At 52.2% G+C, this 565158-nt stretch overlaps 14 protein-coding genes, 8 long non-coding RNA genes and 3 pseudogenes across 23 annotated transcripts; 13 read left to right on the plus strand and 12 right to left on the minus strand.

Moving 5' to 3' along the window:
- The first annotated feature begins 33401 nt into the window (after nt 1–33401).
- LOC135305575 (olfactory receptor 14J1-like) lies at nt 33402–43254 on the plus strand. Its single transcript, XM_064429310.1, has 2 exons — nt 33402–34307; nt 43219–43254. The coding sequence occupies exons 1-2, from the start codon at nt 33402–33404 to the stop codon at nt 43252–43254; spliced, it is 942 nt and encodes a 313-aa protein (XP_064285380.1).
- A 19203-nt stretch (nt 43255–62457) lies between these two features.
- On the minus strand, nt 62458–63270 carry LOC135305576 (olfactory receptor 14J1-like). The gene has a single exon (XM_064429311.1). The coding sequence runs from the start codon at nt 63268–63270 to the stop codon at nt 62458–62460; it is 813 nt and encodes a 270-aa protein (XP_064285381.1).
- Nucleotides 63271–81460: 18190 nt separating this feature from the next.
- LOC135305577 (zinc finger protein 239-like) lies at nt 81461–107232 on the minus strand. Its single transcript, XM_064429312.1, has 2 exons — nt 106249–107232; nt 81461–81939 (listed from the first exon to the last, which is right to left on the minus strand). Exons 1-2 carry the CDS (start codon nt 106898–106900, stop codon nt 81461–81463), a joined length of 1131 nt encoding a protein of 376 aa, XP_064285382.1. The 5' UTR covers nt 106901–107232.
- On the plus strand, nt 93335–94283 carry LOC135305725 (uncharacterized). Its single transcript, XR_010366709.1, has 3 exons — nt 93335–93486; nt 93599–93782; nt 94100–94283. It is a non-coding gene; the product is annotated as an uncharacterized LOC135305725 (long non-coding RNA).
- Nucleotides 107233–107914: 682 nt separating the features above from the next.
- Nucleotides 107915–110397, minus strand: LOC135305620 (zinc finger protein 239-like; annotated as a pseudogene).
- A 6313-nt stretch (nt 110398–116710) lies between these two features.
- LOC135305578 (zinc finger protein 850-like) lies at nt 116711–378577 on the plus strand (annotated as a pseudogene).
- LOC135305762 (uncharacterized) lies at nt 123968–125002 on the minus strand. Its single transcript, XR_010366746.1, has 3 exons — nt 124856–125002; nt 124567–124744; nt 123968–124250 (listed from the first exon to the last, which is right to left on the minus strand). It is a non-coding gene; the product is annotated as an uncharacterized LOC135305762 (long non-coding RNA).
- On the minus strand, nt 126628–128249 carry LOC135305716 (uncharacterized). Of its 2 annotated transcripts, none has more exons than XR_010366700.1 (3): nt 128114–128249; nt 127824–128001; nt 126628–127252 (listed from the first exon to the last, which is right to left on the minus strand). It is a non-coding gene; the product is annotated as an uncharacterized LOC135305716 (long non-coding RNA). The 2 variants fall into 2 exon arrangements; XR_010366699.1 differs by having other exon boundaries at nt 126628–127506.
- Nucleotides 147544–148476, plus strand: LOC135306006 (olfactory receptor 14A16-like). The gene has a single exon (XM_064429576.1). It carries the CDS (start codon nt 147544–147546, stop codon nt 148474–148476), a length of 933 nt encoding a protein of 310 aa, XP_064285646.1.
- On the plus strand, nt 161552–162937 carry LOC135305645 (olfactory receptor 14J1-like). The gene has a single exon (XM_064429384.1). The coding sequence runs from the start codon at nt 162007–162009 to the stop codon at nt 162934–162936; it is 930 nt and encodes a 309-aa protein (XP_064285454.1). The 5' UTR covers nt 161552–162006; the 3' UTR covers nt 162937.
- On the minus strand, nt 205020–282073 carry LOC135306007 (zinc finger protein 883-like; annotated as a pseudogene).
- Nucleotides 241183–241748, plus strand: LOC135305696 (olfactory receptor 14J1-like; the record flags this gene model as incomplete). Its single annotated transcript, XM_064429448.1, has 1 exon — nt 241183–241748. A coding segment is annotated over one exon (537 nt), but the record flags the coding sequence as incomplete, so codon positions are not given.
- LOC135305741 (uncharacterized) lies at nt 246136–248349 on the plus strand. Its single transcript, XR_010366725.1, has 3 exons — nt 246136–246616; nt 247302–247530; nt 248312–248349. It is a non-coding gene; the product is annotated as an uncharacterized LOC135305741 (long non-coding RNA).
- LOC135305738 (uncharacterized) lies at nt 327410–328407 on the plus strand. Its single transcript, XR_010366722.1, has 2 exons — nt 327410–327707; nt 328165–328407. It is a non-coding gene; the product is annotated as an uncharacterized LOC135305738 (long non-coding RNA).
- Nucleotides 366488–367188, plus strand: LOC135305692 (olfactory receptor 14J1-like; the record flags this gene model as incomplete). Its single annotated transcript, XM_064429443.1, has 1 exon — nt 366488–367188. A coding segment is annotated over one exon (555 nt), but the record flags the coding sequence as incomplete, so codon positions are not given.
- Nucleotides 378578–391419: 12842 nt separating the features above from the next.
- LOC135305579 (olfactory receptor 14J1-like) lies at nt 391420–392947 on the minus strand. The gene has a single exon (XM_064429313.1). It carries the CDS (start codon nt 392945–392947, stop codon nt 392021–392023), a length of 927 nt encoding a protein of 308 aa, XP_064285383.1. The 3' UTR covers nt 391420–392020.
- Nucleotides 392948–402618: 9671 nt separating this feature from the next.
- On the plus strand, nt 402619–452056 carry LOC135305580 (zinc finger protein 7-like; the record flags this gene model as incomplete). The annotated part of the gene is made up of 2 exons (XM_064429314.1): nt 402619–402808; nt 451326–452056. Coding segments are annotated over 2 exons (921 nt in total), but the record flags the coding sequence as incomplete, so codon positions are not given.
- Nucleotides 422629–436654, minus strand: LOC135306008 (zinc finger protein 239-like). Its single transcript, XM_064429577.1, has 3 exons — nt 436603–436654; nt 435805–436416; nt 422629–423411 (listed from the first exon to the last, which is right to left on the minus strand). The coding sequence occupies exons 1-3, from the start codon at nt 436652–436654 to the stop codon at nt 422933–422935; spliced, it is 1143 nt and encodes a 380-aa protein (XP_064285647.1). The 3' UTR covers nt 422629–422932.
- A 13361-nt stretch (nt 452057–465417) lies between the features above and the next one.
- LOC135305778 (uncharacterized) lies at nt 465418–466527 on the plus strand. Its single transcript, XR_010366763.1, has 3 exons — nt 465418–465591; nt 465840–465989; nt 466208–466527. It is a non-coding gene; the product is annotated as an uncharacterized LOC135305778 (long non-coding RNA).
- A 2338-nt stretch (nt 466528–468865) lies between these two features.
- Nucleotides 468866–471229, minus strand: LOC135305581 (uncharacterized). The gene is made up of 6 exons (XM_064429317.1): nt 471037–471229; nt 470749–470904; nt 470488–470589; nt 470019–470121; nt 469326–469386; nt 468866–468893 (listed from the first exon to the last, which is right to left on the minus strand). Exons 1-6 carry the CDS (start codon nt 471202–471204, stop codon nt 468866–468868), a joined length of 618 nt encoding a protein of 205 aa, XP_064285387.1. The 5' UTR covers nt 471205–471229.
- Nucleotides 471230–482075: 10846 nt separating this feature from the next.
- On the minus strand, nt 482076–482990 carry LOC135305582 (olfactory receptor 14J1-like). The gene has a single exon (XM_064429318.1). It carries the CDS (start codon nt 482988–482990, stop codon nt 482076–482078), a length of 915 nt encoding a protein of 304 aa, XP_064285388.1.
- Nucleotides 482991–495667: 12677 nt separating this feature from the next.
- On the minus strand, nt 495668–498618 carry LOC135305747 (uncharacterized). The gene is made up of 5 exons (XR_010366731.1): nt 498498–498618; nt 497705–497884; nt 496960–497449; nt 496196–496330; nt 495668–495910 (listed from the first exon to the last, which is right to left on the minus strand). It is a non-coding gene; the product is annotated as an uncharacterized LOC135305747 (long non-coding RNA).
- A 12932-nt stretch (nt 498619–511550) lies between these two features.
- LOC135305583 (zinc finger protein 551-like) lies at nt 511551–516343 on the plus strand. Its single transcript, XM_064429319.1, has 2 exons — nt 511551–511622; nt 515720–516343. The coding sequence occupies exons 1-2, from the start codon at nt 511551–511553 to the stop codon at nt 516341–516343; spliced, it is 696 nt and encodes a 231-aa protein (XP_064285389.1).
- Nucleotides 516344–526067: 9724 nt separating this feature from the next.
- LOC135305584 (serine/arginine repetitive matrix protein 1-like) lies at nt 526068–535279 on the plus strand. The gene is made up of 6 exons (XM_064429320.1): nt 526068–526275; nt 527278–527492; nt 528337–528497; nt 529152–529198; nt 529401–529612; nt 535274–535279. Exons 1-6 carry the CDS (start codon nt 526236–526238, stop codon nt 535277–535279), a joined length of 681 nt encoding a protein of 226 aa, XP_064285390.1. The 5' UTR covers nt 526068–526235.
- Nucleotides 535280–562580: 27301 nt separating this feature from the next.
- Nucleotides 562581–563522, minus strand: LOC135305757 (uncharacterized). Its single transcript, XR_010366741.1, has 3 exons — nt 563392–563522; nt 563102–563279; nt 562581–562784 (listed from the first exon to the last, which is right to left on the minus strand). It is a non-coding gene; the product is annotated as an uncharacterized LOC135305757 (long non-coding RNA).
- Between the last annotated feature and the right edge of the window lie 1636 nt (nt 563523–565158).

Raw genomic sequence — 565158 nt, forward strand, 5'->3', positions numbered from 1 at the left:
TTCTGGCCAGCAAAGAGGTAACAAGGCTGGCCCAGCCCCGTCTCAGCCGGGCCGGGCCGGGCAGCTCCTGCCGTGGGGCCGGGCCCCTTCCCAGGGAGCCCCCCAGGCCCCATCGGCTGCTGGGCAGGGCAGGGGAGGCCGCGGGGCCAAGGCCGGGCCGCCCATGGCTGCGTTTGCCAACACCTGGGTGCTACCGAGCCCTGCCTCGCCACCAGCCCGGGCCCAGCCAGGATCCGCCGGGCCCCAGGAGCAGCCCCGGGCCGGGCCGGCTCGGCCAAGATTCTGCCACCCTTGGGGTTCACCCGCAAGCCCCGGGCAGGGGGAGGAGAAGCCATGGGCCCCGGCCGTGCTGCTGCTGTGTTCTGGCCTGGCTGCTGAGATCCTGGCCCTGCCCCAGCGCGGCCCATCCTGACACAGCCCCAGCGCAGCCGCTTCAGAAACCTCCATGGTAAAACAGCTCCGGCCGCAAGGACCCAGCCCGGCCGGGGTCATGGAACCACCTGCAGGCCCCAGGAGAGATATTAACTCTGTCAGTGCTTCCATCCTCCCTCGAGGGAGAGAAATGGACAAAGTGCAGGCACATAGAGGAGCAACATGAAGACACCGAGTTCAGTGAAGGAAGAGTACAGTCCCAGATGGGAGGAATTAGGAGATATTTTGATCTTGGGGCTCGAATCGTCTTGTAAATGTATAGAGATGGATGTAATTGATACATCAAACTTTCTTTTCCCCCATAATGCATTGAAAAGAATGGGGAGATGACTTGTTCAGCAAAGGCCTCCATGCTAAAGGAAGCAAATGTTGAAGTACTTGTGATTCCAAGAGAAGTTTAAATGGAGAAAGAGAGAAGAGTGATGAGACCCTGTGCCCTCAGGGAGAGAAGAAGACCTCTGTTCCCAGAGACGAAGATGATTTCAGAAATAGATGAAGAGAAACTTTGCTCTTAAACTAATGTTTAAACTAATACCCGATAAATTAACATGGCCCATAAACAGAGCTGTGGGCAAAGCTGTAAAAAATGGCCGGGACTTCAAAATTGCAGACTTTCTGGGCAGCTGCTATTGGTGGGAGTTGAGAGCTATGAGAGAACTGTTTTCTTAAGTATAAGTCTCCATAGTATGAAAGATAGACTCCTCTCCCTAAGTGAACTGAAGAAAAACTATTCTAGAGGTGGTAAACTGACTGGAAACTTTATGTTTTGTCTCCTTACATTGTCAGTGGGAAAGAAAAGTTTATAGGGAGGGTAATTGTTCTGAAAGTTTTGTTCTGATTCTTATTACTCTTTCTTGTATTAACTGTTAATAATCTTTTCTTTGCACTCTTTTGAAGCTTTGAGCCTGCTGTGCATTTCTCCTAATCCTATCTCACAGCAGTAAATGAGTAAGACTATTCTAGTGAGTTCACTGGAAATTGCCCAACACTGAACTCACCACACTAATTAATCCATTCTACAAGAAATCTCAAAATGGCAAACCAAAACCACTACAGAAATCTTCCTGATGAACTGCCCAGAGCAGAGGGAAATCAAGACAGAGCCATGGTCTGTCAGTACTTGCTTGATCCTAAAGAGCCCTGTGGTGCATTTGGAGCTGAGCCCAGGAACCTCAGGGCCTGAGAGGAGATTGCACAAACCTTTCCATAAGTCAAAGTCAGAAGAAAAACGCAAAGGGTCTCAAAGCATGAATGGGTCCCACTGAAGTCCATCCCCAACACAGGCTCCTCATGGACTCTGTGGAGAAGGGAATGGAAGCCAGTATGGCACAAAAAACCTCTCAGAGACTCAGTGTAGAAAGGAAAATCCAAAGTACCTTAACAAACCTTGAGTATCTCAAAGCAACACTGAGTGTCACTGCAAAGCCCTCAGGGGACGCATTAAAGCAGATAATTGGGGACATGATTACACAAACCTCAGAAAGAGTCTGTATCAAAAGGGAAACATTGAGTACCTTAAAATAACTGAGGTACCTTGAAGCATTAATGAGCCCCACTGAGTGTTGTTACTGACAAAGCCCCTCCAGGGATTAATTAAAGCAGATAATTGGAGTCTATGATTGCACAAACCTCTCAGAGACGGCAAGGCAAAAGCAAAACCCAAAGTCCTTTGAAAAACCTGCAGTCCCTGGGAGCATTTGGGAGCCCCCAGGGCCATTGCTGAGCAAGGCTCCCCAGGGACTCCTTCCAGCAGATCCTTGAGGCCACTGGGATGTGGGGATGGGGGGAATGCTGAGGGCAGGACAAGGGGCTGACAGTGCCCAGCCTGGCTGGGGCTGTGCCAGGAGGCCCCAGGGCCTCAGGACAAGGTGTCTCCTCCCAGCCCTTGCTGGCACAGACCCTGCTGCTGTGCCCCAGGCCACCAAGACTTGGCTTCTCTTTGTCCCCACCTGTCATCACTGCCTCCAGTTCTCTGCCCTGGCTGGGGCCTGGGGACACTTTCTCAGTGGTGTCCCTCAGTGGGACCCATTAAAAGTCCAAGAAAGTTTGGAGTTGGATTCTGACTTGGAGTTCTGGAGAGGTTTCTTCAGCTGCCTCTCAGGGACTGATGTTCACGGCCTGAGCACAAAGCCCCAGAGGGTCATTAAAGTCCTGCTGCTGTGTCTGTGCTGCTGAGCTGGGCTGGGCTCCTGGCACAGAGGCAGCTCCTGGCAAGGGCAGCACTGCAGAGAGACAGCTCTTGCCAGGAGCAGCTCCTGTGCACAGCCCAGCAGGGCTGGGGCACTGCCAGGGCAGCTCAGGGACACCAGCAGGGCACAGCCAGAGCTGACAGGGGCTCAGCACTGGCAGGGGCTGAGGGATGTCCCAGAGGGGGCTGTGTCACAGCAGCACCTCTGTGGCTGTGTCCTAGAGGCACAGAGAAGCTTGTGATGTCAGCAAGGGGCTGTGTGACAGCACAGAGTGGGATGTGTGAGGTCACAGGTTGGGCTATGACATCACAGAGTTTGTTGTGTGAGGTCATTGAGCAGCTACAGCATCCTAGAGGGGATTCTGTGTGACATCACAGAGCAGGCTGTGACATCATGGCATGGCTGTATGACATCATAGAGCAGCTGTGAGGTCAAATTGTGTGCTGTGACACTAGGATGTCACAGAGAAGTTTTTGTGACACCACTGAGGGGATTGTGACATCACTGGGTGACTGACTAACATCATAGAGCCAGCTGTGACATCACAGAGCAGACTGTGACATCACAGGGTGACTTTGTGACATCACTGAATCTACTGTGACATCAGAGTGCAGCTTTATGATATCACAGACTGATATCCCAGCACTTGCCCTGTGATACCATGAAGGGGCTTTTTGGCATCACAGAGCAGTTGTGTGTGTCATCACTGAGTTGCCTGTGACATCATAGAGTAGGCTCAGTGACAACATATGCTGGACATCATAGAATGGATTCTGCCATCACAGGGTATCTGTGACATCACAGAGGGCATGTGACATAATAGAATGCCTGTGCGACATCCCAGGGTAGGTTGTGTAATATCATAACATTAACTGTGACATCATAATGAGGGCTGTGACATCACAAAGGGGCTGTGTGTCATCACAGGGGCTTTGTGACATCACAGGAACTGTGTGACATCACAGGGCTGTGTGAGGTCACTGGGGAGGTCACTCTGCCCCAGCCCCCCTCACAGTTCCCCCAGAGCAGTCCAACCCTGCTCGTGCACAGCGGGGTCCCCTGTCCCCCCAGGTCCCCCCGCCCCCGGCGCCACAGCCTCCCCCAGAGGATGTTCCACGAGATCGACCCCAGAGCCTGACATGGGGATGGGGGGCCAGGGCCCTGGGGGGTGGGACAGGGGGACAGGGACCCCCCAGCAGCATCCCCGTGTCCCCCAGGGCCAGAGCCTGGGCCAGGGCTCCTTCACCCTGTTCCGAATGAGGTCTTGAGAGTGCTGAAAAAATCCCCAGCAAGAGATCAGCAAAAAACACATTTAATTTTAAGTGACAGCACCACAAAGTTCCTTACTGCTCCTGACTGGACATTTCAGGCACAACAAAGAAACAAACCAACGACAAAGCCAAAAAAAAATCCAGGCAATCAAACCAGAAATTAACAAAGAACTGTCCCTGTGCTCGTTTGACAAAAGGACAGTGAGGGCAAGGATAAAAGGAACATGGCCTAAAAGCTTAACAGAGCTCTAAGTTAACAGGACTTCACTTAACCTTAACTGATACCTTCAACTTCACAATGTAGCAAATGAACAGCACTTAATAGTATTAACCTAACTTACAACCTATGACTTTTTAATTTAAAAGAGGAATAACACTTAACACTATTTAACTTAGCTAATGACTTATATTAAACTAACAACTTAGCCCAACAGCAACTTCTAGAAGCATTTAATTTAGCTTAGACCTCATGATTTAACCTCACTTACAGGCCTGACTGACTCAGCTATCCAAGGCACTCCAACCCCTCCGAGAGCAGCATTTCTGCCACATTTCCCCAGCACAGGCACTCCTGTGTGCACACAGACACAAAGAGTCAGTGCAAGGCACCTGTGAGAAATTCCCTTGAGGGCAGGAAATGCTCCCTGTGGATGCTTTGGCATCTCCCCAGCGGGTGAAGGGTTGAGCTTGGAAGAGTTGGGGGATCGGCTCAGGCTCCCTCGTTGTTCAGGATCCCCGAGTGCAGCAAACGGGAGAGTTCCCGGCTGGGAGAGGCCCCACTCAGAGGGAGTCGCTGGCCCAGGAGAGCTCCAAGGGGCTCCTTTTGCAGCGCTGTTTGCAGGGCCCCAAGAGAGGGGCTGCAGCCACAGCAATGGTTCATCCTGGCTGCACTTGGCATCAACAGCTTTCTCTGGCAGTGTGAGAACAGGGATGTTGTGCCACTGAGGGAACAAAAGCAGTTCCTAGAGCTGCTCCTCCAGAAATCAGGAGCTGGTTGGGCAGCAGCAGAGCCTGGAGCAGACAGTGTTTGTGCTGAGCTGCAGAGGAACTGAGCCCAGGGGCTGTTGGCCAAGGCTGAGGCCCAAGGAGCATTTCTGAGCTGGCAGGGCGGCCTGAGAAGGGGAGGGGGGAATGCAGCAGCACAGGGCCCATGGAAGCAAGGGACCATGGTGACACTGTGGGGCATCATGGAAAATTGTGGAGATAATTGTGATGTTGCAAGGCCTCATGGAACCATGGAGAGACCATTAAGACTCTTCACAGCCTCATGGAACCAAGGGGCCATTGTGACATTTAGGGGACTCATGGGATCATGGAGACCATTGTGACACTAAGAGGTCCTGTGGAATAAGCAAAGCATTGTGACATTTTGAGGCCTCATGGAACCAGTGAGACCATTGTGACCCTGGGGGTTCCCACAGAACCAAGAGGACCATTGTGATACTGTGGTGCCTGGTGAAACCAAGAGGCCTTTGTGACACTGCAGGGCTCCAGGGTGACACAGAGGGGCCTCGTGTCATCAGTGGTCCATTGTGACACTGTAGAGCCAGAGGAGATCATTGTGATGCTGCAAAACCCCAGGGTCCAAAGGTCCATTGTGACACATCAGGGCTCATGGAACAGAGAAGCCACGTGTCATTGTGGGGCCTGAGGAACCACAGAGACCATTGTGACACTGCACGGCCTCATGGAATTGCTGGGACCATTGTGACACGGCGGGGCCTTCTGGAACCAAGGGGCCATTGTGACATTATGGGACCCCATTGAACCAAGGTGTTACTGTGACACTGCAGGGCCCCATAAAAGCAAGGGGACACAGGACAGGTCTGGCTGGTTTGGCCTCTCATGGGCTGCCTCACTGCTCCAGCTGACCTTGGCATGTTGAGGATCTCTTCTCATCTGCTGCTGAAACACTGGTGCTCTGTGCTTTCCTTCCCAGTGGAAAATATCTCTCCTTCTTCTCCAGGTACCCATGGCCAGAATTGGGGTTTCATCTCCAGATTTCCTTATATCCAGGAATTGTTTATACAGGAATATTGCCAGGACAACTCTGGCTGGCAGTGGTTTCACAAGGGTCAGCTCTCATTTGTTCCCAAAAAGCCTGGGGAAGGCTCCATGCTTTCCTTCCTGTTGGAACAAAATATCCTGCTTCTCCAGGCACCCATGGCCAAGACTGGTTTTCCAACTCCAAAATTCCATACATGCAAAGATAGCTCCCAGACAAAATCTGCCATTTCTGATAAGTCTGGCTGGCCTTGGCCTAGTGAGACACTCACCTGCCTTCCAAACACTTGGGCACTGTGCTTTCCTTTTTATGGAAAATAACTGTCCTTGACATCCAGGTGCCCACAGCCAGAATTGGGATTTCACCTCCAACATTGCCTATTGTGACAGACTGGAGGAGATTGTTGGCTGTAAACATTTCATGTGTGAGAGAGGAAGAGGCAGGTCCACCTTGCCCTGCCCTGGAAGCCCAGAACTGCCCTACCCTGGAACCCCAATCCCCCCAGAGCCTCTATCCCAGCCCAGAAGTGGCTGCCAGTCCCTGGCACAGCACAGGCAATGCTCCACAGCCACCTCTGGAGCCCCAGCCCAGCTCCTGAGTGACCAAATGAGCCCAAGTCCCACCTGGGGGAAGGGCCCAGGAAAATCAAGGGGTACTGAAGGCTGACCAAAAGGCAAGCACACATCTTGACCCTGCCTCCTCTTGGAATTTCCATCTGAACTGCTGAGTCCAGGAGTTGGTAGCTCTGTCTGTGCTTCTATAAATCTTATTTTTCTTTCTCTCTTTCTGTGTATACTTCTTCTATTTTTCTCCTCTTGTAAATTCTGACTAGCTTTAAATTGAACAGGCTTAGAGTTTGTGAAGTTGAACAGGGCAAGGTATTGCTTTCAGAAGTGATTTTTGGTGATTGAATGATGCATTAAACATTTTGACAAAATTTCTCTGATTTTCTAAAGTTGCCAGTAAAGGCTGTTTTGCTGTTTTCAGCTCCTGAGAATCTCTTGTTGGTATTTTTCCCGTGCATCCAACTCAGAGTACACAAACAACTGTAATTCCTTTTGAATGTCTCCTTGAGAGAGTTTTTAGTGGATGAGAGTAAGGGTTTGTCTGTCCTGCTTGGCACAGCCCAGGCAGGGCTTTCCCAGCCACATTCCACACTCCATTGCCCAGCTGGAGCCGCTGGTGCCTCTGAGTTCTGCTGGCCCAGCCCCAGGGACGCTCTCCTTGTCTGCCCATTCCCCCACTGTCTCTGGGCAGGGGTGGCCTCAGTGGGGGCTGCTGACATCCTCAGCACCTTGGAGGCTGCTGATGGATTTCAGTGCTCCAGAGGCTTGGTCAGCCTTCAGCCTTTCAGTGCAGGAATTCAGTGTCCCAGGGCTCATTAACACTGAGAACCCCTTAACAAGCCAAGCCTCTGGGAACAATTTGATTTAAGTTTTCAAATCATTTGTGGTTAATTAGACAGATTTCAGAAGCCTATTCAAACTGAATATATTATATTTAAAAAGACAATGAGAAAACATTTTTAGGACCTGTTTAGGTTTCTTTTCCATGTTAATTCATTGATATGTGCAATCTCCAATTGGCACTGAATCCAAGTACCTCCTCATGCAGTTTGAATAGATTTGAAAATCAAGACCCTTCATGGCTGACAATCAATCAGACTCTGTCCCTACCCCCACCCCACCATTTCCTCCATCCAAGCCCTGGCACTCAGAGCAGCCTTGTGCAAATCTCAGCTCCCTCCAGCCCAGGCTGCACCTGCAGATATCAGCTCCCTGGCTCCAGCTCCCATCTGCTTTCCTTGGAGAAGGAGCTGCCTGAGACACAGAGGGATGTTCATTGATTGTCAGCCAACAAAGCCAAGGGAAGGCACAGCTCCATCAAATGCAAAAGTCATTCTTCCCCCTGGCTCTACCTTGCCCCTTATCCCCACAGCCTGTCCTGCTTCCTTCATCCCTCCTTTGCCAGGCACTGTGGCACTAAGGGAGCTCTGCTCTGGCTATGGAGGGAGGTCCAAGTGCAGCCCCTGGAGTGGGAACCACAACTCATCAGATTTGTGTCCTTTGGAGGTCAGGAACTGGTGAGACTAGAGGCACAGGAAGGTTTCTGTTCATGGAAAACAAAAAATGTGAACATGATAAATTTAATAAATATCAAAAGCCTTCATTCAGTTTCTTGTGACATCCCAGCAACCTCTGACATGTCCACCATCCACAATGGATTGCCCTACAGGAAGGATTTTAGACAAAAACATAAAAAGAGGTGATGGAAAAGATAAAACTACAACTAAGATGCTGGATAAGGAGGTATTTAAACTTCTGAAAGATTGGGCAATTCCCTAATGCTCAAATCATGAAGCCAATCAAGGATGACACATTGGAATGAGCAGAGAGCATCTGGAGGAAGACTTCTGGGAGCAATGCGAAGGACAAGGATCCAGCTGCTCTAAATGAAGAGATGTCCTTAGACATGGCCATTTCAAAAGGAGAGCTGGAAACACGTAAAGGAGGGGGTCATGAAATATTAGAGTGAATGATGTTCATGGCAAAGAGAGAGGGGAAGATCCGTATTCTTGTTTAAACTGAGATCCCTGGTGCGAGGACACGAGGCTTGACTCCATTTTCATCAGAGGGCTGATTTATTATGTTATATATTATATTAAAATACTACATTACAACTATACTAAAAGAACAGAGAGAGGAAGATCAGAAGGCTACAAAGACAAGAATAGAATAGGAATGAATGACAAAAACCTGTGCCTGCTCACAGCCTTGGCACAGGTGGCTGTGATTGGTCACTGATTGAAAACAATCCACGTGGACCAATGGAAGATGCACCTGTGGCATTCCACAGCAGCAGATAGTTATTGTTTACATTTCTTTCCTGAGGCCCTCAGCCCCTCAGGACAGGAAAAATCCTAGCAGAGGCATTTTCACTAAAATTATCATGGCAACCTCTCACGCTTTTAAATTATTAAATTAAATAGAAAAAGAAATGTTTGCAATCTCTTCTACTAGGACTTTGCAGAAGAGAGAACAACACCTCTTGAGGTTCATCTGTTGCCAATCAAAATCTCAATCATCTGCTGATGTGGAATGGTCAGGGAAATTCTTCACCTGTAAAACATCAAATTCTATCATATCACTAAAACAATCTTAAAAAATAAGAAAATGCAAAAACTCATACAAAGAAAGTTCATTGTTTCAAGTCCAAACAGCTGAATTTCAGGACAGAGTGCATGGACTGAAGATGCTCTTCTTTGACATCTCTGGAAATCCCCTTTGGTCCTGAAACAGGCTTGCAGAATTCTGAAACAAAGAACTGCTAAAGAAAACAAGAATTATCAAACAATTCATTGACAGTCATGAAACAATTCAGAGAAAAAATTCTGGAATGCCCTGGCCACAGCCCTTTACTGAACCACTTGGGCTGAGGCTAATTTTTGGCTTTTCAATGCTTTTGAGCTGCTAGCTCTTTCCACTTTTCTTTATAAATTTTTTTTTTTTTTCTAAAAGAAGAAGAACAGCAGCAGCAGAGGGTCTCTAGAACCTTTAGGTGGCCCTGGTCCTGGTGGGCGGACCAGAGAACCCAGACCCAGCTCACAGAATGGTGGCCCAGGTCCCTGTGGGGAAAGCAAAGTCCCCAAACCCAGCACTGGACGGGGCGGAGGCCCCGGCCCAGGGAAATGAGCCAAACGGCCCAGAACCAGCCCGTGAGGCAGGCTCTGTGTGCTCAGAACCTGGCAGGACCATGCTGCCAGTGTCTTCAGAGCAGAAATGACCCAATGCTTCCTCCCCCCAGCAGCACCGGTGCACACCGGCAGCTCGGGAAGAGAAGCTTTCTCAGGAATTGTCATCCCAGATCTGAGGGTTTCTTGTCCCCAGAGCAAGCGAGCAATGCTTGCTTTGCTCTGTTTCTCTTGCTCCTGCAATGCAAACGCCACTGCTCCTGCTTTCTGCCCCTCGGCACCACCCCCATCCCCACTGGGCTGGGAACCAGAGGCAGATACCACAGGAGCCAACTCCCCCACGCCACTGGGGCGCTTGGGGGAAGGCAGGCACCCCAACCCCTAGGGAGAAGCCCCCGACCACATGCGAAATGGCCCAGAAACCACACTGATTTTGAACACAGCCAGCCGAACTGCTCCTGCGGTGAGCTGGCGGGCCGTGCCCTCTCCACGGAGGGACAGACTGTTCACAGGCTCTGATGCGAAGGTCGCAGCTCTGGAAGGCAGCGGGACAACTGGGGTGGGTGGTGCGGGCAGCACAGGCGCTGGTGTCGGCTCTTGAGACGGTCCCGTGCGCTCAGCACCATTCTTGGCATGCTCTTTCACTGCAATTGGGTTGGCAGGGAGCAGCAGGCTCGGCACGGGTGGCGGGGCCGGCTCCCCATCCCCCCCAAGAGAAAGAGCGGGGGGGGAAGGCAGCTCTGCCTGCTCATGCTCCAAGGGAGCGGAGAAAAACTTTTGCTCAGCTGTGGGCAATGCGGGGGGGCTGCGAACCCGTGGTTTGTCTTCTTTGAGAGGCTTCTCTCGTGCCGAACCTGGTGGGAATGGAGCGCGACCGCGCCGGGCCACGATGACCCCCGCAGCCTCCCTTTTTTTCAAAATATAGAAGAGGCATAGGTGCGCTCCATACATTCTTGGGAGTGTAACACCCTGGTCCTTTGTCCACTCAAAAGCAGCGTCCATGAACTCCCAAAGATCTATATCGAGGGAGTATACCACATTTGTAAAAAATCTATGAAATTCTGCCCATCTGAAAAACCGATCATACAGTTCCTTGCAAAAAATCAAATCGTGTCCCCATTTGCGCCAGAGTTCAATAACTTTCTCCTCTGATGCAGTAAACGGAACCTGAGCTTCCGAAGGTACATTTTTCCAACTTTCCTCCCACCTTCTACGAGTGGCAGGATCTTCAGGAAGGGAAAAAATAACAGTACCTCTAGACAGTGTCCTTGTGGATCCAGCTGTGCAGCTCTGCTGCTCTGCCGTCTCTGGACACAATCTCCAGGAAAGTCCAACAGGTTCTCCTGTTTGCCTTGGCTGTGAACTCTGCCCATCTTCAGGGTCTCGTTTCTTCAGCTCCAGGCTGGACTCCGTGGTCACTCCTGGGGTGACCATCAGTTTCACACGTCCAGGGGTCACCAATTGTTGTTTAGACAAAGACCCCTTGTGTGAGGACACGAGGCTTGACTCCATTTTTATCAGAAGGCTGATTTATTATGTTATATATTATATTAAAATACTACATTACAACTATACTAAAAGAACAGAGAGAAGAAGATCAGAAGGCTACAAAGACAAGAATAGAATAGCAATCAATAACAAAAATCCTGTGACTGCTCACAGCTTGGCACAGGTGGCTGTGATTGGTCACTAATTGAAAACAATCCACATGGACCAATGGAAGATTCACCTGTGGCACTCCACAGCAGCAGATAGTTATTGGTTACATTTCTTTCCTGAGGCTCTCAGCTTCTCAGGACAGGAAAAATCCTAGGAAAGGATTTTTCATAGAATATCATGGCTACACTTGGGCTCTGTGCTTTCCTTCCTATGGAAATGAACCATCCTTCTTGTCTACATAGAAATGGCTGAAATTTGGGTTCCACCACACAAATTCCCTATATCCGAGGATTGTTTTCAGACAAAAGCAATTAAGAAAGAGAGGTCTGTGTGGCCTAGGCCTCTTATGCCTGCCTTTCATCTGCCCCTGAAACACTGGTGTTCTGTGCTTTCCTTCCTACGGAAAAGAGCCATCCTTCTCCTCTTGGTGTCCATGTCTGAAATTGGGATTCAACCTCTAAAATTCTGTATATCCCAGAGCTGCTCCCAGGCAAAATCTGCCAGTACCTCCAAGTTTGGCTGGCCTTGGCCTCTGGTGACTGGCCCTGCAACACTGGGGCTTGGTTCTTTACTTCCCATGGAGTTCACTAGGACATGGTGGGGACCTCATGAAACCAAGGGGATCATTGTGGCACCACTGGAGCCCATGGAACCAAGGGGCCATGGTGACACTGTGAGGGGACTCATGGGATCATGGAGACCATTGTGACACTAAGAGGCCCGGTGGAATAAGCAAAGCATTTTGACACTGTGAAGCCTCATGGAACCAGTGAGACCATTGTGACCCTGGGGGTCCCCACAGAACCAAGAGGATCATTGTGACACTGTGGGGCCTGGTGAAACCAAGAGACCTTTGTGACACTGCAGGGCTGCATGGAACCAAAGCTCCAGGGTGACACAGAGGGGACTCATGTCATCAGAGGTCCATTGTCACACTGTGGAGCTAATGGAGACTATTGTGACACTTCAAACCCCCAGGATCCAGAGGTCCATTATGACATTGCAGGGCTCATGGAACCAAGGGAACATGGAACAGGTTTGGCTGGTTTGGCCTCACAGGGGCTGCCAGACAGCTGATCTTGGCAGGTTAAGGGTCTCTTCTCAAGTGCTTTTCAAATACTGGGGCTCTGTGCTTTCCTTCCTATGGAAAAGATCTCTCCTTCTTCTCCAGGCACCCATGCCCAGAATGGGATTTCACCTCCAAATTTCCTTATATCCAGGGATTGTTCCCATTGGAATATTGCCAGGACAAATCTTGCTGGCAGTGATTTCTCATCTGTCCCCAAAACACTGGGGAAGGATCTGTGCTCTTCTTCCGATGGGAAAGAACTCTCCTGCTTCTCCAGGCCCCAATGGCTGAGAGGCTTCCACCTCCAAAATTCCTAAAATTCAAAGACTGCTCCCAGACAAAATCTGCCATTCCTGATAAGGCTGGATGGCCATGGACTAGTGAGGCTCTCACCTGCCTTCTAAACACTGGGGCTCTGTGCTTTCCTTCCTATGGAAAAGAACTGTCCTTCTTGTCCAGGTGCCCATGGCCAGAGTTAGGATTTCACCTCCAACATTCCCTACTGTGACAGACTGAAGGAGATTATTGGCTCAAAACATTTCATTTGAAGCAGAGGAAGGGGCAGGTCCAGCCTTGCCCTGCCCTGGAACCCCAATCCCCCCAGAGCCTCTACCCCAGCCCAGCAGTGTCTGCCAGTCCCTGGAACAGCACAGGCAATGCTCCACAGCCACCTCTGGAGCCCCCAGCCCAGCTCCTGAATGTCTCCTTGGGAGGTCTGGGCATGTAGAAGAATGAGTCCCTTGAGGGCTGACCCTGTTTGGACAAGCTGCTCCTCACCCCCAGCCTCACCATGTCTCGATGCGTGGCTCCTCCCTCTGGGCAGAGCACTTCACAGTGGGATGATGTAATTTTTATCAGTCCTGCAGTTACACTCAATGGCCCATTAACAAAAGATATCTCCTTGGAGGGAGGATTGATTTGTTGAAGAGATAAAGAAAACTGCCCAATTAGCAGAAGATAACTGCCCTACCTCTGACAGATGGCAAATACAATACATGCATTGTCTTTCAATCCAGAACAACAGGATTTCAAATTAAGAGAATGTAACTTAACATGGCTCAAATCTAACAATAATGAAGTTCAACTTTGCTTAATCTTATCAACCCTGAATTTACATTAAATTAAAATCACAGAATCAACAATTAATATCATTAGAAGTTATACATACAACAAAATTTAGCTTATTCTGATGCTATTAATGGAAATAAGGCACTGAAAAAGTTGAACAATCTGGGATTGAAATAACAGCATGATAGATTTACTGGAGGGATTAAAAGGATGTAATAAGTGTGCCATGTTTTTATGTAATTTAGTTTTGAGAGAAGCCCATGGTAGGCACAAATTTTATGCCAGCATGAATTTACTAAGACCTTTTAAAGTGCAGTTTTACTGAAAGAAACAACAATGTGGAATTCCCCAAATTGCCCAGCAAACCAGCTGTTATAAATGAGCGCAATGGGCCAGTCGGGTCAATTATAGAGCCAATTTATTAATACAGAAAAGAGAAAGCAAATTACAGCGCTGGGCGGCAGGGGAGTCCTCGCTCCACCAACTGCCGTGCCGAAAGTTGTTCCGTTCCCCCTTTTGTACCCTCCCGCTTTCTTAGCCCCGTCGCATTTCCGGTGCTTCTCCGCGCATGTCCGCCCGGTTGTTAGAGGGTCTCCTTCTGCCTCCTGGTGGTCGTCGATGAAGGCCTCTGGTACTTTTCCTCGGTACCCCCCCTTCTGGGAACCTGGGACTTGGAACAACTTGTAGTTGATTAGCTCAGCAATGTTTAGTCTCATATGTTATCGCATGCTAGTTGGCGGTTACTTGTTTACACTATGTTTCCTCCTGTTTTTAGTGAACAAGAAGGTCACATTCCCATCACAACCTTATGCTCTCTCCTGTTTTTAGTGAACAAAAAGGCCACATTCCCATCACAACCTTATGCTCTCTCCTGTTTTTAGTGAACAAAAAGGCCACATTCCCATCACAACCCCCCCTTTTTTTCTATGTCACTCTTTTTGTTCACTGAATCTGGCAAGCTCCTTTCTGCTGAGCTCTAAGTAGTCCTCTGTGTTCCCATCGCTTAGAGGTTCATACCTTGCCTTAATGAGCATGAGGTGGGCGGCTTCCAATCTCCCCTTTACTACATTAATTAATTTATTAAATATGCAAGGCCCGAAAGTGATTGTTAGGATAAATAATATGAGAGGTCCCGCTATAGTGGACAGGAGTGTGGTGAGCCAAGGGGAGTGGTTGAACCATGATTCGTACCAGTTTTGTTGTGCTTCCCTTTCCCTTTTTCGCTTTTCCAATTGTTTTCTGAGCTCGGCCATGGTATCTATCACTATTCCAGTGTGGTCTGCATATGTGCAACATTCTTCTCGTAATGCTACGCACAACCCCCCTTGTTGTAGGAACAGTATATCCAATCCCCGTCTATTCTGAAGTACTACTTCTGATAAAGATCTCACTGATTTGACTAGCCCATCTATTGCTTTTTCAATTCTACTTAGGTCTTCATCTACTGAGGCCCTCAAGTCCTTCATACCCCTTTGCTGATTTATTAGGGCAGTTGCTCCTGTTCCCACTCCTGCTCCTCCTAGGCCCAATAGGACGGCTACTGTAAGAGCTGTGGCCGTAAAGGGTTCTCGTTTCGCTAAATGATGTTCAGGAGTGACCTGATGTTCGTATACATATTCCTTTGGATGGTATATAATTCGGGGAACTATCACAACTTGTATGCAATATTCGAATGTCTCATTGAAATGAGGTATAGATATACATGGAGTCACTCCCAGCGTATTACATACCCATTTGGCATTTACTGCAGGGAGAAGCCACTTAGCCGGTTTCTCAGACTTGACGGCTGTCATATCTATTTCACACAGATGTTGTTTGTTTGGTGGAATCTTTCCTACGCACCTCCCTTTCCCTGTTACCTGAACTATTGATATTCCTGGGGTTCTGTCCTGGCCTCTCTTCCAAAGGCACTCCCGTGGATTGGTTCCGTTAACCCTCCTAGGTTTTGCTGTAGTTCCTAAAGCTTCATAAAAAGGCGGGTTAACAGTATAGCACAACCAGCATTCATTGGTTAAATTTGGATTCGTACTATTGAGAGCTTTGAATGTAGCTTGCATCACTTTCCACAGCATACTATACTCTTGAGCAGGTGGAGCTGTTATTGGCCAATCTCCCGATTGAGTCGACCCCCTTGTGAGATTTTCTACTAATGAGTAATTGCCTCTTTCTCTCTTTCTCCCTTCTTCAATAATTACGGGGTTTGGCCCCACAGGTTCTGGGTCATGAGGGACTGGTTCTTTTCTTATCAGGAAGTGCCCCCCCCGATCCTTTCCTGGTTCCCATAATCTTGATCCCCAGGTTTTCCCTGTGACCCAAACTGGATCGCTAATTTTGTCATTGGTCACGTTTATCTGAATGGACTGGCAGTTCCCCCCCGTTGTCACTCCACCGGCAAAATCAAATCGGGGAGGGGTACAGCCCCATGGGTACCATCCGACTCTTATATATGAGTCCCTCCCTCCTCCTGGGGTAAAGCCATGAGCTATAGTTTCACATCCCCAATATCCACAATAAAAGTGTCCAGGATAGTTGCAGTATGGTTTCCCTGGATTCGACGCTGGGCACATATAAAACCCTATCCTATTTAAACAGGGTTGAGCCTGGATAATGTCACATAGCTGACACCTAAAGGAGGGGACTCCTGAAGTTGTAGTTGTTGCTATGACTCGTTGATCTTCCCATCTGATAAGTGACCATTTGAAGGGTTCATGGCTTACACTGCCCCCTAGTGTTTCCCTGATTAATAACCATATCATCAATATTCGCATTAAAGTTGAGTAAGATCCACTGCCAGTATGGGTATAAATAACCAGCCTGTCCAATTTTACCCTTCCTCCAACCTGAGTCCCCTGGCCCTTTTGATCCCTGCCTGTAAGCTCTATTGGTGCTCCCATTTTGTGAAGTTCCATCCTTCCATTAAGTATCCCTCCGCCTCGCTCGTCAACTAGTTTGCGGCTAGTTACGAGGGTTGTTGTCTTCTCGGCGGCAAGGATCTTCTGAGGGATGGAGTTTACAACTCTTTTGCCTCTTAAGAGGGTTAGCAGGAAATTGCACCTGTAGCTGTTGTTTCGCTTGCGAGTTTATCCTCGCAAGGACCAAGAGACTGGTTAGGATACTCTAGAGTCTTTTCCCAAGTTATCCCTCCCAATAAGGTTGGCAAGTATTTTCTGGGAGCCCTCCCTCTCTAGCAGTGGATTCACCACAACCTTTTACAAAGTTTATGACAGGGACGGATTGACCCGGCTTTTCTTGATATGTAGGCGTTCAAATTTAGCAATCCAATTATTTAAAGCTGTATCTGGGTCTATGTCTTTTCCTAGGGGTCCGACTATTAAGGTCCTTAAGTGTGGTACCGTATATCGGCACCTTGCAGTTAGAATATGGGAATTGGCGATCTGTCGGCACCTTTCCAACCAACATTTAATTTGCCACCTTGCCCATGCTAACAAGAGCTGTTCTGGGGTCTCATACACACTCCGAAATTGAGTATAAGGTATTCCGTTCTCTCTTTCTAATGCTAGAGCCCAATCTCCCCTTCTAATATCCTTGCCTGCACACCTCCTGCACCACAAGTGATATATCGACCTTTGTTCTATCCAATAAACCTTATTACAACCTCCGCATTTAAAGGCTACCCATGCCTCACAAAGTTCTTTTCCACAGCTACAGCAGGGACTGTGTCTAAGAGGTCGGAACGAGGGTTCCTCTCGGGGTCTATAAGTTTCAATCCACCAAACCCAATTGTCTGGAGGGTTCGTTATGGCTTCTCGAGCTGCTGAGTTGAAGCGTGCTAAACTTAGTAGATACGGCTGCAAAGTCAATGACAGTTTTTGCTGGACCCTCCTTTGGTCCGCTGGTCCCAGTCTTTCCCATTGCTCAGTCATTGGGATGACGGCCCATTTCTGGTGTTTTGGTGAATGTCAGTCTTAGGCCGTCTGGGGGTCCTTTTATTCTCCACTGAGAGTTCTGTGGATGCTCAGGGAAGTTGGAAGGGTTCACTGGTCCTTTTACTCGACTGGTGTGAGTCCACCCTTTTTCGGCAGTTCTCACAGCAGTGTCTGTGGTGAGCAGGGTGAGATATGGGCCTTCCCACCTTGGGGTTAAAGGATTTTCCTTCCAACTCTTGATTAACACCCAGTCTCCTGGCTGAACCTGGTGTAATACAAGATTCAAAGGAGGTCGTTGAACCCACATTCCCTTTTCCCATAGTTTCTTCCTGTATTTTTCCAAGGTGACCAAATAGCTGTTCAAACTCTTATTACTGATATTGGGGTCTATCTGTACTTTTTCCAAGTTGTAGGGCATTCCATATAACATCTCAAAGGGGGATAGCCCTGTGTCCGCCCGGGGTTGTGTCCTAATGTTTAGTAATGCCAGGGGTATACACTTTACCCAGGACAATTTAGTTTCTAATACTAATTTGGTTAGCTGTTTTTTTATTTCCCCGTTCATTCTTTCCACCCTTCCCGAACTCTGGGGATGATAGGGGGTATGTTGCTCCCACCTTATTCCTAGGGAGTCGGCTAGATCTTGGGTTACCTTTGAGGTGAAATGTGGCCCTTTATCTGAGTCTATGGTTTCAGGTACCCCATATCTTGGCACTATTTCCTCTAATAGGATTCTTACTACAGTATGGGCGGTTTCCCTGGTAGTTGGGAATGCTTCTACATAATGGGTAAGGTGGTCCACCATTACCAAAAGGTATCGTGTCCGCCCTACCTTTGGAAGTTCAGTGAAGTCAATTTGTATGTGTGAAAATGGTCTCTTTGCCAACGGCCGACCCCCTGGGGGCAACTTCCTCAGGTTGCTTTGATTAACCCGTAAACATGTTGGGCAACTCTTGGTAATGTATTTGGCAATATCATGTAGTCCTATAGTCATATATTGGGTTGCGAAGTGGTCTGCTAATCCTTGTGCTCCCCAATGTATACCTTGGTGTAGTTTATACAGGACTCTTTGGGCTACGGCTTTTGGCAGTATTTTCCGCTTATCCCGAGTTACCCATTCCCCATTGAGTTTAGACAGTCCCATTTTCTTCAATTTGTCCTCCTCTTCAGGAGTGAAGACCAGTGCAGGATCTTCCTGACTATCCTGCTCCCTTGGTTTTTCTCTTAAGAGCATTTCTCTAGCCGCTGCTCGTTTAGCCTCTTGATCTGCTGCATTATTACCCCTAGTCTTGAGGTCTGTTCCTACTTGGTGGCCTTTCAAGTGTACTACTGCTATTCTTTTTGGTCCCCTCAGGGCTTGCAGTACTTCAGTTATCAATTGTTGGTGGACTAATCCCTTCCCTTGTGAGTTTACTAATCCCCTTTCTTCCCATAATTTTCCAAAGGTATGCACCACCCCAAACCCATATCTAGAATCGGTATATATCGTTCCCTCTTTCCCTTTTAAGAGCTTCAAAGCTCTTAGGATAGCATATAGTTCACAGGCTTGTGCTGACCAGGATTTATCTAAGGCCCCTGATTCTACTACTTGTAAGTCTGTGCCCCCAATAATAGCGTATCCTGATTGGCGTTTCCCATCTACCACCCGGGAGGACCCATCTATGAACAACTTTTCTCCCTCGTCTAACTCTTCTTCTTCCAGGTCAGGCCTAATCTTAGTTTGTTCTTCAATAGTTATTAAGCAATCATGTATTAAAGGTGCTTCTTCTACATTCCCGAACAAAAAGGTAGCCGGATTTTGAATAGCAGTTGTTTCTAAGGTAAAATTTGGTGCTTCTAATAAAATCCCCTCATATTTCATGAGTCTAGCATCTGATATCCATTTATCTGCTTTTTGCTGCATTACGCTCCTGATATTATGGGGGGAGAAAACCTTAAGACTACTGTTAAAGGTAATTTTCCTAGCTTCTTCAACTAATAAAGCGCATCCGGCTAACATTTGCAAACACGTAGGCCATCCCCTGCTTACGGGGTCTAAAAGTTTCGATAAGTACGCTACAGGTTTCCTCTTGTCTGCCCATTCTTGGGTTAGTACTCCAAAGGCAATTCCCCCTTCTATATTAACGAATAAATAAAAGGGTCTTTTTAAGTCAGGGAGACTTAGAACTGGAGCATGCACCAGGCTCTCCTTTAATTCCTTCAGGTTTTCTGTGTCCTCCTGAGTCCATTTCATCCACCCATCCTGAGTCAGCTTTTGGTATAAAAACCTGGCCTTGCTACTATAATTCTCTATCCATTGTCTACAGTATCCTGTTAAGCCTAAGATTTGTCTGATTTGTCTCTTGTTCCTGGGGGTTGGCAATGATAGAATAGCCTGCACCCTTTCCGGATCTATTCTTTTCTCACCTCGTCTTAAATAGTGTCCTAAGTACTTTACCTCTTCCTCTACAAACTGCAGCTTAGCCTTTGAAACTTTTAGTCCTTTAAGCCCCAGGAAATTCAAAAGTTTTATACTTTCTCTTCTTACTCCTTCCTCATCTTTCCCTGCTAACAATAGATCATCTACATATTGTATCAAGGTTATCCCAGGTTCGGTTTGATAATCTTCCAAAATTTGTTCCAAAGCTTGTCCAAATAAATTAGGAGATTCTGTAAAGCCCTGGGGTAACACCGTCCATCTAAGTTGTTGTTTTCTCCCTGTCTCTGGGTCCTCCCATTCGAAGGCGAAGTAATCCCTGCTTGCTTCATCTAAGGGGCAAGCCCAAAAGGCATCTTTCAGGTCGATTACACTGTACCAGTGGTTATCCGGGCTTAGTTTGCTCAATAATGTATAGGGGTTAGCCACCACTGGAAACCTAGCTATTGTCCTCTTGTTTATTTCTCTCAGGTCATGTACTAAACGATAAGACCCGTTTTATTTCTTCACTGGTAAAATTGGGGTATTATAAGGGGACATACAGGGATCTAATAATCCTTGTTTGATTAGTCGGTCGATTTCCGGTTTCAACCCTTCTCCCTTCCAAGGACATCGGGTATTGTTTTATTCTTACTGGAATCTCCGGATTTCTAATGGTTACCTTGAAGGGGGTAATTTCTAATCTGCCGGCACTATCCGGATTATACCATACTTCAGGGTTGATTTTTCTCTCATCCTCTAATCTTAGGGGACACAACTTAATCTGGATCTCCTGTTCTACCACCTTGATTTGAATACCTAATTTTACAATCATATCTCTACCTAATAGGTTATAATCTGATTCTGGTACTAATAGAAAATCCCCAATACCCATCTTGGAATCCGATTCTACTACTACCTCTTTTATAACTTTAACTTCGAACGGTTCCCCTTTTGCTCCCACTACTGTAACAGTTTCCCTAGATAACTTACACCCTTTAGGTAATGACTGGAGTGTGGACCTTTCAGCCCCAGTGTCAACCAGGAAGGTAACGTCCTGGCCCTGGGGACCCACCTTCAATTTTACCAAGGGCTCCCTTTGATGTTTCTGGGTCCCCAAGAGATAGAGCCCCTGACCCCCCTAGTCCTCCTTAAACTCCTTCTCGTCCCGAATCCGCATCCGACATTCCCTCTTAAAGTGTCCTCTCCGTCCGCAGTAAAAGCACACCTTCAATTCCTGTTTATCCCGTGGGCCTTTCTGCCCTCCTGGGGTAAGCCCACTCCGCCTCGGTTCCCTTCTGTCCTGTTCAGGTCTCCTATCCATTCCCTGACTTTCGCGCACTGCCGCCACCATTAATCGGGCTTGTCTCCTATCTCGCTCTTCCTCTCTCCTCACATACACTCTTTGAGCTTCTCTCAGCAACTCGTCTAACCCTCTATCTTGCCAATCCTCTAACTTCTGTATTTTCCTTCTGATGTCCTCCCAGGATTTGGAAACAAAGTGTACCTTTAGCACTGCCTGTCCCATCTGTCCATCTGGATCCATTCCTGAATACAACTGAAAGTTCTTCCTTAATCTTTCTAGCCATTCAGTGGGGGGTCTCATCCTTTTTCTGTCTTTCATTAAAGGCCTTATTGATATTCTGTCCTCTTGGAACAGACTCCCTGATTCCTTGCACAATTATTGTTCTGAGATCTTGCATGTGCACTCTATGGGCCGGGTTCTGATGATCCCAATTAGGATTTTGTAATGGCCATTTTATATCTGCTGCCGGCCCCTGCGCGTGCTGCGCATCCCAGATGCGCATTCCCTCCCTTCTAATCATATTTTTTTCCTCTGCCGTGAATAGGATATTCAGTATAGATTGTAATTCCTCCCAGGTGTACATATTGGGTCCTAAGAATTGATCTACCCGCTCGGCCACTCCAAGCGGGTCTTCCAAAAGGTGTCCCATTTCTTTCTTAAATTCCCTAACATCTCCTGAGCTTAGGGGCACCGATACAAACCCTATGCCGGCCTGGGGTCCCCCCATAGGCATTTCTCTTAAGGGGTATAAACCTTTCTTGGTTCGACTTCGAGTCATTGGCCCTGTATATTCGGGCCCATCCGAATCCGAATCTGTCCCTGCTGGTGCATTCGGAGGAGCCTCCGCTGCCTGTGCTTGGGGTGGGAGTACATAAGGTGGGGGTGGCACTAAAGTGTCTTCTGGTTTATTCCCCTTTTTCTTACTCTTAGTCCCTTTCGATGTTTCAGAGAGTTTGAAGAGAAACACTTCGGGTCTCTCTGCCCAAACTTTAGCATAATTACTCTCCTCCTGAGCACAGGGGGGTTCTCTACTATTTACCCAAATGTTTAAGGTTTGCCTTACCCAGTCTTCTGAAGAGCCAAATACAGGCCAAAACACACTCTTGGAGATTTCTTTCCCTCCCCATACTTCCACGCAATAGTGAATCATTTTAGCCTTATCCTTGTCCCGTGTGCCTGGAAAGTGTCGCCAGTTTTCTATCATGAACCCTAAAGGGCTTTCCCTAGGTATCGGAGGGAGTTTCACCTCGGCAGGGGGCTTACTCTTCCCCTGTCCCATTCTTCCGGAGTGCCTTCTTTCACACAACCAACTTTCGCTTCCCCTGGTTCGTGGCCCAAGCCCTCGCTGATCTGTGGGAACCGCACTACTGGGGGTCCACACTCGCTTGGAGAGTCCGGCTGCCAGCCCTCCTCTCACACACCACACACTCGCCGCACTCCGGGATCCCAACCCCACCCAGACGGATCCCGTAATACTTACGCGTCCCGCGTCTTCGTCCGGACTTTGTGCACAAATCTTTTAAGGGGTCTCCTTGGGCCCGCAACCTCCCTTTGCTTCCTCCTTTCCTCTTTTCGGGGTTCGTCGGTCGGGGCCGGGAGTGGGTCCCTCAGGTCCTGGGGCCTCCAAATCGGAGGGGCGCCCTCCCCAGTATTGAGAGACCTCTCCGACGGCCACCGATCCGAGTCACGGCACCAAGTTGTTATAAATGAGCGCAATGGGCCAGTCGGGTCAACTATAGAGCCAATTTATTAATACAGAAAAGAGAAAGCAAATTACAGCGCTGGGCGGCAGGGGAGTCCTCGCTCCACCAACTGCCGTGCCGAAAGTTGTTCCGTTCCCCCTTTTGTACCCTCCTGCTTTCTTAGCCCCGTCGCATTTCCGGTGCTTCTCCGCGCATGTCCGCCCGGTTGTTAGAGGGTCTCCTTCTGCCTCCTGGTGGTCGTCGATGAAGGCCTCTGGTACTTTTCCTCGGTACCCCCCCTTCTGGGAACCTGGGACTTGGAACAACTTGTAGTTGATTAGCTCAGCAATGTTTAGTCTCATATGTTATCGCATGCTAGTTGGCGGTTACTTGTTTACACTATGTTTCCTCCTGTTTTTAGTGAACAAGAAGGTCACATTCCCATCACAACCTTATGCTCTCTCCTGTTTTTAGTGAACAAAAAGGCCACATTCCCATCACACCAGCAGCTTCTTGAAATTGTATTTAGTGTCATTCCAGATGGTCAATTTACCAGCGTTTCTGTTAAAGAACCTCCAGCAATCGCCGTGGTGGGGGGGCCTGGTGGAGCCGCGCCGGGGGCTCGGGGGAACCGCGCCGGGAGCAGCCAAGCCACAGACCCCAAACCGCCCGCGGTTCCTCCTCCTGCCCCAGAGCCTGTGAATGTGCCTCCATGCCAGAGGGAAGGGGAAGGAGATCCACCCAGTGTATACCCAGCAGGACGCCATTGGCAGAGGGGTTGTGCTGCAGCCAGGGGCCGTGCTGGGCTGGGAGATGGAGCAGGAGAGAGGGGGAAAGGGGCAGTAACTTCCTCCTCACCTGCCTGGGTGTCTCAGGGCATCTTTCTCTTCCCTGCAGCCTTCTCCTCCATTGGGCCAAGCTTTGGTAATGGGAAATCCTGCTTTGGGGAAAAACAAGGGATGAGCACAGTGAGTCTGAAGGTCCTCTGCTCAAGTCCATCTCTAGAAGTCGCCTGGTGTCCATAAAAACCTTCAAAAAGCGGAAGTGAATAAAAAAAAAAGGCACCAGGAGTGTCCCATTTCCAGTCTCATCCCTCTGGGGCTCTGGTGGTGCCTCCTGTCATGGCTGCTGAGGATCCCCGGCCTCCCCAGGGATGAGAAGGTCAGAGCGTCCCCCCAGCCCTAAGCACCCTCAGCAGTGAGAGGGACACGGAGCCCCTGGTCCCTAACCCTGCACAAGCATTCCCTGAGGCCAGCAGGATGGCGAGACACCAGAGCAACCACCAGGGCAAGGGGACAGAAACCCCTGAGCATCCCCTGGGCTGAGAGGGACAGAGACTGCCCCAAGCACCCCCTTGGCATGGGGGTGAGCACCCCACTTCCTGGGGTGAGAATAATGGAGACCCACTGGGGAATGGCCTGGGGTGACAGGGACAGGGAAAACCCTCCCATGCCCCTCCCAAGCATGGCCCAGGGCGAGAGGCGCAGAGACCCCTTCAGCATCCCCTGGGCACTGGACAAAATAAACTTGGCAGAAATTAAATTTAACGCTGCATAAATCACTTGGATGAAGATTTGATTTTCTCACAAGTCACATGTGAGGAAAACACAAATAAATCCCAAAGATTAATAAACCAAAATTAGAAGGAATTCTGTGGCAATTCCAAGTTTTATCAGTTCCTGTACAGCCCCAGCTCAGCTGCTGGCAGTTTCCCAAAAAAGAAAAGTGGAAATGTGGCCCAATACAGATTATTAAAAGGAAGGGAAAGCACTGTGGAGCTGTCAAGAGTGTGACAGGGACGAGGAGAATAATGATTCTCACATTTGGCAAAGTCCCCAAGCCTCTGAATTTGGGAGTTATTTGGGAATTTAGCTCCTTGAGCTGGGCACTTCTAGCAGCCTCGTGTTCCTCACCTTGGGGTGAATGAACCTTGTCAGCCTCACTGGTGTCATTTGCTCACATTCCTCCAGTGATTTGAACAAACGTTTCAAAGAAGGACAACAAAATAATTTCTTTACATTGGCCACCCACAACAGCCATTTTCCTCATCAGTTCTCCCACGAGTCACTCAGAGGAATTTGCATCCAAGTTTCCAAGAGTTCCTCTGGAAAGAAACAGCCCTCCTCCCACAGAGGAGGGAACCATGCTGTTGTCAAGGTCAGAGAACAGTGCCTAAACTCACTGTGCCAAAATATTGTACACAATCTGGTTAAGAATATTGTTAGAGATGCCTATGCCCCAATTAAGGTGCTAATGAGACCAAACACAAAGTGGATTTTATTGAACAGTCAATGTGAGGTAGAGAGAGATGGAATAAAAGAGAAAAAAGAGGGAGGACAAGAGAGTGACAGGGACAGAGACCTCCCCTGGGGCAAGGCAAGTGTGACATTGTCCCCTGTGTGTGTGACCGTCTCAGGGTGAGGGTTTTACACCTGAGCCAGTTTGGGTAAGGGGGGTGGTGTTCACACCCCCAGCAGGGATTACCCCACTGTTTCAGGTTGCAGTGCAAGATGTAACCAAATGCATGTTTTCCATCACCACCTTTAGAAACTGCTGTAAACAGGCAGGGCAGTGTTCTTTATCTCTTCCATGACTCAGCCCTGATAACGCCCTCCAGGGGCTATCTTCTGTGAATGGGCCATTGAGTGTCCCTGCAGGACTGGTAAAATGACATCATCCCATTGTGGGATGCTCCACCCAGGATGAGGAACCAAACATTCCTACCTGGATATAATCTGACGATCACAACACCAGGAGCACCTTGGCTACTGGATTCCCAGAGGACAAGAGCTCCATAGGCACCATTGGACCTTCAGAGGAAGACCAGACCCTTCTACAGGATCACTGCTTTGACAGAATCACTTTCATCACTGCAACAGGATTGCAGCCACCATTTAATGGGACTGTTACCACCACCCTGACCAACAGGGTGTCAGGTTATATCCGGACTTTGTCAGTTTAAGGCAGTGTTTCTGTATCATTGCCTTGATCTTAATTTTCTTATTAAATTGTAATTCTGACTTTGATCCTCCAACTGCTTTGCCCTCAAATTGCAAAACTCAATGCACTAATCTCTTCTTTTCCTCCCAAAACAGAATTTCACATCCCAAAACCACCGCCAGATGGACAAGGCTGCGAGGAAGTGGAAGATGCCCCGAGACACTCAGGCAGGTGAGGAGGAAGTCAGGGCCCCTTTTCCTTATTTCTCCTGCTCCATCTCCCTGCCCAGCACAGCCCAAGTCTGCAGGACAGCCCCACTGCCAATGCCATCCTGCCAGGGATGCACTGGGGGGATTTCCTTCCCCTTCCCTCTGGCACGGAGGGAAATCCCATCCTCTCCTTGCCCTGTCTTCCTCAGAAAAGCTGAGAATAGATACCAGGGAGGACAAATCCCCATGGCAAAACCTCGTGGAAGAGGCAGATTTGAGCGGCTCCATGGCACAGGAATCTAACAAGGAGGAAAATTCCCTGAGATCCCGCAGGAGGAGGGGCTTCAAACCCAGCCCAGTGTGCTCTGAGGAGGAAAGATCCACCCTGTTCCAGGAAGGTGGACAGAGCTTCAGCCAGGGCTTGGAGCTGGTGGTCCATGAGCAGCTTCCTGATGGGGATAAGCCCCACAGGTGCTTGGAGAGTGGGAAGAGCTTCAGGTGGAGCAGCCACCTGATCAGCCACCAGATGATCCACACTGGGGAATGGGCCTACGAGTGTGGGGAGTGTGGGAAGGGCTTCAGCTACCCTTGTGACCCACCAATGCATCCACACCGGGGAGAGGCTCTATGAATGTCCTGAGTGTCAGAAGAGGTTTCAGACCCCCTACAGTCTCCTCAGGCACCAAAGGATTCACACCGATGAGAGGCCCTTCCTCTGCCCCGACTGCGGGAAGGGCTTCAAGCAGAATTCCCACCTCGTCACCCACCAGCGCATCCACACTGATGAGATGCCCTTCCTCTGCCCTGACTGCGGGAAGGGCTTCAAGCAAAACTCCACCCTCATCATCCACTGGCGCATCCACAGTGGGGAGAGGCCCTACGAGTGTCCCCAGTGTGGGAAGAGCTTCACCCACAGTTCTAACTTAACCAGACACCAACAGAGGCACCAGTAAGGGAAGCCCTGCAAATGCCCCAACTGCAGGAAGAGCTTCATGCACTGCTGCAGCTTCATCCCCCATTGGATGACCCATGCTGGTCAGAGTCCTGGTGATCCATGTTCCCAGTGATCCATACTGGGAAGACACCTGTCCCTTCTCCTGCCCCTGCCAATGGCATGATGTGGGATTGATGAACATGAGGGTTTGGCCATGGCTGTGTGGTTACATTCACTCCCACCTCAGGTCATTGCCATGGGCAAGAAAGGGAATCTCTCTATTTTCCTATGAGGAGAAGAGTGTCCTTTCTTGGCAGGAGGAAATTGTGTCTGGGAAGAGACAGTCAGCTGAGTTGTAGTTTTCCATTTCTCTTATCCCTTTTGTTATCAATATTGTTTCTGTTCTTGTTTGTTCCTGATCTTGTTGCTGTTCCCAATAAATTGTTCCTATCCCAGCCCAGGATCTTTGCCTTTTGTGCTTTCCATGGGAGGCAGGAGGCTACCAATTGGCAGCACGGTTTTAGCGGGACCAGGAAACTGGGGAATCCCATTCCTGAACTCCACCCTGTGGAAGCCAAGCATCCCAGCTGGTCCCAGCCCTGGTTGCCATGCTAAGGATCAGATTTGTCACAGGCCCTCAGAGGGATTCCATGGCGAATTTTCAAGAGTCTCCAGGCTGTCCAAGAGCTGGAATGTCACAGGCAGAGACAGGGGCTCCATGGACACCTCCCAGGGGTTTCTGGGGATGGTAAAGAGCCCTGTGGTCAGAGGCAGTCACAGCCATTCCATGGTGACATCCCAGGGCACCTTGGGCTGCAAAGGCACCGATCTGTCACAGGCACTCACGGGGGCTCCATGGTGACATCCCAGGAGTCCCCAGGCTGCCAAAGAGCCGGGATGTCCCAGACACTCACAGGGGTTCCTGTCATGGGCACAGTGGGAGCTTCAGGCAAAAGCTTTATTTCTTTTTTGGAGAAACTCCTGCTGAGTCATGAGGCGGGGAAATGACACCCAAAACCCACCATGGATCCTCAAACCCGTGCAGGACCCCTAGACTTCCAAAATTTATTTTAGTACAGGAGAGTGGGAGTGGCTGGATCCAATCCCAGCCCCAGACTTTGTCAAAGGTGTAAAAGATTGGACAGGTAAAATTGAACCTTAATTCAATTTGTCCCACAGGATTAACAATGGAATACCAGATATATTTGTATAAATACAGCTCTGATTGATTCTGATCATGATTAGATAACATGCCTTATTTACACCACAGAGTAAATTTTAAAAAACCCAAACAGTTATTTACTCCATAATACGGGAAAAGAAACTCCAGCCCATCTGGTCAAATAACAATTATTAGAATATAGAGCTCCAGGAAGCAATTTTGAAGTCAACAGGGCCTGGCTGGAGCTGTTGGAGCTCCAGCTCCAACAGCTGGAGGCAGAGCTCCAACATTGCAGGCAGAGCTTCCTGCTCCAGCAGGAACTGCCTTTCCTGTGCCAGGAGCAGGGCAGGTCCTGCTGCAGGAAAAGCCCCAGGCCAGCCCCAGCACAGGGAAGGGCTCGGGCACAAGGGCAGAGTGCCGTGCTGGGAGCTGTGCCAGGCAGAGCCTGAGGCACCAAAGGCACCTTGGCAGCAGCAGCTGCTTGCAGGCCATGGCCAGAAGCCTCCCTTGGCAGCCCGGCCTGGTGGCCAGCACTGCAGAGCTGCTGCCTCAGGGCTCATTTCTGCCTGGGCTCTGAAAAGCCACTTCTGCTCCAGGAGCCTGCCTGGGAAGCCATTGGCCCCAGCACCTTGGGGACAAGATATGAATGACAAAACTCTTCATGCCAGCAGAGACAAGGCAGGGGCAGAGGAAAGGGGAGAGCCAGGCCCAGGGCACAGGGCTGCCACGGTGATGGCTGTGAGGTCACTGCTCCTGCAGCAGCCTGGCTGCCCTCAGCAGACATTCTGGCCAGAAGCGTTGTGAGGGCACCCAGCACATCAGAGAACCCACACAACAGGAATTCTGTGCTTGGGGATGAGATTGTTTCACTGGGTCAGGTTGTACAAAGCTCCTGCTCTTGGACAATTCCTGGGATTCCTGTGATGGGGAATCCGTTCTCTGGAAAAACAGTTGCAGTTTTGTGCCACTGTCATAATTGTAAAATATTTCTCCTTCTAACAAATGTAAATCCACCCTCATTCAGTTGAGAGTTATTGACTCTTGTTCTATTACTGCAAGATGTAGAACAAAATAATGTTGACCAGTATTTTTCCATTTTCACAGACTTTGGAAAGTAACCAAAAATCTCCCAAGATGGGGTTTGGATGCCTCATCACATAACCAGCAGGTAGAAGGTGGTGGCTCTCGGCTCAGTGGTGTGGAGACTGAGGACAGAACAGGAGCAGCCTGAGAGGGATTAAAGGGTGGTTTCAGAGAGGCTGGAGTTTTTCTTCTTTGTATAAAACACCCAGAGAAAGAAATAATGGCACCAAGGGTGAGGAGTTCCCCTGCCCCAGGAAGCAGGCATTCTACCCAGACAGACAGCATCAAGTGAGGGGCGTGATTTAAAGAGGATTCCGCCCCTCCACCCTGTCGGGCATGCCCCTGCAAGCCCCAGGAAAAGACACTCCAGCCCATCTGGTCAAATAAGGAGTGGCCACAGAACATTTTTCGTTTTCTGTAACCTCGTTGGTTCAAATTCTACTGCAAAGTCCCCACCATAGATTTTTCCGTTGGTTGTCCTCCTCGATCCACTCCTTTGGAGTCCTCTGCTCCTTCTGCTATTGGACCCCGACCCTAAACTCCACCCCTACCCTGTCATATAAAACCCATGACAAACCACCACCCCCTCTCCCGCTTTGTTTCTTGTTTTGGTCCCTGGCACAATAAAGGGTCCTGGGCTTTGCTAAACCAAGACCCATCCTGTTGCCTTCCTCACCCTGTTGGTCATTGATGCCTGCCTGAGGTCTGAGACTGCGGGGTCTGGGGGAGTCGTTTTGCTGCTTACTGCAGTGGAACACAACACAAGGGCAGCTGGGGCGGCCCAGACATGAAGAGAAAGGAATTTCCTCCCCCAGGGCAGGGCTGTGGTGCAGAAGGAGCCTGGAGCAGCCCAAGGCTTTGTGTGGGCAGGCAGAGGCAGGCAGGAGGCAGAGCTGTCAGCAAAGGAAGGGGCCAGCCACCTGGGGCAGCCGGGGGATGACGACAGCCTGCAGGGACAGAGGTGCAGGGCAGGGACACCGTTAGACAGCCTGGGCTGCACAGGGCACAGGGATGGGCAGCAGCTGCAAGGCCCTGACAGAGCCAACTTGGGCAGCACTTTGGCCATGGCTGCTGGCCCTGGGCCTGAGCCAGGAGCAGGAGACAAGTGACCCTGGCAGCCCCGGGGCCTCATTGCCTCCTTGTCCCTGCTCAGCAGCCTGGCAGGGGCCATGCCATGGTCCTGCCCTTGGCATTGCACATCCCCACATGCCAGTGCCCATCCCGGGAAGAGCCCTGAGCAAGGAGGGAGGGACATGATCTGCCTTGCCAGGGGCTGGGGCTCAGGCCTTGGCCCTTTGCATTCCTGAAACACATCCAGGTTTGCTCAGCACCACAGACAGCTTTCCCTTCCTTGTCTGAAGCTGTCATCACTGCCTCCAGTGTTCAGCTCTACCTGGAACCTGGGGACACTTTCACATGAGTTATGTCCCTCAGTGGACCCCATTTAAACTACAAGAAATGTCTATGTTTCAGCTTAACTTGGAGTTCTTGAGAAGCTTTTTGAGCACACTCCAAGGGACTGAGTTTGATGCAAAGAGCACCAAAGCCCCAGAGGGTCATTAAAGTCCTGCTGCTCTGTCTGTGCTGCTGAGCTGGGCCAGGCTCCTGGCCCAGAGGCAGCTCCTGGCAAGGGCAGCACTGCAGAGAGACAGCTCTGGCCAGGAGCAGCTCCTGTGCACAGCCCAGCAGGGCTGGGGCACTGCCAGGGCAGCTCAGGGACACCTGCAGGGCACAGCCAGAGCTGACAGGGGCTCAGCACTGGCAGGGGCTGGGGGATGTCCCAGAGGAGGCTGTGTCACAGCGGCACCTCTGTGGCTGTGTCCTAGAGGCACAGAGCCGCTGTGATGTCAGAAAGGACTGTGTGACAGCACAGAGTGGGCTGGGTGAGGTCACAGGTTGGGCTATGACATCACAGAGTTTGTTGTGTGAGGTCACTGAGCAGCTACAGCATCATAGAGGAGACTGTGTGACAACACAGAGCAGGCTGTGACATCATGGCATGGCTGTATGACATTATAGAGGAGATTGAGGTCAAAGTGTGTGCTGTGACATTACAGAGTGGCAGCATGACATAACAGAGAGGGTTTTGTGACATCACTGAGGGGGTTGTGACATCACAGAGCTGTCTGTGACATCATGGAGTAGGGTATGAGGCCATAGAGCAGATCCGGATGTAACAGCTGGTGGCTCTGTGACATCAGCGAGTGGGTTGTGACATCACTAGGTGGCTGTGTAACATCATAGAGTATACTGTGACATCACAGAACAGACTGTGACAACACAAAGCAACTTTCTGACATCACAGAGTCTTCTGGGACATCACAATGCAGCTGCATGACATTCCAGGGTGACATCCCAGAATTGGCTCTGTGACAAATCAAGGGTGCTGTATGACATCCCAGAGTGGGCTGTGACATCACAGGTGGCTGTGTTACATCATAGGGTGCTCTGTGACATCACAGGATGCTATATGAGATCACAGGTGGCTGTGTGACATCCAAGGGGCTGTGTGACATCACAGGGTGGCTGCTTGTCCTTGCTCAGCAGCCTGGCAGGGGCCGCCCCATGGTGCTGCCCTTGGCATTGCACATCCCCACATGCCAGAGCCCATCCCGGGAAGAGCCCTGAGCAAGGAGGGAGGGACAGGATGTGCCTGGCCAGGGGCTGGGGCTCAGGCCTTGGCCCTTTGCATTCCTGAAACACATCCAGGTTTATTCAGCACCAGAGACACCTTTGCCTTGTTTGTCCCCAGCTGTCACCACTGCCTCCAGTGTTCTGCTCTGGCTGCAACCTGGGGACACTTTCTCAGTCATGTCCCTCAGTGGGACCCATTAAAACTTCAAGAAACTTTGGAGTTTCAATTTAACTTTGAGTTCTGGAGAAGTCTTTGGAAGGCTCTCTCAGGGACTGAGTCTGATGTAAACAACACCCAAGTCCCAAGAGGGTCGTTAAAGTCCTTGTGCTGTGTCTGTGCTGCTGAGCTTTAAAGGAACAGCTCTTCCCAGGACCAGCTCCTCTCCCAGCCCAGCAGGGCTGAGGGCTCTGCCTGCAGGCACTGAGGGGACAGGAGCCAGGCAGAGACAGGCTGAGGAAGTCATTGAGATGAAACTTCACTTGGGGAAAGATCTTCACAGCCCTCCACATGGTGAGTCAGTGGATGCAGGGCAATGTCCCCTGTGCTCCTGGAGGGATCTCCTGAAGCCAGCACACCCCACAGCCTGGGGGATGTGCCAGGAGGACTCTCCCAATTTATCTGTGGCAGGGGAGCAGGAGGAGGAGGAGGATGTGCTGTAGAGCAGGGCTGCCCTGGGCACCCTCAGAGGGACAGGGCAGGATGGCTCCTGCTGCCAGGGGGTGAAGCTGGGGCTGCAGCCAGGACTGCCAGGGCTGTCCTGCAGAGCAGGTCCTGCAGCCCTCAGGGCTCTTGGCCAGCCCAGGGGATGTGCCACCTGCCAGGGGCAGCTCTCAACCTGCCTGGCAGCTCCCCATGGACACTGCAGGGGAGAAGTTGGAGGTGGCAGGAGCAACCCCCATCAGGGCAGATTCCTCCTGCTGTGGAGATGGTGCTGCATGGCCAGGGCTGCTCTCAGCTTTCTCCTAAAGGGAAGGGGCTGTCAGCTTTGGCTCTGTCACTGAGACTCCTGCACTGTCAGCCTGGGCATGAGCAGATGTGCCTCAGATCTCCCTCAGAAATTGCCTCCTCAGCCTCCTCTCCCTACAGACAGCAGCAGCAGCACCTTGGCTTGCAGCATCTCTGTTTGTCTGCGCTGTCCTTAGGGCCCTGCTGCCAGGGAGATGCTCCTGGGCAGTGCCCTGTGCTGGGAGGGGTCTGCAGGGCAGAGCTGAGTTCCCAGGGCTGGGCTGGGCTCTGGCAGCACTGGCAGGGACAAGGCTCGGGTAGAGAGAAACAGCTCCAAATAGGCACAACTGCAGGCAGCAGACAGCCAGACCAACCTTTGGCATCCCTCCCTGTCCAGCTGCACAGGGAAAGAGAGAAGGGTTTGGAGAGATTGATTTTGAAACTGGAGTGTTCAAAACGGCCACATTATTTTTAAGTACACTTTTAAATTTGTCCATCCTGTACTAGAGGCAGGTGAAATGAACAAAGGACACCTGTGTGGGACCAGCAGGTTTGACTGCTCTGGGGCACAGGGAGCCCTGTGTTCCCTCTGGGCTCCCCAGTGTTCAGGCTGAGAGCAGTGCTAAGAACAAGACATCAGCCCCTTCTAGAAAACATGTAGTTACTTAGCAGCCAAACCTAAATTAACAAAAAAAAAAAAAAAGTAAATGAAATTTCCCCAAAGAAAGAGAAGCAATTTTGAGTGATTGTGTAAGAAATTAGCAGAGGATTGACTCAAGGTACTTTGTCCAGATTATCAATGTTGTCTTTGAATAGCTCACAATACCCAGAGTGAAGAAATGTCCAACAGCAGCTCCATCAGCCACTTCCTCCTGCTGGCATTGGCAGACACGCGGCAGCTGCAGCTCCTGCACTTCTGCCTCTTGCTGGGCATCTCCCTGGCTGCCCTCCTGGCCAACGGCCTCATCATCAGCGCCGTAGCCTGCGGCCAGCACCTGCACACGCCCATGTTCTTCTTCCTGCTCAACCTGGCCCTCAGCCACCTGGGCTCCATCTGCACCACTGTCCCCAAAGCCATGCACAATTCCCTCTGGGACACCAGGGACATCTCCTATGAAGGATGTGCTGCACAGCTCTTTCTGTTTCTCTTCTTCATTTCAGCAGAGTATTTTCTCCTGACCATCATGTGCTACGACCGCTATGTGTCCATCTGCAAACCCCTGCACTACGGGACCCTCCTGGGCAGCAGAGCTTGTGCCCACATGGCAGCAGCTGCCTGGGCCAGTGCCTTTCTAAATGCTCTGCTGCTCACAGCCAACACATTTTCCCTGACCCTGTGCCATGGCAATGCCCTGGGCCAGTTCTTCTGTGAAATCCCACACATCCTCAAGCTCTCCTGCTCACACTTCTACTTCAGGGAAGTTGGGGTTTCTGTTTTCACTACCTTGTTAGCATTTGGCTGTTTTGTGTTCATTGTTTTCTCCTATGTGCAGATCTTCAGGGCTGTGCTGAGGATCCCATCTGAGCAGGGACAGCACAAAGCCTTTTCCACCTGCATCCCTCACCTGGCTGTGGTCTCCCTATTTGTCAGCACCTCATTTTTTGCCTACATGAAGCCCCCCTCCATTTCCTCCCCATCCCTGGATTTGACAGTGTCAGTTCTGTACTCGGTGGTGCCTCCAGCTCTGAACCCCCTCATCTACAGCCTGAGGAACCAGGAGCTAAAGGCTTCAGTGTGGAGACTGATGACTGGATGGTTACAGAGACATTAAAATGCTTGGCAGTTTCTGTAAGTCACTTGTAATAAAATCATCTTTAATGGGTCTTATTCAGTTTGGTGGTTTGTTTGTTCTTTTATTTCCATTGTTTTTGTTTTTAATATTGTACACAAAAAAATGCCAATATTTGGTGCCATTTTTGATATTGTTTCTCTCCAGCTTTGCTGTCACCGACACACTCTGTCAATGAGGGGTTGTGCTCTTGATGGCTTCAAGTGTACTAATGGATCTCCCAGCAGAGTTTACACCACAGATCCCCTTTTATTGCCTTCTCTGGAGCTGCAGCAGCAATGTCTGTGTGCAGAGCTGGGGCAGAGCAGTGCTGGCCCAGCAGCTGTGCCCAGCAGCAGCAGCAGCACTTGGTGTTGCCAGTGCTGCTGCCATGGCCCTGCCCCGCTGCCCTGGTGGCCCTGGTGTTGCTGCAGGGCCTGAGTGCTCTCGGGGCCGGGCACAGTCCTGGGGGTGGCAGTGCGGGGGCTGCAGCAGGGACAGGCCATGGGCACTGCTGGGGCAGCGCTGACGCCTCAGGCCAGGCCCTGGGGGCTGCAGGCTCCTTGCCCAGGCTCTCTCAAGAAGACGGCCAGGCCAATGCTCAGCACAGAAAAGCCCCAGGCTGAGCAGCCCCAGGCTGGCCTTGGGCAGGCTGGGGGCAAACAGCATGGCTGGGGCTCTGCAAGGGCCCTGGGGGAGACGGGAAGGAGCAGCAGAGCAGGGGCTGATCCATCCCCAGTGCGCTGCACAGCCCAGGGCAGCGTCCCAGAGCGTCCTCATGGAGCTGCCAACAACATCCCCCCTCTGCAGCCCTGGCCTCTCCCCCAGCTCACACAGGTGCCGCATCCTTGCAGGCACAGCCACGGCAGCACTGGCTCAGGAGCCCCTGTTTGCATTGCACAGAGCAGGCAGGAGCACCCCCATGCTGCTGCTGTAGGGACATGAACCTGAGGGAGCACAAATGCCATCAGCCCCTGGGGCTAGCAAGGGCTGGGGGACACCAGGGAAACCACTCTGGTTTATTGCGACAAACATTTGAGATCACCAAGTCCAACCTGCACCCTAACACTACCTTGTCTACCCAGAGCATCGTCCAGTTAACTTAACCACCGCTCCCTCATGTGCTTTCAACCAAACTTCTCTTCCAGACCCTTCATCAGCCTTGTTGCCCTTCTCTGGACACGCTCCAGCCCCTCCATGTCCTTCCTAAATTGGGGACCCAGAACTCGAGGTGTGGCCTCACCAGTGCTGAGCACTGGAGAAGAATCACTGCCCTGTTCCTGCTGGCCACACCATTCCTGATCCAGGCCAGGAGCCACTGGCCTTCTTGGCCACCTGGGCACACTGCTGCCTCATGTCCAGCCTGCTGTCCATCAGTGCCCCCAGGTCCCTTTCTGCCTGGATGCTCTCCAGCCACTCTGTCCCCAGCCTGTAGCACTGCAGGGGTTGTTGTAGCCAAAGTGCAGGACCCGGCACTTGGACTTGTTAAACCTCACCTTGTTGGATTTGTTTTTAATAACTGCCCCGTCTGTCTCTGCAGGGGAGCAGTCTACACAAACGCCATGTTAGCAATTTCCTCAGACCAGATGTGATGGGGAATAAAAGCTGTTAGCACCAGGAGCTGGTGGGTGGCTGACTGAAGCTGTTTGCTTCCTGCCAGCCAGGAAAGAGTTTGGGAGGCTCCTGCAATGGGTTAGCTCCAGAAGTTTTTGGAGACCCTGGCTCTTCTACCACACCTTTCCCAGCCCCGTGGTGCTGGCTGGGGCCACCCAGAGGTGTCAGCAGCCTTGGTGAGCGAGGTGCAAGAGGCTGCCTGGCTCCCAGCAGGAGCTGTGCTGTCAGATGTGTTAATTAAGGGAGCTCTGGTAGATACTGGTGACAGTGGAGCCAGGACATGGTGCCAGTCCTGCTGCAATTCATACATATCTGTGAGAATTTTGAGTGCAGAGGGAATGCTGCTTTAAATACCCTCATTTCCTCTCCCACTCCCTTCTGGTCTGGCTTCAAGCAGCCTTGCTCCAGAGAGAAATTAAAATCTGCTTCCATTCCAGGATACTTTTATTCTCCAGCATTTTCTCCTGCTTTTCTCCAGAGGTGGAAGTGAGTGTGAACCTCCCTTTGGAAGAGGTAGGTTTCTGGAAGGGGACTTTCCCCTTCTCCAGTGCTGCTGATCACCTTGGTGGCATGTGAGGGGCTCAGGGCAGTGGCCTGGGGCCTCCCTTGTGTCAGTGCTGCCACAAGGAGTGGGCAAAAACTGTCCCATGGCTCTGAATCTACCAGAAATGCTGCTGCCTCATCCTCCTTAACTCTGGAAGCAGGAGAAACTAATCTGCTGCATCAATCTATGAGTGAATTGATCCTCTGGACTTGGAGCTTTTCTGCTTCTCTATCTCAGAGTTCTTCCATCAGCCCACATGAGTGTCAGCTTTTGTGTAATTTGCCTGTGGGACCTGTGAGGAAAAAGCCCTGGATGTGACAGGATGTGCTGCAGTACTCTGGGGCACAGCTAATTGTTTCCTTTTGGAGTTGTCTTGACCACGGATTTGTTAACAGGGTTCTGTTTCCTGCTGGTTGCCTTGATCAGATGTGCCCAGAGCGTGTGCAAGGAGGTTCCCCAGCACAGCTGAAGACTAAGACATAAGGAGGAATCCTAGTTTGAAAGGATGAGAGCAAAACCAAAATAAAAGGATGTTTTAGCCCAAAGTTAGCGTGAGTCAGCAGGTAGGAATCAGCTCTTCCCTGGATCCCTGTCCTTCCTGTGCCTGCAGTGCTGTGATCCATCAGCAGTCCTGGAATGCAGGAATATACATTATTTAGCTGCTATTAAGCTGGTTGTAACACATCTGCTAAGAGCCCTCAGTATTTGCCACATCCAAGTGAGATGAGTATTCACTTTGACATTTTTAATGCCATCTGAAGTTTCACTTGTGAAAAGTCACCTTTCTGTCGTTGGCTGAGCTGCTTGGAAAAGCTGAGTCTCTACAAACAGCAGCATGGCAGCAGGGTTATAATGCATCCTTGGAAAAACAGCCTGGAGCCCTCCATAGATCTCACTGGGGAGCAGGCTCTGTGCAATATATTCCAATATCTCTAAGCAACAGCTTAATGCGTTGCCTTGTCTGCTTAAATAGCAGAGCTCCTCTGGCCTAAAAGCCTCAGCACCAGAGGGTTATGGAGTGCAAATTGCTGCTGAATGAATTTGCTGCTTTCTTCACTCTGGTTTCCCCTCCCTTTTGTGTTATGACAGTGAAATGACTCATCTTCACCTCTTCTCACTTTAGAGAAATGATCTAATATTTTGTACAATGTTCATTGTAAAAAACCCCAAACCAACAAAACAGATGAAATCTGTTTTCTGGAACAACGTTTTCCTTTGCAATTACACAGAGTTGGCACCTTTCTCCACACTCTTTTGACCAACAGACATTGTGGAGTACCAAGTTTACAATACCATCAACTATTGTAAGGAAAAGAGGGAAAAGCAAAAGGCCTGGTTTGAGCTTAGTGAAACTTGTTTCTGGCTTTGGACTGCAATAATTTATTACAGCTCTGTTTTACAATTAATACCAGCCTGACCTACTTCAACAGGACATCATAATTCTTGTGGCCATGTATGTGCTCATGAAAATTCAGTGATAAGAGCATGAGCTGTGTTAGTTATGTCAGTGTGATGGAGAAAACTGTAAGGTGGATAACTAAGGTGAATTGAGTAGGAAATGGTGTGCTATAAAACTCATAATAAAAATAATTTAAAATACAAAAGATAAAAGGAAAAGGGAAGGGATTACTGCAAGATGAGGTTTATGGCTGGTGCTCTCAGCACCCCATGCTCATGGCCATAGCGGGGATGCTTGAGCAAGTGAAGGAGGGACTGGATTCAGTGTGGACCCCAGAAACAGCCCCAAGAGCAGTGACAGTCAGGAAATCCTGGCTCTTCTCTCTTTAAAATCTAATTTGAGCCCCAAAGCAAAGCCCCAAATTTAATTCCCTGGGGATTGAAGGTGTGAGGTCTTTGACTGGGGCTTTCACAGCACGCTGGGTAAATAAAGCTCGCATCAGAAATCATATTGGTGGAAACTATAGATAACCATACCAAAAAGAAGTTTTGCATGCTTGTGAAGGCGATGCAGAAAAAGCCAAGACATAAAGGTACACCTCTGTGTTTTCCACAGGGAATAATTTCTGAAGTGCAGAACTCACCAGGCCATGCAGGGCCTCCTGCCAAGGGGAATGATTTCAGACAAGAGCTGACTGCATGGGAGAAAGTGTTTTGTGTTGGAGGGCTGCATTATCACTGAAGTTTTTCACTTCTAATACTTGGTAATATCAGTGCCATTTTGTCAGTGAGGAGCACACTTAGTGCCTGAGACATCTCCATCTCCACCTGCTTCACAACTCCACTTGAAGGCAGATGAAAATTATTTCCTTGTAAATGACCTGTTTTCACCAAACTCTGCAAACTCTTAATGAGGCTCTTTGCCATGAATTTGATTTTCTATTTATTTTCTCTTTTTTTTTTTTTTTTAATAAGAAGAATTGCTTTCTCCTTGCAAATGTTAAGTATTTTTTTCCCCACCTGGGATATCAGGAGGTGCACATGCTGTACAGAAACACTCCCCAACTGCATCAATAACCTTTTTGTACTGCTGAGTGAGTCCTAGAAAACTGCAGAACAGTTTTGTGTCTCTGCAGGTTACTTGGCAATCAATTCTCCATCTCTGATATATGCTAATTTACAGTAAAGATGTGATGAACTCCTTCCTCTGCAATCAGAAGTTGGCAGTGCCCATTCTTCTGCAGATTTATGGGTTCAGCAGAATACTATCATAGGAACAGAGGTGTTCTGCAGCATTCCTGCTTGATTTGCTCCTCATTTTTTGGGGCAGGCAGCAGCCTTCTACAGCCCTAAAAAGGACAGGGAATTTTCTGGACTGGAAAGAAAAGCATCCGTGAGAGAGGCAGAATGTGATGCTGTTACCCATGGCTGGTGTTGCCACCTCTGTAGTCAAATTTCCCTCCCTTGCTGCCTTGGGGCATCTGAGTAATGGGTGGTTTGTAGTGATGTTCTCCTTATTGAAATCAGTCAAGAGTTTGTGGACTGATTTCCAGCATGAAAACAAACCCTGTTTTGCTGGTTGTATGAGGGAAAAAATTATTTCAGGCAGAGAGAGGACAGAAAGAGGTGAGAGACCACTGAATTGTTTCCATCTGGCTGCAGGGAGGGAGAACAGTTGTGGTGTGGAGATGCGTTGTTAATGCAAAAGCAACAAAAAGCAACCCAAATAGTGAGTGAGCATCACTTGAGCTGCACCTCTGCCAGTTAGGGATGGATCCCTCCTGCTCCTTCCCATGCCTGAGGCGCCTGCGTGGGACTGGTTGTCCCTGTCATTTACCTTTCAATTGCACAACAAACAACAAGTTTCTTGGAAAACAGTTGGCTTTTCAGACTCTCCCGGGCATTCAAGTGAGTCCAGAAGATGTAGGGATGAGCTGATAAGTGGCTTTGGATGGTCTTGGCTGTTGGGTGTTGCTATGTTTCCTGAGGCTCCAAAGCAATGCCTGGCACGCTGCTTTTGTGAAAGGCAGAACAGCTCAAGAGAAAAATGTGCTTGAAATTACCTGTTCTGGGGAAATGCAATCACTGTGAATTTTCTGCTAGGAACTGCTTGTGAACAAAGATGGAGCCTGAATGAGGGATCTGCCCTTGTGGGGGTGCCTTACACTGACACAAAGCTCTCTGTGCCTCTCCAGAGGGTTGTCACCCTACAGAAAGTTGTCACTTGAGCAATCTCCTGGCAGGGCAGGGAGGGGCATTTGACTTCACAGCTGCGTGCCTGGGAAAAACAACGAGGCAAATTCTTCTTTTTCTTGGCCAGGAAAGCCAGGGTGTGTGCCTGCTGTGTTCCACGAGGAGGAAATCAATTGCTGAGGGATTTCTGCTGGGAGATTTGTGCTTTATGAAATTCATGCCAGGGGCAGAGGACTGGGGAGCTGCCAACGATAGCACTGTCTTCCTCCCCTCTGCTGCTTTAATTGTTTGTAATGATTTAATAATTAGCACTGTTCTTCCCTGCAGCAAACATAGGCATGTGGCATTTTATTACCTTTATTAGGGCCCCTGTTTGGAATTTCTTTGCTGTATTTCCTTCTTTGCAGAATTGGTCCAAAACTTGGAGGAGTTGGTGTGAGAACTGGACTTTGTGCTGTCAACATTCTGAGTGTTGAGCCAGTGCTAAATCCGTGCAACTATATGGGAATGAAATAAATGACATGATTTAAACAAGGAAATGCTCCTGGCTTTGGCATTTCATCTGCACAAATGCACACTAGGAGAGGAAGAGCAAATCAGGTACAAGCTCCCCGTACTTACAGAAGAATGAATGGAAGTAATTTCCTGTTTAGGCTGGAAATTAGGAGAACATTTGTACCCATCATAAGGATGTTGAACTGGAGCAGCTGCCTAGTGACAACAGACAAGTGGAGAAGTGAAACCCCAAATTAAAGGCTTTGAGTGTCAAGGTTTTTGGATGTTGGGGTCTTCAGAAGCAGATCTTGTGAGTCCCATGGGCAATGCAGAGGGCTTCCCAGGGGAGCATCTCTGTCCCGTGCCAGGGACCTGCTGCCCTGGTCCCACAGAGTGATTTGGGGGGTACCTGATGGCCCAGCAGAGCTTGGGGAAATGCCTCAATGTTTGCTGGATTTGAATGGCATTTGGGTCAAACTGAGTTTCTCCTCTGAGGGATGGAGTCTTGAGCTCTCACAGGTTTTGCTTGAACACTTCTTTAATCTGTCCCCCACCCCAAAACCCCCAGCAGATCCCTGCTCCTCCCTCTCTGTGTCTCCCACAGCTGTGATCCTCAGAGCTTTTCCCTTACACAAAAAAACCTGGAAATTGCCTGGGTTTTATTCCCTCTTGGTGACAAAATTGTCTCCTATTGTGCAGCTCAGGGGGAAAGGAACCTCTTCCTCCCTTCAGTTTTCTGCAACAAAGTGTTTTGTTCCTCTTTGTGAAGAACTAGGAAGAAACACTTCTTTTTAAGCTGAGGGAGCCCAATTCAATTCCCTCATCATTTTGAACAAAATGGCCAAGTTATTTATGTTGAAAGTCACTCCAAAATTTTGAAGAGACCTTTTTAGAAAATATTTCTCTTGGTGACTGATTACGAGTGGGTATGGGAAGAAACTCTTTGCCTTCAACCACTCAAAGCAGTAATTTCTTCCCAAAGAGTAGATGTAATTTCATTTGCTGGGTGAAAAAAAATAAGTAGTAGTGGACCAAAGGAGCTTCAAGCTGATCTCCATTTGCTGTCAATGACTGAATTAAATGCACAGGGTTCCTATCAGCTGTGCCAGACAAAACATTGCTTTTGGGTTATTGGAGGTTTTGTTGGAAGTCTTTGTAGCATGAACAGTTTGTGCACTTATCTCTGCTGGCTTCAGCCATTCCTGCTGTCCATCATATCTTGCTATTATAAGGCAGCTCTTTTCATTATGTTGTCTTTTAATTCATATATCTGAGCCTTTTTCTACTTCTAGTCCCAGTTTTCAGGAGGACAAACATTTTCTTATCTGTGAGTGTATTCAGTGGTGGCCACACAAGTGAAGGCAAGGAACTGGCAGGTGATAATTTATGGAACTCTATAATGGGCAAAACTCAGCATTCAATTTCCATCTCCCTAGAAATCTCTATTTCTTTTCTTGTCTCTTGTGCTCTTTGTAGCTGGTCTGAGTTTAGTGCTTGGAAATGCAATTCTATGGATCCCAATTCTTTTGAGAGAGAATAATCTTGTACACAAAGCCAAATAAATTGAACTTTTCAATATTAGAGCAGTTTGACATCCAGGCTTGGGCACCTGGCAGTGGTCAGTGCCTGGCCAGCCTCAGAACACAGAGTTTATATGATTTACGTGCAATTTAATTCATTGGAGACAAAGTAAAATTGCCTCTTATTTGCTCAGCACTAAAAATCCATCTGAAGCTGATTGCCAAGACATGCTGCTGAGTGATGGGATTAACCCCTGCAATGGCACCATGAAATGAGAGACTGGGAGAGGAATATTAAACAATGACATTTCCAACCATGGGCAGACCCTGGAGTTCTGCTCTTGGCTTGGTGCTGTCAAAGGGGCTGCTTTTGATGGTTTTAGAGACATAACCTGGGCAGTGAAATGCACCTCAGGCACCAACTGCATCTCTGGTGTCTGCAAGTGCCTTTATCTCCCTTCATGCTCCTCAGAACCAAAATCCTGCAAGGACCAAGTGAATCTGAGACTTTGGAAAGGCCCAATAGTGACAGATTTTGGTGAGATTTGAGTCAGGAGATGGAAGCAGCAGCAGCAGGTGCTGTAATCTTTATCCTTGCGCTCTCCTGCATGCTGGTGCAGTGTGAAGGAGGCAGGGATTCCATAAAGCACCTTCTGTAGCTCCTGAGGGAAAACCAGTGGCAAGTTCTTTAATTTCTTAGAGTTTCAGGCATGTGTTGTGTGGCTGTGCTGCCCCCCAGGGCCAGGCTCTGCCTCTCTCTGCTCCAGCTGGTGCTTCCAAACTGCCCTCTGTGATTTTTATTTGCAAACCACCTCTCTGACCAGCTTCCACTTTGCTTTAAAAATTCAGCACCACGTTTGCGGCTGAACAGGTCCCAGAGCTGGGGAGGAGGATTTGAGATGCAATTTGCATGACAGAATTGTTACAGCGGGGAAAATGTCACATCCCTCCTGTGCCTGGCACTGCTAATCTTGTTCTGAACATTGAAAACCTCTTCAGCTGCTCTCATTATACCTCAGTTTGATTACTGCTTTGATTTCACACCTCTTTCATGCAGGCTTTTCCTCTCTCCTTAGCTGGAATTGTCAGGCCTGAGGAGAGAAATTTTGTTGAGCCTTGGGACAGTTCCCATATATCCCAGCTCCTAAAGCTGCTTTGAATTATCTTGGGAACCTGAGCATGAGATAAACTGTCAGGACTTTAGTGAGAGGAAAAGTAAGGCACAGAGGCCAAAGTGTAAATGCAGAGTCTGGGTTACCAGAGTTGTGGGGATCTGAGCCCTGCAAACTCATGTTGTTCTCTATGAATGGCTGATTCCTTCTGTATCTCCTCCTGAAATTTCTGAGGACCAGGGCTGGTGCTGGAACTGCAGCCACACAAACTCCCCACGGAGCTTTGTGGGACCCAGTGGGAATCATTGATTTGCTGCTTTTGATGAAAAGTTGTGACATGAACCTCAGTGTCAGGGAGGTGACAGGTTAATGCTGCTGCTGTCAGACAGTGCCCACACACTGTGTCTGGAGACAGCTCTGGAGAAGATGAAGAAAAACCAGGATTAAATCCCATGTGCTACTGAGCTCTATCAGAAACTGCTTAGAGTGAAGTCTGTGAAGTGACTGGGGAGAGCTGGGTGAAAGGGACAGCTCTGAGAAATGTGTGGTACATCAGGGATGTCCTAATACTGATCTTTGCACAGAGATGAAAACTTGTCAGTTTGCATGGCCTGAATGTCTGGTTCTGGAAATTCTGCATTGCACAAGATGGGCTGAGCTCATCTGGCTCTGAAATATCATCTCTGCACCTTAGCCAGGAACAGCATCAGAGTTCTGAACAGATTCATCAAAATCAGTCATAACCCAGAGGCAAACCTTGGCAATACACATCGGTGGCAGGTGAGGAGACCAAAAGCTTCCATTCTTGTTCTTGCAGAATGAATTCAGCAATAAAATAATCCTCTCTCTTGGCATTAAAATACTTTAGTTTCAGCTCTGCCCCAGACTGTCAGTGTCAAGTATTTCTCAGGGTGCTTGGGGTAGGTTCTCCCCCTGGAGCTCTCTGCAGGTTGATGCTAATTCCAGATGTTCCCTCAGGTTCAGATGTTTTGCTGCCTGAGCAGAGTGTGCAGAACAGGGATTACAAGCACTGGCATTTGCTGTGCTAGAAAGTGCAAGGGACATATTTGTGCCAATGAAGGTCACACCTTGAACTAGGAGGATCAATTCTTGTTGTGCTCAGAGGAGTCTGGGGAGAGAGGGGGTTTCCAAAGGAAATCTTGGTCCATGTAGGGCTGAGGCTCCCTCCAGGCTGGCTCCAGCCCCTCAGGGTGCCCAGGAGCAGGGCTTGCCCACAGCCCAGTGCACCCTCCTTAGCCCTGGGGCTGCCCAGGGAAGAGCCATGGCTGAGGCTCTGCAGGAGCACACAGGCTCAGCCCTGCTCCAACATGGGATCCATGGGCCAGGGCACGCTGGGCTTTGCCCCTACAGCTCCCAAGTGTGTCCAGAGAAACTGCAAGGAGAGGCTCACCTCTGACAGTGGGACCCCTCTGTGCACAGGGACCCCCACTCCTGGGGTGGCTGTGCCAGGGACCTCCAGCCCTGGGAACCTGGAGCAAGTGGAAACAACCACTTTGCAAAATGCTGTCTGTGCCTGAAGCAAATGCAAGGAGAACTGGGGTGTGAAAAATAAAATTTGTTTATTACAGAAGAACAGCAGGAAATATACTGAACATATTTACATTGTAAGAACATTTGTAACAACAACAATCGATAGAACATATATACATAAAAACCTATCTAACAAAAATATGTGAAACGTATTTACAGAAGACAAAAAGCCCTAAAATCTACATTCTAAAGAACAACAACAAACTGTAGAACATATATACAAAGGTTGGTGTCTCTGTCTGTGCTGTCCATCGCCCCTGGAAGAAAAGCAAATGCCACGGTCACTCCAGTCAGGCACAGAGGGCTCTTGCATGTGCCCCCAGGATGGCAGACACTGGCCCAGCAGCAGGACTCTGCTACCAGAACTGAGCCTGGCTGGGTCTGGGACGGAGCTTGTGTGGAGCAAAGCAGGCACATGACAGGCTGTGGATGGCCACCAGAATCCAATTCCCTGGGTAAAATGTCCCTGAGCAGGGAGCACCCAGCCCAGCCCCAGCCTGGCAGCAGGAGACCCACTCTGCCAGTCCAGCTGCTGGCATTGCTCTTCATGCCAAGATCATGGCCTCTTCCTCACCTTCTTAATGAATATCCATGTCCACAATGGACTCTTCCATATCCACATCCATCTCTTCTTCCTCATCCACATACACGTCCATCTCTTCTTCCTCATCCACATCCACATCCATCTCTTCCTCTCCAGCGTCTTCTCCGTCTATTTCCATCTCCTCCTCCGTATCAATCTTTGTATCTACCTCCATCTCCTCCTCTCTGTCTGGGACAGCCTGCAGAGGTAGCAAAACCTCAGAGTGGGCTCCCTGTCCCACTCCATCCCCACAGAGCTCCAGCCCACCCGGGCAGGTGTGGGGTGTCCACCTCCATGGAATGGCACCAGACCTTCCTCAGAACAAAGAGGAGCATCCTGCAGGGCTGGATGACAAAATCCAGGCACTAAGGACCTTTCAGGACTGAATGGGTTTTCAGGGGGCAGGTGAAAAGCAGAGTGGGCAGGAGCAGGGTGAAGAGCATGTGAACACAATGAACAACGGTTGTGTTGTGCCCTTTGCTGGGCGCTGGACGTTCCAGCTGGAGCGTGGGCTGTGACATCACAGTTCCCAGGCTCCATCTGAAGTGGACAGTGAAGACCATGGAATGATGGAGTCCCTGAAAGGTTGGGCTTGGAAGGGAGCCTGAAGAACAACATCTTGTTCCAAGCTGAGCAGTCTTCCCCCAGAGCAGGCTGCTCAGAGCCCTGTTGCCAAGGATGGGGCATGCACAGCCTCTGTGCACAGCCTGGCCAGTGCCCCACCACCCCCAGTGGAAAAGAGCAGCTTCCTTAGATGCAGCTTCAATCAACCTGCTGCAGTTGAAAGCCATCCCCCCTTGTCCTGTCAGCACAGGCACTGCTGAACACTCTGTCCCCTTCTTTCCTGCGGGACCCTTCCAGTCCTGCAGAGCCACAGTGAGGCCTCCCAGTGTCTCCTCTCTCCAGGCTGAGCATCCCCAGCCCCACTTGCCCAGCAGTCAGTCACATCAGGGCGAGTCAAGGCTGAAGGGTAGAAAATAGCATCAGGAACTGAGAGATGCAAGCTTTAGACCCAGGTTTGCCTCTAAATGTACAAAACTAATAACAGTGGAGGGGAAGATGGTGGGACACTGGTTCTGTTCTAACTGGTGATTTATTTTTCTTCTTTTCTGTCATGCTGACCCAGGTTTTTCTGTTGGAAAGGAAGCTTGGCACAATGTCCATTGTCTTCTCCATTTGTGAAACACCAAGCGGAGTCTGGGCAGGCTGATACGCAGAGCAAAACCTGAAAATATACTAGTGATCCTGAGCCTGGTGGATGCAGCTAAACCCAGCCAAAAGGAATTTCTGGAAAGCTGATCCTGGTTTACATTATCTTGAGTTTGGCTTTGCCAACTTCACCAGACATTTATGAAAAAGCAAACAAAAAACTCAAACCAAATCAGACAAAAACCCAATCAATCAATCAAACAAACAAACAAACAAACAAACAAACAAACCCATGAAGCAAACCAATCAAACAAATAGATAAAAGACGCCAAATAAAACCAAAGGAAATGAAGAGTTAGTACTAGTTGTGAGGATAGCACAGCAGGCAAATGGCTGCTTCCCACAGGATCACCATCAAAAGCCACATAGAACAGCTGCTCCAAAATATACCCAAGAGGAGAAAAAGAAAAAGTGATGCATGGCAACTTTGGGGGCAGCTCCACATTCAGGTGAAGGATGAGCACGCAGTGGTACAGATCCAGCATTGCCCACCGTCCAGGCTGCTGTTTGCTCCTGATGAAAGACCCTTGCAGGACTGTGGCCCCTCTCAGTGCGGTGTCAGTCACTCCCAGAGCTCTCAGCTGAGCCACTGGCATTTGCAGAGTGACATCCAGGCACAAACCTGCTGCCTGCTGAGCACCTGTGGAAGATCCTGAGCATCTTCATGCCTAGCAGCACAAAACAGCTCAGGATTTCTCTGAACTGCTTTTCAGGAGAGGTTTCCAGATCCCTGTGAGATCTGTTCATCCCTCAACATGTATGACTTGATGTACAATGATGCATTTGTGTTCCTTTCCTTCCTCCTGTGTGCCAGTGAGAAACCATCCATGGGAATGGAGGACATTGTGTGCAGGGCAATGTATTCCTGGCTTGCCATTTTGCTTCACTGTCACTCAGCTGAACATGGTCCTTATCTAAGAAGGACTTAGAACTTGCAACAAGTGATAAATTAACCTGCTCCACTCTCCTTAGCATGGGTGTGATGAGTGTTAAGGAAAGCAGCGAGCGCTTGCCAGGATGGGAGCCTGTTCTTTGCCAGGGAGGAGGGAGAAAATCTTGCTTGGAGTAAATTAAGCAACTCTTCTTCCCCAGGAAGAGAAGCAATTAAATATGTGAGTGCTGCATGGGATGATTTGCACAAGGATTGTCTACAATGCAGGAATGTTCCCAATAAACCATGCTTCTCCTGACCTTCATTTTTCTGGATTTCCACCACATGATAGAAGAGACAATCAATGAAAAAAAAGCAAAACAACTTGTGGGGAGACGTTTTTTCCTTTCTTCAGGCTTCCTCTTTCTTTTGTTCCCTCCAGAGCTCTCACTACATTTCTGCTGTGGTTTGGAGCACGTGCTTCCCTGGGCTTCTTTTGGCTCTGGGTGTCATGGACACTCTTAATTGTGGATTTTTTCCCCTTCATCTACTTCTGACCTCCAGCCCTGGGAACCTGCAGCAAGTGGAAACTACACCTTGGCAATATGCTGCCTGTGCCTGAAGCAAATGCAAGGAGAACTGGGGTGTGAAAAATAAAATTTGTTTATTAGAGAAGAACAGAAGCAAAAATACAGAATAGATTTACATTGCAAGAATATTTGTAACAACAACAATCGATAGAACATATATACAGAAAAACCTATCTAACAAAAAATATATGAAACGTATTTACAGAAGACAAACACCATAAAACCTATATCCTAAAGACAACATCAAAGTGTAAAACGTATGTAGAAAAAGGTGGCATCTCCCTCCATGATGTCCATCGCCCCTGGAAGAAAAGCAAATGCCACGGTCACTCCAGTCAGGCACAGAGGGCTCTTGCATGTGCCCCCAGGATGGCAGACACTGGCCCAGCAGCAGGACTCTGCTACCAGAACTGAGCCTGGCTGGGTCTGGGACGGAGCTTGTGTGGAGCAAGCAGGCACAGGACAGGCTGCGGATGGCCACCAGAATCCAGTGCCCTGGGTACAATGTCCCTGAGCAGGGAGCACCCAGCCCAGCCCCAGCCTGGCAGCAGGAGACCCACTCTGCCTGTCCTGCTGCTGGCATTGCTCTTCATGCCAAGATCATGGCCTCTTCCTCACCTTTTTAATCAATGTCCATGTCCTCAATGGACTCTTCCATATCCACATCCATCTCTTCTTCCACCGTCACCTCCACCTCCACCTCCATCTCCTCCTCCCCAGTGTCTTCTCCCTCCGTCTCCATGTCCTCCTCTCTATCAATCTCTATATCCACCTTCATCTCCTCTTCTCCATCTGGGACAGCCTGCAGAGGCAGCAAAACCTCAGAGTGGGCTCCCTGTCCCACTCCATGCCCACAGAGCTCCAGCCCACCCGGGCAGGTGGGGAGTGTCCACCTCCATGGAATGGCACCATACCTTCCTCAGGACAAATGGGAGCATCCTGCAGGGCTGGATGACAAAATCCAGGCACTAAGAATCTTTCAGGACTGAGGAAAGGTGACAAGCAGAGTGGGCAGGAGCAGGGTGAAGAGCGTGCAAACACAGCGGCCAAGGCTTGTGTTGTGCCCTTTGCTGGGCGCTGGACGTTCCAGCTGGAGCGTGGGCTGTGACATCACAGTTCCCAGGCTCCATCTGAAGTGGACAGTGGAGACCATGGAATGATGGAGTCCCTGAACGGTTGGGCTTGCAAGGGAGCCTGAAGAACAACATCTTGTTCCCAGCTGAGCAGTCTTCCCCCAGAGCGTGCTGCTCAGGGCCCTGTTGCCAAGGATGGGGCATGCACAGCCTCTGTGCACAGCCTGGCCAGTGCCCCACCACCCCCAGTGGAAAAGAGCAGCTTCCTTAGATGCAGCTTCAATCAACCTGCTGCAGTTGAAAGCCATCCCCCCTTGTCCTGTCAGCACAGGCCCTGCTGAACACTCTGTCCCCTTCTTTCCTGCGGGACCCTTCCAGTCCTGCAGAGCCACAGTGAGGCCTCCCAGTGTCTCCTCTCTCCAGGCTGAGCATCCCCAGCCCCACTTGCCCAGCAGTCAGTCACATCAGGGCGAGTCAAGGCTGAAGGGTAGAAAATAGCATCAGGAACTGAGAGATGCAAGCTTTAGACCCAGGTTTGCCTCTAAATGTACAAAATTAATAACAGTGGAGAGGAAGATGGTGGGACACTGGTTCTGTTCTAACTGGTGATTTCTTTTTCTTCTTTTCTGTCATGCTGACCCAGGTTTTTCTGTTTGAAAGGAAGCTTGTCAAAATGTCCATTGTCTTCTCCATTTGTGAAACACCAAGCGGAGTCTGGGCAGGCTGATACGCAGAGCAAAACCTGAAAATATACTGGTGATCCTGAGCCTAGGGGATGCAGCTAAACCCAGACAAAAGGAATTTCTGAAAAGCTGATCCTGGTTTACATTATCTTGAGTTTGGCTTCGCCAACTTCACCAGTCATTTATGAAAAAGCAAACAAAAAACTCAAGCCAAATCAGACATAAACCCAAACAAACAAACAAACAAACCCATGAAGCAAACCAATCAAACAAATAGATAAAAGAACCCCAAATAAAACCAAAGGAAATGAAGAGTTAGTACTAGTTGTGAGGATAGCACAGCAGGCAAATGGCTGCTTCCCACAGGATCATCATCAAAAGCCACATAGAACAGCTGCTCCAAAATATACCCAAGAGGAGAAAAAGAAAAAGTGATGCATGGCAACTTTGGGGGCAGCTCCACATTCAGGTGAAGGATGAGCACGCAGTGGTACAGATCCAGCATTGCCCACCCTCCAGGCTGCTCTTTGCTCCTGATGAAAGCCCCTTGCAGGACTGTGGCCCCTCTCAGTGCAGTGTCAGTCACTGCCAGAGCTCTCAGCTGAGCCACTGGCATTTGCAGAGTGACATCCAGGCACAAACCTGCTGCCTGCTGAGCACCTGTGGAAGATCCTGAGCATCTTCATGCCTAGCAGCACAAAACAGCTCAGGATTTCTCTGAACTGCTTTTCAGGAGAGGTTTCCAGATCCCTGTGAGATCTGTTCATCCCTCAACATGTATGACTTGATATACAATGATGCATTTGGGTTCCTTCCTTCCTCCTGTGTGCCAGTGAGAAACCATCCATGGGAATGGAGGATGTTGTGTGCAGGGCAATGTATTCCTGGCTTGCCATTTTGCTTCACTGTCACTCAGCTGAACATGGTCCTTATCTAAGAAGGACTTTGAAGAAATGGGTAGGAATTTTGGCTCTGAGAGGAGCAGAAAGTATATTTTCTAGACCACATTGCCAGCAGATGCCCTTTCCCTGGCAGAAAAGTGATTGCCACTCATCTTCCTGGGAAAAATGTCAAGACCCATTCAGAGATCCCAGGTTCAGCTGGCCTTTGGCTTTGTCTACCTCATTTCACACATCCACTTTCAAGGGCCATTAGAAGAGGCACATGTTTGCCTTGCTACCCAGAAGTGCTCTAGTTATTCCCAGGAAAAAAAAAACGAAAAAAACAAAAAAACAAAAATAGGCTGTCCTGTGGTGTGGTAGAAATCCCATCACAATTGTGACTCTGTGAGCAAAGACAACCGGTGCTTTTTGGGGCTGTAACAGCTGAGAGTGTGGCAGAGCAGGTTTGATATTCTTTTTAGAGCCCTGAAAACATTGTTCCCAAAACAATCTTTCTCTCCTGTCTTCTGTCATCAACTGTGGAACAGAGGAAATGGAAGGGATCAGAGGTTTGTTTAAATTTGCACTTATTTTTAAGTCTTCAAATAGTGTCAGGTCGATGCGTGATACTTTAGAAATTGGATGAGTAGCACCTATTTCATCCCAGCGAGAGGTGGGATTGAAGACTTCCAACAACAGAAACACTGGATGTGCAAGAGCTCAGTTTTACACCTCTCACACAAGTAACTTGCTGTACTATTTTCAGCAGCCTCAGCCAGATCGATTAAAATACTGCTCCAAACAACAACAGAATGAAAATATTCCACCAAATGGGGAAAAGGAAGAAAAGTGGGCCGCAGCCCTTTCTTCAGAGATTGTGTTGATTTTGCCAAGTCAGATGCAAACAAGGTTTGCCATGTTTCTTTCCTAGAAAAATGCAGCTATTGAATAGAAATGTATCTCTGAGGCTGCTAAGTTGGGTATGATTTTAGACCTGGGAGGAGCAAAACAGGTTCCAGAGAAGCTGTGGTTGTGTTACCCTTGGAAGTGTTCAAGGCCACGTTGGATGGGGCTTGGAGCAACCTGATCTAGCGGAAGGTGTGCTGAGTCTGGTGAGTCCCTGAAAAGAAACTTTTGGTTTTCCTGAAATGCTGCCTTTGCAAGGGGAGGTCACAACTACCCCACATAGTTTGAAATGCCCTGAGCAGAACCCAGCTGTGCTTTCTCACAGGTGATGAGGGATTTTCACTTGTATTTTATGGGGGATTTTGACAGGGCAGAGCAAGAGCAGCTGAATGTGTTTGACAGGCAAAGAGGGCCAGTGTGGCAGCAGCTGAATTCAATGGAGCTTTTCCTTCTGTGATCCTGTACAACCTGAGGCACTCTGGGGCTCTTGAACCTGGCAGCTGGGCAAGTCAGTCATTGGAACAAGTGATAAATTAACCTGCTCCACTCTCTTGAGCATGGGTGTGATAAGCCTTAAGTAAACCCCTGAGCACTGCCAGGATGGGAGCTTGTTCTTTGCCAGGGAGGAGGGAGAAAATATTGCTTGGAGTAAATAAAGCAACTCTGCTTCCCCAGGAAGATGAAAAGAATATATTAGACATGTGAATGCTGCATGGAATCATTTGCACAAGGCTATATCTTGTCTGCTATGCAGGAATGTTCCCAATAAACCAGGCTTTTCCTGACCATTATTTTTCTGGGTTTCCACCACATGATACAAGAGACTCTCAAGAGACTCCCGTCCCCCGGGGACCACAGCCTGCCCCAGAGGATGTTCCACGATATCGACCCCAGAGCCTGACACAGGGACAGGGGGCCGAGGCCCTGGGGGGTGGGACAGGGGGACAGGGACCCCCCAGCAGCATCCCCGTGTCCCCCAGGGCCAGAGCCTGGGCCAGGGCTCCTTCACGCTGCTATGAACGAGAGCTTGAGAGCGCTGAAAAATCCCCAGCAAGGGATCAGCAAAAACCAGATTTAATATTAAGCAACTGCACCGCAAAGTTCCTTGGCAAGAGTCACTCTGCTCCTGACTGGACACTGCAGGTACAGCAAGGAAAAAAAGCAACAACAAAATCAAACCAAACCAGAAATGAAACAAGAACTGTGGCTTTCAATTCTGTGGAAAAGAATTGTCCTTCTCAGCCAGGTGATCATTGCCAAAATTGATGTTTCACCTCCAACATTCCCTACTGTGACAGACTGGAGGAGATTGTTGGCTGGAAACATCTTGTGTGTGGGGGAGGAAGGGGCAGGTCCAGCCTTGCCCTGCCCTGGAACCCCAGCACTGCCCTGCCCTGCAACCCCAATCCCCCCAGAGCCTCTATCCCAGCCCAGCAGTGTCTGCCAGTCCCTGGCACAGCACAGGCAATGCTCCACAGCCACTTCTGGAGCCCCAGCCCAGCTCCTGAGTGACCAAATGAGCCCAACTACCACCTGGGGGAAGGGCCCAGCAAGATCAAGGGGTATTGAAGGCTGACCACAAGGTGAGCACACATCCTGACCCTACCTCCTCTTGGCATTTCCATCTGAACGCTGCTGGAATTCAGGAGTTGATAGCTCTGTGTTTGTGCCTCTCTGTATCTTTTTCGTCTTTCTCACTCTGTGTCTTCTTTGAATTCCCTCCTCTTTCAAATTTTGAGCAACGTTAAATTGAACAGTCTTAGAGTTTGTATAATTGAATGGGAAAAGTTAATGCTTTGAGAAGTGTTTTTTTTGTTGATTGAATGTCATATTAAACCTTTTGCCATAGTTTCTCTCATTTTATAAAGTTCCCAGTAAAGGCTATTTTATTAATTTGAGCTCCCGAGAATCTCTTGTACTGGTATTTCTCCAGTGCCTCCAACTCAGAGGACACAAACAATTGTAATTCCTATTAAAAGTCTCCTTGAGAGAGTTTTTTAGTGGATGGGAGTCAGGGCTTGTCTGTCCTGCTTGGCACAGCCCAGGCAGGGCTTTCCCAGCCACATTCCACACTCCATTGCCCAGCTGGAGCTGCTGGTGCCTCTGAGTTCTGCTGGCTCAGCCCCAGGGACGCTCTCCTTGTCTGCCCATTCCCCCACGGTCTCTGGGCAGGGGTGGCCTCAGTGGGGGCTGCTGACATCCTCAGCAACTTGGAGGCTGCTGCTGGATTTCACTGCTCCAGAGGCTTGTTCAGCCTTCAGCTCTTCAGTGCAGGAATTCAGTGTTCCAGGGCTCATTAACATTCAGAACACCTTAACAAGCCAAGCCTTTGGGAATAATTTGATTTTAGCTTTCAAATCTTGTGTGGTTAATTCAACACATTTCATAAGTGTATTCAAAGTGAATGTATAATTGAATGAATATTTACAAAGAGAGTGAGAAAACATTTTTTAGGTCCTATTTTTTTTTCCCTGATCATAAATTGATGTGTGCAATCTCCAATTGGCACTGAATCCAAGTACCTCCTCATGCAGTTGGAATAGATATGAATAGATGTAGCCAACACCTTTCATAGCTGACAATCAATCAGACTCTGTCCCTACCCCCACCCCACCATTTCCCCCATCCAAGCCCTGGCACTCAGAGCAGCCTTGTGCAAATCTCAGCTCCCTCCAGCCCAGGCTGCACCTGCAGATATCAGCTCCTTGGCTCCAACTCCCACCTGCTTTCCTTGGAGAAGGAGCTGCCTGAGACACAGAGGGATGTTCATTTATTGTCAGCCAACAAAGCCAAGAGAAGGCACACCTCCATCAAATGCAAAATTCATTATTCTCCCTGGCTCTGCCCTGGCCCTGATCCCCACAGCCTGTCCTGTTTCCTTCATCCCTGCATTGCCAGGCACTTTCTGGGACAAGGGAGCTCTGCTCTGGCTATGGAGGGAGGTCCAAGTGCAGCCCCTGGAGTGGGAACCACAACTCATCAGGTTTGTGTCCTTTGAGAGACCAGGAACTAGTGAGACTCAGAGGCACTGAAGGGTTTCTCTTCATGGCCAATATAAAAAATGTGAACATGATAAAATTTAAGAAATATCAAACCCCTTCCCTCAGCTCATTGAGACATCCCAGCAACATCTGACATGTCCACCATCCACAATGGATTGCCATACAGGAAGGATTTTAGACAGAGACTTAAGAAGAGGTGATAGAAAAGATAAAACTACAACTAAGATGCTGACTAGAGAGGTATTTAAACTTCAGAGAAATTGGGCAAGTCCCTGAAGCTCAAAGCATGAAGCCTGGGATGCACGTTGGAATGACCTGAGAACAGCTGCAGGAAATAACCTGGGAGCAAGGGGAAGGACATAGATCCAGCTGCCCTAATGAAGAGATGTCCTTAGACACGGCCATTTTAACAGGAGAGCTGCAAACACCTGAAGGACGGGGTCATGAAATATTAGACTGAATATTGGTGGCTCATGTAGAGGGGAAGATCAGAATTTCTTCTCCTGCCATCAGTTGAAGAATCCAGAAGATCCAGGAAATATCTGCTCCTGGTGGGAATACTTTGCCATTTCTTCAAAGCACTCAAGTGACCCAGATAATAAAGATTCACTTGTTTATTATGAAAGTAACAAGTGTTAAAACCTGTGCCCCTTTCCAGGCAGACATCAGCTGTGTGCCCATGAACAGGCAGTGCCACTTGTGCCCTGAGGTGCCCAGCTGGGATTGGATCTCTCTGAGAGCACCTGAGGGAGAGCAGAGCACCTTGCAAGCTGCAGGTCCCTGCCAGCCCCGCAGGGCTCCTGTCCCATCAACATCTGCTCTGCCCCAGTGTGAAACAGAGCCCAGCATGGTGCTGGGATCATCAGAGAGCTGAGGTGTGTGCTGGAATTCCATGCCCTCCCCATCCTGCAGCAGCCCTGCATTTCCCTGCTCCAGCCTTGGTCTCCAGTACAGCCATGGAGGCTCTTTGGGCTCCTGAGTGTTCCTGCAGCCCCCAAGGGCAGCTGAGCTCTGCCTGTGGCACAGTCAGCCCTGGCCAGCGCAGGCCATGCTCAGCAATTGCTTGTGTGTGCCTGGCCTTGCTGTCAGCCCCGGCAGCGGCTGCGTGGCCCCTTGGTGGCCCTGTGCTGGCCCAGCCATGGTGGCCCAGCCCCTGTGCAGGCCCAGCCCAGGCCAGGAGCATTGCGGCTGGGAACGGCCCCTGTGCCGTGCTGCCCACAGCAGCCTTGGGGCTCTGTGCCCCATGGCCTCCCTGCTGGGCAGCCTCTGCCAGCTCCTGCACAGCCCCTGGCACCTGTGGGCCTGCACAGACAGCCCTGGCCCGGGCTCTGCCGGCCTCTGGGCCAGCAGAGAGGCCGGCCAGGGCTGGACATGGCTGGGAACAGTCCCTGAGCCCCGCAGGAGGATGGAGCTGGGCCACAGCCAAACTCAGCCCAGGGCAAAGCTGGGCTCAGCAGCCAGGGCTGCCAAGGGCTGGGCACAGAGGCTGGCACTGACAAATGTCCTGGGTCCCCTCCCTGCTCTGTCCATGCCCCCAAGGGCACAGAGCAGCTTCCTCTCTGGGGCACTTGCCTCTTTTCAATGCCTTGCACAGGCGCTGGCCCTGCCCCACAAGGCCTGGCCTGAGTCCTGCCCCTGCACGCTCCGCCAGGCTGAGATAGACACGGATGGTTTCTGGGGCAGGCTCTCTGAGCCCAGCCCAGCTCCCTGCAAGCTCTGCCAGCTGCCCTGAGCTCTGGGCAGCACCAAGGGCCTCTCCCCAGCCCAGCCCAGCCGGCTCTGGCCCCACAGCTCTGCTAAGCCCAGGCTGCTCTGGCCACTGGCCCCACGGCCTCAGCCCCTGCCAAGGGCACAGCAGCAGCTGCAGCTCACACAGGACTCAGCCCCAGCCATGGGGGAAGGTGCTGGGCCAAGGCCAAAGGAGGCTCCCTGGCTGCCCTGCTCCCCTCTGGCTCAGGTGCTGAGAGCTCTGCAGCCCCTGCTGTCATCCCATGTGCCCAGGGCAGCACAAGAGCCCCGGCCTTGGGGCCCTCAAGAGCTGCTCCTGCTCCAGGCCCAGGGCCCATCCCAAAGCTGGGGCAGCCACAAAGCTGTGCCCATTTCTGTTCATTGCTGCTCTGAATGGGATGGATCCTCAGCCACTTGGGGGTTCCTGATGAATTTTACTGCACCTGAGGCCTCTTCTTTCTTCAGTTCTTCAGTGCAGGAATTCAGTGGCAAAACTCATAAATATTTGTTCAAAACACCCAACCAAGAAAAGACTCTGAGAATCATCTAAGTTTCAATTCTTCTGTGGTTGATTATGCAGATTTCAGGGCTATATTCAAAGCGAATATACTAAATTGAAAACAATGAAGGGGGAAATGTTTTGTCCTGTTTTCTTTTCCTGTTTATAGATTGATATCAGCACTCCCCAGGTTATACTGACCCCCAGCACATCCTAATGCAATCTGAACAGATATGAAAATCGAGACCCTTCATGGCTGACAATAAATCAGACTTTGTCCCTACCCCCTCCCCACCATTTCCCTCATCCAACCCCTGGCACTCAGCGCAGCTGAGGAATGGAGTCCCATCCAGGGGTGTTCCCAGGGCTCAGAATTGGGGCCAGGTCAGTTCAATCTCTTTATTGCTGATCTGGACAAGGCCATCGAGGGCACCCTCAGTCAGTTCCAGGTGAGCCCAAGCTGGGTGTGAGTGTGGCTGTGCTGGAGGGCGAGAAGCTCTACAGAGGGATCTGGACAGGCTGGAGCCATGGGCCCAGGACAATTGGATGAGGTTCACCAAGGCCAAGGGCCAGGTCCTGCCCTGAGCTCACACCACCCCAAATCCCTGGCCATGCTGTGCCCCTGATCCCCACAGCCTGTCCTGTTTCCTTCATCCCTGCATTGCCAGGGACTTCCTGGGACAAGGGAACTCTGCTCTGGCTATGGAGGGAGGTTCAAGTAGCACCACTGGAGTGGGAACCAGAACTCATCAGGTTTGTGTCATTTGGGGGTCAGGAACTGGTGAGACTCAGAGGCACAGAAAGTTTCTCTTCATGGACAACAGACCATAGTTGAACAGGACACGATTTAATGACAATCACACTCTTCCCTGAGCTATGTGCAACGTCCCAGCAGAGTCTGATGAGTCCACCATCCACAAGTGATTTCCATATTAAAAATAATTTTAGAGAAACGTGGTTCTGTGATAGATATAAACACAATTAATTCTTGTATCAGGATGCTTGTCCTGGAGTGGGGACAAAACAGCTCCAACAATTCCTGATTTGCAAAGCTGTCAGTGGTGGACGGAGAAGGAAGGTCAGGCTGCTTTTGCGGTTGAGGAAATGCTGAAACCAGCCTGATTCATTTCATCTCCTCCTGTCCTGGCTGATCTCCCCTCTTTCCCCTTCCACCCACTGGCTTTTGTCTCCCACCAGGCCCCCCGGTGAAGAGCCTGGCTCTGTGTTCTCCATTAGCTCCTGGCTGGCACTGCCAGGCTGGGATGAAGAGCCCCTCAGCCTTCCCTGCTCCAGGCTGGACAAGCCCAGCTCCCTCAGCCTCTGCTCACAGCCCAAGGGCTCCAGCCCCACCTTGGAGGCCCTTCCCTAACCCTGCTCTAGCTGCCAGACATCTTTCCTGCCCTGGCGAACCCAACCCAGGCCACAGTGACCTGGATAATCCATGTCCTTGATGTCCTGGTCACACAGCCCTGGCCCCTTGTCCCCATGTCAGGCTCTGGGGTGGATCCGGTGGAACATCCTTCGGTGGAGGCTGTGGCTCCAGGTGGGCTGGGGGGATACCGGGGGACAGGGACCTTGCTGGGCATGAACAGCATTGGAGTTGTTGGGAGAAACTGTGAGGGGGAGCTGGGGCAGAGTGAGCAACCCAGTGACCTCACACAGCCCTCCTGGGATGTCACACAGCCCCTCTGGGATGTCACAGCCTGCTCTGTGAGGTCACAGCTCATTCTCTAATGTCACACAGCTGGTCTCTGATGTCACAGCCAACTCTGTGATGTCATAGTCTGCTCTGTGATGTCAGACCTCTGTCCTGTGATGTCACAGCTAGTTCTGTGATGTCACAGAGGCAGTCTATGATGTCATAGCTGCTCGATGACCTCACATACCCTACTCTGTGATGTCATAGCCCACTCTGTGACCTCATGTTCCCAGATGATCAATTGTCTCCACCAGGTGAGCTCACACCTGGAGCTTGTTCTCCAAAACCCCAGGCCTATGGAAACCACACAATGCCCATTGTGTGAGAAGGGGAACTGGAAGTTCACCAGCCTCAGTGTCCTGCCAGCTCAGCCAGGCCCACTGGAACATTGGGGTCCAAGAGCACCTGGAACCACCAGAGAGACCCCCAGGACAGAAGAATGCATGGCTAAAGGGGAGGGAAAATATTTTAATGATTCTGGGAAATGATTATCATACGAGTGCTTAGTCCAGGACAATCAATGAATATGTGTGCAAAATACAGAAAAGAAACAGAAACTTTCCTGTACTCAGCATGCACAGCTTTGGGAGGAGCTATCCCCTGTGCATCCGTCTGAATAAAGAATGCTGCTTCTTAATGCTACATTGGGGTTATGGAGTTTTCTGTTTTACCAAATTTCTGGTAACACTCCATAGGCCAAGGAAAGCTCTGTCTCCTGCTTTTCACAAACAGAGAAGGGCTGGTGGCAGATGTGGGGGTCAGAGGTTGCCTGGGGCACAGTGACCATGAAATAATCAAGTTTTCAATATTCTGGGTAAGCAGGAGGGGCAGCAACAAAACTTCTGCACTAAAATTAGGAAGGGCAGACTTTGGCCTGTTTAGGATGCTGATTTGGGGAGTACCGAATCAGGTACTGATCTTTTAAAGGGAAACAGCCCTTAAAAACTATAGGATCCAGGAAGGAGAGAGTCATTTCAAGAAAATAATCTTAAGAAGAAAGGAGCAGGCTGGACAGTGTATGGCAAAAGATGAGCTGGTGAGAAAAATTACTGTCCTGGCTGCCCATGGAGCTTTTGTGGGGACTCATGGGAAAAAATTACTTAAAACTCAGGAAGTTTCCAAAGATGATGTTAGGTTACACAGAAAGAAAAGTGGAGCGGTGATAACTCAGTTAGAACTTCACATGGTGGCTTCTGTTAAAAAAAAAATAAAATTTAAAATTAATGGCAAAAGGAGGGATAAGGAGAACCTCTACGTTTTATTGGACGCAGTGGAGAATAAAATAACTAAAGATAAGGAAAAGGCTGAGCTACTTAACACCTTGTTTGTCTCAATGTTCAATATTAGGACAGGTTCCCCTCAGGACAAGTAGGGCACACTGGTAGATGGGCACAGGGAGCAGAACAGCCCCCTGCAATCCAGGAGGAAGCAGCTGGGGACCTGCTGAGCCACTCAGGTGCTCACAGGTGTCTCTGGAAGGAGATGGGATCCATCCTACGGGCTTAAGGGAGCTGGTGGATGAGCTCCCCAAGCTGCTCTCCATCATTTATTTACCATCAGTCCTGGCTCAGCAGGGAGGTCCCAGAGGAGTGGAGGTGCCAATGTGAGCGCATCCCCAAGAGGGGCTGGAAGGAGGATGTGGGGAACTCCAGGCCTGTCAGCCTGACCTGGGTGCCTGGCAAGGTTATAGAACAGATCAGCTTGAGAGCCATCACAGGGCACCCACAGGATGGCTGAGGCATCAGAGCCAGCCAGCATGGATTCCAGTATCTGCACTGATGATGTGGATGAGGGGATTGAGTCCAGCACCAGCAAATTTTCAGATGACACCAAGCTGGGTGCAAGTGCAGATCTGCTGGAGGGTAGGAGGGCTCTGCACAGGGCCCTGGACAGGATGGATCCAGGGCCCAAATCCAGCAAGGTGAGGTTGAACAAGTCCAAGTGCTGGGTCCTGCACTTTGGCCACAACAACCCCTGCAGTGCTACAGGCTGGGGACAGAGTGGCTGGAGAGCAGCCAGGCAGAAAGGGACCTGCAGGGACTGATGGACAGCAGGCTGGACATGAGGCAGCAGTGTGCCCAGGTGGCCAAGAAGGCCAATGGCTCCTGGCCTGGATCAGGAATGGTGTGGCCAGCAGGAACAGGGCAGTGATTCTTCCCCTGTGCTCAGCACTGGTTGGGCAGCGCCTCAAGTGCTGTGTCCAGTTGTGGACCCCCAATTTAGGAAAGACATGGAATGGAGGGGCTGGAGTGTGTCCAGAGAAGGGCAACAAGGCTGGTGAGGGATCTGGAGCACAAGGCCTGTAAGGAATGGGTGAGAGAGCTGGGGTTGTTTATCTTGGAAAAGAGGAGGCTCAGGAGGGACAAGCTGGTGTCAGGGCACAGGTTGGACTTGATGATCTCCAAGGTCTTTTCCAGTCTTGATGATTCTGGGATTCTCTGAAACCACCCTTGGAGCAGTTCCACAATTAGCCCTGGGCCTCCTCTTCAGAAGCTCCAGCAGCCCAGGTGCCTCAGCTTCTCCTGCCAGCCCCAAAGCCCATCCTGTCAGTCCTGCAGAGCCTCTGCAGCTCCTCCTCATTGCCCAGAACAGGGAACCCCACAGGCAGACACAGCAGCCCAGATGTGCCCCCCTGGCCTGGGGTGCCTCTGGCAAGGGAGCAGCAGCAGGCACTGCAGGAGCCTGCAGACAATTCCTGCAGCACTTCGAGGATGATCCTGCTGCCCAAGGGATGTTCCCATGGTGCCAGGTCAGGAACTGGAATGGGGAGTGGGGCCAGAGAGGAAAGGGCAAACAGGGATGGGCTGTTTGCAGGGGAGGGAACAGGGGCGGCAAAAGGAAGAAATTTGTGGCGGGAAGAGTAAAGAAAGCAGAGGTGAAGCAAAGGAAATGCTGAGGGCAGTTTGGGGGTGGCTGCCAGGCAGCCCTGGCTCTGAGCAACAGTGTCTGCAGTGGGACAAGACACTCCCAGCTCATAGGATCAAACTTTCTGGCTGACTGCAGAGGCCACGACAAAGCTGAGTGGTTTCCCTGGTGTCCCCCAGCCCTTGCTGGCCCCAGGGGCTGATGGCATTTGTGCTCCCTCAGGTTCATGTCCCCACAGCAACAGCATGGGGGTGCTCCTGCCTGCTCTGTGCAATGCAAACAGGGGCTCCTGAGCCAGTGCTGCCGTGGCTGTGCCTGCAAAGATGCGGCACCTGTGTGAGCTGGGGGAGAGGCCAGGGCTGCAGAGGGGGGATGTTGTTGGCAGCTCCATGAGGATGCTCTGGGACGCTGCCCTGGGCTGTGCAGCGCACTGGGGATGGATCAGCCCCTGCTCTGCTGCTCCTTCCCATCTCCCCCAGGGCCCTTGCAGAGCCCCAGCCATGCTGTTTGCCCCCAGCCTGCCCACGGCCAGCCTGGGGCTGCTCAGCCTGGGGCTTTTCTGTGCTGAGCATTGGCCTGGCCGTGTTCTTGAGAGAGCCTGGGCAAGGAGCCTGCAGCCCCCAGGGCCTGGCCTGAGGCGTCAGCGCTGCCCCAGCAGTGCCCATGGCCTGTCCCTGCTGCAGCCCCGGCACTGCCACCCCCAGGACTGTGCCCGGCCCCGAGAGCACTCAGGCCCTGCAGCAACACCAGGGCCACCAGGGCAGCGGGGCAGGGCCACGGCAGCAGCACTGCCAACACCAAGTGCTGCTGCTGCTGCTGGGCACACCTGCTGGGCCAGCACTGATCTGCCCCCAGCTCTGCAGACAGACATTGCTGCTGCAGCTCCAGAGAAGGCAACAAAAGGGCATCTCTGCAGAAAACTCTGCTGGGTGATCAATTAGTTTGTTTAAAGTCATTGAGAGAACAATTCCTTGTTGACACAATCTGGGGCTGCTCTAAATGAGGAGAGAAACAAAATGAGAAATGGCATGAAAAAGTACATTTCTTTGTGGTCAGTATTAATAAAAGTAATACAAAAGAACAAACCCACAACAAAACTAACAGGAATTATCAAAGATTATTTTTATTAGGAGTGGTTTGCAGAAATTCTCCAGCAGTTTCATGTTCCTGAAAGCATCCATTCATCAGTCTCCACACTGCAGCCTTCAGCTCCTGGTTCCTCAGGCTGTAGATGAGGGGGTTCAGGGCTGGAGGCACCACTGAGTACAGAACTGACAGGGCCAGATCCAGGGATGGGGAGGTGATGGAGGGGGGCTTCAGGTAGGCAAATATGCCAGTGCTGAGGAACACAGAGACCACAGCCAGGTGTGGGAGGCAGGTGGAAAAGGCTTTGTGCCGTCCCTGCTCAGAGGGGATCCTCAGCACAGCCCTGAAGATCTGCACATAGGAGAAAACAATGAACACAAAACAACACAGTGATAAACAGGCACTACCCGCGAGAAGCAACAGACTCCTGAGGTGCGGTTTGGAGCAAGAGAGCTTGAGGATGTGTGGGATTTCACAGAAGAACTGGCCCAGGACATTGCCATGACATAGGGGCAGGGAAAATGTATTGGCTGTGAGCAGCAGAGCATTGAGAAAGGCACTGGCCCACGCAGCTGCTGCCATGTGGGCACAAGCTCTGCTGCCCAGGAGGGTCCCGTAGTGCAGGGGTTTGCAGATGGACACGTAGCGGTCGTAGCACATGATGGTCAGCATATAAAATTCTGATCCAATGAAAAACAGAAAGAAAAAGACCTGTGTGGCACATCCTGTGTAGGAGATGGTCGTGGTGTGCCAGAGGGAATTGTGCATGGCTTTGGGGACAGTGGTGCAGATGGAGCCCAGGTCGCTGAGGGCCAGGTTGAGCATGAAGAAGAACATGGGTGTGTGCAGGTGCTGGCCGCAGGCTACGGCGCTGATGATGAGGCCGTTGCCCAGGAGGGCAGCCAGGGAGATGCCCAGCAAGAGGCAGAAGTGCAGGAGCTGCAGCTGCCGCGTGTCTGCCAATGCCAGCAGGAGGAAGTGGCTGATGGAGCTGCTGTTGGACATTTGTGCTGTCTTGGCATGGGGATCTGTAAAAAAAGTAATCATGAAATAGTTAGGTTTTGGAGAGGGCTTTAAATATCCCAGTACAGCTTGGGGGACACTTTCCCCTCACTGCCTGAACAGGGCTCTGCTGCCTGGAGCTGTCCCTGCCAGCAGCTGCTTCCCTGTGCCCAGGGCTCGGTCCTGCCAGTGCTGCCAGAGCCCAGCCCAGCCCTGGGGGCTCAGCTCTGCCCTGCAGACCCCTCCCAGCTCTGGCACTGCCCAGGGGCAGCTCTGGCTCTGCAGGCACTGATGGCAATGTCAGAGGAACCCTGAGGATGGTGGAAAAGCAACACTGATGTTGGCTGTGAGGTGCCCTGTGCTGATTCCTGTCACTGAATGTTTTAGTAAAATCTGGGAAAAAAAAAAATATTTTTTCCCAAACTTAACTGAGAGATTAATATCTATGGGAAATTTCCTATCCAGACAACCCCGACCACTAGATTAAAAAAGCAGGATTTTTTGTTCTATGCAACCCCTTCCTTGCTGTGCTCCCTTTATCATCTAACTGGAAATGCTCTGGAGTTAAATCTTATGCTGGGAGCAGTCCTGAACCATGCCATATCATCACCATACATGGAGAACTATTCCAAGCCTTACCAGCTGTCTCCTTCCACCCAGATCTTGTCCCCCAGTGCTGGGAGCAGCTCCCCGGGCTGGCTGGGAGCTGTCCCTGGCAGGCAGCAGAGTCCCTGCCCCAGCACAGCGCCCTGGGCTGCAGGAGCCTGCTCTGCAGGACAGCCCTGGGCACCCCTGGCTGCTCTGCACAAGAGAGAATCTGAGAATGTACTCACAGGGTCTGTAGGCATTGGGATGTTCCAGCTTTAGGAGATCACTCCAGGAGCTGCAGCTGCATTGTCCTGCAGCCAGAGGTTCCTGTGCCAAGGGCTGGCAGTGATTCTGCCCCAGGCACTTCCCAGCACCTTCCCAGCCCTGACTGATTGAAGCTCTCTGTGCCTCTGGGCTGTGCCCGGGCTGGCTGCAGGCAGTGCCCCAGCCCTGCTGGGCTGCCACAAGAGCTGCTCATCAAGAGAAATGTGCTTTTGAAGCTCTTCTTGCTTCCCAGGAGCTGCCTCTGTGCCAGGAGCCCAGCCCAGCTCAGCAGCACAGACACAGCAGCAGGACTTTAATGACCCTCTGGGGCTTTGTGATCAGGCCCTGAACATCAGTCCCTCAGAGGCAGCTGAAGAAACCTCTCCAGAACTCCAAGTCAGAATCCAACTCCAAAGTTTCTTGGACTTTTAATGGGTCCCACTGAGGGACACCACTGAGAAAGTGTCCCCAGGCCCCAGGCAGAGCAGAGAACTGGAGGCAGTGATGACAGGAGGGGAAAAAGAGAAGCCAAGTCTTGGTGGCCTGGGGCACAGCAGCAGGGTCTGTGCCACCAAGGGCTGGGAGAAGACACCTTGTCCTGAGGCCCTGGGGCCTCCTGGCACAGCCCCAGCCAGGCTGGGCACTGTCAGCCCCTTGTCCTGCCCTCAGCATCCCCCCCTAGCCCACATCCCAGTGGCCTCAGGGATCTGCTGGAAGGAGTCCCTGGGGAGCCTTGCTCAGCAATGGCCCTGGGGGCTCCTGAATGCTCCCAGCAACTGCAGGGTTTTCAAAGGACTTCGGGTTTGGCTTTTGCCTTGGAGTCTCTGAGAGGTTTGTGCAATCATGGCCTCCAATTATCTGCTGTAATTAGTCCCTGGAGAGGCTTTGTCAGTAACAACATTCAGTGCGGCTCATTAATGCTTCAGGATACTTCAGTTATTTTAAGGTACTTGGTGTTTCCCTTTTGATACAGACTCTGTGAGAAGTTTTTGCAGTCATGGCCCTAATTATCTGCTTTAATGAGTCCCTTGAGAGCTCTGTACTGACATTCATTGCGGCTCATTAGTGGTTTGAAATGCTCAAGCTTTTTAAGGTATTTTGGATTTTCTGTTCCACACTGAGTCTCTGAGAAGCTTTTTGTGCCATCCTGGCCTCCAGTTCTCTCCTCCATGGAGTCCATGAAGAGCCTGTGTTGGGGATGGACCTCAGTGGGACCCATTCATGCTTTTAGACACTTAGTGTGTTTCCTCTGACTTTGACTCCTGGAAAGGTTTGTGCACTCTCCTCTCAGACCCTGAGGTTCCAGGGCTCATCTCCTAATTCATCATGGGGCTCATTACAATCAGGCAAGTTCTGACAAACCATGGCTCTGACTTGATTTCCCTTTGTTCCCATGCAGTTCATCGGGAATGTTTCTGTAGTGTTTTTTCTCTCCAATTTGAGATTTCTTGGCCAATGCATCAATTAGCACGGTGGGTTCAGTGTTGGCTAATTACCAGTGCACTCATAGAATATTCTTACTCATTTTGTGCTGTGAGACAGGATTAGGAGAAAGGCAAAGTAGGCTCAAAACTTTAAAAGGGTATAAAGGAAAGTTTATTAATACTAACTAAAAGGAAGTGTAATAAGAGTCAGAACAAAACTTTCAGAACACTTTTCTTTCCCTACAACCTTTTCTTTCTTACTGACAATGTAAAGAGACAAAACCTAATATTTTCAGTTTACCTCTTCTAGAGTAGTCTTCCTTCAGTTCCTGTAGGGAGGGGAGTCTCTCTTTCTTGCTATGAAGACTTCTCCATAAGAAAAGAGTTCTCTTGTGGCTCTCAATTTCCATTAATAGCAGCCACCTGGAAAATCTGCAATCATGAAGTCCCTCCCATTTTTTGATAGCTTTTCCCACAGTTGTGTTTATGGGCCATGTCCATTTATGGGGTATTAGTTTAAAGATGAGCTGTTAAAGAGCAAATGTTCTCTTCATCTATTTCTGAAATCATCTTCATCTCTGAGAACAGTGGTTTTCTTCTTCTCCCTATGAGGGCACAGGGTCTCATCACTCTGCTCTGTGTGTTCAAACTTCACATGGGATCACAGGGACGTCAACATTTGCTTACTTTACCATGGAGGTGTTTCCCAAACAAGTCATCTTCCCATCCTTTTCAATGTGTTATAGGGAAAAAGAGAGTCTGATGTATCAATTACATCCTTCTCCATAGCTTTTCAAGAGGATTTCAGTCCCAAGATTATGGCATTTCCTCATCCCTCCCATCTGGGACTCAACTTCCCCTTCACTGACCTCGGTGTCTTTATGTTGCTCCTCTGTGTGCCTGCACTTTGTCCTTTTCTCTCCCTCGAGGGAGGATGGAAGCACTGAAAGAGTTAATATCTCTCCCGGGGCCTGCAGATGGTTCCATGACCCCGGCCAGGCTCGGTCCTTGCGGCCGGAGCTGTTTTACCATGGAGGTTTCTGCAGCGGCTGCGCTGGGGCTGTGTCAGGATGGGCCGCGCAGGGGCAGGGCCAGGATCTCAGCAGCCAGGCCAGAACACAGCAGCAGCACGGCCGGGGCCCATGGCTTCTCCTCCCCCTGCCCGGGGCTTGCGGGTGAACCCCAAGGGTGGCAGAATCTTGGCTGAGCCGGCCCGGCCCGGGGCTGCTCCTGGGGCCTGGCGGATCCTGGCTGGGCCTGGGCTGGCGGCGGGGCAGGGCTCGGTAGCGCCCAGGTGTTGGCAACCACAGCCATGGCCCGGCCCGGCCTCGGCCCTGCGGCCTCCCCTGCCCTGCCCGGCAGCCGATGGGGCCTGGGGGGCTCCCTGGGAAGGGGCCCGGCCCCACGGCAGGAGCCGCCCGGCCCGACCCGGCTGAGACGGGGCTGGGCCAGCCTTGTTACCTCTTTGCTGGCCAGAAGGGAAAGAGACCCTCCCAGGCTTTCTCGTCTTTAACATGTGTCTTCACAGAGGCATGTAGAGTTTCCTTTGTGGTGTAACAGATTGTCAGTTCTCAAAGCTAATTACTGATTGGGTTTTTTGTCAGACATGGAGGAAACTGCTAGCAGCTTCTCTTAGAACATCACTTCCGTGAGGTAAAACCACCACAACAGCACAGAGCACAGAGCTCCTTTGTCCATATGTAGTAGTCATGTGCCCAAGGCCTCAAAATCCCTCCTTGGGAGATCTCCGGGCCCTCTCCAAGGTGTTTTCAGTTGAAAACATTCAGCTCATAATCTAAAGAAATCACCAGAGGACAGGGCCAGCCTGACCTGTCTGTCCTGGCTACTTTTGTCTGGGAGCAATCCTTGGATTTGCAGAATTTGGGACGCCAAATTCTAATTTTGGCCATGGCCCCTTGACATGAAAGCCACTTTCTTTGCACAGTAAGGAAGGAAAAGAGCCCCATTGTTTCAGGGGCAGATGAGAGGTTACCACCAGAGGCCACCAGAGGTTTTGTTCTGAGAGATATACTTGCATAGAGAAAACTTTTTAGGAAGAATACCAATTTTGGAAATGGGAATCTGAAAAGACAGACAGTTCTTTCCTATAGCAAGGAAAGCACGGAGCCCCAGTGCCCCAGGAGCTGATGAGAGGCAGCCCTTGACATCCCAACATCAGCCAGACCTGTCAGGTGGCTCCTGGGAGGCCAAGCCAGCCAGAGCTGCTCCGTGTTCCCTCAGTTCCATGGGGCCCCACTGTGTCCCAATGGTCCCTTGCTTCCATGAGGCCCTGAGGTGTCATAATGCCCCCTTGGTGACTCGAGGCCCTGAAGGGTCAGAATGGTCTCCATGGTTCCATCAGGCCCCACAGAGTCATAATGGTCTCTGGGTTCCATGAAGCCCTGGTGTGTCACCATGGCCCCTTGGTTCCATGGGCTCCAGTGGTGCCACAATGATCCCCTTGGTTTCATGAGGTCCCCACCATGTCCTAGTGAACTCCATGGGAAGTAAAGAACCAAGCCCCAGTGTTGCAGGGCCAGTCACCAGAGGCCAAGGCCAGCCAAACTTGGAGGTACTGGCAGATTTTGCCTGGGAGCAGCTCTGGGATATACAGAATTTTAGAGGTTGAATCCCAATTTCAGACATGGACACCAAGAGGAGAAGGATGGCTCTTTTCCGTAGGAAGGAAAGCACAGAACACCAGTGTTTCAGGGGCAGATGAAAGGCAGGCATAAGAGGCCTAGGCCACACAGACCTCTCTTTCTTAATTGCTTTTGTCTGAAAACAATCCTCGGATATAGGGAATTTGTGTGGTGGAACCCAAATTTCAGCCATTTCTATGTAGACAAGAAGGATGGTTCATTTCCATAGGAAGGAAAGCACAGAGCCCAAGTGTAGCCATGATATTCTATGAAAAATCCTTTCCTAGGATTTTTCCTGTCCTGAGAAGCTGAGAGCCTCAGGAAAGAAATGTAACCAATAACTATCTGCTGCTGTGGAGTGCCACAGGTGAATCTTCCATTGGTCCATGTGGATTGTTTTCAATTAGTGACCAATCACAGCCACCTGTGCCAAGCTGTGAGCAGTCACAGGATTTTTGTTATTGATTGCTATTCTATTCTTGTCTTTGTAGCCTTCTGATCTTCTTCTCTCTGTTCTTTTAGTATAGTTGTAATGTAGTATTTTAATATAATATATAACATAATAAATCAGCCTTCTGATAAAAATGGAGTCAAGCCTCGTGTCCTCACACAAGGGGTCTTTGTCTAAACAACAATTGGTGACCCCTGGACGTGTGAAACTGATGGTCACCCCAGGAGTGACCACGGAGTCCAGCCTGGAGCTGAAGAAACGAGACCCTGAAGATGGGCAGAGTTCACAGCCAAGGCAAACAGGAGAACCTGTTGGACTTTCCTGGAGATTGTGTCCAGAGACGGCAGAGCAGCAGAGCTGCACAGCTGGATCCACAAGGACACTGTCTAGAGGTACTGTTATTTTTTCCCTTCCTGAAGATCCTGCCACTCGTAGAAGGTGGGAGGAAAGTTGGAAAAATGTACCTTCGGAAGCTCAGGTTCCGTTTACTGCATCAGAGGAGAAAGTTATTGAACTCTGGCGCAAATGGGGACACGATTTGATTTTTTGCAAGGAACTGTATGATCGGTTTTTCAGATGGGCAGAATTTCATAGATTTTTTACAAATGTGGTATACTCCCTCGATATAGATCTTTGGGAGTTCATGGACGCTGCTTTTGAGTGGACAAAGGACCAGGGTGTTACACTCCCAAGAATGTATGGAGCGCACCTATGCCTCTTCTATATTTTGAAAAAAAGGGAGGCTGCGGGGGTCATCGTGGCCCGGCGCGGTCGCGCTCCATTCCCACCAGGTTCGGCACAAGAGAAGCCTCTCAAAGAAGACAAACCGCGGGTTCGCAGCCCCCCCGCATTGCCCACAGCTGAGCAAAAGTTTTTCTCCGCTCCCTTGGAGCATGAGCAGGCAGAGCTGCCTTCCCCCCCCGCTCTTTCTCTTGGGGGAGATGGGGAGCCGGCCCCGCCACCCGTGCCGAGCCTGCTGCTCCCTGCCAACCCAATTGCAGTGAAAGAGCATGCCAAGAATGGTGCTGAGCGCACGGGACCGTCTCAAGAGCCGACACCAGCGCCTGTGCTGCCCGCACCACCCACCCCAGTTGTCCCGCTGCCTTCCAGAGCTGCGACCTTCGCATCAGAGCCTGTGAACAGTCTGTCCCTCCGTGGAGAGGGCACGGCCCGCCAGCTCACCGCAGGAGCAGTTCGGCTGGCTGTGTTCAAAATCAGTGTGGTTTCTGGGCCATTTCGCGTGTGGTCGGGGGCTTCTCCCTAGGGGTTGGGGTGCCTGCCTTCCCCCAAGCGCCCCAGTGGCGTGGGGGAGTTGGCTCCTGTGGTATCTGCCTCTGGTTCCCAGCCCAGTGGGGATGGGGGTGGTGCCGAGGGGCAGAAAGCAGGAGCAGTGGCGTTTGCATTGCAGGAGCAAGAGAAACAGAGCAAAGCAAGCATTGCTCGCTTGCTCTGGGGACAAGAAACCCTCAGATCTGGGATGACAATTCCTGAGAAAGCTTCTCTTCCCGAGCTGCCGGTGTGCACCGGTGCTGCTGGGGGGAGGAAGCATTGGGTCATTTCTGCTCTGAAGACACTGGCAGCATGGTCCTGCCAGGTTCTGAGCACACAGAGCCTGCCTCACGGGCTGGTTCTGGGCCGTTTGGCTCATTTCCCTGGGCCGGGGCCTCCGCCCCGTCCAGTGCTGGGTTTGGGGACTTTGCTTTCCCCACAGGGACCTGGGCCACCATTCTGTGAGCTGGGTCTGGGTTCTCTGGTCCGCCCACCAGGACCAGGGCCACCTAAAGGTTCTAGAGACCCTCTGCTGCTGCTGTTCTTCTTCTTTTGGAAAAAAAAAAAAAATTTATAAAGAAAAGTGGAAAGAGCTAGCAGCTCAAAAGCATTGAAAAGCCAAAAATTAGCCTCAGCCCAAGTGGTTCAGTAAAGGGCTGTGGCCAGGGCATTCCAGAATTTTTTCTCTGAATTGTTTCATGACTGTCAATGAATTGTTTGATAATTCTTGTTTTCTTTAGCAGTTCTTTGTTTCAGAATTCTGCAAGCCTGTTTCAGGACCAAAGGGGATTTCCAGAGATGTCAAAGAAGAGCATCTTCAGTCCATGCACTCTGTCCTGAAATTCAGCTGTTTGGACTTGAAACAATGAACTTTCTTTGTATGAGTTTTTGCATTTTCTTATTTTTTAAGATTGTTTTAGTGATATGATAGAATTTGATGTTTTACAGGTGAAGAATTTCCCTGACCATTCCACATCAGCAGATGATTGAGATTTTGATTGGCAACAGATGAACCTCAAGAGGTGTTTGTTCTCTCTTCTGCAAAGTCCTAGTAGAAGAGATTGCAAACATTTCTTTTTCTATTTAATTTAATAATTTAAAAGCGTGAGAGGTTGCCATGATAATTTTAGTGAAAATGCCTCTGCTAGGATTTTTCCTGTCCTGAGGGGCTGAGGGCCTCAGGAAAGAAATGTAAACAATAACTATCTGCTGCTGTGGAATGCCACAGGTGCATCTTCCATTGGTCCACGTGGATTGTTTTCAATCAGTGACCAATCACAGCCACCTGTGCCAAGGCTGTGAGCAGGCACAGGTTTTTGTCATTCATTCCTATTCTATTCTTGTCTTTGTAGCCTTCTGATCTTCCTCTCTCTGTTCTTTTAGTATAGTTGTAATGTAGTATTTTAATATAATATATAACATAATAAATCAGCCCTCTGATGAAAATGGAGTCAAGCCTCGTGTCCTCGCACCAGGGATCTCAGTTTAAACAAGAATACGGATCTTCCCCTCTCTCTTTGCCATGAACATCATTCACTCTAATATTTCATGACCCCCTCCTTTACGTGTTTCCAGCTCTCCTTTTGAAATGGCCATGTCTAAGGACATCTCTTCATTTAGAGCAGCTGGATCCTTGTCCTTCGCATTGCTCCCAGAAGTCTTCCTCCAGATGCTCTCTGCTCATTCCAATGTGTCATCCTTGATTGGCTTCATGATTTGAGCATTAGGGAATTGCCCAATCTTTCAGAAGTTTAAATACCTCCTTATCCAGCATCTTAGTTGTAGTTTTATCTTTTCCATCACCTCTTTTTATGTTTTTGTCTAAAATCCTTCCTGTAGGGCAATCCATTGTGGATGGTGGACATGTCAGAGGTTGCTGGGATGTCACAAGAAACTGAATGAAGGCTTTTGATATTTATTAAATTTATCATGTTCACATTTTTTGTTTTCCATGAACAGAAACCTTCCTGTGCCTCTAGTCTCACCAGTTCCTGACCTCCAAAGGACACAAATCTGATGAGTTGTGGTTCCCACTCCAGGGGCTGCACTTGGACCTCCCTCCATAGCCAGAGCAGAGCTCCCTTAGTGCCACAGTGCCTGGCAAAGGAGGGATGAAGGAAGCAGGACAGGCTGTGGGGATAAGGGGCAAGGTAGAGCCAGGGGGAAGAATGACTTTTGCATTTGATGGAGCTGTGCCTTCCCTTGGCTTTGTTGGCTGACAATCAATGAACATCCCTCTGTGTCTCAGGCAGCTCCTTCTCCAAGGAAAGCAGATGGGAGCTGGAGCCAGGGAGCTGAAAGCTGCAGGTGCAGCCTGGGCTGGAGGGAGCTGAGATTTGCACAAGGCTGCTCTGAGTGCCAGGGCTTGGATGGAGGAAATGGTGGGGTGGGGGTAGGGACAGAGTCTGATTGATTGTCAGCCATGAAGGGTCTTGATTTTCAAATCTATTCAAACTGCATGAGGAGGTACTTGGATTCAGTGCCAATTGGAGATTGCACATATCAATGAATTAACATGGAAAAGAAACCTAAACAGGTCCTAAAAATGTTTTCTCATTGTCTTTTTAAATATAATATATTCAGTTTGAATAGGCTTCTGAAATCTGTCTAATTAACCACAAATGATTTGAAAACTTAAATCAAATTGTTCCCAGAGGCTTGGCTTGTTAAGGGGTTCTCAGTGTTAATGAGCCCTGGGACACTGAATTCCTGCACTGAAAGGCTGAAGGCTGACCAAGCCTCTGGAGCACTGAAATCCATCAGCAGCCTCCAAGGTGCTGAGGATGTCAGCAGCCCCCACTGAGGCCACCCCTGCCCAGAGACAGTGGGGGAATGGGCAGACAAGGAGAGCGTCCCTGGGGCTGGGCCAGCAGAACTCAGAGGCACCAGCGGCTCCAGCTGGGCAATGGAGTGTGGAATGTGGCTGGGAAAGCCCTGCCTGGGCTGTGCCAAGCAGGACAGACAAACCCTTACTCTCATCCACTAAAAACTCTCTCAAGGAGACATTCAAAAGGAATTACAGTTGTTTGTGTACTCTGAGTTGGATGCACGGGAAAAATACCAACAAGAGATTCTCAGGAGCTGAAAACAGCAAAACAGCCTTTACTGGCAACTTTAGAAAATCAGAGAAATTTTGTCAAAATGTTTAATGCATCATTCAATCACCAAAAATCACTTCTGAAAGCAATACCTTGCCCTGTTCAACTTCACAAACTCTAAGCCTGTTCAATTTAAAGCTAGTCAGAATTTACAAGAGGAGAAAAATAGAAGAAGTATACACAGAAAGAGAGAAAGAAAAATAAGATTTATAGAAGCACAGACAGAGCTACCAACTCCTGGACTCAGCAGTTCAGATGGAAATTCCAAGAGGAGGCAGGGTCAAGATGTGTGCTTGCCTTTTGGTCAGCCTTCAGTACCCCTTGATTTTCCTGGGCCCTTCCCCCAGGTGGGACTTGGGCTCATTTGGTCACTCAGGAGCTGGGCTGGGGCTCCAGAGGTGGCTGTGGAGCATTGCCTGTGCTGTGCCAGGGACTGGCAGCCACTTCTGGGCTGGGATAGAGGCTCTGGGGGGATTGGGGTTCCAGGGTAGGGCAGTTCTGGGCTTCCAGGGCAGGGCAAGGTGGACCTGCCTCTTCCTCTCTCACACATGAAATGTTTACAGCCAACAATCTCCTCCAGTCTGTCACAATAGGCAATGTTGGAGGTGAAATCCCAATTCTGGCTGTGGGCACCTGGATGTCAAGGACAGTTATTTTCCATAAAAAGGAAAGCACAGTGCCCAAGTGTTTGGAAGGCAGGTGAGTGTCTCACTAGGCCAAGGCCAGCCAGACTTATCAGAAATGGCAGATTTTGTCTGGGAGCTATCTTTGCATGTATGGAATTTTGGAGTTGGAAAACCAGTCTTGGCCATGGGTGCCTGGAGAAGCAGGATATTTTGTTCCAACAGGAAGGAAAGCATGGAGCCTTCCCCAGGCTTTTTGGGAACAAATGAGAGCTGACCCTTGTGAAACCACTGCCAGCCAGAGTTGTCCTGGCAATATTCCTGTATAAACAATTCCTGGATATAAGGAAATCTGGAGATGAAACCCCAATTCTGGCCATGGGTACCTGGAGAAGAAGGAGAGATATTTTCCACTGGGAAGGAAAGCACAGAGCACCAGTGTTTCAGCAGCAGATGAGAAGAGATCCTCAACATGCCAAGGTCAGCTGGAGCAGTGAGGCAGCCCATGAGAGGCCAAACCAGCCAGACCTGTCCTGTGTCCCCTTGCTTTTATGGGGCCCTGCAGTGTCACAGTAACACCTTGGTTCAATGGGGTCCCATAATGTCACAATGGCCCCTTGGTTCCAGAAGGCCCCGCCGTGTCACAATGGTCCCAGCAATTCCATGAGGCCGTGCAGTGTCACAATGGTCTCTGTGGTTCCTCAGGCCCCACAATGACACGTGGCTTCTCTGTTCCATGAGCCCTGATGTGTCACAATGGACCTTTGGACCCTGGGGTTTTGCAGCATCACAATGATCTCCTCTGGCTCTACAGTGTCACAATGGACCACTGATGACACGAGGCCCCTCTGTGTCACCCTGGAGCCCTGCAGTGTCACAAAGGCCTCTTGGTTTCACCAGGCACCACAGTATCACAATGGTCCTCTTGGTTCTGTGGGAACCCCCAGGGTCACAATGGTCTCACTGGTTCCATGAGGCCTCAAAATGTCACAATGCTTTGCTTATTCCACAGGACCTCTTAGTGTCACAATGGTCTCCATGATCCCATGAGTCCCCTAAATGTCACAATGGCCCCTTGGTTCCATGAGGCTGTGAAGAGTCTTAATGGTCTCTCCATGGTTCCATGAGGCCTTGCAACATCACAATTATCTCCACAATTTTCCATGATGCCCCACAGTGTCACCATGGTCCCTTGCTTCCATGGGCCCTGTGCTGCTGCATTCCCCCCTCCCCTTCTCAGGCCGCCCTGCCAGCTCAGAAATGCTCCTTGGGCCTCAGCCTTGGCCAACAGCCCCTGGGCTCAGTTCCTCTGCAGCTCAGCACAAACACTGTCTGCTCCAGGCTCTGCTGCTGCCCAACCAGCTCCTGATTTCTGGAGGAGCAGCTCTAGGAACTGCTTTTGTTCCCTCAGTGGCACAACATCCCTGTTCTCACACTGCCAGAGAAAGCTGTTGATGCCAAGTGCAGCCAGGATGAACCATTGCTGTGGCTGCAGCCCCTCTCTTGGGGCCCTGCAAACAGCGCTGCAAAAGGAGCCCCTTGGAGCTCTCCTGGGCCAGCGACTCCCTCTGAGTGGGGCCTCTCCCAGCCGGGAACTCTCCCGTTTGCTGCACTCGGGGATCCTGAACAACGAGGGAGCCTGAGCCGATCCCCCAACTCTTCCAAGCTCAACCCTTCACCCGCTGGGGAGATGCCAAAGCATCCACAGGGAGCATTTCCTGCCCTCAAGGGAATTTCTCACAGGTGCCTTGCACTGACTCTTTGTGTCTGTGTGCACACAGGAGTGCTTGTGCTGGGGAAATGTGGCAGAAATGCTGCTCTCGGAGGGGTTGGAGTGCTTTGGCTATCTCAGTCAGTCAGGGCTCTAAGTAAGGTTACAGCATGATGTCTAAGCTAAGTTGTTATAAGAGTTGCTGCTAGGAGTTGTTCTTCTGCTAAGTTGTTATGTTTAATATAAGTCCTAAGCTCAGTTAAATATTGTTAAATGTTATTCCACTGTTAAATTGCAAGTCATAAGTTGTAAGTAAGGTTATATAATGTTAAGTGCTGTTCTTTTGCTAAATAGTGAAGTTTAAGGCAGAAATTAAGGTTAAGGTATAAGTTAAGTCCTTTTAAGTTTGAGTTCTGTTAAGCTTTTCAGGTGTATTCCTTTTGTCCTTGCCCTCGCTGTCCTTGTGTGTCATACACACACACACACACACACACACACACACACACACACACACACACAGGTGTAGGGACAATTCCCGGTTCAATTCTGGTTTGACTGCCTAGATTTTGTTTGGTTTTGTTGTTGCTTTGTTTCCTTGGTGTGCCTGGAAGTCCAGTCAGGAGCAGAGTGACTCTTGCCAAGGAACTTTGTGATGCTGTCCCTTAATATTAAATCTGGTTTTTGCTGATCCCTTGCCGGGGATTTTTTCAGCGCTCTCAAGCCATCATTCATAACAGGGTGAAGGAGCCCTGGCCCAGGCTCTGGCCCTGGGGGACACGGGGATGCTTCTGGGGGGTCCCTGTCCCCCTGTCCCACCCCCCAGGGCCCTGGCCCCTGTCCCCATGTCAGGCTCTGGGGTCGATCTCGTGGAACATCCTCTGAGGGAGGCTGTGGCGCCGGGGGCGGGGGGACCCGGGGGGACAGGGGACCCCGCTGTGCACGAGCAGCGTTGGACTGCTCTGGGGGAACTGTGAGGGGGACTGGGACAGAGTGACCTCCCCAGTGACCTCACACAGCCCCTCTGTGATGTCACACAGCCAAGTGTGATGTCACAGCCCATATTATGATGTCACAGATAATGTTGTGATAACACACAACTGACCATGGGATGTCACACAGCCATTCTATGATGTCACAGGGTGGTCTCTGAGGTCACTGTCCTTCTATGATGTCACACACACGGATACCCTGTGATGGCAGAATCCATTCTATGATGTCCAGCCTATGATGTCACAGAGCCTACTCTGTGATGTCACAGCCTGCTCTGTGCTGTCACAAAGCCCCTTCATGATATCACAGGGCTAGTGCTGGGTTATCACTCTGTGATACCATAGAGCTGCACTGTGATGTCACAGAAGATTCTATGATGCCACAAACTCACCCTGTGTCATCACAGTCTGTTCTGTGATGTCGCAGCTAGCTCTGTGAGGGTACACAGCCACCCAGTGATGTCACAACCCACTCTCTTATGTCACAGAGTCACCCTGCATGATGGCAGAGTCTGCTCCATGGCCTCACATCCTACTCTGTGACATCACAGCCAGCTCTGTGATGTCACAACCCTTTCAGTGATGTCACAAAACCTAATCTGTGATGTGATACTGCCACTCTGTAGTGTCACAGCACACACTTTCACCTCACAGTCCTCTCTATGATGCCATACAGCCATGCCATGATGTCACAGCCTGCTCTGTGATGTCACACAGAATCCCCTCTATGATGGTGTATCTGCTCAATGACCTCACACAACAAACTCTGTGATGTCATAGCCCACCCTGTGACCTCACACAGCCCACTCTGTGCTGTCACACAGCCCCTTGCTGACATCACAGCTGCTCTATGCCACTAGGACACAGCCACAGAGGTGCTGCTGTGACACAGCCCCCTCTGGGACATCCCTCAGCCCCTGCCAGTGCTGAGCCCCTGTCAGCTCTGGCTGTGCCCTGCTGGTGTCCCTGAGCTGCCCTGGCAGTGCCCCAACCCTGCTGGGCTGTGCACAGGAGCTGCTCCTGGCCAGAGCTGTCTCTCTGCAGCGCTGCCCTTGCCAGGAGCTGCCTCTGGGCCAGGAGCCCGGCCCAGCTCAGCAGCACAGACACAGCACAAGGACTTTAATGACCCTCTGGGGCTTTGGTGCTCTTTGTGTCTGCACAAGTTGGCTCTGTCAGGGCCTTGCAGCTGCTGCCCATCCCTGTGCCCTGTGCAGCCCAGGCTGTCCTACGGTGTCCCTGCCCTGTGCCTCTGTCCCTGCAGGCTGTCGTCATCCCCCAGCTGCCCCACCTGGCTGGCCCCTTCCTTTGCTGACAGCTCTGCCTCCTGCCTGCCTCTGCCTGCCCACACAAAGCCTTGGGCTGCTCCAGGCTCCTTCTACACCACAGCCCTGCCCTGGGGGAGGAAATTCCTTTCTCTTCATGTCCAGTCTGGGCCTCCCCAGCTGCCCTTGTGTTGTGTTCCACTGCAGTAAGCAGCAAAACCACTCCCCCAGACCCCAGAGTCTCAGACCTCAGGCAGGCATTGATGACCAACTGGGAAAGGAAAGCAACAGGATGGGTCTTGGTTTAGGAAAACCCAGCATCCTTTATTGTGCCAGGGACCAAGACAAGAAACGAAGGGGGAGAGGGGGAGGTGGTTTGTCATGGGTTTTATATGACAGGGTAGGGGTGGAGTTTAGGGTCGGGGTCCAATAGCAGAAGGAGCAGGGAACTGCAAAGGAGTGGATCGAGGAGGACAACCAATGGAAAAATGTGTGGCGGGGACTTTGCAGTAGAATTTGAACCAACGAGGTTACAGAAAAGGAAAAATGTTCTGTGGCCACTCCTTATGTGACCAGATGGGGTGGAGTGTCTTTTCCTGGGCTTGCAGGGGCGTGCCCCACAGGGTGGAGGGACAGAATCCTCTTTAAGTCACGCCCCTCACCCGATGCTGTCTGTCTGGGTAGAACGCCTGCTTCCTGGGGCAGGGGAACTCCACACCCTCGGTGCCATTATTTCTTTCTCTGGGTGTTTTATACAATGAAGAAAAACTCCAGCCTCTCTGAAACCGCCCTTCAATCCCTCTCAGGCTGCTCCTGTTCTGTCCTCATTCTCCACACCACTGAGCCCAGAGCCACCACCTTCTACCTGCTGGTTATGTGATGAAGCATCCAAACCCCATCTTGGGAGATTTTTGGTTACTTTCCAAGGTCTGTGAAAATGGAAAAATAGTAGTCAACATTATTTTGTCCCACATCTTGCAGGAACAGAACAAGAGTCAATAACTCTCAACTGAATGAGAGTGGATTTACATTTGTTAGAAGGAGGAAATATTTTACAATGATGAGAGTGGCACAAAACTGCAACTGTTTTTCCAGAGAACTGCATTCCCCATCACAGGAATCACAGGAATTGTCCAAGAGCAGGAGCTTTGTGCAGCCTGACCCAATGAAACCCCCTCTCATCCCCAAGCACAGAATTCCTGTTGTGTGGGTGCTCTGCTGTGCTGGGTGCCCTCACAACGCTTCTGGCCAGAATGTCTGCTGAGGGCAGCCAGGCTGCTGCAGGGGCAGTGACCTCACAGCCATCACCATGACAGCCCTGTGCCCTGGGCCTGGCTCTCCCCTTTCCTCTGCCCCTGCCTTGTCTCTGCTGGCATGAAGAGTTTTGTCACTCATATCTTGTCCCCAGGGTGCTGGGGCCAATGGCTTCCCAGGCAGGCTCCTGGAGCAGAAGTGGCTTTTCAGAGCCCAGGCAGAAATGAGCCCTGAGGCAGCAGCTCTGCAGTGCTGGCCACCAGGCCGGGCTGCCAAGGGAGGCTTCTGGCCATGGCCTGCAAGCAGCTGCTGCTGCCAAGGTGCCTTTGGTGCCTCAGGCTCTGCCTGGCACAGCTCCCAGCACGGCACTCTGCCCTTGTGCCCGAGCCCTTCCCTGTGCTGGGGCTGGCCTGGGGCTTTTCCTGCAGTGGGACCTGCCCTGCTCCTGGCACAGGAAAGGCAGTTCCTGCTGGAGCAGGAGGCTCTGCCTGCAATGGGCTCCAACAACTCCTGCAAGGCCCTGTTGACATCAAAATTGCTTCCTAGAGCAGAATATTCTAATAGTCATTATAGCTCCTATACTGTGGAGTAAATAACTTTTTTTTTTTTTAATTTACGCTTTGGTGTAAATTTAGCCATTCTGTCTAACGATGATCAGAATCTATCAGAGCTGTATTTATATAAAAACATATCTGGTATTCCATAATTAATCCTGTGGGACAAATTGCGTTAAGGATCAATTTCACCTGTCCAGTCTTTTTAAACTTTTGGCACAGTCTGGGGCTGGGATTGGATCCAGGTGCTCCTAGTCTCCTGTATTAAAAGGAATTTTAGAAGACTAGGGGCCCTACAGGGGTTTGAGGATCCATGGTGGCTGTTGGGTGGCATTTCTCCATGTCATAACTCAGCAGGGGTTTCTCCAATAAAGACATAAAGCTTTTGCCTGAAGCTCCCACTCTGCCCATGACAGGAAACCCTGTGAGTGTCTGGGACATCCCGGCTCTTTGGCAGCCTGGGGACTCCTGGGATGTCACCGTGGAGCCCCCGTGAGTGCCTGTGACAGATCGGTGCCTTTGCAGCCCAAGGTCCCCTGGGATGTCACCATGGAATGGCTGTGACTGCCTCTGACCACAGGGCTCTTTACCAACCCCAGAAACCCCTGGGAGGTGTCCATGGAGTCCCTGTCTCTGCCTGTGACATTCCAGCTCTTGAAGAGCCTAGAGACTCTTGGAATGTCCCCATGGAACCCCTCTGAGGGCCTGTGATACATTTGAACCCTAGCAGGCAACCATCCCCAGGACCCTCTTTCTGTGCTCAGTTTCCATGGCAACCATCCCCAGCCCCCTGTTACTATGATCAGTTTCCATGGCAACCATCCCCAGCCCCCTGTTGCTATGCTCAGTCCCTTAGCAGCTCCATGCAGACCCCATGCCAGGGGTGGTTGCCATGGACACCAGCTCAGGCCTGCAGCCAGAGCCCGTTGCCATGGCAACCATTGGCAGTCCCATCCCCAGGGTCATGGCATCCCAGATCCACAGAACTGGCTGAGCTGGGAGGGACCCATCAGGATCCTGGAGTCCAACTGCTGGCCCTGCACAGGACACCCCAACAATGCCAGCCTGGGCCTGGCAGCGCTGGCCAAACGCTGCTGGAGCTCAGAGAGCCTTGGAGCTGGGAGCCTTCCCTGGGGAGCCTGGGCAGTGCCCCAGCAGCCTCTGGGCAAAAACCTTTTCCTGAGATCCAACCTGAGCCTGCCCCGACTCCGCTGCAGCCGTTCCCTCCAGTCCTGTCCCTGGGCACCAGAGGGAAGAGGTTCCCACAGCCCCAGCCAGGGACCTGCTCCCAAGGCTGTTGCCATGGCCACCAGGGCTGGGACCAGCTGGGATGCTCGGTTTCCAAGGGCTGGGGTTTAGGAATGGGATTCCTCAGATTCCTGCTCCCACTAAAACCACGCTGCTGCTCGCTGCCCTCCTGCCTCCCATAGAATGCACAAAAGGCAAAGATCCTGGGCTGGGATAAGAACAATTTATTGGGACCAGCAACGAGATAAAGGACAAACAGGAACAGAAACAATACTGCTAACAAAAGGGAAGAGAAAAACTATTTACAGGGAAAACCAAAACACAACTCACTGGGTCATCCTGGCCACATATTTCTGCCTGCCTGGAAAGGACACCCTTCTCCTCAGGGAGAGAGAGACCCTTTCCTGCCTCTGGCAATGACCTGAGGAGGGAGTGGATATAATGACATGGCCCTAGCCAGAACCTCATGTTCATTGATCCCACATCATGTCATTGGCAGGGGCAGGAGAAGGGACAGGTGTCTTCCCAGCATGGATCACAGTGAACATGGATCACAGGTTTCTTCCCAATGTGGATCCTCCAGTTGGGTATGAAGATGGAGCCAGGCACGAAGCTCTCCCTGCAGTTGGGGCATTTGCAGGGCTTCCCCTACTGGTGCCTCTGTTGGTGTCTGGTTAAGTTAGAACTGTGGGTGAAGCTCTTCCCACACTGGGGACACTCATAGGACCTCTTCCCAGTGTGGATGCGCCGGTGGGTGACGAGGTGGGAGTTGTACTTGAAGCCCTTCCCACAGTCATGGCAGCGGAAGGGCCTCTCATCCGTGTGAATCCGCTCATGCAGGAGGAGATTGGAGCTGGTGTGAAACCTCTTCTGACACTGGGGACACTCATAGGGCCTCTCCCCAGTGTGGATGCGTTGGTGGGTCACAAGGGTGGATCTGTAGCTGAAGCCCTTCCCACATTCCCCACACTCGTAAGCCCATTCCCCAGTGTGGATCATCTGGTGGCTGATCAGGGTGCTGCTCTGCCTGAAGCTCTTCCCACACTCCAAGCACTTGTAGGGCTTCTCCCCATCATGAAGCTGCTCATGGACCACCAGCTCTGATCCCTGGCTGAAGCTCTTTCCACCTTCCTGGCACAGGGTGGGTCTTTCCTCCTCAGAGCACCCTGGGCTGGGTTTGCAGGCCCTCATCCTGTGGGATCTCTTGGGCTTTACCTCCCTGTTCGATTCCTGTGCCATGGAGTCCTTCAAAACAGCTTCTTCCACGAGGTTCTGCTGTGGAGATTTTTCCTCTCCGGTCTCCGTCCTCAGCTTCTTGTCTGGGGGACGAAGGACAAGGAGTGGATGGGCTTTGCCTCCATGCCAGAGAGAAAGGGAACGAGATACCTCCAGTGCATCCGCAGCAGGATGGCCAAGGCAGAGGGGTTGTCCTGCAGCTATGGGCCATGCTGAGCTGGGAGATGGAGCAGGAGAGAGAGAGAAAGAGGCACTGACTTCCTCCTCACCTACCTGGTGGTCCTGGGACATCTTCCTCTTCCTCGCAGCCTTCTCCTCCATCTGGCAGTGGTTTTGAGATGGGAAATTCTGGTTTGGGAGGAAAACAAGAGATGAGTGCATTGAGTTTTGCACAGGTTTGAGGGCAAACCAGGAGGAGAGTCTAAGCCAGAATTACAATTGAATAAGAAAATTAAGATCAAGGCAATGATACAAAAACACTGCCTTAAACTGACAGAGTCAGGATATAACCTGGCACCCTGTTGGTCAGGGTGCTGGTAGCAGTCCCATTAAATGGTGGCTGCAGTCCTGTTGCAGTGATGAAAGTGATTCTGTCAAAGCAGTGATCCTGTAGAAGGGTCTGGTCTTCCTCTGAAGGTCCAGTGGTTGTGATGGAGATCTTGTCCTCTGGCAACCCAGTAGCCAAGGTGCTCCTGGTGTTGCAAGGCTCAGCTTATATCCAGGTAGGAATGCTTGGTTCCTCCCCCTGGGCGGAGCATCCCACAATGGGATGATGTCATTTTACCAGTCCTGCAGGGACACTCAATGGCCCATTCACAGAAGAGAGCCCCTGGAGGGCGTAATCAGGGCTGAGTCATGGAAGAGATAAAGAACATTGCCCTGCCTGTTTATAACAGTTTCTAAAGGTGAAGATGGAAAACATGCATTTGGTTACATCTTGGACTGCAACCTGAAACAGTGGGGTAATCCCTGCTGGGGGGGTGAACACCACCCCCCTTACCCAAACTGGCTCAGGTGTAAAACCCTCACCCTGAGAAGGTCACACACACAGGGGACAATGTCACACTTGCCTCGCCCCAGGGGAAGTCTCTGTCCCTGTCACTTTCTTGCCCTCTCCTTTTTTTCTCTTTTATTCCATCTCTGCCTACCTCACATTCACTGTTCAATAAAATCCACTCTGGATTTGGTCTCGTTAGCACCTTAATTGGGGCAGAGGCATCTCTAACAATTTTCTTAACCAGATTGTGTACAATATTTTGGCACAGTGAGTTTAGGCACTGTTCTCTGACCTTGACAACAGCATGGTTCCCTGCTCTGTGGGAGGAGGGCTCTTTCTTTCCAGAGAACCTCTTGGAAACTTGGATGCAAATTCCTCTGAGCAACTTGTGGGAGAACTGATGAGGAAAATGGCTGTTGTGGGTGGCCAGTGTAAAGAAAATATATTGTTGTCCATCTTTGAAACATTTGTTCAAATCACTGGAGGAATGTGAGCAAATGACACCAGTGAGGCTGACAAGGTTCATTCACCCCAAGGTGAGGAACACGAGGCTGCTAGAAGTGCCCAGCTCAAGGAGCTAAATTCTCAAATAACTCCCAAATTCAGAGGTTTGGGGACATTGCCAAATGTGAGAATCATTATTCTCTTCATCCCTGTCACACTCATGACAGCTCCACAGTGCTTTCCCTTCCTTTTAATAATCTGTATTGGGCCAAATTTCCACTTTTCTTTTTTGGGAACCTGCCAGCAGCTGAGCTGGAGCTGTACAGGAACCGATGAAACTTGGAATTGCCACAGAATTGCTTCTATTGTTGGTTTATTAATGCTTGTGATTTATTTGTGTTTTCCTCACATGTGACTTGTGAGAAAATGAAATCTTCATCAAAGTGATTTATGCAGCGTTAAATTTAATTTCTGCCAAGTTTATTTTGTCCAGTGCTCAGGGGATGCTCAAGGGGTCTCTGCGCCTCTCGCCCTGGGCCATGCTTGGGAGGGGCATGGGAGGGTTGTCCCTGTCCTTGTCACCCCAGTCCATTCCCCAATGGGTCTCCATTATTCTCACCCCAGGAAGTGGGGTGCTCACCCCCATGCCAAGGGGGTGCTTGGGGCAGTCTCTGTCCCTCTCAGCCCAGGGGATGCTCAGGGGTCTCTGTCCCCTTGCCCTGGGGGTTGCTCGAGGGTCTCTCCATCCCTCTGGCCTCAGGGAATGCTTGTGCAGGGCTGGGGACCAGGGGTTCTGTGTCACTCTCACCGCTGAGGGTGCTGGGGGCTGGGGGGACTCTCCGACCTTCTCATCCCTGGGCAGGACAGGGATCCTCAGCAGCCATGACAGGAGGCACCACCAGAGCCCCAGAGGGATGAGACTGGAAATGGGACACTCCTGGTGCCTGTTTTTTTTTTATTCACTTCTGGTTTTTGAAGGTTTTTCTGGACAGTAGGTGACTTCTAGATATGAATTTGGGCAGAGGACATTCAGACTCACTGTGCTCATCCCTTGTTTTTCCTCAAAGCAGGATTTCACGTTACCAAACCTTGGCCCATGGAGGAGAAGGCTGCAAGGAAGAGAAAGATGCCCTGAGACATTTAGGCAGGTGAGGAGGAAGTCAGTGCCCCCTTCCCCCTCTCTCCTGCTCCATCTCCCAGCCCAGCATGGCCCCTGGCTGCAGGACAACCCCAGTGCCAATGCCGTCCTGCTGGGGATGCACTGGGGGATCTCCTGCCCCTTCCCTGTGGCACGGAGGCACATTCACAGGCTCTGGGGCAGGAGGAGGAACCGCAGGCAGTTTGGGGTGCGTGGCTCGGCTGCTCCCGGCGCGGTTCCCCCGAGCCCCCGGCGTGGCTCCGCCAGGCCCCCCCACCACAGCAGTGGCCGGAGGTTCTTTAACAGAAATGCTGGTAAATTGACCATCTGGAATGACACTAAATACAATTTCAAGAAGATGCTGGTTTGCCGGGCAATTTGCTGAATTCCACATTGTTGTTTCTTTCAGTAAAACTGCACTTTAAATGGTCTAATAAATTTATGCTTGCATAAAATTTGTGGCTGCCATGGGCTTCTCTCAAAACTAAATTACATAAAAAGATGACACACTTATTACATCCTTTGAATCCCCCCAGTAAATCTATCACACTGTTATTTCAATTGCGGATTGTTCAACTTTTCAGTGCCTTTTTTCCATTAATAGCCTCAGAATAAGTTAAATTTTGTTATATGTATACCTTTAAGGTTATTAATTTTTGATTCTGTGATGTTTAATTTAATTCAAATTCTGGGTTGATAACACTAAGCAAAGTTAAGCTTTATTATTGTCAGATTTGAGTAATGTTAAGTTAAATTCCAAAATTTGAAATCCTGTTGTTCTGGATTGAGAGATAATGTGTGTATTGTATTTGCCATCTGTCAGAGGTAGAGCAGTTATCTTCTGCTAAATGGGCAGTTTTCTTTATCTCTTCAACAAATCAGTCTCCCTTTAGGGATATTTGTTTTGTTAATGGGCCATTGAGTGTCACTGCACGACTGATAAAAATTACATTATCACACAGTGAGAGGCACTGCCCAGGGGGAGGAGCCACATATTCCAGACATGGAATTGACTACAATAAACATCATTGTCTGTGCCATTTCTCATTTGTTTTTCTCCATCTCCCCTGTAGCACTGACATAGACTGTGTCAATGACGAGCCGCGTTCTTAGTGGCTTTAAAGGAACTAAAGGATCTCTCAGCAATGTTTCATGCAGAGATGCCCTTTTGTCGCCTTCTCTGGAGCTGCAGCAGCAATGTCTGTGTGCAGAGCTGGGGCAGATCAGTGCTGGCACAGCAGCTGTGCCCAGCAGCAGCAGCAGCACTTGGTGTTGGCAGTGCTGCTGCCGTGGCCCTGCCCCGCTGCCCTGGTGGCCCTGGTGTTGCTGCAGGGCCTGAGTGCTCTCGGGGCCGGGCACAGTCCTGGGGGTGGCAGTGCCGGGGCTGCAGCAGGGACAGGCCATGGGCACTGCTGGGGCAGTGCTGATGCCTCAGGCCAGGCCCTGGGGGCTGCAGGCTCCTTGCCCAGGCTCTCTCAAGAACACGGCCAGGCCAATGCTCAGCACAGAAAAGCCCCAGGCTGAGCAGCCCCAGGCTGGCCGTGGGCAGGCTGGGGGCAAACAGCATGGCTGGGGCTCTGCAAGGGCCCTGGGGAGATGGGAAGGAGCAGCAGAGCAGGGGCTGATCCATCCCCAGTGCACTGCACAGCCTAGGGCAGTGTCCCAGAGCGTCCTCATGGAGCTGCCAACAACATCCCCCCTCTGCAGCCCTGGCCTCTCCCCCAGCTCACACAGGTGCCGCATCCTTGCAGGCACAGACACGGCAGCACTGGCTCAGGAGCCCCTGTTTGCATTGCACAGAGCAGGCAGGAGCACCCGCATACTGCTGCTGTGGGGACATGAACCTGAGGGAGCACAAATGCCATCAGCGCCTGGGTCCAGCAAGGGCTGGGGAACACCAGGGAAACCACTCAGCTTTGTCCTGGCCTCTGCAGTCAGCCAGAAAGTTTGTTCCCATCAGCTGGGAGTTTCCTGTGCCACTGCAGACACTGTTGCTCAGAGCCAGGGCTGCCTGGCACCAACCTCCAAACTGCCCTGATCATTTTATCAGCTTCATCTTTGCTTTCTTTACTCTTTTCCTGATAGAAATTTCTTCCTCTTGCCCAGCCCTGTTCTGTCTCCTGCAAACAGCCCATCCCTGTTTGCCCTTTCCTCTCTGGCCCCACTCCCCATTCCAGTTCCTGACTTGGCACCATGGGAACGTCCCTTGGGCAGCAGGATCATCCTCCAAGTGCTGCAGGAATTGTCTGCAGGCTCCTGCAGTGCCTGGTGCTGCTCCCTTGCCAGAGGCACCCCAGGCCAGGGGGGCACATCTGGGCTGCTGTGTCTGCCTGTGGGGTTCCCTGTTCTGGGCAATGAGGAGGAGCTGCAGAGGCTCTGCAGGACTGACAGGATGGGCTTTGGGGCTGGCAGGAGAAGCTGAGGGACCTGGGCTGCTGGAGCTTCTGAAGAGGAGGCCCAGGGCTCATCCTGCAACTGCCCCAAGGGTGGTTTCAGAGAATCCCAGAATCAGCAAGGTTGGAAAAGACCTTGGAGATAATCAAGTCCAAACTGTGCCCTGACACTGACTTGACTTCCCTGAGCCTCCTCTTCTCCAGGATAAACATCCCCAGCTCCTTCAGCCGTTCGTAACAGCTCTTGTGCTTCAGACCCCTTACCAGCCTTGTTGCCCTTCTCTGGACATGCTCCAGCCCCTCCATGTCCTTCATAAATTGGGGGCCCAGAACCAGATATAACACTGGAGGTGCTGCCCAGCCTGTGCTGAGAACAGGATAAGAATCACTGCCCTGCTCCGCTGGCCATACCATTCCTGATCCAGGCCAGGAGCCATTTGCCTTCTTGGCCACCTGGGCACACTGCTGCCTCATGTCCAGCCTGCTGTCCATCAGTCCCTGCAGGTCCTTTTCTGCCTGGCTGCTGTCCAGCCACTCTGTCCCCAGCCTGTAGTGCTGCAGGGGTTGTTGTGGCCAAAGATCAGGAGCTGGCACTTGGTCTTGTTCAACCTCACTTTGTTGGATTTGGGCCCTGGATCCAGCCTGTCCAGGGCCTTGTGCAGAGCCCTCCTCTCCTCCATCACATCCACACTCACACCCAGCTTGGTGTCATCTGCAAATTTGCTGATGGTGCACTCAGTCCCCTCATGCAGATCATCAATGCAGATATTGAAATCCATGCTGGCTGGCTCTGATGCCTCAGCCATCCTGTGGGTGCCCTGTGATGGCACTCAAGGTGATCTGTTCCATAACCTTGCTGGGCACCCAGGTCAGGCTGACAGGCCTGGAGTTCCCCAGATCCTCCTTCTAGCCCTTCTTGGGGATGGGCTCACATTGGCACCTCCACTCCTCTGGGACCTCCCTGCTGAGCCAGGACTGATGGTAAATGATGGAGAGCAGCTTGGGGAGATCATCCACCAGCTCCATCATCCCTCTAGGATGGATCCCATCTCCTCCCAGAGACACCTGTGAGCACCTGAGTGGCTCAGCAGGTCCCCAGCTGCTTCCTCCTGGATTCCAGGGGGCTGTTCTGCTCCCTGTGCCCATCTACCAGCTCAGGAGAACACTTGTCCTGAGGATGGCCTGTCTTATTGTTGAAAACTGAGGCAAAGAAGGGGTGAAGTACCTCAGCCCATTCTTCATCTTTGGTAATCATATCCCTCACAGTAAGAAATGCAGGTTGTCCTTACCCCTCCTTTTGACATTAACGTACCTATAAAAACATAATAATTATGCTTCACAGAAGTATCCAAGTTAAGTCCTAACTGAGCTTTTACCTCTCTAATTTTCTTTCTGCATGACCTAACAACATCCTTAAACATTTCTTGATTTACCTGCCTCTATGTCCAAAGGTGCTGCACCCTCTTTTTAATCCCTAGAAATATCCTTTTTAATCCCTTTTTAATCCCCCTTTTCCTTGAAAAGCTCCATGCCCAGCCAGGCCAGTCATTTCCCCCTCTGGGTCATCTTTCTGCACAAAGGGGGCAGCCTACTCTTGCCCCTTCAAGATTTCTTTTTTCAAGTGTTTCCATCCATCCTGGAACTAGTTGTTTTTAAGGGCTGTTTTTTAAAAAAATCAATACCTGATTTGGTACTCCCCAAATCTGCATCCTCAACAGGCCAAAGTCTGCCCTCAAAAGTCCAGTGTAGAAGATTAATTGATGTCCCTCCTTTTACCAAATATTTAAAAAGTCAATAATTTCATTGTGACTGTGCCCTAAACAGCCTCTGACCAGCACTTCTCCCACCAGCCCTTCTCTGTTTGTGACCAGGAGGAGACAGAGCTTTCCTTGGGAGTGGGAATTGCAGGAAACCTCCCCAAAGTGCAGCTTGGAAGGTTCAGGCTGGAGCTGAGGAGAAAGCAAAGTCCCTGCCAGGGTGGAATTGTGGTGCTCGAGGTGTGGCAGCGTGAGGCTGGGCCATGGCCGGCTCTGTGTGCCAGGAGCCGGCAGCGCTGGGTGCAGGGAGCCCAGGGAGGGCACAGAAACGCTGGCTGAGAAATGCTGGGGCACAGCGAGAGGGGCGAGTGCAGCCGGCCAGGGCACAGGAGCAGCACGCACAGGGGGCACAGCCTGCAGGACAGATGGCCGAGGGCTGGGCAGGGCTGGCAGGGCCACAGGCACCCAGGCCTTTGTGCCCTGGGCTCGGGCAGCGCCTCTGGAGGCCCCACAGCAGGAACTTTCCTGGCAGGGGCTGCACTTTGGCTCTCCCTCAGCCTCCCTGGCCAGGCTGGCAGGGGCTGCAGGTTGATGGCATTTGTCCTTGCTGCCCCTCACATCCCCCTGCCCCACAGAGAGCCCTGAGCCACCCGTGAGGGACAGGCCCTGCTGGCCCAGGCTGGGCTCAGGGCTTGGCCTTTCTGCTTCCCCCAGCCAGCCCAGGCCTTGCTCAGCATTGCAGTTCCCTGCCTGAACCTTGGGCTCCCTGCACTCCTGGCCTCAAGGATCTGCTCTCACCAGTCCCTGGGGAGCCTTTGGCATTCCCTGCCCTCACTGGGGCCCAGCCATGCTCCAAGGCACTTGGAGTTTTGCTTCTGACTCCTTGAGCAGCTTCTTCATCCTTCTCTCAGTGCCTGAGGCTCCTGGACCCAGCCCCAAATCCACCCTGGGGCTGATTAAAATACAGAAAGCCCTGGGGGGCTCTTTCTCTTCCTTCAATTTTCCTCCAAGCCTCCAGGGCTTGTGAAGCAGCTTGGAGTCAGTCTGGAATTCTGTTAAGGAGGGAGATTTCAAAGTGCACCAACAGCATGATGTTTGGATTTAATCACGTGTGTGGGTTTTTATTTTTCAGTTCAGAAAAGAGGTGAAAGAACGATTCCCCAGGTGATCTTGATGCTGAATGTCTCCCTAGGAGATCTGGGCATGGAGAGGAACAAGCCCCTTGCACGCTGACCCATTTTGGACAACCTGCTCCTCACCCCCCGCCTCACCATGTCTGACATGGCCCACCTGGGACTGACATCCCAAAACATAAAAATTACTCATTTTTAAAATAAATAAGATTGATTAATTTATAAAATTATAATTATAGTTTTTAAATTTATATTAGTATTACTGTATATTTCTATTACCTTTGATATTTATGTGAAAAATTGAATACATTTTTAGCAATCAAAAATTATTTGTCATTGGTTTTAAATGAAACAATTCCTTTCCTTAAATCACTGACCACTACTGGCCATTTATTTGTCCTTCTTAATGCTAATTAGTGCTATTTTTAGATCTTTTGACATATTTTTTTATTATTTTCACACACAGGGTAAAAGGGGCCACTTTGGGGTCCCTGGAGACATTTCTGGGACACATTTGGGGCTGTTTAGGGTCTGGGCAGTGTGATAAACAAGTCCACTGAATTTAAGGATCAAATAATTATCTTTATTATTTTTGCAAGCAAGAATAAGCAAGGACAGCGCTGGGCGGCCCGGAGTCTCCGCTCCACTTTGGCTCACAAAATTCCTATCCCCTGAGTCCACCTTTTATTGCCTTCTTCTCCGGGTTTAGGGATGACGTGATCTGTCTTCTGCGCTTGCTCATTCAGTTGCTAGGGGGTCTTTTTCTGCCTTCTGGTGGTCGTGGGATGAAGGCTTAGTCCCCCTTAGTCTTCCTCTTTGTGAACGCTGAGTGAACTTATGCCTTATAAGGCATATCTATACAGAACACTATACACTTTTCTGCAAGCTAAGCAATTCTTACTAGTACTATACACTTTCTGCAAGCTAAGCAATTCTAGCAAGTTTAAGGATTGTTGTTACAGCTGCTTCTCATTACTTTCCTTTCACAAGGCATAACTTTACAATGGAATTCCCAAAGCACTATAGTAAACCAGCAACCATATGTATCTGCACAAGAAGTTTTTTTGGCTATTTAACTATTGTTTTATATTGTATAGTTATTTAGCTATTGATTTAATTAATGAACAAATGTATTACTACTTGCCGGGGTCGGCTGTTACTTGTCTCTGCCCCAGCACGGGAAAAAGTGGTTCTGGGTAGGCCACGCTCTCGAAGAAGGAGTCTGGACTCTTGCTTTTAGGTCTTCAGTTGAGTTTATTATTTCTTATCTACAAAGATTTTCTGTCTGTCCAGCCGAGGTCTGATCAGCAAGACAGCCAAAGGCACTCTCTCCCGCCCACGAGGCGGTTGTCTCTTTTATAATGAAAATTACATATTAGATATTTACCTTTACTTCCCAATACTTTCTGCCCTTGTTGGCAAGTGTACTCTTTCTATGAACCAATCCACACATGCCAACATCATCCTGAACATGGATGCCAAGGAGAAGAAAGAAGAAGGACAGGGCACGCCCAAATTCCTCCATCTTGGGACTCCTGATCCATGCACAGAATTCTAGACCCCCCTGTACAACACATAAAACCCCCCTGTACAGTGCATTCTAACTTGAGTTCTAACAAGTGAATAACATCCCCTCACCATTCAGACCTGAAATTCTCTCATCTCCTCACCTTCAGGTGTCATTTCTTTAAAAGGATCAAAGTCAAGCCACCAGGTACTTTTGGCAACATTCCAGGGCCTCCGAGACCCCCAAGGGTTGTCTCGGTAGCTCTGGACATCCGGAGTGATGTACTGAGTTCCCACAACTACTTATTACAAATCCCCCATTTCTTGTTTTACCAATTTTGTTCATTAAATCTTTCTAGGTCTTTCCTAGCAAGCATTAAATGAGCTGCCGCATCAGTTAAGCTATGTGCACTAATTATAGGTGCTAACTTCCTTAGTTTTTTCATCATATTCCAATTCATAATGAATAGAACTGCTGACAAAATAAAACAAAGCAGTCAATATCAACGGAACAAAAATGGGATGGCATATACTGTTTAGGACCCCTGTGGCATTAGGAGACAAACCGAAAAGGGTATCCAACTGGATGTCACTCTGGAAATGCCAGTGGCTCAGCTGAGAGCTCTGGGAGTGACTGACACTGCACTGAGAGGGGCCACAGTCCTGCAAGGGTCTTTCACCAGGAGCAAACAGCAGCCTGGAGGGTGGGCAATGCTGGATCTGTACCACTGTGTGCTCATCCTTCACCTGAATGTGGAGCTGCCCCCAAAGTTGCCATGCATCACTTTTTCTTTTTCTCCTCTTGGATATATTTTGGAGCAGCTGTTCTATGTGGCTTTTGATGGTGATCCTGTGGGAAGCAGCCATTTGCCTGCTGTGCTATCCTCACAACTAATACTAACTCTTCATTTCCCTTGGTTTTATTTGGCGTTTTTTATCTATTTGTTTGATTGGTTTGCTGCATGGGTTTCTTTCTTTGTTTGTTTGGGTTTTTGTCTGATTTGGTTAGAGGTTTTTTTTGGTTTTTCATAAATGACTGGGGAAGTTGGCAAAGCCAAACTCAAGATAATGTAAACCAGGATCAGCTTTCCAGAAATTGCTTTTGGCTGGGTTTAGCTGCATCCCCCAGGCTCAGGATCACTAGTGTATTTTCAGGTTTTGCTCTGCATATCAGCCTGCCCAGACTCCACTTAGAGTTTCACAAATGGAGAAGACAATGGACATTGTGCCAAGCTTCCTTTCCAACAGAAAAACCTGGGTCAGCATGACAGAAAAGAAGAAAAATAAATCACCAGTTAGAACAGAACCAGTGTCCCACCATCTTCCCCTCCACTGTTATTAGTTTTGTACATTTAGAGGCAAACCTGGGTCTAAAGCTAGCATCTCTCAGTTCCTGATGGTATTTGCTACTCTGCAGCCTTGACTCGCCCTGATGTGACTGACTGCTGGGCAAGTGGGGCTGGGGATGCTCAGCCTGGAGAGAGGAGACACTGGGAGGCCTCACTGTGGCTCTGCAGGACTGGAAGGGTCCCGCAGGAAAGAAGGGGACAGAGTGTTCAGCAGGGCCTGTGCTGACAGGACAAGGGGGGATGGCTTTCAACTGCAGCAGGTTGATTGAAGCTGCATCTAAGGAAGCTGCTCTTTTCCACTGGGGCTGGTGGGGCACTGGCCCAGGCTGTGCACAGAGGCTGTGCATGCCCCATCCTTGGCAACAGGGCTCTGAGCAGCACGCTCTGGGGGAAGAATGCTCAGCTGGGAACAAGATGTTCTTCAGGCTCCCTTGCAAGCCCAACCGTTCAGGGACTCCATCATTCCACGGTCTCCACTGTCCACTTCAGATGGATCCTGGGAACTGTGATGTCACAGCCCACGCTCCAGCTGGAACGTCCAGCGCCCAGCAAAGGGCACAACATAACACTTGGCCGCTGTGTTGACACGCTCTGCACCTTGCTCCTGCCCTTGCCTTTCACTCTTCTTATCCCCCTGATAGCCTGATCACTCCTGACAGCTGCTGAGTGCCTGGATTTCATCATCCAGCCCTGCAGCATGCTCCCCTTTGTTCTGAGGAAGGTATGGTGCCATTCCATGGAGGTGGACACCCCCCACCGGCCCGGGTGGGCTGGAGCTCTGTGGGGATGGAGTGGGACAGGGACCCCACTCTGAGGTTTTGCTGCCTCTGCAGGCTCTCCCAGACAGAGAGGAGGAGATGGAGGTGGATACAAAGATTGATATGGAGGAGCAGATGGAAATAGACGGAGAAGACCCTGGAGAGGAAGAGATGGATGTGGATGTGGATGTGGATGAGGAAGAAGAGATGGATTTGGATATGGAAGAGTCCATTATGGACATGGATATTGATTAAAATGGTGAGGAAGAGGCCATGATCTTGGCATGAAGAGCAATGCCAGCAGCAGGACAGGCAGAGTGGGTCTCCTGCTGCCGGGCTGGGGCTGGGCTGGGTGCTCCCTGCTCAGGGACATTGTAGCCAGGGCACTGGATTCTGGTGGCCATCCACAGCCTTTCCTGTGCCTGCTTTGCTCCACACAAGCTCCATGCCAGACCCAGCCAGGCTCAGTACTGGTAGCAGAGTCCTGCTGCTGGGCCAGCATGTGCCAGCCTGGGGGCACATGCAAGAGCCTTCTGTGCCTGACTGGACTGACCGTGCCATTTGCTTTTCTTCCAGGTGCGATGGACAGCACAGACAGAGACACCAACCTTTGTATATATGTTCTACAGTTTGTTGTTGTTCTTTAGAATGTAGATTGTAGGGCTATTTTTGACTTCTGTAAATACATAGTTTTGTTAGGTAGGTTTTGTTAGGTAGGTTTTTATGTATATATGTTCTATCTATTGTTGTTGTTACCAATATTGTTACAATGTAAATGTATTCTGCATTTTTGCTGCTGTTCTTCTGTAATAAAAAAATTTTACTTTTCACACCCCAGTTCTCCTTGCATTTGCTTCAGGCACAGGCAGCATTTTGCAAAGTTGTGCTTTCCACTTGCTCCATGCTCCCAGGGCTGGACGTCCCTGGCACAGCCTCCCCAGGAGTGGGGGTCCCTGTGCACAGAGGGGTTCCCCTGACAGAGGTGAGCCTCTCCTTGCAGTTTCTCTGGACACACTTGGGAGCTGTAGGGGCAAAGCCCAGTGTGCCCTGGCCCATGGATCCCATGTTGGAGCAGGGCTGAGCCTGTGTGCTCCTGCAGAGCCTCAGCCATGGCTCTTCCCTGGGCAGCCCCAGGGCTAAGGAGGGTGCACTGGGCTGTGGGCAAGCCCTGCTCCTGGGCACCCTGAGGGGCTGGAGCCAGCCTGGAGGGAGCCTCAGCCCTACATGGACCAAGATTTCCTTTGGAAACCCTCTCTGTCCCCAGACTCTGCTGAGCACAACAAGAATTGATCCTCCTAGTTCAAGGTGTGACCTTCATTGGCACAAATTTGTCCCTTGCACTTTCTAGCACAGCAAATGTCAGTGCTTGTAATCCCTGTTCTGCACACTCTGCTTAGGCAGCAAAACATCTGAACCTGAGGGAACATCTGGAATTAGCATCCACCTGCAGAGAGCTCCAGGGGGAGAACCTACCCCCAAGCACCCAGTGAAATACTTGACACTGATAGTCTGGGGCAGAGCTGAAACTAAAGTATTTTAATGCCAAGAGAGAGGATTATTTTATTGCTGAATTCATTCTCCAAGAACAAGAATGGAAGCATTTGGTCTCCTCACCTGCCACCGATGTGTATTGCCAAGGTTTGCCTCTGGGTTATGACTGATTTTGATGAATCTGTTCAGAACTCTGATGCTGTTCCTGGCTAAGGTGCAGAGATGATATTTCAGAGCCAGATGAGCTCAGCACATCTTGTGTAATGCAGAATGTCCAGAGCCAGACATTCAGGCCATGCAAACTGATACTTTTTCATCTCTGTGCAAAGATCATTAGTAGGACATCCCTGATGTACCACACACTTCTCAGATGCTCCTCTGACCAGCTATATACCCCATGGCATTGTTCCTGGCACAACGTTAAAGCCAGGCAGGTCACACATATTCTCTTCCTCTGACTCCTGCTGGGATGACAACACCAAAAAACAGAAAAGAGATATAATGATCAGGGATTTTCATTGTGTGAGCTCTGCATTCCCCAAGCTCTTGCAAAGGGGGAATGTTCATCGGGCAAAGAACACGAGAAGGAGCCTCAAATTGTCCAAAATCTCAGTAAAAATATTATTTCCTATGGAACCCTTCACCAAAGCTGGTCACACTTCAGGCCCTTTCTGCACCCATTTCCTAATGTGCATCTCCCTGTGGGGTGTTCCCACTGCTCCAGGGACCCAGCACAAACCTTATAGCCCCACACCAACACACCCCCAGGAGCTGCAGCCTTCCCTCCAAACCTGGGCACCTGCAGCAGCCACCTCTGTGCTGAGCTGAGCCGGTTTCTCCCAAAACCAGGTGCTCCATTTATCCTTGAAAAGATTGACAATAGCATTCTTGTCTTCTCCAAAAGGGCCATCGTTTCACAACTGTCATCTCCACACTGAGACTTTATCCCCTTCAAGTGTTCAAGTACACAGGCAGCACCAAGGAAGGCGCTGAAGTGAGTCAAGTTGAACCCCAAAGAGCTCTCAGCTCCCCGAGAAAGCTCAGACAAGCACTAGAGAAAGAATTCATGCTTCCATAACTGGCACCTAACAGCCACAGGGCAAGTGAGAAGTTGGTATTAGAGAATGAAGAAAAAGCACTGAGTAATAAAAGGTGAGAAAAATCCATCACTCCAACAGGTGAATGAAGGTAAACCACATGAAGAAACAGAAGAAGATGGAGGGGAAAAAACCCACCATTAATAGTGTCCGTGACACCCAGAGCCAAAAGAAGCCCAGGGGATCAGCAAGGATGTAAGCACATGCTCCAAACAACAGCAGAAATGAAGTGAGAGCTCTGGAGGGAACAAAAGAAAGAGACAGCCTGAAGAAAGGAAATAATGCCTCCCCACAAGGTGTTTTGGTTTTTTCAAGTGAGAGTCTCTTGTATCGTGTGGTGGAAACCCAGAAAAATAAAGGTCGGGAGAATCATGGTTGAATTGGAACATTCCTGCATAGCAGCCGAGATATAGCCTTGTGCAAATTATTCCATGCAGCATTCACATGTTTAATTCCTTCTTTTCATCTTCCTGGGGAAGCAGAGTTGCTTTATTTACTCCAAGCAAGATTTTCTCCCTCCTCCCTGGCAAAGAACAAGCTCCCATCCTGGCAAGTGCTCCTGGGTTTACTTAAGGCTCATCACACCCATGCTCAAGAGAGTGGAGCAGGTTAATTTATCACTTGTTCCAATGACTGACTTGCCCAGCTGCCAGGTTCAAGAGCCCCAGAGTGCCTCAGGTTGTACAGGATCACAGAAGGAAAAGCTCCATTGAATTCAGCTGCTGCCACACTGGCCCTCTTTGCCTGTCAAACACATTCAGCTGCTCTTGCTCTGCCCTGTCAAAATCCCCCATAAAATACAAGTGAAAATCCCTCATCACCTGTGAGAAAGCACAGCTGGGTTCTGCTCAGGGCATTTCAAACTATGTGGGGTAGTTGTGACCTCCCCTTGCAAAGGCAGCATGTCAGGAAAACCAAAAGTTTCTTTTCATGGACTCACCAGACTCAGCACACCTTCCCCTCGATCAGGTTGCTCCAAGCCCCATCCAACCTGGCCTTGAACACTTCCAAGGGTGACACAGCCACAGCTTCTCTGGAACCTGTTTTGCTCCTCCCAGATCTAAAATCATACCCAACTTAGCAGCCTCATAGATTGATTTCTATTCAACAGCTGCATTTTTCTAGCAAAGAAATATGGCAAACCTTGTTTGCATCTAACTTTGCAAAATCAACACAAGCTCTGAAGAAAGGGCTGCTGCCCACTTTTCTTCTTTTTCCCCATTTGTTGGAACATTTTCATTCTGTTGTTGTTTGGAGCAGTATTTTAATCGATCTGGCTGAGGCTGCTTCAAATAGTACAGCAAGTTATTTGTGTGAGGGGTGGAAAACTGAGCTCTTGCACATCCAGTGTTTCTGTTGTTGGAAGTCTTCAATCCCACCTCTCTGATGGGATGAAATAGGTGCTACTCATCCAATTTCTAAAGTATCATGCATCGAGCTGACACTATTTGAAGACTTAAAAATAAAGTAAATTTAAACAAACCTCTACTCCTTTCCATTTTCTCTGTTCCACAGTTGATGACAGAAGACAGGAGAGAAAGATTGTTTTAGGAACAATGCTTTCAGGACTCTAAAAAGAATATCAAACCTGCTCTGCCACACTCTCGGCTGTTACAGCCCCAAAATCACTGGCTGTCATTGCTCACAGAGTCACAATTGTGATGAGATTTCTACCACAGCACAGGACAGCAAATTTTTGGTTGTTTTCCTGGGAAGAACTTCTGGGTAGCAAGGCAGACGTGGCTCTTCTAATGGCCCTTGAAAGTGGATGTGTGAAATGAGGTAGAAAAAGCCAAAGGCCAGCTGAACCTGGGATCTCTGAATGTATCTTCACATTCTTCCCAGGAAGATGAGTGGCAATCACTTTTCTGCCAGGGAAAGGGAATCTGCTGGAATGTGGTGTAGAAAATGTGCTTTCTGCTCCTCTCGGAGCCAAAATTCCTACCCATTTCTTTGAAGTCCTTGTTAGGTAAGGACCATGTTCAGCTGAGTGACAGTGAAACAAAATGGCAAGCCAGGAATACATTGCCCTGCACACAACATCCTCCATTCCCATGGATGGTTTCTCACTGGCACACAGGAGGAAGGAAAAAACCCAAATGCATTGTTGTACACCAAGTCAGATGTTTTGAGGGATGAACAGAACTCACGGGGATATGGAAACCCCCCCTGAAAAGCAGTTCAGAGAAAGCCTGAGCTGTTATGTGCTGCTAGGCATGAAGATGCTCAGGATCTTCCACAGATGCTCAGCAGGCAGTAGGATTGCGGCTGGATGTCACTCTGCAAATCCCAGTGGCTCAGCTGAGAGCTCTGGGAGTGACTGACGCTGCACTGAGAGGGGCCACAGTCCTGCAAGGGTCTTTCACCAGGAGCAAACAGCAGCCTGGAGGGTGGGCAACGCTGGATCTGTACCACTGCATGCTCATCCTTCACCTGAATGTGGAGCTGCCCCCAAAGTTGCCATGCATCACTTTTTCTTTTTCTCCTCTTGGGTATATTTTGGAGCAGCTGTTCTATGTGGCTTTTGATGGTGATCCTGTGGGAAGCAGCCATTTGCCTGCTGTGCTATCCTCACAACTAATACTAACTCTTCGTTTCCTTTGGTTTTATTTGGCGTTTTTTATCTATTTCTTGGATCAGTTTGCATGGGTTGGTTTGTGTTTGTTTGGGTTTTTGTCTGATTTGGTTTGAGTTTTTTCTTTGGTTTTTCATAAATGACTGGTGAAGTTGGCAAAGCCAAACTCAAGACAATGTAAACCAGGATCAGCTTTCCAGAAATTGCTTTTGGCTGGGTTTAGCTGCATCCCCCAGGCTCAGGATCACTAGTGTATTTTCAGGTTTTGCTCTGCATATCAGCCTGCCCAGACTCCACTTAGAGTTTCACAAATGGAGAAGACAATGGACATTGTGCCAAGCTTCCTTTCCAACAGAAAAACCAGGGTCAGCATGACAGAAAAGAAGAAAAAGAAATCACCAGTTAGAACAGAACCAGTGTCCCACCATCTTCCTTTCCACTGTTATTAATTTTGTACATTTAGAGGCAAACCTGGGTCTAAAGCTTGCATCTCTCAGTTCCTGATGCTATTTGCTACCCTGCAGCCTTGACTGGCCCTGATGTGACTGACTGCTGGGCAAGTGGGGCTGGGGATGCTCAGCCTGGAGAGAGGAGACACTGGGAGGCCTCCCTGTGGCTCTGCAGGACTGGAAGGGTCCCGCAGGAAAGAAGGGGACAGAGTGTTCAGCAGGGCCTGTACTGACAGGACAAGGGGGGATGGCTTTCAACTGCAGCAGGTTGATTGAAGCTGCATCTAAGGAAGCTGCTCTTTTCCACTGGGGCTGGTGGGGCACTGGCCCAGGCTGTGCACAGAGGCTGTACATGCCCCATCCTTGGCAACAGGGCTCTGAGCAGCATGCTCTGGGGGAAGACTGCTCAGCTGGGAACAAGATGTTGTTCTTCAGGCTCCCTTGCAAGCCCAATCGTGCAGGGACTCCATCATTCCATGGTCTCCACTGTCCACTTCAGATGGAGCCTGGGAACTGTGATGTCACAGCCCACGCTCCAGCTGGAACGTCCAGCGCCCAGCAAAGGGCACAACACAACCCTTGGCCGTTGTGTTTGCACGCTCTTCACCCTGCTCCTGCCCACTCTGCTTGTCACCTTTCCTCAGTCCTGAAAGATCCTTAGTGCCTGGATTTCATCATCCAGCCCTGCAGGATGCTCCCCTTTATTCTGAGGAAGGTATGGTGCCATTCCATGGAGGTGGACACCCCACACCTGCCCGGGTGGGCTGGAGCTCTGTGGGGGTGGAGTGGGACAGGGACCCCACTCTGAGGTTTTGCTGCCTCTGCAGGCTGTCCCAGATGGAGAAGAGGAGATGGAGGTGGATATAGAGATTAATAGAGAGGAGGACATGGAGACGGAGGGAGCAGATACTGGAGAAGAGGAGATGGAGGTGGAGGTGGTTGTGGAAGAGGAGATGGAATTGGATATGGAAGAGTCCATTGAGGACATGGATATTGATTAAAATGGCGAGGAAGAGGCCCTGATCTTGGCATGAAGACCAATGCCAGCAGCAGGACAGGCAGAGTGGGTCTCCTGCTGCCAGGCTGGGGCTGGGCTGGGTGCTCCCTGCTCAGGGACATTGTACCCAGGGCACTGGATTCTGGTGGCCATCCACAGCCTGTCCTGTGCCTGCTTTGCTCCACACAAGCTCCATGCCAGACCCAGCCAGGCTCAGTTCTGGTAGCAGAGTCCTGCTGCTGGGCCAGCATGTGCCAGCCTGGGGGCACATGCAGGAGCCCTCTGTGCCTGACTGGAGTGACCGTGGCATTTGCTTTTCTTCCAGGTGCGATGGACATCATGGAGAGAGATGCCACCTTTCTGTACATACGTTTTACACTTTGATGTTGACTTTAGGATATAGGTTTTAGGGCTTTTTGTCTTCTGTAAATATGTTTCACATATTTTTGTTAGGTAGGTTTTTCTGTATATAAGTTCTATTGATTGTTGTTGTTACAAATGTTCTTACAATGTAAATATCTTCTGTATTTTTTCTGCTGTTCTACTGTAATAAACAAATTTTATTTTTCACATCCCCAGTTCTCCTTGCATTTGCTTCAGACACAGGCAGCATTTTGCAAAGTTGTAGTTTCCACTTGCTCCAGGTTCCCAGGGCTGGAGGTCCCTGGCACAGCCACCCCAGGAGTGGGGGTCCCTGTGCACAGACGGGTCCCACTGACAGAGGTGAGCCTCTCCTTGCAGTTTCTCTGGACACACTTGGGAGCTGTAGGGGCAAAGCCCAGCGTGCCCTGGCCCATGGATCCCATGCTGGAGCAGGGCTGAGCCTGTGTGCTCCTGCAGAGCCTCAGCCATGGCTCTTCCCTGGGCAGCCCCAGGGCTAAGGAGGGTGCACTGGGCTGTGGGCAAGCCCTGCTCCTGGGCACCCTGAGGGGCTGGAGCCAGCCTGGAGGGAGCCTCAGCCCTACATGGACCAAGATTTCCTTTGGAAACCCTCTCTGTCCCCAGACTCCTCTGAGCACAACAAGAATTGATCCTCCTAGTTCAAGGTGTGACCTTCATTGGCACAAATGTGTCCCTTGCACTTTCTAGCACAGCAAATGTCAGTTCTTGTAATCCCTGTTCTGCACACTCTGCTCAGGCAGCAAAACATCTGAACCTGAGGGAACATCTGGAATTAGCACCAACCTGCAGAGAGCTCCAGGGGGAGAACCTACCCCCAAGCACCCTGAGAAATACTTGACACTGACAGTCTGGGGCAGAGCTGAAACTAAAGTATTTTAATGCCAAGAGAGAGGATTATTTTATTGCTGAATTCATTCTGCAAGAACAAGAATGGAAGCTTTTGGTCTCCTCACCTGCCACAGATGTGTATTGCCAAGTTTTTGCTTCTGGCTTATGACTGATTTTGATGAATCTGTTCAGAACTCTGATGCTGTTCCTGGCTAAGGTGCAGAGATGATATTTCAGAGCCAGATGAGCTCAGCACATCTTGTGCAATGCAGAATTTCCAGAACCAGACATTCAGGCCATGCAAACTGACAAGTTTTCATCTCCGTGCAAAGATCAGTATTAGGACATCCCTGATGTACCACACATTTCTCAGAGCTGTCCCTTTCATCCAGCTCTCCCCAGTCACTTCACAGACTTCACTCTAAGCCGTTTCTGATAGAGCTCAGTAGCACATGGGTTTTAATCCTGGTTTTTCTTCATCTTCTCCAGAGCTGTCTCCAGACACGGTGTGTGGGCACCATCTGGCAGCAGCAGCATTAACCTGTCACCTCCCTGACACTGAGGTTCATGTCACAACTTTTCATCAAAAGCAGCAAATCAATGATTCCCACTGGGTCCCACAAAGCTCCGTGGGGAGTTTGTGTGGCTGCAGTTCCAGCACCAGCCCTGGTCCTCAGAATTTCAGGAGGAGATACAGAAGGAATCAGCCATTCATAGAGAACAACATGAGTTTGCAGGGCCCAGATCCCCACAACAGAGTCCCCAGACTCTGCATTTACACTTTGGCTTCTGTGCCTTACTTTTCCTCTCACTAAAGTCCTGACAGTTTATCTCATGCTCAGGTTCCCAAGATAATTCAAAGCAGCTTTAGGATCAGGGATATATGGGAACTGTCCCAAGGCTCAACAAAATTTCTCTCCTCAGGCCTGACAATTCCAGCTAAGGAGAGAGGAAAAGCCTGCATGAAAGAGATGTCAAATCAAAGCAGTAATCAAATTGAGGTATAATGAGAGTAGCTGAAGAGGTTTTCAATGTTCAGAACAAGATTAGCAGTGCCAGGCACAGGAGGGATGTGACATTTTCCCCGCTGTAACAACTCTGTCATGCAAATTACATCTCAAATCCTCCTCCCCAGCTCTGGGACCTGTTCAGCCACAAACGTGGTGCTGAATTTTTAAAGCAAAGTGGAAGCTGGTCAGAGAGGTGGTTTGCAAATAAAAATCACAGAGGGCAGTTTGGAAGCACCAGCTGGAGCAGAGAGGGACAGAGCCTGGCCCTGGGGGGCAGCACAGCCACACAACACATGCCTGAAACTTTAAGAAATTAAAGAACTTGCCACTGGTTTTCCCTCAGGAGCTACAGAAGGTGCTTTATGGAATCCCTGCCTCCTTCACACATGCATCAGCATGCAGGAGAGCGCAAGGATGAAGATTACAGCACCTGCTGCTTCCATCTCCTGACTCAAATCTCCCCAAAATCTGTCACTATTAGGCCTTTTCAAAGTCTCAGATTCACTTGGTCCTTGCAGGATTTTGGTTCTGAGGAGCATGAAGGGAGATAAAGGCACTTGCAGACACCAGAGATGCAGTTGGTGCCTGAGGTGCATTTCACTGCCCAGGTTAGTGCCTCTAAAACCATCAAAAGCCACCCCTTTGACAGCACCAAGGCAAGAGCAGAACACCAGGGCCTGCACTCTTGCTTCGGCAAGAGCCCCTTGTGTGAGGACACGAGGCTTGACTCCATTTTCATCAGAAGGCTGATTTATTATGTTATATATTATACTAAAATACTACATTACAACTACACTAAAAGAACAGAGAGAAGAAGATCAGAAGGCTACAAAGACAAGAATAGAATAGGAATGAATAACAAAAATCCTGTGACTGCTCTCAGCCTTGGCACAGGTGGCTGTGATTGTTCACTGATTGAAAACAATCCACGTGGACCAATGGAAGATGCACCTGTGGCATTCCACAGCAGCAGATAGTTATTGTTTACATTTCTTTCCTGAGGCTCTCAGCTCCTCATGACAGGAAAAATCCCAGCAGAGGCTTTTTCCCTAAAATATCATGGCTACATCTCACCCTTTAAAATTTATTAAATTAAATAGAAAAAGAAATGTTTGCAATATCTTCTACTGGGCCCTTGCAGAAGAGAGAACAAACACCTCTTGAGGTTCATCTGTTGCCAATCAAAATCTCAATCAACTGCTGATGTGGAATGGTCAGGGAAATTCTTCACCTGTAGAACATTCAGGGAAATTCTTCACTTATCAAACATCACATTCTATCATATCACTAAAACAATCTTAAAAAATAAGAAAATGCAAAAACTCATGCAAACAAAGTTCATTGTTTCAAGTCCAAACAGCTGAATTTCAGGACAGAGTCCATGGACTGAAGATGTTCTTCTTTGACATCTCTGGAAGTCCCCTTTGGCCCTGAAACAGGCTTGCAGAATTCTGAAACAAAGAACTGCTAAAGAGAATCAATCAACAAGAATCATCAAAAATCCATTGACAGTCATCAAACATATCAGAGAGAAAATTCTGGAATGCCGTGGCCACAGCCCTTCATTGAACCACTTGGGCTGAGGCTAATTTTTGGCTTTTCAATGCTTTTGAGCTGCTAGCTCTTTCCACTTTTCTTCTTTTTTTTTTTTTTTTTTCAAAAGAAGAAGAACAGCAGCAGCAGAGGGTCTCTAGGACCTTTCGGTGGCCCTGGTCCTGGTGGGCAGACCAGAGAACCCAGACCTGGCTCACAGAATGGTGGCCCAGGTCCCTGTGGGGAAAGCAAAGTCCCCAAACTGAGCACTGGGCGGGGCAGTGGCCCCGGCCCAGGGAAATGAGCCAAATGGCCCAGAACCAGCCTGTGAGGCGGGCTCTGTGTGCTCAGAACCTGGCAGGACCATGCTGCCAGCGTCTTGAGAGCAGAAATGACCCAATGCTTCCTCCCCCCAGCAGCACCGGTGCACACTGGCAGCTGGAGAAGCTTTCTCAGGAATTGTCATCCCAGATGTGAGGGTTTCTTGTCCCCAGAGCAAGCGAGCAATGCTTGCTTTGCTCTGTGTCTCTTGCTCCTGCAAGGCAAATGCCACTGCTCCTGCTTTCTGCCCCTCGGCACCACCCCCATCCCCACTGGGCTGGGAACCAGAGGCAGATACCACAGGAGCCAACTCCCCCACGCCGCTGGGGCGCTTGGGGGAAGGTAGGCACCCCAACCCCTAGGGAGAAGCCCCCGACCACACGCGAAATGGCCCAGAAACCACACTGATTTTGAACAGCCAGCCAAACTGCTCCTGCGGTGAGCTGGTGGGCCGTGCCCTCTCCACGGAGGGACAGACTGTTCACAGGGTCTGATGCGAAGGTCGGAGCTCTGGAAGGCAGCGGGACAACTGGGGTGGGTGGTGCGGGCAGCACGGGTGCTGGTGTCGGCTCTTGAGTCGGTCCCGTGGGCTCAGCACCATTCTTGGCATGCTCTTTCACTGCAATTGGGTTGGCAGGGAGCAGCAGGCTCGACACGGGCGGCGGGGCCGGCTCCCCATCTCCCCCAAGAGAAAGAGCGGGGGGGAAAGGCAGCTCTGCCTGCTCATGCTCCAAGGGAGCGGAGAAAAACTTTTGCTCAGCTGTGGGCAATGCGGGGGGGCTGCGAACCCGCGGTTTGTCTTCTTTGAGAGGCTCCTCTCGTGCCGAACCTGGTGGAAACGGAGCGCGACCGCGCCACCGAGCCACGATGTCCCCCGCAGCCTCCCTTTTTTCCAAAATACAGAATAAGAGTCACAGGTGCACTCCATACATTGTTGGGAGTGTAACACCCTGGTCCTTTGTCCACTCAAAAGCAGCGTCCATGAACTCCCAAAGATCTAAATCAAGGGAGTATATGACATTTGTAAAAAATCTATGAAATTTTGCCCATCTTAAAAACTCATAACACAGTCTCTCCCACACACTATTAACTCCGTTCTCGTGTCCCCATCTGTGCCAGAGTTTAATAACTTTCTTCTCTGACGCAGTAAACGGAACCTGAGCTTCCGAAGGTACATTTTCCCAACTTTCCTCCCACCTTCTGCGAATGGCAGGATCTTCAGGAAGGGAAAAAATAACAGTACCTTTAGACAGTGTCCTTGTGGATCCAGCTGTGCAGCTCTGCTGCTCTGCGGTCTCTGGACACAATGTCCAGGAAAGTCCAACAGGTTCTCCTGTTTGCCTTGGCTGTGAACTCTGCCCATCTTCAGGGTCTCGTTTCTTCAGCTCCAGGCTGGACTCTGTGGTCACTCCTGGGGGTGCCATCAATTTCACATGTCCAGGGGTCACCAACTGTTGTTTAGGCTGCCCTTTGTGTGAGGACACGAGGCTTGACTCCATTTTCATCAGAAGGCTGATTTAGTATGTTATATATTATACTAAAATACTACATTAAAACTATACTAAAAAGAACAGAGAGAAGAAGATCAGAAGGCTACAAAGACAAGAATAGAATAGGAATCAATAACAAAATCCTGTGACTGCTCACAGCCTTGCCACAGGTGGCTGTGATTGGTCACTGATTGAAAACAATCCACATGGACCAATGGAAGATGCACCTGTGGCATTCCACAGCAGCAGATAGTTATTGTTTACATTTCTTTCCTGAGGCTCTCAGCTCCTCAGGACAGGAAAAATCCCAGCAGAAGCTTTTTCCCTAAAATATCATGGCTACATGTTCCCACCATGGATCACAGGAAATGTGGGTCACCAGGGCTGTGCCCAGCGTGGGTCCTGCAGTGGGGGATGGAGCTGGAGCAGCACACGAAGCTCTTCCCGTACTCGGGGCACTCGCAGGGCTTCCCTCACCGGTGCCTCCGTTGGTGTTGGGTCAAGTTAGAGCTGCTGGAGGAGCTCTTCCCACACTGGGGACACTCACAGGGCCTCTCCCCAGTGTGGATGCGCCGGTGGGTGACGAGGTTGGAGTTGTGCCTGAATCCCTTCCCGCAGTCGGGGCAGCAGAAGGGCCTCTCCTCTGTGTGAATCCGATAGTGCCAGAAAAGATGGGAGCGGATCCAAAACCCCTTCCCACACTTGGAACACTCGTAGGGCCTCTCCCCAGAGTGGATATTTTGGTGGTAGATCAGGTTGGTGCGAAGTCTGAAGCTCTTCCCGCATTCCCCACACTCGTAGGGCCGTTCCCCACTGTGGATCACCTGGTGCCTGATCAGGCTGGAGCTCCTCCTGAAGCTCTTCCCACACTCCAAGCACTTGTGGGGCTTCTCCCCATCATGGAGCTGCTCATGGACCACCAGCTCTGAGCTCTGGCTCCATCTCCAGCCGCCTTCCCGGCCCAGGCTGGCTCTTTCCTCCTCAGATCCCCGTGATCTGCATTTGCAGCCCCTCCTCGTGTGGCATCTCCGGGGCTTTTCCTCCCCGTTGGGTTCCTGTGCCGTGGAGCCGCTCAAAACGGCCTCTGCCACGAGGTTCTGCTGTGCTGAGCTGGGAGATGGAGCAGGAGAGAGGGGGAAAGGGGCACTGACTTCCTCCTCACCTGCCTCATTGTCCCAGGGCATCTTGCTCTTCCTCACAGCCTCCCAGGGGTTGGCAATGAGAAATCATGGTTTGAGGAAAATAAGGGATGAGCACGTTGAATTTGAAGGTCCATCTGCCCGAGCCCACCTCGAGAAGTCACCGGCTATCTGGGCTCCAGAAAAACCTCTCAAACACCAAGGTTCAGCCCTAAAAATCCTACCAAGAGCTTCCTGTCCCTTGTCCCTCCCCTCTGCTCTTCGGAGTTCCCCCTGTCCCAGCTGCTGGGGTTACACTTGCATTGGGGGTCCCCCTTCTCCTCGGTGCCCGCCCTCCCCAGCCTGCTGGCAGTCCCAGCAATCCCAAAAGCTGCCCCCTCTTCACTCTGCCCATTCAGGGGTGCCGGGGCTTTTTGGGCTCCCTTTTGGGCTCCCTTCTCCCCTCATTCTCTGCTCTGGGCTGCTTTGGAGCCCTGCCAGCTGCAAACATCCCCCCCAAAAAACCCCAAAGCCAGGCACCCCCGGGATATTCGGGCCGTGCTCCCTCTCCCCGGGCACCTGCGGGATGGGGGGCGATGCTCCCGGGGCTGCGGCGGCTTCAGGGACCGCCATGGCCATGAGATTCTCCCTCTCCTCTTCTGCTGCTGCTCGGCCTCTTCCTCCCTCCCTCCTCCTCCTCCTCCTCCTTTCCCGTTCCTGAAGGTTCTCATGAAGGCTGAACCATGAGGGGAAAAGGGGTAAGGAAAGGGCGGAACTGTGAGGGGAAAGGGGGCAAGGAAAGGACGGAACTGTGAGGGGAAAGGGGGCAAGGAAAGGGCGGGAACCGTGAGGGGAAAGGGGGCAAGGAAAGGACGGAACCGTGAGGGAAAAGGGGGCAAGGAAAGGGCGGAACTGTGAGGGGAAAGGGGGCAAGGAAAGGGCGGGAACCGTGAGGGGAAAGGGGGCAAGGAAAGGGCGGAACCGTGAGGGGAAAGGGGCGGGCTCAGGCCAAGGGCAGCAACTGTGAGGGGACACTCTGGGAGGCGGCACTCTGCAAACGGAACTGCAAGGGACTGAGCATGGATGGGAAGAAAGCAGTAAGTCTGAAAGTTTTATTTGCTATCAAATACATCTCACACACCCAGCCCCACGCAATCCCTGTACCTCCGCACTAAACTGGGATCCCACTTCTCCCAGTGTCATTCTAACCCCATGTCAGCCTGGTGGCTTTGGAGTCGAGTGACTTTGTTGTGGGATTGAGTTTTTTGAGGTGGGAAGAAGCAAATCCCTGGTGCTATTGAGCTTTCATTCAACAATTGAGTTGTTTTCAGTGGGGCTGAGTTATTCTGAAGTAACAGACCCATCCCACTTGGCTTTTGGACTGCAAAGATTGAGAAGAGAAAAAAAACATTAAGGCCAAACCAAAAGGAGGAGCAGCCAGATGTGTTCCCACCATGGATCACAGGAAATGTGGGTCACCAGGGCTGTGCCCAGCGTGGGTCCTGCAGTGGGGGATGGAGCTGGAGCAGCGCACGAAGCTCTTCCCGCACTCGGGGCACTCGCAGGGCTTCCCTCACCGGTGCCTCCGTTGGTGTCTGGTCAAGTGAGAGCGCTGTGAGAAGCTCTTCCCACACTGGGGACACTCGTAGGGCCTCGCCCCAGTGTGGATGCGCCGGTGGGTGACGAGGTTGGAGTTGCGCTTGAATCCCTGCCCACAGTCGGGGCAGCAGAAGGGCCTCTCCTCTGTGTGAATCCGATAGTGCTGGAGGAGATCAGAGCTAATCCTAAACCCCTTCCCACACTCGGAACACTCGTAGGGCCTCTCGCCAGTGTGGATCTTTTGGTGGACAAGGAGGTTGGCGCGATGTCCGAATCTCTTCCCACACTCCCCACACTTGTAGGGCCGTTCCCCAGTGTGGGTCCTCTGGTGCTGGATCAGGGTGGAGCTCTCCCTGAAGCTTCTCCCACATTCTTCACACTTATGGGGCCTCTCCCCAGTGTGGATGCACCGGTGTCGGACAAGATGGGAGCTCTGCCTGAAGCCCTGCCCACAGTCGGGGCAGCGGAAGGGCCTCTCCTCTGTGTGCGTGCGCTAGTGCATAAGGAGATTTGAGCTGCTCTGAAACCTCTTCCTGCACTGATCACACTCGTAGGGCCGTTCCCCAGTGTGGGTTCTCTGGTGCTGGATCAGGTTTGAGCTTATCTGGAAGCCCCTCCCACACTCCAAGCACTTGTGGGGCTTCTCCCCATCAGGAACCACCTCATGGACCACCAGCTCCGAGCACTGGCTCCATCTCCGGCCGCCTTCCCGGCCCAGGCTGGCTCTTTCCCCCTCAGATCCCCGCCATCTGCGTTTGCAGCCCCTCCTCGTGTGGCATCTCTGGGGCTTTTCCTCCCCGTTGGGTTCCTGCGCCGTGGAGCCGCTCAAAACAGCCTCTGCCACGAGGTTCTGCCGCAGGGATTTGTCCTCCCCGCTCTCTATCCTCAGCTCCTGCTCTGGGGGAGGAAGGACAAGGACAGGATGGCATTTGCCTGCGGGCCACAGGCAAGGGCAAGGAGATGCCCCCAGGCTGTCCTGCAGCCGGGGCTTTGCTGGGCTGTGAGATGGAGCAGGAGAGAGGGTAATGGGGCACTGAGTTCCTCCTCACCTGCCTCAGTGTCCAGGGACATCTTCCTCACAGCCTCACAAGAAGTGACAAAGGGAAATCCTAGTTTAGGGAAAACAAGGGATGAGCACGTAGAGTTTGAAGGTCCCTCTGCCTAAGTCCATCTCTACAAGTCACCAGCAACCAAGGCTGCAGAAAAACCTCCCAAACACCAAGATTCAGTGCTGAAAAACCCACCCCAGGAGTTCCCCACCCCTGCTCCCTCCCCTCTGGTGTTCAGGGTTTCCCCCTGTCCCAGCTGCTGGGGTCAAGCTTGCATTGCGGGTCCCCCTTCTCCTCGGTGCCCACCCTCCCCAGGCTGCTGGCAGTCCCAGCAATCCCAAAAGCTGCCCCCTCTTCACTCTGCCCGTTCAGGGGTGCCGGGGCTTTTTGGGCTCCCTTTTGGGCTCCCTTCTCCCCTCATGCTCTGCTCCGGGCTGCAGGGGCTCCAAGGAGTCCCCCCTGCCCCTCTCCAGCCTCTGCAGGCTCCCGCCAATGGCGGCGCTCCCCCCTCTCTGGGCTCCCCACTTTGGGCTCCTGGGGGACACAGGGCTCTGCTCCTCCAGGCTGCCTCTGCCGCCAGCCGCCACCCCCCGATGTCCTCCCAAGGGGCCTTTTCCGCTCAGCCTTGCACTTCTTCATTCTCCAAACATCCTCCCAAAAATCCCAGCCCAGGGAGCCCCCGGGATATCTGGGCCGAGCTCCCCCTCCCCGCTCACCTGTGCCATGGGGGCGATGATCCCACAGGTGGGGGCTGCGAATGCACGGAGGGCTCCACCGCGTGCTTCCTGCTGCTCAGCCTTGATCTGCGTCTGTCCCTCCGCTTCTTCTTCCTGCCCCTTCTCCTATTCCATCCCCCGCCTCCTCCTAATCCTTCTCCTCCCTCACCACACCTCCTTCTCCTTCTGTGGCTGCTCTCTCTCCGCCTTCCCCCTCCCCTTCCATCTCCCCACCCTCCGCCCCCTCCCTAATCCCGCCTCCTCTCCTCCTTCATCCCTCCCCTCCCTCCCTCCTCCTCCTCCCGCAGCAGCAGCGACCCCCTCGCTGCCCCGTTCCCGGAGCCCTCGCAGCCCGCGGCAGGAGCGGGGCTGGAGCCGGCACAGCTCGGCACGGGCAGCGCGGGGCTCTCGGCTGCTCCCGGCCGCTGCGGAGAAGGGGGGAAGCCGGCCCGGGCAAAAGGAGAGGCAAACTGTGACAACTGGGGGCCCCACATCCAAACTGGGCCCTGCTGGGGAGCCTGCCTGGGCACTGCCAGCCCTTGGGGCTCCTCTCGGCACAGCCGGGAGGGGGGAACGCACAGAGGGCTGCGGGATCCCAGCGCTGGCAGCACTGCCAGGGACTGGGCTCTGCTGGGATCGTACTGGGATCATACTGGGATCATACTGGGATCATACTGGGAGTGACTGGGACTGTACTGGGTTTGTTCTGGGATCATACTGGCATCACACTTGGACTGTACTGGCTTTGTACTGATACCATTCTGGGATCATACTGGGAGTGAGCAGGAGCCTGCAGAGGCAATTGAGACCATGTTAGGGGAAATTGGGATCTACTGGGAGTGACTGGGATTATGCTGAGGGTGACTGGGAGCAGCTGGGAGCAACTGGGATCATGACAGGAGCAACTGGGAGTGGCTGGCTGCATGCTGGGAGTGACTGGAAACAACTGGGCTTCTACTGGGATCAACTGGGATCATGCTGGAGGTGACTGGGATCATCCTGGCAGTTAGTGCCACTGCACTGAGGCTGACTGGGAGTGCTTGGCAGCAAATGGGATCATACTGGGGAATAATGGGAGGGACTGGGAACATGCTGGAGGGAACTGGGATGCACTGGGAAATACTGGGAGTGACTGGAACCAAAGGGAGGGTGAAAGAGAGCCACTGGAACCATGTGGAGCACAACTGGTTCATACTGGCAGGGACTGGGAGCACACTGGGCTCATCTCTGGATCATACTGGGAGGGACTGGACTGATACTGGGAGAATCTGAGAGTGACTGGGAACACTCCCTGCACATCATCCCCCATACTGGGCCTGACTGGGAGCAACTGGGATTATACTGGGACCACACTGGGAGGGCTGGCATGTGACTGGGATCCAACTGGAGCTTACTGGGATCATATTGGGGTTGAAAGGGAGTGACTGGGATCACACTTTGGGCTTCTGGGAGCACCTGAGAGAAACTGGGATCATGCTGCAAGCAAACTGGAGGAACTGGGCAGGACTGGATGCATGCTGGAGGCAGCTGGGATATTCTGGGCATGACTGGGGGATCACACTGGGAGAGCTGACACCTTCCTGGGGCCACTGGCAGCGCCTGGGAATGACTGCAGACATGCTGGGACAAGGTGGGAAATGTTGGGGGGTTTTGTGGATTTTGGGGGGTTTGGATTTTGGGGGTTTTATTGGTGCTTTGGGGGGGGGGGTGTTGTTCTGGGGGTGTTTGGGGGTTTATCGAATTTTTTTTTTCTATTTTGGAAGGTTTTACTGGGATTTTCCTCAGTTTTTTTGGGATTCTCAGAAATTCTGGGGGTTTTATTGGGATTTCTAGGAGATTTTGAGGCATTTTATTGGAATTGTGGGGGCTTTTAGTGGGATTCATTGGGGATTTGGTTTTTTTCAGAATTTTCTTGGGATTTTTGGGGTTTTGTGGGTTTTTTTGGGTGTTGCCATGATTTCTTTGGGTGTTGGGGGGGATATAATGGGATTTTTATTATTTAGGGGACATTTTGGGGGGGATTTGCGAGGTTTCATCTGGATTTTGGGGGTTCTTGAGATTTCAAAAGATTTTGTGGGCTTTTATTGGGATTCTAGGGTGTTCTAATGGGATTTTGTGAGATTTATTTCAGATTTCATGAGTTTTATTGGGACTTTTGGGGCTTTTAAGGAGATCGTGATGCCTCTCAGCCCTTCCGCAAACCCTGGGACAACCCCAAAGGCCCCAGATGCCCAAATGCCACACAAATTCCACTAAAAATCCCAACTTCCTCAGCAAATTACAATAAGATCCTCCAAAACCCCAGAGAACCCCACAAAATCCCAGTGAATCCCACCCAAACTCAAAAACCCTCCCCAAAATCTCACTAAACCCCCTCAAAAATCAACCCCCCAAAACCCAAAACTCCCCAAATCCACAAAACCCCCAAAATCCCATAACCCCCCAAAACCCAATAATTCTCTCCAAAACCCCAATAATACCCCTCCATCAAATCCCTCCAAAGTTCTAAAAAAAGGCCTCCCAAAATCCCCAAAAACCCTCCCAAAAATGCCCCCCAAAATCCCCCCAGACTCTCTGGGGCCGTCCTGGATCAGGGGCACCGGCCGGTGGAACAGGAGCCACCTCAGGGGCCCTCGGAGCTCTGTGGGGAGGGGGCACCATGGGAGACCCCCAGAAACGGGAGGGGGGCGCTGGGAACCCCCTGGATCCCCAAATCTCCCCCGGGAACCCCAAATCCCCCTGAAAAGCCCCCCAAGGTTGGCCCAGGACCACCCTGGAACCCCAAAGTCCCCCCAGCACCCCCAGGACCCCCCTCGAGACCCCTCTCAGGACCCTCCCCACCCCCAGATCCCCCCACAGTGCCCCAGGACCCCTCCCCAGACCCTCCCTGACACCTCACGATCCCCCAGCCAAGAGCCCTCCCCAGACCCCGCCCCACACCCCGGAACCCTCCCCAAAGCCCCCCCAGCCCCCCGGACCCTCCCACGCCCCCCCGATCCCCTCTCAGCCCCTCCCGGCCCTGTCCCGGCCGCCTCAGCAGCTCCCGGAGCGCTCCGGCCGCTCCCAGCGCCGCCCCCGCTCTCTGCAGCGCCCGGCACCGGCACCGCCGCTGCGCCTCGCCTCTGATTGGCTGCAGCGGCGCGGGGAGGCGGGCGCTGCTGAGGGGAGCCGCGCCCTCATTGGCTGGTTCGGGGCGGGGCGCGCCGCTATTGGCTGGAGAGTCCGTGCACGCGGCGGAGGCGGGAGATTCAGAGGCGAGCGCGGCTGAGGAGGGCGCTGAGGGGAAACTGGGGGGGTTTGGGGCGGTCTGAGGAGAAATTGGGGATTTGGGGGAGATTGACGGGAAATAGGGGGGTGTGCGGCGGGTTTGGGGATAATGAGGGGGTCTGAGGGGGCTTTGGTGGGTCTGAGGGGGCTTTAGGGATCTTTGGGGGCAGCTTGAGAGGGTCTGGAGTGTTCTCAGGTGGGTTTAGGGGGATCTGAGGGGAATTGGGAGGGTCTGAGGGGATTTTGGGGGGTTGTGAGAGGAGCTGGGGGGATCTGGGAGGTTCTGAGGTGCATCTGGGGGGCTTTAGCAGAGTGTGAGGGGATTTCCCAGGGTTTGGGGGGGGGGGGGGGGGATTGAGGGGTGTGAGGGGGATTTGGGGCACTCTGATGGATTTGAGGGGGGTCTCAGGTGGGTGTGGGGTCAATTTTGTGGGGAACTGGGGGGGTCTGAGGCTCCAGGGAAGGTTTTGGGGGTCCAGAGTGATCCTGGGCCAACCTTGGGGGGGTTTGGGTCTCCCAGAGGGGTCCCGAGGGAGATTTGGGGGTCCCGGGGGGTCCCAGGCCCCCCCTGAACCGGGGTCTGGGGGTTTTGGGGCGAGGGGGCACAACAGGGGTTCCACCCCCCCCCCTCCCGTTTCTGGGGGTCTCCCATGGTGCCCCCTCCCCACAGAGCTCCGAGGGCCCCTGAGGTGGCTCCTGTTCCACCGGCCGGTGCCCCTGATCCAGGACGGCCCCACAGAGTCTGGGGGGATTTTGGGGGGGGTTTGAGAGGGTTTTTGGGGATTTTGGGGGGGTTTATGGAGAATTATTGGGGTTTTGGGGGGTTTTGTGGATTTAGGGGGTTTTGGATTTTGGGGGATTTTATTGGGGGTTTTGAGGATTTTTGGTGGGGGGAAATGTATTGAAATTTCTCTGATTTTTTTTTAAATTTGGGTGGGTTTCATTGGGGTTTTGTGGGATTCCCTGGGGTTTTGGAGGGTTTTATTGGGATTTTTGGGGAATTCTGGGGGGGCTTTAGGGTTGTTCTCAGGTGTAGAGAAGGGGTGAGAGGCACCAAAATCTCCTTAAACACCCCAGAAGTCCCAATAAAACTCATGAAATCCGAATTAAATCTCACAAAATCCCATTAGAACACCCTAGAGTTCCAATAAAAGCCCACAAAATCTTTTGAAATCCCAACAAACCCCCCAGAATCCCGATTAAACCCCACAAGTGCCCCCAAAAATATCCCCTAAACCATAAAAAGCCCCACAAAATCCCCCCCAAAACCCAAAGAAATCATGGCAACCCAAAAAGACCTCCCAAAAAACCCCCAAAAATCCCAAACCCTCAAAGAATCCCACTAAATGCCCCCACAATTCCAATAAAATTGCACCACGTGTCCAAAATCCTGCAGAAATTCCAATAAAACCCACCAAAAATTCCAAAGAATCCCACCAAATCCCAGTAACACCTCTCAAAACTTAAAAAAAACCCAGAAAAATATTTCACTAAACCCCCAAATACCTGCAGAAAAACACCCCCCCAGAGTGCCAATAAAACCCTCCGAAAATCCACAAAACCCCCCAAAATCACCCTCCAAACCCCCCAAAATTCCCCAACTCCCCCCAAACCAAATAATTCTCTCCACAAACCCCAGTAATTCCCAGCTGTTCCCAGTGTGGTTCCATCACTCCACTATGGTTACAGACACTCCCAGTATGGTCCCAGTTGGACCCAGTTGCCCCTGCTCTAGTCCCAGTCACTCCCCAGATGATCCCAGTCCCTCCCAGCACAGTCCCACTCACTCCCAGTTGCCCCCAGTGTGGTCCCAGGTCTCCCCATCATGGTCCCAGTCGTTCTCAGTGTGGTTTCAGTCCCCCCAGTACGGTCACAGACACTCCCAGTATATCCCAGTTGCCCCCAGCATGTCTGCAGTAATTTCCAGGCGCTGCCAGTGGCCCCAGGAAGGTGTCAGCTCTCCCAGTGTGATCCCCCAGTCATGCCCAGAATATCCCAGCTGCCTCCAGCATGCATCCAGTCCTGCCCAGTTCCTCCAGTTTGCTTGCAGCATGATCCCAGTTTCTCTCAGGTGCTCCCAGTAGCCTAAAGTGTGATCCCAGTCACTCCCTTTCAACCCCAATGTGATCCCAGTAAGCTCCAGTTGGATCCCAGTCACATGCCAGCACTCCCAGTGTGGTCCCAGTACAATCCCAGTTGCTCCCAGTCAGGCCCAGTATGGGGGATGATGTGCAGGGAGTGTTCCCAGTCGCTCTCAGATTCTCCTAGTATCAGTCCAGTCCCTCCCAGTATGATCCAGAGATGAGCCCAGTGTGCTCCCAGTCCCTGCCAGTATGAACCAGTTGTGCTCCACATGGTTCCAGTGGCTCTCTTTCACCCTCCCTTTGGTTCCAGTCACTCCCAGTATCTCCCAGTGTATCCCAGGTCCCTCCAGCATGTTCCCAGTCCCTCCCATTACTCCCCAGTATGATCCCATTTGCTGCCAAGCACTCCCAGTCAGCCTCAGTGCAGTGGCCCTCACTGCCAGGATGATCCCAGTCACCTCCAGCGTGATCCCAGTTGATCCCAGTATAAGCCCAGTTGTTTCCAGTCACTCCCAGCATGCAGCCAGCCACTCCCAGTTGCTCCTGTCATGATCCCAGTTGCTCCCAGCTGCTCCCAGTCACCCTCAGCATAATCCCAGTCACTCCCAGTAGATCCCATTTGCCCCTAACATGGTCTCAATTGCCTCTGCAGGCTCCTGCTCCCTCCCAGTATGATCCCAGAATGGTATCAGTACAAAGCCAGTACAGTCCAAGTGTGATTCCAGTATGATCCCAGTATAAACCCAGTAGAGTCCCAGTCACTCCCAGTATGATCCCAGTACAAACCCAGTACAGTCCCAGTCACTCCCAGTATGATTCCAGCAGAGCCCAGTCCCTGGCAGTGCTGCCAGCGCTGGGATCCCGCAGCCCTCTGTGCGTTCCCCCCTCCCGGCTGTGCCGAGAGGAGCCCCAAGGGCTGGCAGTGCCCAGGCAGGCTCCCCAGCAGGGCCCAGTTTGGATGTGGGGCCCCCAGTTGTCACAGTTTGCCTCTCCTTTTGCCCGGGCCGGCTTCCCCCCTGATCCGCAGAGGCCGGGAGCAGCCAAGAGCCCCGCGCTGCCCGTGCCGAGCTGTGCCGGCTCCAGCCCCGCTCCTGCCGCGGGCTGCGAGGGCTCCGGGAACGGGGCAGCGAGGGCGTCGCTGCTGCTGGGGGAGGAGGAGGAGGGAGGGAAGGGGAGGGATGAAGGAGGAGGAGGAGGCGGGATTAGAGAGGAGGAGGGTGGGAGGGGATGTGGAAGAGGAAGGGAAGGCGGAGAGAGAGCAGCCACAGAAGGAGAAGGAGGTGTGGTGAGGGAGGAGAAGGATTAGGAGGAGGTGGGGGGATGGAATAGGAGAAGGGGCAGGAAGAGGAAGAGGAGGGACAGAGACGGATCAAGGCTGAGCAGCAGGAATCTCGCGGTGGAGCCCTCCGTGCATTCGCAGCCCCCACCTGTGGGATTATCGCCCCCATGGCGAAGGTGAGCGGGGAGGGGGAGCTCGGCCCAGATATCCCGGGGGCTCCCTGGGCTGGGATTTTTTTGGGGGGATGTTTGGAGAATGAAGAAGTGCAAGGCTGAGCGGAAAAGGCCCCTCGGGGGAACATCGGGGGCTGGCGGTGGCGGCTGGCGGCAGAGGCAGCCTGGAGGAGCAGAGCCCTGTGTCCCCCAGGAGCCCAAAGTGGGGAGCCCAGAAAGGGGGGAGCGCCGCCATTGGCGGGAGCCTGCAGAGGCTGGAGAGGGGCAGGGGGGACTCCTTGGAGCCCCTGCAGCCCAGAGCAGAGAATGAGGGGAGAAGGGAGCCCAGAAGGGAGCCCAAAAAGCTCCGGCACCCCTGAATGGGCAGAGTGAAGAGGTGGCAGCTTTTGGGATTGCTGGGACTGCCAGCAGGCTGGGGAGGGCGGGCACCGAGGAGAAGGGGGACCCCCAATGCAAGCTTGACCCCAGCAGCTGGGACAGGGGGAACTCCCAAAGACCAGAGGGGAGGGAGCAGCGGTGGGGAACTCCTGGGGTGGGTTTTTCAGCACTGAATCTTGGTGTTTGGGATGTTTTTCTGGAGCCTAGGTCGCTGGTGACTTGTAGAGATGGACTTGGGCAGAGGGACCTTCAAACTCAACGTGCTCATCTCTTTTTTTCCTCAAAGCAGGATTTCCCATTGCCACTTCTTGTGAGGCTGTGAGGAAGATGTCCCTGGACACTGAGGCATGTGAGGAGGAACTCAGTGCCCCTTTCCTCTCTCTCCTGCTCCATCTCCCAGCCCAGCACAGCCCCGGCTGCAGGGCAGCCTGGGGGCATCTCCTTGCCCTTGCCTGTGGCCCAGAGGCAAATGCCATCCTGTCCTTGTCCTTCCTCCCCCAGAGCAGGAGCTGAGGATGGAGAGCAGGGAGGACAAATCCCTGCGGCAGAACCTCATGGCAGAGGCCATTTTGAGCAGCTCCACGGCGCAGGAACCCAACGGGGAGGAAAAGCCCCTGAGATGCCGCACGAGGAGTGGCTGCAAACGCAGATGGCGGGGATCTGAGGGGGAAAGAGCCAGCCTGGGCCGGGAAGGCAGCCGGAGATGGAGCCAGAGCTCGGAGCTGGTGGTCCATGAGCAGCTCCATGATGGGGAGAAGCCCCACAAGTGCTTGGAGTGTGGGAGGGGCTTCCAGATAAGCTCCAACCTGACCCTGCACCAGAGAACCCACACTGGGGAATGGCCCTACGAGTGTGATCAGTGCAGGAAGAGGTTTCGGAGCAGCTCCAGTCTCCTCCTGCACCAGCGCACGCACACAGAGGAGAGGCCCTTCCGCTGCCCCGACTGCGGGCAGGGCTTCAGGCAGAGCTCCCATCTTGTCCGGCACCGGCGCATCCACACTGGGGATAGGCCCCATAAGTGTGAAGAATGTGGGAGGAGCTTCAGGGAGAGCTCCACCCTGACCCAGCACCAGAGGACCCACACTGGGGAACGGCCCTACGAGTGTGGGGAGTGTGGGAAGAGATTCGGACATCGCGCCAACCTCCTTGTCCACCAAAAGATCCACAGTGGGGAGAGGCCCTATGAGTGTTCCGAATGTGGGAAGGGGTTTAGGATTAGCTCTGATCTCCTCCAGCACTATCGGATTCACACAGAGGAGAGGCCCTTCTGCTGCCCCGACTGCGGGCAGCGATTCAAGTGCAACTCCAACCTCATCACCCACCGGCGCATCCACACTGGGGAGAGGCCCTACGAGTGTCCCCTGTGTGGGAAGAGCTTCTCACAGCGCTCTCACTTCACCAGACACCAACGGAGGCACCAGTGAGGGAAGCCCTGCGAGTGCCCCGAGTGCGGGAAGAGCTTTGTGCGCTGCTCCAGCTCCATCCCCCACTGCAGGACCCACGCTGGGCACAGCCCTGGTGACCCACATTCCCTGTGATCCATGGTGGGAACACATCTGGCTGCTCCTCCTTTTGGTTTGGCCTTAATGTTTTTTTTCTCTTCTCAATCTTTGCAGTCCAAAAGCCAAGTGGGATGGGTCTGTTACTTCAGAATAACTCAGCCCCACTGAAAACAACTCAATTGTTGAATGAAAGCTCAATAGCACCAGGGATTTGCTTCTTCCCACCTCAAAAAACTCAATCCCACAACAAAGTCACTCGACTCCAAAGCCACCAGGCTGACATGGGGTTAGAATGACACTGGGAGAAGTGGGATCCCAGTTTAGTGCAGAGGTACGGGAATTGCGTGGGGCTGGGTGTGTGAGATGTATTTGATAGCAAATAAAACTTTCAGACTTACTGCTTTCTTCCCGTCCATGCTCAGTCCCTTGCAGTTCTGTTTGCAGAGTGCCGCCTCCCAGAGTGTCCCCTCACAGTTGCCGCCCTTGGCCTGAGCCTGCCCCTTTCCCCTCACGGTTCCGCCCTTTCCTTGCCCCCTTTCCCCTCACGGTTCCGCACTTTCCTTGCCCCCTTTCCCCTCACGGTTCCGTCCTTTCCTTGCCCCCTTTCCCCTCACGGTTCCGCCCTTTCCTTGCCCCCTTTCCCCTCACGGTTCCGTCCTTTCGTTGCCCCCTTTCCCCTCACGGTTCCGCCCTTTCCTTGCCCCCTTTCCCCTCACAGTTCCGTCCTTTCCTTGCCCCCTTTCCCCTCACGGTTCCGCCCTTTCCTTGCCCCCTTTCCCCTCACGGTTCCCGCCCTTTCCTTGCCCCCTTTCTCCTCACAGTTCCGTCCTTTCCTTGCCTCCTTTCCCCTCACGGTTCAGCCTTCAGGAGGACCTTCAGGAACGGGAAAGGAGGAGGAGGAGGAGGAGGGAGGGAGGAAGAGGCCGAGCAGCAGCAGAAGAGGAGAGGGAGAATCTCGTGGCCCTGGTGGTCCCTGAAGCCGCCGCAGCCCCGGGAGCATCGCCCCCCATCCCGCAGCTGCCCGGGGAGGGGGAGCACGGCCCGAATATCCCGGGGGTGCCTGGCTTTGGGGCTTTTTGGGGGGGATGTTTGCAGCTGGCAGGGCTCCAAAGCAGCCCAGAGCAGAGAATGAGGGGAGAAGGGAGCCCAAAAGGGAGCCCAAAAAGCCCCGGCACCCCTGAATGGGCAGAGTGAAGAGGGGGCAGCTTTTGGGATTGCTGGGACTGCCAGCAGGCTGGGGAGGGCGGGCACCGAGGAGAAGGGGGACCCCCAATGCAAGCGTGACCCCAGCAGCTGGGACTGGGGAGCCCCTGAACAGCAGAGGGGAGGGACAAGGGACAGGGAGCTCTTGGTAGGATTTTTAGGGCTGAACCTTGGTGTTTGGGAGGTTTTTCTGGAGCCCAGATGGCCGGTGACTTCTCGAGGTGGGCTCGGGCAGACGGACCTTCAAATTCAACGTGCTCATCCCTTATTTTCCTCAAACTATGATTTCTCATTGCCAACCCCTGGGAGGCTGTGAGAAAGAGGAAAATGCCCTTGAGACAGTGAGGCAGGTGAGGAGGAAGTCAGTGCCCCTTTCCCCCTCTCTCCTGCTCCATCTCCCAGCTCAGCACAGCAGAATCTCATGGCAGAGGCCATTTTGAGCGGCTCCACTGCGCAGGAACCCAACGGGCAGGAAAAGCCCCGGAGATGCCGCACGAGGAGGGGCTGCAAACACAGATCACGGGGATCTGAGGGGGAAAGAGCCAGCCTGGGCTGGGAAGGCGGCCGGAGATGGAGCCAGAGCTCGGAGCTGGTGGTCCATGAGCAGCTCCATGATGGGGAGAAGCCCCACAAGTGCTTGGAGTGTGGGAAGAGCTTCAGGTGCAGCTCCAGCCTGATCAGGCACCAGGTGATCCACAGTGGGGAACGGCCCTACGAGTGTGGGGAATGCAGGAAGAGCTTCAGACTTCGCACCAACCTGATCTACCACCAAAAGATCCCCTCTGGGGATAGGCCCTACGAGTGTTCCGAGTGTGGGAAGGGGTTTTGGATCCGCTCCCATCTTTTCTGGCACTATCGGATTCACACAGAGGAGAGGCCCTTCTGCTGCCCCGACTGCGGGAAGGGATTCAGGCAGAACTCCACCCTCGTCACCCACCGGCGCATCCACACTGGGGAGAGGCCCTACGAGTGTCCCCAGTGTGGGAAGAGCTTCTCCAGCAGCTCAACTTGACCAGACACCAACGGAGGCACCGGTGAGGGAAGCCCTGTGAGTGCCCCGAGTGCGGGAAGAGCTTCGTGTGCTCCTCCAGCTCCATCCCCCACTGCAGGACCCACGCTGGGCACAGCCCTGGTGGCCCACACTCCCTGTGATCCATGGTGGGAAATTGTAGCCATATTTTAGGGAAAAAGCCTCTGCTAGGATTTTTCCTGTCCTGAGGAGCTGAGAGCCTCAGGAAAGAAATGTAAACAATAACTATCTGCTGCTGTGGAAGGCCACAGGTGCATCTTCCATTGGTCCACGTGGATTGTTTTCAATCAGTGACCAATCACAGCCACCTGTGCCAAGGCTGTGAGCAGTCACAGGATTTTTGTTATTCATTCCTATTCTATTCTTGTCTTTGTAGCCTTCTGATCTTCTTCTCTCTGTTCTTTTAGTATAGTTGTAATGTAGTATTTTAGTATAATATATAACATAATAAATCAGCCTTCTGATGAAAATGGAGTCAAGCCTCGTGTCCTCACACAAGGGGTTCTTGCCGAAGCAAGAGTGCAGGCCCTGGAGTTCTGTTCTTGGCTTGGTGCTGTCAAAGGGGCTGCTTTTGATGGTTTTAGAGGCACTAACCTGGGCAGTGAAATGCACCTCAGGCACCAACTGCATCTCTGGTGTCTGCAAGTGCCTTTATCTCCCTTCATGCTCCTCAGAACCAAAATCCTGCAAGGACCAAGTGAATCTGAGACTTTGGAAAGGCCCAATCGTGACAGATTTTGGTGAGATTTGAGTCAGGAGATGGAAGCGGCAGCAGCAGGTGCTGTAATCTTTATCCTTGTGCTCTCCTGCATGCTGATGCATGTGTGAAGGAGGCAGGGATTCCATAAAGCACCTTCTGTAGCTCCTGAGGGAAAACCAGTGGCAAGTTCTTTAATTTCTTAGAGTTTCAGGCATGTGTTGTGTGGCTGTGCTGCCCCCCAGGGCCAGGCTCTGTCCCTCTCTGCTCCAGCTGGTGCTTCCAAACTGTCCTCTGTGATTTTTATTTGCAAACCACCTCTCTGAGCAGCTTCCACTTTGCTTTAAAAATTCAGCACCACGTTTGTGGCTGAACAGGTCCCAGAGCTGGGGAGGAGGATTTGAGATGCAATTTGCATGACAGAGTTGTTACAGCGGGGAAAATGTCACATTCCTCCTGTGCCTGGAGCTGCTAATCTTGTTCTGAACATTGAAAACCTGTTCAGCTGCTCTCATTATACCTCAATTTGATTACTGCTTTGATTTCACACCTCTTTCATGCAGGCTTTTCCTCTCTCCTTAGCTGGAATTGTCAGGCCTGAGGAGAGAAATTTTGTCGAGCCTTGGGACAGTTCCCATATATCCCTGCTCCTAAAGCTGCTTTGAATTATCTTGGGAACCTGAGCATAAGATAAACTGTCAGGACTTTAGTGAGAGGAAAAGTAAGGCACAGAGGCCAAAGTGTAAATGCAGAGTCTGGGGACTCTGTTGTGGGGATCTGAGCCCTGCAAACTCATGTTGTTCTCTATGAATGGCTGATTCCTTCTGTATCTCCTCCTGAAATTTCTGAGCGCCGGGGCTGGTGCTGGAACTGCAGCCACACAAACTCCCCACGGAGCTTTGTGGGACCCAGTGGGAATCATTGATTTGCTGCTTTTGATGAAAAGTTGTGACATGAACCTCAGTGTCAGGGAGGTGACAGGTTAATGCTGCTGCTGTCAGACAGTGCCCACACACCGTGTCTGGAGACAGCTCTGGAGAAGATGAAGAAAAACCAGGATTAAATCCCATGTGCTACTGAGCTCTATCAGAAACTGCTTAGAGTGAAGTCTGTGAAGTGACTGGGGAGAGCTGGATGAAAGGGACAGCTCTGAGAAATGTGTGGTACATCACTGATGTCCTAATACTGATCTTTGCACGGAGATGAAAAAGTATCAGTTTGCATGGCCTGAATGTCTGGCTCTGGAAATTCTGCATTGCACAAGATGTGCTGAGCTCATCTGGCTCTGAAATATCATCTCTGCACCTTAGCCAGGAACAGCATCAGAGTTCTGAACAGATTCATCAAAATCAGTCATAAGCCAGAAGCAAAACCTTGGCAATACACATCTGTGGCAGGTGAGGAGACCAAAAGCTTCCATTCTTGTTCTTGGAGAATGAATTCAGCAATAAAAAATCCTCTCTCTTGGCATTAAAATACTTTAGTTTCAGCTCTGCCCCAGACTATCAGTGTCAAGTATTTCTCGTGGTGCTTGGGGGTAGGTTCTCCCCCTGGAGCTCTCTGCAGGTTGATGCTAATTCCAGATGTTCCCTCAGGTTCAGATGTTTGGCTGCCTGAGCAGAGTGTGCAGAACAGGGATTACAAGCACTGACATTTGCTGTGCTAGAAAGTGCAAGGGACACATTTGTGCCAATGAAGGTCACACCTTGAACTAGGAGGATCAATTCTTGTTGTGCTCAGCAGAGTCTGGGGAGAGAGGGGGTTTCCAAAGGAAATCTTGGTCCCTGTAGGGCTGAGGCTCCCTCCAGGCTGGCTCCAGCCCCTCAGGGTGCCCAGGAGCAGGGCTTGCCCACAGCCCAGTGCTCCCTCCTTAGCCCTGGGGCTGCCCAGGGAAGAGCCATGGCTGAGGCTCTGCAGGAGCACACAGGCTCAGCCCTGCTCCAGCATGGGATCCATGGGCCAGGGCACGCTGGGCTTTGCCCCTACAGCTCCCAAGTGTGTCCAGAGAAACTGCAAGGAGAGGCTCACCTCTGTCAGTGGTTCCCCTCTGTGCACAGGGACCCCCACTCCTGGGGTGGCTGTGCCAGGGATCCCCAGTCCTGGCGACCTGGAGCAAGTGGAAACAACCACTTTGCGAAATGCTGCCTGTGCCTGAAGCAAATGCAAGGAGAACATATTTTTATGTGAAAAATAAAATTTGTTTATTACAGAAAAACAGCAGCAAAAATGCAGAATACATTTACATTGTAAGAATATTTGTAACAACAACAATAGATAGAACATATATACATAAAAACCTACCTAGCAAAACCTACCTAACAAAACTATGTATTTACAGAAGTCAAAAATAGCCCTACAATCTACATTCTAAAGAACAACAACAAACTGTAGAACATATATACAAAAGGGTGGTGTCTCTGTCTGTGCTGTCCATGGCACCTGGAAGAAAAGCAAATGGCACGGTCACTCCAGTCAGGCACAGAGGGCTCTTGCATGTGCCCCCAGGCTGGCACATGCTGGCCCAGCAGCAGGACTCTGCTACCAGAACTGAGCCTGGCTGGGTCTGGCATGGAGCTTGTGTGGAGCAAAGCAGGCACAGGACGGCTGTGGATGGCCACCAGAATCCAGTGCCCTGGGTACAATGTCCCTGAGCAGGGAGCACCCAGCCCAGCCCCAGCCTGGCAGCAGGAGACCCACTCTGCCTGTCCTGCTGCTGGCATTGGTCTTCATGCCAAGATCATGGCCTCTTCCTCACCTTCTTAATCAATATCCATGTCCACAATGGACTCTTCCCTATCCACATCCATCTCCTCTTCCACCTTCACCTCCACCTCCATCTCCTCCTCTCCAGTGTCTGCTCCCTCCGTCTCCATGTCCTCCTCTCTATCAATCTCTGTATCCACCTCCATCTCCTCTTCTCTGTCTGGGACAGCCTGCAGAGGTAGCAGAACCTCAGAGTGGGGTCCCTGTCCCACTCCATCCCCACAGAGCTCCAGCCCACCTGGGCAGGTGGGGGTGTCCACCTCCATGGAATAGCACCATACCTTCCCCAGAACAAAGGGGAGCATCCTGCAGGGCTGGATGATGAAATCCAGGCACTCAGGAGCTGTCAGGAATGATGGGGGTATCGGGGGGATAAGAAGAGTGAAAGGCGAAGGCAGGAGCAAGGTGCAGAGCGTGCCAACACAGCGGCCAAGGGTTGTGTTGTGCCCTTTCCTGGGCGCTGGACCTTCCAGCTGGAGCGTGGGCTGTGACATCACAGTTCCCAGGCTCCATCTGAAATGGAGAGTGGAGACCACGGAATGATGGAGTCTCTGAAGGGTTGGGCTTGGAAGGGAGCCTGAAGAACAGCATCTTGTTCCCAGCTGAGCAGTCTTCCCCCAGAGCAGGCTGCTCAGAGCCCTGTTGCCAAGGATGGGGCATGCACAGCCTCTGTGCACAGCCTGGGCCAGTGCCCCACCACCCCCAGTGGAAAAGAGCAGCTTCCTTAGATGCAGCTTCAATCAACCTGCTGCAGTTGAAAGCCAATCCCCCCTTGTCCTGTCAGCACAGGCCCTGCTGAACACTCTGTCCCCTTCTTTCCTGCGGGACCCTTCCAGTCCTGCAGAGCCACAGGGAGGCCTCCCAGTGTCTCCTCTCTCCAGGCTGAGCATCCCCAGCCCCACTTGCCCAGCAGTCAGTCACATCAGGGCCAGTCAAGGCTGAAGGGTAGCAAATAGCATCAGGAACTGAGAGATGCAAGCTTTAGACCCAGGTTTGCCTCTAAATGTACAAAATTAATAACAGTGGAGGGGAAGATGGTGGGACACTGGTTCTGTTCTAACTGGTGATTTTTTTTTTCTCCTTTTCTGTCATGCTGCCCCAGGTTTTTCTGTTTGGAAGGAAGCTTGGCACAATGTCCATTGTCTTCTCCATTCGTGAAAGACCAAGCGGAGTCTGGGCAGGCTGATATGCAGAGCAAAACCTGAAAATATACTAGTGATCCTGAGCCGGGGGGTTGCAGCTAAACCCAGCCAAAAGCAATTTCTGGAAAGCTGATCCTGGTTTACATTATCTTGAGTTTAACTTTACCAACTTCACCAGTCATTTCTAAAAAAGCAAACAAAATCCTCAAACCAAATCAGACAAAAACCCAAACAAACAAATAAACAAACCCATGCAGCAAACCAATCAAACAAATAGATAAAAAACGCCAAATAAAACTAAAGGAAATGAAGAGTTAGTATTAGTTGCAAGGATAGCACAGCAGGCAAATGGCTGCTTGCCACAGGATCACCATCAAAAGCCACATAGAACAGCTGCTCCAAAATATACCCAAGAGGGGAAAAAGTGATCCATGGCAACTTTGGGGGCAGCTCCACATTCAGGTGAAGGATGAGCACGCAGTGGTACAGATCCAGCATTGCCCACCCTCCAGGCTGCTGTTTGCTCCTGATGAAAGCCCCTTGCAGGACTGTGGCCCCTCTCAGTGCAGTGTCAGTCACTGCCAGAGCTCTCAGCTGAGCCACTGGCATTTCCAGAGTGACATCCAGCCGCAATCCTGCTGCCTGCTGAGCATCTGTGGAAGATCCTGAGCATCTTCATGCCTAGGACCACAAAACAGCTCAGGATTTCTCTGAACTGCTTTTCAGGGGGGGTTTCCATATCCCCGTAAGATCTGTTCATCCCTCAACATGTATGACTTGATGTACAATGATGCATTTGGGTTCCTTCCTTCCTCCTGTGTGCCAGTGAGAAACCATCCATGGGAATGGAGGATGTTGTGTGCAGGGCAATGTATTCCTGGCTTGCCATTTTGCTTCACTGTCACTCAGCTGAACATGGTCCTTATCTAAGAAGGACTTAGAACTTGCAACAAGTGATAAATTAACCTGCTCCACTCTCCTTAGCATGGGTGTGATGAGTGTTAAGGAAAGCAGCGAGCGCTTGCCAGGATGGGAGCTTGTTCTTTGCCAGGGAGGAGGGAGAAAATCTTGCTTGGAGTAAATAAAGAAACTCTGCTTCCCCAGGAAGAGAAGCAATTAAATATGTGAGTGCTGCATGGAATGATTTGCACAAGGATTGTCTGCTATGCAGGAATGTTCCCAATAAACCATACTTCTCCTGACCTTCATTTTTCTGGGTTTCCACCACATGATAGAAGAGACTCTCAATGAAAAAAAGCAAAACAACTTGTGGGGAGATGTTTTTTCCTTTCTTCAGGCTTCCTCTTTCTTTTGTTCCTTCCAGAGCTCTCACTTCATTTCTGCTGTTGTTTGGAGCTCGTGCTTCCCTCTTTTCTGATGCCCTGTGCTTCTTTTGGCTCTGGGTGTCCTGGACACTCTTAATTGTGGATTTTTATGCCTTCATCTACCTCTGACCTCCAGCCCTGGGAACCTGGAGCAAGTGGAAACTTCAACTTTGCAAAATGCTGCCTGTGCCTGAAGCAAATGCAAGGAGAACTGGGATGTGAAAAATAAAATTTGTTTATTACAGAAGAATAGCAGGAAAAATACTGAACATATTTACAATGTAAGAATATTTGTAACAACAAAAATCGATAGAACTTATATACATAAAAACCTATCTAACAAAAAATATATGAAACGTATTTACAGAAGACAAAAGGGCATAAAACCTCTATCTTAAAGACAACATCAAAGTGTAAAACGTATGTACAAAAAGGTGGCATCTCACTCCATGATGTCCATCGCACCTGGAAGAAAAGCAAATGGCACGGTCACTCCAGTCAGGCACAGAGGGCTCTTGCATGTGCCCCCAGGCTGGCACATGCTGGCCCAGCAGCAGGACTCTGCTACCAGAACTGAGCCTGGCTGGGTCTGGGACGGAGCTTGTGTGGAGCAAAGCAGGCACAGGAAAGGCTGTGGATGGCCACCAGAATCCAGTGCCCTGGGTACAATGTCCCTGAGCAGGGAGCACCCAGCCCAGCCCCAGCCTGGCAGCAGGAGACCCACTCTGCCTGTCCTGCTGCTGGCATTGGTCTTCATGCCAAGATCATGGCCTCTTCCTCACCTTTTTAATCAATGTCCATGTCCTCAATGGACTCTTCCATATCCAATTCCATCTCCTCTTCCACAACCACCTCCACCTCCATCTCCTCCTCCCCAGTGTCTGCTCCCTCCGTCTCCATGTCCTCCTCTCTATCAATCTCTATATCCAACTCCATCACGTCTTCTCCATCTGGGACAGCCTGCAGAGGCAGCAAAACCTCAGAGTGGGCTCCCTGTCCCACTCCATCCCCACAGAGCTCCAGCCCACCCAGGCAGGTGGGCAGTGTCCACCTCCATGGAATGGCACCATACCTTCCTCAGAACAAATGGGAGCATCCTGCAGGGCTGGATGATGAAATCCAGGCACTCAGGAGCTGTCAGGTCTGAGGAAAGGTGACAAGCAGAGTGGGCAGGAGCAGGGTGAAGAGCATGCCAACACAACGGCCAAGGGTTGTGTTGTGCCCTTTCCTGGGCGCTGGACGTTCCAGCTGGAGCATGGGCTGTGACATCACAGTTCCCGGGCTCCATCTGAAGTGGACAGTGGAGACCACGGAATGATGGAGTCTCTGAAGGGTTGGGCTTGGAAGGGAGCCTGAAGAACAGCATCTTGTTCCCAGCTGAGCAGTCTTCCCCCAGAGCATGCTGCTCAGAGCCCTGTTGCCAAAGATGGGGCATGCACAGCCTCTGTGCACAGCCTGGGCCAGTGCCCCACCACCCCCAGTGGAAAAGAGCAGCTTCCTTAGATGCAGCTTCAATCAACCTGCTGCAGTTGAAAGCCAATCCCCCCTTGTCCTGTCAGCACAGGCCCTGCTGAACACTCTGTCCCCTTCTTTCCTGCAGGACCCTTCCAGTCCTGCACAGCCACAGGGAGGCCTCCCAGTGTCTCCTCTCTCCAGGCTGAGCATCCCCAGCCCCACTTGCCCAGCAGTCAGTCACATCAGGGCCAGTCAAGGCTGCAGGGTAGCAAATAGCATCAGGAACTGAGAGATGCAAGCTTTAGACCCAGGTTTGCCTCTAAATGTACAAAATTAAGAACAGTGGAGAGGAAGATGGTGGGACACTGGTTCTGCTCTAACGGGTGATTTATTTTTCTTCTTTTCTGTCATGCTGACCCTGGTTTTTCTGTTTGAAAGGAAGCTTGGCACAATGTCCATTGTCTTCTCCATTCGTGAAAGACCAAGCGGGGTCTGGGCAGGCTGATGATGCAGAGCACAACCTGAAAATATACTAGTGATCCTAAGCCTGGGGGATGCAGCTAAACCCTGCCCAAAGTAATTTCTGCAAAGTCGAGCCTGCTTTATATTTACTTGAGTTTGGACAACTTCACCAGTCTTTTATGAAAAAGCAAACAAAAAACTCAAACCAAAACAGACAAAAACCCAAACAAACAAACAAACCCACGCAAACCAATCCAACAAATAGATCAAAAACCCCAAATAAAACTACAGGGAATGAGGAGCCACTATTAGTTGTGAGGATAGCACAGCAGGCAAATGGCTGCTTCCCACAGGACCGCCATCAAAAGCCACATAGAACAGCTGCTCCAAAATATACCCAACAGGAGAAATAGAAAAAGTGATCCATGGCAACTTTGGGGGCAGCTCCACATTCAGGTGAAGGATGAGCACGCAGTGGTACAGATCCAGCATTGCCCACCCTCCAGGCTGCTGTTTGCTCCTGATGAAAGACCCTTGCAGGACTGTGGCCCCTCTCAGTGCAGTGTCAGTCACTGCCAGAGCTCTCAGCTGAGCCACTGGCATTTCCAGAGTGACATCCAGTGGGATACCCTTTTCGGTTTGTCTCCTAATGCCACTGGGGTCCTAAACAGTGTATGCCATCCCATGTTTGTTCCGTTGATATTGACTGCTTGGTTTTATTTTGTCAGCAGTTCTATTCATTATGAATTGGAATATGATGAAGATACTAAGGAAGTTAGCACCTATAATTAGTGCACATAGCTTAACTGATGCGGCAGCTCATTTAATGCTTGCTAGGAAAGAACTAGAAAGATGTAATGAACACAACCGGTAAAAAAAGAAATGGGGGATGTAATAAGTAGTAATACATTTGTTCATTAATTAAATCAATAGTTAAATAACTATACAATATAAAAGAATAGTTAAATAGCCAAAAAACTTCTTGTGCAGATACATATGGTTGCTGGTTTACTATAGTGCTTTGGGAATTCCATTGTAAAATTATGCCTTGTGAAAGGAAAGTAATGAGAAGCAGCTGTAACAACAATCCTTAAACTCACTAGAATTGCTTAGCTTGCAGAAAGTGTATAGTACTAGTAAGAATTGCTTAGCTTGCAGAAAAGTGTATAGTGTTCTGTATAGATATGCCTTGTAAGGCATAAGTTCACTCAGCGTTCACAAAGAGGAAGACTAAGGGGGACTAAGCCTTCATCCCACGACCACCAGAAGGCAGAAAAAGACCCCCTAGCAACTGAATGAGCAAGCGCAGAAGACAGATCACGTCATCCCTAAACCCGGAGAAGAAGGCAATAGAAGGTGGACTCAGGGGATAGGAATTTTATGAGCCAAAGTGGAGTGGAGACTCCGGGCCGCCCAGCGCTGTCCTTGCTTATTCTTGCTTGCAAAAATAATAAAGATAATTATTTGATCCTTAAATTCAGTGGACTTGTTTATCACACTGCCCAGACTTTAAACTGCCCCAAATGTGCCCCAGAAATGTCTCCAGGGACCCCAAAGTGGCCGTTTTACCCTGTCCGTGAAAATAATAAAAAAAATGTCAAAAGATCTAAAAATAGCACTAATTAGCATTAAGAAGGAGAAATAAATGGCCAGTAGTGGTCAATGATTTAATGAAAGGAATTGTTTTATTTAAAACCAATGACAAATAATTTTTTGATTGCTAAAAATGTATTCAATTTTTCACATAAATATCAAAGGTAATAGAAATATACAGTAATACTAATATAAATTTAAAAACTATAATTATAATTTTATAAATTAATCAATCTTATTTATTTTAAAAATGCATACTTTTTTATGTTTTGGGATGTCAGTCCCAGGTGGGCCATGTCAGACATGGTGAGGCTGGGGAGCAGGTTGTCCAAAATGGGTCAGCGTGCAAGGGGCTTGTTCCTCTCCATGCCCAGATCTCCTAGGGAGACATTCAGCATCAAGATCACCTGGGGAATCGTTCTTTCACCTCTTTTCTGAACTGAAAAATAAAAACCCACACACGTGATTAAAACCAAACATCATGCTGTCGGTACACTTTGAAATCTCCCTCCTTAACAGAACTCCAGACTGACTCCAAGCAGCTTCACAAGCCCTGGAGGCTTGGAGGAAAATTGAAGGAAGAGAAAGAGCCCCCCAGGGCTTTGTGTATTTTAATCAGCCCCACGGTGGATTTGGGGCTGGGTCCAGGAGCCTCAGGCACTGAGAGAAGGATGAAGAAGCTGCTCAAGGAGTCAGCAGCAAAACTCCAAGTGCCTTGGAGCATGGCTGGGCCCCAGTGAGGGCAGGGAGTGCCAAAGGCTCCCCAGGGACTGGTGAGAGCAGATCCTTGAGGCCAGGAGTGCAGGGAGCCCAAGGCTCTGGGCAGGGAACTGCAATGCTGAGCAAGGCCTGGGCTGGCTGGGGGAAGCAGAAAGGCCAAGCCCTGAGCCCAGCCTGGGCCAGCAGGGCCTGTCCCTCATGGGTGGCTCGGGGCTCTCTGTGGGGCAGGGGGATGTGAGGGGCAGCAAGGACAAATGCCATCAACCTGCAGCCCCTGCCAGCCTGGCCAGGGAGGCCGGGGGAGAGCCAAAGTGCAGCCCCTGCCAGGAAAGTTCCTGCTGTGGGGCCTCCAGAGGCGCTGCCCGAGCCCAGGGCACAAAGGCCTGGGTGCCTGTGGCCCTGCCAGCCCTGCCCAGCCCTCGGCCATCTGTCCTGCAGGCTGTGCCCCCTGTGCGTGCTGCTCCTGTGCCCTGGCCGGCTGCACTCGCCCCTCTCGCTGTGCCCCAGCATTTCTCAGCCAGCGTTTCTGTGCCCTCCCTGGGCTCCCTGCACCCAGCGCTGCCGGCTCCTGGCACACAGAGCCGGCCATGGCCCAGCCTCACGCTGCCACACCTCGAGCACCACAATTCCACCCTGGCAGGGACTTTGCTTTCTCCTCAGCTCCAGCCTGAACCTTCCAAGCTGCACTTTGGGGAGGTTTCCTGCAATTCCCACTCCCAAGGAAAGCTCTGTCTCCTGCTGTTCATGAACAGAGAAGGGCTGGTTGGAGAAGTGCTGGTCAGAGGCTGTTTGGGGCACAGTGACCGTGAAAATATTGAATTTTAAAATATTCCATGAAAGAAGGAGGGCATCAATAAATCTTCTACACTGCACTTTTAAGGGCAGACTTTGGCCTATTGAGGATGCAGATTTGGGGAGTACCAAATCATGTACTGATTCTTTTAAGGGAAACAGCCCTTAAAAACAAAGGGTTCAAGGAAGGATGGACACGCTTCAGCAAAGAAACCTTGATGGCGCAAGAGTAGGCTGTTCCTTTGTGCAGAAAGATGACCCAGAGGGGGAAATGACTGGCCTGGCTGGGCATGGAGCTTTTGCAGGAATTTAGGGGTTAAAAAGAGGGTGCAGCATCTTTGGACATAGGGGCAGGTAAATCAAGAAATATTTAAGGATGTTGTTAGGTTGTGCAGATAGAAAATTAGAGAGGTGAAAGCTCAGTTATGACTTAATTTGGGTACTTCTGTGAAGGATAATAAAAATGTTTCTATAAGTACATTAATGGAAAAAAGAGGGCTAAGGACAACCTGCATTTCTTATTGTGGGGGATATGGGTACAAAAGATGAGGAAAAGGGTGAGGTACTTCAGCCCTTCTTTGCCGCAGTTTTCAACAATAAGACAGGCCATCCTCAGGACAAGTGTTCTCCTGAGCAGGTAGATGGGCACAGGGAGCAGAACAGCCCCCTGGAATCCAGGAGGAAGCAGCTGGGGACCTGCTGAGCCACTCAGGTGCTCACAGGTGTCTCTGGGAGCAGATGGGATCCATCCTAGAGGGATGATGGAGCTGGTGGATGATCTCCCCAGGCTGCTCTCCATCATTTACCATCAGTCCTGGCTCATCAGGGAGGCCCCAGAGGAGTGCAGGTGCCAATGTGAGCCCATCCCCAAGAAGGGCTGGAAGGAGGATCTGGGGAACTCGAGGCCTGTCAGCCTGACCTGGGTGCCTGGCAAGGTTATGGAACAAATCACCTTGAGTGCCATCACAGGGCACCCACAGGATGGCTGAGGTATAAATATTTCAGAGCCAGCCAGCGTGGATTTCAATATCTGCACTGATGATCTGCATGAGGGGATTGAGTCCACCATCAGCAAATTTGCAGATGACACCAAGCTGGGTGTGAGTGTGGAGGTCCTGGAGCATAGGAGGGCTCTGCACAGGGCCCTGGACAGGCTGAATCCAGGGGCCAAATCCAACAAGGTGATTGAACAAGTCCAAGTGCCGGGTCCTGCACTTTGGCAACAACAACCCCTGCAGCACTACAGGCTGGGGACAGAGTGGCTGGACAGCAGCCAGGCAGAAAGGGACCTGCAGGGCTTGATGGACAGCAGGCTGGACATGAGGCAGCAGTGTGCCCAGGTGGGCAAGAAGGCCAATGGCTCCTGGCCTGGATCAGGAATGGTATGGCCAACAGGAGCAGGGAAGTGATTCTTATCCTGTTCTCAGCACAGGCTGGGCAGCACCTCCAGTGTAATATCTGGTTCTGGGCCCCCAATTTAGGAAGGACATGGAGGGGTTGGAGCATGTCGAGAGAAGGAAAACAAGGTTGGTCCGGAGTCGGGAACACAAATCCTGTGAGGAGTGGCTGATGGAGCTCAGCTTGTTTATCGTGGAGAAAAGGAGGCTCAGAGGAGACAAGGTGGTGTCAGGACACAGGTTGGAGTTGATTATGTCCATGGTCTTTTCCAGCCTTGCTGATGCTGTGATTCTCTAAATCCAGCCTTGGAGCAGTTGCAGGATGAGCCCTGGGCCTCCTCTTCAGAAGCTCCAGCAGCCCAGGTCCCTGAGCTTCTCCTGCCAGCCCCAAAGCCCATCCTGTCAGTCCTGCAGAGCCTCTGCAGCTCCTCCTCATTGCCCAGAACAGGGAGCCCCACAGGCAGACACAGCAGCCCTGATGTGCCCCCCTGGCCTGGGGTGCCTCTGGCAAGGGAGCAGCACCAGGCACTGCAGGAGCCTGCAGACAATTCCTGCAGCACTTGGAGGATGATCCTGCTGCCCAAGGGATGTTCCCATGGTGCCAAGTCAGGAACTGGAATGAGGAGTGGGGCCAGAGAGGAAAGGGCAAAAAGGGATGGGCTGTTTGCAGGGGAGGGGACAGGGGTGGGAAAGAGGAAGAAATTTGGATCAGGGACGACTAAAGAAAGCAAAGGTGAAGCAAAGGAAATGCTGAGGGCAGTTTGGGGATGACTGCCAGGCAGCCCTGGCTCTGAGCAACAGCGTCTGCAGTGGGACAGGAAACTCCCAGCTGATGGGAACAAACTTTCTGGCTGACTGCAGAGGCCACGACAAAGCTGAGTGGTTTCCCTGGTGTCCCCCAGCCCTTGCTGGCTCCAGGGGCTGATGGCATTTGTGCTCCCTCAGGTTCATGTCCCCACAGCAGCAGCATGGGGCTGCTCCCGCCTGCTCTGTGCAATGCAAACAGGGGCTCCTGAGCCAGTGCTGCCGTGGCTGTGCCTGCAAGGATGCGGCACCTCTGTGAGCTGGGGTAGAGGCCAGGGCTGCAGAGGGGGGATGTTTTTGGCAGCTCCATCAGGACGCTCTGGGACGCTGCCCTGGGCTGTGCAGCGCCCTGGGGATGGATCAGCCCCTGCTCTGCTGCTCCTTCCCGTCTCCCCCAGGGCCCTTGCACAGCCCCAGCCATGCTGTTTGCCCCCAGCCTGCCCACGGCCAGCCTGGGGCTGCTCACCCTGGGGCTTTTCTGTGCTGAGCATTGGCCTGGCTGCGTTCTTGAGAGAGCCTGGGCAAGGAGCCTGGAGGCCCCAGGGCCTGGCCTGAGGCGTCAGCGCTGCCCCAGCAGTGCCCATGGCCTGTCCCTGCTGCAGCCCCGGCACTGCCACCCCCAGGACTGTGCCCGGCCCCGAGAGCACTCAGGCCCTGCAGCAACACCAGGGCCACCAGGGCAGCGGGGCAGGGCCACGGCAGCAGCACTGCCAACACCAAGTGCTGCTGCTGCTGCTGGGCACAGCTGCTGGGCCAGCATTGATCTGCCCCAGCTCTGCACACAGACATTGCTGCTGAAGCTCCAGAGAAGGCAACAAAAGGACATCTCTGCAGAAAACTCTGCTGGGAGATCCTTTATTTTCTTTAAAGGCACTACGAACTCAGCTCGTTATTGACACGGCCTAAGTCAATGCCACGGGGGAGATGGAGAGAAACAAAATGAGAAATGGCACAGACAATGACGTTTCTTGTGGTCAATTCCATGTCTGGAATGGGTGGCTCCTCCCTCTGGACAGAGCACCTCACAGTGGGATGATGTAATTTTTATCAGTCATGCAGTTACACTCAATGGCCCATTAACAAAAGATATCTCTCCAAAGGGAGGACTGATTTGTTGAAGAGATAAAGAAAAATGCCCATTTAGCAGAAGATAACTGCCCTACCTGTGACAGATGGCAAATACAATACACACATTATCTCTCAATCCAGAACAACAGGAGTTCAAATTAATGGAATTTAACTTGACATTGCTCAAATCTAACAATAACAATGCTTAACCTTGCTTAGCCTTGTCAACCCTGAATTTGCATTAAATTAAACATCACAGAATCAAAAATTAATATCCTCAAAGTTATACATACAACAAAATTTAACTTATTCTGATGCTATTAATGGAAAAAAGTCACAGAAAAGTTGAACAATCCGCAATTGAAATAACAGTGTGATGGATTTACTGGCGGGATTCAAGAGATGTAATAAGTATGTAATGATTTCATGTAATTTAGTTTTGAGAGAAGCATAAATTTACTAAGACCTTTTAAAGTGCAGTTTTACTGAAAGAAACAACAATGTGGAATTCAGCAAACTGCCCAGCAAACCAGCAGCTTCTTGAAATTGTATTTAGTGTCATTCCAGATGGTCAATTTACCAGCATTTCTGTTAAAGAACCTCCAGCCAGTGCCGTGGTGGGGGGGCCTGGCGGAGCCACGCCGGGGGCTCGGGGGAACCGCGCCGGGAGCAGCCGAGCCACGCACCCCAAAGCGCCCGCGGTTCCCCCTGCTGCCCCAGAGCCTGTGAATGTGCCTCCGTGCCAGAGGAAAGGGGCAGGAGATCCCCCAGTGCATCCCCAGCAGGACAGCATTGGCAGTGGGGTTGTCCTGCAGCCAGGGGCCATGCTGGGCTGGGAGATGGAGCAGGAGAGAGGGGGAGGGGGGCACTGACTTCCTCCTCACCTGCCTGCGTGTCTCTGGGCATCCTCCTCTTCCTTGCAGATTTCTCTCCCATTGGGCCAAGGTTTGGTAATGGGAAAACCTACTTGGGGGAAAACAATGGATGAGCACAGTGAGGCTGAAGGTCCTTTGCCCAAGTCCATCTCTAGAAGTCACCTGGTGTCCATAAAAACCTTCAAAAAGCAAAAGTGAATCTAAAAAAAGTCACCAGGAGTGTCCCACTTACAGTCACATCCCTCTGGGGCTCTGGTGGACCCCCCTCTCATGGCTGCCAAAGATCCCATAGCTCTTGGGGATCCCCCCTCTCCAGGGTCTTGCTTAGGGATGCTGGGTGGTTTTGGGGTCCCAGGTCCCCATCTCCAGCCTCCACCCAATCCAGTTACTTGGGGCTCTCTCCTCTCCCCACTGCCCTCTGCTGGTTTAGGGCAAATTTGGGAGAAAAAGGAGATTCCACAGGAAAGCAAATTCAAGCGGCCTGTCCACCAACCAGTTCGGGAAAATATTTCCTTGGAGAAAAGTAGAAAAAACCTGTTTATTTAACAGGCAAGGAATTCACAAGTAGAGCAAATGAGCAATATTAAACAACAAAACCTCTTGCCACTCCAAAAGAGATGACAAACTCAGCAAGTCCCTCCCTGGGCTGTAGCTCAGCTCACTCATTCTCTTATCAGTTTCATATCAGTCTTTTATCAGTTCCTCCAGCACTGGAAAAGCCACAGCCCAGGCTGGGCCCAATGGGCCACAGGTGTCAGCTGCAGGTGCCCTTCTGGGTGTTCAGTCCAGAGCAGGTTTAAACAGCTCCAAAGAAAAAGAAAAATCACAGTCCAGGGAACTTCTCTGCCTCACAGAGCTAAAAAAAACCTAAAAGCAAAGGAGAGCCCTGTCCCACCATCTCTCCCTCCAGGAGCCGGAATGTGGAGGAGTGAGTGCATTTTTTAAAACAAACTGCTCACTTCTTCCTCCCTCCCTTCGCTCTCAGAACCAGCCTTAAAAATGCAGAACTCATTTCTGGGCTAAACAGACAAATGGGGGTAGGAGCATGATCCCAGGTCAAGCCCTTCTGGGGGTTTGGGCGTGTCTCTGTCCCTCTGACCCCGATGATATTTGGGAAGGGGTCACACTAGGGCTGAGAGGGACAGAGACCCCCCCGGCCTGCCCAGGGATGAGAAGGTCGGAGAGCACCCCCAGCCCCGAGCACCCTCAGCAGTGAGAGGGACACAGAGCCCCTGGTCCCCAGCCCTGCACAAGCATTCCCTGAGGCCAGAGGGATGGAGACCCCTGAGCATGCCCTGAACTGAGAGGGACAGAGACTGGGCCGAGCACCCCCTGGCACAGGGATGAGATAGAGGGAGACCCCCCAGGCATTCCCTTGGGTGAGAATGATGGAAACTCCCTGGGCAATGGCCTGGGGGACAAGGACACAATTCCTCCCAAGCCCCTCCAAAGCATCCCCCAGGGCAAGAGGCACAGAGACTCCTCAAGCATCCCCTGGACACTGGACAAAATAGACTTGGCAGAAATCAAACTTAACACTACATTAAATGCCTTGAGGAATATTTGCTCTTCCCACAAGTCACTTGTGATGGAAATGCCAACAAAACCCAAACATTAATAAACCAACAATAGAAGCAATTCTGTGACAATTCCAAGTTTCATCGGTTACAGCTCAGCTGCTGGCAGGTGCCGATAAAAGAAAAGTGTAAATTTGGATCAATACAGATTATTAAAAGGAAGAGAAAGCTCCGTGTAGCTGACACAATAGTGACAGGGATGAAGAGAAAAATTATTCTCACATGTGGCAAGGCCCCAAAGCCTGTGAATTCAGGGATTATTTGGGAATTTAGCTCATGGAGCTGGGCTCCTTGTAGGACTTTCAGCAGCCTTGTGTTCCTCACCTTGGGGTAAATGAACCTTGTCAGTCTCGCTGCTATCATTTGCTCTCTTTCCTCCAGTGATTTTAATGAACTTTTCAAGGAAGGACAATAAAATATTTTCTTTACCCTGACCACCCACAACAACCATTTTCCTCATCAGTTCTCCCATGAGTTGCTCAGAGGAAGCTGCGTCCAATTTTCCAAGAGATCCTCCAGAAAGAGCCACAACCTCCTCAGAGGAGGGAACCATGCTGTTGTCAAAGGCACTTGGGGTCAGAGAACAGTGCCCTGAACTTACCGTCCCAAAATAATGTCACAATGTGGTTAAGAAAATTGTTAGAGAGATGCCTCTGCCCCAATTAAGGTGCTAACCAGACCAAATGCAAAGTGGATTTTATTGAACAGTAAATGTTAGGTAGAGAGAGATGGAAAGAAAGAGAAAGGGGGAGAAAACAAAGGAGTGACAGGGACAGAGCCCTCCCCTGGCAGGGCAAGTATGACATTGTCCCCTGTGAATGTGGCCTTCCCTGGGTGGGGGTTTTACACCTGAGCCAGTTTGGGTAAGGGGGGTGGTGTTCACCTCCCCAGCAGGGATTACCCCACTGTTTCAGGTTGCAGTGCAAGATGTAACCAAATGCATGTTTTCCATCACCATCTTCACAAACTGTTATAAACAGGCAGGGCAGTGTTCTTTATCTCTTCCATGACTCAGCCCTGATAACGCCCTCCAGGGGCTCTCTTCTGTGAATGGGCCATTGAGTGTCCCTGCAGAACTGGTAAAATGACATCATCCCATTGTGGGATGCTCCGCCCAGGGGGAGGAGCCAAGCATTCCTACCTGGATATAAGCTGAGGCTTCTGACACCAGGAGCACCTTGGCTACTGGATTCCCAGAGGACAAGAGCTCCATAGGCACCACTGGACCTTCAGAGGAAGACCAGACCCTTCTACAGGATCACAGCTTCGACAGAATCACTATCATCACTGCAACAGGACTGCAGCCACCATTTAATGGGACTGCTACCAGCACCCTGAGCAACAGGGTGGCAGGTTATATCCTGACTGTGTCAGTTTAAGGCAGTGTTTCTGTATCATTGCCTTGATCTTAATTTTCTTGTTAAATTGTAATTCTGGCTTAAAATCTCCCCCTGGTTTGACCTCAAACCAGTACAAAACTTAATGCATTATTCTCTTGTTTTCCTCTTAAAACAGAATTTCACATCCCAAACCCACTGCCAGATGGAGAAGGCTGCGAGGAAGTGGAAGATGCCTCGAGACACTCAGGCAGGTGAGGAGGAAGTCAGTGCCCCTTTCCTTATCTCTCCTGCTTCATATCCCTGCCCAGCACAGCCCAAGGCTGCAGGACAGCCGCTCTGCCAACACTGTCCTGCCAGGGATGCACTGGGAGGATTTCCTTCCCCTTCCCTCTGGCACAGAAGCAAATCCAATGCTCTCCTTGCCCTGCCTTCCTCAGACAACAAGCTGAGAATAGAGACCAGGGAGGACAAATCCCCATGGCAGAACCTCATGGAAGAGGCAGATTTGAGCGGCTCCATGGCACAGGAATTTAACAAGGAGGAAAATTCCCTGAGATCCCTTGGGAGGAGGGGCTTCAATCCCAGCCCAGGGTGCTCTGAGGAGGAAAGACCCACCCTGTGCCAGGAAGGTGGACAGAGCTTCAGCCAGGGATCGGAGATGGTGGTCCATGAGCAGCTTCATGATGGGGAGAAGCCCTACAAGTGCTTGGAGTGTGGGAAGAGCTTCAGGCAGAGCAGCACCCTGATCAGGCACCAGATGATCCACACTGGGGAATGGGCCTACGAGTGTGGGGAGTGTGGGAAGGGCTTCAGCTGCAGCTCAGAGCTTGTCAGGCATCAACGCATCCACACTGGGGAGAGGCCCTACGAGTGTCCTGACTGTGGGAAGAGGTTTCACACCAGCTCCAACCTCCTCCAGCACCAGCGGATTCACACAGATGAGAGGCCCTTCCGCTGCTCTGACTGCGGGAAGGGCTTCAACCGCAACTCCCAACTCGTCACCCACCGGCGCATCCACAATGGGGAGAGGCCCTACGAGTGTCCCCAGTGTGGGAAGAGCTTCACCCAGAGCTCTCATTTGAGCAGACACCAACACAGTCACCAGTAAGGGAAGACATGCAAATGCTGCAACTGCAGGAAGAGCTTTGTGCACTGCTCCAACTTCATCCCCCATGGGAGAACCACGTTTGGAAGGGCCCTGGTGATACATGTTCACTGTGATCCATGCTGGGAAGACACCTGTTCGTTTTCCTGCCCCTGCCAATGACATGATGTGAGCCTGAAGAACATGAGGGTCTGGCCAGGGCTGTGTCATTACATTCACTCCCACCTCAGGTCATTGCCAGGGGCAGGAAAGGGACTCTCTCTCTCTCTATCTCCCCCTGAGGAGAAGGGTGTCCTTTCCATGCAGGAGGAAATTATGGCCGGGAAGATAGAGTCAGCTCTGTTGTAGTTTTCCCTTTTTTATAACCCTTCTATTGTCAATATTGTTTCTGTTCCTGTTTGTTCTTTATCTCGTTGCTGTTCCAAATAAACTGTTCTTATCCCAGCCGGGGATCTTGTCCTTTTGTGCTTTCCATGGGAGGTGGGAGGGCAGCGAGCAGAAGCAGAAAATTGGGGAATCCCATTCCTAAACCCCAGCCTGTGGAAACCGAGCATCCCAGCTGGTCCCAGCCCTGGTGGCCATGGCAACAGCCTTGGGAGCGGGTCCCTGGCTGGGGCTGTGGGAACCTCTTCCCTCTGGTGCCCAGGGACAGCACTGGAGGGAACGGCTGCAGCTGAGTTGGGGCAGGCTCAGGTTGGATCTCAGGAAAAGGTTTTTCCCCAGAGGCTGCTGGGGCACTGCCCAGGCTCCCCAGGGAAGGCTCCCAGCTCCAGGGCTCTCTGAGCTCCAGCAGCGTTTGGACAGCGCTGCCAGGCCCAGGCTGGCATTGTTGGGGTGTCCTGTGCAGGGCCAGCAGTTGGACTCCAGGATCCTGATGGGTCCCTCCCAGCTCAGCCAGTTCTGTGCATCTGGGATCCCATGACTCTGGGGATGGGGCTGCCAATGGTGTCCATGGCAACCACCCCTGGCATGGGGTCTGCATGGAGCTGCCAAGGGACTGAGCATGGCAACAGGGGTCTGGGGATGGTTGCCATGGAAACTGACCGTAGCAACAGGGGGCTGAGGATGGTTGCCATGGAAACTGACCGTAGCAACAGGGGGCTGAGGATGGTTGCCATGGAAACTGACCATAGCAACAGGGGCTGGGGATGGTTGCCTGCTAAGGATCAGATTTGTCACAGGCTCTCAGAGGGGTTCCATGAGGACTTTCCAAGAGTCTCCAGGCTGTTCAAGAGCTGGAATGTCACAGGCAGAGACAGGGGCTCCATGGACACCTCCCAGGGGTTTCTGGGGATGGTAAAGAGCCCTGTGCTCAGAGGCTGTCACAGCCATTCCATGGTGACATCCCAGGGCACCTTGGGCTGCAAAGTCACCGACTTGTCACAGGCACTCACAGGGGCTCCACGGTGACATCACAGGAGTCCCCAGGCTGCCACAGAGCCGGGATGTCCCAGACACTGACAGGGGTTCCTGTCATGGGCACAGCAGGAGCTTCAGGCAAAGTTTATTGGAGAAGCTCCTGTTAGGTCACGAGGTGCAGAAAGGATCCCAAATAGCCCCCAGAGATCCCCAAATGTCACTGTGGAGTCAGAGATGACACAGACTCAGGTCAGAAGGCTGAGAGCTAAAAGCCCCCGGTTTATTCAATCCTTTTCTTTTATACCTTGGTTTGCTACCAGTGGACCTCATTGGTCATTTAATCAACACATTTTACATGATTGGCTAATGAAGAAAACACCTTCCATTAAACAACTTTTTGGAAAAAAAACAACTTATTCCAAACACCACCTGTGGATAGTTTCCAATTCTTTCTCTCCAGCTCCCTAAAAGTTCCCAGACCAATTCATGGGAAAGCTTATCTTACTTTCTCTGTCTCTGACCACACTGTCATATCCACATCCAAATACTCCCAAGAACCTCCAGGCTTTCTAAACTTCTTCCATGAGAGGAACTGTGGAACAGCTGGTTCCAATTGCACCCCAGAATTTTCAAGCATTCCTGTGTAAAGAATTATAAAGGTGGAATTAACCTTTATACAATTTGGTCCACAGGATTAAAGATGGGATACCATCTATAAATATTTATATAAAATCTATTATGGTAATGATTAGACAAAATTTTCTTAATGAGAAATATTTACACCAAGATATAAGAGCTGTAACATATTATATAAAGCTCTAGGAAGTGATTTCAAAGCAACTGTGCTAAAGCAAAACCAGTTTTTAAGCAGAGATTTGTGTCACTCCCCCAGACCAATGACTGTGGGCAAATCCCTTTGGCTCAGCCTGGAGCACTGACCTTGAGGGGCGTGCCCACTGCAGGGAGGAATCTCCACAACTCCCAAAAAGGGAAATGTCAGGAGACGCTGCTGTTAAAATTTGGGACAGGGCTTTTCTAGTCAGATGTGCCCAGGCTGGGCCAGCTCAGCAGCTCTGCAGAAGCTCTCAGTGCTGTCCCTTGGTTCTTGCTTTCTCTGTGAAATATTCCATCCCCGCCACAGTTTCCTCTCCCTCTCAGGATGTCAGATTTGGGATGGAGAAATCTGGTTTCACCCGAAAAGCAGCGTGACCCCGTCATTCATTTCCCACTGGGGCTTTGCAAACAGGGCCTTGCTGGAGTTGTTGGAGCCCATTGCAGGCAGAGCCTCCTGCTCCAGCAGGAACTGCCTTTCCTGTGCCATCAGCAGGGCAGGTCCCGCTGCAGGAAAAGCCCCAGGCCAGCCCCAGCACAGGGAAGGCCTCGGGCACAAGGGCAGAGTGCCATGCTGGGAGCTGTGCCAGGCAGAGCCTGAGGCGCCAAAGGCACCTTGGCAGCAGCAGCTGCTTGCAGGGCATGGCCAGAAGCCTCCCTTGGCAGCCCGGCCTGGTGGCCAGCACTGCAGAGCTGCTGCCTCAGGGCTCATTTCTGCCTGGGCTCTGAAAAGCCACTTCTGTTCCAGGAGCCTGCCTGGGAAGCCATTGGCCCCAGCACCTTGGGGACAAGACATGAGTGACAAAACTCTTCATGGCAGCAGAGACAAGGCAGGGGCAGAGGAAAGGGGAGAGCCAGGCCCAGGGGACAGGGCTGCCATGGTGATGGCTGTGAGGTCCCTGCCCCTGCAGCAGCCTGGCTGCCCTCAGCAGACATTCTGGCCACAAGCGTTGTGAGGGCACCCAGCACATCAGAGAACCCACACAACAGGAATTCTGTGCTTGGGGATGAGAGGGTTTCACTGGGTCAGGCTGCACAAAGTTCCTGCTCTTGGACAATTACTGTGATGGGGAATCCAACTGTGGAAGAACACAGTTGTAGTTTCATGCACTCTCCTCATTGTAAAATATTTCCTCCTTCTAACAAATGTAAACCCACCCACATTCAGTTCACAGATATTGAGCCTTGTTCTGTCACTGCAAGATTTGGGAGAAAATAATTTTGACCACTGTTTTCATTTTCACAGACCTTGGAGAGGACCCAAAAACCTCTCAAGATGAGGTTTGGAGGCCTCATCCCATAACCAGCAGTGAGAGGCGGCAGACTCTGGGCTCAGTGGTGTGGAGACTGAGGACAGAATACGAGCAGCCAGGGAGGGATTAAAGGGTGGTTTCACACATCTCGGAGTTTTTCTTTTTTGTATAAAACAGCCAGAGAAAGAGATAATGGCACCAAGGGCAGCTTGGGAAGCCCAGACTGGACACCAGGAGAAAGGAATTTTCCTCCTGGGCAGGGCTGAGGTGCAATACATCCCCCAGAAGGAGCCTGGAGCAGACCAAGGCTGTGTGTGGGCAGGCAGAGGCAGGCAGGAGGCAGAGCTGTCAGCAAAGGAAGAGGCCAGCCAGGTGGGGCAGCCAGGGGATGATGATAGCCTGCAGGGACAGAGGCGCAGGGCAGGGACACCGTAGGACAGCCTGGGCTGCACAGGGCACAGGGATGGGCAGCAGCTGCAAGGCCCTGACAGAGCCAACTTGGGCAGCACTTTGGCCATGGCTGCTGAGGCCACGAGGGGACAAGTGACCCTTGCAGGCCTGGAGCCTCATTGCCTCCTTGTCCCTGCTCAGCAGCCTGGCACGGGCCGTCCCATGGTGCTGCCCTTGGCATTGCACATCCCCACATGCCAGTGCCCATCCCGGGAAGAGCCCTGAGCAAGGAGGGAGGGACAGGATCTGCCTTGCCAGGGGCTGGGGCTCAGGCCTTGGCCCTTTGCATTCCTGAAACACATCCAGGTTTACTCAGCACCAGAGGCACCTTTCCCTTCCTTGTCTGAAGCTGTCATCACTGCCTCCAGTGTTCTGCTCTACCTGGAACCTGGGGACACTTTCACATGAGTTATGTCCCTCAGTGGACCCCATGTAAACTACACGAAATGTCTATGTTTCAGCTTAACTTGGAGTTCTTGAGAAGCTTTTTGAGCACACTCCAAGGGACTGAGTCTGATGCAAAGAGCACCAAAGCCCCAGAGGGTCATTAAAGTCCTGGTGCTGTGTCTGTGCTGCTGAGCTGGGCCGGGCTCCTGGCCCAGAGGCAGCTCCTGGCAAGGGCAGCGCTGCAGAGAGACAGCTCTGGCCAGGAGCAGCTCCTGTGCACAGCCCAGCAGGGCTGGGGCACTGCCAGGGCAGCTCAGGGACACCAGCAGGGCACAGCCAGAGCTGACAGGGGCTCAGCACTAGCAGGGGCTGGGGGATGTCCCAGAGGGGGCTGTGTCACAGTGGCACCTCTGTGGCTGTGTCCTAGAGGCACAGAGCAGCTGTGATGTCAGCAAGGGGCTGTGTGACAGCACAGAGTGGGCTGTGTGAGGTCACAGGTTGGGCTATGACATCACAAAGTTTGTTGTGTGAGGTCACTGAGCAGCTACAGCATCATAGAGGAGACTGTGTGACAACACAGATCAGGCTGTGACGTCATGGCATGGCTGTATGACACCATAGAGGAGACTGAGGTCAAAGTGTGTGCTGTGACATTACAGAGTGGTAGCATGACATCACAGAGAGGGTTTTGTGACATCACTGAGGGGGTTGTGACATCACAGAGCTGTCTGTGACATCATAGAGTAGGGTATGAGGCCATAGAGCAGATCCGGACGTAACAGCTGGTGGCTCTGTGACATCAGCGAGTGGGTTGTGACATCACTAGGTGGCTGTGCAACATCATAGAGAAGACTGTGACATCACAGAACAGACTGTGACATCACAAAGCAACTTTCTGACATCACAGAGTCTTCTGGGACATCACAATGCAGCTGCATGACATTCCAGGGTGACATCCCAGAATTGGCTCTGTGACAAAACAAGGGTGCTCTATGACATCCCAGAGTGGGCTGTGACATCACAGGTGGCTGTGTTACATCATAGGGTGCTCTGTGACATCACAGGATGCTGTATGAGATCACAGGTGGCTGTGTGACATCCAAGGGGCTGTGTGACATCACAGGGTGGCTGCTTGTCCCTGCTCAGCAGCCTGGCAGGGGCCGCCCCATGGTGCTGCCCTTGGCATTGCACATCCCCACATGCCAGTGCCCATCCTGGGAAGAGCCCTGAGCAAGGAGGGAGGGACAGGATCTGCCTTGCCAGGGGCTGGGGCTCAGGCCTTGGCCCTTTGCATTCCTGAAACACATCCAGGTTTGCTCAGCACCAGAGACACCTTTGCGTTGCTTGTCCCCACCTGTGATCACTGCCTCCAGTGTTCTGCTCTACCTGGAACCTGGGGACACTTTCTCAGTCGTGTCCCTCAGTGGGACCCATTAAAACTTCAAGAAACTTTGGAGTTTCAATTTAACTTTGAGTTCTGGAGAAGTCTTTGGAAGTCTCTCTCAGGGACTGAGTCTGATGTAAACAACACCCAAGTCCCAAGAGGGTCATTAAAGTCTTTGTTCTGTGTCTGTGCTGCTGAGCTTTAAAGGAACAGCTCTTCCCAGGACCAGCTCCTCTCCCAGCCCAGCAGGGCTGAGCGCTCTGCCTGCAGGCACTGAGGAGACAGGAGCCAGGCAGAGACAGGCTGAGGAAGTCATTGAGCTGAAACTTCACTTGGGGAAAGATCTTCACAGCCCTCCACATGGTGAGTCAGTGGATGGAGGGCAATGTCCCCTGTGCTCCTGGAGGGATCTCCTGAAGCCAGCACACCCCACAGCCTGGGGGATGTGCCAGGAGGACTCTCCCAATTTCTCTGTGGCAGGGGAGCAGGAGGAGGAGGAGGATGTGCTGTAGAGCAGGGCTGCCCTGGGCACCCTCAGAGGGACAGGGCAGGATGGCTCCTGCTGCCAGGGACGGCTGCAGGGGGTGAAGCTGGGGCTGCAGCCAGGACTGCCCAGGGCTGTCCTGCAGAGCAGGTCCTGCAGCCCTCAGGGCTCTTGGCCAGCCCAGGGGATGTGCCACCTGCCAGGGGCAGCTCTCAGCCTGCCTGGCAGCTCCCCATGGACACTGCAGGGGAGAAGTTGGAGGTGGCAGGAGCAACCCCCATCAGGGCAGATTCCTCCTGCTGTGGAGATGGTGCTGCATGGCCAGGGCTGCTCTCAGCTTTCTCCTAAAGGGAAGGGGCTGTCAGCTTTGGCTCTGTCACTGAGACTCCTGCACTGTCAGCCTGGGCATGAGCAGATGTGCCTCAGATCTCCCTCAGAAATTGCCTCCTCAGCCTCCTCTCCCTACAGACAGCAGCAGCAGCACCTTGGCTTGCAGCATCTCTGTTTGTCTGCCCTGTCCTTAGGGCCCTGCTGCCAGGGAGATGCTCCTGGGCAGTGCCCTGTGCTGGGAGGGGTCTGCAGGGCAGAGCTGAGTTCCCAGGGCTGGGCTGGGCTCTGGCAGCACTGGCAGGGACAAGGCTCGGGTAGAGAGAAACAGCTCCAAATAGGCACAACTGCAGGCAGCAGACAGCCAGACCAACCTTTGGCATCCCTCCCTGTCCAGCTGCACAGGGAAAGAGAGAATGGTTTGGAGAGATTGATTTTGAAACTGGAGTGTTCAAAACGGCCACATTATTTTTAAGTACACTTTTAAATTTGTCCATCCTGTACTAGAGGCAGGTGAAATGAACAAAGGACACCTGTGTGGGACCAGCAGGTTTGACTGCTCTGGGGCACAGGGAGCCCTGTGTTCCCTCTGGGCTCCCCAGTGTTCAGGCTGAGAGCAGTGCTAAGAACAAGACATCAGCCCCTTCTAGAAAACATGTAATTACTTAGCAGCCAAACCTAAATTAACAAAAAAAAAAAAAAAGTAAATGAAATTTCCCCAAAGAAAGAGAAGCAATTTTGAGTGATTGTGCAAGAAATTAGCAGAGGATTGACTCAAGGTACTTTGTCCAGATTATCAATGTTGTCTTTGAATAGCTCACAATACCCAGAGTGAAGAAATGTCCAACAGCAGTTCCATCAGGCACTTCCTCCTGCTGGCATTGGCAGACACGTGGCAGCTGCAGCTCCTGCACTTCTGCCTCTTGCTGGGCATCTCCCTGGCTGCCCTCCTGGCCAACGGCCTCATCATCAGCGCCGTAGCCTGCGGCCACCACCTGCACACGCCCATGTTCTTCTTCCTGCTCAACCTGGCCCTCAGCGACCTGGGCTCCATCTGCACCACTGTCCCCAAAGCCATGCACAATTCCCTCTGGGACACCAGCAACATCTCCTACACAGGATGTGCTGCACAGCTCTTTCTGTTTCTCTTCTTCATTTCAGCAGAGTATTTTCTCCTGACCATCATGTGCTACGACCGCTACGTGTCCATCTGCAAACCCCTGCACTACGGGACCCTCCTGGGCAGCAGAGCTTGTGCCCACATGGCAGCAGCTGCCTGGGCCAGTGCCTTTCTCAATGCTCTGCTGCACACAGCCAACACATTTTCCCTGCCCCTGTGCCATGGCAATGCCCTGGGCCAGTTCTTCTGTGAAATCCCACAGATCCTCAAGCTCTCCTGCTCACACTTCTACTTCAGGGAAGTTGGGGTTTCTGTTTTCACTACCTTGTTAGCATTTGGCTGTTTTGTGATCATTGTTTTCTCCTATGTGCAGATCTTCAGGGCTGTGCTGAGGATCCCATCTGAGCAGGGACAGCACAAAGCCTTTTCCACCTGCATCCCTCACCTGGCTGTGGTCTCCCTATTTGTCAGCAGCTCATTTTTTGCCTACACGAAGCCCCCCTCCATTTCCTCCCCACCCCTGGATTTGACAGTGTCAGTTCTGTACTCGGTGGTGCCTCCATCTCTGAACCCCCTCATCTACAGCCTGAGGAACCAGGAGCTAAAGGCTTCAGTGTGGAGACTGATGACTGGATGGTTACAGAGACATTAAAATGCTTGGCAGTTTCTGTAAGTCACTTGTAATAAAATCATCTTTAATGGGTCTTATTCAGTTTGGTGGTTTGTTTGTTCTTTTATTTCCATTGTTTTTGTTTTTAATATTGTACACAAAAAAAATGCCAATATTTGGTGCCATTTTTGATATTGTTTCTCTCCAGCTTTGCTGTCACCGACACACTCTGTCAATGAGGGGTTGTGCTCTTGATGGCTTCAAGTGTACTAATGGATCTCCCAGCAGAGTTTACACCACAGATCCCCTTTTATTGCCTTCTCTGGAGCTGCAGCAGCAATGTCTGTGTGCAGAGCTGGGGCAGATCAGTGCTGGCCCAGCAGCTGTGCCCAGCAGCAGCAGCAGCACTTGGTGTTGCCAGTGCTGCTGCTGTGGCCCTGCCCCGCTGCCCTGCTGGCCCTGGTGTTGCTGCAGGGCCTGAGTGCTCTCGGGGCCGGGCACAGTCCTGGGGGTGGCAGTGCCGGGGCTGCAGCAGGGACAGGCCATGGGCACTGCTGGGGCAGCGCTGACGCCTCAGGCCAGGCCCTGGGGGCTGCAGGCTCCTTGCCCAGGCTCTCTCAAGAACACAGCCAGGCCAATGCTCAGCACAGAAAAGCCCCAGGGTGAGCAGCCCCAGGCTGGCCGTGGGCAGGCTGGGGGCAAACAGCATGGCTGGGGCTCTGCAAGGGCCCTGGGGGAGACGGGAAGGAGCAGCAGAGCAGGAGCTGATCCCTCAGGTCCTTTTCTGCCTGGCTGCTCTCCAGCCACTCTGTCCCCAGCCTGTAGTGCTGCACGGGTTGTTGTGGCCAAAGTGCAGGACCGGGCACTTGGTCTTGTTCAACCTCACCTTGTTGGATTTGGGCCCTGGATCCAGCCTGCCCAGGGCCCTGTTCAGAGCCCTCCTACCCTCCAGCACATCCACACTCACACCCAGCTTGGTGTTATCTGCAAATTTGCTGATGCTGGACTTAATCCCCTCATGCAGATCATCAGTGCAGATATTGAAATCCACACTGGCTGGCTCTGATCCCTCGGCCATCCTGTGGGTGCCCTGTGATGGCACTCAAGGTGATCTGTTCCATAACCTTGCCGGCACCCAGGTCAGGCTGACAGGCCTGGAGTTCCCCAGATCCTCCTTCCAGCCCTTCTTGGGGATGGGCTCACACTAGCACCTCCACTCCTCTGGGGCCTCCCTGTGAGCGAGGACTGATAGTAAATGATGGAGAGCAGCCTGGGGAGCTCATCCACCAGCTCCCTCATGCTCCTAGGATGGATCCCATCTGCTCCCAGAGACACCTGTGAGCACCTGAGTGGCTCAGCAGGTCCCCAGCTGCTTCCTCCTGGATTCCAGGGGCTGTTCTGCTCCCTGTGCCCATCTACCAGCTCAGGAGAACACTTGTCCTGAGGATGGCCTGTCTTATTGTTGAAAACTGAGGCAAAGAAGGGGTGAAGTACCTCACCCTTTTCCTCATCTTTTGTAACCATATCCCCCACAATAAGAAATACAGATTGTCCTTAGCCCTCTTTTTCCCATTAATGTACTTAAAACATTTTTATTATCCTTCACAGAAGTATCCAATTTACGTCGTAACTGAGCTTTCACCTCTCTAATTTTCTATCTGCACAACCTAACAACATCCTTAAACATTTATTGATTTACCTGCCTCTATGTCCAAAGGTGATGCACCCTCTTTTTAACCCCTAAATTCCTGCAAAAGCTCCATGCCCACCCAAGCCAGTCATTTCTTTCTCTGGGTCATCTTTCTGCAAAAAGAACAACCTACTCTTGCTCCATCAAGGTTTCTTTGCTGAAGTGTGTCCATCCTTCCTTGAACCCTTTGTTTTTAAGGGCTGTTTCCCTTAAAAGAATCAGTACATGATTTGGTACTCCCCAAATCTGCATCCTCAATAGGCTAAAGTCTGCCCTCAAAAGTCCAGTGTAGAAGGTTTATTGATGCCCCTCCTTCTTTCATGGAATATTTAAAAACTCAATAATTTCATGGTCACTGTGCCCCAAACAGCCTCTGACCAGCACTTCTCCCACCAGCCCTTCTCTGTTCATGAACAGCAGGAGACAGAGCTTTCCTTGGGAGTGGGAATTGCAGGAAACATCCCCAAAGTGCAGCTTGGAAGGTTCAGGCTGGAGCTGAGGAGAAAGCAAAGTCCCTGCCAGGGTGGAATTGTGGTGCTCGAGGTGTGGCAGCGTGAGGCTGGGCCATGGCCGGCTCTGTGTGCCAGGAGCCGGCAGCGCTGGGTGCCGGGAGCCCAGGGAGGGCACAGAAACACTGGGTGAGAAATGCTGGGGCACAGCGAGAGGGGCGAGTGCAGCCGGCCAGGGCACAGGAGCAGCACGCACAGGGGGCACAGCCTGCAGGACAGATGGCCAAGGGCTGGGCAGGGCTGGCAGGGCCACAGGCACCCAGGCCTTTGTGCCCTGGGCTCGGGCAGCGCCTCTGGAGGCCCCACAGCAGGAACGTTCCTGGCAGGGGCTGCACTTTGGCTCTCCCTCGGCCTCCCTGGCCAGGCTGGCAGGGGCTGCAGGTTGATGGCATTTGTCCTTGCTGCCCCTGACATCCCCCTGCCCCACAGAGAGCCCCGAGCCACCCGTGAGGGACAGGCCCTGCTGGCCCAGGCTGGGCTCAGGGCTTGGCCTTTCTGCTTCCCCCAGCCAGCCCAGGCCTTGCTCAGCATTGCAGTTCCCTGCCCAGAGCCTTGGGCTCCCTGCACTCCTGGCCTCAAGGATCTGCTCTCACCAGTCCCTGGGAGCCTTTGGCATTCCCTGCCCTCACTGGGGCCCAGCCGTGCTCCAAGGCACTTGGAGTTTTGCTGCTGACTCCTTGAGAAGCTTCTTCATCCTTCTCTCAGTGCCTGAGGCTCCTGGACTCAGCCCCAAATCCAACATGGGGATCGTCAAAACACAGAAAGCTCTTGAGGGCTCTTTCTTCAGTGCTCTTCATGTGTCCATGGCTTGTGCAGCTGATTGGAATCAGTGTAGAGTTCCTTTATGGATGAAAGATTTCAAAGTGCTCCTCATTAATTTTTTTTTCTTTAATCAAGTATTTTTTTATGTTCCAGTTCAGAGAAGAGCTGATAGAAGCATTCCCCAGCAGATCTTGATGCTGAATGTCTCCTTGGGAGGTCTGGGTATGGAGAAGAATGAGCCCCTTGAGGGCTGACCCTGTTTGGACAAGCTGCTCCTCACCCCCAGCCTCACCATGTCTGCAATGCGTGGCTCCTCCCTCTGGGCAGAGCACCTCACAGTGGGGTGATGTAATTTTTATCAGTCCTGCAGTGACACTCAATGGCCCATTAACAAAAGATATCTCCCTGGAGGGAGGATTGATTTGTTGAAGAGATAAAGAAAACTGCCCAATTAACAGAAAATAACTGCCCTACCTCTGACAGATGGCAAATACAATACACACATTATCTCTCAATCCAGAACAACAGGATTTCAAATTTTGGAATTTAACTTAACATTGCTCAAATCTGACAATAATGAATCTTAACTTTGCTTAGTGTTATCAACCCGGAATTTGGATTAAATTAAACATTACAGAATCAAAAATTAATATCCTTAAAAGTTATACATATAACAAAATTTAACTTATTCTGATGCTATTAATGGAAAAAAGGCACTGAAAAGTTGAACAATCTGGGATTGAAATAACAGCATGATAGATTTACTGGAGGGATTAAAAGGATGTAATGAATGTGTCATGATTTCATGTAATTTAGTTTTTAGAGAAGCCCATGGTAGCCACAAATTTTATGCAAGCATAAATTTACTAAGACCTTTTAAAGTGCAGTTTTACTAAAAGAAACAGCAATGTGGAATGTGGCAAACTGCCCAGCAAACCAGCAGCTTCTTGAAATTGTATTTAGTGTCATTCCAGATGGTCAATTTACCAGCATTTCTGTTAAAGAACCTCCGGCCAGTGCCGTGGTGGGGGGGCCTGGCGGAGCCACGCCGGGGGCTCGGGGGAACCGCGCCGGGAGCAGCCGAGCCACGCACCCCAAAGCGCCCGCGGTTCCCCCTCCTGCCCCAGAGCCTGTGAATGTGCCTCCGTGCCAGAGGGAAGGGGCTGGAGATCTCTCCAGTGCATACCCAGCAGGACGGCATTGGCAGAGGGGTTGTCCTGCAGCCAGAGGCCATGCTGGGCTGGGAGATGGAGCAGGAGAGAGGGGGAAAGGGGCACTGACTTCCTCCTCACCTGCCTGAGTGTCTCGGGCCATCTTTCTCTTCCCTGCAGCCTTCTCCTCCACTTGGCCAAGGTTTGGTAATGGGAAATCCTGGTTTGGGGAAAAACAAGGGATGAGCACAGTGAGTCTGAAGGTCCTCTGCCCAAGTCCATCTCTAGAAGTCACCTGGTGTCCATAAAAACCTTCAAAAAGCGGAAGTGATTAAAAAAAAAAAAGGCACCAGGAGTGTCCCATTTCCAGTCTCATCCCTCTGGGTCTCTGGTGGTGCCTCCTGTCATGGCTGCTGAGGATCCCCGGCCTCCCCAGGGATGAGAAGGTCAGAGCACCCCCCCAGCCTTAAGCACCCTCAGCGGTGAGAGGGACACAGAGCCCCTGGTCCCTAACCCTGCACAAGCATTCCCTGAGGCCAGAGGGATGGAGAGACCCCCGAGCAACCCCCAGGGCAAGGGGACAGAAACCCCTGAGCATCCCCTGGGCTGAGAGGGACAGAGACAGCCCCAAGCACCCCCTTGGCATGGGGGTGAGCATCCCACTTCCTGGGCTGAGAATAATGGAGACCCACTGGGGAATGGCCTGGGGTGACAGGGACAGAGACACCCCTCCCATGCCCCTCCCAAGCATGGCCCAGGGCAAGAGGCGCAGAGACCTCTTCAGCATCCCCTGGGCACTGGACAAAATAAACTTGGCAGGAATTAAATTTAAGGCTGCATAAATCACTTGGATGAAGATTTGATTTTCTCACAAGTCACATGAGAGGAAAAAACAAATAAATCCCAAAGATTAATAAACCAACAATAGAAGCAATTCTGTGGCAATTCCAAGTTTCATCAGTTCCTGTACAGCCCCAGCTCAGCGGCTGGCAGTTTCGCAAAAAAGAAAAGTGGAAATTTGGCCCAATACAGATTATTAAAAGGAAGGGAAAGCACTGTGGAGCTGTCATGAGTGTGACAGGGACGAAGAGAATAATGATTCTCACATTTGGCAAAGTCCCCAAGCCTCTGAATTTGGGAGTTATTTGGGAATTTAGCTCCTTGAGCTGGGCACTTCTAGCAGCATTGTGTTCCACATCTTGAGGTGAATGAACCTTGTCAGCCTCACTGGTATCATTTGCTCACATTCCTCCAGTGATTTGAACAAACGTTTCAAAGATGGACAACAATATATTTTCTTTACACTGGCCACCCACAACAGCCATTTTCCTCATCAGTTCTCCCACAAGTTGCTCAGAGGAATTTGCATCCAAGTTTCCAAGAGGTTCTCTGGAAAGAAAGAGCCCTCCTCCCACAGAGGAGGGAACCATGCTGTTGTCAAGGTCAGAGAACAGTGCCTAAACTCACTGTGCCAAAATATTGTACACAATCTGGTTAAGAAAATTGTTAGAGATTCCTCTGCCCCAGTTAAGGTGCTAACGAGACCAAATGCAAAATAGATTTTATTGAACAGTCAATGTGAGGTAGAGAGAGATGGAATAAAAGAGAAAAAAGGGAGAGGGCAAGAGAGTGACAGGGACAGAGACCTCCCGTGGGGTGCAGCAAGCGTGACATTGTCCCCTGTGTGTGTGACCTTCTCAGAGTGAGGGTTTTACACCTGAGCCAGTTTGGGTAGGGGGGGTGGTGTTCACACCCCCAGCAGGGATTACCCCACTGTTTCAGGTTGCAGTGCAAGATGTAACCAAATGCATGTTTTCCATCACCACCTTTAGAAACTGTTATAAACAGGCGGGGCAGTGTTCTTTATCTCTTCCATGACTCAGCCCTGATAACGCCCTCCAGGGGCTCTCTTCTGTGAACGGGCCATTGAGTATCCCTGCAGGACTGGTAAAATGACATCATCCCATTGTGGGATGCTCCGCCCAGGGGGAGGAGCCAAGCATTCCTACCTGGATATAAGCGGAGGCTTCTGACACCAGGAGCACCTTGGCTACTGGATTCCCAGAGGACAAGAGCTCCATAGGCACCATTGGACCTTCAGAGGAAGACCAGACCCTTCTACAGGATCACTGCTTTGACAGAATCACTTTCATCACTGCAACAGGATTGCAGCCACCATTTAATGGGACTGCTACCAGCACCCTGAGCAACAGGGTGCCAGGTTATATCCTGACTGTGTCAGTTTAAGGCAGTGTTTCTGTATCATTGCCTTGATCTTAATTTTCTTGTTAAATTGTAATTCTGTCTTAAAATCTCCCCCTGGTTTGCCTTCAAACCAGTACAAAACTCAATGTACTAATCTCTTGTTTTCCTCCCAAAACAGAATTTCACATCCCAAACCCACTGCCAGATGGAGGAGATGGCTGTGAGGAAGTGGAAGATGCCTCGAGACACTCAGGCAGGTGAGGAGGAAGTCAGGACCCTTTTCCCCCTCTCTCCTGCTCCATCTCCCTGCGCAGCACAGCCCAAGGCTGCAGGACAGCCCCACTGCCAACACCGTCCTGCCAGGGATGCACTGGGGAGATTTCCTTCCCCTCCCCTCTGGCACGGAGGGAAATCCCATCCTCTCCTTGCCCTGTCTTCCTCAGACAACAAGCTGAGAATAGAGACCAGGGAGGACAAATCCCCATGGCAGAACCTCGTGAAAGAGGCAGATTTGAGCGGCTCCATGGCACAGGAATCTAACAAGGAGGAAAATTCCCTGAGATCCCTTGGGAGGAGGGGCTGCAAACCCAGCCCAGGGTGCTCTGAGGAGGAAAGACCCACCCTGTGCCAGGAAGGTGGACAGAGCTTCAGCCAGGGATCGGAGATGGTGGTCCATGAGCAGCTTCATGATGGGGAGAAGCCCTACAAGTGCTTGGAGTGTGGGAAGAGCTTCAGGCAGAGCAGCACCCTGATCAGGCACCAGATGATCCACACTGGGGAATGGGCCTACGAGTGTGGGGAATGTGGGAAGTGCTTCAGCTGCAGCTCAAAACTTGTCAGGCATCAACGCATCCACACTGGGGAGAGGCCCTACGAGTGTCCTGAGTGCCAGAAGAGTTTTCACACCAGCTCGAATCTCCTCTGCCACCAGCGGATTCACACAGATGAGAGGCCCTTCCGCTGCTCTGACTGTGGGAAGAGCTTCAAGTACAACTCCTACCTCATGAAGCACCAGCGCATCCACACTGGGGAGAGGCCCTACGAGTGTCCCCAGTGTGGGAAGAGGTTTCACATGAGCTCCAATCTCCTCCAGCACCAGCGGATTCACACAGATGAGAGGCCCTTCCGCTGCCCTGACTGCGGGAAGGGCTTCAACTGCAACTCCCACCTTGTCACCCACCAGCGTATCCATACCAGGGAGAGGCCCTACGAGTGTCCCCAGTGTGGGAAGAGCTTCACCCAGAGCTCTCATTTGAGCAGACACCAACACAGTCACCAGTAAGGGAAGACATGCAAATGCTGCAACTGCAGGAAGAGCTTTGGGCACTGCTCCAACTTCATCCCCCATGGGAGAAGCACATTTGGAAGGGCCCTGGTGATACGTGTTCACTGTGATCCATGCTGGGAAGACACCTGTTCGTTTTCCTGCCCCTGCCAATGACATGATGTGAGCCTGAAGAACATGAGGGTCTGGCCAGGGATGTGTCATTACATTCACTCTGACCTCAGATCATTGCCAGGGGCAGGAAAGATGACACTGTCTATCTCCCCCTGAGGAGAAGGGTGTCCTTCCTAGGCAGGAGAAAATTATGGCTGGGAAGATACCGTTGTGTTGTAGATACCGTTGTGTTGTAGTTTTCCCTTTTTTAAAACCCTTCTGTTGTCAATATGGTTTCTCTTACTGTTTGTTTTTTATCTCGTTGCTGTTCCAAATAAATTGTTCTTATCCCAGGCCAGGATCTTTGCCTTTTGTACTTTCCATGGGAGGTGGGAGGGCAGCAAGCGGCAGTGTGGATTTAGTGGGAGCAGGACATTGGGGAATCCCATTCCTAAACCCCAGCCTGTGGAAACCGAGCATCCCAGCTGGTCCCAGCCCTGCTGGCCATGGCAACAGCCTTGGGAGTGGGTCCCTGGCTGGGGCTGTGGGAACCTCTTCCCTCTGGTGCCCAGGGACAGGACTGGAGGGAATGGCTGCAGCTGAGACGGGGCAGGCTGAGGTTGGATCTCAGGAAAAGGTTTTTGCCCAGAGGCTGCTGGGGCACTGCCCAGGCTCCCCAGGGAAGGCTCCCAGCTCCAGGGCTCTCTGAGCTCCAGCAGCATTTGGCCAGCGCTGCCAGGCCCAGGCTGGCATTGTTGGGGTGTCCTGTGCAGGGCCAGCAGTTGGACTCCAGGATCCTGATGGGTCCCTCCCAGCTCAGCCAGTTCTGTGCATCTGGGATCCCATGACCCATAGCAACAGGGGGCTGGTGATGGTTGCCTGTTAAGGATCAGATTTGTCACAGGCCCTCAGAGGGGTTCCATGGGGACTTTCCAAAAGTCTCCAGGCTGTTCAAGAGCTGGAATGTCACAGGCAGAGACAGGGGCTCCATGGACACCTCCCAGGGGTTTCTGGGGTTGGTAAAGAGCCCTGTGTACAGAGGCAGACACAGCCATTCCATGGTGATATCCCAGGGAACCTTGGGCTGCAAAGGCACCCATCTGTCACAGGCACTCACGGGGGCTCCACGGTGACATTCCAGGAGTCCCCAGGCTGCCAAAGAGCCGGGATGTCCCAGACACTGACAGGGGTTCCTGTCATAGGCACAGCAGGAGCTTCAGGCAAAGCTTCATTTCTTTACCAAAGAGCCGGGATGTCCCAGACACTCAAAGGGGTTCCTGTCATGGGCAGAGTGGGAGCTTCAGGCAAAGCTTCATTTCTTTATTGGAGAAACTCCTGTTGAGACATGATGTGGAGAAATTACTTCCAACAGCCACCATGGAACCTCAAATCCCTGCAGGACCCCTAGACTTCTAAAATTCCTTCTAATAGAGGAGACTGGGAGAGGCTGCATCCAATCCCAGCCCCAGGGTTTGTCAAAGGTTTATGTATAAAAGATTGGAGAGGTGGAATTGAACCTTAATGCAATTTGTCCCACACGATTAACAATGGAATACCAGATAAATTTCTATAAATACAGCCCTGATGGATTGTGATCATGATTAGTCAGAAAGATCTTAACCACAGTACTGGAATTATAACAGTTATTAGAATATAGTGCTCCAGGAAGCAATTTTGAAGTCAACAGGGCCTTGCAGGAGTTGTTGGAGCCCATTGCAGGCAGAGCCTCCTGCTCCAGCAGGAACTGCCTTTCCTGTGCCATCAGCAGGGCAGGTCCCGCTGCAGGAAAAGCCCCAGGCCAGCCCCAGCACAGGGAAGGGCTCAGGCACAAGGGCAGAGTGCCGTGCTGGGAGCTGTGCCAGGCAGAGCCTGAGGCACCAAAGGCACCTTGGCAGCAGCAGCTGCTTGCAGGCCAGGGCCAGAAGCCTCCCTTGGCAGCCCGGCCTGGTGGCCAGCACTGCAGAGCTGCTGCCTCAGGGCTCATTTCTGCCTGGGCTCTGAAAAGCCACTTCTGCTCCAGGAGCCTGCCTGGGAAGCCATTGGCCCCAGCACCTTGGGGACAAGATATGAATGACAAAACTCTTCATGCCAGCAGAGACAAGGCAGGGGCAGAGGAAAGGGGAGAGCCAGGCCCAGGGCACAGGGCTGCCATGGTGATGGCTGTGAGGTCACTGCCCCTGCAGCAGCCTGGCTGCCCTCAGCAGACATTCTGGCCAAAAGCATTGTGAGGGCACCCAGCACACCAGAGAACCCACACAACAGGAAATCTGTCCTTGGGGATGAGGGGGTTTTACTGTGTCAGGCTGCACAAAGGTCCGGCTCTTGTGGAATTCCTGGGGTTGGGAATCCACTTTTCTGGGAAAACAGTTGCAGTTTTGTGCCACTCTCATCATTGCAAAATATTTCCTCGTTTTAACAAAAGTAAATCCACCCTCATTCAGTTTAAAGACATTGACCCCTGTTCTGTCACTGCAAGATTTGGGAGAAAATAACTTTGACCACTTTTTTTCTATTTTCACAGACCTTGAAGAGGACCCAAAAATCTCCCAAGATGGGGTTTGGAGGCCTCATCACATAACCAGGATGTAGAGTCTGATAGCTCTGGGCCCAGTGGTTTGGAGACTGAGGACAGAACAGGAGTAGTCTGAGAGGGCTGGAAGGGTGGTTTCAGAGAGGCTGGAGCTTTTCTTCAAAGAGGATATAAGCATGAGAAGGCAATAATGGCACCAAGGGCACCTGGGGAGGCCCAGACTGGACAGCGTGAGAAAGGAATTTCCCTCCCAGGGCAGGGCTGTGGTGCAACACATCCCCCAGAAGGAGCCTGGAGCAGCCCAAGGCTTTGTGTGGGCAGGCAGAGGCAGGCAGGAGGCAGAGCTGCCAGCAAAGGAAGGGGCCAGCCAGGTGGGCCAGCCGGGGGATGACGACAGCCTGCAGGGACAGAGGCACAGGGCAGGGACACCGTAGGACAGCCTGGGCTGCAGAGGGCACAGGGATGGGCAGCAGCTGCAAGGCCCTGACAGAGCCAACTTGGGCAGCACTTTGGCCATGGAAGACAGAAAGAGCACCAAAGCCCCAGAGGGTCATTAAAGTCCTTGTGCTGTGTCTGTGCTGCTGAGCTGGGCCGGGCTCCTGGCCCAGAGGCAGCTCCTGGCAAGGGCAGCGCTGCAGAGAGACAGTTCTGGCCAGGAGTAGCTCCTGTGCACAGCCCAGCAGGGCTGGGGCACTGCCAGGGCAGCTCAGGGACACCAGCAGGGCACAGACAGAGCTGACAGGGGCTCAGCACTGGCAGGGGCTGGGGGATGTCCCCGAGGGGCCTGTGTCACAGCGGCACCTCTGTGGCTGTGTCCTAGAGGCACAGAGCAGCTGTGATGTCAGCAAGGGGCTGTGTGACAGCACAGAGTGGGCTGTGTGAGATCACAGGGTGGGCTGTGACATCACAGAGTTTGTTGTGTGAGGTCACTGAGCAGCTACAGCATCATAGAGGAGGCTGTGTGACAACACAGAGCAGGCTGTGACATCATGGCATGGCTGTATGGCATCATAGAGCAGGCTGTGAGGTCAAAGTGTGACATTAGAGATGTGACAGCATGACATCACAGAGAGGGTTTTGTGACATCACTGAGGGGGTTGTGACATCACAGAGCTGTCTGTGACATCATGGAGTAGGGTATGAGGCCATAGAGCAGATCCGGACGTAACAGCTGGTGGCACTGTGACATCAGCGAGTGGATTGTGACATCACTAGGTGGCTGTGTAACATGATAGAGAAGACTGTGACATCACAGAACAGAATGTGACATCCCAAAGCAACTTTCTGACATCACAGAGTCTTCTGGGACATCACAATGCAGCTGCATGACATTCCATGGTGACATCCCAGAACTGGCTCTGTGACAAAACAAGGGTGCTGTATGACATCCCAGAGTGGGCTGTGACATCACAGGTGGCTGTGTGACATCCAAGGGGCTGTGTGACATCACAGGGTGGCTGCTTGTCCCTGCTCAGCAGCCTGGCAGGGGCCGCCCCATGGTGCTGCCCTTGGCATTGCACATCCCCACATGCCAGAGCCCATCCCGGGAAGAGTCCTGAGGAAGGAGGGAGGAACAGGATCTGCCTGGCCAGGGGCTGGGGCTCAGGCCTTGGCCCTTTGCATTCCTGAAACACATCCAGGTTTATTCAGCACCAGAGACACCTTTGCCTTGTTTGTCCCCAGCTGTCATCACTGCCTCCAGTGTTCTGCTCTGACTGGAACCTGGGGACACTTTCTCAGTCATGTCCCTCAGTGGGACCCATTAAAACTTCAAGAAACTTTGGAGTTTCAATTTAACTTTGAGTTCTGGAGAAGTCTTTGGAAGGCTCTCTCAGGGACTGAGTCTGATGTAAACAACACCCAAGTCCCAAGAGGGTCATTAAAGTCCTTGTGCTGTGTCTGTGCTGCTGAGCTTTAAAGGAACAGCTCTTCCCAGGACCAGCTCCTCTCCCAGCTCAGCAGGGCTGAGGGCTCTGCCTGCAGGCACTGAGGGGACAGGAGCCTGGCAGAGACAGGCTGAGGAAGTCATTGAGCTGAAACTTCACTGGGGGAAAGATCTTCACAGCCCTCCACATGGTGAGTCAGTGGATGCAGGGCAATGTCCCCTGTGCTCCTGGAGGGATCTCCTGAAGCCAGCACATCCCACAGCCTGAGGGATGTGCCAGGAGGACTCTCCCAATTTCTCTGTGGCAGGGGAGCAGGAGGAGGAGGATGTGCTGCAGAGCAGGGCTGCCCTGGGCACCCTCAGAGGGACAGGGCAGGATGGCTCCTGCTGCCAGGGACGGCTGCAGGGGGTGAAGCTGGGGCTGCATCCAGGGCTGCCAGGGCTGTCCTGCAGAGCAGGTCCTGCAGCTCTCAGGGCTCTTGGCCAGCCCAGGGGATGTGCCACCTGCCAGGGGCAGCTCTCAGCCTGCCTGGGAGCTCTCCATGGACACTGCAGGGGAGAAGTTGGAGGTGGCAGGAGCGACCCCCTTCAGGGCAGATTCCTCCTGATGTGGAGATGGTGCTGCATGGCCAGGGCTGCTCTCAGCTTTCTCCTAAAGGGAAGGGAAAGGCTGTCAGCTTTGGCTGTATCACTGAAACTCCTGCACTGTCAGCCTGGCCATCAGCAGACGTGCCTCAGATCTCCCTCAGAAAGTGCCTCCTCATCCTCCTCTCCCTCCAGACAGTGGTAGCAGCACCTTGTCTTGCAGCATCTCTGTTTGTCTGCCCTGCCCTTAAGGCCCTGCTGCCAGGGAGATGCCCCTGGGCAGTGCCCCGTGTTGGGAGGGGTCTGCAGGGCAGAGCTGAGCCCCCAGGGCTGGGCTGGGCTCTGGAAGCACTGGCAGTGACAAGGCTTGGGTAGAGAGAAACTGCTTCAAATAGGCACAACTGCAGGCAGCAGACAGACAGAGCAACCCTTGGTGTCCCTTCCGGTTTAGGTGCACAGGGAAAGAGAGAAGGGTTTGGAGAAAAATATTTTTAAACTGGAGAATTCAAAATGTCCACTTTGTTTTTCAAGAAAGTTTTAAGTGTGATGAGGCTGAAATAGAGAGAGGCGAAATGAGAGAAGAGCACCTGTGTTGTTCCAGCAGGTCTGACTGCACTGGGGCACAGGGAGCCCTGTTTTCCCTCTGGGCTCCCCAGTGTTCAGGCTGACAACAATGCTGAAGATAAGGCAGTAGCTCAACAGTACAAACCCGAACTCAAAATGTTTAGCCAAGTTCAGGAAGAACTTTGCCCTCTCTGGAAGAGAAGTAATTTTGAAGGGATAAAAAAAAACCAAAAACAATGGGATTGACTCAAAGAAATTAGTCCCAGTTTGTCAATGTCTTCTTTGAACAGCTCACAATGCCCAGAGTGAAGAAATGTTCAACAGCAGCTCCATCAGCCACTTCCTCCTGCTGGCATTGGCAGACACACGGCAGCTGCAGCTCCTGCACTTCTGCCTCTTGCTGGGCATCTCCCTGGCTGCCCTCCTGGCCAACGGCCTCATCATCAGCACCATAGCCTGCGGCCACCACCTGCACACGCCCATGTTCCTCTTCCTGCTCAACCTGGCCCTCAGCGACCTGGGCTCCATCTGCACCACTGTCCCCAAAGCCATGCACAATTCCCTCTGGCACACCATAACCATCTCCTACACAGGATGTGCTGCACAGCTATTTCTGTTTGTATTTTTCATTTCAGCAGAGTTTTCCCTTCTCACTGTCATGTGCTACGACCGCTACGTGTCCATCTGCAAACCCCTGCACTACGGGACCCTCCTGGGCAGCAGAGCTTGTGCCCACATGGCAGCAGCTGCCTGGGCCAGTGCCTTTCTCAATGCTCTGCTGCACACGGCCAATACATTTTCTCTGCCCCTGTGCCAGGGCAATGCCCTGGGCCAGTTCTTCTGTGAAATCCCTCAGATCCTCAAGCTTTCCTGCTCACACTCCAACTTCAGGAAACTTGGGCTCATTGTGGTTAGTGCTTTTCTGTTAGTTGGTTGTTTTGTGTTCATTGTTTTCTCCTATGTGCAGATCTTCAGGGCTGTGCTGAGGATCCCCTCTGAGCAGGGACGGCACAAAGCCTTTTCCACCTGCCTCCCTCACCTGGCTGTGGTCTCCCTCTTTGTCAGCACTGATATATTTGCTTACCTGAAGCCCCCCTCCATTTCCTCCCCATCCCTGGATCTGGCAGTGTCAGTTCTGTACTCGGTGGTGCCTCCAGCCCTGAACCCCCTCATCTATAGCCTGAGGAACCAGGAGCTCAAGGATGGAATGAGAAAAATGATGACTGGATGCTTTTCAGAATGAATAAAATACCCCTTTTGTACAGCATAACATTCAGAATTTACAGACTCGGTCTGCCTTTTCATATATTGGTAGTGTGGTGGGTGGATATTTTTGTTTTTCTTGTGGTCATCTTGATCACAACAAAATCTTATTATTCATCCCTCTTCTGTTTAAATGTTTTCCTCTTGAATTTGACTAACAGATTTTTTAAATTGGGAACTGTGCTCTCTGGTCTTTAAACAAAATAAAGGGATCTGCAGGATATGCTTTCTCTGCTACCCTTTCACTGAGTCTTTTGTAAAAGCTGTGATGCTTTGCAGCAGAGCAGCACAGTCAGGGAGCACCAGCACATGATCTTTTCTGAGCTGCTCTTGGCTCCTCTACACTCTCCTTTGGAGCCCTTGTTGTGGTCTGCGTGCTCTGGAAGCAGGTGCAGTAATGAGAGCTTTTGTGGGAGAGCTGACCTTTACCCCAGCACTGCCATCAGCAAAGGGATCTCCTCAGCCCAGCGCCTGAGAGCTTCTGCCACAGTTTAGAGTCCAAGGGTTGGACTCTAAAGATGCTCATTGTTCTCCCAAGGCTCAGTGGGATCAGATCAGAGACTCGGGTCTGCGTCAGGTGTTTCTTGTTGGTGGCCAGTACCCATCAGATGCTGAATGGTCTGTGCTGAACCTTCCTGGGCCTTTCCAGCTTGTGCCAGGGCTGATGGCAGGGGAAGGTTTTCTCCACCTCCTCCTTTTACTTTGCAGTGCCACAGTTTTCTGGGGCATCCTCATGATTTTCTGTGTCATTGGTGCCCAGATCAGTTGTGTGTCCTGAGACATTCTGACACAGCATTTTTTAAACACAATCCTCTCCCCTGCTGAACCCTCTCCTCTACAGCCTCTGGAGCAGAAAGGAGGGGCTTAGGGAGGCACTGAGAGAAGTGCTCAGGAGAGCTGTGAGCTGCACAGTGGAGCTGTGTGGGAATAAAACCCCACAGTCACCCATCTAAACTTGCCCTCAGGACAGGGACAGCTCAGAGCTGTGTCCTGGGCACTCCTCTGGAAGGGCTTTTTGGTGTCAGGGCTGTTGAGAAGGCTGGGCAGTGTCACTGTGAGACCTCTGTCAAACCCCTTGGAAAGGCCAGAGCCATTCCAGAGGGTCCTGGGCACTTCTGAAGGACAGACATGGAACCAGTCTGCAAACAGGACTGGGAGGAGGACTGGGAGAGTCACAGTCTGGTCAGGCTCAGCAGGGAAGGGGATGTGGCAAATCCTCCTGCAGCCATTCCAGGCACTGGTAGGACAAGGCAGGGACTGCAGATCCCCCATGGGAGGGAGAAGAAATGTCTGGGCACACAACATCCATGTGGGATGTTGTGTGCCCAGACTTCAGCCAGGCCTGTGACAGGGTCTGCTGTGCTCTTCTCAGAGCTGTGCTCTCCTCTCAGACTGGAGAGAGCTGGGCTGAAGGGGTGGAACATGGGGTGGGTGGGAATTTGGTTGAACAATGAGGGTCAAATGTCATCTGTGGTACAGAGTCCTCTTGGCAGCCACACCCTGGTGACATCCCTCAGTGACCAGCCCTTCACCACTGCTGGGGAACGTTTCTGTTATCTCTACAATGGGAAGAAATTAACTTTTAATTCCTTTGTGGATGTTGCCAAGTCTGTGACCAAACTCATCTAGTAAATAGTGACTGCAAAACATAACTGGGCAAGATGACTGAGTTAGGTAAATTTGTCTTGCCATCAGGTGCCAAGCAAGCCACAAGAAAAGGCAGGGAAAACTTATGCATCAGAAGAAAGGCAATTCAATAGGGAAAAACCCAAACTCAAACCAAAAAACCCCCAAACCCAATCAAGAAAACCAAAGCAAGACCCACCCACAACAACACAAAACCCCACAAACAAACCAACCACAAAAAGAAAAGGCCACAAACAGAAGAAAAGCAAATCCACAGGAAATCTCTTATCAGCAGAAAATATTTAACCACCTTGTCACAGGAGAAGACTCTGTATGTGTAGGTGCTGTTTTGAAAGAAAAATGTCTTAAAAAAGAAATTAAAGAAATTAATCCCCTACCCACCTTGTCCCCCCGTTTCTCTCAGTTGATTGCTGAACATGGTGCGTCATGGAGTGGGACATCCCTTGGGTCAGTCCAGCCCAGCTGTCCCATCCCTGTTTCCCCAGGAACACTTGCCCACCCCAAGCCCATAGGTTGGGGGATTGCAGACACACTTCATGTGAGGTGAGCACTGTGACAAGGACAGGGGAACAGAACAACATTTACTCTTATCAAGAACAGTAGAACAGAACAGCACAGCCTTGGAGAAATGGATAAAGGATGTAGAAGAGGCAAACAGAAATCACACAAAATGCAAGCAAGATGCCAGCTCAGCTCTGCAAGGCTGACAAAGCAGAAGTTATACAGAACAATAATATTGCCCTTACTCAAAAGTGGGGGTTGAGGAACAGCCACCTAAAAAGGACACCAAATGTTGAAGACAGACCCCAAAGAGCCATATAAGGATTTTTGATAAGGGGAGTAACTATGTCAAATAAATTCAAAGAAAGTGGGGATAGCTAATGAACACATAATCAGTGTGTGTGATAAAAACTCTGTTCATTTGATGCTAAGTAGGCTTGAATGGAGGAAGGACGGCCCAAGTGACCACCATGCTGCAATAAAGAATACCTGCTTTCAAATATTCAAAACTGTGTTCAAAAGTTTCTGTCCTGTGGATTTCATTATCAGTGGTGTCCTTGACTCTGTTATGCCCCACAGTTTCACGATGGCCCCTTGGTTTCATCAGGCCCTGATGTATAACAATGGACCCTTGGTTCCATTGGGTTCCATACTGTCAAAATGTCCTTCTTGGTTCTGCACTGCCACAATGCTGTCCTTGGTTCCATGAGGCCTTGGTGTGTCACAACAGCCCCTTGATTCCATGAACTGCCATAGTGTCACCCTGGTCTCTTGGATGTATCAAAATGGACAACTGGTCACAAGCAGCCCTGCTGTGTCACCATGAATATTTGGTTCCATGGGGCCCTGTAGTGTCACAATGGCCCCTTGGTTCCACAAGGCCTCGCTGTATAACAATGGCCCCGCATTTCCATGAGGTTTTGTACTGTCAACAATGGTTTCCTTGGTTCCATAGTGTGAAAATGGCTGCTTGGTTCCATAAGGTTCCTCAGTGTCCCAGTGGTCTCCTTGGTTCCACGAGGCTCTGCAGTGTCACAATGTCCCATAGTTTCCAGGAGCTTCTGTCCCATCAACCATGTCCTTTGTTCCAGTGAGGTCCCACAGTGTCACAATGGCCCCTTGGTTCCATGAGGTTCCATAGCATCACCAGGGTCTCCTTGAATTTGCAGTATCTCTACGGACCATTGGTTCTGTGTGGCCCTGCTGTGGTTCCTTGGTTCCATGAAGCCCCACTGCTCAACAATGGAATCTTGGTCCTGTGAGGTTCTTATTGTCACCATGGTCCCCTTGGTTCTGGACTGTAACAATGAACCCTTGGTTCCACCAGGTTCTATGATGTCACTATGGTCTCCTTGGTTCCACGAGGCCTTGCTTTGTCACAATGGATCCATGGTTCCATGAGCTTCCATAGTGTCACCATGGTCTCCTCAGATCCACATTGTCACAATGGTCAATTGTCTCCATGGGCCCCTGCTGTGTCACAATAAACCCTTAGTGCCATGAGGTTCTCTAGTGTCACCATGGTCTCCCTGGTTCAATGCCACCTTGCAGTGTCACAATGGCTGCTTGGTTCCATGAATTTCCATAGTGTCAGCAATGGCCTCCTTGTTTCTGCAGTGTCATAATGGACCCTCGGTTTCTCGAGGTTCCTAAATGTCACTGGCCTCCTTGGTTCCATGTGGCCCTCCTGTGTCACCACAGCCCCTTGGTTCCATAAGTTTCTGTACTGTCAACAATGGTTCCTTTGTTCCAATGAGGCCCTGCTGTGTCACAGTGGACCCTGGGTTTCATGAAGTTCTTCAGTGTCACAATGGCCCCTTGGATGCATGGATTCCATAGTGTCACCATGGCCTCCTTGGATCTACATTGTCATAATGCACAATTTGTTCCGTGAGGTCCCGCTATGTCACAGTGGCCCCTTGTTTCCATGAGGCCCCACTTTGTCACAATGGATCCCTGGTTCCATAGGTTTTATTCTGTAACAATGGACTCCTTGGTTCTGTGAGTTACCGTGCTTTTTACAGAAGTTTCTTTGGTTCCAACAAGGCCTGGCTGTGCCTCAATGCACCCTGGGTTCCATGAGGATCTGCAGCATCATAAAGGCTCCTTGGTTCCACAGGGCTCCGCTGTGTCACCATGGATCCTCTGTTCCATGAGGTTCCATGGTGTCACCATGGTCTCCTTGAATGGGCAGTGTCACAATGGACCACTGGTTCCATGAGCCCTCGCTGTGTCACAAGGGTCTCCTTGGCTGCACGAGGAACCAAAAACCTTTGCATAAACATTGAGCAACACCTGCTTAACACACCTGGGAACATCTGTTTGCATTCAAAAGAGAGGTTAAAGGTGAGAATGGCACCAGCAGCTTCCATCTGCAGCAGAGATCCAGGGAAAGGACAGGGACAGGCAATTCAGCTGAAAAACTCTGAGAATTCTGCTTCCAGAGATCATTTCTAGTCACACTGTCCCTTGTAGAAAGGTAACACCATTCCAGGCAGCCTGGACTGAGCAGGTGGTTCCTGAGTGGGGTTTGTTGTTCAGGAAATCTGCTCAGGCTTTCCTACTCCTTCCTTACAAGCAGGAAAACAACTGGGCCTGCATGCAGGCAGAGCCCTGAGGAGAGCAGGTGGGACATGTTGCAATGGGCTGGGATGTGGAGCTGCAGAGCTCAGGGGACAAGGTTCTGCTGCAGGGCACAGGGATGTCAGTGCCAGGTGGGCCATGTCAGACATGGTGAGGCTGGGGGTGAGGAGCAGGTTGTCCAAACAGGGTCAGCCTGCAAGGGGCTCATTCTTCTCCATTCCCAGATCTCCTAATGAGACATTCAGCATCAAGATCACTTCTATCACCTCTTCTCTGCAATGAAAAAAAACCAAAAAACAAACCCACACATGAGATTAAAAAACCAAAAATCATGAGGTGCACTTTGTAATCTCCCTCCTTAACAGAACTCCAAACTGACTCCAATCACTGCACAAGCCCTGGAGACTTGAAGACAATTGAAGGGAGACAGAGAGCTCCTGAGGGCTTTCTGTGTTTTTATCAGCCCCACGGTGGATTTGGGGCTGGGTCCAGGAGCCTCAGGCACTGAGAGAAGGATGAAGAAGCTGCTCAAGGAGTCAGCAGCAAAACTCCAAGTGCCTTGGAGCATGGCTGGGCCCCAGTGAGGGCAGGGAGTGCCAAAGGCTCCCAGGGACTGATGAGAGCAGATCCTTGAGGCCAGGAGTGCAGGGAGCCCAAGGCTCAGGCAGGGAAGTGCAATGCTGAGCAAGGCCTGGGCTGGCTGGGGGAAGCAGAAAGGCCAAGGCCTGAGCCCAGCCTGGGCCAGCAGGGCCTGTCCCTCACGGGTGGCTCGGGGCTCTCTGTGGGGCAGGGGGATGTGAGGGGCAGCAAGGACAAATGCCATCAACCTGCAGCCCCTGCCAGCCTGGCCAGGGAGGCCGAGGGAGAGCCAAAGTGCAGCCCCTGCCAGGAACGTTCCTGCTGTGGGGCCTCCAGAGGCGCTGCCCGAGCCCAGGGCACAAAGGCCTGGGTGCCTGTGGCCCTGCCAGCCCTGCCCAGCCCTCGGCCATCTGTCCTGCAGGCTGTGCCCCCTGTGCGTGCTGCTCCTGTGCCCTGGCCGGCTGCACTCGCCCCTCTCGCTGTGCCCCAGCATTTCTCACCCAGTGTTTCTGTGCCCTCCCTGGGCTCCCGGCACCCAGCGCTGCCGGCTCCTGGCACACAGAGCCGGCCATGGCCCAGCCTCACGCTGCCACACCTCGAGCACCACAATTCCACCCTGGCAGGGACTTTGCTTTCTCCTCAGCTCCAGCCTGAACCTTCCAAGCTGCACTTTGGGGAGGTTTCCTGCAATTCCCACTCCCAAGGAAAGCTCTGTCTCCTGCTGTTCATGAACAGAGAAGGGCTGGTGGGAGAAGTGCTGGTCAGAGGCTGTTTAGGGCACAGTCACAATGAAATTATTGACTTTTTAAATATTTGGTAAAAGAAGGAGGGGCATCAATAAATCTTCTACACTGGACTTTTGAGGACAGACTTTGGCCTGTTGAGGATGCAGATTTGGGGAGTACCAAATCAGGTATTGATTTTTTTAAAAAAACAGCCCTTAAAAACAACTAGTTCCAGGAAGGATGGAAACACTTGAAAAAAGAAATCTTGAAGGGGCAAGAGTAGGCTGCCCCCTTTGTGCAGAAAGATGACCCAGAGGGGGAAATGACTGGCCTGGCTGGGCATGGAGCTTTTCAAGGAAAAGGGGAATTAAAAAGGGATTAAAAAGGATATTTCTAGGGATTAAAAAGAGGGTGCAGCACCTTTGGACATAGAGGCAGGTAAATCAAGAAATGTTTAAGGATGTTGTTAGGTCATGCAGAAAGAAAATTAGAGAGGTAAAAGCTCAGTTAGGACTTAACTTGGATACTTCTGTGAAGGTTAATTATAATGTTTTTATAGGTACGTTAATGTCAAAAGGAGGGGTAAGGACAACCTGCATTTCTTACTGTGAGGGATATGATTACCAAAGATGAAGAATGGGCTGAGGTACTTCAGCCCTTCTTTGCCTCAGTTTTCAACAATAAGACAGGCCATCCTCAGGACAAGTGTTCTCCTGAGCTGGTAGATGGGCACAGGGAGCAGAACAGCCCCCTGGAATCCAGGAGGAAGCAGCTGGGGACCTGCTGAGCCACTCAGGTGCTCACAGGTGTCTCTGGGATCAGAGGGGATCCATCCTAGAGGGATGATGGAGCTGGTGGATGATCTCCCCAAGCTGCTCTCCATCATTTACCATCAGTCCTGGATCAGCAGGGAGGTCCCAGAGGAGTGGAGGTGCTAGTGTGAGCCCATCCCCAAGAAGGGCTGGAAGGAGGATCTGGGGAACTCCAGGCCTGTCAGCCTGATTTGGGTGCCTGGCAAGGTTATGGAACAGATCACCTTGAGAGCCATCACAGGGCACCTACAGGATGGCCGAGGGATCAGAGCCAGCCAGCGTGGATTTCAGTATCTGCACTGATGATCTGCATGAGGGGATTGAGTCCAGCATCAGCAAATTTGCAGATGACACCAAGCTGGGTGTGAGTGTGGATGTGCTGGAGGGTAGGAGGGCACTGCACAGGGCCCTGGACAGGCTGGATCCAGGGTCCAAATCCAGCAAGGTGAGGTTTAACAAGTCCCAGTGCCAGGTCCTGCACTTTGGCCACAACAACCCCTGCAGTGCTACAGGCTGGGGACAGAGTGGCTGGAGAGCAGCCAGACAGAAAGGGACCTGCAGGGACTGATGGACAAGAGGCTGGACATGAGGCAGCAGTGTGCGCAGGTGGCCAAGAAGGCCAATGGATCCTGGCCTGGATCAGGAATGGTGTGGCCAGCGGGAGCAGGACAGTGATTCTTCCCCTGTGCTCAGCATTGTTTGGGCAGCACCGCGAGTGCTGTGTCCAGTTCTGGGTCCCCAATTTAGGAAGGACATGGAGGGGCTGGAGCGTGTCCAGAGAAGGGCAACAAGGCTGGTGAGGGGTCTGGAAGAGAAGTTTGGTTGATAGCACATGAGGGAGCGGTGGTTAACTGGACGATGCTCTGGGTAGACAAGGTAGTGTTAGGGTGCAGTTTGGACTTGGTGATCTCAAATGTTTGTCACAATAAAGCGGAGTGGTTTCCCTGGTGTCCCCCAGCCCTTGCTGGCCCCAGGGGCTGATGGCATTTGTGCTCCCTCAGGTTCATGTCCCCACAAGCAACAGCATGGGGGTGCTCCTGCCTGCTCTGTGCAATGCAAACAGGGGCTCCTGAGCCAGTGCTGCCGTGGCTGTGCCTGCAAGGATGCGGCACCTCTGTGAGCTGGGCGAGAGGCCAGGGCTGCAGAGGGGGGATGTTGTTGGCACCTCCATGAGGACGCTCTGGGACGCTGCCCTGGGCTGTGCAGCGCACTGGGGATGGATCAGCCCCTGCTCTGCTGCTCCTTCCCGTCTCCCCCAGGGCCCTTGCAGAGCCCCAGCCATGCTGTTTGCCCCCAGCCTGCCCACGGCCAGCCTGGGGCTGCTCACCCTGGGGCTTTTCTGTGCTGAGCATTGGCCTGGCCGTCTTCTTGAGAGAGCCCGGGCAAGGAGCCTGCAGCCCCCAGGGCCTGGCCTGAGGCGTCAGCGCTGCCCCAGCAGTGCCCATGGCCTGTCCCTGCTGCAGCCCCGGCACTGCCACCCCCAGGACTGTGCCCGGCCCCGAGAGCACTCAGGCCCTGCAGCAACACCAGGGCCACCAGGGCAGCGGGGCAGGGCCACGGCAGCAGCACTGGCAACACCAAGTGCTGCTGCTGCTGCTGGGGACAGCTGCTGTGCCAGCACTGATCTGCCCCCAGCTCTGCACACAGACATTGCTGCTGCAGCTCCAGAGATGGCAACAAAAGGGCACCTCTGCAGAAAACACTGATGGGAGAGTTCCTTTAGTTCCTTTAAAACCTTTGAGACTGCAGCCCCTCATTGTCACAGTCTGTGGCCACAGGGAAGGTGGAGAGAAACAAAGTCAGAGATGGCAGAAACAATCATCTAGCTTTAGGAAGAATATTAAAAAAGCTAAACTACAGGGAAATCGAAGAACCAAACCAAAAGAGCTATAAAAGATGATTTTATTACAAGTGATTTGCAGAAATTGGCAATCAGTTCAATGCTTCCTACTATGTCCAGTCATCAGTCTCCACACTGCAGCATTGAGCTCCTGGTTCCTCAGGCTGTAGATGAGGGGATTCAGGGCTGGAGGCACCACCGAATACAGAACTGACACCAACAGATCCAGGCATGGGGAGGAAATGGAGGAGGGTTTCAGGCAGGCAAATACTGCAGTGCTGAGAAATGCATTTCTCCTGCATTTTTCCTTTTCACATTCTTTCAGTCATCTCCTGAGAGGTGCAGATTGTTCTGGTGCTTTTTATGAACTGATTGTACTCTTGATGTAGATGGAGACTGTAGGATTGATTTCAGATGTAGAAGAATCTGAAGTGAGCACAGAAACAAACTCCCTCTGTCAGCCCATTTTCATCTTCTAGATCACTTTCAAGATGTCCTTGGGGGTGTTGGAATGATGATCACACAGCTCTCCACTTCTGGCTGCAGGCTCTGGAGATTCTTTCTTTGCATTCAGTCAGGCTTGCATTCCCCAGGAGTTCTTGGTAGCCTGTCATGTTTTCTTAGGGTAGAACAGTAACAATGAAAACCTTACCAATGGCACAACTGCCCAGCCCACAAGGAAAAGAAAAGAACAAGCTGCAAAATTCTTCAAATATTTGTCCTGCTTTGCTGCAAGAGTTGTGCTGCACACACAGTGTGGAAAGGTGTAGTTGGTGGCACACCTTGTGACAGAAGCTGCACCTCGTTCTCCGGGAAAGGTTCTTGGAAAAAGCAAACAGGACTGAGGAGAAGATTATGGAAAAACTAAAAGAGCTTTTAAGATATTAAATGACAATTGAAACAATTCAAGACGTTTGTCTCGATTTATTTTTATGCTCCCCTTTTCCATCTTGCACTAGTTGTCCATCCCATTAATTCCAAACAGATCTCACCGCTAAGATCCATGAGTTGTCACGTTTTAGACATTTTAAGATACCATGACCTACACACAGTTTGGCTTCCCCTGTTTTTCTTGGAAAGCAATGCTGGAGAGGTAAGTGCAGTGCTTGGGTCAGGTACAAATTCTGCATTCAGGGAACACGCTCTGAGAGTGTTTGACCCTCAGCAGGGACAATGCACAGCAGGGACCGAGGGGATTCCTGAGCCACTGTGCAGGAGTCCAGACTCTGGCTCTTGGCTGAACTCGGCAAAGTTCCCGTGTTTGCAGAGGCTCAGGGGCTGCCCTCGGGGAACGTGGGGCTCGGGGCGGGGGCGAGCGGGCAACGGACAAACGGACACGGGGACAAACGGCCCTGGAGCTTCAGTTGCAGCAGCGGCAGCAGCAGCGGCAGCAGCAGCGGCAGCGAGAGAAAAAACTTTCAATTCCCTTCTCCTCTCCCTCTCCTGCTCTCCCCTTCCCGGCGTCCCTCTCCTCTCCTCTCCTCTCCTCTCCTCTCCTCTCCTCTCCTCTCCTCTCCTCTCCTCTCCTCTCCTCTCCTCTCCTCTCCTCTCCTCTCCTCTCCTCTCCTCTCCTCTCCTCTCCTCTCCTCTCCTCTCCTCTCCTCTCCTCTCCTCTCCTCTCCTCTCCTCTCCTCTCCTCTCCTCTCCTCTCCTCTCCTCTCCTCTCCTCTCCTCTCCTCTCCTCGCCTCGCCTCGCCTCGCCTCGCCTCGCCTCGCCTCGCCTCGCCTCGCCTCGCCTCGCCTCGCCTCGCCTCGCCTCGCCTCGCCTCGCCTCGCCTCGCCTCGCCTCGCCTCGCCTCGCCTCTCCTCTCCTCGCCTCGCCTCCCTCTCCCTGTGCCGGGCTGCGCCATGCCCCCGGCCCGCCCCTGGCGCCGGGCGGGGCTGCCCCGTGCCCGCCCCCGGCCGTCCCACCGAGGTCTGGTCCCAGCCCGGCTCTGGCCGTGCTGGCGGCAGCGCTGCTGGGCGGGGTTCAGTGCCTGGGGCGGCATCGCCGGCTTTTGGCTCCGCCTGGCCCGAGCCCGGCCCCGGCCCCGGCTCCTCCCGGGGCCCGCGGAGGACACACGCGGCGCAACCACTCCCGCCGCCTCCGCTGCGGCTTGCCCGGCCTGAGCTCCGCCGCTCGGCAGCGCGGCCCCCAGCCCCGCGGCTCCCGGGTCGCGTTGCAAAGAGCGAACGCCGGGGGATGGCCGGGCCGGGGCGGGTGAGGGGCGCTCGGGGGCCGTTGCTGGCCCCGGGCCGAGCGCTGACAGCCGCGTCCCGCCCGCAGGGAAGGCGCAGGAGGCCCTGAAGGAGCGCTACTGCCTGGGGTCGCTGCTGGGGCATGGAGGATTCTGCAGCGTCTGGTCGGGGACGCGGCTCTCGGTCGGCGCCCCGGTGAGCGGCGGGGCCGGCGGCGGGCGGAGGAGGAGGGGGCGCAGGAGGAGGAGGAGGAGGAGGATGGTGCTGGGCAGGGGCGGGCGTTGAGCTGAGCCCGCTGCTCCCCTTGGCTTGCAGGTGGCCATCAAAAGGGTGCCACGGAACCGCATCTGGCATTGCAGCGAGCTGGTGAGTGAGCCGGGACAGCGGGAGAAGCCGGGCCGTGCCGGGCGGGGATGAGCCGAGCCCCGGCATGGTGGGAGCCGCCAGGACATCCCGAGGGGGAGCGGGCATGGGGCCAGCGCAGGGCGCAGAGCATCCCGGGCTGGCTGAGGTGTTGCCCAGCCCTGGCCCAGCATCGGCCCCACTGACGGCATCGTGCTCCTCCCGCAGCCCAACAGCACCAGCGCTCCCCTGGAGGTTGTGCTGCAGGACAAGGTGTCCACTGGCTTCCCTGGTGTCGTCCAGCTGCTGGAGTGGGTTGAGCTCCCCAGCGACATTGTGATGGTGCTGGAGCGGCCAGAGCAGTCTCAGGACCTCCTGCATTTCATTCAAGCACGGGGGTTCCTGTCCGAGGAGGTGGCGCGGCAGCTGTTCTGCCAGGTGCTGGAAGCCGTGCGGCACTGCACCAGCTGCGGGGTCCTGCACCGCGACATCAAACCAGAGAACATCCTGGTTGACCTGGCCACCGGGCAGGCCAAATTGATTGACTTCGGCTGTGGCACCTACCTGCAAGACACAGCCTACACTCACTTTACAGGTGAGCCTACACAGGGCTGTGCTCCCGCTCCTGGCATCTCACGGCCCAACATCTCACAGCCCAAGCTGGGTGTGGCAGCAGGGATTCTCCCTTTTGCTGCCACTCAGGGGACTGAATCTGCAGCTGAGTTGCTTTAGAGCAGGGCTGGGTGGGGAGCCATCTTCCAGCCCTGCTGGCAGCCTTTGCCCACCACTGTGCCCAGGACTGGGGCTGGGCTGGGGCAGCCAGCCTGACAAAAACAGCCGTGGGTGGGGGTAGCAGAGAGGGAGGCTGGAACCTGTGCCCCAGCCGATTTGTGTGCAGGCAAGAGGAAGGGCTTGGACTGCTCCACTCACCCTGTTTGCCTTGGCTTCATAATATGTTTGGGACAATGCAGGCAGGGAGAATGAGGGCATGGTTTTTCCCCTGCACTGAGTGGGTTTTTCCTTTGCGTGTCATGGTCAGGCCTAGCCAGGGCTTCCACTGTCCCCTTCCCACACCAGTGGCTTCTTCTCCAACCCAAAGTTTGTACACCAGTCCCAGGTGCTGGCGAGAGGGCAGTGGTCACCCTGTGTGCCACTGATGCAGCTCTGGCATGCCCAGGGATGCTGGGGCCAGGCTCTGGAGCAGCAGCATCCCCCTGATGAACTCCATCTGTATTCCACAGGAACACCATCATACAGCCCACCGGAATGGACCCGCTTTGGCTGGTACCATGGCGAGCCAGCTACCATCTGCTCCCTGGGCATCCTGCTGCACGAGATGGTCTGTGGGAAGATGCCTTTCAGGAGGGGCTGGAACTTCAGCTGGGGCCTGCTCTCACTGCCACAACGGCTCTCTCCAGCTGAATCCTCTTCTCTGGGCATGGGTGCAATACCAGTGCTGGGAGACAGCAGCGGGCTCGGGAGCATCCCGCTCTGGCAGCTGCTGAGGAGGTGGCACATGTCCTGCTCAGCTCCAAAACCAAGAAACTTCAGGCCCAGCATGGCCTGGGCATGGGAATAGTGGGGCAAAGCAGACAGGAGCCTTCTTCAGCTGACAGGCAGTTTCTGGTTTCTCTCCCCAGAGTGCCAAAATCTGATTGGGTGGTGTTTATCCATGCACTCCTTGGACAGACCCTCATTAGAAGAGGTGTTCTGTCATACTTGGATGCAGGATATTCATCTGCCCTAGAAGAAGGGAGAGAGCCACAGGCACACTGTGCTGTGGGGCCCTGGTAAGTTACAGCTGCACACATGCCTTGGCAATGAGAAGCAAAGAAACCTAGCCTGTCTCACTGCACCAGGGTCATGGGATGGGAACATGCAGCCCTTGTGCTGGAGCTGAGCTGCTCTGCCCAGCCCTGGTGGCCACCATGCGAGCTGGTTTTGGTTGTCCTGATTCCCTGATAGCTGGGGCCCTGGACCTAGCCCTGACAGCCTGGTCTCACCCCAGGGAAGGAGAAAGAGCCCCTAGAGAAGCTGTACCAGATGGGGCTGCTGCTGCTGGGGACAGCAAGGATGACATCAAGGATGACAACCTCTTCCTCAGCCTGGCCACCAGCAGTTGAAGGTGATGCACTTTGATTGTGGCACCTTCTTCAAAGCCAAACTCCACAGGGAATTTGCAGATGAGTCCACACCTGGGGAAATGCTCCCAGATTTGGGCATTGCCCAGCCTGGCTGGGAAGCAAAGGTTCCCCCTTGGCTGAGGCAGATGCAGCTGATCCTTCAGTCGGCTGCCCAGCTGCTTTTGGCAGGGCTGGGGGCATGGGCTGGGGTGTGTACGAAATGGGAGTGGGCTCCTGGCCCTGCCAACAGCCCCCAGCACCCACCGTGCCCCAGGCTGGGGCTGGGGCTGGGGCAGCCAGCCCGACACAAACAAACCCCCATGGTGGGAGCAGAGGTGGGACTCCAGAACCTGTGCAGGGGCTGCTTTGCTGTGCAGGCAAGGAAGGGCTTGGGCTGCTCCACTGCCCTTGTTTGCTTTGGGATCACGGTTATTGTGGGGGACAGTGCAGGGGGAAGGGAGAAAACCTGGGCTTTGCTCACACATGTCTGTGTTTTTCCCTGGCATGCAGGGCTTGGGCCTTCCTCAATTCCCTCACAGACATATGATTTTTACCTTTGTTCTTTTTTTCCCTTTTTGTCTGTAATCTATTTTCAACAATTTGTTGTTTGTTTTTCTAGAGGAAGCATTCTGGTTGGTCCAGTCTGGATCAGGAAGTGCTTGGGAGCAGCTGTGGCGTGGATGGGCCGTGCCCTTGGAGCAGGCTGAGGACATCGTTTGGGACCAGCTTTTTTTCCAGCCATGGATGGCGTGAGGTGGGTCCCTGTCTGCTTGGCAGGGTGGGATCAGAGCTTTGGGAGATGGCAGCGATCACAGGAACATCCTGCTCTGGGCAGCTGCTGAGCAGGTGGATGTGCCATGGCTGGCTGCAGGCTGGGCACATGTCCTGCCCTCCTGCCCTGCTCCCAAAGGCAGCACTGATGGGCAGCTCTGGGCACAGCTCTGAGCACGGCCAGCACGGCCTGTGTACCACGGGCAGCTGGGACAAGGGGACAGGAGCCTTCAGCTGACAGGCAGTTTCTGCTTTCTCTCCTTGCAGCCGGGCTCTGTGGATGCTGAGGCTGCTCTGGGCTCTGCCAGGGCTCTGCTGGAGCTCAGCACCGGCCTGGAATCAGCCAAAGAAGAAATGGTGTCACCTGCAGCACAGACTTGCTTGAGCATTTTGGTAACACAGCTCAAGTTTGCAGAGTGTACACCTCCCAAAAATTAAACTTGTTCAATACCTCCTGAAATCAAATCAATCTGGGATGACTCCAAATGACATTTTTCAGCTTGGTCAAAATGCAGCTCAGCCCTTCTCTGAACAGTTCTCTCCCCCAGCTGCCTTTTACTTCTCAACTGCTCCCTTTTTTCCCCCAGTGAATTCCCAGCCCATTGCTGTCTCCATCACTCTGTTGCCTTCCTTGTTGCCCCTGACCACGAGGAGGGCTGAGCCCCAGGTTTAGGGACTCATGCTGTCACTGGCTGAGGAGCAGCAATGTTTCAGAGGTCCAGTGGCATTTTAGTGTCATTCAGAGCCACTCTCCAGCCCTCAGCTCTCCTCACTGCTGAGTTCCCACTCCCTTCATCCTTGCAGCAGGATGAGCTCTGTGAATCCCCTTGAGCCTCCCCACTCTTCCCAGCCGATGCACCCACCTCAGTGAGGCTGAAGCTGAAGCTTCTCTGTCTCCTCTGGCACACCAGTCCAGTCCCCTGTGTGGGGAGCCCCAGCCCCAGAGCACAGCACACAGCAGTGCAGTCCGGGCTGGAGCAGCTGCCCTGCAGCCCTGGCTTGGCTGTTTGTGGCAGCTGAATGCTGCCTGTTTCCAGCTGTCCCTGCAGGATGGCCCCAGGGCAGAGCCCAGCCGGGCTCCCACTGCAGCCCCTGGAGCTTGGGGCAGACAGTGCTCCCAGAGCTGAGGTTCATGGGGAGCACCTGGAGCTGTGCCTCGCACTCAGTGTTGGCAAGTGTTGTGTTCTCATCTCCTGCAGCCTGACGAGAAAACAACCTGTGCTGCAAGGCCAGCACTGCCCCTCTGGGCAGGGGGAATGCTGAAGGGCTTTCCCATTCCAGAGGAGCCAGCACTGAGCCTTGGCAGGGCCTGGCAGGGCTGGAGCCGGGTCTGGCCTGCTGTCCAGGACTCGCTGCCCACCAACTGCCCCCAGCCACCACGCTCCATCCTCCAGAGACAGAAGGGTCTGTGTGTGCCAGGGGCTCTTGGATGTCTCTGTATCCATGGACAGAAGGGTCTGTGTGTGCCAGGGGCTCTTGGATGTCTCTGTATCCATGGAGACAAGGGTCTGTGTGTGCCAGGGGCTCTTGGATGTCTCTGTATCCATGGAGAGAAGGCTCTGTGTGTGCCAGGGGCTCTTGGATGTCTCTGTATCCAGGGACAGAAGGGTCTGTGTGTGCCAGGGGCTCTTGGATGTCTCTGTATCCAGGGACAGAAGGCTCTGTGTGTGCCAGAGGCTCTTGGATGTCTCTGTATCCATGGACAGAAGGGTCTGTGTGTGCCCGGGTTTCCATAATGTCTGTACCCATGGGTATGGGATGAACACGGACAGTGAAAGTGTCAGTCACGTTGCTTGCACACTCCTTTCTTTTTGTACAAGACACATCCATGCACACCCCCACATATTGGTATATTAATAGGATAGGAGTGGATAGAGACTTCGCACAGAGCTCTAACTTTGGCATAACTCACCCTTTAGCCAGAGACCAGGGGATTTTTTCCCCAGCTCTGTGTGAGAAGGCGTCCAAGACCTGAAGGAGCAGCATTCAGAAGCAGTTTCAGGATTTCTAGGCAGGAAGTGGAGCTCACAACCATCCATATAACTTTCCATATTCATTGGGATAGGCTGCTGCTTCTCTAGGAATTTGGCCCAACGCAGACATGAGACTTGGAAAAATCCCAGCTCTCTGTGGGTTTTTGCAGAAGGAGGAGCAGCACAAACACTTTGTGCCTGCCTGGGGGACACAAGGTCCAAGGAGCTTTGGTGGTAGAGGGTGACCTGCGCTGGTGGCAGGTGAAGTTCCATTCCATGACATTCTCAGAGTGGCACAGGACAAAGATCCAAGTACCCTCAACCCCACTGATGAAGTCCTTGGAGTGCTGCACATCCTCTTGGAAAAGCTGCTGTCACACAATCCACTGGGATTTATAACTTTCATTTCCAACACTTTAAATCCAAATTCCAAACTGCAATATTTTTACACTCAAGACACAGTCATGCACAATCCATCTTTCAATTTCCTATTGATTCAACCACAATTTAAAATAACTTAATATTGCAAACAAAACCCAGAATCTTTTAAAAAAGTGATGTTGATGTCAGTAATATGGATCCATGCCAAGTAAATGAGTTCTCTTTTTAAAAATATCAGTTACCTCTTAATCCAAAGTTAGAGAAGATTTTCACTACACATTTGTTTTTTGTTTTTATCTTTCGTATTTTTTCTTTTTTCCTTTTTTTTTTTTAACGGAAAAATCATCCTAGAAAGGAATGTACAGCAAAAAGAGAAACATTTCTGATAAACAATGAAAATGTCGGCTCCTCCTCTGTTTACTTTTCTCTGGATACCCTGAAGAAAAAATCTAGCAGATATGAGCAGAGGTGTGAAGTGTTTCATTTGGACTGTGCTGGAGTTCAGCACTGCTGACATGCTGATCCAGTCAAGAGCTGCAGAATTCTTTTGCACATCTTGAACTCTGTGTTTGCAGGCACAGCACCTGCAGTGCCGATGCAGCAATGCACATGAATAACTCTGTTATTCCCTCTCAGAATTTTGGCTCTGACCCAGCACGAGGTGCTGCAGCCCTTTGCTCCAGGTTCCCGTGTGGAGCAGCTCCCTTCCTGCTGGCTGAGCTGCTCAGGCAGAGCCTGGCAGCTCCTGGCCCTGCAGGGCTGAGGCTTTTCCCCACTGCTGGGCACAGACTGATGGAGCAGCACTGCTGAACACGGGGGCACACTCAGACGTACCAGGAGCAGCTGCCTTTGGCCACCTGAAGCTCCAAGGCCCAAACTCTGAGCAGCCAGGGCTGGAAGAGACTCGCAGGCTCCCTGGTGGCTGTGCTGCCCCACTTGTGCCCGGCCCAGCTTTGCTTGGGGCAGAGGGAGAACAAGGGGCAGCTCCCTCCCAGCCCAGCCCAGGGACCCCTCCAGCCCCGGGGCTTGGGGCACTGTCAGCACCTGCTGCTCCAGCCACCGCTCCTGCTGGCCCTGACAGCAACACCCAAACTGGGGCTGATCCCGAGGGAGCAGCAGCAGGGCCTGGATCTGATCCCTGACTCTGGGGCAGGGCTGGACAAATGACCCCACAGCAGCAGCAGCAGCAGCAGCAGCAGCAGCACATGGAGCTGACTTTCAGCACAGGCCCTGCCACTCTTCCCTCCCATGTGCAGCGGTGTCACAGCAGCCTGAGGCACCTGGGAGCCCCCAGTGCCAGCAGGGACTTGAGATGGCAGCCCTGGGCTCCTAGAGGTTGTGCAAGGAACAGAGCTGGGGACTCCCTGTCCATGAGGAGCTTCCAGATGGAAAAGGCTGCTGTGCCCAGGCAGCTCCAAGGCCACAGCAAGGAGAGTCTCGACCACTGGATCTGTGCCAGTCCCACAGTCCTGGGCAGCAGCCACTGAGCCCTGGGGGAAGAGAGGGCACAGCAAGAGGGACAAAACCAGGCAAGGTCAGAGACTGGAGAGAGCCAGACCTGGGACAGGAACAGCAGCTTCACTGCACTCTTGGAGAAAGCTCCTGGCTGGTTCAAAGTGCTGAAAGGCATGAAGGACAGAGAGGAGGCCATACCAAACAATGCTCCTGTTTCCATACCCTCCCCTCTCTGTGTCCCAGAAGGAATTGGATGGACTGTGTTCTTCTCTCCGAGTTGTCTCATTCAGCATGAGCAGCTTAGCACCAGCAGCTGAAGGAGCTGAAGCCTCAGGCCACAAGAGCTGAGCAAGAGGGGACTTTCTGAGCAAATGAGTGCTGCTAACATGGACCTAGCTGAATTCAGCAGATAGAATCATGGAATCACAGAATCCTTTCTGTTGGAAAAGACCTCTGAGCTCACCCAGTCGAGCTGGTCACACAGCAGTGCCAAACCCAGCACTAAACCACGTCCCTGAGGTGCCAAGGCCTGGACAACAGCCCTGAGTGAGGCCTGAACAGCAGGCCCTGAGCCAAAGGTGGCCTCTGGATGAACCTTCCAACCAAAGGTTATCTTTGTATCTGCTCATTAATGAAATATGCATGGTCATTAGCACTGTGATAGATGTAGCCACTCATTAGTGAAACATGTATTGACCTTTCTGTATTTAGAAGCCAGACAAGGCCATGAAATCTGACATCTGGCCTTGTTTGGGCTGAAGGATCAAAGTCACCTCCCTTGGCTCCTCCTGGGGCCCTGGCCAGGCTTTGGGAGGAACCCAAGAGGAGGATGAAACCAGATGTTCCTGCACTGGAAGTGCTGTCAGTTTGATCATTCAGCACTGTCAGAGCTGGGCCCTCTCACAGCGAGGTTGGAGCCTCACCTGTGGCTGGAGGCACCTGCAGGAATTCCCAGTGTCCAAGAGTGGCTCTGCAGCCCCTGGCTGGGACAGCTTCCCCCAGCTGCTGTGTGGATCTGGGGGATGGTGAAGTCTGAGGGGAACTGGTGCTGGATCTTTCTTAATTACTGCTGCAATCTTTGGTGGTGATGGTTGGGTGCATTGCTGAGCTGCTCCTTTTGTGATCCTTTGCTGCTTTGAGCTGCAGTAAATGACACTGATTCCTTCAGCTGCAGTCTGTGTCTTTGGTGCTGACCCTGCCCACTGGTAAAACAAAACTGGCACAGTCTGGCCAGATCACAGCAAAATGTCTCTTGTTAAATGTAAGTGTGAGGAGTCAGTGCCATCAGAAATTCCCAGATGGGAAGCCCTTCCCTGGAGTTGGCTGGCTCTGGAGTGGGCTGAGGTCGCAGCACCGTGTGAGCAGTGGGGCAGTTGTTTAAAATAAGCTGAACCCCTGGATGTCTTAAAATGTATCCAAAAATTGCATACTGAAAAGGAAAAGAACTTGTGGGTTTGGGCAGACAAAGATGAATTTGTTAACAGTACATTGGAAACAGCACCTTCAGAAGGAACAGTTATTGTTGGAATGCTCCCACATGGAGCAACAGAAGGTTTTAATCTTGAGCTCCGATGCATTTGTGCAAGTGAAATATTAATATCATAAATAACTATGTACATATTTATAGTATAATAAGACCTTAATATATATATAGATATATATATATTTTATATGTATGTCTATACCTATCTAGCTATATCTATATTTCTATATCAATATCTATATCTATGTATAAAAAAGTAATACTGTGAAATAGTGCTGACAATACTAATTTGGCAGCTTTGGCTGCTCAGGGATGTAACATTAAACACTCTACAGAAAATGATTGGCCAGGACCCTAATGTTAGAGGTAAACTTTGTGAGATTGTATACAATGAAAAAAGGAGGAGGGGATAAAATTGTCTATTTTTACAGGGTTTTCTGATACTGTGATGCAAAGTGCTTTGTCTGTTACTGTGAAAAATACCGTGATTCAGACTGCAGGGTTTTTCATGAACCAGACTATCTTCAAACTGCAGGATTGGTTGAATGGGTGAAAGGGTTATTAAAAGAACAGTTGAAAAAATGAGGAGATGGGAACCTGTCCCCATGGAGAACCCATTTCCCAGATGTGCTCCATGCCCTTAACAGTGGCCCACTGGGGAAATGGAAACCCTGTGGCTGTGCACAGCTGCACCCAATTTTCACCTACAACCATGGGCAGTGAGACTTGGACTGCCTGGGAAACTGTTCTGGGTGTGATGGCCCCTGGCAGGGCCAGCCCAGAGGCTGCAGGGCTGGACCTTCATGCACTGGAATTAATTAGGATAAATCAGAAGCAAATGAGAGCTGTCAATACTGAGACAGGAATTCAGATTCCTCCAGGACACTTTGGTTTGGTAACTGCTCGCTTGGAGCTTGGCCTTGCAAAGGGTTCATATCATGGCAGGAGGAATTGATGCAGAATATCAAGGAGAAACTACAATAATTTTGTTAAACAACACTGAACAAGATTGAATTATTCAACTCCATGACAGGGTAGCACAATTATTGCTGTTGCAATTTTAAGAACAATTGTGAATAAAGGAGATCCGCCTCCAATCACCACCGTTTGTGGAGATAAAGGGTTTGGATGCAGCAGTCCTAATAATGGAGCCAGAGTGTGGGCCCAGAGGCCAAAAGGCTCTCCCAAGGCACGTGAAGGAACAGCTCTGGGGAAAGACAGCACTGAATCCTGAAACCTGAGCAGGAGCAATGGGAATATGTCCCTGCAGCCAAGTATTCTGTGTGAGAACAAGGAGATATTACAGGATACTGTTTTGCACATCCTGCCAGACCAAGTCTCCCTGTTTTCCCCAACGGCCCCTTTGGAAAATGCTCTGATCCACGGGGCTCCATGTGGAGGCTGCTGTGACACTGAGGGACTTGCACACAAATTCCATCCAGGATTCTGGGTGCCCTCAGGGACTGGGACCTGGCCCCTTACAGCCAAAGGGAAAAGGGCCCCACCAAGCCTTGTTAGCCACAGACAACATGGTAAAGATGAACAGCAAAGGACCTTGGGGGCATTGTTCTGGAATTAAAAAGGCACCAGCTCCATGGACAACAGAATTATTGTTCCTAACCCAAATGAGACTGAAGAAAAAGAATGAGTAACCTTGTCACTGAAGTACTGCTGATGTCTGTAAGTTGTATCTTGAGTGTCAGCCAGAAACTTTGTTTGCCACAAACACCTCTACAGTTTCACCAAGGATTCGTCATTAAATTCTTATGAGAATGTAAAGATCAAAGTAACCAAAATACTCAAAATATCTAATTGCTGGAAATGTTCTCAACCGATGCTGGGAGGAATGGGGTTCCCTTGGAGGGCCCAGGGAGGAGCCCTGGATCCATCAGCAGCCCACAGTGGGAAATGGGAAATCAGACCTTTGGTACTGGGAATGGGAGCTGCTGGGTGTGTGGACACTGCCCATAAACAGCTTCCTAAAGGATGGTTTGGGTCCTGTTTCCGGGCAATGCTGATGCCTCCCTGGAGGGTCCTTCGGAAGGACCACAAGGAAGAGTTGGGGCCAAGAGAACATTTTCCACCCAAGGAGCGCCTTTGTTCTCAGAAAACCAAAGATTCTGGTTCACACTGTGCCCCATGTGCACTGCCCTGTCCTGCAGATATTACAGTAAAGATATAAATTGATTATTAGAAAAAATAGCAAATGATCCTGTTAAAATATCCAATAGTACATCCCAGGAGCTCCAACAAACACAAATGGGGCACAGCCTGGGATTATCTGCTTGCTGGCCAGGGAGGAACCTGGGCTCTCATGGGACAGGAATGTTCCACTGCTATCTGATGGGCTTGAAGACAAACAGTCAGGAATCACCTTAACAGAAAAAGCAGTTGAAGAGTGGCAGCAAGAAGAAAATTTTTCTTGGTGGCATTGGCTTTGTGGCTGCCAAATTGGAGGCTGCTCTGAAATGAATTTGTGGCAGTGTCTGTTGTCATTGTAGTGTGAGCACTTGGTGTGTTATGATTTCATGTTAGAGTTGTTGTGACACTGTGCTGGAAATGGAGTATTGAGACTTGTCTAGAAAGAGACACAGTCTCAAGAAAAAAGGGACATTTGATAAAATAACAGGGAATAGCAATTAATTAGGGCTGTTTTAAAAGGAATGTGAATTATAGCTCTGAGTAATGAACTTGAACAGCACTTAATTGAAGAACAAGACGCAATGCCTTTATGCTCAATACCTAAACCTAAACTGTGTTATTGAAATAATTGTTATGAATTGTAGTTCCACTGCAGATTAAAGGACCCAATTGAAGTCCTGAGGCCTCAGCACCAAGCCCTGACTGAGGCCTGAACACCAGGCCCTGAGCCAAAGCTCAGCTCTAGATAAACTTTGCCACCAAATCTTATATTTGTATCTACTCATTAATGAATCACTATGAGGAATATGATCTCTGTATGTGTTCATTGGTGAAACGTGTATTTACCTTTCTGTGTTTAAAAAACAGACAAGGCCCATCTGGCCTTGTTCGGGGGTGAAGGATGAAAGTCACCTCCCTTGGTTCATCCTGGGGCCCTGGCCAGGCTTTGGGAGGGACCCAAGAGGAGGATGAAACCAGATGTTCTCACACTGGAAGTGCTGTCAGTTTGATCATTCAGCACTGTCAGAGCTGGGCCCTCTCACAGCGGGGTTGGAGCCTCAGCTGTGGCTGGAGGCACCTGCAGGAATTCCCAGTGTCCAGGAGTGGCTCTGCAGCCCTTGGCTGGGACAGCTTCCCCTGCTGCTGTGTGGATCTGGGGGATGTTAAAGGCTGAGGGGAACTGGTGCTGGATCTTTCTTAATCACCGCTGCAATCTTTGGTGGTGATGGTTGAGTGCATTGCTGAGCTGCTCCTGTTGTAATTTTTTGCAGATTTACCTTTTATAAATGACACAATTCCTTCAGTTGGTGTCTGTGTCTTTGGTGCTGACCCTGCCCACTGGTAAAACTGACCCTGTGGGCTCCACAGAACCAAAGGGGCCCTTGTGACACTGCAGGGCCTCCTGTAACCAGGAGACCATGGTGACCCTGTGGGGCTTACTGGAACCAAAGGGCCATTGTGACACTCTGGGGCGTAATGGAACCATGGAGGCCATTCTGGCACTGTAGGGACCCATATGGAGGAGGCCCCATTGTTTTCCTCTCCCTGGCACTGCCCAGTGCAGCTTTTCCCTGCCCCTGCCCCAGCCCAGCAGAGCAGCAGAGTCAGGTCTGGCCCTGCAGCAGGAACTGCAGGCACTGGAGGTCAGGGACAGCCACTCTGGGTCTGGAATGCTCAGCAGATGCTCAGCTCGGACAGCTCCTGCAGCCCCAGGGCCAGCCCCGCTGCCCAGCCCAGAAGCAGAGTTGGCCCCGGGGCTCCTCAGGCAGCTCCTGCTGGCCCAGGGACAGGGCAGCCTCTTGCCAGGGCTCCTCTGCACACCCACGGGCTCCTGCTCTGCTCCTGGCCCATGCCAGCTGCCCCCAGAGCCTTTCCCAGGGGAACACGTCTATGCTGGCCCCAGCAGCCATTGCTGCAGCCCCTGCCCTGCTGCCCAGAGCCCCGAGCTGGGGCTGCTGCTCTGCAGAGCACGGGGGCTGTGCTGCCCGGGGCCCTGGGCTGCCTCTGCTGGGCTCTGCTGCTCAGCCTGGCACACAGAGGCAGCTGATGGTGCTCCCTGCACTGACCCCCTCCCACACAGGCTCTGCGGGGCCATGGAGGGGGCTCAGAGGTGCCTGTCTTGTGCCAGGGCTGCCAGAGGGGCTTGGGGCTGCCCTGGATCCTCCTGGGGGAATTCCCTGAGGCTCAGAGCAGGCAGTGCCCAGACTCCTTTCCCTGGGCTTGCTGTGTCCCTGGGCTGCAGAGCTCTCCTGGCTCACAGCAGACATTCAGTCCTTGATCTTGGGGTGAGCCCAGCCTGGCCAGGCCTGTGCCCAGTGAGCTCCACTCCCTGCTGCTCCCTGGCACACGCTGGTCCCTGGCACACACTGTCCCTGCAGGTCCCCTGTGTTCTCCTGGCAGCTCCCAAGGCCCTCCAGACGAACCTTCCCCTGCCATCAGCCCTGGCACAAGCTGCAGAGCCCCATGATGGTTCAGCACAGACCATTCTCCATCTGATGGGCACTGGCCACCAACAAGCAAAATCTGACCCAGACCTGAGTCCCCTGAAGGCCCCATTGAGCCCCTGATCTCATCCCACTGAGCCCTAGGAGAACAAGCAACACAAGGAGCCTCTTGAGAGTCTGAGAGTGACTCTGGAGGGGAGCAGAGCCTTCCTGCCCTGCGCTCAGGCGATGCCCTTTGCTGGTGGAGCTGCTGTGCTGGAGCCCAGCTGTGTCCCAGAAGTGCCCATGGCCTGTCCCTGCCTGAGGGCACAGCACGGACACGCAGCAGGACAGTGACCAAGCTGCCAGAGCACTCCGGCCTGGCACCCACAGCAGGGCTGGGAAGGGGAGTGTGGAGCTGGGAGGAGCAGATGTGGGAAGAGGCAGGGCCATTGTCCCTGGCTGTGCTGCTGTGCTGGGAGCCCCTTCCCTCCACCTCTGCTCACAGGCACTGCCACAGCAGAGCCAGAGAAGGGCTGAGGAAATGCCTTGGAAAGACAGGTCAGGGCAGGCACTTGTTTTTATTTAAATGCCAAAGGAACAAGCCTCTTGCAAGTCTTTCTGTTTCAAAAGAAAGGTAGATATTAATATTGAAATGCTAAAAGTAATACTACAGTATTTTGTAAGAAACATTACAACAATACAAATAGTCCCCATAATAAGAAATAGAGAAATAGGGGGGAAAAGGATGAGATTGTAAGAGTTACATTCTGAAGGCTATGCAGCAGAAAAGGGAATTTATTGCTTTTGAAGATACAGTCACCAGTTTTCTCAGGGAATCCTTGAGCTCCTGGTTCCTCAGGCTGTAGATGAGGGGGTTCAGGGCTGGAGTCACCACCGAGTACAGAACTGACACTGAAAGATCCAGGGATGGGGAGGAGAGGGAGGGGGGCTTTAGGTAGGCAAATGTGCCAGTGCTGAGGAACATGGTGGCCACAGCCAGGTGAGGGAGGCAGGTGGAAAAGGCTTTGTGCCGTCCCTGCTCAGAGGGGATCCTCAGCACAGCCCTGAAGATCTGCACATAGGAGAAAACTATGAACACAAAACAACCGAGATATAGAACAGCACTTAGGACAGTAATCCCATATTCCCTGAGTTTGGAGTGTGAGCAGGTGAGCTTGAGGATGTGTGGGATTTCACAGAAGAACTGGCCCAGGGCATTGCCATGGCACAGGGGCAGGGAAAATATGTTGGCTGTGTGCAGCAGAGCATTGAGGAAACCACTGGCCCAGGCAGCTGCTGCCATGTGGGCACAAGCTCTGCTGCCCAGGAGGGTCCCGTAGTGCAGGGGTTTGCAGATGGACACGTAGCGGTCATAGCACATCACTGTGAGAAGTGCAAATTCTGCTGACATGAAAAAGGCAAAGAAAAACACCTGAGCAGCACATCCTTTGTAGGAGATGTTGCTGGTGTCCCAGAGGGAATTGTGCATGGCTTTGGGGACAGTGGTGCAGATGGAGCCCAGGTCGCTGAGGGCCAGGTTGAGCAGGAAGAAGAACATGGGCGTGTGCAGGTGGTGGCCGCAGGCTACGGCGCTGATGATGAGGCCGTTGGCCAGGAGGGCAGCCAGGGAGATGCCCAGCAAGAGGCAGAAGTGCAGGAGCTGCAGCTGCCGCGTGTCTGCCAATGCCAGCAGGAGGAAGTGCCTGATGGAGCTGCTGTTGGACATTTGCTGGGGCTGGCCATGCATTCCTGTTCAGGGAGGACACAGTGACGAGTCAGGGCTGACTTTGCTAAACAATGTCCAAGCCCTTTCTCCCAGCTCTGCCCCTGCTGCTCTGTGCCATCCAATTTTCCTTTTCTCAGAGCCCTTCCTTCAGCCCTGTGCCTGGAGCTCTGCTGGGATCTGGCCCCGTTGCTGTGACGAGCAGGGGCTCTGCCCATGGACACCGAGGGGTCAGCTTTGCTCTGCAGCTGTGGGGTTATGGGAACAGGGACAGGGGCCAGTCCTGGGCTTGGATTTCATCAGCCCAAGCTGCTCCTGAGGCAGAGCAGCTCTGCAGCACCTACTGTCCCAGGGCTAAGGAACAGTGGCAGTCAAAGGCAGTTTGAGAGGGTTTCCTGCTGTGCCCAGGGAGATCAGAGAGAACTGAGCAATGCAAGAGCAGTGGCTGTGATTCATTGAAGGGTGAGGGGAGTTGCTCTTTCACCCCATCTGTCCCCAGCTGCCACTTCTGAGATCCAGGGCAGTCCCTGTGCTCCCCTGGAAATCAGCCTGACACAGCTGAGAGCAGAGGGACCCACAGCAGAGCAAACTGGCTCAGCCTTTCTCAGAGTCTCAGCCCCACTCTGGCCAAGGACACTCCTGTCCCTCAGTGTCCCCTGGAGGCAGCTCACAGCATGGATGGCATCCCAAGGACACGCCAAGGGTCATGTCCATGGCACTGCTTGAGGAGAGTTGGCTCATTGCCAGCCTGCCCTGCCCAGAGCTCCCCGGGCACAGGGAGCTGGGACACCCCAGTGCTGAGCTCAGCCTGCACAGGAGGAGCCCAAGGGCTGGGCCTGACCCTGCAGCTGGAACTGCCATTCCAGAGAGCCCCTCAGCAATGCCAGGAGCAACTGGGCAAGGCAAGGACAGAGAGAGCTGGGCCTGGGAAAAGCCTTTCCCTGCCCAGCCCTGCACAGCCCCTGCCAGGCAGCACCAGGGCAGGGTAGTGGCCCTCAGGTCCTAGTCAGCAGGAATGGGCACATGGCAGGAGAGATGCCCTTCATCTCTGGGGCTGCTCTGCCAGCCCAGGAGGGACTGAGGGCCCTGAGCCCCGGGCTGAGGGCTGTGCTGGCTGGGAGGGGACACAAGAGCTGTGCTGCTCAGGGCAGTGTCTGCCCTGCAGGGCAGGGCTGGCAGTGCCACATCTGCCCTGCAGCAGGGCTTCCCTCAGCACTGCCTCCCTCCCTCCCTGCCCATGGCTCTGCTGCTGGAGCTGTCCCAGCCCGAGCTGCTCCTGTGGCCCTGGGCTCCTTCCCTGCCAGAGCTGCCAGAGCCCAGCCCAGCCCCTGGGCCAGCTCTGCCCTGCAGCTGCTCAGGGCTGCAGGGATTAAGGAACAGCTCCCCCAGCCTGGGCACCGTGGAAAGGTGATTCTGGATGGGCCTGGAGGCTGGGGAGCAGGGGGGCACTTGCTGAGGTTCCCAGGAAAACTCAGGGTGATGGTTTAAGAGCCTCAGCCGCTGTTCTGCCCTGCACACCAAGCTTAGCCACCAAGCTGAGCCAGGGAACAGTGGGAGCACAGATTCAGGAAAGCAGAGACCCAAGCAGGAAACCCCTGCCCTAAATGAGCTCATGAAAAGTCCCCTCAAGAATGAGCTGGGCGTGAGCTGGAGCTCTGAGCAGCCTGGCCCACACAGCACCCTCTCCACTGCAGCAGGACCTGCCCTGGCAGGAGTCACTCCTTGCCCCCACAGCTCCCCTGACCTGTCCATGGGGAGCTGCCAGGCAGGCTGAGAGCTGCCCCTGGCAGGTGGCACATCCCCTGGGCTGGCCAAGAGTCCTGAGGTCTGCAGGACCTGCTCTGCAGGACAGCCCTGGCAGTCCTGGCTGCAGCCCCAGCTTCAGCCCCTGCAGCCATCCCTGGCAGCAGGAGCCGTCCTGCCCTGTCCCTCTGATGGTGCCCAGGGCAGCTCTGCTCTGCAGCACATCCTCCTCCTCCTGCTCCCCTGCCACAGAGAAATTGGGAGAGTCCTCCTGGCACATCCCCCAGGCTGTGGGGTGTGCTGGCTTCAGGAGATCCCTCCAGGAGCACAGGGGACATTGCCCTGCATCCACTGACTCACCATATGGAGGGCTGTGAAGATCTTTCCCCCAGTGAAGTTTCAGCTCAATGACTTCCTCAGCCTGTCTCTGCCTGCCTCCTGTCCCCTCAGTGCCTGCAGGCAGAGCCCTCAGCCCTGCTGGGCTGGGAGAGGAGCTGGTCCTGGGAAGTGCTGTTCCTTTAAAGCTCAGCAGCACAGACACAGAACAAAGACTTTAATGACCCTCTTGGGACTTGGGTGTTGTTTACATCAGACTCAGTCCCTGAGAGAGCCTTCAAAAGACTTCTCCAGAACTCAAAGTTAAATTGAAACTCCAAAGTTTCTTGAAGTTTTAATGGGTCCCACTGAGGGACATGACTGAGAAACTGTCCCCAGGTTCCAGGCACAGCAGAACACTGGAGGCAGTGATGACAGCTGGGGACAAACAAGGCAAAGGTGTCTCTTGTGCTGAATAAACCTGGATGTGTTTCAGGAATGCAAAGGGCCAACGCCTGAGCCCCAGCCCCTGGCCAGGCAGATCCTGTCCCTCCCTCCTTGCTCAGGGCTCTTCCCAGGATGGACACTGGCATGTGGAGATGTGCAATGCCAAGGGCAGCACCATGGGGCGGCCCCTGCCAGGCTGCTGAGCAGGGACAAGCAGCCACCCTGTGATGTCACACAGCCCCTCGGATGTCACACAGCCATCTGTGATCTCATACAGTGTCGCTACAGGACACAAGACAACACGACGCAGACACGCTGCTGCTCTCAGACAGGGAAAAGAGAGAGTTTATTTTCTGACTCCTACATTTATAGATTTCCAAAGGTGACAGAGGATTGGGAGGTGAAAGTGCCACCTCTCCAGGGACAGTGGACAAACCAACAGTCCATCAAATTTCTCCTCCTCCATAAAAGAATGCAAACAATAAGTTGTTTACAGAAAAGTGTGTGAGAAAGTTTCATACAAGAATGCAAACATCAGAAGGCTTTAGAAAGTCTTAAAAAATCAGGGCGACATCTCACCCTTCTCAGTTTTAAAAAGAAAAGGAAAAAATGAACAACGTGAAAAGAAAAAAACCCATGAACAAAATTCAGCGTCCATTCATGGAGGAATCATCGGAGTGATCACTCGCATCATCTGCATCCGAATCATCACTCCATGATTCACCCACTTGACGCCTTTCAGGTTGGTCACGGCTTCTGTTTTGCCTGTCAGTCGGATTCTGTCTCTGCGGTTGCAGGTCAGGGCGAACACACTTTGAAGGTACCCAGCACACCCCGGTATCTGTGGATACACAAGCATACCCACGCCCCGAAGCGATAAGATCATAGGGACCTTCCCACTCTTTGGTGACTAAATTCCGCACACGAACCTTCGCTCGAGGCTGTTGTGCTTCGTCCGCAGCCTGCAACGAGAGATGGTGTTTCAAAACAACAGGGTTATTTGAGTTCTGCGGCACCGTAAGATGATTGATGGTGTACAATGCCTTTGCCAACCGACTGTGCGGGGTTCCACCCCGCATTCCCCGTTTTTGTTTTTGAAGAACCCGCTTCAGAGTACCATGAGCACGTTCTACAATAGCTTGGCCAGTCGGAGAATGAGGGATACCAAACTTGTGTGACACTCCCCACAACTGCAGGAACTGCCGCACCTTTTGCGATGCGTAAGCAGGACCATTGTCGGTCTTCACAGCAGAAGGTATGCCCAGAACGGCAAAGGCCTGCCTCCAGTGGGCAAGGACATCTCGGGCCTTTTCTCCGGTGTGAGCAGAAGCCCACATTGCAGAGGAGAATGTGTCCACCGTGACATGCACATACTTGAGCCGGCCAAACTCGGCAATCTGGGTGACATCGGTCTGCCAAAGCTCCAAGGCCCTAAGGCCCCTGGGGTTTACCCCTGCTGGTAAAGGCGGAGCCAGTGCATGGCAGTCATCACATGACTCAGCAATGTCACGAGCCTCTGTTGGCGTCAGCTGAAACTGCTTCTGCAGAGTATGTGCGTTCTGGTGGAAAAACCCATGAGACGCCTTGGCCTGCGCGAGTGTATCAGGCTGAGGGGCTACCCACGCTGGGTTAGCGTTACCTTCCACTATAAAGCCTGGCAAATTGGTGTGACTCCTTACATGCAGAACGTAGAAAGGATGAACCCGAGCCTGAATGGCACACCACAAGGCCTTCAGCAAATGAAACAAGGCAGGGTTACTGACCTCTTTCAAGACCGAGTGACCCAACCGCTGTGCAATGTCGGCCACATAGGCAGAATCCGTGACCAAGTTGAAAGGTTCCTGGGAAAATTTCTCAAATGCCATGACAGCAGCCTTCAATTCAACAAATTGGGCTGACCCATCCTCATGACCTTCCAGAACCTGCCACTCAGATCCATCCCTCCAGGTAACAATGGCCTTTCCTGTCCTCCCTGAACCGTCGGTAAAGACGGTGGGTCCTTGCACAGGTTCCTGACTATTTTTGGGCCGCAAAGAGATTTGTGTGGACTTCGCCATATGCAACAGCCTATGGCTGGGCAGATGATAAGTGATCTGCCCTGAAAAGTTTTCCAGAGCACTCTGCAGGGACACACTGTTTGCAAAGCTCCAGTCAAAATCCTCCCGCTGTACTGGGAGTATGATCTTTGCGGGATCCGCACCCATCAATTGCAAGCACCGTTGCCGGCATTTGATTATCAAACGAGCAAAAAGCTCAGACAATGGGGTTGCCGTCTTTTGCGGCTGATGGGGCAGGAAAACCCATTCCAAAACGTGCAAGGAATCGGACCATTTGTCACTCCATTGGCCAATGATACCTGTGGGATGCGAATCTGGAGCGGTGATGAACACAGTGACATCAATGGAGGGATCAATGCGGTAAACTTGGCAAACCGAAACGGCCTGCTGAACCACCTCCAGCACCTGACGTGCCTCAGGGGTCAATGAACGAGGCGACTTTAGATCAGAGTCTCCTTTTAGTAGATCATACAATGGAGACAGTTGTGCATCGGTTAGCCCCAGGTATGGACGTAACCAAGTGATGACACCTACCAACTTTTGGGCATCATTCAGTGTCTTCACAGGATGCACGAATTGCACCTCCTGGTGACAGATTGTCTGTTCCAGAATTTTGACCCCCAAATACTTCCAAGGCGGTTGTTGCTGGACCTTTTCTGGAGCCACCTGCAGTCCATGTGCATTTAAAGCATCGAGCAACTGAGGCTGAATTCTCAGCAGCTCATCCTGGGTGGGCGCAGCCACCAAAATGTTGTCCATATAATGATACAGACGTGCACCAGGAAACTGCTCACGAACTCCAGACAAGGCACGGGCCACATACCACTGGCATATGGCCGGAGAATTGCGCATGCCCTGAGGAAGGGTCCTCCATTGATACCTCTGTGCGGGCTCAGCGTTGTTAATTGCTGGCACTGAGAAGGCAAATTTCGGCCTGTCATTGGGATGCAAAGGAATCGTGAAGAAACAATCCTTCAGATCCACAATGAGGACCGGCCAATCGGCAGGGAGCATGGCAGGCGATGGCATGCCCGCCTGCAATGTTCCCATGCCTTCCATCACGGCATTGACCTTTCGGAGGTCTTGCAACAACCTCCATTTCCCAGATTTCTTCTTGATGCAAAAGACAGGAGTGTTCCAGGGACTGGTAGAAGGCTCCAAATGACCCTGGTCCAACTGCTCCTGCACCAGATTCCGAAGGGCGACCAATTTATCTCGAGGGAGGGGCCACTGGTTCTCCCAAACAGGTTTGTCCACCAACCACCGTATAGGAGGCGTAGGACAGTCCGCGCCCTTCATCGCAGTGGCCCCCATCAAAAACCCGTCCCGATGCGCACCCCCCACGCTGACAGAACATCCCTCCCCCAGAGGTTAACAGGAGTAGAAGTAACATGCGGCCTGATCCAGGCCGTCTGTCCCTCTGGGTTCGTGACCAGCACGGACTGCTGGCTCACGTAACACTGCGCCGTTCCCCCCAGCCCCCTGACAGGCGTCTCCACCGGATCCAGGGGCCAGTCCGGAGGCCAGGCAGCAAGAGAGAGAATCGTGATGTCAGCGCCGCTGTCAAGAAGCCCGCGAAGGCGAGTCTCCGACGGCGTCACACCAGGAATGGACAGGGCACACATCATCTCAGGACGTTCCTTGGTCAGAACAGCAGTCCAGTGCACTTGAGGCGGCCCAGTGGATCCGAAACCGCCAGCTCCACGCGACCGGTCCGCTGCCCTGCAAACAGAGGACTTAAAGGGCACAAGTTGAGCAAGTCGTGTCCCTTTCGGGATCGTGACCGGGGGGGTGGGTGTGGAAACCATGGCACAAATCTGCCCTGTAAAGTCTGCATCAATGAGCCCCAGATGCACAACGATGCCCTGAAGGGTGGCACTAGACCTCCCCATCAGGAGAGCACTCATGCCCCCACCCAAGGGACCAAAGGCATCTAGGGGAACCTTGTGTACTTCACAAGATTCTAACACAGCTGTTGCTGCTGTGCAGACGTCTACACCCGCTGAGCCGCGGGTGCTGGCTGCAAGCCGGCTGAGCAAACCTCCATCGGCTCCGGGGTCTGGAGAGAAGCTTGTGTCTGAGCGCGTCTCCCCTTCGCGCTTCGCTTCCCGTTTCCCGAGCCCGGCAGTGCCTGGCCATTAGCATGAACCGTTGCCTTGCAGACATTAGTCATATGGTTCGGTCTTCCACACCGACCACACAGAAACATAGGAATCTTTTCCTTCTGTTCTTTCTTCCCCCGTTTCTTGCTGCCCTGAGCATTCCCCTGCTGCTTCTGCCAGCCCTGTGGCGCTGCCCAGGCTGGCTGCGCAGCAGTAGCCCAGGCAGCCATCTTCTGAACAGGGGGACCTATGACCGAACAGGCCTCCGTCATTTGTGAGACAGTAGCCCCACCAGGAAGAGCGTCTATGACTCTCTTACAGTCTGCTGTACAGTTGCTCCTCGCTAGGTCCGCAATCACAGCCTCTCTTGTCAGCGGATTTGTCAGCTGCCTCTCCACTGAGGCAGTCAGCCTCCCCACGAATGTCATGAAAGGCTCATCAGCCTTCTGGACAATAGTTGAAAATGGTTGCCGTGGAGCAGCCATTTCTACGGTCTGAATCACTGCCGACATGCCTAGTGCTTGACACTGCTCAAGCACGGAGGGAGAGAAACCAGCCTGTCCCTGAGGCTCAGTGTAATTGCCTGTTCCCATCAGCATGTCAACGTCAGCCACTCTCCTGGGATCCTGCGGCCCCAGTGTAGCATTATGCTGTGCTGTAGTGGCTGCCAAGCGAGCCCACTTGGTCTCAAAGACGCCAAATTGCACGGGATCAAAAAGAGCACGCGCAACATCACGGACATCGGCAGGCGTGCGCACCTCAGGAGAAATCATGCGAAGCATGTGCATGACTTCAGAAGAGCCCAGACCATGTCGAGCAACCGTCTCACGGAGTTTTGTCTTTGTCTTGAAGGGCAGAGGCTCATAAGTGTTATGAGCAAGGCCCCTGATCACAGGAAAAGCCTGGGGGCCTTCTGGCAAGGCCGCAATACCTGCCATGTCCCGTCCCGTGGGCCCCACGGGAACAAGAGCAGCTGCCTGACTGCGAGGCACTGCGACAGCACTCGACCCCGCATCCCCCGCAGCACCAGCAGAGCCAGAGGAGCCCCCTCCGTGATCCTGCAGACGCTGCGAGGAGACAGGCTCACGCATCTCATCAGCCGTAGCTCCGACTTCCCCCCAGAATCGTCTGGGATCCTTCGGACGCACGGTCACCTGGCACGGGGGAAGAGTCCACACACCCGGCAGGGAGGACCTGCGACCCCGGGAGAACACCGGTTTCCCGCTGGCCGCGTCAGCAGTCGCGCTAAAGGTGAACACCCCAGCGCCCTGGCGCGCCGCAGCCCCCGCAGAAGACGGGGACTGCGGGGCCGAACCAGCTGCTCCCCCAGCAGCGCCGTCCGCCTCGGCACCGGCAGAGGGCGCCGCAGTGGACGCAGACGCCGGCACAGACCGCAAACCCGACGCGGAGCCACCCGTCTCCCGCGCAGGGGAGGGACGGGACACAGGGAGAGATGCGGCTCGCGGAGCCACGTCAGCGCGGGGCGGCACAAGGGAGGTTGGCACAGCCCCTAGCAGCACCCGCCCCATCTCACGGGAGGCCGCAGCCGACTCCGCCTCCGCTGTACACAGCGAGGCAGGCATGCCGCCCACCATGATGGGACGAGATCGAGCACTGACCAACGCCCCGCCTCCGGCAGCCTCCACCGCCTGCGCATGCCCGGCAGGCTGCTCAGGCTCAGAAACAGGAGAAAGTGTCCCCCCGCGAGACGGGCCCGAATCTGAAGCGGGTGAACCCGCTTCCGCCGGCCGCAGGGAATATGTTGTGGACTTACCACAATGCGAACAGAGCGTTGTCACCAAATCAGACCCGAACAAAACCGGGCACTGATCCAGGGGCCCCTCATCGCCCCCGAGCGCCGGGAAGGCACAGGGGGACGACGGCTGCCCCTCCACACCGCGGTTCGGGGCAGAGCGAGTCAGCCGAGCTGCCTCCCCGGGACCCCCAGAAACCCGCGGGATTCCGCCCCCCGGCTGATCACTCTGGAACCGAGGGGTGAGAGACCGATCCTCCTCCGAGGACCAACCACCACCCTCGGAGGTGGAATCATGCTCCAGCTCCCCCCACCGGGAAGCGGAGGAAGCCTCTGCGTCGCTCAAAAGCTCAGATTCCCTTTCATCCCCATCCGAGACGGACAGGTCCCTCCGGGAACCTGCAGAGCTGCAGGATTCAGACCCCCATACAGCCCGAGCAACATCCTGCAATGTGTGCCACATCAATTTCACGCTGGCAGGACCACCAGCAATCATCTCCTGCACGAGGTGGTCATTCACGCAAGACCACGCCGCCTCAGAGAACGTCTCCGTAGGGTCGGAAAAGAATCCCCGCTGTGTAGCCCAGCAAAGGAGTGTTTCGAAATCACTCCAGGGCACGGAGATCTTACTGTTCTCCAGGACCCGTCTCCACGAACCCAACATACCAAACGCACTCATGATACCCACAGGAGTGCCGCTATCACAGGACAGCAAGCCAAGCTCCCAGCAGGGAAGGGGCAAACGGCACAATCTCACCCGACAGTCCGAACTCTCTGCCTCCAGCCTAGGCTGCAGTACACTTCGGCGGTCACCAGATGTCGCTACAGGACACAAGACAACACGACGCAGACACGCTGCTGCTCTCAGACAGGAAAAAGAGAGAGTTTATTTTCTGACTCCTACATTTATAGATTTCCAAAGGTGACAGAGGATTGGAAGGTGAAAGTGCCACCTCTCCAGGGACACTGGACAAACCAACAGTCCATCAAATTTCTCCTCCTCCATAAAAGAATGCAAACAATAAGTTGTTTACAGAAAAGTGTGTGAGAAAGTTTCATACAAGAATGCAAACATCAGAAGGCTTTAGAAAGTCTTAAAAAATCAGGGCGACAGACTGCTCAGCTGGGAACAAGATGTTGTTCTTCTGGCTCCCTTGCAAGCCCAACCGTTCAGGGACTCCATCATTCCATGGTCTCCAGTGTCCACTTCAGATGGAGCCTGGGACCTGTGATGTCACAGCCCACGCTCCAGCTGGAACGTCCAGCACCCAGCAAAGGGCACGACACAACTGTTGTTCGTTGTGTTCGTATGCTCTTCACCCTGCTCCTTCCCACTCTGCTTTTCACCTGCCCCCTGATAACCCATTCAGTCCTGAAAGGTCCTTAGTGCCTGGATTTTGTTATCCAGCCCTGCAGGATGCTCCTCTTTGTTCTGAGGAAGGTATGGTGCCATTCCATGGAGGTGGACACCCCCCACCTGCCCAGGTGGGCTGGAGCTCTGTGGGCATGGAGTGGGACAGGGACCCCACTCTGAGGTTTTGCTACCTCTGCAGGCTGTCCCAGATGGAGAAGAGGAGATGGAGGTGGATATAGAGATTGATAGAGAGGAGGACATGGAGACGGTGGGAGCAGACACTGGAGAAGAGGAGATGGAGGTGGAGGTGGTTGTGGAAGAGGAGATGGAATTGGATATGGAAGAGTCCATTGAGGACATGGACATTGATTAAAAAGGTGAGGAAGAGGCCATGATCTTGGCATGAAGAGCAATGCCAGCAGCAGGACAGGCAGGGTGGGTCTCCTGCTGCCAGGCGGGGCTGGGCTGGGTGCTCCCTGCTCAGGGACATTGTACCCAGGGCACTGGATTCTGGTGGCCATCCACAGCCTTTCCTGTGCCTGCTTTGCTCCACACAAGCTCCATGCCAGACCCAGCCAGGCTCAGTTCTGCTAGCAGAGTCCTGCTGCTGCGCCAGCTGTGCCAGCCTGGGGGCACATGCAAGAGCCCTCTGTGCCTGACTGGAGTGACCGTGGCATTTGCTTTTCTTCCAGGTGCGATGGACATCATGGAGAGAGATGCCACCTTTTTGTACATACGTTTTACACTTTGATGTTGACTTTAGGATATAGGTTTTAGGGCTTTTTGTCTTCTGTAAATACGTTTCACATATTTTTTGTTAGATAGGTTTTTCTGTATATATGTTCTATTGATTGTTGTTGTTACAAATATTCTTGCAATGTAAATCTATTCTGTATTTTTGCTGCTGTTCTTCTCTAATAAACAAATTTTATTTTTCACGCCCCAGTTCTCCTTGCATTTGCTTCAGCACCGGCAGCATTTTGCAAAGTTGTAGTTTCCTCTTGCTCCAGGTTCCTAGGGCTGGAGGTCCCTGGCACAGCCACCCCAGGAGTGGGGGTCCCTGTGCACAGAGGGGTCCCACTGACAGAGGTGAGCCTCTCCTTGCAGTTTCTCTGGACACACTTGGGAGCTGTAGGGGCGAAGCCCAGCGTGCCCTGGCCCATGGATCCCATGTTGGAGCAGGGCTGAGCCTGCGTGCTCCTGCAGAGCCTCAGCCATGGCTCTTCCCTGGGCAGCCCCAGGGCTAAGGAGGGAGCACTGGGCTGTGGGCAAGCCCTGCTCCTGGGCACCCTGAGGGGCTGGAGCCAGCCTGGAGGGAGCCTCAGCCCTACATGGACCAGGATTTCCTTTGGAAACCCCCTCTGTCCCCAGACTCCTCTGAGCACAACAAGAATTGATCCTCCTAGTTCAAGGTGTGACCTTCATTGGCACAAATGTGTCCCTTGCATTTTCTAGCACAGCAAATGTCAGTTCTTGTAATCCCTGTTCTGCACACTCTGCTCAGGCAGCAAAACATCTGAAGCTGAGGGAACATCTGGAATTAGCATCAACCTGCAGAGAGCTCCAGGGGGAGAACCTACCCGCAAGCACCCAGAGAAATACTTGACACTGACAGTCTGGGGCAGAGCTGAAACGAAAGTATTTTAATGCCAAGAGAGAGAAATTTTTATTGCTGAATTCATTCTGCAAGAATAATAATGGGAGCTTTTAGTCTCCTCACCTGCCACACATGTGTATTGTCAAGGTTTCTTTTGGGTTATGACTGATTTTGATGAATCTGTTCAGAACTCTGATGCTGTTCCTGGCTAAGGTGCAGAGATGATATTTCAGAGCCAGATGAGCTCAGCACATCTTGTGCAACGCAGAATTTCCAGAGCCAGACATTCAGGCCATGCAAACTTATACTTTTTCATCTCTGTGCAAAGATCAGTAGTAGGACATCCCTGATGTACCACACATTTCTCAGAGCTGTCCCTTTCACCCAGCTCTCCCCAGTCACTTCACAGACTTCACTCTAAGCAGTTTCTGATAGAGCTCAGTAGCATATGAGTTTTAATCCTGGTTTTTGTTCATCTTCTCCAGAGCTGTCTCCAGACACGGTGTGTGGGCACTGTCTGACAGCAGCAGCATTAACATGTCACCTCCCCGACACTGAGGTTCATGTCACAACTTTTCATCAAAAGCAGCAAATCAATGATTCCCACTGGGTCCCACACAGCCCCGTGGGGAGTTTGTGTGGCTGCAGTACCAGCACCAGCCCTGGTGCTCAGAATTTCAGGAGGAGATACAGAAGGAATCAGCCATTCACAGGGAAAAACATATGTTTGCAGGGCCCAGATCCCCACAACTCTGGTAACCCAGACTCTTCCTTTACACTTTGGCCTCTGTGTCTTACTTTTCCTCTCACTAAAGTCCTGACAGTTTATCTCATGCTCAGGTTCCCAAGATAATTCAAAGCAGCTTTAGGAGCAGGGATATATGGGAACTGTCCCAAGGCTCAACAAAATTTCTCTCCTCAGGCCTGACAATTCCAGCTAAGGAGAGAGGAAAAGCCTGCATGAAAGAGGTGTGAAATCAAAGCAGTAATCAAATTGAGGTATAATGAGAGCAGCTGAACAGGTTTTCAGTGTTCAGAAGAAGATCAGCAGCTCCAGGCACGGGAGGGATGTGACATTTTCCCCGCTGTAACAACTCTGTCATGCAAATTGCATCTCAAATCCTCCTCCCCAGCTCTGGGACCTGTTCAGCCACAAACGTGGTGCTGAATTTTTAAAGCAAAGTGGAAGCTGCTCAGAGAGGTGGTTTGCAAATAAAAATCACAGAGGGCAGTTTGGAAGCACCAGCTGGAGCAGAGAGAGGCAGAGCCTGGCCCTGGGGGGCAGCACAGCCACAAAACACATGCCTGAAACTCTAAGAAATTAAAGAACTTGCCACTGGTTTTCCCTCAGGAGCTACAGAAGGTGCTTTATGGAATCCCTGCCTCCTTCACACGGCATCAGCATGCAGGAGAGTGCAAGGATGAAGATTACAGCACCTGCTGCTGCTGCTTCCATCTCCTGACTCAAATCTCCCCAAAATCTGTCACGATTGGGCCTTTCCAAAGTCTCAGATTCACTTGGTCCTTGCAGGATATTGGTTCTGAGGAGCATGAAGGGAGATAAAGGCACTTGCAGACACCAGAGATGCAGTTGGTGCCTGAGGTGCATTTCACTGCCCAGGTTAGTGCCTCTAAAACCATCAAAAGCAGCCCCTTTGACAGCACCAAGCCAAGAGCAGAACACCAGGGCCTGCACTCTTGCTTCGGCAAGAGCCCCTTGTGTGAGGACACGAGGCTTGACTCTATTTTCATCAAAAGGCTGATTTATTATGTTATATATTATACTAAAATACTACATTACAACTATACGAAAAGAACAGAGAGAAGAAGATCAGAAGGCTACAAAGACAAGAATAGAATAGGAATGAATAACAAAAATCCTGTGACTGCTCACAGCCTTGGCACAGGTGGCTGTGATTGGTCACTGATTGAAAACAATCCACGTGGACCAATGGAAGATGCACCAGTGGCATTCCACAGCAGCAGATAGTTATTGTTTACATTTCTTTCCTGAGGCCCTCAGCTCCTCAGGACAGGAAAAATCCCAGCAGAGGCTTTTTCCCTAAAATATCATGGCTACATCTCACCCTTTAAAATTTATTAAATTAAATAGAAAAAGAAATGTTTGCAATCTCTTCTACTGGGCCCTTGCAGAAGAGAGAACAAACACCTCTTGAGGTTCATCTGTTGCCAATCAAAATCTCAATCAACTGCTGATGTGGAATGGTCAGGGAAATTCTTCACCTGTAGAACATTCAGGGAAATTCTTCACTTATCAAACATCACATTCTATCATATCACTGAAACAATCCTAAAATATAAGAAAATGCAAAAACTCATGCAAACAAAGTTCATTGTTTCAAGTCCAAACAGCTGAATTTCAGGACAGAGTCCATGGACTGAAGATGTTCTTCTTTGACATCTCTGGAAGTCCCCTTTGGTCCTGAAACAGGCTTGCAGAATCCTGAAACAAAGAACTGCTAAAGAGAATCAATCAACAAGAATCATCAAAAATCCACTGATAGTCATCAAACAATTCAGAGAGAAAATTCTGGAATGCCCTGGCCACAGCCCTTCATTGAACCACTTGGGCTGAGGCTAATTTTTGGCTTTTCAATGCTTTTGAGCTGCTAGCTCTTTCCACTTTTTTTTTTTTCTGGTTTTTTTTTTTTTTTTTTCAAAAGAAGAAGAACAGCAGCAGCAGAGGGTCTCTAGGACCTTTTGGTGGCCCTGGTCCTGGTGGGCAGACCAGAGAACCCAGACCTGGCTCACAGAATGGTGGCCCAGGTCCCTGTGGGGAAAGCAAAGTCCCCAAACTGAGCACTGGGCGGGGCAGTGGCCCCGGCCCAGGGAAATGAGCCAAATGGCCCAGAACCAGCCTGTGAGGCGGGCTCTGCGTGCTCAGAACCTGGCAGGACCATGCTGCCAGTGTCTTGAGAGCAGAAATGACCCAATGCTTCCTCCCCCCAGCAGCACCGGTGCACACCGGCAGCTCGGGAAGAGAAGCTTTCTCAGGTATTGTCATCCCAGATGTGAGGGTTTCTTGTCCCCAGAGCAAGCGAGCAATGCTTGCTTTGCTCTGTGTCTCTTGCTCCTGCAAGGCAAATGCCACTGCTCCTGCATTCTGCCCCTCGGCACCACACCCATCCCCACTGGGCTGGGAACCAGAGGCAGATACCACAGGAGCCAACTCCCCCACGCCGCTGGGGCGCTCGGGGGAAGGCAGGCACCCCAACCCCTAGGGAGAAGCCCCCGACCACACGCAAAATGGCCCAGAAACCACACTGATTTTGAACACAGCCAGCCGAACTGCTCCTGCGGTGAGCTGGCGGGCCGTGCCCTCTCCACGGAGGGACAGACTGTTCACAGGGTCTGATGCGAAGGTCGGAGCTCTGGAAGGCAGCGGGACAAGTGGGGTGGGTGGTGCGGGCAGCACAGGCGCTGGTGTCAGCTTTTGAGACGGTCCCGTGGGCTCAGCACCATTCTTGGCATGCTCTTTCACTGCAATTGGGTTGGCAGGGAGCAGCAGGCTCGGCACGGGCGGCGGGGCCGGCTCCCCATCTCCCCCAAGAGAAAGAGCGGGGGGGAAAGGCAGCTCTGCCTGCTCATGCTCCAAGGGAGCGGAGAAAAACTTTTGCTCAGCCGTGGGCAATGCGGGGGGGCTGCGAACCCACGGTTTGTCTTCTTTGAGAGGCTCCTCTCGTGGCGAACCTGGTGGAAACGGAGCGCGACCGCGCCACCGAGCCACGATGTCCCCTGCAGCCTCCCTTTTTTCCAAAATACAGAATAAGAGCCATAGGTGCACTCCATACATTGTTGGGAGTGTAACACCCTGGTCCTTTGTCCACTCAAAAGCAGCGTCCATGAACTCCCAAAGATCTAAATCAAGGGAGTATACGACATTTGTAAAAAATCTATGAAATTTTGCCCATCTGAAAAACTCATAACACAGTCTCCCCCACACACTATTAACTCCGTTCTCGTGTCCCCATCTGTGCCAGAGTTTAATAACTTTCTTCTCTGACGCAGTAAACAGAACCTGAGCTCCCGAAGGTACATTTTCCCAACTTTCCTCCCACCTTCTGCGAATGGCAGGATCTTCAGGAAGGGAAAAAATAACAGTACCTTTAGACAGTGTCCTTGTGGATCCAGCTGTGCAGCTCTGCTGCTCTGCGGTCTCTGGACACAATCTCCAGGAAAGTCCAACAGGTTCTCCTGTTTGCCTTGGCTGTGAACTCTGCCCATCTTCAGGGTCTCATTTCTTCAGCTCCAGGCTGGACTCTGTGGTCACTCCTGGGGTTGCCATCAATTTCACATGTCCAGGGGTCACCAATTGTTGTTTAGGCTGCCCTTTGTGTGAGGACACAAGGTTTGACTCCATTTTCATCAGAAGGCTGATTTATTATGTTATATATTATATTAAAATACTACATTAAAACTATACTAAAAAGAACAGAGAGAAGAAGATCAGAAGGCTACAAAGACAAGAATAGAATAGGAATGAATAACAAAAATCCTGTGACTGCTCACAGCCTTGGCACAGGTGGCTGTGATTGGTCACTGATTGAAAACAATCCACATGGACCAATGGAAGATGCACCTGTGGCCTTCCACAGCAGCAGATAGTTATTGTTTACATTTCTTTCCTGAGGCTCTCAGCTCCTCAGGACAGGAAAAATCCCAGCAGAGGCTTTTTCACTAAAATATCATGGCTACATGTTCCCACCATGGATCACAGGAAATGTGGGCCACCAGGGCTGTGCCCAGCATGGGTCCTGCAGTGGGGGATGGAGCTGGAGCAGCGCACGAAGCTCTTCCCGCACTCGGGGCACTCGCAGGGCTTCCCTCACCGGTGCCTCCGTTGATGTTGGGTCAATGTAGAGCTCCTGGAGAAGCTCTTCCCACACTGGGGACACTCATAGGGCCTCTCCCCAGTGTGGATGCGCCGGTGAGTGACGAGGGTGGAGTTGTGCCTGAATCCCTTCCCGCAGTCGGGGCAGCAGAAGGCCCTCTACTCTGTGTGAATCCGATAGTGCCAGAAAAGATGGGAGCGGATCGGAAACCCCTTCCCACACTCGGAACACTCGTAGGGCCTCTCCCCAGAGTGGATATTTTGGTGGTAGATCAGGTTGGTGCGAAGTCTGAAGCTCTTCCCGCATTCCCCACACTCGTAGGGCCGTTCCCCACTGTGGATCACCTGGTGCCTGATCAGGCTGGAGCTCCACCTGAAGCTCTTCCCACACTCCAAGCACTTGTGGGGCTTCTCCCCATCAGGAACCTCCTCATGGACCACCAGCTCTGAGCTCTGGCTCCATCTCCGGCCGCCTTCCCGGCCCAGGGTGGGTCTTTCCTCCTCAGATCCCCATGATCTGCATTTGCAGCCCCTCCTCGTGTGGCATCTCTGGGGCTTTTCCTCCCCGTTGGGTTCCTGTGCCGTGGAGCCGCTCAAAACGGCCTCTGCCACGAGGTTCTGCTGTGCTGAGCTGGGAGATGGAGCAGGAGAGAGGGGGAAAGGGGCACTGACTTCCTCCTCACCTGCCTCATTGTCTCAGGGCATCTTGCTCTTCCTCACAGCCTCCCAGGGGTTGGCAATGAGAAATCATGGTTTGAGGAAAATAAGGGATGAGCACGTTGAATTTGAAGGTCCGTCTGCCCGAGCCCACCTCGAGAAGTCACCGGCCATCTGGGCTCCAGAAAAACCTCCCAAACACCAAGGTTCAGCCCTAAAAATCCTACCAAGAGCTCCCTGTCCCTTGTCCCTCCCCTCTGCTTATCGGAGTTCCCCCTGTCACAGCTTCTGGGGTCACGCTTGCATTGGGGGTCCCCCTTCTCCTCGGTGCCCACCCTCTCCAGGCTGCTGGCAGTCCCAGCAATCCCAAAAGCTGCCACCTCTTCGCTCTGCCCATTCAAGGGTGCCGGGGCTTTTTGGGCTCCCTTTTGGGCTCCCTTCTCCCCTCATTCTCTGTTCTGGGCTGCTTTGGAGCCCTTCCAGCTGCAAACATCCCCCCCAAAAAACCCCAAAGCCAGGCACCCCCGGGATATTCGGGCCGTGCTCCCCCTCCCCGGGCACCTGCGGGATGGGGGGCGATGCTCCCGGGGCTGTGGCGGCTTCAGGGACCACCAGGGCCACGAGATTCTCTCTCTCCTGTTCTGCTGCTGCTCGGCCTCTTCCTCCCTCCCTCCTCCTCCTCCTCCTCCTTTCCCGTTCCTGAAGGTTCTCCTGAAGGCTGAACCATGAGGGGAAAAGGGGCAAGGAAAGGGCAGGAACCGTGAGGGGAAAGGGGGCAAGGAAAGGACGGAACTGTGAGGGGAAAGGGGGCAAGGAAAGGACGGAACTGTGAGGGGAAAGGGGGCAAGGAAAGGGCGGAACCGTGAGGGGAAAGGGGCGGGCTCAGGCCAAGGGCGGCAACTGTGAGGGGACACTCTGGGAGGCGGCACTCTGCAAACAGAACTGCAAGGGACTGAGCATGGACGGGAAGAAAGCAGTAAGTCTGAAAGTTTTATTTGCTATCAAATACATCTCACACCCCCAGCCCCACGCAATCCCCGTACCTCCGCACTAAACTGGGATCCCACTTCTCCCAGTGTCATTCTAACCCCATGTCAGCCTGGTGGCTTTGGAGTCGAGTGACTTTGTTGTGGGATTGAGTTTTTTGAGGTGGGAAGAAGCAAATCCCTGGTGTTATTGAGCTTTCATTCAACAATTGAGTTGTTTTCAGTGGGGCTGAGTTATTCTGAAGTAACAGACCCATCCCACTTGGCTTTTGGACTGCAAAGATTGAGAAGAGAAAAAAAACATTAAGGCCAAACCAAAAGGAGGAGCAGCCAGATGTGTTCCCACCATGGATCACAGGAAATGTGGGTCACCAGGGCTGTGCCCAGCGTGGGTCCTGCAGTGGGGGATGGAGCTGGAGCAGTGCACGAAGCTCTTCCCGCACTCGGGGCACTCGCAGGGCTTCCCTCACCGGTGCCTCCGTTGGTGTCGGGTCAAGTGAGAGCTGCAGGAGAAGCTCTTCCCACACTGGGGACACTCGTAGGGCCTCTCCCCAGTGTGGATGCGCCATTGCCTGACAAGGTGGGAGTTGTGCCTGAATCCCTTCCCGCAGTCGGGGCAGCAGAAGGGCCTCTCCTCTGTGTGACTCTGATAGTGCCGGAAAAGATGGGAGCGGATCGGAAACCCCTTCCCACACTCGGAACACTCGTAGGGCCTCTCCCCAGAGTGGATCTTTTGGTGGACAATCAGGCTGGAATGCTGGCTGAAGCTTTTCCCACACTCCCCACACTCATAGGGCTGTTCCCCAGTGTGGGTCCTCTGGTGGCTGATCAGGTGGGAGCTCTGCCTGAAGCTTTTCCCACATTCCTCACACTCGTGGGGCCTCTCCCCAGTGTGGATGAGCCGGTGCCTGATGAGGGTGGAGTTGCGCCTGAAGCCCTGCCCGCAGTCAGGGCAGCGGAAGGGCCTCTCCTCTGTGTGCGTGCGCTGGTGCAGGAGGAGATCAGAGCTGGTCTGAAACCTCTTCCTGCACTGATCACAGTCGTAGTGCCTCTCCTCAGTGTGGCTCCTCCGGTGCACGATCAGGCTGGTGCTCCACCTGAAGTTCTTCCCACACTCCTCGCACTTGTGGGGCTTCTCCCCATCAGGAACCTCCTCATGGACCACCAGCTCCGAGCTCTGGCTCCATCTCCGGCCGCCTTCCCGGCCCAGGCTGGCTCTTTCCTCCTCAGATCCCCGCCATCTGCGTTTGCAGCTCCTCCTCGTGCAGCATCTCCGGGGCTTTTCCTCCCCGTTGGGTTCCTGCGCCATGGAGCCGCTCAAAACGGCCTCTGCCACGAGGTTCTGCCGTGGGGATTTGTCCTCCCTGCTCTCCATCCTCAGCTCCTGCTCTGGGGGAGGAAGGACAAGGACAGGATGGCATTTGCCTCCGGGCCACAGGCAAGGGCAAGGAGATGCCCCCAGGCTGTCCTGCAGCCGGGGCGGTGCTGGGCTGGGAGATGGAGCAGGAGAGAGGGGGAAAGGGGCACTGACTTCCTCGTCCCCTGCCTCAGTGTCCAGGGACATATTCCTCTCTCTCACTGCCTCACAAGAAGTTACAATGGGAAATCCTGGTTTGGGGAAAACAAGGGATGAGCACATTGACTTTGAAAGTCTTTCCACCCAAGTCCCTCTCTACAAGTTACCGGGCATCTGGGCTCCAGAAAAACCTCCCAAACACCAAGATTCAGCCTTGAAAAAGCCTCCCAGGAATTCCCCGGCCCTGCTCCCTCCTCTCTGCTCTTTGGGAGTTCCCCCAGTCCCAGCTGCTGGGGTCAAGCTTGCATTGGGGGTCCCCCTTCTCCTCGGTGCCCACCCTCCCCAGCCTGCTGGCAGTCCCAGCAATCCCAAAAGCTGCTCCCTCTTCACTCTGCACATTCAGGGGTGCCGGGGCTTTTTGGGCTCCCTTTTGGGCTCTCTTCTCCCCTCATTCTCTGCTCTGGGCTGCAGGGGCTCCAAGGAGTCCCCCCTGCCCCTCTCCAGCCTCTGCAGGCTCCCGCCAATGGCGGCGCTCCCCCCTCTCTGGGCTCCCCACTTTGGGCTCCTGGGGGACACAGGGCTCTGCTCCTCCAGGCTGACTCTGCCGCCAGCCGCCACCCCCCGATGTCCCCCCAAGGGGCTTTTTCTGCCCTGCCTTGGAGTTCTTCATTCTCCAAACATCCCCCCAAAAAATCCCAACCCAGGCACTCCCCAGAATATTTGGGCTGAGCTCCACCTCCCTGGACACCTCCAGACTTCCTATGTGCCTGACCCTGGGACGACCTGGAACACCTTGGACCCCCATTCCAGCCTTTCCCTGCCCCCAGCCCCACCCTTCTGCAAAACCAGACACGCCCTGAACTCCCCCTTCCTGAACATCCTGGGTGTCCCTATGCCATGTCCCACCTTTTTTGGGAAACCCTGGACTCCCCTTTCCTGGGCTCCAGGCCCCCTGGAACTCCCTTCTGCCTCTTCATGTCCCTGCCCCCCATTTCTGTGACCCTGAGCCCCTCCTGCAACCCATTCCTGAGAACTGAGACCCCCTTTTACCTCATTGCCCAGAACTGAGACCCCCCTGCACCCCCTTATCTGGCACCAACTCAACTTTCCCCGGCCCCCGCCTCTCCCAGCACCCAGCCCCACCCTTCTCCCTGACCTGGGATCCCTGGGCCCCCATTCCTGCATTTTCCAGCCCCCAGACCCTCCTTTTTTCACTCCCAGGACATCCCGGTACCCCCTTTCCTGGGCACAGGATTCCCTGCACACCCCATCCCAGCTCTCCCAGTCCCTGCACCCCCTTTCCTTGACTCTGAGCCCCTGAACCTCCTTCCCAGCTCGGCCAGCCCTTCAAGTCCCCCTTTCCTTGGCCTCTTGACCCCCCTGGATCCCCAGTCTCTCACGTTCAGCCCCCCAGCTGCCCCGATCTCGCTGTCCCCCCAGTTCTGCACTCCCTGCAGTACCTGGCAGTGGCGCTGTCGCAGCCCGGCCCTGTCGCCGCGTCCTCTCAGTGCCCGTTCGGGCCCTGCCCGACCAGCCCGACACGGTCGACTGCGGGGGACACTCCCCTGTGCCCGGGCTACAGGAGAGCGGCCGGGGCTGCCAGCCCTAAACCACAGGAGCAGCTGGCAGACGCTGCTGCAGGAAGAAAGGGCCCACTCTGGGCAGGGTAAAGCCAAGGTTTATTTCAGGGCTCAGGGCAGCTCTGACCCTCAGGGCAACCTGCTGCACACAGCACACACTCAGCCCCTGCACCAGCTTGGAAAGGGGGGTGCAAACAAGGCAAAGATACATCCAACAACCAATGGGGGAAACGGGGGGTGTGCAAACCGGGCAGATGGACATGAAGGATCACAAATGAGGAAGCACCTTAAGGGAGGGCCCTGACCTCTGCCCAATCACTCCACGCCCCTGTGGGAAGATTCTGGAAAGAGGGGAAGGGATGCCGAGGGATTGACAGGGGCCCAGGGAGGATTGACATGGGGGAGGAGGGAAGTCACTTGGGGCAAAGCATTTTCAGGAAAGAAGCGGGGCTACATCAGGGAACCATTGCAAACTGAGAACAAGGAGAATAAAACACAATACAACACGGCCCGGGGTCCCCCAGTCCTTGATTGTGGGGGACATGGACGGGACCCCTGCGAGCGCTGGGGCAGCGACCGGGAGCGGATGGAGCCGCAGAGAGCGGGGATGGTGGGGGGAGCTGAGCTGGGATATTGGGATAGCCAGGGCTGGGATATTGGGACAGGCAGGGCTGGGATATTGGGATAGCCACACCTGGGATATTGGGATAGCCAGAGCTGGGATATTGGGATAGCCAGAACTGGGATATTGAGATAGCCAGGGTTGGGATATTGGGATAGCCAGGGCTGGGATATTGGGACAGGCAGGGCTGGGATATTGGGATAGCCACACCTGGGATATTAGGATAGCCAGAGCTGGGATATTGGGATAGCCAGAACTGGGATATTGGGATAGCCAGTGCTGGGACATTGGGATAGCCAGAACTGAGATATTGGGATAGGCAGGGCTGGGATATTGGGATAGCCAGGGCTGGGATATTGGGATAGCCAGGTTTGGGTTATTGGGATTGCCAGTGTTGGGGTATTGGGATAGGCAGGGCTGGGATATTGGGATAGCCAGTGCTGGGACATTGGGATAGCCAGAACTGAGATATTGGGATAGGCAGGGCTGGGATATTGGGATAGCCAGTGCTGGGATATTGGGATAGCCAGCCCCGGCTCAAGGACAGGAACGGGCCCGTGGCCGACAGTGCCCTGGAGACGGGGTCGGTACAATCAGAGCAGGGGGGACTGGGGGGAGCCGGGGGCTGGGCTGGGATCTGTGGGAATGGAGGACTCTGAGGGGCTGGGATGGGATCGCTACAAGGGGTGGGATTTCATCTCCTTCCAGCTGGGACCCAGGAGCTTTGCAGTGTCCGATGGTGCCACCTGGATCACCTGGAGGTGCTGGGAATGCAAAGGGATCATGGTGGAGCAGATGAAGCATTATCTGGGACACAGCTGTGTGGAAGAGCTCCCAAAATCCATCAGACATGGTCGGGAGGCTCTGGAGCACAAAGGTGGGTGTGCGAAGAGGAGGGGAGTTCCTGTGGGAATGTGGGATTCAGGAATGAGGGCCTTGGGAATGCAGAAATTGCCATGGAATTTCCATGGCCGGATCTCTCTCATCCCAGCCAGGTGAGAATTCCATGGATGGATCTCCCCCTAACCCATTGCCCTGGGAATTCCATGGGGAAATTATTTGAATGGATGACCAATGCAATGCCAGCAGTGCAATTGGGAAATACAAAGCTGTGTTTTGTGTCAGGTTCCTAGAGGCAACGTGTGTATTTGTGATTGTGTGGAAACTGACCATGGGACAGTTATGAAGACAAATTCTAATAAATAACTGAGGAGGTAAAGCATGGAAGAAGGCCTTTGAACCTATCCTTTGTTCGCAATTACCCTTTGTAAGTCTTCAGTTGATTTAGGATCATTTGAATTAAAGCTTTAAGGATGTTTCTCTTTGACAGGAACTTTCTGCTTGTAGCTAAGCCTTAAAGAGTTTTGCAATAATAACCTTTTGAAGTATAATTTTAGAATATTGCTCGTAGTAAGGATCTTTGAAACCATAGCTTTAGAATATATAAAAAGGAAACGTGCTTATCTCGATACATTAAAAAAACAGTGAAAAGCAGCTTAAGAAAGGAAGATGAACATCTACTCAAGGATTGATGGTTTCGACCAAGAGAAGCTGGACATCACTGTAATGAGATTTGGAATTAAAAGGTGGACCCATCTGGAATCTGGACCTCACCAGCTGGGAGACTTCTTTCTTCTTTCGGAAGCCGGACCCCACCATCTGGGGATACTCCTTTCTGGGATACATCCTGAGAAAAACTAAATCATAATAGTGTATAGAATTGTGACGTAAAAATTGGAAACGGAAACTGCTGAGAAAGCTTATGAGTACCCCTATCAATGCCTGTAAGCCTCAACTATCGGTGTGCAGCTGGAGGGAAAACCTCCCCCCCTGTACCCAGCCTGTATTGCTCATACTTTACCATATGAATTAATAAATTGATTGCTGCTTGAATATTGGCCTAGTCAAGCTTCTCATTTGTAACACAATGAGCCCTAATCCCTGCTGGGATTGCATGGGACATGGATGCCAATGCTGTGCCCAGGCCGGCTCTGCTGTGCCCGTGGCAGCGCCAGGGGAGTGCCCTGTGCCTGCCCTGAGCCCAGCACGAGCCTTTCCTTGGCTGTTGTGTGCCCTGCCTGGGGCAGGAGGGCACTGCCGGAGCGGCTTTGGTGGCCCCGGGCACCCGGCCGGTCTGGAGCTGCTGCTGGGGCTCCGGGGGAATGTTGCAGAGCAAAGCTGAAAGCAAACAACAGTTTCTGGAGGGGATTCTGCCCCTGGGCCTGTGCTGGGAGCCCAAGGGCAACAGCCCCAAGTGCTGGAGCTCAGTGTCCCTCGGCCAGGCCGTGTTCCCTGGCTCTGCCCTGTCCGCTGTCCCTCTCCTGTCCCTGTCCCTGCCTCCTGTCCTTGTCCCTCAGCTCTCCTCTGTCCCCGTCCCCTCTCCCCTGGCTCTGTGAGGTCCGAAGTGGCAGCAGGACCTGGGGCAGCCCTGGGGGAGAACAACCCTGAGCCCCAGCTGGGCCAGTTGCCCCAGTTCCCCCAGGGGTGCCCAGGTCACTCCCAGCATGGGCCCTGTGGCTCCCAGTCACTCCCAGTATGATCCCAGTATGATCCCACTATGATCCCAGCATGGTCCCAGGTGTTACCATTCACCCCTAGGATGGTTCCAGCCTCTCCCAGTATGTTTCCAGTCACCCCCTCTTGCAGGTAAACCAGGACTCCTGAACAACTGACCGGTGTGACCAAGCAGAAGTTGTTTATTGTTTACATTACACACACTTTTCTGGATTCTACAAACTGCTAAGATCACACTTCTTGCTTCCTGCCTTTGTCTCGTTTCCTCGTTCTCTGCCTCCATTTCTCAGTCTCTGTGATTGGTCACCATGCAGGTGTTTCACAGTCCCCTGTTATCCAGTTCCTGCCATCCTGGTGTGCCGTTTCTCAGCTTCTTTGTGCTTATTTTAGCACAGTTTATATCTCAGTCACCTTGATGAATTCCACAGAGCCCTGAGACAATTCTGATAAGAACAGTTGCAGAGGGTATGGCTGGTGCACACTGAGGCCTGAGTTGTTCAAATACATTGCTACAGTTCCCCCTTCTTGCACCAGCCAGACCCTCTTTACTGTGTTCCCTACTAAGGGGGTCACCAACTTAATTATGCATGGAATAACACAAAGCAATAAAGTAATGACTACTAATACTAACAAAATTCCCTTTACAATATCTTTCAACCATCCAGTTATTGCCAACCCCTTAAAACATTCATCCAACCCTCAGTCATTCACAGTCAATCTCTTCATGTTGTCCTGTAGTTGTTTGAGTTTCCTGTGAATGGATGCAGAATGCTCAGAGAGGTTCATACAACACATTCCTTCCAACTCCTCATACCCGTGCCCATGTGCTAACAACAACAAATCTACAGCAGCTCTATTTTGCAGTGTGCCATGGCTAATACTATCTCCACCAGTGAGCATTTGATTTAGAACAGCTGAAGCTGTGTTCAGTTGTTTAGCTGCCCAGCATCCCAACTTATTCTGTGTAGTCAAAGCCTGAGCAGCCACAACACCTGGAGCAAGGAATGATGCTGAGATTCGTGCTGGAGCACCCCAAAGCTCTACATGATCATGACAATTAGATCCTAAGCCTGTGATTGCTCTTTTAGTTCTTCTGCTGTGTCCTGCTCTCCAGATAGTCTGATTCAGCATTTGTCACATGCTAGGGGCAAACATGCTTAGTTTTCCTAGGTAACAAGTTCCACCAAAGGGATTACTTGGAATTGCAGGCCAGGCTCTGTCCCCACAGATTAAAAAGACACCAAGTGGAAGCTTTCTTACAGTCTCATTTGCACCAGCACTGCCAGGATAAGTCCAATTGTGGCAATATTTGGCCTTGTTCTGATATGATGGAGAATTGGGATTAAGGATGACACTATTATTCTTGGAATGTGGGACTAGAACATTGCTCAAATTGGTTATTTTTGCTTCCAGAAAGTAGTTAAAAAACAAGCAGTAATTTCCAGGAGCTGATCCTAACAGGTCTGGTTCTTGGGGTTCTAGTCCGGTTTCATTCAGGGATTGTGTTATCATACCTGCTTGGAAGCCTTCGCCCTTTGGCTTAATTCCCAGCCTTTTGCATCTGTCCAATTTTGTACCACCTCTGCTGATGTTACACCAATGATTCTCCATGCTTGATCTATTTGCTTCCACGTATGGCTTTCCTCTAGCTCCTACCCACCTTGCAAAACCAGTAAAATCACTCACTGGGATACCAATTAGACCTGTGTGGAAGGGATCTCTGGGCATGGCCAAGGATAAACGAGAGGAATCCACCCCAGCAGCCTTGGCCCAAGTAAGCCACATATTCTGTCAGTGCCATCCTGGTGGGTTAATTTCCTCTGCACTACAGATGTACCACATACTACAGCCAATAGAAAAAAATCTCCCAAAACCCCACCTCTCTAATTTAAAGCTGTTCTTCATCTTGCTCATTGGTAAAGAACCCTTCCCCTCTGAGATCAGGGACAAAATCTGAACTAACTGTGCCTCTTGCTCTTTGAGCCCTTCCTCTGTTCCTTCTTTCCTGGTTCCTTTCTTTCCAGCTTCTCTTTGTTTGTTCCCTCTGATCAGGTCTAACTCCCCAGGTCCTAGGGATTAATATTTCCTTACCACACTCAATATCCTTGATTTTATTCTCTCTCTTTCTGCTCAAGCTTCTGGAGTTCACTACAATACCACTGAATAGCCTGCCCCAATTGCTCTTGATTTTCAAACAAGCTCAGTGCTTCTTGAGCAGCTTCAGGGGAATTTGCTGTTCTTCCTGTCACTTGGGATAACACCACCCAGGTATTGAATTCTTGGCTGTGCCAACAGCTGCACACCCCACGCCTTGCAAAGCTTCCTCCCTCAAACTCACACCACCTGTGTGCTCCACACCCACTCATTCTAATCTCACCCAAGGATAACAAAAGCATTTCCAGCTCTGAGGGCAATGGATGTTTTCAGGTGTTGCTGGTTGTAGGTTCATTAGTGGTATTAGGGATCAGAGTGTCCTTTTCTAGCCAGAGATGAACCCACTTTGCTGGTATCCATCAGGGTTCTTTGTCTGTAATGCCACAAACATAACCCCTTCCCCACATCAGTAAATCTGCAGGTCCTTCCCATAACCCTGTCCTAGGACTTTTAAAATAAATTTCTGGCCGATGCTGTACCAATTCAGAATCTTGCTGCAAACCTGAGTAATGTGTTAATGCTGGTGGTTCACTGTGATTGCCTACTAACCACAGAGGATTCATAGCATGGACGGCTTTCAGCACTCTGTCCTGTGGGCTCAGCCCATCCTGCCCCATTTTTTGTTTATCAAGCAGTCCTTTCAGGACCTGATGTGTCCTTTTGATGACAGCTGACGTGTGGAGTTCCCTGGAATGCCTGTGCTATGCTTCACTCCCCAAGGAGCTGAGAAATCCTGGGTTTGCCAGGCTGTGTATCCTGCCCCGTTGTGTGTTCTGATTTCCTGAGGCAAGCCCATAACAGCAAAGCAGCCTGGCCAGTGTGGAATGCCAAAGCCAGAGCCTTCACTTGTCACAGGAGTGGCCCAAGCCATGGCAGAAAAGGTGTCTGTGGTCACATGAATGCGTTTAAAGCCACCCAAAGAGGCGCAGATGGTCACATCAGTTTGCCACAGCTGCAGGGGCCCTGAACCACTGGGGTTGGCTCCAGGACCCAATCCAGCAATCATAGCCTGGCCCTGTGGACAGCTTGTGACAATTCCCTCAGCATCCTGCAGCCATATTCCAAATTGTTTGGGTAAAACTTTCACATTTTGATGAAAAACTCGTCAGCCCTTCTGGCTTGGCCAAATTTATTGATGCTGTGAGAAGCAGAGGCCCAGAGTGTTGCCACCAATTGGCCAGCCTTCTCCTTACCTAAGGCCAGGCCTCCCTCCAATCCAGAGTAATTCCAAATATGGGTAATGAAATAATCCTGTTTGTGAGAATTGAGACACTGGCACAGTTGCAAAAAGAGTTGCCACAACCCCTGGTGCTGGATTTCTCTGCATTTCCTTCAGCAGTGCTTGCTCCATGCGCTGGACAGCACCACTACATTAAGAGAATCAGAAACCATGTTAACGGGATCATTTGGCCACTTTTCAAACACTCTGACGACAGCACGTAGCTCAAGAATCTGTAAGGAATCTCCTGGTGCCTCAAGGATTTCACTGAGCCATTTGCCTTTGTTCTGCCAGGTAAGGCCTGCTCTGGAAGTTTTTCCACTGGCATCAGTAAAAACTGTGAGGCCTCCCACAGGTTGCTTTGACAACCAAGATAATTCCTCCTCTTGTTGATGTAAAGAGAAAAGTTTATGAGTTGGAAAATGACTGCTAATGAGACACGAAAAATTCAACAGTGGCATTGGTGAATGGAACAAGGTGTCTGAATTCTGCAATGACCATTGTAAATAGTCTTTTGTTAATAGGAGAAGAATATTTTGGGGTTCCATTCCTGCAATTTCCAGTGTCCGCTTCCGTGCCTTGATTACAGCTTTTGCTATAGCCTCCATTCTTGTGGTTAAGGATTTGTTCAGATCAAATGGTCAGAACACCTATTCCAAAATTTTCAGTGGCTGGTCAGTTTATGTAATGCTGTCTTTGCATGTCACTATAGAGACAGACAAGACACCTATTTCTTCATGCACAACAGCCCATCTTTATTCTTCACAGCTCATATTTCTATGGTTTCCTAAAGACATTCTGTTTCATTTTAATTGGTTAGTAACTTAGTGCAACTCAGTTCATTGGTTAGTAGTTGCTCATGTACATGTCAGTCAAAATCTTTCCTCTCTTGTTTCAAGAATGTTTCCATTCTTGTCTCCTGCATAGAAGATGTGGGTAGAAGTCTTTCTTCTCCCAGGTGCAAATTGCTTTCTCACAGGAACTTGTCAGGCTAGCTGTTAGCTGTACTTAGCCAAAGTAGCAGGCCCGAGCCATCACTTTACAAGGGTAACAAGGCTCTTCTTTTATAGGGCTTTACCTATATGCAACATTGACATACGATTATTTCAATCTTAAAGAATAATCATAAATTTATTTCACATTAATTTTGACCTTTGTAATATTTGTGTATGATAGATTTGACTTCAACTCTGTTTTGAATCATGCCTTCATGGAATCATAGACTCATGGAATCATGAAGGCTGGGAAAGCTCTGTGAGACCATGGAGTCCCAGCTGTGCCCGATGCTCACCTTGTCCCCAGCCCAGAGCCCTGAGTGCCACCTGCAGGCCTTCCTGGGACAGCTGCAGGGATGAGCACTGCCAAGATCCCTGGGCAGCCCCTGCCAAGGCCTGAGCAGCCTTTCCCTGGGGAAATTCCTCCTGGTGTCCACGCTGAGCCTGCCCTGGCCCAGCCTGAGGCCGTTCCCTCTGCTCCTGTGCCTGTTCCTGGGAGCACAGCCCGAACCCCGGCTGTCCCCTCCTGTCAGGGAGTTGTGCAGAGGCAGAAGGGCCCCCTGAGCCTCCTTTTCTCCAGGCTGAGCCCCTCTGCAGCTGCCTCAGCCCCTCCTGGGGCTGCAGCCAGGATGGAATCCTGGTGCTGTCCAAAGAGCAGTGTACAGACCTGCCACAGGTGCCTTTCTCAGCACATTTTAAACTTTCCTGGCTACAGAAAGGCTCTGCAGCAAGCACAGGAGTCAAGTCAGCAGGGACAGTGCCAATGTCCTTTGGCAATGCGTGCGGCCCGGCCCGGCCCAGCCCCGCGCTTGGTGCCGCGGTTGCCTGGTAACCGCGCCCGGGCCCTCAGCGTCTGTGCCGGCGCCGCGGCCTCAGTGCCAGAGCTCGGCCCTGGCTGCTCGTTCACAGCCTTGGCGCCTTCAGGCGGCTGCACTCGGCCATTGCCACGGCAGTTGTTGGCACAGCATTGGTTTCTGTCAGCCAGTGATGTCAATTGGCGGAGAATTGGTCTCTGTGAGCGACTCCTGAACTCGCAAAGCATTGGTCTTTGCAAGGGACTCCTGAACTCGCAGAACATTGGCTTCTGCCAGGGACTCCTGAACTGACAAAGCATTGGTCTTTGCGAGGGACTCTTGAATTTCTTTTGAAGGTAAAGATTGACTCAATTCTACTGTCTGTTTTTGTCCCATCTGTGCTCTGAAAGAGAATGCCAGAGGGAAATAGAGGATGGGATAATGCCAGTCTTCAGTTTGGTGGCATGTGTAAAAAGTAGTAATACATTTGTTCATTAATTAAATCAATAGCTAAATAACTATACAATTAAAAACAATACTTAAATAGCTAAGAAAACTTCTTGTGCAGATACATATGGTTGCTGGTTTACTATAGTGCCTTGGGAATTCCATTGTAAAGGTATGCCCTGTGAAAGGAAAGTAATGAGAAGCAGCTGTAACAACAATCCTTAAACTTGCTAGAATTGCTTAGCTTGCAGAAAAGTGTATAGATATGTCTTATAAGGCATAAGTTCACTCAGTGTTCACAAAGAGGAAGACTAAGGGGGACTAAGCCTTCATCCCACGACCACCAGAAGGCAGAAAAAGACCCCCTAGCAACTGAATGAGCAAGCGCAGAAGACAGATCACGTCATCCCTAAACCCGGAGAAGAAGGCAATAAAAGGTGGACTCAGGGGATAGGAATTTTGTGAGCCAAAGTGGAGCGGAGACTCCGGGCCGCCCAGCGCTGTCCTTGCTTATTCTTGCTTTCAAAAATAATAAAGATAATTATTTGATCCTTAAATTCAGTGGACTTGTTTATCCCACTGCCCAGACCCTAAACTGCCCCAAATGTGCCCCAGAAATGTCTCCAGGGACCCAAAAGTGGCCCCTTTTACCCTGTCCGTGAAAATAATAAAAAAATATGTCAAAAGATCTAAAAATAGCACTAATTAGCATTAAGAAGGAGAAATAAATGGCCAGTAGTGGTCAATGATTTAATGAAAGGAATTGTTTTATTTAAAACCAATGGCAAATAATTTTTTGATTGCTAAAAAATGTATTCAATTTTTCACATAAATATCAAAGGTAATAGAAATATACAGTAATACTAATATAAATTAAAAATCTGTAATTATAATTTTATAAATTAATCAATCTAATTTATTTTAAAAATGCACACTTTTTTATGTTTTGGGATGTCAGTCCAGATGGGCGATGTCAGACATGGTGAGGCGGGGGGTGAGGAGCAGGTTGTCCAAAATGGGTCAGCCAGCAAGGTGCTCGTTCTTCTCCATGCCCAGATCTCCTAGGGAGACATTCGGCATCAAGATCACCTGGGGAATTGTTCTTTCACCTCTTTTCTGAACTGAAAAATAAAAAACCACCCATATGATTAAAACCAACCATCATGCGGTCGGTGCACTTTGAAATATCCCTCCTTAACAGAACTCCAGACTGACTCCAAGCAGCTGCACAAGCCCTGGAGACTTGAAGACAATTGAAGGGAGACAAAGAGCTCCTGAGGGCTTTCTGTGTTTTAATCAGCCCTACAGAGGATTTGGGGCTGGGTCCAGGAGCCTCAGGCACTGAGAGAAGGATGAAGAAGCTGCTCAAGGAGTCAGCAGCAAAACTCCAAGTGCCTTGGAGCATGGCTGGGCCCCAGTGAGGGCAGGGAGTGCCAAAGGCTCCCCAGGGACTGGTGAGAGCAGATCCTTGAGGCCAGGAGTGCAGGGAGCCCAAGGCTCTGGGCAGGGAACTGCAATGCTGAGCAAGGCCTGGGCTGGCTGGGGGAAGCAGAAAGGCCAAGCCCTGAGCCCAGCCTGGGCCAGCAGGGCCTGTCCCTCACGGGTGGCTCGGGGCTCTCTGTGGGGCAGGGGGATGTGAGGGGCAGCAAGGACAAATGCCATCAACATGCAGCCGCTGCCAGCCTGGCCAGGGAGGCCGAGGGAGAGCCAAAGTGCAGCCCCTGCCAGGAAAGTTCCTGCTGTGGGGCCTCCAGAGGCGCTGCCCGAGCCCAGGGCACAAAGGCCTGGGTGCCTGTGGCCCAGCCAGCCCTGCCCAGCCCTCGGCCATCTGTCCTGCAGGCTGTGCCCCCTGTGCGTGCTGCTCCTGTGCCCTGGCCGGCTGCACTCGCCCCTCTCGCTGTGCCCCAGCATTTCTCACCCAGCGTTTCTGTGCCCTCCCTGGGCTCCCTGCACCCAGCGCTGCCGGCTCCTGGCACACAGAGCCGGCCATGGCCCAGCCTCACGCTGCCACACCTCGAGCACCACAATTCTACCCTGGCTGGGACTTTGCTTTCTCCTCAGCTCCAGCCTGAACCTTCCAAGCTGCGCTTTGGGGAGGTTTCCTGCAATTCCCACTCTCAAGGAAAGCTCTGTCTCCTGCTGTTCATGAACAGAGAAGGGCTGGTGGGAGAAGTGCTGGTCAGAGGCTCTTTAGGGCACAGTGAACCGTGAAAATATTGAGTTTTAAAATATTCCATGAAAGGAGGAGGGGCATCAATAAATCTTCTACACTGGACTTTTAAGGGCAGACTTTGGCCTATTGAGGATGCAGATTTGGGGAGTACTAAATCATGTACTGATTCTTTTAAGGGAAACAGCCCTTAAAAACAAAGGGTTCCAGGAAGGATGGACACACTTCAGTAAAGAAACCTTGATGGAGCAAGAGTAGGCTGTTCCTTTTTGCAGAAAGATGACCCAGAGGAAGAAATGACTGGCTTGGCGGGGCATGGAGCTTTTGCATGAATTTAGGGGTTAAAAAGAGGGTGCATCACCTTTGGACATAGAGGCAGGTAAATCAAGAAATTTTTAAGGATGTTGTTAGGTTCTGCAGATAGAAAATTAGAGAGGTGAAAGCTCAGTTACGACTTAACTTGGATACTTCTGTGAAGGATAATAAAAATGTTTTTATAAGTACATTAATGGAAAAAAGAGGGCTAAGGACAATCTGTATTTCTTATTGTGGGGGATATGGTTAAAAAAGATGAGGAAAAGGGTGAGGTACTTCACCCCTTCTTTGCCTCAGTTTTCAACAATAAGACAGGCCATCCTCAGGACAAGTGTTCTCCTGAGCTGGTAGATGGGCACAGGGAGCAGAACAGCCCCTGGAATCCAGGAGGAAGCAGCTGGGGAGCTGCTGAGCCACGCAGGTGCTCACAGGTGTCTCTGGGAGCAGATGGGTTCCATCGTAGGGGGATGAGAGAGCTGGTGGATGATCTCCCCAAGTTGCTCTCCATCATTTACCATCAGTCCTGGCTCAGCAGGGAGGTCCCAGAGGAGTGGAGGTGCCAATGTGAGCCCATCCCCAAGAAGGGCTGGAAGGAGGATCTGGGGAGCTCCAGGCCTGTCAGGCTGATTTGGGTGCCTGGCAAGGTTATGGAACAGATCACCTTGAGAGCCATCACAGGGCACCCACAGGATGGCCGAGGCATCAGAGCCAGCCAGCGTGGATTTCAGTATCTGCATTGTTGGTCTGGCTGAGGGGATTGAGTCCAGCATCAGCAAATTTGCAGATAACACCAAGCTGGGTGTGAGTGTGGATGTGCTGGAGGAGAGGAGGGCTCTGCACAGGGCCCTGGGCAGGCTGGATCCAGGGCCCAAATCCAACAAGGTGAGGTTAAACAAGACCAAGTGCCGGGCCCTGCACTTTGGCCACAACATCCCCTGCAGCACTACAGGCTGGTGACAGAGTGGCTGGAGAGCAGCCAGGCAGAAAAGGACTTGAGGGATCAGCACCTGCTCTGCTGCTCCTTCCCGTCTCCCCCAGGGCCCTTGCAGAGCCCCAGCCATGCTGTTTGCCCCCAGCCTGCCCACGGCCAGCCTGGGGCTGCTCACCCTGGGGCTTTTCTGTGCTGAGCATTGGCCTGGCTGTGTCCTTGAGAGAGCCTGGGTAAGGAGCCTGGAGCCCCCAGGGCCTGGCCTGAGGCGTCAGCGCTGCCCCAGCAGTGCCCATGGCCTGTCCCTGCTGCAGCCCCGGCACTGCCACCCCCAGGACTGTGCCCGGCCCCGAGAGCACTCAGGCCCTGCAGCAACACCAGGGCCACCAGGGAAACGGGGCAGGGCCACGGCAGCAGCACTGGCAACACCAAGTGCTGCTGCTGCTGCTGGGCACAGCTGCTGTGCCAGCACTGATCTGCCCCCAGCTCTGCACACAGACATTGCTGCTGCAGCTCCAGAGAAGGCAACAAAAGGGCATCCCTGAAGAAAACTCTGCTGGGAAATTCTTAATTCATCTAAAGCCACTGAGTGCACAGCTCCTCATTGTCACAGTCTGCGGCCACGGTGAATGTGGAGAGAAACAAAGTCAGAAATAGCAGAAACAATGATCTAGATTTAGGAAGAATATTAAAAAAAAAAAAAAAAAAAGACAGGGAAATCAAAGAACCAAACCAACAGAACTATCAAAAATTAATTTTATTACAAGTGATTTGCAGAAATTGGCAATCAGTTTAATGCTTCCTAAGATGTCCAGTCATCAGTCTCCACACTGCAGCCTTGAGCTCCTGGTTCCTCAGGCTGTAGATGAGGGGATTCAGGGCTGGAGGCACCAGCAAATACAGAACTGACACCAACAGATCCAGGGATGGGGCGGAAATGGAGGAGGGTTTCAGGTAGGCAAGTACTGCAGTGCTGAGAAATGCATTTCTCCTGCATTTTTCCTTTTCACATTCTTTCAGTCATCTCCTGAGAGGTGCAGATTGTTCTGGGGCTTTTCATGAACTGATTGTACTCTTGATTTAGATGGAGACTGTAGGACTGATTTCAGATGTAGCAGAATCTGAACTGAGCACAGAAACAAACTCCCTCTGTCAGCCCATTTTCATCTTCTAGATCACTTTCAAGATGTCCTTGGGGGTGTTGGAATGATGATCACACAGCTCTCCACTTCTGGCTGCAGGCTCTAGAGTTTGTTTCTCTGCATTCAGTCAGGCTTGCATTCCCCAGGAGTTCTTGGTAGCCTGTCATGTTTTCTTAGGGTAGAACAGTAACAATGAAAACCTTACCAATGGCACAACTGCCCAGCCCACAAGGAAAAGAGAAGAACAAGCTGCCAAATTCTTCAAATATTTGTCCTGCTTTGCTGCAAGTGTTGTGCTGCACACACAGTGTGGAAAGCCAAGAGAAGCTGCAGTTGGTGGCACATCTTGTGATAGAAGCTGCACCTCATTCTTCAGGAAAGGTTCTTGGAAAAAGCAAACAGGACTGAGGAGAAGTTTCTGGAAAAACTGAAAGTGCTTTTAAGAAATTAAATGAAAATTGAAACAATTCAAGACGTTTTTCTCAATTTATTTTTATGCTCCCCTTTTCCATCTTGCACTAGTTGTCCATCCCATTAATTCCAACCAGATCTCACCTCTAAGATCCATGAGTTGGCAAGTTTTAGACATTTTAAGATACCATGACCTACACACAGTTTGGCTTCCCCTGTTTTTCTTGGAAAGCAATGTTGGAGAGGTAAGTGCAGTGCTTGGGTCAGGTACAAATTCTGCATTCAGGGATTGCGCTCTGAGAGTGTTTGACCCTCAGCAGGGACAATGCACAGCAGGGACCGAGGGGATTCCTGAGCCACTGTGCAGGAGTCCAGACTCTGGCTCTTGGCTGAACTGGGCAAAGTTCCCGTGTTTGCAGAGGCTCAGGGGCTGCCCTCCGGGAACGTGGGGCTCGGGGCGGGCGCGAGCGGGCAACGGACAAACGGACACGGGGACAAACGGCCCCGGAGTTTCAGTTGCAACAGCGGCAGCAGCAGCGGCAGCGGCAGCAGCAGCAGCGGCAGCAGCAGCGGCAGCAGCGGCAGCGGCAGCAGCAGCGACAGCGAGACAAGAAACTTCAGATTCCCTTCTCCTCTCCCTCTCCCTCTCCCGCTGTCCCGTACCTCTCCCGCTCTCCCTTTCCCGGTCTCCCCTCCTCTCCCCGCCTCCCTCTCCCCGTGCCCGGCCGGGCCATGCCCCCGGCCCGCCCCCGGCCCCGGGCGGGGCTGCCCCGTGCCCGCCCCCGGCCGTCCCGCCGCCTCCTGGTCCCAGCCCGGCTCTGGCCGTGCTGGCGCTGGCGCTGCTGGGCGGGGATCAGTGCCTGGGGCTGGGGTGGCATCGCCGGCTTTTGGCTCCGCCTGGCCCGAGCCCGAGCCCGAGCCCGGCCCCGACCCCGGCCCCGGCCCCGGCCCCGGCTCCTCCCGGGGCCCGCGGAGGACACACGCGGCCCCGCCGCTCCCGCCGCCTCCGCTGCGGCTTGCCCGGCCCCTGCTCGTCCGCTCGGCAGCGCGGCCCCCGGCCCTGAGCCGCCGCTGTCCCGTTGCAGGGAGCGAACGCCGGGGGATGGCCGGGCCGGGGCGGGTGAGGGGCGCTCGGGGGCCGTTGCTGGCCCCGGGCCGAGCGCTGACAGCCGCGTCCCGCCCGCAGGGAAGGCGCAGCAGCGCCTGAAGGAGCGGTACCGGCTGGGCTCGCTGCTGGGCCGGGGCGGATTCGGCAGCGTCTTCGCAGCAACGCGGCTCTCGGACGGCGCCCCGGTGAGCGGCGGGGCCGGCGGCGGGCGCAGGAGGAGGGGGTGGAGGAGGAGGAGCAGGGCGGAGGAGGCGGGAGGAGGATGGCACTGGGCAGGGTGGACAGCGAGCTGAGCCCTGTTCTGCACTTGCCTTGCAGGTGGCCATCAAGAGGGTGCCACGGTACTGCGTCCATCACTGGGGTGAGCTGGTGAGTGATCGAGGTGCTGTGCTGGGAAGGGATGAGCTGAGGCCCGGCAGGGTAGGGCCTGCCAGGACGCCTCGAGGGAGAGCAGGCATGGAGCCAGCGCAGGGCGCAGAGCATCCCGGGCTGGCTGAGGGCTTCCTGACCCCCAGCACGGCATCAGGCCCACTGACAGCATCGTGCTCCTCCCGCAGCCCGACAGCACCAGCGCTCCCCTGGAGATTGTGCTGCTGGACAAGGTGTCCAGTGGCTTCTCCGGCGTGGTCCAACTGCTGGAGTGGGTTGAGCTCCCCAACAACATCTTGATGGTGCTGGAGCGGCCGGAGCACTGTCAGGACCTGCACCATTTCATTCGGGCACGGGGCTTCCTGTCCGAGGGGGTGGCGCAGCAGCTGTTCCGGCAGGTGCTGGAGGCCGTGCGGCACTGCACCAGCTGCGGGGTCCTGCACAGGGATATCAAGCCAGCGAACATCCTCGTTGACCTGGCCACCGGGCAAGCCAAACTGATTGATTTCGGCTGTGGCACCTACCTGCAAGAGACAGCCTACATTCGCTTTGCAGGTGAGCCTACACAGGGGTGTGCTCCTGGTTCTGGTATCTCATGGCCCAGCATCTCAGGGCCCAAGCTGGGTGTGGCAGCGGGGATTCTCCCTTTTGCTGCCCTTCATGGCCCTGACATTTCAGCTGAGTTGGGTTTGAGCAGGGCTGGGTGGGGAGCCAGCTTCCAGTCCTGATGGCAGCCTTTGCCCACCACTCTGCCCAGGATTGGGGCTGGGGCAGCCAGCCCAACAAAAACACCCGTAGGTGAGGGTAGCAGAGATGGGGGGGCCTGGAACCTGTGCCCCAGCCAGTTTGGTGTGCAGGTGAGAAGGGCTTAGGCTCCTCCACTCACCTGGTTTGTTCTGGGTTTGTTTTTTGGGGCAATGCAGGCAGGGAGGATGAAGGCATGGTTTTCCCTCAGCACTAAGTGTGTTTCTGTCATGGTTGGGCCTTGCCAGGGCTTCTGCTGCCCTCTTCCAACACCGATGGCTTCTTTTCCAACCCCATGTGTTGGAAAGAGGGGCAGTGGGTCAACCTGCGTACCACTGGGGCAGCCCCTGCATGCCCAGGGATGCTGGGGCCAGCCTCTGGGAGCAGCAGCATCCCCCTGATGAACTCCATCTGTATTCCATAGGAACACCATCATACAGCCCCCCGGAATGGACCCATTTTGGCTGGTACTATGGCAAGCCAGCTACCATCTGGTCCCTGGGTATCGTGCTGCACCAGATGGTCTGCGGGGAGCACCCTTTCAGGAGGGACCAGAACATCAGCTGGGACCATCAGCTCTCGCTGCCACAACGGCTTTCTTCAGGTGGATCCTCATCTCTGGGCATGGGTGCAATACCAGTGCTGGGAGACAGCAGCGGGCTCGGGAGCATCCCACTCTGGCAGCTGCTGAGGAGGTGGCACATGTCCTGCTCTCCTGCTCGCCTCCAAAACAGGGAACTGATGGGAAAGTTTAGGCCCAGCTCTGAGCACATCCAGCATGGAGTGGGCAGGGAATGGTTGGGCAAAGCCAACAGGAGCCTTCTCCAACTGACCAGCGGTTTCTGGTTTCTCTGCCTAGAATGCCAAGATCTGATCAGGCGGTGTTTATCCATGCTGGACTGGGACAGACCCTCATTAGAAGAGGTGTTCTGTCATCCTTGGATGCAGGATATTCATCTGCCATAGAAGAAGGGAGAGAGCCACAGGCACACTGTGCTGCAGGGCCCCGGTAAGTTACATCTGCACACATGCCTTGGCAATGAGAAGCAAAGGAACCCCAGACTTTTTTGTCCTGCCTGTGTCACTGCCCAGGGCTCATCAGATGGGAGCACACAGCCCTTGTGCTGGAGCTGAGCTGCTCTGCCCAGCACTGGTGGCCACCATCCAAGCTGGTTTTGCTTGTACTGGTTCCCTGACAGCTGGGGCCCTGGACAGAACCCTGACAGCCTGGTCGGAGCCCAGGGAAGGAGAAGGAGCCCCCAGAGAAGCTGTACCAGGTGGGGCTGCTGCTGCAGGAGACAGCGAGGATCACATCAAGGATGACAGCCTCTTCCTGGACCTGGCCACTGGTAAGCTTAAGATGATGGACTTCAATTCTGGCACCTTCTTCAAAGCCTGGCTGCACAGCAAATTTACAGATGAGTCCACATGCAGGGGGATGCTCCCAGATTTGGGCATTGCACAGCCTGGCCTCAACCCAAAAGTTCCCACCCCACTCATTGCTGGGATGGATGCAACTAATTCTTCAGTCAGCTGCCCAGCTTCTTTTGGCAGGGCTGGGGGCATGGGCTGGGGTGGGTACGAAATGGGAGTGGGCTCCTGGCCCTGCCAACAGCCCCCAGCACCCACCGTGCCCTGGGCTGGGGCTGGGGCAGCCAGCCCAACACAAACAAACCCCCATGGTGGGAGCAGAGGTGGGACTCCAGAACCTGTGCAGGGGCTGCTTTGCTGTGCAGGCAAGGAAGGGCTTGGGCAGCTCCACTGCCCTTGTTTGCTTAGGGATCATGGTTATTGTGGGGAACAGTGCAGTGGGAAGGGAGAAAGCCTGGGCTTTGCTCACACATGGCTGGGTTTTTCCCTGGCATGCCTTGGGCCTTCCTCAATCCCCTCACAGAGATATGATTTTTCCCTTTGTTCTTTTTTTCCCTTTTTGTCTGTAATCTATTTTCAACAATTTGTTGTTTGTTTTTCTAGAGGAAGCATTCTGGTTGGTGCAGTCTGGATCGGGAAGTTCTTGGGAGCAGCTGCGGCATGGATGGGCTGTGCCCTTGGAGCAGGCTGAGGACATCGTTTGGGACCAGCTTTTTTTCCAGCCATGGATGGCATGAGGTGGGTCCCCGCCTGCTTGGCAGGGTGGGATCAGAGCTTTTGGGAGATGGCAGCGAGCACAGGAGCATCCTGCTCTGGGCAGCTGCTGAGCAGGTGGATGTGCCATGGCTGGCTGCAGGCTGGGCACATGTCCTGCCCTCCTGCCCTGCTCCCAAAGGCAGCACTGATGGGCAGCTCTGGGCACTGCTCTGGGCACAGCCAGCATGGCCTGGGCACCACGGGCAGCTGGGACAAGGGGACAGGAGCCATCAGCTGACGGGCAGTTTCTGCTTTCTCTCCTTGCAGCCGGGCTCTGTGGATGCTGAGGCTGCTCTGGGCTCTGCCAGGGCTCTGCTGGAGCTCAGCACCGGGCCGGAATCAGCCAAAGAAGAAATGGTGTCACCTGCAGCACAGACTTGCTTGAGCATTTTGGCAACACAGCTCAAGTTTGCAGAGTGTACACCTCCAAGGGAAAACATGACACCTCCCAAAAATTAAACTTGTTCAATACCTTCTGAAATCAAATCAATCTGGGAGGACTCCAAATGACATTTTTCAGCTTGCTCAAGCTGTAGCTCAGCCCTTCTCTGAACAGTTCTCTCCCCCACCTGCCTTTTACTTCTCAACTGCTCCCTTTTTTTCCCCCCAGTGAATTCCCAGCCCATTGCTGTCTCCATCACTCTGTTGCCTATCTTGATGCCTCTGACCACAAGGAAGGCCGAGCCCCAGGTTTAGGGACTCATGCTGTCACTGGCTGAGGAGCAGTAATGTTTCAGAGGTCCAGTGGCATTTTAGTATCATTCAGAGCCACTCTCCAGCCCTCAGCTCTCCTCACTACTGAGTTCCCACTCCCTTCATCCTTGCAGCAGGATGAGCTCTGTGAATCCCCTTGAGCCTCCCCACTCTTCCCAGCCAATGCACCCACCTCAGTGAGGCTGAAGCTGAAGCTTCTCTGTGTCCTCTGGCACACCTGTCCAGTCCCCTGTGTGGGGAGCCCCAGCCCCAGAGCACAGCACACAGCAGTGCAGTCTGGGCTGGAGCAGCTGCCCTGCAGCCCTGGCTTGGCTGTTTGTGGCAGCTGAATGCTCCCTGTTTCCAGCTGTCCCTGCAGGACGGCCCCAGGGCAGAGCCCAGCAGGGCTCCCACTGCAGCCCCTGGAGCTTGGGGCAGACAGTGCTCCCAGAGCTGAAGTTCATGGGGAGCACCCAGAGCTGTGCCTCGCACTCAGTGCTGGCAAGTGTTGTGTTCTCATCTCCTGCAGCCTGAGGGGAAAACAACCTGTGCTGCCAGGCCAGCACTGCCCCTCTGGGCAGGGAGAAGGCTGAATGGCTTTCCCATTCCAGAGGATCCTGCACTGAGCCTTGGCAGGGCCTGGCAGGGCTGGAGCCGGGTCTGGCCTGCTGTCCAGGACTCGCTGCCCACCAACCACCCCCACCCACCACGCTCCATCCTCCAGAGACAGAAGGGTCTGTGTGTGCCAGGGGCTCTTGGATGTCTCTGTATCCATGGACAGAAGGGTCTGTGTGTGCCAGGGGCTCTTGGGTGTCTCTGTATCCATGCACAGAAGGGTCTGTGTGTGCCAGGGCTCTTGGATGTCTCTGTACCCAGGGACAGAAGGGTCTGTGTGTGCCAGGGGCTCTTGGGTGTCTCTGTATCCATGGACAGAAGGGTCTGTGTGTGTGCCAGGGGCTCTTGGATGTCTCTGTATCCATGGGCAGAAGGGTCTGTGTGTGCCAGGGGCTCTTGGATGTCTCTGTATCCATGGGCAGAAGGGTCTGTGTGTGCCAGGGCTCTTGGATGTCTCTGTATCCAGGGACAGAAGGGTCTGTGTGTGCCAGGGTTTCCATAACGTCTCTGTACCCATGGGTATGGGATGAACACGGACAGTGAAAGTGTCAATCACGTTGCTTGCACACTCCTTCCTTTGTACACAAGACAAATCCATGCACACCCCCACATATTGGTATATTAAGAGGATAGGGATGGATAGAGATTTCCCACAGAGCTCTAACTTTGGCATAACTCGCCATTTAACTGGTGGCCAGGAGATTTTTTTCCCAGCTCTGTGTGAGAAGGTGTCCCAGAGCTGAAGGAGCAGCATTCAGAAGCAGTTTCAGGATTTCTAGGTAGGAAGTGGAGCTCACAACCATCCATATAACTCACCATATTCATTGGGATGGGCTGCTGCTTCTTTAGGAATATGGCCCAATGCAGACATGAGACTTGGAAAAATCCCAGCTCTCTGTGGGTTTGTGCAAAAGGGGGAGCAGCACAAACACTTTGTGCCTGCCTGGGGACACAAGGTCCAAGGAGCTTTGGTGGCAGAGGGTGACCTGGGCTGGTGGCAGGTGAAGTTCCATTCCATGACATCTCAGAGTGGCACAGGACAAAGGTCCAAGTACCCCCAACCCCACTGATGAAGTGCTTGGAGTGCTGCACATCCTCTAGGAAAAGCTGTTGTCACACAATCCATTGGGATTTATAACTTTCATTTGCAACACTTTAAATCCAAATTCCAAACTGCAATATTTTTACACTCAAGACACAGTCATACACAATCCATCTTTCAATTTCTTATTGATTTAACCACAATTTAAAATAACTTATTATTGCAAACAAAACCCAGAATCTTTTAAAAAGTGATGTTGATGTCAGTAAGATAGATCCATGCCAAAGTAACTGAGTTCTCTTTTTAAAAATACCATTTACCTCTTAATCCATAGTTAGAGAAGATTTTCACTACACGTTTGTTTTTTGTTTTTATATTTCATATTTTTTTCTTTTTTCCTTTTTTTAACAGAAAAATCATCCTAAAAAGGAATGTACAGCAAAAAGAGAAACATTTCTGATAAACAATGAAAATGTAGGCTCCTCCTCTGTTTACTTTTCTCTGGATACCCTGAAGAAAAAAAGCTAGCAAGTATGAGCAGAGGTGTGAAGTGTTTCCTTTGGACTAAGCTGGTGTTCAGCACTGCTGACATCCTGATCCAGTCAAGAGCTGCAGAATTCTTTTCCAGATCTCAAACCTGGTGTTTGCAGGCACAGCACCTGCAGTGCTGATGCACCAATGCACATGAATAACTCTGTTATTCCCTCTCAGAATTCGGGCTCTGCCCCAGCACGAGGTGCTGCAGCCCTTTGCTCCTGGTTCCCATGTGGAGCAGCTCCCTTCCTGCTGGCTGAGCTGCTCAGGCAGAGCCCGGCAGCTCCTGGCCCTGCAGGGCTGAGGCTTTTCCCCACTGCTGGGCACAGACTGATGGAGCAGCACTGCTGAACATGGGGGCACACAGAGGGACCCGGAGCAGCTGCCTTTGGCCACCTGAGGCTCCAAGGCCCAAACTCTGAGCAGCCAGGGCTGGAAGAGACTCACAGGCTCCCTGGTGGCTGTGCTGCCCCACTTGTGCCTGGCCCAGTTTTGCTTGGGGCAGAGGGAGAACAAGGGGCAGCTCCCTCCCAGCCCAGCCCAGGGACCCCTCCAGCCATGGGGCTTGGGGCACTGTCAGCACCTGCTGCTCCAGCCACCGCTCCTGCTGGCCCTGACAGCAACACCCAAACTGGGGCTGATCCCGAGGGAGCAGCAGCAGGGCCTGGATCTGATCCCTGACTCTGGGGCAGGGCTGGACAAATGACCCCACAGCAGCAGCAGCAGCAGCACATGGAGCTGACTTTCAGCACAGCCCCTGCCACTCTTCCCTCCCGTGTGCAGCGGTGTCACAGCAGCCTGAGGCACCTGGGAGCCCCCAGTGCCAGCAGGGACTTGAGATGGCAGCCCTGGGCTCCTGGAGATTGTGCAAGGAACAGAGCTGGGGACTCCCTGTCCATGGGGAGCTTCCAGATGGAAAAGGCTGCTGTGCCCAGACAGCTCCAAGGCCACAGCAAGGAGGGTCTCGACCACTGGATTTGTGCCAGTTCCACAGTCCTGGGCAGCTGCCACTGAGCCCTGGGGGAACAGAGGGCACAGCAAGAGGGACAAAACCAGGCAAGGTCAGAGACTGGAGAGAGTCAAGACATGAGAGCAGGAACAGCTGCTCCATTGCACTCTTGGAGAAAGCTCCTGGCTGGTTCAAAGTGCTGAAAGGCTTGAAGGGCAGAGAGGAGGCCACAGCAAACACTGCTCCTGTTTCCACACCCTCCCCTCTGCGTGTCCCAGAAGGAATTGCATGGACTGTGTTCTTCTCTCCAAGTCGTCTCGTTCAGCATGAGCAGCTTAGCACCAGGAGCTGAAGGATCTGCGGCCTCAGGCCACAAGAGCTGAGCAAGAGGAGACTTTCTGAGCAAATGAGTGCTGCTAACATGGACCTAGCTGAATTCAGCAGATAGAATCACGGAATCACAGAATCCTTTCTGTTGGAAAAGACCTCTGAGCTCATCCAGCCCAGCTGGTCACCCAGCAGTGCCAAGCCCAGCACTAAACCACGTTCCTGAAGTGCCAAGGCCTGGACAACAGCCCTGAGTGAGGCCTGAACAGCAGGCCCTGAGCCAAAGGTGGCCTCTGGATGAACCTTCCAACCAAAGCTTATCTTTGTATCTGCTCACTGATGAAATATGCATGGTCATTAGCACTGTGATAGATGTAGCCACTCATTAGTGACACAGGTATTGATCTTTTTGTATTTGCAATCCAGACAGGGCCATGAAATCTGACATCTGGCCTTGTTTGGGGCTGAAGGATCAAAGTCAGCTCCCTTGGTTCCTCCTTGGGCCCTGGCCAGGCTTTGGGAGGGACCCAAGAGGAGGATGAAACCAGATGTTCCCACACTAGAAGTGCTGTCAGTTTGTTCATTCAGCACTGTCAGAGCTGGGCCCTCTCACAGCGAGGTTGGAGCCTCACCTGTGGCTGGAGGCAGCTGCAGGAATTCCCAGTGTCCAGGAGTGGCTCTGCAGCCCTTGGCTGGGACAGCTTCCCCCAGCTGCTGTGTGGATCTGGGGGATGGTGAAGTCTGAGGGTAAATGATGCTGGATCTTTCTTAATCACTGCAGGCAATCTTTGGTGGTGATGGTTGGGTGCATTGCTGAGCTGCTCCTTTTGTGATCCTTTGCTGCTTTGAGGTGCAGTAAATGACACTGATTCCTTCAGTTGGAGTCTGTGTCTTGGTGCTGACCCTGCCCACTGGTAAAACAAAACTGGTAGAGTCTGGCCAGATCACAGCAAAATGTCACTTGTTAAATGTAAATGTGAGGAATCAGTGCCATCAGAAATTCCCAGATGGGAAGCCCTTCCCTGGAGTTGGCTGGCTCTGGAGTGGGCTGAGGTCGCAGCACCGTGTGAGCAGTGGGGCAGTTGGTTAAAAGAAGCTGAACCCCTGGATGTCTTAAAAGGCATCCAAAAATTGCATACTGAAAAGGAAAAGAACTTGTGGGTTTAGGCAGACAACGATGGATTTGTTAACAGTACATTGGAAACAGCACCTTCAGGAGGGACAGTTCTTGTTGGAATGCTCCCACATGGAGCAACGGAAGAAGGTTTTAATCTTGAGCTCCGATGCATTTGTGCAAGTGAAATATTAATATAATAAATAACTATGTACATATTTATAGTGTAATAAGACCTTAATATATATATTGATATATATATATTATATGTATGTCTATACCTATCTAGCTATATCTATATTTCTATATCAATATCTATATCTACATATAAAATAGTAATAATGTGAAATAGTGCTGACAATACTAATTTGGTAGCTTTGGCTGCCCAGGGATGTAACATTAAACACTCTACAGCAAAGGATTGGCCAGGACCCTAATGTTAGAGGTAAACTTTGTGAGATTGTATACAATGAAAAAAGGAGGAGGGGATAGAATTGTCTATTTTTACAGGGTTTGCTGATACTGTGATGCAGAGTGCTTTGTCTGTTACTGTGAAAAATACCATGATTAAGACTGCAGGGTTTTTCATGTGCCAGACTATCCTCAAGCTGCAGGATTTGTTGAATGGGTGAAGGGGTTGTTAAAAGAGCAGTTGAACAAATGAGGAGATGGGAACCTGTCCCCATGGAGAACCCATCTCCCAGTTGTGCTCCATGCCCTTAACAATGGCCCACTGGGGAAATGGAAACCCCTGGCTGTGCACAGCTGCACCCAATTTGCAACTACAACCATGGGCAGTGAGACTTGGACTGCCTGGGAAATTGTTGTGGGTGTGATGGCCCCTGGCAGGGCCAGCCCAGAGGCTGCAGGGCTGGACCTTCATGCATTGGAATTAATTAGGATAAATCCAAAGCAAATGAAAGCTGTCAATACTGACACAGGAATTCAGATTCCTCCAGGACACTTTGGTTTGGTAAGTGCTCATTTGGAGCTTGGTCTTGCAAAGTGTTAATGTCATGGCAGGAGGAAAGGAGGAATTGATGTAGAATATAAAGGAGAAATTACAGTAATTCTGTTAAACAATTGTCAATAAGATTGGGTTATTCAACCCCATGACAGGGTAGCACAATTATTGATAATGCAATTTTAAGCACAATTGTGAAAAATGGAGATCCACCTCCAGTTATTACCATTTGTGGAGATAAAGGGTTTGGATCCAGCAGTCCTAACAATGGAGTCAGAGTGTGGGCCCAGAGGCCAAGAGGCCCTCCCGAGGCAGCTGAAGGAACAGCTCTGGGGAAAGACAGCATTGAATCTTTAAACCTGGGCAGGAACAATGGGAATATGTCCCTGCAGCCAAGTGTTCGGTGTGAGAACAAATAGATATTACAGGATACTGTTTTACACATCCTGCCAGACCAAATCTCCCTGTTTGCCCCAATAGCCCCTTTGGAAAATGCTCTGACCCACAGGGCTCCCTGTGAAGGCTGCTGTGACACTGAGGGACTTGCACACAAATTCCATCCAGGAGCCTGGGTGCCCTCAGGGACTGGGACCCGGCCCCCTTCCAGCCAAAGGGGAAAGGGCCCCACCAATCCTTGTTAGCCACAGACACCGTGCTAAAGCTGAACAGCAAAGGACCTTGGAGCCATTGTTCTGGAATTAAAAAGGCAACAGCTCCATAGACAACACAATTTTTTTCCCTAACTCAAATGAGATTGAGCGAAAAGAACGAAGAACAGTGTCACTAAAGTACTATTGATGTCTGGAGGTTGTACCTTGATAGTCAGGCAGAATCTTTGTTTGCCACAAAGACCTCCAGTGTTTCACCAAGGGATTAGTCATCAAAATTTAATGAGTAGTTCTTGCAATTTCAAGATCAGGGTAGCCAAAGTACTCCATGTCACTAATTGCTGGGTATGTTCTCAGCTGAAGTTGGGAGGAATGGGGCTCCTTTGGAGGGCCCACCCTGTGGGGTGGCCAGAACTCAGTCCGTGGGCTCTGACTTGTAACTGTCAGTGAAGGGACAGTTCAAGAAAACACAGGAATACAATGATCCCTTTGACAGGATTCACTAAGATTTCCCTTCAGGAGAAACCCAAGCCTGTTCTAGTTACAGAGGCCACAGTATGAGAGGATTTCTGTGCTTTACCATCACTCCCAATGTCAGTAGAGCTTGGACTGCTGGAGCTGGTCGGTGTCAGTGTTACCCCACTCCTGGCTGCAGGGCCACCATTTAGGGTCCTTCAGCAACAACCACAAGGAAGAGTTGGGACCCATAGAACATTTTCCCCCCAAGGAGTGCCTTGGGTTTCAGAAAGCAAAAGATTCTGGTTCATCCTGTGCCCCATGTGTGCTGCCCCGTCCTGTGGAGTTGACTGGATGGATTATTAGAAGAAGTAGCAAATGATGCTGTTAAAATGTCCAGTAGCACATCCTATGGGCTCCAACAAACACAAATGGGGACTCTACAGAACCACATGGCCTTGGATTATCTGCTTGCTGGCCAAGGAGGAACCTGGGCTGTCATGGGACAAGAATGTTGCACTGCTGTCAGTGATGGGTTTGAAGGCCAACAGTCAGCAATCACCTTGACAGAAAGAGCAGGAGAAGAGTGGCAGAAATTCTTGGTGGAATTAGCTTCATGGCTGCCAAACTGGAGGCTGCTGTGAAATGCATTTGTGGCAGTGTCTGTCATCATTGCAGTATGTGCACTTGGTGTGCACTCTAACATTCCATGTTCGAGTTGTTGTGACACTTTGTGCTGGGCAGTGGAGTATTGAGACTTGTCTTAAAAGAGACAGTCTCAAGAAAAGAAAGGCATTTGATAAATAACGGAAACACAGCAACTCTTTAGGCATGTTTGAAAAGGAATGTGAATAGCTCTGAGTAATGAAATTTAACAGCACTTAATTGAAGCACAAGGGGAGATGCCTTTATACCTAATATCTAAATCTAAACTGTGTTATTGAAAGAATTGTTATGAAGCTTGTAGTTCATTGTAGGTCTCAGGACCCATCCAAGTATCAAGGCCTGAACAGGCCCGGAGGCAAAGTCCATCTCTAGATGAACCTTCCAACCAAATATTATATTTTTATCCACTCCCTAACAAAGCATTATTAACAACATGATCAGTGGATGTGTTCCTTGATAAAACATGGATTTCTCTTTCTGTATTCAGAAACCAGACAAGGCCCCATCTGGCCTTGTTTGGGGCTGAAGGATCAAAGTCAACTCCCTTGATTCCTCCTTGAGCCCTGGCCAGGCTTTGGGAGAAACCAATCAGGAGAATGAAACCAGATGTTCCCACACTAGCAGTGATGTCAGTTTGTTTATTTGACAGTGTAAAAGCTGTGTCCTTTCACAGAAGGCTTGGAGGCTCCTTGCCTGCAAAGGTGGAGGCACCTGCAGGAATTCCCAGTGTCTGGGAGTGGCTCTGCAGTCCTTGTCTGCCCCAGCTGATGTGTGGATCTGGGTGATGGTAAAGTCCGAGGGTAACTGGTGATGGATCTTTATTTAATCACTGCAGGCAATCTATGTTGGTAATGACTGGTGTGCACTGGATTGCTGAACTTCTTTTGTAATTCTTTGCTCACGATTATGTGCTTTGCTGAGATTATCCTTTTGTAATTCTTTGCAGCTGTGAATTATATAAATGACAGGATTCCTTAAGTTGGTGTCTGTGTCTTTGGTACTGACCCTGCCCAGTGCTGAAACAGGGCTCCCTGTTGCCTAAGAGTTACCTGGGAAGGCAAAAACCCTCACTCCAACATTCCCCCCTTCCTCCTTGTTCCCCGCACTTCATACACTGAGCATGATGTCCTGTGGTCTGGGGTATCCCTGGGGTCAGTTGGGGTCACCTGTCCTGGCTGTGTCCCCTGCCAAGCTCCCCACAGCCCCAGCCCCTGCCCAGGGTGGCTGGAGGAGGGGCAGGACAGGCCTTGGCTCTGTTGCAGCTCAGCAAGAACAAAACCATCTCTGTGTGCTCAGCCCTGTGCTCAGCACCCGGCCCAGCAGTGTCTCAGTGCCAGTGTCTGTGCCCTCAGTCCCTGCCAGAGCTTTCCATGGCAGCTGCCAGGACAGGTGACCCAGGTGTCACCCCCAGTGAGGGCTGCCATGGAAACAGTGCCAGCACTGCCCCTTTCTGTCTGGCTGACCTGGCCTTTGGCCCTGGCAGTGCCCTTTGCTGCTGGTTCCTGGTGCCTGAGCGGCCAGCGCGGCACAGGGCAGGTGGCCATGGCACAAGCCCCCAGCAAGGGATCCCCTCTGGCTCTGGGCAGTGACAGCAGCCCTGAGCAAGGGGCTGGCGCGCTGGGGTCGGTGCAGTGTCCATCCAACAGTGTCTTGTAATGGCCCAGTGCAGATTGGGATGATGATCCACACTCACAGCTGGCCCAGGGCAGCTCTGCAGTGCCCTTCCCCACAGCCTGTCTGCACAGAAGCACTTGCTGGGTGCTCTGCATTTCCCTTCCCTCACGCCTGGATCTCTCCCACACCTCCCAACTCGGAGCTTTCAGCTGCAAGGAGTTCAAAGCTGGTCTGTCCGTCAGGAGTTGGTCTAACTCTGCCCTGAACAAACTCTGGATTTGTGTTTATTGCAGAACTTCCTGTGTGTCTAAAATATTCCTTGCAGGGTTCTGCCTTAGGGAAGGGGAACCTCCTTGGTGGCAGCTTGGGCTTGGCACACACTTGAGGAGGATGTCTGTTTTCAATGGGGAAACTCAGGAGTTTTAGATTGGTTCAAAATACAATAGAAGATGACCCCTCTTTTTGGGTGTGTACAGCCAGTTCTCTGAGCAAAGCAGGTCCCAGGTGAGTGAGAAGAGACAAAATGGGCTTGGGGAATGTGGAGCAAGGTTGTCCACGCTGCGTCAGACCTCAAGGCACAGCTTCTCTGACCAGGCCAGAACTCCTTAGGAGAGTCCCTGCTGGATCAATATCAGTCACTGAATGCTGCAATCACCTCTTGTGTAATAAGAACAGCAATAAAAGACACCCTTTAAAATAGGAATACATACTTGCTAGAAGCTCTTTGAAATATTTCTCCATAACTGAAAAAGGAAACCCTCCTAATGAACTGCACTAGAGCAGAGGGAAATCAAGGCAGAGCCATGGTTTGTCAGGACTTGCTTGATCCTAATGAGCCCTATGGTGCATTTAGAGCTGAGCCCTGGAACGTCAGGACCTGAGAGGAGATTGTACAAACCTGTCCAGGAGTCAAAGTCAGAAGAAAACCCCAAAGTGTTTCAAGGCATGAATGGGTCCCACTGAGGTCCCTCTCCAAGACAGGATCCTCATGGACTCCTTGGAGGAGAGAATTGGTGGCCAGGATGGCACAAAAACCTCTCAGAGACTCAGCGGGGAAAGGAAAATCCAAAGTAGCTTAAACACCTTGAGTTTCTCAAAGCATTAATGAGCCCCACTGAGTGTTGTTACTGACAAAGCCTCTCCAGGGACTAATTAAAGCAGATAATTGAAGGCCATGATTGCACAAAACTCTCAGAGACTCCAAGGCAAAAGCCAAACCCAAAGTCCTTTGAAAAACCTGCAGTCCCTGGGAGCATTCAGGAGCCCCCAGGGCCATTGCTGAGCAAGGCTCCCCAGGGACTTCTTCCAGCAGATCCTTGAGGCCACTGGGATGTGGGCTAGAGGGGGAAGCTGAGGGCAGGACAAGGGGCTGACAGTGCCCAGCCTGGCTGGGGCTGTGCCAGGAGGCCCCAGGGCCTCAGGACAAGGTGTCTCCTCCCAGCCCTTGCTGGCACAGACCCTGCTGTGCCCCAGGCCACCAAGACTTGGCTTCTCTTTGTCCCCACCTGTCATCCCTGCCTCCAGTTCTCTGCTCTGCCTGGGGCCTGGGGACACTTTCTCAGTTGTGTCCCTCAGTGGGACCCATTAAAAGTCTAAGAAACTTTGGAGTTGGATTCTGACTTGGAGTTCTGGAGAGGTTTCTTCAGCTGCCTCTGAGGGACTGATGTTCAGGGCCTGAGCACAAAGCCCCAGAGGGTCATTAAAGTCCTGGTGCTGTGTCTGTGCTGCTGAGCTGGGCTGGGCTCCTGGCACAGAGGCAGCTCCTGGTAAGCAAGAAGAGCTTCAAAAGCACATTTCTCTTGATGAGCAGCTCTTCTGCCAGCCCAGCAGGGCTGGGGCACTGCCTGCAGCCACCCTGGGCACAGCCCAGAGGCACAGAGAGCTTCAATCAGTCAGGGCTGGGAAGGTGCTGAGAAGTGCCTGGGGCAGAATCACTGCCAGCCCTTGGCACAGGAACCTCTGGCTGCAGGACAATGCAGCTGCAGCTCCTGGAGCCATCTCCTAAAGCTGGAACATCCCAATGCCTGCAGACCCTGTGAGTACATTCTCTGAGTATTTCTGGTGCAGGGGAGGTGAAATGCCCATGAAACTCTGACATGCTGAGGGCTTCTGATCAGTCATAGAATATTTCCAAGAACAGGATTTTTATAATAATGAGGAAATTTCCAAAGGTTTTGTATTCAAGTTCCTACTATTAGAGAATGGCAGGGAGATGGGATAAACAATAAAGGACGATAATTAATTATTAATTATTAATTTTGACAAGTGCCTAAGACATCTGAACTGTTTGTTTTAGTGATCAATACGTTCACAGGAGATCCCTAATGTGCTTTCAGCCACACTGCTCATGGACAGCAGCAGCATCACCCTTGCTGGACCCATCAGGCTCAGTCTGAGCTGTCCTTTCTCCAAGCTGCAAACAGAACCTGCCCCCAGCCAGTGCCCTCCAAAAAGGCAGGGTTCTGTCAGGCCAAGGAGAGTGCACAGAGATTTGGGGTCTTTGAATGCTGGCACAGAGAGATCAGGCACAGGGAAACACCTGCAGGAGGAAAATCTCCAGGAAGCAGAGAGAAGATCAGGGAAGGAGAGAAAACAAATCCCAGCAATGCTGTAGCAGGGAGAGCTTAGAGATGTCCACAGGAGCCCTTCCAGTGCAGCCCCTCCCTCTGAACAAGCCCCCTCCCTCCTCTCCCCCAGCCAAGCCTCTGCCCTCAGGGCCGGGGCTCCAAGGCATGAAGCCCCTCCTGTGCAGGCAGAGCTGCAGCAGAGCCGTGGGGCAGCTCTGCAGCCCCGGGCCCAGTTGCCTCTGCAGAGCACAGGGCTGGGAGCAGCTGCCCGGCCCTGGGGGCTCTGGGAGGGGGCACAGCTGGCTCAGGGTGACGCTGTGCCCAGTGCCCGGCTCTGGGCAATGCTGTCAGTGCAGCCAGGGAAGGAGCTGCATCTCCCTTTATCCAGTGCCATCATAAGGACACTTAGGAGTCTCCCTGAGATTTCAGTCCAAGCTGGGAGCTTCAATCCAGAATGCAAACCTGTCCTGGAGCATGTCTGAGTTATAAGATTTATGGGGAAAGGCAGAGGTGTTCTGACACTGAAAATGCTGCTGGGTTGGTGAAATGAGCAAAGTGAGTCCTTGGCTACAAATGTGGAGCTGGGCTGTGGTGGATCCATCTGCTCTCAGCAGTGCCTGGTGACCTTTACAAAAAACTTAGGAGTGCACAAATCCTCCAACTGAGGAAAGTGAAAGTCCAGAGAAACTCCAAACACAGTCAAGTGAGAGACCATCTCCCTGCAATCTCCACTCATAATCTTTCCTCAGGGGAACTAACTGTGTTCTACCAGAGGGAAACAGAAATGCTGATGGTTTCTGATATCCCAGAATAGCAGGAGAGACATGGGAGGAGCTTAAAAAGAAAACCTCAGAACTCTTAAACACTGAAGAGTGTCTGTGTGGGTTACAGAGGAGGGTGTCTGGGAAATGCCTTTGATTTTGGTTACAGGCATCTCCTCTAACCCTTCACTGTCCTTTCTCCATGAATAGATCCCCATGTGCAGCGCCAGCAAATGTCCAACAGCAGCTCCATCAGGCACTTCCTCCTGCTGGCATTGGCAGACACGCGGCAGCTGCAGCTCCTGCACTTCTGCCTCTTGCTGGGCATCTCCCTGGCTGCCCTCCTGGCCAACGGCCTCATCATCAGCGCCGTAGCCTGCGGCCACCACCTGCACACGCCCATGTTCTTCTTCCTGCTCAACCTGGCCCTCAGCGACCTGGGCTCCATCTGCACCACTGTCCCCAAAGCCATGCACAATTCCCTCTGGGACACCACCACCATCTCCTACACAGGATGTGCTGCACAGCTCTTCTTCTTTTTTTTCTTCATCTCAGCAGAGTATTTCCTCCTGACCATCATGTGCTACGACCGCTACGTGTCCATCTGCAAACCCCTGCACTACGGGACCCTCCTGGGCAGCAGAGCTTGTGCCCACATGGCAGCAGCTGCCTGGGCCAGTGCCTTTCTCTATTCACTGCTGCACACAGCCAATACATTTTCCCTGCCCCTGTGCCATGGCAATGCCCTGGGCCAGTTCTTCTGTGAAATCCCACACATCCTCAAACTCTCCTGCTCCAAAGCCTATCTCAGGGAACTTGGGCTAATTGCTTTTAGTGCTTGTTTAGCATTTGGTTGTTTTGTGTTCATTGTTTTCTCCTATGTGCAGATCTTCAGGGCTGTGCTGAGGATCCCCTCTGAGCAGGGACGGCACAAAGCCTTTTCCACCTGCCTCCCTCACCTGGCTGTGATCTCTGTGTTCCTCAGCACTGCAGTGTTTGCCTACCTGAAGCCTCCCTCGATCTCCTCCCCATCCCTGGATCTGGCCCTGTCAGTTCTGTATGCGGTGGTGGCTCCAGCCCTGAACCCCCTCATCTACAGCCTGAGGAGCCAGGAGCTCAAGGCTGCAGTGAGGAAACTGATGACTGGATGATTTCAGAAACATTAAACTGCTGGCCAAATTCTGCCAATCACTTGTAATAAAAGTCATCTTTGATACTTCTTCTTGATTTCCGTGTGGAGATGCTTTTCTTTGTTTTACTTTTTTGATATTGTCCATTAAAAAAATGTCATTTTTTGTGCCATTTCTCATTTTCCTTCTCTCCACCTTCCCTGTGTCCATACACTGAGTCAGTGAGGGGTTGCGCTCTCAATGCCTTTAAATTAACTAATGGATCTCCCAGCAGAGTTTTCTGCAGAGATACCCTTTTGCTGCCTTCTCTGCAGCTGCAGCAGCAATGTCTGTGTGCAGAGCTGGGGCAGATCAGTGCTGGCCCAGCAGCTGTGCCCAGCAGCAGCAGCAGCACTTGGTGTTGGCAGTGCTGCTGCCGTGGCCCTGCCCCGCTGCCCTGGTGGCCCTGGTGTTGCTGCAGGGCCTGAGTGCTCTCGGGGCCGGGCACAGTCCTGGGGGTGGCAGTGCCGGGGCTGCAGCAGGGACAGGCCATGGGCACTGCTGGGGCAGCGCTGACGCCTCAGGCCAGGCCCTGGGGGCTCCAGGCTCCTTGCCCAGGCTCTCTCAAGAACACGGCCAGGCCAATGCTCAGCACAGAAAAGCCCCAGGCTGAGCAGCCCCAGGCTGGCCGTGGGCAGGCTGGGGGCAAACAGCATGGCTGGGGCTCTGCAAGGGCCCTGGGGAGACAGGAAGGAGCATCAGAGCAGGGGCTGATCCATCCCCAGTGCGCTGCACAGCCCAGGGCAGCGTCCCAGAGGGTCCTCATGGAGCTGCCAACAACATCCCCCCTCTGCAGCCCTGGCCTCTCCCCCAGCTCACACAGGTGCCGCATCCTTGCAGGCACAGCCACGGCAGCACTGGCTCAGGAGCCCCTGTTTGCATTGCACAGAGCAGGCGGGAGCACCCCCATGCTGCTGCTGTGGGGACATGAACCTGAGGGAGCACAAATGCCATCAGCCCCTGGGGCCAGCAAGGGCTGGGGGACACCAGGGAAACCACTCAGCTTTGTCCTGGCCTGTGCAGTCAGCCAGAAACTTTGTTCCCATCAGCTGGGAGTTTCCTGTGCCACTGCAGATGCTGTTGCTCAGAGCCAGGGCTGCCTGGCAGCCACCTCCAAATTGCCCTGAATATTTCCTTGGCTTCACCTTTGCTTTCTTTACTCCTCCTGCTACAAATTTCTTCCTCTTGCCCAACCCTGTCCCCTCCCCTGCAAACAGCCCATCCCTGTTTGCCCTCTCCTCTCTGGCCCCACTCCCCATTCCAGTTCCTGACTTGGCACCATGGGCATGTCCATTGGGCAGCAGGATCATCCTCCAAGTGCTGCAGGAATTGTCTGCAGGCTCCTGCAGTGCCTGGTGCTGCTCCCTTGCCAGCGGCACCCCAGGCCAGGGGGGGCACATCTGGGCTGCTGTGTCTGCCTGTGGGGCTCCCTGTTCTGGGCAATGAGGAGGAGCTGCAGAGGCTCTGCAGGACTGACAGGATGGGCTTTGGGGCTGGCAGAAGAAGCTGAGGGACCTGGGCTGCTGGAGCTTCTGAAGAGGAGGCCCAGGGCTCATCCTGCAACTGCTTCAAGGGTGGTTTCAGAGAATCCCAGAATCAGTAAGGTTGGAAAAGACCTTGGAGATAATCAAGTCCAAACTGTGCCCTGACACTGCCTTGTCTCCCTGAAGCCTCCTCTTCTCCAGGATAAATGAACTCAGTTCCCTCATCTGCTTCTCACAGGACATGTGCTGCAGACCACTCACCAGCCTTGTTGCCCTTCTCTGGACACGCTCCAGCCCCTCCATGTCCTTCCTAAATTGGGGGTCCTGAACTGGACACAGCACCTGAGGTGCTGCCTAACCGGTGCTGAGCACAGGGGAAGAATCACTGTCCTGCTCCTGCTGGCCACACCATTCCTGATCCATAGGAGTGCCAGAGGTTGGATGGGGGATATGGCAGGGAGGTGGTGGGGACAAAGTGTTCTTGATTGTCAGCCATGAAGTTTCTTGATTTTCATATCTTTTCAGACTGCTTTAGAAGGTGCTGAGGTCAATATCAATTGGACATTACTGATATCAATCTATAAACAGGAAAAGAAAACAGGACAAAATAGTTGTCTCTGCATTTTTTCCGATATAACATATTCACCTGGGATACACATCTGAAATCTGTCTAATTAAGCACAGAAGATTTAAAAGTTCAAGTTTTGCCATGAGCTTTTCTTGTTCAGGTCTTTTGAACAAATATTTATGTTATATTTTCTTAATTATCCTATCATAAAAAAACCCAAACAAAATTAAATGTAGCAGCAGTTTAAATGAAGTAGCTTAAAAGTATATAAAATTGAATGCACTCAAAATATTGACAATATAATTTGGTTATTATAGGGATAATTTGGTTCTTATAATAGCACATAAGCAAAAATAACCGTGTGGGGTAGCACAGGGTACAGAGTGCAGGGCTTGACCCCTGTCCCCTCACGTACATATTGCCAAAACTAAAATTCTCCTTTTTATAATGTACATCATCACCATCTCCTCCCATTTTCAATTTGTCACACTTGTATCTCCACCCTCATTATCACCTTTACTACGCATGATCCAACATTTTTTAGGGGGTCATGCCACTCTTTGGGGGTCATCTCTGATGAAGGCCTCTCCTCTTGCTCAATGTCCTTTGATTCACCTTTTGGATTACACATGCACACCAAGCTGGTATAATGTAAGCCACAGCTAATATCATACAAGCCAATATTATGTTCTAGCATCAAAGCAATAAATCTCATATAAATAATTTTCCTGGATGTCCAACCAAATTTTCCTCTCTTCCAACTAAATTTAGTAATAGTTACCTCTTGCTTCTTTTTCTTCTTCTGAACAACTGCATGAGAAGGGGGGGGGGGGCAGGGGGAGGATGACACCCCTCCTCTCCCTGTCTTTCTTGGCATTATACCTTTAACTGTTTTATTATTTCCAAATATTAATTATTTTAATTCTTGTATTAATATTGAGTACTGTTTCAATTTTATCACCACGGATCACAACTATTTATTATATAAGGAAAAAGAGAGTCTGATGTATCAATTACATCCTTCTCCATAGCTTTACAAGAGGATTTCAGCTCTAAGATCAAGGCATTTCCTCATCCCTCCCATCTGGGACACAAGTTCCTCTTCACTGACCTCACTGTCTTCATGTTGCTCCTCTGTGTGCCTGCACTTTGTCCTTTTCTCTCCCTCAAGGGAGGATGGAAGCACTGACAGAGTTAATATCTCTCCCGGGGCCTGCAGATGGTTCCGTGACCCCGGCCGGGCTGGGTCCTTGCGGCCGGAGCTGTTTTACCATGGAGGTTTCTGCAGCGGCTGCGCTGGGGCTGTGTCAGGATGGGCCGCGCTGGGGCAGGGCCAGGATCTCAGCAGCCAGGCCAGAACACAGCAGCAGCATGGCCGGGGCCCATGGCTTCTCCTCCCCCTGCCCGGGGCTTGCGGGTGAACCCCAAGGGTGGCAGAATCTTGGCCGAGCCGGCCCGGCCCGGGGCTGCTCCTGGGGCCCGGCGGATCCTGGCTTGGCCCGGGCTGGCGGCAGGGCAGGGCTCGGCAATGCCCAGGTGTTGGCAACCGCAGCCATGGCCCGGCCCGGCCTCGGCCCCACGGCCTCCCCTGCCCTGCCCGGCAGCCGATGGGGCCTGGGGGGCTCCCTGGGAAGGGGCCCGGCCCCACGGCAGGAGCCGCCCGGCCCGGCCCGGCTGAGACGGGGGCTGGGCCAGCCTTGTTACCTCTTTGCTGGCCAGAAGGGAAAGAGACCCTCCCAGGCTTTCTCATCTTCAACATGTGTCTTCACAGAGTCATGTACAGTTTCCTTAGTGGTTTAACAGATTATCAATTCTCAAAGCTAATTACTGATTGGGTTTTTGTCAGACATGGAGGAAACTGCTAGCAGCTTCTCTTAGAACATCACTTCCGTGAGGCAAAACCGCACAACAGCACAGAGCACAGAGCTCCTTTGTCCATATGTAGTGCTCATGTGCCCAAGGCCTCAAAATCCCTCCTTGGGAGATCTCCGGGCCCTCTCCAAGGTGTTTTCAGTTGAAAACATTCAGCTCATAATCTAAAGAAATCACCAGAGGACAGGGCCAGCCTGACCTGTCTGTCCTGGCTACTTTTGTCTGGGAGCAATCCTTGGATTTACAGAATTTGGGATGCCAAATTCTAATTTTGCCCATGGCTCCTTGACATGAAAGCCACTTTCTTTCCACAGTAAGGAAGGAAAAGAGCCCCATTGTTTCAGGGGCAGATGAGAGGTTACCACCAGAGGCCAAACCCAGCCAGAGCTGGCAGGTTTTGTTCTGAGAGATATCTTTGCATAGAGAAAACTTTTTAGGGAGAATACCAATTTTGGAAATGGGAATCTGAAAAGACAGACAGTTCTTTCCTATAGCAAGGAAAGCACGGAGCCCCAGTGCCCCAGGAGCTGATGAGAGGCAGCCCTTGACATCCCAACATCAGCCAGACCTGTCAGGTGGCTCCTGGGAGGCCAAGCCAGCCAGAGCTGCTCCGTGTTCCCTCAGTTCCATGGGGCCCCACTGTGTCCCAATGGTCCCTAGCTTCCATGAGGCCCTGAGGTGTCATAATGCCCCCTTGGTGACTCGAGACCCTGAAGGGTCTTAATGGTCTCCATGGTTCCATCAGGCCCCACAGAGTCATAATGGTCTCTGGGTTCCATGAAGCCCTGCTGTGTCACCATGGCCCCTTGGTTCCATGGGCTCCAGTGGTGCCACAATGATCCCCTTGGTTTCATGAGGTCCCCACCATGTCCTAGTGAACTCCATGGGAAGTAAAGAACCAAGCCCCAATGTTGCAGGGCCAGTCACCAGAGGCCAAGGCCAGCCAAACTTGGAGGTACTGGCAGATTTTGCCTGGGAGCAACTCTGGGATATACAGAATTTTAGAGGTTGAATCCCAATTTCAGACATGGACACCAAGAGGAGAAGGATGGCTCTTTTCCGTAGGAAGGAAAGCACAGAACACCAGTATTTCAGGGGCAGATGAAAGGCAGGCATAAGAGGCCTAGGCCACACAGACCTCTCTTTCTTAATTGCTTTTGTCTGAAAACAATCCTCGGATATAGGGAATTTGTGTGATGGAACCCAAATTTCAGCCATTTCTATGTAGACAAGAAGGATGGTTCATTTCCATAGGAAGGAAAGCACAGAGCCCAAGTGTAGCCATGATATTCTATGAAAAATCCTTTCCTAGGATTTTTCCTGTCCTGAGGAGCTGAGAGCCTCAGGAAAGAAATGTAAACAATAACTATCTGCTGCTGTGGAATGCAACAGGTGCATCTTCCATTGGTCCATGTGGATTGTTTTCAATTAGTGACCAATCACAGCCACCTGTGCCAAGGCTGTGAGCAGTCACAGGATTTTTGTTATTGATTCCAATTCTATTCTTGTCTTTGTAGCCTTCTGATCTTCTTCTCTCTGTTCTTTTAGTATAGTTGTAATGTAGTATTTTAATATAATATATAACATAATAAATCAGCCTTCTGATAAAAATGGAGTCAAGCCTCGTGTCCTCACACAAGGGGTCTTTGTCTAAACAACAATTGGTGACCCCTGGACGTGTGAAACTGATGGTCACCCCAGGAGTGACCACGGAGTCCAGCCTGGAGCTGAAGAAACGAGACCCTGAAGATGGGCAGAGTTCACAGCCAAGGCAAACAGGAGAACCTGTTGGACTTGCCTGGACATTGTGTCCAGAGACTGCAGAGCAGAAGAGCTGCACAGCTGGATCCACAAGGACACTGTCTAAAGGTACTGTTATTTTTTCCCTTCCTGAAGATCCTGCCACTCGCAGAAGGTGGGAGGAAAGTTGGAAAAATGTACCTTCGGAAGCTCAGGTTCCGTTTACTGCGTCAGAGGAGAATGTTATTGAACTCTGGCGCAAATGGGGACACAATTTGATTTTTTGCAAGGAACTGTATGATCGGTTTTTCAGATGGGCAGAATTTCATAGATTTTTTACAAATGTGGTATACTCCCTCGATATAGATCTTTGGCAGTTCATGGACGCTGCTTTTGAGTGGACAAAGGACCAGGATGTTACACTCCCAAGAATGTATGGAGTGCACCTATGCCTCTTCTATATTTTGAAAAAAAGGGAGGCTGCGGGGGTCATCGTGGCCCGGCGCGGTCGCACTCCGTTCCCACCAGGTTCGGCACGAGAGAAGCCTCTCAAAGAAGACGAACCGCGGGTTCACAGCCCCCCCCGCATTGCCCACAGCTGAGCAAAAGTTTTTCTCCGCTCCCTTGGAGCATGAGCAGGCAGAGCTGCCTTCTCCCCCAGCTCTTTCTCTTGGGGGGGATGGGGAGCCAGCCCCGCCTGCTTCGCCGTGGAATTCTCCGCTTCCCCCACTCCGGGAGGGAGCGGAGCCGACCCTGCCTCAGCCGGCCCCACGGGAGGTGCCGGACCCCGCGGCTCCGCCTCACCCGGCCCCGCGGGAGGCGCCGGACCCTGCGGCTCCGCCCGTGGCCCTGCCGCTGCCCGGGCCAGCTCGGCCAGCCTTGATGTCTGCCCCTGCACTGTACTGTCCAGACTCCGGAGGAGAGTCGGCCGCTGCGCCCAGCCCGGCGGGGGATGCGCCCCCGCGGCCCGTGCCAGTCCCGCTGCTTCCAGCCGACCCAATTGCAGTGCAAGAGCTTGCCGAGAATGGTGCTGAGCCCATGGGACCGTCTCAAGAGCCGACACCAGTGTCCGTGCTGCCCGCACCACCCACCCCAGCTGTCCCACTGGCTTCCAGAGCTCTGTCATTCGCATCAGACCCTGCGGACAGCCTGTCCCTCCGTGGAGGGGGCATGGCTCGCCAGGTGACTACGGCTGCAGTTCGGCTGCCTCTTTTCAAACTCAGCATGGTTCACGGGTCATTTCGCGTGTGGTCGGGGGCTTGTGTCTGGGGGTTGGGGTGCCTGCCTCCCCCCGAGCGCCCCAGCGGCATGGGGGAGTTGGCTCCTGGAAATTCTGCCTCTGGTCCCCAGCCCGGAGGGGATGGGGGTGGTGCCAAGGGGCAGAACGCAGGAGCAGTGGCGTTTGCTTTGCAGGAGCAAGAGAAACAGTGCAAAGCAAGCATTACTCACTTGCTCTGGGGACAAGAAACCCTCAGATCTGGGATGAAAATTCCTGAGAAAGCTTCTCTTCCCCAGCTGCCGGTGTGCACCGGTGCTGCTGGGGGGAGGAAGCATTTGGTCACTTCTGCTCTCAAGACACTGGCAGCATGTTCCTGCCAGGTTCTGAGCACACAGAGCCCGCCTCACGGGCTGGTTCTGGGCCCTTTGGCTCATTTCCCTGGGCTGGAGCCACCGCCCCGTCCAGTGTTGAGTTTGGGAGCTTTCAGCTCCCTGCCTGGACCTGGGCCACAGTTCTGTGGACCAGATCTGGGTTCTCTAGTCCGTCCACCAGGACCAGGGCCACCCAAGGGTCCTAGAAACCCTCTGCTGCTGCTGCTCTTCTTTTGGAAAAAAAAAAAAAAAAAAAAGAAAAAAATATCAAGAAAAGTGGAAAGAGCTAGCAGCTCAAAAGCATTGAAAAGCCAAAAATTAGCCTCAGCCCAAGTGGTTCAATGAAGGGCTGTGGCCAGAGCATTCCAGAATTTTCTCTCTGAATTGTTTGATGACTGTCAATGGATTTTTTGATAATTCTTGTTCTGTTTAGCAGTTCTTTGTTTCAGAATTCTGCAAGCCTGTTTCAGGACCAAAGGGGACTTCCAGAGATTTCAAAGAATAACATCTTCAGTCCATGGACTCTGTCCTGAAACTCAGCTGTTTGGACTTGAAACAATGAACTTTGTTTGCATGAGTTTTTGCATTTTCTTATACTTTTTAAGATTGTTTTAGTGATATGATAGAATTTGATGTTTTATAGGTGAAGAATTTCCCTGAATGTTCTACAGGTGAAGAATTTCCCTGACCATTCCACATCAGCAGTTGATTGAGATTTTGATTGGCAACAGATGAACCTCAAGAGGTGTTTGTTCTCTCTTCTGCAAGGGCCCAGTAGAAGAGATTGCGAACATTTCTTTTTCTATTTAATTTAATAAATTTTAAAGGGTGAGATGTAGCCATGATATTTTAGTGAAAAATCCTGTGCTAGGATTTTTCCTGTCCTGAGGAGCTGAGAGCCTCAGGAAAGAAATGTAAACAATACTCTATGCTGCTGTGGAATGCCACAGGTGCATCTGTCATTGGTCCATGTGGATTGTTTTCAATTAGTGGCCAATCACAGCCACCTGTGCCAAGACTGTGAGTAGTCACAGGATTTTTGTTATTGATTCCAATTCTATTCTTGTCTTGGTAGCCTTCTGATCTTCTTCTCTCTGTTCTTTTAGTATAGTTTTAATGTAGTATTTTAATATAATATATAACATAATAAATCAGCCTTCTGATGAAAATGGAGTCAAGCTTCATGTCCTCACACAAGGGGCAGCCTAAACAAGAACACCCAACACCCACCATGGATCCTCAAACGCCTGCAGGACCCCTAGACTTCTAAAATTCCTTCTGAAAGAGGAGACTGGGAGCGGCTGGATCGAATCCCAGGCCCAGACTTTGTCAAAGGTATAAAAGATTGGACAGGTAGAATTGAACCGTAATTCAATTTGTCCCACAGGATTAACAATGGAATACCAGATATATTTGTATAAATACAACTCTGATTGATTCTGATCATGATTAGATAACATGCCTTATTTACACCACAGAGTAAATTTTAAAAAACCCAGTTATTTACTCCACAATACGGGAACTATAACAATTATTTGAATATAGTGCTCCAGGAAGCAATTTTGCAGTCAAGAGGGCCTTGCTGGAGTTGTTGGAGCCCATTGCAGGCAGAGCCTCCTGCTCCAGCAGGAACTGCCTTTCCTGTGCCAGGAGCAGGGCAGGTCCCGCTGCAGGAAAAGCCCCAGGCCAGCCCCAGCACAGGGAAGGGCTCGGGCACAAGGGCAGAGTGCCGTGCTGGGAGCTGTGCCAGGCAGAGCCTGAGGCACCAAAGGCACCTTGGCAGCAGCAGCTGCTTGCAGGGCACGGCCAGAAGCCTCCCTTGGCAGCCCGGCCTGGTGGCCAGCACTGCAGAGCTGCTGCCTCAGGGCTCATTTCTGCCTGGGCTCTGAAAAGCCACTTCTGCTCCAGGACCCTGCCTGGGAAGCCATTGGCCCCTGCACCTTGGGGACAAGATATGAGTGACAAAACTCTCCATGCCAGCAGAGACAAGGCAGGGGCAGAGGAAAGGGGAGAGCCAGGCCCAGGGGACAGGGCTGCCATGGTGATGGCTGTGAGGTCACTGCCCCTGCAGCAGCCTGGCTGCCCTCAGCAGACATTCTGGCCAGAAGTGTGTGAAGGCACCCAGCACACCAGAACACCCACACAACAGGAATTCTGTCCTTGGGGATGAGGTTGTTTCGCTGGCTCAGGTTGCACAAAGCTCCTGCTCTTGGACAATTCCTGTGATGGGGAATCCACTTCTCTGGAAAAACAGTTGCAGTTTTGTGCCACTCTCATCATTGTAAAATATTTCTCCTTCTAACAAATGTAAATCCACCCTCATTCAGTTGAGCAATATTGACTCATGTCCTGTTACTGCAAGATGTGGGACTAAATAATGTTGACCACTATTTTTCCATTTTCACAGACCTTGGAAAGTAACCAAAAATCTCCCAAGATGGGGTTTGGATACCTCATCACATAACCAGCAGGTAGAAGGTGGTGGCTCTCGGCTCAGTGGTGTGGAGACTGAGGACAGAACAGGAGCAGCCCGAGAGGGATTGAAGGGTGGTTTCAGAGAGGCTGGAGTTTTTCTTCATTGTATAAAACACCAAGAGAAAGAAATAATGGCACCAAGGGTGTGGAGTTCCCCGGCCCCAGGAAGCAGGCATTCTACCCAGACAGACAGCATCAAGTGAGGGGCGTGATTTAAAGAGGATTCCGCCCCTCCACCATGTGGGGTGTTCCTCTGCAAGCACAGGAAAAGACACTCCACCCCATCTGGTCAAATAAGGAGTGGCCACAGAACGTTCTTCCTTTTCTGTAACCTCATTGGTTCAAATTCTACTGCAAAGTCCCCGCCACACATTTTTCCATTGATTGTCCTTCTCGATCCACTCCATTGCAGTGCCCTGCTCCTTCTGCTATTGGACCCCGACCATAAACTCCACCCCTACCCTGTCATATAAAATGCATGACAAGCCACCACTCCCTCTCCCCCTTCATTTCTTGTTTTGGTACCTGGCACAATAAAGGATCCTGGGCTTTGCTAAACCAAGACCCATCCTGTTGCCTTCCTTTCCCTGTTGGTCATCGATGCCTGCCTGAGGTCTGAGACTCTGGGGGCTGGGGGAGTCGTTTTGCTGCTTACTGCAGTGGAACACAACACAAGGGCAGCTGGGGAGGCCCAGACTGGACATGAAGAGAAAGGAATTTCCTCCCCCAGGGCAGGGCTGTGGTGCAGAAGGAGCCTGGAGCAGCCCAAGGCTTTGTGTGGGCAGGCAGAGGCAGGCAGGAGGCAGAGCTGCCAGCAAAGGAAGGGGCCAGCCAGGTGGGGCAGCCGGGGGATGACGACAGCCTGCAGGGACAGAGGCACAGGGCAGGGACACCGTAGGACAGCCTGGGCTGCACAGGGCACAGGGATGGGCAGCAGCTGCAAGGCCCTGACAGAGCCAACTTGGGCAGCACTTTGGCCATGGCTGCTGGCCCTGGGCCTGAGCCAGGAGCAGGAGACAAGTGACCCTTGCAGGCCTGGGGCCTCATTGCCTCCTTGTCCCTGCTCAGCAGCCTGGCAGGGGCCGCCCCATGGTGCTGCCCTTGGCATTGCACATCCCCACATGCCAGTGCCCATCCCGGGAAGAGCCGTGAGCAAGGAGGGAGGGACAGGATCTGACTTGCCAGGGGCTGGGGCTCAGGCCTTGGGCCTTTGCCTTCCTGAAGCACATCCAGGTTTTCTTAGCATTAGAGACACCTCTCCCTTGCTTGTCCCCACCTGTCATTGCTGCCTCCAGTGTTCTGCTCTACCTGGAACCTGGGGACACTTTCCAGTGTGTTGTGTCTCTCCTTGGGACCCATTAGAAGTTAAAGAAAATTTGGTGTTTGAATCTGATTTGGAGTTCTTGAGAAGTTTTTTTAGCGCACACTGAGGGACTGAGTCTGATGCAAAGAGCACCAAAGCCCCAGAGGGTCATTAAAGTCCTGGTGCTGTGTCTGTGCTGCTGAGCTGGGCCGGGCTCCTGGCCCAGAGGCAGCTCCTGGCAAGGGCAGCGCTGTAGAGAGACAGCTCTGGCCAGGAGCAGCTCCTGTGCACAGCCCAGCAGGGCTGGGGCACTGCCAGGGCAGCTCAGGGACACCAGCAGGGCACAGCCAGAGCTGACAGGGGCTCAGCACTGGCAGGGGCTGGGGGATGTTCCAGAGGGGGCTGTGTCACAGCGGCACCTCTGTGGCTGTGTCATGGAGGCACAGAGCAGCTGTGATGTCAGCAAGGGGCTGTGTGACAGCACATAGTGGGCTGTGTGAGGTCACAGACTGGGCTGTGACATCACAGAGTTTGTTGTGTGAGGTCACTGAGCAGCTACAGCATCATGGAGGGGACTGTGTGACATCACAGAGCAGGCTGTGACATCGTGGCATATCTGTATGGCATCATAGAGCAGGCTGTGATGTGAAAGTGTGTGCTGTGGCATTACAGAGTGGCAGTATCACATCATAGAGAGGTTTTTGTGACATCACTGAGGGAGTTGTGACATCGCAGAGCTGGTTGTGATGTCACAGAGTAGGATGTGAGGCCATGGAGCAGACTTTGCCATCATGCAGGGTGACTCTGTGACATCCTAGACTGGGTTGTGACATCACTGGGTGACTGAGTAACATCATAGAGCAGGCTGTGACATCACAGAACAGGCTGTGATGACACAGGGTGAGTTTGTGACATCACAGAGTCTTCTGTGACATCACAGTGCAGCTCTACGATATCACAGAGTGATATCCCAGAACTGGCCCTGTGATATCATGAGGGGGCTTTGTGACATCACAGAGCAGGCTGTGACATCACAGAGCAGTTGTGTGTGTCATCACTGAGTTGCCTGTGATATCACAGAGGAGGGTCTGTGACATCATAGATTGGACATCATAGAATATGTTCTGCCATCACAGGGTATCTCTCTGACATCTCAGAGGACCTGTGACATCACAGATCAGTTTGTGACAGCATAAAATGGCTGTGTCACATCCCAGGGTAGGATGTGTGATATCACAAAAGAATCTGTGACATCATAATTTGGGCTGTGATATCACAGGGGGCTGTGTGACATCACAGGGAGCTGTAAGACATCACAGCGGGCTTGGTGACATCACAGATCAGCTGTGTGACATCACAGGGGCTGTGTGAGGGACATCACAGGGGCTGTGTGAGGTCACTGGGGAGGTCACTCTGCCCCAGCCCCCCTCACAGTTCCCCCAGAGCAGTCCAACGCTGCTCGTGCACAGCGGGGTCCCCTGTCCCCGGGGTCCCCCGCCGGTCCCCCCGCCCCCGGTGCCGTAGCCTCCCCCAGAGGATGTTCCACGAGATCGACCCCAGAGCCTGACATGGGGACGGGGGCTGGGGCCCTGGGGGGTGGGACAGGGGGACAGGGACCCCCCATCAGCATCCCCGTGTCCCCCAGGGCCAGAGCCTGGGCCAGGGCTCCTTCACCCTGTTATGAACGAGGGCTTGAGAGCACTGAAAAAATCCCCAGCAAGGGATCAGCAATTTAACAGAGGAATAACACTCAATATACAACTTAGCTTATAACTTATGTTAAACATAACAATTTAGCAACAGAACAACTCTTAGCAGCATTTAACTTCACTTAGAACTTGTGACAGCCTTTCTTCCAGGCCTGACTGACTCAGCTACCCAAGGCACTCCAACCCCTCCGAGAGCAGCATTTCTGCCACATTTCCCCAGCACAGGCACTCCTGTGTGCACACAGACACAAAGAGTCAGTGCAAGGCACCTGTGAGAAATTCCCCTGAGGGCAGGAAATGCTCCCTGTGGATGCTTTGGCATCTCCCCAGCGGGTGAAGGGTTGAGCCTGGAGGAGTGGGGGGATCAGCCCAGGCTCCCTCGTTGTTCAGGGATCCCCGAGTGCAGCAAATGGGAGAGTTCCCGGCTGGGAGAGGCCCCACTCAGAGGGAGTCACTGGCCCAGGAGAGCTCCAAGGGGCTCCTTTTGCAGCGCTGTTTGTAGGGCCCCGAGAGAGGGGCTTCAGTCACAGCAATGGTTCATCCTGGCTGCACTTGGCATCAACAGCTTTCTTTGGCAGTGTGAGAACAGGGATGTTGTGCCACTGAGGGAACAAAACCAGTTCCCAGGGCTGCTCCTACAGCAACCAGGAGCTGGTTGGGCAGCAGCAGTGCCTGGAGCAGACAGTGTTTGTGCTGAGCTGCAGAGGAGCTGAGGCCAGGGGCTGTTGGCCAAGGCCGAGGCCCAAGGAGCATTTCTGAGCTGGCAGGGCAGCCTGAGAAAGGGAGGGGGGAATGCAGCAGCACAGGGCCCATGGAAGCAAGGGACCATGGTGACACTGTGGGGCCTGTGAGACCAAGGGACCATTGTGACCCTGTGGGGCCTCCTGGAAGCATGGAGACCATTAGGACATCTTGGGGTGTCATGGAACCAACAGGCCAAATTGACACTGCAAGTCCTCATGGAACAATGGAGACACCAGTAAGAGACTTCACAGCCTCCTGCTTGCAAATTTTGAGTAACTTAAAATTGAACAAGCTAAGAGTTTGTGAAGTTGAATGGGCCAAGTTAATGCTTTCTGAAGTGTCTTTGATTGACTGAATGTCATATTAAACCTCGTGCAAAATTTCTCTAGTTTTCTAAAATTGCCAGTAAAGGCTGTTTTGTTGTTTTCACCTCCTGAGAATCTGTTGTCAGTGTTTCTCCAGCACATAAAACTCAGAGTACACAAGCGACTGTAATTCCTCTTAAATGTCTCCTTGAGAGAGTTTTTTAGTGGATGAGAGTAAGGGCTTGTCTGTCCTGCTTGGCACAGCCCAGGCAGGGCTTTCCCAGCCACATTCCACACTCCATTGCCCAGCTGGAGCCGCTGGTGCCTCTGAGTTCTGCTGGCCCAGCCCCAGGGACGCTCTCCTTGTCTGCCCATTCCCCCACGGTCTCTGGGCAGGGATGGCCTCAGTGGGGGCTGCTGACATCCTCAGCAACTTGGAGGCTGCTGCTGGATTCACTGCTCTAGAGGCTTGTTCAGCCTGCAGCTCTTCAGTGCAGGAATTCAGTGTCCCAGGGCTCATTAACATTCAGAATACCTTAACAAGCCAAGCCTCTGGGGATAATTTGATTTAAGTTTTCAAATCTTTTGGGGTTAATTAGACAGATTTCAGTAGTGTATTCAAATTGAATATATACTATTTTAAAAGTCAGTGAGAAATAATTTTTTAGGTCCTCTTTAGGTTTTTTTTCCCAGTTAATAAATGGATTTGTGCAATTGCCAGTTGGCATTGAATCCAAGTACCTCCTCATGCAGTTTGAATAGATATGAAAATCAAGATCCTTCATGGCTGACAATCAATCAGACTCCATCCCTACCCTCTCCCCACGATTTCCCCCATCCAACCCCTGGCATTCAAAGCAGCCTTGTGCAAATCTGAGCTCCCTCCAGCCCAGGCTGGACCTGCAGGTTTCAGCTCCTTGGCTCCAGTTCCCACCTGCTTTCCTTGGAGAAGAAGCTGCCCGAGACACAGAGGGATGTTCATTGATTGTCAGCCAACAAAGCCAAGGGAAGGCACAGCTCCATCAAATGCAAAAGTCATTTATCTCCATGGCTCTGCTCAGCCCCTGATCCCCACAGCCTGTCCTGTTTCCTTCAACCCTCCTTTGCCAGGCACTTTCTGGGACAAGGGAGCTCTGCTCTGGCTATGGAGGGACGTCCAAGTGCAGGCACTGGAGTGGGAACTACAACTGATCATGTTTGTGTCCTTTGGGGGTCAGGAACTGGTGAGACTCAAGAGGCACAGGAAGGTTTCTCTTCATAGCCAACATAAAAAGTGTGAACATAATAAAATTTAATAAATATTAAAACCCTTCCCTCAACTCCTTGTGACATCCCAGCAACATCTGACATGTCCACCATCCACAAGGGATTGCTATATAGGAAGGATTTTAGACAGAGACATAAAAAGAGGTGATATAAAAGATAAAACTACCTCTAAGATGTTAAGATGTTATTGAAACTTCTGAAAGTGGGACAACTTCCTGGAGCTCAAAGCATGAAGCCACTAAAGGCGGACTAATTGGAATGATCAGAGACCAGCTGCAGGAGGAAATCTCGTAGCAACAGGAAGGACATAGATCCAGAAGCTCTAAATGAAAGAGATGTCCTTAGACATGGCCATTTAAACTGGAGAGCTGGAAACACTTGAAGGAAATGGGTCATTAAATATTAGACTGAATACTGGGGGCGAAGAGAGATGGGAAAATCAGTATTGCTTCTCCTGCCATCAGTAGCAAATCTGTTAAATCCAGGAAATTCCTGTTCCTGATGGGAAAACTTGCCATCTCTTAAAAGAACAAAAATGAGCCAGATAATAAAGAATAGCTTGTATATTATGAAACTATCAGGTATTAAAACCTGTGCCCCTTTCCAGGCAGACATCAGCTGTGTGCCCATGAACAGGCAGTGCCACTTGTGCCCTGAGGTGCCCAGCTGGGATTGCATCCCTCCAAGAGCACCTGAGGGAGAGCAGAGCACCTTGCAAGCTGCAGGTCCCTGCCAGCCCTGTCCCATCAACATCTGCTCTGCTCCAGTCTGAAACAGGACCCAGCATGGTGCCAGGATCATCAGAGAGCTGAGGTGTGTGCTGGAATTCCATGCCCTCCCCATCCTGCAGCAGCCCTGCATTTCCCTGCTCCAGCTTTGGTCTGCAGCACAGCCATGGAGGCTCTTTGGGCTCCTGACTGTTCCTGCAGCTCCCAAGGGCAGCTGAGCTCTGCCTGTGGCACAGTCAGCCCTGGCCAGCGCAGGCCATGCTCAGCAATTGCTTGTGTGTGCCTGGCCTTGCTGTCAGCCCCGGCAGCGGCTGCATGGCCCCTTGGTGGCCCTGTGCTGGCCCAGCCATGGTGGCCCAGCCCCTGTGCAGGCCCAGCCCAGGCCAGGAGCATTGCAGCTGGGAACGGCCACTGTGCCGTGCTGCCCACAGCAGCCTTGGGGCTCTGTGCCCCATGGCCTCCCTGCTGGGCAGCCTCTGCCAGCTCCTGCAGAGCCCCTGGCACCTGTGGGCCTGCACAGACAGCCCTGCCCCGGGCTCTGCCGGCCTCTGGGCCAGCAGAGAGGCCGGCCAGGGCTGGCCATGGCCGGGAACAGGCCCTGAGCCCCACAGGAGGATGGAGCTGGGCCACAGCCAAACTCAGCCCAGGCCAAAGCTGGGCTCAGCAGCCAGGGCTGCCAAGGGCTGGGCACAGAGGCTGGCACTGACAAATGTCCTGGGCCCCCTCCCTGCTCTGTCCCTGCCCCCAAGGGCACAGAGCAGCCTCCTCTCTGGGACACTTGCCTGTTTTCAATGCCTTGCACAGGCGCTGGCCCTGCCCCACAAGGCCTGGGCTGAGTCCTGCCCCTGCACGCTCAGCCAGGCTGAGATGGACACTGATGGTTTCTGGGGCAGGCTCTCTGAGCCCAGCCCAGCTCCCTGCAAGCTCTGCCAGCTGCCCTGAGCTCTGGGCAGCACCAAGGGCCTCTCCCCAGCCCAGCCCAGCTGGCTCTGGCCCCCCAGCTCTGTTCAGCCCAGGCTGTTCTGGCCGCTGGCCCCACGGCCTCAGCCCCTGCCAAGGGCACAGCAGCAGCTGCAGCTCACACAGGACTCAGCCCCAGCCATGGGGGAAGGTGCTGGGCCAAGGCCAAAGGAGGCTCCCTGGCTGCCCTGCTCCCTTCTGGCTCAGGTGCTGAGAGCTCTGCAGCCCCTGCTGCCATCCCATGTGCCCAGGGCAGCACAAGATCCCCGACCTGGGGCCCTCAAGAGCTGCTCCTGCTCCAGGCCCAGGGCCCATCCCAAAGCTGGGGCAGCCACAAAGCTGTGCCCATTGCTGTTCATTGCTGCTCTGATGGGGATGGATCCTCAGCCACTTGGAGGTTGATGATGAATTTTCCTACTCCAGAGGCCTCTTCTTTCTTGAGCTCTTCTGTTCAGGAATTCAGTGAGAAAAGCTCATAAACATTTGTTCAACATGCCCAAAGAAGAAAAGCCATTTGGAATAACAGAAGTTTTCAAGTTTTCTGTAATTAATTAGACAGATATCTGAAGTGTATTCAAAGTGTATATACTGTCTTGAAAGCAATGCAGAGAGAACAGTTTGTTGTTTGATTTTCTTTCCTGTTTATAGATTGATATCAGCAATTTCCAGTTGATATTGACCCCCAGCACCTTCTAATGCAGACTGAATAGGTATGAAAATCAAGACCCTTCATGGCTGAGAGTCAATCAGACTGTGTCTCCTGCCCCCTCCCGACCATTTCCCTCATCCAACCCCTGGCACTCCTATGGACCAGGAATGGTGTCACCAGCAGGACCAGGAGAGCAATTCTTCCCCTGTGCTGGGCGCTGGTTGGGCAGCACCTCGGGTGCTGTGTCCAGTTCTGGGACCCCAAATTTAGCAAGAACGTGGAGGGGCTGGAGTGTGTCCAGAGAAGGGCAACAAGGCTGGTGAAGGGTCTGGAGCACAAGTCCTGTGAAGAGAGGCTGAGGGAGCTGGAGTTGTTTATCCTGGAGAAGAGGAGGCCTGGGGGAGACAAGGTGGTGTCAGGGCACAGGTTGGACTTGATGATCTCCAAGGTCTTTTCCAACCTTGCTGATTCTGGGATTCTCTGAAACCACCCTTGCAGCAGTTGCAGGACGAGTCCTGGGCCTCCTCTTCAGAAGCTCCAGCAGCCCAGGTGCCTCAGCTTCTCCTCCTAGGCCCAAAGCCCAACCTGTCAGTCCTGCAGAGCCTCTGCAGCTCCTCCTCATTGCCCAGAACAGGGAGCCCCACAGGCAGACACAGCAGCCCAGATGTGCCCCCCTGGCCTGGGGTGCCTCTGGCAAGGGAGCAGCACCAGGCACTGCAGGAGCCCGCAGACAATTCCTACAGCACTTGGAGGATGATCCTGATCCCCACGGGACGTTCCCATGGTGCCAAGTCAGGAACTGCAATGGGGAGTGGGGCCAGAGAGGAAAGGGCAAACAGGAATGGGCTGTTTGCAGGGGAGGGAACAGGGCTGGGCAAGAGGAAGAATTTGGTACAAAAACAAGGGGGGAAAGAAAGCAAACGTGAAGCCAAGGAAATGCTCAGGGCAGTTAGGGGGTGGCTGTCAGGCAGCCCTGGCTCTGAGTAATAGCATCTGCAGTGGGACAGGAATCTCCCAGCTAATGGGAACAAACTTTCTGGTTGACTGCAGAGGCCAGGACAAAGCTGAGTGGTTTCCCTGGTGTCCCCCAGCCCTTGCTGGCCCCAGGGGCTGATGGCATTTGTGCTCCCTCAGGTTCATGTCCCCACAGCAGCAGCATGGGGGTGCTCCTGCCTGCTCTGTGCAATGCAAACAGGGGCTCCTGAGCCAGTGCTGCCGTGGCTGTGCCTGCAAGGATGCAGCACCTGTGTGAGCTGGGGGAGAGGCCAGGGCTGCAGAGGGGGGATGTTGTTGGCAGCTCCATCAGGACGCTCTGGGACGCTGCCCTGGGCTGTGCAGCACACTGGGGATGGATCAGCCCTGCTCTGCTGCTCCTTCCCGCCTCCCCCAGGGCCCTTGCAGAGCCCCAGCCATGCTGTTTACCCCCAGCCTGCCCACGGCCAGCCTGGCCCTGCTCACCCTGGGGCTTTTCTGTGCTGAGCATTGGGCTGGCCGTGTTCTTGAGAGAGCCTGGGCAAGGAGCCTGGAGCCCCCAGGGCCTGGCCTGAGGCGTCAGCGCTGCCCCAGCAGTGCCCATGGCCTGTCCCTGCTGCAGCCCCGGCACTGCCACCCCCAGGACTGTGCCCGGCCCCGAGAGCACTCAGGCCCTGCAGCAACACCAGGGCCACCAGGGCAGCGGGGCAGGGCCACGGCAGCAGCACTGGCAACACCAAGTGCTGCTGCTGCTGCTGCTGGGCACAGCTGCTGGGCCAGCACTGCTCTGCCCCCAGCTCTGCACACAGACATTGCTGCTGCAGCTCCAGAGAAGGCAAGAATAGTGGGATCTCTGCAGAAAACTTTGCTGGGAGATCCTTTAGTTCCTTTAAAACCTTTGAGACTGCAGCCCCTCATTGTCACAGTCTGTGGCCACAGGGAAGGTGGAGGGAAACAAAGTCAGAGATGTCAGAAACAATCGTCTAGCTTTAGGAAGAATATTTAAAAAGGAAAACGACATGGAAATCAAAGAATCAAAGCAAAAGAGCTATAAAAGATGACTTTTATTACAAGTGATTTGCCGAAATTGGCAATCAGTTTAATGCTTCCTAAGATGTCCAGTCATCAGTCTCCTCACTGCAGCCTTGAGCTCCTGGTTCCTCAGGCTGTAGATGAGGGGATTCAGGGCTGGAGGCACCACTGAATACAGAATTGACACTGCCAGATCCAGGCATGGGGAGGAAATGGAGGAGGGTTTCAGGTAGGCAAGTACTGCAGTGCTGAGAAATGCATTTCTCCTGCATTTTCCCTTTTCAGATTCTTTCAGTCATCTCCTGAGAGGTACAGTTTATTCTGGTGCTTTTCATGAATTGATTGTACTCTTGATTTAGATGGAGATTTTAGAATTGATTTCAGATGTAGAAGAATCTGAAGTGAGCACAGAAACAAACTCCCTCTGTCAGCCCATTTTCATCTTCTAGATCAATTTCAAGATGTCCTTGGGGGTGTTGGAATGATGATCACACAGCTCTCCACTTCTGGCTGCAGGCTCTGCAGATTGTTTCTCTGCATTCAGTCAGGCTTGCATTCCCCAGGAGTTCTTGGTAGCCTGTCATGTTTTCTTAGGGTAGAACAGTAACAATGAAAACCTTACCAATGGCACAACTGCCCAGCCCACAAGGAAAAGACAAGAACAAGCTGTCAAGTTCTTCAAATATTTGTCCTGCTTTGCTGCAAGTGTTGTGCTGCACACACAGTGTGGAAAGCCAAGAGAAGCTGCAGTTGGTGGCACACCTTGTGACAGAAGCTGCACCTCATTCTTCAGGAAAGGTTCTTGGAAAAAGCAAACAGGACTGAGGAGAAGATTCTGGAAAAACTGAAAGAGCTTTTAAGAAATTAACTGAAAATTGAAACAATTCAAGACATTTTTCTCAATTTATTTTTATGCTCCCCTTTTCCATCTTGCACTTTCCATCTTTCCATCCCATTAATTCCAAACAGATCTCACCTCTAAGATCCATGAGTTGGCAAGTTTTAGACATTTTAAGATACCATGACCTACACACAGTTTGGCTTCCCCCGTTTTTCTTGGAAAGCAATGCTGGAGAGGTAAGTGCAGTGTTTGTGTCAGGTACAAATTCTGCATTCAGGGAATGCGCTCTGAGAGTGTTTGACCCTCAGCAGGGACAATGCACAGCAGGGACCGAGGGGATTCCTGAGCCACTGCGCAGGAGTCCAGACTCTGGCTGAACTCGGCAAAGTTCCCGTGTTTGGACAGGCTCAGGGGCTGCCCTCGGGGAACGTGGGGCTCGGGGCGGGGGCGAGCGGGCAACGGACAAACGGACACGGGGACAAACGGCCCCGGAGCTTCAGTTGCAGCAGCGGCAGCGGCAGCGGCAGCAGCGGCATCAGCAGCAGCAAGAGAAAAAACTTTAGATTCCGTTCTCCTCTCCCTCTCCCTCCCCGCTGTCCCGTACCTCTCCCGCTCTCCCTTTCCCGGTCTCCCCTCCTCTCCCCGCCTCCCTCTCCCCGTGCCCGGCCGGGCCATGCCCCCGGCCCGCTCCCGGCCCCGGGCAGGGCTGCCCCGTGCCCGCCCCCGGCCGTCCCACCGAGGTCTGGTCCCAGCCCGGCTCTGGCCGTGCTGGCGCTGGCGCTGCTGGGCGGGGTTCAGTGCCTGGGGCGGCATCGCCGGCTTTTGGCTCCGCCTGGCCCGACCCCGACCCCGACCCCGGACCCGACCCCGGCCGCGGCCTCGGCTGCTCCCGGGGCCCGTGGAGGACACAGGCGGCGCAGCCGCTCCCGCCGCCTCCGCTGCGGCTTGCCCGGCCCGAGCTCCGCCGCTCGGCAGCGCGGCCCCCGGCCCCGCGACTCCCGGGTCGCGTTGCAAAGAGCGAACGCCGGGGGATGGCCGGGCTGGGGCGGGTGAGGGGCGCTTGGGGGCCGTTGCTGGCCCCAGGCCGAGCGCTGACAGCCGCGTCCCGCCCGCAGGGAAGGCGCAGGAGTCCCTGCAGGAGCGGTACCGGCTGGGTTCCCTGCTGGGCTGCGGCGGATTCGGCAGCGTCTTCGCAGCAACGCGGCTCTCGGACGGCGCCCCGGTGAGCGGCGGGGCCGGCGGCGGGCGGAGGAGGAGGGGGCGCAGGAGGAGGAGGAGGAGGAGGAGGATGGGGCTGGGCAGGGGCGGACGTTGAGCTCAGCCCGCTGCTCCCCTTGGCTTGCAGGTGGCCATCAAAAGGGTTCCTCGGAACCGCATCTGGCATTGGAGCGAACTGGTGAGTGAGCCGGGACAGCGGGAGAAGCCGGGCCGTGCCGGGCGGGGATGAGCCGAGCCCCGGCAGGGTGGGAGCAGCCAGGACATCCCGAGGGAGAGCGGGCGTGGGGCCATCGAAGGGCGCAGAGCATCCCGGACTGGCTGAGGGGTTGCCCAGCCCTGGCCCAGCATCGGCCCCACTGATGGCATCGTGCTCCTCCCGCAGCCCGACGGCACCAGCGCTCCCCTGGAGGTTGTGCTGCAGGACAAGGTGTCCACAGGCTTTCCCGGTGTCGTCCAGCTGCTGGAGTGGCTTGAGCTCCCCAGCGACATTGTGATGGTGCTGGAGCGGCCAGAGCAGTCTCAGGACCTCCTGCATTTCATTCGGGCACGGGGGTTCCTGCGCGAGGAGGTGGCGCAGCAGCTGTTCCGCCAGGTGCTGGAGGCCGTGCGGCACTGCACCAGCTGCGGGGTCCTGCACCGCGATATCAAACCAGAAAACATCCTGGTTGACCTGGCCACCGGGCAGGCCAAATTGATTGACTTTGGCTGTGGCACCTACCTGCAAGAGACAGCCTACACTCACTTTGCAGGTGAGCCTACACAGGGCTGTGCTCCCCCTCCTGGCATCTCACGGCCCAAGATCTCACAGCCCAAGCTGGGTGTGGCAGCGGGGATTCTCCCTTTTGCTGCCACTCATGGGACTGAATCTGCAGCTGAGTTGCTTTAGAGCAGGGGTGGGTGGGGAGCCATCTTCCAGCCCTGCTGGCAGCCTTTGCCCACCACTGTGCCCAGGACTGGGGCTGGGCTGGTGCAGCCAGCCTGACAAAAACAGCTGTGGGTGGGGGTAGCAGAGAGGGAGGTCAGAACCTGTGCCCCAGCTGGTTTGGTGTGCAGGCAAGAGGAAGGGCTTGGACTGCTCCACTTGCCCTGTTTGTCTTGGCTTTATAATATGTTTGGGGCAATGCAGACAGGGAGAATGAGGGCATGGTTTTTCCCCAGCACGCAGTGGGTATTTCCTTTGCATGTCATGGTCAGGCCTAGCCAGGGCTTCCACTGTCCCCTTCCCACACCAGTGGCTTCTTTTGCAATCCCAAGTTTGTACACCAGTCCCAGATGCTGGTGAGAGGACAGTGGTCACCCTGTGTGCCACTGATGCAGCCCCCGCCCGCCCAGGGATGCTGGGGCCAGCCTCTGGGAGCAGCAGCATCCCCCTGATGAACTCCATCTGTATTCCACAGGAACACCATCATACAGCCCCCCGGAATGGACCCGCTTTGACTGGTACCATGGCGAGCCAGCTACCATCTGGTCCCTGGGCATCCTGCTGCACGAGATGGTCTGTGGGAAGATGCCTTTCAGGAGGGGCTGGAACTTCAGCTGGGGCCAGCTCTCGCTGCCACAACGGCTCTCTTCAGGTGGATCCTCTTCTGTGGGCATGGGTGCAATACCAGTGCTGGGAGACAGCAGCGGGCTCGGGAGCATCCCGCTCTGGCAGCTGCTGAGGAGGTGGCACATGTCCTGCTCTCCCCCAAAACCAAGAATTGATGGGAAAGTTCAGGCCCAGCTCTGAGCGCATCCAGCATGGCCTGGGCATGGGAATAGTGGGGCAAAGCAGACAGGAGCCTTCTCCAGCTGATGGGCAGTTTCTGGTTTCTCTCCCCAGAGTGCCAAAATCTGATTGGGTGGTGTTTATCCATGCACCCCTTGGCCAGACCCTCATTAGAAGAGGTGTTCTGTCATCCTTGGATGCAGGATGTTCATCTGCCCTAGAAGAGGGGAGAGAGCCACAGGTTCTGTGCTGCAGGTCCCTGGTAAGTTACAGCTGCACACATGCCTTGGCAATGAGAAGCAAAGGAACCCAGCCCGTGTCACTGCACCAGGGTCATGGGATGGGAACATGCAGCCCTTGTGCTGGAGCTGAGCTGCTCTGCCCAGCCCTGGTGGCTGTCATCCAAGCAGGTTTTGCTTGTCCTGGTTCCCTGACATCTGGGGCCCTGGGCAGAGCCCTGACAGCCTGGTCTCACCCCAGGGAAGGAGAAGGAGCCCCCAGAGTAGCTGTACCGGGTGGGGCTGCTGCTGCAGGAGACAGCGAGGATGCCATCAAGGATGACATCAAGGATGACAACCTCTTCCTCAACCTTGCCACAGCAGTTGAAGGTGATGCACTATGATTGTGGCACCTTCTTCAAAGCCAAACTCCACAGGGAGTTTGCAGGTGAGTCCACACATGGGGAAATGCTCCCAGATTTGGGCATTGCCCAGCCTGGCTGGGAAGCAAAGGTTCCCCCTTTGCTGGGGCAGATGCAGCTGATCCTTCAGTCGGCTGCCCAGCTGCTTTTGGCAGGGCTGGTGGGATGGGCTGGGGTGGGTATGAAATGGGAGTGGGCTCCTGGCCCTGCCAACAGCCCCCAGCACCCACCGTGCCCCAGGCTGGGGCTGGGGCTGGGGCAGCCAGCCCAACACAAACAAACCCCCATGGTGGGAGCAGAGGTGGGACTCCCAAATCTGTGCACAGGTGCTTTGCTGTGCAGGCAAGGAAGGGCTTGGGCTGCTCCACTGCCCTTGTTTGCTTTGGGATCACGGTTATTGTGGGGGACAGTGCAGGGGGAAGGGAGAAAACCTGGGCTTTGCTCACACATGGCTGGGTTTTTCCCTGGCATGCAGGGCTTGGGCCTTCCTCAATCCCCTCACAGAGATATGATTGTTACCTTTGTTCTTTTTTTCCCTTTTTGTCTGTAATCTATTTTCAACAATTTGTTGTTTGTTTTTCTAGAGGAAGCATTCTGGTTGGTCCAGTCTGGATTGGGAAGTTCTTGAGAGCAGCTGCGGCGTGGATGGGCCGTGCCCTTGGAGCAGGCTGAGGACATCGTTTGGGACCAGCTTTTCTTCCAGCCATGGATGGCATGAGGTGGGTCCCCGTGTGCTTGGCAGGGTGGGATCAGAGCTTTTGGGAGATGGCAGCGAGCACAGGAGCATCCTGCTCTGGGCAGCTGCTGAGCAGGTGGTTGTGCCATGGCTGGCTGCAGGCTGGGCACATGTCCTGCCCTCCTGCCCTGCTCCCAAAGGCAGCACTGATGGGCAGCTCTGGGCACTGCTCTGGGCACAGCCAGCATGGCCTGGGCACCACGGGCAGCTGGGACAAGGGGACAGGAGCCTTCAGCTGACGGGCAGTTTCTGCTTTCCCTCCTTGCAGCCGGGCTCTGCAGATGCTGAGGCTGCTCTGGGCTCTGCCAGGGCTCTGCTGGAGCTCAGCACCGGGCCGGAATCAGCCAAAGAAGAAATGGTGTCACCTGCAGCACAGACTTGCTTGAGCATTTTGGTAACACAGCTCAAGTTTGCAGAGTGTACACCTCCAAGGGAAAACATGACACCTCCCAAAAATTAAACTTGTTCAATACCTTCTGAAATGAAATCAATCTGGGATGACTCCAAATGACATTTTTCAGCTTGCTCAAGATGTAGCTCAGCCCTTCTCTGAACAGTTCTCTCCCCCACCTGCCTTTTACTTCTCGACTGCTCCCTGTTTTCCCCCAGTGAATTACCAACCCGTTGCTGTCTCCATCACTCTGTTGCCTTCCTTGTTGCCCCTGACCACAAGGACGGCCGAGCCCCAGGTTTAGGGACTCATGCTGTCACTGGCTGAGGAGCAGCAATGTTTCAGAGGTCCAGTGGGATCTTAGTGTCATTCAGAGCCACTCTCCAGCCCTCAGCTCTCCTCACTGCTGAGTTCCCACTCCCTTTTCCTTGTCCTTGCAGCAGGATGAGCTCTGTGAATCCCCTTGAGCCTCCCCACACTTCCCAGCCGATGCACCCACCTCAGTGAGGCTGAAACTGAAGGTTCTCTGTGTCCTCTGGCACACCTGTCCAGTCCCCTGTGTGGGGAGCCCCAGCCCCAGAGCACAGCACACAGCAGTGCAGTCCGGGCTGGAGCAGCTGCCCTGCAGCCCTGGCTTGGCTGTTTGTGGCAGCTGAATGCTCCCTGTTTCCAGCTGTCCCTGCAGGATGGCCCCAGGGCAGAGCCCAGCCGGGCTCCCACTGCAGCCCCTGGAGCTTGGGGCAGGCAGTGCTCCCAGAGCTGAGGTTCATGGGGAGCACCCAGAGCTGTGCCTCGCACTCAGTGCTGGCAAGTGTTGTGTTCTCATCTCCTGCAGCCTGAGGGGAAAACAACCTGTGCTTCCAGGCCAGCACTGCCCCTCTGGGCAGGGAGAAGGCTGAAAGGCTTTCCCATTCCAGAGGAGCTGGTACTGAGCCTTGGCAGGGCCTGGCAGGGCTGGAGCCGGGTCTGGCCTGCTGTCCGGGACTCGCTGCCAGCCAACCACCCCCACCCACCACGCTCCATCCTCCAGAGACAGAAGGGTCTGTGTATGCCAGGGGCTCTTGGATGTCTCTGTATCCAGGGACAGAAGGCTCTGTGTGTGCCAGGGGCTCTTGGATGTCTCTGTATCCAGGGACAGAAGGCTCTGTGTGTGCCAGGGGCTCTTGGATGTCTCTGTATCCAGGGACAGAAGGGTCTGTGTGTGCCAGGGGCTCTTGGATGTCTCTGTATCCATGTACAGAAGGGTCTGTGTGTGCCAGGGGCTCTTGGATGTCTCTGTATCCAGGGACAGAAGGCTCTTTGTGTGCCGGAGTTTCCATAATATCTCTGTACCCATGGGTATGGGATGAACACGGACAGTGAAAGTGTCAGCCACGTTTCTTGCACACTCCTTCCTTTGTACACAAGACAAATCCATGCACACCCCCACGTATGGATATATTAATAGGATAGGGATGGATAGAGATTTCCCACAGAGCTCTAACTTTGGCATAACTCACCATTTAACTGGTGGCCAGGAGATTTTTTTCCCAGCTCTGTGGGAGAAGCTGTCCAAGAGCTGAAGGAGCAGCATTCAGAAGCAGTTTCAGGATTTCTAGGCAGGAAGTGGAGCTCACAACCATCCACCATATTCATCAGGATGGGCTGCTGCTTCTTTAGGAATATGGCCCAATGCAGACATGGGACTTGGAAAAATCCCAGCTCTCTGTGGGTTTGTGTAAAAGGGGGAGCAGCACAAACACTTTGTGCCTGCCTGGGGGCACAAGGTCCAAGGAGCTTTGGTGGCAGAGGGTGACCTGGGCTGGTGGCAGGTGAAGTTCCATTCCATGACATTCTCAGAGTGGCACAGTACAAAGGTCCAAGTACCCCCAACTGCACTGATGAAGTCCTTGGAGCGCTGCACATCCTCTAGGAAAAGCTGTTGTCACACAATCCATTGGGATTTATAATTTTCATTTGCAACACTTTAAATCCAAATTCCAAACTGCAATATTTTTACACTCAAGACACAGTCATGCACAATCCATCTTTCAATTTCCTATTGATTCAACCACAATTTAAAATTACTTAATATTGCAAACAAAACGCAGAATCTTTTGAAAAAGTGATGCTGAGGTCAGTAATATGGATCCATGCCATCAGAACCTTTACAAAGTAACTGAGTTCTCTTTTTAAAAAGATCAGCTACTTCTTAATCCAAAGTTAGAGAAGATTTTCACTACACATTTGTTTTTTGTTTTTATCTTTCATGTTTTTTTATTTTCTTTTTTGTCCAGTGTTTTTAACAGAGAACTCGTCCTACAAAAGGAATGTACAGCAAAATGAGATACATTTCTGATAAACAATGAAAATGTCGGCTCCTCCTCTGTTTACTTTTCTCTGGATACCCTGAAGAAAAAAATCTAGCAGATATGAGCAGAGGTGTGAAGTGTTTCATTTGGACTGTGCTGGAGTTCAGCACTGCTGACATCCTGATCCAGTCAAGAGCTGCAGAATTCTTTTGCCCATCTCGAACTCTGTGTTTGCAGGCACAGCACCTGCAGTGCTGATGCACCAATGCACATGAATAACTCTGTTATTCCCTCTCAGAATTCGGGCTCTGCCCCAGCACGAGGTGCTGCAGCCCTTTGCTCCTGGTTCCCATGTGGAGCAGCTCCCTTCCTGCTGGCTGAGCTGCTCAGGCAGAGCCCGGCAGCTCCTGGCCCTGCAGGGCTGAGGCTTTTCCCCACTGCTGGGCACAGACTGATGGAGCAGCACTGCTGAACACGGGGGCACCCAGAGGGACCAGGAGCAGCTGCCTTTGGCCACCTGAGACTCCAAGGCCCAGACTCTGAGCAGCCAGGGCTTGAAGAGACTCGCAGGCTCCCTGTTGGCTGTGCTGCCCGACTTGTGCCCGGCCCAGCTTTGCTTGGGGCAGAGGGAGAACAAGGGGCAGCTCCCTCCCAGCCCAGCCCAGGGACCCCTCCAGCCCCGGGGCTTGGGGCACTGTCAGCACCTGCTGCTCCAGCCACCGCTCCTGCTGGCCCTGACAGCAACACCCAAACTGGGATTGATCCTGAGGGAGCAGCAGCAGGGCCTGGATCTGATCCCTGACTCTGGGGCAGGGCTGGACAAATGACCCCACAGCAGCAGCAGCAGTGCATGGAGCTGATTTTCAGCACAGCCCCTGCCACTCTTCCCTCCTGTGTGCAGCAGTGTCTCAGCAGCCTGAGGCACCTGGGAGCCCCCAGTGCCAGCAGGGACTTGAGATGGCAGCCCTGGGCTCCTGGAGGTTGTGCAAGGAACGGAGCTGGGGACTCCCTGTCCATGGGGAGCTTCCAGATGGAAAAGGCTGCTGTGCCCAGGCAGCTCCAAGGCCACAGAAAGGAGGGTCTTGACCACTGGATCTGTGCCAGTCCTACAGTCCTGGGCAGCAGCCACCGAGCCCTGGAGGAGCAGAGGGCACAGCAAGAGGGACAAAACCAGGCAAGGTCAGAGACTGGAGAGTGTCAAGACATGAGAGCAGGAACAGCTGCTCCATTGCACTCTTGGAGAAAGCTCCTGGCTGGTTCAAAGCACTGAAAGGCATGAAGGGCAGAGAGGAGGCCACAGCAAACAATGCTCCTGTTTCCACACCCTCCCCTCTCTGTGTCCCAGAAGGAATTGCATGGACTGTATTCATCTCTTCGAGTCACCTCGTTCAGCATGAGCAGCTTAGCACCAGGAGCTGAAGGAGCTGCAGCCATAGGCCACAGGAGCTGAGCAAGAGAGAACTTTTGGAGCAAAGTAATGCTGCTCAAATAGACCTAGCTGAATGCAGCGGATATAATAATGGAATCACAGAATTCTTTCTGTTGGAAAAGACCTCTGAGCTCATCCAGCCCAGCTGTTCACCCAGCAGTGCCAAGCCCAGCACTAAATCACGTCCCTGAAGTGCCAAGTCCTGGACAACAGCCCTGAGTGAGGCCTGAACAGCAGGCCCTGAGCCAAAGGTGGCCTCTGGATGAACCTTCCAACCAAAGGTTATCTTTGTATTTGCTCATTAATAAAATATGCATGGTCATTAGCACTGTGATAGATGTAGCCACTCATTAGTGAAACATGTATTGACCTTTCTGTATTTAGAAGCCAGACAGGGCCATGAAATCTGACATCTGGCCTTGTTTGGGGCTGAAGGATCAAAGTCACCTCCCTTGGTTCCTCCTTGAGCCCTGGCCAAACTTTGGGAGGGACCCAAGAGGAGGATGAAACCAGATGTTCCTGCACTAGAAGTGCTGTCAGTTTGTTCATTCAGCACTGTCAGAGCTGGGCCCTCTCACAGCGAGGTTGGAGCCTCACCTATGGCTGGAGGCAGCTGCAGGAATTCCCAGTGTCCAGGAGTGGCTCTGCAGCCCTTGGCTGGGACAGCTTCCCCCAGCTGCTGTGTGGATCTGGGGGATGGTGAAGTGTGAGGGTAACTGGTGCTGGATCTTCCTTAATCACTGCAGGCAATCTTTGGTGGTGATGGTTTGGTGCATTGCTGAGCTGCTCCTTTTGTGATTCTTTGCAGTTTGCATTACAATAAATCACACAATTCCTGAACTTGGTGTCTGTGTCTTTGGTTCTGACCCTGCCCACCAGCAAAACAGACACTGCAGGCCCACAGAACCAAAGGTGCCTTGTGACACTGCAGGCCTCCTGTGACCAAGGGGACCAGAAGTGACACTTTGCGCCTCATGGAACCATGGAGATCATTCTGAAACTGCAGGGCCCACTGTTTTCCTCTCCCTTCCCCAGCCTAGCCCTGTCTGGCCCTGCAGCAGGAACTGCAGGCACTGGAGGTCAGGGACAGCCACTCTGGGTCTGGAATGCTCAGCAGATGCTCAGCTCGGGCAGCTCCTGCAGCCCCAGGGCCAGCCCCGCTGCCCAGCCCAGCAGCAGAGTTGGCCTCGGGGCTCCTCAGGCAGCTCCTGCTGGCCCAGGGACAGGGCAGCCTCTTGCCAGGGCTCCTCTGCACACCCACGGGCTCCTGCTCTGCTCCTGGCCTATGCCAGCTGCCCCCAGAGCCCTTCCCAGGGGAACACGTCTGTGCTGGCCCAAGCAGCCATTGCTGCAGCCCCTGCCCTCCTGCCCAGAGCTCCGAGCTGGGGCTGCTGCTCTGCAGAGCACAGGGGCTGTGCTGCCCGGGGCCCTGGGCTGCCTCTGCTGGGCTCTGCTGCTCAGCCTGGCACACAGAGGCAGCTGATGGTGCTCCCTGCACTGACCCCCTCCCACACAGGCTCTGCGGGACCATGGAGGGGGCTCAGAGGTGCCTGCCTTGTGCCAGGGCTGCCAGAGGGGATTGGGGCTGCCCTGGATCCTCCTGGGGGAGTTCCCTGAGGCTCAGACCAGGCAGTGCCCAGACTCCTTTCCCTGGGCCTGCTGTGTCCCTGGGCTGCAGAGCTCTCCTGGCTCACAGCAGACATTCAGTCCTTGATCTCGGGGTGAGCCCAGCCTGGCCAGGCCTGTGCCCAGTGAGCTCCACTCCCTGCTGGTCCCTGGCACACACTGTCCCTGCAAGGTACCCTGTGTTCTCCTGGCATATCCCAAGGCCCTCCAGACAAACTTGCCCTGCCATCAGCCCTGGCACAAGCTGCAGGGCCCCAGGAAGGTTCAGCTCAGACCATTCACCATCTGATGGGCACTGGCCACCAACAAGCAAAACCTGACCCAGACCTGAGTCCCCTGAAGGCCCCAGTAAGACCCTGACCTCATCCCACTGAGCCCTGGGAGAACAAGGAACACAAAGAGCCTCTTGAGGGTCCTGAGAGTGACTCTGGAGGGGAGCAAAGCCTTCCTGCCCTGCGCTCAGGAGATGCCCTTTGCTGGTGGAGCTGCTGTGCTGGAGCCCAGCTGTGTCCCAGCAGTGCCCATGGCCTGTCCCTGCCTGAGGGCACAGCATGGACACGCAGCAGGACAGTGACCAAGCTGCCAGAGCACTCTGGCCTTGCACCCACAGCAGGGCTGGCAGGGAGAGGGTGGAGTTGGGCAGAGCAGATGTGGAAAGAGGAAGGGCCATTGTCCCTGGCCGTGCTGCTGTGCTGGGAGCCACTTCCCTCCACCTCTGCTCACAGGCACTGCCCCTGCAGAGCCAGAGAAGGGCTGAGGAAATGCCTTGGACAGACAGGTCAGGGCAGGCACTTGTTTTTATTTAAATGCCAAAGGAACAAGCCTCTTGCAAGTCTTTCTGTTTCAAAAGAAAGGTAGATATTAATATAGAAATGCTAAAAGTAATACTACAGTATTTTGTAAGAAACATTACAACAATACAAATAGTCCCCATAATAAGAAATAGACAAATAGGGGGGAAAAGGCTCAGATTGTAAGAGTTACATTCTGAAGGCTATGCAGCAGAAAAGGGAATTTATTACTTTTGAAGATACAGTCACCAGTGTTCTCAGGGAATCCTTGAGCTCCTGGTTCCTCAGGCTGTAGATGAGGGGGTTCAGGGCAGGAGGCACCACTGAGTACAGAACTGACACTGAGAGATCCAGGGATGGGGAGGAGAGGGAGCGGGGCTTCAGATAGGCAAATGTGCCAGTGCTGAGGAACATGGTGGCCACGGCCAGGTGTGGGAGGCAGGTGGAAAAGGCTTTGTGCCGTCCCTGCTCAGAGGGGATCCTCAGCACAGCCCTGAAGATCTGCACATAGGAGAAAACAATGAACACAAAACAACTGAGATATAGAACAGCACTTAGGACAGTAATCCCAAATTCCCTGAGTTTGGAGTGTGAGCAGGAGAGCTTGAGGATGTGTGGGATTTCACAGAAGAACTGGCCCAGGGCATTGCCATGGCACAGGGGAAGGGAAAATGTGTTGGCTGTGTGCAGCAGAGCATTGAGAAAGGCACTGGCCCAGGCAGCTGCTGCCATGTGGGCACAAGCTCTGCTGCCCAGGAGGGTCCCGTAGTGCAGGGGTTTGCAGATGGACACGTAGCGGTCATAGCACATCACTGTGAGAAGCGCAAATTCTGCTGACATGAAAAAGGCAAAGAAAAACACCTGAGCAGCACATCCTTTGTAGGAGATGGTTGTGGTGTCCCAGAGGGAATTGTGCATGGCTTTGGGGACAGTGGTGCAGATGGAGCCCAGGTGGCTGAGGGCCAGGTTGAGCAGGAAGAAGAACATGGGCGTGTGCAGGTGCTGGCCGCAGGCTACGGCGCTGATGATGAGGCCGTTGCCCAGGAGGGCAGCCAGGGAGATGCCCAGCAAGAGGCAGAAGTGCAGGAGCTGCAGCTGCCGCGTGTCTGCCAATGCCAGCAGGAGGAAGTGGCTGATGGAGCTGCTGTTGGACATTTGCTGTGGCTGGCCATGCATTCCTGTTCAGGGAGGACACAGTGACGAGTCAGGGCTGACTTTGCTAAACAGTGTCCAAGCCCTTTCTCCCAGCTCTGCCCCTGCTGCTCTGTGCCATCCAATTTTCCTTTTCTCAGAGCCCTTCCTTCAGCCCTGTGCCTGGAGCTCTGCTGGGATCTGGCCCCATTGCTGTGATGAGTGGGAGCTCTGCCCATGGACACCGAGGGGTCAGCTCTGCTCTGCAGCAGTGGGGTCATGGGAACGGGGACAGATGCCAGTCCTGGGCTTGGATTTCATCAGCCCAAGCTGCTCCTGAGGCAGAGGAGCTCTGCAGCACCTACTGTCCCAGGGCTAAGGAGCAGTGGCAGTCAAAGGCAGTTTGAGAGGGTTTCCTGCTGTGCCCAGGGAGATCAGAGAGAACTGAGCAATGCAAGAGCAGTGGCTGTGATTCAGTGAAGGGTGAGGGGAGTTGCTCTTTCACCCCATCTGTCCCCAGCTGCCATTTCTGAGATCCAGGACAGTCCCTGTGTTCCCCTGGAAATCAGCCTGACACAGCTGAGAGCAGAGGGACCCACAGCAGAGCAAACTGGCTCAGCCTTTCTCAGAGTCTCAGCCCCACTCTGGCCAAGGACACTCCTGTCCCTCAGTGTCCCCTGGAGGCAGCTCACAGCTTGGATGTCATCCCAAGGACACACCAAGGGTCATGTCCATGGCACTGCCTGAGGGAAGTTGGCTCATTGCCAGCCTGCCCTGCCCAGAGCTCCCCGGGCACAGGGAGCTGGGACACCCCATTGCTGAGCTCAGCCTGCACAGGAGGAGCCCAAGGGCTGGGACTGACCCTGCAGCTGGAACTGCCATTCCAGAGAGCCCCTCAGCAATGCAAGGAGCACCTGGGCAAGGCAAGGACAGAGAGAGCCGGGCCTGGGAAAAGCCTTTCACTGCCCAGCCCTGCACAGCCCCTGCCAGGCAGCACCAGGGCAGGGCAGTGGACCTCAGGTCCTAGTCAGCAGGAATGGGCACATGGCAGGAGAGATGCCCTTCATCTCTGCTGCTGCTCTGCCAGCCCAGGAGGGACTGAGTGCCCCGAGCCCCGGGCTGAGGGCTGTGCTGGCTGGGAGGGGACACAAGAGCTGTGCTGCTGAGGGCAGTGTCTGCCCTGCAGGGCAGGGCTGGCAGTGCCACATCTGCCCTGCAGCAGGGCTTCCCTCAGCACTGCCTCCCTCCCTCCCTGCCCACGGCTCTGCTGCTGGAGCTGTGCCAGCCCGAGCTGCTCCTGTGGCCCCGGGCTCCTTCCCTGCCAGAGCTGCCAGAGCCCAGCCCAGCCCCTGGGCCAGCTCTGCCCTGCAGCTGCTCAGGGCTGCAGGGATTAAAGAACAGCTCCCCCAGCCTGGGCACCGTGGAAAGGTGGTGCTGGATAGGCCTGGAGGCTGGGGAGGGTGGGGGGGCACTTGCTGAGGTTCCCAGAAAAACTCAGGGTAATTGTTTAAGAGCCTCAGCCCCTGTTCTGCCCTGCACAGCTGAGTTTCCCTTGCCACCAAGCTGAGCCAGGGAAAAGTGGGAGCACAGATTCAGGAAAGCAGAGACCCAAGCAGGAAAGCCCTGCCCTGAATGAGCTCATGAAAAGTCCCCTCAGGAATGAGCTGGGCGTGAGCTGGAGCTCTGAGCAGCCCTGGCCCACACAGCACCCTCTCCACAGCAGCAGGACCTGCCCTGGCAGGACTCACTCCTTGCCCCCACAGCTCCCCTGACCTGTCCATGGGGAGCTGCCAGGCAGGCTGAGAGCTGCCCCTGGCAGGTGGCACATCCCCTGGGCTGGCCAAGAGCCCTGAGGGCTGCAGGACCTGCTCTGCAGGACAGCCCTGGGCAGCCCTGGCTGCAGCCCCAGCTTCAGCCCCTGCAGCCATCCCTGGCAGCAGGAGCCGTCCTGCCCTGTCCCTCTGATGGTGCCCAGGGCAGCCCTGCTCTGCAGCACATCCTCCTCCTCCTACTCCTCTGCCACAGAGAAATTGCGAGAGTCCTCCTGGCACATCCCCCAGGCTGTGGGGTGTGCTGGCTTCAGGAGATCCCTCCAGGAGCACAGGGGACATTGCCCTGCATCCACTGACTCACCATGTGGAGGGCTGTGAAGATCTTTCCCCCAGTGAAGTTTCAGCTCAATGACTTCCTCAGCCTGTCTCTGCCTGCCTCCTGTCCCCTCAGTGCCTGCAGGCAGAGCCCTCAGCCCTGCTGGGCTGGGAGAGGAGCTGGTCCTGGGAAGAGCTGTTCCTTTAAAGCTCAGCAGCACAGACACAGAACAAAGACTTTAATGACCCTCTTGGGACTTGGACTCTGTTTACATCAGACTCAGTCCCTGAGAGAGCCTTCCAAAGACTTCTCCAGAACTCAAAGTTAAATTTAAACTCCAAAGTTTCTTGAAGTTTTAATGGGTCCCACTGAGGGACATGACTGAGAAAGTGTCCCCAGGTTCCAGTCACAGCAGAACACTGGAGGCAGTGATGACAGCTGGGGACAAACAAGGCAAAGGGGTCTCTGGTGCTGAATATACCTGGATGTGTTTCAGGAATGCAAAGGGCCAAGGCCTGAGCCCCAGCCCCTGGCAAGGCACATCCTGTCCCTCCCTCCTTGCTCAGGGCTCTTCCCGGGATGGGCACTGGGATGTGGGGATGTGCAATGCCAAGTGCAGGACCATGGGGCGGCCCCTGCCAGGCTGCTGAGCAGGGACAAGCAGCTACCCTGTGATGTCACACAGCCCCTTGTATGTCACACAGCCACCTGTGATCTCATACAGCATCCTGTGATGTCACAGAGCACCCTATGATGTAACACAGCCACCTGTGATGTCACAGCCCACTCTGGGATGTCATACAGCACCCTTGCTTTGTCACAGAGCCAATTCTGGGATGTCACCCTGGAATGTCATGCAGCTGCATTGTGATGTCCCAGAAGACTCTGTGATGTCAGAAAGTTGCTTTGTGATGTCACAGTCTGTTCTGTGATGTCACAGTCTTCTCTATGATGTTACACAGCCACCTAGTGATGTCACAACCCACTCGCTGATGCCACAGAGCCACCAGCTGTTACCTCCGGATCTGCTCTATGGCCTCATACTCTACTCCATGATGTCACAGACAGCTCTGTGATGTCACAACCCCCTCAGTGATGTCACAAAAATCTCTCTGTGATGTCATGCTGCCACTATGTAATGTCACAGCACACACTTTGACCTCAGTCTCCTCTATGGTGTCATACAGCCATGACATGATGTCACAGCCTGCTCTGTGTTGTCACACAGTCTCCTCTATGATGCTGTAGCTGCTCAGTGACCTCAAACAACAAACTCTGTGATGTCATAGTCCAACCTGTGACCTCACACAGCCCACTCTGTGCTGTCACACAGCCCCTTGCTGACATCACAGCTGCCCTGTGCCTCTAGGACACAGCCACAGAGGTGCCGCTGTGACACAGCCCCCTCTGGGACATCCCCCAGCCCCTGCCAGTGCTGAGCCCCTGTCAGCTCTGGCTGTGCCCTGCTGGTGTCCCTGAGCTGCCCTGGCAGTGCCCCAGCCCTGCTGGGCTGTGCACAGGAGCTGCTCCTGGCCAGAGCTGTCTCTCTGCAGCGCTGCCCTTGCCAGGAGCTGCCTCTGGGCCAGGAGCCTGGCCCAGCTCAGCAGCACAGACACAGCAGCAGGACTTTAATGACCCTCTGAGGCTTTGGTGCTCTTTGTGTCTGCACAAGTTGGCTCTGTCAGGGCCTTGCAGCTGCTGCCCATCCCTGTGCCCTGTGCAGCCCAGGCTGTCCTACGGTGTCCCTGCCCTGTGCCTCTGTCCCTGCAGGCTGTCGTCATCCCCCAGCTGCCCCACCTGGCTGGCCCCTTCCTTTGCTGGCAGCTCTGCCTCCTGCTTGCCTCTGCCTGCCCACACAAAGCCTTGGGCTGCTCCAGGCTTTTTCTGGGGGATGTGTTGCACCACAGCCCTGCCCTGGGAGGGGAATTCCTTTCTCCTCATGTCCAGTCTGGATCTCCTTGCTGCCCGTGTGTTGCATTTTGCCACAGCAAATGGAATAAAACCTACCCCAGGCCCCGGAGTCTCAGACCTCAGGCAGCCACCAATGACCAAAAGGGAAAGGAGAGCAACAGGACGGGCCTTGGTTTAGGAAAACCCAGGATCCTTTATTGTGCCAGGGACCAAGACAAGAAATGAAGGGGGAGAGGGAGTGGTGGGTTGTCATGGGTTTTATATGACAGGGTAGGGGTGGAGTTTAGGGTCGGGGTCCAATAGCAGAAGGAGCAGGGGACTTCAAAGGGGTGGATCAAGGAGGACAATCAAGGAAAAAATCTAAGCTGGAGACATTGCAGTAGAACATAAACCAATGAGGGTACAGAAAAAAAAGGACATTGTGAGGCCATTCCTTTTTTGACCAGATGGAGTGGAGTGTCTTTTCCTGGGCTTGAAAGGGCACAACCCACAGGTTGGAGGAGGGGAATCTTCTTTAAATCATGCCCCTCGCCCGATGCTGTCTGTCTGGGTAGAATCCCTGCCTCCTGGGGTAGGGACACTGCACACCCTTGGTGCCATTATTTCTTTCTCTGGCTCTTTTATGCAGTAAAGAAAAACACCAGCCTCTCTGAAACCACCCTTCAATCCCTCCCAGGCTATTCCTGTTCTGTCTTCAGTCTCCACACCACTGAGCCCAGAGCCATCAGCCTCTCCCTGCTGCTTATGTGATGAGGTCTCCAAACCCCATCTTGGGAGATTTTTGGGTTCTCACCAAGATCTGTGAAAATGGAAAAATAGTGGTCAAAGTTATTTTCTCCCAAATCTTGCAGTGACTGAACAAGGGTCAGTATCTTTAAACTGAATGAGGGTGGATTTACATTTGTTAAAAGGAGGAAATATTTTACAATGATGAGAGTGGCACAAAACTGCAACTTTTTCCAGAGAAGTGGATTCCCTATCACAGCAATACTCCAAGATCAGCACCTTTGTGCAACCTGAACCAATGAAACCCCCTCTGATCCCCAAGGACAGAATTGCTGTCATGGGGGTTCTCTGATGTGCTGGGTGCCCTCACAACGCTTCAGGCCAGAATGTCTGCTGAGGGCAGCCAGGCTGCTGCAGGGGCAGTGACCTCACAGCCGTCACCATGGCAGCCCTGTCCCCTGGGCCTGGCTCTCCCCTTTCCTCTGCCCCTGCCTTGTCTCTGCTGGCATGAAGAGTTTTGTCATTCATATCTTGTCCCCAAGGTGCTGGGGCCAATGGCTTCCCAGGTAGGCTCCTGGAGCAGAAGTGGCTTTTCAGAGCCCAGGCAGAAATGAGCCCTGAGGCAGCAGCTCTGCAGTGCTGGCCACCAGGCCGGGCTGCCAAGGGAGGCTTCTGGCCATGGCCTGCAAGCAGCTGCTGCTGCCAAGGTGTCTTTGGTGCCTCAGGCTCTGCCTGGCACAGCTCCCAGCACAGCACTCTGCCCTTGTGCCCGAGCCCTTCCCTGTGCTGGGGCTGGCCTGGGGCTTTTCCTGCAGCGGTACCTGCCCTGCTCCTGGCACAGGAAAGGCAGTTCCTGCTGGAGCAGGAGGCTCTGCCTGCAGTGAGCTCCAACAACTCCAGCAAGGCCCTGTTTATTTCAAAATGCTGCCTAGAGCAAAATATTCTAATAATTGTTATAGCTCCTATACTGTGGAGTAAATAACTTTCTTTTTTTAAATTTAATCTGTGGTGCAAACAAACCATTCTGTCAAATCATGATCAGAATCAATCAGAGCTGTATTTATATAAATTTATCTAGAATTCCATTGTTAATCCTGTGGGACAAATTGCATTAAGGTTCAATTCTAACCTGTCCAATCTTTTACACCTTTGACAAAGTCTGGGGCTGGGATTGGATCCAGCCACTCCCACTCTCCTGTACTAAAATAAATTTTGGAAGTCTAGGGGCCGTGCAGGGGTTTGAGGATCCATGGTGGCTGTTGGGTGTCATTTCTCCATCTCATGACTCATCAGGAGTTTCTCCAAAAAAGAAATAAAGCTTTTGCCTGAAGCTCCCACTGTGCCCATGACAGGAACCCCTGTGAGTGTCTGGGACACCCCGCCTCTTTGGCAGCCTAGGGACTCCTGGAATGTCACCGTGGAGCCCCCGTGAGTGCCTGAGACAGATGGGTGCCTTTGCAGCCCAAGGTGCCCTGGGATGTCACCATGGAATGGCTGTGACTGCCTCTGAGCACAGGGCTCTTTACCATCCCCAGAAACCCCTGGGAGGTGTCCATGGAGCCCATGTCTCTGCCTGTGATATTCCAGCTCTTGAACAGCCTAGAGACTCTTGGAAATTCCCCATGGAACCCCTCTGAGGGCCTGTGACAAATCTGATCCTTAGCATGGCAACCAGGGCTGGGACCAGCTGGGATGCTTGGCTTCCACAGGGTGGGGTTCAGGAATGGGATTCCCCAATTTCCTGGTCCCGCTAAAACCGCGCTGCCGATTGCTAGCCTCCTGCCTCCCATGGAAAGCACAAAAGGCAAAGATCCTGGGCTAGGATAGGAACAATTTATTGGGAACAGCAACAAGATCAGGAGTAAACAGGAACAGCAACAATATTGATAACAAAAGGGATAAGAAAAATGGAAAACTACAACTCAGCTGACTCTTTCCAGACACAATTTCCTCCTGCCAAGAAATGACACTCTTCTCCTCGTAGGAAGATAGAGAGATTCCCTTTCTTGCCCATGGCAATGGTCTGAGGGGGGAGTGAATGTAACGACACAGCCATGGCCAAACCCTCATGTTCATCAATCCCACATCATGCCATCGGCAGGGGCAGGAGAAGGGACAGGTGTCTTCCCAGTATGGATCACTGGGAGCATGGAACACCAGGACTCTGACCAGCATGGGTCATCCAATGGGGGATGAAGCTGCAGCAGTGCATGAAGCTCTTCCTGCAGTTTGGGTATTTGCAGGGCTTCCCCTACTGGTGCCTCTGTTGGTGTCTGGTTAAGTTAGAACTGTGGATGAAGCTCTTCCCACACTGGAGACACTCGTAGGGCCTCTCCCCAGTGTGGATGCGCCAGTGGATGATGAGGGTGGAATTTTGCTTGAAGCCCTTCTCACAGTCATGGCAGCGGAAGGGCCTCTCCTCTGTGTGAATCTGCTCATGCAGGCAGAGATGTGAGCTGGTCTGAAAACTCTTCTGACAGGTGTGGCACTCGTAGGGCCTCTCCCCAGTGTGGATGCGCCGGTGGGTGATGAGTTGAGAATTGCGCTTGAAGCCCTTCCTGCAGTCAGGGCAGAGGAAGGACCTCTCATCAGTGTGGATGCTCTGGTGGGTGACGAGGTGGGAATTCTGCTTGAAGCCCTTCCCGCAGTCAGGGCAGAGGAAGGGCCTCTCATTGGTGTGAATCCTTTGGTGCCTGAGGAGATTGTAGCGGGTCTGAAATCTCTTCTGACACTCAAGACATTCATAGAGCCTCTCCCCGGTGTGTATGCGTTGGTGGGTCACAAGGGTGGATCTGTAGCTGAAGCCCTTCCCACACTCCCCACACTCGTAGGGCCATTCCCCAGTGTGGATCATCTGGTGGCTGATCAGGTGGCTGCTCCACCTGAAGCTCTTCCCACACTCCAAGCACTTGTAGGGCTTCTCCCCATCACGAAGCTGCTCATGGATCACCAACTCCGATCCCTGGCTGAAGCTCTGTCCACCTTCTTGGCACAGGGTGGGTCTTTCCTCCTCAGACCACCCTGGGCTGGATATGGAGCCCCTGCTCCTGCAGGATCTCAGGGAATTTTCTTCCCCACTGGATTCCTGTGCCATGGAGCCACTCAAAACAGCCTCTTCCACAAGGTTCTGCTGTGGACATTTGTCATCGCTGGTCTCCATCCTCAGCTCCTTGTCTGGGGAAGGCAGGGCAAGGAGAGGATGGGATTTCCCTCCGTGCCAGAGGGAAGGGGAAGGAGATCCTCCCCGTGCATCCCTGGCAGGACGGCGTTGAAAGCAGGGTTGTCCTGCAGCCTTGGGCTATGCTGAGCAGGGAGATGGAGCAGGAAAGAGAGGGAAATGAGCTGTGACTTCCTCCTCACCTACCTGGTGGTCCCGGGACATCTTCCTCTTCCTCGCAGCCTTCTCCTCCATCTGGCAGTGGTTTTGACATGGGAAATTCTGTTTTGGGAGGAAAAGAAGAGATGAGTGCATTGAATTTTGTACTGGTTTGAGGGCAAACTAGGGGGAGAGTCTAAGCCAGAATTACAATTTAATAAGAAAATTAAGATCAAGGCAATGATACAGAAGCACTGCCTTAAATGGAAAGAGTCAGGATATAACCTGACACCCTGCTGGTCAGGGTGCTGGTAGCAGTCCCATTAAATGGTGGCTGCAGTCCTGTTGCAGTGATGATCGTGATTCTGTCAAAGCGGTGATCCTGTAGTAGGGTCTGGTCTTCCTCTGAAGGTCCAGTGGTGCTTATGGAGCTCTTGTCCTCTGGGAATCCAGTAGCCAAGGTGCTCCTGGTGTCAGAAGCCTCAGCTTATATCCAGGTAGGAATGCTTGGCTCCTCCCCCTGGGCGGAGCATCCCACAATGGGATGATGTCATTTTATCAGTCCTGCAGGGACACTCAATGGCCCATTCACAGAAGAGAGCCCCTGGAGGGCGTTATCAGGGCTGAGTCATGGAAGAGATAAAGAACACTGCCCCGTCACACTTGCCCCGCCCCAGGGGAGGTCTCTGTCCTTGTCACTCCTTGTTGTCCCCCCTTTTCTCTTTCTTTCCATGTCTCTCTCTACCTCACACTTGCTGTTCAATACAATCCACTTTGGATTTGGTCTTGGTAGCAGCTTAATTGGGGCAGAGGCATTTCTCTAACAATTTTATTAACCAGATTGCAACATTTTTTTGGCACAGGGAGTTTAGGCACTGTTCTCTGACTCCAAGTGCCTTTGATAACAGCATGGTTCCCTTCTCTGAGGAGGTTGTGGTCCTCTCTGGAGGAACCACTGGAAACTTGGATGCAGCTTCATCTGAGCAACTTATGTAAGAACTGATGAGGAAAAAGGCTGTAGGTGGCTAGGTGGCCAGTGGAAAGAAAATGTTTTGTTCTCCTTCCTTGAAAACTTTGTTAAAAACACTGGAGGAAAGGGAGCAAATGATACCAGTGAGACTGACAAGGTTCACTCACCCCAAGGTCAGGAACACAAGGCTGCTAAAAGTCGCACAAGAAGTCCAGCTCAAGTAGCTAAATTCCTACATAAATGCCAAATTCACAGGCTTAGGAGCTTTGCCACATATGAGAATCATTATTCTTTTTTTCCCTGTCCCCCTTGTGACAGCCCCACACTGCTTTCTCTTCCTTTTAATCTGTATTGGGCCAAATTTCCACTTTTCTTTTATGGGAACCTGCCAGCAGCTGAGCTGGAGCTGTGCACGAACCAATGAAACCTGGAATTGACACATCATTGTTTCTATTATCGGTTTATTCAGGTTTGGGATTTATTTGCATTTTCATCACATGTTACTTTTGGGAAAATCAAATATTCATCAAAATGATTAATGCAGAGTTAAATTTAATTTCTGCCAATTTTATTTTGTCCAGTGCCCAGGGGATGCTCAAGGGGTCTCTGTTTGTGCCTCTCACCCTGGGAGATGCTTGAGGGGGTTGTCCCTGTCACCCCAGGCCATTCCCCAGGGGGTCTCCATCATTCTCACTCCAGGGAATGTCTGGGGGGGTTTCCCTCCCTCTCACTCTGCCCCATGGGGTGCTCAGGGCAGTCTCTGTCTCTCTCAGCCCAGGGGATGCTCAGGGGTCTCTGTCCCCTCGCCCTGGGGGATGCTCAGGGGTCTCCATCCCTCTGGCCTCAGGGAATGCTTGTGCAGGGCTGGGGACCAGGGCCTCTGTGTCCCTCTCACCGCTGAGAGTGCTTCTGGCTGGGGGGGCTCTCCCACCTTCTCATCCCTGGGGGGTCTCTGTCCCTCTGAGCCCTGGTGTCACACCACCCAAACATCATCGGGGTCAGAGGGACAGAGAAACCCCCAAACCCCCAGAAGGGCTGGACCTGGGATTTGGTTTGGGGCTGAGGATTTAGGATAGGGCTGGATTTGGGGGTGGGGTTGGAGTTAGAGCTGAGATTTGGATTAGAGCTGGGATTGGGGTTAAGGCTAGACATGGGATTGGCTTTAGGGCTGGGATTGGGAATGGGTCTGGGGCTTGATGAGTCTGACACTGGGATGGGATTAAATACAGAACTGTGAGTGTGTCTAAACGTGGAGTGAAATTGAGACCAGGATCAGGGTCAGGCCTGGGACTGAGCTCACCCAGAGCAGGACAGGGGGGATGTCACTGCAGGATGTCCCTGGCATCCTCCCAGCCCTCCTCAGGCACCTCCAAACATGGGGGGCAGCTGGATGCTCCAAGATCCAGGTGCTCCCAAGCTGCCCCTCAATACCAGGCGAGCATTCCCTGAGTGCAGCCCTGAATGTGACCCTTGGGGCTCTGGGATCAGCCCTCACATCCCTGTGGGAGCAGCTGCAGACAGGATGAGAGATTCTTTTCCCCCCTCTTCCCTGCAGAAGGGTGAAGCCCAGCTGCCCTTTTCTTCTGGTGCCTCCTCCTCTCCTCAGCTGAGGATGTCAAACTCCCCAGGAGTGGGAAAATCCCCATTCCCTCTTTCCTTGTGGAAAAGGAAAGCCTGGAACGTCCAATTGGAATGAAGAACTTTCTGACAGCCCTGCCTAATGACACTGGGAGGATGTTTGTGAGAAAGGAAAGTTTGTGTTTTGATAGGAAATAAACTTACAAAATTATTTCTTTCTGTCCCATTCCTTTTCAGTCAGTTGTAGCTCTGTTTTCAGAGTGCCACCTTCTCAGCTGATTGTGTTTGTGTCCTCCTGTCTCTCCTGCCTCTCTCTGCCTGCTCTGTTTCTCTCTCTGTGTCTCCCTTGACCCAGGGCAGCTCCCACCAAAGACCCTGCCTGATTAATTCCCAATCTAGGAGCTACAGCAACCATGGGTGAAGTTATGAAGGCTGGCAGTGAAATGTCACTGTAAGATCTTGCTCCACTTGACTTTTGGCTCCTCCTTAAGAGCTTTGCCTTCAAGGGCAGGAACATCTTTTCCTGGCTGGGAACTGGAATTCCAGCCCCTGGGAGTGCCATGGATCCCAGAGGGGCATTCCCGAGGCTCCCAGGGTGCTGCTCCTGCCGTGCCTCCCAAGGAGCTGTGCAGGGCCAGGGAACAAGGTCCAGCAGCTCTGTTGGTTCTGCAGTACTACAAGGGCCCCTGGTTCTGTGAGTTTCTGTACTGCCAGCAGCGCTTCCTTGGTTCCCATGATGCCCTGCTGAGTCACCATGGATATTTGGTGCTGTGAGAGTCTGTCCGAAACTTCCCTCATTTTTTGCCTCTCGATCGTCATGAAAGCCAAGACCACCGGGGAAAGGGAAAGATCCTGTTCTGAAAATCCAGGTCTGTCTGGTCCATCAAGCCAGATTATTGCCTACGGGTGTGTTTGCTCAACTCATGGAACACTGCACCCAAGAAGGGGCAGTGTGCTCTCCTTCGCCTGCATCACCTAGCAACGCTAGTGCTGGAATTTCTCCACCCTTCTGACTTGGCTGGACTCTCTCTCTGGAATGACCTTCCCGGAGGTCACCACAAAAGGACCCTCCATTCACTGTACATCAACCACCGTGACAGATGGACTGAGATGGGAGAAAGTTCTCCCTCAAGGACTGAGACGTGCGAGCCCTACATGGAAAAGCTCCCCTCTTTCCCCAAAAGGACTAAGACTGAAATCCCCACCGGAGGGTGAGGGAAGGTATGCGTGGGGACCGGAGCAAGTTTTGCAAGCGACCACTGGACCGAGAAGACAATGGTTCCTGCCTACGACATCTGCTGCTGACGACGCCTGTTCCTGATGGACTACTGATGGACTCCTTGTACCCTTTATCAATAGACTATTTTGAAATGGGTCCCCTTCCCCCATTTCAAAAGGACTATAAAAAAGGATAGAGCTGACTGATACCTTTGGAGATCTCCCCTGACGTGAAGACGACAGGCCTCTTCGTCGACCGGACTTCAAGGGACTTTTGTCATCCGCACGTCTGGTAGCTATACACCTCCTTGCCCTCCCTCTTTTCCTTTTCTTTTCCTTATTCTTTTCCCTTTCTTCATTCCTCTCTCTCTCTAACGCATCTTCTCTATGGTTATTTAATAAAAGTACATGTATTTTGATTTTACTGCAAATCCCCTTGTCGTGTCAGTTTTTGCACCCTGAGATCAGTGAAAAAGAACCTACACGAATCACGTCCTTAGGACGGATCGTGTCATAAATTGGCGTCATGGATCTTGGGTTCTGGTGACGGAGGAGTCTGCAGGTTACGTGTAGTTTGTAACAGGGGAAGGACGTTTCACGGCAGCCCCACCTAAACCGTCAATTTTCCCGAAAGGGGTTGAACGGATTTAGAAAGCAAGGGCTGTGATTCGAATTTCCCGCATACTGCACGAACCAAGGCGGAAAAAGCATTCTCCAAACTCTTTTTAAGGGTTCTGTCTCCAGAATATCACAAAAGATCTCTTGGTGCAAAAGGGGGAAAAAAACTGTTACTGTGTATGTGTGTGTTTAACTGTCTGGGAAGGAAGAGACACCTTGAGGAAACTAAGCAGGGCCTCCCAGATTGATACTGTCTCTTCAACTGTGTGTATGTGTTTAACTGTCTGGGAAGGAAGAGACACCTTGAGGAAACTAAGCAGGGCCTCCCAGATTGATACTGTCTCTTCAACTGTGTGTGTGTGTTTAACTGTCTGGGAAGGAAGAGACACCTTGAAGAAACTAAGCAGGGCCTCCCAGACTGATACTGTCTCTTCAACTGTGTGTGTGTGTTTAACTGTCTGGGAAGGAAGAGACACCTTGAAGAAACTAAGCAGGGCCTCCCAGACTGATACTGTCTCTTCAACTGTGTGTGTGTGTTTAACTGTCTGGGAAGGAAGAGACACCTTGAGGAAACTAAGCAGGGCCTCCCAGATTGATACTGTCTCTTCAACTGTGTGTATGTGTTTAACTGTCTGGGAAGGAAGAGACACCTTGAGGAAACTAAGCAGGGCCTCCCAGATTGATACTGTCTCTTCAACTGTGTGTGTGTGTTTAACTGTCTGGGAAGGAAGAGACACCTTGAGGAAACTAAGCAGGGCCTCCCAGATTGATACTGTCTCTTCAACTGTGTGTGTGTGTGTTTAACTGTCTGGGAAGGAAGAGACACCTTGAGGAAACTAAGCAGGGCCTCCCAGATTGATACTGTCTCTTCAACTGTGTGTATGTGTTTAACTGTCTGGGAAGGAAGAGACACCTTGAAGAAACTAAGCAGGGCCTCCCAGACTGATACTGTCTCTTCAACTGTGTGTGTATGTGTGTGTGTGTGTGTTTAACTGTCTGGGAAGGAAGAGACACCTTGAAGAAACTAAGCAGGGCCTCCCAGACTGATACTGTCTCTTCAACTGTGTGTGTATGTGTGTGTGTGTGTGTTTAACTGTCTGGGAAGGAAGAGACACCTTGAAGAAACTAAGCAGGGCCTCCCAGACTGATACTGTCTCTTCAGCCACCCAGGGAAAAAGTTGAGTGAAGGGAAAACACAGTGTGTGACTGTGTAACTTAAAACACCTCCCTGTTGTGGTCCCTAGTCCCTTCACAAAATGAATGAAGATTTTAGTGCCAAGGCAAAAACTGATTTTTACACACTACTTGCTAAACACAATGCAAAACCTTCACCAGGCGGAGAGGCCTGGGCAAAGAACAATTGGTTTAATTTAGAAAATGTTGTTGGTAGAATATGTTCTCTGCAACATGAAACAAAATTTAAACTTGGTAAAGATAAAACCATCCTCTGCTCAGTTTTGGGAGCCTGCCTCACAGCAGCCATAGACACTCGCTCTAAGCGAAGAAGTGAGGAAAATGCTATAATAGACTCCCTTCAAAACTTAGTTGGAGTTTTGCAAAAACAATTAGATGAAGAAAGAAATGAAAATAATTTATTACGGGCTGCCTTGAGAGAGGTGCATGTTAAAAATTCACAGAACTTTGATTCCTCAAAAGAAACAGAGGAGAAGGAAACTTCTCACCTTAATCAAAATTACCCCCAAAAAGAATTAGTTCTGATGAAAAATTTTGGGGAACACTGTTGTTGCAATAGCATGAAACCTCAAATTAAAACAGAATGCAACTATATTAATGATGAGGATTTTGACCCACATATAATCACTAAAGAAATCCCATACACTGCTACTGAATTAACAAAACTTGCAAAGCAGTATGGGCTTCTCTCCCACAAAACTGAAACAAAATCTCTCACTGGGAAAGTTGAAACACATTTGTCAGAACAAGAAGCCGGTGGGTACTGGGGACATGGAGTGTTCTTAACAACGGGAGACAGATGCATCTCATGGTCCCTAATTCAGCATATAGCTTATTGGACAGAGGGGCTTAACCCCTCGGAAAGGGGAAACCTTTTAACTATAGCTGGTACCCCTAACCAACTCCTGGAAAACATTCACAAAGCTGTCTGCTTGCAAATAATGCATGAAAGAAAACCAACTACAAGCTATGAGTCACCAATGCAATCACCTGTAAAGTCTAAAATTATGACCTCTTTAATTCAAAGGTTTACAGAAACACCAGATAAACTTCTTAGTAACCAGAATAACCCATTTGCTCCCTCTTATGACTTGCCGAGAAAAGGGATAAAATGGGATTGGAGTCTTTCTCAAGAGAAAGCACTGCAATTGCTGATTTTTGAAGCAACAGCTCACCAAGCACTGGACCCTATCCATCCTACAGATCCCTTTCAGGTAGAGTGGGGATTTGCCTCCTCAGGGTTATCAGTACACATTGGGCAGCGGGGTCCCGAGGGTCCAACAAGGCCCGTTGGTTTTTATTCCCATGGTTTCAAAGATGCTGAGAGAAGATACTCTACCTGGGAAAGAGGTTTGTCTGTGGTTGGCTTAACTCTCACAGGAGTAGAAAGAAACTTAGCAATACAAGAAACTGAGAGCTTGGGTAGCAGCCAAAACAAGCTTGCCTCTGTGATTAAAGCAACCCCTCCTTTCTTCCCCACTTCTGCTAACAGAGAGGGAGTAGTCACTGCTCAGGTAGAGGAACTGTTAACCATTTGTAGTATTTTCCAGTGTAAGGGACTGGAATTATTTTCTTGTCGGTATTAACATCAAGTCCTATGCCGCACTTGTATGTGTGTTGTTTCAGGCCGATGCTTTTAAAAGAGCTACAGGAAATAATACTGTTAAAGCAATACAGAGATGGTTTGGAATTTTCCTAACCCCACAGGAAATTCAATCTGATAATGTTTCTCACTTTACTCTCAAAAGTGCGCAGGATTGGGCAAAAGGTGAAGGGATTGAATGGACTTCTCACACCCCTTATAGATGGGGGGCAAATGGGTGTCCTAAAATCACTGCTTTTTGCCTGACAGCTCCAAGCATAATTCCTTCACTACACGGACCAGATGATTTCAAGAACCCAGCACATTACCCTGGAGAACCTGTTTTTGGTGGACCACCCCCTATTGTAGGGGAAGTACCACTGGTGTTAAAAACCTCTCTGACAATCCCATTGTTCTAACTCTTTCTGCCTCTTCGTGGCAGATTCTGTTGTGCTTATTTTTTACAGAAGAACTCCGTGGGACATGAAGACCTGAGAAACCATGATAACACTAGCATTGTACAACAATTATAATGTTTTCCTTTCCCTTTATGGTAACACAAAGTGATAATATTACACTTAACATGTAAATTAAGTAAACTTGAACAAATTGGCCGCTACAAGTAAAGATCTGACCAAATTACAGCAACCACTGCAATCATCCTTAACACATCAGTGGCTGCTATCAAACATACTACCAAATTGGAAAAAGGTAAATGTAAACGACCACAAATTGGTGACTGATGCACTCAAAGCCACACAAAATAATGTTTCTTTGGCTCTCAGCTGTATTCAGGCTCAATTGTGAATGCAGTCAGTTGCTGCCTCAATTATAAAGGAAGGTGAAGAAGGCACTTTTCCCACTGAGATTCGAAAAATAATCTGGGACAGTGCTACTGACTTTGAAAGAGAATTCCAATCCTGGTGGAATTTGGTGAATTTCACTTATAACCCCACTTCAAACACGGCCACAGCTTTTGTGTTAACCATACGCAGTGCTTCAGTACATTTGGTTTTTCCTATTATAGCATTAGGGATAAATCACGATGGAGCTATTCTCTATCCTTCGGAGCATAGGGAATAGGCCCGTCAGATTAACAACAAATGGCAAACTGTCAATCTGGAATCTTGTATTGTCCGTGAACAACAAGGGTTCATCTGTGAAAGCAATGCAATCATAGCCCAGGACATCTGTCTGGACACAGAGCAGAATATCTGTCACTTTGAAATACATCCTAATGAGATTTCTGAAACAGTTCTCATATACATAGGCAATGGATGTGCATGCTTTAGAACTACTTGTGATCTTGTATTCGTAGAGAATGTAGTAGTGGATACTAGGAATCATTCAAATTTCTGTGCTTGTAATTTTACCAGAATTGTAGGATGTGATTTTTCTTATGAAGTTCCAGTTACCTCTCACCAGCTTTTGCAATCTATTCATAAATTGATACCTACTCCAATTGGGATGAACCTCACTTTGGTAAAGCAGTTGCTGCTCCACCAAGACTTGGCTGAGATTCTGGGAAAGATCAAGAAAGATGGGCAGAAGACCCTAGTAACTGTTCATCACAATGTAAAACAAATACACCGTGTCATGGAAAGAGTGAAGAGAGATGCCGAGCACAAGTGGTGGGATACTCTTTTTGGGTGGTCACCAACTGCCACAAGTGTCCTGAACACCATGTGTCATCCTATTGTTGTCCTTTTGATCCTGGTTTCGATTGGTTTTGTTTTTTCAGCAATCTTGTTTGTCATGAATTGGAGAATGATGAAACGGTTAACAAGACTGACGTCCATAATTAATGCACACAATTTGGCTGATGTCCTTTTTACTATGGACGTCCCCAAGACAATTGACATAAGACGATTATGAATCAGTAGATGTGTTTTGAAATAACTTTTTATCTTCCATTTTGTGATTTTGTTAAATTTATATTCATTTTATTACTTAATTATTGCTTTTACTTTTGACCATTTGTGATTTTATTTTGATTATTTGATTTGATTATTACCATTTGTGGTTTTTTCAATTATTTAAGCTATAATGTCACTATAATACTTTGTGATTTTGTTCCAATTATTCAAGCTATAATATTATTTTAAATAATTTTCAATTAATTATTTGGTGATTTTATTTTGCTAATTGCCTCTCTTTTTCGCCCTTCTCTATTTCTTCTTATCTTTCCTTCTCTTTTCCTCTCTCTCTCTGTCATACTGTCCCTATTTTCTGAGGTATGCTACCAGCGTGAAGGAGACTTGAGACCTGCTGATGAAGATCCTTTCAAGACAATCGTGAGTCACGGGGTCGTGTGAGAGTCTGTCCGAAACTTCCCTCATTTTTTGCCTCTCGATCGTCATGAAAGCCAAGACCACCGGGGAAAGGGAAAGATCCTGTTCTGAAAATCCAGGTCTGTCTGGTCCACCAAGCCAGATTATTGCCTACGGGTGTGTTTGCTCAACTCATGGAACACTGCACCCAAGAAGGGGCAGTGTGCTCTCCTTCGCCTGCATCACCTAGCAACGCTAGCGCTGGAATTTCTCCACCCTCCTGACTTGGCTGGACTTTCTCTCTGGAATGACCTTCCCGGAGGTCACCACAAAAGGACCCTCCACTCACCGTACATCAACCACCGTGACAGATGGACTGAGATGGGAAAAGGTTCTCCCTCAAGGACTGAGACGTGCGAGCCCTACATGGAAAAGCTCCCCTCTTTCCCCAAAAGGACTAAGACTGAAATCCCCACCGGAGGGTGAGGGAAGGTATGCGTGGGGACCGGAGCAAGTTTTGCAAGCGACCACTGGACCGAGAAGACAATGGTTCCTGCCTACGACATCTGCTGCTGACGACGCCTGTTCCTGATGGACTACTGATGGACTCCTTGTACCCTTTATCAATAGACTATTTTGAAATGGGTCCCCTTCCCCCATTTCAAAAGGACTATAAAAAAGGATAGAGCTGACTGATACCTTTGGAGATCTCCCCTGACGTGAAGACGACAGGCCTCTTCGTCGACCGGACTTCAAGGGACTTTTGTCATCCGCACGTCTGGTAGCTATACACCTCCTTGCCCTCCCTCTTTTCCTTTTCTTTTCCTTATTCTTTTCCCTTTCTTCATTCCCCTCTCTTTCTAACGCATCTTCTCTATGGTTATTTAATAAAAGTACATGTATTTTGATTTTACTGCAAATCCCCTTGTCGTGTCAGTTTTTGCACCCTGAGATCAGTGAAAAAGAACCTACACGAATCACGTCCTTAGGACGGATCGTGTCACTAGCACAAGCTCCTGCAGTGGCTGCTGGCCAGCAGAGCAGGGCTGGCAGCTGTGCAACAAGTGCTGCCACAAGCAGCAACTCAGCCAGGGCAGCAAATCAAGAGCTGGGATGGAGCTGATCTGAAGGCCAAATTTAGCTCCTAAAAGAGCTGGAACAGTTCCTCATTCCAATGAGGTGCATGTTGGACACGGCTCTATGTGAGCACTGCACACAAGTTGCTCCCACTGAGTGCTGTGATGGTTTCTGCAGGAGCTCTGGGCTCCTGTGTGTGCTGGACACAATGAGGAGAGAAGGAGCCAAGTGCACTGACACACCTTTGCCTTGAGCATGACCCGGCCTGGACCAAACACACTGCAAGCTTTCCCCTTTGGCCCATGTCTCAAAATGTCAGGTCAGCTGTTGGACGACTCAGGTTGGTTTGGTGTCAAGGAATTCCCCTCAGAAATCCTGGGTTTGTCTTCCTCTGTGCCTTCCCCTCAGCAGCCTTGGGGCTGCTCCTGTGTGAAGCCATGTGTCTCACACAGTTTGGGAGAACTTAATACAGGACACTCTGCAATGAGTCGTCTCCTCTAAAGTGTTCCAACAATCCCCTTCCAGTAACAGGAAATTAATACTAATAGATGAAAGTGGAAAAAAATTGCAACAGTTTATTAACAAGCGGAATAGCTGAAAAGCAAGCAAAAAGGCCAGTGAGTTCTAGATATCAAACTGCCAGACATCACCGTCCCCCTGCTGGGACAAAGACCCAGAATGCCGGAGGAGAATCCCCCCTGGACACGTGTTACAAGGTGGTGCTGGGTTCTCCCTCGGGAAGAACAGGAGCTGTCACGGAGCAGCTCCAGCAGCAGATGAAAGCTCCATGCTTGTCCAGCGTCGACTTTCTCCCAGAGGCAGAGCTCTGTGGAGCGGTCACGGCAGGTGAAGCAGCTGGGCTGGAGCCCCTCGGTGTCTTTTCTCCCCGGCGTGGCTCAGCTCACGCTCTCGGGCTGGGAGCGGGGCTGCTCCACTCCTGCCGGCACCATGTCCCTGGGCTTGGACAGTTTTCTGCCAGGAGAGCCCAGCATGCTGTTACACAGATCTCTCATAAAGGCCCAAACCAACTCCAAACACTCTGCCTACAGCAGCGTTTCACAAAGGGCTGCAGAAATCCAGGACAGCTGCAAGTGAGTGTCAGATGGCTTTTGTCTTGTTCTTGCCAGCAGAATTCTTGATGATCTGATCCAATTGTATTCAGATGTAACACAGGAGCTGTGATTTTTTATTGAAATATTTCATGAGGAGTAACAAGCCTTGGGAGCATGAGGTACAGTTCTGACGTGTGAAAGCATGAGCATATCCTCCAAAGTCACCAGTTCAATTGTCCATTTTATTACCCTTGTATTTATTCCACACTAATAAGCAAACTCAAGCTTTGCTTGGATATAAAACAGGCACAGCATACCCTACGGTCTCTTGCAGGGTCCCCAGGGCTGTCAGTGACAAAGCAGGCAGTCTGCTTCATTGGGAATCACTACAGATCTGCATCACAATGTGTTTTTAAGTAGCATGGCATTATTAAGATCTCCTTTTCTGCATGAGATACAAAAAGGAGGTTCTGAAATGATTTACATGCAAGCAGGCAGTAAAGAACTGACCCTGCTATCCTAACAAAGCTTTGGCTTTGGCAATTGCACTCTTCCCATTCCTCTTTTGACGCAGACACTCCAGGTTTTCCCCACACCCCTGCAAGGCTGGCAATCCCTGTTTCCCATTTACTGATCTTCCCTAGAGCAAGTACAGTGGCTGCTTTGAAACTAAAAGCCCTGAGATCTGGGCATCTTGAAGGAGCATGAAATGCTAATTAAGTGTTCCCATTGGTAATACCCAGGTCTGCACTTCCCAGAGCTCTGAAGCAGCAGCAGGAGGACCATGCATCATTCCTGTTGGTGGATGTTCATGTTTCTGGTGTGCAAGAGCAATGGCTTTGAGGAGGGACAAAAATGCCCCTATCCAAACAGTGATTGTGCAAGGGTATGTGAAGTTTCACTGCCTTTTTTAGGATAGTTTAGAAAGATCTAAGAGACTACTGTGGCATGGAGCAGGTCCCTAATTTTGTCTCCAGAGAAATCCCCAAAGGACACATCGGCTCTGCTGGTGATGGCAACCCCATAAGCTCGTGGACTTGTTTTCCCTGCAACATGCCACCCTGCCTGGGCTTTACTAGGCCAGGACTAGACCCATAGCTATGCCAACACATGCAGCCACGTGACACAGAGTCAGACAGAGTTCTCCTTCAGAAAACTCAATTAACACATTCACATGCAGTTTCTTCTAGAACATCAGAAGCTGGCAGCCATGAGGACTTTGCTGTCACAAGGTTACAGTTTGCACTGGGCCCAGAAGTATTTTTCCCTAAGGCAAAACAAATTGAAATGTGAAGTTTAAATCTTCAAATGACTATGAAAGGAAACTGTAGAATAATTTCTGGAAAGGCAGCATTGTCAATGATCATGCAGCCCACCAAGAGCTGGAGCGGAATCCAGAATTGCTTGTTCCAGCTATGCAGGAATTCATTACCCTGGCAAGCACCGGTCCATGGGAACAAATGATCCCATAGCCCTGGGCAGAAGGGCACCCAGGCTGCAGTGGCAATAGATTTGAGGAACCCTTGTCACTTGCTATTGGCCCCACAGCCCACTCATCCCTTGGCAAGCAAGTTGCAAAAAACACTGTTGGACTGCTGTCCTGGGTAAATCTACATACAGATGACTATTCCAAAGCAGGGCATCTTTTCCCAGTGAAATACACATCCTCTTCTTACCTATGAAATTGTGCCTGAAGTCACCTGTGAGCCAGATCTGTGTGAGATTGCAAAGGAGCAAAGCTTTGGCATTTGGGCACACTTCCCTTGGTTTCTTTGCTCAGGCCTTCTGAGAGCACACAACATATCCAGGTAGAAAACTTTTGACCATACAGGATCTTTTGTTTCCATTGTCCCCCAAACATGTGAAGAGGTGGTGCTGTTGTAATGCCAATTTAAAAAGAGTAGCACAAATGACACAAAAAAGACATGGCAAAAGAGGAAGAGGAGCAGCCCAGTGAGGAAAGGATGTGGTGAGACACTGGCACATGGAGTGAGCTGCACTCCCATAACCTCTGGGCTAGCAGGTCCTGGTCACACATTCTCCTCCTGGTTTATTTAAATTTTTTTTATTTATTTATTTACCTTTTCAAAAAACATCAAAATAAAATATATACAATTAAAAATATGTCATCAAAATTTAAAGATACAATCAAAACACATTTATTCAAAACTATATTTAAAGATCAGAACATATGTACATCTCTAACTATGAAGACTAATGCATAAATCCTATTCTTGAAATACTCTTCATGCAGGCGGCAGCTTCTTCCTGAGCTTGGAGGAAAGAGAGCTCTTCTGAATGTGAGGGTAGGAGATAATGGGAAGTCAGCCCAGAAAACCTGTTGGTAAGAGTGTAGGCAGTCAGATCTGCAAAGTGGAGACACAAAGTACAACAGAGGCCACAATGCAGACCTAACACAGCCAAAGCACCATATTTCATGGGACATATTTCCTGCCAAGATATTTTATGGGACATTATTTCCAATAGCTGCACAGGGAAACATGCTCCTGCTGGCAGACACTTCAGGCAGGCCAGGGGGAAAAATGTTGATCCACTTCCAGAGAGCTGCCACAGGAACAGCCTGGCCTCTGGGCTGCCCTGGGACAGCAGGGAGCCCAGAGCCCTGTGCTCTCCAGCAATGGCTCAGCTGCACATGCACCCTCCTGCTCCTCTGCCTGCCCCACAGCTGAGCAGCCCTCCAGCTGCACGGGGCACTGGCAGCAGCACAGCTCATTGCAGGGCCACATGCAGGGCACAGCTGTTCCCTGGCAATGTGCACAGCCTGGCTGGGCTGCCACAAGACCCTTCCTCCCAGCAGAGAGCGGCCCAGCTCCCCCCTCACCTCTGTGTGAGGCTGAGCCATGATCAGCCTTCACCTTGTCCTCAGTCTGGAGTTGCTTCAGGCCCCACACGCCATGACTAGGAAGGGCAATGGAGAGAGCAGGGGCAGATGCACACCCTTCCTTAGTCTTTTGCCATTTTTGGCACAGCTAAGAGGTCACATCCGGAGGTGTCCAAATCAGCTCTTGGTCAGCTTTCTGGAGAACATGATGGCTTCACTAGCCCAAAAGGCTGTTGAGGTTTTCCCGCACGTGGGGAGGCTTGCTGGCAGCACACTTCCTCAGCTGGGTGCCCATCACCTCGCAGAGGGCACAGGCCAGCTTGGTGAGCACAGTGCGGACGCTGGCGCTTCGCACCAGCAGCGCCTTGTTCTCCAGGCAGGACCAGAGCACGGGCAGGGCACAGCGCTGGACCACTGCAGGGCTCCTGGCATGAACCCACTCCACGAGCACTGCCGGGAGAGAGACACAGCTCCTTACCCACCAGCCTCAATGCAAACAGGGATCTGCCTCTGCTTGTGCTTCTTGGGAGCCTCTCTGGCTGAGGTCAGTGAAACAGCACACAGAGCCCCATGACCCAGAAACGGGCAATGCAGCTGATCATCCTGGAAACAGAACCACCAACCCCTCAGGACTAATTTCTCCAACCAGAGCCTTGTCCCTGTGGCAGACTTTGTACCTTTCCTAAAGCATTTCACATTCTGTTCCTGCAAGAACAATGACTGAAATGTCAAATTGCTTTTTATTTCCATTAAGAAGTTGTCTAAACCCACACTGAAGATTTGGAAATGCATCCTAGAGAGGCAATTGAGAGATTTCTAATAAGAGGGATGATTCAATTTTTGTAATTTGATGACAAGGGCCAGAAGTCTAACCTGGCTCTCCCCTTTGCTCAGTGGTGCACAGCAAAGGGCAGCATTAGAACCCACTTCAAAATTCCAGCCCACAGAGATGGGTGCTGCCTGACAGCTGGATGAGAAACACCAGTGACTAGCTGGTGTCTTTGGCAGAATGCTTTTGAGGCTTCCAACAAAATGCTGCTTCAAACTTCACGGTGTCTTAGAGAATTACCCAGACCCCATTGCTGTGGCATTAGGACATCTCCACATTTTAATGGCATTTCCACTCCCAGTGTTAATGCCATTTTTTCTTATAATGTCCACTGAAATAGGGACATAGCGAGAGAAAAATGCTGCACAGCGGATGGAAATTTAACCAAAACACAAGTGTTCTCTCACATTGTCTCTGAAATTTGCACTCTGCTCATTTTCTGAACTGAACTATATCAAACACAGACAAAAATTTACTACCAACAGGCTTCTTGCATGGCAGATTGGGCTGGGAGATCAAAACCTGAAATGCTCTGGAGACCATTCTTATTTTCCGATCAGGCAAAATGCTATGTAGTAGCCATTTATTATCCTGTGGTGGAAGAGACTTCATTTTCTCTATGCTGTTAATCCACTAGCACCTTGATGCAGCAAGTCAACATTGAAACAGCTTCTGAAAGACCCCCAAACCAATTCTGCTAAGCAGGGAAAGGGTTATGGTACCCCTTTCTAAATGGGAGTTCATTTGAGTTTAAATGTAATTAAAGACATTGGTGACTATTGAAGGTGAGGAACAGCTGTCTGTTCCTACTAAATCTCAGAGAGAACATCTGCTCTTTCTAAAGTAGTCCTAATTTATGCTTAATTCCTTTATTTGAAAAAGAGATCAAAAGAACTGCAGAACTAATTTCCCTATTATTTAGGGATATTTAGCATTTAAAGATGCTGCCATAATTAGCAGTGGATTTAGCCGCAGCTAATGCAAGGCTAACAATTGTCTTCTCTGCTATATATTAAGATTGTAATTTTTCCATTCTTTGGCTACTGCTGACATAGGAAGCTCCTCTGAGGAATCCATTAACAGCTGCATTTGCAGCATTTTGGACAGCGCATACACAGGCAGACACTGTTTGCACACCCTGAAATGCTCACTCCAATGCCACTTCGATTTCAGCACAGGCAGGGAGCCCCAGCACTCTGCTTCTGCCCCTGTGCCCCCAAAGGCTGCCTTGCACTAAATCCGTGCCTCTAAGACGTGTGTTGAGTTTTGACCTAAGCTGTGACCCCCAGGCTCTGCACGGTTCAGCCTCAAAACTTCCCAAGAGAAAAACAAGAATTCTGTGAGAACAAAACAAACTGATTCCCTGAAACAGCGTTTGCCACCATTTTCCCTAAAGGATCACAGATGTCCCTGAGCTCCCAAGAGAGGAGCCAGCTGGGGTATTTGAGCCCCTCCCTTTCCTGCAGGTGGGTTCTGAGATGCCCCAGTGAGGGCTCAGCCCTGAGGCCGAGCGCTGCCCCATCTCAGGTGCTGCACAGCTCTGCAGCAGCCAGGGAAACCTGCCAAATACACCTGCCTTGGCTGCTGGGCAGGAGGGACAAGCTCAGCACCTCCTAGTGTGGAGGAGCTACTCTGCTGTCTGCTCACAGGCATTCCCTGTAAATACTCCCTCGGAGACCTCTTGGCTTAGAAGGGGAGGCCATACCTGCGATACTCCTGGTGACATCCAGCAGAGCTTGGCCACTCAGATGACTCCATTGGTGGCTGAACTCTTTCAGCAGTGATACTTTATCTACAAGTGAAACACATGTTTCTGCTCACTTGTCTGAGGTCATAGGAGAAAGGAGAGTGGGGAGGGAAAGGGCAGGGGCAACCCCATTTTATCAAAGAAAGTAAATTTCTGCTGATTTCTGAATCGTTATTGACTTTCCTTCCTGCCTACTTGGCAGGGTTTAAAATTCCAAAAGAAAAGCTCTCCTTTCACATTTGCAAATCCCAACTCATCTCCTGTACCAGGAGCTATGTTAAAGCATTTCACATCAGGGACCTCAAGAGGAGTTCAGTCACATGTAAGAAGCAGTGGAAAGGTTTTGCATCCCAGAGCAAAAAGGAAGAAGCCCATCCTTGGCACACAGAAAGGCACTGAGTCAGGCAGTTCATGACTTCACAGAGCAGCTGAGGTGGAGAAAGTGGAAACTCCCCTTGAAGATCTGCCTCCTCAACACTCCATTTTTCAGGCATTTTCAGAGCTGACATAAGTCTATGTGGCAAAGGAATTTAGGGCAGCCCTTGCCTATGTAGTTCTTTGCTATTGTCATCTTGCCCCACACAAAACAACATGTAGAACAAGTCATCATTGCAGCTGGATTTAGACTTGCTTGTTACAAAGAAATTAACTTGGTGAATCATAAGTTCCCCTTTGAAAAAAGAAGAGAAAGAAGAAAGGTAGAACATAGGCAGCTAATGCCTATAATGTAGAGCCTTCCAGGTGGCTGCTCTGCAGAAGCTCTGATGGGCCAGTGTCCCTGCATGCCAACAGCAAAGCTGTTCATTTGGGAATTCAAATGGGGACCAAGAAAACTGCAAAACCCCTTTCCCTCTGATTTGTAGCAAAGTTGTAGTCCAGGACTTGCTCTTCAGACCTGCAGCACAGAGCCAAGGGCTACTGGGACTGTTGGGCAATGCTGCTGCACATTCCAGCCTGCTGGGGACTGGTGCATAAGGACTGCACCTGCACAGCTTCTGGTGGCTGCCAGCTGGAGCCTTCCACAGACAACAGCAGCTACCAAGGCACTCAGCGTTCTCTTGTGTGGGAGAGACAGAGGCACAGGAGAGGAGAGTCCATGCCAGGGCTCAGCCTTACCCAGATGAGCAATGGATTCTTCCAGTGCGTTCACAGCTGCGGCATGAACCCCGGGATCCTTTGAGTTCAGGTTCTTTGTTATTCCCTGCACCAAAGGGATCATCACCGGGTTCAGGGCATCTTCCAGGAGGCCGATGATTTCAGCCAGCACGTCCAGCGCCTTCTGTCTCACTTTCTTGTGGCTGTCAGATATTCTCAGGACAAAATAATCAAAAATCTGTGAAGAGAAGAAGCAACATGAAAGCTGGATTAGAATGTCTTTGTTTGAAGAGTGGATATAGCACTCAGCAATGTAAGAGATGAAAGTGATCCTCTCTCTCAGGTCAGCACTTGCTTGCACAATTGCACTGTTTTCCTGTGGGCCACTCACTGGAATGATAGCGCAACCTCATGCTGCTTGAAAGATTTTCTTCTGTTTTTAAGAGGTTTGGTTGGGGACAGATTAGTTCTATTGTATTTCTCTCCATCTAGAAATCATTAAATCAATTCCATTTGTTAATGCAAAAGGCTACCTTTGCTTTGCAAGTATGTAAGCAGATATTTACAATGCCCATTTTTCTATACAGTTCCCTCAAGTACTGAGGGCAGCTATGATTTTGGCAAAACTATGGCTGGAGAAGATCTAAGTTTGATTTTGTCTGTCTCAAAACCTGTGTCTGGAGAAGGGCAGGGCTCTTATCAACTCTTCCAGGATCCAGATCATTTCTCTAACTAAGAGGGAGACTTCTGAAATGAAATGTGCTGTACAGCTCTCCTTAGAGCAGGTTCAGTCCCTTGACAGCCACACCATCAGGCACCATATTCTGGACAAAGGGAAAAAGCAGCTACTGGGAGGAGAAAGGATGGATCTGTCCTTAGCTGTTTTCTTCCTTTCCAAAGAGAACAAAAGGCCCCCCAAGAAGGGTGAGCACTGTCTTTACCAAGAGAAATAGGGACAAGTGGAAATGAGTTGGAAAAAAGTGGAAAAAACTGGCTTTAAACCAATCCAGCCTAATACTTCTCTTCCCTGTGCAAATGCATCATTTCTCTAGAGAACAACAGCCATGCTTTCAGTGGCTGGATTCCCTTCACTTAACCCAACCAGCAGTAGGAGACAGCAGCAATTACAGCAGCAGAAAATGCTGCCATCATCTGATGAACAGCATCAATGGGCACCTGCCAGACAAATACAGCTGGACTGAAAAAACTTGTCCTGAAGCCTGAACCTGGTATAAATTTGTCTGGGTAAGAGGGACCAGACTGTCCCAAACAGCCAGGATGGAGTGCCAAGACTCACTGAATTAACTTTACTTCTGCAGCCTTAGGAAAGGACCTAAAGGAAAGGGACAATGAAGACACCCTACATACTTGGACAATGTTAGCGGAGATGAGCTGGGGGCTGGTTTTGCACAGGTCTAGGAGGAGTGCCACTCCTTCCATGCGTGTCTGAAACCCCTTGGCCTCCAGGAGTTGGTAAAGCTTCTGGAGCGGCTCCGTTTCTTCCACAGCTGCAGGCAGCGTGACCTGGGCTTTGGCACGGTGTACGAGGCGTCCATCAGAGGTAGGTTTCACCCTGGAAAATAAATCCAAATTAGGACCTGTTGGTGACAATGCCTTCAGTTAATTGTGAGCAAAACATCTTGAGGAGCTTTCCTCATGATGTTATTTCAAGCTAGAAAATCATGAGGCTCAGAAGAACAACATGGACCTCGTGACTATCATTATGGGAGACAATCTGCAAGGAACATTCTCCCAGTGCTCACTCAGGAAAACCAAGGATGAGATGCATCTGATCTATCTTCAGATGGCTTCCAAGGCACACAGGTTACATTGCTTTGTGGGGAAAGAGAGACACTACTTCCAAGTTTAAATGCCTCTTCATATGGGATGTGTCTGCCTTATAATAAGGAAACTCATCACTCTGGAGAAGTGTCTCTACAACCAGGCATGACAATCTGCAAAAGCAGCTCAGATGCATCTGAACAGATGAACAGGGGCACATCTGAAGGATCCTGAAAATCAGTAACAGAGATAAAACCAGAAGCCAGACATCCCAGAACTACGCTCACATTTTGTTTGCTTCCCTAGAGACTAGATGCACAGCTCAACAACTCCACAGGGAACAATTCTCCTGGATCAACCTGTCTCTTCCACAAGCATGGAAAGATGCTAGATGCTGCTGAGGCATGTGGTCATGTTCCTGCCACTGCTGAGCATGACAGAGCTAAATAAATCCCCTCTGTTATCAGAGGAGCATAGGTAGCTCTGCCACTGGCATGAAGAGACAGCAAGGACCAAATTCCTGTCTTAAATGCTGATTGCAGCACAGGGGGAAATAAACCAAACACGCTTTCCATCAAGCAACATATACGAAGGACAGGAATATCAAGACCAAAAGTCCACCTTGAGACACCTGTTGACCAAAGCTGCAAAGGAATTGCCTTGCTACTTCCTACTCAAACTTGGTACTGTCTGAGGGTAAGAAAGCCATCATTCAGCCAGGCCAAATCACATGGATGAGACCTGCATCTTTGTGGAATGGCACCTTGCTTCTAGTCTGGGACTCCTCATCAAAACACCCATCTGAAAAAGACTCCACTCAGATTAAATAAAAAACCACTCTAGTTCAATTTACTTGTCCCAAGTCAGGCAGCAGCAAAGTGGACCTCTCCTAGCCTCCACAACCCTGCCCTTGCCACTGCACTGGATCATCTGAGCTGCCACCAATGGATGTCTTTTTGTCTCTCCATTTTTTGTGGAAAGCTTTCCAGAGAAGTTGTGTTCAGCATAATGCAGAAGTAGACATTTTTTATCCTAGAGCATTTGTAGGGAAAGGAAACAATCTCTGGCACTGGTCATCTCTGCCAGAAAGATTTGCCTGAGGAAGAGGCATGTGAAGCTTGCCATGGGCTTTGTCACATCTGACAAAAGTGCTCCGTACCGTTTGCTAGAAGGCAATGTGGCCTGGGGCTTCTTGGAGCCATCATTCCTCTTCTCCACCAGCTCCTTGACAGATGGGCATTCACCCTTCTGGTTTTCCATCCCCTAGAGAGACATAAAGAAACCCCATCAATCTTTAGGATATAAAACAGGAAATTCCTGTTTAAAACACAACTTAGAACCAGAATCACTGCTACCAAGGCCTAGGGAAACATTTCCTAACTTACATAAATAAACAGACCAGAGATTCAGTGATGCCAACTCTTTGTTTTCAATAGCCCAAGGCAGGTTATGGGTGCTACCACACTGAGCAGCAGTCTAAAATCCCAAATTCATTAGTCCTGAGCACAAATGGGAATAATGCAAACTGGTAGGCAATGAGTGGTCTTAAAGGAAGCAGCAGAAAAAGTTGGACTCTTTGGGGGTTGGCCCATTGTGTTGGAAGTTGATTTGGTTCAACACTCAGTCTCCCTGTGCCTGCACAAAGGCACACTCTATAATGTTGATTAAAAAAATAAAATCCCCCTCCTAACAAACAAAGGATTTTTCACTGGATGCTGCTGAATTCACCAAGCTTCTTCCAGCTCCACAGGGCTTGACAGCAGGGCAGTATTCCCAAAAGACAGACAGTAATTGTAGTAACTAGGATTGACTTGGACATCTTTTGTATATTTGGAAGTTTTCTTGGTACTACTGCTTCCATGTCTTTTGCAAAGACTGTTATCTTCAGACTCTGTTATGTTCAATTCTCAGTTAATTGCTTTACTGGGGGCAGAGCAGGGAGAACGTGGTGGGGGCTTACTCTTAAATGTAAACCCATTTTCTCCTCTTTCCCTTTCCTCTTTGTGACCCATATTCAAAGTATTCCAAACCCCACTTATTCCCTAATAATGGCAGTTTCTTTGTGGCCTGCAGATGAACAGGCTGAGGATTAACAGCTCATTCCCAAGAGCAAAGTGATTCAGCAGAAGAGAAATGAGATAAAGACACATTGGGTATGCTTGACCTCATGTAAGCATACTAGCACAAAGGAGACATTTCTCGTGTCAAGCACTTACTTTCTTCTTAATTCTTGTCAGAATATCTTCCAGATCACGCGTGGAGAGAGATTGTTCCAGAAGCATTTTAAATTTTTGATGCCTCAGCAACATCTTCACCATCTCCTGTCCATAATGCCTGAGGAAGGATAGAAGGAAGGGCAGGAGAAAGGAAGACAGGAAGGGAGGGAGGCAGAAAGGAAGGCAGGCAGGAAGGAAACAACAGTGAAGAAAGGGAGAGTGTTAACAGAAGAGGCTGACACCTTAAACTCATCAGGTGCAACCCCTGCACGAGAAGGCATTACCTACTCAGCAAAGAGGGAGATTTACCTCCACTTGACACTGCACAGTGCTGTCAGCTGAACACAAGAGGCAAGAGGAGAATGTGGGGCCACAGAAAAATACCATTTCACTCTGACACTGTGGGTGTTCCCAGGGAATAAGCAAAACACATCTGCTTTGTTGTCAGAGCCTATTAGCAGTGTCTTGCTGCCATTGCACAAAACTTTGCCTTTCTTTAACTGGCAGGGAAGCCGAGACAAAACACCTCCTGCATCCTGTTGCTTATTCTATACTATATGTATGCACAGGGGTAGCTAGTTTCTCTGGTGATCTTGGCAGCTATTAATGGGAATTTCATCATCAAAGTAAGGGGATTTTGGTGGTTTGGGTTGATTTTGCCACCAGGAAATCACAGTTTTCTTCAAGAAGAAATTTGGAGGTTGTTGAACCACAGATAACAGCATTCTAGAAATCTGCAGAAGGGATTTTAGAAAGAGTCTAAAGACCCCTGAAATATTTCTAGGAATGTCTTAAGTTAATGAGAAACAGATGTTTGGGATCCTTCAGTGATGAATATTAGCCAACACTTTGGCTTTGTGCTTTGCACCTAAGGCAAATCAAAACTGTTGGACTGGCTAATCTGAGCTCTTTTGAACTCAGTAAAGAATTCTTCAAGTCACAGGAAGCTGGCAATGCTCCTTCTTGCTGGCCAGCCTCAGGTTACCCAGTACAGTCATTTCCCCAGGCATTCCAGAGCAGTGGTCACAGCACCAAGTCTGACTGAACTCGAGAAGCATTTGGACAATACTCTCAGGCACACGGAGTGACTCTTGGGGTGCCCTGCTGTCCTGGGTTGACTATATGATGCTTTTATCCCCAGTCGTCTTGTTCTGTTTATACTGAATAATAAGTTTTACACCTTTAAGACTCTCTTCCAGACAGTGAAGAGGGGAGGGAAGAAGCGCGCAGTTTGTTTTCAGACTGCTCTCACTCCTCCACATTCCTGCTCCTGGACTGTGTTGTCTGTGGATGGACAGACAGCAGGACAGAGCTCCTTTTTCCGTTTTTTTTGGTTTTTTTTTTTTTTTTTTTTTTTTTTTTTTTTTTTTTTTTTTTTTTTTTGCTTTTAGTTAGTTTTAGCTAGCTGAGGCAAAGAAGTTCCCTGGACTGTGATTTTTTTTTCCTTTTTCTTGGACCTGTTCAAGCCTGCTCTGGACTGAACACCCAGAAGAGCACCGGCAGCTCCACCTGTGGCCCCCCTGGCCGGGCCTGGGCCGCGGCATTTCCAGCACCAGAGAGACTGATCAGAGACTGAGTGAGCCGAGCTGCAACCCGGGGAGGGGACTGTTCTGAATTTGCCCTTTTTTTGGAGCAGTGAGAAGTTTTATTGTTTAATATTGTTTGGGTTCTATTGTTTAATAAACAGGTTTCTTTCCACTTTTTCTCCAAGGAGATATTTTCTCCTGAACCGGTTGGAGGGGGGAGGGGCAATTGAATCTGCTTTTGTAGAGAAGCCCCTCTGGGGGTTATCTCCCAGACTTGCCCTAAACCAGGACATGGCTGGGAGCTGGACTGGATGACCCTGATAGGTGCCTTCTAACTGGGCATATTCTGTGATTCTATGACCCTTATCCACACAGTGAGGTCACTTATTATTTCCTTGAGTTTCCACTCTTTTCTGGTTTTACCTTTAAAGCCAAACACAAAACGGTTTTCCTGTTTCAGGAAGTGAAATGAAGATCATTACCTTGTGTCCTGGTGACAGTCCTGAGCAAGCGTCCCTGCCACCTGTGCCAGCCTCTCAGCCCTGGCTGTGCCTGCCAGCTTCGTGACTCCCAATTTCTGCATCAAGGACAGGAGGAGTTGGGCCGCACACTTCCGCACCTGGGCGTAGCGGCTCCTGGGAAGGAGAGAGCAAACCCTGGGGCACGGGGAGAAGGAGCAGCAGCAGCACAGGCCTTGGCCAGAGCCTGCTCCCTGTCCTTGCTGGGGGAAGGGGGCCTGGCTTCTCCCTGCAGCTGCAGACACCTGCAGAAGGTTCTGTCCTCAGATAAACACAAAGTTAGCATTGGGCTGCTCTGTGCAATGATCCTGATGATCCTGAAGGGCCCCTTCCAACTGGCCATATTCTACAGTTCTGTGATTCTGAGAACTGATAGGCTGCAGGAGGGCAGAAATAGGTGACAAGAGGAAAGAAATGAGGTTGATCAGAGAATGAAGTCACTGAGTTCCCAGAAGATGCAGGATACAGGACCCTTCCCTCCCATCATTCCCATTCTTTCCTTCATCCCTTCCCCCACCCACACACTAGACGCTGAAGAACATCACTGGAAGAAGAAGAACCTACTTGACTCCCCTGTCCATGAGAGCAGCCATTGCTCGTGCAGGAGTCACATTCTCTACCATCATCCCCAGGCTCTGACAGGCTGCCTTCTGAACAAACTCTGGGGAGTTCCACACCATCTGGAGAAGGACTGCAGCAACCTCATCCGCCTCGCAGTCCATGTCCTTCTTCAAGGTCACAAAGAACTCTCCCAGAGTGACGACTGCAGAGTAGGACACCTTGGACCGGAGATTGGTCACCTGGGGAAAACATGATAGGAAACATAAGAATCACCTTGAACAGAAAACCAGTTGCCTTCAGCAGAAATCCCAAGAAATGACAACACATCCCACTGTGTCCAGAGGAACATAAAAGCACAGTAAGAGCAGGAAGATACAAATACTGAAAGGCACTTACTCTGGAACCAATTTCTGACCTCAGACCTGCTTACTGCAAACCAAAAAAAAACACAAAAAAAAACAAAACAAAAAAAAAAACCCCCCCCAAAAAAAAACCACCAAAATTCACTAAAGCTTCCTACCTAACCTTTCTAAAATGTCCACTGCCATGATTTTAGGCCCTTTCACTAGAAAATTAAATCAAGGGCTGCTTTCAAATCATAAAGACACAAGTCATAAAAATAGAAGAGTCAATTGCTCCTGTTCAGAAAAGCTACACCAGCAGCTGAAGCACTCAGCCAGGAAACAGAAAACACAGGCTCAGATCTACAGACTCATTTGCAGTGTTGAATTACAGCTTGGGCAGAGATTAGGACTCTGGCAAATAACGTCATTAGTGTCTTGATTTTGCCATTTGCACATTGCATTGTAATGGCACCTCACTCACAGACAAGTGTCAGATACCCGACCTACCAATAAATACAGCTACATGTGCACACAGATCCTACAGACAGCTGACAGACATGGGAAATAGAAGGTCTCAAACCAGAAAAGGAGGCACACCCTGAGCACACATGGAGATGAACAAGCACATACCTACTCTGCACATCCTGTATGAAGTATGGGGAACAATTCAAAACAATGTTCTCACCTCGCTGGTAACTGCCAAGCAAATGTCATGAAGTCTGGACAGCAGGACTTCTGAATGGGACTCAGCCAGGTGCTTGATGTTGAAGAGTCCCTTCTCCTTCAGCTCCCTGAAAGGCATGTAACAAAAAGATTGATTTTTCTCTCTGCCCAAGAAGTAGGCAGCACCCTCCGAAATGACCAGGCTGGCAGCTCAAGTCATGGGAGGTGCTTTTCAAGGAGTATTTAATGAAATCGTGGAATGTGTTGCCACAGGATGCTGTAGCTGTCAAAAGCATGCACAAATCCAAGAGGCAAAGAGAAGGCTTTCAGAGACTTCATTCGTGGCTGTTTAAGAAGACAGCCTTCCTGAAATCTCTGGCACATGAAGTCCCTCTGTCACTGCTTCCTAGAAGCTGTGAGGCTGGGCCATGCTGCTGTTTCTTCTCAGTTCCCTGTACCTGTCCCTGAGACACAGTCCCATTGGGCTGTTACTGGGGCATTTTCCTTCTTTGTCTGCCCCAGCAGGCAGTTCAGCACTGAGAGTCTGCACTGGCACTCTGGAGCTGAGTTTCCACTCTTCAGTCTAGGCCTGTGTGTCTCACCCACTCCACCCCACCTCACAAATTCCCAAAAGAATCAGCAGGATGCCCCAGAAGATTCCAGCCCTGGGCAAGAACTGTTGAAACTCTGGCTTACTCAAAATCCCCCTACCTAAAACAACTTGCACAACAGCCACATGTTATTTCAAAGCTGCAAACAACTCCATCTCTCAGCACTTGCTTTGTGCAGGCCCTCAGCTCCAGGAAGGAGTGTGAGGCATCAGGGCTGCAGCACAGGGCTGGCGACTGATCCCACGGGCACCCCTGAGCCTCATCAGGACACTCACAGCTGCAGAAGCTCTCTGCACCTCACAGGGCACCAAAGAGAAATGGGGAAGAGAAAGCAGAAGAGAAAGGGCAAAGCAAAGGCCACTGCAGAAGGAGATGAACTGTTGGAGGTTTCTTATGGTTCTCCCAATATGAATGGAGGCCTTACCCCTGTGTGAATGAAGCATCCAACAGGGAGTGATCAAAAAGCCATCAGAAAGACAACCAATATTACCTCACATTTGTAGGCTTGTAACTTCTGGGCCTCCTTGTACCTGTGTATAATTTTGGGACACACTGGGAGTACTGACAAAATATCTCAGGCCCATAGGAAGCAGTGAGAAGGAAAAAGTTAACCTCCAAAAGTGCAAGATTCCTAGAGGATTTTATTTCTTTTTCCTTCTCTTCTGCCATGAGCCCCTCAGGAGTAATGACAGGCTGAGGGACTTGAAAGCACAACTCAGTCCATTGCTCAGAAAGAGGAACTCCCTGGAGCTGCTTCTGGGACTCACATGCAGGAGATGACAGGGAGAGCCTGTCACCTGCCCTTGCTGTCAGCAGTGGGAGCAGAGAGAAATCTTACTCAGTCCCACTGGGCCAGTGGCCCAAGGCACCCAAATCTGTACACTCAAAACTGCTGCCATCCTGCTTCTGCCTTCAGCCAGCAAATCATCTCTTTGCACAGCTTTCTCTCTTCCCTCAACATTTCCTTTGCAGCTCCATGGAGCAGCTGCCAAAGCCAGGAAACAGCACGGACCTGCTGCAGCTGGAGCGGTGCTGCAGAGCAAGGCCAAGAAAAGGCTGCTCTCCAGTCTTTATCCTCTCACTGCTCTGCAGAGGTTTCAGCAGTGCTCTTTGGCCCTCTGGGCTCTCGGGGCTCAGAGGCACCAGCGAGACACGCTTCTGACCGACCCGAATGCTGTGAGGGACACAGAGTGATGGGGCCTTTCTTACCAGTCATCGCTGCCCAGCAAGGAGAGTGCCTCCTGCAAGGCCTGCTGTGGCTCTGAAGAGGCTCTGTCCTCCTGCCCATGCCCACGGAGCGGCTCCTCTCGGCGCTGGGCACCAGTGGCCGTCTGTGAGGTCACTGCAAGGAGAGGGTCGGCCATGGGCGCTGCAGGCCCGGGCAAGGCACCCGCCATGGAGCGGCCTGCAGCCCATCTCCCAGCCAGGGTTCCCTGTGGCACACACTGCCACTGGGGCAGAGACTTCCCTGCTGTCTGGCTCCTGGGGCTCCTTGCTTGCTCCCAGCCTTCCCCAGCTGGGCACAGCTCCAGGCTAAACCTGACAATTGCCCCGCAGCCCCAGCTCCCCAGGGCCACAGGTGCCACGGCCAGCGGCAGGTTCCTGCGGCCGCAGAGCTCCCGCTCCCTGCCAGACAGCGCTGACCAGCAGCACTCGCTGCCCAGGAGGGAACCCCTCAGTGCCCCTCTTGTCTCAGCACCCTGATTTCCCCAGCCCTGAGGACAGGAGCACTCTGCAGCTCCCTCAGGAGAGACCTGCAGCTGCCTGGAGACAGCACCAAACCAAGCCTGAACAGGCCAGCCCTGCTGGGCCCGGCTCAATCCCCACGGAGCAACGACCAGGGAACAGCCATACCTGACCCTTCACACCTGACAGTGCCTCTGTTTCCATTAACTTCACATATTCTAGACAGAGGCAGCTGACTGCACATACATTTAGCCTACTATTGGGAAGGCAGTGATTTATGGATTTTGTTCTTTCCAAGCATTGTGAAACTTTGCTCTTTCAGAGGTACACACTGGCTGTATTTCAAAGATGCTATGGGGAAATGTATTTGCCATCTAATGGCTGTATTTGCAAAATCAGACATTTCTAAACTTTCTCCTGTGGAAAAATGCAATTTCCAGACTAGACAGTTGATAAAAAAAGCCTTCCAAATGCGTCCTGGGGATAAAAATAGGCAAATACAGATGCACATTGTTGGCACATGCACTCTGTTGTTAATCAATTGGCCTGGGTTTGCCTTAATTGAATTCCTTGGTAAAGAAAGGAATTAACAAGGTATGAAAAAATCAGATGGTAAATGCATTTCTTATGAAACCCATCTGTCATCAAAAGTACTGTCAATCAAAAATTTCACATCATGTACTCAAAAGCTCATTTCCTCTTGTGTAGATGAAAACATTTGAGCTGCCTAAAAGGATGGAGTATAAATATTACACAGAATCCAGACAAACTGCTCTAGACTTTGTAGGGCTTTTGTGCTACCTTGCATGTTCTCACAAAGTATGGAGGAACCCAAACATCAGAACTATTCAGGCAGGAGCTAATCTGGGTGTCACTGATGTACCTCAGCCACTGACACCAGTGATGGCACTGCAGAAGTATGTAGACATACACACATCTAGATTCACTGTGAATGGAGAGCCACATCAGGCTAGTTCTGGTCAATTCTGAACATGGAAGTAGCATCACTAGCAAAGAGCATTGAAGTATCATTCCTAGCTGCCTTCTTCTTATCTCGCCCTGCTTGGCATCACAGCACAGGCAGGCTGCCCACAAAGGAGAGACAAGAGCCACTGGGGACTGTCTGCTGTGCATTTCCTGCAGGCAGCAAACAGCCTGGGAGCAGCAGGCAGCCCCTCCTGGCTGTCACCTGCTGCACACAGCCACTTTGCTGGGTGACACAGGAGGCACTGCTTGTTCCCTCCTGGCACTGCAGGCCCTGGATGGCGGCAGCCAGGAGCCATCGGGCACTGCTGGGAGCAGAGGCACAACTGCACCAAGCCACTGACGGCCCTGCAGAGACAGCCCTTGCTGGACAGCAGAAAAGCTGGCTGCAGAGCCAGACTGCAGACAGGCAGAGGGCCCAGATGGTGAGTGGACAGCAGATCATGGTGGCACTCGTAGGTGCACGGTGAGCACAGCCTGGCATGCTGCCCCATAGCTCATCGCTGCAGTCACAGCTGCCTCCTGGCACCAGTGCTGTAGTTTGGAGTATTAGGATGGGCAAAAGCCTGAGCTTAGGCCTTTAGCATGGACTTTATTCAGCCCCATTTTCCAATGGATCTCTAAGAACCAACTCTCTAGTGCTACCAAACTGGAGTAACTGAAAAGTAGATTTGCTGCTCATTCTCAAGACAGACTATGGACCCAAGATCCCAGCTGTGCTGGCTGAGGCAGGAGACACTTTGTGCTCCTTGTGCAGGGAAAAAGCCATGCAGGGAAAAGCTTCCATGGAGCAGGCTTACCTGAGGAGTTGCGTGGGAAGCTGCCATCTCCAAGGATGGTGGGCTTATTGGGCAGTAAGGGCACGTTGTCCTGCTTTCTCAAGACCTTCTTCTTCAAGGCAGTACCAGGGTCTTTTCTCTGCACCCTAGGAGCTGTGCCATCAACAGGTGGTAAGCGAAAGGCTGCAGGAAGCAAAGAAGAGCTTGTAAGTGGAGGGTGCTGGACAGGTTGACAACAAAAGTTGCTGGAGCTGGGCAACATCTCTTTGTTATCCCAAAGAACTTCAAGTATAACAATGGTATACCACTTTATACCAAGATAACACTAACAAGGGACAGTGATCACAGAATCCTAGAAGAGTTTGGGTTGGAAGGCACCTTTAACCACCGTCTAGTCCAAGCCCTGTGAGCAGGGATATCTTCGTCTAGATCAGGTTCCACAGAGCCCCATGTAAACTGGCCTTGAACACCTTCAAGGATGAAGCAACAACAGCTTCTCTGGGCAAACCTTCCAACTTTTCATCCCCTTCATTATAGAAAAAATTCTCCCTGATATCTAGTCAAAATCTACCCTCTTCTAGTATAAAACCAACCTGCAGTGATGCTTCCTCGAAGAAACAAGGAAAAGCCAGTATTGCCTTGCTTTTGTTCTCCTGTTCCAGACACTGGCAGGGGAAGTTACCCAATAAGTGCAGCTAACCTTGCGTGCTGCCCTGGGGCTGAGTGCTGCCTCCTGAGGGCCCCGCTGCCGCCCTCGGGCAGCGCTCACAGCCCTGCAGGCAGAGCCCGGCCGGGATTCAGTCGGGAACGCTGCTTGCTCCTGGGGCTGCAGCAGAAGCACTGCCTGGGGGCTTCAGCACAGCTCTACAGCATCAGCTCCTCAGCAGGGAGCAGCAGGAGAAGGATCTCTGGTGCTTTCATGAGAAGGAATGGAGCTTTGTTTCGTCCAGGTGGAATCCCAGTTGAAAAGCAGTCTTTTGGCCTCACCTTCCCTGGAGGCTGCTCTCCAGGAGAGAGTCTGAAGCCCCAGTGTACTTTGCAAGACAGAATTTTCTACTCTGAAAGACTTTAGAGGTGAAGGTGGGAAGCTGATATTCTGTTACTGACTCAGGGAGGCCATGGGCAAGACTCTTCATGCCTCTGCATTTTATTTTGGGAAACAGAAACAAATAAGCAAGCTTCTACTCAGATGCAAGCAGAACAGCCCCCCAGTCTGACTGCAGCCATGTGCAAGGGGCAAGCAAGTGGTCAAAAAGGACCACAAGTGTAGCCACCACTTACTTGCTTCAGCTGCGTCCCTGGTCTCAACTGTCTCAGGAAGAAGCTGCAAGAATCTTTTCTTTTGTCTCCTTTTCTTCATCTCTTCCACAAAATGCTTTGTGTCCATTGGCTCCAAGTTCTCTTGAGCCAACTCCCACAGTGCAGCACGGATCTAGGTGCAATGGAAATACATCACAGACTGTAAGCAGAGACACACAAACCAGACACAACATCTCATCAGGAGCACAGAGTCCACAGGGTGCCATAGGCTTCAATGCAGCTCCATATCCATTCCAATAGTTTCAGAGGAATGTCTCCTGTCCTCACCTTGGCAATTACACACAGTGAGGTGGAACAGTTCAGTGCCATGACCTTCCACTGCTGCAACTGCAACCTATGTCAGGAAGCCCTGCTTGAAGCATGAATTCATAGGAGTGCTCCAAGACAGACGAAGAGCTCACATGACAGTGAGCAGGCAGTTCAGTTCCTACAGGCCATGGCAGCAGAATAAAAACCATGTGCAGTGCCCAGCAAGGAGTGGTAATGAGCTGTTGCTTAACACTCATGGCCAGGAGTTGCAGCTATTTCTCACTTCCTGGCTTCTGAAGGACTCAGCTCTGAAGGACTCTGAAGGACTTGGTCTGTGAGAACACGAGACCAAAAGGAGGACTCGTGTGAAAACAAGTTGCAGAAACGCTGAAGTTAATGAGCAGAAACCTTGAGAATGAGAGGGCTGTGAGATACAGCCACAAAGGTAACCAGGAAAAGTCAAACTCTCCCATTTTACTTTCCAGCCTTGCTTACACTCAACATTAGAGTCTTTGCTTCTCTGCTTCTGAGGGTGCACTTTGCCCACATTCACTGATGTGTAGCTTGCTCTGTCATTCAGAACTTCTCTAAAACAGCTTTTGCACATAAAGATTGCTTCTGGCGTGACCTTAGCACCATGTCCAAGCTAGTGACCTTGGCACCACTGGAAATAGCCAAGCAATTGCTCTGGAGCTGTCAAATATATTCCCAAGAGAATCCCCATCTCCCAGGGTGGGGGGAAGATCATGATTTTCAGTGACATTTTGTGCCAAGTACTAAACAGCCACTGGAAAGGAAGTCTGCTCATCCCTGTCCTTGTCCCTTACCTTTCCAAAGCCGTCCTTCAGCTCTCTGTCCCTCGTAAGACCAGGACTGCTGGGATGATCTGTCTCCTTGGCCTGGCTCAGGGGGAGGCCTGGGAATGGAAGCAAAGGTTCCTGTAAATCTCTGGCAGAGTTCAAGTCCCCAAAAATGCCGTGCTGGGCAACAGGCAAGACAGGTTCCAGGTTGCAGAGCTCTAATAAAACACAGAGATTGGGACTGAGAGCAGCAAGGTACACATGCCTAGACCCTCTCCCAGGGGATGGGCTACTGGCAGCAGACATGACATTACTCTGCTGGCCAGCAGACTGAAACCTGCTGCATGGTGAAGGCCAGAGCCCCTGGATGCTGGAGAGCCTCTGTGCCTGATAGAGAAGGGCAGAGATGGAGATTGCTCTTGACAGAGATTCTTATCTGCCCTTATTCATGCTGATTTTAGTAAACATCTTCTTTCCAGCTCCTGGAAGAAGTCACAGGTACTAATACATATATGCACTTGGATTTACATTTTCTTCTCTTTGTTGGACTGTTTTGGAGGACATTCAAAGAAAAGCTCAGCATTGCAGGAGTGTTACCCAAACGTGAACTGTGTCCTTGAGACTAGATATTTCATTTTCCCCAAGGATGTTCATTCTAAACTGTATGAGATTGGGCCACTTTCAAGCTAGTCTGACCAAAGGCTGATTTTCTAATTTCAAGTAGAACAATGGAGCTCATTCTGAAATACTCTCCAACAGAGCTGTTAAAATTCAGAGAACTAATCATTCTATACAACAGCTTCATAGAGGACAAAATCAAGTGGCAGCACAGTAGGAAAAAAGGAATTCTTAAATCAGAATTTTTTGCTCCTGCAGAATGGTCAGCTTAACAATAAAAAAGGAGAGTTAGAAATGGGCTTTGAGGAAGGTAGGGAATTCAGGGTGGAAGGCAATGCCTTGGAAGGTAAAAGCATTTGGGAAGTTGGCAGGGAAACTCCTGATCCCAGGGTAACCTCCTTGGAACCACTGCAGTCATTCAGGTCAGAAAAATGGACACACAAAAGGTAACAGAGGCCACAATGCAAACCTAAAACATCTGAAGCTCCATATTTCATGGGACACATTTCCTGGAAACTTCTAAAGAGCTGGACAGGGAAGCATGGTCCTACGGGCAGACACTGGAGACAGCCCAGGGCAAAACCCTGCCCCACTTCCACAGAGGCACCCCAGGAACAGCCTGGCCTCTGGGCTGCCCTGGGACAGCAGGGAGCCCAGAGCCCCGTGCTCTCCAGCAATGGCTCAGCTGCACATGCACCCTCCTGCTTCTCTCCCTGCCCCACAGCTGAGCAGCCCTCCAGCTGCACGGGGCACTGGCAGCAGCACAGCTCATTGCAGGGCCACATGCAGGGCACAGCTGTTCCCTGGCAATGTGCACAGCCTGGCTGGGCTGCCACAAGACCCTTCCTCCCAGCAGAGAGCGGCCCAGCTCCCCCCTCACCTCTGTGTGAGCCTGAGCCATGCTCCTGGGGCTCCTGGGCCAAGGCCCCCTGAGCCGGCCGGGAGCCCAGACCTCCATTCCCAAGGTCGGGCTTCGGCACATAGGTCTCCAAGCCAAACAGGTCAGCCAGTTTCCTTGGGAACAGAGGCATCCCAGGTCCTATCTTGCACCAAGAGCTCTTTCCCTTCTTCCTCTGGGTGTTTGCAGCAGGCTCAGAAGAAGCTGTAATTCAGGTACAAGAGAAGAAGTGAGTTCATTGAACTCATGCCTTTACAATCAACCCATCTAATGGGTGAGGCATTCAAAGCACATTTTAGTTACTGAAAAGATTGGTTGGTTTCTTATTTTACATGAAACCAGCATCAGTTTAATTTCTCTGAACAATATGGAGCTGGCAAGCCAGGAGAGAAGGGTTCTACTATTTATGTGTTGCCTGTTGCCCCCCCACTACTACAGGATCCCTTTCCTTCCAAACAGTTGGAAATTCACAGTGGTCTCTAGAATCGGACACTGTCAAGGAAATCATTGTTTTCAAAAGTAGCTTTCTAGGCCTTTGTTTTTGTAGGTCCCACTCAATTTGAGGTCGGGTTTTGCACATTTGGGATTTTTATATTACTCTTTACAACAAAGGAAGTGCTGGGACACAAACAATGGCACCACGTGTTACACATAAAAGAAGCTTTGCTTTCTCCATTAGATGTGCCCAGTATTCTGCGAGCCTGTATTTGTAGGGAACAAAGTGGTCATCCAAAAGTGCCAATTCTGCTCTACTTGCCTCTTCCTGGGGTTCATTCCCCGCTTTTTTTTCAGCAGAGTCACCCAAACCCAACATAAACATGGCCTGCCTCAAAACATTTCTGATCTTGGCTGATACGGTCAATTCAAAATTTTCCTAATGGAAATAGCAGAGGGCAGATCATTCTAAAATACTCTCCATCAGACCTGGAGGATCATTCTAAAATACTTTCCATCAACATGTAATTCTTTACATGGCTTCATGGAGGATAAAATCATATGGCATCCAAGCAGAATGAGTGTCTTAAAACTGGATTCTTTCACCCTGTAGAATGCTGGGGTCAGTAATAAAAGTAAAACAGGCAGGGTTTAATAAGATAGGTACTTTCTAGTCCAGAACTGATCCAGCAAAAATGTCACCTAACTTACTGAGCAGTACTACTCCTGAGCTGCATTTAGCACTCCAGCTGCATATCAGGAAATAAAGAGTCATTCCAAAGGGGCCACACCCAGGATTTGGCAGACCTAGCTCTGATCCCCAAATGGACCAGGGGATCTGATCCCTTTTTCTGCATCAGCAGAATTATTTCTCCAAGTCTCATCTCTCCTAGCATGACACGCCCAGAGATGGCAAAGGAACAACAACAGTGTCACTGGGGCTTTCAACTTGAAAGCATTGGCTGAGCCAGATGCACCAGAGACTGCATTTTGTCTGGCACATTCCACTTGTCAGGGATCAGGCAAGGCAGGGACAGGGACAAGGCAGAAGGCATCTCCTCCCCCAGCCTCAGCCTGCAGCACTGACACAGGCAGAGACAGCCAGGGAAGAGATTTGTCATTGTGAACCTGCCACGGGTGGCTTTGTTCTTGTGCTCTCAGAGGATGACAAACTCACACCCTGCCTAAGCTGCATCCACCTGGAAGCCTCCTTCTCCTTCACTGCAAAATTCAAAAGGACTTTCTGTCATAGGAGCTTTCCCTATTTCTGCCAGTGCAAAACCAGGCAGTGCCCATGAATCTCCTCCAGATCTCAAAGGGTTCAGCTCAGAAACTGCCCCAAGGAAAGGTATTCTCCTTCAAAAGCAGGAGAAAGGAGTGGTAACATTTCTCATTTCATGCTAAATGACTTCATTTTCCCTACTAAGTGCGATACTAGGAAGGCTTCAGGAAGATAAAAGGCATGTGCAGGAAAAAGAGGAATGTTTCCTTTTCCTGTACGGCATTTCCAGGGCCCCAAGCCACCACTCCAGCTCTTGCCACCCAACACTTCCCACTGGAGGAATTTTCACTGCACCACCAGAGCACACTCGCAGGGACTGGACTCTGGGAGACTCCACTGAACCCATCAAGGAATTGAAATGAATTTAATGAAATTTTCAAAAGAATGGGTTTTAACCAAGCTCTCCAAATGTCACCTCTGAGGCAAGACTACAATGGTCATTTTAGGACAGGCATGCCCTCTACCTACCTGCATCCTCAGAGCTGTTCTCTTTGCTTCTGCTGCTGGGTCTTGGCCTGGAGAAAATAGAGGACAAAAGAACATATCAGGAGGTAGAAAGAGAAGGGAGGGAAAGGGCGTACCATGAAAGGAGGCAAAGTTATTAGCATGGTCACTGTGATGAAGGGGGAAATGCAACACATAAACCCAACAAGATGCCAAGCTGATTAACTGTCCTTTCTGTTTCTGGAGTCACACAGAGCTGGCCAAGCTCTGGCTGAAACACAGCAGTCATTCTTCAACTTGCATCAGAACTCCCCAAGTCTGCTGCCTCTCCTTTTGGAGCCAAGTGGTTCCTAGAGCCTCTCTGAAGCAGCAAGAGCTGCTGAGCTGAGACACGAGTCTGTATGGAGGGCAGCTACTTTTGTACTGCTGCCAAAGCTTGACTTTGCCTGCACCTGCATTACCCTGGTGACAGCCTTGTTCTACATGTGGTCAGAGCACCGCTGTCTCCTGAGAATGACATTACACCATCTGGCTCTTTCCAGAACAAAAAGGCTTTTTCCAACTCAGCTCTTAGGGAAGGATATTCAGATCACACTTTCAAAGCCCTACCGAAGATTTTCAATTGGAAAGATACTTCTGTGACTCCTTCTTCATTGTTATCACTTGGATCAGCTTGACAGCTTCATTTTCTCATACATATCCAAGCCAGTACCTTTCCATCAGGTACAGTCCTATGCCTCTTCTCAAGCAATTTGCCCTGTTTGATCTTAAGCTCAGCTCAAAATATTAAACATCAATCAGATTATACATCTATATCCCAAAATTTCTCTGGGATCTCATTTCGCAGTGGAGGCCCAGGCACCTTGAATTTACACTTGAAGATTACAGGAGCAGCACCTGAAGTTGCAGACACCTCTCCAGGAGCCAATATTTGCCCAAACATATTCTCCTGTTTGCAGAAGTTGACAGTCAAGGATCACAGCATTCAAGGATCTTCAGGATCCAGACCCATGCAGTACAACTACCAAATGACATCACAACCACTGCAGAGGCAATCAATAGCCAAGTCCAGCCCTGGACGCATCTTGAGGAGCTTTTAAGCCCTTCCTCCTCTTCCCCACCACAGCCCCTGCTCTTGGGGCATTGGTGTTGGGATTGACATTGTGCTGGATCATCACAGATGGGCAAGATGGTGAAAACACAGATGTTTGCATACATACACGGGACAGATGACTGTGCAAAATAATCACACGAGATGGGAGGAGTGAGGTGAACAGCACACTGGAGCAGCAGGCACCTTGGCTTACCTCATCTCCCTGGAATCCTGGGAATCCAGCTGGGGAGAGCTTGGCAAGGACCCCGCAGCACTGCCCACAGGGGGACTTCCTGCCTTGCCTATTGGGGGGACCAAAGGCAGTCCCAGTGACCCCTTCTTCATATCTCCACCAATGGAATGCAGCAAGGCAGCCTGGAAAGAGTAGAACACAGGGCTCAGATCAAGCATCCAGCCTTGCCCTCCTTCATGCCTCAAGACATCTAGATATGCCCTCAGGTGGGACCTGGCAGGAATAGTCAAACTGATGGTGCGGTTGGCCGAGGATGGGGAATGGAAAGGGAGGTGGTGAGGGAGAGACCATGCCCCAGATTTGCCACCCCTTCCCTTGTGGTGACTTCTCTGCAAGTGTGGCTACATTCGCAGCTGGTATCCACAGGTGTGACATCAAGGTGTTCTGGGCTGCCACTGCCTCCACTGGCCTTGTGGATGGTATTGGAGTGTGTTTAGATCACGGTTCTCTCTCTGACCCTAAGGCACCTTACAGCTGCTCTTGATCTCCAGCACATCCCCACAAAGCCATTCTGCAGGATGGCAAAACCTGCTTTTCTCAAGCCCCTCTCTTCTGCTGCTGCTGCCCTTCCCTCCTACACTTTCCCAGCAGCCTTTGAGCCCAGATGCTGCTGCTGAGCTCTCGGGATGCTCGCTGCTCTCCAGCTCCCACACATCCATCATCTCAGGCTCACTGGCATTTAGGAAGTCCAGCAGAGCTCCTTGCCCTGCTGCTCTCTGCAAGGTCTCTGCCTGCCCAAGTTCCTCGAGAGCCCCCATGCCATGGCCAGGAAGGGGGGTGGAGGCAGCAGGGGCAGATGCACACCCTTCCTTCTTAACCCATCATTTCTGGCCCAGCTAAGGAGCCAACTCAGGACCTGTTCAAACTTCAGTGAGAGGGTCAGGTCCTGTCAGGGATACATGGGGCCCTTTCTCAGCCAGGCTGAAATCAATACCCAAGCCTTGGATTGGATAGTTTGTCTACCAAAGCTGTTGTTCATCTGCCTCCTCCTGCACCCCACAGCAAACCCAGAACAACTGCAGCTCCTGGCCCTGCTGCCAAGGCAATCGTGTGCCTGGGCTCGGGGCTGCTCTCCCCATGGCCACCTCCCATCCCTTCCCTCTGGACAAAGCCGTGCCAGAGCACACAGCCGCCCAGAAGCTGATAAGTCTGGAAACAGCAGCAGAGGATGTCTGGCTCTCACCACCTCTGAAGCTGAGGTAACCTGGAACTGACTTTGCAGTACTGCCTGCTCCAACAAACACCTTTTTGCTTCCCAACCAGACAGAGCAGGCAGAAAACATCACCAAGACATAAAGATGGTTCACAGATACCTATAGTTTACTAAATCTAGAAGGATAGCTTTTCCAGATTAGACAACTTTAGCTGCTCTGACTGCTTGTTGGTGTTTTCTCAGCCATAAGACAGAGGAGGAACCACAACAGAGCCCAGAAACCATTCAAAGACCTCTCCTGCTATTGATCCACACTGAGCATGTGAAGTCTCCACCACCCACCCAATGCCAGCCTGAAGTGCAGTGTCCAGCTGAGCTCTTCCTCGACTCAGCTGCTTCCCTGGGCTCACACCACAAGAAAAGGTCTCCAAGCTCAGCCTACAGCAAATAAACTGGAAATCTTCTGCACAGGTCTTAGCTTGGTCTCCTTACCTTATAACTTTTTCCTTCTGAACTCAGCTCCTGGTTTTTTCTACACCCATCATCACAGCCAGTGCCATTTTTCTTGTTCTCTTTCTCCATCCTGTACATTTCATTTGTGTTAGGAGAAGGAGAGCTCTTCTGGATGGGAGGCAATGGCTTGGAGGGAAGCAGTGAAGAGGGACATGGCCGGAAAGACTTGGAAGAATTGTATCTATTCTTGCCTGCAAAATGGAGGAATTTTCACTGCACCAGCAGAGCACACTCGCAGGGACTGGACTCTGGGAGACTCCACTGAACCCATCAAGGAATTGAAATGAATTTAATGAAATTTTCAAAAGAATGGGTTTTAACCAAGCTCTCCAAATGTCACCTCTGAGGCAAGACTACAATGGTCATTTTAGGACAGGCATGCCCTCTACCTACCTGCATCCTCAGAGCTGTTCTCTTTGCTTCTGCTGCTGGGTCTTGGCCTGGAGAAAATAGAGGACAAAAGAACATATGAGGAGGTAGAAAGAGAAGGGAGGGAAAGGGCGTACCATGAAAGGAGGCAAAGTTATTAGCATGGTCACTGTGATGAAAGGGGAAATGCAACACATAAATCCAACAAGATGCCAAGCTGATTAACTGTCCTTGGGCTTTCTGTTTCTGGAGTCACACAGAGCTGGCCAAGCTCTGGCTGAAACACAGCAGTCATTCTTCAACTGGCATCAAAACTCCCCAAGTCTGCTGCCTCTCCTTTTGGAGCCAAGTGGTTCCTAGAGCCTCTCTGAAGCAGCAAGAGCTGCTGAGCTGTGACACGAGTCTGTATGGAGGGCAGCTACTTTTGTACTGCTGCCAAAGCTTGACTTTGCCTGCTCCTGCATTACCCTGGTGACAGCCTTGTTCTACATGTGGTCAGAGCACTGCTGTCTCCTTAGAATATTACAACTCCTTGTTTTTTCAAGAAGAAGGATCAGATTGAACGCCCTTGGGTATGACATTGTGCTACGTCATTATAGGTGTGCAAAATGGTGAAAACACAGATGTTTGCATAAACACTGGGGACAGCTGACTGTACAAAATAATCACACGAGATGGGAGGAGTGAGGTGAACAGCACACTGGAGCAGCAGACACCTTGGCATACCTCATCTCCAGGGACTCCTGGGAATCCAGCTGGGGAGAGCTTGGCAGGGACCCCACAGCACTGCCCACAGGGGGACTTCCTGCCCTGCGTATTGGGGGGACCAAAGGCAGTCCCAGTGACCCCTTCTTCATATCTCCACCAATGGAATGCAGCAAGGCAGCCTGGAAAGAGTAGAACACAGGGCTCAGATCAAGCATCCAGCCTTGCCCCCCTTCATGCCTCAAGACATCTAGATATGCCCTCAGCTGGGACCTGGCAGGAATAGTCAAACTGATGGTGCGGTTGGCCGAGGATGGGGAATGGAAAGGGAGGTGGTGAGGGAGAGACCATGCCCCAGATTTGCCACCCCTTCCCTGGTGGTGACTTCTCTGCAAGTGTGGCTACATTCCCAGCTGGCATCCACAAGTTTGACATCAAGGTGTTCTGGGCTGCCACTGCCTCCACTGGCCTTGTGGATGGTATTGGAGTGTGTTTAGATCACGGTTCTCTCTCTGACCCTAAGTCACCTTACAGTCGCTCTTGATCTCCAGCACATCCCCACAAAGCCATTCTGCAGGATGGCAAAACCTGCTTTTCTCAAGCCCCTCTCTTCTGCTGCTGCTGCCCTTCCCTCCTACACTTTCCCAGCAGCCTTTGAGCCCAGATGCTGCTGCTGAGCTCTCGGGATGCTCGCTGCTCTCCAGCTCCCACACATCCATCATCTCAGGCTCACTGGCATTTAGGAAGTCCAGCAGAGCTCCTTGCCCTGCTGCTCTCTGGAAATTATCTGCCTGCCCAAGTTCTTCCTGAGCCCCCATGCCATGGCCAGGAAGGGGGGTGGAGGCAGCAGGTGCATAGGCACCTTTCCTTCATATCCCATCATTTCTGGCCCAGCTAAGGATCCAAATCGGGACCTGTTCAAACTTCAGTGAAAGGGTCACTTCCTGTCAGCAAAAACATCTCAGAGTTCTACCTACAGCAAAGAAATTGAAAATTTATCACACAGGATTAGCTTGGTCTCTTTACCTTATGGCCTTTTCTCTCTGAACTCAGCTCCTGTATTTTTGCCCGGTGCTCGTCACAGCCACTGCCATTTTTCCCATTCTCCTGCTCTCCACTGCATGTCTGACTTGGTGTGGTAGAAGGAGAGCTCTTCTGGACGGGAGGCAATGGCTTGGAGGGAAGGAGCATAGAAGGATTTGCCAGAGAAAACCTCTTGGCAAGAGGGTAGCCAGTCAGGCCTGCAAAGTGGAGACACAAAATGTAACAGAAGCCACAATGCAAACCTAAAACATCTGAAGCTCCATATTTCATGGGACACATTTCCTGGAAACTTCTAAAGACCTGGACAGGGAAGCATGGTCCTACGGGCAGACACTGGAGACAGCCCAGGGGAAAACCCTGCCCCACTTCCACAGAGGCACCCCAGGAACAGCCTGGCCTCTGGGCTGCCCTGGGACAGCAGGGAGCCCCGAGCCCTGTGCTCTCCAGCAATGGCTCAGCTGCACATGCACCCTCCTGCTCCTCTGCCTGCCCCACAGCTGAGCAGCCCTCCAGCTGCACGGGGCACTGGCAGCAGCACAGCTCATTGCAGGGCCACATGCAGGGCACAGCTGTTCCCTGGCAATGTGCACAGCCTGGCTGGGCTGCCACAAGACCCTTCCTCCCAGCAGAGAGCGGCCCAGCTCCCCCCTCACCTCTGTGTGAGGCTGAGCCATGCTCTCAAGGGAAGAAGTGAGTTATGTGAAGGCCCACTTTTATCATCAACACATCTAATAGGTATGGCGCTCGATGGGAATAATTTTTAATTATTGGGAAAATTTCTTTGGTTTTCTTTTTCATGAAACTAGTCTGCGTTACATTCCTCTCAACAGTATTGAGTTAGCAAGTGTGAAGGGAAGGGTGGAAGGCTCCAAAGATAAGAGGGGAAAAAAAATTCCTTCTTGAGGCTGGCCTTCTGGGAATCCCTAGGAAAGACCCACACAGCTGTGACTGCTATTTCGGAAAACCACAAAGACCTCTCAGCAAGCAGGCAGGCCTTATTGGTGTTTCTGTACCACCGTAATACCATCCCCTGGGTGGGACCCCATCAGCAAGCAGAGGAAGAACAGGACATTTTTCTGTACTGAGACCCAACATTGATGGTAAAGAAAGCAACAGGACTTGCATCTCATGGCCAGTTTGTGGGCAGCTGTGGCCACAGTCCCTGTCCTGGCTGACAGTATGACTGATTTGGCTACTGTCAAACAGGAGAAAGCAGAGTAAACTAATGACAGAATGTTGTGATTCCATGGGCGCCCTTGCAGGATCCTCTGTAGCTGTCAGCCACCTACTCTGACAAAGAGCCAGCACTGACCACCACGGAACAGTTTTCCCTGAAATATGGTGGGATTTGTTTTCCATTTGGCTTCAGCCTTTCAGCTCCTTCCTATCCTCACCTTTTCCTTCAGAGGTTTTTCCTTTTCCACTAAAGTCCATCTTCAAACCCGTGCTTCTGCCTGGCAGAAGGATCTGGGTTTGACTCTGGGAACACTCTCAGAGCTGACAGCGACAGGAGCTTGGTGCCCAGCCTCAGAACAAGGCCGGGTGACTCCGATTGCCAGCGCTCGGCACAGAGAGGCAGAGCCAGACGCGTCTGCTGCCGCTACGGCCGTGCCAACCACAACCTGCACAGCCTTCACAGCCCCAGCGTGGGGCTGCCCCTTTGTGACACAATAGCCCATGGGGCTGCCCCTTTGTGATGCAATAGCCCGTGGCTCTCTCATTTCCATGGCTGCAAAACCCCACCCCAACTCCATCCCCTTCCCTTCCCAAGGGCAGCCAGCCCTGAGCCCAGCCTGGCCAGGCCTGAGGCTTTCACACTGTCTAGGAAGTAAACCCTCTCCAAAGCTACTTTTCAAGTCCTTTATTTCTGTAAATTCATTTCTGTAATTTATTTCTGTAATTCCCACTCAGATCTGGGTTGCAGCTGGTTGGTGTGGGAATTGGTAAATTTCTCTTCACATCAAACAAAGTGCTGGGACACAAAGAATGGCACCGGGCCGTGGAAGTAAAAGCAACTTTGCACTCCCCAGTAGATGACCCCAGAATTCAGCTGGCCGAAAGCTTTAGAGAACAAATTGACCATCCAAATATTCCACTTTTGCTCTGCTTCATTGTTCTTGGGGTTTATTCCCTGCTTGCTTTTTTGCATAAACACCCAAACCCAACATAAACATGATCTGCCTCAAAACATTTCTGATCTTGGCAGTTCCTGACAATTCAAACTTTTCATGATGGAAATAGCACAGGGCAGGTTATTCTGAAAAAAGTGGATAAAACTAATCCTGCTTGATTTGGCAAAACTAAGCCTGAGCCATGGGACCAGTGGGTCTGATCCTTTTTCTGCATCTGCAATATTATTTCTTCAAGTCTCATGTCTCCTGTCTATTCAAAGAAGCTTTGCACTCTGCATCAGATGCCCCCAGTGTTCAGTGGGCCCATATCATCAGTGTATCTCTAGGGTGTAAACTGGCCATGCAAAGTTCTCCCTCATTGTGGCAGGGGTTTATTCCTGCTTGCTTTCCTGCAGACACACCCAAACCCAACATTGCAACACCTGCCTCAAAACAATTCTCATTTGGACTGTCTCTGAAAATTCAAACCTATACTCAGAGCGTTTCCCTGTCCCCAGGGCCAGGCTCCAAGGCTGGCCTCTCTCCTGCACAGAATGAAGAAGAGCTGCTGCCCTTGCCAGCGGCTGCGGGGTCTGGTGATCAGCGCTCTGAAGGCAGCTTTGTACACACCCTGCCCCTGAGCCGAGCAGCATTCCTGGGCATTGGCACCAGCTCTGCAGGCCAACATCCTCCAGGACAGCTGCAGCAAGGAGATTGCAACAAGTGCTGGCTGAAGGAGTCTCCAGGCTGCGGCAGCCCTTCACCTGCTGGAATCATCTTGTGCTGCCATGGGAGAGCAAAGGGGATGATGGGCTCTTTGAAAATGAGAGTGTCCTCCATGTGCTGCTGCTCGCTGGGCTGATACAGCTGCTGCTGCCTTCCCCCACAGCTGTGTCAGGAGCCTGCCTGGGAAAATAACACTGCCAGTGCCAGTGCCAGCCACTGATCCCTGCCATGGCCCTGCCCACAGGGCGTCCTGCCCACCAAACCGCTCCAGTCAGGTGATGTCAGACAACATCAAAATACATTCAAACGATGCATTTCCCACTTTCTGGCAAAATCATGGCCATACAGTCCACGTGTTGGAGGCAGACTGCTGTTGGCAGAAGGGGGAAGCCCCAGCAGCTGCTCTCCCCATGGCTGGATGGCCATGGCAGCAGAGGCAAGCCTCCCACCATGCCCACTGCTGTAGAACCCAGTGCTTTGGAGTTGCTCCCACTCAACTCAGGCTGCTGCTACAGCAGCAGCATCACTTCACACATTTGATAACAGACTTGGAATGGCACACAGGACTTGCCCCAAGAGGTACAAAAAATTTTTTTTAAAGTGGAGTGGGCAGGAGAGTTAGAATAGTTTGCTCCTTTTTAATACAAGCATACCTGATTTAAGCAGGGACAGTGGGCTAATCATACTGGGGACTGGTTTGTAATTCTTGTCTCTAGCAATTCCCACCAGTTTGCAAGCATTTTTCACTAGGGGGTAGATAAGATTTTACAGCACATCCATGAGCAAGTCTGAGCCTGAAGTCAAAGCACAAGAAAATACTCCCAAATCTGCCACCCATGGGAAAAGGAAGCAGAAAAGCAGATGAAACAAGTGCCATTGCAGCTAAATTGCCTGTATTTATCCCATGGTCCAACCTTCCTGTACAAAAGCACCTCAATTCAAACACACAGCTTAAGATCAAGGAATAAAAGTGCTTTGAAAACATTTAAAGCCTGATTCCTATTACTTTCAAGGAGAGGTCAATGCTAAATTCCTTAAAAACACAAATGCAGGTCTATTTGGGACTGCATCCTTCAAAAGCACAAATGGAGGTTTAGAATTGCAGAACTTTTTCCATTGGAAAAGACCTTTAAGATCATAGAGGCCTTCCCATAATCTGAGACTGCTGACACTGCCAAGGCCACCCCTAAAGCCTATCCCAGGACGGGATGCTATTGGCATTCTTGGCCACCTGGGCACCCTGGCTCTCAGCCACTGCCAACCAGCACCCCCAGGTGCTCTTCTGCTGGGCGGCTTCCCAGCCACTCTGCCCCCAGCCTGTAGCCATCCATGGGGGTGCTGTGGCTCCAGTGGAGGACGGGCACTTCACCTTGTTGAACCTCACGCAAGTGGCCTCAGCCCATGATCCAGCCTGTCCAGATCCCTCTGGCAGATCAGCACTCCCACCCAGCTTGGCATTGTCTGTAAACTGCCTGAGGTACCCTTGATCCTCTCTTTCCCATCGTTGACAAAGATGAGAAACACAACTGGTCCCAGTACTGAGCCCTGGGGAACACCACCTGTGACCAGGCACCAGCTGGATTTAATTCCATTGAATTCCACCCCTCCCTGGGCCTGGCCATCCTGACAGTTTTTACCCAGGGAAGAGTGCACTAAGGTCTTCAGTCTTTTCCTCATCGTTTGTTCTGTGTTTCCACCCACATCCAGGAAAAGACAGAGATTCTCCTTAGCCCTCCTTTTGTTGCTGATGGATTTACAGAAGCATTTTTATCCTCTTTGCAATTTTCTAGGAAGAAATTCTCTACAGTGAGGCTGTTGAGGCACTGGGAACAAGTTGCCCAGAAGAGCTTTGGATGCCTAAGGAAGGCTGTGCATCTTCCCCTGCCCTCTCCACTTCCCTTCTTAGTCATGACATGGGGGCCTGAAGCAACTCCAGACTGAGGACAAGGTGAACATGGCTCAGGCTCACACAGAGGTGAGGGGGGAGCTGGGCCGCTCTCTGCTGGGAGGAAGGGTCTTGTGGCAGCCCAGCCAGGCTGTGCACATTGCCAGGGAACAGCTGTGCCCTGCATGTGGCCCTGCAATGAGCTGTGCTGCTGCCAGTGCCCCGTGCAGCTGGAGGGCTGCTCAGCTGTGGGGCAGGCAGAGGAGCAGGAGGGTGCATGTGCAGCTGAGCCATTGCTGGAGAGCACAGGGCTCGGGGCTCCCTGCTGTCCCAGGGCAGCCCAGAGGCCAGGCTGTTCCTGGGGTAGCTCTGTGGAAGTGGGGCAGGGTTTTTCCTATGGCCTACTCCAAGTGTCTGCCAGCAAGAGCATGTTTCCATATGCAGCTATTTAGAAGTTTCCAGGAAGTCTGTCCCATGAAATATGGAGCTTCAGATGATTTTCTTTTGTATTGCTGGCTCTGTTGCATTTTGTGTCTCCCCTTTGCAGATCTGACTGCCTACAGCCTTACCAAGCAGTTTTCTCTGGACACTTCCAATGTTCTCTTACCCACAAAGTCTTTGTCTCCCATCCAGAAGAGCTCTAATTCCTCCAAGCTCAGGAAGAAGCTGCTGCCTGTCTGAAGAGTGTCACAAGAATAGGATTTATGTGTTAGGCTTCATAGTTAGATATGGATATATATTCTGATATTTAGATGTCGTTTTGAATAAAGGTTTTGATTGTATCTTTCAATTTTGATGACATATTTTTAATTCTATATATTTTATTTTCGTTATTTTAAAAAAAATAATTAAATAAACCATAAGGAGAATGTGAGACCAGGACCTGCTAGCCTAGAGATTATGGGAGTGCAGCTTGCTTGATGTGCCAGTGTCTCACCACATCCTTTCCTCACTGCACATCTCCTCTTCCTCTTTTGCCACATTTTCTTTCTGTCATTAGTGCTGCTCTTTGTTACTTGGCATTACAATAGGGCCACACATTGACATATTTGGGGGACAATGGAACCAAAAGATCCTGTATAGTCAAAAGATTTCTACCTGGATATGTTGTGTGCTCTCAGAAGGCCTGAGCAAAGAAACCAAGAGAAGTGTGCCCAAATGCCAAAGCTTTGCTCCTTTGCAATCTCACACAGATCTGGCTCACAGGTGACTTCAGGCACAATTTCATAGGTAAGGGGAGGATGTGTATTTCACTGGGAAAAGATGCCCTGCTTTGGAATAGTTGTCTGTATGTAGATTTACCCAGGACAGCAGTCCAACAGTGTTTTTTGCAACTTGCTTGCCAAGGGATGAGTGGGCTGTGAGGCCAATAACAAGTGACAAGGGTTCCTCAAATCTATTGCCACTCCAGCCTGGGTGCCCTTCTGCCCAGGGCTATGGGATAATTTGTTCCCATGGACAAGTGCTTGCCAGGGTAATGAATTCCTGCATAGCTGGAACAAGCAATTCTGGATTCTGCTCCAGCTCTTGGTGGGCTGCATGATCATTGACAATGCTGCCTTTCCAGAAATTATTCTACAGTTTCCTTTCATAGTCATTTGAAGATTTAAACTTCACATTTCAATTTGTTTTGCCTTAGGGAAAAATACTTCTGGGCCCAGTGCAAACTGTAACCTTTTGACAGCAAAGTCCTCATGGCTGCCAGCTTCTGATGTTCTAGAAGAAACTGCATGTGAATGTGTTAATTGAGTTTTCTGAAGGAAAACTCTGTCTGACTCTGTGTCACGTGGCTGCATGTGTTGGCATAGCTATGGGTCTAGTCCTGGCCTAGTAAAGCCCAGGCAGGCTGGCATGTTGCAGGGAAAACAAGTCCACGAGCTTATGGGGTTGCCATCACCAGCAGAGCAGATGTGTCCTTTGGGGATTTCTCTGGAGACAAAATTAGGGGCCTGCTCCATGCCACAGTATGGATCTCTTAGATCCTTAGATCTTTCTAAACTATCCTAAAAAAGGCAGTGAAACTTCACATACCCTTGCACAATCACTGTTTGGATAGGGGCATTTTTGTCCCTCCTCAAAGCCATTGCTCTTGCACACCAGAAACATGAACATCCACCAACAGGAATGATGCATGGCCCTCCTGCTGCTGCTTCAGAGCTCTGGGAAGTGCAGACCTGGGTATTGCCAATGGGAACACTTAATTAGCATTTCATGCTCCTTCAAGATGCCCAGATCTCAGGGCTTTTAGTTTCAAAGCAGCCACTGTACTTGCTCTAGGGAAGATCAGTAAATGGGAAACAGGGATTGCCAGCCTTGCAGGGGTGTGGGGAAAACCTGGAGTGTCTGCGTCAAAAGAGGAATGGGAAGAGTGCAATTGCCAAAGCCAAAGCTTCATTAGGATAGCTGGGTCAGTTCTTTACTGCCTGCTTGCATGGAAATTATTTCAGAACCTCCTTTTTGTATCTCATGCAGAAAAGGAGATCTTAATAATACCATGCTACTTAAAAACACATTGTGATGCAGATCTGTAGTGATTCCCAATGAAGCAGACTGCCTGCTTTGTCACTGCCAGCCCTGGGGACCTTGCAAGAGACTGTAGGGTATGCCGTGCCTGTTTTATATCCAAGCAAAGCTTGAGTTTGCTTATTAGTGTGGAATAAATACAAGGGTAATAAAATGGACAATTAAACTGGTCACTTTGGAGGATATGCTCATGCTTTCACATGTCAGACCTGTACCTCATGCTCCCAAGGCTTGTTACTCATCATGAAATATTTCAATAAAAAACCACAGCTCCTGTGTTACATCTGAATAAAATTGCATCAGTTCATCAAGAATTCTGCTGGCAAGAACAAGACAAAAGCCGTCTGACACTCACTTGCAGCTGTCCTGGATTTCTGCAGCCCTTTGTGAAACGCTGCTGTAGGCAGAGTGTTTGGAGTTGCTTTGGGCCTTTATGAGAGATCTGTGTAACAGCATGCTGGGCTCTCCTGGCAGAAAACTGTCCAAGCCCAGGGACATGGTGCCGGCAGGAGCGGAGCAGCCCCGCTCCCAGCCCGAGAGTGTGAGCTGAGCCACGCCGGGGAGAAAAGACACCGAGGGGCTCCAGCCCAGCTGCTTCACCTGCCGTGACCGCTCCACAGAGCTCTGCCTCTGGGAGAAAGTCGACGCTGGACAAGCATGGAGCTTTCATCTGCTGCTGGAGCTGCTCTGTGACAGCTCCCGTTCTTCCTGAGGGAGAACCCAGCACCACCTTGTAACGCGTGTCCTGGGGGGATTTTCCTCCGGCATTCTGGGTCTTTGTCCCAGCAGGGGGACGGTGATGTCTGGCAGTTTGATATCTAGAACTCACTGGCCTTTTTGCTTGCTTTTCAGCTATTCCACTTGTTAATAAACTGTTGCAATTTTTTTCCACTTTCATCTATTAGTATTCATTTCCTGTTACTGGAAGGGGATTGTTGGAACACTTTAGAGGAGACGACTCATTGCAGAGTGTCCTGTATTAAGTTCTCCCAAACTGTGTGAGACACATGGCTTCACACAGGAGCAGCCCCAAGGCTGCTGAGGGGAAGGCACAGAGGAGGACAAACCCAGTATTTCTGAGGGGAATTCCTTGACACCAAACCAACCTGAGTCGTCCAACAGCTGACCTGACATTTTGAGACATGGGCCAAAGGGGAAAGCTTGCAGTGTGTTTGGTCCAGGCCGGGTCATGCTCAAGGCAAAGGTGTGTCAGTGCACTTGGCTCCTTCTCTCCTCATTGTGTCCAGCACACACAGGAGCCCAGAGCTCCTGCAGAAACCATCACAGCACTCAGTGTGTGAGTTGTGCTCAGTGCTCAGTGTGCTCAGTGTGCTCACACAAGTTGTGTGAGCAACTTGTGTCCAGTGCTCACATTGAGCTGTGTCCAACACTGCACCTCATTGGAATGAGGAACTGTTCCAGCTCTTTTAGGAGCTAAGGAGGTTTGGCCTTCAGATCAGCTCCTTCCCAGCTCTTGATTTGCTGCCCTGGCTGAGCTGCTGCTTGTGGCAACACTTGTTGCACAGCTGCCAGCCCTGCTCTGCTGCCCAGCAGCCACTGCAGGAGCTTGTGCCAGTGACATCGAACCTTTCAGATCTTCCTCAGGAAAGCTCAGGGCAGAACTTGTCAAAAGAGCATTGCCTGGGCCATGCCTTTGACATTAAATCTCTCCTCTGTGCTTGGTGCCACACACAGTAAATATCTGAGGAAGCAAGTTTTCTGCTCCAGAAATTCCTTAAATCAATCATTTAAACTGTAACAGAACACAATCTGGGATGTGTAATCTCACTTTAATTCATTTGCAGAAAGCTTCAGAGAGCTGTGTGACCTAAATGACCTTTCCACCAAGAACTCAGAAAAATGGGAGAGATGGAATCAGTAGCACAAGGATCTGCATTGTGATTCTCCCACAGGCCTGAGGACACGGCCCACTTCCACTGGGCCATGCCTTTTTACCCTACATCAAAACCTCGTGCTTCAGATTGTGGTGGTGAATGGCCCCGGCCTTGTCCGGCCACACGGTGACCTGAGAAACGCTTGTCAGGCCTGGGCCTTGCTGAGCAGCCCCTGGGCCCAGCTCCTCTTGAGCTTCCCAGAGACACCGAGCGCTGCCAGGCACTTGTGCTGTCTGACGAGCTCCTGGGGTGTCCTGTGAACTGCCTTGGAAACCACTTTTCCTGCCTCAAAGGCATGACATCCTCCTTCTCCCACTCTCAGAGCCAGGCTGCTGACCCACGGGGTGGCCACGATGAAGCGTTGATGGCTGAGGCCCCTCGCCTGTGGCCCATGAACAGCGCTCCCAAAGGAGGCCCTTGGGGCTCTCCTGGAGCCCAGAGGTGCCAGCAGCAACCTCCCTCTGAGTGGGGCCTCGCAGAGCCAGCGCGCTCTCAAGCTTGCTGCACTGGCAGCATGACTGAGCAGCCATGGATCCTGGGCCAAGAGCCCACTCCTGGAGGCTCCAGTTTAACCACTGCTCAGCTCCAGTGCTGTTAAGCTTTTAGGCCATATTCCTTTTGATCCTTGTCCTTTCTGTCCCTTTCTCAAATGCACCTAAACACACACACACACACACACACACCACACACACACACACACACACCCCCACAGAATTCTCAGAATGTTTCTCATTTGATTGACTGAATTTTGTTCCTTGCTTTTTTCCTCATGTTGTTCCTTAACCAAGTAGTAAGTAATAATGTGAATGTTGCCAATGAATTTTCTTGAGCTGTTGCTTAATATTCTATCTGGCTTTTACTGAACCTTGCCTGGGAATTTTTAAGCAATCTTAGACCCTTGTTCATACCAAGCCTTGGGAGCATGAGGTGCAGGATTGACAATGGAAAGCAAGAGAGTCATTCAAGAGGGATGAGTTTAACTGTCCATTTTATTACGCTTCTATTTATTTCACTCTAAGAAGCCAAGCCAAGCTTTTCTTAGAGGCAGAATGTGTGTGGGAGGCACTACAATATTATCCCATAGCTCTGGGCTGAATGGCACCCAGACTTGGGCTGCACGAGCTGGGGAAAAAATGTTCCTGCCCTTGAACTTCCTTCCTCTCAACAACTGAAAACAAAATTATAAATCAATAAACTAAAATTACAATGAAATCAATTATAATAAAAATGAAATATTTTTTCTTACGTTATTCCAATGATCCAAGCAAAACAACAATAACTATTACTATAATATTAAGAATAACTATAAACAAATTATATACTAAGAAATACCTTCTGAAAGCTTTATCGTAGTAACTAATATACTTTAGACTAAAAATATATAAAAAAACTAACATACAGTCTAACACGCCTTAGTAAAACAATTCGTATTACAAACATACTAAACACAAAACCAAGCACCACTAGAATTTCTCCTACATTTTAACCAAACAATTAAACTTTAATAACACCCTTAAGTACTCTAAAACAATTCCAATTATTTTTTAAAATTTAATTGTAGGTGAGTGCTTTTATTTGGATATTGGTTTTTGGATTGTTTGGGTTAGATGATTTAAAAAATGGGATTTTTATAGCAAATTAATCAGCTGAGAAGGCGGCACTCTGCAAACAGAACTGACTGAAAATGAATGGGACAGAAATCAGTAACTCTGAAATTTTATTTGCTGTCAAATACATCCCACCCAGCCAGCCCCACACAATCCCCATCCCACCACTCCCAATTGGGATCCCACTGCTCCCAATCCCTTTCCAACCCCATCTCACCCTGGTGGCTGTGGAATGGAGTGAGTTTAGCCTGGGATTGAGTTTTTTTGAGGAGGGAACAAGCAATTTGAGGAGGGATTGAGCCTTTATGGGTTAAAATTCAGTTGTTTTCAGTGGGATTTGAGTGGTTTTGAGATGACAGATCCCTCTTGGCTTTTGGAGGGCAAAGAGAGGAAGAAGAGAAAAGAATTAAAGCCAAACCAAAGGAAAAGCAGGCAGGTGTGTTCCCAGCATGGATCACAGGGAATGTGGGTCACCAGGGCTGTGCCCAGCGTGGGTCCTGCAGTGGGGGATGGAGCTGGAGCAGCGCACAAAGCTCTTCCCGCACTCGGGGCACTCACAGGGCTTCCCTCACCGGTGCCTCCGTTGGTGTTGGGTCAATGTAGAGCTCCTGGAGAAGCTCTTCCCACACTGGGGATGCTCGTAGGGCCTCTCCCCAGTGTGGATGCGCCGGTGCATGACAAGGTGGGAGTTGTGCCTGAATCCCTTCCCGCAGTCGGGGCAGCAGAAGGGCCTCTCCTCTGTGTGACTCTGATAGTGCCGGAAAAGATGGAAGCGGATCCGAAATCCCTTCCCACACTTGGAACACTCATAGGGCCTCTCCCCAGAGTGGATCTTCTGGTGGACAATCAGGCTGGAACGCTGGCTGAAGCTTTTCCCACACTCCCCACACTCATAGGGCTGTTCCCCAGTGTGGGTCCTCCGGTGGCTGATCAGGTGGGAGCTCTGCCTGAAGCTTTTCCCACATTCCTCACACTCGTGGGGCCTCTCCCCAGTGTGGATGAGCCGGTGCCTGAGGAGGGTGGAGTTGCGCCTGAAGCCCTGCCCGCAGTCGGGGCAGCGGAAGGGCCTCTCCTCTGTGTGCGTGCGCTGGTGCACGAGGAGATGGGAGCTGGTCTGAAACCTCTTCCTGCACTGATCACACTCGTAGGGCCTCTCCTCAGTGTGGCTCCTCCGGTGCACGATCAGGTGGGAGCTCCACCTGAAGCTCTTCCCACACTCCTCGCACTTGTGGGGCTTCTCCCCATCAGGAAACTCCTCATGGACCACCAGCTCCGAGCTCTGGCTCCATCTCCGGCCGCCTTCCCGGCCCAGGCTGACTCTTTCCCCCTCAGATCCCTGCCATCTGCGTTTGCAGCCCCTCCTCGTGCAGCATCTCCAGGGCTTTTCCTCCCCGTTGGGTTCCTGTGCCATGGACCCGCTCAAAACGGCCTCTGCCATGAGGTTCTGCCGCGGGGATTTGTCCTCCCTGCTCTCCATCCTCAGCTCCTGCTCTGGGGGAGGAAGGACAAGGACAGGATGGCATTTGCCTCCGGGCCACAGGCAAGGGCAAGGAGATGCCCCCAGGCTGTCCTGCAGCCGGGGCAGTGCTGGGCTGGGAGATGGAGCAGGAGAGAGGGGGAAAGGGGCACTGACTTCCTCGTCCCCTGCCTCAGTGTCCAGGGACATATTCCTCTCTCTCACTGCCTCACAAGAAGTTACAATGGGAAATCCTGGTTTGGGGAAAACAAGGGATGAGCACATTGACTTTGAAAGTCTTTCCTCCCAAGTCCCTCTCTACAAGTTACCGGGCATCTGGGCTCCAGAAAAACCTCCCAAACACCAAGATTCAGCCTTGAAAAAGCCTCCCAGGAATTCCCCGGCCCTGCTCCCTCCTCTCTGCTCTTTGGGAGTTCCCCCTGTCCCAGCTGCTGGGGTCACGCTTGCATTGGGGGTCCCCCTTCTCCTTGGTGCCCACCCTCCCCAGCCTGCTGGCAGTCCCAGCAATCCCAAAAGCTGCCCCCTCTTCGCTCTGCCCATTCAGAGGTGCCGGGGCTTTTTGGGCTCCCTTTTGGGCTCCCTTCTCCCCTCATTCTCTGCTCTGGGCTGCAGGGGCTCCAAGGAGTCCCCCCTGCCCCTCTCCAGGCTCTGCAGGCTCCCGCCAATGGCGGCGCTCCCCCCTCTCTGGGCTCCCCACTTTGGGCTCCTGGGGGACACAGGGCTCTGCTCCTCCAGGCTGACTCTGCCGCCAGCCGCCACCCCCCGATGTCCCCCCAAGGGGCTTTTTCTGCCCTGCCTTGGAGTTCTTCATTCTCCAAACATCCCCCCAAAAAATCCCAACCCAGGCACTCCCCAGAATATTTGGGCTGAGCTCCACCTCCCTGGGCACCTCCAGACTTCCTATGTGCCTGACCCTGGGACGACCTGGAACACCTTGGACCCCCATTCCAGCCTTTCCCTGCCCCCAGCCCCACCCTTCTGCAAAACCAGACACGCCCTGAACTCCCCCTTCCTGAACATCCTGGGTGTCCCTATGCCATGTCCCACCTTTTTTGGGAAACCCTGGACTCCCCTTTCCTGGGCTCCAGGCCCCCTGGAACTCCCTTCTGCCTCTTCATGTCCCTGCCCCCCATTTCTGTGACCCTGAGCCCCTCCTGCAACCCATTCCTGAGAACTGAGACCCCCTTTTACCTCATTGCCCAGAACTGAGACCCCCCTGCACCCCCTTATCTGGCACCAACTCAACTTCCCCTGGCCCCCGCCTCTCCCAGCACCCAGCCCCACCCTTTTGCCTGACCTGGGATCCCTGGGCCCCCATTCCTGCATTTTCCAGCCCCCAGACCCTCCTTTTTTCACTCCCAGGACATCCCGGTACCCCCTTTCCTGGGCACAGGATTCCCTGCACACCCCATCCCAGCTCTCCCAGTCCCTGCACCCCCTTTCCTTGACTCTGAGCCCCTGAACCTCCTTCCCAGCTCGGCCAGCCCTTCAAGTCCCCCTTTCCTTGGCCTCTTGACCCCCCTGGATCCCCAGTCTCTCACATTCAGCCCCCCAGCTGCCCCGATCTCGCTGTCCCCCCAGTTCTGCACTCCCTGCAGTACCTGGCAGTGGTGCTGTCGCAGCCCGGCCCTGTCGCCACGTCCTCTCAGTGCCCGTTCGGGCCCTGCCCGACCAGCCCGACATGGTCGACTGCGGGGGACACTCCCCTGTGCCCGGGCTACAGCAGAGCGGCCGGGGCTGCCAGCCCTAAACCACAGGAGCAGCTGGCAGACGCTGCTGCAGGAAGAAAGGGCCCACTCTGGGCAGGGTAAAGCCAAGGTTTATTTCAGGGCTCAGGGCAGATCTGACCCTCAGGACAACCTGCTGCACACAGCACACACTCAGCCCCTGCACCAGCTTGGAAAGGGGGGCGCAAACAAGGCAAAGATACATCCAACAACCAATGGGGGAAACGGGGGGTGTGCAAACCGGGCAGATGGACATGAAGGAGCACAAATGAGGAAGCACCTTAAGGGAGGGCCTTGACCTCTGCCCAATCACTCCACGCCCCTGTGGGAAGATTCTGGAAAGAGGGGAAGGGAGGCCGAGGGATTGACAGGGGCCCAGGGAGGAGACTGGGGAATGGCTCTGCAGCCACAGGGAGGATTGACATGGGGGAGGAGGGAAGTCACTTGGGGCAAAGCATTTTCAGGAAAGAAGCGGGGCTACATCAGGGAACCATTGCAAACTGAGAACAAGGAGAATAAAACACAATACAACACGGCCTGGGGTCCCCCAATCCTTGATTGTGGGGGACGTGGACGGGACCCCTGCGAGCGCTGGGGCAGCGACCGGGGCCGGATGGAGCCGCAGAGAGCGGGGATGGTGGGTGGAGCTGAGCTGGGATATTGGCATAGCCAGGGCTGGGATATTGGGATAGCCAGGGCTGGGATATTGGGATAGGCAGGGTTGGGATATTGGGATGGGCAGGGCTGGGATATTGGGATAGCCAGAGCTGGGATATTGGGATAGCCAGGGCTGGGATATTGGGATAGGCAGGGCTGGGATATTGGGATAGCCAGGGTTGGGATATTGGGATAGGCAGGGCTGGGATATTGGGATAGGCAGGGCTGGGATATTGGGATAGCCAGAGCTGGGATATTGGGATGGCCAGGGCTGGGATATTGGGATAGCCAGGGTTGGGATATTGGGATAGCCAGGGTTGGGATATTGGGATAGGCAGGGTTGGGATATTGGGATAGGCAGGGCTGGGATATTGGGATAGCCAGTGCTGGGATATTGGGATAGCCAGCCCCGGCTCAAGGACAGGAATGGGCCCGTGGCCGACAGTGCCCTGGAGACGGGGCCGGTACAACCAGAGCTGGGGGGAGCCGGGGGCTGGGCTGGGATCTGTGGGAATGGAGGACTCTGAGGGGCTGGGATGGGATCTCTATGGCTACGAGGGGTGGGATTTCATCTCCTTCCAGCTGAGACCCGGGAGCTTTGCAGTGTCCGACGGTGCCACCTGGATCACCTGGAGGTGCTGGGAATGCAAAGGGATCATGGTGGAGCAGATGAAGCATTATCTGGGACACAGCTGTGTGGAAGAGCTCCCAAAATCCATCAGACATGGTCGGGAGGCTCTGGAGCACAAAGGTGGGTGTGCGAAGAGGAGGGGAGTTCCTGTGGGAATGTGGGATTCAGGAATGAGGGCCTTGGGAATGCAGAAATTGCCATGGAATTTCCATGGCCGGATCTCTCTCATCCCAGCCAGGTGAGAATTCCATGGATGGATCTCCCCCTAACCCATTGCCCTGGGAATTCCATGGGGAAATGATTTGAATGGATGACCAATGCAATGCCAGCAGTGCAATTGGGAAATACAAAGCTGTGTTTCGTGTCAGGTTCCTAGAGGCAACGTGTGTATTTGTGATTGTGATATGTGTGGAAACTGACCATGGGACAGTTATGAAGACAAATTCTAATAAATAACTGAGGAGGTAAAGCATGGAAGAAGGCCTTTGAACCTATCCTTTGTTCGCAATTACCCTTTGTAAGTCTTCAGTTGATTTAGGATCATTTGAATTAAAGCTTTAAGGATGTTTCTCTTTGACTGGAACTTTCTGCTTGTAGCTAAGCCTTAAAGAGTTTTGCAATAATAACCTTTTGAAGTATAATTTTAGAATATTGCTCGTAGTAAGGATCTTTGAAACCATAGCTTTAGAATATATAAAAAGGAAACGTGCTTATCTCGATACATTAAAAAAAACAGTGAAAAGCAGCTTAAGAAAGGAAGATGAACATCTACTCAAGGATTGATGGTTTTGACCAAGAGAAGCTGGACATCACTGTAATGAGATTTGGAATTAAAAGGTGGACCCATCTGGAATCTGGACCTCACCAGCTGGGAGACTTCTTTCTTCTTTCGGAAGCCGGACCCCACCATCTGGGGATACTCCTTTCTGGGATACATCCTGAGAAAAACTAAATCATAATAGTGTATAGAATTGTGACGTAAAAATTGGGAATGGAAACTGCTGAGAAAGTTTATGAGTACCCCTATCAATGCCTGTAAGCCTCAACTATCGGTGTGCAGCTGGAGGGAAAACTTCCCCCCCTGTACCCAGCCTGTATTGCTCATACTTTACCATATGAATTAATAAATTGATTGCTGCTTGAATATTGGCCTAGTCAAGCTTCTCATTTGTAACACAATGAGCCCTAATCCCTGCTGGGATTGCATGGGACATGGATGCCAATGCTGTGCCCAGGCCGGCTCTGCTGTGCCTGTGGCAGCGCCAGGGGAGTGCCCTGTGCCTGCCCTGAGCCCAGCAGGAGCCTTTCCTTGGCTGTTGTGTGCCCTGCCCGGGGCAGGAGGGCACTGCCGGAGCAGCTTTGGTGGCCCCAGCACCCGGCTGGGCTGCAGCCGCTGCAGGGGCTCCTGGGGAATGTTGCAGAGCAAAGCTGAAAGCAAACAACAGTTTCTGGAGGGGATTCTGCCCCTGGGCCTGTGCTGGGAGCCCAAGGCCAACAGCCCCAAGTGCTGGAGCTCAGTGTCCCTCGGCCAGGCCGTGTTCCCTGGCTCTGCCCTGTCCCCTGTCCCTCACCTGTCCCTGTCCCTGCCTCCTGTCCTTGTCCCTCAGCTCTCCTCTGTCCCTGTCCCCTCTCCCCTGGCTCTGTGAGGTCCGAAGTGGCAGCAGGACCTGGGGCAGCCCTGGGGGAGAACAACCCTGAGCCCCCCAGCTGGGCCAGTTGCCCCAGTTCCCCCAGGGGTGCCCAGGTCACTCCCAGCATGGGCCCTGTGGCTCCCAGTCACTCCCAGTATGATCCCACTATGATCCCAGCATGGTCCCAGGTGTTACCATTCACCCCTAGGATGGTTCCAGCCTCTCCCAGTATGTTTCCAGTCACCCCCTCTTGCAGGTAAACCAGGACTCCTGAACAACTGACCGGTGTGACCAAGCAGAAGCTGTTTATTGTTTACATTACACACACTTTTCTGGATTCTACAAACTGCTAAGATCACACTTCTTGCTTCCTGCCTTTGTCTCGTTCCCTCGTTCTCTGCCTCCATTTCTCAGTCTCTGTGATTGGTCACCATGCAGGTGTTTCATAGTCCCCTGTTATCCAGTTCCTGCCATCCTGGTGTGCCGTTTCTCAGCTTCTTTGTGCTTATTTTAGCACAGTTTATATCTCAGTCACCTTGATGAACTCCACAGAGCCCTGAGACAATTCTGATAAGAACAGTTGCAGAGGGTATGGCTGGTGCACACTGAGGCCTGAGTTGTTCAAATACATTGCTACAGTTCCCCCTTCTTGCACCAGCCAGACCCTCTTTACTGTGTTCCCTACTAAGGGGGTCACCAACTTAATTATGCCAGAGATGAACCCACTTTACTGGTATCCATCAGGGTTCTTTGTCTGTAATGCCACAAACATAACCCCTTCCCCACATCAGTAAATCTGCAGGTCCTTCCCATAACCCTGTCCTAGGATTTTTAAAATAAACTTCTGGCTGATGCTGTACCAATTCAGAATCTTGCTGCAAACCTGAGTAATGTGTTAATGCTGGTGGTTCACTGTGATTGCCTACTAACCACAGAGGATTCATAGCATGGACGGCTTTCAGCACTCTGTCCTGTGGGCTCAGCCCATCCTGCCCCATTTTTTGTTTATCAAGCAGTCCTTTCAGGACCTGATGTGTCCATTTGATGACAGCTGACGTGTGGAGTTCCCTGGAATGCTTGTGCTATGCTTCACTCCCCAAGGAGCTGAGAAATCCTGGGTTTGCCAGGCTGTGTATCCTGCCCCGTTGTGTGTTCTGATTTCCTGAGGCAAGCCCATAACAGCAAAGCAGCCCGGCCAGTGTGGAATGCCAAAGCCAGAGCCTTCACTTGTCACAGGAGTGGCCCAAGCCATGGCAGAAAAGGTGTCTGTGGTCACATGAATGCGTTTAAAGCAACCCAAAGAGGCGCAGATGGTCACATCAGTTTGCCACAGCTGCAGGGGCCCTGAACCACTGGGGTTGGCTCCAGGACCCAATCCAGCAATCATAGCCTGGCCCTGTGGACAGCTTGTGACAATTCCCTCAGCATCCTGCAGCCATATCCCAAATTGTTTGGGTAAAACTTTCACACTTTGATGAAAAGCTCGTCAGCCCTTCTGGCTTGGCCAAATTTATTGATGCTGTGAGAAGCAGAGGCCCAGAGTGTTGCCACCAATTGGCCAGCCTTCTCCTTACCTAAGGCCAGGCCTCCCTCCAATCCAGAGTAATTCCAAATATGGGTAATGAAATAATCCTGTTTGTGAGAATTGAGACACTGGCACAGTTGCAAAAAGAGTTGCCACAACCCCTGGTCCTGGATTTCTCTGGAATTCTTCCAGTAGTGCTCGCTTCATGCGCTGGACAACACCACTACATAAAGAGAATCAGAAACAATGTTAAGGGGATCATTTGGCCACTTTTCAAACACTCTGATGAGAACACGTAGCTCAAGAATCTGTAAGGAATCTCCTGGTGCCTCCAGGATTTCACTGAGTCATTTGCCTTTGTTCTGCCAAGTGAGGCCTGCTCTGGAAGTTTTTCCATTGGCATCAGGCAAGACACCTATTTCTTCATGCACAACAGCCCATCTTTATTCTTCACAGCTCATATTTCTATGGTTTTCTAAAGGCTTTCTGTTTAATTTTAATTGCTTAGTAGCTTACTGCCACTCAGTTCATTGGTTAGTAGTTGCTCATGCAGGTGTCAGTCAAAACCTTTCCTCTCTAACGATGTTTCCATTCTTGTCTCCTGCATAGAGGATATGGGTCGAAGTCTTTCTTCTCCCAGGTGCAAATTGCTTTCTCACAGGAACTTGTCAGGCTAGCTGTTAGCTGTACTTAGCCAAAGTAGCAGGCCTGAGCCATCATTTTACAAGGATAACAAGGCTCTTCTTTTATAGGGCTTTACCTGTATGCAACATTGACATATGATTCTTTCAATCTTAAAGAATCATCTTAAATTTCTGTCATGTGAACTTTGACCTTTGTAATATTTGTGTATGATAGATTTGAGTTCAACTCTGTTTTGAATCATGCCTTCATGGAATCATAGACTCATGGAATCATGAAGGCTGGGAAAGCTCTGTGAGACCATGGAGTCCCAGCAGTGCTTGATGCCCACCTTGTCCCCAGCCCAGAGCCCTGAGTGCCACCTGCAGGCCTTCCTGGGACAGCTGCAGGGATGAGCACTGCAAAGCTCCCTGGGCAGCCCCTGCCAAGGCCTGAGCAGCCTTTCCCTGGGGAAATTCCTCCTGGTGTCCACGCTGAGCCTGCCCTGGCCCAGCCTGAGGCCGTTCCCTCTGCTGCTGTGCCTGTTCCTGGGAGCACAGCCCGAACCCCGGCTGTCCCTCCTGTCAGGGAGTTGTGCAGAGGCAGAAGGGCCCCCTGAGCCTCCTTTTCTCCAGGCTGAGCCCCTTTCCAGCTGCCTCAGCCCCTCCTGGGGCTGCAGCCAGGATGGAATCCTGGTGCTGTACAAAGAGCAGTGTACAGACCTGCCACAGGTGCCTTTGTCAGCACATTTTAAACTTTCCTGGCTACAGAAAGGCTCTGCAGCAAGCACACGAGTCCAGTCAGCAGGGACAGTGCCAATGTCCTTTGGCAATGCGTGCGGCCTGGCCCGGCCCGGCCCGCGCTCGGTGCCGCGGTTGCCTGGTAACCGCGCCCGGGCCCTCAGCGTCTGTGCCGGCGCCGCGGCCTCAGCGCCAGAGCTCGGCCCTGGCTGCTCGTTCGCAGCCTCGGCGCCTTCAGGCAGCTGCACTCGGCCATTGCCACGGCAGTTGTTGGCACGGCATTGGTTTCTGTCAGCCAGCGCTGTCAATTGGCGGAGAATTGGTCTCTGTGAGCGACTCCTGAACTCACAAAGCATTGGTCTTTGCAAGGGACTCCTGAACTCGCAGAACATTGGTTTCTGCCAGGGACTCCTGAACTGACAAAGCATTGGTCTTTGCGAGGGACTCTTGAATTTCTTTTGAAGGTAAAGATTGCCTCAAGTTCTACTGTCTGTTTTTGTCCCATCTGTGCTCTGAAAGAGAATGCCAGAGGGAAATAGAGGATGGGATAATGCCAGTCTTCAGTTTGGTGGCATGTGTAATAAGTAGTAATACGTTTGTTCATTAATTAAATCAGTAGCTAAATAACTATACAATTAAAAACAATAGTTAAATAGCTAAGAAAACTTCTTGTGCAGATACATATGGTTGCTGGTTTACTATAGTGCCTTGGGAATTCCATTGTAAAGGTATGCCCTGTGAAAGCAAAGTAATGAGAAGCAGCTGTAACAACAATCCTTAAACTTGCTAGAATTGCTTAGCTTGCAGAAAAGTGTATAGTGTTCTGTATAGATATGCCTTATAAGGCATAAGTTCACTCAGTGTTCACAAAGAGGAAGACTAAGGGGGACTAAGCCTTCATCCCACGACCACCAGAAGGCCGAAAAAGACCCCCTAGCAACTGAATGAGCAAGCGCAGAAGACAGATCACGTCATCCCTAAACCCGGAGAAGAAGGCAATAAAAGGTGGACTCAGGGGATAGGAATTTTGTGAGCCAAAGTGGAGCAGAGACTCCGGGCCGCCCAGCGCTGTCCTTGCTTATTCTTGCTTGCAAAAATAATAAAGATAATTATTTGATCCTTAAATTCAGTGGACTTGTTTATCACACTGCCCAGACCCTACACTGCCCCAAATGTGCCCCAGAAATGTCTCCAGGGACCCCAAAGTGGTCCCTTTTACCCTGTGCGTGAAAATAATAAAAAAATATGTCAAAAGATCTAAAAATAGCACTAATTAGCATTAAGAAGGAGAAATAAATGGCCAATAGTGGTCAATGATTTAATGAAAGGAATTGTTTTATTTAAAACCAATGACAAATAATTTTTTGATTGCTAAAAATGTATTCAATTTTTCACATAAATATCAAAGGTAATAGAAATATACAGTAATACTAATATAAATTAAAAATCTGTAATTATAATTTTATAAATTAATCAATCTAATTTATTTTAAAAATGCACACTTTTTTATGTTTTGGGATGTCAGTCCCAGGTGGGCCATGTCAGACATGGTGAGGCTGGGGTGAGGAGCAGGTTGTCCAAAATGGGTCAGCGTGCAAGGGGCTTGTTCCTCTCCATGCCCAGATCTCCTGGGGAGACATTCAGCATCAAGATCATCTGAGGAATCGTTCTTTCACCTCTTTTCTGAACTGAAAAAAAAAAAAACCACAAACGTGATTAAAACCAAACATCATGCCGTCGGTGCACTTTGAAATCTCCCTCCTTAACAGAACTCCAGACTGACTCCAAGCAGCTTCACAAGCCCTGGAGTCTTGGAGGAAAATTGAAGGAAGAGAAAGAGCTCCCCAGGGCTTTCTGTATTTTAATCAGACCCACGGTGGATTTGGGGCTGGGTCCAGGAGCCTCAGGCACTGAGAGAAGGATGAAGAAGCTGCTCAAGGAGTCAGCAGCAAAACTCCAAGTGCCTTGGAGCATGGCTGGGCCCCAGTGAGGGCAGGGAGTGCCAAAGGCTCCCTGGGACTGCTGAGAGCAGATCCTTGAGGCCAGGAGTGCAGGCAGCCCAAGGCTCTGGGCAGGGAACTGCAATGCTGAGCAAGGCCTGGGCTGGCTGGGGGAAGCAGAAAGGCCAAGGCCTGAGCCCAGCCTGGGCCAGCAGCACCTGTCCCTCACGGGTGGCTCGGAGCTCTCTGTGGGCAGGGGGATGTGAGGGGCAGCAAGGACAAATGCCATCAACCTGCAGCCCCTACCAGCCTGGCCAGGGAGGCCGAGGGAGAGCCAAAGTGCAGCCCCTGCCAGGAAAGTTCCTGCTGTGGGGCCTCCAGAGGCGCTGCCCGAGCCCAGGGCACAAAGGCCTGGGTGCCTGTGGCCCTGCCAGCCCTGCCCAGCCCTCGGCCATCTGTCCTGCAGGCTGTGCCCCCTGTGCGTGCTGCTCCTGTGCCCTGGCCGGCTGCACTCGCCCCTCTCGCTGTGCCCCAGCATTTCTCACCCAGCGTTTCTGTGCCCTCCCTGGGCTCCCTGCACCCAGCGCTGCCGGCTCCTGGCACACAGAGCCGGCCATGGCCCAGCCTCACGCTGCCACACCTCGAGCACCACAATTCCACCCTGGCAGGGACTTTGCTTTCTCCTCAGCTCCAGCCTGAACCTTCCAAGCTGCACTTTGGGGATGTTTCCTGCAATTCCCACTCCCAAGGAAAGCTCTGTCTCCTGCTGTTCATGAACAGAGAAGGGCTGGTGGGAGAAGTGCTGGTCAGAGGCTCTTTAGGGCACAGTGAACCGTGAAAATATTGAGTTTTAAAATATTCCATGAAAGGAGGAGGGGCATCAATAAATCTTCTACACTGGACTTTTAAGGGCAGACTTTGGCCTATTGAGGATGCAGATTTGGGGAGTACTAAATCATGTACTGATTCTTTTAAGAGAAACAGCCCTTAAAAACAAAGGGTTCCAGGAAGGATGGACACACTTCAGTAAAGAAACCTTGATGGAGCAAGAGTAGGCTGTTCCTTTTTGCAGAAAGATGACCCAGAGGAAGAAATGACTGGCTTGGCTGGGCATGGAGCTTTTGCATGAATTTAGGGGTTAAAAAGAGGGTGCATCACCTTTGGACATAGAGGCAGGTAAATCAAGAAATTTTTAAGGATGTTGTTAGGTTGTGCAGATAGAAAATTAGAGAGGTGAAAGCTCAGTTACGACTTAACTTGGATACTTCTGTGAAGGATAATAAAAATGTTTTTATAAGTACATTAATGGAAAAAAGAGGGCTAAGGACAATCTGTATTTCTTATTGTGGGGGATATGGTTAAAAAAGATGAGGAAAAGGGTGAGGTACTTCACCCCTTCTTTGCCTCAGTTTTCAACAATAAGACAGGCCATCCTCAGGACAAGTGTTCTCCTGAGCTGGTAGATGGGCACAGGGAGCAGAACAGCCCCTGGAATCCAGGAGGAAGCAGCTGGGGAGCTGCTGAGCCACGCAGGTGCTCACAGGTGTCTCTGGGAGCAGATGGGTTCCATCGTAGGGGGATGAGAGAGCTGGTGGATGATCTCCCCAAGTTGCTCTCCATCATTTACCATCAGTCCTGGATCAGCAGGGAGGTCCCAGAGGAGTGGAGGTGCCAATGTGAGCCCATCCCCAAGAAGAGCTGGAAGGAGGATCTGGGGAGCTCCAGGCCTGTCAGCCTGATTTGGGTGCCTGGCAAGGTTATGGAGCAGATCACCGTGAGTGCCATCACAGGGCACCCACAGGATGGCCGAGGCATCAGAGCCAGCCAGCGTGGATTTCAGTATGTGCATTGTTGGTCTGGCTGAGGGGATTGAGTCCAGCATCAGCAAATTTGCAGATAACACCAAGCTGGGTGTGAGTGTGGATGTGCTGGAGGAGAGGAGGGCTCTGCACAGGGCCCTGGGCAGGCTGGATCCAGGGCCCAAATCCAACAAGGTGAGGTTAAACAAGACCAAGTGCCGGGTCCTGCACTTTGGCCACAACATCCCCTGCAGCACTACAGGCTGGGGACAGAGTGGCTGGAGAGCAGCCAGGCAGAAAAGGACTTGAGGGATCAGCACCTGCTCTGCTGCTCCTTCCCGTCTCCCCCAGGGCCCTTGCAGAGCCCCAGCCATGCTGTTTGCCCCCAGCCTGCCCACAGCCAGCCTGGGGCTGCTCACCCTGGGGCTTTTCTGTGCTGGGCATTGGCCTGGCCATGTTCTTGAGAGAGCCTGGGTAAGGAGCCTGGAGCCCCCAGGGCCTGGCCTGAGGCATCAGCGCTGCCCCAGCAGTGCCCATGGCCTGTCCCTGCTGCAGCCCCGGCACTGCCACCCCCAGGACTGTGCCCGGCCCCGAGAGCACTCAGGCCCTGCAGCAACACCAGGGCCACCAGGGCAGCGGGGCAGGGCCACGGCAGCAGCACTGCCAACACCAAGTGCTGCTGCTGCTGCTGGGCACAGCTGCTGTGCCAGCACTGATCTGCCCCAGCTCTGCACACAGACATTGCTGCTGCAGCTCCAGAGAAGGCAACAAAAGGGCATCCCTGAAGAAAACTCTGCTGGGAAATTCTTAATTCATCTAAAGCCACTGAGTGCACAGCTCCTCATTGTCACAGTCTGCGGCCACGGTGAATGTGGAGAGAAACAAAGTCAGAAATGGCAGAAACAATCATCTAGCTTTAGGGAGAATATTAAAAAAAAAAAAAAAAAAGACAGGGAAATCAAAGAACCAAACCAACAGAACTATCAAAAATTAATTTTATTACAAGTGATTTGCAGAAATTGGCAATCAGTTTAATGCTTCCTAAGATGTCCAGTCATCAGTCTCCACACTGCAGCCTTGAGCTCCTGGTTCCTCAGGCTGTAGATGAGGGGATTCAGGGCTGGAGGCACCAGCAAATACAGAACTGACACCAACAGATCCAGGGATGGGGCGGAAATGGAGGAGGGTTTCAGGCAGGCAAATACCGCAGTACTGAGAAATGCATTTCTCCTGCATTTTTCCTTTACAGATTCTTTCAGTCATCTCCTGAGAGGTACAGTTTTTTCTGGTGCTTTTCATGAATTGATTGTACTCTTGATTTAGATGGAGATTTTAGAATTGATTTCAGATGTAGAAGAATCTGAACAGAGCACAGAAACAAACTCCCTCTGTCAGCCCATTTTCATCTTCTAGATCACTTTCAAGATGTCCTTGGGGGTGTTGGAATGATGATCACACAGCTCTCCACTTCTGGCTGCAGGCTCTGCAGATTGTTTCTCTGCATTCAGTCAGGCTTGCATTCCCCAGGAGTTCTTGGTAGCCTGTCATGTTTTCTTAGGGTAGAACAGTAACAATGAAAACCTTACCAATGGCACAAGTGCCCAGCCCACAAGGAAATAAAAAGAACAAGCTGCCAAATTCTTCAAATATTTGTCCTGCTTTGCTGCAAGTGTGCTGCACACACAGTGTGGAAAGCCAAGAGAAGCTGCAGTTGGTGGCACATCTTGTGATAGAAGCTGCACCTCATTCTTCAGGAAAGGTTCTTGGAAAAAGCATACAGGACTGAGGAGAAGTTTCTGGAAAAACTGAAAGTGCTTTTAAGAAATTAAATGAAAATTGAAACAATTCAAGACGTTTTTCTCGATTTATTTTTATGCTCCCCTTTTCCATCTTGCACTAGTTGTCCATCCCATTAATTCCAACCAGATCTCACCTCTAAGATCCATGAGTTGGCAAGTTTTAGACATTTTAAGATACCATGACCTACACACAGTTTGGCTTCCCCTGTTTTTCTTGGAAAGCAATGTTGGAGAGGTAAGTGCAGTGTTTGTGTCAGGTACAAATTCTGCATTCAGGGATTGCGCTCTGAGAGTGTTTGACCCTCAGCAGGGACAATGCACAGCAGGGACCGAGGGGATTCCTGAGCCACTGTGCAGGAGTCCAGACTCTGGCTCTTGGCTGAACTCGGCAAAGTTCCCGTGTTTGCAGAGGCTCAGGGGCTGCCCTCGGGGAACGTGGGGCTCGGGGCGGGGGCGAGCGGGCAACGGACAAACGGACACGGGGACAAACGGCCCCGGAGCTTCAGTTGCAGCAGCGGCAGCGGCAGCGGCAGCAGCGGCAGCAGCAGCGGCAGCAGCGGCAGCAGCAGCAGAAGCGACAGCGAGCCAAGAAACTTCTGATTCCCTTCTCCTCTCCCTCTCCCGCTGTCCCGTACCTCTCCCGCTCTCCCTTTCCCGGTCTCCCCTCCTCTCCCCGCCTCCCTCTCCCCGTGCCCGCCCGGGCCATGCCCCCGGCCCGCCCCCGGCCCCGGGCGGGGCTGCCCCGTGCCCGCCCCCGGCCGTCCCGCCGCCTCCTGGCCTCAGCCCGGCTCTGGCCGTGCTGGCGGTGGCGCTGCTGGGCGGGGATCAGTGCCTGGGGCTGGGGTGGTATTGCCGGCTTTTGGCTCCGCCTGGCCCGAGCCCGAGCCCGAGCCCGAGCCCGGCCCCGACCCCAACCCCGGCCCCGGCCCCGACCCCGACCCCGGCCCCGGCCCCGGCCCCGACCCCGGCCCCGGCCCCGGCTCCTCCCGGGGCCCGCGGAGGACACACGCGGCCCCGCCGCTCCCGCCGCCTCCGCTGCGGCTTGCCCGGCCCGAGCTCCGCCGCTCGGCAGCGCGGCCCCCGGCCCCGAGCCGCCGCTGTCTTGTTCCAGAGAGCGAACGCCGGGGGATGGCCGGGCCGGGGCGGGTGAGGGGCGCTCGGGGGCCGTTGCTGGCCCCGGGCCGAGCGCTGACAGCCGCGTCCCGCCCGCAGGGAAGGCACAGCAGCGCCTGAAGGAGCGGTACCGGCTGGGCTCGCTGCTGGGCCGGGGCGGATTCGGCAGCGTCTTCGCAGCAACGCGGCTCTCGGACGGCGCCCCGGTGAGCGGCAGGGCCGGCGGCGGGCGCAGGAGGAGGGGGTGGAGGAGGAGGAGCAGGGCGGAGGAGGCGGGAGGAGGATGCTGCTGGGCAGGGTGGACAGCGAGCTGAGCCCTGTTCTGCACTTGCCTTGCAGGTGGCCATCAAAAGGGTGCCACGGTACTGCGTCCATCACTGGGGTGAGCTGGTGAGTGAGCGAGGTGCTGTGCTGGGCAGGGATGAGCTGAGGCCCGGCAGGGTAGGGGCTGCCAGGACGCCTCGAGGGAGAGCGGGCATGGGGCCAGAGCAGGGTGCAGAGCATCCCGGGCTGGCTGAGGGCTTCCTGACCCCCAGCACGGCATCAGGCCCACTGACAGCATCGTGCTCCTCCCGCAGCCCGACGGCACCAGCGCGCCCCTGGAGATCGTGCTGCTGGACAAGGTGTCCAGTGGCTTCTCCGGCGTGGTCCAGCTGCTGGAGTGGGTTGAGCTCCCCAACGACATCTTGATGGTGCTGGAGCGCCCGGAGCACTGTCAGGACCTGCACCATTTCATTCGGGCACGGGGATTCCTGTCCGAGGGGGTGGCGCGGCAGCTGTTCCGGCAGGTGCTGGAGGCCGTGCGGCACTGCACCAGCTGCGGGGTCCTCCACAGGGATATCAAGCCAGCGAACATCCTCGTTGACCTGGCCACCGGGCAAGCCAAACTGATTGATTTCGGCTGTGGCACCTACCTGCAAGAGACAGCCTACATTCGCTTTGCAGGTGAGCCTACACAGGGGTGTGCTCCTGGTTCTGGTATCTCATGGCCCAGCATCTCAGGGCCCAAGCTGGGTGTGGCAGCGGGGATTCTCCCTTTTGCTGCCCTTCATGGCCCTGAGATTTCAGCTGAGTTGGGTTTGAGCAGGGCTGGGTGGGGAGCCAGCTTCCAGTCCTGCTGGCAGCCTTTGCCCACCACTCTGCCCAGGATTGGGGCTGGGGCAGCCAGCCCAACAAAAACACCCGTAGGTGAGGGTAGCAGAGATGGGGGGGCCTGGAACCTGTGCCCCAGCCAGTTTGGTGTGCAGGTGACAAGGGCTTAGGCTCCTCCACTCACCTGGTTTGTTCTGGGTTTGTTTTTTGGGGCAATGCAGGCAGGGAGGATGAAGGCATGGTTTTCCCTCAGCACTAAGTGTGTTTCTGTCATGGTTGGGCCTTGCCAGGGCTTCTGCTGCCCTCTTCCAACACCGATGGCTTCTTTTCCAACCCCATGTGTTGGAAAGAGGGGCAGTGGGTCAACCTGCGTACCACTGGGGCAGCCCCTGCACGCCCAGGGATGCTGGGGCCAGCCTCTGGGAGCAGCAGCATCCCCCTGATGAACTCCATCTGTATTCCATAGGAACACCATCATACAGCCCCCCAGAATGGACCCATTTTGGCTGGTACTATGGCAAGCCAGCTACCATCTGGTCCCTGGGTATCGTGCTGCACCAGATGGTCTGCGGGGAGCACCCTTTCAGGAGGGACCAGAACATCAGCTGGGACCATCAGCTCTCGCTGCCACAACGGCTTTCTTCAGGTGGATCCTCATCTCTGGGCATGGGTGCAATACCAGTGCTGGGAGACAGCAGCGGGCTCGGGAGCATCCCACTCTGGCAGCTGCTGAGGAGGTGGCACATGTCCTGCTCTCCCGCTCGCCTCCAAAACAGGGAACTGATGGGAAAGTTTAGGCCCAGCTCTGAGCACATCCAGCATGGCCTGGGCAGGGAATGGTTGGGCAAAGCCAACAGGAGCCTTCTCCAACTGACCAGCGGTTTCTGGTTTCTCTGCCCAGAATGCCAAGATCTGATCAGGCGGTGTTTATCCATGCTGGACTGGGACAGACCCTCATTAGAAGAGGTGTTCTGTCATCCTTGGATGCAGGATATTCATCTGCCATAGAAGAAGGGAGAGAGCCACAGGCACACTGTGCTGCAGGGCCCCGGTAAGTTACATCTGCACACATGCCTTGGCAATGAGAAGCAAAGGAACCCCAGACTTTTTTGTCCTGCCTGTGTCACTGCCCAGGGCTCATCAGATGGGAGCACACAGCCCTTGTGCTGGAGCTGAGCTGCTCTGCCCAGCACTGGTGGCCACCATCCAAGCTGGTTTTGCTTGTCCTGGTTCCCTGACAGCTGGGGCCCTGGACAGAACCCTGACAGCCTGGTCTCACCCCAGGGAAGTAGAAGGAGCCCCCAGAGAAGCTGTACCAGGTGGGGCTGCTGCTGCTGGGGACAGCAAGGATCACATCAAGGATGACAGCCTCTTCCTGGACCTGGCCACTGGTAAGCTTAAGATGATGGACTTCAATTCTGGCACCTTCTTCAAAGCCTGGCTGCACAGCAAATTTACAGATGAGTCCACATGCAGGGGGATGCTCCCAGATTTGGGCATTGCACAGCCTGGCCTCAACCCAAAAGTTCCCACCCCACTCATTGCTGGGATGGATGCAACTAATTCTTCAGTCAGCTGCCCAGCTGCTTTTGGCAGGGCTGGGGGCATGGGCTGGGGTGGGTATGAAATGGGAGTGGGCTCCTGGCCCTGCCAACAGCCCCCAGCACCCACTGTGCCCCGGGCTGGGGCTGGGGCAGCCAGCCCAACACAAACAAACCCCCATGGTGGGAGCAGAGGTGGGACTCCAGAACCTGTGCAGGGGCTGCTTTGCTGTGCAGGCAAGGAAGGGCTTGGGCAGCTCCACTGCCCTTGTTTGCTTTGGGATCACGGTTATTGTGGGGGGCAGTGCAGGGGGAAGGGAGGAAGCCTGGGCTTTGCTCACACATGGCTGGGTTTTTCCCTGGCATGCAGGGCTTGGGCCTTCCTCAATCCCCTCACAGAGATATGATTTTTCCCTTTGTTCTTTTTTTCCCTTTTTGTCTGTAATCTATTTTCAACAATTTGTTGTTTGTTTTTCTAGAGGAAGCATTCTGGTTGGTCCAGTCTGGATCGGGAAGTTCTTGGGAGCAGCTGCGGCGTGGATGGGCCGTGCCCTTGGAGCAGGCTGAGGACATCGTTTGGGACCAGCTTTTCTTCCAGCCATGGATGGCATGAGGTGGGTCCCCGTCTGCTTGGCAGGGTGGGATCAGAGCTTTTGGGAGATGGCAGCGAGCACAGGAGCATCCTGCTCTGGGCAGCTGCTGAGCAGGTGGATGTGCCATGGCTGGCTGCAGGCTGGGCACATGTCCTGCCCTCCTGCCCTGCTCCCAAAGGCAGCACTGATGGGCAGCTCTGGGCACTGCTCTGGGCACAGCCAGCATGGCCTGGGCACTGCGGGCAGCTGGGACAAGGGGACAGGAGCCATCAGCTGACGGGCAGTTTCTGCTTTCTCTCCTTGCAGCCGGGCTCTGCGGATGCTGAGGCTGCTCTGGGCTCTGCCAGGGCTCTGCTGGAGCTCAGCACCGGGCCGGAATCAGCCAAAGAAGAAATGGTGTCACCTGCAGCACAGACTTGCTTGAGCATTTTGGCAACACAGCTCAAGTTTGCAGAGTGTACATCTCCAAGGGAAAACATGACACCTCCCAAAAATTAAACTTGTTCAATACCTTCTGAAATGAAATCAATCTGGGAGGACTCCAAATGACATTTTTCAGCTTGCTCAAGCTGTAGCTCAGCCCTTCTCTGAACAGTTCTCTCCCCCACCTGCCTTTTACTTCTCAACTGCTCCCTTTTTTTCCCCCCAGTGAATTCCCAGCCCATTGCTGTCTCCATCACTCTGTTGCCTATCTTGATGCCTCTGACCACAAGGAAGGCCGAGCCCCAGGTTTAGGGACTCATGCTGTCACTGGCTGAGGAGCAGCAATGTCTCAGAGGTCTAGTGGCATTTTAGTATCATTCAGAGCCACTCTCCAGCCCTCAGCTCTCCTCACTGCTGAGTTCCCACTCCCTTTTCCTTGTCCTTGCAGCAGGATGAGCTCTGTGAATCCCCTTGAGCCTCCCCACTCTTCCCAGCCAATGCACCCACCTCAGTGAGGCTGAAGCTGAAGCTTCTCTGTCTCCTCTGGCACTCCAGTCCAGTCCCCTGTGTGGGGAGCCCCAGCCCCAGAGCACAGCACACAGCAGTGCAGTCCAGGCTGGAGCAGCTGCCCTGCAGCCCTGGCTTGGCTGTTTGTGGCAGCTGAATGCTCCCTGTTTCCAGCTGTCCCTGCAGGATGGCCCCAGGGCAGAGCCCAGCCGGGCTCCCACTGCAGCCCCTGGAGCTTGGGGCAGACAGTGCTCCCAGAGCTGAGGTTGATGGGGAGCACCCGGAGCTGTGCCTCGCACTTAGTGCTGGCAAGTGTTGTGTTCTCATCTCCTGCAGCCTGAGGGGAAAACAACCTGTGCTGCCAGGCCAGCACTGCCCCTCTGGGCAGGGAGAAGGCTGAATGGCTTTCCCATTCCAGAGGATCCTGCACTGAGCCTTGGCAGGGCCTGGCAGGGCTGGAGCCGGGTCTGGCCTGCTGTCCGGGACTCGCTGCCCACCAACCACCCCCACCCACCACGCTCCATCCTCCAGAGACAGAAGGGTCTGTGTGTGCCAGGGGCTCTTGGATGTCTCTGTATCCATGGACAGAAGGGTCTGTGTGTGCCAGGGCTCTTGGATGTCTCTGTACCCAGGGACAGAAGGGTCTGTGTGTGCCAGGGGCTCTTGGGTGTCTCTGTATCCATGGGTATGGGATGAACACGGACAGTGAAAGTGTCAATCACGTTGCTTGCACACTCCTTCCTTTGTACACAAGACAAATCCATGCACACCCCCACATATTGGTATATTAATAGGATAGGGATGGATAGAGATTTCCCACAGAGCTCTAACTTTGGCATAACTCGCCATTTAACTGGTGGCCAGGAGATTTTTTTTCCCAGCTCTGTGTGAGAAGGTGTCCCAGAGCTGAAGGAGCAGCATTCAGAAGCAGTTTCAGGATTTCTAGGCAGGAAGTAGAGCTCACAACCATCCATATAACTCACCATATTCATCAGGTTGGGCTGCTGCTTCTTTAGGAATATGGCCCAACGCAGACATGAGACTTGGAAAAATCCCAGCTCTCTGTGGGCTTGTGCAAAAGGGGGAGCAGCACAAACACTTTGTGCCTGCCTGGGGGCACAAGGTCCAAGGAGCTTTGGTGGCAGAGGGTGACCTGGGCTGGTGGCAGGCGAAGTTCCATTCCATGACATCTCAGAGTGGCACAGGACAAAGGTCCAAGTACCCCCAACCCCACTGATGAAGTCCTTGGAGTGCTGCACATCCTCTAGGAAAAGCTGCTGTCACACAATCCATTGGGATTTATAACTTTCATTTCCAACACTTTAAATCCAAATTCCAAACTGCAATATTTTTACACTCAAGACACAGTCATACACAATCCATCTTTCAATTTCTTATTGATTCAACCACAATTTAAAATAACTTAATATTGCAAACAAAACCCAGAATCTTTTAAAAAAGTGATGTTGATGTCAGTAAGATAGATCCATGCCAAAGTAACTGAGTTCTCTTTTTAAAAATACCAGTTCCCTCTTAATCCAAAGTTGGAGAAGATTTTCACTACACGTTTGTTTTTTGTTTTTATATTTCATATTTTTTTCTTTTTTCCTTTTTTAACAGAAAAATCATCCGAGAAAGGAATGTACAGCAAAAAGAGAAACATTTCTGATAAACAATGAAAATGTAGGCTCCTCCTCTGTTTACTTTTCTCAGGATACCCTGAAGAAAAAAATCTAGCAGATATGAGCAGAGGTGTGAAGTGTTTCCTTTGGACTAAGCTGGAGTTCAGCACTGCTGACATCCTGATCCAGTCAAGAGCTGCAGAATTCTTTTGCACATTTTGAACTCTGTGTTTGTAGGCACAGCACCTGCAGTGCCAATGCAGCAATGCACATGAATAACTCTGTTATTCCCTCTCAGAATTTGGGCTCTACCCCAGCACGAGGTGCTGCAGCCCTTTGCTCCTGGTTCCCATGTGGAGCAGCTCCCTTCCTGCTGGCTGAGCTGCTCAGGCAGAGCCCGGCAGCTCCTGGCCCTGCAGGGCTGAGGCTTTTCCCCACTGCTGGGCACAGACTGACAGAGCAGCACTGCTGAACATGGGGGCACACAGAGGGACCCGGAGCAGCTGCCTTTGGCCACCTGAAGCTCCAAGGCCCAAACTCTGAGCAGCCAGGGCTGGAAGAGACTCGCAGGCTCCCTGGTGGCTGTGCTGCCCGACTTGTGCCCGGCCCAGCTTTGCTTGGGGCAGAGGGAGAACAAGGGGCAGCTCCCTCCCAGCCCCAGCCCAGGGACCCCTCCAGCCCCGGGGCTTGGGGCACTGTCAGCACCTGCTGCTCCAGCCACCACTCCTGCTGGCCCTGACAGCAACACCCAAACTGGGGCTGATCCCGAGGGAGCAGCAGCAGGGCCTGGATCTGATCCCTGACTCTGGGCCAGGGCTGGACAAATGACCCCACAGCAGCTGCAGCAGCCGCAGCAGCAGATGGAGCTGACTTTCAGCACAGCCCCTGCCACTCTTCCCTCCCGTGTGCAGCGGTGTCACAGCAGCCTGAGGCACCTGGGAGCCCCCAGTGCCAGCAGGGACTTGAGATGGCAGCCCTGGGCTCCTGGAGGTTGTGCAAGGAACAGAGCTGGCGACTCCCTGTCCATGGGGAGCTTCCAGATGGAAAAGGCTGCTGTGCCCAGGCAGCTCCAAGGCCACAGAAAGGAGGATCTCGACCACTGGATCTGTGCCAATCCCACAGTCCTGGGCAGCAGCCACTGAGCCCTGGGGGAGCAGAGGGCACAGCAAGAGGGACAAAACCAGGCAAGGTCAGAGACTGGAGTGAGTCAAGACATGAGAGCAGGAGCAGCTGCTCCATTGCACACTTGGAGAAAGCTCTTGGCTGGTTCAGAGCGCTGAAAGGCATGAAGGGCAGAGAGGAGGCCACAGCAAACACTGCTCCTGTTTCCACACCTTCCCCTCTGCGTGTCCCAGAAGGAATTGGATGAAATGTGTTCTTCTCTCCAAGTCGTCTCGTTCAGCATGAGCAGCTTAGCACCAGCAGCTGAAGGAGCTGAAGCCTCAGGCCACAAGAGCTGAGCAAGAGGAGACTTTCTGAGCAAATGAGTGCTGCTAACATGGACCTAGCTGAATTCAGCAGATAGAATCACAGAATCACAGAATCCTTTCTGTTGGAAAAGACCTCTGAGCTCATCCAGCCCAGCTGGTCACCCAGCAGTGCCAAACCCAGCACTAAACCACGTCCCTGAAGTGCCAAGGCCTGGACAACAGCCCTGAGTGAGGCCTGAGCAGCAGGCCCTGAGCCAAAGGTGGCCTCTGGATGAACCTTCCAAGCAAAGGTTATCTTTGTATCTGCTCACTGATGAAATATGCATGGTCATTAGCACTGTGATAGATGTAGCCACTCATTAGTGACACATGTATTGATCTTTTTGTATTTGCAAGCCAGACAGGGCCATGAAATCTGACATCTGGCCTTGTTTGGGGCTGAAGGATCAAAGTCACCTCCCTTGGTTCCTCCTTGAGCCCTGGACAGGCTTTGGGAGGAACCCAAGAGAAGGATGAAACCAGATGTTTCTGCACTAGAAGTGCTGTCAGTTTGTTCATTCAGCACTGTCAGAGCTGGGCCCTCTCACAGTGGGGTTGGAGCCTCACCTGTGGCTGGAGGCACCTGCAGAAATTCCCAGTGTCCAGGAGTGGCTCTGCAGCCCTTGTCTGGGACAGCTGCTCTGTGGATCTGGGGATGGTAAAGCCTGAGGGTAAATGATGCTGGATCTTTCTTAATCACTGTAGGCAATCTTTGGTGGTGATGGTTGGGTGCATTGCTGAGCTGCTCCTTTTGTGATCCTTTGCTGCTTTGAGCTGCAGTAAATGACACTGATTCCTTCAGTTGGAGACTGTGTCTTGGTGCTGACCCTGCCCACTGGTAAAACAAAACTGGTAGAGTCTGGCCAGATCACAGCAAAATGTCTCTTGTTAAATGTAAATGCGAGGAGTCGGTGCCATCAGAAATTCCCAGATGGGAAGCCCTTCCCTAGAGTTCTCTGGCTCCGGAGCGGGCTGAGGTCGCAGCACCGTGTGAGCAGTGGGGCAGTTGGTTAAAATAAGCTGAACCCCTGGTTGTCTTAAAATGTATCCAAAAATTGCATCCGGAAAAGGAAAAGAACTTGTGGGTTTGGGCAGACAAAGATGAATTTGTTAACAGTACATTGGAAACAGCACCTCAAGAAGGAACAATTCTTGTTGGAATGCTCCCACATGGAGCAACAGAAGAAGATTTTAATTTTGAGCTCCGATGCATTTGTGCAAGTGAAATATTAATATGATAAATAACTATGTACATATTTATAGTATAATAAGACCTTAATATATATATTTATATATATATATATATATTATATGTATGTCTATACTTGTCTAGCTATATCTATATTTCTATATCAATATCTATATCTACGTATAAAATAGTAATAATGTGAAATAGTGCTGACAATACTAATTTGGTAGCTTTGGCTGCCCAGGGATGTAACATTAAACACTCTACAGGAAAGAATTGGCCAGGACCCTAATGTCAGAGGTAAACTTTGTGAGATTGTATACAATGAAAAAAGGAGGAGGGGATAAAATTGTCTATTTTTACAGGGTTTGCTGATACTGTGATGCAGAGTGCTTTGTCTGTTACTGTGAAAAACACTGTGATTAAGACTGCAGGGTTTTTCATGTACCAGACTATCCTCAAGCTGCAGGATTTGTTGAACGGGTGAAGGGGTTGTTAAAAGAGCAGTTGAACAAATGAGGAGATGGGAACCTGTCCCCATGGAGAACCCATCTCCCAGATGTGCTCCATGCCCTTAACAATGGCCCACTGGGGAAATAGAAATCCCGTGGCTGTGCACAGCTGCACCCAATTTGCAACTACAACCATGGGCAGTGAGGCTTGGACTGCCTGGGAAATTGTTGTGGGTGTGATGGCCCCTGGCAGGGCCAGCCCAGAGGCTGCAGGGCTGGACCTTCATGCATTGGAATTAATGAGGATAAATCCAAAGCAAATGAAAGCTATCAATACTGAGACAGTAATTCAGATTCCTCCAGGACACTTTGGTTTGGTAACTACTTGCTTGGAGCTTGGCCTTGCAAAATGTTCATGTCATGGCAGGAGGAAAGGAGGAATTCATGCTGAATATAAAGGAGAAATTACAGTAATTCTGTTAAACAATTGTCAGTAAGATTGGATTAGTCAACCCCATGACAGGGTAGCACAATTATTAATGTTGCAATTTTAAGCACGATTGTGAAAAATGGAGATCCACCTCCAGTCATTACCATTTGTGGAGATAAAGGGTTTGGATCCAGCAGTCCTAATAATGGAGCCAGAGTGTGGGCCCGGAGGCCAAGAGGCCCTCCCGAGGCAGCTGAAGGAACAGCTCTGGGGAAAGATAATATTGAATCCTGAAACCTGGGCAGGAACAATGGGAATATGTCCCTGCAGCCAAGTATTCTGTGTGAGAACAAGTAGGTATTACAGGATACTGTTTTACACATCCTGCCAGACCAAATCTCCTTGTTTGCCCCAATGGCCCCTTTGGAAAATGCTCTGATCCACGGGGCTCCATGTGGAGGCTGCTGTGACACTGAGGGACTTGCACGCAAATTCCATCCAGGAGCCTGGGTGCCCTCAGGGACTGGGACCCGGCCCCCTTCCAGCCAAAGGGGAAAGGGCCCCACCAAGCCTTGTTAGCCACAGACAACATGGTAAAGCTGAACAGCAAAGGACTTGGGGGCATTCTTCTGGAATTAAAAAGGCACCACCTCCATGGACAACACAATTTTTGTTCCTATCTCGAATGAGATTTAGAAAAAATTAAGAACAGTGTCACTAAAGTACTGTTGATGTCTGTAAGTTGTACCTTGATAGTCAGCCAGAATCTTTGTTTGCCACAAACACCTCCAGTGTTTCACCAAGGGATTAGTAATCAAAATTTAATGATCAGTTCTTGCAATTTCAAGATCAGGGTAGCCAAAGTACTCCATGTCAGTAATTGCTGGGTATGTTCTCAGCTGAAGTTGGGAGGAATGGGGTTCCCTTGGAGGGCCCACCCTGTGGGCTGGCCAGAACTCAGTCCATGGGCTCTGACTTGTAACTGTCAGTGAAGGGACAGTTCAAGAAAACACAGGAATACAATGGTCCGTTTGACAGGATTCACTAAGATTTCCCTTCAGGAGAAACCGAAGCCTGTTCTAGTTACAGAGGCCACAATGTGAGGGGATTTTTGTGCTTTACCATCCCTCCCAATGTCAGTAGAGCTTGGGCTGCTGGAGCTGGTCAGTGTCAGTGTTACCCCACTCCTGGCTGCAGGGCCACCATTTAGGGTCCTTCAGCAACAACCACAAGGAAGACCTGGAGCCTAGAGAACATTTTCCTCCCAAGGCGTGCCTTGGGTTTCAGAAAGCAAAAGATTCTGGTTCATCCTGTGCTCCATGTGTGCTGCCCTGTACTGTGTAGTTGACTGGCTGGATTATTAGAAGAAGTAGCAAATGATGCTGTTAAAATGTCCAGTAGCACATCCTATGGGCTCCAACAAACACAAATGGGGACTCCACAGAACCACATGGCCTTGGATTATCTGCTTGCTGGCCAAGGAGGAGCCTGGGCTGTCATGGGACAGGAATGTTGCACTGCTGTCAGTGATGGGTTTGAAGGCCAACAGTCAGCAATCACCTTGACAGACAGAGCAGGAGAAGAGTGGCAGAAAGAAGAAAATTCTTCTTGGTGGGATTGGCTTCATGGCTGCCAAACTGGAGGCTGCAGTGAAATGCATTTGTGGCAGTGTCTGTCATCATTGCAGTGTGTGCACTTGGTGTGCACTCTAACATTCCATGTTCGAGTTGTTGTGACACTTTGTGCTGGAAAGTGGAATATTGAGACTTGTCTTAAAAGAGACAGTCTCAAGGAAAGAGAGGCATTTGATAAATAAGGGAGAATAGTAGCAACTCTTTAGGCATGTTTGAAAAGGAATGTGAATAGCTCTGAGTAATGAAATGTAACAGCACTTATTTGAAGCACAAGGGGAGATGCCTTTATGCCTAATATCGAAATCTAAACTGTGTTATTGAAAGAATTGTTATGAAGCTAGTAGTTCATTGTAGGTCTCAGGACCCATCCAAGTAGCAAGGCCTGAACAGGCTGGGATCAAGGCCTGAACAGGCCCCGAGGAAAAGTTCATCTCTAGATGAACCTTCCAACCAAATGTTATATTTGTATCCACTCACTAACAAAGCATTATTAACAACATGATCAGTGGATGTGTTCCTTGATAAAACATGGATTTCTCTTTCTGTATTCAGAAACCAGACAAGGTCCCATCTGGCCTTGTTTGGGGCTGAAGGATCAAAGTCAACTCCCTTGATTCCTCCTTGAGTCCTGGCCAGGCTTTGGGAGAAACCAAACAGGAGAATGAAACCAGATGTTCCCACACTAGCAGTGATGTCAGCTTGTTTGTTTGACAGTGTAAAAGGTGTGTCCTTTCACAGAAGGCTTGGAGGCTCCTTGCCTGCAAAGGTGGAGGCACCTGCAGGAATTCCCAGTGTCTGGGAGTGGCTCTGCAGTCCTTGTCTGCCCCACCTGATGTGTGGATCTGGGGGATGGTAAAGTCTGAGGGTAACTGGTGATGGACCTTTCTTTAATCACTGCAGGCAATCTTTGTTAGTAATGACTGGATGGATTGCTGAGCTTCTTTTGTAATTCTTTGCTAATGATTATGTGCTTTGCTAAGCTTATCCTTTTGTAATTCTTTGCAGCTGTGCATTATATAAATTACAGGATTCCTTAAGTTGGTGTCTGTGTCTTTGGTACTGACCCTGCCCACTGGTGAAACAGGGCCCCCTCTTGCCTAAGAGTTACCTGGGAAGGCAAAAACCATCACTCCAACATTCCACCTGTGTTCCTTGTTCCCCCCACTTCATACACTGAAGATGATGTCCTGTGGTCTGGGGTATCCCTGGGGTCAGTTGGGGTCACCTGTCCTGGCTGTGTCCCCTGCCAAGCTCCCCACAGCCCCAGCCCCTGCCCAGGGTGGCTGGAGGAGGGGCAGGACAGGCCTTGGCTCTGTTGCAGCTCAGCAAGAACAAAACCATCTCTGAGTGCTCAGCCCTGTGCTCAGCACCCGGCCCAGCAGTGTCTCAGTGCCAGTGTCTGTGCCCTCAGTCCCTGCCAGGGCTTTCCATGGACACTGACAGGACAGGTGACCCAGGTGTCACCCCCAGTGAGGGCTGCCATGGAAACAGTGCCAGCACTGCCCCTTTCTGTCTGGCTGACCTGGCCTTTGGCCCTGGCAGTGCCCTTTGCTGCTGGTTCCTGGTGCCTGAGCGGCCAGTGCGGCACAGGGCAGGTGGCCATGGCACAAGCCCCCAGCCAGGGATCCCCTCTGGCTCTGGGCAGTGACAGCAGCCCTGAGCAATGGGCTGGTGCGCTGGGGTCGGTGCAGTGTCCATCCAACAGTGTCTTGTAATGGCCCAGTGCAGACTGGGATGATGATCCACCCCCACAGCTGGCCCAGGGCAGCTCTGCAGTGCCCTTCCTCACAGCCTGTCTGCACAGAAGCACTTGCTGGGTGCTCTGCATTTCCCTTCCCTCACTCCTGGGTCTCTCCCACACCTCCCAACTCGGAGCTTTCAGCTGCAAGGAGTTCAAAGCTGGTCTGTCCGTCAGGAGTTGGTCTAACTCTGCCCTGAACAAACTCTGGATTTGTGTTTATTGCAGAACTTCCTGTGTGTCTAAAATATTCCTTTCAGGGTTCTTCCTTAGGGAAGGGGAACCTCCTTGGTGGCAGCTTGGGCTTGGCACACACTTGAGGAGGATGTCTGTTTTCAACAGGGAAACTCAGGAGTTTTAGATTGGTTCAAAATACAATAGAAGATGACCCCTCTTTGGCTGTGTACAGCCAGTTCTCTGAGCAAAGCAGGTCCCAGGTGAGTGAGGAGAGACAAAATGGGCATGGGGAATGTGGAGCAAGGTTGTCCATGCTGCATCAGACCTCATGGCACAGCTTCTCTGAGCAGGCCAGAGCTCCTTAGGAGAGTCCCTGCTGGATCAATATCAGTCACTGATGCTGCAATCACCTCTTGTGTAATAAGAACAGCAATAAAAGACACCCTTTAAAATAGGAATACATACTTGCTAGAAGCTCTTTGAAATATTTCTCCATAACTGAAAAAGGAAACCCTCCTAATGAACTGCAGTAGAGTGGAGGTAAATCAAGGCAGAGCCATGGTTTGTCAGGACTTGCTTGATGCTAACAAGCCCCATGGTGCATTTAGAGCTGAGCCCTGGAACCTCAGGACCTGAGAGGAGATTATACAAACCTGTCCAGGAGTCAAAGTCAGAAGAAAGCCCCAAAGTGTGTCAAGGCATGAATGGGTCACACTGAGTTCCATCCCAACACAGGCTCCTCATGGACTCCTTGGAGGAGAGAATTGGGAGCCAGGATGGCACAAAAACTTCTCAAAGACTCCGTGTGAAAAGGAAAATCCAAAGTACTTTTAAAACCTTGAGTACCTCAAAGAATTAATGAGCCCCACTGAGTGTCAGTACAAAGATCTCAAGGGACTTGTTAAAGCAGATAATTGGGGCCATGATTGCACAAACCTCTCACAGAGTCTGTATCAAAGGGGAAACATCGAGTACCTTAAAATAACTGAAGTACCTTGAAGTATTAATGAGCCCAACTGAGTGTTGTTACTGACAAAGCCTCTCCAGGGACTAATTACAGCAGATAATTGGAGGCCATGATTGCACAAACTTCTCAGAAAGTCAAGATAAACCAAAACCCAAAGTCCTTTGAAAAACCTGCAGTCCCTGGGAGCATTCAGGAGCCCCCAGGGCCATTGCTGAGCCAGGCTCCCCAGGGACTCCTTCCAGCAGATCCTGGAGGCCACTGGGATGTGGGCTAGGGGGGATGCTGAGGGCAGGACAAGGGGCTGACAGTGCCCAGCCTGGCTGGGGCTGTGCCAGGAGGCCCCAGGGCCTCAGGACAAGGTGTCTCCTCCCAGCCCTTGGTGGCACAGACCCTGCTGCTGTGCCCCAGGCCACCAAGACTTGGCTTCTCTTTGTCCCCACCTGGCATCACTGCCTCCAGTTCTCTGCTCTGCCTGGGATCTGTGGACACTTTCTGAGTCGTGTACCTCAGTGGGACCCATTAAAAGTCCAAGAAACTTTGGAGTTGGATTCTGCCTTGGAGTTCTGGAGAGGTTTCTTCAGCTGCCTCTCAGGGACTGATGTTCAGGGCCTGAGCACAAAGCCCCAGAGGGTCATTAAAGTCCTGCTGCTGTGTCTGTGCTGCTGAGCTGGGCTGGGCTCCTGGCACAGAGGCAGCTCCTGGTAAGCAAGAAGAGCTTCAAAAGCACATTTCTCTTGATGAGCAGCTCTTCTGCCAGCCCAGCAGGGCTGGGGCACTGCCTGCAGCCAGCCCGGGCACAGCCCAGAGGCACAGAGAGCTTCAATCAGTCAGGGCTGGGAAGGTGTTGGGAAGTGCCTGGAGCAGAATCACTGCCAGCCCTTGGCACAGGAACCTCTGGCTGCAGGACAATGCAGCTGCAGCTCCTGGAGCCATCTCCTAAAGCTGGAACATCCCAATGCCTGCAGACCCTGTGAGTACATTCTCTATTATCTCTTGTGCAGAGCAGCCAGGGGTGCCCAGGGCTGTCCTGCAGAGCAGGCTCCTGCAGCCCAGGGCGCTGTGCTGGGGCAGGGACTCTGCTGCCTGCCAGGGACAGCTCTCAGCCGGCCCGGGGAGCTGCTCCCAGCGCTGGGGAGAAGCTGTGGGGGGAAGGAGCCACCCTGAGCAGGGCAGGTGCTGCTGCTGAGAGGGGCTGGGTGGGGCAGGGCTGCTCCCAGCCCCAGACCAGCCTGGGCACAGCTCCGGAGGACACTTCCCAAAGAAGGTGAGCCTGGCATTGCTGGAAAGATCAGGAGTTTTCCTGAGAGTGTTTTCAATTTCCTTCCTTGAGAAGGATGGGAAAATTGGGGTGATGTGAAAAAGATTTTTGCTTTTTATACATTTTTCATATATTTGTAGCCTTGTAAACTACTATTATATAGTTTTAAAAATATAATCCTTACTTAACTCTATTAAACTCTTAATTAACTCTATTAAACAACTATTATATGCTTATACAGCCATAATCCTTAATTAACTCTGGTAGGTCTCCTAACCTTTTTCTCAGAGTTTAGAGCAGTAGCCTGACTTTCTAAACATATTCCTGAAATACTCTGTAGTCTTATTATAAGGAAGAGGACCTACAAGACGAACGTTTTGGATTTTGACCAGAATGTGAGCAGTCATATCAAAAAGTGAAGGCAAAGAAACCCTTGGACCTACTCCAATGGCATGAGCCAGGGGTGTGTAACTGGGCTAACTGAATGTCCTATTGGATGTTCCTGTTAAATAACGTAATTAATCAACCTTAATAATTGTTGAAATCAGGGGCCAGGTGTGCCCCACTCCCAGTGAGACACCTGGAAGCTTCCAATAAATGTCTGTTTTTTACTTTACTGTTCTAACACAGTTGCAAGGGGTTTTTCCTCTTTTGATTACAGAGAACAGGGGGACGAGAGAAGCAGAATAGGAATTGTAATCCCAGAGTCCCAGAACATTCTCAAGTGAAAGGGACACACAAGATCATCAAAGGAATGTTTGATCATTTACAGAGACTCCGGAACTGTAACTTTGGCTGGTCAGTCTCTCTGCTGGGAGCCTCCCAAAGGGCCCTCAGCCACTCCTCAGCCCTGGACAGCAGCAGCATCACCTCTGCAGGGCCCAGCAGGGCTCTCCTGAGCTGCCCTTGCCCACCTGCACACAGAGCCTGCCCCAGCCAGGGCCCTGCACACAGGCAGGTTTCTGTAGGGCTGGGGCCAGGGCACACAGGGTGGGATGGGCTCTGTGAGCGCTGGCAGAGACAAGGCTCCTCTCAGGAGGGAATGTCCAGGCCCAGGGAGATGCTCAGGCAAGGAGAGGGGGCTGAAGAGAGCAGTGCTGGGGCAGGAGGACACTGTTGGTGTGTGGGAGGTGCGGGCACAGCTGGGCACGAGAACACTGTCCTGAGTGCCCGGCTGTCTCTGCCCTGCCCTCTCAGGCACAGCACCACAACATCTTCTCTTGTTTCTGCCTTGCCCTGATATTGTCACTGTTATCTGCTGCTCTCAGGGAGGCTCTGGCATTTGCAGCAGCTGAGTCAGGCACTGCCCTTGGCATTCCTGCCAGGCAGGAGTGTCCATGGGAATGGGGTGTCCAAGCTTCCCTGGAACATGTGGGGCTGTGGGCAAAGCAGTCCATGGGAAAGGGGAATGAGCTGAGCCCCTTCCCTGAGATCCCATCATGGGCACAACTGGGGATCTCCTTGCTGTGCCCTTCCAAGCTCTGAGCTGCTCTCCTGGGTGTCCCCACGCACAGCCCTGGCTGCTCCTGGCACACTCAGCCAGCACAACTGGAGCTCAGGCTGGGGGAAGGATTTCCCAGAGCAGGAACAAGGCTGGGTGAGTCCCGGTGGGACAGTCTGCATGGAACTGCCCAGGTTTGGCTCAAAGCAGCCTCTCCTGACTTGTCACTGTCCTTTCTCCATAAACAGGTCCCCATGTGCAGCCCCTGCAAATGTCCAACAGCAGCTCCATCAGCCACTTCCTCCTGCTGGCATTGGCAGACACGCGGCAGCTGCAGCTCCTGCACTTCTGCCTCTTGCTGGGCATCTCCCTGGCTGCCCTCCTGGCCAACGGCCTCATCATCAGCGCCGTAGCCTGCGGCCACCACCTGCACACGCCCATGTTCTTCTTCCTGCTCAACCTGGCCCTCAGCCACCTGGGCTCCATCTGCACCACTGTCCCCAAAGCCATGCACAATTCTCTCTGGGACACCAGCACCATCTCCTACACAGGATGTGCTGCTCAGCTCTTTTTCTTTCTGTTCTTCATCTCAGCAGAGTTTTGCCCCCTGACCATCATGTGCTACGACCGCTACGTGTCCATCTGCAAACCCCTGCACTACGGGACCCTCCTGGGCAGCAGAGCTTGTGCCCACATGGCAGCAGCTGCCTGGGCCAGTGCCTTTCTCAATGCTCTGCTGCACACAGCCAATACATTTTCCCTGCCCCTGTGCCATGGCAATGTCCTGGGCCAGTTCTTCTGTGAAATCCCTCAGATCCTCAAGCTCTCCTGCTCACACTCCAACATCCTCAGGGAACTTGGGCTTCTTGTGTTTTCTGTCTGTTTAGGCTTTGGTTGTTTTGTGTTCATTGTTTTCTCCTATGTGCAGATCTTCAGGGCTGTGCTGAGGATCCCCTCTGAGCAGGGGCGGCACAAAGCCTTTTCCACCTGCCTCCCTCACCTGGCTGTGGTCTCTCTGTTTGTCAGCACTGTTATCTTTGCTCAGCTGAAGCCCCCCTCCATCTCGTCCCCATCCCTGGATCTCTCAGTCTCTGTTCTGTACTCGGTGGTGTCTCCAGCCCTCAACCCCCTCATCTACAGCCTGAGGAACCAGGAGATCAAGGATGCCCTGAGGAAAATGATGACTGTATCTTTTCAGAAACATTAAACTTTTCTTCTCCAGAACCTTCAGAATGTAATTCTTGACAATCTTGGCCTTTTTTTCCTATTTGTCCATTTTGTCACTGGGAATTTTTCCTATTATTTTTCTGGTGTTATAATGTTTTTATAAGATACTGCAGTACTACTCTGAGTATTTCTACACGATATTCTCTTTTTTAACACAAAGGCTTTTAGGTAGCTTGTTCCTTGTGCATGTGAATAAAAAGAAGTGGCTATCCTGAGCTGTGTGCTCAAGGCATTTCCTCAGCCCTTCTCTGGCTCTGCAGGGGCAGTGCCTGTGAGCAGAGGTGGAGGGAAGGGGCTCCCAGCACAGCAGCACGGCCAGGGACAATGGCCCTGCCTCTTTCCACATCTGCTCCTCCCAGCTCCACCCTCTCCTTCCCAGCCCTGCTGTGGGTGCAAGGCCGGAGTGCTCTGGCAGCTTGGTCACTGTCCTGCTGCATGTCTGTGCTGTGCCCTCAGGCAGGGACAGGCCATGGGCACTGCTGGGACACAGCTGGGCTCCAGCACAGCAGCTCCACCAGCAAAGGGCACCTCCTGAGCGCAGGGCAGGAAGGCTTTGCTCCCCTCCAGAGTCACTCTCAGGACTCTCAAGAGGCTCCTTGTGTTCCTTGTTCTCCAAGAGCTCAGTGGGATGAGATCGGAGGCCCAGGGTAGCCTTCAGGGAATTCAGGTCTGGGTCAGGTTTTGCTTGTTGGTGGCTAGTGCCCATCAGATGCTGAATGGTCTGAGCTGAACCTTCCTGGGGCTCTGCAGCTTGTGCCAGGGCTGATGGCAGGGCAAGGTTTGTCTGGAGGGCCTTGGGAGCTGCCAGGAGAACACAGGGGACCTGCAGGGACAGTGTGAGCCAGGGAGCAGCAGGGAGTGGAGCTCACTGGGCACAGGCCTGGCCAGGCTGGGCTCACCCCGAGATCAAGGACTGAATGTCTGCTGTGAGCCAGGAGAGCTCTGCAGCCCAGGGACACAGCAGGCCCAGGGAAAGGAGTCTGGGCACTGCCTGCTCTGAGCCTCAGGGAACTCCCCCAGGAGGATCCAGGGCAGCCCCAAGCCCCTCTGGCAGCCCTGGCACAAGGCAGGCACCTCTGAGCCCCCTCCATGGCCCCGCAGAGCCTGTGTGGGAGGGGGTCAGTGCAGGGAGCACCATCAGCTGCCTCTGTGTGCCAGGCTGAGCAGCAGAGCCCAGCAGAGGCAGCCCAGGGCCCCGGGCAGCACAGCCCCCGTGCTCTGCAGAGCAGCAGCCCCAGCTCAGGGCTCTGGGCAGCAGGGCAGGGGCTGCAGCAATGGCTGCTGGGGCCAGCACAGACGTGTTCCCCTGGGAAAGGCTCTGGGGGCAGCTGGCATGGGCCAGGAGCAGAGCAGGAGCCCGTGGGTGTGCAGAGGAGCCCTGGCAAGAGGCTGGCCTGTCCCTGGGCCAGCAGGAGCTGCCTGAGGAGCCCCGAGGCCAACTCTGCTGCTGGGCTGGGCAGCGGGGCTGGCCCTGGGGCTGCAGGAGCTGCCCGAGCTGAGCATCTGCTGAGCATTCCAGACCCAGAATGGCTGTCCCTGACCTCCTGTGCCTGCAGTTCCTGCTGCAGGGCCAGACCTGACTCTGCTGCTCTGCCTGGCTGGGACACGGGCAGGGAAAGGCTGAACTGGGCAGTGCCAGGGAGAGGGAAACAATGGGGCCTGGTCCGTATGAGTCCCTACAGTGTCAGAATGGGCTCCATGGTTCCATTAAGCCCCAAAGTGTCACAATGTCCCCTTGGTTCCATTAAGCCCCACAGGGTCACCATGGTCTCCTGGTTACAGGAGACCCTGCAGTGTCACAAGGGCCCCTTGATTCTATGGAGCCCACAGGGTCAGATTTGCCAGTGAGCAGGGTCAGCACCAAGGACACAAACACCATGTAATGGAATTGTGTAGTTTATATAATGTATGTCTGCAAGAAATCACAAAAGGAGAAGTTCAGCAAAGCACATAATCATTAGGAAATAATTACAAAAGGAGCAGCTCAGCAATGCAGCCAATCATCACCACCAAAGATTGCCTGCAGTGATTAAGAAAGATCCAGCACCAGTTACCCTCAGGCTTTACCATCCCCCAGATCCACACAGCAGCTGGGGGAAGCTGTCCCAGCCAAGGGCTGCAGAGCCACTCCTGGACACTGGGAATTCCTGCAGGTGCCTCCAGCCACAGGTGAGGCTCCAACCCCGCTGTGAGAGGGCCCAGCTCTGACAGTGCTGAATGAACAAACTGACAGCACTTCTAGTGTGGGAACATCTGGTTTCATCCTCCTCTTGGGTTCCTCCCAAAGCCTGTCCAGGGCTCAAGGAGGAACCAAGGGAGCTGACTTTGATCCTTCACCCCCGAACAAGGCCAGATGGGCCTTGTCTGTTTTTAAATACAGAAAGGTAAATCCACGTTTCACCAATGAACACATACAGAGATCATATTCCTCATAGTGATTCATTAATGAGTAGATACAAATATAACATTTGGTGGCAAAGTTTATCTAGAGCTGAGCTGTGGCTCAGGGCCCGCTGTTCAGGCCTCAGTCAGGGCTTGGTGCTGAGGCCTCAGGACTTCAATTTGGTCCTTTAATCTGCAGAGGAACTACAATTCGTAACAATTATTTCAATAACACAGTTTAGATTTAGGTATTGAGCATAAAGGCATTGCGTCTTGTTCTTCAATTAAGTGCTGTTCAAATTCATTACTCAGAGCTATAATTCACATTCCTTTTAAAACAGCCCTAATTAATTGCTATTCCCTGTTATTTTATCAAATGTCCCTTTTTTCTTGAGACTGTGTCTCTTTCTAGACAAGTCTCAATACTCCATTTCCAGCACAGTGTCACAACAACTCTAACATGAAATCATAACACACCAAGTGCTCACACTGCAATGACAACAGACACTGCCACAAATTCATTTCACAGCAGCCTCCAATTTGGCAGCCACAAAGCCAATGCCACCAAGAAAAATTTTCTTCTTGCTGCCACTCTTCAACTGCTTTTTCTGTTAAGGTGATTCCTGACTGTCTTCAAGCCCATCAGATAGCAGTGCAACATTCCTGTCCCATGAGAGCCCAGGTTCCTCCCTGGCCAGCAAGCAGATAATCCCAGGCTGTGCCCCATTTGTGTTTGTTGGAGCTCCTGGGATGTACTATTGGATATTTTAACAGGATCATTTGCTATTTTTTCTAATAATCAATTTATATCTTTACTGTAATATCCGCAGGACAGGGCAGTGCACATGGGGCACAGTGTGAACCAGAATCTTTGGTTTTCTGAGAACAAAGGCGCTCCATGGGTGGAAAATGTTCTCTTGGCCCCAACTCTTCCTTGTGGTTGTTGCCGAAGGACCCTCAAGGGAGGCATCAGCATTGCCTGGAAACAGGACCCAAACCATCCTTTAGGAAGCTGTTTATGGGCAGTCTCCACAGACCCAGCAGCTCCCATTCCCAGTACCAAAGGTCTGATTTCCCATTTCCCACTGTGGGCTGCTGATGGATCCAGGGCTCCTCCCTGGGCCCTCCAAGGGAACCCCATTCCTCCCAGCATCGGTTGAGAACATTTCCAGCAATTAGATATTTTGAGTATTTTGGCTACTTTGATCTTTACATTCTCATAAGAATTTAATGACGAATCCTTGGTGAAACACTAGAGGTGTTTGTGGCAAACAAAGTTTCTGGCTGACACTCAAGATACAACTTACAGACATCAGCAGTACTTCAGTGACAAGGTTACTCATTCTTTTTCTTCAGTCTCATTTGGGTTAGGAACAATAATTCTGTTGCCCATGGAGCTGGTGTCTTTTTAATTCCAGAACAATGCCCCCAAGTCCTTTGCTGTTCAGATTTAGCACGGTGTCTGTGGCTAACAAGGCTTGGTGAGGCTCTTTCCCCTTTGGCTGGAAGGGGGCCGTGTCCCAGTCGCTGAGGGCACCCAGGCTCCTGGATGGAATTTGTGTGCAAGTCCCTCGGTGTCACAGCAGCGTTCACAGGGAGCCTTGTGGATCAGAGCATTTTCCAAAGGGGTCATTGGGGCAAACAGGGAGATTTGGTCTTGCAGGATGTGTAAAACAGTATCCTGTAATATCTCCTTGTTCTCACACAGAATACTTGGCTGCAGGGACATATTCCCATTGTTCATGCTCAAGTTTCAGGATTCAGTGCTGTCTTTCCCCAGAGCTGTTCCTTCACATGCCTTGGGAGAGCCTTTTGGCCTCTGGGCCCACACTCTGGCTCCATTATGAGGACTGCTGCATCCAAACCCTTTATCTCCACAAACGGTGGTGATTGGAGGCAGATCTCCTTTATTCTCAATTGTTCTTAAAATTGCAACATCAATTACTGTGCTACCCTGTCATGGAGTTAAATAATCCAATCTTGTTCAGTGTTGTTTAACAGAATTATTGTAGTTTCTCCCTGATATTCTGCATCAATTCCTCCTACCATGACATGAACCCTTTGCAAGGCCAAGCTCCAAGCGAGCAGTTACCAAACCAAAGTGTCCTGGAAGAATCTGAATTCCTGTCTCAGTATTGACAGCTCTCATTTGCTTTGGATTTATCCTAATTAATTCCAATGCATGAAGGTCCAGCCCTGCAGCCTTTGGGCTGGCCCTGCCAGGGGCCATCACACCCACAACAATTTCCCAGGCAGTCCAAGTCTCACTGCCCATGGTTGTAGTTGCAAATTGGGGGCAGCCGTGCACAGCCAGGGGGTTTCCATTTCCCCAGTGGGCCATTGTTAAGGGCATGGAGCACATCTGGGAGATGGGTTCTCCATGGGGACAGGTTCCCATCTCCTCATTGTTTCAACTGCTCTTTTAACAAATCCTTCACCCATTCAACCAATCCTGCAGCTTGTGGATTGTCTGGCACATGAAAAACCCAGAAGTCTTAATCACTGCATTTCTCACAGTAATAGATAAAGCATTCCACATGACAGTATCAGCAAATCCTATAAAAATTGCCAATTTCATCCCTTCTTCCTTTGTTTCTTGTATACAATCTCATAAAGTTTACCACTGACAGTTGAGCCTTGGTCAGTTCTTTTCTGTAGGGCATTTAGTATCACAGTGAGCAGCCAAAGCTGACATATTACCATTGTCACCCTTATTTCTCGTTATCCATTTTTAATTACATAGATATGAAATTGATTATTTTATTATATTATATATATGTTCTGGTTTGAAAGCAAAACCAGTGAGACACTCCAAGTCAGAAATACAATTTATTATGAAAAGGGAAAAAAACCCCAAATACATGCAATAATGCAAGAAAAAAAAACACTGACAGAGTCAGAATACAAGCTGATGACACCCTGCGAGTTAGGGTGGTGGTAGCAGTCCAGATGAAATGGTCTTGTTGAAGTGGTGATGCTGTAGAAAAGATCTGGTAGCTCTTGGCCTCTCGAAACCAGTGGGTAAGGACAGCTTGTTCTGTCCCAAATCCCAGATTATATCCAGGTGGGGATGCTTAGCTGCTCTCCTACCTGGGCAGAGCATCTCACAATGGGCTGATATCGTTCTATGAGTCATGTCATGGGTCCATTAAACAGAAATGGCTCCTGGAGGGAGTTATCTCTGAGTCATGTGGCAAGGCATTGATGGGCCCATTAACAGGAGATAAGGAAAAAACAATGCCCCTCCTGGTTTCAACAGCTCTTGAGGATGGGAATAAAATACATCTTTATATTGTAACCTAGGACACCACTTTATTCCTCTTAACTCCCTCTAGCCTCTGTTCCAGCTCCTTAAGGCATCACAACAGTCCAGGAGCCAGAATGTAGAAGAGTGAGTGCAGTTTCTGAAAACAAACTGCACAATTCTTCTTCCCCCCCTTTGCTCTCAGAACCAGCCTTAGAGGTGCAGAACTCATTTCTGGGCTAAACAGACCAAAGGGGGTACAAGCATCATGAAGTCACCCCAGGATGTGCCCCGGTCAGGGTCAGGGGGTCCCATCCCCGCCTCATCTCTGGGCTGCCGGGGGTCCCCCGGCTCCGGTATCGCCCCTTCCCCTCTCCCCGCCCCGGGGCTCCCACGTTCCACAGCCCCGGCTCTCACGGGGATCCCCAAAACCAATGTCCCGCCCTGTCGGTACCAGGCCATCCCCACGTGGACCCCCGGGACCCTCCCGAGGGGCGATCGCAGCTCCTCTCCCCCCGAAAAAGTTCCTCTAGGGAGCCCGGAGATATCCGGGGCTGGAGTCCGGGATCTGCCGGCTCCGAACACTCTCCAAAAAAATCCTCCCGGAGACCCCTCGGTAGAGCCAGGGCGAGCTCAGCCTCCCCCCTCAGCTGCGGCTTGGGGCTGGGGGCGATGCTCCCGGGGCAGGGGGTGCTGCAGGCTCAGCGTGCGGGCGCTGCGAGTGGCAAGATTCTTCCGCTCCTGCTCCTGCGCTGGGAACCCACAGAGCTGCTGGACCTTGTCCACTGGCCCTGCACAGCTCCTCGTGAGGCACAGCAGGAGCAGCACCCTGGGAGCCTCGGGAATGCCCCTCTGGGATCCATGGCACACACTCCCAGGGGCTGGAATTCCAGTTCCCAGCCAGCAAAAGATGTTCCTGCCTTTGAAGGCAAAGCTCTTAAGAAGGGGCTGAAAGCCAAGTGGAGCAAGTTCTTACAGTGACATTTCACTGCCAGACTTGATAACTTCACCCATGGTTGTTGTAGCTCCTAGACTGGGAATTAAATCAGGGCAGGGTCTTTGGTGGAATTGCCCTGGGTCTCAGGGGACACAGAGAGAGAAACAGAGCAGGCAAAGAAAGGCAGGAGAGACAGGAGGACACAAACACAATCAGCTGAGAAGGTGGCACTCTGAAAACAGAGCTACAACTGACTGAAAAGGAATGGGACAGAAAGAAATAATTTTGTGTCTTTATTTCCTATCAAAACACAATTTTCTCCCTTTCTCACAAACCTCCTCCCTGTGTCATTAGGCAGGGCTGTCAGAAAGTTCTTCATTCTGATTGAACTTCCAGGCTGTACCCACAAGGAAACAGGGAATGGGGATTTTCCTGCTCCTGGGGAGTTTGACATCCTCAGCTGAGGAGAGGAGGAGGCACCAGAAGAAAAGGGCAGCTGGGCTTCACCCTTCTGCAGGGAAGAGGGGGGAAAAGAATCTCTCATCCTGTCTGCAGCTGCTCCCACAGGGATGTGAGGGCTGATCCCAGAGCCCCAAGGGTCACATGCAGGGCTGCCCTCAGGGAATGCTCACCTGGTACTGAGGGGCAGCTTGGGAGCACCTGGATCTTGGAGCATCCAGCTGCCCCCCATGTTTGGAGGTGCCTGAGGAGGGCTGGGAGGATGCCAGGGACATCCTGCAGTGACATCCCCCCTGTCCTGCTCTGGGTGAGCTCAGTCCCAGGCCTGACCCGGATCCTGGTCTCAATTTTACTCCACGTTTAGACACACTCACAGTTCTGTATTTAATCCCATCCCAGTGTCAGACTCATCAAGCCCCAGACCCAATTCCAATCCCAGCCCTAAAGCCAATCCTATGTCTAGCCTTAACCCCAATCCCAGCTCTAGTCCAAATCTCAGCCCTAACTCCAACCCCAGCTGTGACTCCAGCCCCTTCCTAACTCCTCAGCCCAAACCAAATCCCAGGTCCAGCCCTTCTGGGGGTTTGGGGGTGTCTCTGTCCCTCTGAGCCCAGTGATGTTTGGGTGGGGTCACACCAGGGCTGAGAGGTGTTATGAATAAAAAATTATCTATTTTTATTAAGGTTGCAGAGTTAAAACAGATTGGACCAGTGCTGTTAAGTTAGCTTCATTGTTAAGAGTTCTTCTTCAATTACCTGTTAATGGTTGGTGATTAACCATTGTCCCCCTGATGGTTGCCAGGGATCCTGCAGGTACCAGGAGAATGGGAGTGGCATCAGAGCTAGTATGCAGATGAGAAATGCATTGCACCAATTTTTGCAGTTTTCCAGGAAAACCCCTAAAAATTACAAGCCAACATAGAACTAAGTGACCTAAGTGATGTCTAAGGATGGGAGCATAGTCCAGTGCCTGCTTGGATCCTTTTTGCTTCTCACCCTAACCTAAAAAGATGTTAACTAGAGAGACGACCGGGGGTGTAGGACCGAAAAGGTGGAATTTCCTACTCTCCCATGAGCACAGAAGCCCCAGCTCTGCCTGCAGACCAGCGGACAAAGCTGCATCACCCTCCTCCTCCGTGCCACTCCTGGGAGCCCCGGCGGCATGGGCGCGACCCGTCGATTTCTCCCCACCTGAGCTGATTCTTTTTAATAAAGGCATTAAAAAAGGAGAAAGATCTCCTGCCCCATTTATTTCAAGAGGGACAGAGACCCCCACAGCCTCCCCAGGGATGAGAAGGTGGGAGAGCCCCCCCAGCCAGAAGCACTCTCAGCGGTGAGAGGGAAACAGAGCCCCTGATCCCCAGCCCTGCACAAGCATTCCCTGAGGCCAGAGGGATGGAGACCCCTGAGCATCCCCCAGGGAGAGGGGACAGAGACCCCTGAGCATCCCCTGGGCTGAGAGGGACAGAGACTGCCCCGAGCACCCCCCTGACACAGGGGTGAGAGGGAGGGAGACCTCCCCAGGCATTCCCTGGGGTGAGAATGATGGAAACCCCCTGGGGAATGGCCTGGGGTGACAGGGACAGGGACAACCCCCTCAAGCGTCTCCTAAGCATCCCCCAGGGCGAGAGGAACAGAGACCCCTTGACCATCCCGTGGACACTGGACAAAATAAACTTGGCAGAAATCAAACTTAACTCTGCATAAACCACTTTGATGAATATTTGATTTTCCCACAAGTCACATGTGATGAAAATGCAGACAAATCCCAAACATTAATAAATTGACAATAGAAGCAATTGTGTGGCAATTCCAAGTTCCATCGGTTCCTGCACAGCTCCAGCTCAGCTGCTGGCAGGTTCCCATAAAAAAAAAAAAGTGGAAATTTGGCCCAATACAGGTTGTTAAAAGGAAGGACATTTCTGTATAGTGATCACAAAGGTTATAGGGACAAAGAGAATAATGATTCTCACATTTGGCAAAGTCCTCAACCCTCTCAATTTGGGAGTTATTTGGAAATTTAGCTAGAAGAGCTGGGCTTCTTGTAGGACTTTTAGCAGCCTTGTTTTCCTCACCTTGGGGTGAATGAACATTGTCAGCCTCTCTGGTATCATTCACTCCCCTTTCTCCAGTGATTTTAACAAATTTTAAAGAAAGGACAAGAAAATATTTTCTTTACACTGGCCACCCACAACAGCCATTTTCCTCATCAGTTCTCCCATAAATCCCTCAGAGAAAGCTGCATTCAAGTTTCCAAGACTTCCTCCAGAAAGAGCCACAAGCTCCTCAGAGGAGGGAACCATGCTGTGGTCAAAGGCACTCGGGGGCAGAGAACAGTGCCTAAACTCACTGTGCCAAAATAATGTCACAATCTGTTTAAGGAAACTGTTGGAGAGATGCCTCTTCCCCAATTAAGGTGCCAATTAGACCAAATTTAAAGTAGATTTTATTGAACAGTAAATGTGAGGTAGAGAGAGAGAGATGGAAAGAAAGAGAAAATGGGGGAGAGCAAGAGACAGGGAGAGAGAGCTTCCCCTGGGGTGCGGCAAGTGTGACATTGTCCCCTCTGTGTGTGGCCTTTCCTGGGGTGAGGGTTTTACACCTGAGCCAGTTTGGGTAAGGGAGGTGGTGTTCACCCCCCGAGCAGGGATTACCCCACTGTTTCAGGCTGCAGTGTAAGATGTAACCAAATGTATGTTTTCAATCACCATCTTCACAAACTGTTATAAACAGGCGGGGCAGTGTTCTTTTATCTCTTCCATGACTCAGCCCTGATAATGCCATCCAGGGGCTCTCTTCTGTGAATGGGCCATTGAGTGTCCCTGCAGGACTGATAAAATGACATCATCCCATTGTGGGATACTCCGCCCAGGGGGAGGAGCCAACCATTTGTACCCAGATATAAGCTGAAACTTGTAACACCAGGAGCACCTTGCCTACTGGATTCCCAGAGGACAAGAGCTCCATCACCAGCACTCGACTGTCAGAGGAAGACCAGACCCTTCTACAGGATCACAGCTTCGACAGAATCACGTTTATCACTGCAACAAGACTGCAGTCACCATTTAATGGGACTGCTACCAGCACCCTGACCAACAGGGTGTCACGTTATATCCTGACTCTGTCAGTTTAAGGCAGTGCTTCTGTATCATTGTCTTGATCTTAATTTTCTTATTAAATTGTAATTCTGGCTTAGACTCTCCCCGTGGTTTGCCCTCAAACCTGTACAAAACTCAATGCACTCATCTCTTCTTTTCCTCCCAAACCAGAATTTCCCATCCCCAAACCACTGCCAGATGGAGGAGAAGGCTGCGAGGAAGAGGAAGAAGTCCTGGGACCACCAGGTAGGTGAGGAGGAAGTCAGGGCACCTTTCCTTATCTCTCCTGCTCCATCTCCCAGCCCAGCACAGCCCAAGGCTGCAGGACAGCCCCACTGCCAATGCCGTCCTGCCAGGGATGCACTGGGAGGATTTTCTTCCCCTTCCCTCTGGCACAGAGGCAAATCCCATCCTCTCCTTGCCCTGCCTTCCTCAGACAACAAGCTGAGAATAGGGACCAGGGAGGACAAATCCCCATGGCAGAACCTCATGAAAGAGGCAGATTTGAGCGGCTCCATGGCACAGGAATCTAACAAGGAGGAAAATTCCCTGAGATCCCGCAGGAGGAGGGGCTTCAAACCCAGCCCAGTGTGCTCTGAGGAGGAAAGATCCACCCTGTGCCAGGAAGGTGGACAGAGCTTCAGCCAGGGCTTGGAGCTGGTGGTCCATGAGCAGCTTCCTGATGGGGAGAAGCCCTACAAGTGCTTGGAGTGTGGGAAGAGCTTCAGGCAGAGCAGCCACCTGATCAGCCACCAGATGATCCACACTGGGGAATGGCCCTACGAGTGTGGGGAGTGTGGGAAGGGCTTCAGCTACAGATCCACCCTTGTGACCCACCAACGCGTCCACACCGGGGAGAGGCTCTATGAATGTCCTGAGTGTCAGAAGAGATTTCAGACCTGCTACAATCTCCTCAGGCACCAAAGGATTCACACCAATGAGAGGCCCTTCCTCTGCCCTGACTGTGGGAAGGGCTTCAAGAACAACTTCACCCTCTTCACCCACCAGCGTATCCACACCGGAGAGAGGCCCTACGAGTGTCCCCAACTGCAGGAAGAGCTTCATGCACTGCTGCAGCTTCATCCCCCATTGGATGACCCATGCTGGTCAGAGCCCTGGTGATCCATGTTCCCTGTGATCCATACTGGGAAGACACCTGTCCCTTTTCCTGCCCCTGCCAATGACATGATGTGGAATCGAATAACATGAGGTTGTGGCCATGGCCGTGACATTCCATTCACTCCCACCTCAAGTCATTGCCAGGGGCAGGAAAGGGAGTCTCTCTCTCTCCCCTCGAGGAGAAGGGTGTCCTTTCCAGGCAGGAGAAAATTGTGTCTGGGAAGAGACAGTCAGCTGAGTTGTAGTTTTCCATTTTTCTTATCCCTTTTTTTATCAATATTTTTGCTGTTCCCATTTGTAACTGATCTTGCTGCTGTTCCCAATAAATTGTTCCTATCCTATCCCAGGATCTTTGCCTTTTGTGCTTTCCATGGGAGGCAGGAGGGCAGCAATCGGCAGCGCGGTTTTAGGGGGACCAGGAAATTGGGGAATCCCATTCCTGAACCCCGCTGTGTGGAAACCAAGCATCCCAGCTGGTCCCAGCCCTGGTTGCCATGCTAAGGATCAGATTTGTCACAGGCTCTCAGAGGGGTTCCATGGGGGCTTTCCAAGTGTCTCCAGGCTGTTCAAGAGCTGGAATGTCACAGGCAGAGACAGGGGCTCCATGGACACCTCCCAGGGGTTTCTGGGGATGGTAAAGAGCCCTGTGCTCAGAGGCAGTCACAGCCATTCCATGGTGACATCCCAGGGGACCTTGGGCTGCAAAGGCACCCATCTGTCACAGGCACTCACGGGGGCTCCACAGTGACATCGCAGGAGTCCCCAGGTTGCCAAAGAGCCGGGATGTCCCAGATACTCACAGGGGCTCCAGTCATGGGCACAGTGGGAGCTTCAGGCAAAAGCTTTATTTCTTTATTGAAGAAACTCCTGCTGAGTCATGAGGTGGAGAAATGACACCCAAAATCCCACCATGGATCCCCAAACCCCTTCAGGACTCCTAAACTTCTAAAATTCCTTCTAAGAGCAGAGATTGGGAACAGCTGGATCCAATCCCAGCCCCAGACTTTGTCAAAGGTGTAAAAGATTGGACAGGTAGAATTGATCTTTAACGCAACTTGTCCCACAGGATTAACAATGGAATACCACATATATTTATATAAATATGGCTCTGATTGATTCTGATCATGATTCGGTAACATGGCTAATTTCCACAACAGAGTAAATTTAAAAAAAAAGTCATTTACTCCACAGTATGGGAGCTATAACAATTATTTGAATATTCTACTCTAGGAAGAAATTTTGAAGTCAACAGGGCCTTGCAGGAGTTGTTGGAGCCCATGGCAGGCAGAGCCACATGCTCCAGCAGGAACTGCCTTTCCTGTGCCATCAGCATGGCAGGTCCCGCTGCAGGAAAAGCCCCAGGCCAGCCCCAGCACAGGGAAGGGCTCGGGCACAAGGGCAGAGTGCTGTGCTGGGAGCTGTGCCAGGCAGAGCCTGAGGCACCAAAGACACCTTGGCAGCAGCAGCTGCTTGCAGGCCATGGCCAGAAGCCTCCCTTGGCAGCCCGGCCTGGTGGCCAGCACTGCAGAGCTGCTGCCTCAGGGCTCATTTCTGCCTGGGCTCTGAAAAGCCACTTCTGCTCCAGGAGCCTGCCTGGGAAGCCATTGGCCCCAGCACCTTGGGGACAAGATATGAATGACAAAAATCTTCATGCCAGCAGAGACAAGGCAGGGGCAGAGGAAAGGGCAGAGCCAGGCCCAGAGCACAGGGCTGCCATGGTGATGGCTGTGAGGTCACTGCCCCTGCAGCAGCCTGGCTGCCCTCAGCAGACATTCTGGCCAGAAGCGTTGTGAGGGCACCCAGCACATCAGAGAACCCACACAACAGGAATTCTGTCCTTGGGGCTGACGGGGTTTCAATGGGTCTCGTTGCACAAAGCTCCTGCTCTTGGACAATTCCTGGGATGGGGAATGCAGTTCTCTGGAAAAACAGTTGCGGTTTTGTGCCACTGTCATCATTGTAAAATATTTCTCCTTCTAACAAATGTAAATCCACCCTCATTCAGTTGAGAGATATTGACTCTTGTTCTCTTACTGCAAGATGTGGGACAAAATAAAGATGATCACTATTTTTTCCATTTTCACAGACTTTGGAAAGTAACCAGAAATCTCCCAAGATGGGGTTTGGAAGCCTCATCGCATAACCAGCAGGTAGAAGGTGGTGGCTCTGGGCTCAATGGTGTGGAGACTGAGGACAGAACAGGAGCAGCCCGAGAGGGATTGAAGGGTGGTTTCAGAGAGGCTGGAGTTTTTCTTCATTGTGTAAAACACCCAGAGAAAGAAATAATGGCACCAAGGGTGTGGAGATCCCCCACCCCAGGAAGCAGGCATTCTACCCAGACAGACAGCATCGGGTGAGGAGCATGATTTAAAGAGGATTCCGCCCCTCCACCCTGTAGGGTGTTCCTCTACAAGCCCAAGAAAAGACACTCCACCACATCTGGTCAAATAAGGAGTGGCCACAGAACATTTTTCCTTTTCTGTAACCTCGTTGGTTCAAATTCTACTGCAAAGTCCCCACCACACATTTTTCCATTGGTGGTCCTCCCCAGTCCACTCCTTTGCAGTGCCCTGCTCATTCTGCTATTGGACCCCGACCCTAAACTCCACCCCTACTCCGTCATATAAAACCCATGACAAGCCACCACTCCCTCTCCCCTTTCATTTCTTGTCTTGGTACCTGGCACAATAAAGGATCCTGGGCTTTGCTAAACCAAGACCCATCCTGTTGCCTTCCTTTCCCTGCTGGCCATCGATGCCTGCGTGAGGTCTGAGACTCTGGGGTCTGGGGGAGTTGTTTTGCTGCTTACTGCAGTGGAACACAACACAAGGGCAGCTGGGGAGGCCCAGACTGGACATGAAGAGAAATGAATTTCCTCCCCCAGGGCAGGACTGAGGTGCAGAAGGAGCCTGGAGCAGCCCAAGGCTGTGTGTGGGCAGGCAGAGGCAGGCAGGAGGCAGAGCTGTCAGCAAAGGAAGGGGCCAGCCAGGTGGGGCAGCCGGGGGATGACGACAGCCTGCAGGGACAGAGGCGCAGGGCAGGGACACCGTAGGACAGCCTGGGCTGCACAGGGCACAGGGATGGGCAGCAGCTGCAAGGCCCTGACAGAGCCAACTTGGGCAGCACTTTGGCCATGGCTGCTGGCCCTGGGCCTGAGCCAGGAGCAGGAGACAAGTGACCCTTGCAGGCCTGGGGCCTTATTGCCTCCTTGTCCCTGCCCAGCAGCCTGGCAGGGGCCGCCCCATGGTGCTGCCCTTGGCATTGCACATCCCCACATCCCAGTGCCCATCCGGGGAAGAGCCCTGAGCAATGAGGGAGGGACAGGATCTGCCTGGCCAGGGGCTGGGGCTTTTGCATTCTGGAAACACATCCAGGTTTATTCAGCACCAGAGACACCTTTCCCTTGTTTGTCCCCAGCTGTCATCACTGCCTCCAGTGTTCTGCTCTAACTGGCACCTGGGGACACTTTCTCAGTCATGTTCCTCAGTGGGACCCATTAAACCTTCAAGAAACTTTGAAGTTTAAATGTAACTTTAAGTTCTTGAGAAGTTTTTTGAAGGCTCTCTCAGGGACTGAGTCTGATGTAAACAACACCCAAGTCCCAAGAGGGTCATTAAAGTCTTTGTTCTGTGTCTGTGCTGCTGAGCTTTAAAGGAACAGCTCTTCCCAGGACCAGCTCCTCTCCCAGCCCAGCAGGGCTGAGGGCTCTGCCTGCAGGCACTGAGGGGACAGGAGCCAGGCAGAGACAGGCTGAGGAAGTCATTGAGCTGAAACTTCACTTGGGGAAAGATCTTCACAGCCCTCCACATGGTGAGTCAGTGGATGCAGGGCAATGTCCCCTGTGCTCCTGGAGGGATCTCTTGAAGCCAGCACACCCCACAGCCTGGGGGATGTGCCAGGAGGACTCTCCCAGTTTCTCTGTGGCAGGGGACCAGGAGGAGGAGGATGTGCTGCAGAGCAGGGCTTCCGTGGGCACCATCAGAGGGACAGGGCAGGACGGCTCCTGCTGCCAGGGACGGCTGCAGGGGGTGAAGCTGGGGCTGGAGCCAGGACTGCCAGGGCTGTCCTGCAGAGCAGGTCCTGCAGCCCTCAGGGCTCTTGGCCAGCCCAGGGGATGTGCCACCTGCCAGGGGCAGCTCTCAGCCTGCCTGGCAGCTCCCCATGGACAGGTCAGGGGAGCTGTGGGGGCAAGGAGTGACTCCTGCCAGGGCAGGTCCTGCTGCTGTGGAGAGGGTGCTGTGTGGGCCAGGGCTGCTCAGAGCTCCAGCTCACACCCAGCTCATTCCTGAGGGGACTTTTCATGAGCTCATTCAGGGCAGGGCTTTCCTGCTTGGGTCTCTGCTTTCCTGAATCTGTGCTCCCACTTTTCCCTGGCTCAGCTTGGTGGCAATGGAAACTCAGCTGTGCAGGGCAGAGCTGGGGCTGAGGCTCTTAAACCATTACCCTGAGTTTTCCTGGGAACCTCAGCAAGTGCCAGCCCCCCCTCCCCAGCCTCCAGGCCCCTCCAGCACCACCTTTCCATGGTGCCCAGGCTGGGGGACCTGTTCTTTAATCCCTGCAGCCCTGAGCAGCTGCAGGGCAGAGCTGGCCCAGGGGCTGGGCTGGGCTCTGGCAGCTCTGGCAGGGAAGGAGCCCGGGGCCACAGGAGCAGCTCAGGCTGGCACAGCTCCATCAGCAGAGCCGTGGGCAGGGAGGGAGGGAGGCAGTGCTGAGGGAAGCCCTGCTGCAGGGCAGATGTGGCACTGCCAGCCCTGCCCTGCAGGGCAGACACTGCCCTGAGCAGCACAGCTCTTGTGTCCCCTCCCAGCCAGCACAGCCCTCAGCCCAGGGGCTCGGGGCCCTCAATCCCTCGTGGGCTGGCAGAGCAGCAGCAGAGATGAAGGGCATCTCTCCTGCCATGTGCCCATTCCTGCTGACAGGGCCTGAGGGCCACTGCCCTGCCCTGGTGCTGCCTGGCAGGGGCTGTGCAGCACAGGAGTGTCCTTGGCCAGAGTGGGCCTGAGACTGAAAAAGGCTGAGCCAGTTTGCTCTGCTGTGGGTCCCTCTGCTCTCAGCGGTGTCAGGCTGATTTCCAGGGGAACACAGGGACTGCCCTGGATCTCAAAAGGGCAGCTGGGGACATGTGGGGTGGCAGAGCAGCTCCCGTCACCCTTCACTGAGTTACAGCCACTGTTTGTGCATTGCTCAGTTCTCTCTGACCTCCCTGGGCACAGCAGGAAACCCTCTCAAACTGCCTTTGGCCGTCACCATTCCTTAGCCCTGGGACAGGAGATGCTGCCGAGATCCTCTGCCTCAGGAGCAGTTTGGGCTGATGAAGTACAAGCCCAGGACTGGCCCCTCTCCCTGTTCCCATGACCCCACTGCTGCAGAGCAGAGCTGACCCCTTGGTGTCCATGGGCAGAGCCCCCACTCATCATAGCAACGGGGCCAGATCCCAGCAGAGCTCCAGGCACAGGGCTGAAGGAAGGGCTCTGAGAAAAGGAAAATTGGGTGGCACAGAGCGGCAGGGGCAGGGATGGAAGAAATGGCTTGGATACTGATCAGCAAAATCTCCCTTGACTTTTCACTGTCTCCTCCTTGAACAGGACAGCATGGCCAGAGTGAAGAAATGTCCAACAGCAGCTCCATCAGCCACTTCCTCCTGCTGGCATTGGCAGACACGCGGCAGCTGCAGCTCCTGCACTTCTGCCTCTTGCTGGGCATCTCCCTGGCTGCCCTCCTGGGCAACGGCCTCATCATCAGCGCCGTAGCCTGCGGCCACCACCTGCACAAGCCCATGTTCTTCTTCCTGCTCAACCTGGCCCTCACTGACCTGCGCCTCATCTATACCATTGTCCCCAAAGCCATGCACAATTCCCTCTGGGACACCAGCAACATCTCCTACTCAGCATGTGCTGCACAGGTATTTTTCTTTGCCTTTTTCATTGCATCAGAATTTGCATTTCTCACCATCATGTGCTACGACCGCTACGTGTCCATCTGCAAACCCCTGCACTACGGGACCTTCCTGGGCAGCAGAGCTTGTGCCCACATGGCAGCAGCTGCCTGGGCCAGTGCCTTTCTCAATGCTCTGCTGCACACAGCCAATACATTTTCCCTGCCCCTTTGCCATGGCAATGCCCTGGGCCAGTTCTTCTGTGAAGTCTCACACATCCTCAAACTCTCCTGCACACACTCCAGCTACAGGGAAGTTGGGCTTCTTGTGGTCACTTTCTGTTTAGGCTTTGGTTGTTTTGTGTTCATTGTTTTCTCCTATGTGCAGATCTTCAGGGCCGTGCTGAGGATCCCCTCTGAGCAGGGCCGGCACAAAGCCTTTTCCACCTGCCTCCCTCACCTGGCTGTGCTCTCCCTGTTCCTCAGCACTGACACGTTTGTCTGCCTGAAGCCCTCTTCCATCTCCTCCCCATCCCTGGATCTGGCCCTGTCAGTTCTGTACTCGGTGGTGCCTCCAGCCCTGAACCCCCTCATCTACAGCCTGAGGAACCAGGAGCTCAAGGAATCTCTCAGGAAAGCCATGTCTGTGTGCTCTTCAGCCTTTTCATTGTCCCATAACAACCCTCACAGCTTTGCACTGAGAGCCACACAACAGCTGGAAACACACCCCTGGTTTGGCTCCTGCTGTCTCTCAGCATTCTCCCTCCATCAAGGGGCTGCGAGTGGGTCAGACCCTGGGAAGGGACAGCAGGCCAGAGTCCCAAATTAACCAAAGGGATATTCCAGACTGTATGGGACTAGTTGTGGTATAAATGCTAAGGAAGGAGGAATAATAGGGGGCATTTCCTATCTACAGCGTTTGCCTTTCTGATCAACTACTCTGCCTGCTCAAGTTCTGCTTCCTGGGAAGTGGCTGAACATCACTCACTGGTGGGAAGTAGAGAATAAAATTATTGGGATTTTTTTTTTCTGGTTGCTGCTGCATGTAAAAACTTCGTATTTTGCTATAGAAAACTACCTTATCTCAATCTATGATTTGTCTCCCATATTATTTTCTCTCCCCTGTCCAGCCATGGAGGGGAGTGCTAGAGCAGCTTGGTAGGCACATGGACTCCAGAAGAGGTAACCCACCAGAAGAAGCCACAGAAGGCCAGCTTTCCTCTGTCAGCAACTCACAGTGCATGTCAGAAGAGGCCAAGTCTACCCTTAAGTAGATTTTAATGTTTTTCTGATTCTGTTACATTAAAAGAAATGCTAATATTCACCCTATTTATCTTAATTATCCCTCCTTCATGTGTGACCCAGAGACATTGTGTAATCAGGGAATCTCACATTTTATTTAGGTGAAATAAATGAATCTGCAACCACTTTTTAAAACTTTTTGTACTATCCTTATCAGAGCAGCAATGAACAGCAATGGGCACAGCTGTGTGGCTACCCCAGCTTTGGGATGGGCCCTGGGCCTGGAGCAGGAGCAGCTCTTGAGGGCCCCAAGGCCGGGGCTCTTGTGCTGCCCTGGGCACATGGGATGGCAGCAGGGGCTGCAGAGCTCTCAGCACCTGAGCCAGAGGGGAGCAGGGCAGGCAGGGAGCCTCCTTTGGCCTTGCCCAGCACCTTCCCCCATGGCTGGGCTGAGTCCTGTGTGAGCTGCAGCTGCTGCTGTGCCCTTGGCAGGGGCTGAGGCCATGGGGCCAGTGGCCAGAGCAGCCTGGCCTGAGCAGAGCTGTGGGGCCAGAGCCGGCTGGGCTGGGCTGGGGAGAGGCCCTTGGTGCTGCCCAGAGCTCAGGGCAGCTGGCAGAGCTTGCAGGGAGCTGGGCTGGGCTCAGAGAGCCTGCCCCAGAAACCATCCGTGTTCATCTCAGCCTGGCTGAGCGTGCAGGGGCAGGACTCAGGCCAGGCCTTGTGGGGCAGGGCCAGCGCCTGTGCAAGGCATTGAAAAGAGGCAAGTGCCCCAGAGAGGAGGCTGCTCTGTGCCCTTGGTGGCACGGACAGAGCAGGGAGGGGGCCCAGGACATTTGTCAGTGCCAGCCTCTGTGCCCAGCCCTGGGCAGCCCTGGCTGCTGAGCCCAGCTTTGGCCTGGGCTGAGTTTGGCTGTGGCCCAGCTCCATCCTCCTGCGGGGCTCAGGGCCTGTTCCCGGCCATGGCCAGCCCTGGCTGGCCTCTCTGCTGGCCCAGAGGCCGGCAGAGCCCGGGGCAGGGCTGTCTGTGCAGCCCCACAGGTGCCAGGTGTTGCTTTGACTGCACCCCCTGGTGTGAGGACACGAGGCTTGACTCCATTTTGATCAGAAGGCTGATTTATTATGTTATATATTATACTAAAATACTACATTACAACTATACTAAAAGAACAGAGAGAAAAGGATCAGAAGGCTACAAAGACAAGAATAGAACAGGAATGAATAGCAAAAATCCTGTGACTGCTCACAGCCTTGGCACAGGTGGCTGTGATTGGTCACTGATTGAAAACAATCCACATGAACCAATGGAAGATTCACCTGTGGCACTCCACAGCAGCAGATAGTTATTGTTTATATTTCTTTCCTGAGGCTCTCAGCTCCTCAGGACAGGAAAAATCCTAGCAGAGGCTTTTTCCCTAAAATATCATGGCAACATCTCACCCTTTAAAATTTATTAAATTAAATAGAAAAAGAAATGTTTGCAATCTCTTCTACTGGGCCCTTGCAGAAGAGAGAACAACACCTCTTGAGGTTCATGTGTTGCCAATCAAAATCTCAATCATCTGCTGATGTGGAATGGTCAGGGAAATTCTTCACCTGTAGAACATTCAGGGAAATTCTTCACTTATCAAACATGAAATTCTATCATAACACTAAAACAATCCTAAAATATAAGAAAATGCAAAAACTCATGCAAAAATGTTCATTGTTTCAAGTCCAAACAGCTGAATTTCAGGACAGAGTCCATGGACTGAAGATGCTCTTCTTTGACATCTCTGGAAGTCCCCTTTGGTCCTGAAACAGGCTTGCAGAATTCTGAATCAAAGAACTGCTAAAGAAAACAAGAATTATCAAACAATTCACTGACAGTCATAAAACAATTCAGAGAAAAATTCTGAAATGCCCTGGCCAGAGTCCTTCACTGAACCACTTGGGCTGAGGCCACTTTTGGCTTTCCAATGCTTTTGAGCTGCTAGCTCTTTCCACTTTTTTTTTTTTTTTTTTTAAGAAGAAGAGCAACAGCAGCAGCAGAGGGTCTCTCGGACCCTTGGGTGGCCCTGGTCCTAGTGGGCAGACCAGAGAACCCAGACCTGGCTCACAGAATGGTGGCCCAGGTCCCTGTGGGGAAAGCAAAGTCCCCAAACCCAGCACTGGACGGGGCAGTGGCCCCGGCCCAGGGAAATGAGCGAAACGGCCCAGAACCGGCCTGTGAGGCGGGCTCTGTGTGCTCAGAACCTGGCAGGACCATGCTGCCAGTGTCTTCAGAGCAGAAATGACCCACTGCTTTCTCCCCCCAGAAGCACCAGTGCACACCGGCAGCTCGAGAAGAGAAGCTTTCTCAGGAATTGTCATCCCAGATCTGAGGGTTTCTTGTCCCCAGAGCAAGTGAGCAATGCTTGCTTTGCTCTGTGCCTCTTGCTCCTGCAATGCAAATGCCACTGCTCCTGCTTTCTGCCTCTCGGCACCACCCCCATCCCCACTGGGCTGGGAACTAGAGGCAGATGCCACAGGAGCCAACTCCCCCACGCCGCTGGGGCGCTCGGGGGGAGGCAGGCACCCCAACCCCCAGGGAGAAGCCCCCGACCACACGCGAAGTGACCCAGAAACCATACTGATTTTGAACACAGCCAGCTGAACTGCTCCTGCAGTTAGCTGGAGGGCCATGCCTCCTCCACGGAAGGACAGGGTCTTTGCAGGGTCTGATGCGAATGACAGAGCTTCGGAAACCAGTGGGACAGCTGGGGTGGGTGGTGCGGGCAGCACGGGTGCTGGTGTCGACTCTTGAATCGATCCTGTGGGCTCAGCACCATTCTCGGCAAGCTCTTGCACTGCAATTGGGTCGGCTGGAAGCAGTGGGACTGGCACGGGCCGCGGGGGCGCATCCCCCGCCGGGCTGGGCACAGCAGCCGAGTCTCCTCCGGAGTCTGGACAGTACAGTGCAGGGGCAGACATCAAGGCCGGCTGAGCTGGCCCGGGCAGCAGCAGGGCCACGGGCGGAGCCGCAGGGTCCGGTGCCTCCCGTGGGGCTGGCTGGGGCGGAATCGGTTCTGCGCCCTCCCGGAGTGGGGGGAGCGGAGAATGCAGCGGTGGAGTGGGCGGAGCCGGCCTGGAAAGCGGCGGAGCCGGCTCCCCATCCCTCCCAAGAGAAAGAGCGGGGGGGAAAGGCAGCTCTGTCTGCTCATACTCCAAGGGAGCGGAGGAAAACTTTTGTTCAGCTATGGGCAATGCGGGGGGGCTGCGAACCCGCGGTTTGTCTTCTTTGAGAGGCTCCTCTCGTGCCGAACCTGGTGGGAACGGAGTGCGACCGCACCACCGAGTCACGATGTCCTCTGCAGCCTCCCTTTTTTCCAAAATACAGAATAAGAGCCATAGGTGTACTCCATACATTGTTGGGAGTGTAACACCCTGGTCCTTTGTCCACTCAAAAGCAGCGTCCATGAACTCCCAAAGATCTAAATCAAGGGAGTATACGACATTTGTAAAAAATCTATGAAATCTTGCCCATCTGAAAAACTCATAACACAGTCTCTCCCACTGACAATAATTAACTCCGTCCTCGCGTCCCCATCTGTGCCAGAATTTAATAACTTTCTTCTCTGACGCAGTAAACAGAACCTGAGCTTCCGAAGGTACATTTTCCCAACTTTCCTCCCACCTTCTGCGAATGGCAGGATCTTCAGGAAGGGAAAAAATAACAGTACCTTTAGACAGTGTCCTTGTGGATCCAGCTGTGCAGCTCTGCTCCTCTGCGGTCTCTGGACACAATGTCCAGGAAAGTCCAACAGGTTCTCCTGTTTGCCTTGGCTGTGAACTCTGCCCATCTTCAGGGTCTCGTTTCTTCAGCTCCAGGCTGGACTCCGTGGTCACTCCTGGGGTGACCATCAGTTTCACACGTCCAGGGGTCACCAATTCTTAGACAAGAACCCCTTGTGTGAGGACAGGAGGTTTGACTCCATTTTCATCAGAAGGCTGATTTATTATGTTATATATTATACTAAAATACTACATTACAACTATACTAAAAGAACAGAGAGAAGAAGATCAGAAGGCTACAAAGACAAGAATAGAATTGGAATCAATAACAAAAATCCTGTGACTGCTCACAGCCTTGGCACAGGTGGCCATGATTGGTCACTGATTGAAAACAATCCACATGGACCAATGAAAGATGCACCTGTGGCATTCCACAGCAGCAGATAGTTATTGTTTACATTTCTTTCCTGAGGCTCTCAGCTCCTCAGGACAGGAAAAATCCTAGCAGAGGCTTTTTCACTAAAATATCATGGCAACAGTGAGATATTACGATCATGAAATATCAGACTGCATGTTGGCGGCAAAGGTAGAGGGGAAGATCAGAATTTCTCCTCCTGACACCAGTAGAAGAATCCAGTAGATCCAGGAAATTCCTGTTCCTGGTGGGAAAACTTTGCCATTTCTTAAAAGTACTCAAGCAACCCAGATAATAAAGGTTTGCTTGTATATTATGAAACTATCAGTTATTGAAACCTGTGCCCCTTTCCAGGCAGACATCAGCTGTGTGCCCATGAACAGGCAGTGCCAATTGTGCCCAGAGGTGTCCAGCTGGGATTGGATCTCTCCGAGAGTACCTGAGGAACAGCAGAGCACCTTGCAAGCTGCAGGTCCCTGCCAGCCCCGCAGGGCTCCTGTCCCATCAACATCTGCTCTGCTCAGTCTGAAATAGGGCCCAGCATGGTGCCGGGATCATCAGAGAGCTGAGGTGTGTGCTGGAATTCCATGCCCTCCCCATCCCGCAGCAGCCCTGCATTTCCCTGCTCCAGCCTTGGTCTCCAGCACAGCCATGGAGGCTCTTTGGGCTCCTGACTGTTCCTGCAGCCCCCAAGGGCAGCTGAGCTCTGCCTGTGGCACAGTCAGCCCTGGGCAGCGCAGGCCATGCTCAGCAATTGCTTGTGTGTGCCTGGCCTTGCTGTCAGCCCTGGCAGTGGGTGCGTGGCCCCTTGGTGGCCCTGTGCTGGCCCAGCCATGGTGGCCCAGCCCCTGTGCAGGCCCAGCCCAGGCCAGGAGCATTGCGGCTGGGAACGGCCCCTGTGCCGTGCTGCCCACGGCAGCCTTGGGGCTCTGTGCCCCATGGCCTCCCTGCTGGGCAGCCTCTGCCAGCTCCTGCACAGGCCCTGGCACCTGTGGGGCTGCACAGACAGCCCTGCCCCGGGCTCTGCCGGCCTCTGGGCCAGCAGAGAGGCCAGCCAGGGCTGGCCATGGCCGGGAACAGGCCCTGAGCCCCGCAGGAGGATGGAGCTGGGCCACAGCCAAACTCAGCCCAGGCCAAAGCTGGGCTCAGCAGCCAGGGCTGCCCAGGGCTGGGCACAGAGGCTGGCACTGACAAATGTCCTGGGCCCCCTCCCTGCTCTGTCCGTGCCACCAAGGGCACAGAGCAGCCTCCTCTCTGGGGCACTTGCCTCTTTTCAATGCCTTGCACAGGCGCTGGCCCTGCCCCACAAGGCCTGGCCTGAGTCCTGCCCCTGCACGCTCAGCCAGGCTGAGATGAACACGGATGGTTTCTGGGGCAGGCTCTCTGAGCCCAGCCCAGCTCCCTGCAAGCTCTGCCAGCTGCCCTGAGCTCTGGGCAGCACCAAGGGCCTCTCCCCAGCCCAGCCCAGCCGGCTCTGGCCCCACAGCTCTGCTCAGGCCAGGCTGCTCTGGCCACTGGCCCCATGGCCTCAGCCCCTGCCAAGGGCACAGCAGCAGCTGCAGCTCACACAGGACTCAGCCCAGCCATGGGGGAAGGTGCTGGGCAAGGCCAAAGGAGGCTCCCTGCCTGCCCTGCTCCCCTCTGGCTCAGGTGCTGAGAGCTCTGCAGCCCCTGCTGCCATCCCATGTGCCCAGGGCAGCACAAGAGCCCCGGCCTTGGGGCCCTCAAGAGCTGCTCCTGCTCCAGGCCCAGGGCCCATCCCAAAGCTGGGGCAGCCACAAAGCTGTGCCCATTGCTGTTCATTGCTGCTCTGATAAGGATAGTACAAAAAGTTTTAAAAAGTGGTTGCAGATTCATTTATTTCACCTAAATAAAATGTGAGATTCCCTGATTACACAATGTCTCTGGGTCACACATGAAGGAGGGATAATTAAGATAAATAGGGTGAATATTAGCATTTCTTTTAATGTAACAGAATCAGAAAAACATTAAAATCTACTTAAGGGTAGACTTGGCCTCTTCTGACATGCACTGTGAGTTGCTGACAGAGGAAAGCTGGCCTTCTGTGGCTTCTTCTGGTGGGTTACCTCTTCTGGAGTCCATGTGCCTACCAAGCTGCTCTAGCACTCCCCTCCATGGCTGGACAGGGGAGAGAAAATAATATGGGAGACAAATCATAGATTGAGATAAGGCAGTTTTCTATAGCAAAATAAGAAGTTTGTATGTGCACCAGCAACCAGAAAAAAAAATCCCAATAATTTTATTCTCTACTTCCCACCAGTGAGTGATGTTCAGCCACTTCCCAGGAAGCAGAACTTGAGCAGGCAGAGTGGTTGATCAGAAAGGCAAACACTGTAGATAGGAAATGCCCTCTATTATTCCTCCTTCCTTAGCATTTATACCACAACTAGTCCCATACAGTCTGGAATATCCCTTTGGTTAATTTGGGACTCTGGCCTGCTGTCCCTTCCCAGGGTCTGACCCACTCGCAGCCCCTTCATGGAGGGAGAATGCTGAGAGACAGCAGGAGCCAAACCAGGGGTGTGTTTCCAGCTGTTGTGTGGCTCTCAGTGCAAAGCTGTGAGGGTTGTTATGGGACAATGAAAAGGCTGAAGAGCACACAGACATGGCTTTCCTGAGAGATTCCTTGAGCTCCTGGTTCCTCAGGCTGTAGATGAGGGGGTTCAGGGCTGGAGGCACCACCGAGTACAGAACTGACAGGGCCAGATCCAGGGGTGGGGAGGAGATGGAAGAGGGCTTCAGGTAGACAAACGTGTCAGTGCTGAGGAACAGGGAGAGCACAGCCAGGTGAGGGAGGCAGGTGGAAAAGGCTTTGTGCCGGCCCTGCTCAGAGGGGATCCTCAGCACGGCCCTGAAGATCTGCACATAGGAGAAAACAATGAACACAAAACAACCAAAGCCTAAACAGAAAGTGACCACAAGAAGCCCAATTTCCCTGTAGCTGGAGTGTGAGCAGGAGAGCTTGAGGATCTGAGGGATTTCACAGAAGAACTGGCCCAGGACATTGCCATGGCAAAGGGGCAGGGAAAATGTATTGGCTGTGTGCAGCAGAGCATTGAGAAAGCCACAGGCCCAGGCAGCTGCTGCCATGTGGGCACAAGCTCTGCTGCCCAGGAGGGTCCCGTAGTGCAGGGGTTTGCAGATGGACACGTAGCGGTCGTAGCACATGATGGTGAGAAATGCAAATTCTGATGCAATGAAAAAGGCAAAGAAAAATACCTGTGCAGCACATGCTGAGTAGGAGATGTTGCTGGTGTCCCAGAGGGAATTGTGCATGGCTTTGGGGACAATGGTATAGATGAGGCCCAGGTCAGTGAGGGCCAGGTTGAGCAGGAAGAAGAACATGGGCTTGTGCAGGTGGTGGCCGCAGGCTACGGCGCTGATGATGAGGCCATTGCCCAGGAGGGCAGCCAGGGAGATGCCCAGCAAGAGGCAGAAGTGCAGGAGCTGCAGCTGCCACGTGTCTGCCAATGCCAGCAGGAGGAAGTGGCTGATGGAGCTGCTGTTGGACATTTCTTCACACTGGCCATGGAGTCCTGTCCAAGGAGAAGACAGTAGTAAGTCAGGGCAGATTTTGATGTGTGATGTCCAAACCCTTTTTCCCAGCCCTCCCCCTGCTGCTCTGTGCCATTCAATTTTCCTTTTCTCATAGCCCTGTACCTGGAGCTCTGCTGGGATCCGGCCCTGTTGCTGTGACGAGCAGGGGCTCTGCCCATGGACAGGAAGGGGTCAGCTCTGCTTTGCAGCAGTGAAGTCATGGGAATGGGGACAGGGGCCAGTCCTGGGCTTGGATTTCATCAGCCCAAACTGCTCCTGAGGCAGAGGAGCTCGGCAGCATCTCCTGTCCCAGGGCTAAGGAATGGTGACAGCCAAAGGCAGTTTGAGAGGGTTTCCTGCTGTGCCCAGGGAGATCTGAGAGAACTGAGCAATGCAAGAGCAGTGGCTGTGACTCAGTGAAGGGTGAGGGGAGCTGCTCTGTTGCTCCATCTGTCTCCAGCTGCCCTTTTGAGATCCAGGGCAGTTCCTGTGTTCCCCTGGAAATCGGCCTGACACAGCTGAGAGCTGAGGGACCCACAGCAGAGCAAACTGGCTCAGCCTTTCTCAGAGTCTCAGCCCCACTCTGGCCAAGGACACTCCTGTCCCTCAGTGTCCCCTGGAGGCAGCTCACAGCTTGGATGGCATCCCAAGGACACACTAAGTCTCCTCTCCATGGCATTGCTTGAGGAGAGTTGGCTCATTGCCAGCCTGTCCTGCCCAGAGCTCCCTGGGCACAGGGAGCTGGGACACCCCATTGCTGAGCTCAGCCTGCACAGGAGGAGCCCAAGGGCTGGGCCTGACCCTGCAGCTGGAACTGCCATCCCAGAGAGCCCCTCAGCAATGCCAGGAGCACCTGGGCAAGGCAAGGAGAGAGAGAGCCGGGCCTGAGGAAAAGCCTTTCCCTGCCAAGCCCTGCACAGCCCCTGCCGGGCAGCACCAGGGCAGGGCTGTGGCCCTCAGGCCCTGTCAGCAGGAATGGGCACATGGCAGGAGAGATGCCCTTCATCTCTGCTGCTGCTCTGCCAGCCCAGGAGGGACTGAGTGCCCCGAGCCCCGGGCTGAGGGCTGTGCTGGCTGGGAGGGGACACAAGAGCTGTGCTGCTCAGGGAAGTGTCTGCCCTGCAGGGCAAGGCTGGCAGTGCCACATCTGCCCTGCAGCAGGGCTTCCCTCAGCACTGCCTCCCTCCCTCCCTCCCTGCCCACGGCTCTGCTGCTGGAGCTGTGCCAGCCCGAGCTGCTCCTGTGGCCCCAGGCTCCTTCCCTGCCAGAGCTGCCAGAGCCCAGCCCAGCCCCTGGGCCAGCTCTGCCCTGCAGCTGCTCAGGGCTGCAGGGATTAAAGAACAGCTCCCCCAGCCTGGGCACCTTGGAAAGGTGATGCTGGATGGGCCTGGAGGCTGGGGAGGTGGGGACACTTGCTGAGGTTCCCAGAAAAACTCAGGGTAATGGTTTAAGAGCCTCAGCCCCTGCTCTGTCCTGCACAACTGAGTTTCCCTTGCCACCAAGCTGAGCCAGGGAAAAGTGGGAGCACAGATTCAGGAAAGCAGAGACCCAAGCAGGAAAGCCCTGCCCTGAATGAGCTCATGAAAAGTCCCCTCAGGAATGAGCTGGGTGTGAGCTGGAGCTCTGAGCAGCCCTGGCCCACACAGCACCCTCTCCACAGCAGCAGGACCTGCCCTGGCAGGAGTCACTCCTTGCCCCCACAGCTCCCCTGACCTGTCCATGGGGAGCTGCCAGGCAGGCTGAGAGCTGCCCCTGGCAGGTGGCACATCCCCTGGGCTGGCCAAGAGCCCTGAGAGCTGCAGGACCTGCTCTGCAGGACAGCCCTGGGCAGCCCTGGCTGCAGCCCCAGCTTCAGCCCCTGAAGCCGTCCCTGGCAGCAGGAGCCGTCCTGCCCTGTCCCTTTGACGGTGCCCAGGGCAGCCCTGCTCTGCAGCACATCCTCCTCCTCCTGGTCCCCTGCCACAGAGAAATTGGGAGAGTCCTCCTGGCACATCCCCCAGGCTGTGGGGTGTGCTGGCTTCAAGAGATCCCTCCAGGAGCACAGGGGACATTGCCCTGCATCCACTGACTCACCATGTGGAGGGCTGTGAAGATCTTTCCCCAAGTGAAGTTTCAGCTCAATGACTTCCTCAGCCTGTCTCTGCCTGCCTCCTGTCCCCTCAGTGCCTGCAGGCAGAGCCCTCAGCCCTGCTGGGCTGGGAGAGGAGCTGGTCCTGGGAAGAGCTGTTCCTTTAAAGCTCAGCAGCACAGACACAGAACAAAGAACATTAATGACCCTCTTGGGACTTGGAGTCTGTTTACATCAGACTCAGTCCCTGAGAGAGCCTTCCAAAGACTTCTCCAGAACTCAAAGTTAAATTGAAACTCCAAAGTTTCTTGAAGTTTTAATGGGTCCCACTGAGGGACATGACTGAGAAAGTGTCCCCAGGTTCCAGTCAGAGCAGAACACTGGAGGCAGAGATGACAGGTGGGGACAAACAAGGCAAAGGTGTCTCTGGTGCTGAATATACCTGGATGTGTTTCAGGAATGCAAAGGCCCAAGGCCTGAGCCCCAGCCCCTGGCCAGGCAGATCCTGTCCCTCCCTCCTTGCTCAGGGCTCTTCCCGGGATGGGCACTGGCATGTGGGGATGTGCAATGCCAAGGGCAGGACCATGGGGCGGCCCCTGCCAGGCTGCTGAGCAGGGACAAGCAGCCACCCTGTGATGTCACACAGTCCCTTGGATGTCACACAGCCATCTGTGATCTCATACAGCATCCTGTGATGTCACAGAGCACCCTATGATGTAACACAGCCACCTGTGATGTCACAGCCCACTCTGGGATGTCATACAGCACCCTTGTTTTGTCACAGAGCCAATTCTGGGATGTCACCCTGGAATGTCATGCAGCTGCATTGTGATGTCCCAGAAGACTCTGTGATGTCAGAAAGTTACTTTGGGATGTCACAGTCTGTTCTGTGATGTCACAGTCTTCTCTATGATGTTACACAGCCACCTAGTGATGTCACAACCCACTCGCTGATGTCACAGAGCCACCAGCTGTTACGTCCGGATCTACTCTATGGCCTCATACCCTACTCCATGATGTCACAGACAGCTCTGTGATGTCACAACCCCCTCAGTGATGTCACAAAACCCTCTCTGTTATGTCATGCTGCCACTCTCTAATGTCACAGCACACACTTTGACCTCAATCTCCTCTATAATGTCATACAGCCATGCCATGATGTCACAGCCTGCTCTGTGTTGTCACACAGTCTCCTCTATGATGCTGTAACTGCTCAGTGACCTCACACAACAAACTCTGTGATGCCATACCCCAACCTGTGACCTCACACAGCCCACTCTGTGCTGTCACACAGCCCCTTGCTGACATCACAGCTGCTCTGTGCCTCTAGGACACAGCCACAGAGGTGCCGCTGTGACACAGCCCCCTCTGGGACATCCCCCAGCCCCTGCCAGTGCTGAGCCCCTGTCAGCTCTGGCTGTGCTCTGCTGGTGTCCCTGAGCTGCCCTGGCAGTGCCCCAGCCCTGCTGGGCTGTGCCCAGGAGCTGCTCCTGGCCAGAGCTGTCTGTCTGCAGCGCTGCCCTTGCCAGGAGCTGCCTCTGGGCCAGGAGCCCGGCCCAGCTCAGCAGCACAGACACAGCACAAGGACTTTAATCACCCTCTGGGGCTTTGTGCTCTTTGCATCAGACTCAGTCCTTCAGAGTGTTCTCAAAAAACTTCTCAGGGACTCAAATTCAAAGATCAATCTTTCCTTAACTTTAAGTGGGGCCCACCGTGGGACATAACTCATGTGAAAGTGTCCCCAGGTTCCAGGTAGAGCAGAACACTGGAGGCAGTGATGACAGCTGGGGACAAGCAAGGCAAAGGTGTCTCTGATGCTGAGCAAACCTGGATGTGTTTCAGGAATGCAAAGGGCCAAGGCCTGAGCCCCAGCCCCTGGCCAGGCACATCCTGTCCCTCCCTCCTTGCTCAGGGCTCTTCCCGGGATGGGCACTGGCATGTGGGGATGTGCAATGCCAAGGGCAGGACCATGGGGCGGCCCCTGCTAGTCTGCTGAGCAGGGACAGGGAGGCAATGAGGCTCCAGGCCTGCAAGGGTCACTTATCTCCTGCTCCTGGCTCAGGCCCAGGGCCAGCAGCCATGGCCAAAGTGCTGCCCAAGTTGGCTCTGTCAGGGCCTTGCAGCTGCTGCCCATCCCTGTGCCCTGTGCAGCCCAGGCTGTCCTACGGTGTCCCTGACCTGCGCCTCTGTCCCTGCAGGCTGTCGTCATCCCCCAGCTGCCCCACCTGGCTGGCCCCTTCCTTTGCTGACAGCTCTGCCTCCTGCCTGCCTCTGCCTGCCCACACAAAGCCTTGGGCTGCTCCAGGCTCCTTCTGGGGGACGTGTTGCACCGCAGCCCTGCCCTGGCAGGGAAATTCCTTTCTCCCGCTGTCCAGTCTGGGCCTCCCCAGCTGCCCTTGGTGGCATTATTGCCTTCTCATACTTATATCCTCTTTGAAGAAAACCTCCAGCCTCTCTGAAACCACCCTTCAATCACTCGCAGGCTACTCCTGTTCTGTCCTCAGTCTGCCCCACTGAGCCCAGAGCCCTAAGCCTCTCCCTGCTGGTTATGTGATGAGGCCTCCAAACCCCATCTTGGGAGATTTTTGGGTCCTGTCCAAGATCTGTGAAAATGGAAAAATAGTGGTCAAAATTATTTTATCTCAAATCTTGCAGTGACAGAACAAGGGTCAATATCTTTAAACTGAATGAGGGTGGATTAATTTTGTTAAAACGAGGAAATATTTTACAATTATGAGAGTGGCACAAAATGGCAACTTTTTCCAGAGAAGTAGATTTCCTATCACAGCAATACTCAAAGATCAGCAGCTTTTTGCAAACTGACCCAGTGAAACAACCTCATCCCCAAGGACAGAATTCCTGTTGTGTGGGTTCTCTGATGTGCTGGGTGCCCTCACAACGCTTCTGGCCAGAATGTCTGCTGAGGGTAGCCAGGCTGCTGCAGGGGCAGTGACCTCACAGCCATCACCATGGCAGCCCTGTCCCCTGGGCCTGCCTCTCCCCTTTCCTCTGCCCTTCCCTTGTCTCTGCTGGCATGAAGAGTTTTGTCATTCATATCTTGTCCCCAATGTGCTGGGGCCAATGGCTTCCCAGGCAGGCTCCTGGAGCAGAAGTGGCTTTTCAGAGCCCAGGCAGAAATGAGCCCTGAGGCAGCAGCTCTGCAGTGCTGGCCACCAGGCCGGGCTGCCAAGGGAGGCTTCTGGCCATGGCCTGCAAGCAGCTGCTGCTGCCAAGGTGCCTTTGGTGCCTCAGGCTCTGCCTGGCACAGCTCCCAGCACAGCACTCTGCCCTTGTGCCCGAGCCCTTCCCTGTGCTGGGGCTGGCCTGGGGCTTTTCCTGCAGCGGGACCTGCCCTGCTGATGGCACAGGAAAGGCAGTTCCTGCTGGAGCAGGAGGCTCTGCCTGCAATGGGCTCCAACAGCTCCAGCCAGGCCCTGTTTGCAAAGCCCCCAGTGGGAAATGAAGGAGGGGGTCATGCTGCTTTTGGGGTGAATAAAGCTGAAACCAGCCTGACTCCTCCATCTCAAAGTTCCACATTCTCAGAGGGAGCTGGAGCTGTGGCAGAGCTGTAAAAATGCCCAGAGAAAGGAACACCCAAGGGACAGCACTGAGAGCTTCCGCAGAGCTGCCAAGATGGACCAGCCTGTGCACATCTGACTGACAGGGCAGCACTTCAGACTAGAAAAGCCCCGTCCCAAATTTTAACAGCAGCATCTCCTGACATTTCCCTTCTTGTGGAGTGTGGAGATTCCTCCCCGCAGTGGAGACACTGCTCAAGGTCACAGCTCCAGGCTGAGCCAAAGGACTCAGTCCCACCATCATTGTTCTGCTTAATTACTAGTTTTGCTTTAATAAAATTGCTTTGAAATCACTGCCTAGTGCTCTATACAATATAATATGTTACAGCTCTTATACCTTAGAATAAATATTTCTGATTATTTTGAAGATAATTGTTTCTAATCATTACCATTATAGAATATATATATATATATAAATATAAATACCTCCAGCTTGCCAGCCTTAATTCTGTGTGACAAATTCTATAAAGGTCTAATTCCACCTTTATAATTCTTTACATAAAAATTCTTGAAAAGTCTAGGGCTGGGGTTGGAACCAGCTGTTCTAAGGCTCCTCTCACACCAGGGATTTACAAATCCTGGAGGTCCTTGAGGGTATTTTGGAAACTGGGGGGCCTATTGGGGCTCCTTTCTGCACCTCGAGACCCAACAGGAGCCTCTGTAATAAACTTTGCCTGAAGCTCCCACTCTGCCAGGAACCTCTGTGAATGGGACATCCCAGCTCTTTGGCAGCCTGGGGACTCCTGGGATTTCACCATGGAATGGCTGTGACTGCCTCTGAGCACAGGGCTCCTACCATCCCCAGAAATCCCTGAGAGGTGTCCATGGAGCCCCTGTCTCTGCCTATGACATTCCAGCTCTTGAACAGCCTGGAGACTTGGAAAGTCCCCATGGAACCCCTCTGAGGGCCTGTGACAAATCTGATCCTTAGCAGGAAACCATCACCAGGACCTTGTTGGAATGGGTCATGGGATCCCAGATCCACAGAACTGGCTGAGCTGGGAGGGACCCACCAGGATCCTGGAGTCCAACTGCTGGCCCTGCACAGGACACCCCAACAATGCCAGCCTGGGCCTGGCAGTGCTGTCCAAATGCTGCTGGAGCTCAGAGAGCCCTGGAGCTGGGAGCCTTCCCTGGGGAGCCTGGCCACTGCCCCAGCAGCCTCTGGGGAAAAACCTTTTCCAGAGATCCAACCGGAGCATGCCCCGACGCAGCTGCAGCCATTCCCTCCAGTCCTGTCCATGGGCACCAGAGGGAAGACCAGGGGTCACACCAGGGCTGAGAGGGATAGAGACCCCCACGGCCTCCCCAGGGATGAGAAGGTCGGAGAGTCCCCCCAACCCCGAGCACCCTCAGTGGTGAGAGGGACGCAGAGCCCCTGGTCCCCAGCCCTGCACAAGCATTCTCTGAGGCCAGTGGGATGGAGACCCCTGAGCATCCCCCAGGGCGAGGGGACAGAGAATGCCCTGAGCACCCCATTGGCATGGGGCTGAGAGGGACGGAGAGCCCCCAGGCATTCCCTGGGGTGAGAATGATGGAGACGCCCTGGGGAATGGCCTGGGGTGACTAGGACAGGGACACCCCCTGGGGGACAGGGACACCCCCTCAAGAACGGCCTGGGGTGAGAGGGACAACCCCCCCCAAGCCCTTCCCAAGCATCCCCCAGGGTGAGAGGCACAGAGACCCTTCCAGCATCCCCTGAGCACTGGACAAAATAAACTTGGCAGAAATCAAACTTCAATCTGCATAAATCACTTTGATGAAGATTTGATTTTCTCACAAGTCACATGTGAGGAAAATACAAATAAATCCCAAACATTAATAAACCAACAACAGAAGCAATTCTGTGTCAATTCCAAATTTCATTGGTTCCTGCACAGCTCCAGCTCAGCTGCTGGAAGATTCTGATTAAAAAAAAAAAAAAAGAAAAAGAAAAAGTGAAAATTTGACCCAATAGAGATTATTGAAAGGAAGGAAAAAATCTGTGTGGCTGTGACAAAGGTGACAGGAACACAGAAAATAATGATTCTCACATTTGGCAAAGTCCCCAAGCCTCAGAATTCTGGAGTTATTTGGGAATTTAGCTACTTGAGCTGGGCTTCTTCTGGGACGTTTAGTAGCCTTGTGTTCCTCAACCTGAATGAACCTTGTCAGCCTCAATGGTAACATTTGCTCACTTTCCTCCAGTGATTTAACAAACATTTCATGGAAAGACAACAAAATATTTTCTTTACACTGGCCACCCACAACAGCCATTTTCCTCATCAGTTCTCCCACAAGTCGCTCAGAGGAATTTGCATCCAAGTTTCCAAGAGTTCCTCTGGAAAGAAAGAGCCCTCCTCCCACAGAGGAGGGAACCATGCTGTTGTCAAGGTCAGAGAACAGTGCCTGAACTCACTGTGCCAAAATATTGTACACAATCTGGTTAATAAAATTGTTAGAGAGATGCCTCTGCCCCAATTAAGGTGCTAACATGACCAAATGCAAAGTGGATTTTATTGAACAGTAAATGTGAGGTAGAGAGAGATGGAATAAAAGAGAAAAAAGGGGGGAGGGCAAGAGAGTGACAGGGACAGAGACCTCCCCTGGGGTGGGGCAAGTGTGACATTGTCCCCTGTGTGTGAGGCCTTCTCAGGGAGAGGGCTTTACACCTGAGCCAGTTTGGGTAAGGGGGGTGGTGTTCACCCCCCCAGCAGGGATTACCCCACTGTTTCAGGTTGCAGTGCAAGATGTAACCAAATGCATGTTTTCCATCACCATCTTCACAAACTGTTATAAACAGGCTGGGCAGTGTTCTTTATCTCTTCCATGACTCAGCCCTGATAACGCCTTCCAGGGGCTCTCTTCTGTGAATGGGCCATTGAGTGTCCCTGCAGGACTGGTAAAATGACATCATCCCATTGTGGGATGCTCCGCCCAGGGGGAGGAGCCAACCATTCCTACCTAGATATAAGCTGAGGCTTACAGCACCAGGAGCACCTTGGCTACTGGATTCCCAGAGGACAAGAGCTCCATCACCACCACTGGACCTTCAGAGGAAGACCAGACCCTTCTACAGGATCACTGCTTTGACAGAATCACGATCATCACTGCAACAGGACTGCAGCCACCATTTAATGGGACTCCTACCAGCACCCTGAGCAACAGGGTGTCAGGTGATATCCTGACTGTGTCAGTTTAAGGCAGTGTTTCTGTATCATTCCCTTGATCTTAATTTTCTTATTAAATTGTAATTCTGTCTTAAAATCTCCCCCTGGTTTGCCTTCAAACCAGTACAAAACTCAATGCACTAATCTCTTGTTTTCCTCCCAAAACAGAATTTCACATCCCAAACCCACTGCCAGATGGAGGAGAAGGCTGCGAGGAAGAGGAAGATGCCTCGAGACACTCAGGCAGGTGAGGAGAAAGTCAGGGCCCCTTTCCTTATCTCTCCTGCTCCATCTCCCTGCCCAGCACAGCCCAAGTCTGCAGGACAGCCCCACTGCCAACGCCATCCTGCCAGAGATGGACTGGGGGGATTTCCTTCCCCTTCCCTCTGGCACAGAGGCAAATCCCATCCTCTCCTTTCCCTGCCTTCCTCAGACAAGCTGAGAATAGAGACCAGGGAGGACAAATCCCCATGGCAGAACCTCATGAAAGAGGCAGATTTGAGTGGCTCCATGTTACAGGCATATAAAAAGGAGGAAAATTCCCTGAGATCCCACAGGAGGAGGGGCTTCAATCCCAGCCCAGGGTGCTCTGAGGAGGAAAGACCCACCCTGTGCCAGGAAGGTGGACAGAGCTTCAGCCAGGGATCGGAGCTGGTGGTCCATGAGCAGCTTCCTGATGGGGAGAAGCCCTACATGTGCTTGGAGTGTGGGAAGTGCTTCAGGCAGAGCAGCACCCTGATCAGCCACCAGATGATCCACACTGGGGAATGGCCCTACGAGTGTGGGGAGTGTGGGAAGGGCTTCAGCTGCAGCTCAGAACTTGTCAGGCATCAACGCATCCACACTGGGGAGAGGCCCTACGAGTGTCCTGACTGTGGGAAGAGGTTTCACACCAGCTCCAACCTCCTCCAGCACCAGCGGATTCACACAGATGAGAGGCCCTTCTGCTGCCCCGACTGTGGGAAGGGCTTCAACCGCAACTCCCACCCTGTCACCCACCAGCGTATCCATACCAGGGAGAGGCCCTACGAGCGTCCCTAGTGTGGGAAGAGCTTCAGACAGAGCTCTCATTTGAGCAGACAGAAACAGAGTCACCACGAAAGGAAGACATGCAAATGCTGCAACTGCAGGAAGAGCTTTGTGCACTGCTCCAACTTCATCCCCCATGGGAGAACCACGTTTGGAACAGCCCTGGTGATATGTGTTCCCTGTGATCCATGCTGGGAAGACACCTGTTCGTTTTCCTGCCCCTGCCAATGACATGATGTGAGCCTGAAGAACATGAGGGTCTGGCCAGGGCTGTGTCATTACATTCACTCCGACCTCAGGTCATTGCCAGGGGCAGGAAAGGGACTGTCTCTATCTCCCCCTGAGGAGAAGGGTGTCCTTTCCACGCAGGAGGAAATTATGGCCGGGAAGATACTGTTGTGTTGTAGTTTTCCCTTTTTTAAAACCCTTCTGTTGTCAATATTGTTTCTGTTCCTGTTTGTTCTTTATCTCATTGCTGTTCCAAATAAATTGTTCTTATCCCTGCCTGGGATCTTGTCCTTTTGTGATTTCCATGGGAGGCGGAAGGGCAGCGAACAGAAGCAGAAAATGGGGGAATCCCATTCCTAAATGATGGCCTGTGGAAACCGAGCATCCCAGCTGGTCCCAGCCCTGGTGGCCATGGCAACAGCCTTGGGAGCAGGTCCCTGGCTGGGGCTGTGGGAACCTCTTTCCTCTGGTGCCCAGGGACAGGACTGGAGGGAACGGCTGCAGCTGAGTTGGGGCAGACTGAGGTTGGATCTCAGGAAAAGGTTTTTCCCCAGAGGCTGCTGGGGCAGTGGCCAGGCTCCCCAGGGAAGGCTCCCAGCTCCAGGGCTCTCTGAGCTCCAGCAGTGTTTGGACAGCACTGCCAGGCCCAGGCTGGCACTGTTGGGGTGTCCTGTGCAGGGCCAGCAGTTGGACTCCAGGATCCTGATGGGTCCCTCCCAGCTCAGCCAATTCTCTGGATCTGGGATCCCATGACCCACAGCAACATGGTCCTGGTGATGGTTGCCTGCTAAGGATCAGATTTGCCACAGGCCCTCAGAGGGGTTCCATGGGGACTTTCCAAAAGTCTCCAGGCTGTTCAAGAGCTGGAATGTCACAGACAGAGACAGGGGCTCCTTGGAGATCTCCCAGGGGTTTATGGGGGTGGTAAAGAGCCCTGTGCTCAGAGGCAGTCACAGCCATTCCATGGTGACATCCCAGGGCACCTTGAGCTGCAAAGGCACCGATCTGTCACAGGCACTCATGGGGACTCCACAGTGACATTCCAGGAGTCCCCAGGCTGCCAAAGAGCCGGGATGTCCCAGACACTCACAGGGGTTCCTGTCATGGGCACAGTGGGAGCTTCAGGCAAAGCTTCATTTCTTTATTGGAGAAACTCCTGTTGAGACATGATGTGGAGAAATTACTTCCAACAGCCACCATGGAACCTCAAATCCCTGCAGGACCCCTAGACTTGTAAAATTCCTTCTAATAGAGGAGACTGGGAGAGGCTGCATCCAATCCCAGCCCCAGACTTTGTCAAAGGTTTATGTATAAAAGATTGGAGAGGTGGAATTGAACCTTAATGCAATTTGTCCCACAGGATTAACGATGGAATACCAGATAAATTTATATAAATACAGCCCTGATGGATTGTGATCATGATTAGTCAGAAAGATCTTAACCACAGTACTGGAATTATGGCAGTTATTAGAATATAGTGCTCCAGGAAGCAATTTTGATGTCAACAGGGCCTTGCTGGAGTTGTTGGAGCCCATTGCAGGCAGAGCCTCCTGCTCCAGCAGGAACTGCCTTTCCTGTGCCATCAGCAGGGCAGGTCCCGCTGCAGGAAAAGCCCCAGGCCAGCCCCAGCAAAGGGAAGGGCTCGGGCACAAGGGCAGAGTGCCGTGCTGGCAGCTGTGCCAGGCAGAGCCTGAGGCACCAAAGGCACCTTGGCAGCAGCAGCTGCTTGCAGGCCATGGCCAGAAGCCTCCCTTGGCAGCCCGGCCTGGTGGCCAGCACTGCAGAGCTGCTGCCTCAGGGCTCATTTCTGCCTGGGCTCTGAAAAGCCACTTCTGCTCCAGGAGCCTGCCTGGGAAGCCATTGGCCCCTGCAACTTCGGGACTAGATATGAGTGACAAAACTCTTCATGCCAGCAGAGACAAGGCAGGAGCAGAGGAAAGGGGAGAGCATGGCCCAGGGGACAGGGCTGCCATGGTGATGGCTGTGAGGTCACTGCCCCTGCAGCAGCCTGGCTGCCCTCAGCAGACATTCTGGCCAGAAGCGTTGTGAGGGCACCCAGCACATCAGAGAACCCACACAACAGGAATTCTGTACTTGGGGATGCGGGGGTTTCACTGGGTCAGGCTGCACAAAGGTCCTGCTCTTGTGGAATTCCTGGGGTTGGAAATCCACTTTTCTGGGAAAACAGTTGCAGTTTTGTGCCACTCTCATAATTGCAAAATATTTCCTCGTTTTAACAAATGTAAATCCACCCTCATTCAGTTTAAAGACATTGAGCCTTGTTCTGTCACTGCAAGATTTGGGAGAAAATAACTTTGACCACTTTTTTCTATTTTCACAGACCTTGAAGAGGACCCAAAAATCTCCCAAGATGGGTTTTGGAGGCCTCATAACATAACCAGCATGTAGAGTCTGATAGCTCTGGGCCCAGTGGTGTGGAGACTGAGGACAGAACAGGAGTAGTCTGAGAGGGCTAGAAGGGTGGTTTCAGAGAGGCTGGAGCTTTTCTTCAAAGAGGATATAAGCATGAGAAGGCAATAATGGCACCAAGGGCACCTGGGGAGGCACAGACAGGAAGCGGGAGAAAGGAATTTCCCTGCCAGGGCAGGGCTGCGGTGCAACACGTCCCCCAGAAGGAGCCTGGAGCAGCCCAAGGCTTTGTGTGGGCAGGCAGAGGCAGGCAGGAGGCAGAGCTGTCAGCAAAGGAAGGGGCCAGCCAGGTGGGGCAGCCGGGGGATGACGACAGCCTGCAGGGACAGAGGTGCGGGGCAGAGACACCGTAGGACAGCCTGGGCTGCACAGGGCACAGGGATGGGCAGCAGCTGCAAGGCCCTGACAGAGCCAACTTGGGCAGCACTTTGGCCATGGAAGACAGAAAGAGCACCAAAGCCCCAGAGGGTCATTAAAGTCCTTGTGCTGTGTCTGTGCTGATGAGCTGGGCCGGGCTCCTGGCCCAGAGGCAGCTCCTGGCAAGGGCAGCGCTGCAGAGAGACAGCTCTGGCCAGGAGCAGCTCCTGTGCACAGCCCAGCAGGGCTGGGGCACTGCCAGGGCAGCTCAGGGACACCAGCAGGGCACAGCCAGAGCTGACAGGGGCTCAGCACTGGCAGGGGCTGGGGGATGTCCCAGAGGGGGCTGTGTCACAGCGGCACCTCTGTGGCTGTGTCCTAGAGGCACAGAGCAGCTGTGATGTCAGCAAGGGGCTGTGTGACAGCACAGAGTGGGCTGTGACATCATGGCATGGCTGTATGACATCATAGGGCAGGCTGTGAGGTCAAAGTGTGTGCTGTGACATTAGAGAGTGGCAGCATGACATAACAGAGAGGTTTTTGTGACATCACTCACAGGGTTGTGACATCACAGAGCTGTCTGTGACATCATGGAGTAGGGTATGAGGCCATAGAGCAGATCCGGACGTAACAGCTGGTGGCTCTGTGACATCAGCGAGTAGGTTGTGACATCACTAGGTGGCTGTGTAACATCCTAGAGAAGACTGTGACATCACAGAACAGACTGTGACATCACAAAGCAACTTTCTGACATCAAAGAGTCTTCTGGGACATCACAATGCAGCTGCATGACATTCCAGGGTGACATCCCAGAATTGGCTCTGTGACAAAACAAGGGTGCTGTATGACATCCCAGAGTGGGCTGTGACATCACAGGTGGCTGTGTTACATCATAGGGTGCTCTGTGACATCACAGGATGCTGTATGAGATCACAGGTGGCTGTGTGACATCCGAGGGACTGTGTGACATCACAGGGTGGCTGCTTGTCCCTGCTCAGCAGCCTGGCCGGGGCCACCCCATGGTGCTGCCCTTGGCATTGCACATCCCCACATCCCAGTGCCCATCCCGGGAAGAGCCCTGAGCAAGGAGGGAGGGACAGGATCTGCCTGGCCAGGGGCTGGGGCTCAGGCCTTGGCCCTTTGCATTCCTGAAACACATCCAGGTTTATTCAGCACCAGAGACACCTTTGCCTTGTTTGTCCCCAGCTGTCATCTCTGCCTCCAGTGTTCTGCTCTGACTGGAACCTGGGGACACTTTCTCAGTCATGTCCCTCAGTGGGACCCATTAAAACTTCAAGAAACTTTGGAGTTTAAATTTAACTTTGAGTTCTGGAGAAGTCTTTTGAAGGCTCTCTCAGGGACTGAGTCTGATGTAAACAACACCCAAGTCCCAAGAGGGTCATTAATGTTCTTTGTTCTGTGTCTGTGCTGCTGAGCTTTAAAGGAACAGCTCTTCCCAGGACCAGCTCCTCTCCCAGCCCAGCAGGGCTGAGGGCTCTGCCTGCAGGCACTGAGGGGACAGGAGCCAGGCAGAGACAGGCTGAGGAAGTCATTGAGCTGAAACTTCACTTGGGGAAAGATCTTCACAGCCCTCCACATGGTGAGTCAGTGGATGCAGGGCAATGTCCCCTGTGCTCCTGGAGGGATCTCCTGAAGCCAGCACACCCCACAGCCTGGGGGATGTGCCAGGAGGACTCTCCCAATTTCTCTGTGGCAGGGGACCAGGAGGAGGAGGAGGATGTGCTGCAGAGCAGGGCTGCCCTGGGCACCCTTAGAGGGACAGGGCAGGATGGCTCCTGCTGCCAGGGATGGCTGCGGGGGCTGAAGCTGGGGCTGCAGCCAGGGCTGCCAGGGCTGTCCTGCAGAGCAGGTCCTGCAGCCCTCAGAGCTCTTGGCCAGCCCAGGGGATGTGCCACCTGCCAGGGGCAGCTCTCAGCCTGCCTGGCAGGTCCCCATGGACAGAGCAGGGGAGCTGTGGGGGCAAGGAGTGACTCCTGCCAGGGCAGGTCCTGCTGCAGTGGAGAGGGTGCTGTGTGGGCCAGGGCTGCTTAGAGCTCCAGCTCACGCCCAGCTCATTCCTGAGGGGACTTTTCATGAGCTCATTTAGGGCAGGGCTTTCCTGCTTGGGTCTCTGCTTTCCTGAATCTGTGCTCCCACTTTTCCCTGGCTCAGCTTGGTGGCAAGGGAAACTCAGCTGTGCAGGGCAGAACAGGGGCTGAGGCTCTTAAACCATCACCCTGAGTTTTCCTGGGAACCTCAGCAAGTGCCCCCCCGCTCCCTAGCCTTCAGGCCCATCCAGCACCACCTTTCCATGGTGCCCAGGCTGGGGGACCTGTTCTTTAATCCCTGCAGCCCCGGGCAGCTGCAGGGCAGAGCTGGCCCAGGGGCTGGGCTGGGCTCTGGCAGCTCTGTCAGGGAAGGAGCCCAGGGCCACAGGAGCAGCTCGGGCTGGGACAGCTCCAGCAGCAGAGCCGTGGGCAGGGAGGGAGGGAGGCAGTGCTGAGGGAAGCCCTGCTGCAGGGCAGATGTGGCACTGCCAGCCCTGCCCTGCAGGGCAGACACTGCCCTCAGCAGCACAGCCCTCGTGTCCCCTCCCAGCCAGCACAGCCCTCAGCCTGGGGGCTCAGGGCCCTCAGTCCCTCCTGGGGTGGCAGAGCAGCCCCAGAGATGAAGGGCATCTCTCCTGCCATGTGCCCATTCCCTGCTGACAGGGCCTGAGGGCCACTGCCCTGCCCTGGTGCTGCCTGGCAGAGGCTGTGCAGGGCTGGGCAGGGAAAGGCTTTTCCTCAGGCCTGGCTCTCTCTCTCCTTGCCTTGCCCAGGTGCTCCTGGCATTGCTGAGGGGCTCTCTGTGATGGCAGTTCCAGCTGCAGGGTCAGGCCCAGCCCTTGGGTTCCTCCTGTGCAGGCTGAGTTCAGCAATGGGGTGTCCCAGCTCCCTGTGCCCGGGGAGCTCTGGGCAGGGCAGGCTGGCAATGAGTAAACTCTCCTCAGGTAGTGCCATGGACACGACCCTCGAGATGCCATCCAAGCTGTGAGCTGCCTCCAGGGGACACTGGGGGACAGGAGTGTCCTTGGCCAGAGTGGGGCTGAGACTCTGAGGAAGGCTGAGCCAGTTTGCTCTGCTGTGGGTCCCTCTGCTCCCAGCTGTGCCAGGCTGATTTCCAGGGGAGCACAGGGACTGCCCCTGGATCTCAGAAATGGCAGCTGGGGACAGATGGGGTGACAGAGCAACTCCCCTCACCCTTCACTGAGTCACAGCCACTGCTCTTGCATTGCTCATTTCTCTCTGATCACCATGGGCACAGCAGGAAACCCTCTCAAACTGCCTTTGGCTATCACCATTCCTTAGCCCTTGGACAGGAGATGCAGCAGAGCTCCTCTGCCTCAGGAGCAGTTTGGGCTGATGAAATCCAAGCCCAGGACTGGCCCCTGTCCCTGTTCCCATAACCATACTGCTGCAGAGCAGAGCTGACCCCTTGGTGTCCATGGGCAGAGCCCCCGCTCATCACAGCAACGGGGCCAGATCCCAGCAGAGCTCCAGGCATGGGGCTGAAGGAAGGGCTCTGAGAAAAGGAAAATTGGATGGCACGGAGCAGCAGGGGCAGAGCTGGGAGAAAGGGCTTGGACACTGTTTAGCAAAGTCAGCCCTGACTCGTCACTGTGTCCTCCTTGAACAGGACTGCATGGCCAGCCACAGCAAATGTCCAACAGCAGCTCCATCAGCCACTTCCTCCTGCTGGCATTGGCAGACACGCGGCAGCTGCAGCTCCTGCACTTCTGCCTCTTGCTGGGCATCTCCCTGGCTGCCCTCCTGGCCAACGGCCTCATCATCAGCGCCGTAGCCTGCGGCCACCACCTGCACACGCCCATGTTCTTCTTCCTGCTCAACCTGGCCCTCAGCCACCTGGGCTCCATCTGCACCACTGTCCCCAAAGCCATGCACAATTCTCTCTGGGACACCAGGAACATCTCCTACACAGGATGTGCTGCACAGGTTTTCCTGATTTTCTTCTTCCTTGGAGCAGAGCTTGCCCTCCTGACCATCATGTGCTATGACCGCTACGTGTCCATCTGCAAACCCCTGCACTACGAGACCCTCCTGGGCAGCAGAGCTTGTGCCCACATGGCAGCAGCTGCCTGGGCCAGTGCCTTTCTCAATTCTCTCCTACATACAATCAGTACGTTTTCTCTGCCCCTCTGCCATGGCAATGCCCTGGGCCAGTTCTTCTGTGAAATCCCCCAGATCCTCAAGCTCTCCTGCTCACACTCGAACCACAGGGAACTTGGGCTCATGGTTGTTAGCTCCTGTTTAGGTTTTGGCTGTTTTGTGTTCATTGTTTTCTCCTATGTGCAGATCTTCAGGGCTGTGCTGAGGATCCCCTCTGAGCAGGGACGGCACAAAGCCTTTTCCACCTCCCTCCCTCACCTGGCCGTGGTCTCCCTGTTCCTCAGCACTGCAGTGTTTGCCCATGTGAAGCCTCCCTCCATCTCTTCCCCATCCCTGGATCTAGCCCTGTCAGTTCTGTACTTGGTGGTGCCTCCAGCATTGAACCCCCTCATCTACAGCCTGAGGAACCAGGAGCTCAAGGAAACAGTGGGAAGACTGATGACTGGATGCTTTTCGGGAACGTTAAAGTGCTGGAAAATAACTGCAAATCATTTGCAATAAAAATTATCTTTGATACATTTTGTTGGTTTCATTTTGGAGATTCTTTTTCTCTGTTTTACTTTTTTCATATTGTTATCAATGATAAGTCATGATTTGTGCCATAACTCATCTTGTTTCTCTCCACCTTCCCTGTGGCCACAGACAGCATCAATGAGAGGCTGCACTCTCGGTGGCTTTATAGGAAATAAAGGAGCACCGAGCACAGTTTTCTGCAGAGATGCCCTTTTGTTGCCTTCTCTGGAGCTGCAGCAGCAATGTCTGTGTGCAGAGCTGGGGCAGATCAGTGCTGGCACAGCAGCTGTGCCCAGCAGCAGCAGCAGCACTTGGTGTTGCCAGTGCTGCTGCCGTGGCCCTGCCCCACTGCCCCGGTGGCCCTGGTGTTGCTGCAGGGCCTGAGTGCTCTCGGGGCCGGGCACAGTCCTGGGGGTGGCAGTGCCGGGGCTGCAGCAGGGACAGGCCATGGGCACTGCTGGGGCAGCGCTGACGCCTCAGGCCAGGCCCTGGGGGCTGCAGGCTCCTTGCCCAGGCTCTCTCAAGAACACGGCCAGGCCAATGCTCAGCACAGAAAAGCCCCAGGGTGAGCAGCCCCAGGCTGGCCGTGGGCAGGCTGGGGGCAAACAGCATGGCTGGGGCTCTGCAAGGGCCCTGGGGGAGACGGGAAGGAGCAGCAGAGCAGGGGCTGATCCATCCCCAGTGCGCTGCACAACCCAGGGCAGCGTCCCAGAGCGTCCTCATGGAGCTGCCAACAACATCCCCCCTCTGCAGCCCTGGCCTCTCCCCCAGCTCACACAGGTGCCGCATCCTTGCAGGCACAGACACGGCAGCACTGGCTCAGGAGCCCCTGTTTGCATTGCACAGAGCAGGCGGGAGCACCCCCATGCTGTTGCTGTGGGGACATGAACCTGAGGGAGCACAAATGCCATCAGCCCCTGGGGCCAGCAAGGGCTGGGGGACACCAGGGAAACCACTCAGCTTTGTCCTGGCCTCTGCAGTCAGCCAGAAAGTTTGTTCCCATCAGCTGGGAGTTTCCTGTGCCACTGCAGACGCTGTTGCTCAGAGCCAGATCTGCCTGGCAGCCACCCCCAAACTCCACTGGGCATTTCCTTGGGTTCACCTCTGCTTTCGTTACTCTTCCCTTGTACAAATATCTTCCTCTTGCCCACCCCTGTTCCCTCCCCTGCAAACAGCCCATCCCTGTTTGCCTTTTCCTCTCTGGCCCCACTCCCCATTGCAGTTCCTGACTTAGGAACGTCCCTTGGGGAGCAGGATCATTCTCCAAGTGCTGCAGGAATTGTCTGCAGACTCCTGCAGTGCCTCGTGCTGTTCCCTTGCCAGAGGCACCCCAGGCCAGGGGGGCACATCTGGGCTGCTGTGTCTGCCTGTGGGGCTCCCTGTTCTGGGCAATGAGGAGGAGCTGCAGAGGCTCTGCAGGACTGACAGGATGGGCTTTGGGGCTGGCAGGAGAAGCTGAGGGACCTGGGCTGCTGGAGCTTCTGAAGAGAAGGCCCAGGGCTAATTGTGGAACTGCTCCAAGGGTGGTTTCAGAGAATCCCAGAATCAGCAAGGTTGGAAAAGACCTTGGAGATCATCAAGTCCAACCTGTGCCCTGATACTGCCTTGTCTCCCTGAAGCCTCCTCTTCAGGGGAGGATAAATGAACTCAGTTCTCTCACCTGCTTCTCACAGGACATGTGCTGCAGACCCCTCCCCAGCCTTGTTGCCCTTATCTGGACACGCTCCAGCCCCTCCATGTCCTTCCTAAATTGGGGGGCCCACAACTGGACACAGCACTCGAAGTGCTGCCCAAGCAGTGCTGAGCACAGGGGAAGAATCACTGCCCTGCTCTCGCTGGCCACACCATTCCTGATCCAGGCCAGGAGCCATTGGCCATCTTGACCACCTGGGCACACTGCTGCCTCATGTCCAGCCTGCTGTCCATCAGTCCCTGCAGGTCCCTTTCTGCCTGGCTGCTGTCCAGCCACTCTGTCCCCAGCCTGTAGAGCTGCAGGGGTTGTTGTGGCCAAAGTGCAGGACCCAGCACTGGGACTTGTTCAACCTCACCTTGCTGGATTTGTTCCCTGGATCCAGCCTGTCCAGGGCCCTGTGCAGAGCCCTCCTCTCCTCCAGCAGATCCACACTCACACCCAGCTTGGTGTCATCTGCAAATTTGCTGATGCTGGACACAGTCCCCTCATGCAGATTATCAGTGCAGATAATGAAATCCACGCTGGTTGGCTCTGATCCCTCGGCCATCCTGTAGGTGCCCTGTGATGGCTCTCAATGTGATCTGTTCCATAACCTTGCCGGCACCCAGGTCAGACTGACAGGCCTGGAGTTCCCCAGATCCTCCTTCCAGCCCTTCTTGGGGATGGGCTCACATTGGCACCCCCACTCCTCTGGGACCTCCCTGCTGAGCCAGGACTGATGGTAAATGATGGAGAGCAGCTTGGGGAGCTCATCCACCAGTTCCCTCATCCCACTGGGATGGATCCCATCAGCTCCCAGAGACACCTGTGAGCACCTGAGTGGCTCAGCAGCTCCCCAGCTGCTTCCTCCTGGATTGCAGGGGGCTGTTCTGCTCCTTGTGCCCATCTACCAGCTCAGGAGAACACTTGTCCTGAGGATGGCCTGTCTTATTGTTGAAAACTGAGGCAAGGAAGGGGTGAAGTACCTCAGCTTTTTACTCATCTTTTGTAACTATATACCCCACAATAAAAAATGCAGGTTGTCCTTACCCCTCTTTTTACCATTAATGTACTTATAAAAACATTTTTATTATCCTTCACAGAAGTATCCAAGTTAAGTCCTGACTGGGCTTTCACCCCCCTCATTTCCTTTCTGCACAACCTAACAACATCCTTAAACATTTCTTGATTTACTTGCCTCTATGTCCACAGGTGGTGCACCCTCTTTTTAACCCCTAAAAATATCCTTTTTAATCCCTTTTTAATCCCCCTTTTCCTTGAAAAGCTCCATGCCCAGCCAGGCCAGTCATTACTTCCTCTGGGTCTTCTTTCTGCACAAAGGGGCAGCCTACTCTTGCTCCTTCAAGATTTCATTTTTGAAGTGTTTCCATCCTTCCTGGAACTCATTGTTTTTATGGGCTGTTTGTCTTTAAAAAATCAATACCTGGTTTGGTACTCCCCAAATCTGCATCCTCAACAGGCCCAAGTCTGCCCTTAAAAGTCCAGTGTAGAAGATTTATTGATGTCCCTCCTTCTTTCACAGAATATTTAAAAAGTCAATAATTTCATGGTGACTGTGCCCCAAACAGCCTCTGACCAGCACTTCTCCCACCAGCCCTTCTCTGTTCATGAACAGCAGGAGACAGAGCTTTCCTTGGGAGTGGGAATTGCAGGAAACATCCCCAAAGTGCAGCTTGGAAGGTTCAGGCTGGAGCTGAGGAGAAAGCAAAGTCCCTGCCAGGGTGGAATTGTGGTGCTCGAGGTGTGGCAGCGTGAGGCTGGGCCATGGCCGGCTCTGTGTGCCAGGAGCCGGCAGCGCTGGGTGCAGGGAGCCCAGGGAGGGCACAGAAACGCTGGGTGAGAAATGCTGGGGCACAGCGAGAGAGGCGAGTGCAGCCGGCCAGGGCACAGGAGCAGCACGCACAGGGGGCACAGCCTGCAGGACAGATGGCCGAGGGCTGGGCAGGGCTGGCAGGGCCACAGGCACCCAGGCCTTTGTGCCCTGGGCTCGGGCAGCGCCTCTGGAGGCCCCACAGCAGGAACTTTCCTGGCAGGGGCTGCACTTTGGCTCTCCCTCGGCCTCCCTGGCCAGGCTGGCAGGGGCTGCAGGTTGATGGCATTTGTCCTTGCTGCCCCGCACATCCCCCTGCCCCACAGAGAGCCCCGAGCCACCCGTGAGGGACAGGCCCTGCTGGCCCAGCCTGGGCTCAGGGCTTGGCCTTTCTGCTTCCCCCAGCCAGCCCAGGCCTTGCTCAGCATTGCAGTTCCCTGCCCAGAGCCGTGGGCTCCCTGCACTCCTGGCCCCAAGGATCTGCTCTCAGCAGTCCCTGGGGAGCCTTTGGCACTCCCTGCCCTCACTGGGGCCCAGACATGCTCCAATCCACTTGGAGTTTTGCTTCTGACTCCTTGAGCAGCTTCTTCATCCTTCTCTCAGTGCCTGAGGCTCCTGGACCCAGCCCCAAATCCACCATGGGGCTGATTGAAACACAGAAAGCCATCAGGAGCTCTTTGTCTCCCTTCAATTGTCTTCAAGTCTCCAGGGCTTGTGCAGTGATTGGAGTCAGTTTGGAGTTCTGTTAAGGAGGAAGATTTCAAAGTGCACCAAACACATGATGTTTGGATTTAATCATATGGGTGTTTTTTTATTTTTCAGTTCAGAAAAGAGGTGATAGAAGCATTCCCGAAGTGATCTTGATGCTGAATGTCTCCTTAGGAGGTCTGGGCACAGAGAAGAATGAGCCCCTTGCAGGCTGACCGTGTTTGGACAAGCTGCTCCTCACCCCCAGCCTCACCATGTCTGACTTCCCTCACCTGGGACTGACATCCCAAAACATAAAAAAAGTGTGCATTTTTTAAATAAATAAATTTTATTAATTTTAAAAAATATAATTTTAGTTTTTTAAATTTATATCAGTATTACTCTATATTTTTATTACCTTTTATATTTAATAAAAAAAAAGTATACATTTTTAGCAATCAAAAAAATTGGTTGTCAGTGGTTCTAAATAAAACAATTCCCTTCATTTATTCATTCACCACTACTGGCCATTTATTTCTCCTTAATGCTAATTTTTGCTATTTTTAGATCTTTTGTCATATTTTTTATTATTTTCTCAGACAGGGTAAAGGGGGCCACTTAGGGGTCCCTGGAGATGTTTCTAGGGCACATTTGGGGCAGTGTGGGTCTGGGGAGGGAATTCAGAGAGAACTTGGGAGTCTGGGGGACACTTGGGGCAGCTGGGTGGGCACTTGGAGGGGCACTTAGGGATTCTGAGGGACAGTTCAGGGTCCAGGGGAGCACTTGGGGGTCCACAGGAGCTTTTGGCGGTCAGGGAGGGGAATTTGGGGCCCTTCAGGGTCCAGGCGGGCCCTTGGGGAGCTCGAAGGGAGTCTCTGGGGCACGGGGGGTGACGGGAGTTGTAGGCGCGGGTATAATACGGTTTAACGGGCCGCAGAGCATCACAGGAGTTCTAGGCACAGCTGCAATGGCTTTTGGTGATGGCGGGGCATGACGGGAGATGAAGTCCCGGAAGTGGTGGGAACGTGGCGTTTGGGGGTCGGGAAGGCACTTGGTGGACACTTTTGCATCCGAGCCACAAATTGATGTCCTCGGGGGGAACGCAAAGTGTTTAGGAGCATTTAGGGGGCGTTGGGGGAGGTCCAACCAGGCTGTTTAGATTGCATGGCACGGCATCAGTTTTAGGCGCAGGGCTGTGCTATGAGGGGCTCTGGGGCCGCGGGGGATGAGAGGAGATGAATTCCCAGAAGCGGCTGTACCGGGCATCTGTGGGGCTGGGAGCACTCAGGGGATCCGGGGACTCTTTTTGCGGGGTCCCGAATGGGCTCTGAGGGGCACTGAGGGATCCTGGAGGGTCAGGGGGACACTTATGGGACAGATGGCGGATACCGGGGTGGGCTCTGTGGAGCGCGGGGCATGACGAGCGTTGCAGTCCCGGCTCCAGTGGGGCTCAATTGCGACTGGAGCATGACAGGAGTTGTAGGAAAAACGAAAAGATGGCACTGACATCAGGCTCTGCCCTTGAGGCCCCGATCCCTTGGGCTGTTTGGCTGTGAGCGGTGATGGATGGGAGCTTTGGCAAATGGGAGACGGCAGAGGTGGGAACAGCCCATTCAATCCCTCCAGTCCCTCTCAGTATTGCCCAGTTCATCCCCAGTACAACCAAGCACATCCACTATGCCCCTCCAGGCCCTCCCAGTAGAGACCATTTGTCCCAATACACATAAGTTCATTCCCAGTCCCTCTCAGTTCCTCCCAATGCCATCCACAGTATGCCCCAGTGTCTCCCAGTCTTCCCTGCAATGTCCCATGCCCCAGTGTCACTCCCAGTGTCACTCCCAGTATATCCCAGTATGTTCCAGAATGTCCCACTGTGTCTCAGTGTACCCCCACAGTCCATCCCAGTCCATCCAGATTCTCCCTCAGCATTCCTTGTGTTCTCAGGTTATCCCAGTCCTCCGCAGTGTGTATCCCAGTATATCCCAGTGTCTCCTACAGTGTTCCCAGTGTTTCCCAGTATGTCCCAGTCCTCCCCAGTGTTTCCAAGCACAGTTTAATTTCTCAGGGTTGCCGTGGCAGCCAAACCCAGCAGTGGGGTCAGGGCAGTGTCCATGGCCACAGCCCCTTGCAGTGGCCCAGTGCAGCTTGGGCTGATGATCCACCCTCACAGCTGGCCCAGGGCAGCCTGCAGTGGTTTTGGTGGCACCTTGGGCTGGCACACACCTGAGCAGTGTGTCTGTGTTCAGTGGGGAAACTCAGGAGTTTGAGATTGCTTCAAAAAATACAAAAAGGGAAAACCCCTCTTAGGCTGAGTGCAGCCAGCTCTACAAGCACAGCAGGTCCCAGGTGAGTGAGGACAGACAGGATGGGGCTGGGGAATGTGGAGCAAGGCTGTCCACACTGGGTCAGAGCTCAAGGCACAGCTTCTCTGAGCAGGCCAGAGCTCCTGAGGAGAGACCCTGGGTCAATATCAATCACAGAATGCTGCAAATGCCTCTGCTCTGAAGGGAAATGTAATAAAATAAACCCTTTAAAATAGGCATGTGTATGTCTTACAAGCTCTTTGAAATATTTCTCCATAATTGGACTTGGAAAACTTTAATGACTCTCTCAGGGCTTTGGTGTTGTTTACATCAGACTTAGTCCCTGAGAGAGTCTTCAAAGAACTTCTCTAAAACTCAAAGTTAAATTTAAACTCCGAAGTTTCTTGAAGTTTTAATGGGTCCCACTGAGGGACATGACTGAAAAAGTGTCCCCAGGTTGCAGCCAGAGCAGAACACTGGAGGCAGTGATGACAGCTGGGGACAAAAAAGGCAAAGGTGCCTCTGGTGCTGAATAAACCTGGATGTGTTTCAGGAATGCAAAGGGCCAAGGCCTGAGCTCCAGCCCCTGACAAGGCATATCCTGTCCCTCCCTCCTTGCTCAGGGCTCTTCCCAGGATGGGCTCTGGCATGTGGGGATGTGCAATGCCAAGGGCAGCACCATGGGGTGGCCCCGGCCAGGCTGCTGAGCAGGGACAAGCAGCCACCCTGTGATGTCACACAGCCCCTAGGATGTCACACAGCCACCTGTGATCTCATACAGCATCCTGTGATGTCACAGAGCACCCTATGATGTCACCCAGCCACCTGTGATGTCACAGCCCACTCTGCAATGTCAAACAGCACCCTTGTTTTGTCACAGAGCCAATTCTGGGATGTCACCCTGGAATGTCATGCAGCTGCATTGTGATGTCCCAGAAGACTCTGTGATGTCAGAAAGTTGCTTTGTGATGTCACAGTCTGTTCTGTGATGTCACAGTCTTCTCTATGATGTTACACAGCCACCTAGTGATGTCACAACCCACTCGCTGATGTCACAGAGCCACCAGCTGTTACGTCCGGATCTGCTCTATGGCCTCATACCCTACTCCATGATGTCACAGACAGCTCTGTGATGTCACAACCCCCTCAGTGATGTCACAAAACCCTCTCTGTGATGTCATACTGCCACTCTGTAATGTCACAGCACACACTTTGACCTCAGTCTCCTCTATGATGTCATACAGCCATGCCATGATGTCACAGCCTGCTCTGTGATGTCACACAGTCTCCTCTATGATGCTGTAGCTGCTCAGTGACCTCACACAACAAACTCTGTGGTGTCATAGCCCAACCTGTGACCTCACACAGCCCACTCTGTGCTGTCACACAGCCCCTTGCTGCTCTGTGCCTCTAGGACACAGCCACAGAGGTGCTGCTGTGACACAGCCCCCTCTGGGACATCCCCCAGCCCCTGCCAGTGCTGAGCCCCTGTCAGCTCTGGCTGTGCCCTGCTGGTGTCCTTGAGCTGCCCTGGCAGTGCCCCAGCCCTGCTGGGCTGTGCACAGGAGCTGCTCCTGGCCAGAGCTGTCTCTCTGCAGCGCTGCCCTTGCCAGGAGCTGCCTCTGGGCCAGGAGCCCGGCCCAGCTCAGCAGCACAGACACAGCACAAGGACTTTAATGACCCTCAGGGGCTTTGTGCTCTTTGCATCAGACTCAGTCCCTCAGAGTGTGCTCAAAAACCTGTCAACATCTCAAAGTCAGATTGAAAAACAGAAGTTTTCTTGAAGGGTTAATGGTGCCCATTGAAGGACACAACTGAGAAAGTGTCCCCAGGGTGCAGCCAGAGCAGAGCACTGGAGGCAGTGATGACAGCTGGGGACAAACAAGGGAAAGGTGTCTCTGGTGCTGAGCAAACCTGGATGTGTTTCAGGAATGCAAAGGGCCAAGGCCTGAGCCCCAGCCCCTGGCAAGGCAGATCCTGTCCCTCCCTCCTGGCTCAGGGCTCTTCCCGGGATGGGCACTGGCATGTGGGGATGTGCAATGCCAAGGGCAGCACCATGGGGCAGCCCCTGCCAGGCTGCTGAGCAGGGACAAGGAGACAATGAGGCCCCAGGCCTGCAAGGGTCACTTGTCTCGTGCTCCTGGCTCAGGTCCAGGGCCAGCAGCCATGGCCAAAGTGCTGCCCAAGTTGGCTCTGTCAGGGCCTTGCAGCTGCTGCCCATCCCTGTGCCCTGTGCAGCCCAGGCTGTCCTACGGTGTCCCTGCCCTGCGCCTCTGTCCCTGCAGGCTGTCGTCATCCCCCGGCTGCCCCACCTGGCTGGCCCCTTCCTTTGCTGACAGCTCTGCCTCCTGCCTGCCTCTGCCTGCCCACACAAAGCCTTGGGCTGCTCCAGGCTCCTTCTGCACCACAGCCCTGCCCTGGGGGAGGAAACTCCTTTCTCTTCATGTCCAGTCTGGGCCTCCCCAGCTGCCCTTGTGTTGTGTTCCACTGCAGTAAGCAGCAAAACAACTCCCCCAGGCCCCAGAGTCTCAGACCTCAGGCAGGCATCGATGACCAACAGGGAAAGGAAGGCAACAGGATGGGTCTTGGTTTAGCAAAGCCCAGGATCCTTTATTGTGCCAGGGACCAAGACAAGAAATGAAGGGGGAGAGGGAGTGGTGGCTTGTCATGGGTTTTATATGACAGGGTAGGGGTGGAGTTTAGGGTCGGGGTCCAATAGCAGAAGGAGCAGGGGACTGCAAAGGAGTGGATCAGGGAGGACAACCAATGGAAAAATCTATGGCGGGGACTTTGCAGTAGAATTTGAACCAACGAGGTTACAGAAAAGGAAAAAAATGTTCTGTGGCCACTCCTTTTTTGACCAGATGGGGTGGAGTGTCATTTCCTAGGCTTCCAGGGGCACATCCCACAGGGTGGAGGGGCAGAATCCTCTTTAAATCACGCTCCTCACTTGATGCTGTCTGTTTGGGGAGAATGCCTGCTTCCTGGGGCGGGGGACCTTCAAACCCTTGGTGCCATTATTTTTTTCTCTGGGTGTTTTACACAATGAAGAAAAACTCCAGCCTCTCTGAAACCACCCTTCAATCCCTCTCGGGCTGCTCCTGTTCTGTCCTCATTCTCCACACCACTGAGCCCAGAGCCACCACCTTCTCCCTGCTGGTTATGTGATGAGGCCTCCAAACCCCATCTTGGGAGATTTTTGGTTACTTTCCAAGGTCTGTGAAAATGGAAAAAATAGTGATCATCATTATTTTGTCCCACATCTTGCAGTAAAAGAACAAGAGTCAATATCTCTCAACTGAATGAGGGTGGATTTACATTTGTTAGAAGGAGAAATATTTTACAATGATGACAGTGGCACAAAACTGCAACTGTTTTTCAAGAGAACTGGATTCCCCATCACAGGAATCACAGGAATTGTCCAAGAGTAGGAGCTTTGTGCAGCCTGACCCAGTGAAACAACCTCATCCCCAAGGACAGAATTCCTGTTGTGTGGGTTCTCTGATGTGCTGGGTGCCCTCACAACGCTTGTGGCCAGAATGTCTGCTGAGGGCAGCCAGGCTGCTGCAGGGGCAGTGACCTCACAGCCATCACCATGGCAGCCCTGTGCCCTGGGCCTGGCTCTGCCCTTTCCTCTGCCCCTGCCTTGTCTCTGCTGGCATGAAGAGTTTTGTCATTCATATCTTGTCCCCAAGGTGCTGTGGCCAATGGCTTCCCAGGCAGGCTCCTGGAGCAGAAGTGGCTTTTCAGAGCCCAGGCAGAAATGAGCCCTGAGGCAGCAGCTCTGCAGTGCTGGCCACCAGGCCGGGCTGCCAAGGGAGGCTTCTGGCCATGGCCTGCAAGCAGCTGCTGCTGCCAAGGTGCCTTTGGTGCCTCAGGCTCTGCCTGGCACAGCTCCCAGCACGGCACTCTGCCCTTGTGCCCGAGCCCTTCCCTGTGCTGGGGCTGGCCTGGGGCTTTTCCTGCAGCGGGACCTGCCCTGCTGATGGCACAGGAAAGGCAGTTCCTGCTGGAGCAGGAGGCTCTGCCTGCAATGGGCTCCAACAACTCCAGCCAGGCCCTGTTGACATCAAAATTGCTTCCTAGAGCACTATATTCTAATAATTGTTATAGCTCCTATACTGTGGAGTAAATAACTCTTTTTTTTTTAATTTAATCTGTGGTGCAAACAAACCATTCTGTCAAATCATGATCAGAATCAATCAGAGCTATATTTATGTAAATTTATCTAGAATTCCATCGATAATCCTGGGGGACAAATTACATTAAGGTTCAATTTCACCTGTCCAATCTTTTCCACCTTTGACAAAGTCTGGGGCTGGGATTGGATCCAGCTACCCCCACTCTCCTGTAATAAAATAAATTTTGGAAGTCTAGGGGCCCTGCAGGAGTTTGAGGATCCATGGTGGCTGTTGGGTGTCATTTCTCCATCTCATGACTCAGCAGCAGTTTCTCCAAAAAAGAAATAAAGCTTTTGCCTGAAGCTCCCACTGTGCCCATTACAGGAACCCCTGTGAGTGTCTGGGACATCCCGGCTCTTTGGCAGCCTGGGGACTCCTGGGATGTCACCGTGGAGCCCCCGTGAGTGCCTGTGACAGATGGGTGCCTTTGCAGCCCAAGGTGCCCTGGGATGTCACCATGGAATGGCTGTGACTGCCTCTGAGCACAGGGCTCTTTATCATCCCCAGAAAACCCTGGGAGGTGTCCATGGAGCCCCTGTCTCTGGCTGTGACATTCCAGCACTTGAACAGCCTGGAGACTCTTGGAATGTCCCCATGGAATCCTTCTGAGAGCCTGTGACAAATCTGATCCTTAGTGGGCAACCACCACCAGGACCCTGTTGCTATGGGTCATGGGATCCCAGATCCACAGAATTGGCTGAGCTGGGAGGGAGCCATCAGGATCCTGGAGTCCAACTGCTGGCCCTGCACAGGACACCCCAACAATGCCAGCCTGGGCCTGGCAGCGCTGGCCAAACGCTGCTGGAGCTCAGAGAGCCCTGGAGCTGGGAGCCTTCCCTGGGGAGCCTGGGCAGTGCCCCAGCAGCCTCTGGGCAAAAACCTTTTCCTGAGATCCAACCTGAGCCTGCCCCAACTCAGCTGCAGCCGTTCCCTCCAGTGCTGTCCCTGGGCACCAGAGGGAAGAGGTTCCCACAGCCCCAGCCAGGGACCTGCTCCCAAGGCTGCTGCCATGGCCACCAGGGCTGGGACCAGCTGGGATGTTTGGTTTCCATGGGCCAGAGTTTAGGAATGGGATTCCCCAATGTCCTGCTCCTGCTAAAACCATGCTGCCACTTGCTGCCCTCCCACCTCCCATGGAAATAACAAAAGGCAAAGATCCTGGGCTGCGATAAGAACAATTTTTTGGAACAGCAATGAGATAAAGAACAAACAGGAACAGAAACAATATTGACAACAGAAGGGTTTTTAAAAAGGGAAAACTACAACACAACGGTATCTTCCTGGCCATAATTTTCTCCTGCCTGGTAAGGACACCCTTCTCCTCAGGGAGAGATAGAGAGAGAGAGTTCCTTTCCTGCCCCTGGCAATGACCTGAGGTCGGAGTGAATGTAATGACACAGCCCTGGCCAGACCCTCATGTTCTTCAGGCTCACATCATGTCATTGGCAGGGGCAGGAAAACAAACAGGTGTCTTCCCAGCATGGATCACAGTGAACACGTATCACCAGGGCCCTTCCAAACATGGTTCTCCCATGAGGGATGAAGTTGGAGCAGTGCACAAAGTTCTTCCTGCAGTTGCAGCATTTGCATGTCTTCCCTTACTGGTGACTGTGTTGGTGTCTGCTCAAATGAGAGCTCTGTCTGAAGCTCTTCCCACCCTGGGGACACTTGTAGGGCCTCTCCCCAGTGTGGATGCGCTGGTGTCTGATGAGATTGGAGTTGCGGTTGAAGCCCTTCCCGCAGTCAGAGCAGCGGAAGGGCCTCTCATCTGTGTGAATCCGCTCATGCAGGAGGAGATTGGAGCTGGTCTGAAACCTCTTCTGACACTGGGGACACTCATAGGGCCTCTCCCCAGTGTGGATGCGTTGGTGCCTGACGAGTTCTGAGCTGTAGCTGAAGCCCTTCCCACACTCCCCACACTCATAGGGCCATTCCCCAGTGTGGATCATCTGGTGGCGGATCAGGGTGCTGCTCTGCCTGAAGCTCTTCCCACACTCCAAGCACTTGTGTGGTTTCTCCCCATGATGAAGCTGCTCCTGGGCCACCAGCTCTGATCCCTGGCTGAAGCTCTGTCCACCTTCCTGGCACAGGGTGGGTCTTTCCTCCTCAGAGCACCCTGGGCTGGGTTTGGAGGCCCTCATCCTGTGGGATCTCTTGGGCTTTACCTCCCTGTTCGATTCCTGTGCCATGGAGTCCTTCAAAACTGCTTCTTCCACGAGGTTCTGCTGTGGAGATTTGTCCTCTCCGGTCTCCGTCCTCAGCTTCTTGTCTGGGGGACGAAGGACAAGGAGTGGATGGGCTTTGCCTCCATGCCAGAGAGAAAGGGAACGAGATACCTCCAGTGCATCCGCAGCAGGATGGCCAAGGCAGAGGGGTTGTCCTGCAGCTACGGGCCATGCAGAGCTGGGAGATGGAGCCAGAGAGAGAGAGAAAGAGGCACTGACTTCCTCCTCACCTACCTGGTGGTCCTGGGACATCTTCCTCTTCCTCGCAGCCTTCTTCTCCATCTGGCAGTGGTTTTGAGATGGGAAATTCTGTTTTGGGAGGAAAACAAGAGATGAGTGCATTGAGTTTTGCACTGGTTTGAGGGCAAACCAGGAGGAGAGTCTAAGCCAGAATTACAATTTAAGAAGAAAATTAAGATCAAGGCAATGATACAGAAACACTGCCTTAAACTGACACAGTCAGGATATAACCTGCCACCCTGTTGCTCAGGGTGGTGGGAGTAGTCCCATTAAATGGTGGCTGCAGTCCTGTTGCAGTGATGATCGTGATTCTGTCAAAGCAGTGATCCTTAGAAGGGTCTGGTCTTCCTCTGAAGGTCCAGTAGTGGTGATGGAGCTCTTGTCCTCTGGGAATCCAGTAGCCAAGGTGCTCCTGGTGCTGTAAGTCTCAGCTTATATCCAGGTAGGAATGCTCGGCTCCTCCCCCTGGGCGGAGCATCCCACAATGGGATGATGTCATTTTACCAGTCCTGCAGGGACACTCAATGGCCCATTCACAGAAGAGAGCCCCTGGAGGGCGTTATCAGGGCTGAGTCCTGGAAGAGATAAAGAACACTGCCCCACCCATTTATAACAGTTTCTGAAGGTGGTGATTGAAAACATGCATTTGGTTACATCTTGCACTGCAACCTGAAACAGTGGGGTAATCCCTGCTGGGGGTGTGAACACCACCCCCCCTACCCAAACTGGCTCAGGTGTAAAACCCCCACCCCGGGAAGGCCTCACACACAGGGGACAATGTCACACTTGCCCCAGCCCAGGGGAGGTCTCTGTCCCTGTCACTCTCTTGCCCTCCCCCTTTTTTCTCTTTTATTCCATCTCTCCCTACCTCACATTGGCTGTTCAATAAAATCTATTTTGCATTTGGTCTCGTTAGCACCTTAACTGGGGCAGAAGAATCTCTAACAATTTTCTTAACCAGATTGTGTACAATATTTTGGCACAGTGAGTTCAGGCACTGTTCTCTGACCTTGACAACAGCATGGTTCCCTCCTCTGTGGGAGGAGTGCTCTTTCTTTCCAGAGAACCTCTTGGAAACTTGGATGCAAATTCCTCTGAGCAACTTGTGGGAGAACTGATGAGGAAAATGGCTGTTGTGGGTGGCCAGTGTAAAGAAAATATATTGTTGTCCATCTTTGAAACGTTTGTTCAAATCACTGGAGGAATGTGAGCAAATGATACCAGTGAGGCTGACAAGGTTCATTCACCTCAAGATGTGGAACACGATGCTGCTAGAAGTGCCCAGCTCAAGGAGCTAAATTCCCAAATAACTCCCAAATTCAGAGGCTTGGGGACTTTGCCAAATGTGAGAATCATTATTCTCTTTGTCCCTGTCACACTCATGACAGCTCCACAGTGCTTTCCCTTCCTTTTAATAATCTGTATTGGGCCAAATTTCCACTTTTCTTTTTTGGGAAACTGCCAGCAGCTGAGCTGGGGCTGTACAGGAACTGATGAGACTTGGAATTGCCACAGAATTCCTTCTATTGTTGGTTTATTAATCTTTGGGATTTATTTGTTTTTTCCTCTCATGTGACTTGTGAGAAAATCAAATCTTCATCCAAGTGATTTATGCAGCGTTAAATTTAATTGATGCCAAGTTTATTTTGTCCAGTGCCCAGGGGATGCTGAAGGGGTCTCTGGGCCTCTCGCCCTGGGCCATGCTTGGGAGGGGCATGGGAGGGTTGTCCCTGTCCCTGTCACCCCAGGCCATTCCCCAGTGGGTCTCCATTATTCTCAGCCCAGGAAGTGGGGTGCTCACCCCCATGCCAAGGGGTGCTTGGGGCAGTCTCTGTCCCTCTCAGCCCAGGGGATGCTCAGGGGTTTCTGTCCCCTTGCCCTGGTGGTTGCTCTGGTGTCTCTCCATCCTGCTGGCCTCAGGGAATGCTTGTGCAGGGTTAGGGACCAGGGGCTCTGTGTCCCTCTCACCGCTGAGGGTGCTTAAGGCTGGGGGGATGCTCTGACCTTCTCATCCCTGGGGAGGCCGGGGATCCTCAGCAGCCATGACAGGAGGCACCACCAGAGACCCAGAGGGATGAGACTGGAAATGGGACACTCCTGGTGCCTTTTTTTTTTTTATTCACTTCCTCTTTTTGAAGGTTTTTATGGACACCAGGCGACTTCTAGAGATGGACTTGAGCAGAGGACCTTCAGACTCACTGTGCTCATCCCTTGTTTTTCGCCAAAGCAGGATTTCCCATTCCCAAACCTTGGCCCAGTGGAGGAGAAGGCTGCAGGGAAGAGAAAGATGCCCCGAGACACTCAGGCAGGTGAGGAGGAAGTCAGTGCCCCTTTCCCCCTCTCTCCTGCTCCATCTCCCAGCCCAGCATGGCCCCTGGCTGCAGGACAACCCCAGTGCCAATGCCGTCCTGCTGGGTATGCACTGGGGGATCTCCTGCCCCTTCCCTCTGGCACGGAGGCACATTCACAGGCTCTGGGGCAGGAGGAGGTACCATGGGTGGTTTGGGGTGCGTGGCTCGGCTGCTCCCAGCGCGGTTCCCCCGAGCCCCCGGCGCGGCTCCACCAGGCCCCCCCACCACGGCACTGGCTGGAGGTTCTTTAACAGAAATGCTGGTAAACTGACCATCTGGAATGACACTAAATACAATTTCAAGAATCTGCTGGTTTGCTGGGCAGATTGCCGAATTCCACATTGTTGTTTCTTTTAGTAAAACTGCACTTTAAAAGGTCTTAGTAAATTTATGCTTGCATAAAATTTGTGGCTACCATGGGCTTCTCTAAAAACTAAATTACATGAAATCATGACACACTCATTACATCCTTTTAATCCCTCCAATAAATGCATCATGCTGTTATTTCAATCCCAGATTGTTCAACTTTTTCAGTGCCTTATTTCCATTAAGAGCATCAGAATAAGTTAAATTTTGTTGTATGTATAACTTCTAATGATATTAATTTTTGATTCTGTGATGTTTAATTTAACGTAAATTCAGGGTTGATAAGATTAAGCAAAGTTGAACTTCATTATTGTTAGGTTTGAGCCATGTTAAGTTACATTCTATTAATTTGAAATCCTGTTGTTCTGGATTGAAAGACAATGCGTGTATTGTATTTGCCATCTGTCAGAGGTAGGGCAGTTATCTTCTGCTAATTGGGCAGTTTTCTTTATCTCTTCAACAAATCAATCCTCCTTCCAGGGAGATATCTTTTGTTAATGGGCCATTGAGTGTCACTGCAGGACTGATAAAAATTACATCATCCCACTGTGAGGTGCTCTGCCCAGAGGGAGGAGCCACCCATTCCAGACATGGTGAGGCTGGGGATGAGGAGTGGCTTGTGCAAACAGGGTCAGTCCTCAAGGGGCTCATTCTTCTACATGCCCAGACCTCCCAAGGAGACATTCAGGAGCTGGGCTGGGGGCTCCAGAGGTGGCTGTGGAGCATTGCCTGTGCTGTGCCAGGGACTGGCAGCCACTGCTGGGCTGGGATAGAGGCTCTGGGGGGATTGGGGTTGCAGAGCAGGGCAGTGCTGGGGTTCCAGGGCAGGGCAAGGCTGGACCTGCCCCTTCCTCTGCTTCAAATGAAATTTGAAGCCAGCAATCTCCTTCAGTCTGTCACAGTAGGGAATGTTGGAGGTGAAATCCTGACTCTGGCCATGGGCACCTGGACGAGAAGGACAGTTCTTTTCCATAGGAAGGAAAGCACAGAGCCCCAGTGTTTAGAAGGCAGGTGAGAGTCTCACTAGTCCAAGGCCATCCAGCCTTATCAGGAATGGCAGATTTTGTCTGGGAGCAGTCTTTGAATTTTAGGAATTTTGGAGGTGGAAGCCTCTCAGCCATTGGGGCCTGGAGAAGCAGGAGAGTTCTTTCCCATCGGAAGAAGAGCACAAATCCTTCCCCAGTGTTTTGGGGACAGATGAGAAATCACTGCCAGCAAGATTTGTCCTGGCAATATTCCAATGGGAACAATCCCTGGATATAAGGAAATTTGGAGGTGAAATCCCAGTTCTGGGCATGGGTGCCTGGAGAAGAAGGACAGTTCTTTTCCATAGGAAGGAAAGCACAGAGCCCCAGTATTTGAAAAGCAGTTCAGAAGAGACCCTTAACCTGCCAAGATCAGCTGTCTGGCAGCCCCTGTGAGGCCAAACCAGCCAAACCTGTCCCATGTTCCCTTGGTTCCATGAGCCCTGCAATGTCACATGGACCTCTGGATCCTGGGAGTTTGAAGTGTCACAATAGTCTCCATTAGCTCCACAGTGTGACAATGGACCTCTGATGACATGAGGCTCCAGTGTCACCCCGGAGCTTTGGTTCCATGCAGCCCTGCAAGTGTCACAAAGGCCTCTTGGTTTCACAAAGCCTCACGGTATCACAATGGTCCTCTTGGTTCTGTGGGGACCCCCAGGGTCACAATGGTCTCACTGGTTCCATAAGGCCTTACAGTGTCACCATGCTTTGAATATTTCCTGGGCCCTCATAGTGTCACAATGGTCTCCATGATCCCATGAGTCCCCTCAATGTCACAATGTCTCCACGATTCTATGGTGTGCCTCAGTGTCAAAATGGCCCCTTGGTTCCACGAGGCTGTGAAGTCTCTTAATTGTCTCTCCATGATGCCATAATGCCTTGCAATGTCTCGATGGACTTTTGTCTCCATGGAGTCTCACAAAGTCACAATGGCCTCCAATGGTTCCATGACACCCCAAAGTGTCATAATGGTCTCCACAGTTCCAGGAGGCCCTGTGATGTCACAATGGCCCCTTGCTTTGATGGGGCCTCACAGTATCACAATGATCCCTACATTCCATGGAGCCACAGAGTGACAGTACGGTCCCCTTGGTGCCATGAGTCCCAGCAATGTCACAGTGCTCTCCATTATTCCATGAGACCCCACAGTGTCACAATGGTGCCTTGGTGTCACAGGGCCCAACAGTGTCACAATGGTCCCTTGGTCTCACAGGGCCCCACAGTGTCACCATGGTCCCTTGGCTCCATGGGCCCTGTGCTGCTGCATTCCCCCCTCCCCTTCTCAGGCCGCCCTGCCAGCTCAGAAATGCTCCTTGGGCCTCGGCCTTGGCCAACAGCCCCTGGGCTCAGCTCCTCTGCAGCTCAGCACAAACACTGTCTGCTCCAGGCACTGCTGCTGCCCAACCAGCTCCTGGTTGCTGGAGGAGCAGCCCTGGGAACTGGTTTTGTTCCCTCAGTGGCACAACATCCCTGTTCTCACACTGCCAAAGAAAGCTGTTGATGCCAAGTGCGGCCAGGATGAACCATTGCTGTGACTGCAGCCCCTCTCTTGGGGCCCTACAAACAGCGCTGCAAAAGGAGCCCCTTGGAGCTCTCCTGGGCCAGCGACTCCCTCTGAGTGGAGCCTCTCCCAGCTGGGAACTCTCCCGTTTGCTGCACTCGGGGATTCTGAACAAGGCCAGAGCCTGGGCCGATCCCCCCACTCCTCCAGGCTCAACCCTTCACCCTCTGGGGAGATGCCAAAGCATCCACAGGGAGCATTTGCTGCCCTCAGGGGAATTTCTCACAGATGCCTTGCACTGACTCTTTGTGTCTGTGTGCACGCAGGAGTGCCTGTGCTGGGGAAATGTGGCAGAAATGCTGCTCTCGGAGGGGTTTGAGTGCCTTGGATAGCTGAGTCAGTCAGGCCTGTAAGTCAGGTTAAGTCACGAGGTCTAAGCTAAGTTAAATGCTGCTAAGTGTTGTTCTTTTGCTAAGTTGCTAAGTTTAAGTTATAAGCTAAGTTAAATATTATTAAGTGTTATTCCTCTGTTAAGTTACTAAGTCATATTTAAACTAACTTATAATGACCTATAAGCCATTGTAAGTTAGGTTAAATACTGTTATGTGCTGTTCTTTTGCTAAACTCTGATGTGTAAGGTATCAGTTAAGGTTAAGTTATAAGTTAAGTCCTGTTAACTTTGAGCTCTGTTCAGCTTTTAGGCTGTATTCCTTTTATCCTTGCCCTCATTGTCCTTATGTCATGCACACACACACGCGCACACACACAGGGACTGTTCATGGTTCATTTCTGGTTTGACTGCCTGAATTTGATTTGGTTTTGTTGTTGCTTTGTTTCCTTGATGTGCCTGAAGTGTCCAGTCAGGAGCAAAGTCACTCTTTCCAAGGAACCATGCCATGTGGTGCCGTTGCTTAATATTAAATCTGGTTTTTGCTGATCCCTTGCCGAGGATTTTTTCAGCGCTCTCAAGCCCTCGTTTGTAACAGGGTGAAGGAGCCCTGGCCCAGGCTCTGGCCCTGGGGGACACAGGGATGCTGCCGGGGGGTCCCTGTCCCCCTGTCCCACCCCCAGGGCCCCGGCCCCCTCTCCCCGTGTCAGGCTCTGGGGTCGATCTCGTGGAACATCCTCTGGGGGAGGCTGCGGCACCGGGGGCGGGGGTACCCGGGGGGACAGGGGACCCCGCTGTGCACGAGCAGGGTTGGACTGCTCTGGGGGAACTGTGAGGGGGGCTGAGGCAGAGTGACCTCCCCAGTGACCTCACACAGCCCCTGTGATGACACACAGCCCCTTTGTGATGCCACAGCCCTCATTATGATGTCACAGCCCTCATTATGATGTCACAGTTAATCTTGTGATATTACACATCCTACCCTGGGATGTCACACAGCCATTCTATGATGTCACATCCCCTCTGTGATGTCACACAGATACCTTGTGATGGCAGAATCCATTCTATGATGTCCAGCCTGTGATGTCACAGAGCCTACTCTATGATGTCACAGACAACTCAGTGATGACACGCACAACTGCTCTGTGATATCACAGTCTGTTCTGTGATGTCACCGCTGGCTCTATGATGTTACTCAGTCGCCCAGTGATGTCACAACCCACTCTCTGATGTGACACGGCCACCTTCCATGATGGCAGAGGCTACTCGATGGCCTCACACCCTACTCTATGACATTACAGACAGCTCTGTGATGTCACAACACCCTCAGTGATGGCACAAAACCCTCTCCGTGATACCATACTGCTACTCTGTAGTGTCACAGCACACACTGTGACCTTACAGCTATGATATCCTACAGCAATGTCATGATGTCACAGCCTGCTCTGTGATGGCACAGAATCCCCTCTATGATGCTGTAGTTGCTCGATGACCTCACACAACAAACTCTGTGATGTCATAGCCCAATCTGTGACCTCACACAGCCCACTCTGTGCTGTCACACAGCCCCTTGCTATGACACAGCCACAGCGGTGCCGCTGTGACACAGCCCCCCCTGGGACATCCCCCAGCCCCTGCCAGTGCTGAGCCCCTGTCAGCTCTGGATGTGCCCTGCTGGTGTCCCTGAGCTGCCCTGGCAGTGCCCCAGCCCTGCTGGGCTGTGCACAGGAGCTGCTCTTGGCCAGAGCTGTCTCTCTGCAGCGCTGCCCTTGCCAGGAGCTGCCTCTGGGCCAGGAGCCCGGCCCAGCTCAGCAGCACAGACACAGCAGCAGGATTTTAATGACCCTCTGGGGCTTTGGTGCTCTTTGTGTCTGCCATGGCCAAAGTGCTGCCCAAGTTGGCTCTGTCAGGGCCTGGCAGCTGCTGCCCATCCCTGTGCCCTGTGCAGCCCAGGCTGTCCTACGGTGTCCCTGCCCTGTGCCTCTGTCCCTGCAGGCTGTCGTCATCCCCCGGCTGCCCCACCTGGCTGGCCCCTTCCTTTGCTGACAGCTCTGCCTCCTGCCTGCCTCTGCCTGCCCACACAAAGCCTTGGGCTGCTCCAGGCTCCTTCTGCACCACAGCCCTGCCCTGGGAGAGGAAATTCCTTTCTCTTCATGTCTGGGCCTCCCCAGCTGCCCTTGTGTTGTGTTCCACTGCAGTAAGCAGCAAAACGACTCCCCCAGAGCCCAGAGTCTCAGACCTCAGGCAGGCATCGATGACCAGCAGGGAAAGGAAGGCAACAGGATGGGTCTTGGTTTAGCAAAGCCCAGGATCCTTTATTGTGCCAGGTACCAAGACAAGAAATGAAGGGGGAGAGGAGGTGGTGGTTTGTCATGGGTTTTATATGACAGGGTAGGGGTGGAGTTTATGGTCGGGGTCCAATAGCAGAAGGAGCAGGGCACTGCAAAGGAGTGGATCGGGGAGGACCACCAATGGAAAAATGTGTGGCGGGGACTTTGCAGTAGAATTTGAACCAACGAGGTTACAGAAAAGGAAAAATGTTCTGTGGCCACTCCTTATTTGACCAGATGGGGTGGAGTGTCTTTTCCTGGGCTTGCAGAGGCACACCCCACAGGGTGGAGGGGCAGAATCCTCTTTAAATCACGCCCCTCGCCCAATGGTGTCTGTCTGGGTAGAATCCCTACCTCATGGGGCAGGGGCACTCCACACCCTTGGTGCCATTATTTCTTTCTCTAGCTGCTTTTTACAAGAAAAACTCCTCTCTGAAACCACCCTTCAATCCCTCCCGGACTACTCCTGTTCTGTCCTCATTCTCCACCCCACTGAGCCCAGAGCATGTAGCCTCCTCCCACTGGTTATGTGATGAGACCCCCAAACCCATCTGGGAGATTTTTGGGTCCTCTCCAAAGTCTGTGAAAATGGAAGAATAGTGGTCAAAGTTATTTTCTCCTAAATCTTGCAGTGACAGAAAAAGGGTCATTATGTCAAATTGAATCAGGGCAGATTTACATTTTTTTTGCAAGAACAAAATATTTTACAATTTTGGAAGGAGAAAATGATGAGAGTGGCACAAAACTGCAACTGCTTTTTGAGAGAAGTGGATGCCCCATCACAGGAATTGTCCCTGTTCAGGAGCTTTGTGGAACCTGACATAGTGAAACCCCCTCCCAAAGGACAGAATTCCTGTTGTGTGGGTTCTCTGGTGTGCTGGGTGCCCTCACAAAGCTTCTGGCCAGAATGTCTGCTGAGGGCAGCCAGGCTGCTGCAGGGGCAGTGACCTCACAGCCATCACCATGGCAGCCCTGTTCCCTGGGCCTGGCTCTCCCCTTTCCTCTGCCCCTGCCTTGTCTCTGCTGCCATGAAGAGTTTTGTCATTCATATCTTGTGCCCAAGTTGCAGGGGCCAATGGCTTCCCAGGCAGGCTCCTGGAGCAGAAGTGGCTTTTCAGAGCCCAGGCAGAAATGAGCCCTGAGGCAGCAGCTCTGCAGTGCTGGCCACCAGGCCGGGCTGCCAAGGGAGGCTTCTGGCCGTGCCCTGCAAGCAGCTGCTGCTGCCAAGGTGCCTTTGGTGCCTCAGGCTCTGCCTGGCATAGCTCCCAGCACGGCACTCTGCCCTTGTGCCCGAGCCCTTCCCTGTGCTGGGGCTGGCCTGGGGCTTTTCCTGCAGCGGGACCTGCCCTGCTCCTGGCACAGGAAAGGCAGTTCCTGCTGGAGCAGGAGGGTCTGCCTGCAATGGGCTCCAACAACTCCAGCCAGGCCGTTTGCAAAGCCCCCAGTGGGAAATTAAGGAGGGGGGTCATGCTGCTTTTGGGGTGAATAAAACTGAAACCAGCCCGAGTCCTCCATCCCAAAGTTCAACATCCTCAGAGGGAGCTGAAGCTCTGGCAGAGCTGGAAAAATCCCCAGAGAAAGGAACAACCAAGGGACAGCACTGAGAGCTTCTGCAGAGCTGCTGAGCTGGCCCATCCTGGGCACATCTGACTGACACGGCAGCACTTCAGACTAGAGAAGCCCTGTCCCAGATTTTAACAGCAGCGTCTCCTGACATTTCCCTGCTTGGGGGTGTGGAGATTCCTCCCTGCAGTGGGGGCACCCCTCAAGGTCACTCCTCAAGGCTACACCAAAGAGATATGCCCATGATCATTGGTCTGGGGGAGAGACATCAATCTCTGTTTAATTACTGGTTTTGTTTTAATACAGTTGCTTTGAAATCACTTCCGAGTGGTCTATATAAATTAATATGTTACTCTTGTATCTTGGTGTAAAAATTTCTGATTAAGATCATTTTGTCTCATCATTACCATAGTAGATACTTATATAAATATCTTTGGTTTGCTATCCTTAATCCTGTGGGACAAATTCTAAAAGGCTTAATTCCACTTTGATAATTTTTTACACATGAAGGCTTGAAAAGTCTGGAGATGACATTGGAACCAGCTCCACCAATGCTGTTCTCACAGAAAGAATTTCGAAAGCCTGGAGGTCCGTGGGGGAATTTGGGTGTGGATATGGCACTCTGGTCAGAGACGGAGAAAACAAGATAAGGTTTCCCATTAATTGGTCTGGGAACATTTAGGGAGCTGGAGAGAAAGAATTGTAAACTGTCCATAGATGGTATTTGTAATAAGATTTTTTTCCCATAAAGATGTTTAATGAAGGGTGTTGTCTTAATTAGCCAATCATGTGAAATGTGTTGATTAAATGACCAATGAGGTCCACTTGTAGCAAACCAAGGTATGAAAGAAGAGGATTGAATAAATAGGCAGCTTTTAGCCCTTAGCTTTCTGGTCTGAGTCTGTGTCATCTCTGAATCAGTGATGACATTTGGGAATCTATGAGGGCTATTGGGGATCCTCTCTGCATGTTGTGTCCTAAAAGGAACTTCTCTAATAAACTTTGCCTGAAGCTCCCACTGTGTCCATGACAGGAACCCCTGTGAGTGTCTGGGACATCCCGACTCTTTGGCAGCCTGGGGACTCCTGGGATGTCACCATGGAGCCCCCGTGAGTGCCTGTGACAGATGGGTGCCTTTGCAGCCCAAGGTGCCCTGGGATGTCACCATGGAATGGCTGTGACTGCCTCTGAGCACAGGGCTCTTTACTATCCCCAGAAACCCCTGGGAGGTGTCCATGGAGCCCCTGTCTCTGCCTGTGACCTTCCAGCTCTTGAACAGCCTGGAGACTTTTGGAAAGTCCCCATGGAACCCTTCTGAGGGCCTGTGACAAATCTGATCCTTAGCAGGCAACCATCCCCAGCCCCCTGTTGCCATGGTCAGTTTCCATGGCAACCATCACCAGGACCCTGTTGCCATGCTCAGTCCCTTGGCAGCTCCATGCAGTCCCCATGCCAGGGGTGGTTGCCATGACAACCATTGGCAGCCCCATCCCCAGGGTCATGGGATCCCATATCCACAGAATTGGCTGAGCTGGGAGGGACCCATCAGAATCCTGGAGTCCAACTGCTTGCCCTGCACAGGACACCCCAACAATGCCAGCCTGGGCCTGGCAGCGCTGTCCAAACACTGCTGGAGCTCAGAGAGCCCTGGAGCTGGGACCCTTCCCTGGGGAGCCTGGGCAGTGCCCCAGCAGCCTCTGGGCAAAAACCTTTTCCTGACATCCAACCTGAGCCTTCCCTGACTCAGCTGCAGCCGTTCCCTCCAGTCCTGTCCCTGGGCACCAGAGGGAAGAGGTTCCCACAGCCCCAGCCAGGGACCCGCTCCCAAGGCTGTTGCCATGGCCAGGAGGGCTGGGACCAGCTGGGATGCTCGGTTTCCAAGGGCTGGGGTTTAGGAATGAGATTCCTCAGATTCCTGCTCCGGCTAAAACAATGCTGCTGCTTGCTGCCCTTCTGCCTCCCATAGAATGCACAAAAGGAATAGATCCTGGCCTGGGATAAGAAAAATTTATTGGGAAGAGCAACGAGATAAAGAACAAACAAGAACAGAAACAATACTGCTAACAAAAGGGAAAAGAAAAACTATTTACAGGGAAAACCAAAACACAACTCACTGTGTCATCCTGGCCACATATTTCCACCTGCCTGCAAAGGACACCCTTCTCCTCAGGGAGAGAGAAAGAGACCCTTTCCTGCCCCGGCAATGCCCTGAGGAGGGAGTGGATATAATGACACGGCCCTGGCCAGAATCTCATGTTCATCGATCCCCTGTCATGTCATTGGCAGGGGCAGGAGAAGGGACAGGTGTCATCCCAGCATGGATCACAGGTCTCTTCCCAACGTGGGTCCTCCAGTTGGGTATGAAGCTGGAGCCAGGCTCGAAGGTCTCCTTGCAGTTGGGGCATTTGCAGGGCTTCTCTTAACGATGCCTCCGTTGGTGTCTCGTCAAGTGCGAGCTCTGGGTGAAGCTCTTCCCACACTGGGGACACTCATAGGGCCTCTCCCCAGTGTGGATTCGCCGGTGGGTGACGAGGTGGGAGTTGCGGTTGAAGCCCTTCCTGCAGTCAGGACAGCGGAAGGGCCTCTCATCCGTGTGAATCCACTCATGCAGGAGGAGATTGGAGCTGGTGTGAAACCTCTTCCCACAGTCAGGACACTCATAGGGCCTCTCCCCAGTGTGGATACGTTGGTGCCTGACGAGTTCTGAGCTGTAGCTGAAGCCCTTCCCACACTCCCCACACTCATAGGCCCATTCCCCAGTGTGGATCATCTGGTGGCGGACAAGATTGCTGCTCTGCCTGAAGCTCTTCCCACACTCCAAGCACTTGTGGGGCTTCTCCCCATCATGAAGCTGCTCATGGACCACCATCTCTGATCCCTGGCTGAAGCTCTGTCCACCTTCCTGGCACAGGGTGGGTCTTTCCTCTTCAGAGCACCCTGGGCTGGGTTTGCAGGCCCTCATCCTGTGGGATCTCTTGGGCTTTACCTCCCTGTTCGATTCCTGTGCCATGGAGTCCTTCAAAACAGCTTCTTCCATGAGGTTCTGCCGTGGAGATTCATCGTCTCTGGTCTCTGTCCTCAGCTTCTTGTCTGGGGGACAAAGGACAAGGAGTGGATGGGCTTTGCCTCCATGCCAGAGGGAAAGGGAACGAGATACCTCCAGTGCATCCGCAGCAGGATGGCCAAGGCAGAGGGGTTGTCCTGCAGCTACGGGCCATGCTGAGCTGGGAGATGGAGCAGGAAAGAGAGAGAAAGAGGCACTGACTTCCTCCTTACCTACCTGATGGTCCTGGGACATCTTCCTCTTCCTCGCAGCCTTCTTCTCCATCTGGCAGTGGTTTGGTGATGGGAAATTCTGGTTTGGGAGGAAAACAAGAGATGAGTGCATTGAGTTTTGTACAGGTTTGAGGGCAAACCAGGAGGAGAGTCTAAGCCAGAATTACAATTTAAGAAGAAAATTAAGATCAAGGCAATGATACAGAAACACTGCCTTAAACTGACAGAGTCAGGATATAACCTGCCACCCTGTTGGTCAGGGTGGTGGGAGCAGTCCCATTAAATGGTGGTTGCAGTCCTGTTGCAGTGATGATCGTGATTCTGTCAAAGCAGTGATCCTGTAGAAGGGTCTGGTCTTCCTCTGACGGTCGAGTGCTGGTGATGGAGCTCTTGTCCTCTGGGAATACAGTAGCCAAGGTGCTCTGGTGTCACAAGTCTCAGCTTATATCCAGGTAGGAACGGTTGGCTCCTTCCCCTGGGCGGAGCATCCCACAATGGGATGATGTCATTTTACCAGTCCTGCAGGGACACTCAATGGCCCATTCACAGAAGATAGCCCCTGGAGGGCGTTATCAGGGCTGAGTCATGGAAGAGATAAAGAACACTGCCCTGTCTGTTTATAACAGTTTGTGAAGATGGTGATGGAAAACATGCATTTGGTTGCATCTTGCACTGCAACCTGAAACAGTGGGGTAATCCCTGCTGGGGAGGTGAACACCACCCCCCTTACCCAAACTGGCTCAGGTGTAAAACCGCCATGCACACAGGGGACAATGTCACACTTGCTGCACCCCAGGGGAGGTCTCTGTCCCTGTCACTCCCTTGCCCTCCCCCATTTTTTCTCTTTTATTCCATCTCTCTCTACCTCACATTTACTGTTCAATAAAATCCACTTTGCATTTGGTCTCGTTAGCACCTTAACTGGGGCAGAAGAATCTCTAACAATTTTCTTAACCAGATTGTGTACAATATTTTGGCACAGTGAGTTCAGGCACTGTTCTCTGACCTTGACAACAGCATGGTTCCCTCCTCTGTTGGAGGAGGGCTCTTTCTTTCCAGAGGACCTCTTGGAAACTTGGATGCAAATTCCTCTGAGCGACTTGTGGGAGAACTGATGAGGAAAATGGCTGTTGTGGGTGGCCAGTGTAAAGAAAATATTTTGTTGTCTTTCCATGAAATGTTTATTAAATCACTGGAGGAAAGTGAGCAAATGTTACCATTGAGGCTGACAAGGTTCATTCAGGTTGAGGAACACAAGGCTACTAAACGTCCCAGAAGAAGCCCAGCTCAAGTAGCTAAATTCCTGAATAACTCCAGAATTCTGAGGCTTGGGGACTTTGCCAAATGTGAGAATCATTATTTTCTGTGTCCCTGTCACCTTTCTCACAGCCACACAGATTTTTTCCTTCCTTTCAATAATCTCTATTGGGTCAAATTTTCACTTTTTTTTTTTTTTTCTTTTATCAGAATCTTCCAGCAGCTGAGCTGGAGCTGTGCAGGAACCAATGAAATTTGGAATTGACACAGAATTGCTTCTGTTGTTGGTTTATTAATGTTTGGGATTTATTTGTATTTTACTCACATGTGACTTGTGAGAAAATCAAATATTCATCAAAGTGATTTATGCAGATTGAAGTTTGATTTCTGCCAAGTTTATTTTGTCCAGTGCTCAGGGGATGCTGGAAGGGTCTCTGTGCCTCTCACCCTGGGGGATGCTTGGGAAGGGCTTGGGGGGGGTTGTCCCTCTCACCCCAGGCCGTTCTTGAGGGGGTGTCCCTGTCCCCCAGGGGGTGTTCCTGTCCCTGTCACCCCAGGCCATTCCCCAGGGCGTCTCCATCATTCTCACCCCAGGGAATGCCTGGGGGCTCTCCGTCCCTCTCAGCCCCATGCCAATGGGGTGCTCAGGGCATTCTCTGTCCCCTCGCCTCAGGGGTCTCCATCCCACTGGCCTCAGGGAATGCTTGTGCAGGGCTGGGGACCAGGGGCTCTGCGTCCCTCTCACCACTGAGGGTGCTCGGGGTTGGGGGGACTCTCCGACCTTCTCATCTGTGGGGAGGCCGTGGGGGTCTCTGTCCCTCTCAGCCCTGGTGTGACCCCTGGTCTTCCCTCTGGTGCCCAGGGACAGGACTGGAGGGAACGGCTGCAGCTGAGTCAGGGCAGGCTCAGGTTGGATGTCAGGAAAAGGTTTTTGCCCAGAGGCTGCTGGGGCACTGCCCAGGCTCCCCAGGGAAGGCTCCCAGCTCCAGGGCTCTCTGAGCTCCAGCAGCGTTTGGACAGCGCTGCCAGGCCCAGGCTGGCATTGTTGGGGATGTGCAACAATGTGCAGGGCCAGCAGTTGGACTCCAGGATCCTGATGGGTCCCTCCCAGCTCAGCCAATTCTGTGGATCTGGGATCCCATTACCCATAGCAACAGGGTCCTGGTGATGGTTGCCTGCTAAGGATCAGATTTGTCACAGGCCCTCAGAAGGGTTCCATGGGGACTTTCCAAGTCTCCAAGCTGTTCAAGAGCTGGAATGTCACAGGCAGAGACAGGGTCTCTATGGACACCTCCCAGGGGTTTCTGGGGTTGGTAAAGAGCCCTGTGCTCAGAGGCAGTCACAGCCATTCCATGGTGAAATCCCAGGAGTCCCCAGGCTGCCAAAGAGCTGGGATGTCCCATTCACAGAGGTTCCTGGCAGAGTGGGAGCTGCAGGCAAAGTTTATTACAGAGGCTCCTGTTGGGTCTCGAGGTGCAGAAAGGAGCCCCAATAGGCCCCCCAGTTTCCCAAATACCCTCAAGGACCTCCAGGATTTGTAAATCCCTGGTGTGAGAGGAGCCATAGAACAGCTGGTTCCAACCCCAGCCCTAGACTTTTCAAGAATTTTTATGTAAAGAATTACAAAGGTGGAATTAGACCTTTATAGAATTTGTCACACAGAATTAAGGCTGGCAAGCTGGAGGTATTTATATATATATTCTATAATGGTAATGATTAGAAACAATTATCTTCAAAATAATCAGAAATATTTATTCTAAGGTATAAGAGCTGTAACATATTATATTGTATAGAGCACTAGGCAGTGATTTCAAAGCAATTTTATTAAAGCAAAACTAGTAATTAAGCAGAACAAGGATGGTGGGACTGAGTCCTTTGGCTCAGCCTGGAGCTGTGACCTTGAGCAGTGTTCCCACTGCAGGGAGGAATCTCCACACTCCGCAAGAAGGGAAATGTCAGGAGGTGCTGCTGTTAAAATTTGGGACGGGGCTTTTCTAGTCTGAAGTGCTGCCCTGTCAGTCAGATGTGCACAGGCTGGTCCATCTTGGCAGCTCTGCGGAAGCTCTCAGTGCTGTCCCTTGGGTGTTCCTTTCTCTGGGGATTTTTCCAGCTCTGCCACAGCTCCAGCTCCCTCTGAGAATGTGGAACTTTGAGATGGAGGAGTCAGGCTGGTTTCAGCTTTATTCACCCCAAAAGCAGCATGACACCCTCCTTCATTTCCCACTGGGGGCTTTGTAAACAGGGCCTTGCTGGAGTTGTTGGAGCCCATTGCAGGCAGAGCCTCCTGCTCCAGCAGGAACTGCCTTTCCTGTGCCAGGAGCAGGGCAGGTCCCGCTGCAGGAAAAGCCCCAGGCCAGCCCCAGCACAGGGAAGGGCTCGGGCACAAGGGCAGAGTGCCGTGCTGGCAGCTGTGCCAGGCAGAGCCTGAGGCACCAAAGGCACCTTGGCAGCAGCAGCTGCTTGCAGGCCATGGCCAGAAGCCTCCCTTGGCAGCCTGGTGGCCAGCACTGCAGAGCGGCTGCCTCAGGGCTCATTTCTGCCTGGGCTCTGAAAAGCCACTTCTGCTCCAGGAGCCTGCCTGGGAAGCCATTTGCCCCAGCACCTTGGGCACAAGATATGAATGACAAAACTCTTCATGGCAGCAGAGACAAGGCAGGGGCAGAGGAAAGGGGAGAGCCAGGCCCAGGGGACAGGGCTGCCATGGTGATGGCTGTGAGGTCCCTGCCCCTGCAGCAGCCTGGCTGCCCTCAGCAGACATTCTGGCCAGAAGTGTTGTGAGGGCACCCAGCACATCAGAGAACCCACACAACAGGAATTCTGTCCTTGGGGATGAGGTTGTTTCGCTGGGTCAGGTTGCACAAAGTTCCTGCTCTTGGATAATTCCTGAGATGGGGAATCCAGTTCTGTGGAAGAACAGTTGCAGTTTTCTTCCATTCTCATCGCTGTAAAATATTTCCTCTTTCTAACAAATGTAAATCCACCCTCATTCAGTTTAAAGATACTGACCATTGTTCTGCCACTGCAAGATTTGGGAGAAAATAATTTTGGCTATTGTTTCCATTTTCAAAGACTTTGGAGAGGACCCTTGTCCCTGCTCAGCAGCCTGGCGGGGCTGCCCCATGGTGCTGCCCTTGGCATTGCACATCCCCACATGCCAGAGCCCATCCCGGGAAGAGCCCTGAGCAAGGAGGGAGGGACAGGATCTGCCTGGCCAGGGGCTGGGGCTCAGGCCTTGGCCCTTTGCCTACCTGAAACACATCCAGGTTTGCTCAGCACCAGAGACACCTTTGCCTTGTTTGTCCCCAGCTGTCATCACTGCCTGCAGTGTTCTGCTCTATCTGGAACCTGGGGACACTTTCACAGTCGTGTCCCTCAGTGGGACCCATTAATATTTTAAGAAACTTCAGAGTTTCAATTTAACCTTGAGTTCTTGAAAAGTTCTTTGAAGACTCTCTCAGGGGCTGAGTCTGATGTAAACAACACCAAAGCCCTGAGAGAGTCATTAAAGTTTTCCAAGTCCAATTATGGAGAAATATTTCAAAGAGCTTGTAAGACATACACATGCCTGTTTTAAAGGGTTTCTTTTATTACATTTCTCTTTAGATCAGAGGTTATTGCAGCATTCTGTGATTGATATTGACCCAGGGTCTCTCCTCAGGCGCTCTGGCCTGCTCAGAGAAGTTGTGCCTTGAGCTCTGACCCAGTGTGGACAGCCTTGCTCCACATTCCCCAGCCCCATCCTGTCTGTCCTCACTCACCTGGGACCTGCTGTGCTTGCAGAGCTGGCTGCACTCAGCCTAAGAGGGGTTTTCCCTTTTTGAAGCAATCTCAAACTCCTGACTTTCGCCACTGAACACAGACACACTCCTCAGGTGTGTGCCAGCCCAAGGTGCCACCAAAACCACTGCAGAGCTGCCCTGGGCCAGCTGTGAGGGTGGATCATCAGCCCAAGCTGCACTGGGCCACTGCAAGGGGCTGTGGCCATGGACACTGCCCTGACCCCACTGCTGGGTTTGGCTGACACGGCAACCCTGAGAAATTAAACTGTGCTTGGAAACACTGGGGAGGACTGGGACATACTGGGAAACACTGGGAACACTGTAGGAGACACTGGGATATACTGGGATTCACACTGCGGAGGACTGGGACAACCTGAGAACACAAGGAATGCTGAGGGAGAATCTGGATGGACTGGGATGGACTGTGGGGGTACACTGAGACACAGTGGGACATGCTGGAACATACTGGGATATACTGGGAGTGACACTGGGAGTGACACTGGGGCATGGGACATTGCAGGGAAGACTGGGAGACACTGGGGCATACTGTGGATGGCATTGGGAGGAACTGAGAGGGACTGGGAATGAACTTATGTGTATTGGGACAAATGGTCTCTACTGGGAGGGCCTGGAGGGGCATAGTGGATGTGCTTGGTTGTACTGGGGATGAACTGGGCAATACTGAGAGGGACAGGAGGGATTGAATGGGCTGTTCCCACCTCTGCCGTCTCCCATTTGCCAGAGCTCCCGTCCATCACCGCTCACAACCAAACAGCCCAAGGGATCGGGGCCTCAAGGGCAGAGCCTGATGTCAGTGCCATCTTTTCGGTTTTTCCTACAACTCCTGTCATGCTCCAGTCGCAATTGAGCCCCACTGGAGCCGGGACTGCAACGCTCGTCATGCCCCGCGCTCCACAGAGCCCACCCCGGCATCCACCCCCCATCTGTCCCATAAGTGCCCCCCCGACCCTCCAGGATCCTTCAGTGTCCCTCAGAGCCCATTCGGGACCCCGCAAAAGAGTCCCCGGATCTCCTGAGTGCTCCCAGCCCCACAGATGCCCGGTACAGCCATTTCTGGGAATTCATCTCCTTTCATCCCCCGCGGCCCCAGAGCCCCTCATAACACAGCCCCGCGCCTAAAACTGATGCCGTGCCATGCAATCTAAACAGCCTGATTGGACCTCTCCCAGCGCCCCCTAAATGCTCCCAAACAGTTTGCATTCCAGGGAGGGCACAGAAACGCTGGCTGAGAAATGCTGGGGCACAGCGAGAGGGGCGAGTGCAGCCGGCCAGGGCACAGGAGCAGCACGCACAGGGGGCACAGACTGCAGGACAGATGGCCAAGGGCTGGGCAGGGCTGGCAGGGCCACAGGCACCCAGGCCTTTGTGCCCTGGGCTCGGGCAGCGCCTCTGGAGGCCCCACAGCAGGAACTTTCCTGGCAGGGGCTGCACTTTGGCTCTCCCTCAGCCTCCCTGGCCAGGCTGGCAGGGGCTGCAGGTTGATGGCATTTGTCCTTGCTGCCCCTCACATCCCCCTGCCCCACAGAGAGCCCCGAGCCACCCGTGAGGGACAGGCCCTGCTGGCCCAGGCTGGGCTCAGGGCTTGGCCTTTCTGCTTCCCCCAGCCAGCCCAGGCCTTGCTCAGCATTGCAGTTCCCTGCCCAGAGCCTTGGGCTCCCTGCACTCCTGGCCTCAAGGATCTGCTCTCAGCAGTCCCTGGGGAGCCTTTGGCACTCCCTGCCCTCACTGGGGCCCAGCCATGCTCCAAGGCACTTGGAGTTTTGCTGCTGACTCCTTGAGCAGCTTCTTCATCCTTCTCTCAGTGCCTGAGGCTCCTGGACCCAGCCCCAAATCCACTGTGGGGCTGATTAAAACACAGAAAGCCCTCAGGAACTCTTTGTCTCCCTTCAATTGTCTTCAAGTCTCCAGGGCTTCAGCAGTGATTGGAGTCAGTTTGGAGTTCTGTTAAGGAGGAAGATGTCAAAGTGCACCAAACACATGATGTTTGGATTTAATCATATGGGTGGTTTTTTATTTTTCAATTCAGAAAAGAGGTGATAGAAGCATTCCCGAAGTGATCTTGATGCTGAATGTCTCCTTAGGAGGTCTGGGCACAGAGAAGGATGAGCCCCTTGCAGGCTGACCGTGTTTGGACAAGCTGCTCCTCACCCCCAGCCTCAACATGTCTGACTTCCCGCACCTGGGACTGACATCCCAAAACATAAAAAAGTATGCATTTTTTAAATAAATAAAATTTATTAATTTTAAAAAATATCATTTTAGTTTTTTTAAATTTATATCAGTATTACTCTATATTTTATTACCTTTTATATTTAATAAAAAAAAGTATACATTTTTAGCAATCAAAAAAATTGGTTGTCATTGGTTCTAAATAAAACAATTCCCTTCATTTATTCATTCACCACTACTGGCCATTTATTTCTCCTTAATGCTAATTTTTGCTATTTTTTGACCTTTTGTCATATTTTTTATTATTTTCTCAGACAGGGTAAAGGGGGCCACTTAGGGGTTCCTGGAGATGTTTCTAGGGCACATTTGGGGCAGTTTGGGTCTGGGGAGGGAATTCAGAGAAAACTTGGGAGTCTGGGGGACACTTGGGGCAGCTGGGTGGGCACTTGGAGGGGCACTTAGAGATTCTGAGGGACAGTTCAGGGTCCAGGGGAGCACTTGGCGGTCCACAGGAGCTTTTGGCGGTCAGGGAGGGGAATTTGGGGCCCTTCGGGGTCCAGGCGGGCCCTTGGGGAGCTCGAACGGGGCTCTCTGGGGCGCGGGGGGTGACGGGAGTTGTAGGCGCGGGTATAATACGGTTTAACGGGCCGCAGAGCATCACGGGAGTTCTAGGCGCAGCTGCAATGGCTTTTGGTGATGGTGGGGCATGACGGGAGATAAAGTCCCAGAAGTGGTGGGAACGTGGCGTTTGGTGGTCGGGAAGGCACTTGGGGGACACTTTTGCGTCCGAGCCACAAATTGAGGTCCTCGGGGGGAATGCAAACTGTTTGGGAGCATTTAGGGGGCGCTGGGAGAGGTCCAATCAGGCTGTTTAGATTGCATGGCACGGCATCAGTTTTAGGCGCGGGGCTGTGTTATGAGGGGCTCTGGGGCCGCGGGGGATGAAAGGAGATGAATTCCCAGAAATGGCTGTACCGGGCATCTGTGGGGCTGGGAGCACTCAGGGGATCCGGGGACTCTTTTGCGGGGTCCCGAATGGGCTCTGAGGGGCACTGAGGGATCCTGGAGGGTCGGGGGGCACTTATGGGACAGATGGGGGGTGGATGCCGGGGTGGGCTCTGTGGAGTGCGGGGCATGACGAGCGTTGCAGTCCCGGCTCCAGTGGGGCTCAATTGCGACTGGAGCATGACAGGAGTTGTAGGAAAAACCGAAAAGATGGCACTGACATCAGGCTCTGCCCTTGAGGCCCCGATCCCTTGGGCTGTTTGGTTGTGAGCGGTGATGGACGGGAGCTCTGGCAAATGGGAGACGGCAGAGGTGGGAACAGCCCATTCAATCCTTCCAGTCCCTCTCAGTATTGCCCAGTTCATCCCCAGTACAACCAAGCACATCCACTATGCCCCTCCAGGCCCTCCCAGTAGAGACCATTTGTCCCAATACACATAAGTTCATTCCCAGTCCCTCTCAGTTCCTCCCAATGCCATCCACAGTATGCCCCAGTGTCTCCCAGTCTTCCCTGCAATGTCCCATGCCCCAGTGTCACTCCCAGTGTCACTCCCAGTATATCCCAGTATGTTCCAGCATGTCCCACTGTGTCTCAGTGTACCCCCACAGTCCATCCCAGTCCATCCAGATTCTCCCTCAGCATTCCTTGTGTTCTCAGGTTGTCCCAGTCCTCCGCAGTGTGAATCCCAGTATATCCCAGTGTCTCCTACAGTGTTCCCAGTGTTTCCCAGTATGTCCCAGTCCTCCCCAGTGTTTCCAAGCACAGTTTAATTTCTCAGGGTTGCCGTGTCAGCCAAACCCAGCAGTGGGGTCAGGGCAGTGTCCATGGCCACAGCCCCTTGCAGTGGCCCAGTGCAGCTTGGGCTGATGATCCACCCTCACAGCTGGCCCAGGGCAGCTCTGCAGTGGTTTTGGTGGCACCTTGGGCTGGCACACACCTGAGGAGTGTGTCTGTGTTCAGTGGCGAAAGTCAGGAGTTTGAGATTGCTTCAAAAAGGGAAAACCCCTCTTAGGCTGAGTGCAGCCAGCTCTGCAAGCACAGCAGGTCCCAGGTGAGTGAGGACAGACAGGATGGGGCTGGGGAATGTGGAGCAAGGCTGTCCACACTGGGTCAGAGCTCAAGACACAACTTCTCTGAGCAGGCCAGAGTGCCTGAGGAGAGACCCTGGGTCAATATCAATCACAGAATGCTGCAATAACCTCTGATCTAAAGAGAAATGTAATAAAAGAAACCCTTTAAAACAGGCATGTGTATGTCTTACAAGCTCTTTGAAATATTTCTCCATAATTGGACTTGGAAAACTTTAATGACTCTCTCAGGGCTTTGGTGTTGTTTACATCAGACTCAGCCCCTGAGAGAGTCTTCAAAGAACTTTTCAAGAACTCAAGGTTAAATTGAAACTCTGAAGTTTCTTAAAATATTAATGGGTCCCACTGAGGGACACGACTGTGAAAGTGTCCCCAGGTTCCAGATAGAGCAGAACACTGCAGGCAGTGATGACAGCTGGGGACAAACAAGGCAAAGGTGTCTCTGGTGCTGAGCAAACCTGGATGTGTTTCAGGTAGGCAAAGGGCCAAGGCCTGAGCCCCAGCCCCTGGCCAGGCAGATCCTGTCCCTCCCTCCTTGCTCAGGGCTCTTCCCGGGATGGGCTCTGGCATGTGGGGATGTGCAATGCCAAGGGCAGCACCATGGGGCGGCCCCCGCCAGGCTGCTGAGCAGGGACAAGGGTCCTCTCCAAAGTCTTTGAAAATGGAAACAATAGCCAAAATTATTTTCTCCCAAATCTTGCAGTGGCAGAACAATGGTCAGTATCTTTAAACTGAATGAGGGTGGATTTACATTTGTTAGAAAGAGGAAATATTTTACAGCGATGAGAATGGAAGAAAACTGCAACTGTTCTTCCACAGAACTGGATTCCCCATCTCAGGAATTATCCAAGAGCAGGAACTTTGTGCAACCTGACCCAGCGAAACAACCTCATCCCCAAGGACAGAATTCCTGTTGTGTGGGTTCTCTGATGTGCTGGGTGCCCTCACAACACTTCTGGCCAGAATGTCTGCTGAGGGCAGCCAGGCTGCTGCAGGGGCAGGGACCTCACAGCCATCACCATGGCAGCCCTGTCCCCTGGGCCTGGCTCTCCCCTTTCCTCTGCCCCTGCCTTGTCTCTGCTGCCATGAAGAGTTTTGTCATTCATATCTTGTGCCCAAGGTGCTGGGGCAAATGGCTTCCCAGGCAGGCTCCTGGAGCAGAAGTGGCTTTTCAGAGCCCAGGCAGAAATGAGCCCTGAGGCAGCAGCTCTGCAGTGCTGGCCACCAGGCTGCCAAGGGAGGCTTCTGGCCATGGCCTGCAAGCAGCTGCTGCTGCCAAGGTGCCTTTGGTGCCTCAGGCTCTGCCTGGCACAGCTCCCAGCACGGCACTCTGCCCTTGTGCCCGAGCCCTTCCCTGTGCTGGGGCTGGCCTGGGGCTTTTCCTGCAGCGGGACCTGCCCTGCTCCTGGCACAGGAAAGGCAGTTCCTGCTGGAGCAGGAGGCTCTGCCTGCAATGGGCTCCAACAACTCCAGCAAGGCCCTGTTTACAAAGCCCCCAGTGGGAAATGAAGGAGGGGGTCATGCTGCTTTTGGGGTGAATAAAGCTGAAACCAGCCTGACTCCTCCATCTCAAAGTTCCACATTCTCAGAGGGAGCTGGAGCTGTGGCAGAGCTGGAAAAATCCCCAGAGAAAGGAACACCCAAGGGCCAGCACTGAGAGCTTCTGCAGAGCTGCCAAGATGGACCAGCCTGTGCACATCTGACTGACAGGGCAGCACTTCAGACTAGAAAAGCCCCGTCCCAAATTTTAACAGCAGCACCTCCTGACATTTCCCTTCTTGCGGAGTGTGGAGATTCCTCCCTGCAGTGGGAACACTGCTCAAGGTCACAGCTCCAGGCTGAGCCAAAGGACTCAGTCCCACCATCCTTGTTCTGCTTAATTACTAGTTTTGCTTTAATAAAATTGCTTTGAAATCACTGCCTAGTGCTCTATACAATATAATATGTTACAGCTCTTATACCTTAGAATAAATATTTCTGATTATTTTGAAGATAATTGTTTCTAATCATTACCATTATAGAATATATATATAAATACCTCCAGCTTGCCAGCCTTAATTCTGTGTGACAAATTCTATAAAGGTCTAATTCCACCTTTATAATTCTTTACATAAAAATTCTTGAAAAGTCTAGGGCTGGGGTTGGAACCAGCTGTTCTAAGGCTCCTCTCACACCAGGGATTTACAAATCCTGGAGGTCCTTGAGGGTATTTTGGAAACTGGGGGGCCTATTGGGGCTCCTTTCTGCACCTCGAGACCCAACAGGAGCCTCTGTAATAAACTTTGCCTGAAGCTCCCACTCTGCCAGGAACCTCTGTGAATGGGACATCCCAGCTCTTTGGCAGCCTGGGGACTCCTGGGATTTCACCATGGAATGGCTGTGACTGCCTCTGACCACAGGGCTCCTTACCATCCCCAGAAACCCCTGGGAGGTGTCCATGGAGCCCCTGTCTCTGCCTGTGACATTCCAGCTCTTGAACAGCCTGGAGACTTGGAAAGTCCCCATGGAACCCCTCTGAGGGCCTGTGACAAATCTGATCCTTAGCAGGCAACCATCACCAGGACCCTGTTGCTATGGGTCATGGGATCCCAGATGCACAGAACTGGCTGAGCTGGGAGGGACCCATCAGGATCCTGGCGTCCAACTGCTGGCCCTGCACAGGACACCCCAACAATGCCAGCCAGAGCCTGGCAGCGCTGTCCAAACGCTGCTGGAGCTCAGAGAGCCCTGGAGCTGGGACCCTTCCCTGGGGAGCCTTGGCAGTGCCCCAGCAGCCTCTGGGCAAAAACCTTTTCCTGACATCCAACCTGAGCCTGCCCTGACTCAGCTGCAGCCGTTCCCTCCAGTCCTGTCCCTGGGCACCAGAGGGAAGACCAGGGGTCACACCAGGGCTGAGAGGGACAGAGACCCCCACGGCCTCCCCAGGGATGAGAAGGTTGGAGAGTCCCCCCAACCCCGAGCACCCTCAGTGGTGAGAGGGATGCAGAGCCCCTGGTCCCCAGCCCTGCACAAGCATTGCCTGAGGCCAGCGGGATGGAGACCCCTGAGCATCCCCCAGGGCGAGGGGACAGAGAATGCCCTGAGCACCCCATTGGCATGGGGCTGAGAGGGACGGAGAGCCCCCAGGCATTCCCTGGGGTGAGAATGATGGAGACGCCCTGGGGAATGGCCTGGGGTGACAGGGACAGGGACACCCCCTGGGGGACAGGGACACCCCCTCAAGAACGGCCTGGGGTGAGAGGGACAACCCCCCCCAAGCCCTTCCCAAGCATCCCCCAGGGTGAGAGGCACAGAGACCCTTCCAGCATCCCCTGAGCACTGGACAAAATAAACTTGGCAGAAATCAAACTTCAATCTGCATAAATCACTTTGATGAATATTTGATTTTCTCACAAGTCACATGTGAGGAAAATACAAATAAATCCCAAACATTAATAAACCAACAACAGAAGCAATTCTGTGTCAACTCCAAATTTCATCGCTTCCTGCACAGCTCCAGCTCAGCTGCTGGAAGATTCCGATTTAAAAAAAAAAAAAAAAAAGAAAAAGAAAAAGTGAAAATTTGACCCAATACAGATTATTGAAAGGAAGGAAAAAATCTGTGTGGCTGTGACAAAGGTGACAGGAACACAGAAAATAATGATTCTCACATTTGGCAAAGTCCCCAAGCCTCAGAATTCTGGAGTTATTTGGGAATTTAGCTACTTGAGCTGGGCTTCTTCTGGGACGTTTAGTAGCCTTGTGTTCCTCAACCTGAATGAACCTTGTCAGCCTCAATGGTAACATTTGCTCACTTTCCTCCAGTGATTTAACAAACATTTCACGGAAAGACAACAAAATATTTTCTTTACACTGGCCACCCACAACAGCCATTTTCCTCATCAGTTCTCCCACAAGTCGCTCAGAGGAATTTGCATCCAAGTTTCCAAGAGTTCCTCTGGAAAGAAACAGCCCTCCTCCCACAGAGGAGGGAACCATGCTGCTGACAAAGGCACTTGGGGTCAGACAACACTGCCTAAACGCACTGTGCCAAAATATTGTACACAATCTGGTTAAGAAAATTGTTAGAGAGATGCCTCTGCCCCAATTAAGGTGCTAACGAGACCAAATGCAAAGTGGATTTTATTGAACAGTAAATGTGAGGTAGAGAGAGATGGAATAAAAGAGAAAAAAGGGAGAGGGCAAGAGAGTGACAGGGACAGAGACCTCCCCTGGGGTGGGGCAAGTGAAGGTCACACACACATTGTCCCCTGTGTGTGTGACCTTCTCAGGGTGAGGGTTTTACACCTGAGCCAGTTTGGGTAAGGGGGGTGATGTTCACCCCCCCAGCAGGGATTATCCCACTGTTTCAGGTTGCAGTGCAAGATGTAACCAAATGCATGCTTTCCATCACCATCTTCACAAACTGTTATAAACAGGCAGGGCAGTGTTCTTTATCTCTTCCATGACTCAGCCCTGATAATGCACTCCAGGGGCTCTCTTCTGTGAATGGGCCATTGAGTGTCCCTGCAGGACTGGTAAAATGACATCATCCCATTGTGGGATGCTCCGCCCAGGGGGAGGAGCCAACCATTTGTACCCAGATATAAGCTGAAACTTGTAACACCAGGAGCACCTTGCCTACTGGATTCCCAGAGGACAAGAGCTCCATCACCAGCACTCGACTGTCAGAGGAAGACCAGACCCTTCTACAGGATCACAGCTTCGACAGAATCACGTTTATCACTGCAACAGGACTGCAGCCGCCATTTAATGGGACTGCTACCAGCACCCTGACCAACAGGGTCTCACGTTATATCCTGACTCTTTCCATTTAAGGCAGTGTTTCTGTATCATTGCCTTGATCTTAATTTTCTTCTTAAATTGTAATTCTGGCTTAGACTCTCCTCCTGGTTTGCCCTCAAACCTGTACAAAACTCAATGCACTCATCTCTTGTTTTCCTCCCAAAACAGAATTTCCCATTCCCAAACCACTGCCAGATGGAGAAGAAGGCTGCGAGGAAGAGGAAGATGTCCTGGGACCACCAGGTAGGTGAGGAGGAAGTCACAGCTCATTTCCCTCTCTTTCCTGCTCCATCTCCCTGCACAGCACAGCCCAAGGCTGCAGGACAACCCTGCTTCCAACGCCATCCTGCCAGGGATGCACGGGGAGGATCTCCTTCCCCTTCCCTCTGGCACGGAGGCAAATCCCATCCTCTCCTTGCCCTGCCTTCCCCAGACAAGGAGCTGAGGATGGAGACCAGCAACGACAAATCTCCACAGCAGAACCTTGTGGAAGAGGCTGTTTTGAGTGGCTCCATGGCACAGGAATCCAGTGGGAAGAAAATTCCCTGAGATACTGCAGGAGGAGGGGCTCCAAATCCAGCCCAGGTGAGGAGGAAAGACCCACCCTGTGCCAGGAAGGTGGACAGGGCTTCAGCCAGGGATCGGAGCTGGTGATCCATGAGCAGCTTCATGATGGGGAGAAGCCCTACAAGTGCTTGGAGTGTGGGAAGTGCTTCAGGTGGAGCAGCCACCTGATCAGCCACCAGATGATCCACACCAGGGAATGGGCCTACGAGTGTGGGGAATGTGGGAAGGGCTTCAGCTACAGATCCACCCTTGTGACCCACCAACGCATCCACACCAGGGAGAGGCTCTATGAATGTCCTGAGTGTCAGAAGAGGTTTCAGACCCACTACAATCTCCTCAGGCACCAAAGGATTCACACCGATGAGAGGCCCTTCCGCTGCCCCGACTGCGGGAAGGGCTTCAAGCAGAATTCCCACCTCGTCACCCACCGGCGCATCCACACTGGGGAGAGGCCCTTCCTCTGCCCTGATTGCGGGAAGGGCTTCAAGCGCAATTCTCAACTCGTCACCCACCGGCGCATCCACGCTGGGGAGAGGCCCTATGAGTGCCTCACCTGTCAGAAGAGGTTTCAGACCAGCTCACATCTCTGCCTGCATGAGCAGATTCACAACGAGGAGAGGCCCTTCCGCTGCCATGACTGTGGGAAGGGCTTCAAGCAAAACTTCACCCTCATCACCCACTGGCGCATCCACAGTGGGGAGAGGCCCTACGAGTGTCCCAAGTGTGGGAAGAGCTTCACCCACAGTTCTAATTTAACCAGACACCAACAGAGGCACCAGTAAGGGAAGCCCTGCAAATGCCCCAACTGCAGGAAGAGCTTCATGCACTGCTGCAGCGTCAACCCCCTTTGGATGACCCATGCTGGTCAGAGTCCTGGTGATCTATGTTCCCAGTGATCCATACTGGGAAGACACCTGTCCCTTCTCCTGCCCCTGCCGATGGCATGATGTGGGATTGATGAACATGAGGGTTTGGCCATGGCTGTGTCGTTACATTCACTCCCTTCTCAGGTCATTGCCATGGGCAAGAAAGGGAATCTCTCTATCTTCCTACGAGGAGAAGAGTGTCCTTTCTTGGCAGGAGGAAATTGTGTCTGGGAAGACACAGTCAGCTGAGTTGTAGTTTTCCATTTTTCTTATCCCTTTTGTTATCTTATCCCTTTTGTTGCTGTTCCTGTTTGTTCCTGATCTTGTTGCTGTTCCCAATAAATTGTTCCTATCCTAGCCCAGGATCTTTGCCTTTTGTGCTTTCCATGGGAGGCAAGAGGCTACCAATCGGCAGCATGGTTTTAGCGGGACCTGAAAATTGGGGAATCCCATTCCTGAACCCCACCCTGTGGAAACCAAGCATCCCTACTGGTCCCAATCCTGGTTGCCATGCTAAGGATCAGATTTGTCACAGGCCATCAGAGGGGTTCCATGGAGGCTTTCCAAGAGTCTCTAGGCTGTTCAAGAGCTGGAATGTCACAGGCAGAGACAGGGGCTCCATGGACACCTCCCAGGGGTTTCTGGGGATGGTAAAGAGCCCTGTGCTCAGAGGCAGTCACAGCCATTCCATGGTGACATCCCAGGGCACCTTGGGCTGCAAAGGCACCGATCTGTCACAGGCACTCACGGGGGCTCCATGGTGACATCCCAGGAGTCCCCAGGCTGCCAAAGAGCCGGGATGTCCCAGACACTCACAGGTGTTCCTGTCATGGGCACAGTGGGAGCTTCAGGCAAAAGCTTTATTTCTTTATTGGAGAAACTCCTGCTGAGTCATGAGGTGGGGAAATGACACCCAACACCCACCATGGATCCTCAAACCCCTGCAGGACCCCTAGACTTCTAAAATTCCTTCTGAAAGAGGAGACTGGGAGCGGCTGGATCGAATCCCAGGCCTAGACTTTGTCAAAGGTGTAAAAGATTGGACAGGTAGTATTGAACCTTAATTCAATTTGTCCCACAGGATTAACAATGGAATTCCAGATATATTTATATAAATACAGCTCTGATTGATTCTGATCATGATTAGATTACATGCCTTATTTACACCACAGAGTAAATTTTTAAAAAAACAGTTATTTACTCCACAATACGGGAAATATAACAATTATTTGAATATAGTGCTCCAGGAAGCAATTTTGAAGTCTACAGGGCCTTGCTGGAGTTGTTGGGAGCCCACTGCAGGCAGAGCCTCCTGCTCCAGCAGGAACTGCCTTTCCTGTGCCAGGAGCAGGGCAGGTTCCGCTGCAGGAAAAGGCCCAGGCCAGCCCCAGCACAGGGAAGGGCTCGGGCACAAGGGCAGAGTGCCGTGCTGGCAGCTGTGCCAGGCAGAGCCTGAGGCACCAAAGGCACCTTGGCAGCAGCAGCTGCTTGCAGGCCATGGCCAGAAGCCTCCCTTGGCAGCCCGGCCTGGTGGCCAGCACTGCAGAGCTGCTGCCTCAGGGCTCATTTCTGCCTGGGCTCTGAAAAGCCACTTCTGCTCCAGGAGCCTGCCTGGGAAGCCATTGGCCCCTGCAACTTCGGGACTAGATATGAGTGACAAAACTCTTCATGCCAGCAGAGACAAGGCAGGAGCAGAGGAAAGGGGAGAGCATGGCCCAGGGGACAGGGCTGCCATGGTGATGGCTGTGAGGTCACTGCCCCTGCAGCAGCCTGGCTGCCCTCAGCAGACATTCTGGCCAGAAGCGTTGTGAGGGCACCCAGCACATCAGAGAACCCACACAACAGGAATTCTGTCCTTGGGGATGAGGTTGTTTCACTGGGTCAGGCTGCACAAAGGTCCTGCTCTTGGACAATTCCTGTGATTCCTGTGATGGGGAATCCAGTTCTCTGGAAAAACAGTTGCAGTTTTGTGCCACTGTCATCATTGTAAAATATTTCTCCTTCTAACAAATGTAAATCCACCCTCATTCAGTTGAGAGATATTGACTCTTGTTCTTTTACTGCAAGATGTGGGACAAAATAATGATGATCACTATTTTTTCCATTTTCACAGACCTTGGAAAGTAACCAAAAATCTCCCAAGATGGGGTTTGGATGCCTCATCACATAACCAGCAGGGAGAAGGTGGTGGCTCTGGGCTCAGTGATGTGGAGAATGAGGACAGAACAGGAGCAGCCCAAGAGAGATTGAAGGGTGGTTTCAGAGAGGCTGGAGTTTTTCTTCATTGTATAAAACACCCAGAGAAAGAAATAATGGCACCAAGGGTTTGAAGTTCCCCTGCCCCAGGAAGCAGGCATTCTCCCCAAACAGAGAGCATCAAGTGAGGAGCGTGATTTAAAGAGGATTCTGCCCCTCCACCCTGTGGGATGTGCCCCTGGAAGCCCAGGAAATGACACTCCACCCCATCTGGTCAAAAAAGGAGTGGCCACAGAACATTTTTCCTTTTCTGTATTCTCATTGGTTCAAATTCTACTGCAAAGTCCCCGCCATAGATTTTTCCATTGGTTGTCCTCCCCGATCCACTCCTTTGCAGTCCCCTGCTCCTTCTGCTATTGGACCCCGACCCTAAACTCCACCCCTACCCTGTCATATAAAACCCATGACAAGCCACCACTCCCTCTCCCCCTTCATTTCTTGTCTTGGTCCCTGGCACAATAAAGGATCCTGGGCTTTGCTAAACCAAGACCCATCCTGTTGCCTTCCTTTCCCTGTTGGTCATCGATGCCTGCCTGAGGTCTGAGACTCTGGGGTCTGGGGGAGTGGTTTTGCTGCTTACTGCAGTGGAACACAACACAAGGGCAGCTGGGGAGGCCCAGACTGGACATGAAGAGAAAGGAGTTTCCTCCCCCAGGGCAGGGCAGGGCTGTGGTGCAGAAGGAGCCTGGAGCAGCCCAAGGCTTTGTGTGGGCAGGCAGAGGCAGGCAGGAGGCAGAGCTGTCAGCAAAGGAAGGGGCCAGCCAGGTGGGGCAGCCGGGGGATGACGACAGCCTGCAGGGACAGAGGCGCAGGGCAGGGACACCGTAGGACAGCCTGGGCTGCAGAGGGCACAGGGATGGGCAGCAGCTGCAAGGCCCTGACAGAGCCAACTTGGGCAGCACTTTGGCCATGGCTGCTGGCCCTGGGCCTGAGCCAGGAGCAGGAGACAAGTGACCATGCAGGCCCTGGGGCCTCATTGCCTCCTTGTCGCTGCTCAGCAGCCTGGCAGGGGCCGCCCCATGGTGCTGCCCTTGGCATTGCACATCCCCACATGCCAGTGCCCACCCGGGAAGGGCCCTGAGCAATGAGGGAGGGACAGGATCTGCCTTGCCAGGGGCTGGGGCTCAGGCCTTGGCCCTTTACATTCCTGAAACACATCCAGGTTTGCTCAGCAACAGAGACCCCTTTGCCTTGTTTGTCCCCAGCTGTCATCACTGCCTGCAGTGTTCTGCTCTATCTGGAACCTGGGGACACTTTCTCAGTCATGTCCCTCAGTGGGACCCATTAAAACTTCAAGAAACTTTGGAGTTTAAATTTAACTTTGAGTTCTGGAGAAGTCTTTTGAAGGCTCTCTCAGGGACTGAGTCTGATGTAAACAACACCCATGTCCCAAGAGGGTCATTAAAGTCTTTGTTCTGTGTCTGTGCTGCTGAGCTTTAAAGGAACAGCTCTTCCCAGGACCAGCTCCTCTCCCAGCCCAGCAGGGCTGAGGGCTCTACCTGCAGGCACTGAGGGGACAGGAGCCAGGCAGAGACAGGCTGAGGAAGTCATTGAGCTGAAACTTCACTGGGGGAAAGATCTTCACAGCCCTCCACATGGTGAGTCAGTGGATGCAGGGAAATGTCCCCTGTGCTCCTGGAGGGATCTCCTGAAGCCAGCACACCCTACAGCCTGGGGGATGTGCCAGGAGGACTCTCCCAATTTCTCTGTGGCAGGGGAGCAGGAGGAGGAGGATGTGCTGCAGAGCAGGGCTGCCCTGGGCACCATCAGAGGGACAGGGCAGGACAGTTCCTGCTGCCAGGGACGGCTGCAGGGGGTGAAGCTGGGGCTGCAGCCAGGGCTGCCCAGGGCTGTCCTGCTGAGCAGGTCCTGCAGCCCTCAGGGCTCTTGGCCAGCCCAGGGGATGTGCCACCTGCCAGGGGCAGCTCTCAGCCTGCCTGGCAGCTCCCCATGGACACTGCAGGGCAGAAGTTGGAGGTGGCAGGAGCGACCCCTATCAGGGCAGATTCCTCCTGCTGTGGAGATGGTGCTACATGGCCAGGGCTGCTCTCAGCTTTCTCCTAAAGGGAAGGGGCTGTCAGCTTTGGCTGTGTCACTGAAACTCCTGCACTGTCAGCCTGGGCATCAGCAGATGTGCCTCAGATCTCCCTCAGAAATTGCCTCCTCAGCCTTCTCTCCCTCCAGTCAGCAGCAGCAGCACCTTGGCTTGCAGCATCTCTGTTTGTCTGCCCTGTCCTTAGGGCCCTGCTGCCAGGGAGATGCCCCTGGGCAGTGCCCTGTGCTGGGAGGGGTCTGCAGGGCAGAGCTGAGCCCCCAGGGCTGGGCTGGGCTCTGGCAGCACTGGCAGGGACAAGGCTTGGGTAGCGAGAAACAGCTCCGAATAGGCACAACTGCAGGCAGCAGACAGCCAGACCAGCCCTTGGTATACCTTCCTGTCCAGCTGCACAGGGAAAGGGAGAAGTGTTTAGAGAAATTTGCTTTGAAACTGAAACTTTCAATAGGTCCACTTTATTTTTCAAGCATGATTTAAATTTGATCAACCTGAAATAGTTGGAGATGAAATTATCAAAGGGCACCTGTGTGGTTCTACCTGGTCTGACTGTCCTGACTACACAGGGAGCCCTGTTTTACCTGTGGCCACCCAGTGGTCAGTCTGACAGCAATGCTGAAGATGAGGCAGTAATTCAGCAGCACACACCCAAATGAAAAAAAATGTTTAGGAAAATTCCCTCATAGGAACAGAAATAATTTTGAGGGGATTCCAAATAAAATACATAGGATTGACTCTGAGAAGTTGGTCCCAATTTGTCAATGTCTTCTTTCAACAGTCCATGATTATGAGAATGAAGAAATGTCCAATCTGGCAGTGCCATTTCCTTCCCAGACAGGTGCAAATCCTCTATAAATACCCATACCCCAAGGCAGCAAATGTCCAACAGCAGCTCCATCAGCCACTTCCTCCTGCTGGCATTGGCAGACACGCGGCAGCTGCAGCTCCTGCACTTCTGCCTCTTGCTGGGCATCTCCCTGGCTGCCCCCCTGGCCAACAGCCTCATCATCAGCGCCATAGCCTGCAGCCAGCACCTGCACACGCCCATGTTCTTCTTCCTGCTCAACCTGGCCCTCAGCGACCTGGGCTCCATCTGCACCACTGTCCCCAAAGCCATGCACAATTCCCTCTGGGACACCAGGAACATCTCCTACACAGGATGTGCTGCTCAGTTCTTTTTCTTTCTGTTCTTCATCTCAGCAGAGCTTTTGCAATCCAATTACACCCTGATTCACAAATTGATACCTACTCCAATTGGGATGAACCTCACTTTGGTAAAGCAGTTGCTGCTCCACCAGGACCTGGCTGAGATTCTGAGAAAGATCAAGAAAGATGGGCAGAAGACCCTGGTAACTGTTCATCACAATGTAAAACAAATACATCGTGTCATGGAAAGAGTAAAGAGAGATGCTGAACACAAGTGGTGGGATACTCTTTTTGGGTGGTCACCAACTGCCACAAGTGTCCTGAACACCATGTGTCATCCTATTGTTGTCCTTTTGATCCTGGTTTCAATTGGTTTTGTTTTGTCAGCAATCTTATTTGTCATGAATTGGAGAATGATGAAACGGTTAACAAGACTGACGTCCATAATTAATGCACACAATTTGGCTGACGTCCTTTTTACTATGGACGTCCCCAAGACAATTGGCACAAGGCGATTATGAATCAGTAGATGTGTTTTGAAAAACCTTTTACCTTCCATTTTGTGATTTTGTTAAATTTATATTCATTTTATTACTTAATTATTGCTTTTACTTTTGGCCATTTGTGATTTTATTTTGATTATTTGATTTGATTGTTACCATTTGTGATTTTTCAAATTATTTAAGCTATAATGTCATTATAATAATTTGTGAGTTTGTTCCAATTATTCAAGCTATAATATTATTTTGATAATTTTCAATTATTATTTAATTATTTGCTAAAAAATTGTTTTGATTTTGTTTTGCTAATTGCTTCTCTTTTTCGCCCTTCTTTTATTTCTTCTTATCTTTCCTTCTCTTTTCCTCTCTCTCTGTCATAGTGTCCCTGTTTTCTGAGGTATGCTACCAGTGTGAAGGAGACTTGAGACCTGCTGATGAAGACCCTTTCAAGACAATCGTGAGTCATGGGGTCGTGTGAGAGTCTGTCCGAAACTTCCCTCATTTTTTGCCTCTCGATCGTCATGAAAGCCAAGACCACCGGGGAAAGGAAAAGATCCTGTTCTGAAAATCCAGGTCTGTCTGGTCCACCAAGCCAGATTATTGCCTACGGGTGTGTTTGCTCAACTCATGGAACACTGCACCCAAGAAGGGGCAGTGTGCTCTCCTTCGCCTGCATCACCTAGCAACGCTAGTGCTGGAATTTCTCCACCCTTCTGACTTGGCTGGACTTTCTCTCTGGAATGACCTTCCCAGAGGTCACCACAAAAGGACCCTCCATTCACCGTACATCAACCACCGTGACAGATGGACTGAGATGGGAGAAGGTTCTCCCTCAAGGACTGAGACATGCGACCCCTACACGGAAAAGCTCCCCTCTTCTTCCCAAAAGGACTAAGACTGAAATCCCTACCGTAGGGTGAAGGAAGGCGTGCATGGGGACCAAAGCAAGTTTTGCAAGCGACCACTGGACCGAGAACACAATGGTTCCTGCGTACGACATCTGCTGCTGATGACACCTGCTCCTGATGGACTACTGATGGACTCCTTGTACCCTTTATCAATAGACTATTTTGAAATGCGTCCCCTTCCCCCATTTCAAAAGGACTATAAAAAAGGTTAGACCTGACTGATACCTTTGAGATCTCCCCTGACGTGAAGACGACAGGCTCTTCGTCGACCGGACTTCGAGGAACTTTGTCATCCGCACGTCTGGTAGCTATATACCTCCTTGCCCTCCCTCTCTTCTTTTTTCTTTTCCTTATTCTTTTCCCTTTCTTCATTTCCCTCTCTCTAACGCATCTTCTCTACGGCTATTTAATAAAAGTACATGTATTTTGATTTTACTGCAAATCCCCTTGTCGTGTCAGTTTTTGCACCCTGAGATCAGTGAAAAAGAACCTCCACAAGTCACATCCTTAGGACGGATCGTGTCAAAGGGAAACAGACCTTAAAACACAGGGTTCCAGGAAGGATGAACACACTTCAGCAAAGAAACCTTGATGGAGCAAGAGTAGGCTGTCCCTTTGTGCAGAAAGATGACCCAGAGGAAGAAATGACTGGCCTGGCTGGGCATGGAGCTTTTGCAGGAATTTAGGGGTTGAAAAGAGGGTGCATCACCTTTGGACATAGAGGGAGGTAAATCAAGAAATGTTTAAGGATGTTGTTAGATTGTGCAGATAGAAAAATTAGAGAGGTGAAAGATCAATTGGGACTTAATTGGATACTTCTGTGAAGGATAATTATTATGTATTTATAAGCACATTAATGGCAAAAGGAGGGGTAATGATAACCTGCATTTCTTATTGTGAGGGATATGGTTACCAAAATGAAGAATGGGCTGAGGTACTTCACCCCTTCTTTGCCTCAGTTTTCAACAATAAGACAGGCTATCCTCAGGACAAGTGTTCTCCTGAGCTGGTAGATGGGCACAGGGAGCAGAACAGCCCCCTGGAATCCAGGAGGAAGCAGCTGAGGACCTGCTGAGCCACTCAGGTGCTCACAGGTGTCCCTGAGAGCAGATGGGATCCTTCCCAGGGGGATGATGGAGCAGGTGGATGATCTCCCCAAGCTGCTCTCCATCATTTACCATCAGTCCTGGATCAGCAGGGAGGTCCCAGAGGAGTGGAGGTGCCAATGTGAGCCCATCCCCAAGAAGGGCTGGAAGGAGGATCTGGGGAACTCCAGGCCTGTCAGCCTGATTTGGGTGCCTGGCAGGGTTATGGAACAGATGACCTTGAATGCCATCACAGGGCACCCACAGGATGGCTGAGGGATCAGAGCCAGCCTGCGTGGATTTCAATATCTGCACTGATGATCTGTGTGAGGGGATTGAGTCCAGCATCAGCAAATTTGCAGATGACACCAAGCTGGGTGTGAGTGTGGATCTGCTGGAGGGCAGGAGGGCTCTGCAGAGGGCCCTGGACAGGCTGGATCCAGGGAACAAATCCAACAAGGTGAGGTTGAACAAGACTAAGTACCAGCTCCTGATCTTTGGCCACAACAACCCCTGCAGCACTACAGGCTGGGGACAGAGTGGCTGGACAGCCGCCAGGCACAAAGGGACCTGCAGGGACAGATGGACAGCAGGCTGGACATGAGGCAGCAGTGTGCCCAGGTGGCCAAGAAGGCAAATGGCTCCTGGCCTGGATCAGGAATGGTGTGGTCAGCAGGAACAGGGCAGTGATTCTTCTCCTGTGCTCAGCACTGGTTGGGCAGCACCTTGAGTGCTGTGTCCAGTTCTGGGCCCCCCAATTTAGGAAGGATATGGAGGGGCTGGAGCGTGTCCAGATAAGGGCGACAAGGCTGGTGAGGGGTCTGGAAGACAAGTCTGGTTGAAAGCACATGAGGGAGCGGTGGTTAAGTTAACTGGACGATACCCTCGCTAGACAAGATGGTGTTTGGGTGCAGGTTGGACTTGATGATCTCAAATGTTTGTCACAATAAACCGGAGTGGATTCCCTGGTGTCCCCCAGCCCTTGCTGGCCCCAGGGGCTGATGGCATTTGTGCTCCCTGAGGTTCATGTCCCCACAGCAGCAGCATGGGGGTGCTCCTGCCTGCTCTGTGCAATGCAAACGGGGGCTCCTGAGCCAGTGCTGCCGTGGCTGTGCCTGCAAGGATGCGGCACCCGTGTGAGCTGGGGTAGAGGCCAGGGCTGCAGAGGGGGGATGTTGTTGGCAGCTCCATCAGGACGCTCTGGGACGCTGCCCTGGGCTGTGCAGCGCACTGGGGATGGATCAGCCCCTGCTCTGCTGCTCCTTCCCGTCTCCCCCAGGGCCCTTGCAGAGCCCCAGCCATGCTGTTTGCCCCCAGCCTGCCCACGGCCAGCCTGGGGCTGCTCAGCCTGGGGCTTTTCTGTGCTGAGCATTGGCCTGGCCGTGTTCTTGAGAGAGCCTGGGCAAGGAGCCTGCAGCCCCCAGGGCCTGCCCTGAGGCGTCAGCGCTGCCCCAGCAGTGCCCATGGCCTGTCCCTGCTGCAGCCCCGGCACTGCCACCCCCAGGACTGTGCCCGGCCCCGAGAGCACTCAGGCCCTGCAGCAACACCAGGGCCACCAGGGCAGTGGGGCAGGGCCACGGCAGCAGCACTGCCAACACCAAGTGCTGCTGCTGCTGCTGGGCACAGCTGCTGTGCCAGCACTGATCTGCCCCAGCTCTGCACACAGACATTGCTGCTGCAGCTCCAGAGAAGGCAACAAAAGGGCATCTCTGGAGAAAACTCTGCTGGGAGACCCTTTAGTTCTTTTAAAGTCACTGAGAACACTGCTCCTCATTGTCACAGTCTGTGGCCACAGGGAAGGTGGAGAGAAACAAAGTCAGAAATGGCAGAAACAATCATCTAGCTTTAGGGAGAATATTAAAAAAAAAAAAGACAGGGAAATCAAAGAACCAAACCAACAGAACTATCAAAAATTAATTTTGTTACAAGTGATTTGCAGAAATTGGCAATCAGTTTAATGCTTCCTAAGATGTCCAGTCATCAGTCTCCACACTGCAGTCCTGAGCTCCTGGTTCCTCAGGCTGTAGATGAGGGGATTCAAGGCTGGAGGCACCACCGAATACAGAACTGACACCAACAGATCCAGGGATGGGGCGGAAATGGAGGAGGGTTTCAGGCAGGCAAATACTGCAGTGCTGAGAAATGCATTTCTCCTGCATTTTTCCTTTTCAGATTCTTTCAGTCATCTCCTGAGAGGTGCAGATTGTTCTGGGGCTTTTCATGAACTGACTGTACTCTTGATTTAGATGAAGACTGTAGAATTGATTTCAGATGTAGCAGAATCTGAACTGAGCACAGAAACAAACTCCCTCTGTCAGCCCATTTTCATCTTCTAGATCACTTTCAAGATGTCCTTGGGGGTGTTGGAATGATGATCACACAGCTCTCCACTTCTGGCTGCAGGCTCTGCAGATTCTTTCTTTGCATTCAGTCAGGCTTGCATTCTCCAAGAGTTCTTGGTAGCCTGTCATGTTTTCTTAGGGTAGAAGAGTAACAATGAAAACCTTACCAATGGCACAACTGCCCAGCCCACAAGGAAAAGAGAAGAACAAGCTGTCAAGTTCTTCAAATATTTGTCCTGCTTTGCTGCAAGTGTTGTGCTGCACACACAGTGTGGAAAGCTGCAGTTGGTGGCACACCTTGTGACAGAAGCTGCACCTCGTTCTCCAGGAAAGGTTCTTGGAAAAAGCAAACAGGACTGAGGAGAAGATTCTGGAAAAACTGAAAGAGCTTTTAAGAAATTAAATGAAAATTGAAACAATTCAAGACGTTTTTCTCTATTTATTTTTATGCTCCCCTTTTCCATCTTGCACTAGTTGTCCATCCCATTAATTCCAAACAGATCTCACCGCTAAGATCCATGAGTTGGCAAGTTTTAGACATTTTAAGATACCATGACCTACACACAGTTTGGCTTCCCCTGTTTTTCTTGGAAAGCAATGCTGGAGAGGTAAGTGCAGTGTTTGTGTCAGGTACAAATTCTGCATTCAGGGAACACGCTCTGAGAGTGTTTGACCCTCAGCAGGGACAATGCACAGCAGGGACCGAGGGGATTCCTGAGCCACTGTGCAGGAGTCCAGACTCTGGCTCTTGGCTGAACTCGGCAAAGTTCCCGTGTTTGCAGAGGCTCAGGGGCTGCCCTCGGGGAACGTGGGGCTCGGGGCGGGGGCGAGCGGGCAACAGACAAACGGACACGGGGACAAACGGCCCCGGAGCTTCAGTTGCAGCAGCGGCAGCAGCAGCAGCAGCAGCGGCAGCAGCGAGACAAAAAACTTTAGATTCCCTTCTCCTCTCCCTCTGCCACTTCTCCGCACCTCTCCCGCTCTCCCTTTCCCGGTCTCCCCTCCTCTCCCCGCCTCCCTCTCCCCGTGCCGGGCCGGGCCATGCCCCCGGCCCGCCCCCGGCCCCGGGCGGGGCTGCCCCGTGCCCGCCCCCGGCCGTCCCACCGAGGTCTGGTCTCAGCCCGGCTCTGGCCGTGCTGGCGCTGGCGCTGCTGGGCGGGGTTCAGTGCCTGGGGCGGCATCGCCGGCTTCTGGCTCCGCCTGGCCCGACCCCGGCCCCGGCCCCGGCCCCGACCCCGGCCCCGACCCCGACCCCGGCTCCGGCTCCTCCCGGGGCCCGCGGAGGACACACGCGGCCCCGCCGCTCCCGCCGCCTCCGCTGCGGCTTGCCCGGCCCCTGCTCCGCCGCTCGGCAGCGCGGCCCCCGGCCCCGCGGCTCCCGGGTCGCGTTGCAAAGAGCGAACGCCGGGGGATGGCCGGGCCGGGGCGGGTGAGGGGCGCTCGGGGGCCGTTGCTGGCCCCGGGCCGAGCGCTGACAGCCGCGTCCCGCCCGCAGGGAAGGCGCAGGAGGCCCTGCAGGAGCGGTACCGGCTGGGGTCGCTGCTGGGGCGTGGAGGATTCGGCAGCGTCTTCACAGCAACGCGGCTCTCGGACGGCGCCCCGGTGAGCGGCGGGGCCGGCGGTGGGCGGAGGACGAGTGGGCGCAGGAGGAGGGGGAGGAGGATGGGGCTGGGCAGGGCGGGCATTGAGCTCAGTCTGCTGCTCCCCTTGGCTTGCAGGTGGCCATCAAAAGGGTGCCACGGAACCGCATCTGGCATTGGAGCGAGCTGGTGAGTGAGCCGGGACAGCGGGAGAAGCCGGGCCGTGCCGGGCGGGGATGAGCCGAGCCCCGGCATGGTGGGAGCCGCCAGGACGTCCCGAGGGGGAGCGGGCGTGGGGCCAGTGCAGGGCGCAGAGCATCCCGGGCTGGCTGAGGGGTTGCCCAGCCCTGGCATGGCATTGGCCCTACTGATGGCATCGTGCTCCTCCCGCAGCCCGACGGCACCAGCGCTCCCCTGGAGGTTGTGCTGCAGGACAAGGTGTCCACTGGCTTCCCCGGTGTCGTCCAGCTGCTGGAGTGGCTTGAGCTCCCCAGCGACATTGTGATGGTGCTGGAGCGGCCAGAGCAGTCTCAGGACCTCCTGCATTTCATTCAAGCACGGGGGTTCCTGCGCGAGGAGGTGGCGCGGCAGCTGTTCCGGCAGGTGCTGGAGGCCGTGCGGTACTGCACCAGCTGCGGGGTCCTGCACCGCGATATAAAACCAGAGAATATCCTGGTTGACCTGGCCACCGGGCAGGCAAAGCTCATCGACTTTGGCTGTGGCACCTACCTGCAAGAGACAGCCTACACTCACTTTGCAGGTGAGCCTACACAGGGCTGTGCTCCCGCTCCTGGCATCTCATGGCCCAAGATCTCACAGCCCAAGCTGGGTGTGGCAGCGGGGATTCTCCCTTTTGCTGCCACTCAGGGGACTGAATCTGCAGCTGAGTTGCTTTAGAGCAGGGCTGGGTGGGGAGCCATCTTCCAGCCCTGCTGGCAGCCTTTGCCCACCACTGTGCCCAGGACTGGGGCTGGGCTGGGGCAGCCAGCCTGACAAAAACAGCCGTGGGTGGGGGTAGCAGAGAGGGAGGTTGGAACCTGTGTCCCAGCCGGTTTGTGTGCAGGCAAGAGGAAGGGCTTGGACTGCTCCACTTGCCCTGTTTGTCTTGCCTTTATAATATGTTTGGGGCAATGCAGACAGGGAGAATGAGGGCATGGTTTTTCCCCAGCACGCAGTGGGTATTTCCTTTGCATGTCATGGTCAGGCCTAGCCAGGGCTTCCACTGTCCCCTTCTCACACCAGTGGCTTCTTTTGCAATCCCAAGTTTGTACACCAGTCCCAGATGCTGGTGAGAGGACAGTGGTCACCCTGTGTACCACTGCTGCAGCCCCCACCCGCCCAGGGATGCTGGGGCCAGGCTCTGGGAGCAGCAGCATGCCCCTGATGAACTCCATCTGTATTCCACAGGAACACCATCATACAGCCCCCCGGAATGGACCCGCTTTGGCTGGTACCATGGCGAGCCAGCTACCATCTGGTCCCTGGGCATCCTGCTGCACGAGATGGTCTGTGGGAAGATGCCTTTCAGGAGGGGCTGGAACTTCAGCTGGGGCCAGCTCTCGCTGCCACAACGGCTCTCTCCAGGTGAATCCTCTTCTCTGGGCACAGGGGGAATACCAGTGCTGGGAGACAGCAGCGGGCTCGGGAGCATCCCGCTCTGGCAGCTGCTGAGGAGGTGGCACATGTCCTGCTCTCCCCCAAAACCAAGAATTGATGGGAAAGTTCAGGCCCAGCTCTGAGCGCATCCAGCATGGCCTGGGCATGGGAATAGTGGGGCAAAGCAGACAGGAGCCTTCTCCAGCTGACGGGCAGTTTCTGGTTTCTCTCCCCAGAGTGCCAAAATCTGATTGGGTGGTGTTTATCCATGCACCCCTTGGCCAGACCCTCATTAGAAGAGGTGTTCTGTCATCCTTGGATGCAGGATATTCATCTGCCCTAGAAGAAGGGAGAGAGCCACAGGCACACTGTGCTGCAGGGCCCTGGTAAGTTACAGCTGCACACATGCCTTGGCAATGAGAAGCAAAGAAAGCCAGCCCGTGTCACTGCACCAGGGTCATGGGATGGGAACATGCAGCCCTTGTGCTGGAGCTGAGCTGCTCTGCCCAGCCCTGGTGGCTGCCATCCAAGCAGGTTTTGCTTGTCCTGGTTCCCTGACAGCTGGGGCCCTGGGCAGAGCCCTGACAGCCTGGTCTCACCCCAGGGAAGGAGAAGGAGCCCCCAGAGAAGCTGTACCGGGTGGGGCTGCTGCTGCAGGAGACAGCGAGGATGACATCAAGGATGACATGAAGGATGACAACCTCTTCCTCAACCTGGCCACCAGCAGTTGAAGGTGATGCACTTTGATTGTGGCACCTTCTTCAAAGCCAAACTCCACAGAGAATTTGCAGATGAGTCCACACCTGGGGAAATGCTCCCAGATTTGGGTATTGCCCAGCCTGGCTGGGAAGCAAAGGTTCCCCTTTTGCTGAGGCAGATGCAGCTGATCCTTCAGTTGGCTGCCCAGCTGCTTTTGGCAGGGCTGGGGGCATGGGCTGGGGTGGGTACGAAATGGGAGTGGGCTCCTGGTCCTGCCAACAGCCCCCAGCACCCACGGTGCTCCAGGCTGGGGCTGGGGCTGGGGCAGCCAGACCAACACAAACAAACCCCCATGGTGGGAGCAGTGGTGGGACTCCAGAACCTGTGCACAGGTGCTTTGCTGTGCAGGCAAGGAAGGGCTTGGGCAGCTCCACTGCCCTTGTTTGCTTTGGGATCACGGTTATTGTGGGGGACAGTGCAGGGGGAAGGGAGAAAACCTGGGCTTTGCTCACACATGGCTGGGTTTTTCCCTGGCTTGCAGGGCTTGGGCCTTCCTCAATCCCCTCACAGAGATATGATTTTTACCTTTGTTCTTTTTTTCCCTTTTTGTCTGTAATCTATTTTCAACAATTTGTTGTTTGTTTTTCTAGAGGCAGCATTCTGGTTGGTCCAGTCTGGATCGGGAAGTTCTTGGGAGCAGCTGTGGCGTGGATGGGCCGTGCCCTTGGAGCAGGCTGAGGACATCGTTTGGGACCAGCTTTTCTTCCAGCCATGGATGGCATGAGGTGGGTCCCCGTCTGCTTGGCAGGGTGGGATCAGAGCTTTTGGGAGATGGCAGTGAGCACAGGAGCATCCTGCTCTGGGCAGCTGCTGAGCAGGTGGATGTGCCAAGGCTGGCTGCAGGCTGGGCACATGTCCTGCCCTGCTCCCAAAGGCAGCACTGATGGGCAGCTCTGGGCACTGCTCTGGGCACAGCCAGCATGGCCTGGGCACCACGGGCAGCTGGGACAAGGGGACAGGAGCCATCAGCTGACGGGCAGTTTCTGCTTTCTCTCCTTGCAGCCGGGCTCTGCGGATGCTGAGGCTGCTCTGGGCTCTGCCAGGGCTCTGCTGGAGCTCAGCACCGGGCCGGAATCAGCCAAAGAAGAAATGGTGTCACCTGCAGCACAGACTTGCTTGAGCATTTTGACAACGCAGCTCAAGTTTGCAGCGTGTTCACCTCCAAGGCAAAACATGACACCTGCCAAAAATTAAACTTGTTCAATACCTTCTGAAATGAAATCCATCTGGGATGACTCCAAATGACATTTTTCAGCTTGCTCAAGCTGTAGCTCAGCCCTTCTCTGAGCAGTTCTCTCCTCACCTGCCTTTTACTTCTCAACTGCTCCCTTTTTTCCCCCAGTGAATTCCCAGCCCGTTGCTGTCTCCATCACTTGCTGGCCTTCCTTGTTGCCCCTGACCACAAGGAGGGCTGAGCCCCAGGTTTAGGGACTCATGCTGTCTCTGGCTGAGGAGCAGCAATGTCTCAGAGGTCCAGTGGCATTTTAGTGTCATTCAGAGCCACTCTCCAGCCCTCAGCTCTCCTCACTGCTGAGTTCCCACTCCCTTCATCCTTGCAGCAGCATGAGCTCTGTGAATCCCTTTGAGCCTCCCCACTCTTCCCAGCCTATGCACCCACCTCAGTGAGGCTGAAGCTGAAGCTTCTCTGTCTCCTCTGGCACTCCAGTCCAGTCCCCTGTGTGGGGAGCCCCAGCCCCAGAGCACAGCACACAGCAGTGCAGTCCGGGCTGGAGCAGCTGCCCTGCAGCCCTGGCTTGGCTGTTTTTGGCAGCTGAATGCTCCCTGTTTCCAGCTGTCCCTGCAGGATGGCCCCAGGGCAGAGCCCAGCCGGGCTCCCACTGCAGCCCCTGGAGCTTGGGGCAGACAGTGCTCCCAGAGCTGAGGTTCATGGGGAGCACCCGGAGCTGTGCCTTGCACTCTGTTGCCGTGTGTCACAGCACAGGCTGGCTTGTACTGTGTGACAGTACCAGCCCCTGGTGTGACTGACAGGGCCTCGCCCAGTCACATCTCTCCCAAGGCTGCAGCATTTCACTGCCCAGAATCTGAAGGGGCGTAGAGATCAGACCCATGACATTTTCCAGACTGGGTTTTTCAAAGGCTCTTTATAATGAAGGGCTTGAGAATAAGCGCTCTCTGTTTGCAGAGATGAAAATCAGGGTGAGTGCTCTCTTTGTCTCCAACCCACTGCCACCCCCGGGCCAACGTTAGAGCCACCCAGTCCCTCACCCACCCGCCTTGTGCCTTCCCACTGCCTTGTCCTGTCAGGGCTTCTGCTGCCCCTCATCCCTTCATGGCCTCGTCCCCTCAGGGTCTCCCCCAGCCCGACCAAGCTGCCCGGCAGCAGCGCCGCAGCCCTCCAGGAGCTCCAGAGGAGCCCCATCAAGAGGCACCTGGGAGCCCTCAGCAATGCAGCCAGCAGCACACAGGCAGGAGGACACAGATGGCGGTTCCTGCCTGGGACAGGGCTTGTGGCCATCTCCAGGTACCGGTCTCACAGGGATCCCTACAGCTCCGGCCTCTGCCCACCTGCTCTGTTGGCAGCACAAAGGCTTCAGCAGACCCACCAAAGGCCAAGGGGCTTCTGGCCATTTTATCTGCAACACTGCACGCCTGGGCAGCTTGTTGAGCCCAGACACCCTTTTCCCCCTCTTCCCTATGCCCTGCAGACCCTGGGCAGCAAAAGAAAGCTCCTGGGAGTCTGTTTATTACAACACATCCTATATTCATATACTAAAGGAAAAAACAAGAAGAAGAAAAGAATAATCTCAAAGAAATGGAAAATTCCTGCTGGCTCAGGTGAGCCCAGCAGACAGAGCCTCTGGGATCAGCTCTCTGCAGAGCTCCAGCAGCACAGCCAGCCGAGCCCTGACAGACGAGGCCGTGTCCTCCATGCCCTGCGGAATTGATTTTGCAGCCTCTGGAAGATGGAATATCGCCCACTCTGTAGTGCCCGGAGGACATACAATGTTTGAAGTGCTGCGTCAGACACGGCACTGCTGATGTCCTCTGTCAGGTGTTCAAGGGCTGAAAGAGAGAGGAACAGAGCAATGGTCAGATCCTGGATCTGCAGGGACCTGAGGAGAGCCCCCTGCTAGGGCCATCCCAGCCCGCTCTAGCCATGGCTGGGAGGGAGCAGGGAGTAATAGGATCAGCCTGAAACTGCTGGCCACGAATGCCCCAATGGCCCTGAAATGTCTGTGTGCTCTGCCCACGCTGCCCCTCGACTGCACAAGGAGCAGAGCCCTCGGCAGCCGGGGCAGGGCTCACAGCTGCCCCCACCAGCCCCCACTGCCAGCCCGCTGCCCTCACTCACCGCTGCAGATGAGCTGGAGCTCTTCCCTCTTCCCCCTCAGGTGCCGCCCGGCCATCCCTGTGAACACAGAGCCTGTCACGGCGCCAGCGGCACAGCTCCCTGCCAGCGGCGCTGCCGGCGCTGCGGCCACACGCCCTGCTGGCCCGGCAGGGCTCAGCCCGGGCCACGCCGCACGCTGCCGCCCGAGGGCACGGCTGCCAGCGGGCAGCAGCAGGGCTGAGCCCAGGCGGGGCTCCATGGCGCCGGGCCCGGACGGCACTGCCGGGGCAGCGGGCAGGGCTGGGCCCGAGCTGTGGCGGGGCGGGGAGGGAGCAGATAAAATGGCCATGGGCTCGTGGCTCACCCATGAACCTGATGGCCGCCTCTCGCAGGGACTCCTGTGGGTTCTGCAGGTACGGCAGGGCCCAGCGCAGGTGCTCGGCCGCTTGGCTCGTGTCCTCTGCCAGCTGCAGAGATCGGCAGCAGGGAAGGCTTGGCGCGGCTCAGCCCCTCAGCCAGGCGCTCCCTGCGCCCAGCCCCGGCCTCCCCTGCCCGCACAGCCCTGAGGCGCGGCCAGCAGCCGCTGGTGCCAGGCTCTGGAGGGGGCAGAGGGCCGGCTGCTGCCCGGGGAGCCGCACTGCCATCCCATCCCGCAGCCCCGCCGGGCCGGGGCTCCATCGGCCCCCGGCTCGGGCCCACAGAAGCCTGGAGAAGAGCCCACGTGGCCTCTGGGTGCAGCAGCGGGCAGGGGCACAGCTGCCAGCGCCGCACACTGAGCACTGTGCTCAGGGACCTTCTCCAGGCTGAGGCTGGGGCTTCCAGCCCGTCCTTACCAGGCACTCAGTGAACTTCCACAGCTTCTTGTCCTTCACCAGTTTTTCAAGATCGCTTCTCTTCAGGAACTCCACCACACAAAGCAGTGTTTCCAGAGAGGCCTGGGGAGCAGCAGAGACGCGGAGATGGCCCCACAGCCCAGGGTGCAGGACCCGCGTCCCTGTGCCAAGGCATGGAGGAGGCTGCAGCCTGGCAGGCGCCAGGGCAGGAGGCAGCCGAGCCCCCTGCCAGGGGGACAGCAGCAGCCCACGAGTCCTCACCTCTGCCACACGCTGATTCTCATTGTGGCAGTGGAAGAAGAGTGGCAGCAGGCTCTGGCGCAGGTGTGTCTTCAGGGCCTTTTTTTCCTTTTCCTGTGGAAGAGTCACCAATGTTCGGAAGAGCAGTATGGAGAGCAGCTGCACCTGGCTATTCTCCTGTATGAAAGGAAGAAAAAAAGACCTCAGCATCAGCTGCACAGGGCTCAGCTTGGCGCAGCCTGCAAATCCACAGGGCACAAAGTGTCTGGGCAGCACCCAGTGGCCGTGGCTGGGGGCAGCAAGCCTTACATGGTCAAAGAGTGGCAGGAGCGCCTCAACCAGCTGCAGTGCCATGGGGCTGGGTATCAGCATGTCATTGTCCAAGATGATAAAGCTGAGTAGCATGACTGTCATGCTGACTATCTCTCCATCTGCGTCCCACAGGAGCTCCACAAGACTTTCAGTCAGGCTCCACATTTTTTTGCTCTATGCGGAACACAAGTTTGTGAATCACCATCCATCCTGCTGCCACAGGGCTCAGAGGCTAAAGGTCTGTCCCGAAGCACTCAGGCAGCTGAACCGGGAGGCAAGAGAGCTGGGATCAGCTGCCCCAGTGCCCAGAGCCCAGCCAAGCCAAAGTGACTGTATTTTCTAGCTCAGCCTCAGGCACTGCCCCTTTCTCACCATTGAGGGATCATCAATGATCTCAAAAAGGACCCTGAGTGCCAGGCGACGCCTCTCCCTGCACTCGCTCCGCAGCTGCCTTGACAAGATTTGCTGGAGTCTGTTAGCACCATGTTCACTCAAGTCCAGCAACTCGAGGACCTGAAAGGCACAGGGCAGTGTCAGGGGACCCGGCCGGCAGGAGCCCAGAACCGCACAGGGCTGGGCCCAGGCAGCAGCACAGGGTGCGGGCAGCTGTGGCTATGAGAGGGCAGAGAGCTGGGAGGCAGCTCAGTGAGGCAGCGCTGGCCATCAGGCTCACCTCCGCAAGGAACGCCAGGGCAGGCAGCTCCCAGCGTGGCTCCTGGGTGCTGAGCAGCCGGAGCAGGTAGCGAATGATCTGGGAACGCAAGGGGATGGAGACACAGGACATCTCCCTGGCAGGAGAAAAAGTAACCAAGACTGTGGGCTGGGGGATAGACCTCTGCCAGGACAGAATCACAGAGGTCTGGTCTTTCCCCAGCATCCTGCACGGGGCCCTGGGCTATTTGGGAGGCGGCTCCTTATGGGCACCCTCCTCTCCCAGCCTTTTCCACTCTGCTTGGCTGTCCCTCAGTGACAAGGCCCTGTGGTTCATGACCACAGGGACTGTGTGGGGCTCCCTGGGCGCAGTGCACAAATGTCAGAGGCAGCGTGGAGAAGGGAGTCTCACCTGGCCAGCAGACCCACGGCATAGTGGTGGGTGTCAGCACACAGCAGCGTGTCCCAGCCACACTTGCGTTCCATTGCCACCACCACATCCTCGTGCTGCATTCGGCAGAGCAGGGACATCAGGGTCCGCACTGCAAACCTGCGTGCAGAGCAAAGCCCAGGTCACGCTGGAGCACTGGCTCCTGCCCAGGGATGTGGCAGGGACAGGAGGAGTGGGATGGAGAACCTGTTGGGCCTGATGGCAAGGCCGTATTGCTGCTGGCATCCCTTCCAGAAGGTATGGACCTCCTCTGGCATATCCAGAGTGCTGAAGAGCACTTGGAAGAGCAGATGCACAAAGAGGCGGGGGAAATACACCATCACAATACGTGGGATACAGGGCACCTGGAGGATCTTCCACATCACCACAGTTGCCTGCAAAGCCCCCCGAGACAGCGCTCAGTGCTGAGGTGTCCGTGTGGCAGGGCCTGAGCAGGGGAGGGAGAGGCCCGGAGAGAGGCAGGGGGAGCACCGGGCCTGGTGCCCCTGAAGCTGCCCCAAGGCCAGGTTTCAGCCCAGCGCCTGAGGCAGGGAGATGCAGTGGGGGAAGGAGGATGGAGAGCTGCTGGAGAGGCGGCTTTGGGGCCAGCAAAGGCCAGTTGCAGAAACTCACAGCCAGGACAAAGACACCTGTTTTGTCCCCATCCGAGGTGCACGTGCTGTGCTCGGGCCATCTCCTCAGCACATCCAGGAGTATCAGCAGTGCAGGCTCCGCAGTCCTGGACGAGCACATGATGCTGTTCCACATGGTCAACGCAGCTCTGTGGGGTTAGAGCTCTGTCTCAGGGGGGGCTCAGACACAGCACCATGGCTTGGGCAGCAGTGGGGACCTGAACTGGCTGCCAGCTCTGCCTCTGCCCACTGTCCCTGGCCAGCAGCAGCCAGGCAGCCCAGCCCTGTGGGGACAGGCCCCTGAGGGGCAGTGAGGGGGCATGGCAGCAGGCTCGGGGACTGACGTGCCAGGGTGGCAAAGGGAGCAGCCAGAGAGCCCTGGAAGTCTCTGTTGGTCAGACACCTGGGAGAGGCTGTACAGGCTGATGGGCTGGGGAGCCCTGAGCCCTCTGGGCAGGTGGGCCCATACCTGTCACAGGATGGGGCCACACGCAGGAGCGTCATGACTACATCAGCTGGCTGTGCTTTGGTGAGATACAGCAGGGTCCTGTTCAGCCGGTGCTCTACAAACTGATTGGCCATGAGCCACTGGTGGATGTACCTCACCATGGCGGGCACCTGGAGAAGGCACAGGGAGACTTGGAAAGCTGCCAGAGGGAGGAATGTTGCCAGCTTCCCCAGGGAAAGTGCTTCCCTTCTCACCACACTGCCATGGCCTCAAAGGCGTCCAGCGACCAGCGGGTGTGGCTTGGGAGGCCAAGCACTTCCTGGGAGGGTCAAAACCTGGCCACAGGCTGCTTACTTGCTTTGGATTGCAAAACCCCTCCTGTACGAGCATGCTCAGCAGGGCAGCACTGGTCTTGGTTTTGAAGATGTGCGAATATGCTCGGAGCCCAGTGCCCATGGTGCTGGTCTCTTCCTGCCGAATTCGCTTGATGAATTTGCAAACCAGCTGTAGGAGAAGGGCAAGAAGACAGGGATGTTCCACAGAATGCTCCAAGTGTGGTGACAGCAGGCCCAGCCCAGGTGGGGATGGCTGCAGGTACCTGCGCTGTTCTGCGGAAGCGGCCACGGGCAGGGTCCTGCTCTTGTGTCTGCCCCACGGCTGCATCTGGCAAAGAGCGAGCGCAGCCAGAGCTGACGGGCTGCGGGAGAGGCCAGAGAACACAGCCCAGCCCTGCACTCTCCAGGCAGGGACAGCCCCGGGATGCCCCAGGGGATGGAGCATGGCTGCTGTGGGGTGTCTGCCTGGGCCCTCTTCCGTCCTGTCCATGGGCATGTCCCCAGGGGATGGGATGGGATGGGATGGGATGGGATGGGATGGGATGGGATGGGATGGGATGGGATGGGATGGGATGGGATGGGATGGGATGGGATGCCACGGGATGCCACGGGATGCCATGGAATGCCATGGGATGGGATGCCACGGGATGCCATGGGATGCCACGGGATGCCACGGGATGCCACGGTATGCCAAGCTTGCTGCAGGCACCAGTCCTCTGGCCCAGCTCTGCCACTCACCCTCCTGTGGCAGCTCGAGTGGCACCACCTCTTCAGTCTCCTGTGCTGGGGCAGCTCCAGGGCCTTCTTCCTCCTCCTCCACCCAGGCCAGCTTGGGCAATTTTGGGGGTCTCTGCTCCATGTCAGTGACTGGATTTGTGGCTGCTTGCAGGAGAGATGCCTCGGAAAACCTCAGAGTCAGCAAGTCCTGCAGTCGTGCCTGGAAGGCACCTTCAAGAGAGAAGCCTCAGGACAGCAAGTCCTGCACTCTGGTCTCTAGGGCTCCTGCCACAAGGACAGGAGACTCCTGTCAAGGATTGTGGTCTGGCCTCAAGGGCACCGGCGACAGGGATGGGAGATGCCTCCAGGACACCAAGTCCCACGGTCTGCCCTCGAGGGCACCTGCAGAAGAGAAGCCTCGGGAAGGCCAGGGCTCAGCAAGTCCTGTGGTCTGGCCTCGAGGTCAGCTGCAGAAATAATGTCTTGGAAAGGCTCTGGGTCAGACACGAACGAGTGTGCTGTGCAGGGGCTCCTCACAGCACCGCTCTGTCCCGTCCTGTCCCGTTGTGTGCTCCGAGCACTGTGGCGTGGTCTTGCCACCTCCAGCTCCTATGTCACCACGTGTCACAAAGAGCTCTTGGACACCCGTTCCATGCCACGGTGACCATGCTGCACTGTGTCACAAAGGGCCCCTGCGCACACCGCCCCCTGCCCTGGGGCCACCCCCAGCCCACCCAAAGTGGCCCAGGTTGGAAGGAATCCCTGGTCCCAAGTGTCTAATGCAGCCCGACAGAGTCTTTAGGAAGGGCTCAAACCATCAGCAAACACTGCCCTGCTCTGCGGGCTCAGAGCAGCAGAAGGAGCCCCCAGGGCTGCCAACAGAGCTGTTCTGGGAAGGGCACGGGGCCTTCCACAGAAGCTGGCACGGCCTCCCTGGGACATGTCCCGGCTGCTGGCCATCCTAAACCCGCAGCTGTGACCCAGACAAGGAACGTGTGGGCCAGGGCACAAATGCTGCTCTGACCCCTGGAGCCAGGGGAGCACTGACATCAGCAGGTGTGGCAGAGTCCCTGCCCAAGCATACCTGCTACCCCCTGAGCCCTGGCAGTGCTGCTGTCCCTCTCCTGCCCCAGAGACCTGTGCCCCCGGGGGGCTTCTGTGCCTGGGGCAGCATGAGCCCATGTGCACTGGGGGCTGTGCTCCTTCCTGCAGGGGCTGTTGGCAGGAGCACCTGGAGCAACTGCTGGCAACACTTGGTCTCAATCAGAAGCCCTACATCCTGAAATTATTTTTCTTATTGAAGTAATTTCCTTCAGCACAAAAACACCTTAGTGGGGTAGGCACAGAAGAATCTGGCATTTAACAAGCCTCACTTCAGGAAAGCTTTACTTCCCGTTGCTCAACTCAAGTAGTTCCAAAAAGTTGCAACCTTCCCAAATTGATTGGGATGACCTGAGAAGGTGAAGAATTGGAATTTTGCTTCCCATCTCAAAGCAGCAACTCATTTGCATTAACCTCATCCACTGAGAGTCACTTTACAGAACATAACACTACACAGAGGCAAAAAAAAAGGGCCATTCTTTGGTTTGCAAACATCCTTTTCTGTGAAAGGATGATATTATCCAAATTCTCTTAAGGAATAAAAGCTCTCAAGAAATGAAAGGCCACTGAGTGTTACAAAAGTAGCCCAAACAAATGAGTAGATGGCAAAAGGGCTAATCCTCCCCCTAGTACAGTTATCTCAGTGGCCAGTAAAGTACAGCTCTCCCCTCTTGTTCCCTGCAGGAGAATCAGGACCATGAAGAGGAAAAGTCACAGATAGTCTTTCTGCCCTCCGTAACCAAAGCTGTGCCAAGCCACAGATGCTGCCTTCAAACTGACTCAAATTCCAGCCAAGACCTCTCACCTTCCAGACGATGCCTTCTCCAACACCCCACCAACACCAACTCCCCAAACTCCCCCACAGAAGCTGTTAACACCCCGCCAGGACCCCCAGCTGTCCCTGTCCCTCCGCAGAGCCTTCCCACCCTCCAGCAGACGCCCTGGTTCCCTGCACGTGCTGTGGGATGGCCCTCAGGAGGATCTGCTCCAAGGCCTTCCCCGGTGGCAGCTCAGGCTGCCAGGCCTGTGGTTCCTGGATCACCCTTCCCACCGAGCCTTCCTGTGCACGGCTGTTCCATTGGCACCTTTGCTCAGCTCGGACTTCTCCACTTAACCAGGACTGCTGGTCAAGGATCCAGAGCAGCCTGGCCAGCTCTTTCTCCAGCTCCCTCTTTACTCTCAGGGCAGGTAGAACATTCCACAGGAAAGCTACAGGTGCCACAAGGAGCAGGCAGCCTCAGGCACCTTTGGTAAGGAAACAAGGCCTTTGTTTTACATAAGTAAGCACAAGGCATTCGCATTAGTAAACAAGTAATTAGCACAGACAGACATAAGTACTTAGCACCAATTAGCATAAGAAAAACCTGGCTGGCCTAACTTGACATGAAAGTGACTTGGGAAAAAGCTTTAGACATAGTCTACCAGAAGAACTAAGGGGAAATACAGAATCAGCCCAGTGCAGAGAAGGCATGAGGAAGACTTTGTGCCTTTTAGGGCATCGAGACTGCTTCTGGCCAGTGTCTGGACATCAGCTTCAAGTATAGGAATCTGACACAGTGTATTTTGAACCCCCTGCCAATCAAATCATCTCAGCAGCATAAAGATGGATGGTGTGTTTGATACAATTCCTACATCAACCCACTGAAATTTATACGTGGCAGAGAAATATTTTAATGGGGGCAGACTCCTGCCCTCCTGCCAGGTCAGTAAAAGGGCCAATTTCTTTGAATGAGGGAGACCACTCAGGACTGCTGTATCCTGAGGGAACACCGTTGGCCTTGACATGTAGGCACCTGCACAAGCTTAAAATCAGCTGCCTCAGCTTCCAAGACATCTCTTGGCCAGCATCCTGATGTGGATGCAGGACTGCTGCGAGGCACTGCTGGGACCCAGCGGGACAGGACCGGCTGTCTCGTGTCCACGTAGCACCCTCTGACACAGCCAGGGTCATCCCAAAACCAGACAAACGCTCATGAGTCAGCAGAGGGGAGCAAGGAGCACTGGGCTCCTCTCAGGGTATCTCAGCTGGGCTCGCTCCACAACACACCCCCAGTTTAAGGCCTGCTGATGCCCAGCTGCCAGAAATGCCTACCTTGTTCTCTCCAAGATGCACAGAGAGAGCCAACTAGCAGGACACCTGGGGAGGCAAAGCTTCCAAGCCTTTTCTGAGGCCGGGGACACACCAAGACTTGCCATGCTGCCTGACCCACCCAGCCCAGCTCTGTGCTGGCCCTGGCCCACAGCAGCTTCCACCAAGCAAGAGGCAAATGCATCTTGCCAAGAGTTGAAACACAGCAGACAGGGAAGATGTGAAAAGTGTGTGCATAAAGACTTTTAATTCACAGCTCTCAAAGAGAGTTTTGGAGCTTGTGGCTGGACAAAGATTCTCCTGCTCACACCTCTGTCCAAAGTGGGGGAAGACACCCTGCTGCAGGTGCTTGGCTTGGTCTCCGCCGGTCCAGGCAGATGCAAAACCTGCTCTTCACAGCCTTCTCCCTTGCCCTGCCCCTCTGCCAAGTGCAACAGGCCTCAAGGACTGAAAGGAGCACAGAGAGCCAAAGGGGACACTTTTACCTACCTCACTGGGAGCTCCCTGGCAAGCACTTTCCTTGAGAAACAAGCCCCTTTCCTCCAAAGGCATTTCCCCAAATGTGTAGCTTTCCTGGGAAACACCTTAAGAAAAGCTGGCAAGGCTGAATGACTTCAGGTCCTTTCAGGACAGGCACTCCAGCTCTAGCTCGTATTCCCCAAGTGAGTTTTCAGGTGGAGGTTCAGGCATGCAGCCCCAGGCCCTCTACAAACACAGGCTGCTCGCTGCCTCTTCACCTCCTTCAACTCTTGCCTGTGGTCACAGCAGCAAAACCAGGCTTTTCCAGCCAGACACCAGAGCCCTGTCCCTGCAGGATGCTCTTGCCAGCACCTTCCAGGTCTCTCCACTGTGCACACAGTGCTTTTCATGCCTGCACTCAACAGGCTTTGGAACACAGAGCACAACCTAGCTGGCTCTGCCAGCAGCACACCCCAAACACAGGCGGAGGAAGAAGCAGCAGGGGTTGTTTGGCTGCCATGCCCCAGAGAAACTGGAAGGGTGCCCTCCCTCTGGTCTCACTTGCTTGGATTTCTGACTGAGTCTGAGGCTGGGGCTGCCATTCCTCAGCTGTGGGGACCAGAACCACACCCAAGATCCCACCACTGTCTGACAGGGCTCTGTGCACTGGCACGGTCGCACTTCTGAGTCTCGGGCACTGTGCTGCTGCTTCATTTGCTCTTAGGCACACCCAAAGCTCTCTTAAGCTCGGATGGTCTCTGGTTCTGCCCTCTTCCTGATCCTGTGAAGGGATGGAGCACTGCTGTGCTTTCAGGAAGCTGCTCTTGAAACCATCCAGCATTTCCAAGCTCCTTTGCCCTCTGTGGATGCTTGCCATGGAATCCCTCACAGCTGGGTTCAGAGCATCCTCAGCTTGGCTCTTCCAAAGTCCAGGGGCTCCAGGGTGCTCAGCAAGATCTGTAACTGCACAGTGTTGTGGAACTGGACCTTCAGCACAGGGATCTTTCCAGCCTGATCTGCCCTCGTTCCTCTGTGTCTGTGCACAAAACACGGCGTGGAAGAGAACGGCAGGAGGGGCCTGTGTGTTCCAGGGCTCTGGATTTGTATTGCATCAGTTCCACAGAGATGCAGGCAAAGCGAGGAAGCCAAACTGTTTATTAATGGAAGGTGAAGCAAAGGGGTGAGCTGGGAGGGAAGAAAGGGGATGGGCAGGGTCTGAGGGCTGGAGGGAGGCAGCTGTCAGCAGGGAGGGAGAAGGCAGGAGCTATGGGAGCTTCCCACAGGCTCAGCTGTGCCAGTCGTCAGCTGTGCCTGGAGCTCCAGCTGGTCTCCTCTGGTCTCCAGGTGGTCTCACCTTCCAAGGGATCTGGAGGTCTTAAAGAGACACAGGCTCTTCTGAGCCAGCAAATGAAAGTAGTTCTGCAGCTCTTCCCTGGAACATCACCTGAACAAATATGCTTATGTGGGAGGGGCTGTTGTTTTCACTCAGGGCTTCAGGGGCTGGAAGAGAGAGGAACAGAGCCACTGTCAGAACCTGGATCTTCAGGAATCCAAGGAGACCTTCCTGCCAGGGCCATCCCACCCAGCTCTTGCCATGCCCACAAGACAAGAGCAGCCAAGGGGATCAGCTGCAAGGTGCTGGCCATGAATCCCCTCACCCATGTCCCTAAAATCTCTGTGTGCTCTGCCCACACCACCCCTTGTCCACAAAAGGAGCAAAGCCCACCGCAGCCGGGGCAGGGATTGCAGCTCCCTGCCCAGGCATTGCAGCTCACCCGGCCAGCCCTGCTGACAGCCTGCTGCCCTCACTCACCCTCACAGAGGGCCTGGAGCTCTTCCTTCTGCCCCATCAGGAACACCCCGACATCCCTGGGAACACAGGCTAACCATAGCTAAGGCTGCTGTGGCTGTTATCCAGTTTGCTTTATGGGTTAATAAGGTGAGGATTTAATGGATCTTTAACTTCTACTGCAAGGCAGACACATGGATTCAGAGCTATCATATGCTAACTATGTGTTTTTGGGGTTACTTTACAAATGGTACGTACTGTGACAAAATGATACCAAGGCAAATTTTCTCCCAACCTGTCATAGGTTAAGAAGGAAGTGAGTTTTTTGGGAGGTTGTGGTCAAACCAATCAGTGCTTGGATTGGAATATTGGCACCTGGTTTGGCCACTGAAGGTGTGGACTGCCTCTGAGAACACAGGGGGTTAAAAGAAAGAACTCGCAGGAGAACTCTCTCTTAGTTTCAGTCTGTAAAGGAGCTCAGAGCTCCCCAGCCCAGCCGGGGCTGGCTGGGGGAGGGAAGCCATGCGGCTGGGTGAGGTAGGCTGGAGCCTTGGGCAGAGGAGGGGGGTGAAGGCCTTGCAAGATGGAAGGGTGGAGGAGCCTGAGAAGCATTGGGCCCCCCTCCTACCCCCCTGGAGAGAGATAGAGAGAGAGAGAGCCAGTGCCTGTGCTGCCTTGAAATTCGGTATCATGGACTGGCATCATGGCCAGCAGCTGTGGGAGTCCTGGGCAGACAGAGGCGAAGATTTTAACCCCTCGGAAGAATAATGGAAACCTTACAAATACTGATCGTCCTGAATCAGAATGAGGAGAGAGAGAGAGAGATGAAGCATGATGAAATGGGCAAGTGCGAGGAAAGTTGGAAGAGGTGAGAAGAGTCCTGGGTGAGAAGAGATGATGGAGTGGCCTTGAGCTGGACTCTTCCTTGTATGGCCATGGATGGACCCATGTTTTTCCTGTGACCCGGAGACTGTATTTAGGGAGAGGCAGCACCTTGGAGTCAAGAGTGAAGCAGTGGCGAGAACAGAGATGGGTGAGGAGGGTGTGAGATGCCCTCTGTCCTCAGAGAGGGTTTGAGATCTCTGTTCACGAGGCCCCTCAGCCCCAGGGGGTGAAATCTGGGGGGACTGATGTCCCAAAGTTGAGAGACTGCTGCTTTTGGAACTGGGTGGAGCATCCTTAAACATGGAACCCTAAAAGCAGTCCTGGCCCATGTCCAGTGGTGAGAGCACTGGACATGAGGGGAGAAGTCGCGAGGGCTGATGTTCTCTGGGCGGTGCCACAAGTGACACCGAAGCACAAGAGGTTTCAATTGTGTTTCCGGGGGAAGCTTGTGGTGCAAGGGGGGACTCCTCTCTTCCTGATGGATTTGAGGGTTGATTATTTGAGGGGTGATGATGGACTGAAAGTTGATTATGTGAGAGATTGGTGACAGGGTGAAAATCTATGATGTTATTTCATTCTGTGGAGAAAATGGAGGGGAGGAGGAGGAATGTATTTGGAGGGTTTTCATTCTTAGCTTTGTGTGTGTGTTCCTTTTTAGATATTGTAATTAATAAAGTGTTGTGTTTTTCCCTCCATCCCCAAGTAAGAGCCTGCTCTGTTCTGTTTCCGGGTCACATCTCCCAGTAACCATTTTAGAAATACACCTTTCATAGAGGCCCTGGCCCTGTGCCAGAGTCAAACCATAACAGCCAGTAAGAGCACTGACCCTCATTGACACAGTGTGTGGCCACAGGGAAGGTGGAGAGAAACAAAATGGAAAATGGCACAAACAATAGGTTTACATTGTGGACAATATTAAAAACCTAAAATACAGGGGAAAAAAGAACAAATGCATAACCAAACCCAAAAGAATTATCAAAGATTATTTATATTACAAATTATTTATATTATACAGCTCGTCTCTGCTGTAGCCCTAGCACTGCCACCCCCAGGACTGTGCCCAGCCCCGAGAGCACTCAGGCCCTGCAGCAACACCAGGGCCACGGCAGCAGCACTGGCAACACCAAGTGCTGCTGCTGCTGCTGGGCACAGCTGCTGTGCCAGCACTGCTCTGCCCCCAGCTCTGCACACAGACATTGCTGCTGCAGCTCCAGAGATGGCAACAAAAGGGCATCTCTGCAGAAAACTCTGCTGGGAGATCCTTTAATTAATTTAAAGGCATTGAGAGCGCAACCCCTCACTGACTCAGTGTGTGGACACAGGGAAGGTGGAGAGAAGGAAAATGAGAAATGGCACAAACAATGACATTTTTTTATGGACAATATCAAAAAAGTAAAACAAAGAAAAGCATCTCCACACGAAAATCAAGAAGAAGTATCAAAGATGACTTTTATTACAAGTGATTGGCAGAATTTGGCCAGCAGTTTAATGTTTCTGAAATCATCCAGTCATCAGTTTCCTCACTGCAGCCTTGAGCTCCTGGTTCCTCAGGCTGTAGATGAGGGGGTTCAGGGCTGGAGGCACCACCGAGTACAGAACTGACACCAACAGATCCAGGGATGGGGAGGAGATCGAGGGAGGCTTCAGGTAGGTAAACACTGCAGTGCTGAGGAACAGAGAGACCACGGCCAGGTGAGGGAGGCAGGTGGAAAAGGCTTTGTACCATCCCTGCTCAGAGGGGATCCTCAGCACAGCCCTGAAGATCTGCACATAGGAGAAAACAATGAACACAAAACAACCAAATGCTAAACAAGCACTAAAAGCAATTAACCCAAGTTCCCTGAAGTAGTATTTGGAGCAGGAGAGTTTGAGGATGTGTGGGATTTCACAGAACTGGCCCAGGACATTGCCATGGCACAGGGGCAGGGAAAATGTATTGGCCGTGTGCAGCAGTGAATAGAGAAAGGCACTGGCCCAGGCAGCTGCTGCCATGTGGGCACAAGCTCTGCTGCCCAGGAGGGTCCCGTAGTGCAGGGGTTTGCAGATGGACACGTAGCGGTCGTAGCACATGATGGTCAGCAGGAAATACTCTGCTGAGATGAAGAAAAAAAAGAAGAAGAGCTGTGCAGCACATCCTGTGTAGGAGATGGTGCTGGTGTCCCAGAGGGAATTGTGCATGGCTTTGGGGACAGTGGTGCAGATGGAGCCCAGGTGGCTGAGGGCCAGGTTGAGCAGGAAGAAGAACATGGGCGTGTGCAGGTGGTGGCCACAGGCTACGGCGCTGATGATGAGGCCGTTGCCCAGGAGGGCAGCCAGGGAGATGCCCAGCAAGAGGCAGAAGTGCAGGAGCTGCAGCTGCCGCGTGTCTGCCAATGCCAGCAGGAGGAAGTGGCTGATGGAGCTGCTGTTGGACATTTGCTGTGGCTGCACATGGGGATCTGGTCATGGAGAAAAAGACAGTGAAGAGTTAGAGGAGATACCTGCAATCAAAATCAAAGGCATTTCCTGTACATCCTGCCCTGGAACACAAGCATCCCTTTGTATCCAGGAGTTCTGGAGGTTTTCTTGTAAGCTCCCCTGTATCTTTGCTGCTGTTCGTGGATATCAGAAACCCTCAGGTTTCTGCTACCCTCAAGGAGAACAGAGCAAGTTTTGTGAGGCAAAGTGATGAGTGGAGAGTGAGAGGAAATGGTCTGTCCTTCTGACCTGTTGAGAATTTCTCACAGCTTTGACCTTTCTCAGGTGGAGGTTGATCACCTTCCCATGTTTCCCCTAAAATATCACCAGGTACTTCTGAGAGCAGATGGATCCACGACAACCCAGCTCCACATTTGTAGCCAAGGACTCACTATGCTCATTTTACCAACACAACAGCATTTTCAGTGCCAGAACACCTCTGCCTTTCCCCATCAATCTTATCACTCAGAGATGCTCCAGGACAGGTTTGCATTCTGGATTGAAGCTCCCAGCTTGGACTGAAATCTCAGGGAGACTTCCAAGTGTCCTTATGCTGGCATTGGATGAAGGGAGTTTCAGCTCCTTCCCTGGCTGCACTGACAGCATTGCCCAGAGCCGGGCACTGGGCACAGCGTCACCCTGAGCCAGCTGTGCCCCCTCCCAGAGCCTCCAGGGCCGGACAGCTGCTCCCAGCCCTGTGCTCTGCAGAGGGAACTGGGCCCGGGGCTGCAGAGCTGCCCCACGGCTCTGCTGCAGCTCTGCCTGCACAGGAGGGGCTTCACGCCTTGGAGCCCCGGCCCTGAGGGCAGAGGCTTGGCTGGGGGACAGGAGGGAGGGGGCTTGTTCAGAGGGAGGGGCTGCACTGGAAGGGCTCCTGTGGACATCTCTAAGCTCTCCCTGCCACAGCATTGCTGGGATTTGTTTTCTCTCCTTCCCTGATCTTCTCTCTGCTTCCTGGAGATTTTCCTCCTGCAGGTGTTTCCCTCTGCCTGATCTCTCTGTGCCAGCATTCAAAGACCCCAAATCTCTGTGCACTCTCCTTGGCCTGACAGAACCCTGCCTTTTTGGAGGGCACTGGCTGGGGGCAGGTTCTGTTTGCAGCTTGGAGAAAGGACAGCTCAGACTGAGCCTGATGGGTCCAGCAAGGGTGATGCTGCTGCTGTCCATGAGCAGTGTGGCTGAAAGCACATTAGGGATCTCCTGTGAACCTATTGATCACTAAAACAGTTCAGATGTCTTAGGCACTTGTCAAAATTAATAATTAATAATTAATTATCGTCCTTTATTGTTTATCCCATCTCCCTGCCATTCTCTAATAGTAGGAACTTGAATACAAAACCTTTGGAAATTTCCTCATTATTATAAAAATCCTGTTCTTGGAAATATTCTATGACTGATCAGAAGCCCTCAGCATGTCAGAGTTTCATGGGCATTTCACCTTCCCTGCACCAGAAATACTCAGAGAATGTACTCACAGGGTCTGCAGGCATTGGGATGTTCCAGCTTTAGGAGATGGCTCCAGGAGCTGCAGCTGCATTGTCCTGCAGCCAGAGGTTCCTGTGCCAAGGGCTGGCAGTGATTCTGCCCCAGGCACTTCTCAGCACCTTCCCAGCCCTGACTGATTGAAGCTCTCTGTGCCTCTGGGCTGTGCCCAGGGTGGCTGCAGGCAGTGCCCCAGCCCTGCTGGGCTGGCAGAAGAGCTGCTCATCAAGAGAAATGTGCTTTTGAAGCTCTTCTTGCTTACCAGGAGCTGCCTCTGTGCCAGGAGCCCAGCCCAGCTCAGCAGCACAGACACAGCACCAGGACTTTAATGACCCTCTGGGGCTTTGTGCTCAGGCCCTGAACATCAGTCCCTGAGAGGCAGCTGAAGAAACCTCTCCAGAACTCCAAGTCAGAATCCAACTCCAAAGTTTCTTAGACTTTTAATGGGTCCCACTGAGGGACACAACTGAGAAAGTGTCCCCAGGCCCCAGGCAGAGCAGAGAACTGGAGGCAGGGATGACAGGTGGGGACAAAGAGAAGCCAAGTCTTGGTGGCCTGGGGCACAGCAGGGTCTGTGCCACCAAGGGCTGGGAGGAGACACCTTGTCCTGAGGCCCTGGGGCCTCCTGGCACAGCCCCAGCCAGGCTGGGCACTGTCAGCCCCTTGTCCTGCCCTCAGCTTCCCCCCCTAGCCCACATCCCAGTGGCCTCAAGGATCTGCTGGAAGGAGTCCCTGGGGAGCCTTGCTCAGCAATGGCCCTGGGGGTTCCTGAATGCTCCCGGGGACTGCAGGTTTTTCAAAGGACTTTGGGTTTTGGTTTATCTTGACTTTCTGAGAAGTTTGTGCAATCATGGCCTCCAATTATCTGCTGTAATTAGTCCCTGGAGAGGCTTTGTCAGTAACAACACTCAGTTGGGCTCATTAATACTTCAAGGTACTTCAGTTATTTTAAGGTACTCGATGTTTCCCCTTTGATACAGACTCTGTGAGAGGTTTGTGCAATCATGGCCCCAGTTATCTGCTTTAACGAGTCCCTTGAGATCTTTGTACTGACACTCAGTGGGGCTCATTAATACTTTGAGGTACTCAAGGTTTTTAAAGTACTTTGGATTTTCCTTTTCACACCGAGTCTTTGAGAAGTTTTTGTGCCATCTGGCTCCCAATTCTCTCCTCCAAGGAGTCCATGAGGAGCCTGTGTTGGGATGGAACTCAGTGGGACCCATTCATGCCTTGACACACTTTGGGGTTTTCTTCTGACTTTGACTCCTGGACAGGTTTGTACAATCTCCTCTCAGGTCCTGAGGTTCCAGGGCTCAGCTCTAAATGCACCATGGGGCTTGTTAGCATCAAGCAAGTCCTGACAAACCATGGCTCTGCCTTGATTTACCTCCACTCTAGTGCAGTTCATTAGGAGGGTTTCCTTTTTCAGTTATGGAGAAATATTTCAAAGAGCTTCTAGCAAGTATGTATTCCTATTTTAAAGGGTGTCTTTTATGGCTGTTCTTATTACACAAGAGGTGATTGCAGCATCAGTGACTGATATTGATCCAGCAGGGACTCTCCTAAGGAGCTCTGGCCTGCTCAGAGAAGCTGTGCCTTGAGGTCTGATGCAGCGTGGACAACCTTGCTCCACATTCCCCATGCCCATTTTGTCTCTCCTCACTCACCTGGGACCTGCTTTGCTCAGAGAACTGGCTGTACGCAGCCAAAGAGGGTACAGTTTCTTTTATATTTTGAAGCAATCTAAAACTCCTGAGTTTCCCCATTGAAAACAGACATCCTCCTCAAGTGTGTGCCAAGCCCAAGCTGCCACCAAGGAGGTTCCCCTTCCCTAAGGCAGAACCCTGCAAGGAATATTTTAGACACACAGGAAGTTCTGCAATAAACACAAATCCAGAGTTTGCTCAGGGCAGAATTAGACCAATTCCTGACGGACAGACCAGCTTTGAACTCCTTGCAGCTGAAAGCTCTGAGTTGGGAGGTGTGGGAGAGACCCAAGAGTGAGGGAAGGGAAATGCAGAGCACCCATCAAGTGCTTCTGTGCAGACAGGCTGTGAGGAAGGGCACTGCAGAGCTGCCCTGGGCCAGCTGTGAGGGTGGATCATCATCCCAGTCTGCACTGGGCCATTACAAGACACTGTTGGATGGACACTGCACCGACCCCAGCGCGCCAGCCCATTGCTCAGGGCTGGTGTCACTGCCCAGAGCCAGAGGGGATCCCTTGCTGGGGGCTTGTGCCATGGCCACCTGCCCTGTGCCGCGCTGGCCGCTCAGGCACCAGGAACCAGCAGCAAAGGGCACTGCCAGGGCCAAAGGCCAGGTCAGCCAGACAGAAAGGGGCAGTGCTGGCACTGTTTCCATGGCAGCCCTCACTGGGGGTGACACCTGGGTCACCTGTCCTGGCAGCTGCCATGGAAAGCCCTGGCAGGGACTGAGGGCACAGACACTGGCACTGAGACACTGCTGGGCCGCGTGCTGAGCACAGGGCTGAGCACGCAGAGATGGTTTTGTTCTTGCTGAGCTGCAACAGAGCCAAGGCCTGTCCTGCCCCTCCTCCAGCCACCCTGGGCAGGGGCTGGGGCTGTGGGGAGCTTGGCAGGGGACACAGCCAGGACAGGTGACCCCAGCTGACCCCGGGGATACCCCAGACCACAGGACATCATGTTCAGTGTATGAAGTGCAGGGAACAAGGAACACGGGGGGAATGTTGGAGTGAGGGTTTTTGCCTTCCCAGGTAACTCTTAGGCAAGAGGGGGCCCTGTTTCACCAGTGGGCAGGGTCAGTACCAAAGACACAGACACCAACTTAAGGAATCCTGTAATTTATATAATGCACAGCTGCAAAGAATTACAAAAGGATAAGCTTAGCAAAGCACATAATCATTAGCAAAGAATTACAAAAGAAGCTCAGCAATCCATCCAGTCATTACTAACAAAGATTGCCTGCAGTGATTAAAGAAAGGTCCATCACCAGTTACCCTCAGACTTTACCATCACCCAGATCCACACATCAGCTGGAAGCCAAGGACTGCAGAGCCACTCCCAGACACTGGGAATTCCCGCAGGTGCCTCCACCTTTGCAGGCAAGGAGCCTCCAAGCCCACTGTGAGAGGACACAGCTTTTACACTGTTAAACAAACAAACTGACATCACTGCTAGTGTGGGAACATCTGGTTTCATTCTCCTGATTGGTTTCTCCCAAAGCCTGGCCAGGGCTCAAGGAGGATCAAGGGAGTTGACTTTGATCCTTCAGCCCCAAACAAGGCCAGAGGAGGCCTTGTCTGGTTTCTGAATACAGAAAGAGAAATCCATGTTTTATCAAGGAACACATTCACTGTTCATAATGCTTTGTTAGGGAGTGGATACAAATATAACATTTGGTTGGAAGGTTCATCTAGAGAGGAACTTTGCCTCCAGGCCTGTTCAGGCCTTGCTACTTGGATGGATCCTGAGACCTACAATGAACTACAACCTTCATAACCATTCTTTCAATAGCACAGTTTAGGTTTAGATATTAGGCATAAAGGCATCTCCCCTTGTGCTTCAATTAAGTGTTGTTAAATTTCATTACTCAGAGCTATTCACATTCCTTTTAAAACATGCCTAAAGAGTTGCTACTATTCTCTCTTCTATATCAAATGCCTCTCTTTTCTTGAGACTGTCTCTTTTAAGACAAGTCTCAATATTCCACTTCCCATCACAAAGTGTCACAACAACTCGAACATGGAATGTTAGAGTGCGCACCAAGTGCACACACTGCAATGATGACAGACACTGCCACAAATGCATTTCACAGCAGCCTCCTTTGGTAGCCATGAAGCCAATCCCACCAAGAAGAATTTTCTTCTTTCTGCCACTCTTCTCCTGCTCCTTCTCTCAAGGTGATTGCTGACTGTTGGCCTTCAAACCCATCACTGACAGCAGTGCAACATTCCTGTGCCATGAAAGCCCAGGCTCCTCCTTGGCCAGCAAGCAGATAATCCAAGGCCATGTGGTTCTGTGGAGTCCCCATTTGTGTTTGTTGGAGCCCATAGGATGTGCTACTGGACGTTTTAACAGCATCATTTGCTACTTCCAATAATCCTTTCAGCTTATTCATGTCAACTCCACAGGACAGGGCAGCACACATGGGGCACAGGATGAACCAGAATCTTTTGCTTTCTGAAACCCAAGGCACTCCTTGGGAGGAAAATGTTCTCTGGGCTCCAGGTCTTCCTTGTGGTTGTTGCTGAAGGACCCTAAATGGTGGCCCTGCAGCCAGGAGTGCGGTAACACTGACACTGACCAGCTCCAGCAGCCCAAGCTCTACTGACATGGGGAGTGATGGTGAAGCACAGAAATCCTCTCACACTGTGGCCTCTGTAACTAGAACAGGCTTCGGTTTCTCCTGAAGGGAAATCTTAGTGAGTCCTGTCAAACGGATCATTGTATTCCTGTGTTTTCTTGAACTGTCCCTTCACTGACAGTTACAAGTCAGAGCCCATGGACTGAGTTCTGGCCACCCCACAGGGTGGGCCCTCCAAGGGAACCCCATTCCTCCCAACTTCAGCTGAGAACATACCCAGCAATTACTGACATGGAGTACTTTGGCTACCCTGATCTTGAAATTGCAAGAACTGATCATTAAATTTTGATGACTAATCCCTTGGTGAAACACTGGAGGTGTTTGTGGCAAACAAAGATTCTGGCTGACTATCAAGGTACAACTTACAGACATCAATAGTACTTTAGTGACACTGTTCTTAATTTTTTCTAAATCTCATTCAAGATAGGAACAAAAATTGTGTTGTCCATGGAGGTGGTGCCTTTTTAACTCCAGAATAATGCCCCCAAGTCCTTTGCTGTTCAGCTTTACCATGTTGTCTGTGGCTAACAAGGCTTGGTGGGGCCCTTTCCCCTTTGGCTGGAAGGAGGCCGGGTCCCAGTCCCTGAGGGCACCCAGGCTCCTGGATGTAATTTGTGTGCAAGTCCCTCAGTGTCACAGCAGCCTTCAAAGGGAGCCCTGTGGATCAGAGCATTTTCCAAAGGGGCCATTGGGCCAAACAAGGAGATTTGGTCTGGCAGGATGTGTAAAACAATATCCTGTAACACCTACTTGTTCTCACACAGAATACTTGTCTGCAGGGACATATTCCCATTGTTCCTGCCCAGGTTTCAGGATTCAATGCTGTCTTTCCTAGAAGCTGCTCCTTCAGCTGCCTCAGGAGGGCCTTTTGGCCTCCGGGCCCACACTGGCTCCATTATTAAGACTGCTGGATCCAAACCATTTATCTCCACAAATGGTAATGACTGGAGGTGGATCTCCTTTTTTCACAATCATTCTTAAAATTGCAATATCAATAATTGTGCTACCCTGTCATGGGGTTGATGTAATTTCTCCTTTATATTCTACATCAATTCCTCCTTTCCTCCTGCCATGACATGAACATTTTGCAAGGTCAAGCTCCAAGCAAGCAGTTATGAAACCAAAGTGTCCTGGAGGAATCTGAATTCCTGTCTCAGTATTGATAGCTCTCATTTGCTTTGGATTTATCCTAATTAATTCCAATGCATGAAGGTCCAGCCCTGCAGCCTCTGGGCTGGCCCTGCCAGGGGCCATCACACCCACAACAATTTCCCAGGCAGTCCAAGCCTCATTGCCCATGGCTGTAGTTGCAAATTGGGTGCAGCTGTGCACAGCCAGGGGTTTCCATTTCCCCAGTGGGCCATTGTTAAGGGTATGGAGCACATCTGGGAGATGGGTTCTCCATGGGGACAGGTTCCCATCTCCTCATTTTGTCAACTGCTCTTTTAACAACCCCTTCACCCATTCAACAAATCCTGCAGCTTGAGGATAGTCTGGCACATGAAAAACCCTGCAGTCTTAATCACAGTGTTTTTCACAGTAACAGACAAAGCACTCTGCATCACAGTATCAGAAAACCCTGTAAAAATAGACAATTCTATCCCCTCCTCCTTTTTTCATTGTATACAATCTCACAAATTTGACCTCTAACATTAGGGTCCTGGCCAATCCTTTTCTGTAGAGTGTTTAATGTTACATCCCTGGGCAGCCAAAGCTACCAAATTAGTATTGTCAGCACTATTTCACATTATTACTATTTTATACGTAGATATAGATATTGATATAGAAATATAGATATAGCTAGATAGGTATAGACATACATATAATATATATATATCAATATATATATTAAGGTCTTATTACACTATAAATATGTACATAGTTATTTATTATATTAATATTTCACTTGCACAAATGCATCGGAGCTCAAGATTAAAACCTTCTTCCGTTGCTCCATGTGGGAGCATTCCAACAAGAACTGTCCCTCCTGAAGGTGCTGTTTCCAATGTACTGTTAACAAATCCATCGTTGTCTGCCTAAACCCACAAGTTCTTTTCCTTTTCTGTATACAATTTTTGGATGCCTTTTAAGACATCCAGGGGTTCAGCTTCTTTTAACCAACTGCCCCACTGCTCACACGGTGCTGCGACCTCAGCCCACTCCAGAGCCAGCCAACTCCAGGGAAGAGCTTCCCATCTGGGAATTTCTGATGGCACTGATTCCTCACATTTACATTTAACAAGTGACATTTTGCTGTGATCTGGCCAGACTCTACCAGTTTTGTTTTACCAGTGCGCAGGGTCAGCACCAAGACACAGACTCCAACTGAAGGAATCAGTGTCATTTACTGCAGCTCAAAGCAGCAAAGGATCACAAAAGGAGCAGCTCAGCAATGCACCCAACCATCACCACCAAAGATTGCCTGCAGTGATTAAGAAAGATCCAGCATCATTTACCCTCAGACTTCACCATCCCCCAGATCCACACAGCAGCTGGGGGAAGCTGTCCCAGCCAAGGGCTGGAGAGCCACTCCTGGACACTGGGAATTCCTGCAGGTGCCTCCAGCCACAGGTGAGGCTCCAACCTCGCTGTGAGAGGGCCCAGCTCTGACAGTGCTGAATGAACAAACTGACAGCACTTCTAGTGCAGGAACATCTGGTTTCATCCTCCTCTTGGGTCCCTCCCAAAGCCTGGCCAGGGCCCAAGGAGGAACCAAGGGAGCTGACTTTGATCCTTCAGCCCCAAACAAGGCCAGATGTCAGATTTCATGGCCCTGTCTGGATTGCAAATACAAAAAGATCAATACCTGTGTCACTAATGAGTGGCTACATCTATCACAGTGCTAATGACCATGCATATTTCATCAGTGAGCAGATACAAAGATAACCTTTGGTTGGAAGGTTCATCCAGAGGCCACCTTTGGCTCAGGGCCTGCTGTTCAGGCCTCACTCAGGGCTGTTGTCCAGGCCTTGGCACTTCAGGGACGTGGTTTAGTGCTGGGTTTGGCACTGCTGGGTGACCAGCTGGGCTGGATGAGCTCAGAGGTCTTTTCCAACAGAAAGGATTCTGTGATTCCGTGATTCTATCTGCTGAATTCAGCTAGGTCCATGTTAGCAGCACTCATTTGCTCAGAAAGTCTCCTCTTGCTCAGCTCTTGTGGCCTGAGGCCGCAGCTCCTTCAGCTCCTGGTGCTAAGCTGCTCATGCTGAACGAGACGACTTGGAGAGAAGAACACAGTCCATCCAATTCCTTCTGGGACACGCAGAGGGGAGGGTGTGGAAACAGGAGCAGTGTTTGCTGTGGCCTCCTCTCTGCCCTTCAAGCCTTTCAGCACTTTGAACCAGCCAGGAGCTTTCTCCAAGAGTGCAATGGAGCAGCTGTTCCTGCTCTCATGTCTTGACTCCACTCTCTGACCTTGCCTGGTTTTGTCCCTCTTGCTGTGCCCTCTGTTCCCCCAGGGCTCAGTGGCTGCTGCCCAGGACTGTGGAACTGGCACAAATCCAGTGGTCGAGACCCTCCTTGCTGTGGCCTTGGAGCTGTCTGGGCACAGCAGCCTTTTCCATCTGGAAGCTCCCCATGGACAGGGAGTCCCCAGCTCTGTTCCTTGCACAATCTCCAGGAGCCCAGGGCTGCCATCTCAAGTCCCTGCTGGCACTGGGGGCTCCCAGGTGCCTCAGGCTGCTGTGACACCGCTGCACACGGGAGGGAAGAGTGGCAGGGGCTGTGCTGAAAGTCAGCTCCATGTGCTGCTGCTGCTGCTGCTGCTGCTGCTGCTGTGGGGTCATTTGTCTAGCCCTGCCCCAGAGTCAGGGATCAGATCCAGGCCCTGCTGCTGCTCCCTCGGGATCAGCCCCAGTTTGGGTGTTGCTGTCAGGGCCAGCAGGAGCGGTGGCTGGAGCAGCAGGTGCTGACAGTGCCCCAAGCCCCGGGGCTGGAGGGGTCCCTGGGCTGGGCTGGGAGGGAGCTGCCCCTTCTTCTCCCTCTGCCCCAAGCAAAGCTGGGCCGGGCACAAGTGGGGCAGCACAGCCACCAGGGAGCCTGCGAGTCTCTTCCAGCCCTGGCTGCTCAGAGTTTGGGCCTTGGAGCCTCAGGTGGCCAAAGGCATCTGCTCCGGGTCCCTCTGTGTGCCCCCATGTTCAGCAGTGCTGCTCCATCAGTCTGTGCCCAGCAGTGGGGAAAAGCCTCAGCCCTGCAGGGCCAGGAGCTGCCGGGCTCTGCCTGAGCAGCTCAGCCAGCAGGAAGGGAGCTGCTCCACATGGGAACCAGGAGCAAAGGGCTGCAGCACCTCGTGCTGGGGCAGAGCCCAAATTCTGAGAGGGAATAACAGAGTTATTCATGTGCATTGGTGCATCAGCACTGCAGGTGCTGTGCCTACAAACACAGAGTTCAAAATGTGCAAAAGAATTCTGCAGCTCTTGACTGGATCAGGATGTCAGCAGTGCTGAACTCCAGCTTAGTCCAAAGGAAACACTTCACACCTCTGCTCATACTTGCTAGCTTTTTTTCTTCAGGGTATCCAGAGAAAAGTAAACAGAGGAGGAGCCTACATTTTCATTGTTTATCAGAAATGTTTCTCTTTTTGCTGTACATTCCTTTTTAGGATGATTTTTCTGTTAAAAAAAGGAAAAAAGAAAAAAATATGAAATATAAAAACAAAAAACAAACGTGTAGTGAAAATCTTCTCTAACTATGGATTAAGAGGTAAATGGTATTTTTAAAAAGAGAACTCAGTTACTTTGGCATGGATCTATCTTACTGACATCAACATCACTTTTTAAAAGATTCTGGGTTTTGTTTGCAATAATAAGTTATTTTAAATTTTGGTTAAATCAATAAGAAATTGAAAGATGGATTGTGTATGACTGTGTCTTGAGTGTAAAAATATTGCAGTTTGGAATTTGGATTTAAAGTGTTGCAAATGAAAGTTATAAATCCCAATGGATTGTGTGACAACAGCTTTTCCTAGAGGATGTGCAGCACTCCAAGGACTTCATCAGTGGGGTTGGGGGTACTTGGACCTTTGTCCTGTGCCACTCTGAGATGTCATGGAATGGAACTTCGCCTGCCACCAGCCCAGGTCACCCTCTGCCACCAAAGCTCCTTGGACCTTGTGCCCCCAGGCAGGCACAAAGTGTTTGTGCTGCTCCCCCTTTTGCACAAACCCACAGAGAGCTGGGATTTTTCCAAGTCTCATGTCTGCATTGGGCCATATTCCTAAAGAAGCAGCAGCCCATCCCAATGAATATGGTGAGTTATATGGATGGTTGTGAGCTCCACTTCCTACCTAGAAATCCTGAAACTGCTTCTGAATGCTGCTCCTTCAGCTCTGGGACACCTTCTCCCACAGAGCTGGGAAAAAAATCTCCTGGCCACCAGTTAAATGGCAAGTTATGCCAAAGTTAGAGCTCTGTGGGAAATCTCTATCCATCCCTATCCTATTAATATACCAATATGTGGGGGTGTGCATGGATTTGTCTTGTGTACAAAGGAAGGAGTGTGCAAGCAACGTGATTGACACTTTCACTGTCCGTGTTCATCCCATACCCATGGGTACAGAGACGTTATGGAAACCCTGGCACACACAGACCCTTCTGTCCCTGGATACAGAGACATCCAAGAGCCCCTGGCACACACAGACCCTTCTGTCCCTGGATACAGAGACATCCAAGAGCCCCTGGCACACACAGACCCTTCTGCCCATGGATACAGAGACATCCAAGAGCCCCTGGCACACACACAGACCCTTCTGTCCCTGGATACAGAGACACCCAAGAGCCCCTGGCACACACAGACCCTTCTGTCCCTGGGTACAGAGACATCCAAGAGCCCTGGCACACACAGACCCTTCTGTGCATGGATACAGAGACACCCAAGAGCCCCTGGCACACACAGACCCTTCTGTCTCTAGAGGATGGAGCGTGGTGGGTGGGGGTGGTTGGTGGGCAGCGAGTCCTGGACAGCAGGCCAGACCCGGCTCCAGCCCTGCCAGGCCCTGCCAAGGCTCAGTGCAGGATCCTCTGGAATGGGAAAGCCCTTCAGCCTTCTCCCTGCCCAGAGGGGCAGGGCTGGCCTGGCAGCACAGGTTGTTTTCCCCTCAGGCTGCAGGAGATGAGAACACAACACTTGCCAGCACTGAGTGCGAGGCACAGCTCCGGGTGCTCCCCATGAACCTCAGCTCTGGGAGCACTGTCTGCCCCAAGCTCCAGGGGCTGCAGTGGGAGCCCGGCTGGGCTCTGCCCTGGGGCCATCCTGCAGGGACAGCTGGAAACAGGGAGCATTCAGCTGCCACAAACAGCCAAGCCAGGGCTGCAGGGCAGCTGCTCCAGCCCGGACTGCACTGCTGTGTGCTGTGCTCTGGGGCTGGGGCTCCCCACACAGGGGACTGGACTGGAGTGCCAGAGGAGACAGAGAAGCTTCAGCTTCAGCCTCACTGAGGTGGGTGCATCGGCTGGGAAGAGTGGGGAGGCTCAAGGGGATTCACAGAGCTCATGCTGCTGCAAGGATGAAGGGAGTGGGAACTCAGCAGTGAGGAGAGCTGAGGGCTGGAGAGTGGCTCTGAATGACACTAAAATCCCACTGGACCTCTGAAACATTGCTGCTCCTCAGCCAGTGACAGCATGAGTCCCTAAACCTGGGGCTCGGCCTTCCTTGTGGTCAGGGGCATCAAGATAGGCAACAGAGTGATGGAGACAGCAATGGGCTGGGAATTCACTGGGGGGAAAAAAAGGGAGCATTTGAGAAGTAAAAGGCAGGTGGGGGAGAGAACTGTTCAGAGAAGGGCTGAGCTACAGCTTGAGCAAGCTGAAAAATGTCATTTGGAGTCATCCCAGATTGATTTGATTTCAGAAGGTATTGAACAAGTTTAATTTTTGGGAGGTGTCATGTTTTCCCTTGGAGGTGTACACTCTGCAAACTTGAGCTGTGTTGCCAAAATGCTCAAGCAAGTCTGTGCTGCAGGTGACACCATTTCTTCTTTGGCTGATTCCGGCCCGGTGCTGAGCTCCAGCAGAGCCCTGGCAGAGCCCAGAGCTGCAAGCATCCAGAGAGCCCGGCTGCAAGGAGAGAAAGCAGAAACTGCCCATCAGCTGATGGCTCCTGTCCCCTTGTCCCAGCTGCCCATGGTGCCCAGGCCATGCTGGCCGTGCCCAGAGCTGTGCCCAGAGCTGCCCATCAGTGCTGCCTTTGGGAGCAGGGCAGGAGGGCAGGACATGTGCCCAGCCTGCAGCCAGCCATGGCACATCCACCTGCTCAGCAGCTGCCCAGAGCAGGATGCTCCTGTGCTCGCTGCCATCTCCCAAAAGCTCTGATCCCACCCTGCCAAGCAGACGGGGACCCACCTCATGCCATCCATGGCTGGAAGAAAAGCTGGTCCCAAACGATGTCCTCAGCCTGCTCCAAGGGCACGGCCCATCCACGCCACAGCTGCTCTCAAGAACTTCCCGATCCAGACTGCACCAACCAGAATGCTTCCTCTAGAAAAACAAACAACAAATTGTTGAAAATAGATTACAGACAAAAAGGGAAAAAAAGAACAAAGGGAAAAATCATATCTCTGTGAGGGGATTGAGGAAGGCCCAAGCCCCGCATGCCAGGAAAAACCCAGCCATGTGTGAGCAAAGCCCAGGTTTTCTCCCTTCCCCCTGCACTGTCCCCCACAATAAACATGATCCCAAAGCAAACAAGGGCAGTGGAGCAGCCCAAGCCCTTCCTTGCCTGCACAGCAAAGCAGCCCCTGCACAGGTTCTGGAGTCCCACCTCTGCTCCCACCATGGGGGTTTGTTTGTGTCGGGCTGGCTGCCCCAGCCCCAGCCCCAGCCTGGGGCACGGTGGGTGCTGGGGGCTGTTGGCGGGACCAGGAGCCCACTCCCATTTCATACCCACCCCAGCCCATGTCCCCAGCCCTGCCAAAAAGCAGCTGGGCAGCCAACTGAAGGATCAGTTCCATCCATCCCAGCAATGAGTGGGGTGGGAACTTTTGGGTTGAGGCCAGGCTGTGCAATACCCAAATCTGGGAGCATCTACCTGCATGTGGACTCATCTGTAAATTTGCTGTGCAGCCAGGCTTTGAAGAAGGTGCCAGAATTGAAGTCCATCAGCTTACCAGTGGCCAGGTCCAGGAAGAGGTTGTCATTCTTGATGTGATCCTCGCTGTCTCCAGCAGCAGCAGCCCCACCTGGTACAGCTTCTCTGGGGGCTCCTTCTTCTTCCCTGGGCTCAGACCAGGCTGTCAGGGTTCTGTCCAGGGCCCCAGCTGTCAGGGAACCAGGACAAGCAAAACCAGCTTGGATGGTGGCCACCAGTGCTGGGCAGAGCAGCTCAGCTCCAGCACAAGGGCTGTGTGCTCCCATCTGATGAGCCCTGGCCAGTGACACAGGCAGGACAAAAAAGTCTGGGGTTCCTTTGCTTCTCATTGCCAAGGCATGTGTGCAGCTGTAACTTACCAGGGCCCTGCAGCACAGTGTGCCTGTGGCTCTCTCCCTTCTTCTATGGCAGATGAATATCCTGCATCCAAGGATGACAGAACACCTCTTCTAATGAGGGTCTGTCCCAGTCCAGCATGGATAAACACCGCCTGATCAGATCTTGGCACGCTGGGGAGAGAAACCAGTAACTGCTGGTCAGTTGGAGAAGGCTCCTGTTGGCTTTGCCCAACCATTCCCTGCCCAGGCCATGCTGGATGTGCTCAGAGCTGGGCCTAAACTTTCCCATCAGTTCCCTGTTTTGGAGGCGAGCAGGAGAGCAGGACATGTGCCACCTCCTCAGCAGCTGCCAGAGCGGGATGCTCCCAAGCCCGCTGCTGTCTCCCAGCACTGGCATTCCCCCCGTGCCCAGAGAAGAGGATCCACCTGGAGAGAGCCGTTGTGGCAGCGAGAGCTGATGGTCCCAGCTGATGTTCTGGCCCCTCCTGAAAGGGTGCTCCCCGCAGACCATCTGGTGCAGCACGATGCCCAGGGACCAGATGGTAGCTGGCTTGCCATAGTACCAGCCAAAATGGGTCCATTCTGGGGGGCTGTATGATGGTGTTCCTATGGAATACAGATGGAGTTCATCAGGGGGATGCTGCTGCTCCCAGAGGCTGGCCCCAGCATCCCTGGGCGTGCAGGGGCTGCCCCAGTGGTACGCAGGTTGACCCACTGCCCCTCTTTCCAACACATGGGGTTGGAAAAGAAGCCATCGGTGTTGGAAGAGGGCAGCAGAAGCCCTGGCAAGGCCCAACCATGACAGAAACACACTTAGTGCTGAGGGAAAACCATGCCTTCATCCTCCCTGCCTGCATTGCCCCAAAAAACAAACCCAGAACAAACCAGGTGAGTGGAGGAGCCTAAGCCCTTGTCACCTGCACACCAAACTGGCTGGGGCACAGGTTCCAGGCCCCCCCATCTCTGCTACCCTCACCTACGGGTGTTTTTGTTGGGCTGGCTGCCCCAGCCCCAATCCTGGGCAGAGTGGTGGGCAAAGGCTGCCAGCAGGACTGGAAGCTGGCTCCCCACCCAGCCCTGCTCAAACCCAACTCAGCTGAAATCTCAGGGCCATGAAGGGCAGCAAAAGGGAGAATCCCTGCTGCCACACCCAGCTTGGGCCCTGAGATGCTGGGCCATGAGATACCAGAACCAGGAGCACACCCCTGTGTAGGCTCACCTGCAAAGCGAATGTAGGCTGTCTCTTGCAGGTAGGTGCCACAGCCGAAATCAATCAGTTTGGCTTGCCCGGTGGCCAGGTCAACCAGGATGTTCGCTGGCTTGATATCCCTGTGCAGGACCCCGCAGCTGGTGCAGTGCCGCACGGCCTCCAGCACCTGCCGGAACAGCTGCCGCGCCACCTCCTCGGACAGGAATCCCCGTGCCCGAATGAAATGGTGCAGGTCCTGACAGTGCTCCGGCCGCTCCAGCACCATCAAGATGTCGTTGGGGAGCTCAACCCACTCCAGCAGTTGGACCACGCCGGAGAAGCCACTGGACACCTTGTCCAGCAGCACGATCTCCAGGGGCGCGCTGGTGCCGTCGGGCTGCGGGAGGAGCACGATGCTGTCAGTGGGCCTGATGCCGTGCTGGGAGTCAGGAAGCCCTCAGCCAGCCCGGGATGCTCTGCGCCCTGCGCTGGCCCCATGCCCGCTCTCACTCGAGGCGTCCTGGCGGCTCCCACCCTGCCGGGCCTCGGCTCATCCCTGCCCAGCACAGCACCTCGCTCACTCACCAGCTCACCCCAGTGATGGACGCAGTACCGTGGCACCCTTTTGATGGCCACCTGCAAGGCAAGTGCAGAACAGGGCTCAGCTCGCTGTCCACCCTGCCCAGTGACATCCTCCTCCCGCCTCCTCCGCCCTGCTCCTCCTCCTCCACCCCCTCCTCCTGCGCCCGCCGCCGGCCCCGCCGCTCACCGGGGCGCCGTCCGAGAGCCGCGTTGCTGCGAAGACGCTGCCGAATCCGCCCCGGCCCAGCAGTGAGCCCAGCCGGTACCGCTCCTTCAGGCGCTGCTGCGCCTTCCCTGCGGGCGGGACGCGGCTGTCAGCGCTCGGCCCGGGGCCAGCAACGGCCCCCGAGCGCCCCTCACCCGCCCCGGCCCGGCCATGCCCCGGCGTTCGCTCTCTGGAACAAGACAGCGGCGGCTCGGGGCCGGGGGCCGCGCTGCCGAGCGGCGGAGCTCGGGCCGGGCAAGCCGCAGCGGAGGCGGCGGGAGCGGCGGGGCCGCGTGTGTCCTCCGCGGGCCCCGGGAGGAGCCGGGGCCGGGGCCGGGGCCGGGGCCGGGGCCGGGGTCGGGCTCGGGCTCGGCCCAGGCGGAGCCAAAAGCCGGCGATGCCACCCCAGCCCCAGGCACTGATCCCCGCCCAGCAGCGCCACCGCCAGCACGGCCAGAGCCGGGCTGAGGCCAGGCGGCGGCGTGACGGCCGGGGGCGGGCACGGGGCAGCCCCGCCCGGGGCCAGGGGCGGGCCGGGGGCATGGCCCGGCCGGGCATGGGGAGAGGGAGGCGGGGAGAGGAGGGGAGACCGGGAAAGGGAGAGCGGGAGAGGTACGGGACAGCGGGAAAGTGAGAGGAGAAGGGAATCTGAAGTTTCTTGTCTCGCTGTCGCTTCTGCTGCTGCTGCCGCTGCTGCCGCTGCTGCTGCCGCTGCTGCCGCTGCCGCTGCCGCTGCTGCAACTGAAGCTCCGGGGCCGTTTGTCCCCGTGTCCGTTTGTCCGTTGCCCGCTCGCCCCCGCCCCGAGCCCCACGTTCCCCGAGTGCAGCCCCTGAGCCTCTGCAAACACGGGAACTTTGCCGAGTTCAGCCAAGAGCCAGAGTCTGGACTCCTGCACAGTGGCTCAGGAATCCCCTCGGTCCCTGCTGTGCATTGTCCCTGCTGAGGGTCAAACACTCTCAGAGCGCAATCCCTGAATGCAGAATTTGTACCTGACCCAAGCACTGCACTTACCTCTCCAACATTGCTTTCCAAGAAAAACAGGGGAAGCCAAACTGTGTGTAGGTCATGGTATCTTAAAATGTCTAAAACTTGCCAACTCATGGATCTTAGAGGTGAGATCTGGTTGGAATTAATGGGATGGACAACTAGTGCAAGATGGAAAAGGGGAGCATAAAAATAAATTGAGAAAAACGTCTTGAATTGTTTCAATTTTCATTTAATTTCTTAAAAGCACTTTCAGTTTTTCCAGAAACTTCTCCTCAGTCCTGTATGCTTTTTCCAAGAACCTTTCCTGAAGAATGATGTGCAGCTTCTATCACAAGATGTGCCACCAACTGCAGCTTCTCTTGGCTTTCCACAATGTGTGTGCAGCACACTTGCAGCAAAGCAGGACAAATATTTGAAGAATTTGGCAGCTTGTTCTTTTTATTTCCTTGTGGGCTGGGCACTTGTGCCATTGGTAAGGTTTTCATTGTTACTGTTCTACCCTAAGAAAACATGACAGGCTACCAAGAACTCCTGGGGAATGCAAGCCTGACTGAATGCAGAGAAACAATCTGCAGAGCCTGCAGCCAGAAGTGGAGAGCTGTGTGATCATCATTCCAACACCCCCAAGGACATCTTGAAAGTGATCTAGAAGATGAAAATGGGCTGACAGAGGGAGTTTGTTTCTGTGCTCTGTTCAGATTCTTCTACATCTGAAATCAATTCTAAAATCTCCATCTAAATCAAGAGTACAATCAATTCATGAAAAGCACCAGAAAAAACTGTACCTCTCAGGAGATGACTGAAAGAATCTGTAAAGGAAAAATGCAGGAGAAATGCATTTCTCAGTACTGCGGTATTTGCCTGCCTGAAACCCTCCTCCATTTCCGCCCCATCCCTGGATCTGTTGGTGTCAGTTCTGTATTTGCTGGTGCCTCCAGCCCTGAATCCCCTCATCTACAGCCTGAGGAACCAGGAGCTCAAGGCTGCAGTGTGGAGACTGATGACTGGACATCTTAGGAAGCATTAAACTGATTGCCAATTTCTGCAAATCACTTGTAATAAAATTAATTTTTGATAGTTCTGTTGGTTTGGTTCTTTGATTTCCCTGTCTTCTTTTTTTTTTTTTTTTTAATATTCTCCCTAAAGCTAGATGATTGTTTCTGCTATTTCTGACTTTGTTTCTCTCCACATTCACCGTGGCCGCAGACTGTGACAATGAGGAGCTGTGCACTCAGTGGCTTTAGATGAATTAAGAATTTCCCAGCAGAGTTTTCTTCAGGGATGCCCTTTTGTTGCCTTCTCTGGAGCTGCAGCAGCAATGTCTGTGTGCAGAGCTGGGGCAGATCAGTGCTGGCCCAGCAGCTGTGCCCAGCAGCAGCAGCAGCACTTGGTGTTGCCAGTGCTGCTGCCGTGGCCCTGCCCCGCTGCCCTGGTGGCCCTGGTGTTGCTGCAGGGCCTGAGTGCTCTCGGGGCCGGGCACAGTCCTGGGGGTGGCAGTGCCGGGGCTGCAGCAGGGACAAGCCATGGGCACTGCTGGGGCAGCGCTGACGCCTCAGGCCAGGCCCTGGGGGCTCCAGGCTCCTTACCCAGGCTCTCTCAAGAACACGGCCAGGCCAATGCCCAGCACAGAAAAGCCCCAGGGTGAGCAGCCCCAGGCTGGCTGTGGGCAGGATGGGGGCAAACAGCATGGCTGGGGCTCTGCAAGGGCCCTGGGGGAGACGGGAAGGAGCAGCAGAGCAGGTGCTGATCCCTCAAGTCCTTTTCTGCCTGGCTGCTCTCCAGCCACTCTGTCCCCAGCCTGTAGTGCTGCAGGGGATGTTGTGGCCAAAGTGCAGGACCCGGCACTTGGTCTTGTTTAACCTCACCTTGTTGGATTTGGGCCCTGGATCCAGCCTGTCCAGGGCCCTGTGCAGAGCCTTCCTCTCCTCCAGCACATCCACACTCACACCCAGCTTGGTGTTATCTGCAAATTTGCTGATGCTGGACTCAATCCCCTCAGCCAGACCAACAATGCACATACTGAAATCCACGCTGGCTGGCTCTGATGCCTCGGCCATCCTGTGGGTGCCCTGTGATGGCACTCACGGTGATCTGGTCCATAACCTTGCCAGGCACCCAAATCAGGCTGACAGGCCTGGAGCTCCCCAGATCCTCCTTCCAGCTCTTCTTGGGGATGGGCTCACATTGGCACCTCCACTCCTCTGGGACCTCCCTGCTGATCCAGGACTGATGGTAAATGATGGAGAGCAACTTGGGGAGATCATCCACCAGCTCTCTCATCCCCCTACGATGGAACCCATCTGCTCCCAGAGACACCTGTGAGCACCTGCGTGGCTCAGCAGGTCCCCAGCTGCTTCCTCCTGGATTCCAGGGGGTGTTCTGCTCCCTGTGCCCATCTACCAGCTCAGGAGAACACTTGTCCTGAGGATGGCCTGTCTTATTGTTGAAAACTGAGGCAAAGAAGGGGTGAAGTACCTCACCCTTTTCCTCATCTTTTTTAACCATATCCCCCACAATAAGAAATACAGATTGTCCTTAGCCCTCTTTTTTCCATTAATGTACTTATAAAAACATTTTTATTATCCTTCACAGAAGTATCCAAGTTAAGTCGTAACTGAGCTTTCACCTCTCTAATTTTCTATCTGCAGAACCTAACAACATCCTTAAACATTTCTTGATTTACCTGCCTCTATGTCCAAAGGTGATGCACCCTCTTTTTAACCCCTAAATTCATGCAAAAGCTCCATGCCCAGCCAAGCCAGTCATTTCTTCCTCTGGGTCATCTTTCTGCAAAAAGGAACAGCCTACTCTTGCTCCATCAACGTTTCTTTACTGAAGTGTGTCCATCCTTCCTGGAACCCTTTGTTTTTAAGGGCTGTTTCTCTTAAAAGAATCAGTACATGATTTAGTACTCCCCAAATCTGCATCCTCAATAGGCCAAAGTCTGCCCTTAAAAGTCCAGTGTAGAAGATTTATTGATGCCCCTCCTCCTTTCATGGAATATTTTAAAACTCAATATTTTCACGGTTCACTGTGCCCTAAACAGCCTCTGACCAGCACTTCTCCCACCAGCCCTTCTCTGTTCATGAACAGCAGGAGACAGAGCTTTCCTTGGGAGTGGGAATTGCAGGAAACATCCCCAAAGTGCAGCTTGGAAGGTTCAGCCTGGAGCTGAGGAGAAAGCAAAGTCCCTGCCAGGGTGGAATTGTGGTGCTCGAGGTGTGGCAGCGTGAGGCTGGGCCATGGCCGGCTCTGTGTGCCAGGAGCCAGCAGCGCTGGGTGCAGGGAGCCCAGGGAGGGCACAGAAACGCTGGGTGAGAAATGCTGGGGCACAGCGAGAGGGGCGAGTGCAGCCGGCCAGGGCACAGGAGCAGCACGCACAGGGGGCACAGCCTGCAGGACAGATGGCCGAGGGCTGGGCAGGGCTGGCAGGGCCACAGGCACCCAGGCCTTTGTGCCCTGGGCTCGGGCAGCGCCTCTGGAGGCCCCACAGCAGGAACTTTCCTGGCAGGGGCTGCACTTTGGCTCTCCCTCGGCCTCCCTGGCCAGGCTGGCAGGGGCTGCAGGTTGATGGCATTTGTCCTTGCTGCCCCTCACATCCCCCTGCCCCACAGAGAGCCCCGAGCCACCCGTGAGGGACAGGCCCTGCTGGCCCAGGCTGGGCTCAGGGCTTGGCCTTTCTGCTTCCCCCAGCCAGCCCAGGCCTTGCTCAGCATTGCAGTTCCCTGCTCAGAGCCTTGGGCTTCCTGCACTCCTGGCCTCAAGGATCTGCTCTCAGCAGTCCCTGGGGAGCCTTTGGCACTCCCTGCCCTCACTGGGGCCCAGCCATGCTCCAAGGCACTTGGAGTTTTGCTGCTGACTCCTTGAGCAGCTTCTTCATCCTTCTCTCAGTGCCTGAGGCTCCTGGACCCAGCCCCAAATCCACTGTGGGGCTGATTGAAACACAGAAAGCCCTCAGGAGCTCTTTGTCTCCCTTCAATTGTCTTCAAGTCTCCAGGGTTTGTGCAGCTGACTGGAGTCAGTCTGGAGTTCTGTTAAGGAGGGAGATTTCAAAGTGCACCGACCGCATGATGGTTGGTTTTAATCATATGGGTGTTTTTTTATTTTTCAGTTCAGAAAAGAGGTGAAAGAACAATTCCCCAGGTGATCTTGATGCTGAATGTCTCCCTAGGAGATCTGGGCATGGAGAAGAACGAGCACCTTGCTGGCTGACCCATTTTGGACAACTTGCTCCTCACCCCCAGCCTCACCACGTCTGACATCGCCCACCTGGGACTGACATCCCAAAACATAAAAAAAGTATCCATTTTTAAAATAAATAAGATTGATTAATTTATAAAATTATAATTATAGTTTTTAAATTTATATTAGTATTACTGTATATTTCTATTACCTTTGATATTTATGTGAAAAATTGAATACATTTTTAGCAATCAAAAAATTATTTGTCATTGGTTTTAAATAAAACAATTCCTTTCATTAAATCATTGACCACTACTGGCCATTTATTTCTCCTTCTTAATGCTAATTAGTGCTATTTTTAGATCTTTTGACATATTTTTTTATTATTTTCACGCACAGGGTAAAAGGGGCCACTTTGGGGTCCCTAGAGACATTTCTGGGGCACATTTGGGGCAGTTTAGGGTCTGGGCAGTGTGATAAACAAGTCCACTGAATTTAAGGATCAAATAATTATCTTTATTATTTTTGCAAGCAAGAATAAGCAAGGACAGTGCTGGGCGGCCCGGAGTCTCCGCTCCACTTTGGCTCACAAAATTCCTATCCCCTGAGTCCACCTTTTATTGCCTTCTTCTCCGGGTTTAGGGATGACGTGATCTGTGCTAGGGGTCTTTTTCTGCCTTCTGGTGGTCGTGGGATGACGGCTTAGTCCCCCTTAGTCTTCCTCTTTGTGAACACTGAGTGAACTTATGCCTTATAAGGCATATCTATACAGAACACTATACACTTTTCTGCAAGCTAAGCAATTCTTACTAGTACTATACACTTTCTGCAAGCTAAGCAATTCTAGCAAGTTTAAGGATTGTTGTTACAGCTGCTTCTCATTACTTTCCTTTCACAGGGCATACCTTTACAATGGAATTCCCAAAGCACTATAGTAAACCAGCAACCATATGTATCTGCACAAGAAGTTTTCTTAGCTATTTAACTATTGTTTTATATTGTATAGTTATTTAGCTATTGATTTAATTAATGAACAAACGTATTACTACTTATTACACATGCCACCAAACTGAAGACTGGCATTATCCCATCATCTATTTCCCTCTGGCATTCTCTTTCGGAGCACAAATGGGACAAAAACAGACAGTAGAACTTGAGGCAATCTTTACCTTCAAAAGAAATTCAAGAGTCCCTCGCAAAGACCAATGCTTTGTCAGTTCAGGAGTCCCTGGCAGAAACCAATGTTCTGCGACTTCAGGAGTCCCTCGCAAAGACCAATGCTTTGCGAGTTCTGGAGTCGCTCACAGAGACCAATTCTCCACCAATTGACATCACTGGCTGACAGAAACCAATGCTGTGCCAACCACTGCCGTGGCAATGGCCGAGTGCAGCCGCCTGAAGGCGCCGAGGCTGCGAACGAGCAGCCAGGGCCGAGCTCTGGCGCTGAGGCCACGGCGCCGGCACAGACGCTGAGGGCCCGGGCACGGTTACCAGGCAACCGCGGCACCGAGTGCGGGCCGGGCCGGGCTGGGCCACACGCATTGCCAAAGGACATTGGCACTGTCCCTGCTGACTTGACTCCTGTGCTTGCTGCAGAGCCTTTCTGTAGCCAGGAAAGTTTAAAATGTGCTGAGAAAGGCACCTGTGGCAGGTCTGTACACTGCTCTTTGGACAGCACCAGGATTCCATCCTGGCTGCAGCCCCAGGAGGGGCTGAGGCAGCTGCAAAGGGGCTCAGCCTGGAGAAAAGGAGGCTCAGGGGGCCCTTCTGCCTCTGCACAACTCCCTGACAGGAGGGACAGCCGGGGGGTTGGGCTGTGCTCCCAGGAACAGGCACAGCAGCAGAGGGAACGGCCTCAGGCTGGGCCAGGGCAGGCTCAGCGTGGACACCAGGAGGAATTTCCTCAGGGAAAGGCTGCTCAGGCCTTGGCAGGGGCTGCCCAGGGAGCTTTGCAGTGCTCATCCCTGCAGCTGTCCCAGGAAGGCCTGCAGGTGGCACTCAGGGCTCTGGGCTGGGGACAAGGTGGGCATCAAGCACTGCTGGGACTCCATGGTCTCACAGAGCTTTCCCAGCCTTCATGATTCCATGAGTCTATGATTCCATGAAGGCATGATTCAAAACAGAGTTGAACTCAAATCTATCATACACAAATATTACAAAGGTCAAAGTTCACATGACAGAAATTTAAGATGATTCTTTAAGATTGAAAGAATCATATGTCAATGTTGCATACAGGTAAAGCCCTATAAAAGAAGAGCCTTGTTATCCTTGTAAAATGATGGCTCAGGCCTGCTACTTTGGCTAAGTACAGCTAACAGCTAGCCTGACAAGTTCCTGTGAGAAAGGAATTTGCACCTGAGAGAAGAAAGACTTCTACCCATATCTTCTATGCAGGAGACAAGAATGGAAACATCGTTAGAGAGGAAAGGTTTTGACTGACACCTGCATGAGCAACTACTAACCAATGAACTGAGTGGCAGTAAGCTACTAAGCAATTAAAATTAAACAGAAAGCCTTTAGAAAACCATAGAAATATGAGCTGTGAAGAATAAAGATGGGCTGTTGTGCATGAACAAATAGGTGTCTTGCCTGATGCCAATGGAAAAACTTCCAGAGCAGGCCTCACTTGGCAGAACAAAGGCAAATGACTCAGTGAAATCCTGGAGGCACCAGGAGATTCCTTACAGATTCTTGAGCTATGTGCTCTCATCGGAGTGTTTGAAAAGTGGCCAAATTATCCCCTTAACATTGTTTCTGTTTCTCTTTATGTAGTGGTGTTGTCCAGCGCATGAAGTGACCACTGCTGGAAGAATTCCAGAGAAATCCAGGACCAGGGGTTGTGGCAACTCTTTTTGCAACTGTGCCAGTGTCTCAATTCTCACAAACAGGATTATTTCATTACCCATATTTGGAATTACTCTGGATTGGAGGGAGGCCTGGCCTTAGGTAAGGAGAAGGCTGACCAATTGGTGGCACCACTCTGGGCCTCTGCTTCTCCCAAAATGGATAAGTTTGGCCAAGCCAGAAAGGCTGATGAGTTTTTTCATCAAAATGTGAAAGTTTTACCCCAGCAATTTGGAATATGGCTGCAGGATGCTGAGGGAATTGTCACAAGCTGTCCACAGGGCCAGGCTATGATTGCTGGATTGGGTCCTGGAGCCAACCCCAGTGGTTCAGGGCCCCTGCAGCTGTGGCAAACTGATGTGACCATCTGCGCCTCTTTGGGTTGCTTTAAACGCATTCATGTGACCACAGACACCTTTTCTGCCATGGCTTGGGCCACTCCTGTGACAAGTGAAGGCTCTGGCTTTGGCATTCCACACTGGCCACGCTGCTTTGCTGTTATGGGCTTGCCTCAGGAAATCAGAACACACAACGGGGCAGGATACACAGCCTGGCAAACCCAGGATTTCTCAGCTCCTTGGGGAGTGAAGCATAGCACAGGCATTCCAGGGAACTCCACACGTCAGCTGTCATCAAAAGGACACATCAGGTCCTGAAAGGACTGCTTGATAAACAAAAAATGGGGCAGGATGGGCTGAGCCCACAGGACAGAGTGCTGAAAGCCGTCCATGCTATGAATCCTCTATGGTTAGTAGGCAATCACAGTGAACCACCAGCATTAACACATTACTCAGGTTTGCAGCAAGATTCTGAATTGGTACAGCATCGGCCAGAAATTTATTTTAAAAGTCCTAGGACAGGGTTATGGGAAGGACCTGCAGATTTACTGATGTGGGGAAGGGGTTATGTTTGTGGCATTACAGACAAAGAACCCTGATGGATACCAGCAAAGTGGGTTCATCTCTGGCTAGAAAAGGACACTCTGATCCCTAATACCAGTAATGAACTTACAACCAGCAACACCTGAAAACATCCATTGCCCTCAGAGCTGGAAACACTTTTGTTATCCTTGGGTGAGATTAGAATGAGTGGGTGTGGAGCACACAGGTGGTGTGAGTTTGAGGGAGGAAGCTTTGCAAGGTGTGGGGTGTGCAGCTGTTGGCACAGCCAAGAATTCAATACCTGGGTGGTGTTATCCCAAGTGACAGGAAGAACAGGAAATTCCCCTGAAGCTGCTCAAGAAGCACTGAGCTTGTTTGAAAATCAAGAGCAATTGGGGCAGGCTATTCAGTGGTATCGTAGTGAACTCCAGAAACTTGAGCAGAAAGAGAGAGAATAAAATCAAGGATATTGAGTGTGGTAAGGAAATATTTATCCCTAGGACCTGGGGAGTTAGACCTGATCAGAGGGAACAAACAAAGAGAAGCTGGAAAGAAAGGAACCAGGAAAGAAGGAACAGAGGAAGGGCTCAAAGAGCAAGAGGCACAGTTAGTTCAGATTTTGTCCCTGATCTCAGAGAGGAAGGGTTCTTTACCAATGAGCAAGATGAAGAACAGCTTTAAATTAGAGAGGTGGGGTTTTGGGAGATTTTTTTCTATTGGCTGTAGTATGTGGTAACATCTGTAGTGCAGAGGAAATTAACCCACCAGGATGGCACTGACAGAATATGTGTCTTACTTGGGCCAAGGCTGCTGGGGTGGATTCCTCTCGTTTATCCTTGGCCATGCCTGGAGATCCCTTCCGCACAGGTCTAATTGGTATCCCAGTGAGTGATTTTACTGGTTTTGCAAGGTGGGTAGGAGCTAGAGGAAAGCCATACGTGGAAGCAAATAGATCAAGCATGGAGAATCATTGGTGTAACATCAGCAGAGGTGGTACAAAATTGGACAGATGCAAAAGGCTGGGAATTAAGCCAAAGGGCGAAGGCTTCCAAGCAGGTATGATAACACACACAATCCCTGAATGAAACCGGACTAGAACCCCAAGAACCAGACCTGTTAGGATCAGCTCCTAGAAATTACTGCTTGTTTTTTAACTACTTTCTGGAAGCAAAAATAACCAATTTGAGCAATGTTCTAGTCCCACATTCCAAGAATAATAGTGTCATCCTTAATCCCAATTCTCCATTATATCAGAACAAGGCCAAATATTGCCACAATTGGACTTATCCTGGCAGTGCTGGTGCAAATGAGACTGTAAGAAAGCTTCCACTTGGTGTCTTTTTAATCTGTGGGGACAGAGCCTGGCCTGCAATTCCAAGTAATCTCTTTGGTGGAACTTGTTACCTAGGAAAACTAAGCATGTTTGCCCCTAGCATGTGACAAATGCTGAATCAGACTATCTGGAGAGCAGGACACAGCAGAAGAACTAAAAGAGCAATCACAGGCTTAGGATCTAATTGTCATGATCATGTAGAGCTTTGGGGTGCTCCAGCACGAATCTCAGCATCATTCCTTGCTCCAGGTGTTGTGGCTGCTCAGGCTTTGACTACACTGAATAAGTTGGGATGCTGGGCAGCTAAACAACTGAACACAGCTTCAGCTGTTCTAAATCAAATGCTCACTGGTGGAGATAGTATTAGCCATGGCACACTGCAAAATAGAGCTGCTGTAGATTTGTTGTTGTTAGCACATGGGCACGGGTATGAGGAGTTGGAAGGAATGTGTTGTATGAACCTCTCTGAGCATTCTGCATCCATTCACAGGAAACTCAACTACAGGACAACATGAAGAGATTGACTGTGAATGACTGAGGGTTGGATGAATGTTTTAAGGGGTGGGCAATAACTGGATGGTTGAAAGATATTGTAAAGGGAATTATGTTAGTATTAGTAGTCATTACTTTATTGCTTTGTGTTATTCCATGCATAATTAAGTTGGTGACCCCCTTAGTAGGGAACACAGTAAAGAGGGTCTGGCTGGTGCAAGAAGGGGGAACTGTAGCAATGTATTTGAACAACTCAGGCCTCAGTGTGCACCAGCCATACCCTCTGCAACTGTTCTTATCAGAATTGTCTCAGGGCTCTGTGGAATTCATCAAGGTGACTGAGATATAAACTGTGCTAAAATAAGCACAAAGAAGCTGAGAAACGGCACACCAGGATGGCAGGAACTGGATAACAGGGGACTGTGAAACACCTGCATGGTGACCAATCACAGAGACTGAGAAATGGAGGCAGAGAACGAGGGAACGAGACAAAGGCACCAAGCAAGAAGTGTGATCTTAGCAGTTTGTAGAATCCAGAAAAGTGTGTGTAATGTAAACAATAAACAGCTTCTGCTTGGTCACACCGGTCAGTTGTTCAGGAGTCCTGGTTTACCTGCAAGAGGGGGCGACTGGAAACATACTGGGAGAGGCTGGAACCATCCTAGGGGTGAATGGTAACACCTGGGACCATGCTGGGATCATAGTGGGATCATACTGGGAGTGACTGGGAGCCACAGGGCCCATGCTGGGAGTGACCTGGGCACCCCTGGGGGAACTGGGGCAACTGGCCCAGCTGGGGCTCAGGGTTGTTCTCCCCCAGGGCTGCCCCAGGTCCTGCTGCCACTTCGGACCTCACAGAGCCAGGGGAGAGGGGACAGGGACAGAGGAGAGCTGAGGGGCAAGGACAGGAGGCAGGGACAGGAGACAGGTGAGGGACAGGGGACAGGGAGAGGGGACAGGGCAGAGCCAGGGAACACGGCCTGGCTGAGGGACACTGAGCTCCAGCACTTGGGGCTGTTGGCCTTGGGCTCCCAGCACAGGCCCAGGGGCAGAATCCCCTCCAGAAACTGTTGTTTGCTTTCAGCTTTGCTCTGCAACATTCCCCAGGAGCCCCTGCAGCGGCTGCAGCCTGGCCGGGTGCCCGGGGCCACGAAAGCCGCTCCGGCAGTGCCCTCCTGCCCCGGGCAAGGCACACAACAGCCAAGGAAAGGCTCCTGCTGGGCTCAGGGCAGGCACAGGGCACTCTCCTGGTGCTGCCACGGGCACAGCAGAGCCGGCCTGGGCACAGCATTGGCATCCATGTCCCATGCAATCCCAGCAGGGATGAGGGCTCATTGTGTTACAAATGAGAAGCTTGACTAGGCCAATATTCAAGCAGCAATCAATTTATTAATTCATATGGTAAAGTATGAGCAATACAGGCTGGGTACAGGGGGGGAAGTTTTCCCTCCAGCTGCACACCGATAGTTGAGGCTTACAGGCATTGATAGGGGTACTCATAAGCTTTCTCAGCAGTTTCCGTTCCCAATTTTTACGTCACAATTCTATACACTATTATGATTTAGTTTTTCTCAGGATGTATCCCAGAAAGGAGTATCCCCAGATGGTGGGGTCCGGCTTCCGAAAGAAGAAAGAAGTCTCCCAGCTGGTGAGGTCCAGATTCCAGATGGGTCCACCTTTTAATTCCAAATCTCATTACAGTGATGTCCAGCTTCTCTTGGTCGAAACCATCAATCCTTGAGTAGATGTTCATCTTCCTTTCTTAAACTGCTTTTCACTGTTTTTTTAATGTATCGAGATAAGCACGTTTCCTTTTTATATATTCTAAAGCTATGGTTTCAAAGATCCTTACTACGAGCAATATTCTAAAATTATACTTCAAAAGGTTATTATTGCAAAACTCTTTAAGGCTTAGCTACAAGCAGAAAGTTCCTGTCAAAGAGAAACATCCTTAAAGCTTTAATTCAAATGATCCTAAATCAACTGAAGACTTACAAAGGGTAATTGCGAACAAAGGATAGGTTCAAAGGCCTTCTTCCATGCTTTACCTCCTCAGTTATTTATTAGAATTTGTCTTCATAACTGTCCCATGGTCAGTTTCCACACAATCACAAATACACACGTTGCCTCTAGGAACCTGACACGAAACACAGCTTTGTATTTCCCAATTGCACTGCTGGCATTGCATTGGTCATCCGTTCAAATCATTTCCCCATGGAATTCCCAGGGCAATGGGTTAGGGGGAGATCCATCCATGGAATTCTCACCTGTCTGGGATGAGAGAGATCCGGCCATGGAAATTCCATGGCAATTTCTGCATTCCCAAGGCCCTCATTCCTGAATCCCACATTCCCACAGGAACTCCCTTCCTCTTCCCACACCCACCTTTGTGCTCCAGAGCCTCCCGACCATGTCTGATGGATTTTGGGAGCTCTTCCACACAGCTGTGTCCCAGATAATGCTTCATCTGCTCCACCATGATCCCTTTGCATTCCCAGCACCTCCAGGTGATCCAGGTGGCACCGTCGGACACTGCAAAGCTCCTGGGTCCCAGCTGGAAGGAGATGAAATCCCACCCCTCGTAGCCATAGAGATCCCATCCCAGCCCCTCAGAGTCCTCCATTCCCACAGATCCCAGCCCAGCCCCCGGCTCCCCCCAGTCCCCCCCACTCTGGTTGTACCGGCCCCGTCTCCAGGGCACTGTCGGCCACGTGCCCATTCCTGTCCTTGAGCCGGGGCTGGCTATCCCAATATCCCAGCACTGGCTATCCCAATATCCCAACCCTGCCTATCCCAATATCCCAACCTTGGCTATCCCAATATCCCAGCCCTGGCTATCCCAATATCCCAACCCTGGCTATCTCAATATCCCAGTTCTGGCTATCCCAATATCCCAGTTCTGGCTATCCCAATATCCCAGCTCTGGCTATCCTAATATCCCAGCACTGGCTATCCCAATATCCCAGCTCTGGCTGTCCCAGTATCCCAGCACTGGCTATCCCAATATCCCAGCCCTGGCTGTCCCAGTATCCCAGCCCTGGCTATCCCAATATCCCTGCCCTGGCTATCCCAATGTCCCAGCCCTGGCTATCCCAATATCCCAGTCCTGGCTATCCTAATATCCCAGCCCTGGCTATGCCAATATCCCAGCTCAGCTCCCCCCACCATCCCCGCTCTCTGCGGCTCCATCCGGCCCCGCTCGCTGCCCCAGCGCTCGCAGGGGTCCCGTCCACGTCCCCCACAATCAAGGACTGGGGGACCCCGGGCTGTGTTGTATTGTGTTTTATTCTCCTTGTTCTCAGTTTGCAATGGTTCCCTGATGTAGCCCCGCTTCTTTCCTGAAAATGCTTTGCCCCAAGTGCCTTCCCTCCTCCCCCATGTCAATCCTCCCTGTGGCTGCAGAGCCATTCCCCAGTCTCCTCCCTGGGCCCCTGTCAATCCCTCGGCCTCCCTTCCCCTCTTTCCAGAATCTTCCCACAGGGGCGTGGAGTGATTGGGCAGAGGTCAGGGCCCTCCCTTAAGGTGCTTCCTCATTTGTGATCCTTCATGTCCATCTGCCCAGTTTGCACACCCCCCGTTTCTCCCATTGGTTGTTGGATGTATCTTTGCCTTGTTTGCGCCCCCCTTTCCAAGCTGGTGCAGGGGCTGAGTGTGTGCTGTGTGCAGCAGGTTGCCCTGAGGGTCAGAGCTGCCCTGAGCCCTGAAATAAACCTTGGCTTTACCCTGCCCAGAGTGGGCCCTTTCTTCCTGCAGCAGCGTCTGCCAGCTGCTCCTGTGGTTTAGGGCTGGCAGCCCCGGCCGCTCTGCTGTAGCCCGGGCACAGGGGAATGTCCCCCGCAGTCGAGCGTGTCGGGCTGGTCGGGCAGGGCCCGAACGGGCACTGAGAGGACGCGGCGACAGGGCCGGGCTGCGACAGCGCCACTGCCAGGTACTGCAGGGAGTGCAGAACTGGGGGGACAGCGAGATTGGGGAGCTGGGGGGCTGAACGTGAGAGACTGGGGATCCCGGGGGGTCAAGAGGCCAAGGAAAGGGGGACTTGAAGGGCTGGCCGAGCTGGGAAGGAGGTTCAGGGGCTCAGAGTCAAGGAAAGGGGGTACAGAGACTGGGAGAGCTGGGATGGGGTGTGCCCAGGAAACGGGGAACCAGGATGTCCTGGGAGTGAAAAAAGGAGGGTCTGGGGGCTGGAAAATGCAGGAATGGGGGCCCAGGGATCCCAGGTCAGGGAGAAGGGTGGGGCTGGGTGATGGGAGAGGTGGGGGCCGGGGAAAGTTGAGTTGGTGCCAGATAAGGGGGTGCAGGGGGGTCTCAGTTCTGGGCAATGAGGTAAAAGGGGGTCTCGGGTCTCAGGAATGGGTTGCAGGAGGGGCTCAGGGTCACGGAAATGGGGGGCAGGGACATGGAGAGGCAGAAGGGAGTTCCAGGGGGCCTGGAGCCCAGGAAAGGGGAGTCCAGGGTTTCCCAAAAAAGGTGGGACATGGCATAGGGACACCCAGGATGTTCAGGAAGGGGGAGTTCAGGGCGTGTCTGGTTTTGCAGAAGGGTGGGGCTGGGGGCAGGGAAAGGCTGGAATGGGGGTCCAAGGTGTTCCAGGTTGTCCCAGGGTCAGGCACATAGGAAGTCTGGAGGTGCCCAGGGAGGTGGAGCTCAGCCCAAATATTCTGGGGAGTGCCTGGGTTGGGATTTTTTGGGGGGATGTGTGGAGAATGAAGAACTCCAAGGCAGGGCAGAAAAAGCCCCTTGGGGGGACATCGGGGGGTGGCGGTGGTGGCTGGCGGCAGAGGCAGCCTGGAGGAGCAGAGCCCTGTGTCCCCCAGGAGCCCAAAGTGGGGAGCCCAGAGAGGGGGGAGCGCCGCCATTGGCGGGAGCCTGCAGAGGCTGGAGAGGGGCAGGGGGGACTCCTTGGAGCCCCTGCAGCCCAGAGCAGAGCATGAGGGGAGAAGGGAGCCCAAAAGGGAGCCCAAAAAGCCCCGGCACCCCTGAATGGGCAGAGTGAAGAGGGGGCAGCTTTTGGGATTGCTGGGACTGCCAGCAGGCTGGGGAGGGTGGGCACCGAGGAGAAGGGGGACCCGCAATGCAAGCGTGACCCCAGCAGCTGGGACAGGGGGAACTCCCAAAGAGCAGAGAGGAGGGAGCAGGGCCGGGGAATTCCTGGGAGGCTTTTTCAAGGCTGAATCTTGGTGTTTGGGAGGTTTTTCTGGAGCCCAGATGCCCGGTAACTTGTAGAGAGGGACTTGGGTGGAAAGACTTTCAAAGTCAACGTGCTCATCCCTTGTTTTCCCCAAACCAGGATTTCCCATTGCCACTTCTTGTGAGGCAGTGAGAGAGAGGAATATGTCCCTGGACACTGAGGCAGGTGAGGAGGAAGTCAGTGCCCCTTTCCCCCTCTCTACTGCTCCATCTCCCAGCCCAGCACTGCCCCGGCTGCAGGACAGCCTGGGGGCATCTCCTTGCCCTTGCCTGTGGCCCGGAGGCAAATGCCATCCTGTCCTTGTGCTTCCTCCCCCAGAGCAGGAGCTGAGGATGGAGAGCAGGGAGGACAAATCCCCACGGCAGAACCTCGTGGCAGAGGCCATTTTGAGCGGCTCCACGGCGCAGGAACCCAACGGGGAGGAAAAGCCCTGGAGATGCCGCACGAGGAGAGGCTGCAAACGCAGATGGCGGGGATCTGAGGGGGAAAGAGCCAGCCTGGGCCGGGAAGGCGGCCGGAGATGGAGCCAGAGCTCGGAGCTGGTGGTCCATGAGGAGGTTCCTGATGGGGAGAAGCCCCACAAGTGCGAGGAGTGTGGGAAGAGCTTCAGGTGGAGCTCCCACCTGATCGTGCACCGGAGGAGCCACACTGAGGAGAGGCCCTACGAGTGTGATCAGTGCAGGAAGAGGTTTCAGACCAGCTCCCATCTCCTCGTGCACCAGCGCACGCACACAGAGGAGAGGCCCTTCCGCTGCCCCGACTGCGGGCAGGGCTTCAGGCACAACTCCACCCTCATCAGGCACCGGCTCATCCACACTGGGGAGAGGCCCCACGAGTGTGAGGAATGTGGGAAAAGCTTCAGGCAGAGCTCCCACCTGATCAGCCACTGGAGGACCCACACTGGGGAACAGCCCTATGAGTGTGGGGAGTGTGGGAAAAGCTTCAGCCAGCATTCCATCCTGATTGTCCACCAAAAGATCCACTCTGGGGAGAGGCCCTATGAGTGTTCCAAGTGTGGGAAGGGGTTTCGGATCCGCTTCCATCTTTTCCGGCACTATCAGAGTCACACAGAGGAGAGGCCCTTCTGCTGCCCCGACTGCGGGAAGGGATTCAGGCACAACTCCCACCTTGTCAGGCAATGGCGCATCCACACTGGGGAGAGGCCCTACGAGCATCCCTAGTGTGGGAAGAGCTTCTCCAGCAGCTCTCGCTTGACCCAGCACCAACGGAGGCACCGGTGAGGGAAGCCCTGCTAGTGCCCCGAGTGCGGGAAGAGCTTCGTGCGCTGCTCCAGCTCCATCCCCCACTGCAGGACCCACGCTGGGCACAGCCCTGGTGACCCACATTCCCTGTGATCCCTTTTGGGAACACACCTGCCTGCTTTTCCTTTTGGTTTGGCTTTAATTTTTTTCTCTTCTTCCTCTCTTTGCTCTCCAAAAGCCAAGAGGGATGGATCTGTCACCTCAAAACCACTCAAATCCCACTGAAAACAACTAAATTTTAACCCCTAAAGGCTCAATCCCTCCTCAAATTGCTTGTTCCCTCCTCAAAAAAACTCAATCCCAGGCTAAACTCACTCAATTCCACAGCCACCAGGGTGAGATGGGGTTGGAAGGGGATTGGGAGAAGTGGGATCCCAATTGGGAGTGGTGGGATGGGGATTGTGTGGGGCTGGCTGGGTGGGATGTATTTGACAGCAAATAAAATTTCAGAGTTACTGATTTCTGTCCCATTCATTTTCAGTCAGTTCTGTTTGCAGAGTGCCGCCTTCTCAGCTGATTAATTTGCTATAAAAATCCCATTTTTTAAATCATCTAACCCAAACAATCCAAAACCCAATATCCAAATAAAAGCACTCACCTACAATTAAATTTTAAAAAATAATTGGAATTGTTTTAGAGTACTTAAGGATGTTATTAAAGTTTAATTGTTTGGTTAAGATGTAGGAGAAATTCTAGTGGTGCTTGGTTTTGTGTTTAGTATGTTTGTAATATGAATTGTTTTACTAAGGTGTGTTAGATTGTATGTTAGTTTTTTTAGATATTTTTAGTCTAAAGTATATTAGTTACTACGATAAAGCTTTCAGAAGGTATTTCTTAGTATATAATTTGTTTATAGTTATTCTTAATGTTATATTAATAGTTATTGTTGTTTTGCTTGGATCATTGGAGTAATGTAAGAAAAAATATTTCATTTTTATTATAATTGATTTCATTGTAATTTTAGTTTATTGATTTATAATTTTGTTATCAGTTGTTGAGAGGATAGGAAGGAAGTTCAAGGGCAGGAACATTTTTTCCCCAGCTCGTGCAGCCCAAGTCTGGGTGCCATTCAGCCCAGAGCTATGGGATAATATTGTAGTGCCTCCCACACACATTCTGCCTCTAAGAAAAGCTTGGCTTGGCTTCTTAGAGTGAAATAAATAGAAGCGTAATAAAATGGACAGTTAAACTCATCCCTCTTGAATGACTCTCTTGCTTTCCATTGTCAATCCTGCACCTCATGCTCCCAAGGCTTGGTATGAACAAGTGTCTGAGATTGCTTAAAAATTCCCAGGCAAGGTTCAGTAAAAGCCAGATAGAATATTAAGCAACAGCTCAAGAAAATTCATTGGCAACATTCACATTATTACTTACTACTTGGTTAAGGAACAACATGAGGAAAAAAGCAAGGAACGAAATTCAGTCAATCAAATGAGAAACATTATGAGAATTATGTGTGTGTGTGTGTGTGTGTGTGTGTGTGTGTGGTGTGTGTGTGTGTGTATTCAGGTGTGTTTGAGAAAGGGACAGAAAGGACAAGGATCAAAAGGAATACGGCCTAAAAGCTTAACAGCACTGGAGCTGAGCAGTGGTTAAACTGGAGCCTCCAGGAGTGGGGCTCTTGGCCCAGGATCCATGGCTGCTCAGTCATGCTGCCAGTGCAGCAAGCTTGAGAGCGCGCTGGCTCTGCGAGGCCCCACTCAGAGGGAGGTTGCTGCTGGCACCTCTGGGCTCCAGGAGAGCCCCAAGGGCCTCCTTTGGGAGCGCTGTTCATGGGCCACAGGCGAGGGGCCTCAGCCATCAACGCTTCATCGTGGCCGCACCGTGGGTCAGCAGCCTGGCTCTGAGAGTGGGAGAAGGAGGATGTCATGCCATTGAGGCAGGAAAAGCGGTTTCCAAGGCAGTTCACAGGACACCCCAGGAGCTCGTCAGACAGCACAAGTGCCTGGCAGCGCTTGGTGTCTCTGGGAAGCTCAAGAGGAGCTGGGCCCAGGGGCTGCTCAGCAAGGCCCAGGCCTGACAAGCGTTTCTCAGGTCACCCTGTGGCCGGACAAGGCCGGGGCCATTCACCACCACAATCTGAAGCACGAGGTTTTGATGTAGGGTAAAAAGGCATGGCCCAGTGGAAGTGGGCTGTGTCCTCAGGCCTGTGGGAGAATCACAATGCAGATCCTTGTGCTACTGATTCCATCTCTCCCAGTTTTCTGAGTTCTTGGTGGCAAGGTCATTTAGGTCACACAGCTCTCTGAAGCTTTCTGCACAATGAATTAAAGTGAGATTACACATCCCAAATCGTGTTCTGTTACAGTTTAACTGATTGATTTAAGAAATTTCTGGAGCAGAAAACTTGCTTCCTCAGATATTTACTGTGTGTGGCACCAAGCACAGAGGAGAGATTTAATGTCAAAGGCATGGCCCAGGCAATGCTCTTTTGACATGTTCTGCCCTGAGCTTTCCTGAGGAAGATCTGAAAGGTTCGATGTCACTGGCACAAGCTCCTGCAGTGGCTGCTGGCCAGCAGAGCAGGGCTGGCAGCTGTGCAACAAGTGTTGCCACAAGCAGCAGCTCAGCCAGGGCAGCAAATCAAGAGCTGGGAAGGAGCTGATCTGAAGGCCAAACCTCCTTAGTTCCTAAAAGAGCTGGAACAGTTCCTCATTCCAATGAGGTGCAGTGTTGGACACAGCTCTGTGTGAGCACTGGACACAAGTTGCTCCCACTGAGTGCTGTGATGGTTTCTGCAGGAGCTCTGGGCTCCTGTGTGTGCTGGACACAGTGAGGAGAGAAGGAGGCAAGTGCACTGACACACCTTTGCATTGAGCATGACCCGGCCTGGACCAAACATACTGCAAGCTTTCCCCTTTGGCCCATGTCTCAAAATGTCAGGTCAGCTGTTGGACGACTCAGGTTGGTTTGGTGTCAAGGAATTCCCCTCAGAAATACTGGGTTTGTCTTCCTCTGTGCCTTCCCCTCAGCAGCCTTGGGGCTGCTCCTTTGTGAAGCCATGGGTCTCACACAGTTTGGGAGAACTTAATACAGGACACTCTGCAATGAGTCGTCTCCTCTAAAGTGTTCCAACAATCCCCTTCCAGTAACAGGAAATGAATACTAATAGATGAAAGTGGAAAAAAATTGCAACAGTTTATTAACAAGTGGAATAGCTGAAAAGCAAGCAAAAAAGCCAGTGAGTTCTAGATATCAAACTGCCAGACGTCACCGTCCCCCTGCTGGGACAAAGACCCAGAATGCCGGAGGAGAATCCCCCCTGGACACACGTTACAAGGTGGTGCTGGGTTCTCCCTCGGGAAGAACAGGAGCTGTCACGGAGCAGCTCCAGCAGCAGATGAAAGCTCCATGCTTGTCCAGCGTCGACTTTCTCCCAGAGGCAGAGCTCTGTGGAGCGGTCATGGCAGGTGAAGCAGCTGGGCTGGAGCCCCTCGGTGTCTTTTCCCCCCGGCGTGGCTCAGCTCACGCTCTCGGGCTGGGAGCGGGGCTGCTCCACTCCTGCCGGCACCATGTCCCTGGGCTTGGACAGTTTTCTGCCAGGAGAGCCCAGCATGCTGTTACACAGATCTCTCATAAAGGCCCAAACCAACTCCAAACACTCTGGCCACAGCAGCGTTTCACAAAGGGCTGCAGAAATCCAGAACAGCTGCAAGTGAGTGTCAGACGGCTTTTGTCTTGTTCCTGACCGCAGAATTCATGATGATCTGATCCAATTGTATTCAGATGTAACACAGGAGCTGTGATTTTTTATTGAAATATTTCATGAGGAGTAACAAGCCTTGGGAGCATGAGGTACAGGTCTGACGTGTGAAAGCATGAGCATATCCTCCAAAGTGACCAATTTAATTGTCCATTTTATTACCCTTGTATTTATTCCACACTAATAAGCAAACTCAAGCTTTGCTTGGATATAAAAGAGGCACGGCATACCCTACGGTCTCTTGCAGGGTCCCCAGGGCTGGCAGTGACAAAGCAGGCAGTCTGCTTCATTGGGAATCACTGCAGATCTGCATCACAATGTGTTTTTAAGTAGCATGGTATTATTAAGATCTCCTTTTCTGCACGAGATACAAAAAGGAGGTTCTGAAATTATTTCCATGCAAGCAGGCAGTAAAGAACTGACCCAGCTATCCTAACAAAGCTTTGGCTTTGGCAATTGCACTCTTCCCATTCCTCTTTTGACGCAGACACTCCAGGTTTTCCCCACACCCCTGCAAGGCTGGCAATACCTGTTTCCCATTTACTGTTCTTCCCTAGAGCCAGTACAGTGGCTGCTTTGAAACTAAAAGCCCTGAGATCTGGGCATCTTGAAGGAGCATGAAATGCTAATTAAGTGTTCCCATTGGCAATACCCAGGTCTGCACTTCCCAGAGCTCTGAAGCAGCAGCAGGAGGGCCATGCATCATTCCTGTTGGTGGATGTTCATGTTTCTGGTGTGCAAGAGCAATGCCTTTGAGGAGGGACAAAAATGCCCCTATCCAAACAGTGGCTGTGGAAGGAGATGTGAAGTTTCACTGCCTTTTTTAGTATATTTTAGAAAGATCTAAGAGAGTACTGTGGCATGGAGCAGGTCCCTAATTTTGTCTCCAGAGAAATCCCCAAAGGACACATCTGCTCTGCTGGTGATGGCAACCCCATAAGCTCGTGGGCTTGTTTTCCCTGCAACATGCCAGCCTGCCTGGGCTTTACTAGGCCAGGACTAGACCCATAGCTATGCCAACACATGCAGCCACGTGACACAGAGTCAGACAGAGTTCTCCTTCAGAAAACTCAATTAACACATTCACATGCAGTTTCTTCTAGAACATCAGAAGCTGGCAGCCATGAGGACTTTGCTGTCACAAGGTTACAGTTTGCACTGGGCCCAGAAGTATTTTTCCCTAAGGCAAAACAAATTGAAATGTGAAGTTTAAATCTTCAAATGACTATGAAAGGAAACTGTAGAATAATTTCTGGAAAGGCAGCATTGTCAATGATCATGCAGCCCACCAAGAGCTGGAGCGGAATCCAGAATTGCTTGTTCCAGCTATGCAGGAATTCATTACCCTGGCAAGCACTGGTCCATGGGAACAAATGATCCCATAGCCCTGGGCAGAAGGGCACCCAGGCTGCAGTGGCAATAGATTTGAGGAACCCTTGTCACTTGTTATTGGCCTCACAGCCCACTCACCCCTTGGCAAGCAAGTTGCAAAAGACACTGTTGGACTGCTGTCCTGGGTAAATCTACATACAGATGACTATTCCAAAGCAGGGCATCTTTTCCCAGTGAAATACACATCCTCCTCTTACCTATGAAAATGTGACTGAAGTCACCTGTGAGCCAGATCTCTGTGAGATTGCAAAGGAGCAAAGCTTTGGCATTTGGGCACACTTCTCTTGGTTTCTTTGCTCAGGCCTTCTGAGAGCACAGAACATATCCAGGTAGAAATCTTTTGACTATACAGGACCTTTTGGTTCCATTGTCCCCCAAATATGTCAATGTGTGACCGTGTTGTAATGCCAAGTAACAGAGAGCAGCACAAATGACAGAAAGGAAATATGGCAAAAGAGGAAGAGGAGATGTGCAGTGAGGAAAGGATGGGTGAGACACTGGCACATCAAGCAAGCTGCACTCCCATAATCTCTAGGCTGGCAGGTCCTGGTCTCACATTCTCCTTTTGGTTTATTTAATTATTATTTTTTTAATAACGAAAATAAAATATATAGAATTAAAAATATGTCATCAAAATTGAAAGATACAATTAAAACCTTTATTCAAAACAACATCTAAATATCAGAATATATACCCATATCTAACTATGAAGCCTAACACATAAATCCTATTCTTGTGACACTCTTCAGACAGGCAGCAGCTTCTTCCTGAGCTTGGAGGAATTAGAGCTCTTCTGGATGGGAGACAAAGACTTTGTGGGTAAGAGAACATTGGAAGTGTCCAGAGAAAACTGCTTGGTAAGGCTGTAGGCAGTCAGATCTGCAAAGGGGAGACACAAAATGCAACAGAGCCAGCAATACAAAAGAAAATCATCTGAAGCTCCATATTTCATGGGACAGACTTCCTGGAATCTTCTAAATAGCTGCATATGGAAACATGCTCTTGCTGGCAGACACTTGGAGTAGGCCATAGGAAAAACCCTGCCCCACTTCCACAGAGGCACCCCAGGAACAGCCTGGCCTCTGGGCTGCCCTGGGACAGCAGGGAGCCCCGAGCCCTGTGCTCTCCAGCAATGGCTCAGCTGCACATGCACCCTCCTGCTCCTCTCCCTGCCCCACAGCTGAGCAGCCCTTCAGCTGCACGGGGCACTGGCAGCAGCACAGCTCATTGCAGGGCCACATGCAGGGCACAGCTGTTCCCTGGCAATGTGCACAGCCTGGCTGGGCTGCCACAAGACCCTTCCTCCCAGCAGAGAGCGGCCCAGCTCCCCCCTCACCTCTGTGTGAGGCTGAGCCATGTTCACCTTGCCCTCAGTCTGGAATTGCTTCAGGTCCCCCATGTCATGACTAAGAAGGGAAGTGGAGAGAGCAGGGGCAGATGCAAACCCTTCCTTAGGCATTCACAGCTCTTCTGGGCAACTTGTTCCCAGTGCCTCAACAGCCTCACTGTAGAGAATTTCTTCCTAGAAAATTGCAAAGAGTATAAAAATGCTTCTGTAAATCCATCAGCAACAAAAGGAGGGCTAAGGAGAATCTCTGTCTTTTCCTGGATGTGGGTGGAAACACAGAACAAGGAATGAGGTAAAGACTGAAGACCTTAGTGCACTCTTCCCTGGGTACAAACTGTCAGGATGGCCAGGCCCAGGGAGGGGTAGAATTCAATGGAATTAAATCCAGCTGGTGCCTGGTCACAGGTGGTGTTCCCCAGGGCTCAGGACATAGGTCCAGTTGTGTTTCTCATCTTTGCCAACGATGGGAAAGAGAGGATCAAGGGCACCTCAGGCAGTTTACAGACAATGCCAAGCTTGGTGGGAGTGCTGATCTGCCAGAGGGATCTGGACAGGCTGGATCATGGGCTGAGGCCACTTGCGTGAGGTTCAACAAGGTGAAGTGCCCATCCTCCACTGGAGCCACAGCACCCCCATGGATGGCTACAGGCTGGGGGCAGAGTGGCTGGGAAGCCGCCCAGCAGAAGAGCACCTGGGGGTGCTGGTTGGCAGTGGCTGAGAGCCAGGGTGCCCAGGTGGCCAAGAATGCCAATAGCATCCTGTCCTGGGATAGGCTTTAGGGGTGGCCTTGGCAGTGTCAGCAGTCTCAGATTATTGGAAGGACTCTATGATCTTAAAGGTCTTTTCCAATGGAAAAAGTTCTGCAATTCTAAACCTCCATTTGTGCTTTTGAAGGATGCAGTCCCAAATAGACCTGCATTCGTGTTTTTAAGGAATTTAACATTGACCTTTCCTTGAAAGTAATAGGAATCAGGCTTTAAATGTTCTCAAAGCACTTTTATTCCTTGATCTTAAGCTGTGTGTTTGAATTGAGGTGCTTTTGTACAGGAAGGTTGGACCATGGGATAAATACAGGCAATTTAACTGCAATGGCACTTGTTTCATCTGCTTTTCTGCTTCCTTTTCCCATGGGTGGCAGATTTGGGAGTATTTTCTTGTGCATTGACTTCAGGCTCAGACTTGCTCATGGATGTGCTGTAAAATCTTATCTACCCCTTAGTGAAAAATGCTTGCAAACTGGTGGGAATTGCTAGAGACAAGAATTACAAACCGGTCCCCAGTATGATTAGCCCAGTGTCCCTGCTTAAATCAGGTATGCTTGTATTAAAAAGGAGCAAACTATTCTAATTCTCCTGCCCACTCCACTTTAAAAAAAATTTTTTGTACCTCTTGGGGCAGGTCCTGTGTGCCATTCCAAGTCTGTTATCAAATGTGTGAAGTGATGCTGCTGCTGTAGCAGCAGCCTGAGTTGAGTGGGAGCAACTCCAAAGCACTGGGTTCTACAGCAGTGGGCGTGGTGAGAGGCTTGCCTCTGCTGCCATGGCCATCCAGCCATGGGGAGAGCAGCTGCTGGGGCTTCCCCCTTCTGCCAACAGCAGTCTGCCTCCAACACGTGGACTGTATGGCCATGATTTTGCCAGAAAGTGGGAAATGCATCGTTTGAATGTATTTTGATGTTGTCTGACATCACCTGACTGGAGCGGTTTGGTGGGCAGGATGCCCTGTGGGCAGGGCCATGGCAGGGATCAGTGGCTGGCACTGGCACTGGCAGTGTTATTTTCCCAGGCAGGCTCCTGACACAGCTGTGGGGGAAGGCAGCAGCAGCTGTATCAGCCCAGCGAGCAGCAGCACATGGAGGACACCCTCATTTTCAAAGAGCCCATCACCCCCTTTGCTCTCCCATGGCAGCACAAGATGATTCCAGCAGGTGAAGGGCTGCCGCAGCCTGGAGACTCCTTCAGCCAGCACTTGTTGCAATCTCCTTGCTGCAGCTGTCCTGGAGGATGTTGGCTGCAGAGGTGGTGCCAATGCCCAGGAATGCTGCTCGGCTCAGGGGCAGGGTGTGTACAAAGCTGCCTTCAGAGCGCTGATCACCAGACCCCGCAGCCGCTGGCAAGGGCAGCAGCTCTTCTTCATTCTGTGCAGGAGAGAGGCCAGCCTTGGAGCCTGGCCCTGGGGACAGGGAAACGCTCTGAGTATAGGTTTGAATTTTCAGAGACAGTCCAAATGAGAATTGTTTTGAGGCAGGTGTTGCAATGTTGGGTTTGGGTGTGTCTGCAGGAAAGCAAGCAGGAAAAAACCCCTGCCACAATGAGGGAGAACTTTGTATGGCCAGTTTACACCCTAGAGATACACTGATGATATGGGCCCACTGAACACTGGGGGCATCTGATGCAGAGTGCAAAGCTTCTTTGAATAGACAGGAGACATGAGACTTGAAGAAATAATATTGCAGATGCAGAAAAAGGGATCAGACCCACTGGTCCCATGGCTCAGGCTTAGTTTTGCCAAATCAAGCAGAATTAGTTTTATCCACTTTTTTCAGAATAACCTGCCCTGTGCTATTTCCATCATGAAAAGTTTGAATTGTCAGGAACTGCCAAGATCAGAAATGTTTTGAGGCAGATCATGTTTATGTTGGGTTTGGGTGTTTATGCAAAAAAGCAAGCAGGGAATAAACCCCTAGAACAATGAAGCAGAGCAAAAGTGGAATATTTGGATGGTCAATTTGTTCTCTAAAGCTATCGGCCAGCTGAATTCTGGGGTCATCTACTGGGGAGTGCAAAGCTGCTTTTACTTCCACGGCCCGGTGCCATTCTTTGTGTCCCAGCACTTTGTTTGATGTGAAGAGAAATTAAGCAATTCCCACACCATCCAGGTGCAACCCAGATCTGAGTGGGAATTACAGAAATAAATTACAGAAATGAATTTACAGAAATAAAGGACTTGAAAAGTAGCTTTGGAGAGGGTTTACTTCCTAGACAGTGTGAAAGCCTCAGGCCTGGCCAGGCTGGGCTCAGGGCTGGCTGCCCTTGGGAAGGGAAGGGGATGGAGTTGGGGTGGGGTTTTGCAGCCATGGAAATGAGAGAACCACGGGCTATTGCATCACAAAGGGGCAGCCCCATGGGCTATTGTGTCACAAAGGGGCAGCCCCACGCTGGGGCTGTGAAGGCTGTGCAGTTTGTGGTTGGCACGGCCGCAGCGGCAGCAGACGCGTCTGGCTCTGCCTCTCTGTGCCGAGCGCTGGCGATCGGAGTCACCCGGCCTTGTTCTGAGGCTGGGCACCAAGCTCCTGTCGCTGTCAGCTCTGAGAGTGTTCCCAGAGTCAAACCCAGATCCTTCTGCCAGGCAGAAGCACGGGTTTGAAGATGGACTTTAGTGGAAAAGGAAAAACCTCTGAAGGAAAAGGTGAGGATAGGAAGGAGCTGAAAGGCTGAAGCCAAATGGAAAACAAATCCCACCATATTTCAGGGAAAACTGTTCCGTGGTGGTCAGTGCTGGCTCTGTGTCAGAGTAGGTGGCTGAGAGCTACAGAGGATCCTGCAAGGGCTCCCATGGAATCACAACATTCTGTCATTAGTTTACTCTGCTTTCTCCTGTTTGACAGTAGCCAAATCAGTCATACTGTCAGCCAGGACAGGGACTGTGGCCACAGCTGCCCACAAACTGGCCATGAGATGCAAGTCCTGTTGCTTTCTTTACCATCAATGTTGGGTCTCAGTACAGAAAAATTTCCTGTTCTTCCTCTGCTTGCTGATGGGGTCCCACCCAGGGGATGGTATTACCAGGTGGTACAGAAACACCAATAAGACCTGCCTGCTTGCTGAGAGGTCTTGGTGGTTTTCAGAAATTATTCCAATCGAGTGCCATACCTATTAGATGTGTTGATGATAAAAGTGGGCCTTCACATAACTCACTTCTTCCCTTGAGAGCATGGCTCAGCCTCACACAGAGGTGAGGGGGGAGCTGGGCTGCTCTCTGCTGGGAGGAAGGGTCTTGTGGCAGCCCAGCCAGGCTGTGCACATTGCCAGGGAACAGCTGTGCCCTGCATGTGGCCCTGCAATGAGCTGTGCTGCTGCCAGTGCCCCGTGCAGCTGGAGGGCTGCTCAGCTGTGGGGCAGGGAGAGGAGCAGGAGGGTGCATGTGCAGCTGAGCCATTGCTGGAGAGCACAGGGCTCTGGGCTCCCTGCTGTCCCAGGGCAGCCCAGAGGCCAGGCTGTTCCTGGGGCAGCTCTGTGGAAGTGGGGCAGGGTTTTGCCCTGGGCTGTCTCCAGTGTCTGCCCGTAGGACCATGCTTCCCTGTCCAGCTCTTTAGAAGTTTCCAGGAAATGTGTCCCATGAAATATGGAGCTTCAGATGTTTTAGGTTTGCATTGTGGCCTCTGTTATATTTTGTGTCTCCACTTTGCAGGCCTGACTGGCTACCCTCTCACCAAGAGGTTTTCTCTGGCAAATCCCTCTATGCTCCTTCCCTCCAAGCCATTGCCTCCCATCCAGAAGAGCTCTCCTTCTACCACACCAAGTCAGACACGCAGTGGAGAGCAGGAGAATGGGAAAAATGGCAGTGGCTGTGACGAGCACCGGGCAAAAATACAGGAGCTGAGCTCAGAGAAAAAAGGCCATAAGGTAAAGAGACCAAGCTAATCCAGTGTGGTAAATTTTCAATTTCTTTGCTGTAGGTAGAACTCTGAGATGTTTTTGCTGACAGGAAGTGACCCTTTCACTGAAGTTTGAACAGGTCCCGATTTGGATCCTTAGCTGGGCCAGAAATGATGGGATATGAAGGAAAGGTGCCTATGCACCTGCTGCCTCCACCCCCCTTCCTGGCCATGGCATGGGGGCTCTGGAGGAACTTGGGCAGGCAGATAATTTCCAGAGAGCAGCAGGGCAAGGAGTTCTGCTGGACTTCCTAAATGCCAGTGAGCCTGAGATGATGGATGTGTGGGAGCTGGAGAGCAGCGAGCATCCCGAGAGCTCAGCAGCAGCATCTGGGCTCAAAAGCTGCTGGGAAAGTGTAGGAGGGAAGGGCAGCAGCAGCAGAAGAGAGGGGCTTGAGAAAAGCAGGTTTTGCCATCCTGCAGAATGGCTTTGTGGGGATGTGCTGGAGATCAAGAGCGGCTGTAAGGTGCCTTAGGGACAGAGAGAGAACCGTGATCTAAACACACTCCAATACCATCCACAAGGCCAGTGGAGGCAGTGGCAGCCCAGAATACCTTGATGTCAAACTTGTGGATGCCAGCTGGGAATGTAGCCACACTTGCAGAGAAGTCACCACAAGGGAAGGGGTGGCAAATCTGGGGCATGGTCTCTCCCTCACCACCTCCCTTTCCATTCCCCATCCTCGGCCAACCGCACCATCAGTTTGACTATTCCTGCCAGGTCCCAGCTGAGGGCATATCTAGATGTCTTGAGGCACGAAGGGGGGCAAGGCTGGATGCTTGATCTGAGCCCTGTGTTCTACTCTTTCCAGGCTGCCTTGCTGCATTCCATTGGTGGGGATATGAAGAAGGAATCACTGGGACTGCCTTTGGTCCCCCCAATATGCAGGGCAGGAAGTCCCCCTGTGGGCAGTGCTGCGGGGTCCCTGCCAAGCTCTCCCCAGCTGGATTCCCAGGAGTCCCGGGAGATGAGGTAAGCCAAGGTGTCTGCTGCTCCAGTGTGCTGTTCACCTCACTCCTCCCATCTCGTGTGATTGTTTTGTACAGTCAGCTGTCCCCAGTGTTTATGCAAACATCTGTGTTTTCACCATTTTGCACACCTATAATGACGTAGCACAATGTCATACCCAAGGGCGTTCAATCTGATCCTTCTTCTTGAAAAAACAAGGAGTTATAATATTCTAAGGAGACAGCAGTGCTCTGACCACATGTAGAACAAGGCTGTACCAGGGTAATGCAGGAGCAGGCAAAGTCAAGCTTTGGCAGCAGTACAAAAGTAGCTGCCCTCCATACAGACTCGTGTCTCAGCTCAGCAGCTCTTGCTGCTTCAGAGAGGCTCTAGGAACCACTTGGCTCCAAAAGGAGAGGCAGCAGACTTGGGGAGTTTTGATGCAAGTTGAAGAATGACTGCTGTGTTTCAGCCAGAGCTTGGCCAGCTCTGTGTGACTCCAGAAACAGAAAGCCCAAGGACAATTAATCAGCTTGGCATCTTGTTGGGTTTATGTGTTGCATTCCCCCCTTCATCACAGTGACCATGCTAATAACTTTGCCTCCTTTCATGGTACGCCCTTTCCCTCCCTTCTCTTTCTACCTCCTCATATGTTCTTTTGTCCTCTATTTTCTCCAGGCCAAGACCCAGCAGCAGAAGCAAAGAGAACAGCTCTGAAGATGCAGGTAGGTAGAGGGCATGCCTGTCCTAAAATGATCATTGTAGTCTTGCCTCAGAGGTGACATTTGGAGAGCTTGGTTAAAACCCATTCTTTTGAAAATTTCATTAAATTCATTTCAATTCCTTGATGGGTTCAGTGGAGTCTCCCAGAGCCCAGTCCCTGCGAGCGTGCTCTGGTGGTGCCGTGAAAATTCCTCCATTTTGCAGGCAAGAATAGGTTCAATTCTTCCAAGTCTTTCCGGCCATGTCCCTCTTCACTGCTTCCCTCCAAGCCATTGCCTCCCATCCGGAAGAGCTCTCCTTCTCCTAACACAAATGAAATGTACAGGATGGAGAAAGAGAGCAAGAAAAATGGCACTGGCTGTGATGATGGGAGTAGAAAAAACCAGGAGCTGAGTTCAGAAGGAAAAAGTTATAAGGTAAGGAGACCAAGCTAAGACCTGTGCAGAAGATTTCCAGTTTATTTGCTGTAGGCTGAGCTTGGAGACCTTTTCTTGTGGTGTGAGCCCAGGGAAGCAGCTGAGTCGAGGAAGAGCTCAGCTGGACACTGCACTTCAGGCTGGCATTGGGTGTGTGGTGGAGACTTCACATGCTCAGTGTGGATCAATAGCAGGAGAGGTCTTTGAATGGTTTCTGGGCTCTGTTGTGGTTCCTCCTCTGTCTTATGGCTGAGAAAACACCAACAAGCAGTCAGAGCAGCTAAAGTTGTCTAATCTGGAAAAGCTATCCTTCTAGATTTAGTAAACTATAGGTATCTGTGAACCATCTCTATGTCTTGGTGATGTTTTCTGCCTGCTCTGTCTGGTTGGGAAGCAAAAAGGTGTTTGTTGGAGCAGGCAGTCCTTCAAAGTCAGTTCTAGGTTATCTCAGCTTCAGAGGTGGTGAGAGCCAGACATCCTCTGCTGCTGTTTCCAGACTTATCAGCTTCTGGGCGTCTGTGTGCTCTGGCACGGCTTTGTCCAGAGGGAAGGGATGGGAGGTGGCCATGGGGAGAGCAGCCCCGAGCCCAGGCACACGATTGCCTTGGCAGCAGGGCCAGGAGCTGCAGTTGTTCTGGGTTTGCTGAGGGGTGCAGGAGGAGGCAGATGAACAACAGCTTTGGTAGACAAAATATCCAATCCAAGGCTTGGGTATTGATTTCAGCCTGGCTGAGAAAGGGCCCCATGTATCCCTGACAGGACCTGACCCTCTCACTGAAGTTTGAACAGGTCCTGAGTTGGCTCCTTAGCTGGGCCAGAAATGATGGGTTAAGAAGGAAGGGTGTGCATCTGCCCCTGCTGCCTCCACCCCCCTTCCTGGCCATGGCATGGGGGCTCTGGAGGAACTTGGGCAGGCAGAGACCTTGCAGAGAGCAGCAGGGCAAGGAGCTCTGCTGGACTTCCTAAATGCCAGTGAGCCTGAGATGATGGATGTGTGGGAGCTGGAGAGCAGCGAGCATCCCGAGAGCTCAGCAGCAGCATCTGGGCTCAAAGGCTGCTGGGGAAGTGTAGGAGGGAAGGGCAGCAGCAGCAGAAGAGAGGGGCTTGAGAAAAGCAGGTTTTGTCATCCTGCAGAATGGCTTTGTGGGGATGTGCTGTGGATCAATACTGGCTGTTGGGTGCCTAAGGGTCAGAGAGAGAACAGTGATCTAAACCCATTCCCATGCCATCCAGAAGGCCAGTGGCAACAGTGGCACCCCAGGATATCTTTATGTCAAACTTGTGGATGCCAGCTGGGAATGTAGCCACACTTGCAGAGAAATGAGCATGAAGGGAGAGGGGGCAAATCTGGGGCATGGTCTCTCCCTCACCACCTCCCTTTCCTTGGTCAACTTTCCCTGTCCTAGGCCAAGCTGCTCCATAGGTTTGACTATTCCTGCCAGATCCAAATCAATTGCACAGCTAGATGTCTTGAGGCATGAAGGGGGGCAAGGCTGGATGCTTGATCTGAGCCCTGTGTTCTACTCTTTCCAGGCTGCCTTGCTGCATTCCATTGGTGGGGATATGAAGAAGGGGTCACTGGGACTGCCTTTGGTCCCCCCAATAGGCAAGGAAGGAAGTCCCCCTGTGGGCAGTGCTGCGGGGTCCCTGCCAAGCTCTCCCCAGCTGGATTCCCAGGATTCCAGGGAGATGAGGTAAGCCAAGGTGTCTGCTGCTCCAGTGTGCTGTTCACCTCACTCCTCCCATCTCGTGTGATTATTTTGTACAGTCAGCTGTCCCGTGTATGTATGCAAACATCTGTGTTTTCACCATCTTGCCCATCTGTGATGATCCAGCACAATGTCAATCCCAACACCAATGCCCCAAGAGCAGGGGCTGTGGTGGGGAAGAGGAGGAAGGGCTTAAAAGCTCCTCAAGATGCGTCCAGGGCTGGACTTGGCTATTGATTGCCTCTGCAGTGGTTGTGATGTCATTTGGTAGTTGTACTGCATGGGTCTGGATCCTGAAGATCCTTGAATGCTGTGATCCTTGACTGTCAACTTCTGCAAACAGGAGAATATGTTTGGGCAAATATTGGCTCCTAGAGAGGTGTCTGCAACTTCAGGTGCTGCTCCTGTAATCTTCAAGTGTAAATTCAAGGTGCCTGGGCCTCCACTGTGAAATGAGATCCCAGAGAAATTTTGGGATATAGATGTATAATCTGATTGATGTTTAATATTTTGATCTGAGCTTAAGATCAAAAAGGGCAAATTGCTTGAGAAGAGGCATAGGACTGTACCTGATGGAAAGGTACTGGCTTGGATATGTATGAGAAAATGAAGCTGTCAAGCTGATCCAAGTGATAACAATAAAGAAGGAGTCACAGAAGTATCCTTCCAATTGAAAATCTTCAGTAGGGCTTTGAAAGTGTGATCTGAATATCCTCCCTAAGAGCTGAGTTGGAAAAAGCCTTTTTGTTCTGGAAAGAACCAGATGGTGTAATGTCATTCTCAGGAGACAGCAGTGCTCTGACCACATGTAGAACAAGGCTGTCACCAGGGTAATGCAGGAGCAGGCAAAGTCAAGCTTTGGCAGCAGTACAAAAGTAGCTGCCCTCCATACAGACTCGTGTCTCAGCTCAGCAGCTCTTGCTGCTTCAGAGAGGCTCTAGGAACCACTTGGCTCCAAAAGGAGAGGCAGCAAACTTGGGGAGTTTTGATGCAAGTTGAAGAATGACTGCTGTGTTTCAGCCAGAGCTTGGCCAGCTCTGTGTGACTCCAGAAACAGAAAGCCCAAGGACAGTTAATCAGCTTGGCATCTTGTTGGGTTTATGTGTTGCATTTCCCCCTTCATCACAGTGACCATGCTAATAACTTTGCCTCCTTTCATGGTACGCCCTTTCCCTCCCTTCTCTTTCTACCTCCTCATATGTTCTTTTGTCCTCTATTTTCTCCAGGCCAAGACCCAGCAGCAGAAGCAAAGAGAACAGCTCTGAGGATGCAGGTAGGTAGAGGGTATGCCTGTCCTAAAATGACCATTGTAGTCTTGCCTCAGAGGTGACATTTGGAGAGCTTGGTTAAAACCCATTCTTTTGAAAATCTCATTAAATTAATTTCAATTCCTTGATGGGTTCAGTGGACTCTCCCAGAGTCCAGTCCCTGCGGGTGTGCTCTGGTGGTGCCGTGAAAATTCCTCCACTGGGAAGTGTTGGGTGGCAAGAGCTGGAGTGGTGGCTTGGGGCCCTGGAAATGCAGTGCAGGAAAAGGAAACATTCCTCTTTTTCCTGCACATGCCTTTTATCTTCCTGAAGCCTTCCTAGTATCACACTTAGTAGGGAAAATGAAGTCATTTAGCATGAAATGAGAAATGTTACCACTCCTTTCTCCTGCTTTTGAAGGAAAATACCTTTCCTTGGGGCAGTTTCTGAGCTGAACCCTTTGAGATCTGGAGGAGATTCATGGGCACTGCCTGGTTTTGCACTGGCAGAAATAGGGAAAGCTCCTATGACAGAAAGTCCTTTTGAATTTTGCAGTGAAGGAGAAGGAGGCTTCCAGGTGGATGCAGCTTAGGCAGGGTGTGAGTTTGTCATCCTCTGAGAGCACAAGAACAAAGCCACCCGTGGCAGGTTCACAATGACAAATCTCTTCCCTGGCTGTCTCCGCCTGTGTCAGTGCTGCAGGCTGAGGCTGGGGGAGGAGATGCCTTCTGCCTTGTCCCTGTCCCTGCCTTGCCTGATCCCTGACAAGTGGAATGTGCCAGACAAAATGCAGTCTCTGGTGCATCTGGCTCAGCCAATGCTTTCAAGTTGAAAGCCCCAGTGACACTGTTGTTGTTTCTTTGCCATCTCTGGGCGTGTCATGCTAGGAGAGATGAGACTTGGAGAAATAATTCTGCTGATGCAGAAAAAGGGATCAGATCTCCTGGTCCATTTGGGGATCAGAGCTAGGTCTGCCAAATCCTGGGTGTGGCCCCTTTGGAATGACTCTTTATTTCCTGATATGCAGCTGGAGTGCTAAATGCAGCTCAGGAGTAGTACTGCTCAGTAAGTTAGGTGACATTTTTGCTGGATCAGTTCTGGACTAGAAATTACCTATCTTATTAAACCCTGCCTGTTTTACTTTTATTACTGACCCCAGCATTCTACAGGGTGAAAGAATCCAGTTTTAAGACACTCATTCTGCTTGGATGCCATATGATTTTATCCTCCGTGAAGCCATGTAAAGAATTACATGTTGACGGAAAGTATTTTAGAATGATCCTCCAGGTCTGATGGAGAGTATTTTAGAATGATCTGCCCTCTGCTATTTCCATTAGGAAAATTTTGAATTGACCATATCAGCCAAGATCAGAAATGTTTTGAGGCAGGCCACGTTTATGTTGGGTTTGGGTGACTCTGCTGAAAAAAAAGCGGGGAATGAACCCCAGGAAGAGGCAAGTAGAGCAGAATTGGCACTTTTGGATGACCACTTTGTTCCCTACAAATACAGGCTCGCAGAATACTGGGCACATCTAATGGAGAAAGCAAAGCTTCTTTTATGTGTAACACGTGGTGCCATTGTTTGTGTCCCAGCACTTCCTTTGTTGTAAAGAGTAATATAAAAATCCCAAATGTGCAAAACCCGACCTCAAATTGAGTGGGACCTACAGAAACAAAGGCCTAGAAAGCTACTTTTGAAAACAATGATTTCCTTGACAGTGTCCGATTCTAGAGATCACTGTGAATTTCCAACTGTTTGGAAGGAAAGGGATCCTGTAGTAGTGGGGAGGCAACAGGCAACACATAAATAGTAGAACCCTTCTCTCCTGGCTTGCCAGCTCCATAGTGTTCAGAGAAATTAAACTGATGCTGGTTTCATGTAAAATAAGAAACCAACCAATCTTTTCAGTAACTAAAATGTGCTTTGAATGCCTCACCCATTAGATGGGTTGATTGTAAAGGCATGAGTTCAATTAACTCACTTCTTCTCTTGTACCTGAATTACAGCTTCTTCTGAGCCTGCTGCAAACACCCAGAGGAAGAAGGGAAAGAGCTCTTGGTGCAAGATAGGACCTGGGATGCCTCTGTTCCCAAGGAAACTGGCTGACCTGTTTGGCTTGGAGACCTATGTGCCGAAGCCCGACCTTGGGAATGGAGGTCTGGGCTCCCGGCCGGCTCAGGGGGCCTTGGCCCAGGAGCCCCAGGAGCATGGCTCAGCCTCACACAGAGGTGAGGGGGAAGCTGGGCCGCTCTCTGCTGGGAGGAAGGGTCTTGTGGCAGCCCAGCCAGGCTGTGCACATTGCCAGGGAACAGCTGTGCCCTGCATGTGGCCCTGCAATGAGCTGTGCTGCTGCCAGTGCCCCGTGCAGCTGGAGGGCTGCTCAGCTGTGGGGCAGGGAGAGGAGCAGGAGGGTGCATGTGCAGCTGAGCCATTGCTGGAGAGCACAGGGCTCTGGGCTCCCTGCTGTCCCAGGGCAGCCCAGAGGCCAGGCTGTTCCTGGGGCAGCTCTGTGGAAGTGGGGCAGGGTTTTGCACCCTGGCCTGCCTCAAGTGTCTGCCAGCAGGACCATGTTTCCCTGTGCAGCTATTGGAAATAATGTCCCATAAAAGATCTTGGCAGGAAATATGTCCCATGAAATATGGTGCTTTGGCAGTGTTAGGTTTGCACTGTGGCCTCTGCTGTACTTTGTGTCTCCACTTTGCAGATCTGACTGCCTACACTCTTACCAACAGGTTTTCTGGGCTGACTTCCCATTATCTCCTACCCTCACATTCAGAAGAGCTCTCTTTCCTCCAAGCTCAGGAAGAAGCTGCCGCCTGCATGAAGAGTGTTTCAAGAATAGGATTTATGCATTAGTCTACATAGTTAGAGATGTACATATGTTCTTATCTTTAAATGTAGTTTTGAATAAATGTGTTTTGATTGTATCTTTAAATTTTGATGACATATTTTTAATTGTATATATTTTATTTTGATGTTTTTGAAAAAGGTAAATAAATAAATAAATAAATTTAAATAAACCAGGAGGAGAATGTGTGACCAGGACCTGCTAGCCCAGAGGTTATGGGAGTGCAGCTCACTCCATGTGCCAGTGTCTCACCACATCCTTTCCTCACTGGGCTGCTCCTCTTCCTTTTTTGCCATGTCTTTTTTGTGTCATTTGTGCTACTCTTTTTAAATTGGCATTCCAACAGCACCACCTCTTCACATGTTTGGGGGACAATGGAAACAAAAGATCCTGTATGGTCAAAAGTTTTCTACCTGGATGTGTTCTGTGCTCAACAAAGCCCTGAGCAAAGAAACCAAGGGAAGTGTGCCCAAATGCCAAAGCTTTGCTCCTTTGCAATCTCACACAGATCTGGCTCACAGGTGACTTCAGGCACAATTTCATAGGTAAGAAGAGGATGTGTATTTCACTGGGAAAAGATGCCCTGCTTTGGAAAAGTCATCTGTATGTAGATTTACCCAGGACAGCAGTCCAACAGTGTCTTTTGCAACTTGCTTGCCAAGGGATGAGTGGGCGGTGAGGCCAATAGCAAGTGACAAGGATTCCTCAAATCTATTGCCACTGCAGCCTGGGTGCCCTTCTGCCCAGGGCTCTGGGATCATTTGTTCCCATGGACTGGTGCTTGCCAGGGTAATGAATTCCTGCATTGCTGGAACAAGCAATTCTGGATTCCGCTCCAGCTCTTGGTGGGCTGCATGATCATTGACAATGCTTCCTTTCCAGAAATTATTCTACAGTTTCCTTTAATAGTAATTTGAAGATTTAAACTTCACATTTCAATTTGTTTTGCCTTAGGGAAAAATACTTCTGGGCCCAGTGTAAACTGTAACCTTGTGACAGCAAAGTCCTCATGGCTGCCAGCTTCTGATGTTCTAGAAGAAACTGCATGTGAATGTGTTAATTGAGTTTTCTGAAGGAGAACTCTGTCTGACTCTGTGTCACGTGGCTGCATGTGTTGGCATAGCTATGGGTCTAGTCCTGGCCTAGTAAAGCCCAGGCAGGGTGGCATGTTGCAGGGAAAACAAGTCCACGAGCTTATGGGGTTGCCATCACCAGCAGAGCCGATGTGTCCTTTGGGGATTTCTCTGGAGACAAAATTAGGGACCTGCTCCATGCCACAGTATGGATCTCTTAGATCGTTCTAAACTATCCTAAAAAAGGCAGTGAAACTTCACATACCCTTGCACAATCACTGTTTGGATAGGGGCATTTTTGTCCCTCCTCAAAGGCATTGCTCTTGCACACCAGAAACATGAACATCCACCAACAGGAATGATGCATGGCCCTCCTGCTGCTGCTTCAGAGCTCTGGGAAGTGCAGACCTGGGTATTACCAATGGGAACACTTAATTAGCATTTCATGCTCCTTCAAGATGCCCAGATCTCAGGGCTTTTAGTTTCAAAGCAGCCACTGTACTGGCTCTAGGGAAGAACAGTACATGGGAAACAGGGATTGCCAGCCTTGCAGGGGTGTGGGGGAAACCTGGAGTGTCTGTGTCAAAAGAGGAATGGGAAGAGTGCAATTGCCAAAGCCAAAGCTTTGTTAGGATAGCAGGGTCAGTTCTTTACTGCCTGCTTGCATGGAAGTCATTTCAGAACCTCCTTTTTGTATCTCGTGCAGAAAAGGAGATCTTAATAATACCATGCTACTTAAAAACACATTGTGATGCAGATCTGTAGTGATTCCCAATGAAGCAGACTGCCTGCTTTGTCACTGACAGCCCTGGGGACCCTGCAAGAGACCGTAGGGTATGCCGTGCCTGTTTTATATCCAAGCAAAGCTTGAGTTTGCTTATTAGTGTGGAATAAATACAAGGGTAATAAAATGGACAATTAAACTGGTGACTTTGGATGATATGCTCATGCTTTCACACGTCAGACCTGTACCTCATGCTCCCAAGGCTTGTTACTCCTCATGAAATATTTCAATAAAAAATCACAGCTCCTGTGTTACATCTGAATACAATTGGATCAGATCATCAAGAATTCTGGTGTCAAGAGCAAGACAAAAGCCGTCTGACAGTCACTTGCAGCTGTCCTGGATTTCTGCAGCCCTTTGTGAAACGCTGCTGTAGGCAGAGTGTTTGGAGTTGGTTTGGGCCTTTATGAGAGAACTGTGTAACAGCATGCTGGGCTCTCCTGGCAGAAAACTGTCCAAGCCCAGGGACATGGTGCCGGCAGGAGTGGAGCAGCCCCGCTCCCAGCCCGAGAGCGTGAGCTGAGCCACGCCGGGGAGAAAAGACACCGAGGGGCTCCAGCCCAGCTGCTTCACCTGCCGTGACCGCTCCACAGAGCTCTGCCTCTGGGAGAAAGTCGACGCTGGACAAGCATGGAGCTTTCATCTGCTGCTGGAGCTGCTCCATGACAGCTCCTGCTCTTCCTGAGGGAGAACCCAGCACCACCTTGTAACGCGTGTCCAGGGGGGATTCTCCTCCGGCATTCTGGGTCTTTGTCCCAGCAGGGGGACGGTGAGGTCTGGCAGTTTGATATCTAGAACTCACTGGCTTTTTTGCTTGCTTTTCAGCTATTCCACTTCTTAGTAAACTGTTGCAATTTTTTTCCACTTTCATCTATTAGTATTCATTTCCTGTTACTGGAAGGGGATTGTTGGAACACTTTAGAGGAGACGACTCATTGCAGAGTGTCCTGTATTAAGTTCTCCCAAACTGTGTGAGACCCATGGCTTCACACAGGAGCAGCCCCAAGGCTGCTGAGGGGAAGGCACAGAGGAAGACAAACCCAGTATTTCTGAGGGGAATTCTTTGACACCAAACCAACCTGAGTTGTCCAACAGCTGACCTGACATTTTGAGACATGGGCCAAAGGGGAAACCTTGCAGTGTGTTTGGTGCAGGCCGGGTCATGCTCAAGGCAAAGGTGTGTCAGTGCATTTGGCTCCTTCTCTCCTCATTGTGTCCAGCACACACAGGAGCCCAGAGCTCCTGAAGAAACCATCACAGCACTCAGTGGGAGCAACTTGTGTCCAGTGCTCACACAGAGCCGTGTCCAACACTGCACCTCATTGGAATGAGGAACTGTTCCAGCTCTTTTAGGAGCTAAATTTGGCCTTCAGATCAGCTCCTTCCCAGCTCTTGATTTGCTGCCCTGGCTGAGTTGCTGCTTGTGGCAACACTTGTTGCACAGCTGCCAGCCCTGCTCTGCTGGCCAGCAGCCACTGCAGGAGCTTGTGCTAGTGACATCGAACCTTTCAGATCTTCCTCAGGAAAGCTCAGGGCAGAACTTGTCATAAGAGCATTGCCTGGGCCATGCCTTTGACATTAAATCTTTCCTCTGTGCTTGGTGCCACACACAGTAAATATCTGAGGAAGCAAGTTTTCTGCTCCAGAAATTTCTTAAAACAATCAGTTAAACTGTAACAGAACACAATCTGGGATGTGTAATCTCACTTTAATTCATTGTGCAGAAAGCTTCAGAGAGCTGTGTGACCTAAATGACCTTGCCACCAAGAACTCAGAAAAATGGGAGAGATGGAATCAGTAGCACAAGGATCTGCATTGTGATTCTCCCACAGGCCTGAGGACACAGCCCACTTCCACTGGGCCATGGCTTTTTACCCGACATCAAAACCTCGTGCTTCAGATTGTGGTGGCGAATGGCCCGGGCCTTGTCTGGCCACACGGTGACCTGAGAAACGCTTGTCAGGCCTGGGCGTTGCTGAGCAGCCCCTGGGCCCAGCTCCTCTTGAGCTTCCCAGAGACACCGAGTGCTGCCAGGCACTTGTGCTGTCTGACGAGCTCCTGGGGTGTCCTGTGAACTGCCTTGGAAACCGCTTTTCCTGCCTCAATGGCATGACATCCTCCTTCTCCCACTCTCAGAGCCAGGCTGCTGACCCACGGTGCGGCCACGATGAAGCGTTGATGGCTGAGGCCCCTCGCCTGTGGCCCATGAACAGCGCTCCCAAAGGAGGCCCTTGGGGCTCTCCTGGAGCCCAGAGGTGCCAGCAGCAACCTCCCTCTGAGTGGGGCCTCACAGAGCCAGCGCACTCTCAAGCTTGCTGCACTGGCAGAATGACTGAGCAGCCATGGGTACTCGGCCAAGAGCCCACTCCTGGAGGCTCCAGTTTAACCACTGCTCAGCTCCAGTGCTGTTAAGCTTTTAGGCCGTATTCCTTCTGATCCTTGTCCTTTCTGTCCCTTTCTCAAATGCACCTAAACACACACACACACACACACACACATAATTCTCAGAATGTTTCTCATTTGATTGACTGAATTTTGTTTCTTGCTTTTTTCCCCCCATGTTGTTCCTTAACCAAGCAGTAAGTAATAATGTGAATGTTGCCAATTGTGAGAATCTGTCTGAAACTTCCCTCATTTTTTGCCTCTCGATCGTCATGAAAGCCAAGACCACCGGGGAAAGGAAAAGATCCTGTTCTGAAAATCCAGGTCTGTCTGGACCACCAAGCCAGATTATGGCCTACGGGTGTGTTTGCTCAACTCATGGAACACTGCACCCGAGAAGGGGCAGTGTGCTCTCCTTCGCCTGCATCACCTAGCAACGCTAGTGCTGGAATTTCTCCACCCTTCTGACTTGGCTGGACTTTCTCTCTAGAATGACCTTCCCGGGGATCACCACAAAAGGACCCTCCACTCACCGTACATCAACCACCGTGACAGATGGACTGAGATGGGAGAAGGTTTCTCCCTCAAGGACTGAGACATGCGACCCCTACATGGAAAAGTTCCCCTTTTCTTCCCAAAAGAACTAAGACTGAAATCCCCACCGTAGGGTGAGGGAAGGCGTACATGGGGACCGGAGCAAGTTTTGCAAGCGACCACTGGACCGAGAACACAATGGTTCCTGCCTACGACATCTGCTGCTAACGACGCCTGTTCCTGATGGACTACTGATGGACTCTTTGTACCCTTTATCAATAGACTATTTTGAAATCGGTCCCCTTCCCCCATTTCAAAAGGACTATAAAAAAGGTTAGACCTGACTGATACCTTTGAGATCTCCCCTGACGTGAAGACGACAGGCTCTTCGTCGACCGGACTTCGAGGGACTTTGTCATCCGCACGTCTGGTAGCTATATACCTCCTTGCCCTCCCTCTCTTCTTTTTCTTTTCCTTATTCTTTCCCCTTTTCTTCATTCCCCTTCTCTCTAACGCATCTTTTCTATGGCTATTTAATAAAAGTACATGTATTTTGATTTTACTGCAAATCCCCTTGTCGTGTCAGTTTTTGAACCCTGAGATCAGTGAAAAAGAACCTTCAGGAATCACGTCCTTAGGACAGATCGTGTCATAAATTGGCATCACGGATCTTGGGTTCTGGGGACAGAGGAGTCTGCAGGTTACGTGTAGTTTGTAACAGGGGAAGGACGTTTCACGGCAGCCACACCGAAACCGTCAATTTTCCCGAAAGGGATTGAACGGATTTAGAAAGCAAGGGCTGTGATTCGAATTTCCCGCATACTGCACGAACCAAGGCGGAAAAAGCATTCACCAAACTCTTTTTGAGGGTTCTGTCTCCAGAATATCACAAAAGATCTCTTGGTGCAAAAGGGGGAAAAAAACTGTTTCTGTTCTAAGAGTGTTTAACTGTCTGGGAAGGAAGAGACACCTTGAAGAAACTAAGCAGGGCCTCCCAGATTGATACTGTCTCTTCAACTGTGTGTGTGTGTTTAACTGTCTGGGAAGGAAGAGACACCTTGAAGAAACTAAGCAGGGCCTCCCAGATTGACTCTGTCTCTTCAGCCACCCAGGGAAAAAGTTGAGTGAAGGGAAAACACAGTGTGTGATTGTGTAACCGAAAACACCTCCCTGTTGTGGTCCCTAGTCCCTTCACAAGATGAATGAAGATTTTTGTGCCAAGGCAAAAACTGATTTTTACACACTACTTGCTAAACACAATGCAAAACCTTCACCAGGCGGAGAGGCCTGGGCAAAGAGCAATTGGTTTAATTTAGAAAATGTTGTTGGTAGAATATGTTCTCTGCAACATGAAACAAAATTTAAACTTGGTGAAGATAAAACCATCCTCTGCTCAGTTTTGGGAGCCTGCCTCACAGCAGCCATAGAAACTCGCTCTAAGCGAAGAAGTGAGGAAAATGCTATAATAGACTCCCTTCAAAACTTAGTTGGAGTTTTGCAAAAACAATTAAATGAAGAAAGAAATGAAAATAATTTATTACGGGCTGCCTTGAGAGAGGTGCATGTTAAAAATTCACAGAACTTTGATTCCTCAAAAGAAACAGAGGAGAAGGAAACTTCTGACCTTAATCAAAATTACCCCCAAAAAGAACTAGTTCTGATGAAAAATTTTGGGGAACACTGTTGTTGCAATAGCATGAAACCTCAAATTAAAACAGAATGCAACTATATTAATTTTGAGGATTTTGACCCACATATAATCACTAAAGAAATCCCATACACTGCTACTGAATTAACAAAACTTGCAAAGCAGTATGGGCTTCTCTCCCACAAAACTGAAACAAAATCTCTCACTGGGAAAGTTCAAATACATTTGTCAGAACAAGAAGCCGGTGGGTACTGGGGACATGGAGTGTTCTTAACAACGGGAGACAGACGCATCCCATGGTCCCTAATTCAGCATATAGCTTATTGGACAGAGGGGCTTAACCCCTCGGAAAGGGGAAACCTTTTAACCATAGCCGGTACCCCTGACCAACTCCTGGAAAACATTCAAAAAGCTGCCTGCTTGCAAATAATGCATGAAAGAAAACCAACTACAAGCTATGAGTCACCAATGCAATCACCTGTAAAGTCTAAAATTATGACCTCTAATTCAAAGGTTTACAGAAACACTTAAACCTATAGCAATTTTCCCTCAAAAACCCATAGCAGCTATGTCCCCTATAGAAACACCAGATAAACTTCTTACTAACCAGAATAACCCATTTGTTCCCTCTTATGACTTGCCGAGAAAAGGGATAAAATGGGATTGGAGTCTTTCTCAAGAGAAAGCACTGCAATCGCTGATTTTTGAAGCAACAGCTCACCAAGCACTGGACCCTATCCCTCCTACAGATCCCTTTCAGGTAGAGTGGGGATTTGCCTCCTCAGGGCTATCAGTACACATTGGGCAGCGGGCTCCCGAGGGTCCAACAAGGCCCGTTGGTTTTTATTCCCATGGTTTCAAAGATGCTGAGAGAAGACACTCTACCTGGGAAAGAGGTTTGTCCGTGGTCGGCTTAACTCTCATAGAAGTAGAAAAAAACTTAGCGATACAAGAAACTGAGAGCTTGGGTAGCAGCCAAAACAAACTTGCCTCTGTGATTAAAGCAACCCCTCCTTTCTTCCCTGCTTCTGCTAACAGAGAGGGAGAAGGCAGTGCTCAGGCAGAGGAACTGTTAACCATTTGTAGTATTTTCCAGTGTGAGGGACAGAATTATTTTCTTGTCTGTATTAACATCAAGTCCTATGCCGCACTTGTATTTGTGTTGTTTCAGGCCAATGCTTTTAAAAGAACTACAGGAAATAATACCGTTAAAGCAATACAGGGATGGTTTGGAATTTTCCTAAGCCCACAGGAAATTCAATCTGATAATGTTTCTCACTTTACTGTCAAAAGTGCGCAGGATTGGGCAAAAGGTGAAGGGATTGAATGGACTTCTCACACCCCTTACGACACATGGGGGGCAGATGGGTGTCCTAAAATCACTGCTTTTTGCCCGACAGCTCCAAGCATAATTCCTTCACTACATGGACCAGATGATTTCAAGAACCCAGCACATTACCCTGGACAACCTCTTTTTGGTGGACCACCCCCTATTGTAGGGGAAGTACCACTGGTGTTAAAAACCTCTCTGACAACCCCATTGTTCTAACTCTTTCTGCCTCTTCGTAGTAGATTCTGTTGTGCTTATTTTTACAGAAGAACTCCGTGGGACATGGAGACCTGAGAAACCATGATAACACTAGCATTGTACAACAAATATAATGTTTTCCCTTCCCTTTATGGTAACACAAAGTGATAACATTACACTTAACAAGTAAATTAAGTAATAATGAACAAATTGGCTGCTACAAGTAAAAATCTGACCAAATTACAGCAACCACTGCAATCATCCTTAACACATCAGTGGCTGCTATCAAACATACTACCAAATTGGGAAAAGGTAAATGTAAACAACCACAAATTGGTGATTGATGCACTCAATGCCACACAAAATAATGTTTCCTTGGCTCTCAGCTGTGTTCGGGCTCAGTTGTGGATGCAGTCAGTTGCTGCCTCAATTATAAGAGAAGGTGAAGAAGGCACTTTTCCCACTGAAATTTGAAAAATAATCTGGGACAGTGCTGCTGACTTTGAAAGAGAATTCCAATCCTGGTGGAATTTGGTAAATTTCACTTATGACCCCATTTCAAACGTGGCCACGGCTTTTGTGTTAACCATACGCAGTGCTTCAGTGCATTTGGTTTTTCCTATTATAGCATTAGGGATAAATCATGACGGAGCTATTCTCTATCCTTCGGAGCATAGGGAATGGGCCCGTCAGATTAACAACAAATGGCAAACTGTCAATCTGGAATCTTGTATTGTCCGTGAACAACAAGGGTTCATCTGTGAAAGCAATGCAATCATAGCCCAGGATATCTGTCTGGACACAGAGCAGAATATCTGTCACTTTGAAATACATCTTAACGAGACTTCTGAAACAGTTCTCATATACATAGGCAATGGATGTGCATGCTTTAGAACTGCCTGTGATCTTGTATTTGTAGAAAATGTAGTAGTGGATACTAGGAATCATTCAAATTTCTGCGCTTGTAATTTTACCAGAATTGTAGGATATGATTTTTCTTATGTAGCTCCAGTTACCTCTCACCAGCTTTTGCAATCCAATTACACCCTGATTCACAAATTGATACCTACTCCAATTGGGATGAACCTCACTTTGGTAAGGCAGTTGCTGCTCCACCAGGACCTGGCTGAGATTCTGAGAAAGATCAAGAAAGATGGGCAGAAGACCCTGGTAACTGTTCATCACAATGTAAAACAAATACATCGTGTCATGGAAAGAGTGAAGAGAGATGCTGAACACAAGTGGTGGGATACTCTTTTTGGGTGGTCACCAACTGCCACAAGTGTCCTGAACACCATGTGTCATCCTATTGTTGTCCTTTTGATCCTGGTTTCAATTGGTTTTGTTTTGTCAGCAATCTTGTTTGTCATGAATTGGAGAATGATGAAACAGTTAACAAGACTGACGTCCATAATTAATGCACACAATTTGGCTGATGTCCTTTTTACTATGGACGTCCCCAAGACAATTGACACAAGGCGATTATGAATCAGTAGATGTGTTTTGAAAAACCTTTTACCTTCCATCTTGTGATTTTGTTAAATTTATATTCATTTTATTACTTAATTATTGCTTTTACTTTTGGCCATTTGTGATTTTATTTTGATTATTTGATTTGATTATTACCATTTGTGATTTTTCAAATTATTTAAGCTATAATGCCATTATAATAATTTGTGAATTTGTTCCAGTTATTCAAGCTATAATATTATTTTGATAATTTTCAATTATTATTTAATTATTTGCTAAAAAATTGTTTTGATTTTGTTTTGCTAATTGCTTCTCTTTTTCGCCCTTCTTTTATTTCTTCTTATCTTTCCTTCTCTTTTCCTCTCTCTCTGTCATAGTGTCCCTGTTTTCTGAGGTATGCTACCAGCGTGAAGGAGACTTGAGACCTGCTGATGAAGACCCTTTCAAGACAATCGTGAGTCACGGGGTCGTGTGAGTGTCTGTCCAAAACTTCCCTCATTTTTTGCCTCTCGATCGTCATGAAAGCCAAGACCACCGGGGAAAGGGAAAGATCCTGTTCTGAAAATCCAGGTCTGTCTGGTCCATCAAGCCAGATTATTGCCTACGGGTGTGTTTGCTCAACTCATGGAACACTGCACCCGAGAAGGGGCAGTGTGCTCTCCTTCACCTGCATCACCTAGCAATGCTAGTGCTGGAATTTCTCCACCCTTCTGACTTGGCTGGACTTTCTCTCTGGAATGACCTTCCCGGGGGTCACCACAAAAGGACCCTCCATTCACCGTACATCAACCACCGTGACAGATGGACTGAGATGGGAGAAGGTTCTCCCTCAAGGACTGAGACATGCGACCCCTACATGGAAAAGCTCCCCTCTTCTTCCCAAAAGGACTGAGACTGAAATCCCCACCGTAGGGTGAGGGAAGGTGTGCGTGGGGACCAAAGCAAGTTTTGCAAGCGACCACTGGACCGAGAAGACAATGGTTCTTGCCTACGACATCTGCTGCTGACGACACCTGCTCCTGATGGACTACTGATGGACTCCTTGTAGACTATTTTGAAATCGGTCCCCTTCCCCCATTTTAAAAGGACTATAAAAAAGGTTAGACCTGACTGATACCTTTGAGATCTCCCCTGACGTGAAGACGACAGGCCTCTTCGTCGACCGGACTTCGAGGGACTTTGTCATCCGCACGTCTGGTAGCTATATACCTCCTTGCCCTCCCTCTCTTCTTTTTCTTTTCCTTATTATTTTCCCTTTCTTCTTTCCCCTTCTCTCTAACGCATCTTCTCTATGGCTATTTAATAAAAGTACATGTATTTTGATTTTACTGCAAATCCCCTTGTCGTGTCAGTTTTTTCCACCCTGAGATCAGTGAAAAAGAACCTTCACGAATCACGTCCTTAGGACGGATCGTGTCAGTTTCCCACCAGCTCCAATCTCCTCCTGCATGAGCAGACTCACACCAAGGAGAAGCCATTTCGCTGCCCCGACTGCAGGAAGGGCTTCAAGCACAACTCGACCCTCATCACCCACCGGCGCATCCACACTGGGGAGAGGCCCTACAAGTGTCCCCAGTGTGGGAAGAGCTTCACCCAGAGCTCTCACTTGACCCAACACCAACGGAGGCACCAGTAAGGGAAGCTCTGCAAATGCCGTAGTTGCAGGAAGAGCTTCATGCCCAGTTGCAGCTTCATCCCCCACTGTAAAACTCACATTGGGAAGAGCCCTGGTGATCAATGGTCCCTGTGATCCATGCTGGGAAGACACCTGTAGCTTTTCCTACCCTTGCCAACGACATGATGTGGGCCTAACATGAGGGTCAGGCCATGGCCCTGTCATTACATTCACTCCCATCTCTAGTCAGTGCTAGGAGCACGAAAGAGACTCCCTGTCTCCCTGAAGAGAAGGGTATCCTTCCCGGGAGCGAGGATAAACATGGTTGGGTAGAGGCAGTCAGTGGTAATGTAGCTTTTCCTGCAAATCCTTTCTCTTATTCCTTGCTGTTATCGATATTGTTTCTGTTGCTGTTTGTTCTTTGTCTTGTTGCTATTCCCGATAAATTGTTCTTATCCCAGCCCAGGATCTTTGCCTTTTGTTCTTTCCATGGGAGGCAGGAGGGCAGTGAGGGCAGCGCGGTTTTAGCAGGAGCAGGACATTGGGGACCCGAAGTCCTAAACCTCAGCCGGTGGAAACCAAGCCCTGGTGGCCATGCCAGCAGCCTTGGGAGCAGGTCCCTGGCTGGGGCTGTGGGAACCTCTTCCCTCTGGTGCCCAGGGACAGGACTGGAGGGAACGGCTGCAGCTGAGTCGGGGCAGGCTGAGGTTGGATCTCAGGAAAAGGTTTTTGCCCAGAGGCTGCTGGGGCACTGCCCAGGCTCCCCAGGGAAGGCTCCCAGCTCCAGGGCTCTCTGAGCTCCAGCAGCATTTGGACAGCACTGCCAGGCCCAGGCTGGCATTGTTGGGGTGTCCTGTGCAGGGCCAGCAGTTGGACTCCAGGATCCTGATGGGTCCCTCCCAGCTCAGCCAATTCTGTGGATCTGGGGGAACAGGGGCCTGGTGATGGATGCCATGGAAACTGACCATAGAAACAGGGGCCTGGTGGTGGTTGCCCACTAAGGATCAGATTTGTCACAGGCTCTCAGAGGGGTTCCATGGGGACTTTCCAAGAGTCTCCAGGCTGTTCAAGAGCTGGAATGTCACAGGCAGAGACAGGGGCTCCATGGACACCTCCCAGGGGTTTCTGGGGATGGTAAAGAGCCCTGTGCTCAGAGGCAGTCACAGCCATTCCATGGTGACATCCCAGGGCACCTTGGGCTGCAAAGGCACCGATCTGTCACAGGCACTCACGAGGGCTCCACGGTGACATCCCAGGAGTCCCCAGGCTGCCAATGAGCTGGGATGTCCCAGACACTCACAGGGGCTCCTGTCATGGGCACAGTGGGAGCTTCAGGCAAAAGCTTTATTTCTTTTTTGGAGAAACTCCTGATGAGTCATGAGATGGAGAAATGACACCCAACAGACACCATGGATCCTCAAACCCCTGCAGGACCCTTAGACTTCCAAAATTTATTTTATTAGAGGAGAGTGGGAGTGGCTGGATCCAATCCCAGCCCCAGACTTTGTCAAAGCTGTAAAAGATTAGACAGGTAGAATTGAACCTTAATGCAATTTGTCCCACAGGATTATCAATGGAATACTAGATAAATTGATATAAATACAGCTCTGATTGATTCTGATCATGATTAGACAGAATGGTTTGTTTACACCACAGATTAAATTTTAAAAAAGAGTTATTTACTCCACAGTATAGGAGCTATAACAATTATTAGCATATAGTGATCTAGGAAGCAATTTTGATGTCAACAGGGCCTTGCTGGAGTTGTTGGAGCCCATTGCAGGCAGAGCCTCCTGCTCCAGCAGGAACTGCCTTTCCTGTGCCATCAGCAGGGCAGGTCCCGCTGCAGGAAAAGCCCCAGGCCAGCCCCAGCACAGGGAAGGGCTCGGGCACAAGGGCAGAGTGCCGTGCTGGGAGCTGTGCCAGGCAGAGCCTGAGGCACCAAAGGCACCTTGGCAGCAGCAGCTGCTTGCAGGCCATGGCCAGAAGCCTCCCTTGGCAGCCCGGCCTGGTGGCCAGCACTGCAGAGCTGCTGCCTCAGGGCTCATTTCTGCCTGGGCTCTGAAAAGCCACTTCTGCTCCAGGAGCCTGCCTGGGAAGCCATTGGCCCCAGCACCTTGGGGACAAGATATGAATGACAAAACCCTTCATGCCAGCAGAGACAGGGCAGGGGCAGAGGAAAGGGGAGAGCCAGGCCCAGGGCACAGGGCTGCCATGGTGATGGCTCTGAGGTCACTGCCCCTGCAGCAGCCTGGCTGCCCTCAGCAGACATTCTGGCCAAAAGCATTGTGAGGGCACCCAGCACATCAGAGAACCCACACAACAGGAATTCTGTGCTTGGGGATGAGGTTGTTTCTCTGGGTCAGGTTGCACAAAGCTCCTGCTCTTGGACAATTCCTGGGATGGGGAATGCAGTTCTCTGGAAAAACAGTTGCAGTTTTGTGCCACTCTCATCATTGTAAAATATTTCCTGGTTTTAACAAATGTAAATCCACCCTCATTCAGTTGAGTGATATTGACTCCTGTTCTGTTACTGCAAGATGTGGGACAAAATAATGTTGACCACTATTTTTCCATTTTCACAGACCTTGAAAAGTAACCAAAAATCTCCCAAGATGGGGTTTGGATGCCTCATCACATAACCAGCAGGTAGAAGGTGGTGGCTCTTGGCTCAGTGGTGTGGAGACTGAGGACAGAACAGGAGCAGCCTGAGAGGGATTAAAGGGTGGTTTCAGAGAGGCTGGAGTTTTTCTTCATTGTATAAAACACCAAGAGAAAGAAATAATGGCACCAAGGGTGTGGAGTTCCCCTGCCCCAGGAAGTAGGGATTCTAGCCAGACAGACAGCATCAAGTGAGGAGCGTGATTTAAAGAGGATTCCGCCCCTCCACCCTGTGGGGCATGCCCCTGCAAGCCCAGGAAAAGACACTCCACCCCATCTGGTCAAAAAAGGAGTGGCCACAGAACATTTTTCCTTTTCTGTAACCTCATTGGTCCAAATTCTACTGAAAAGTCCCTGCCATCGATTTTTCCATTGGTTGTCCTCCTCGATCCACTCCTTTGCAGTCCCCTGCTCCTTCTGCTATTGGACCCCGACCCTAAACTCCACCCCTACCCTGTCATATAAAACCCATGACAAGCCACCCCCCCCCCCTCTCCCCCTTAATTTCTTGTCTTGGTCCCTGGCACAATAAAGGGTCCTGTGCTTTTCTAAACCAGTACCCATCCTGTTGCCTTCCTTTCCCTGTTGGTCATCGATGCCTGCCTGAGGTCTGAGACTCTGGGGCCTGGGGGAGTGGTTTTGCTGCTTACTGCAGTGGAACACAACACAAGGGCATCTGGGGAGGCCCAGACTGGACAGCAGGAGAAAGGAATTTCCTCCCCCAGGGCAGGGCTGTGGTGCAGAAGGAGGCTGGAGCAGCCCAAGGCTTTGTGTGGGCAGGCAGAGACAGGCAGGAGGCAGAGCTGTCAGCAAAGGAAGGGGCCAGCCAGGTGGGGCAGCCGGGGGATGACGACAGCCTGCAGGGACAGAGGCGCAGGGCAGGGACACCGTAGGACAGCCTGGGCTGCACAGGGCACAGGGATGGGCAGCAGCTGCAAGGCCCTGACAGAGCCAACTTGGGCAGCACTTTGGCCATGGCTGCTGGCCCTGGACCTGAGCCAGGAGCAGGAGATAAGTGACCCTTGCAGGCCTGGAGCCTCATTGCCTCCTTGTCCCTGCTCAGCAGCCTGGCAGGGGCCGCCCCATGGTCCTGCCCTTGGCATTGCACATCCCCACATGCCAGTGCCCATCCCGGGAAGAGCCCTGAGCAAGGAGGGAGGGACAGGATGTGCCTGGCCAGGGGCTGGGGCTCAGGCCTTGGCCCTTTGCATTCCTGAAACACATCCAGGTTTGCTCAGCACCAGCGACACCTTTGCCTTGTTTGTCCCCAGCTGTCATCACTGCCTCCAGTGTTCTGCTCTACCTGGAACCTGGGAACACATTCACATGAGTTGTGTCCCTCCTTGGGACCCATTAGAAGTTAAAGAAAGTTTGAAGTTTGAATCTGATTTGGAGTTCTTGAGAAGTTCTTTGAGGATACTCTGAGGGACTCAGTCTGATGCAAAGAGCACCAAAGCCCCAGAGGGTCATTAAACTCCTTGTGCTGTGTCTGTGCTGCTGAGCTGGGCCGGGCTCCTGGCCCAGAGGCAGCTCCTGGCAAGGGCAGCGCTGCAGAGAGACAGCTCTGGCCAGGAGCAGCTCCTGTGCACAGCCCAGCAGGGCTGGGGCACTGCCAGGGCAGCTCAGGGACACCAGCAGGGCACAGCCAGAGCTGACAGGGGCTCAGCACTGGCAGGGGCTGGGGGATGTCCCAGAGGGGGCTGTGTCACAGCGGCGCCTCTGTGGCTGTGTCCTAGAGGCACAGAGCAGCTGTGATGTCAGCAAGGGGCTGTGTGACAGCACAGAGTGGGCTGTGTGAGGTCACAGACTGGGCTGTGACATCACAGAGTTTGTTGTGTGAGGTCATAGAGGGGATTCTGTGACATCGCAGAGCAGGCTGTGACTTCATGGCATGGCTGTATGACATCATAGGGCAGGCTGTGAGGTCAAAGTGTGTGCTGTAGCATTTAAGAGTGCCAGTATGACATCACAGAGAGGTTTTTGTGACATCACTGAGGGAGTTGTGAAATCACAGAGCTGTCTGTGACATCATGGAGTAGAGTATGAGGCCATAGAGCAGATCCTGCCATCATAGAGGGTGGCTCTGTGGCATCAGAGAGTGGGTTGTGACATTCTAGGTGACTGTGTAACATCATAGAGGAGGCTGTGACATCACATGGTGACATTGTGGCATCGCAGACTCTTCTGTGACATCTCAGTGCAGCTGCATGACATTCCAGGGTGACATCCCAGAGTTGGCTCTGTGACACCAAAAGGGTGCTGTGTGACATCATAGGGGGCTCTGTGACATCACATGATGCTGTGTGACATCACAGGCTGACTGTGTGACTTCACAGGGGGCTCTGACATCACAGGGGCTGTGTGATGTCACTGGGGAGGTCACTCTGCCCCAGCTCCCCTCACAGTTCCCCCAGAGCAGTCCAACGCTGCTCGTGCACAGCGGGGTCCCCTGTCCCCCCGGGTCCCCCCGCTTCCGGTGCTGCAGCCTCCCCCAGAGGATGTTCCACGAGATCGACCCCAGAGCCTGACACGGGGACGGGGGGCCGGGGCCCTGGGGGGTGGGACAGGGGGACAGGGACCCCCCGACAGCATCCCTGTGTCCCCCAGGGCCAGAGCCTGGGCCAGGGCTCCTTCACCCTGTTCTGAATGAGGGTTTGAGAGTGCTGAAAACATCCCCAGCAAGGGAGCAGCAACAACCAGATTTAATATTAAGGGACAGCACCACAAACTTCCTTGGCAAGACACATTGTTGACTGGACACTTCAGGCACACCAAAGAAACAAAGCAACAAAAAAAACCAAACAAAATCCAGGCAATCGAACCAGAGATGAACTGAGAACTGTCCCTGACTCTGTGTGTGACACAGGGACAGTGAGGGCAAGGGTAAAAGGAATACGGCCTAAAAGCGTAACAGAGCTCAAACGTAACAGGACTTAACTTGTACCTCAACCTTAAGTGATAACTTCAGCTTCACAATTTAGCAAAAGAACAGAGCTTAACAGTATTATAGCTAAATTATAACCTATGATTTTGCAATTTAATAGAGGAATAACACTTAATGATGTTCAGCTTAGCTTATAACATATTAAACATAACAACTTAGCAAAAGAACAACTCTTAGCAGCATTTAATGTCACTTAGACCTTGTGACTTAACCTTTCTTACAGGCCTGACTGACTCAGCTATCCAAGGCACTCAAACCCCTCCGAGAGCAGCATTTCTGCCACATTTCCCCAGCACATCAGGTTTGTGTCCTTGGAGGGACCAGGAACTGGTGAGACTAGAGGCACAGGAAGGTTTCTCTTCATGGAAAACAAAAAATGTGAACATGATAAAATTTAATAAACATCAAAAGCCTTCATTCAGTTTCTTGTGACATCCCAGCAACATGTGCACCATCCACAAGGGATTGCCATACAGGAAGGATTTTAGACAAAGACATAAAAAGAGGTGATAGAAAAGATAAAACTACAACTAAGATGCTGACTAAGGAGGTATTTAAACTTCTGAAAGATTGGGCAATTCCCTGATGCTCAAATCATGAAGCCAATCAAGGATGATACATTGGAATCAGCAGAGAGCATCTGGAGGAAGACTTCTGGGAGCAATGTGAAGGACAAGGATCCAGCTGCTCTAAATGAAGAGATGTCCTTAGACATGGCCATTTCAAAAGGAGAGCTGGAAACACGTAAAGGAGGGGGTCATGAAATATTAGAGTGAATGATGTTCATGGCAAAGATAGAGGGGAAGATCCGTATTTCTCCACTTGCCATAAGTAGAAGAATCTAGTAGAATCAGGAAATTTCTGCTCCTGGTGGGAAAACGTGGCCATTTCTTAAAAGTACTCAAATGACCCAGATAATAAAGATTTCCTTGTATATTATGAAATGTACAAATATTAAAACCTGTGCCCCTTTCCAGGCAGGCATCAGCTGTGTACCCATAAACAGGCAGTGCCACTTGTGCCCTGAGGTGTCCAGCTGGGATTGCATCCCTCCAAGAGCACCTGAGGGAGAGCAGAGCACCTTGCAAGCTGCAGATTGTCCCTGACAGCCCCACAGGGCTCCTGTGCCATCAACATCTGCTCTGCTCCAGTCTGAAACAGGGCCCAGCATGGTGCCGGGATCATCAGAGAGCTGAGGTGTGTGCTGGAATTCAATGCCCTCCCCATCCCGCAGCAGCCCTGCATTTCCCTGCTCCAGCCTTGGTCTGCAGCACAGCCATGGAGGCTCTTTGGGCTCCTGACTGTTCCTGCAGCCCCCAAGGGCAGCTGAGCTCTGCCTGTGGCACAGTCAGCCCTGGGCAGCGCAGGCCATGCTCAGCAATTGCTTGTGTGTGCCTGGCCTTGCTGTCAGCCCCGGCAGCGGCTGCGTGGCCCCTTGGTGGCCCTGTGCTGGCCCAGCCATGGTGGCCCAGCCCCTGTGCAGGCCCAGCCCAGGCCAGGAGCATTGTGGCTGGGAACGGCCCCTGTGCCGTGCTGCCCACGGCAGCCTTGGGGCTCTGTGCCCCATGGCCTCCCTGCTGGGCAGCCTCTGCTTGCTCCTGTGTGATGGGATTAACCCCTGCAGTGGCACCATGAAATGAAAGACTGGGAGAGGAATATTAAACAACGACATTTCCAACCATGTGCAGACCCTGGAGTTCTGCTCTTGGCTTGGTGCTGTCAAAGGGGCTGCTTTTGATGGTTTTAGAGGCACTAACCTGGGCAGTGAAATGCACCTCAGGCACCAACTGCATCTCTGGTGTCTGCAAGTGCCTTTACCTCCCTTCATGCTCCTCAGAACCAAAATCCTGCAAGGACTAAGTGAATCTGAGACTTTGGAAAGCCCCAATCGTGACAGATTTTGGTGATATTTGAGTCAGGAGATGGAAGCAGCAGCAGCAGGTGCTGTAATCTTTATCCTTGCGCTCTCCTGCATGCTGATGCATGTGTGAAGGAGGCAGGGATTCCATAAAGCACCTTCTGTAGCTCCTGAGGGAAAACCAGTGGCAAGTTCTTTAATTTCTTAGAGTTTCAGGCATGTGTTGTGTGGCTGTGCTTCCCCCCAGGGCTAGGCTCTGCCACTCTCTGCTCCAGCTGGTCCTCTGTGATTTTTATTTGCAAACCAGCTCTCTGACCAGCTTCCACTTTGCTTTAAAAATTCAGCACCACGTTTGTGGCTGAACAGGTCCCAGAGCTGGGGAGGAGGATTTGAGATGCAATTTGCATGACAGAGTTGTTACAGCAGGGAAAATGTCACATCCCTCCTGTGCCTGGAGCTGCTAATCTTGTTCTGAACACTGAAAACCTCTTCAGCTGCTCTCATTATACCTCAATTTGATTACTGCTTTGATTTCACACCTCTTTCATGCAGGCTTTTCCTCTCTCCTTAGCTGGAATTGTCAGGCCTGAGGAGAGAAATTTTGTTGAGCCTTGGGACAGTTCCCAACATCTATCCCTGCTCCTAAAGCTGCTTTGAATTATCTTGGGAACCTGAGCATGAGATAAACTGTCAGGACTTTAGTGAGAGGAAAAGTAAGGCACAGAGGCCAAAGTGTAAATGCAGAGTCTGGGGACTCTGTTGTGGGGATCTGGGCCCTGCAAACTCATGTTGTTCTCTATGAATGGCTGATTCCTTCTGTATCTCCTCCTGAAATTCTGAGGACCAGGGCTGGTGCTGGCACTGCAGCCACACAAACTCCCCACGGAGCTTTGTGGGACCCAGTGGGAATCATTGATTTGCTGCTTTTGATGAAAAGTTGTGACATGAACCTCAGTGTCGGGGAGGTGACACGTTAATGCTGCTGATTCCAGATGGTGCCCACACACCGTGTCTGGAGACAGCTCTGGAGAAGATGAAGAAAAACCAGGATTAAATCCCATGTGCTACTGAGCTCTATCAGAAACTGCTTAGAGTGAAGTCTGTGAAGTGACTGGGGAGAGCTGGATGAAAGGGACAGCTCTGAGAAATGTGTGGTACCTCAGGGATGTCCTAATACTGATCTTTGCACGGAGATGAAAAAGTATCAGTTTGCATGGCCTGAATGTCTGGCTCTGGAAATTCTGGGTTGCACAAGATGTGCTGAGCTCATCTGGCTCTGAAATATCATCTCTGCACCTTAGCCAGGAACAGCATCAGAGTTCTGAACAGATTCATCAAAATCAGTCATAAGCCAGAAGCAAAACCTTGGCAATACACATCTGTGGCAGGTGAGGAGACCAAAAGCTTCCATTCTTGTTCTTGGAGAATGAATTCAGCAATAAAATAATCCTCTCTCTTGGCATTAAAATACTTTCGTTTCAGCTCTGCCCCAGACTATCAGTGTCAAGTATTTCTCAGGGTGCTTGGGGGTATGTTCTCCCCCTGGAGCTCTCTGCAGGTTGGTGCTAATGCCAGATGTTCCCTCAGGTTCAGATGTTTTGCTGCCTAAGCAGAGTGTGCAGAACAGGGATTACAAGCACTGACATTTGCTGTGCTAGAAAGTGAAAGGGATACATTTGTGCCAATGAAGGTCACACCTTGAACTAGGAGGATCAATTATTCTTGGCTCAGCAGAGTCTGGGGAGAGAGGGGGTTTCCAAAGGAAATCTTGGTCCATGTAGGGCTGAGGCTCCCTCCAGGCTGGCTCCAGCCCCTCAGGGTGCCCAGGAGCAGGGCTTGCCCACAGCCCAGTGCTCCCTCCTTAGCCCTGGGGCTGCCCAGGGAAGAGCCATGGCTGAGGCTCTGCAGGAGCACACAGGCTCAGCCCTGCTCCAACATGGGATCCATGGGCCAGGGCACGCTGGGCTTTGCCCCTAGAGTTCCCAAGTGTGTCCAGAGAAACTGCAAGGAGAGGCTCACCTCTGTCAGTGGGACTCCTCTGTGCACAGGGACCCCCACGCCTGGGGTGGCTGTGCCATGGACCCCCAGTCCTGGCGACCCGGAGCAAGTGGAAACAACCACTTTGCAAAATGCTGCCTGTGCCTGAAGCAAATGCAAGGAGAACTGGGGTGTGAAAAGTAAAATTTGTTTATTACAGAAGAACAGCAGCAAAAATGCAGAATACATTTACATTGTAAGAATATTTGTAACAACAACAATCGATAGAACATATATACAGAAAAACCTACCTAACAAAACTATGTGAAACGTATTTACAGAAGTCAAAAATACCCCTACAATCTACTTGCTAAAGAACAACAACAAACTGTAGAACATATATACAAAAGGGTGGTGCCTCTGTCTGTGATGTCCATCGCACCTGGAAGAAAAGCAAGTGCCACGGTCACTCCAGTCAGGCACAGAGGGGTCTTGCATGTGCCCCCAGGCTGGCACATGCTGGCCCAGCAGCAGGACTCTGCTACCAGAACTGAGCCTGGCTGGGTCTGGGACGGAGCTTGTGTGGAGCAAAGCAGGCACAGGACAGGCTGTGGATGGCCACCAGAATCCAGTGCCCTGTGTACAATGTCCCTGAGCAGGGAGCACCCAGCCCAGCCCCAGCCTGGCAGCAGGAGACCCACTCTGCCTGTCCTGCTGCTGGCATTGCTCTTCATGCCAAGATCATGGCCTCTTCCTCACCTTTTTAATCAATGTCCATGTCCTCAATGGACTCTTCCATATCCAATTCCATCTCCTCTTCCACAACCACATCCACCTCCATCTCCTCTTCTCCAGTGTCTGCTCCCTCCGTCTCCATGTCCTCCACTCTATCAATCTCTATATCCACCTCCATCTCCTCTTCTCCATCTGGGACAGCCTGCAGAGGTAGCAAAACCTCAGAGTGGGGTCCCTGTCCCACTCCATGCCCACAGAGCTCCAGCCCACCCGGGCAGGTGGGGAGTGTCCACCTCCATGGAACGGCACCATACCTTCCCCAGAACAAAGGGGAGCATCCTGCAGGGCTGGATGATGAAATCCAGGCACTAAGGATCTTTCAGGACTGAGGAAAGCTGACAAGCAGAGTGGGCAGGAGCAAGGTGCAGAGCGTGCGAACACAGCGGCCAAGGGTTGTGTTGTGCCCTTTGCTGGGCGCTGGACATTCTAGCTGGAGTGTGGGCTGTGACATCACAGTTCCCAGGCTCCATCTGAAGTGGACAGTGGGGACCATGGAATGATGGAGTCCCTGAACGGTTTGGCTTGGAAGGGGCCTGAAGAACAACATCTTGTTCCCAGCTGAGCAGTCTTCCCCCAGAGCGTGCTACTCAGGGCCCTGTTGCCAAGGATGGGGCATGCACAGCCTCTGTGCACAGCCTGGGCCAGTGCCCCACCACCCCCAGTGGAAAAGAGCAGCTTCCTTAGATGCAGCTTCATTCAACCTGCTGCAGTTGAAAGCCAATCCCCCCTTGTCCTGTCAGCACAGGCCCTGCTGAACACTCTGTCCCCTTCTTTCCTGCGGGACCCTTCCAGTCCTGCACAGCCACAGGGAGGCTGCCCAGTGTCTCCTCTCTCCAGGCTGAGCATCCCCAGCCCCACTTGCCCAGCAGTCAGTCACATCAGGGCGAGTCAAGGCTGAAGGGTAGCAAATAGCATCAGGAACTGAGAGATGCTAGCTTTAGACCCAGGTTTGCCTCTAAATGTACAAAATTAATAACAGTGGAGAGGAAGATGGTGGGACACTGGTTCTGTTCTAACTGGTGATTTATTTTTCTTCTTTTCTGTCATGCTGACCCAGGTTTTTCAGTTTGAAAGGAAGCTTGGCACAATGTCCATTGTCTTCTCCATTTGTGAAAGACCAAGCAGAGACTGGGCAGGCTGATATGCAGAGCAAAACCTGAAAATATTCTAGTGATCCTGAGCCTGGGGGATGCAGCTAAACCCAGCCAAAAGCAATTTCTGGAAAGCTGATCCTGGTTTACATTGTCTTGAGTTTGGCTTTGCCAACTTCACCAGTCATTTATGAAAAAGCAAACAAAAAACTCAAACCAAATCAGACAAAAACCCAATCAATCAATCAATTAAACAAACAAATAAATCCATGAAGCAAACCAATCAAACAAATAGATAAAAAACGCCAAATAAAACCAAAGGAAATTAAGATTTAGTATTAGTTGTGAGGATAGCACAGCAGGAAAATGGCTGCTTCCCACAGGATCACCATCAAAAGCCACATAGAACAGCTGCTCCAAAATATACCTGAGAGGAGAAAAAGAAAAAGTGATGCATGGCAACTTTGGGGGCAGCTCCACATTCAGGTGAAGGATGAGCACGCAGTGGTACAGATCCAGCATTGCCCACCCTCCAGGCTGCTGTTTGCTCCTGATGAAAGCCCCTTGCAGGACTGCGGCCCCTCTCAGTGCGGTGTCAGTCACTGCCAGAGCTCTCAGCTGAGCCACTGGCATTTGCAGAGTGACATCCAGCCGCAATCCTGCTGCCTGCTGAGCATCTGTGGAAGATCCTGAGCATCTTCATGCCTAGCAGCACAAAACAGCTCAGGCTTTCTCTGAACTGGTTTTCAGGGGAGGTTTCCATATCCCTGTGAGATCTGTTCATCCCTCAAAACATCTGACTTGGTGTACAACAATGCATTTGGGTTTTTTCCTTCCTCCTGTGTGCCAGTGAGAAACCATCCATGGGAATGGAGGATGTTGTGGGCAGGGCAATGTATTCCTGGCTTGCCATTTTGTTTCACTGTCACTCAGCTGAACATGGTCCTTACCTAACAAGGACTTCAAAGAAATGGGTAGGAATTTTGGCTCCGAGAGGAGAAGAAAGCACATTTTCTACACCACATTCCAGCAGATTCCCTTTCCCTGGCAGAAAAGTGATTGCCACTCATCTTCCTCGGAAGAATGTGAAGACACATTCAGAGATCCCAGGTTCAGCTGGCCTTTGGCTTTGTCTGCCTCATTTCACACATCCACTTTCAAGGGCCATTAGAAGAGCCACGTATGCCTTGCTACCCAGAAGTTCTTCCCAGGAAAACAACCAAAAATTTGCTGTCCTGTGCTGTGGTAGAAATCTCATCACAATTGTGACTCTGTGAGCAATGACAGCCAGTGATTTTGGGGCTGTAACAGCCGAGAGTGTGGCAGAGCAGGTTTGATATTCTTTTTAGAGTCCTGAAAGCATTGTTCCTAAAACAATCTCTCCTGTCTTCTGTCATCAACTGTGGAACAGAGAAAATGGAAAGGAGTAGAGGTTTGTTTAAATTTATTTTATTTTTAAGTCTTCAAATAGTGTCAGCTCGATGCATGATATTTTAGAAATTGGATTAGTAGCACCTATTTCATCCCATCAGAGAGGTGGGATTGAAGACTTCCAACAACAGAAACACTGGATGTGCAAGAGCTCAGTTTTCCACCCCTCACACAAATAACTTGCTGTACTATTTTCAGCAGCCTCAGCCAGATCGATTAAAATACTGCTCCAAACAACAACAGAATGAAAATGTTCCACCAAATGGGGAAAAAGAAGAAAAGTGGGCAGCAGCCCTTTCTTCAGAGGTTGTGTTGATTTTGCAAAGTTAGATGCAAACAAGGTTTGCCATATTTCTTTGCTAGAAAAATGCAGCTATTGAATAGAAATCAATCTCTGAGGCTGCTAAGTTGGGTATGATTTTAGACCTGGGAGGAGCAAAACAGGTTCCAGAGAAGCTGTGGCTGTGTCACCCTTGGAAGTGTTCAAGGCCAGGTTGGATGGGGCTTGGAGCAACCTGATCGAGGGGAAGGTGTCCTGAGTCTGGTGAGTCCATGAAAAGAAACTTTTGGTTTTCCTGACATGCTGCCTTTGCAAGGGGAGGTCACAACTACCCCACATAGTTTGAAATGCCCTGAGCAGAACCCAGCTGTGCTTTCTCACAGGTGATGAGGGATTTTCACTTGTATTTTATGGGGGATTTTGACAGAGCAGAGCAAGAGCAGCTGAATGTGTTTGACAGGCAAAGAGGGCCAGTGTGGCAGCAGCTGAATTCAATGGAGCTTTTCCTTCTATGATCCTGTACAACCTGAGGCACTCTGGGGCTCTTGAACCTGGCAGCTGGGCAAGTCAGTCATTGGAACAAGTGATGAATTAACCTGCTCCACTCTCTTGAGCATGGGTGTGATGAGCCTTAAGTAACGCCAGGAGCACTTGCCAGGATGGGAGCTTGTTCTTTGCCAGGGAGGAGGGAGAAAATCTTGCTTGGAGTAAATAAAGCAACTCTGCTTCCCCAGGAAGATGAAAAGAAGCAATTAAACATGTGAATGCTGCATGGAATAATTTGCACAAGGCTATATCTCGGCTGCTGTGCAGGAATGTTCCAAATCAACCATGATTCTCCCGACCTTTATTTTTCTGGGTTTCCACCACACGATACAAGAGACTCTCACTTGAAAAAACCAAAACACCTTGTGGGGAGGCATTATTTCCTTTCTTCAGGCTGTCTCTTTCTTTTGTTCCCTCCAGAGCTCTCACTTCATTTCTGCTGTTGTTTGGAGCATGTGCTTACATCCTTGCTGATCCCCTGGGCTTCTTTTGGCTCTGGGTGTCACAGACACTATTAATGGTGGGTTTTTTCCCCTCCATCTTCTTCTGTTTCTTCATGTGGTTTACCTTCATTCACCTGTTGGAGTGATGGATTTTTCTCACCTTTTATTACTCAGTGCTTTTTCTTCATTCTCTAATACCAACTTCTCACTTGCCCTGTGGCTGTTAGGTGCCAGTTATGGAAGCATGAATTCTTTCTCTAGTGCTTGTCTGAGCTTTCACAGGCAGCTGAGAGCTCTTTGGGGTTCACCTTGACTCACTTCAGCGCCTTCCTTGGTGCTGCCTGTGTACTTGAACACTTGAAGGGAATAAAGTCTCAGTGTGGAGATGACAGTTGTGAAACGATGGCCCTTTTGGAGAAGACAAGAATGCTATTGTCAATCTTTTCAAGGATAAATGGAGCACCTGGTTTTGGGAGAAACCGGCTCAGCTCAGCACAGAGGTGGCTGCTGCAGGTGCCCAGGTTTGGAGGGAAGGCTGCAGCTCCTGGGGATGTGTTGGTGTGGGGCTATAAGGTTTGTGCTGGGTCCCTGGAGCAGTGGGAACACCCCACAGGGAGATGCACATTAGGAAATGGGTGCAGAAAGGGCCTGAAGTGTGACCAGCTTTGGTGAAGGGTTCCATAGGAAATAATATTTTTACTGAGATTTTGGACAATTTGAGGCTCCTTCTCATGTCCTTTGCCCGATGAACATTCCCCCTTTGCAAGAGCTTGGGGAATGCAGAGCTCACACAATGAAAATCCCTGATCATTATATCTCTTTTCTGTTTTTTGGTGTTGTCATCCCAGCAGGAGTCAGAGGAAGAGAATATGTGTGACCTGCCTGGCTTTAACGTTGTGCCAGAAACAATGCCATGGGGAAGCTGGTCAGAGGAGCATCTGAGAAGTGTGTGGTACATCAGGGATGTCCTACTACTGATCTTTGCACAGAGATGAAAAAGTATCAGTTTGCATGGCCTGAATGTCTGGCTCTGGACATTCTGCATTGCACAAGATGTGCTGAGCTCATCTGGCTCTGAAATATCATCTCTGCACCTTAGCCAGGAACAGCATCAGAGTTCTGAACAGATTCATCAAAATCAGTCATAACCCAGAGGCAAACCTTGGCAATACACATGTGTGGCAGGTGAGGAGACCAAATGCTTCCATTCTTGTTCTTGGAGAATGAATTCAGCAATAAAATATCCTCTCTCTTGGCATTAAAATACTTTCGTTTCAGCTCTGCCCCAGACTATCAGTGTCAAGTATTTCACTGGGTGCTTGCGGGTAGGTTCTCCCCCTGGAGCTCTCTGCAGGTTGGTGCTAATGCCAGATGTTCCCTCAGGTTCAGATGTTTTGCTGCCTAAGCAGAGTGTGCAGAACAGGGATTACAAGCACAGACATATGCTGTGCTAGAAAGTGCAAGGGACACATTTGTGCCAATGAAGGTCACACCTTGAGCTAGGAGGATCAATTCTTGTGCTCAGCAGAGTCTGGGGAGAGAGGGGGTTTCCAAAGGAAATCTTGGTCCATGTAGGGCTGAGGCTCCCTCCAGGCTGGCTCCAGCCCCTCAGGGTGCCCAGGAGCAGGGCTTGCCCACAGCCCAGTGCTCCCTCCTTAGCCCTGGGGCTGCCCAGGGAAGAGCCATGGCTGAGGCTCTGCAGGAGCACACAGGCTCAGCCCTGCTCCAACATGGGATCCATGGGCCAGGGCACACTGGGCTTTGCCCCTACAGCTCCCAAGTGTGTCCAGAGAAACTGCAAGGAGAGGCTCACCTCTGTCAGGGGAACCCCTCTGTGCACAGGGACCCCCATGCCTGGGGTGGCTGTGCCAGGGATCCCAAGTGTGACCAGAGAAACTGCAAGGAGAGGCTCACCTCTGTTAGTGGGACCCCTCTGTGCACAGGGACCCCCACTCCTGGGGTGGCTGTGCCAGGGACGTCCAGCCCTGGGAACCTGGAGCAAGTGGAAAGCACAACTTTGCAAAATGCTGCCTGTGCCTGAAGCAAATGCAAGGAGAACTGGGGTGTGAAAAATAAATTTTTTTTATTACAGAAAAACAGCAGGAAAAATGCAGAATACATTTACATTGTAAGAATATTTGTAACAACAACAATCGATAGAACATATATACATAAAAACCTACCTAACAAAACTATGTATTTACCGAAGTCAAAAATAGCCCTACAATCTACATTCTAAAGAACAACAACAAACTGTAGAACATATATACAAAAGGGTGGTGCCTCTGTCTGTGATGTCCATCGCACCTGGAAGAAAAGCAAGTGCCACGGTCACTCCAGTCAGGCACAGAGGGGTCTTGCATGTGCCCCCAGGCTGGCACATGCTGGCCCAGCAGCAGGACTCTGCTACCAGAACTGAGCCTGGCTGGGTCTGGGATGGAGCTTGTGTGGAGCAAAGCAGGCACAGGACAGGCTGTGGATGGCCACCAGAATCCAGTGCCCTGGGTACAATGTCCCTGAGCAGGGAGCACCCAGCCCAGCCCCAGCCTGGCAGCAGGAGACCCACTCTGCCTGTCCTGCTGCTGGCATTGCTCTTCATGCCAAGATCATGGCCTCTTCCTCACCTTTTTAATCAATGTCCATGTCCTCAATGGACTCTTCCATATCCAATTCCATCTCCTCTTCCACAACCACATCCACCTCCATCTCCTCTTCTCCAGTGTCTGCTCCCTCCGTCTCCATGTCCTCCACTCTATCAATCTCTATATCCACCTCCATCTCCTCTTCTCCATCTGGGACAGCCTGCAGAGGTAGCAAAACCTCAGAGTGGGGTCCCTGTCCCACTCCATGCCCACAGAGCTCCAGCCCACCCGGGCAGGTGGGGAGTGTCCACCTCCATGGAATGGCACCATACCTTCCTCAGGACAAATGGGAGCATCCTGCAGGGCTGGATGATGAAATGCAGGCACTAAGGATCTTTCAGGACTGAGGAAAGCTGACAAGCAGAGTGGGCAGGAGCAAGGTGCAGAGCGTGCGAACACAGCGGCCAAGGGTTGTGTTGTGCCCTTTGCTGGGCGCTGGACGTTCCACGCTGGAGCGTGGGCTGTGACATCACAGTTCCCAGGCTCCATCTGAAGTGGACACTGGAGACCATGGAATGATGGAGTCCCTGAACGGTTGGGCTTGCAAGGGAGCCTGAAGAACAACATCTTGTTCCCAGCTGAGCAGTCTTCCCCCAGAGCGTGCTGCTCAGAGCCCTGTTCCCAAGGATGGGGCATGCACAGCCTCTGTGCACAGCCTGGGCCAGTGCCCCACCACCCCCAGTGGGAAAGAGCAGCTTCCCTAGATGCAGCTTCAATCAACCTGCTGCAGTTGAAAGCCATCCCCCTTGTCCTGTCAGCACAGGCCCTGCTGAACACTCTGTCCCCTTCTTTCCTGCGGGACCCTTCCAGTCCTGCACAGCCACAGGGAGGCCTCCCAGTGTCTCCTCTCTCCAGGCTGAGCATCACCAGTGCCACTTGCCCAGCAGTCAGTCACATCAGGGCCAGTCAAGGCTGCAGGGTAGCAAATAGCATCAGGAACTGAGAGATGCAAGCTTTAGACCCAGGTTTGCCTCTAAATGTACAAAATTAATAACAGTGGAGGGGAAGATGGTGGGACACTGGTTCTGTTCTAACTGGTGATTTATTTTTCTTCTTTTCTGTCATGCTGACCCAGGTTTTTCAGTTTGAAAGGAAGCTTGTCAAAATGTCCATTGTCTTCTCCATTTGTGAAACACCAAGCGGAGTCTGGGCAGGCTGATATGCAGAGCAAAACCTGAAAATATACTAGTGATCCTGAGCCTGGGGGATGCAGCTAAACCCAGCCAAAAGGAATTTCTGGAAAGCTGATCCTGGTTTACATTATCTTGACTTTGGCTTTGCCAACTTCACCAGTCATTTATGAAAAAGCAAACAAAAAACTCAAACCAAATCAGACAAAAACCCAAATCAATCAATCAAACAAACAAACAAACAAACAAACCCATGAAGCAAACCAATCAAACAAATAGATAAAAAACCCCAAATAAAACCAAAGGAAATGAAGAGTTAGTATTAGTTGTGAGGATAGCACAGCAGGCAAATGGCTGCTTCCCACAGGATCACCATCAAAAGCCACATAGAACAGCTGCTTCAAAATATACCCAAGAGGAGAAAAAGAAAAAGTGATGCATGGCAACTTTGGGGGCAGCTCCACATTCAGGTGAAGGATGAGCACGCAGTGGTACAGATCCAGCATTGCCCACCCTCCAGGCTGCTGTTTGCTCCTGATGAAAGACCCTTGCAGGACTGTGGCCCCTCTCAGTGCGGTGTCAGTCACTGCCAGAGCTCTCAGCTGAGCCACTGGCATTTGCAGAGTGACATCCAGCCGCAATCCTGCTGCCTGCTGAGCATCTGTGGAAGATCCTGAGCATCTTCATGCCTAGGACCACAAAACAGCTCAGGATTTCTCTGAACTGCTTTTCAGGGGGGGTTTCCATATCCCCATGAGATCTGCTCATCCTTCAACATGTGTGACTTGATGTACAATGATGCATTTGTGTTCCTTTCCTTCCTCCTGTGTGCCAGTGAGAAACCATCCATGTGACTGGAGGACATTGTGTGCAGGGAAATGTATTCCTGGCTTGCCATTTTGCTTCACT

The sequence above is a fragment of the Passer domesticus genome, chromosome 8, assembly GCF_036417665.1.
Source record: "Passer domesticus isolate bPasDom1 chromosome 8, bPasDom1.hap1, whole genome shotgun sequence".
NCBI lineage: Eukaryota > Metazoa > Chordata > Aves > Passeriformes > Passeridae > Passer > Passer domesticus.

Excerpts from the sequence above, each read along its gene's own strand:
- LOC135305579 (XM_064429313.1), bottom strand. The coding sequence starts at position 392,947 with ATGTTCTTCTTCCTGCTCAACCTGGCCCTCACTGACCTGGGCCTCATC.
- LOC135305645 (XM_064429384.1), top strand. The coding sequence starts at position 162,007 with ATGTTCAACAGCAGCTCCATCAGCCACTTCCTCCTGCTGGCATTGGCA.
- LOC135306008 (XM_064429577.1), bottom strand. The coding sequence starts at position 436,654 with ATGGAGAAGAAGGCTGCGAGGAAGAGGAAGATGTCCCAGGACCATCAG. Across the intron at positions 436,417-436,602 it reads GTCCCAGGACCATCAGGTAG|ACAAGAAGCTGAGGACAGAG; the intron begins GTAAGGAGGAAG and ends TTTGTCCCCCAG. Across the intron at positions 423,412-435,804 it reads GCCCTATGAGTGTCCCCAGT|GTGGACAGAGCTTCAGCCAG; the intron begins GTGGGAAGAGCT and ends TGTGCCAGGAAG.
- LOC135305581 (XM_064429317.1), bottom strand. The coding sequence starts at position 471,204 with ATGTGGAGCCTGACTGAAAGTCTTGTGGAGCTCCTGTGGGACGCAGAT. Across the intron at positions 470,905-471,036 it reads TCCTGCCACTCTTTGACCAT|GAGAATAGCCAGGTGCAGCT; the intron begins GTAAGGCTTGCT and ends CCTTTCATACAG. Across the intron at positions 468,894-469,325 it reads GACGCAGCACTTCAAACATT|AGCAGGTGGGCAGAGGCCGG; the intron begins GTATGTCCTCCG and ends TGCTGCCAACAG.
- LOC135305577 (XM_064429312.1), bottom strand. The coding sequence starts at position 106,900 with ATGCCCTGGGACAATGAGGCAGGTGAGGAGGAAGTCAGTGCCCCTTTC. Across the intron at positions 81,940-106,248 it reads GCCCTGTGAGTGTCCCCAGT|GTGGAAAGAGCTTCAGCCAG; the intron begins GTGGGAAGAGCT and ends TGTGCCAGGAAG.
- LOC135305583 (XM_064429319.1), top strand. The coding sequence starts at position 511,551 with ATGTATCCCAGAAAGGAGTATCCCCAGATGGTGGGGTCCGGCTTCCGA. Across the intron at positions 511,623-515,719 it reads AGAAAGAAGTCTCCCAGCTG|GTTCCTGATGGGGAGAAGCC; the intron begins GTGAGGTCCAGA and ends GTCCATGAGGAG.
- LOC135305575 (XM_064429310.1), top strand. The coding sequence starts at position 33,402 with ATGTCCAACAGCAGCTCCATCAGCCACTTCCTCCTGCTGGCATTGGCA. Across the intron at positions 34,308-43,218 it reads AGGCTTCAGTGTGGAGACTG|AGTTCCCATATATCCCAGCT; the intron begins ATGACTGGATGG and ends GAGCCTTGGGAC.
- LOC135305582 (XM_064429318.1), bottom strand. The coding sequence starts at position 482,990 with ATGTCCAACAGCAGCTCCATCAGCCACTTCCTCCTGCTGGCATTGGCA.
- LOC135305584 (XM_064429320.1), top strand. The coding sequence starts at position 526,236 with ATGGACTTTAGTGGAAAAGGAAAAACCTCTGAAGGAAAAG. Across the intron at positions 526,276-527,277 it reads AAAAACCTCTGAAGGAAAAG|GCCTGACTGGCTACCCTCTC; the intron begins GTGAGGATAGGA and ends TCCACTTTGCAG. Across the intron at positions 527,493-528,336 it reads CAGAGAAAAAAGGCCATAAG|GCTGCCTTGCTGCATTCCAT; the intron begins GTAAAGAGACCA and ends TACTCTTTCCAG.
- LOC135306006 (XM_064429576.1), top strand. The coding sequence starts at position 147,544 with ATGTCCAACAGCAGTTCCATCAGGCACTTCCTCCTGCTGGCATTGGCA.
- LOC135305576 (XM_064429311.1), bottom strand. The coding sequence starts at position 63,270 with ATGTTCTTCTTCATGCTCAACCTGGCCCTCAGCGACCTGGGCTCCATC.